The 576,716-nt window shown below is 37.4% G+C and overlaps 5 protein-coding genes, 1 long non-coding RNA gene and 2 pseudogenes across 12 annotated transcripts; 2 read left to right on the top strand and 6 right to left on the bottom strand.

The window, feature by feature from the left end:
* Positions 1 to 9,412: 9,412 nt before the first annotated feature.
* Positions 9,413 to 14,246, bottom strand: LOC117025197 (uncharacterized). Its single transcript, XR_004423563.1, has 3 exons — positions 14,048 to 14,246; positions 12,739 to 12,914; positions 9,413 to 11,357 (listed from the first exon to the last, which is right to left on the bottom strand). It is a non-coding gene; the product is annotated as an uncharacterized LOC117025197 (long non-coding RNA).
* On the top strand, positions 13,562 to 62,572 carry OSMR (oncostatin M receptor). Of its 3 annotated transcripts, XM_033111004.1 has the most exons (19): positions 13,562 to 13,693; positions 28,013 to 28,098; positions 33,202 to 33,374; positions 38,347 to 38,518; positions 40,698 to 40,967; positions 42,305 to 42,434; positions 43,005 to 43,156; positions 45,468 to 45,610; positions 45,891 to 46,044; positions 48,823 to 48,899; positions 50,190 to 50,412; positions 53,051 to 53,224; positions 54,309 to 54,413; positions 55,484 to 55,657; positions 56,279 to 56,446; positions 59,393 to 59,474; positions 59,991 to 60,063; positions 60,387 to 60,465; positions 60,550 to 62,572. In XM_033111004.1, exons 2-19 carry the CDS (start codon positions 28,026 to 28,028, stop codon positions 60,957 to 60,959), a joined length of 2,832 nt encoding a protein of 943 aa, XP_032966895.1. In that variant the 5' UTR covers positions 13,562 to 13,693; positions 28,013 to 28,025; the 3' UTR covers positions 60,960 to 62,572. The 3 variants fall into 3 exon arrangements, with proteins under 3 accessions (XP_032966895.1, XP_032966894.1, XP_032966892.1); XM_033111003.1 differs by having other exon boundaries at positions 45,894 to 46,044; positions 60,387 to 62,571; XM_033111001.1 differs by having other exon boundaries at positions 60,387 to 60,959.
* On the top strand, positions 20,544 to 21,039 carry LOC117025196 (60S ribosomal protein L21-like; annotated as a pseudogene).
* Positions 62,573 to 73,655: 11,083 nt separating the features above from the next.
* RICTOR (RPTOR independent companion of MTOR complex 2) lies at positions 73,656 to 176,446 on the bottom strand. 2 transcript variants are annotated; one of them, XM_033110195.1, is made up of 39 exons: positions 176,356 to 176,446; positions 176,139 to 176,186; positions 140,544 to 140,641; positions 129,549 to 129,613; positions 128,572 to 128,703; positions 126,623 to 126,686; positions 121,870 to 121,996; positions 118,711 to 118,880; positions 113,873 to 113,940; positions 110,363 to 110,430; positions 107,067 to 107,149; positions 105,939 to 106,026; positions 105,157 to 105,247; positions 104,984 to 105,050; positions 104,769 to 104,849; positions 102,654 to 102,754; positions 100,685 to 100,850; positions 100,330 to 100,431; positions 100,181 to 100,227; positions 98,236 to 98,371; positions 97,638 to 97,837; positions 97,357 to 97,483; positions 96,819 to 96,983; positions 96,574 to 96,650; positions 96,030 to 96,108; positions 94,851 to 94,960; positions 94,302 to 94,389; positions 93,006 to 93,098; positions 92,534 to 92,640; positions 91,767 to 91,996; positions 88,807 to 89,815; positions 88,449 to 88,520; positions 85,454 to 85,631; positions 84,593 to 84,677; positions 83,578 to 83,811; positions 78,125 to 78,280; positions 77,682 to 77,805; positions 76,083 to 76,221; positions 73,656 to 75,974 (listed from the first exon to the last, which is right to left on the bottom strand). In XM_033110195.1, exons 1-39 carry the CDS (start codon positions 176,402 to 176,404, stop codon positions 75,900 to 75,902), a joined length of 5,199 nt encoding a protein of 1,732 aa, XP_032966086.1. In that variant the 5' UTR covers positions 176,405 to 176,446; the 3' UTR covers positions 73,656 to 75,899. The 2 variants fall into 2 exon arrangements, with proteins under 2 accessions (XP_032966086.1, XP_032966087.1); XM_033110196.1 differs by lacking the exon at positions 88,449 to 88,520.
* A 15,415-nt stretch (positions 176,447 to 191,861) lies between these two features.
* Positions 191,862 to 349,406, bottom strand: FYB1 (FYN binding protein 1). Its single transcript, XM_033111072.1, has 19 exons — positions 349,306 to 349,406; positions 284,554 to 285,697; positions 238,107 to 238,263; positions 227,102 to 227,148; positions 225,177 to 225,196; positions 224,713 to 224,744; positions 223,582 to 223,702; positions 220,935 to 221,094; positions 220,272 to 220,416; positions 216,539 to 216,561; positions 215,401 to 215,464; positions 214,414 to 214,551; positions 212,826 to 212,851; positions 211,204 to 211,270; positions 208,423 to 208,513; positions 207,275 to 207,437; positions 195,665 to 195,698; positions 193,432 to 193,463; positions 191,862 to 192,705 (listed from the first exon to the last, which is right to left on the bottom strand). Exons 1-19 carry the CDS (start codon positions 349,306 to 349,308, stop codon positions 192,683 to 192,685), a joined length of 2,490 nt encoding a protein of 829 aa, XP_032966963.1. The 5' UTR covers positions 349,309 to 349,406; the 3' UTR covers positions 191,862 to 192,682.
* An 8,196-nt stretch (positions 349,407 to 357,602) lies between these two features.
* On the bottom strand, positions 357,603 to 389,774 carry C9 (complement C9). Its single transcript, XM_033111261.1, has 12 exons — positions 389,632 to 389,774; positions 386,424 to 386,529; positions 385,894 to 386,038; positions 385,513 to 385,660; positions 376,725 to 376,863; positions 372,394 to 372,657; positions 368,423 to 368,663; positions 365,087 to 365,212; positions 363,107 to 363,285; positions 359,422 to 359,650; positions 357,802 to 357,876; positions 357,603 to 357,745 (listed from the first exon to the last, which is right to left on the bottom strand). Exons 1-11 carry the CDS (start codon positions 389,706 to 389,708, stop codon positions 357,854 to 357,856), a joined length of 1,677 nt encoding a protein of 558 aa, XP_032967152.1. The 5' UTR covers positions 389,709 to 389,774; the 3' UTR covers positions 357,603 to 357,745; positions 357,802 to 357,853.
* A 13,054-nt stretch (positions 389,775 to 402,828) lies between these two features.
* DAB2 (DAB adaptor protein 2) lies at positions 402,829 to 451,644 on the bottom strand. 4 transcript variants are annotated; one of them, XM_033110519.1, is made up of 16 exons: positions 451,256 to 451,564; positions 428,171 to 428,221; positions 424,132 to 424,324; positions 423,014 to 423,153; positions 421,880 to 421,978; positions 420,087 to 420,218; positions 419,508 to 419,588; positions 419,038 to 419,064; positions 418,746 to 418,799; positions 418,290 to 418,352; positions 412,977 to 413,630; positions 411,816 to 411,978; positions 407,416 to 408,048; positions 406,757 to 406,866; positions 406,102 to 406,172; positions 404,367 to 404,599 (listed from the first exon to the last, which is right to left on the bottom strand). In XM_033110519.1, the coding sequence occupies exons 3-15, from the start codon at positions 424,220 to 424,222 to the stop codon at positions 406,107 to 406,109; spliced, it is 2,313 nt and encodes a 770-aa protein (XP_032966410.1). In that variant the 5' UTR covers positions 424,223 to 424,324; positions 428,171 to 428,221; positions 451,256 to 451,564; the 3' UTR covers positions 404,367 to 404,599; positions 406,102 to 406,106. The 4 variants fall into 4 exon arrangements, with proteins under 4 accessions (XP_032966414.1, XP_032966411.1, XP_032966413.1 ...); XM_033110520.1 differs by lacking the exon at positions 428,171 to 428,221 and having other exon boundaries at positions 403,821 to 404,599; XM_033110522.1 differs by lacking the exon at positions 418,290 to 418,352 and having other exon boundaries at positions 404,212 to 404,599; positions 451,256 to 451,565.
* A 124,827-nt stretch (positions 451,645 to 576,471) lies between these two features.
* Positions 576,472 to 576,716, bottom strand: part of LOC117025135 (cilia- and flagella-associated protein 53-like) — a 1,121-nt pseudogene continuing 876 nt past the window's right edge.

Below are 576,716 nucleotides of genomic sequence, written 5' to 3' on the forward strand. Positions count from 1 at the left end.
AATGAACAGCACCTAGTAGAATTCTCCTGGAAGCGTTGTCCCATTGGAAACATACATATTCTCCATGATCTTTTGGCATTGGCATCAATTAACTTGCAACAAATCCAGGAACTACCACTGAATTAGTAATGCTACCTAACCTTTCTGTTTCTCAGTTATAAAATGGGGGCAATAATTATACTTGCCTCCAAAAGTTGTTATGACAATAGTTTTAAGTGATTACATTTAAATTATTTTACTTTTGCCAATTTTAGGACAAAATATGACCATGCAAACCCATGCTTGGGCCACTCCCTGGATCTTGGAAAAGTCAATGTCATTAGCTTCACAGTAAATCCACCTCTGCCTGCCTTATCGGGTCATTAGAGGATGACACAAGATAGACCCAAGGCCAGTAACACAGTAACACATACCTATTCCACAAGGGTGACCCCTCCACATTGACATGGGGCTCGGGGTTTGGCCAGCAGAGCAAGGTTAGATTTCAGCCCTCACTCTTTCCCTTGGCCGGGCGCCTTTGACATTACAAAAACTCAAGACTGCAGTTAGTGTATTCCTCCAAGGTGCCCAGCCAACAAGGTTGGGGTGAGCGGGAATTAAACTCAAGTCGCCTTCTCTTGCCAAGTTGTGTTTCTCAGCAAGCAGGTACATATGCCTGAGAATGGGGCATTTTTGGCTTCACATAAAGGCTCTCTCTCTGCCAAGCCCTGCATCCCTATTTTGTTAATGTGCACAGAGGTGCGTAAGAGTTGTGGGTGGCCTAGCATATTACACTAGCACATGTGGCAGCTGTGATATCTGACACACAAAAAGCACTCTGCAAATATTAATGTTGCTCTTTCTCACCTCCCTTCCCCCATTCTTTCCTACCACTGTAACCTTTTCCCTATTTGCTCAATCTTGTCTAATTCAAGGTCATTTAAAAAATTAATTTGCCTATTTTCAAGAAAGCAATAATTGAAAACCTAAGTTGCTCCATGGAATTGCTTTACCAGTGTGCCCCTGTGCATTATGGGGGGTGGGGGCACACAAGACAACATCTTTGGTGATTTTGTCATGTTTCTTGGCTCTCTGCATTGGCACACTGGTGGGAAGGAATTTGGGGTTGCACCACCCAGGGAACACTCAGATTTCATTTTAGGCAAACCTGAGCCTGAGGGCTGTTTCTGGCCAGTATCAAAACCTGGGGGTGGGGTGATTGTGTAGCCAAGAATCAATGCCCTGTGATGTCAGACTTGCCTTTTGGCACGTTGGTGGGAAGACTTGAAAATTCTTTAAGGAGCCTGTTCTTTTAAAACTGGCCACTAGAGGGCTCTTTAGGGTCTCTCTAGACAGGGGTCTTGCTGTGAGCTGACAGGTTGAGTGAGCCGCTTGGGACCTTTCCCAGGCCAGCTGAGGGATTGAGGACAGTTCTGTCTTACAGGTTAGAATATGAAGGTGGACAGCAAGGCAGCAGAAGCCTTGTTCATCCACTCACTTTATTTCTGCGGAGGGAGTTACCCAGAGGCAAAGGGACTTCTTAGAAGCCCAATTTCTCCATCAAAATAAACACATTTTAAAATCGGGTTAATATAAAGGCTGACTAATTTAAACTCCTCCCACCAACATCTGAGAACCAACTGTGGAGCCACACCCTCATTAACATTGGACATGATCAATCTTGTCAACTTGACTAACACAACGGATTAAAAAAACATATACATGGCTTTAATGAGCACCTGTATTTTGTCTGCTCCTATCCTGTCAATAATCTTTGCCCTATATGAATATTAATAACTGATATATTTAATTTTTAATCCATAAAGTCTCCCTGTTTAAAGAAAATATGGTTTCCATCTAGCCCTTTCCTACCAGAATAGCCAACCACCTTGGCTCAGCCCTCATTCTCTTCCAAACACACTGTGGCTGTCTTCTTACCAGGACAGCGTTCACTACTCAATTGTGCAAATGCTCTCTTCTCCTAGTTTTGGGCCTGAGTCTGCCGATATGTTAGTACTGTTTGCTTTAGAGTAAAACTTCCTAAAGAGACAGATGTGGTTTTCTTACAGATACTGTTCAGCAAAATGTATACTATTCAACAAGTGTTATAACTGACAAACAGAGGTTTCAGATTTGGCTTCTCCTTCCCAAAGGAATAACTCTAATGCATGATTCTGACCACAATGTGTAAAATAGGGTATTTGGCTAGCACCTGTGCTATGAGGAAAAATAAGCACTAGAGCTGACTAAAAAAAAAAAAAGCTTATTAGCATAACTTCATATTCATAGTCTGTAACAACATATAAAGGAATTTAAAGTGTTAGCTCTGGTTTCATAGGATCTGATGAGTTCATTTTCACTTTAAAAACTTGTTTTTCAGATAATACACATTTCTTTTAAAAGAAATATGTGATCATTGAAGAAAATTAGAAATTTCTTCAAAAGTATCAAAAATGACATAACCCTGCAATTTAGAGATAACCACAAATACATAGTTTCTATTTCCTTCTAGTCTACATTCATAAGCACACATATACATGTATGAGTATTATGTTTTTCCAAAATTAGAACATAAGATTCTGTATCTTGCTCTTTTATACTTATCTTCGGCATTTTTCTGTCATTAAATACTCTTTGAAACCTGATTTTCAATGGCTGAATGATATTCCATTATAAATATATATCATGATTTATTAACAAACTTCCTTCTGTGCCCCTACATATCTTTACGCCTTCATGCTACTTATTTCCTCTTGCTGAGCACATAGGATGCTTCCATTTCCCAGCCTCCCTTGCAGTTTGGCTAGGACCAGGTGACTGAGTTCCAGCCCGTGGAATATGAGTGCAAGTGACTGGCCCTGGCCTTAAAGCCAACCCGTATCATCCCTCCACCCTCTCTTCTGCTGCTGCAGCAGCTCTGGAAGCCTCGTGTTCCAGATGGCATGGCTATAATACAGAAGCAGCCTCCATCTTTGAGTCACCACTTGGAGGAGGGAAGAGCATCCACTTGGCACCAGACTTCAACCTGAGTGAAAAACAAAGCTCTGTGTGTTCCTGAGCATAGTCCAGTGATGCCTTAAGGAAAAGAAGCACATGTAAGACCTGCAAGTTGTTCCCAACTTTCCATTATTGTAATAGCACCATTTTGGTTATTGCCAATTATGTTGCTAAAATAAGTAAGAGGTGTGAGGTTCTTTTTTCTCGCTATTTTAAATAAGCAGATAGTTATTTTCTTCTTTATGTTTTGGTATAATTTTATAGTTTTCTGCAGAGAGCTATTTTTAAAAAATGAGAAAGTGTGTTAAGAGACAAGCAAAATCGTCTGAAGGATGATCGATGAGGCTGAGCTTGTCTGGCAATGGACTGGACTGCCTGGAACAGGTCTCCCGCTTCCCCATGGGGGGGTATGTGCCCCCAACCAGCCCCTTGTGGATTAGGGGCTCTTGTTCCCCCAACTCTAAGAGGCCGACTTCTAAAACTGTTGATAGGTGCCAGGAGCCAGAATTCTCAGTCTGCTGCTGCACAGCCTGAATCTAAATTCAGACTGCTTGGAACCTGAAGTCTGTCTGTTCAGGCCAGAGGAAGCCTACTAGTTCACAAGTTTTGCCCATACATACAACACTTCAGATCAGTGTCTCATTTTGTTGTTGTTAATTATCAGGGCAGAGGAGGGTATTTATTTTTTTATTTTTACCAAATAATATATTTGTATGAATAAAAATTCAAAAGATTAGAAAGGGTAGAGTTAAAACTCTTCCCTCTGTCCCTCAGTCACCTAGTTCTATTCCCAATTTTAGTATATGTGCTGCCGAAGCGAGCACTAGTTCTCTTCCCCAGAGACAATTAATTTTGTTTCTTCTATATCCTTAGAGAAATTATAATTTATCAAAAATTGAGTATAACCAAAATAAATAAATAACAGATGAGGTTCCTTCTGAATCAAGTAAGGCATTCTTTGATTTTTTTAAACAATATTACTTTTAAAAAATAAAAACCCATTACAAAAAACTAACCTGCACAGATAGGTCTAAACTACAAAGTACAAGTCTCCCTTACACAGCACCTTTCATTCTTAGACCTTCTCCCGAAGAACGACCACAGTTACCAACCTCTTAGAATCCTACTCAAAACATGCTTATGTGTATAACCCACAAACATTAACAAGTTAAAAAGATGCACAGATGTACCAAATACACATTTCTGACTCTTACATTTTTTTACTTAATGATATATGTTGGACATACTTCCATACCAGCACATACAGATAATCTTCCTTCTTTTGAAAAGATGAATCATAACGAGTTTTCAGTCTTCTATTAGATCTCTGGTTTGTTGCTATTACAAATAATGTTCTTTTTTTCCCCACCATCTCCCCCTTTCCTCCACAATGTTTTTTTAAATTAATCTCTAAATGTATTAGGGTGATATTGGTTAGCAAAATTATATGGGTTTCAAGTGTACATGTCTATAATACATCATTTATATATTGCATCCACAGTGTTTTTTAATAAGGATGTGTGTATGTGTATTACAACTTAACACCTCTGAATGTTGGTAAGCCTACATTTTCAGCCAAGTGAATATTCTTTTTCTTTTTTAAGAACAGGGGAGATTTTCAAAAGAAATTGTCTATTGTCATCCCCTTTTAAAACATTTGCACAACTTGAGGCATGTTCCAGTCAATTCTAGAAAGACAGTGCTTACATTACTTTTGCTACAAGATCTAATAACATTGGGAAGAGACCCAAGATGGCGAAGTAGATAAACACTGTTCCTGTTTCCTGAACACATTAAAATTACAACTAAATTATAGAACAATCAACCTGGAGAACCATCTGAAGCCTGGCTGAACAGAAGTTTTATAACTACGGATATAAGATGAGCCACAACGAGACTTACATGAGGCGTGGAGACGCGAAACATTGTGGTCCCAAACCTCTGTGTGGCAGATGAAAATTGGGAGGGGATACCTTGGCCACAGAGGTTCTCCCCGGAGAAGCGAAGAAACTTAGCCCCACTCCAGGCTCCCCAGCCCCAAATACTGCCTGGAAGGAAGCCCCCACAAAATCTGCCTATGAAAAACAGTGGGGATTCCAACCATCTGGGTGGGACAGAAAGCTGCGGGAAACCCAAACATCCTCTTAAAAGGCCTGTGCACAGACTCAGTCGCTCGCAGGCACTCACCCTAGGCTCCAGCGGTGGGATGGTGACTCAGGGGTGTCAGAGGCAAATGGGGAACAGACTGAGGTATGTGGCTCCAAGACCAGGGCTGGAGGAGTGTCCCATTTTCCCTGTGAGAGATCCTCTTCCTGCAGCTGGCAGGCGGTGGCCATCTTTAATGTGTTGAGCCCTCCCACTACGCTTACGGACAAATTTGAATCTGATTGGTCTGGTGAGCTCTGCTGTTCCATTCTGCTGACTCACTGAGACCCAGCTGGACCCAACTCCCTCAACTTTCTCCATGAGCAGCCAGCCCTGCCCGCATTGCACTCTTTCTTGAAAAACTATCAGAGTCCATGGGCTCCAGGTGGGTGATGACTGGCCTCAACTTGTTCTGAGACTTCTACTGAGTAGCTCCAGGCTCAACACCAGCACCAAACCAGTCTATATTAGCACTTTCCACTGTAGTAACTCCCTGAGATCCTGCCTCAAAAAACTCACCTACCACATGAGGCTTTATCAGCGGATGAACTTTAAGGAAGCAGGCAGGTGGAAGTAGGCCTCAGGGTGTCCTGGCGTTTTGCAGAGCTACCCCAGGCCTAGTACTGGTGGCAGACATCCTCAGTTCACAACATGGCCTCTCCCTCGTGCCTCCAGGTTTAGCACAGGCAGCAAAAAAACTACAGATCACTTTGTAGCTCCTACTAGATAGTCCACGGCCAGTCAGAGGCAGTGGATGACCTGGGCCTGCACTAGAGATCCCCCTAAGAAGCCCCAGAACCAACATACTTGGAGGTTGGCTTCAGACCACAGCAGAGCCCTGCCCAGTTAGCCCCAAGTGGCACACACAAAGGGCAGTCTCAACAGGTACCAGTCTGCTGGGACAAATCCCACCCAATGGGGTAACCCTCCTAGACAGCAGCCCTTAAGCTGTGGACATGGCCAAATACCACAGAGAATCAGCCTAAGGGTCAATCCCACCCACTGATGTGCCAAGAATAATCAAGGCTCAACTATAACAGGAGGACACACACAACCCACACAAGGGACACTGCTGGAGCACCTGGAGCAGGTGACCAGGGAGACTGTGTCAGGGCCCCACAGGGCACCTACTACAGAAGGTCAACCAGCCAAGACTGTGAGACATATTAGATCTGTCTAATACATAGAAACAAACACAGAGAAGCAGCCAAAATGAGGAAACAAAGAAATACATCCCAAATGAAAGAACAAGAGAAAACTCCAGAAAAAGAACTAAACAAAATGGAGGCAAGCAACCAAGTAGAGACAGCGTTCAAACAATGGTTGTAAGGATGCCTAAGGAATTTAGTGAGAACTAAAGGGATAGCAAGCATAAAAAAAGGACATAGAAACATAAAAAAAAAAACGGTCAGATGTGAAAAATGCAATAACTGAAATGAAGAATGCACTAGAAGGAATCACCAGCAGACTAGATGAAGCAGCAGATCTAATCAGTGATTTGGAAGACAAGGTAGCAGAAAACACCCAATCAGAACAGCAAAAAGAAAAATGAATCCAAAAAAATGAGGAGAGTTTAAGAGACCTCTGGGACAACATCAAGCATAACAACATTCTCATCATAGGGGTACCAGAAAGAGAAGAGAGAAAGCAAGAGATTGAGAACCTATTTGAAAAAATAACTACTGAAAACTTTCTTAACCTGGTGAAAGAAATAGACATACAAGCCCCAAAAGTGCAGAGATCCCAAACAAGATGAACCCAAAGAGGCCCACACCAAAACACATTATAATTGAAGGCAAAGAGAGAACTCTAAAAGCAGCAAGAGAAAGGCAACTAGTATCTTATAAGAGAGCTCCCATAAGATTGTCAGCTGATTTCTCAACAGGAACTTTGCAGGCCAGAAGGGATTGGCACAAAATAGTCAACGTGATGAAAATCAAGAAAATACAACCAAGGGTACTCTACTCGGCAAGCTATCATTTAAAATCAAAAGACAGATAAAGTGCTTCCCAGACAAGAAAAAGGTAAAGGAGTTCATCACCACCAAACCAGTATAACAAGGAATCTTAGAGGAACTTCTTTAAGATGGGGAAAAAGGATAAAAAATATGAATAATAAAATGGCAATAACCAACAATTCCTTTCAACATGAATGGATTAAATGCTCCATGCCAAAGACAGAAGAAAGCTGAATGGCTAAGAAAACAAAACCCTTACATATGCTGTCTACAAGAGAATCACTTCAGATTGAAAGACACATGCAGAGAAGGAAAGTAATGAGATGGAAAAAGATATTTCATGAAAATGGAAATGAAAAAAAAGAAAGAAAGAAAGAAAACCTGAGTATCCATACTTATACCAGACAAAATAGACTTTAAAACAAAGGCTATAATAAGAGAGAAAGAAGGACCCAGTAATTCCTCTTCTGGGTATTTATCCAAAGAAACCCCAAACGCTACTTTATGGGGATGTGTGCATCCATATATTCATTGAAGCATTGTTTACAATGGCCACGATGTGGAGGCAGCTTTGGTGGCCATCAATGTAAGAATGGATAAAGAGGAGGTGGTACCTATGTACAATGGAATATTGCTCCCTGGAAGGGAATGGGTTCTTGCCAACTGCAGTGGCATGGATGGACCTGGAGGGTATTGTGCTGAGTGGAGTATGTCAGACAGAGAAAGACAGATGCAGTGTGATTTTGCTTGTATGTGGAATCTAAACAACAAAATAAACAAACAAACATATCAGAAACAAACTCATAGATACAGAGAACATTTTGACGGTTACCAGGTTGGGGGTTGGGAGTGTGGGTGAAAAAAGGGGAAGGGATTAAGAAGTACTAACTGGTTGTTACAAAGCAGTCATAGGGATGTAGGATATAACATAAGGAATATAGTCAATAATACTGTAATAATTATGTATCATATCAGACGGGTACTAGATGTATTGGGGTGATAGATGGGAGGGGGCTTGGGGGCAGGGTAAAAAAGATGAAGAGATTGAAAAATACAAATCTGTAGTTAAAAAATAGTCATGGAAATTTAAGTAAAGCATAGAGAATACAGTCAATGTCAATGATATGGCAATAACTATGTATAATGCCAGGTGGGTACTAGACCAGTCAGGGGTATCACTTCTTAAATTATATAAATGTCTAACCACTATGCTGTACCCCCGAATTTAATATAAAATAATATTTAATGTCGACTGTAACTGGAAAATTAAAAAGCAAGGGGCAAACGTGAAGGGCAATAAGTGGTCTAAATTTCCAGGTATAAAACAAATAAGTCATGGGGATGTAACAGACAGCATGGGGCATATAGTCAATAATATTGTGATAGCGTGGTACAGTGTCAGACGGTTGCTGGAATTATCATGGTGGTCTTCTTTAGGTATATAAATGTTGGACAACTATAGTATACCCTTTGAATTCATATAATATTTTATGTTAGTTATATTTTTAATAAAAATATTTTTTTTCTAAAATATCTAATAACATTGATTTAATAACATTTCTCTCCTTCTTGGATGTTTCATCTTAATCTAGTTTAGCTTGGTTATTCGGTATTGAATTTGATTGAACATTTTCTCCCTGGCCTGTTCCCCACAAAAAGCCTTGGGAGTGTGGCAATTACCTGAGCATTATTCCAAAGTGACTAAGCATCATTTGATAATATTTGATAATGGACAAAATAATTGCTGTTGTGTTAGAACTGGATGAAGGAGGCTACATTTCGGAAGCTAAGATTGAAGATAAAAGTGAGTGCCTTTAGGAAGCTTTCATTTCAATCTAGATAAAATTAATTTAAGTACAAATGGAATGAGAAAGATAACTGTAACTCTCTCAAATAAATTTTGTTTTTGGCATTTGAAGAAAGTTCAGAGGAAATTGAAGGACAAATAAACAGTAAAAATTAAGGATATATATTGTAATCCATAGAGCAGATAAAAAATCCTGCAAAGAGAAATATCAAAACACCAAACGGTAAATTAAAATGAAATTTCAAAAAAAAATTATGTAATGTAAAAGAAGGAAGAAAAGGAGAAATAGAAGAAGAACAACAAAAAAGCTAGAACAAAACAGAAAACATAGAGTAAAATGGTATACCAATAATTGCCTTGAATGTAAGTGTGCTAAACACTATCACATTAAAATGCAGAGATTGTCAGAATGAAGTTTTAAAAGAGTCCCAACTGCGTGCTTTTGTAAGAGATGTTTAAATATAAATACAGCTATAAACAATTTAGGTCAAGCTTAGCAAATAGTTCTCAAAAGTCCCCAAAGTTCCCATCTAATTCTTCCCCAAAGTACTTTCCCCCTCATTGTATTAATGTTCTGTTCTTTAGCATTAACCGCTGCATTCATATTTATTAATTCTCATAACTATAGGCCGAGAGAATAAAAGAAACACATATTCAGCATTCTCCCTAAAGCCCAAGGGGAGGAAAAACGTAAAAGATCCAAAAAAGTTCTTTCCATTGTCTGATTTCTGGAAGAGGTTGTGAATACACTTACAATATTCAGGAGAGGGAGGAATGTGTAGAATCCATCAATCTTCAAGTAACATCTCGTTCAAGCAAAAAACTTCTTTAGAACTATTAAGGATGATGTTATTCCTCACTTAAATTCCCTTAACAGATATTGGAGGCAAAAAAAAAAGCAATTCATATAAGGAACCCCTGAAATCATAAAATGTAAAAGTTGTATGTGGCCTTCTAATATTCAGCAATTGCTGACTCCCTTTTTTATTTTTATTTTTTTGGATAATTTGGAAGTGATAGATGTCTCTGAATTAATCCAGTTTTATGATATATTTTAGATTAAAAATTTTCAGAAGGCCTCTTTAGTTTTTCACAATACAAGAATGCATTTACAAAATAACGTTTTAATTTCATGAAGTTTTCTTAGACATAATGCCAGTACCACCACCAAGCATAACCACAGCAGCATGCTTTAAGACCTAAAAGTGAATCTTTAAAATATCAAATGTAATAATAATATGCCAAAAAATAGAGAAGTCTAATCCACGAAGTTAATTGTACGTCGGCATCTACTACTTACTTGATGAAGCCATTTTCTTCAGAAAACTCCCAATTCCTTCAAACTCCATCAGTTTGGTTACCAAATACTGCCAAATATGTAACTAATGTATAGTAGCTGAATAGAATCATAACCAGATTTCACAATTTACATAGCTGATTTCATATAGCTATACTTACACCTATAATGACAGTTATAGAACTATTTTTCCTTTGAGAAGTTGGATAGCATAAGCGTACGTTCCACTCATTCTTCCCCAATAATACATATATGAGACTCTCTGTTAAAAGATGGAGGATGAGGGAGGATAGATCAATAATCATTCCCAAGTTTTTTGATTTGGTTTCTACATTAAAGGTTGACCCACTCACTTAATATAAGAAAATCAAATGGAGAAAAGTAAAGAGTTTCAACTTGGATATACTGATTTTGATGCACAAATAAGTTGGTCTAGAGTTTAGATGCTATAATTGCAACAGAAAGGAAGACTCTAGGGTTATCAGTGCACAAGTGATCATTGAAATCAGGAGCATGGATGTGTTCGTTTGGGAGACCGTGGGTTTAGAGAATGTCAAGGTTGGAGCCCTGGGTCACACCAACATCTGAGGGACAAGTGGAAACAAGAAGCCCAAGGAGGTGACAGCGAGGGAAGTCAGGGAAGTGGGGGAAAGTGGAGAGAGTTGTGCCACCAAAATCAAAAGGAAGAGAGAACACTAGGGAGGAGCGTCAGATGAAGCAGAATAAATGCGTACTTTCTCAATATAATCTTGTCACTGATAAGCAAGGAAGGGTACCTCAGCCCTTAGCTTAATGAGATGTTGATATTTTTCATCTTTTTCATTTCAGCTATTTTCAGGCAAATTTTAAAACTACCCTTTAGAATATGTATCACATACATACTGATGTACCAGTTTGCTAGAGCTGCTGTAACAAATTGCCACATTTTCGTGGCTTAAAATGACAGGAATTGGTTCACTCACAGTTCTTTTGCCCGAAAGTCTAAAATCAAAGTGTAGGTAAGGTGAATTCTTTCTTAGGGGCTCAGAGGGAGCATGTGTTCCGTATCTTCTCCCAGCTTCTGCTGGTTGCCACCAGTCTTGGCATTCCTTGGCTTGAGGCAGAATAACTCCAATCTCTGCCTCAGGAGTCACACGGTATTCCTCCTGGGTGTCTGTGTCTAAATTTTCCTCTCCCTGTAAGGACAGCAGTTATTGGATTAATCCGATATGACCTCATCTTAACTTGATTTAAAGTCTGCAAAAACAGTATTTCCAAATAGGGTCATATTCTGAGATTCTGAATGAACATGAACTTTTGGAAGATGCTACTCAATCCACCATCCTGAGTATGTTCAGAAATTTACAAGGGCCATAGCAACTAGATTCTAGAAAGCATAAGGTTAAGAAATTAGAATGGTGCACATAAGAAATGAATTTTATGTAGGCACCTGTTGGAGGAGGTCAGTGAGATGCTGTGATCCCTGGCTGACCTGACAACTGGACCCAGGCAATCAGGGGCTCCTCACTTCCCCTGGTCTGGGATGTATGTTCCATTGTTCCCATACTAGGAGCCACTTCAAAGGATGCAGTCTTGAGAGAGTAATGTGTAACTGAGACCATCAAGACTGTATACTTGATTGAACCCCATTAAGGCCTCTATATAATCTCTTAAGAGTCTGGCGGGAGGGTACAGAAATTTATATATACCCTTTGTGGACACCCAAGACTACTCTCATATGTAAGTTCCCTTGTTTTTTAAAACTGCCACCTACCAATATGGAGGGGTCTATCTCCTTGTATGGAGGCTAGTTTCTAACTTCACTGGGAGACCTCCTAAGGTTTTGAACCGACAGCACTGAATTTTTTTAGCACCTTAGTTTCCTTCAACTGTATTAGGTTGGTACAAAAGTAATTGCGGTTTAAAAGGTTAACAATTGCAAAAACCGCAATTACTTTTGCACCAACCTAATAATATAAGCTGAAAGGAAGTCTCACCCTGTAGGAATTCTTCACACTCAATGTTTTTTAATTTGACATCTCATCTACCCTAAGAGACACCCCTCTGAACTATTTCTATAAAGAAGAAATTCACATTTTTTCACTTAGTGAAACACAGAATCAGAAAGCCTTTCCAACCTGTGGGGACCCAGTTTAACAGAGTTTTCCATAGCTATGCAGATAGGCAAACTAATGGACTCTTTAAAATTCTTGAAGCAATGAGAGGTGTGGCAAAGGACCACACATTTATTTAGAAAAAAGTATCTTTTCTTCATTATCATCAAATATTTACTATGCACCAATAGCCTTTGTGGCACCGTTCAGCATTGAGTGTATTTAGGCCTAAAAAACATTATTTCCCTGGGATGACATTGGGGAGGAGGAAAAAAAAAGTAAAAGTCATATTTGGACTAATTCTGACATTAATTTGAGCCATCCCGTTAATTCAGGAAGTCATTGTGTTTATGATGGATTCATGGGCGATCTTTCTCAATCCCTCTTGCCCCGCCCCCCAGTCTCTGCCATTTGGGATACTTTCCCGGGTCCCCAAACCAGAACCAGAGCAGGCACCGCTGACCAGGAGCAGTGCCATGAACAAGCCTCCGAGCTGTCGCGCATCTGAGCGAGTCCTCGACACTGGCGTCCCCCACGCGCGCTGTCCTCTCTGGGTCTGGGGCTGCTGAGGAAGCGTCAGTATTAGGGATTCCATACCAGCTCCAAAGTCGATGTGGCTCTCCATAGTCCATCATATAACTATAAAGAGAGGGCAAATTTGTATTTCAAAGGCTCTGAATTTGAAATATGTATCTCAAACGTAGAATGGCATTTTTTAAAGAAGAAAAGTAAGCCATGTTGTAGCACCCACGACTTTCGTGAAACAAAGGCTTCAGGACGATTGCTGCAGAAGAAACTTTGACAGACAGGGCTTTCTAGATGGGAACGAGAACCGGGATCCCAGAAATCTGTGCAAACATTTTTTATTGCTCTGAACAACAAATGAAAGCCAAGCGCTCTGTCTAGGTGGGGATAACAAGTGGCCCGCGGGCTAACACAGGCCCTCGTGGGTCTGTCGCCATTCCTCTGCGTCCGCCGTGGGGCCGGCTGACCCCGGCAGGAGCTGGACGCGCGGGCCCGCCAAGTTTTCGGTTTCCCACTTTTCCTTCCCAGGCCTCTCCCACTTCCTTTAGCACCGGTCCCCGCCCTGCCGCCAAGTCTGGGGGGCGAATATCCTCGGGGCCTCGTCCTCCTCCCGCAGGGACCCGTCCTTTCCCCCGGGACCAAAAGGAGGCGAATTCCTGTGGGTCCCAGAAGTGCCAAGAGTGCGCAGCAAGACGGGAAATTGCAAAAGTCCTCGGCCCTCCCCGTGGCTTTCCCGTAACTCCCGCCCTCGGCGCTCACCCCGCCGCTGATTCATAGCCCGGGCGCGGGGCGGCGTCCCCACCGGCGGCCGCGCAGTTCGCGGCACCGTCGTCCGCACCGCCACCTCGCGCCGCTGAGGACTTGGCGGGCTCGCGGAGCCCTCCGCCCTCGGGGTGAGTACCCGGCCTCCCGGCCGCCCGGGCGCTCCCTCGCGCCGCCCGCGGTCCCGCCACAGGCTCGGCAATAGCACGACCCCGCGCCCCGCTGCCCTCGGTTGTCCTTGCGATGCCGGACCCGACGCGGCGCGCCCTGGCCGCCCCTGTGAGCCGGACGCGGCCCGAAGCCCAGCCGCCTGCCGGCCCTGCCGGGCGCCATCCCTGCCCCGCGATCGCTGTGGCGCGGGGTAGGATCTGCGCGGAGACGGTGCTTTGCGGGGTCCTCGCCTCTGGCCCGCCCCCCTGGTGCGGCGCACTGCGAGTAATGCTTTGCAGAGCGCACCCCTCGGGATCCACCGCGACGTTTCCTACCCTGCTTTTACGTTCGTTCACCGTCCCATTGCGGCTTCCTCAAGTGGTCGGGAATGTTTGTGGCGTTCAACTTCCCATTGGATCCACTTTGCCTCTCTCTTGACACACCGCCGTGGGGGGTCACTGCTGTTCTTAGTCTCCCCCTACCCCCCTCCCCTTAACTGCCACATGACAGAGCCACTCCTCTCGAAGTCGTGATCTCCCTCCACCCCGTCTCTCTTTACACCTAGAAGTGGGAGGTTCTCATCCACAGGTGGCGCAAGGATGTCCCGGTGATGTTAGTATCTGGCTCAGACGCCAACCCTCTTTGTCGCGTGAATGGAGGCTGCAGAGTTGTCAGGTTGGGCAGCTGAAGCTGCGCATGTGTAAGCGCCCCCCCCACCCCGTTTTATAGACAGTCCTGGGCATGGAGGGGTTCAGTAACTTGTCCAAGACCATAGAGCTGGCTGTGGCGGTGCTGAAATCGCCGAGCCCAGAGCTTTTCTCTTGACACCCTGAGTTCTTCCTCGACGGTTCTTGGCCTGTCCTTCATCCGCCCATCAATACATCCCTCCATCTCTCTATCCATCCTGCCTGCCTGCCTTCCTGCCTGCCATGTGGAAGCGCAATGCCACAGAAAAAGGCCGCTTGATAACCAACAAACTGGAAGACCTTTTGTGAACAAATACTCCAACTCAAGAGGAGTAAATGTGGGGGTCAATATAGGCAGAGGATAGGAAAGAATTGGATATGGTATATTTACTTGGAACTAGAAAGAAGCTTTAGGTCTTATTCCCAAGTTTAAAACTGACTTTGGGACTTTGGGTCATGTTGCTTATCACCTTAGCCTCAGTTTCCTTGTCTGCAAAATGATAATGGTTCATACTTACTTTGCACCAGGCACTATTCTAAGTACTTCATATATTGCTCATTTAAGCTTCACCAATAAAGTAGGTACTAGTTTTATCATTCTCATTTCATCAATGAAGAAACTGAGTTCCAGAGAGGTTAAGTAACTTGTCTATGGTCACACAGCTAGCAGGTGATGGAGTCAAGATTTGGCTTTGAAGTTTGCTTATAACCACTATGTTGTGCCTCAGACTTAGGACCCTTTTTGGACCTCCATTGTTACCTGCCCTGGGGATAGTGTTTCATTGTTCTGCTTTGTCTTTCTCCTGAGCTGCTTTAAAATGCCCTCAGAGACCCTTGAGGCTAAAGGGCCCCAAACGGTCATAGTGACCAGGGATTCCCAAACTTAGTTGTGCTTCAAAATCATTCCTGGAGCTTTCAAAGCACCAACCTCAGTTACCTATTAATATTCAGAATCTTCAGGAAGTGTTCAGTTTGGTATCTTCCCTGGTAGCGTTCAGTACTGCTCAAAATGCCTGCAGTGGCAGACAGCTTACCACCTAACATTTCATTGCTGGACAGAGCTAATTCTCAGCTATAACTTGCCTCCTTGTGACTTACATCTTGGTCCCAGTTCTGCCTCCTCTTGTCCCAGCAAATGTGTCTAAGAACACTTATTTATACACCAGGTCTCTTTTCTTGAACCCAAAAGACCAGGAACACTTATCTGAATACATGCAAGTGTTCCAGAGTCTCTGGTGTCCTCACAACCCTTTTGTCCCGAAAAAGGAACCAACACAGGAAAACTGTACACAGTTTTGAAAGAGGAATGGGTGGAAATGTGATTTGCCAAGGAGTGCTTTTTCCTTGTGGAAAAAGCTGGGCTGGGGCATTGTTGGCTCGGGTAGAAAGAAGTCTTAGTGAGTATCATCTGGCTCGCTTACGGGAAGGGTGAGCCCTGGCTGTCCTTCCCACGAAGAGGAAGCCCTCTTTGATTTTTAAAAAGAAATACGTTGAATGGGGAAAAAGAAAACAAACAGAATCTTGTGAGAAATATCCCTCCCTTGAAATAAGCTTCCTAGTAGCTACATAAAGTGAGAGTTTCTTTTCCAGCAGCTGTAGGCTTGGTTTCACAGCCTTCCTTCCCTTCTCATTTTAGTTCTGCTGGGTTTTGAGCCCTTATTTACTCCAAGTCGTCTGTTTTTGTTTTATTGTAATGTCCTAAAAATAATACTAACAATAACTGAATACATTCTCATTCAAATAGAGAAGTATATGGAATGACTTGTACAAGTACCATCATCATTCCTACTCTCACACAGAAGAGGTAAATACCATTCCAAGATTTTTATTTCTTTTTATACATATGTATAACATGTATATATACATATGTTTTAATATATAGAAATGAGATCTTACTATACATTATGCAGCTTACTTTTTCACTCCCAAGTCTTAGAGATCTTCCCATGTCTATAAGTACATCTTTTGGTAATGGGTATATGTTATTCTAAGGGCGAAATACAATTTATCCATCCCTTCCCTTATTGATGGACATTTGGGTCATTTAAAGTTATTCCACATTAGCACAATACTCCAGGGAAGATTGTCCATTCATCTTTGTGCTTAAACCTGAGTATTTCTGTGGAATAGAATCCTAGGAGAGATATTCTTGGGCCAAAGGTAGGGTTTCCAGGCAGGAATTCCTTCCCGTTCTCGGGAATTTTTTTTGCTTTTCCATTCCCAAATCCCGAGAAAAATTGGTCAGGAAATTGGGAAAATCGGCTCCTTGAACCCAGGTGGTTGGTAGTATCGGCTGTCACTTTGTGGAAACGATTCATTGTGAGAACAGAAAACAGTTTATATCTTGGGATTTGGGAACGAGAAAGCGAAAAAATTCCTGAACCAAAGGGTTTGTCCATTTTTCAACTTGATAGATACAACCCTTCAAATTGCACCATGACCCCCAGCCCAGGGACTAATTCAAACTCAGTGCATTAGAATCTGTTTTCCTTAACATTCCTAATAGCAGCCGTTACCTTTTCTTAATTTAAATTTTCAAATCTGGTAAATGAGTGAAACTCAGTAAGGAAGGCATTTTAATTTTCATTTTACTGATTAATACTATGATTTAACATCTCTAAATATTTATGGGTCATAAATAAATCTTCTGTGAAATACCTGTTCATGTCCTTTGCTCATTTCTCTATTGAGTTGCTTTTCTTTATTCCTATGTATTACAGAAGCTCTACACCTATTCAGGATTTTAATCCTTTATCTGTTATAGATGATGTAAATACTTCCTCTAGTGTAAGCTCTTTTTCCCCAGTTTTTCTGAAAAAGTACATAACCTATGGTAAAATACATGACATAAAATACGCCATTTTAAACATTTTTAAGTATACAGGAAAGGATTATTAAGTACATTCATATTATTGTGCAACCACCACCACCATCCTTCCTCAGAATTCTTTTCATCTTGCAAACTCAAACTCTGTATCCATTAAACAGTAACTCCCCACTCCCCCTACCCCGGCCACTGGCAACCACCGGTCTATTTTCTGTCTCTATGAATTTGACTGCTCCTAAGTACCTCATATAAGTGGAATCATACAGTATTTGTCTTTTTGTGACTGGTTTATTTCACTTAGCAAAATGCCCTCAGGGCTCATCTATGTTTAAGAGGTATCAGAATTTTCTTCCTTTTTAAGATTGAATAATGTTCCATTGTCTGCATATGCCACATTTTGCTTATTCATTCATAATGTTTTTATTTTTAACTATTTTTTTGCTGCACAGAAGTTTTAAATATTTGTGTAATCAACTCTGCAATCTCATGATTTCTGTGCTTTGTCTAGTTTAGGAAGGTCTTTTTCACCTCAAAATTATTTTTTAAATTATTCTTTTCTTCTAATATTTACATTATTTTGGTTTTTACAATTAGCATTTTAAAATATGAGACTTTTGTATAAAGTGAAAGGTAAGGATGTAACAATTTTTTTTTCTAGAATTTTAGGCAGTTAACCCAACAACCTTTATGTAATCATCCATCTTTTTGCCGGTTCACTTGAAATTCTGTTTTTATAGTAGAATAAATTACTATTTATATAAGGGTCTGTTTCAGTGATATTTTTGTCTTTTTTTATGCCAGTGCCACCCTGTGTTAAATGCTATATAGTTTGGTTTATAAAAGCTGTATTGTATGGTTTATCTATATATCTAGTAGATATATGTGTAGTTTTTTTAAAAAAAAAATTAGAAATATTTTTATATATTTTCTCTTTTGTATAAACTTTATAAATAGCTTGTCAAGTTTAATAAAATCTTGTTGAAATTTTTCTTAGCATTTTCTTGGCTTTATAATTGTTAATAATGTTTTTTATGACTTAATGTCCTAAATATGGAGGAATCAGCGTGATGTGGGAAGTACTGTGCTTTAGGGAGTGAGTCACTTGGTTTCAAGTTCTGGATTAACTATGCCAACCTATGTCAAAGTTACTTTGAACATTTCTTAGCCTTAATTTCCTTATCTCTGTATGGAGATAATAATAGAATCTCTTTCATAGGCCTGTTGTGAGAATAAATGCATGTACATCACTTAGCAAAGCACCTGGCAGAGAGTTAGCATCCAGTGCTAGCTGGGGTCATTATCATTGAAGGAACAAGTAAATATTTTCCTTTATATTTGATGGTACCCTAGGAGACAAAAATATGTAGTAAATGCTTCATATAGCAGTGTTTCTCATACTTCAGTGTGCATATGAATCACCTGGGCATCTTGTTTAAATACAGATTGTTATTCAATAGGACTAAGATTCGACCAAAGATTTTGCATTTCTAGCAAGCTCCTGAAATCAGTGCTACTGCTCTTTCATCCACACTTTGAGTACAAATTATGCTGGTAGTGATTGTATTTCCTATGAAGCTAAATGTGATTGACAGAACTTGTAAATTGCTTTCTTTTAATATTATATGCTAAAGAAGTAAATTATAGTTGTTTCCCTCCTTCCTTCTTTCCATCCTTTTATTTTGGGGGGGGGAGGGAAAGAGGGTTAGTGAGAACAATAAATATAATACCATGTTCTATTCTTAGATCTAAAATCTTTGATCAAAATTTGCCCATGTGAGGAGTCCCATTTGGGTGGACAAGGCTTGGCTTGATCATTGACTGGGAGCAGCTTGGGGGAACTGTGGGCTTCGATGTGAACGTGCAGCCCGTCAAAGGTGCAGCCCTGGCAGCTGTCAGTCAGCTGTGCTCTTGCAGCGGGCTCTTCTGAAGGGCGCTCTGAGTGGCACAGCTGTATGGTTGCCACACTTCTCTTCCAGAGATGGTTTTTTGTGCAACACTATTCTGAAGCTTTCTTTTTCATTCAATAATTTTTGTACTTTCTTCCGTGTCAGTTCACGTATCTATTTCCTTCTTTGTCATAGTTTTCTAGTATTCTTTAGTAAAAATGCACCAGAATTAAATTGTCCGGTTTCTTTTGATAGATATTTAGATTGTTTTTATGTTTTCCTCGATATCAACACTATAATGAACATTCTGTAAAAATATATATTTTTCTATATGTACATATACCACACACACACACATTATCTATAGGACAAAAGTTCAGAAATACTACTTCTGAATCAAGGTAATGCATACTAAAATTTTAATAGATGGTGCCAAATTAACTGTAATAAAGTACTTTTTGACCATCAGTGAGTAACAATTCCGACTTCTTTAAACTCTTACCAATGCTAGGTTTTAAGACCTTTTTAAGCTTTGCCAATAGGACACCACAGAGATACACACAGAAACATACACAGTTACTGTTTTAATTTTCATTTATTTAATTATTAGTGATAGTGTCCAGTTTGTGGGGTTTTTTTTCCCTCTTTTGGTTATTGATATTTCCTTTTTTATGAATTACATATCATGTTATTTGCCAGTTTTTCTACAGGGTTGCTTGTCTCTTTCTTATTGATTTCTAAGGGCTCCTTGTATATTAGGGATAGTAAGTAACCCTTTGCCCTAAGTATTGAAACTATTGTACTTTTTGTTGGTGGTCCAATTATAGCACTAAATTTTTAAAAATATTTAATCAGTGTAGCAGTCTTTATTGCTTCTGGGTTTCATGCCACCCTCCGACAGAATATAGAAATATTCACTGTGGTTTCTTTCACAAGGTTCACATCCCAGCACATGTCCCGAATGAACACCTGCTTTCTCTCCAAGAGTGTTTGCCTGTGACTCATCGGGTACCCAGCCAGTTTGAAGCGTTTAGCAACACACCCACGTTCTTGGGAAGCAAATGACTGATCATGCTACTTCTCATGGGGATTATTTGCAGTGGGTTAACTTCCCAGGAATAAATATTTTAGTAATCAGGTGTGGTGGTGAAGAAGGGCGTACTGAAACCCTTTTCAAAAATTGTGTTTTATTACACATGTGTAGTATTTATACTCAAGAGTAGTCAAATGCATTTTCATTTTGCAAAGAGACAAGATTTGAATGAGAAGTTCTACAAAATGAATGGGTAGTTTTTCTTTTCTTTCCTCCCTCTTTTCCCTCAGATAAGGAATGTCAATGAAAAACTGAATTCGGCAACAGTTGGCCACAGGAAAAGTAGAAGGGCCAAAAAGAAATCTATTTTAGGGGACCGCCATCTTCCAGTAATTCGTCAAAATGACCAACACAAAGGGAAAGAGGCGAGGCATATATGTTCTCCCGCTATATGTTCTCTAGGCCTTTTAGAAAACATGGAGTTGTTCCTTTGGCCACATACATGCGAATCTACAAGAAAGGTGATATTGTAGACATCAAGGGAATGGGCACTGTTCAAAAAGGAATGCCCCACAAATGTTACCATGGCAAAACGGGAAGGGTCTACAATGTTACTCAGCATGCAGTTGGCATTGTTGTAAACAAACAAGTCAAGGGCAAGATTCTTGCCAAGAGAATTAATGTTCATATTGAGCATATTAAGCACTCTAAGAGCCGAGATAGCTTCCTGAAACGGGTGAAGGAAAATGATCAGAAAAAGAAGGAAGCCAAAGAGAAAGGTACCTGGGTTCAACTGAAACGCCAGCCTGCCCCACCCAGAGAAGCACACTTTGTGAGAACCAATGGAAAGGAGCCTGAGCTGCTGGAACCCATTCCCTATGAATTCATGGCATAAGTGTAAAAAAATAAAAGACCTCTGTAAAAATAAAAAAAAAAAAAACAAAAAGAAAAAGAAATCTGTCTTAGTTAAAAATGAAAGCAATGAGAGAATGTAAGAAAATTGCTACATGTTATTATTCATGTACCAGATTTTCTGGGAGCAGTTATGTTCTGAGACTGTCATAGACAGTGGGGAATGAGACCCAGAGTTGTCCCAGCCACTCATGGTCTAATTGGAAAGATGGGGATCTGAAAAATAAAGAGAAATGAACAGATTTGGAGAAAGGACCAAGGAGTGTGGATGAGGCAGGAAAGTATTTTTCCTTTCTGAATTCTGCTACTTCATGCTTCCCAGACTTCCTTTTCTTACTGGAAATGAAATTGGCAACAGCCCTCACTGATAACTGTGGGGAGAGAAAGGCTGTTGAATGAATTAAAGGGCTGGGTAGCCTTTCCCATGTCAGAAGCAGAGCTGTGGAGGACCCACGCCCCACTGGCTGCGCCCTGCATGCCTTCCTGTGGGGAGAACACAGCAGGCTGATGCTGAAGGAGCTCCCCTGCCCCATCCCCACCACACAACCCTGGTCCTTGAGGTGATGCAGAAAGGCTTGGCCTAATCCTGGATTTTCATTTCGATCTGCATGAGGGAGTGCAGAATGGGGTGTGGGACACCCCAGAGCTCCATGATGCCTTCCCTCTTTTCTGTCTGTACTCCCTCTTTTGGCGATCATTTGGTCCTATGGCTTTAATTACTATATGTATGCACTGAGGGCATCTGAATTTATACCCCCAGCCAAGACCCCTCGCACAAACTCCATATTGTGTATCTAGCTAGTTCCTTGTTATCTCCACTTGGATATCAAATAAGCAACATGTCTCAAATTGAGCCCTTGGTACAGCCAAATAATTTGTTCTTCTGCTTCTCCATTAATGCTAATTCTATTCTTCCAGGGGCTCCGCCACAATTCTTGGAGCTATCCATGATGTCTCACTTTGTCACCACCCCTGCCAGCTCTATCTTTAAAATCCCTGTGGAATTCCACCCCTACAGCCATCACCCTGGTCTAAGCCAGTGTCATTCTCCCCTGGACTATTGCTGTGACCTCCTCACTGCTCTCCCTGCCACCACTCTTACCCCTTCAGTCTCTTTACATTCTAGGGTCCTTTCTGTTCCATATAAGTTAGACCATGTTATTCCTCTGCTTAAAGTTCTCCAGTGGCTGCCACCTGATGCAGAGTAGAAGCCCAAGTTTCAAAAATGTTTTTCCATCTGCTCTTCCTCCCTATGAGCCCTCTGATTTCATCTCCTGTCCCTCACCTCTTTGTTCACTCCAGCACTGGGTCCTTGTTCCTTGACTCTGCCAAGCACGCTCTCATCTCAGGTTCTTTGCACAGTTCTCTCCCTCACCTCCAGGTTTTTCACTGTGTTAGGCAGGGTCCAATCAGGAAGGCACACTTGGAATGGGATAACTCAAGGAGGATTTACAGGTGAGGTGTGTGTTGGGAAGAGGGTAGGCGGGGGTCGGGGGGTCGGGAACCACACAAGTTGTGCAGTGAGTCACATGGATCTTGCAAACAGCCAGCTCCGAGCCCTTGGAGCCTCTGTTTTTCCCAAAGTGTCAGCCTCTGTGCTGTCAGAAAAACGTCATGTAGCATTTCCCAAAGGGAACTTCATTCATGTTTCTGGGATGTTCCAGCTGCTTACTCTCATTCTGCAAGTTTTCATGAACTTTGTCAATTTTACCAGAAGGTTTTCAGACAATAGCTAGGATTCGTAGTCCTTCTGCAAAAGTGTTTCTGAGGTGGCAGCTGGCCAGTCACACCAGGAGAAATAACAACCACTTTCTCATGTGCAGGCAGTGACCACCATGTCATGGTTGCCACCTGTCCAGCATGTGTAAAACTGTGCATGTCAGACTGATGAAAATATAAATAGTAAATCTGAATGGCTGCTGAAGCTAACCTCAGTCACAATCTGATGTGTGTGAGACAGTGGGAAAGGGCAGGACTTCCAGACAGGACTGTCCTGGTGATTCGTAAAGACTTTCCTGTGTTACCCAGACCATAGATATGTGTCCTCTGTAAGTAGTTATATATTTCAAATTTATTATATGACAACTTTTCTTCTTTAATTTCTGGTTACCCTTAACTGGTAGGTGGCTTATAACTTTCAGTTTTAAGTTTCTCTGCTCTGATGACTTGTTTAATTTTCATCACCTGTAAAATATTTGATTTGCTAGAACTCCAAATTTTCAGAAATATTTTAAATAGTCCTTTTATAAAGAGAACACAAGGCCCCCTGAATCATCTGCTTTTAATTTTATGGGATGAGATTTCCTTGCGATGGTGGCACTTTGTATCCCTCAGATGATGATAAATATCTAAAGAGGATGAGAGACTGTAGATAGAAAAGATTGAAAGGATATTTAAATTGCACAGTGAGTGTCAGATGCTCCACTTTGACATTTTTCTTTGCCTTCCCTTTGGTTCTGAGCAGAAACTATTTTCTCTAAAATTAGTCCCCCACCATCCCCCTTTGATATCCAATTGTAAGAGGAACCTGTTTGAAATTGTAAGTAAAGATTTTAGAGAGGTATGAATGACTTGTTTGCGAAAAATACAAGTAGCAGAAAGCAGTGCTTAAGAGAATGTGAACAAGAGGAGAGTCAAGATGATGGAGTAGACAAATGCTGTGCTTGCCTCATCCCGTGAACACATCAAAATTACAACTAAATTATAGAACAATAAACCTGGAGAACCATCTGAAGTCTAGCTGAACAAAAGTTTTATAACTAAGGGTATTAAAGAAGAAGCCATGTCAAGACTGGTAGGACAGGCAGAGACATGAAATGGGCTGGTCCCACACCCACATGAGGTGGTTGAAAATCGGGAGAGATACCTTGGACATGGAGATTCCCCACAAAGGAGCAAGCCCCCCCCATACCAGGCTCCCCAGCCCAGAGTACTTGTTCCCCAGCCCAGATTACTGTGCCAGGAAGAAGAACCCTCACAACCTCTGGCTGTGAAAAACAGTGGGGATTGTGGCCATCCAAGTGGGAGGGAAGGGGGCAGGAAACTCAGACAACCTCTTAAAGGGCCTGCACAGGCACTCACGCTGGGCTCCAGCAGAGGGACGGTGACTCTGGGGATGTCAGAGACATATGGGGAGTGACTGAGTTGTGTAACTTTGGGGCGAGGACTGGAAGGACAGTCCCCATTTCCTTGTGTGGGATCTTTCTCCCGTGCAGCCTGCAGGTGCGTGCCATCTTCCCTGTGTTGAGCCCACCCCCACAGGCCAAATCTGAATCTGATTGGTTTAGTGAGTTCTGCTGTTTCACCCAGCTGACTCACTGAGACCTTGGTTCACCCAACTCAAGTACCACAGGAGGCTTTATCAGTGGCTGAACTTTACAGGAGCTGGCAGGTGGCAGCAGGCCTTGGAGTGTCCTGGGTGTTTGCAGAGCTACCCCAGACCCGCTACTGGTGGCAGCTGACCTCTGTTCTCTGCCTGGCTGCTCCCACACACCTTCAGGTACAGCACTGGCAGAGACCAACCGTGGATTGCTTTGTACCTCCTACCAGATACTCCCAGTCAGTCACAGGCAGTGCTGACCAGAGCCTGCACTGGAGCCCCTCCCAAGAGACCCCAGAACCAACACACTTGGAGGTTGGCTTCAGACCACAGCAGAGCACCACCCAATTAGCCCCACAAGCAGGGATTTGCTGGGGCAAATCCCACTCCATAGGGTAAGCTCACCACACAGCAGTCCATAAGTTGTGGACATGGCCAGTCCCCACAGCCAGTCATCCTGAGGGTCAGTACTACCCACTGACATGACAACAGCATTCTAAGCTTAACTAACAGGAAGTCACACACAACCCACACAAGGGACATTCCTGGAGGAACTTGCTCAAGTGACCAGGGAGACTGTACCACTGGGCAAGACAGAAGGGATTGGCAGGAAATATTAAAGTGATGAAAAGCAAGGATCTACAACCAAGACTACTCTAATTAGCAAGACTTGGTTATAGATCCTTCATTTAAAATCAAAGAACCTAAAGAGCTTGCTGGGCAAGAAAAAACTAAAGGAGTTCCTGACCACCAAACCAGTATTACAAGGAATGTTAGAGGGACTTCTTTAAAATGGAAAAAAAAAATATCAAAAATATAAATAATAAAATGGCAATAACTATATATCTATCAACAGTTGCTTTCAATGAATGTGGATTAAATGCTCCAATCAAAAACATGGGGTGGCTGAATGGATAAGAAAACAAAACCCTTACATATGCTTCCTATAAGAGACTCACTTCAGATTGAAGGACACACAGAGACTGAAAATAAAGGGATAGAAAATGATATTTCATGAAAATGGAAACGAAAATAAAAGCTCGAGCAACAATATTTATACCAGACAAAATAGACTTTAAGACAAAGGCTATAACAAGAGACAACAAAGGACTCAGTAATCCCACTTCTGGGTATTTATCTGAAGAAACCCAAAACGTCACTTCAAAGGGGACATGTGCAGCATTGTTGACATGGCCTAGATGTGGAGGCAGACTGGGTGTCTGTCAATAAAAGAATGGATAAAGAGGAGGTGGTACATACAATGCAATATTGCTCACCCAAGGAAGGGAATGGGTTCTTGCCATCTGCAGCGGCATGGGTGACCTGGAGGATATTGTGCTGAGTGGAGTGTCAGACAGTGAAAGACAGAAGCAATGTCATTTTGCTTGTATATAGAATCTAAAGAACAAAATAAACAAAACAGAAACAGACTCATAGATACAGAGAACATTTTGATGGTTGCCACATTGGAAGTGGATGAGGCAGTGGGTGAAAAGGGGGAAGGGATTAAGAAGTAAATTGATAGTTACAAAATAATCATGGAGATATAAAGTAAAGCATAGGGAACATAGTTAATAATATGGTAATAACTATGTATAGTGCCATTTGGGTACTAGACTATTCAGGAGGATCACTTCTTAAATTATATACATGTCTAACCACTGTGCTGTACCCCTGAAATTAATATAAAATAATATTGAATGTCAACTGTAACTGGAAAATTTAAAACAGGGAAAAGGTGAAGGACAATAAATGCTCCAAATTTCCAGGTATAAAACAGTAAGTCATGGGGATGTAACATACAGCATAGGGATTACAGTCAATAATATTGTGATGGAGTTGTAGGGTGTCACGTGGTTGCTGGACTTATCAGGGTGATCACTTCTTTAGGTATATTAATGTTGAATAACTATAGTGTACACCTAAAATTAATATAATATTGTATACTAACTATATTTTTAATTTAAAAATCTTTTTAAAAAGATAATATGAGCACAAGTTATCATTTGCAGACTTTCGCTTCCATTTGGGCTCATCTGTAGGCAGGCTTAACCACCTAGACTAATGTAATGGTTTGGTTTACCCTCTTCCTGCCCTCACTGTTGTTTCCATTTACCTATCAATACTATTAAAAAATTCTTATAGAGTGTGGGTAATGAGAATTGATGATCTGGTTCACTGAATTTCTAACTTTTGATGATCCAAGTGACTAGACAGAGGCAAATTTTGACTTCAGATTGTTTCATTGCTTCCTGCCGTGATGAGTCAGAATTTGAAGTAGAAAAGTGCCATTCAATGCTTCCCCTGACTAATATGTTCATTAGTAAATTAGGAACTTATTAGCCTTCTTGAGGTTGTCCAGGATCATTGTTTTTGCCCTCAGATTGTCCTGTGGTCAAAGGACCTGATGAATCAGTGAAGCTCTTTGGCTTGCAGTTTACAATCCTCCTATAAGGAAGGGAAAACCGGAAATTATTTTGAACAATGATACACTGCCTCTGTAGGTAGAATACGCTCATTTTTCCTAGGTATAATTTTAATGAGGGAGACAGGGAGCCTGAAGATGACTCCCTGATAAGTACATAATTCAAATTTAGCCCTTTTGAGACTGGCATTTGTTCTCTTTCTAATCAGAATCTGTTTTTTATATTTAACTTTTGTTTCTCTGCTTTGCTTTTTTTTTTTTGCCAACTGTGGGGACAGAACCCCAAAAAGCAGTTTCCAGGCTCTCGGCCTCACATAGAAAGGTGCTGGCTCAGGTAGTAAATGGCCATCGACTGTGATCAAATGGCCATCAGCTGTGGCTAGTTGGCCGTCAGCTGTAACCAGTGAGCCATTAGCCATGAATATAACTGCCGTGGCTACGCTAGCAGAAAAATGGGGGCTAGCAAGAAGATGGGGGCTGAGCCTGCAAGCGGCACAGTGAGGGTTGAGAGTTGTGTGGCTCCTGTTTCCTGTTTCTCCAACCCAGCCGCCAGCGAGAGTATAGTGGTGTGACTCCCCTATCTATGGCTCCGTGGGTGCTCCTTTTTGGCCTCACCATATCCTGTGTTCTTATGTGGGGAGCGGGAGCAGAGACCCCACAGGCCGCCCCGCACGACACCAACTTTGCTTGGTTTGAAGAAATTGGTGGATCAGTTATCTCCTGCCACAGAGTGTCAGCGGCACACAGCAGTGAGCGTTTTTTGCTCTCTCCAATCAGCTGCTCTTGGTTGAGGTGTGGCAGGTGTGTAGCTGGCTGAGCTGGATTGGCCCCAGCTGGGACAGCTGAGATGACTCAGCTCTGCCTTCTTTGTTTCTGTTCCCTTCCTGGTTCCAGTAGGGTAGCCCAGAAATGCTCTTTCCATGCCAAAGGTGAAAACACAAAAGAGCAAGCAGAAATACACAAGGTCTCTTGAAGCTTAGGCTCCTAGCTGACACACACACCATCACTTCTGCATCATTTATGGCCAAAGCAAGTCACCTGCAGCAGGAAAATATACTCTTCTTATTTGGGGTGGAGGTAGGGTGTGTGGAAAACTCCAAAGTCACATGACAAAGGGTGTGGATACAGGGAGCTGAGAAGAATGGGTCAAGGAAAACTGCTCAGAGTTAAAATTAAATAAAATGTGCCTTCTTTGTGATTTATCTTTTTCAGGAAGCCAGATCCTATGGCTCTCTTTGCAGTCGTTCAGGCAGCATTCCTCTTGACGTTGCTGTCCTTCAGAACTTACCAGAGTGAAGGTAAGAAGTAGAACAGTAAAGAAAAAAAATCACATAGAGAAAGAATGCGGTCGTGGTTGCTTTGGAGAAAAGTTGCACAATCTTTTTTCTTTGGAAATTACATGGAGTTGGTGAGTAGCTATGGTTACGTCACCTAAGTCTTAAACTTCCTGATCTTCATGGCTCATCTTAATAAGCCACCTTTTCTTTTTAAAACTTTTTTATGAGAGTTTATTTGAGCCAAACTGATGACCTATGCCAGGGAGTAAGATCTTAAATGCTAGTGAGCCACCTTTTAACCCTGACTTCTTGGTCATTAGGGCACTTGTGAATGGACCTAATCCTGCAGAACTTCATGGTCAGATATTGAATGCGGCCACCACCATAAAAGTTCCTTCTGCACCTTGCTAGGGAGACATGGGGTGAACCAGGGCAATGCTGACCACTAGGTTAAAACAAACTCAGATGTCCCTCAATTATGTTCGTTCCTTGAGAAGCTGTTAGGTGCAACATAATATTGCTAAGTGCTGAAATGCTATTTATGGATTTTTAAAAAAATAGTATTTGTCACTTAGCTACCCCCATTGAGGGTATTTTGAAATAAATCAACTTTATAAATAAAGTCAATAAAAATTCAACACTTCTAGAAAAGTGGTGTTGGATACTTTGTTTATTACTTTGAACCAGTTGGAAGGTAGATTCTTAGACCTGAGAGAGTTTTTATTGGTTTATAAAGTCTGTGTTGCTTTCACTTGTAGTTTACAAAGCTTTACATTTTCCTATTTTTGAGTTTATTGTTTGCTGTACTCCTTTTGTAACAGAGTACAGGCACATGCTCTTAGTAATTACCCACACAGTTCTGTCTGTGAATTCATGAAAATGACATTTGCAAGAAATACCCTTAGAATGTTTCAATTTCCCCTTAAACCTCTGTGAGAAGATACTTAAAAATACAAAGGAGATTTTGTTTTAATAATAGTGTTACCAAGAGAAAAGGGGGTTCATTTGCCTGTATTCATCAAAGCCAGACAAGACACAAACAGGGGTTTACAGCAAAGAAAGTAAAGGTTTATTGAGGAAATGGTGCCAAGCCCGGAGACACAGGTGAGCTAGCGCTCAAAGACCTGGCTCCCTCATGGCCTCTAAGAGACAGGCTGTGTAAGGGAAAGATCACTAGTCCTGGTCGCTAAGGGAGTGGGGGTCGTGGGCCCTACTGATCAGTCAGGGCCGGGGTAGGAGGCAGTTGATCATTGCACGAAATCCTGATGGCAGTCATGGCGTCTTTCTGTCTAGTTCTAAGGAGACGTGGCAGATAGGGTCCTGCCCCCTTCATGGGTCTGGAGCTGAAACATAACTGAGGTCAAGATGTTATCTTTAGTTTGATTGAAACTCAGTTTCTATAGTCAACAGACCTCGGGCTTTGATTCTAAGACTGTTTGATGCTGACCAGAATCTAATGTCCTAAGGGCTTCATGATTAAGGGAGTGGTTGTACAGTATGTGCAAAGGTGGAAGGATAAGGACAGAAAAGCAAGTGAGTCCTGGTGCTATCAGACTGGACGAGGCCAGTTTGAATCAAGGAGAAAGGAAAGAGAAAAAGTCATTTTAAAGAAGTGAAGTTTTTTGCATGGTTACAGTCGCTCAATTTTCTGTTTGATATTCTCTAGGTCTAGGTTAATTTCTTTCAGGTTCAGGGCACATGGAAAAAATGTTACTTGTATGGCTTCTTAAAAATCATTGTTTGATTGTTGGTTTCTTCCATAATCTGGAGCTGAAAGATGGGAATTAGGAGTTTTCATTTATAGTGTATTTACCCCTCCCTCTATCTTACTAATATCTAAGCATGACACAGCTGGGCTAACTGGCTAGTCCGTGCCCTACAAGTGTTTAGGCCCAGCCAGAGCTCCCGATTCTCAGACAGACCCATGGCCTCAACTCTAGGTTCTCCAGAAAATCCCAGGCATTTAACCAAGCTTTTGGCACAGCTCACTTCCCTAGTGAAGTCTCGTTATCTGATCCAACTATGGACTGTGTGCCTGCTACTTACAAGATTCTCTACTCTCAGAGCAATCTCTGTTGCTCCCTTTTTCAGCTCTTTTTTGTTTAGATCAGACATACACTTACCTATTTTTCTTTTTACCAATCTTTATTTCTGCTTCCAGGTTTTTCAGCCAAGCATTCCTGCTTTGCTAAGTAAACCTGGCTTTGTCCTCACCTGCACTACTTGGATTTCTTGTCTTAGTTTCTGCTGGAGTTGACCAAGTACCTACCAAACCTCCATCAAAACTAATGAGCCTCCCACTGGATCCCCAGCCAGGCTCAGGTCTGAGACATCATTTCAGATACCCTAGCTTCACCTAACCAATGAGACAGAGCCAGACCCATTTCCAGCGAGCCCTAGGCTGGAATTTTCATCAGCCAAAGTTCATGACCATGGCATCTGGATGGATTTCTTGTGTGTATGTACATACAGAGATAAAGATATAAATATGTAGACTTTTTTATAGAAGTGAAATTATACTATATATACTGGGAGTATTTAAACTTAAGTGTGTGTGTGTGTGTGTGTGTGTATACGTATACACACACACACACACATATATATTTCTTAAAGTATACATATTTATATATGTAGTATATATATGCTCATATATATACTATATATAGTATAGACTACATATATATAGTATATGTAGTATATATATGCTATAAAAATATATATATATTTAGTAAGTATATATGCTTACTAAAGTACATATAGTATAAAATATATATGTTTTATATAGCATAAGTCTATATACTTGGAAAATATACTATATATACTTTAATAACTATATATAGCATATATAGTATAGTATATATACTTTATGTATGTATGCTTTATACATATATACTTTATAAAAGTATAACTATAAAGTGCATATGGTATATATACTTTAATATATACTTATTAAAACAATTAATACAACATACAATGAGAACTTTTACCTTTGATGTTAAGTGTTCTTCTAGAAACAACATTATATTTAATGGCTGCATGGTGTCTCATCTTATGAATGGACTATGGTTTAGTTCCTTAAGTCAGTTTGGGGTCAGACAGAGAAACTGGGTGGGGAAAGTGCAAGGAGAGGCTCTGATTAAATCCACGTCAGTCTGATTCCCAAGCCTGCTTTTCTTTGGCAATACTCCAGTCCAGCATAAAAAGAGAGTTGGGCCAAAGGCTAAGGGCCCTGGGTCTGGCCTAGTTGTGTGGCCTTGGGAAAGTCCTTTTTTCTCTTTTCTTAACCTCAATTTCCTCTGAAAAATAATGGGATTGGCCTTAATGACCTCTGAGGTCTGTTTACTCTCTCACTTTACCGTGGCATTTCCCAACTATTTCCCAAGGAAGTCCTAGATTGCTTTTGACCGAATTATTTGACTGACTGATATCTCTTGAGTACCTAAGTCATGCAACATTTGCTGATAGCATATGTCAATATACAGAATTCCCCTTTTGTCTAAAGCAAATTCCCCTTTTGTCTGTGATAGCTTTCTAGAGTTTCCAGAAATAAAGTTGATGCTAGTAACTGAGTGTCTGTGCTGTGACAGGTATGTTGTTGGTCTTGGTTTCGTTGAGCTGAGTAAGACTTAGTCTCACCCTTGTTTAGCTCACAGTCTACGGGGCGACACACACAGAACAGACTATGACAGTACCCTGTGATCAGTGCTCAAACAAGGGCTTAGGAAATCAGCCACGGGAAGAAGAGAACATCAGAAGGATACATCAAGGTGTTAGTGAGGGGTTGCTTGTCTCCACATGAGACCTCATGGAGATCCTCGATCTCTGTAATTTGAGATCAACATCTGTTCTGGGTAAGATGTTGTGCCAAGTGCTGGGGGGAAGTGTCGGTTCAAAGATGCACAAGCCTCAACTCCTGTCCTCCAGGAAATTTGAATCTAGAGTGAGACTACAGCAACAACCTACCATCCAGGCCAAAATGAAATGAGGACTAGAAAAGCTGGGATGATTTTGCATGTACCCTGCTTTCTCTGGTGCTATTGGTTCCACAATTATTAAAAGTATTTCCCCTCTATTCTGTAAGGGACCTGCTCTTTCATCTTTCCAAATCTCTTTTTGGTTAGAAAAATGAATGCTTAGAAGGTGATATCTGTTATACCGTGGACCATCAGATACCAGTTAATTTTATCAATACAGCCTTAATCTTTTCAATATCTTGCAATAGCATTCCCAGTTTACTCCAGACTTCCTCAAACCAACAAGTGAAACCAGCTGAGTCAGCAGTACACAATCCCTTTTGAATGTGTATGGCGTTTCCTCCACTTCAGTGGAAAGTGGTTCTTTGTTCTTCTTTAAACATTAGCAATGACTCAACTCACTCCATCAGGATCCATCCTCTTTCTGTTTGAATCTCTCTTCTTTTACAGACTCAATCACACCACTAAACACTCTAAACTTGCAATCTCTCATTATTTCATATGAGTCAGTTGTGTCTCTCCAATAGGTTCCTTCCTTGAGCTAGGAACCTTGACATAATTATATTATTTTACACTAAATGCCTAGTATGTTACTGGTGCTAGTCTTATCCAAAGAGTTCAGTGAATTCTTGCCAGAGGTGTTCTGTGTGTTGAGATACAAACAGTCATGTCTAGAGATGGAAGTGTTCCTACGTTGTAGCTAGCTAATAAATGGACTATTGACTTTCAAAAAGAAAACTTTTATTTTTTTTATAGAAATATGAAGTTTATAGCAAAAAGCCCTGTTTCTTTATTCAGCCTTGCTATGAATTTCTAAACCCATTATATTGTCCAATAAAGTGTCCTTTATTCTTTTTTTTTAAGTGTCCTTTATTCTTGATTATTTAATTTGTTTAATTTGTTATTTGTATTGCTTGTTTAACCTGCTGTGTATTGTTGAGCAAGTCATTGCATTCATCTAGGTCTTAATTTCTTCATCAAGTGTTTTCTAAACTCCCTTCCAGCTTTTCGGGGGTGTCTGATTCTAGGAGGCACACGTGAGCAATTTTTTTCAAAGCTAAACAAGGATGATATCGAAGAGTAATTATCTGTGACTCTTCAGTCACGCTCCTTATTAATTGTTATGTCATATCTTTTTTTGGTCTTTCAGTCTTGTCGGAACCTTTACCATGGACTCCAGAATCACTGGAAGTTTCCATCAATTCTGCACAGCAGTGTTTGTATTTACAATGGCGTGTCCACAACCTTACTCATCATCAGGAATTAAAAATGGTTTTTCAGATAGAGATCAGCAGAATTGAAACATCCAATGTCATCTGGGTGGTATGTTTTTTGTTTGTTTTTTTCGCTTTATATTTTAAAAATCCTTTTCCGGTACCATGATTTGTCTTTTATAATGTCCAAAAAATCCCAGTATGGAAACATTTTAGCACCTCAGAACAGTTTTCCTAAACAAATTGCATTTCTGTGTTTTTCATTGAGAGGATCTGGGACAAAGTAACATGACAACTTTGGTTTGGTAAGTTGGATGGGGTGTGTTGATATCATTTCCTTAGTTCTGCTCTGCCCCTAAGTCTATCGGGTCTGAACTTGAGTCCTGACTCCAGAAATCCACGAAGATCAGCCATCTTACTCCCCTTCTTCTTTCTTCCCTGTCCACCAGAGACTTTCCTAAATTAGATGTAATAGTTTGGCAACATTTTTCTTGCTGGCGTGGCTTCCAGTCATTACTTGGCTTATCCTGTGCTGCAATGCAAGAATGAATCCTCGCACTTTATGTTCTAGCCAGCAAAGAGCTTCTTCATGCACCATGTTGGAGAATAACTTACCGTGTCCTTTGTGCCTCACATGTGGCTTTTTCCAGAACAAATTGAGAAAATTCTGATGTCACGCTCTTTTGCCTTTGATTTACTTGGGATAGATTTTTTCACTTTTCTTGGTTCCAATCAGGGTTGTGTCTATTTTGCCTGATGCTTCCCAATCTAGTGAACTGGGACACTTTGCTGGTTCCTTTCAATGACCATTCCTGGTCTGCGGAAACTTAATCATCTTTGCACGCATCCTGTTCATTCGTTATCATGGGATGTTGAAGGACAGCGAGATGTTTTCTCATTGAAGGGGAATGGAGGATTTGCCTGGAGGGAAGGCAGACACAGGGAGGTGTCATTGCTGGGGACCGCCGTTCGCTCAGTGGAGGGCCACGCTTCTCTCAGGCGGTGGAGCCATGGCTACCCGGATGCCGATGGTTAGTTCCTTCAGTAAAGCACAAAGGCCTCTAATTTTAAAGCCTCCAGTTACTTTCCAGGTCCTCTATTGTTGAGATCTGACTGAGAGGCCTAAGTTACACAGAATTCTAACTCTGTCACTTCAGGACTGATGGCAGGTCTGTAATTTCACCTCTCAAAGGGCAGTTCCCAACAATGAGTATTGTTCAGTGTTCTGATTTTAAATAATAGCAATCCCTGTGGACAGCTGTTCGCCTCCTGCCATCAGCGTATCTTCCCACTGTCCCAACTCATACTAATTTTTGTATTTTCATATTTTTGATGGATACACTGGTTGTTTATTGGGACCTAGTAAAACGGCGAGCAAAGGTCATATTGAGGCTAAGAATTGTCTAAGAAAAAGAAATTTGAGAGCAGTGCTGGAGGCGTTCAGTGGAAACTAGCGCTTAACACCATTGCGAAAGCGACATTGACCACAGAGAAACAGGATGCCGGTCTTTATTTTTCTTAAAGGCGGTTCTTTCTGTTATCATGTTAGAGAAAATAATGGAAGCCATAGAGCAAGTGGAGCCCATTCTTTCTTTTTTTAACAGGCAGTTGTTCATATCTATTTTCACCTGTGACTCATGTAACAGTTCACTTTTCAAGGTAAAGAAGCTATTATGACCTGCTAAGGCTCAAGATCTTTGAGAGGAGAGTTTCACAGTGTCTGTTGTATTGTCCCCAAAACACCCAGCCCTGCCTGACTCCAACAGAGGAGAAAAACCAAGGCACAGAGAGGTTGTTGTGCTACATAAGGCAACAGAGCCAGGGCGGAATCATCCTTCAGCCGCATGCTCACACAGGTGATGGCCACACGCAGCCTTCCTGGGTCATCAGCTGTCATGTGTTCCAGAATAGATGAGGCCGTGAGAAGCCCTTGTCTGAACCACTCACGCCTGAAGGTTGAGGAGAGACATAAAGTCCCCTTCAGTTAAGGGGAAGAAGGCCAACCGAGCGAGGCTGCTTCCATCTAAATCATAGTCTCCCTTTCATGGGGCAGGTCCCTGGAATGCAAGCCTTATCGGGCACCCTCACTCATGCCAAGAAGGGGCCGCTTTCTAGACTCAGATGATTGTGTTCCCAAACCAGCCGAAGGAAAAGCATCTAATCCAGGTGTTTGCAGCTGGACCAGGGACTCTGAGCCGCCTCTCAGATGGCACCTGCCACTCAGAGCCTTGCTGGCAGCCACGGTACCTGGTCTCACCCTGGGCTGGGTTCTGTCTGCCGCCTTTCCAGACACTTGCTTTATGGTTCTGTCTGTGTCAGCACAAGGCAGAGCAACAGCTCAAGTTTGGAAAGAGGCCCACAGCGGGAGTCAGTCAGGGATAAGCTCACGTCTTAGTACTGAACCAGTGACCCTGTTAGACCTCTGTGTAAGTGTATATGCTGGTTTCTTGTGACTTACCGCATTTCCCCAAAAATAAGACCTAGCCAGACAATCAGCTCTAATGTATCTTTTGGAGCAAAAATTAATATAAATGTAATTTATATTAATATTAATGTATTAATATAAGTTAATATATATAATATAATACAATATAATATTATGTTACATTATATTATATAAGACCGGGTCTTATATTAATTTTTGCTCCAAAAGACACATTAGAGCTGATTGTCCGGCTAGGTCCTATTTTCGGGGAAACATGGTACTACATCTGCCTGGGCCAAATTAAACTTGCCACTTCAATTAATGAAAACAGCTTCAACACAATTCAGCACATTAAAAAAAAAAACATCACTGAATTGATGCGTTCAAGGAGAGTTTTACCTCCTCCATTACAAGGCCATAAACACCACAAAGCCCAAGTTGTGGTTAGACAGAATCCACACAAATAGTGTCTGGGAAGCAGAGCCCACTGCATGTTAATGACCTGACGAAATCACTCAGCACCTAGTTTTAGACTGTGGGCCCAGGTCCAGTCATGTTCAAGGCGGGGGTCTGTGAGCAGATAAACACACAGCTACGGGGCTCCTGGGTGTGAGAGGTGCAGGTCCCGGACAAGGGGCTGCATGGTTGGGGGTAGGCCTGACCTTCTCCAGCGACTTGGAAGAAGGGCTGGTTGAGCCCAAATCTGTTTTTTATCCTGAGCTCAATAAGAAGAAGTGGAGTGACAGGATCTGACTGGAAGTTTTTAAAAAGCCCGCTCTGGCTGCACAGTGGAGAGGAGTTGGGGGACCTGGAGAAGGTGTGAGTGACCAGTATGAAGCGGGATGTGGGGTGGGTCCAAAGGAGAGGTCTCTGGAGTGGGTGGTGACAATGAGCACAAGAGAAGTGGCCAAACTGGAGAGCGGTGTGGGAAGGTAAGTCCAGTTTGCGGCCTGTTGGTATTATAGAAAGGTCACCATTTTTTATTTAAAGTTCCTTTTTTTGGTAGTGGCGCTTAAAGTGAAAACTATTTAAGCAAAATGTATTTGAGATTGCCCAGATTACATGGTGAAAGCTGCATGGATCAGGACCTGAAAACTTATCGTTAACAAAATATGTTTTGTAATCTAGAAATAAAGTAAAACAATAAAACTGAAATGAAATATACATGCTTTATAAATCAGAGTTCTGCATAGCGTGAGAAAGGTGCTGCCCAGGTAGACGAAGGTATTTTCACTGCAGGGCTGTGTTTGGTTCTGCCATGAGCACTGTTTTCAAGTTAGCAACCTGGGAAGGGGAAAGGCACCCGTGGAGGGAAGGCCTCAGAGTTCGCTAACTCCAGGCGGTGTGTGGCTTCTGTGTTGTCCCACCCCTCTTCACTGTAGGATGTGCCCTTGGCCCTGAGACATGTGGATGCAGGTGTAGTTTATCCCAGGGAGTGCAAGGTGTTTGTTGTCTCCATCTCCCAGGTGGAGGGCCAGAAAGCAGGCTTCCTGCAGGGGCACACTGAGGAGTGTGAATGCCTGGAGCTATGGGGATGCAAAGAAGAACAAAGCACAGCCTCTGCTCTCCTGGGGCCATGCTTGAGTCAAGACCACAACCACAGATAAAATGGCAACAACTACACGCAGTGTACAGAGGGCTTCGGGAGGTGCGGGGATAAGAGCGAGAAAGGCTTCGTGAAGAAATTGGGGTGTGACCTGGGCTTGAAGAATGGGACTACTTCCCAATGCAGAGGGGGACACTAAACCAGGGAGACTGTGTGAGCAAACACTGAGGTGGAAAAGCATCAAGTTATCCCAGAAGTGTGGGGTAGGCCACTGTGCCCGGAGAGAAGATTCCTGCAGTGACAGGTGGGTTGCAGTTATGTTGCAGATGACCGTGAATGACAGGGTAAGGTGTAGAGGAGCCATTGAAACCTATTGAATTAGAGAATAAAAATACCAATGTGTTAGAAAAATTAAGACTAAAGGCTGTGCCAGAAGACCAAATTTCAGTTCAACTTGGATGAGCTTCCCAAAAAACTGTGAGACATTCCTACGTGATTGACATTGCTAAAGATTCCAACAAATGGACTTCGAGGGAGGGCATATCGTCTATGTGGTCACCAAATCTGAAAAGACAAGAGACAACAAACTAAGGGGGACATGGACAGCCATCTGTTGACTTGGAACTCCTGGGTACCATGAAGGACTGCCTGCTTTCCTGAGATTCGGCCAAACTAATCTGACTCTGGCTAAAAATGAATATAAAACTATACCCATCCACCGTGCTTATTTTTAAATGGATGACTCAATTAATTCTCGAGTGTGCAAGAATTTTCTTAGCAGTTCCTATGTGACTGGCACAGTGAGCACCTTCTATTTCTGATCTCTTCCCCCAAGACTTGAGTAGCTTCAATTTTTTTTTCACGTGCTCCACATGACAGCCCTGGGAATTGGAGGGCCAGAGGGAGTGGAAGCCAAGTTTTTGAAAATCATGAGGCTATGGCTGGTTCCCTGCTGAGACATCAAAGCATGGGGAGCTGGCTGGTTAGGAAAGGACAGCACTCGCACATATTGTGGAGTTGTAATGGCTGCAGGCTTTGGGATAAGCCTAGTCAAGCCATTTTCCAAGACAAAGCATGGCTATGTTTTCAAGTTTTTCTCTTTATTTCTAGGAGAATTATAGCATCCCTGTGACGTGGAACCAAGTTCTGCACTGGAGCTGGGAATCCAAGCTCCCTTTGGAATGTGTGACACACTTTGTAAGAATAAGGAGCCTGGTGGCTGATGCCAGCATCCCTGAGCCGAGGTTCTGGAGCAACTGGAGTTCGTGGGAGGAGGTAGATGGTAAGATGTGAGGTGATAAGAGAGGGCAAGGGTTTAGTGTTGAATATTATTCGGGGATCAAATAGTCAAATAGTGGAGGTCCCCTTTGAGGAACTCAGGTAGACACCAACATTATTTTCCTTTGGCTCCTACTGGAACTAAAAAGCATGGGTGTGAAACTTGTCATTGGGAGGTAGATGTCTGAGGTTTGGCCTCTGAATTTATTCATTGAAATAGATAATTATGCAAACCCCGACAATTGTTATTTAAATTCCAAACATGTGAAGCATGTTTATTATAGAATGCTAAGTGAACAAAGTGGGACATAAATTGTACATATGTTTTTATTAGAACAACATACAAAATGTGTATGTATCTAGAGCAGAGATGGGGAAGCTTTTTCTGTAAAGGGCAAGACAGGAAATATTTTAGACTTCAAGGCCTCTGTCATGACTATTCAACTCTGCCATTATAGTGTTGAACCAATCATAGGCAATATGTAAATAAATGAGTGGTTGTGTTCCAATAAAACTTTATTTACAAAATCAGATGGTGGGCTGGAAGTGTCCCATCGATTATAGTTTGCCAGTAATCCCTAATATAGAGGGAAGGGATGACATATGGAAAAATTAAAGCAGTTTATTTGAATAATGAGACTATAGGAAAATATGTTTTTAATATCTCTTAATTTTGATAATTTAATTTTGTTGTAACTAAAATTTAGAGTGGGTTTTACCCCCATTTCTTATGTTTCAGCTAAGCACTAGGCCAATTTTAAAGCAATGGCATTTGGTTTTCTCAAGTATATATCCTTCAAGATTATCTGAAATTCCTGCCGATAGAACCATTTCTTTGTTAAGTGTTTAGCCAATTTGTTAACTCAAACTGATAACACATTAACCCATGAGTGGCCTAGGGGTTAATTTAATACTAACAATAGAATTAAATCTGCACTCTAGTCACTATTTTAGGCACTATACATATTAATTTAGTCTTCACGCCAGCCCTACGAAATAGGTAGTATTTTTATCCCTACTTCACAGGGGAGTTAAAGAACCGATGCAAGGTCATCAGGCCACTAAGTGGTAAAGACAGAATCCCCACCCGGACACCCGAGCCCCAGAGGCCATGCTCTTAACATTACATCCTACTGCTGAAGGAGGGACACACCCGCAGACAAAATTGAGCGTGAAAAGGTAGTAATGAGAAAGACAGAACAACATTGTAAACACCTTTGATAAAATACACTAGATTTCTCAAAGCCATGACCTTCAACTAACCCAAGAACCAGTGGAAACACCTGGTGATCCCTAACTCCCAAAGCACTGGTTCTCAACCATGGTCGCACATTAGAATCAACTGGGGACCGGAAAAAAAATCCCATGCCCAGGCCACTCTGCGGAGGTGGCATCATATTGGTGATGGGAATCTTCGTGACCTGGGGGTCCCGCAGCCAGGCCGCAGTGGGCTGAGTAAGGAGGGGTGAGGAACCCTGAGCGGTAAGTACAGGCAGCTCCTTCAGGGAGGCTGACTGGGGAGGGCTAGGTGGAGAGGTGGCAGGAGGCGTGCGTGGGGAGGATGACGCGTTTGCTTAAAATGGGAGAGACCTGAGGATTTTTATATGCGAATGGGCCACGCAGAAGGAGAGGCTGGAGCGAAAGGAGATACTTAAGTGCCTGGCATTTCTGAGAAGGTGGGAGGAGATGTGATCTACAGCACAGTTTAGAGATGACGCAGGACATATGGGCTTTGGAGCTGGGCAGACCTGGCAGGTGTGACTGTGGCTTTTCTGCTTGAGTGAACTTGGTCTCAGTCCTACCTGTCCCGTTGTTGTGAGGGGAGAGTAAGGATGGCATGAGATAATGGACGTACCCCTTAACACAGGGCCTCCCACGTGGCGAGGGTCAGTAGAGCAGCTACTGCTGTAGTAAGAAGCTAACACTGGCAATGATGCAGTAACCTGCAGTTGTCACCGGAAATGCAAGTACGAATAGCAACAGTATTAGCGTGACCGTAGGAGCAATGGTACAAAGGATGGTTTTGCATGCCTCAATGTTAGTAGGTTGACCGTAGAAACTTAGGCTCCTAGTTTCTCCAGGTGGTAGAAGAAGCTCAAGTTATCTGTTGAGAGTGAGATGGGAGGTGGCTGCTTTGAACTTGGAGGGAGATTCTAACTGGGCTGTCTTTTCTTATCTTGTAGCACAGAAGTCGCTTGGACAGGACCCATTGTTTGTTTTCCCTAAAGATAAGCTGGTGGAAGAAGGCTCCAACGTCACCATTTGCTACGTTTCTAGGAGTCCTGAGAGTAATATATCCTGTGCTATGGAAGACGTACCGATACATGGAAAACGACTCAGTCCAAATGTGTCTGTGTTCATTTTGAATGATGTTCGTTTCATTAGAGAAACTGGGACCAACATCTATTGTTTGAACCCAAGTAATATGAGCGGCATCATACTCTATGTCTCAAGTAAGTGCACACCTTCTCTTTGCCCACCTTTCCCGTTTCCTGATGGAATCTCCTTTAACAGAAAACAAGTAAGCATTTTCATGGTCTCAGTTTTCTTTGGTTTTCCAAGTTTTCTAGGAGAGACTTAGGAAGAGATACCCGAAAGCAATACTTCCAGGATTTCCTATTGTTTTCTTGTCCTTACAGACAATTTTTTTCCTAGAAACCAAGAGTAGTAAAGAGGAGAAAGTTTAGGTCATGACCTGGACCACTGGGAAAATAACCTGCTTTGCCTTAGCCGTGCTGGAATTACCACAAGAGTTGGGGAGGAGAGAGTCTGCAGATTGGAAGCCCCAGAGAGGCAGACAAGATTGTGGTCTGGAGGACCGGAGGTTGAAGCCTTTTCCAATGCTGAGTGTGCCATCTGGGCCAAGTTTCCTAGCCTCTCTGAGCTGGTTTTTGCCTCTGTGAAGGGGGATGATGATGCTTGTTGAGTATCAATGAACGTGGACATCGTGAGTATCAGAAACGTGGCCTGGTCCTGATACTACAGCTGCACACAGTAGGAGTTAGCGCATGCAGCCATTGTACGGACATGTCAGTGCCTCCATGGATGGTAGCAGTGGAGCGGGAACATGTTACGTTGTATGTAGGTGTGTGTGCCCACACCCGGTGGCTTCCTGTGTTTCATCTGGAGACAGCCCTTACCTGCACAATAGGGCAAAATCTGCAACTCTGCCCTCACTGCTCCCCAGACGAAGGGCGTCTCCAGGTTCTGGGACACGTGGTTCATTTGCGCTCCTTAGAACGGCCTCTGAGAACAGCAGTGGCTTCGGGCTCCTGGAGGTGCAGCATTCCGTGGAACGCTGAGCTCCCAACAGCTGAGTTTAGCAGGTTCCCCAAATCAGACTGACTTCCTGGCACCATGGGCGCAGTCCCTAGGTTCTCTGTAAGCCACAGCCTTAGAAATGAAACACCGGGCAACACTGACTGTGCATTCATTCTTTCACTCACTTGGCCTGTTACTTAGCAGTGCTTGCTGAATGCCTACTAGCAGGCCCTGGGGATACAGCATTCATCAAATAGGCTCAGTGCTGACCACTGGCAGAACACCCACCTCTCATCCCCCGTGACACCCCAGAAGAGCACAGAGGAAGGAAGGAGAAAGGGCCAAAAGGATGAGGCACCGGAAGTGTGACTCTGGAGCTGCCAGTGTATAGGCAGGCTTCCATTTAGTGATCCTGCCATCGTTCAGAGTAACTGTGGCCTCAGACCCCAGGCAGAGCGTTCCATTTTTCTTGTTTTTCGATAAAGGGATTTCACTACGCCTCCTGTCTGTTTTTTCTTTCTATGGACAGAAGTACTTGAGGAGCCCAAGGACTTTTCTTGTGAAACCCAGGACCTCAAGAGTTTGAACTGTACGTGGGATCCTGGGCATGACACCACCTTGCGACACCAATCTTCCCAACGCTACACTTTATTTGAATCGTAAGTTAGCTCTGATTACATTCTTGACAGATTCTTCCTTGTTTACGGTGCTTGTGACAACATGACAAAAGTCACATGTAGATGTTGCAGAAAATGTGAACAGATATTTTAAAACCACCCTGCCATGGTTAGGCGGAAATTCTCAGGGGGTCATAAGTGTACAATACTTTTTACCTGAGTTTCATTAAAGGAAAATGTAGTGTAACAAAAGATAAGAAAGACAGTTAATGATGAATTTTGATGTGAAAATAGTTCCATCTATGTTAAATAATAGTTCCCTTTGGGTTTACCTAGTATCTTTTTAAGACTATCCAAAGTAAACTAAGGAGCGTTCTCACCACATACAAGGGGGAGTCGGTGATTCATCGTTACCTATTGAACCACATAAATCAAACTTGTTGAAACAATATTTCCATTATTAGTGTTTGTTGGTGATGGGAAAATGGATGCTGCTGTGTGGGACATAGTTTTAAAGCCCCTGAGTGTGCCCCGAGGGAGACAGGGATACACGGCTGTATTAATAAAAGCGCAAATCCTGGAATTGTTGTTTTTCTGTTTTTTGTTTTTAAGATTTTCCGGGAAAACAAAACTTTGTGAACACAAAAAATGGTGTCATTGGCAAGTAGCTCCAGACTCACAAGAAACATACAACCTCACACTCACAGCTGAAAACCAATTAAGAAGGAGAAGTGTCAGTATTCTTTTTAACCTGACTCATCGAGGTGAGACTCAAGTTATCACAGACTCCTGTGGTTGTGAACATGTCTTTGTTTGACACAACGGGGGATCTAGTAAATGTGCTGCAGAGTTTTGCCTAATTCGCATCCTAAGAAAGGTACAATTCGTAACTCCTGTTAATACTACGCTTGTCTTGCAGGACACGTGTGTGGCCATGGTCGTGTGTTTTGCTAGTGTAATAAGCAGCAATGAGCTTACTATTTAACTTCAAAACTAGAACTCTGATAATAACTTATTTCGTCTCCCATCCCACAGCCTCTGACCCTGCTCCTTCTACCAAGATAATTACAGATTTAAACTATAAGTGTGTGTATGTATTCTCATTTTTATGTAATCCTAACAGTGCTGTGTTTTTATTTGGTTTTAACGTATATAAAAGACATCAAGCTATATATAATAGTCTAGTAATCACCTTTTATATAATATTAACTGGCTAAGATTTAACCTGTAGTATTGAATGTTGCTTTAGTCCATTCATTTTCACTGCTGTAGAATATTTCATTCTGTAAATATACACTATTTTATTTATGCATCACCTTTGATGGGTTTTCAGATTATATAACAAGGCTTTTGTTCTTGGGTACATCATTAATATGAGCATTTTTAATATATGTATGCAGCACACATTGAGTTGTGGGGTTTTTTGAGTATATACCTAAGAGTGCAATTGGTGAGGACACAGAAAATGTGAATGTTCAATTTGTGAAATAATGACAAATAATCCCAAATTATTTTCCAAAGTGGTTGTACTAATTATACCCCCACCCTGTGGATTCATATAGTCCCTCCAACTTGGTACTATTACCCTTTTGTTTTTGTCAATTGAATAGACATAAAATGGTATTTCATGATGGTTTTGATCTACATATCCCTGAAGCTGAATATTTCTTCTTATGTTTTGACCACATCTGTATCTCTTTTAGGAAATGCAGACTCTTTACATATGTTCACTCTTTCTGGGATATTCATCCTTCTCCTTTTACCTTCTTAATTCTCACACAGCTTTCAGATTTCAGCTTAATCATCACATCAGCCAGTCAACTAATTATGCAGTGCCTCCAGGGTAGCAGGCACTGGGAATCCAGTCATGAACAAAATTGGATAACTGTCCCTACTGATCTTATGTGCTCGTGTGTATGTGTGTGTGTGCGTGTGTGTGTGTAGGGGTCTGGTGAAGAGGTAAGAGTGGGGAGTGGAGATGTACAGTAAACATGTAAACAAGTCAATAAAATGATTTCAATGATGTTAGTTGGAACATTCATGATGGTTGTTTAAAAGTCTTTGACAAATAATTCCAACATCTGTGTTACCTTTTTGTTGGCATCTGTTGATTGTCTTTTCTCACATGACTTGAGGTTTTCCTGATTCTTTGTATGCTGAGTAATTTTGGACTCTATCCTGGAAATCTTGAATATTATGTTGTAAGGCTCTGGGTGTTTAGATCCTATGGGGAATATTGACAGTTTTGTTTTAGTGGAGAACTGACCTAGTTAGGTTCAAGTTGCAAATTTCAACGCCCCTGTTTGTGGGCTTTGGCTTCACTGCCAGTTCCGTTTTCAAAGCCTTTGTAGTGGTTTTCAGGTCTGGTCCAGTGCCGCCCAGTGGACAGCCTGGGACCTGGGCAGGGGTCTGTTAGTTGGGTCCTCAAAGTCTTTGGTATGCTGATTAAGATAAAATCCATGCTTTCACAACTGAGAAGTAAGCACACGAGTTCATAAACAACTTTATGGAGTTGCTTTCCCAAGCTCCTACTTCTCCATGATCTCCCTGATACTTTTCATTTTTCTGGAACTCTCCTTTTTATTCTCCAGCCAGAAATCTGGGACTGTAGTTACCCCATTCTTCCCCTCATTTCCACTACTGTGCCAAGTGTTAGGCAGACTGATTGGGGGGGAGGGGGACTGTCAATCTAATGTTGATTCAGTAATACTTCAACTCTTGGTCTTCTATTTTGGTGAGACGCTGGGTTTTGTTATATTCTCCCCATGGGCTGCTTCCCCTCCACAGTCTCCCTGCTTTTGTTTAATTTCAGAGTCTTCAGATACTTTCTTTTTGTATTTTGTTCAGTTTCTAATGTAATCAGTGAGAGAGAAAGGCTGTACTTGGCTTACTCCATCCTGGCTGTAAGTCTGGCTTTATTTGCCATTTTCTCAAAAATAAACAAAAAATACTTATTGAATAAATAAATGATGAACTGAACTGCATATTTATCAAAGTCTTTTGGATCTATGCTTGAATTTTTTACTTTGTTTCCTTTTCTCTCTCTGTCACTTTTTTTTTTTTTTTTTTTGGCAGTTCATCCAATGAAGCCCTTTAATGTGTTTCTTAAAAGTATAAGTGCCACAAATGCCACGATGACCTGGAAGGTACACCCTGTTGGAAATTACTCCACATTATTGTGTCAGGTTGCACTCCATGGTGAAGGAAAAGTGATACAAGTAAGGATATTGCTTAATATTCTATTTTCTAAAATCCCTTTGTGTCCTGAACAGAGAGACTGATGAATAAAATCTCTGTAAACTATTAGTTCTGTTTGGGTTCAAATCGTGTGAGTTTAAAAGGGTCTATGAAATTTGTCACAGACTTTTAGAGTTGGGAAGGGGATCTTAGAGATTTCTTTTTCTTAAATAACTAGTTTTACTCCAAATCAGGCTGTGCCATGTTGTGATTTGGCTTTGCAATGAAGTATACTCACCAACACTTCTGTCTCTTATCAAGCAGCACAATGTCTCCGTCAAGGTGAAAAGTCAGTACTTCTTAAGTGAGCTGGAGCCGGTCACAGAGTATGTGACCCGAGTACGCTGTGCTGCGGCTAACCACTTCTGGAAATGGAGTGAATGGATTGGTCAAACCTTCACCACACTGGAAGCTGGTACGTTCGGATCCCTGACATTTACCTCAAGGATCTAAACTGACGCATCGGTGATGGGTTGGCTTCCCTGAGAGCTTTTGGTTGTTCCAAAAACTAAGGTGAAAATATTAAAACAGAGGCTGAGTACTACCTTTAAGGAAAAAGAAACACACACCAAAAAACTGAATTAAATGGCTAATGAGATGTGAGTGGGAAGACATCCACTTCAGACATTTGCTATCGGTGTTATTTCCACTGTATATTTTCTCCCTGATCTTTGATTTTGCCAAAGTGGTTTCTAAGCAGCTGGCCCTGCTGGATTCCGCTATGGATTACATTGGGCTATGTAAATTAGTGCCAACTTTTAACTCAGGACTGGGGACAAGCCCAGTGTCCGTGCCAAGGAAAGCACTGATCCCTGCCAGACAATCTTAGGCTATGTTTGGAAATGTAATGATATGTGGAAACCTAATTATTATTGATAAGCCATTTGTCCAGCAACAGCGCACCGTCCGCCCTCTCCAGAATGCGCTCAGTGGTCCTTTCCTCAATATTGACAAAACAGAGAGTTTTTCTCCCAAATAACTGTGTCTTACAGCTCAAATAGGTCTCAGGAGATTTGATGGCCCAGCCCTGCTTTCATCTCCTTTCAATTCAAGGAAAGAAAGTATTCCTGTGGCCCAGTTTACAGATGGAGCGACTTGGGCCCACAGATTAAAGAGACTTGCCTAGTTTGCAAAGTTAATGAATGGCAGAGACATAATAATAATCACTAACATTTATGAGTATTTAGTATTTGCCAGACATAGCTCACAATGCTAATAGTGTTTCTCTCTTTGAATCCTCACAACATGCAACAGGTACTATTACGATTCTCACTCTATCGGTGAGGACACTGAGGCACAGAGAATAAGTCAATACCTGGCCTAGCCAGTAAGTGCCTGGGCTGTGACGGCACCTCACGCCCAGGAAGTCTGACTCCGGAGCTCCATCCTTAACCAGAGCTGGATTCTGCACCTCTGGTGTAGTTATCACAACCTTGAGATCTGGTTGATTCAAGTCCTGGCTATTTTACGGCCGAAGGAAGGATTATATGTATTTATTTTATTCCATCTTACTGTTTGTTTGTGGGCTGGCAGAGCTCTTTCTGTTTCACCTGGACAATTTTAAAGCAGCGACTCTAATTGGCGGGGAGGGAGAGCATGGCGTCAGAATCTACACATGGGGTTGCTCACTAGTCCCACTCAGCAGGCCTGCTCACACCCACACACACCCGCCCTGGAACTCCAGTAATATCTCCTAGGGGTGTCCGCGCCTCAAGGGTCCCTGCTGTACGAAGCCCTGTTCCTGAGACTAATACGACGTATTTCTCAGTTGTGTTTTATTTGAGAATTTTTGCTTTAATAATACTGTTTTGCTTTGGGTTTTCTTTTGCTTGTTTTTTGCAAATTCATTCCAATGTTATAAATAACTAAGTGCGAAAGGAAAATGGCCAAAAAAGATAAGAGTTTTTAGTAAATTGTGCTTATTTTAGATTAGAGTATAATAAACCTGAAAATACTTAACTTTGCTTTTCACGATGACAGGAAAATGACATGAATCTATTGATGGAAAATTTTTAGTTTTTTTTTAACCTCTGATAACACTTGACTTAATGCTAGGAAAGTCAGTGTTTGTGTGTATTATAATCATACTTAAGTATAATCACGGTGAGCAGAGTTAAATGACACCATTGAGGAAATTATATTGACATAAATATAGAGCAGTATCAACTGTGCTGCAGTGGTCTTTTCTTACAAATACTAATTTATAAACCAGTTGAAGATTTTGCACTGAGCTTGGCGTCCCATATTGTGCCTTAGTATTTTAATAAGTTTTTGATTTCCTATTGGCTTCTCCAATGTCTTCTTTAGCAAATTAAAATCTTCTTCAGTAGATTTTAAAATGATATGGTCACCTGTAGGTTGAGGACAAAGTGGTAGCAACCAAAAGAAAAAAGGACTTACTTCAATTTCAGTTATTGGGGACAGTAAAGTTATATTTTTATAAACAGAAAGTTAAATGTTTAGGTGTCATATTCCAAAAACAATTCTTGCATAGAGATGTTTTTAATCAAATCACAAATCCCTTGTCCTACAATTTACTGTTGAAAAAGACAAGGAAGCAAACCCTTCTAGAGCAATGTGGTTAGAACCACGTCAGGGGGAACTGTGCAGCACGTGCCATGAGTGTCCACAGGTCGCTGACTCAGGCTCCGGCTGGGAACTGGTGGGGAAGGAATGGGGCCTTCCCAGCAGAGGTCCACAAGGAGAGGTTCCCAGGCAAAATTCCAGTGAAGGGCCAGCCAATGGGAAATGAATTCCTGGAAGAGCACAGCCTGCCCTGAGGGCTATCTGTGTGAGTGCTTCCATTGCAACCTTCTCAAATAGGGCGAGGAAGTAGCCATGGTCCACTGATCAAAGAACAGGAAGTTTACCCAACTCACTTACTAGACTTGGTCTGACAAATGATTCCAGAATTCTTTGGTGGCTCCCAGAAGCTCTGCGGCTTGTCGTTCATAAAGGGCTTTTAGTTTGATGTCCCGTTCAGATGCAGCAGACCTTTTGTAAAGCACCTGCTATGTGTGCCTAGTGAGGAGTGAACAATGTGACCATGGATAAATGGGTAGAAATCACAGAGAACAAAAAAGCGAGAAGCAAGCCTCAAGGATACTCATCATCACTTCATTGATCGAGCTAGAAGACGTTGGAATTCTACACACATCTGGTGACCCAAGAACTTTTCTTTGGTTAATTTCAGCTCCCTCTGAGGCTCCTGATGTCTGGAGAAATGTGAAGTCAGTGCTGGGATCTCATATTGTAACTTTATTCTGGAGGGTAAGGTGCACATGTTTAAAAAGGCAGATTTGCTTGGCACTAACTCTTTCCCTGTGAGACTGGATTTGGGTGCAGTCTTCCAACTGGGAGTGCTCTTCACATGAGTCCAGCAGAATGTCTTGTCCAGTGGAGGGGTCCCCACACCACACTGATGTCCCTCCAGCTTGCACTGTTCCTTCTCTGACAGCCCACTGCACAGACGGCCAGTTATGAATGTTAGAATCTGCATGTCTGTAACTTCTACTCAGGCTCACCTCTACCTTTTGCAGGGTTCAGGGCACAAATATGAAGTGGAAATGTACATACCGTATTTAAAGTTATGAATATTTAAATACTGATAGTATTTATATTTAAAAGTAATGAATATTTAAATACTCCCAGTATTTACATTTAAAAGTTATGAGGCAAGTAGTTATGTAGTTAAAAAACTACAATATAAATATATGTTGTCCTCCTACCTTGACTAATATGCCTCATGACAACCTGGAAAGTCAGGTCTGTGTTCGGAACTCTCGATTCCTCAGTGTTTGATACCAAAACATAGCCAAGCTGGAAGAGTTGGGCCCAGCCATAATCCACCCCCTTTTCTTCCCACCTCCACTCTGGTCCTCTCTGCAAGGAGTCCTGTGCATATATGTGGACCTGCTAGACTGTGTGTCCAGGTTCTGCCCACACCCCAGGCAAACAGTCACTCACAGACTGTCCTCAGGTCTAGCAGGGGCCACATATTAGGGGCACCGTTTGTCCTCAGGATGGTAGGCCTGAAGGACAGGCCCTGGAAGTGGGCTTGGCACTATGTGGGCTGGGAATTTCTGCAACTTGGAGGATCACCTAGAAGGGGGACCCTGGGCTCTGGGTCTGGGGAGGGCATCGCTGGCGGAGGGAGTGGGGCCAGGAGCCGGGCGTCCTGTAGGGTTCAGGTGTGTCCTCTCCCAGGGATACCTACTGCACCTTCTTAAATGCAGGCTGGAGACCTCCTTTCTCTTGTTTCCTGACTTGGTCACTCTTCTGTGGACACATTATGCTCTTAAGGAATAATGGGATCATCCTCAAATGATCTCATCCTCTACTCAACTTTAGTTGGTTAGAGAAGAAGGTATAATGTCAAACTTGGTTTAGAGGGCTATTTTCTCTATTAAACTGCTTTAATTAGCTGGTGTGTGTGTGTGTGTGTGTGTGTGTGTGTGTGTGTGTGTGTGTGTAAGTTGTTTTGGGGACAGAAAAGATAAAAAAGTAATTTTCTCCTTTCAGAGGAAAGCCCGTTTTGAAATGATTATCATTTTTTTTCAGCCACTATCAAAATCGCATGCCCATGGGAAGATTCTATTCTATAATGTAGTTATAGAAAATCTAGACAAGCCATCCAGTGTAAAGCTCCTCTCCATTCCTGCTCCGGCCAATGGCACAGAACTAACCCTCGACCAGTGTTCTTACCAAATCCACGTCACAGCTAATAATAGTGTGGGCACTTCTCCTGCTTCTATAATTGTCATCTCTAGAGACCCTGGAAACAGTGAGTTATGTTTTGTTTTGTTTTTATTCTCTTGGAAAATGTCGATGATGTTTTTAGGTAGAGATGAATAAATTGGAAAGACAATTACTTGAGGAGACAAGATGTCTAGTTACCAAGCAGTGTTAGTCATTCTGTTTCGGTCCAGGTGAGTCACTGGGCTTCCTGGGACAGTCCACAGTGTGGGAAGAATGACATTTCAGCCATCGCTCAGGACATTTCTGCCCAGAAGATTCTTCAGCAAACTTGGGAAATTATCTCAAATTTACTCACATAAATGCAACAGTAACAAACAGTCCTAACTGATAGAGGTGGTATGAATGTGCTTTGTGGCTAAGGAAATAAAGAGTTGCATTTATTATATTGTAAAATATATCATTATTCTTTGCCCCCACCCCTAGAAAGAGCTCGTGAACATTTCCAGAAGTCATAAGGAGAACTGGCATCACCTTTCAAGAGGGGCTTTGCCAAAGCTGTAGAATAAAGGATGGTAGCTTGCTAATTAATCCCTTAGTGTGTGAAAGAGCAAATGCCCTTGCACTTAAAATCAGCAGTGATATTAATTTCCTTCTAGGGAGAGCTGTGAAAAGAGGTTGGATACACTAAATCCCCACAGTAACACACTATGAGACAATGCACAGCTGAACGTAATACAATGGACATTCGAGGTCATTCATGAGCCTTTCAGTAATGTCTCCCTTCAGTTACTGCGATTAAGTTTTTCAAACCCTGCTGATGGGGTTATATCAGGTAGTATTATACCTATCATTCATGGTAGGCTTGAATTGGGGTTAAGTGGGCCAAATTAGAGGGTATCGTTGCTTTGTTTTATTTTAATTTTAAGAATTATCCTTTGTGCCAACTTAAAAAAAGAAGTTAGGGTTGTGGCACGGAAGAAAAACTAAGGAGTTATTTAACATAACCTTTGCTTGTCAAGACTGTATTAGGGAAGGAAATCACTAGTTGTAATCTGCCTTCACTGGGACCAGAACAGTCAAAGCAGGCATTTCCTTCACCCTGGAGTTGCTGGTGGATAAAAGAAGACCACCCCACATGAGGCCCAGTCCAAACAACACTGCTGATCACTGTTATCTGTTTTAGGGTCTTCCCGAGGTGTGGGTTCCTTCCATACCTTCCCTCCCTATGTCCTGCTTTCAGGCCCCCTTCCCTTTGCCTGTGAGGCTCTCTCTAACCTTCCTTAAGTGGTCACATGCTTAAGTCACTAGAGTGGATAAAGTCACTGATAAGCTGAGACAGACCAATGAGGTTAAGACAACTTACATCTCTCCATGCACTCCTCAAAATATATTTGCAATTTTAAAGAAGCAACTTGCTTAGAGTTATGATTCTAAGTCAGGGTGAAATTTTAGTCAGCGTGAATAAGTGAAGTGAAAAATGTCACTTAGAGATTTGTTTCTTTGATGAAGGAGGAGAGGGAAGCCATGTAGGCAGGATATACAAAGGCCTTCTTGGGGAAGGAACCCCCTGCCTCGTACCCAGGACTCCACATTCCTTTGGATACACCCAAAAGCTGAGTAATAACTCAGTGTCCAGAAAATTTAGTAGCATATTAATGTTCAGTGATAATAAGGATTGCCAGATAAAATACAGGGCGCCCCATTCCATTTGAACTGCAGTTAAATATTGAGTAAATGTTTGTGTAAGTCTGTACTATGCAATCTTTGGTCCTCATGGGTTGATTTTCTGAGCAGTTGCTTGCGGGCCCACTCTTTGATCAGGGTGTGCTTTCACTCAACCAACCAGCTGAAACCACAGCTCTATCAACAGTAGCAGGATGTGAAGGGAGCCATGGGACATAGGAGAAGTCCTCATCCCTCAAGATCTAGGGTGACGCTAGATCAGTAGAACTGGATATCCATTAAGACCATATCACCTTTTTGCCAACAGTCAGGCCTTATGAAAACTACCCTGGCATATGAAATATGTTGAGGTGGCAGCCTTGGTCATAAATAGTGTGGACATTCTTGTGTAATGAGACTTAATACCTATCCGAATTGCATTTTTGTCCTCACCTCGATCTCTACCCCTCGCATCTCAGAAACAGTAGTTAGCTCAGGAGCAGCCAGCATTACATGGGGGCGTTCAACTCAATTATTTGTTCATTCCACAGATATTTGTTGAAAGCAGATTAAGTACCAGACATGGTTCTAGGTCAAAGGTCAGCAACACTATCGGTAAAGGGGCAGATAGTAAGTATCTTAAGCTTGGCAGGTCATACAGTCTCCATTACATAGTCAATATTCTTAATTTGTTTGTGTGTTTTTTACAACTGTTTAAAAATCTTAAAAACATTCTCAGTTCAAGAGTCGTATAAAAACAAGTCTGAGACTGGATTTGCCCTGAGGGCAGCAGTTTGCTGATCGCTGTTTCTGGTGCTGAAGTCTGGTTGGGTCTGAAGAGGTCAGAACAAGGGGTGTCTGAAGGGCAAGTGTGAAGGGAGAGGCAGGAAAACACCCAGGAAAGCATCTCTCCTCTCCCGCACCCCACGCTCCTGTAGTAACTGAAGTGGTGGGGCCCCTACCTGTTGGATACACTGCATGTTCAAGTTTATTTTATTCTTTACATACTTTTACAAAATGTTCCGTTAAATCTGAAACATTGCCCTATTTGTAATATATAGAAAATGTTGAAGAAGGAAGAATTCAAGGCACAGAGGATGGATTCTCTTTGTCTTGGAAACCCCAATCTGGAGATGTCATAGGCTATGTTGTGGACTGGTATCCCCAAGACCCGCGCTGTCAGCTCCAATGGAAAAACCTTGACCCCAATACCACAAGCACAGTTATTCGCTCAGGTAAGAAAAACCTTCCATATCACCTTTAAGCAAGTTCAACTACCAACCTTCCAAACCTTCCAAAAACCTTCCATCCACCTTTAAGCAAGTTTAACTACGATGTCTAGACCATCTCAAAGATACTTTGTGATTAATGCACAATTTTGAAATTATAAATCCAGCATGAGGGCTAGAATTTCAAATTTTGCAATGAGATTTGGCCTGAGATTTGACCTTGAATCTACTTTGACAGACAATATCTGGAACTCAGGCTGGAATACGGTTTCATGATTTTCATGAATTTATTCCTCTAAAGTAGTGGTCTTGAATGAATGGCAGAGGGACATTCTAACAGTTTCCAGAGCTTTTACGAAACAAAGAAGTATATGGATTTGGGATACATTTAGGAAATAGTGTTGATGGGAGTGGATCAGCTCCTACAGTTTCAGTGGAACATATCAAACTTGCTCTCTTACCCCACACTGGATTTGTAATTTCAAGATTGCTATTTTAGAAAAATCAAAGGAGCCTAGGTTTGTAGTTTGAACAGGGGGCCTCATGGCGCCATCTGCTGGGCTCAAGATGAAGATGTGAGGCTTGTCTTGGTCCAGAGGGTGACAGAGGGCATTCAGTTGTCGGTGGGAGTGACAAGGTGTCAGTGGCATGGCAGGTGCTGCACGTGGATTGCAGAGGTGCGGCTGTGAGGGGAAAGTGAGGAAGTGGGAGCAAATCCTTCCAGACACGTGGCTTTTATGGGCAGAGAGAAGGCAAGTTGCTGGAGGGGGATTTGGAGTCAAAGGAGAGTTTATAATGGTTTTCTGTGCCTGCTCGAACTCCACACCCGGTGTCATGCACACGAATAAGGGCATGTTTGAGAGCTCTTCTTCCCAAGGACAATGTAAGGATGGTCCCCACAGGCTTCCTCAGAAACAATGGAGGACTGCAAGGCTCAGCAGAGGGAGGGAAGAGGGTGGAGAGGAAGTGCAGAGACCCCGAGAAGGAAATTATGGAAGGGATACAAATTCAGTTTTTCTTCTTTTTCTTTTCAGAAGTAAAGAGAATCTCATTCTGTGTTGTTGAAAATCTGTTGACTTTTCTTGTCTAGATGCTTTTAGACCAGGGATCCGATACAACTTCAGGATTTATGAAATTTCTACAGAAAGGATCGCTTATTTATTGGAGAAAAAAACAGGATACGCCCAGGAACTGGGTAAGTTTAAAGCATTTCATGTGTCTATGGGCAGACTTGTTTAGAGCAATCCGGAGACTCTTAGCTTTGGGTATAGGAAGATTTCAACACCCTTCCTAATATTCAGTGTCCCATAATTCTGGAAATTGGGTTTTAGAAAATTATTTTTTAACATTTTCATTGAAGACAATTTATAAAGTGTTATGCAAAAGACAAAATCCTGGCTAGTTTTACCACCCCAAGGCAAATACCCACTTGGATAACTGCATTAGTTCCACCTGGGAACTATAGTTCTTCAAAGCTGCCCTTACCCCTTCTGCCTCCTCCCCTCCCCTCCCCCTCGGTCCATTCTCTTGTCAGGTCTTCTCTCAAACATGACAGTTGACCCTTGAATAACACAAGGGTTAGGGGTGCTAACCCCTGCACAGCTGAAAATGCACGTATAACTTTAGACTGCCCCCAAACTTAACCATAGTCGTCACTCAGCATCCACAGGAGGTTGGTTCCAGGACCCCGGCAGAAACCCAAATCCGTGATACTGAAGTCCTTTATAGAAAATGGTGTAGAACAGTGCATACAGTGGGCCCTCTGCATCTGTGGGTTCAACCAACCACAGATCAAAAACAAGTGGTTTTCCATCCTTGGTTGGGAATCCATGGATGCAAAAGCCGGGGATACAGAGCGCCGACTGTATGTTTATTGAAAAAAATCCATGTGTAACTGGATTCCTGCAGTTCAAATCCATGTTGTTCAAGGGTCAGCTATTTAGAACTCAGGAACAGAAGGAAATCTAAAAAGGCCTTTATTGTCTTTTTTGCTGTGTGACCTTGTGTAAGCTACTGAGTCTCTCTAGGCATCACTTTCCTTATCTGTGAAAGGCGAGGCTTAAACAAGAAGATGGCTCAACTTCTTCCCAGCTCTCTCAGACGACATTAAGGCATGTCTCCCTGGAGAAAAAGATAAAATTCCTTAACTTGTCACAAGCTCCTACAGCCTCTGGAGTTGACTATGGTTCTACTTTTAGTTTACATGAATGCTCAGAGACTATTTCCAAATCATGACTCTTTTCTTACCCCAACTTCCTTTCCTAGCCCCTTCAGAAAACCCTCAAGTGGCCGTAAGTAACTTGACATCCCACTCCTTCAGTCTGAGTTGGAAGGATTATTCCACTGACTCCCAATCCAGTTTTATCCAAGGGTACCATGTCTACCTGAAACCCAAGGAGGAGCAGTGCCACCCAGGATTTGAAAAGGTGGTCCTTTCAGGTGACTTCTTTTTGTTATTTCACTCCTTCCAGGTCTTATTATTCGAAATCATGGGAAAGGCTGCCATGTCTGACTGTGGCCAGGCTGAATTCTATTCTTGCATGCTTTTATGATCCAATAGGTGCCGAAACGAATTAGTAGGTGGACAACATGGTGGGGGTCGGTATTTGAACTTACTTAAAAAAAACAATGTGACCTGGTATGCTTGGAAGTATTTTTAGTACCATCGTGCCCGGAAGACGACTTGCCACTTAGGACACTTTCTTGCTAACCCATTTTTCTTTTTTTCCTTTGAGTTTGGTTATGGTTATTACAATGTGTTTTTAAGTCTCATCAAGCTCTTACTGTCTCCAGCAGATCTGTGTGCTCTTCCTGGATCACCAACATCCTTTGCTTAGTAGATTTTTTTGCTTTTCTTGCCAGCTCTTGAAAATTTTACCAATGTCCTCAGTGTGGTGAAATTATGATATAATTTTTGGTTGGTTTAAAAATGTTGACGGTGCTGAGTCAACAAGAGTGTTAGTGCCCAACTCTCTCACAAGACCTCTATCACACACTTAGTAAGTTTTTCTTCTTGTAAAAAAAAAACGTTTTTTGTTTTTTGTTTTTTTTAAACCACAGATGATTCAGTATGTTGCCAATATAAAATCGACAACCCGGAACAGAAGACTTTTGTCGTGGAAAACCTACAGCCGGAATCCTTCTATGAGTTTTTGGTCACTCCATACACAAGTGTTGGCGAAGGTCCCCATGATGCTTTCACCAAGGTCACCATTCCGGATGAATACTGTGAGTTTTTTTCAAATGAAAACTCTCCCCTTTAGGAGTTCCTGGGAAACTGACAAATTACATATGCAGTGCTATGGGCTTTGTCTGATCAGGAATTTTTAAACCTTTCTTTCCTGTCTTTCTGTCTCTGTCTCTTTTTCTCTAGATGAGACTTTTTCACACACACACACACAAAATGTTGTATAGAATCCTACTACACAAAACAGATACGAGTGGGGCTAATCTGACTGATCTATGGCCTGGAACCTTCCTCCTGCCTCTCTCAGTGGCTCCTGAAGCACTTCTCTGGAACTCCGTCCCAGAATAGTTTGAAAATTACAGACAGCATATTTTAGTGTTGGCTTGGAAGAGCCACATGACTTCTGTCTAGAGAAGGGCGGTGCTGTTTTTCTCAGCTGGATTGCTCTCTGCCGCCAGCCTTCTGGCTGGTTTCCTTCAGTGGCCAACTAATTGCTTCCTGACTTTGCCTCTCTGGGGCAGATTAGAGATGGCTGTGATGAGGCAAGAAGGCTTTGTTCACAAACCCGGCGTTTGCAGAGTTGGTGGGGAAAGGGTGAGATAAAGAGATCCATATTTTCAAAATGCCTTTGGTCTGAAAGGTGAAGATAGAAGAGGAAGGAGAATGGCAGGAACTGGTTAATGGTAAATAAGATTCTCCTGGTAAGCCCTGACCTGCGGTGAACAGGAAGGTGGGGGAGAAAATAGATACTGATGGAAGGAGAAGGAGAAAAGTAGGTAGCAAACAGGGTAATATAGAAGGTCCACACTGCAAGGGAGCTCTGAAGGAACTCCTCTGTGAATAACAATTAGGCTAAAGTGTCTGCCTGAAGTTACCAGCTGTCCCCCACCAGTGAGGGGTCCCTTTGCTGAAGGCGGGCCTGTGAGGATGGGATGAGCTCCTCAGGCAGAACTGCTGACCCCGGGTGCCCTGACCAGTGATGGGGACACACGACTATAGTGGCAGTTTGGGGCACTCACTGCTGTCACCACTAGACTGAAACATGGCCCCAGGTCTCTAAGCCAAAGGCCGGAACTCTCATGGGTCAGATTAAGATTTCAGTCAATGAGTCACAGCATTTGAGCACTCATGCCATTTTGGAGTTAATTTTAAATTCATTTTCAGGCTATTTTTCTCCTACCTTGGTATTTATTTGGCTGGTAGAGGTGTGTGTGTGTGTGTGTGTGTGTGTGTGTGTGTGTGTGTGTGTGTGTGTATGTAATATGTACATATAATTATCTTTATCTCAAGTACATTTTCTGATTTCATTTATCTCCCTTATTCGTGCTAAACCTTCTTAGCCTTGGCTGTGACTCTGTTGATTATATTGATTATTCTTAAAAAGGAAAATAAATTGCTGCATAATTGCAGTAATGAGAATGACATTCTTCAGTTGCAAAAATAGTCTGGGTGAATCACAGATGCAATGCTGGGTGACAGAAGGCAGACCTGACTCTTACTATCTGATTCCATTTATGGAGTACAGAAAGAGGCAAATGGCATTTATGTTGTTTAAAGACAAGATAGTGGTTACCTTGGGAGGAGAAAATGACTGCTGGGGACACCCGGGGAGCGTTCTGGGGAGCTGGTAATGTTTTTTCATGGCTGGGGTACTGGTTACAATGGCTGTGTTCAGTTTGTGAAAATTCACCCAGCCGTACACTTTTGAGTACCTTTCTATATGCATATATTATACTTCAGTAAAAAGTTTAGTAAACCTGTCCGGACTTTGGAAATTACTATGGTTAGCTCTCCAGGCTTAAGCTCAAATACATTATAAAAATACACAATTAAACCAAATTTTAAAACCAATGGTAGTCATCATAAGTACTGATCTGGAGAGCAAGGTGTTTTTCAGTGGTATGAGGACGGGAGTTTCTTACCCTTCTCCTGGCGTCAAGGTTCATTTGAGGCCAATTGTTGAGGTGCTTGGTTTGCCATCCTCTTACCTTGCTGTACCTCTTACATCCTTTTCTCCAGAGCCCTGTGCTGCCTCATAGCACGGGGTTGGGAATTACCCAGGCCTGCCCGCCCTTAGAAATCTCCAGCATTATCTAACACACACACACACACACCAAACCCCATTCCTTACAGGACACTGAGTGTTGTGGCTGGGGAGTAGGGAAAGCAGGGAAGCTCGTGCATTGAACAGAATATGTGTACAGGTGAATGGCAGCCCTCCAAACCCTCCCTATGCAATTTGCATTTTACCTCTGAGAAATAAAAGTAGAATAATTATCCCAGGTTAAGACTTATTCATTGTATTACAGACTAACTAGAAGCGTTGGTCAATTTTTGATATGTAACAAAATACCTGAACATGTCAGTGGCATACAAAGACAGATACTTCTTTTTATGCTCATGGCTTGGCTGATCTAGGCTGGGCCAGGCTAGGCTCCAGGCTTTCGTCAAGTCTCAGTTTGTTTCACATAGTTTCACTCTGGGGCTCGGGCTGAAGGCGTAGTGGCAATGAGGGACAAACTCTTCTCACGGTGGATTCCAGGAGCACAAGAGGGCAAGCAAACTGCGCAAGTACACTGCAAGCAGCTACTAACAATATAATTACTAACATCCCACTGGCCAAACCAAGTCACGTGGCTGAGCCCTAAGTCCAGGGCCGGAGAAGTACACTGCACCTACCATGACGCTTTGGCAAGAATGTGGAGTGTAATTCTAACACAGGAGGGAGAGAAGAATGGGCAGTAATGATCCAATCTGTCAGAAGAAGTAACGAGTTGAAGTCACAAGTGTTAAAGACAAATGGTTCCCTGTGTTGGCTGGTTGGTTGTTTTTTTCCCCCGTCAGGCAGAACTCTTATTGAATCTCATATAAATAGACTTTTGAGAATAAAAAATATGTAAAATTAGTCTCAACCTTAAACCTATTTTTATTCCTTTGAGGAGGGAAAAGTATTCATTCAAAATATGCCCTTCTTTTTCCTTCCGCAGCCCACGTACTAATACGTATCATCCTCCCCATGATTTTCTGCCTTCTGCTACTCATGGTCTTGTGTTACTTAACGAGTCAATGGTAAGTGTGTGGGGGAGGTTATCCAAGAAGGCAGTCAGAGCAACATCTAGGAAGGAATTTAATAACACAAATCACACTGAATATGAGAAAAAGTGCTTAAAAGGAAAAGGACAGAGGAGGGAGCCTCGAAAGAAAATATGACAAATTTTTAAACAGTTTTGCTTTTTTGGTCACTAGATAAGGAAAACAATAACTATTTCAAAAGATTGCAAAACTTGTTCAATAACAATAGCTAATATTTATATTTCACTTACTATGCGCTTGACATTGTTCTAAGTACTTTACATATAACAACTCATTCCATCCTCACAACACTACGAGAAGTACAGTAATTATCTCCATTGAACCAGTGAGGAAATTAAAGCACAGAAGGGTTAATTTAAGTAGCTTGCCCAGTGTCACAGTTAGTGAGCCATAGAGCAAGGATTAGAACCCGGGAATCTGCCTCCAGAGTTCTCAACTCTTAAGTATTCCGCCCTATTGCAAAATTCGGTCTCATGTTCGCTGTTTTTCTAGGATGAAGGAGAAGTGTTATCCTGACATTCCAGACCCTTACAAGAGCAGTGTCCTGTCATTAATAAAATACAAGGTAAATGTTGGGAAATTGTATGGATACCATATACCTGTTAAATCCTAATCCAGGGTGAGGGTTGTAATAATCATACTTTCCTAGACTTCTTCAGGAAGATATAACAGAGCAAAGCCACCTCTGTTCCCATAGCCTTGAATGGGTGAATGGAACTTTGATTTCTTCTGTCAGGGGGAATCCTTTGGTTTTCAACACCACAACCAATTAACATGTGACCAGGCTGAAATGTGAGAAAAATTGAAGCTCTAAGTGCATTTCTCATACTTCATCTACCCTGATATACACACACGTTATATTTACGTATTTTTTTGTTTGTTTTCCAGGAGAATCATCACCCAACAATAATGAACGTCAATGACTGCGTTCCAGATGCTATTGAAGTTGTCAACAAGCTGGAAGGAAGTAAGATCCAGTTCTTAGGTGCCAGGAAGTCACTCACAGAAATGGAGTTTACTAAGCCTGCCTACCTTTACCTCCTCCCAACAGAGAACTACTCCGGCCCTGGCCCCTGCATCTGTTTTGAGAACTTCACCTACAATCAGGCAGCTTCTGACTCTGGTTCCTGTGGCCATGTACCTGTACTCCTCAAAACCCCACCAAGTCAGCTGGCACTGTTGACTTCACCTGAAAATTTACTAAAGACACTAGAACAAAACTACGTGAACTCCTCGGGAGGAAGCCCAGCTGGAGAAACTAGTTTGAATTATGTGTCCCAGTTGGCTTCACACATGTCTGGAGACAAGGACAGCCTTCCAACAAATCCACCAGGGCCAGCACTCTGTTCCGAGTACAGAACGCAAATGGCTGTATCCCTGGGTCTTGCCTCGCCTTCTCCGAGTGAGAACAGCAGCCTCTCCTCGGTTACCCTTTTAGATCAAGGTGAACCCCGCCGCTAATCGTGTACCCAGGTTGTACCTTCATGTTACATAGGCACCAAGAGAAGCACAGCCAGCACCGTTCTATCACCAGAGACCTCGGTGCCTAATCCCAGTGAGCTATCACCACTGGCAAGTCGGATTTACGTACGAGCACTATCATCTTGCCAGGTTTCCGAGTTCAGTAGCTATGAAACTTACTATCCTTCCTTGGAGCAGGCTTGCTGTAGAAATGGCTGGATCATGGGAACAGGCATACCACCTGCCACCCTGGCACTTCACATGGGAACAGACGCCATCCCCACAGGACTGGACAGGGTGGCTACGGTCCTACAAGCTCAGCCTTTAGCGAGAAATTATTTCCATTAAGTTTTACCCCCACGTTGACTGTATTAAGGGTAAAGGAAGTAGATTTCAGGCTTTAATAAAGTCCACCGATCTGTTACTAAAGCATAGATTGTCAACGATAATTTATTCTGAATGTATTTGATGAAAAAGTCACAGATGTTTGAGACCAAAACAGATTTTTGACTTGTCTTGCAGTAATAAGAATTTGGAGTTCACTGGCACGGTAAAATTAACTCTTCTGGGGCACAGACCTTATCTAATAGCTAAGATATGAATAAATCAGTAAGATCCCCACAATTGTCATTTTATCCAGCTTAGCACAGTCAGAGTGGGATTGGCAAGGAACTCCTGACCTAGTGTCGAGATAAGCGCACTCCTCCTTGATAGACACCAGGCTTCTACCATAATTTTTGATGACTACCTCAAATAGAAAAAGGAAAGTATATCATTGAGTAATTCCATGCACATTTTATGGTTGCTCTTTTATTTCAAGAACTATAATATATAAATGACCTGTTTTCATTTAGCATCCTTTGGACTCTGCAATAAGTTGTTTTGAATCAAGATAACCCCCTAATTTATATTCCTACTATGGTAACCTAACAGAATTAAACCGCATTGTTGGCCATTGTCTAGAATAATCAAAAGCTATCTGGAGTGGAGAAATTCTGTTTTGGCTCAGCAGCAGCTTTGTCTCCTTGAACCAATATATGCAAAGCACCTGGTGTATAATGGGTGCTCAATACATGTTCATTCCTTTCTCTTCCTTCTACCCAACCCTTAATGTGTATTGGCCACATTTCTAAACAAGCACAAATGGGGGTTCCTTTTTGTTTGCTGTGGTGGATGTGACACCGCCTCTGGTACCAAATGCTCTGCACCGTGCCATCAACACTGTGAAGAGGGAGGGAAGGACCCACGTCTCACTTTAGGGAGATGTCAGCTGGCCTACAGATCCCCAGACAAACCAGGACTTTGTTCAAAAGGCATTTCCACCTTTTCCTTACATGTGTCTAAGCCTTTTGCTAAGAAAATTGGTTATCAACTCCTAACATAGTACAAACAAGTATCTTGATCAGTATAACAGTTTTGAGAAGACTTTGGGGCCAGTATTGCCACCACTTATACCTTCTTTATGTTCCTTTGTCATGCATGATGCGGTGATTAACGTACACAGAAATGTCGATGACAGCGACAGCTGCTTTGTAAATAGTATCTTTCATATAGATTTGCTTTGAAAAATAATCCACAAAACCTTGAAGTAATTTTTGTTGCAATAAGCCTTAATTAAACTATTTCGCCATTGCATTATTTTGTGTGTTTTCTCTGCCTCGATGAAATGAAAATCTAACAATTAGGATAGCCGATAAATCACCTCATGAGCTTATTAAAAAAAATGCAAATGTCTGGGTCCCCCTCTAAACCTCCTAATCAGAATCTCTGCGGCACAAGGTTTGGAATCCATAGATTTTTTCATCAGGCATTCAGATGCGCACTCAACTTTGAGAATCACTGGCCTAATCAAATGAAGACGTCGTTCTGAAATATCACAGCACACCAGTAGGAAAGTTACGTAGCTGAGCTATGTAACTGTGCTTATGGTATCACTCTAACTATAGTTTTGGCTATAAATGTTCCTCTCCCATGTTTATAACAACTAAATAAATTAATATTTATACCTTAAGTTTTAGTTTTATATACAATCTTAACTGCATTGTTTTAGGAAGTGTTGTTTAGAAACTTAGAAATTTGTATTCCTATGTCAGTAGAACTAATTGGATTTAAAAAAAAAAACTCATGGAAAATTTCAAATATACACAAAAGTCGAATAGTTTAGTGAACCCCCATGTACTACCATCAGCCCCAACAGCCACTAACTCATGGCTGTTTCAGGCCATTCATATCCTTGTCCACTCTCCCTCCTGATACTATTTTAAGGCAAATCATATGATTTCATCTGTAAGTATTTGTTTCGCTAAATGGACTTTACTTTTCCTAACATAGCTACAATACATCTTTTAAAAAAATCACACCTAAATTCACATTAGTAATAATTCCTTAGAAATATCAGGATATTTTAATGGGGCAGGACTGGCATTAGTGACCTATAAATACCTCATCGGCCTGAAGACCAGTCCTTAGCTGTGTGTAAGGTACCAGGATGGTACAGGAAGGGAGCAGGGACCTAGTCACACCACAGGGTCCTGGCCTCGCCGGAAATGCCTGCTGACATTCTAACACCTGACTCACACTAATTCGAGTGAAACTGATTCTCTGCTAGAATTAGACAACATCTAATATTTGTTCTAAGAGCTCTGTGGAAAGATAAGCTGGCTTTCATCTCAAAGAATTTACAAAACATATTAAACACTTTGCATAAAGCAGAACTTTAAAAACCCTTAAAGAGATACAACAGAAAAACAAAAAGCCTTCAGAATTAGTAGTTAAGAGAATACATACAACACAATCAGTAAGTATATTCAATTTAAAGGACTAAGCAAATATAGTTGTCTTAGTGCTCCATAAGCCTTAAAGAAACAAAGTTTTAGTATATTCTGGTTTCTTTTTTTTGAAACCGATACAAAAGTAGTTGTTATGGTCTGAATGATTATTCCCCCCAAATTTGTATGTTGAAATCCTACCCCCCAAAGATGATAGTATTGGTGGTTGGGGCCTTTGGGAGGTGATTAGTTCAGGAGGCTGGAGCCCTCAGGAATGGGATTAATGCTTTTATGAGACCCTAGGAAGCTCCGCAGTCCCTTCCGCCATGTGAGGACACAAGAAGTGTCAGACTCGGAAGCGGGCCTCACCTGATCACACGGGCACAGAACTGTGAGAAATATATTTCTGTTGTTTATAAGCTACCAAGGCTGTGATATTTTGTTATAGCCCCCGAAATGGGCTAAGAGAATCTTTTTTTTTTGAATATTTTTGTACTTCAAATAATTTTTAAAAATGAAACAAACTTTCTAATGTTCAGTTATATTATCACATTTTTCAAAGATCAGCTGTATGATGATGATTAACTGTACTTTTTAGTTTATATGGAGGCCTCCTGTTTTTGTTGAATGACATAGATATATAGTGGAAGACAATGGGGAAATGTTATATAGAAATGTGCTTAAAGACCCAAACACCCAAAACAAATCTATTTCTAAAAATGAGACATAATTTTACCACATTTAATCAACTGTAATGGACCGTAGCTTTGACATTGAATTTTATTCTCTGAGCTTGGTAATTTCCTTTGTAATATTTTCTTTTGCCACTAGGTGGCTGTAGGTTATCCTATCTGATCTGATTTCTGTCTGAGAAATCAAATACATTCCACAGAAGTCACACCATCATTTATGTTGTATATTAATTCCTCAAAAAATTCATAATTTTTCTGCCTGAAGATTGATCCATTTTTCCAAACCCTTGATAATGATTTGAGGTTGAAAAAAGAACTGTACGGGTATGTGTTTAATTAGATTATGAAGATGTTTAAGAAAGTGTAAATAATTATTTTAAAACATTTGGAAGAAGCTATTAATGTGTTTCTGAATTAGATTATTATCAGTGGTAACTAAAAGTTGCTTTTACTGGGAAGAACATGTATCAGCCTCAGTATGTCATTTAAATCAACACACATTGTTTTAAAATTTCAAATAGGGAGTTCCAGTCAAGATGGCAGAGTACGTAAATGCTGTGCTCACCTTCTCTCACGACCACATCAAAATTATAACTACAGAACAACCATCATTGAGAATCGCCTGAAATCTTACTGAACAAAAGATCTACAATTAAGTACATAAAGAAGCCACCTTGAGACTGGCAGGAAGGGCAGAGATGTGAAATGGGCTGATCCACACCTGTGTGTGACTATTAAAAATCGGGATGGATATCTTGCCTGCAGAGGTTACACCACCCTCCCACCCCCACCCCAAAGGAGCAAGTGGTCCCAGTGCCACACCCGGCTCCCAGCCCTGGGTTCTAGTGCCAGGGAGAGAACTCCCCATAATTTCTTGTGAAAACCAGTGGAGACTGAGGCTGAGTGAGTTGGAGGGCAGCTGCACTCCCAGGTGTTTCTCTTAAAGGGACCATGCATGGACTTATTCACTGACAGAATCACTGGCTCTGAGCTCTAGTGCTGGTGTAGCAGCTGGAGAGGTGACAGGAACATATTGGGTGGAACTGAGTTGGCTGGCTCCAGGACGAGAGCCAGAAGGGCAGCCTACTTCCAGACGGAGGAGCTGGCAGAAGTCATTGTTTCTTTGTTAAGCTCTCCCCCTTCCCAGTGTGCAGATGCAGGTGGCTGCCACGTCTGAGTCTCTATCAACCTGGCTAATACCATTCATTCAGCACGCCGTGGTGATTCTGCGACCCCGCCCCACCCAACTTTCAGGCACACCCAAGCTGCTTCCAGTGGCTTTTTCATACACACCACCTGCCTTGGCTCATGCTGCAGATGTTCCTAGGGTCTCTCAAAATTTTGTGAAACAAAACAAGCAGCAAGATGAGCAGCATCTGTCTTGAGCATGTCCAGTACTTTTGGTTGAGCAGCCCTAACTAAGCCCAGCAATAGTGGCAGCCAGCCTTGGTTTGCAGCTTGGCCTCTCAAGGCACTTACAAGCAATGCAGGTGGCAGCCATCTTCAGATTTCTTTGTAGCTCCGGATGGGTAGTCCCAGGTGGGGCACAGGCTGCGGCTGAACTTGACCAGCAGCAGGTCCTATCCCAGGTGGCTCTGGTGATGCCAGTGGCCAGCATCAAAATGAACCAAAACATCACCCAGCCGCTTCCAAGGACAACACACTCAAGGAGCAGATTGGGACGGCACCAGAGCCTTGCTGAGGCAGATCTTGCTCTGCAGGGCCAGCCCCTGTACCACAACTCCTCCACTGTAGTCATGGCCAATCCTCACAACAAATAAGCCTGAGGGTCAGTCCCTCCCATTGATGTGCAAATAGCAACCAAGGCTAAACAACAACCAGAGAGTACACACAACCCACATGAGAGACACACCTGGAGTGCACGGCTCAGGTGACCAGGAAAACTGCACCACTGAGCACTACAGTGAATCTACTACATAATTCCATTCTACTAAGACTGGGAGACATCGCAGACCTACCTACCGTGTTTCCCCGAAAATAAGACTGGGTTTTATATTAATTTTTGCTTCATTAGGGCTTATTTTCAGGAGATGTCTTCTTTTTTCATGTACACCAATCTACATTTATTCAAATACAGTCATGTCATCTTCTTCTGGAACATCGTCATAATGTACTAAAATGTGTCCATCTGGCTGAGATCTTAACTGGGGCTTATTTTTGGGGTAGGTCTTTTTTTGGGGGGAAACATGGTAATACATACTGTTTCCCTGAAAATAAGACCTAGCTGGACCATCAGCTCTAATGTGTCCTTTGGAGCAAAAATTAATATAAGACCTGGACTTATTTTAACATAAGACCCCATTTTATATAATATAATATAATACAATATAATATAATACTGGGTCTTATATTAATTTTTGCTCCAAAAGACGCATTAGAGCTGATGGTCTGGCTAGGTCTTATTTTGGGGGAAACATAGTAGAAACAAACACAGGGAGGCAGCCAAAATGGGGAGACAAAGAAACATGTCCCAATAAAAGAACAGAACAAAGCTCCAGAAAAACAACTAAATAAAATGGAGACAAGCATTTTACCATATGCAGAGTTCCAAACACTGTATAAGAATGCTCAGTGATCTCGGGGAGAACTTCAACAAAGAGATAGGAAACATTAAAATGGAGATAGAAACAAAAAAGATCCAGTCAGAAATAAAGAATACAATAACAGAAATGAAGAATACATTACAGGGAATTAACAGATTAGATGAAGCAGATGATCCAATCAGTTATTTAGAAGATAAGATAGCAGAAAACACTCAATTAGAAAAGCAAAAAGCATCCAAAAAAAGTGAGGAGTGTTTAAGGGACAACATTAAGTGTAGCAACATTCACATTATAGGGGTACCAGAAGAAGACAGAGAGCAAGGATTTGAAAACCTATTTGAAGAAATAAGGACAGAAAACTTTCCTAACCTGGTGAGGGAAATAGATATACAAGTCCAGGAAGTGCAGAGAGTCCCAAACAAGATGAACCCAAAGAGGTCAAAACCAAGACATATCATAATTAAAATGCCAAAGGTTAAAGGCAAAGAGTGAATCTTAAAAGCAGCAAAAGAAAAACAATTAGTTATCTACAGGAGAGCTGTCAACAGAAACTTTGTAGGCCGGAAGGGATTAGGAGGAAATATTCAAAGCAATGAAAAGGACCTACAATCACGATTACACTACCCAGCAAAGCTACCATTTAGAATCTAAGGACAGAGATCCAAGATGGTGGAGTACATAACACCGCGCTTGCATTCTTCCGTGAACACATTAAAATGACAACTAAATTATAGAACAATCAACCTGGAGAACCATCTGAAGTCTAGCTGAACAGAAGTCTAACTAAAAATATAAAGAAGCAGCCACGTTGAGACTGGTAAAAGTGGCAGAGATACGGAATGGGCCCCACACCTGCATGTGGTGGTTGAGAATTAGGAGGGATACCTGGGCCGCCTTGTTTCTCCCTGGAGGAGCTAGAGATCCCAGCCCCCCACACCAGCTCCCCAGCTGCCAGCCTGGAGTACTGGTGCTAAGGAGCCCCCACAACATCTGGCTGTGAATAACTGGGGATTCACTGTTCTGGTGGGCAGGAAAACCAGACGTCTCTTAAATAGCCCGAGCAGACTCACTCGCAGACACTCACCTTGGGCTCCAGCGGAGGGACGGTGACTCGTGAGGCCTCGGAGACTTATGGGAGGGTCAGACTGAGGTGTGTGGCTTTGGGGGACGACTGGAAGACAGTCAGCGTTTTCCCAGTGAGGGGTCCTTCTTCCATGCAGCAGGCAGGCAGGCGCCATGTTTCCCGTTTTGAGCCCGCCCCCTCCAGCAAAATCTGAATCTGATTGGCCTGGTGAGCTTCATTGCTCCGATCTGCTGACTCACTCGTACCCTGGCCCACCCAATTCACCCACAGCCCGGAGGCACTTTCACTGCTAGCCGCCAGCCCCACCCGCATTGCACTCTTTCCTGGAAAACTATCCGTTTGGCAGGCCCCTGGGGGGTGGTGAACGGCCTCGGTGTGCTCTGAGACTTTTGCTGAGTCGATCCAGGCTCAGCACTGGCATCAAACCAAAATTTACATTAACCTGGTGACTGCAATTCTTCCCACTCTAGTGACTGTCTGAGGCCCTGCCTCGTCCAATTTGCGTACCACACAAGGCATTATCAGTGGCTGAATCTTAAGGGAGTCGGCAGGTGGCAGCAGGCCTCTGGGTGTCCTGACTTTTGGCGGAGGTTGCCCAGACCCAGTACTGGTGACAGCCATCCTGTTTGCAGCATAGCCTCTCCCACACACCGTGAGGGTTAGCACAGGCAGCAAACAACTGTGAATTGCCTTATAGCTCCTGCTAGGTAGCCCCTGGCCTGTCACAGGCAGTGGCTGATCTGGGCCTACCTTAGAGCCCCTCCCAAGAGGCCCCAGAACCAACACTTGGAGGTTGGCTTCAGACCAAAACAGAGCCCCGTCGAGTTAGCCCCACAAGTGGCACACACAAAGGGTGGTATCAACAGGCACCAGAATCGGCTGGGGCAAATCCCATTCAGTGGGGACAGCAGCCCTTAAGCTGTGGATATGGCCAAATCCCACAGAGAGTCAGCATAAGGTTCAATCCCACCTACTGATGTGCCAAAAACAATCAAGGCTCAATGGGAAGCCACACACAATCCATACAAGGGACACTCCTGGAGCACTCTGAGCAAGAGACCAGGGAGACTGTGCCAGGGCCCCACAGGAAACCTACCACATAAAGCCTCCCGGCCAAGACTGGGAGACATAGCAGATCTACCTAATACATAGAAACAAACACAGAGAAGCAGCCAAAATAAGGAAACAAATAAATGTGTCCCAAATCAAAGAACAGGAGAAAAACCCAGATAAAGGACTAAATGAAATGGAGGCAAGCAGTCTACCAGAGTTCAAAACAATGGTTATAAGGATGCTCAAGGAACTTAGTGAGAACTTCAACCAAGAGGTAGCAGATATAAAAAAAGGACACAGACACCATAAAAAAGAACCAGTCAGAAATGAAGAATACAATAACTGAAATGAAGACACTAGAAGAAATCACCAGCAGACCAGATGAAGCAGAGGATTGAATCAGCAATATGAAAGACAATGTAGCAGAAAACACCCAATCACATCAGCAAAAAGAACGAATCTAAAAAAATGAGGAGAGTTTAAGAGATCCCTGGGACAACATTACACGTAACATTCTCATCATAGGGGTACCAGAGGAGAAGAGAGAAAGCAAGAGATTAATAACCTATCTGAAGAAATAATGACTGAAAACTTTCCTGACCTGGTAAATAGACATACAAGTCCAGGAAGCGCAGAGTCCCAAACAAGATGAACCCAAACAGGACCACACCTAGACACATAATAATTAAAATTCCAAAAGTTAAAGACAGAATCCTAAAAGCAGCAAGAGAAAAGCAACTAGTAACTTATAAGGGAGCTCCTATAAGATTATCAGCTGATTTCTCAACAGAAATTTTGCAGGCTACAGGGATTGACAGGAAATATTAAAGTGATGAAAAACAAGGACCTACAACCAAGGGTAGGTACTCCACCCAGCAAGGTTATCATTTAAAATCAAAGACAGATAAAGAGCTTCCCAGACAAGGAAAAGCTAAAGGAGTTCATCGTTACCAAACCAGTATTACAAAGAATCATAGAGGGATTTCTTTAAGACAAACAAGCAAAACAAAAACAACAGTAATAGTAATATGGCAGTAACTATGTATCTATCAACAATTACTTTCAAGTAAATCGATTAAATGCTCCAATCAAAAGATGGGGGCTGAATGGATAAGAAACCAAAACCCTTACATGTGCTACCCACAAGAGACTCACTTCAGATCGAAACACACACAGTGACTGAAAGTAAAGGGAGGGAAAAGATATCTCATGAAAATGGAAACAAACAACAAAAAAGTTGAGGTAGCAGTACTTACACCAGACAAGAGACTTTAAAACAAAGACTGTAAGAAGAGACAAAGAGAGACCTAGTAATCTCACTTCTGGGTATTTATCTGAAGACACCCAAAACGCTAGTTCGATATATTTATCCATTGTTCATTGCAGCATTATTTACAATAGCCAAGACAGGAAGGTAACTTGGTGGTCCCTAAATGGATGAATGGATAAAGAAGAGGTGGTACACATACACAATGGAATATTACTCAGCCATAAAAAAGAATGAAATCTTGCCATCTGCAACAACATGGATGGACCTAGAGGGTACTGTGCTGAGTGGAATCAGCAAAAGACATGTCAGGATTTCACTTATGCGTGGAATCTAAAGAACAAAATAAATGAAACAAATTCATAGATACAGAGAACATTTTAATGCTTGCCAGATGGGAGAGGGGTTAGGGGTGAGTGAAAAAGGGGAAAGGATTAAGAAGTACAAATTGGTTGTTACACAGTAATCATGGAGATATAGGGAGGGTATAGCATAAAGAATATAGTCAATAATATTGTAATAACTATGTATGGTATCAGATGGGTATTAGATTTATTGGGGTGATAGATGGGAGGGGGTTGGGGGCAGAGTGAAAAAGGTGAAAGGAGTAAGGAATACAAAGTGGTAGTTATAAAATAGTCATGGGGATATAAAGCATAGGGAATATAATCAATAATATGGTAATAACTACATATAGTGCCAGGTGGGTACTAGTCAAGGGGATCACTTCGTAAATTATATGTCTAACCACTGAGCTGTTCATCTGAAATTAAGATAATATTGAATGTCAACTGTAATTGAAAGATTAAAAAAGGGGCGAAAGATAAAGGGGAATAAGAGGTTCAAAGTTCCAGGTACAAAACAAGTTAAGTGTTGAGGATACATTGTATAGCATGGGAATACAGTCAATAATAGTATCATGATAGCATGGTAGTGTCAGATGGTTGCTGGACTTATGGTGATCACTTCTTTAGCATAAGGAATATAATCAATAATACGGTAATAACTCTGCATAGTGCCAGGTGGGTACTGTTGAATAACTATGATGTACACCTGAAACTAATATAATATTGTATGTTAGCTATATTTTAATAAAAATCTTTTTAAAAATTCCAAATAAAACAACACAAGTTTAAGAATTTTAAGTACATTTTATTAAGAATGTATCCCTTTGCTAAGATTATGCTTCAGGAGGCTTTTAATGCCCTTGACATAAACTGTACACATTATACAAAAACAAGAAAACCACAAAAAAAAAAATCAAGGTGAGCAAAACCATTTGGGGACAAACCTTATTTAAATTATACACAACTGAATGAAATATTCTTACGGAAAATATATAAATACTTTTTCTTTCTATGTTACAGTTATACAATATAAATCATATTTCAATGTCTGTTCAGTGACCTACAAACACCAGAACCTCCAAATATGTAGCAGCGTATTACTAAGTAAAAAAACTCATGTGGTCAGGGAGCATTAATCTGAGATTTTTTTCACAATCCCTTACCACTTTTAAAAACTAATTTACACCATTTGTTTTACAATGCAGCTTTAGGGTTTCTGACAGGCCAGTAATGGAACGTATTTCAACTATTATCTATGAAAATTTTTTTATCTCCCTCCCCTTCTGCCCCAAAACTTTGCATTTTGTGCTAAATCAACCTTTTTAGTGGCAAAATTACAAAGTATACTTTTTTTGGCATAAATTATATTTTTCAAATTAAATACTTTATAAAGAAAGTCAAACAAAATGTGCAATTTATGCATGCTGTGGCATAGCCATCCACCTATATTACAAAAATACTCCAAAGGGGGGAAAATCCACATTCTGTGTGAGTCACATATACTTACTATGAATGAAAAACACCTTGGGAACCTGGGACTAAAAGAAAAAAGAATGCTCTTAGAAAGATTTCAGATTTCAGTATTATTTAATAAGCACTGCTATTAATTTCACTGGTATGCGTTTATAATAAAACTCTTATTGTAGTATTACTGTTGAAAATAAACTGGTAATAATGTATTTCCTGAATGGGGAGACAAGGGAGACCTTTCCCAACTTACATTTTGGAAAATCTGAAATATTCTTTTATTCCAACAGCAGTTCTCCTAAAACTCTGGCAATTAATTCTACTTTTTCTTTTTTCCCATGTTTTAATGGATTGTGAATTCGAGACAGAACTGGAAGCATAGGACAAAGGGGAAAAACCTCACCTCCAAAGGACCTCTCCCAAGGTAGTTTACAAAGCTCATCTCACACAAAATTAGCACCTCATTCTTACCATGCAAAAATAATTGCAGTTATAATTTGGATAACAATTTGATTGGTTTTTATTGCTTAATGATCTGTGCTTTAATGTGGGGATAAAAGGCATCCTCTGAATGGAATGAAAATATTTTATATAAATATCAGTAGACAAATCTAAATAAGCATTTGACACACCTCACTGTTGAACACTTTGCCATTGGAGTATGCTCTGAAAAACTCAGCTTTAATTATTTCAAGCTCTGGATAAAAGAGCTGAAAACTATTAAAGCCTGTATTTCAAAAGGACTTATACATGTGATATTAGAGTAACTAGTATAATAATGTATATACCTACCTCCAAAGAGTCTCTTTTAATGTCACTGTTTACAGAATGTCCTTATGCTACCAATCTTTATTAGAAAAAAAATTTTTATTAGGGAGAAGAGACTTTCCCCCCCTCCAATCTACCTAAGCACAAACAGGAAATAAAAGTGTAAGAAATTTTAGACCATAATTATGAATACTAATCTCTAATTTCCTTACTTATCAGTATTTACTTAGTATGTGAAGCTGAAATCTGTTCTAGAAAAAAATTTTTTCAATTAGAAATAATTCTCTTTACAATTAAAAATTCACAGTTTACAACCAGCACAACTGCCCACATTCCTCCAAATCATCAATAATTAGCAATAGTACAAATTTATATGGACTAAGATTAATTCTAAAATCTTGAAAAACTACAGTTGACATTTTGGTATTTTATAGTCTGGTAATATCTATGATTTATAGATGCTTTTCTCAATTATTTCTATTACCACTGACATCATTCCTAATCTTTTCTGCTATAATTTAATATTTTTAAACACCTAAGTTAATCACTTGGCACTGCATGTGAGCATTTTTCATCATTAGTCTACTTTTATACAAACGCATATTCAAAGAGAACATTATTAGACCTGTCAGCGAACCATGGATAAACCAAATAGCACTGTACATTTAAGTACATTTTTCTTAAATTACTGATAACCACAAAGCTCTGAGTGTCTCCCCAAACTAAGTGCTATAGGCAAATATTATGATGTATACATACAAGTCTTTCAAAGTAATAGTTAAAAAAACTGTTCAGGCTAACAATACGAAGATTTCACTTCAGGGTGGATGAGTGAGATGGGGTCCAGGAATGGGGATGGTTGTGTGTGAGGGGAAAGAATTACTGTTAACTTCTGAGGGATTAAACCACAGATTTTATACCCTATATTAACTGAGGTAGTGTTTAAAATGAATGTCTAAAACATGTTAATCCCATTGTGAATAAAATTACTATATTACCTCCTTTGGAGTTTTTAACCACTATTTGGTCTAGTATTTCTGACATTTGGTTCTCTGGAAGGCAGTTTAATCCAAAACCAAAGACCAAGGTGACAGGCAACGTTTTCAGAAGTACTGTTACTGTTGATATTTAAATAAACACTTGGGTTCAGTGATAAGTTAAAGTGTAAAAAATTGTTTGTCTTATCTTCAATTGGATTTTATGAGAGAAAATCTGAAGAACCACTTTTTAACATAAGCAGCAGCTTACAGCCCTTATCTGCTTTGTTATAATGTAAGTTGCTACACAGTGCACATAAGAACAATTCACTGAAGTGCAGTCAAAGAGGTGTTATGAAGTGAGATGAAATGCTTCATCCCAATTGGAACTTTCAGTGCCAGTAAATTAAAAAAAAACACGTATCTCTGTGAGTTACATTTTCTAGTTCACAGGGTTCTTTACAGAGATCTCAGAGAACAAGCCCATTATAAAAAGGATTTGTAATATGGGAAAACATTAATCAATATACTATGACTGTGTCAAAGCTAATGTGTACTGTAAAAATGGTATACGCAAATGAATTAAAAAACGGTCCTAATCAATCCAGCTGGATGTTTTTTCTATTTCTATACAGACCTCAAAAAAGATAACCCTTTTCATTTACAAGCATTCTAATGATGATGGCCATGCTATTTTTATATACAAATTTGCATATATGTTTAATTCCTGTAAAGATTTCCAAATATCTTTAGACATACACAAATTAAACACACAAATAACAAAACTTTGCCCTCATCAACTTAACAACTTCACAAATGTGATAAAGGCAATTACTGTACTCATAAACTCACCTATCACTGCATTTAGTTTGTGCAAAACAAAAACACTGATATAAAAATTAAATTACTGCTGCTTTAAAATTTGGTACTTAAGGCTTTTCACTACAATGTTTAATCGTAATAAAAGTGTCATTAATGATTTTTTTCAAAGAAAATATGGCTGTTCTTTTCCCATGGAATGTGTAGTAAATTGTATGCAAACAACTTTTCCTTAGGAGATCCAAAGTATTACTTAATGCTTTCTTTTGCTTTAGGTCTAAATTAATAGTGCTTGTTCAATTTCCTGTTTAAAATGGTGATATGGGAAGTTGATAAAATGGAAGTCCACTGAAAATATATGCATTCTGTCAATGGGAAATATCTCAATTATAAAATGATTTTCTGGTTTTAATCAGGAACTGTAGTGAAAAACCTTAATCAGTTCAAATAGCCTATAATAACACATTGCAACAAACTGAAGAGAAGGAAAACAAGTAAGAAACTTTATGCAAGTCTAGTAACAAAAATAACTTATAAGTCCTGGGTTGTTGAGGCTCTTCTTTTGCTTTGAGGTGACAGACCTCTGAAGTAGTGTTACAAACATTAAGAAAAATGTGGAAGGGCTCAAGCTCCCCCTCATACCAGCAGTTAGAGCACACCGCATGGTGGTAACAGGCTACAGTCTCAGAAACACTGATTCCTGGTTTCCATGAATTAGTTAACAAACAAGGCATCTTTTTATTTACCCTAGAAAAAGAATTCAGAAGTAACTGTGTGAAGGGTGCTTCTGCATATCCTATTATTGTCCCATTGTTATTACGCACTTAAAATGAAAAAATAGAAAACCTATGTAGGTATTCAGTGCTTGGCTCTTGCATACAATGGTAACTAAAACTCTTAAAACTGTGGTAATGACCAATGATCCCTCAAAAGGGCTCAACGGGGAGAAGAAGAAGTTGTTTTGGTTAGGGAAGTCTGCAGTTCCAACTGTTCAGGTACCAAACGTTGCTGGAACAGTGTACAGAAGATACTCCTGTCTTTGCTGCCCAGTCAGTCTGCGTTTTCTGAGGCATTTATGAACTCCACAAATATGAGTATATATAGTATCCATCTATATACATCATAAATATGAGGTCAGGATTCAGCTGATGTATCAACTATAGGTTGCTTTGGTGGTGTTGCCAACACAGCCTCTGCTTCTTCATGCATCTAGGAAAGAAGTGGTCAATTTTAATCAAATTTCATCTCTCTTTTAACTTAGTTTAAACACAGAATTATTCTTCAAAGATAATTTTCAGAAGTACAAATCCTACTTACTTGTAAAAACTGTACATCTTGAAATAATTCTTGTATGAACCTCCGACACGGAAGTCTAAATGTGCAGTGTGACAGCAAATGGGAAACCTCAGAGTAAAGGCAGATGTCATCAAATGTTTGGGGATACTTCTCCTTAATTCTAAAATGAAAGACAAGGTTATGGTGTGATAAAAACTGTAATAAGTACAATTACTTTTCCTCCAAAGTATCATTTTTTAAATGTTTTTTTCTCCAGATATTGATGAGATGGCATATTTGGGGTAATGGCATAAGAATACAAAATGTTAATATTCCTACCTTGAACTTAGATATTTTACATTTTGGGTTATCTTTTAAAATAATCAAAACCCAAATGTTCCCTGGAAAGTTAGAAATATTCTTTTTCACTGGCATGAGAAATGGCAAAATTTATCAGTCTAGGATGACTCAAATATTCTAAAAATTAAGTTTTAAAATAGAAATAATTTTTTAAAATTACACTGAAGTTATTAATTAACATCCTTGACTGAGCTATCTCTTTATATCTTTCGACTTTCAAACAGTGGCTTTTAGCTAGGAGTGCAGGTCAGACTCAGCTGTGGCGGGAGGGTTGGGGTAATACACAGGTTAAGGACCCACTCCTCCTTGAGGCCAGGAGGTCAGCAAGGGGACCCCGGCATCTGTGATACTATCTTTTCTAAAGCCCCAGAGGAGACCGTGAGTTGTATTTCTTTTGAGGACCACTGCTTTAAATAGTGCAAAGCAAAAATGTTGGAATATTCAGTTTGAACTTGAGCATATTGCTGTGATTTAGGAAAACAATAAAAATATGCAACTTTTACTAAGAAAAAGGAGGAAAACCGGGCAAATTAAACCAAGAAAATACTATTTATTTTATGTAGGTCAACTTTTCTCAAAGTTTTTGGTGTCAGTATTCCCTTACCTTCTAAAAATATTGAGGGCCCCAACATTTTTTGTGGGTTACAGCCATCGATAATTACCATATGAGAAATTAAAGAAAATTTCAAAATCTTGATTAATTTCAAAAATAAGCCCATTACATGTTAACACACATACATATATTTTAATGAAACGTAACTATATTTTCCAAAACTAAATAAGTGAGAAGAATGGTGCTGTTTTACATTTTTATAGATCTCTTTCAAGTCTGGCTTAATAGAAGATAGCTGGATTCATATACGTGCTTCTGCATTTAATGTTACCATTTTGGCTGAAGTATACGAAGAAAATCTAGCTTCATATACAGAGGGTGCCAAACAAATGTATACACAATTTAAGAAAGGAAAAAACTATTAAACGGTAATAATATATACCGATAACAAAAGATGAATACAAGTCACGTTTGACTTCTGCAATTACAAGAGGTGCTCAAAGTGGTTACCATCAACGTCCAGACACTTCTGATTACGGCGAACTACTGTTTGAGAAATGTTAACCAAAGTGTCCACTTGTATACATTTTTTTGGCACTCCCGGTAGATAGACATACCATGAAGTTGAGAACTACTGATGTAACCTAATTAATCTAACAAAGTATTTCAAGTATCTTTTTCACCGTAAAAAGTAGCAAAAAGAACACTCATGCTTAATATTAACTTACGTTAAAAGCCCAGTTTCATGACATTTAGTTGAAACTGAACTACTCAAATTAACGACTAATCTTAGAACTTCTTTGCGAAGGAGTATACGGCACATTGGTGTATCATCTGGAATTGTTTTAACACCTGAAAAAAAGATTAAAATATTTTATTTATGTCACAATAGAAAATGATTATAACTAATGGCATTTGTTTTTAAACTTTACTAAAGGTCTAAAACAGAGATAAACTGCACATGATCTGATCATTTTGGAAGGAAAACTCTTTCTAATGAAAGCAGAGGGGCCACATCAGCAGCTGAGAGAGATCCAATAGTTGGCTAAACATGCCTCACTAAAGCAGATCTGTCAGTTTTGAGACATTAATTCACATTATTTATGAACAACAACAAAAAAACCCAGCTGAGCTTTATTAACAACGCTTGGATTTGAATCTGAAAACTCACCTAGTAGCAGTTCTGTGCTTTTGGTGCTGCTGGCTGAGCCTTCTTGAGACACTCCATCACTGCAGCCAGAAATCCCGGAGAACTTAGAGGGAGCCACTTCTAAAGGATTGTGGATAGTCTGCTCACACCAATCAGAATATGGAATGTCTTGAAGGTCTGAAGAAAAGATTAATTATTTCAATTAAAGTATCACAATGGCTCAACTCCTACGCTTGCTCTGTATACTACAGAGGAGATAATTCCTTGTAATTTTTTTCCAGTGTTCTATAACTATTTTCCATGATGAATATTTTCAAAGTAAATTTGGACAGTCAGATTGTGAAATTTGTTAAATTCTAAAGACATTTATACGTAAAATTTTATTTTCCGTATATATTATTAATTTATATATTATTACAAAAATAATATATTAATGTGATTATTTAAAAATTCAAATAAAGACGTATATAAAATTAAAGTGAAGGTACCTTATGCCTTCCATCCCTCCCACCACCAAACGAAATAACCCTCTCCAGAGGAAAATGTTAAAAGTATGATACATAATTTCATATATTTTGCTATTTTAATTTTTTTTTTGCTCTTTGGGTATAAAGTGGGATTATACTATAATATATGTATTATTCTATGACTTGCTTTTTCTCCCATTTAATAATTACTAATGTAAGAATCATACTTCCCTGATGTATCAGTTCATTCCTGCCCAGGAGACTAGACCGATGTCAACACATACTACCCTCTCCCTCTGTTGTTTACATAATACTAAGCATTAAATGCTTTGGTTCCTTGGAAGAGAAGCTCTATAAATTTAGCAGTTTTAAAATTTTGATTATTAACGAAGTCATGTGTCTGTCAGGCAATAAAAAGTAAAACATGCTACTCAAATTATACATTGATTTAAAATATAAAACTATTGCCAAAATATCTGAGAACTGAAGATGTACTTAAGAATCAGTAACGCTGAATAACCAGATAAAAGATGAGTATCTTATCTTACACTCAGTTGATGAGCTACCCAGGGAGTATAATGAAAAAGTATTCCAGCACAAGTAACAGTAAGAAAGTTATACTTTTTTCAATCAACATGTTTCTAAAAAGTTATAAACTAATTTATTTCAGCCTCCCTTTTAACCAGTAATGACTCCTAACATTTCTTACCTGTTAGAATTGCATTCTATTTCTAAAGATGGCATTCATTTTCATTTAAATAAAATAAAAGTTATTTCTCTAACTAAGCCCGGTTTCAATACAGTAATTAGTTTATCCCATTCGAGATGAGAAACAGCATTTTAATTTACTGATAATACAAGGCACTTCCTACATAGGGTGTATTTTTTCTGTGAAACACGCTAAACCATATGAATACATTTTTTAATGAATTACATGTGTTAAATGCAAACTTCATGTGTTATGTGCAAAACATGGGCATTATTTATAAATTGGCAGGATAAAGAGAACTAAAAACTCTTGGAAGTGGAGGAAGGCACAGCTAGCTGGCCTCCTTTTTGTTATTCATGGAAGATAATTTAGTCTCTAACTCCACTGAAGGCAAACTGCAAACTCAGTTGATGATATTTACCTTTAAGGACTTTATTTTCCATCTTCTCTCAAGAAATATCCAATGCAATGAACACTTTTACTCGAGATACTTCATTTCAAGATTATTTTTAATTTGGATGAAACATTATGCCCATCAACTAAATTGTTTTATCTATATGACTGATGTTTAGCTTAACTGTAGTTATTTGCTTTTATTGTTACCTCTAGTTTCAATTAATTCTAGCTTAGCTTATTTTATCTTTTAATTAAAAATGGAGACATGAAACATGGGAATAAAAAGCTCTATGCAAAAAATAAAATATACGCGTAATTAACCATATGAGTTAATTCAGAAAAATCAGAAGCTAAATTTTCCTACCAGAAAGCAGTAAGTCCCAAAATAGCTTATGGGAAATGCTGAAACATTTATTTATGAATAGATTAAGAATTTCTGTGAGGAGCTCTGTCTAATACATACAACCATTTCTCTTGGACAGCAGCCAAATGCTGCTTGGACAGATGTACAAGAAAGATGTACAAAGATGTACAAGAAAGTGAGGACGAGTTTTCCTTAGGAGCACAATAAGATCACTACTATAATTGAACTATTAGAATTTATGAGAATAGCATTTCTAATATAAACAACTTACTGTGAGTTACCATTTACAGAGAGCTTACTGAATGCTAATCTTACATGCTATTAAATATAAGGTAGTTATCATTATTCCCAGGTAGAGATTTAAGCAAAAATAAAAACTAAAGCTCAATGAAATTAGGCAGATTGCCCAAGATCAAATAACGAATTAGGTGGAAAAGTCTGGCCTTGAGCCTGAGTCTTCGTGAACTAACGCTCCCTGCTCTGCCACGTTTACATCAGTGGCCTTCAGCGTTCCTCGGGGCCCGAGCATGTCCTGCCCGCAGCCCCCCATCTCATCACCTGGGCCAGGCCAGGCAGACCAGACTCCATCCTTCCCCTAGACGGGCATCTGCATACCACTGGTCTTCTGCAAAGATCTGGATTACAACATGGCTTCTATAGCTAGAATAAATTTGAAAACCAGCACTGTCTCATTAAGGCCCTCCCCTCCCCAGTGTAGTTTCTTCCCACTACTCACAAAATGTCAATTTAATAACCTAAACATTCAAACTCCTCTTCTTGCCATTACCTTTTAGAGTGAGCTGATTTTTTTTTCTAATGCTTTTGCTTTCACAGCTGGTCTGGTCTAAAATACTCCTATTTCCACTCTAAGTTACTTAGCGACATGAGGGCAAATGTGGTAGTATATATAAATTGGACCCAACAAAAACATGTAATACTAAATTTTGAAAGGCCAACATTTCACCTTGCACAGAACCACAGTGTATAAATATCTGTGAAGGTGGTGGACACAATAAAATGTTACTAAATATCCTATAGCCTTTCTCCTGACTTGAACATTTTTTGAACCACCACTACCACTACCAGCACCACCAGACAGGAAGTTTTCCAGAATGAAATGTATTGGTTCAACTCTTGACATCCCTTTAACATGATCATGAAATAGCAGGAGTGTTTTTTAATTACCTGCCGTGGATAAGGATGTCTGATACACAAAATCCTTAACATAGCCTATAGCAGTGCTTCTCAAATTTTACTGTGTGCAGAATAACCTGTTAAAATGAAAATTCTGATTCGGTGTGTGAGGAGGTGTTTGAGATTCTGCATTTCCACCAAGCTCTCAGGTGATGCTGAGCTATGCTGCTGGTCCACAGACCACTCTTTGGGTAGCAAGGGCTCTGCAGGGCCTGGTCTCTACCTATTTTTCTTGGCTGATCTTGCATCTCCTTCCCCTTGCTTTCTGAGCTCCATTCACACGGGTGTCTTTTTAGTCCCTTCTACTTTCCATGCTCGCTCACATCAGGAAAGACCTTTGCTCATGCTTTTCCCTCTGTCTTAAAATTCTCTATACTCCAGTTTTCACTTAGTTAGCTTCTATTCATTCTTTAGACCACAGGTCAATATTACCTTCTTCAGAAGTTTCTTCTTTGACCTACCTATTTGGTTATATTCCTTTGCTAATATCATGTATCTATCCTTGATGGCACTTTTTACAAATGCAGTATTATATCTGTATAATCAATATGATTGGTGGAACAATCGATCGATCAATCAATTCATTTCCTTCCCCATTGGACTAAAGCTCAAAGAGTACAAGAATAATGTCTTTACTTTTCTCTCTCCCAATTATTTTCCTAGCATCTAGTTTAACACCACACCCATGGTGTGATACTGGTGTGGTAAATATTATGTTGACTGCAGGAATGAGTCAAGGTTCACTGACTTTTTAACAATTAGCCTCCCCCCTTCACATCTCTGAGATGGGTATCAATAGCAAATTGTAATCATTTTCCAATTAAGAGTTATTCCCCCCTGCTGCTGTTCATTCTGACACCCAACATCACTAGAATGACAAGCCGAGGGGCTCTGATGGCTGTGCCAAAAGGAGAGGCTCTGACTGCAAGTCCTTCACCTCCCACACTTCATGACACTGCCTGATCCCTCTCCCAGCCACAGGTCACAAATGGGTTAGAACTAGCTGTGACTGTCTGTGACTGGGGAATTAGGGGCTGGTTTCTTCATTTCTTATTTGATAAATAAGAAGAAAACAGTATAGAAAAACTCCATAGTAAATGCTTTGTAAGTACTGTTGAGTGAGTGATGGAAGAAGCAGAACTTGCAGAAAATATCATAAACGATGTATACAGCCAAGTGATTTAAAATAGCATCTTCTCTACTGTATGAAATACTTTGGAACAATACTGCTCAAACCTTTTCTTTCAAAGGACTGTTCATAGTAGGAAGTGCTTCATCCAGGCGTTCGTCAAACCCAGGCTCCCTTGGGGCACAGAATCACCTAGGGGGCTAACATCTCAGGACACTTATAACCTATCTGTGGCATATTAGTGTGCTGGGACCCATCAGTTGGGAAGCTCCAAATCAGAATACCAAGGAGAAATTTGGAAGAGTGATTCGGAGAACTCTGGTCATCACTAGGTTTTTCTGAGGGTAGCTCAGTGATATTCACCAAGAAAAGGTATTACGGTAACACTTTAAACACATACATACTAATTTGAAATTGCTAATATAAGTCATTTGTTAAATCATATAAAAAAGCTGAATCGCAGTCTGCTTTATTTACTCCCTGACCGAAAATACTCGGAATGTCTAAAGTACAAAGCAGTCTGCATCTAGATATCAGAACTATAAACATGAAAAGACATAAACAGACCACACCCTGAAAGAACTTATTGAGTGAAAGGGAAAAAAATAACCAAGCAATAATTATCCTAAGAGATCTATGTACAAAGGACAATGAAGAGTAGAGAGGAAGGATAGTCAACATGTAATTCCGAGTCAGAGAAAGCTTCGCAGAAAAAATACTGACACTTAGGATAGGGTGGACTTGCCAAACAGACAGTGTGCTCGTGTGTGAACTTGCATGTGCGTCAGGAGGCGGAGGGGCAGAGGAAACAGCAGGGAAAACACCTGTTTCATGCCTAGAATCATGAAAAAGAGCACAATTTGTTCAAAAACTTCAAGTCAGTCAGTAATGGTATGTCAAGTATAAGACCAGAGAATGGTGAAAAAGGACACTAGGCTGATCATACCAAGAGTGTGTGCTGGGCATGAATAAATAGCCAGTAAAGAACTGTCAAGAGGTTATTCCCAGGCAGTAGTCTGAAAGGGAACTGGAAGGAGCCAAAACTGGAGATTGAAACACTACCCCACGCCCCAACAGGAAGATGTTAAGTGACTGAACTAAGGCTGAGGGAGTGAGAATGGAGTAGGAGGGATGATCGACAGGGCTGGGAGATGACTGGTAACTGGAGCAGATTCAAACTCAGATGGATTCGTCTAGAAGGACATAATCACTCACCTGAATGACTACATATTGCACTTAATTGGTTACTGGGCTGGAAACCCAGAATTTCAATACAGACACAATAAAGGCAGTTATCATCTGTATGCTCCTGTAATCCAGTGTCTTCTGTACTTTCTAAGAACAGAGAAGCATCTGAATGGATTGAATTCATTATTTCCGTAAGACTCATCTGTTGTCGTAGCAAGTGAAAAGAGTTTTTTACAAGACCTCCAGTTCCAGACGGAAGACCTGTGCATAAGTAAATATAAAACATAAACTGAGAAAGACAGTATCAATGACAACTTCTTTCAAGGTGACTTAAACTATGTCAAATTTTAAAGAAGGAAAACCAGGGGGAAAATACCACAATTCTTTTTATCACTCAAAATCTAAACTTAATTGGGAAGAAGAAAGAACAATTTGCTTTAACTAGGAAAATAATTAAAGTCAGTAGATATGTTTATATTACTCTAATATGAGGTGTTAGATACAAAATGGAAAATTGAGATTATACAATTAAAGCACCATTTCAATTATCCTCAATATATGCATAAAGAAAAGTAATTAATTCTGAGTCTAAAGAGATACTTGTTTAAAAAAATAATCAAGATTATGAAGCTTTAAACCCATAGCTGATATGCCTATATTCTTTAAAATATTACAGTTCATAACAAAGAGAGACCATACAATGTGTAAGTACATTTTTATCACTGTCCTTGGCCCAAATGGCTGTTTTTTAGACTTATAAGGATTAGCGTTACAAATTTTTTATTTATTTAAAATAGAAGTAAGTAACTGGTCTAGTTTTTGTCTTCTTAGAGGCTGGGTACTTTAGAAAACACTTTCTAAAATCCCTCATGCACACACAAAAATGTTGTGGTTTAATTTTAAATTGACTCAAACAATTATTTTAGTAAAATTATAGAGATGACTCAAAAGTAAGTATACCTGAATTTGTAGTGTCATCCTACTGAAAAAAACTTTCTTTTTAATATAAAGAGAAGTCTCATGAGAACAAACCATGCATTACCTCCTGCATCATGGGCAAACACTCTTGCACCTCGATCATCATGTGGAGGTATGTTTTTAGCCTGAAAATAGGGAATATCCTTTACCTAATAAAACAGATGTAAATCATGGTAAGTCTTCCTATAAAAAGAACTCCACTTTATGAATATTAGTAAAATTAAATGAAATTTAAATAGAATTACTATCATACACACCTATAACAAAAATGTTACAGAAGGTTAAATTACCAAAACTTGACAAAAGAACAAATAACCCTTAAAGTCCTTATCTATTCTTGGTGACTTGAATATTAAAGTACTTATTTTAGAATTTATCCAAAATGTCTTTAGATTTTTGAGAAAGTGTATATTTAGTACTATCACCTAAAGATTTGTGAGTATCTCATGGGATTAGGGCCACTTTATACGACTGGGCTCAACATGTGGCTGCCCTGTATGGGATAAACAGGATCAGGCATTAGGAAAAAAAAATCCCACAAAAAACCCCACCACCACAAGGAATGCACTGTACATCTCAAACTTACAAAATGTTATATGTCAATTATATCTCAATTTAAAAAAGCAACATGGAATAAGTCAAATGTGACTCAAAGCAAGGTTAGGAATTCACTACGTTTATATAGAGAATATACTGATAAAATCAAATAAGATGCTGATTTAATGTGGAAAGAGAAGGATAATGTTCTGGGGACTGGGAGATACTAAACAACAGTTGAGAAAGGTGAAATGATTTTCAAAAAATTTCTTTAAACAAAACTGCCTTAAAAAATCACCTTCTCCACTCTATAATTTCTACAAAGCAGTTACAGAATGTGCAAAAGACAGGAAACCAAATCCTAAGAAAACAATAGAATTTACAATACCTGGAATATATCATTGATGTCTACTGGAAGAGCGAGACCAATATAGTCATCTAAGCTCCCGTATGTCGCACTGGACACCATGGACCTCACAGAGGAGGATCGCTGCAGGGTATTTTGATTAATAGGACTTAATAAGTCTTCTTTATCTAATGAAGCATAACTTAAAGCTTTCATGAACCTAAAATACCATAAACAAACACTGGCATTAGTCTGATTTGCAATAGCAATTATACAAAGAAATTATAACTTATTTTCATATCTTCATAAAAGATAAGTATCTAGTCAAGTACTAAACAGTGCCATCTTGTTTACTGAGGACATATACACACTTGAAAATATTTAACTGTTATAAAATGATATATAAAAGATCATCAGTAACGTTAACCGCTATCAAAACCAACTGTTATGGTCTCCCAGGTATAACTCTATTTAACATTATTTTTATGAGAAATAAGAATTACTTTTCATTCTTTGTGTGGTAATTACTTCAATGCTTTATCAACATAAGATTTATGTGACACGGCAGACACAAAATAGCAAAAATGGTATCATTTCTAAATATTACAAGAGATAGCCTTATATGAAACATTAATACTTCCTCAATGTACTCCTTACTAGTGACTTCATAACAAATATGGTCTACTGATATTTCAATAAGATTTACCTTTCTCATAAAGATTCTTCTTCGTGCAATGGACATGCTAAAATATTTACTAGGTATCAGCATTGTATATACAAGCTACTAGGCTTCGTATATGTAGCCTGGTGTTAAAGAATTATTTTGTAAAGCACACAAAATAAATGCTTCAAAAACAGTAGCTTTTAGACCATAGCAAAAACCACACAATTTCTACTAATTTCTATCTAAAAACCACTCACAATAGAAATTTACAAAAAATTTCAAAAAATAAGTCAGTGGTTTTAAAATTATACTGTTATACTTCTTGACTCCATAAAACTCAAGGACTACTGGAGTGGGCAGAAAGAATTATTAGATTACTCGCGTTCCTAATCCCTTTTTCAGCCAGAGCAGCTCCATTTTTATCTATTCTACATATTGGGTTTCCACAGAAACGTTTTTGTGAAGAAAGGGTTTCTCTGCTTAAAAAGCAACATTTAAAAAGTTTACAACTTCTGATCTACTCCAATCGCCACTAGATAAGGCAACTGAGGCCTAGATATTTCAAAATTCATGAACTGTACTATATAAATTTATAATGGTGAGCAACTGAGAGGTCTGCCTAGCTTTGTTTTGGATTGCTGAGGTTTGCAAAGCTGTTGAATTCCAGGCAGATGAGACATTACAGTATAATTTATAGAACTTTGTCCAAGCTCATACTCTCAGTGCGAGGATTACAACTCAAGATTAAGGATTCCTACACTTCAGTGTTTTTTCTACTATACCCCAAGGAAATAGTTTTTAAGATTGTTGGATTCATGCCATCCATTATACCACAGGTGTCAGTATGCCTACTCTTTTAATTTTACAAGAAAACAAAACAAACAAAACAAAAACAAAAATAAAACAAGCAAAAAACCATTTTCTTAGCCTGGATTCCAATCCATTATTTTCAAGTAAATGTATAGTTATCTTCCACTGTTTTCATTTTCTCTGAACCAAATAGAAGTAGGAATAGGAAAACTAATGCCGACAATTTTTTCCTCCATGGACCTTAGTACCAAGTAAGTACTAAATATAATTTGAAAAATAAAGGAAAGATTTGATGAACATGAAGATTGTTATGCTTTCAAGCCTTTGTATAAGCTGTTCCTGTTTCTCTTGTTTTTTTCTTGTTATTTTATTTCCCCTCCCAAGAAATCAAAAACACCTATTCATTCTTTATAATGCCAATGACTTGGCATTTTACTCTAGCAGTAAAATTTCCAAATCTCCTCCTGTTCTAACAGAAAATACAGGAAATAAGATACTAAGAACCCAGATTAGTTAGGGAATAAGTGATTCGGGAATAACTGTCTTTGTGGTTTATTCTTATGAATATTTAAGCACTATACTTCTTATCTATGCGTTAGTCCATTTGGATAGGAATGTCTCCTTCGATGAGCGACCAAAAACCTAACTGGATGGCTCCAAGTTCACAGCACTTTAGCTATTGTACTGAGCTGTAAGGTGGTGGGACTCTCACTGCGTATTTCAGTGTGCTGTGTTATCTAGTGCTCCCGACTGACTGCTCCCAGGATGCTGTAGTTTTCAAATACTTTGTTGTAGTGGAAGTTTCCTCCTCTGCTACCAATTTTATCACCTGTCCTTTCCTGTACAGTGTACTACCAACAGAAGCTTCTAATTGTTGCTTCTATAGGCCTGAAAACCTAATATCCAAGTTCTTAGAATAAATGTAAGAAACTCTGAATGCAGGTCTGAGGTACCCTTTTGAACAGAATTCATTAACGTTACTACATAGATTTAATTGATTATTTGCTACCAGGAACCCCTTATACTAAATGTGTTAGCATTATGGAAACAAAACTGCTTAATCACTTCTTAATGTGATTAAGATTTTGGTTACATAAGAGCCAAAAGGATTAAAGACAGGATTACCAATAATAATGATGATAATAATAGCTAACTTCTACTGAATATTCAATATACTCCAGGCACTATTATTCTTAGTACTTGACAAATACTAAATAAGTGTACATGAATAATCTAAAACCAGAAAGGTTTTTAGAAGTATTTGGCCCAAAAAAAAATAGGTACAGAAATTTTTGCAACAATCAAATTTAGCATTACATATCAAAATTGTTTACTTTGACCAGCTTGCTGTAATCTTCGACATGGCATAGGTATCCCCAAAATATCCTTGAGTACAGGCAAACTGGTATTGCTGAATCCTGAGGGCCAAGTAATTCTTTTAATGTTCATTAATTTCCTACTTAATAACAGCTACTTAAACTGAAAAGAATTTTACTGAAATTTTCAGTTACTTTAAAAAAAAAAAAAAAAAAGGTCAACTTTTGGAGCCTTAAATTGACCTACCTGAAAAAGTTGTTTGTTATTGTAGGTCTTAAGCTCCTGATTCCCCCGACATGCTTCTTTTTAAAATCGATCCTTGCAGAAGCGAGAAATAAATAAAAAAAAGCTTGTGACTTGGTTGTCCTTGCAAAGCATGTATGTTTACTTTCAGGGCCTAAAGGAGTTTCTTTTCCCCCCTCGCAGCTGCAAGAATCCATTTCAAATCATATCGGGTAACTAGGAGCTTATAGCCTACCATAGTAAACAATTATAATAGGTCAGTTCTGAGGCTAATGTAGATGTAAAACCTGGTTAATGCTTTACATTTAAGTCTGTTAAAATGCAACCATTATTGTTCAGTTTTAGATATATATTCGCTCACCTGCTTGGTGTTAACCTGGACTCAAAGCTGTTGGCCTTCATGGTGATGGTGTCAGTAAACAGCACATCTTTTGCTGGAGATGCCAAAGCTTCAGAATGAGATAAGGATGGATGCATTCTTTGTTGCTGTAATCTTTTCAGCGTAGCATAGCCAAAGGCATCTCTAGAACTCGTGTAGCTAAAGTTACAATCTGCTAGACTTTTAATTGTAGCAATAGAGGGTGCTTTAAGGGACTGTGCCCTTCTAGGAAGTGTATGAGAAGAACCTGGAGGCACCAGGGACACTGAGTTGGACTTGGAGAGAGAGAGATGGTTAGACTGTGGCATCAAGTAGTGGCTTGTCTTAACAGTCTTAGTACTTACCACAGTACTCATACTTCCACAGTCTGTGTCCACAGTCGCAGCATCTACACCTACTGTCTCTCGGGAAGGACTTGAGCTCATTGAACTTATGCCACTTGTCGTAGTGTCTGTATTAAAACTTTGGCTACGTATCTTCATATGTGAGTTCGTTGAGCTTTCTACAATTAATCTCTCTCGGCTCGTGTTTTCTCTGTGATTCGCTGTTCCAAGACTCTTGGTGAATTTTAAGTCATTCTCTCCAATACTTGGAGTGCTACCAGTGTCTTCAATGTGTCTATTCCCCACAAATGAAGTTTCTAATTGTAATGTTTTCTGTACTGCGGATATGGGTGTAAAATCGTCACTATGATTAAAGTCAACACTGGGCTCCGTAAGCGTCCTGGTCCGCCTGTTGCTTGTCTTATTTTCAGAGGACAGTTTCCCTCCTTTTGGATCACTGCTACTACGATGTTTTTTATTAGGCAAAGTGAGTGAATTTAAGATACGATTCTTCACAAGTTTACTAGAAGCAAAGAAAGGGAATGAATTTTTATCCTTTATAGGCCCGGGTCGATCATAAAAGGCCGGCTCTGCATCTTCATTGATGTCGAGGAAAAACGTGCTTGTAGAGCTGCTGCCAAACCGCTCATCCTCCATTATAAACATGCCTACGAGCAAAGCACTGATTAATAAAAGCACACAAAAAACGACAGACAAAAATCACAGTAACTAGGAAGGAAATATTTCAAGAAATTATTGTGTAACAGTCATATGGGATAAAAATGTTCAAAAATGAAGGGATAAATTGCTGACCCACAGAAAAAGAGCTTCCTTCAGAGGGCTGTTGCAGATGTAATTGGTTAAGCTAAGGTCATACTGGAGTAGAATGGGCCCTTAATCCAGCACAACTACCTTCTTTATGAGATGGAAAGATTATGTGAAAACAAACACACGGGGGGGAATACCATGTGATAACAGAGACTGGAGTGACGCAGCTGTAACCTAAGAACACCAAGGACTGCCAGCTCTCACCAGAAGCTACGAAGAAAGGAAGTTTTCTACCCAGAATTTCAGAGGGTTCATGGCCCTGCTGACATCTTGATTTTGGACTTCTAGCCTCCACAACTTGAGAGAATTAACTTCTGTTTTAAGCCATTAAGTTTGTGGTACTTCATTATGGCAGCCCTAAGAAACCATACAATGTTTCCCCTTCCCTCCAAAAGAATTTCTTCTCATTAGAAGAATGAAAAAAATTATACTCAATTATTTTGAATTTCACTGATAAAAAATATAAGGGATAAAAAAAGAGCTTTCTTGAGATCCAGTTTGGACTTGAATAAAATGAAAAATTATATCATTATGAGGTTCTTCTGTTATTTCCAAAGAAAAACTATAGGACTCCTGGCATAGCCTACATGAAGTTTCATTATTCCAGTGAGTTTCCAAAACCTCCAAATATTCAGAATAAAATTAAAGGAAAAAAAGAGCCTTAACCATGGATGTACCACTTAGTTGGTACAGATTCCTGGTGGTTCTATTCACAATAGGCAGGAGACATTAATCTTATAACAAAATAAATTCCCAATCTTAAACAAAATATACTTACAAAGAACCAAGTCACAACATTTTAAACTCATGTTTAAACCAATTATATTTACTTCTCATTTGCATTAAGTACTAAGAAATTCATCTAAATTCAGTGCCTAACTCTAATAAAAGATTCAATCCAAGTGCCTAATGACATATACAGGATTTTATTTTATTTCTATTTTTAACTTTTCTGTTGAATAATTATAAACTACTTCAAATATAAATTTTGAAAGAAGGCAAAATAAAATTCTAACTAAACTTGCATAACTCATTTTATTTCCCATATTCTATTAATTCTAAGATGCACATTTTTCATAACTAGTAGCTCTAACATCAGGATGCATCTTGCAATAGTGATATGTCCTAGTTTACTAGGGAACATTTTTATTCCTTCTTTTTTAGTGGGACATAAAATATTGGTGCATCTTCTAATTCATAGCATCTTAGATCTGGTAAAATATGGTTTCATAAATATTGCACTATATTCTTAAAATGTTTTAAATTTTATACACCTAATAGCATTTAGCACAGGGATTAAAGTCACAAACTGTTTTTTATTTAATTGATTTCTGATACTGATCTTTTAAGTTTCATTATTTAATTTTAAAATTTAGCTCTTCTCTCAAAAATGAACATGTGAATATAATCTCTTAACAAATATATTCTGGTTAACAATCTCTGAATCTGAAAAATGAATTAAAAACTATGTAATGAAGAAGGTAGGTAAATAAACTTACTTATTAGGTTTTATGACAAAGGGGAATGGGTCTTCTAACACATGGCTTGTTATTTAACTCTGTAAGTAGGATATTCTAAAGGCTATTTAGAAAGCAAGGGGAGAGAACAATGTAGGTTGGTGGCTATATATTCTGTTGGGAAAAGATATACATTCTCCTTCAAGAGGTTACTCTTGCCAAATTATCTTAGAAAAAAGTAAATTAGGAATGTAACAAACATATTTAAATTTTGATGTTACAAATACAAATGTTAAGTATGGCTAACTTCACATGACCCCGTCAAGATACTCACTTGATGGCGCAGATTCACTTTCACTATTATGTCTAGAGCTCGTTGACTCTGAGTTCAAACTTAAGGTGCTGGGGATAGATGAGAGTTCATTACAGAGTTGTTCTACATCATCCGGAACCACTGGCCACAGATGTTTGCGACTGTGCCTTACAGCATCCCAGTTGTGACATTTGAGAATATCACAGCCTTGTTTGGTTTTGGCTATGAGCCCAAGCACATATACACAGGTCCTGTACGTAAAAGATGTAGTAATGACAGTTTATTATTCCAAACTGAGATTTCTTAAAGCAACCACAAAATATTAGTCTGTTACATGCATTTGAATTTTCTTGAAAATCCATTAAAAATTGAAAATGCTTTAAAATGAGGTAGGGGTAAATTAGAAGCAATAAATAACACAAAAACATTCTTAATAAAAATACTAATTATAATAAAAAAATTTATAATACCATAATGCAATCTTAGGAAAAAAAATATCAGCTTTTCTGGAGTAAATTTGGAATATTAGGGCTACTGGATACACTACACTTTCACTGTTTACTGGCCAGGTAAACTTCAATATTATCATGACAAAAACAGAATGATAATATTAAACAAGGAGCTCCTTAAGATGCTTACCTTAATGCATTTAAAAATCTTCTATCATTAGGGCTTTCATGAATTAACAATTCTAATGAACTACTCTGAATCATAAAATACTTTTTCCTCATGCCCATTTGTGAACAACAACATATACATTAGAAAGATTTCTGAGTTAAATGACATACCCTCTGATGGAAAGAACTTCACACTGCTTCGCAAGTTTTAGTATATCTGGAATCACATTTTCTTCCTGTAGCAAATTGAGACCCCAATTTGATGAGCCAATATTTCCCTGAAAGAAAAGAAATCACTTATATAAAATATAAAATATAATACAAGAGTAACTTTCAAGAGATTTGGAAAGCTAGCCAAAAAACAAAAAAATTAACTCCATCTATGAGAGAGGAATAAATGTGAAAAAAATCTCAAATAAGAAACTTTAGGGATTAATGTTCCATTTGCCTTAGCAAGAAAACTAACAGTTTAATCATCTATCTTCCAGCTTAAAAATAATATTTAAATGGGCAGGAACAATCTTGGTATTAGAATATTAATCTAAGAACAAGTTCCAAATAATATGATTTTTATTTATTTAATAGTAATGGGAAATTAGACAAATCTGAAAATTAAGATCTTATACAAATGTTTATTACAAACCAAGGCCCAAAGAGATGCTTTCAGTTTTTTAATTTCTTCCCATTTATCCAAATCTGGTGTACGAACGTTGTGACAGAGTTCTGTAATAATATTCTAGAGAAAGGAAAAAAAAGTTCAAATGAGTAATAATTGTTTTTAATGTATTTTCTTATTACACCTTAAGACCTATTTAAGGTTTGCACTTAGTAAATTCTGCTTATGTAAAATTTCTTAAGAGGCAGCATTAGTGTATGGGCTCTGAGTTCATATTCTACAGTTAGCATTTATTAGCTATGTGGCCGTAAGCATGTTACTTAATTTCCCCATGCCTTGATCTCCTAATTTCTAAAATCGGGATAATAATAGCATCTGTCTCATAAGGTTTAATAATTTAATGAATTATTGCATATAAAGTGCTTAACAACGTACTTGGTACCTACTATGACAAAAATGTTAGTCATAATTATTACTCCCTTTAAATAGAAAACAATAAATGAATGCCAAGATTTTATCATACTATATAGGTAATGACACACTGAGCAAATCATTTAAATTTTTAGTGAATTTTTAAGAAAATAGTATAAAAATATGTGCCCCAGTCATCTTCATAGGCATGATGTAGAAATATATGAAACTATATAGAGATTTACATAAAACTTTTGCTCCTGAAACGAACACCGATACAAAAAGGAACTAAATCACTAATTACAATTGTTCAGACACATACATAAATACCTCTGCAACTATTCCTAACATAAGAAAAATGTTGTATTTATTGAAAACACGTAGTTACAAGACATATTCACAGCCACAAACTTGGCATGCATACTATACTCAAAGAACAACTGCTTGCTTAAGCCTGTTACACTCCACGAAGTATGTGAGAATAGCGACAAACTAAGAAACAGCAGCTTATACTTTGTTTGTTGCTCACCAAAGGTAACTGAATCTGTATCAGGTTCAGTTTAACTTCTAAACAGAAGGAATGAAGAAACTGTTCTTCAGTATGTTTTTATTAAGATGAACTTCCCCAACAAATTATAAAGGAGGTAACTCAGACGGGGTACTGACTCTATGTAACGAATTAGCTTTGCAAAAGGTGACACATAAGTCAGAGAAATGCACAGAAGCTAGTAATATATCTAAGAATTACAAACATAGACTGCTTAAGTCAATTACAAGATGGACAACTTTAAAAGCAATTATGTCACTGACCGTAAGACTTTTGAGACACTTCTACAAAGATAATACTTTAACAATATTAAGATTTTTTTCCTGCTATTGTAGCTATTTAAAATAAGCAAATTATGTTTTTACCTGTACCTCCAACAAATGACAGCCTGTTTTGTGGTGTACCAGTTGTCCATAAAGGTGTACAGGCAGGTAGACATGAGGACGCTGTAATCTAATATAACAAAGATGATTGATATACCTACTCACTCACTCTAAATATGCTAATTGAAACAATGACTTGCAATAAAATACTAAACAGAATTACTAGATATAATCCCCCAGCATAAATAAAAATATGGAGATGGAAAGGCATGAGGACTTCTCTAGAGAAATAATAGTTTAGCTGGTGTCAGAGTAGTGGAAAGAGAGCTGAGACGAGGCAGATAGACTAGGGTAAGACATGGAGTATCTGTATGCTTATCAGTAAGGGTATTCGTAGAATCTGATGAATGCCACTGGAATTTCTGAGCAATCAATGCTGTTCTTTAAGAAGATTTTTGCTCTGTGAGTGTAAGAAATCAAATATCCAAGTACTCAGAAAACTTGAGAAATTAATGATTTATTACAAACTGGTTTTACGTTTTATATGTGAGGACCAGCAATAAATTATTCCATTAACTGGCTGAATGGTACCTTTGGTTGCTCCGACGAACATAGTTATCACCATCAATTGGCTTCCGGTAAGTAGTAAGTGCTTCATTAAGTTGTTCCTCAATCAAGTCAACATATTTTGAATTATATTCCTAGAAGATAATATAGTCTTAATTGTATATAACATCAGAAATTCACTAAATTTATAACATGTTAAGTACCTCACAAATCTTGGAACATAAATACGAGAAAAATAAACATCTGTTTAGGGGATTTAAGAAATTTTTGAAAAGGTTAGGACAAGATATTATGAATGCAAATGTTCTATCATACCCAAAATATTTCTGCTTATACTTTTCCCCTCGTTTTCAATTAATATTTTGCGGTTGATATAAGTTAGTAATTTTGCTTTTCGTCTTATTTGAATGAATCCCTTTCTCAGTTAAAAACAAAACTAGCTTCTTAATATTAAACTCTGAAGATATTCACTAGAAATTTTAAGAAGTAGATTAACTGAATTCTATCATTTTACCACCTTTTGGTAAGAAATGATTATCTTTCCCCACTGATTTAAATCAGGTCAAAAGTAAAAAATGTTTCCCACTAAGATTTGGGAAACTTTTAAATTCTTTCAAGTGAGAGCCAATCACACTGCCATCTTTATTGCAAAAGATCTTCAAAGTGTTTAAAAGAATTGGTAGAACTTCTTTGGAAAGCAATTTGGCAGTATTTATCAAAAATTTAAATTCACATACGTTTCGACTCAATTATACTTAAAGAAATTTATCCAACAGACATACTTGCAAAAGTATACAAAGATATACATGCAAGAATATCCAGTAAAACTAGTTTTACACGTACAAAACTAGAAAGTTGGAAACAACCTAAATACCCATAAATACAGGAATGGTTATAAAAATTAAGGTACATCATATAGTAATGTACTATGTAGGCATTAAAGAGAATGAGAGGATCTAAAATTCAACATAATGTACACAAAATCAATAGTTCACTATAAAATAACTGAGGTTTTAAAAAAGGATAAACAAAAATACAAATAATTATATAGAATTTAAGACTTGACTTCATGTAATATTTAAATATTTACCTCTTTAGTTTCAAAATATTGATGATATAAAATCCTCCAAATTTACAAATCTATTTCCCAAGATAAAAACATACAATTTGAACCAGTTGGTGTACCAATTGTTAGAAAGTTACCTTGTGCCACTTTTCCAATTGTTTTGCTACATAACCCCTTTCATTCAGGTAGGAAAACCCTTTTGGAATGGATAGAAATCTGTAAATTAAAACAAGCAATAGTTTAACATGGAGTCTGACAAAAAATGTTTAAGGACTAAAAATCTCAAACAAAAAATATGTTTAAGAAGCTAAAAGACTTTAAGAATAGCTTTTTTCTAAAACTAAAAGGTCAGCTATTATTTATTGTAACTTCGATTACAAATACATTTTCACAATCTTTGCAAAAACACATGAATCCAATCACAGTAAAGGAAAATGTCATGAAAAGCATGAGATATAGAAATGTAAAAGAAACATTAAGGAAAACAATGAAAAGACAGTTTCAGTATTAAAGAATGTCCAAGGTTCTAAAGGCTTCTAATGTCTATAGACTTCTTTCAGAAGTTGACTGCTAAACCCTTTAGAGTGCTTCCTTTTCAGATCTGAATCCAGCTTTAATATACACTGCCAGAGAGAACACGATAGAAAATAGAACTGTAAGAAAAATTTACTTAAAATTTACCTCAGGAGGAGAAGCAAACCTTTGTCCCCAAGGTGGGATAAAGCTGGCTTCATCTGAATAAGAGCATGAAGATTGGCCTAAAATAAGTAATTATTAAGCAAATTAGCAATTACAGAAAGATAGTAAATTCTTTACTTCCAAAACACCTATACTGTACACATTATAATTTCACATAATTTTTTATTAAAACTGAGTATTTTAATAAAAATTGATATCCATTTTATAATAAAATAATGAACCCTCACCTTGTCTTCACATGCTTCATCAAGGATATCAAGAGCTTCAGAAGAAATCGTTTTGTTTTTATCATGTAGCTGGGTCACTAGTAATTCAATTCCCCAATTATTGAAGAATTCAACATTAGCTCTCAATAATACTCTTAAATGTTTTGTTGCATACAGCCTGCAGGCCTATCAAGATAAATGAAAACATTAGAAACAACAACAGCACCAACTTCACCACGGAGAGAGCCTGTTTGACTTTGTTTTGGGACAGTTCTACTACTTGAAAAAGGCAGAAAATTGGAATGGCCGGTCTAGTCCTTGATAATATTACTTTAGTGCTAGTAAAATAAAATACTTGTTTCTATCTAGATGCTCCTTCCCCTTTATATAAAAATATGGATACTGTATGGAATTCTTTGGAGAAACCAAAATTTTTAAGTAAACTCAAATTCCATCTCATAGCCTTACAATTTATAATTAATTTTACTTGGCTAAAACTTATAAAATGTTGAATTAACTGGTTATAAAAGAAGAGTTTTATTGCTTATGTTATACTCACATCAGTGGCTGCAGTTAGGATTTTGGAAAGGATGACTCTAGCCAATCCATCTCTGCTATAGTCCAAGCTAGAAACTGTCAGTTTTAGCAAGTGATCTTGGTTTTTCAAGGAGCAAAGGTTAAGGAGACTGAAAAAAAACAAAAGATGAAAATAATGAAGGTTGCTAGAAATTATGTACTGATTTGTTAACGCACCAAATATTTAAAAATTCCTAATATAAACAGACATTTCTAAAAGAAAGAGTTTAATGACAAATACAAACAGAATCCAGGTATGCTCACCACTGAAATACACTGCATTTTTCCAGCATTTTGACTCCATGAGGGTGGCAAGAAAGTGTTCCAATAAATAAAAAGTAGTGTTGACTAAGGGTACTCAGTAAACCATTATTCTGAAGACTTCTTTCAGGTTTCATTCCAGATGAGGCATTGAGCCACTGAACAATATCCTTTACTAGGTCTTCTAAGTATCCTTGCCCATCCTAAATGCAAATACATTGTGATATTGTTGGAAAAGCACTTAGTGTCTATAATTATAAAAGTCAGCTTTAATCAAGTCCAAAAAATTCAACGATAATGATGAAGTTACTAATAACAGATTATCACTCACTGAGTTACTATTGTTTTTAATCCCATTCCACACAATGCTGCATGGAGATGTATTCTTTTCCATTTTACAAGCAGAAAACTAGGTCTTCTAGAAGTCAAATTACTTGCCCAAAGTCACAAAACTAGCTAGTGACTAAGTCAGGATCCAAATCTAGGTCTGTGCTCATTCCCTCATTTATAAATATAGTTTTTGCATGTTCAGAAATAAAAGGAAGGGAGCAAACTCAATGAAAAACATTTGATCTAGAAAATATTCAAAGTGTATTATTACCTCTTCAGACTCAAGGAGAAATTCTGTAAATTGACAACCCACAACTGTGAGCTGCTTAGACTTCGAAAAATCCAGATCTAGATTGGCATATAATTTACTGCTGGGCTTGTAAAAATAAAGTAGTCTTCGTACAAACCTAAGATCAAAATAAAATTAGCAGCAAAGTAAGAAACCAAACAGTTATTTTAGAATCTTAACCATAGCATATAATATAATAAGGTTTGAATGTTTTGGGTCTTAACCATTGAGGTAAATGGCAAGAAATTTAATAAACACATTTGGTACCTCTCTCTCTCTCTCTCTCTCTACACACACAAACACACACCACCCAAATAAACAAATAAATAAAACAAAAACCCAATCAAAAAAACCCCTTCATTTTATTTGTAGAATAAAAATTTTATGGTGAGATTTGTGAAAAAATGTGAAGAAACATGCTAGTAGGAAAAATGCAGATATAACATAGCTAGAAGATAAGGTTGGATAAATATGAGAAAGCCACCTGAACATAAATTTTCTTCTATTATATTTTATGAAGAACACTGTCCCATGGCTCTATAAAATAATCTTACACTAGGTAATTGTAAGCATGTTACCACACTACGATTTTGTCAATTTTTCACTATTAGCAAAAAGCCAAGTATAAAAGCTGCAGGTAAAATTTCGGCAACTGAATTTATGAAGCAATGGACGTTAATTTATGATATTTGAATTTTATCGTTTTCATCATGTTCTAAGCTTCCATTTAATTTAGTTCAACTTAATTTCATTCACTACAATCCAATCCAATAAATGTGCCAGGTCCAGGAGTTGAAGAAACAAAGATGAATGAGACATGATCTCTGTTCTCAAGCTGTATGAAAAGTTAGTGCTATGCTTCTTTATTCCAATGTAATTTATATGTTCTACATATTTCTCAAAATTTAATATGGATATTCAGTTAAATATCATGAGTAGATAAATACAATCAAACAATAATGTTAATGACATGAACTTCTCAAAAGCATGCAGTAAAGGCCCTCTCATCCAATGAGATCAGTATAGTGGTTGGTTGGCCTAAACTCGGAAGCAGTGAAAATACTAGAGAAAAGCACAGTAGCTAGAAGTGCTGTATTTGCTATGAACAACATTATGGTTTGTGGAAGGTGTGTAGAGCACTAACTAGGTTAAGAGGGAGTATGAAGAGAAGGAAGAATGACTAACCCTCCTAGGGCAGATGCAAATGGAAACAGAAGTAGCATATTAACAATGGCCACCATTTTGGGAGAAAAGCACTATGTCCTTATCATGTCATCCTCATACAGTAGGGCTAAGATTACTAGATGGTTGATATTACCCATTTGAGAAACTTTTACCTCAAGTACTTTGTTTGTTCCAAAACTAAAACCAGAATGTAAATAACTAGAAAAAGAATTAAGTGATGCTTTTGGTTATAAAATAAGACTACATATAAAAATGTATATACATTTACTGACTTAACAATTTTTCAACTTTATGATGGTGCAAACAAGATACATATTCAATAGAAACTGTACTTAAAAGTTTTGAATTTTGAACTTTTCCCAGGCTGGCGATATGCAGTACGATACTCTTTCGTGATGCTGGGCAGTGGCCATGAGCTGCAGCTCCCAGTCAGGTACACAATCACAATGGTAAACAACGAAAACGCCGCAGGGTGCTGTATTGCCAGCGTTTTTTTTTGTTTTTGTGTGTTTTTTTTTGATATTGTGTTCTGAGCATGTTTAAGATAAGCTGAGCTATGATGTTCAGTACGTTAGGTGTATTAAGTGCATTCTCAACTTTTCAGCATCTATGTACATGCCAAATACCAACCCGTTAAAATGTATGTATGTATCTTTAAAGCAACTATTGTTAATTTTAGCAGGTATTAGGCATAATCAAATCTAAGTTCTTTACATTTAAATGCAAAACAGTTCTTACATACCTGTGCAACTGTTCATCTTTATAGTTTCTTAGATTTACATTTGGCCACTAGAAAAACATAATATGTTATATTATAAATGTATCTATCAATTACCAATGAATAATAAAATAAAGATAATCAAGCCATCACCAAGAAGTATCCTGTCATACCTTAAGAATGGTACCTATAAGATTCCAATTCCATTCAAGATTCTCTTTATGTTGAAGAACTTGGCTATCTCTAAGGTTCATTAAAAGAGCTTCCTCTGTATCCTAAAATCATCAGAAAGTAATAAGGAAAATTAAGGCAAACTGTCTCACATTAAAAAACTACGTTTAAATTTTAAAAACAAAAGGAAAGATTTTTCATTTAATGATGGATCATCAAAGTTTTTTAACTTTAAAGTAGATACTATAAAATTTGGAAGCCATCTGAAAATACATATGCATAAATAAAACTGCAAATCCAAGCAAGTATATGCATATTTAGGAAATTAAGTTAAAAATCCTGATTTCATGTCAGTACCTTCAGAACAAATATATCTTTCTGAACTCGGAGATACTGATCCCGTTTCTGGTGTGTTGCAATTGCTTTCTGAATAATGTGATCTAAATGAAGGCTGTAAGGCTTAGGTCCACGTTTCTTCATTTCATGGAAGCGTTTTAAACAGTTCAAAGCTGCACTGGCTCGCCTAACAGAAAAAATTCAATTAATACTGTAGCAAGGCTAGTGGTATAATTTTAAAGAGATCATTTTGGTAAATTACTCTTTTAAAACTTACATAAATTCAAGGCTAGAGATTATTACTAAAAAGTAAATTATTTAATCAAATTTGGAATCACAAATTTTAAAAAATCAGTAATACTGCTGATGTATGTGAAGAAACATTGACTATGCAGACTCAACTAAACATGTACTTACTCTTTTCTTCTATGGTGGTGGGTACTTCTTGAATACTGGTTTTAAGAACTCGTTCCACAAGGTCAGAAACCTACTTTTCTGTATTTTCTTATAAGAGTTTTAAAACCTTGCTTTTCACATTTAAATCCTTAATCCATCTGAAACTGATTATTATTTATGACATGAGATTGGAATATAATTTCACTTCTTCCCCCATACAGATAACCAATGATTCTGGTATCTACTGAACAGTCTCTATATTCGCCACTGATCTGCAACTGTAAATGGTATCCTTTTAATAATTATTTTGAAATTCTTGTTTGTGGTGCATAAAAGCACACCTTTAAAGAATTTGGTAGCAATCAACTTCAGAACTTCTGGTAAATAGAAATCAAATTTAAAATTTTAAAACCTTGAGATACTATTTATGTTATCAGTAAAGAGCTTATTGGTCTAAAAAAAAACACAACAAAAACAGAAACAAAACAAAAAAATATTCTAAGAAGACTATTATTAATGGAATATTGAAGGTAAATTTGCATTCTTCATTGACCCTGAAATTCATGGCCATAATTGGACTCAGAGAGTTTAGTTCTACCAGGCTTTAGGAAAGACATGTTTTCATCATGAAACTAAAATTAAAACTGAAAGCTACCATTACTAATGTAAGCCTAGAGACAGAACTGAGATAGTCACTAATGCCCTCAGTTTACAATATAACTTCATTCAGTTTGTTAAATAATAGTATTTTCATTGACAATTAAATAGAATATTATTTATCTACAGTGAGGCCCATGTGTACTCCTGAATTAATAAAGCTAACTAAACTTTTGAGAAATGTATTATAACAAAAATCCATTAGTTCTGAAGAGCTAATGAAGAACAATTTCACTAACATTACAAAAAAATAACAAGGTCCAAATATATGTATTTTTTTCTGATCATAATTAAAAAAGAAAAAGGCACCCATGGCCTAGACATAATCTTTACCAAATGAAAACAAATCAGATACCTACACTAGCACTTCCCTATCAAGCTCCTTTATCTTTACCTTTTAAATTATATTTTATTATTAGCACTAGAATTCCAGCAGAGCTATAGCTATATTGCCACACTTTGGTTATAAATTCTATGTTTGCTATGTCTCCTTTAGTATCAAGAGTTTAGCTCTCTTCAATGCCTATAGTATGGGTTACTAAATTCCAACATTAATTTTCACCGCACATATAAAATAATACACTGTTAGTTTTTGTGCCTCATTAATTTAAAATACTTTAGACATTTAAAAAGAGTCTGAATTGCTACTCAAAACATAAAATAGTTACAAAAAACTGGCAACCAACATTTTAAGTGATCTGGTATGTCCTTGTCCAGAAACATGTTATAAAAAGTTGATTTTACTAAGCTATAACACTTTGTAGCCTAAAATACAAACTATTAAATAAAGCTATTAATTTTCCTCTTATCTTTAAGGCTTTCCTAAAAGAATTTCCAAGTATAACTTATCCATACTACTTTCTAGAAAACAGAGAAGGTTATCTAAGTGGGTATTAAAGAAACCAGGCACAAGCTTTGCTGGAGCTCCGATACTTACAGTCTTTTTTCCTTAGGGATATCAAAGGATGCGGCCATATTCATTAGGGTTGGCAGGCAGTGCAAATGATGGCTATGTGAATGAGGAAGAATTGTGTTTGCCTACAATGAAGCATAACATTTTGTAAGAGGTGAGAAATAGAAGTATTTCATGTTCTTGACTATCCACAGAGATAATACTAAGAACTCAGGTTTTACTCATGAAATTAATGATTTACTTCCCAATACACACTTATTTATAATTTTTCTCATCTACTTTCAACAAGGATAAGATGGAACAAATATAAAGATGTAGACTCACATCATATTAATACAACCATAAATTTAATAGGTCCCTTATTATAACATTAAATTATAAATTTTTAAGTGGTACCCAATTAAACTCAATTCTTAATTGATATCAAAAATAGATTCGGAGCTACCATGTTACATTAAAAATAACATTTAAAAAGCTAGAATCAGTATTATAACTTCTGAGTTGACTGCTTAGGTTTTAAAAACCACCTTCTCAAAACAGGTTTGTCTCATATTCCAACAATATTTAAAGTAAGAAACTTATTAACTCCTGCTTTCCAAACAAAATTCCACCACAAAATCTGCTTTCTACCAATGAAGATAATTAAATTAATTAAATGTGGAAGTCAGAAGACTTAAGAATAATAAGGAATGAACTAACACCAATATACTACTCAAAATGACCAGTTTTTATATTTCAAGAGAATCACAGAATTCTGGTATATAGAGGAAGGGAACAGATGAAATTTATAAAAGAAATTCCTTCATATAAATGCAAATAATTCAGGATAGTGACATGCTTACAGGCAATGATACCTTAAGAATTAAAAATAAACCTGAGAACCTGAGATATTACTTAATTCTTTCCGAAGGAGAACAGAGAAAGTGGCTAAATAATTCATTAATAAACAAAACAGTTATCATTAAACTCTGTTTAATTCTCTTTATCTCACTCACATAGCCCAGCTGCCATGTGGAGGGAAAAAAGAACAAAACAACTGGGGGTGGTGATGGGGAGTGCTGAAACAACAAAAACAAAAAATACTCTGCCAACAATAGCAAGCTATCAAATAATTTGAAAAGATTTGCCATTAGGTTACTTCTTCCAGAAGAATGAGTTTAAAGTGTTTTTTTTTTAGTACTTTATTAACTATGATGTGACCTACAAATATGAATTTCTATCTCATAAACAGAGTTCCCTCATTGCTTGATTTGCTGGGAGTAAAGAACTATCAGATCACTTTCCTAGCTCCTTTTCTCCAGAAGTTACTAATGTCATAAAATCATGGCAAAAAAAAAAAAAAAGGGATTCTTATCCTCCAAACCCCAATTTACTGAGAAGACTGTCTTCAAACAAAGCAGTTATAGTTATTAGGTTGCTGAAAAAGTAATTGCAGTTTTTGCAATTAGTTTTAACCTTTTAAACTGCAATTACTTTTGCACCAACCTAATGGAACTTTTGCACATAAGTTTTCTAAAATTCAGGCCCTGACTGTCATATATCAATTTCAATCCTCACTGATTGAAGTAATCTATAGCTTTATAATTCCTTGCTTTGTAAGGAAAAAGTTTTTCTGAGATTAAGATTTATAGGATTCAAATTGCCAACATCGAAAGTATAAAAATCAATATTCAGCACTTTGTATTTTTTATATTTGTTCCACTTATAAAACCAGCATATATACCGGGGGTGCCAAAAAAAATGTATACAAGTAGACACTGGTCAATCAACGTTGCTCAAGCAGTAGTTCGCCGTAATCAGAAGTGTCTGGATACTAATGGTAACCACTTTGAGCAAAGTGTCAAAGCAGAAGTCAAACGTGACTTGTGTTCATCTTTTGTTATTGGTATATATTGAATATTACAATTTTAATAGTTTTTTCCTTTCTTAAAATGTGTACAATTTTTGGCACCTTCTGTGTATATACATATATATTCAAGATACAAGACATCAAGGGCTCTTTGTAATGCCAAGATAAACATACAAAAGATATGTGGGGTTCTTTTTTTGAGATAATACAGAGAAACATTATTAAAATAACCTGTTTTATAAATTAAAACATTAATGGTATGACACATGATGAGAGGCTGGCAAACTTACCATATGTAAAAGCTCTCCTAAAAGGATGGTGGCTCTAACTGAGATATGGTCATCACTGTTTGTTATCACTTCAACCAAACCCTTTGAAAATAAAAAGAAAATATCACAGTGGCAAAATATACACGAATATATTTATGCATCTTATATGTTGGTTGCTCTGAAAGAATTTTGTGAGAGAAAATAAAATAGAATAAAATAGGGTTTATGAACCTTACCTCTAAAAGTCCATTACGAATAAACGCGGAGAGTATCAGTGCCAAATAATTATCCATGAGGTCTGGCCTGGAATAAACACAGCACAGACAGTTTAAATAATGTTCCATGTATTATGTATTAACAATTTAACATGAAAAGAATTGTAATAAATTTGAACCTTTTCTATATCTACCTGGATCTGGCACGATGAGGAAGAATAGTTTTTGCCTCAGCTGCTACAAAGCCATCTGACAGCCTCCAACTGTCTTGGAATCTACCTGGATCTAAAATAGTTACAATTAGGTAGTTAGAAGAAAATTAGGTATTAGTGAAAAACTTCAGGTAAGTGTAAACCCAGCAACTAGCCAGGCTATAAATATTTTTTTAATGTTTTTTAAATTTTATTACATATATATGTGTGTGTGTATGTAACATATATATATATATATTTTTAAGGAGGGTGCAGCTCACAGTGGCCCATGTGGGGATCGAACCTGCAACCTTGGTGCTACCAGCACCACACTCTAACTAATGTTGGTTTTAAAAAAATAGACTCAAAAAGCCATACAGAAAAAAATGATTTATGTAAACATTCACAGACCTAACTTTCTTTACTTTGGGACATAGGGGTCATTTGGCTAAAATATAATAAGACAAGAATTAGATCATCTAATATGAGAATTGCATAGGTTTCTTATTATCTTCTCTTCCTTTCTTGGTCCATCTTTCTATTAATTTCACTGCTCATTTGCAAGAGCAAGCGTGACAGAAAAGAAATTAAAAATTCCTTATTTTTAGAAATTTATTGGCAGTTTTATTTTTATATTAATTCCATGCCACGATGATGTAGTAAGAAAAGTAAATGACATTCAATGTTTAGAGCAGTATTTTTCCTTGGAGGGAATCTGGCTCCATTAGGTATACCATCTTAAAAATCATAATGTTTGAATAGATACAAATGCATTCAGTACTTACCTACACTGAGCAGTGCTTCTATGAACTCTTCAGTCACCACAGGTAGAGGAAGACGAAATATATCATAAAGCACTTCAAGCAGACCTCGCTGCAAGTGCAAATAAATACAGTTCATTTACTTTTATGGAAACATCTTTGCTTAAATGAAAAATGTTTTAAATGGCCTATATTAGATAAGGGATAACTACTGAATGCTTACTACACACACAATTTGATCTTTTCAATGAATCTTTTATTAATCCTATTGTACACATGAAGAAATAGATTTAAAGGTCATGGAACTATAAATAATAAAACCAGGAATCAAACCTTGGTCAGTCAGACTCTAAGGCCATGTTTTTCACCATCTGCTAAGAGTCAACTGAATTGCCCCAACTGCTAGTTGCCTGCTTATAGATCTTTCCATCTATAATCACTTCTTCCATTTCCATGGTCTAAATGCTTTTTAGTTCACATTTTAAGCAAGGAATCCCTGGCTAATATTCCAGGTTTGGTTCATATAAACAAGTAACAAGAAAGGAGCAAGTTGTTTCTTTGAACAAAATTAAAACAAACATTTAAGGGGGAAAAGAGGAATTAGTTTAAGAGTTAATTTTTTCTCCCTTCAATTTCAATTTGCTTAGTTTATAATATTAACACAAATTCCTATGCAACAACAATTTAGGAATATATCCAATAAATAAGCAAACAAATATTAATAACCCAATACAAATATTAACAACCCAATTTCAATCAAAACCACATATTATAAAACTGTAAGTTAGAAGGAATAAGATACGTAATTACCAGTTACTTTTTCCTAAATGTATTTCTGTATGGCTTGAACCTTTACAATAAGAGTGCCCTTCTGCACTATTTGCATATTTTAATGAATAAGGCATAATTAATTTCATATTTTTAATTTAATTTTAATATAGCCATAATTCCTAACAACAGCACCATTTCTAATGATTCATATTATCCTTAGGATTCAACTAAGTAGTAAATATTTACTGATGTATTTTTACATGTTCTATGATACAGGTTAATAAATCATGAGGAAAAAGCATCACCTGAAATAACTTTTTAATAATTACTTTCCTCCATTAAAAGTCTAGGAATGAAACAATCAGAGTAACTTTTACCTACCCTTATTTCCATATTTGGTATGCAAAGTACTCCAATTAGAGATTGGATCCCAGAGTTTCCAGGTTTACATAAATTAATAATACCTAAAGAGGATAACAAGGGAAAAAAATCACTGACTTGAATTTCAGAAAAATTTCTTAGCAATGTATCCGTAATATAAAAATCTGTGATCTTTTTCCAGGCTAAATTATACTATTATATTATTTGGTTATCATAAGTGACAGCGTATTTCAAACATTCTCTGAATTTCCCCACTGATTAGAGATTATAAATAATTTTATCATTTAATTTCCTTTTTCTATTTGTTTCATACGCAAAAAAGTTCATGATCTGACTGCCTGCTACCCCCATTTACTGATGAGTAACCTCAGGGAATAAGAATATTTGAGAGAGTAAGACAATGGTCAGCTTCCTTTATTTAATGCCACCTTAATCTGAAGTGAAAAGCTTTGCATGGCATTTGTCTTTTCAAAGTTTAATTCTAAAATTTAACTTTTAGCACAAAAGAGTATAAGTGATAGACTTCAGATAAATTATATGGATCAAAATTTTAAGTGTGAGAATTGAGTCAAACTATTTTAAACATATTATCCTGTCACAAAAGAAGATATGTGAATAGTCAATATACACAGACCAATATCATTGTTCATCAGGGAAACGCAAATTCAATCCACAATGTCATACCACTACACACTCACCAGAATGGCTAAAATTAATTGACAATACCAAATACTGGCAAGGATGCAGCAACTGGAACTCACATACCCTAATGATGGGAGTATGAAACAGTGTGAGAAAAAGTCTGACAGTTTCTTATAAAACTAAACATATATGCACCTTGTGACCCAGCAACTCCATTTGGGCATTTACGTAAGAGAAATGAAAGCTCGTGTCCGCAAAAAGACTTGCATAAGACTGCTCATAGCAGCTTTATCTGTAATAGTCTAAACTTAACAGGTCAGGTGTTCACTAACAGGAGGAGGGCTAAAAACACTGGCATATTCACCCAATGAAATATTACTCAGTAATAACAAGGAACACATTACTGATATATACAACATGAATGAATCTCACTCAAAATCATTATATTGAGTGAAAAAGCCTTACACAAAGTATACATATACTATGATTTCACTTATATGAAGTTTTAGAACAGTCAAAACTGATCCGTGATGAAAATAAATGGAAGAATGGTTGCTTCTTAGAGGAGGAGGATCAGGGATGAACTAGGAAGGGCAAGAGAGAACTGTGTGGGGTGATGGTCATGTCCTATATCCTATAAAGGGCTTAGGTCCGTATGTGTAAGCGTTTGTCAAAACTCATCAAATGGTGGATTCAAGATTTGTGCATTTCATGGTAAGGGGTAAATTTTACCTAAAAACAAACACAAACAGAAACAAACAAAAATAACCAAGTCAGGGCCATTAACAAATATTGAGCTCTAGGTAATAATGGCCATGCTGTAGTGTAGGAGTTAAGAGTACTGAATTCTGCAATTTCTTTTGAAATTCATTAGAAAAACCTAAGAGGGCTGATGAATTCACAGAGGGATGGGCAGATAAACAGAGATACATAATAAAGCAAATAGAACATAATCTAGGTGGTGGAAGTATATTGGTATTCACAGTATACTTTTCTATCCATTTGAAACTTTTGGTAATAAAATGTTGGGGAAAACGTTTTTTTAAAGTCATATAGGGCTCCTGTTACTTCTAGCTAAGCACATATATTTATAATCTATATTTTCTCTTCGAATTTGGGTTCAAAATGCAAATTAAAATATAATAGGTAGAGTTATTTGCTTAAGTCATCAAAATTGTATTTCTCAAACTTTGGTGTTTGATAGCAATTTGAGAGATTATAGACTAAGATACATGTCACACTCTGCGCTAAAAGGAAAAACAGGCTGTTGCAACTCATGAAGAAACTGTGTTCTAAGGTTCATTTGTATAGAAATCAGTTATTTGGATTTTGAAAAATATATCATAGAAATAATGTTACAAATATCAAAAGCTTAATAAATAGTACCACAGACTCTTAATACTATTTAGGAAATTATTTCTGGGAGAAAAATGTTTTCAGAGTTCTAATTTGTAGTTGGTATTTCTCTTCTTACTTCAATAGGAGGGTGGAAGATTCCCAACCTTCTGAGTTTCTAATGATGAATCAGTGTATCAGGGCTACAGGACAGACAAACTGAAGCACAGTAAAAAATATGTCTGAGAGACGGAAGGGAAGAGACTGGCAGAGATCAGAGACATGGTGACAGTGGAAGTTGAATATGGAAGTAAGGAGAATGAGAAGATAATAGTTAGGCTGTACTGGTGGTTAGAGGAGGACAGAATTCATTTTTTTTTTGGTAAGATCGAAAGAGGTCTAATGTCAAGGAAGTTGAAGGATGATAAAGGATGGTAGTTATAGCTACAGAAAACATAGTTATATGTTGAGTTATATAGTGACTTCTGAGGTAAGGGCAGTGACAGTAAATTTGACAGGAGGATTGTGTTGGTTTCTATGTTGAAATAACGTGTGGAGATTGATTAAGTATAAAAAAGGATGTGTGACAGTTGGGCCCTCATAAATACCTAGTTTGTCCGTGAGGGTAAAGGGAAACAGGCAGTCAGGAGGTACATACAGCACAGCTGGGGTTTTTATCAAAGAATTAAGAGGCCAGAAGAAGTCACTGAAAATATATTGGCCAGAGGCCAATGGCTGGGTTAGTAATTTCTATGAAAAAGGTATCTGTTAGTTAGGCTCCTTAGGTACGCAGACGTGGTTAGGTAAATTTTTGTTTTCTGTTTACTGCTACTCTCCTTTGTATGCTAGTCCTTAAATTAGTCTACAAAGTCAAAAATGAAATTATTAATATAAAATAATACATTCAGTGGTATTATTTTAAGAAAAATGTTTGTTTCGATTCCACAGAAAGATAAAACATGCATAATTCCTCTTCTCAGGAAATTTAAGACTACTAATGTCCTACCTTATTTGGTATTTATGGCATTCTACCTTGTACTTTTAAATAACAAACTTTATTTACATATACAGCTAACATTGTTAAAAACGTTTTGGTATAGACGTTTAATTTTTTTTAAACTGTCCAGGTAACCATGTGTATATTGACTTAAAAATAGTTAATTTTAATAATTTTGTACAAATCCCTGTGGCTTTTATAACAACATATAAAATAAAACTAGGTTAACATCTAAATTAGATGCTGTAGTAATAATTTAACATTTGAAAAAATAGTCACGTTTTTCTTATTGGATATTATAAAGCAGTACAGAATAACTTACCTGCCCATGACCGGAATGTGGCTATAATTCCCATCTTACTGGCTAGAAACCTCGCTTCTCTATCTTCTCTGTGTGTGGTGGGTGGGTGGGTGGGTTGGGGTGGGGTGGTGGTGGAGAGGTAGTGAAACAAAGAAATGAAATATTAAAATAAAAAGTGAGTTTTTCCTACTATTGTATCAGAATAAGTGCTATCATTAGTTAATGTTTAAGTATTTACACAGGAAATCAAACATGTTTAAAAAAAAAAGATCAGACATACCTCAAAGCAAATTACCCTACATACTGACTGTTAGGTCTCTGAATGTTAGAGACCTTGACTTACAGACAGAGCCATGTCTGCAAGAAAACAACAAAATGTCTGTTGACCTGCACCTGCAGACAGAGCCAAATTTGCGATAAGAAAACGCCACAAAACAGCTACTGGCTTGCAGGCAGACAACATTTTCTGTTCAAACAATGCTACCCTGTCAGCACAGCCCCTATAAAACCCTCCTTATCCTCTCCTTCAGGGCTGCAAGTCTTCCTTAGACATGCAGCCCGGGCTGTGGCGATCTTTTGCTCAGCCCGATAAACTATAGCTGTCTTACAATAAAAACTTTAAGTTGCCTGACCATGTGCGTTCCTTTACCGGCCGACCTATCACTGACCTCCCTCCAATTTAAGATTCACAACATTGTTTAAAATAAGTTATAAATTCTACTTTTCCATTTAGTTCTACATTTCTTGCTCTTTTGGAAAACTATTCTTACATAGCTCATTAACACCTTTAATTGAGCATTAGAGACAACAAACACCACACTGCTTAAAAAGCAGGTATCAGGAGGCTGCCCCTTAGCAAAGAAAATTACCACATAAAACTCTTAAAATTACCACATATATTCTAGTTACTTCAAATTCTTGCCGCAAACTTATCTGAGCATTTCCAACAAGCAAGTTCAACAACCCATATATTCACTGAAATTTTACCAAATAACTGGACATTATTAATATCAACAGCTTCTTTTGTCTCTTTTAAATGTGTATACAATCATCTCACTTGTTTCCTTTCTACGTAATAGTTTGACAATTAAGCAATAGAAGTATAGGTTGACCCTTGAACAACACGGGTTTAAACTACATGGGTCGATTAATATGCAATTTTTTTCAATAAAAATATCTGGTACTATAAATGTATTTTCTCTTCCTTAAGATTTTCTTAATACTTTCTTTTCCAGCTTACTTTATTGTAAGAATGAGGTATATAATATATAAACAAAATATGTCTTAGTCAGCTTTGGGTTAATAGTAGACAATTAGTAGTTAAGTTTTGGGGGACTCAAAAATTATATTGGGAGTCTTGACTGTGCAGGTTAGTGCCCCGAATCCCCGGGTTATTTATGGGTCAATGGTATATACATATTCGTTAAAACATTTTCCATGTATGACTTATGGCCAGTTTCAACACTTAATAGCAGTCTTGTACTCTTTATTTTTGCTACCTCAACCATCTCTATCCTGTCATCTGTCCACTTTTTTCTGTGCCACCTTTTCTACTTCCCTAACAAAGTTCTTAACAGTTGTGAGGCTACAGAAATCAAGAGTACTGGGAAAGAAAAAACAGAAGGGATAAAAAATAATGACAGAAAATCAAATTAAAGAGTAGCGAGCAATCATAGTCTACAAAAAGCGAAATGAAACACTTAAAAATATACAAACACAAACCACACTAAGCTCTGTAGCACCAATCAAAATGAGAATATAACAGAAACTAAAATGGGGAGGTGAAGTGGTGGAAGAAATGAGACGCAGACAATTGTGTGATTAAGCTTTTGATGCTCCTTGTCTTAAAAATGTTAGTGATACACTTATATTGATTGACTGGTAATCTATTCTCTAACCTATTCAATAAATTTATAATATTTTAAAAAATCATTTATCTCCTATTCTCTGGCTACAATGTACTCACACTCCCATAATTGTCCGTACTCCAGAAACAATGCAAGTAAAGTAGAGAACCAAAGAGGAAAGGAAGAACTCTGGTGAATGTACTTTCCCACTTCTAACTTAAAAAAAAAAAAAAATCCAGGTTCATCTCTTGCTCATCCTGGTAGGCAGAACTCTAAACATGTCCCTCATCCCCTCAAGAGTCCATGCTGTAATCCCTGGATTCTACGACTATCATTATCACTGCCATGATAGTAATTATGTTTACATTCTATAGTCCAGCAGACCGTAAGGTCGGGAGATCATTGGTAGGCCTGATCTAACTGAAGAGCTGTTAGCAAACAAGGAAGTCTGAGAGTGATTCAAAGCACAAAGATTCGAGGAATTCTTGCTGTGATTGAGGATGAAGGGAATCATGTAGGAAGGAAAGAGGGTGGCTCCAGAAGCTGAGAGTAGGCCCCTGCTGACCATCAGCAAGGAAACAGGGACCTCAGTTGTACAACAGCAAGAAAGTGATTCTGCCAACAACCTGAACAAGCTTGAAAATGGATTTTAGACCAAAACCTCCAGATAAGAGCCAAGCCAGTTTTCCAACCTACTGAACTGTGAGCTAATAAAATGATGTTATTTTAACCTGCTACATTTGTAGTAATTTGTCATGCAGCAATAGAAAATGCATACGGTCTCTGTTAATAAAGAGAATGTCCAAGTGTCATAAGGAAAATCCAAGAAAGGGGCTTAAGAATGCCAATTCATAACTTAGCAGGAATAAGTTTTGAGAAGTCTTAAACAGAGGACATCTATTTTGATTTCTTAGCTCAGGTCATGATATGTTAAGGGTGTGACAAGTCCACAGCAAGGGACACAAAGATAAAACCACTGTTTTTTAATTCAGGAGAAAAGTGAAAAACAACAAAAATATCCTCCCATTTCACAATGTTCCAAAACTTAGGGAGGAATTTTAATATATACTACCTATCAAAATAAGTATGTTTGCAATTCAACAACCCTACTAGAAAAACACCTCAAAGCATATTGGAACTGTGTTATTTGCAAAATCTTTATAGACAGTACATTTGATCCCTGAATCAACTTAATTATAAGAATACCCAATGAACGATGTGCTTTTCTCTCCAAAAAGACTCTAGAAATTATCCTGCTTCATTTCTAGAAAATAATCTCGATCTTTTATTTCCCTCTTAACCTTACTCTCAAAATTCTACCTAGGTTATCTTTCTGCTTACTCAATTGTTAAGGCAGCTCTTCATTCTATTCCCCATTATTTCATTCTTTTAGTCTCTCAACATAATTATGCTAAAAATACAATAAAAAAAAGTAAAGATCTAGGTTTCTACTGCAGCCTATCTTACATTTTTATAAATGAGAAATTAATTCCAAGTCTTTATATTTCCCAAAGCTTACTTGTAATTTTTTAAACCAGTTTATTATGAGAGAACTGCAATCTAACTCCATGAAATAGGAAATTAACTCATATTGCTCTGGCTCTATATGCAATCAGGTAAATTTAAAAAGCTTTAATAGCAACACACACCACCTTATAAATTACTAGGAACAAATGGTACTTACTTGAGCTGTCCTTCAGCTGTATCGGGACTATGTCTGTAGTGAAAATCAGTATAGGGTGCTAAAATTCGCTAATAAAAAAAAAGGCAGAAAAAGAAGAAAAAGAGTCCTTATTGTAAAATGCATTCTTCCTGTAAAAAGCTAAAATTAATTCTACTTCTCTATATTTTTAATTCGGTATACTATTTGAGAGACTTATTTCTTCAAACTCCTCAACAAGGAATATATTTGAGTGATTTTTTTAAACATACAAATTGAATTTTTGAGCTTTTAAATTGAGGTGTTAAATATATATAGAACAGTACACATATGAATGTAGTTTGATGGAGTTTTCTCACATTAAGCACACTCCTGTAACTAGCACCTGATAAAGAACACATCTGCATCCTCACAACCTCCTTATTCCCCACCCCGCTTTGTACTCGCTAGTCACTGTCAACCCCAGGATTACTCACCTGACGTCTAACACTATGACTTAATTTTGCCTATTTGTGAACATTATTTAAATGGTTTTATTTTATAAATTACACTCTCTTCTTGTTGCTAGTATAAAGAAATCCAAGCTATTTGTGTGTGTATATTGTCCATGTATTCAGCAACCTTGCTAAATTCACTCATTTTAGAACTACTGTCTCATTTTCTAATATCCCTATTGTCTATTGCATTATTGTGCTCTGAATTTTAATTTTAAATATAATTTAAAATACGTAAGGCATCACTAATACTGCTTTTGGCAATAGTATTCTTTCATATTTAGTCTTGTATGTACCTTTTCTGGCAATTTCATTCCTTCCTACATTTCTTTGTCTTAGATCATTTTTCTCTGGCTGAGGACTCTCCCTTTAGCCTTTCTTGTCTGCCTCATTTTTTAAGTAACAATAAATATTGATTATCTCACATTGTTTCTGTGAGTCAGGAATCTAGGAGGGGCTCAGCTGTGCAGTTACAGCTCAGGGTCCCCTTTAAGTTTGCAGTCAAAATGCTGATCAGGGCTGCAGTCATGTGAAGGCTGGACGGAAGCCGGAGGATCTGCTTCAAGATGGTCTGCTCACAACGTGCTTGTTGTTGGTAACATGGCTAGTTTCCCCCCACGTGTGCCTCACCTTGGTCTGTGATACACAGGCAGGCGAGTGTTTCCTTAAATTCCCTTGGGTCTTTAGCCTGAAAAATCTTTATCTTTGGTTTTGAAACATATTTTCTCTGGGTTAGGTAGGTGTTATTTTCTTTCAGTACTCTAAAGATGCCATTTTACTGTCTTCTGATTTCCATTATTTCTGTTGGGAAATCAGCTGTCAGTCTTGCACCTTTGAAAGTAATGTCTTTTATTCTAAAGCTTCTCTTAAGATTTTTATTTGTCTTGGTTTTCAACAATCTTACCAAATGTGCCTACATGTTGTTTTGTTTGTATTATCTTATTTGGAGTTTTCTGAGCTTTGTGAACTGAAGTTTCATCAGTTTTAGAAACAACAGTTTTGGCCATCGTCTCTGGATATTTGCTTCTGTCCATTTTCGCTCTCTTCTCCAAAGACAACAATTATGTTTTATCCCTTATCTTCTGTTCCTTTCTTTTTTCCCCCTCTTTGTAATGTACCCTGGGTATTTTTTAACTGACTTTTCTTATAGCTTACTAATGTTGTCTTCTTGTCCAAAATGAATTTTTAATTTCACTGAGCTGAGAATTGCACGTATTACATTTTTCAGTACTAGAATTTCCATTTGATTCATTTTATATATTACAATTATCTGGTGAAATTCTCCATTATTTCATTCATTTTCTTCCTCTTTTCCTCCATTTTTTTCAATAAATTAATCATGGTTGTTTTAAAGTCTTTTCCCTCTCACTACAATATCTGGATCATTTTTAGGAGTATTTCTATAGAAAGTTTTTTGTCTTTTGGGTTTTCAGTCATATGGTCATGTCTTTTTTTATGACATTCAGTCAAATTCCTTATTGAATGTCAGACATTGCGAAGTTTATAAAAGGTTCCAAGTGTTGTTATCTCCATCAAATGGTTTATCCTGTCTTCTGTTAGGTAGACTAAGGGGCCAATCATCTTATCCTGATCACTGAGTTAAATTGAGACTACACTGCAATTTTGATAAGATGGAGGATAGCCTTTGGTTTTCCTATTCCTAAATTATGGCCCTTCAGTGATTAGCAAGTATTTTTCTACTTACCAGTGACAGACTGGAATTTTTTTCTACGTATTTTATAAGTCTTGAACTTAGATCTTTAGCTATCCATCCAGAATAGCTCCAAAATTTGGGAAATTATCAAAAAAGGAAATCAGCTATGAAATAATCAGTTTTGTCAGTTTAGTAAAAATAACACAATTGCCAAATGCTCTTCTGGTTTTTCTGATTTCAGCAAAAGCCTACCTGGATTTTTCAGCCTCTAATTACATACTGATCAGTAAGTAGACCCAGGAGAAAAAGCAATTGCATATAATCAGTGTAAATTCACTACTTCTAAGGCTTTTCAACTTTAGCCCATGGCCCATCCTCTTGGGAGGACTTTGTGTCCTGTAAGCTAGAGACTACAGCATATTACACTGCACTTTCCTCAGCTTTTGACATTGTAGCTTCTACTCTGCATGGATTCTTATTTCAGCAAATGTCTGGAGCAGTAAATTAGACTTGATCTAGTTTTCACATCTTTAGGCTTGTCATGCCATATCCTAGGACTGCCAAATACTCTCGTCTTCTACCTAGGCTTAGGGCATATTCTTAGCCTCTACCTAGCCTGTGCCCCAAATCTGCAAGTGCCCACAAAGGCATCTACAGATCTTCAGGGCAACTCTCAAAGTATCTGCCTTCCTTAAAATTTCACTCCCTCTGGTCCTTATTGCTTTCATAGCTCTATATTGCTTTAAATATTTGACTGACATAATTATTCAGCTTTTCTAGTTTTCCATAGCAGATGCTATGAACTACCCTATCCTACTCTGAAGTCTAAGTTTAATAAATGTTTTTTACTATAAAAATTACAATCCTTACTGACTATTCTACTAATATTATTACATTAAATCCACTTTTTTTTCTCTCTCTGTGATCAAAACATATCACATATAATAGAAACAGAAGCTAGGGTAAATTTAAAAAAAGATTTTTAACAGGAGGAAGATTTGGACTTAACAATAGACAGCAATGGAAATAGTTACTTTGTATGTAGACAAGGGAACCAATTATTAATTTAGAATGAAAATTGATAAAAACATAACCAAAATGAGGACAATATTCTCATAATAGCAGCCTCTATAATGAAGATGATAAATAATATCCAAGGCAATGGGTATCTGAGTATTTATGAGCCACGTACTAAATAAAACATCTTACGCAGATTAGAATTTATACATAAAGCACCTGGAAATATGGCCTAACTCATTAGAAGCTTTACTTCAGTGTTAGTTGCTGCTATTACTACTACTACTACCACTACCACTATTACTACTGCTACAATATTATTATAGTATTTATTCTTCATAATAACTCTGTAAGGGAAAAAACATGACTTTTACCTAGGAAAAAATGGGTCCAAGAGAGGCTAATTACTCACCCAAAGTCATAAAGCTATTAGGTCATAGAGTAAAAAATCAAAACCAGATCTGTACAGCCTAACGTCTATGCTCTCAATCACTATGCCATTGGAATCTTGTTAAGGAAAAATAGAACTAACATTTGTGGTTTTAAAGAAGATATAAGCAAAGATAGTACTGTATTTAGTCTATCACATTCTTTGAAGTTTTTCACTTAAAGGCTTTACTAATCTGCTGTACAATTATACAGGAATAAAAAACAGGCCTATACATATTATCTTCTGTCATTGTAATTATTTCTCCAATCTTAAAATTATAGTTTTTCTACTTGATATCAAGAAAAAAATTAAAGCTAAACATACTGTAAGATATTAAAAATGCCAGTTTATTGTCATTGGACTACAATGAATAATGTATTTAAAAATCACATATTAAGGAGCATATTGTATTTAAATTTGTTAGTAATGATATAGGATAATATCACTTTTATAATCTCAAATATTTTTAAACGCCCTAGTAAAACCAGAACTATACCATTTAAGACACGTTTTATAAAATGATTTAGAAAAAATAGGGAATGATAAATCTTGCACACCTTGTATAATTTCAACCCAAATACAAACAAATCCTGAGTTTAAACTTATTCTGAATTATATCTGTAAAGAACAACAATGTAGTACCTTCACACAAATCAACTATAAGAATATATATAGTGTGTGATAATTCTGTTCCAATCTCCACTACATATTTATTATAAAAGAATATATATATATATATAGTAGCCTTACTGTTTTAGACTAACTGTAAAAATCACTGAATTAGTAAAAATTTAAAATGTAGACTACTTTAAAAAGAAAGATATGTATCCTATTTCTTTCAAGTATATATAGCCATTCTGCTAACAAGTCCTTGCAAGTTCAGAGACTTTTAGCATGGTTTAATGAATAAATAGTATATAATTAGCAGGAGCTAGTCACACACGACTAATGTACTAAAAGTCCTTGAAACAATCATCTTAAATATAATAGGTAAAGGTCTATGTAACCTTACTCGTGGCTTTTATTTTATTAGTAAAATTTTCATAGATTAAAAAAAATAAACTTCACTTTACACACTAATGAAATAGTTTGAGAATATTTTCAATTCCAAATTGAATGAGCTATAAAATGTGGCTGAGAATAAGCCAGCCTTAGTTAATTTAGATTTGATAATGCTGTGCTGCATCTATTAACTTTAAAATTTCAAATTAAGAGTTTGTTATTAAAGTCACATTTTAAAACTAGAAAAAAATATTAAAGTTCCTACCTCTAATTCTACATCAGCTCGCACATATTGTCGGGTCTTTGGATGATTAAGGAGGTGCAAAATTGTAGTAATGAGGGCCTCATTTATTCGACTTAACTGACAATCGATCACATTTTTCAAAATGGTGTTTAGTCCACCTCGAAGGGCCACCACCTCTGGGTTCTGAAGTGCTAAAATAAAAAAGAAAAACTTAATATATTATACAGGGGATAAATAATAAAAAGTAATCATAAATCTGGGATTTTATTTTAAAACTTAATTTCCTTTCTGACTTGCAAAACTTTCTAGTCAAAGACATTTAAAAGGGCATGTGGATAAAATGCATCTAATAAGAGTCACTGAATATACTTCCCAAAATTCGGATTTTTTTTTTAATGTTTCTGATTTATTTTTTCACATCCTTTGCCCATATTTTACTGGAATGGTTCTTCTATCCTCTCAATTGCATGGACTTTTTTAATATAGTGCGAATACTTATCTGTTTCAAATCTTTTGTCTGATTTGTAATCTAACTTTAGATTTTAAACGCAGATTTTTAAGCTCAGGAATTCCACCTTTACTTCAAAGATCAGGTATTTCTTTGAATGCGTGCACACACCTGTGTGTCTTTTAAATGAGTTCATGATGAACATTTCAGATTTCAATATATCAATAAATTGAGTTTGGCTTATTATGAAAAACTCAATCTTTTTTTCAAATGTTTAATCAGTTATCACAGCATGCTTCCCAAACCAATTATTAATTATACTTCCGATACACTAAAGTTTTACATCTGGTCTGCCAAGTATTGATTCCTTTTCACTTCTCTCTTAATAACCTAGCTTAATCGTTTTTTGAGTTTTTTTTAATATATTTGAAATATTTCCCTCCCCACTCCATTTGTACTTTTTCAAAAATGTTTTCATGGTTGCATCTCTCCTGTTTATTCTGCTGAATTATAAAATTAGACTTCTCTCTGAATTTTTCCTAAACTGAAGTATAACTAAATATAGTAAAATGCACAGATCTTCACAATGCAGTTCAATAAATTTTGAACAATGTAATCAATACGGCAATCAAGGTATAGAACTTTCATCATCCTAGAAAAGTTCCCTCAGACCACTTTTCAATCAGTTCCCCTCCAAATGTTCTAATTTCTACCTGCTAGATTAGTTGTGCCTTCTTGAGAATCAATTGGACAAATTCAAAATACTCTCCAAACACACACACAAGTCATACACATTTCTTATTAAGTTTATTTGTTGTACAGAATTTTATTTTCTATTTTGAAAATACAATTTTTTCTATTATATTTACTGATAATTGCTGAAACACAAAATCTGTATCTATCAAATCTGTATTTTCACATTTCCACTGTACTAAATTACATCAGTTGTTTTTCAGTTGATTCAGAGTTTTCTAGAGATATCATCTACAAAGTAATAGTGTCTTCTTTCCAATATATATACTTCATTTATTATCTTATCTTATTATCTTGCTACAAGTTTTTAAACAATGCTAATTAAGAATTAAAAGGATGTAATATTTGTAGAGATTCAACAATAAGAATATTACGGAGCTTTGATTTTAGATAAATATTCTAGAATGTTATCCAACTAGTCTTCTAATTATTTTATTCTATACCGTATTTGTGTATAGATACGTGTGTATAAGTATATTTGGGGTATATGTATATACAATGCTAGTTTCATAAAAAAAAATTGGTAGGCTTCCATATTTTTAACACTCTCAGTTAAATTATACTATATAAAAATTATCTGTCCCTTGAAACGAATTTTTTAAGACAAAACTATCTGGATGAGTCTTTCGGAGGCAATTATTTCATAAAGTACTTCAATGGTTTTTGACTATCATGTTTTCTATTTTTTAAGTCAACTGGAAATTAAAATTTTCTCTGAAAACCCATTAATTTCAATAAGATTTCCAATATATATAAAAACTATCCTATAATTTTAAAAACTCCTATTATCTTCTCTTCCTCATTTCTATATTAATTTTTTACTTCTCTGACCTTAGTGCTTTTCAAACATTGTGTATGTTTGCGTATCTATAGATACCATTTTTTTCTTTTTCCAATTAACACAGCTTAGATTAAATAATCTATCGTGCTCTTTAATTAAGACTCTTAATTTTATTGTTGCTTTCTTCCTGCTTACCTTTAAACTGATTTTTTTTTTCTTTTTCTATTTCTTGGGTTCACACACATATTTTCATTACTTTTTGCTTAATTATACAAGCATTTTATAAGTTAACTCTCAGCATAACTTTCCAGGCATCCCATACATTAACATGTAGTCAAAGTTTTATTTTCAAAATTTCCTTAATCAAATTTGATTTTGTCTCTAAATCAACAGGTATTGTGGGCAGAAGTTTTAATTCCTTGATGGTTGACTCTTCTGTTTCTTTAGTATACAATTTTGTTATTAATTTATTTATTATATCAAGAATGAATGTAACCTGCAACATTTCTACTTTTGGTGGGAAAAAAACACTTATCATTTAAAATTAAATCTGTTTGGTTATCAGTGAGGTTGAACTTTTTAATTATGTTGATTGGCCATGTATTTCTTTGATATTTATTTTTCCCATTGATCTTTATATAAATAAGTTATTTACCTATCACGTTTGTCACACACATTTTTTTCTTCGTCTGGCACCGCACATTTTCTTTCCTCCTTCTAATAAAATCTATAGTTGCTGAAATCTCTGGTGTCTTTTGATAATTCAAAACTCTTCCTTACAATGATCAGATAAATATTCATCCATTTCCCCCATTTTTTCCCCATTTAACTCTTTAATATTTTTACAGTTAGAATTGTTTTTTTTCCTTCAATGTATGAGGCATCTAACCCACATCAACATGTTACAGTGTGGTTAACTAATATCTGAAAGCCAGACTTTAAGAGATTTTATTCTAATTACTAGAATTTGGACAACTCCTATATACGAAATTTCATGAGTAAAACTTTAAAACTTACAGAATTTCAATGTCATTTTGAAATCATTTGTTAAATAGTCTTCTACTTCCCCATCAGTAATGTCCTACTTTTTCATACCTTTGTATCAATAACTAAAGAACTCACGTATTAAAGTTATTAATAAATATTATACATTCCTTCTAAAATACATTTTTATTACTTGAAGAAAATTCTGACCTACCTAGTTCACAGATAATGGCAATGCATGCTCGGACCATTCTGTCTCTTTCTTGAAGTCCATCATTTCCAACTGCTATTAATGAGTTGGCCACAGAACTAGGAAACAAGGAAGCATTCACAGTAATCATCTGTAACAGGGAGAAATCAGAAAAAAAAGTTACTTCACAACATTTTTAAAACTTATTTTGTTTAGACTGAGGTGATCAAGACCATAGAATATTCATAAGATTCAGGTATCAATTTTAATTTTCTGCTTCATATGAACATTTCAAAGGATTGATACAACTAATAATTGATACAATAAATGTTAATATCATTACTATGGAAAAATGTGTTGGCTTTTCTCTCAATAGTCCAAACTATAAATTCGTTGACCAATAAGATGTAATGTTTCTGAGATTCTAAGCTCCTCCAGAATAGGATTTATATCCTAAACAACTTTTCAGTACCTAGACAAAGTAAATACGTGGTGACAACAGCTGTCCACAAATTACCGTACTATTCTATTCCTGACTCCTTCCCCATATACCCATTTACCTCATTATCCCTACTCTTGCCCCCATCAAACTCACTGATCAAACTCGCCCCTCATTCTTTCTCACTTTGCAATAGATGTCTAATAATTTCCCTATCTCTACCGATCACCTGTTGCTATACTGAAAGGCAAAGATAACCCATAATGTATTCTTGGTATTTCAAAACTTAAGTAGAAATAGTATGTATATGGTGATAAAACTTTGGATGAATCTCACTTTAAATGAAAAGTTTAATTGGCAATAGCATACTTAGAAAACTAAAAGTGGATGATCTGTCTTCAGTTTGGAAAATAGGAAGAAAACAAATTATGTCATTAATTACTGTTTAATAAATAAAGACTATTTGGTAGATGAAGTATTTGAAAATGACAGGTCCCTGGATTGGGAGTACAGAAAATGCTTTCTTCTGTTTGAGTGGTGATAAAATATTGGGGATAGATAATCTCTACTAAATGTTACTGGATTTATAATCCTGTTGAAAAATAAGACTTGTGCTATGAAACAATTAGAGGAGGCAATATAACTAAATTAAACATATCCATTTAAGTCCTACAGAGGTTCAAAGGAAAGATCTGTATTGGTTATAGTACTTGTAAATGGTTTATGTTGTTTAAGTAGCATTATGTGATATTACAGAATTCAACTGAAATGATAGAATACTGTTCCACAACCATGAAATAAAGAGATTTCCAAAAACTATAGAATCTATGAAAGTTTTCACATTCACTTCTAAATCAATATTTTCCATTAATCAAAAATGCTGGAGGAGAAAGGAGGGAAGGAAAGGGAAAGTATTGAAAACATCTTCCAGGGTGATAAAATCCTAAGTTCTTATGCTATTAATTTGTATTTTAATACTTACTGATCTATTACTGATCTATTATTGTGCTTATAAGGACCTTATAAGAAAAATTTCCAAAGCAATAAAATATATGGTATTTTGAAAAGAGCTGGCTAGGAAGCCAGGCCAATTGGCTTCCAGAACTAAATCTGCCATTAGAAAACTAATGTTACTTTGGCCAAACAAATCCCCTCTGTGCCTTAGTTTCCTCATTTGTATGTGTACGACCAGAAGATTTTTAGAATTTAAGAATAAAATTCTACTCTATAAATCTCAAGTGTAGTGCTATGGAAAGGATACCTATAATTCAAATTTTTACAAATGAAATCTCTTATTTTCCAGGGAAATACATGCAAAGAAATTATTAAATTCTGTGTAAATCACCAAATAATTTTCTCAGAAATCAATGAGTATACGTAAGGGAAAAGTCATGGAATTTATCTCTGTTGACATAAAAGTTTAATCATCTTTTTAGGCATGGTAGGACAGACATATATAAAACAAATTAAAGATAATGAGTAGGTAATAAATTTGCAAACTGCTATAAAGGAATTAGAAAAACACTGAGTTCTTCTGTAAGAGGAATATCTGAAATTTGAGCTGAGATTGCAAGATGAATATAATGTAGAAAAGGGTGAAAACGAAGAGTAGGAAAGAAGTAATGATTATAGAAGTGGTGGAGGGCAGCTTGTCTGTACACATAATGGTATAATGAGCAGATCATAACTGGCTGGACCAAAAATGGGTTCTGAGTGCCAAGGTAAGAAGACTGGGCTTAATACCAAAAGGACTTGTGGGCCAATACAGGTTTCGAAATTCAGAGAACTGGGTTCTTACTCTGGCTTTGCCAAAATCTTGCTGTGAATCAAGGACAAATGATTTCCCTAAATGAATCCTTTTCAATTGTAAAAAAAACTATGATATATTAATCCTTTATTTCATAAATAAAGAAATGATATACGAAGAACAATGATGACTTAAATTAGGCAGGCAGTAAGTAGAATTTAAATAGGATAAAGAGAAGTAATAGCTGACCAGTGGGAAAACTACAGAAAATTAGAGACGCAAAAACCCGGAGGATTGCCTGGGAGAAAAAGAGACGGGGGAAAAAAAAAAGATCAGAGAGACATTGAAAAAGAAACAAGCAAACAAACAAAAACCTTCCAAATGAATGAGATAGGTAAAAGGAAAAGTAACATGAGTATCCCTTAATTATTCATAGAGCAAGTTATCCTAAAGCAATGTTTTTCTTTTAAAATATAAAAAACTTTTCAGAAAAGTGTAGAACTTTTTGAATGCATACAAAAAATCACAGTGACCTAGCAATTATAATATGATCATTAATTTCTACTAGCTCAGTTGCCAAGATGTTGATGGGAAAAAAAAAATACGTGCTTCAGTTGTTAATAATGCTAATGAAATTATAGTTCCTCTGGCCAATAGAGGCCACTGTTCATTCAGCAAGTGTGCTTTCCCTTTAACAGCTTTTGGCTAAACCGGGAGGGACACTGTGCCACAACTCTTCCTCTGAGCCTATGTCATACTACTACCAGGTATAAGCAATTTTCCTGCTCTTGGATTCACAATGATATCTGCCACAAATTACTCTGTACTGAAGAACATAACAGAATAGAATGTATTTTTGTTATGGTACTTCTACATTGTTTTTAAGGATCTGTTTACATTTACTGGGCTACTTATATTTAATAAATTGTAACTTGTACAAATCGTTTTACAAAATTGAAATAAAATATTCACTGAATAATCCAAAGAAGCTGAATTTAATTGTTTGAATCCATGTGGAGTTGTCTTTTCCTTCTGAATGCAACTTCTGGGATAACAATTCTCAAATTGTCGTCCAGGAAACTGAGGGTCCCTAGGATATTTTCAGGGATTCTACAAAATTGAAACTTTTTAATAATAAAACAAAAACATTATTTAGTATTTTTACTCTCATTCCCTCACAAGTATGCACTGAAGTTTTCCAGAGGCTCCACTGCATGTGAAATAACAACAGAATGAATGTAGAAGCAAATATGATAATCCAGCTACCTTCTATCAAGACAAACATTAAAGAGTTTTGTAAAAATCTAAAATAATGTCATTCTACTCACTAATTTTCTTTTCAGAAAATATAGTTTAATAAAAATGTTACACTTACATGCAATGGGTTTGCTATTTTTTAATATGTTAATATATATATTTTAATTTCCCACTTTTAATTCTTAGTATGATAAATATTGACATATAATTCTACTAACCAAAAAATTATTCTAGGTTCTTCAGAAACAATTTTTTCTTATCTTGAATTTTCAAAATCATGGCAATAGGAAGGACTGTATGAGTAAATAAAAACCACAAATCTAATTTTTAAATTTAAAGAGTCAAATCATGGTCCCATTATAAGTTAACCTATAACAAAAATACATAATCTATCTCCAAGATCTCTCTTAATAAAACTGCAAACTTCTTTTAAGACAACTCATCCATTTACTTTTTCCTTTCTACACTTACTAATGGATAGTTACTAACCACAAGCTAGACAACTGAAGAAAAGGAAAAGGAGGGAATCTAGTTAATGTATAACTCAACATTCCATCACTCTAGAGCAGGCACTGAACTCCAATATGGGGAAAGAGAAGCTAAAAATTTAATTGCTAAATAATTTTAGATGTTTTTACATCAAAACAAACATACACTTCATGAGTCTCATGAATGTTTAGAAGCAAACAATATGCTTTAGATGAAACATGATAAAATTCTTACACATGTTGTGCCCTAGCCAAGTTAACTCTCAGTTCACTCTGTCCTCTGCCATTAGGGCATCCCATTACATTAAACAACAATAAAAGATTCCTTGGAGGCTTCTCATTAAAAGCATTATGGATTATCCTTACCACCTTCTCTTGTAGAGTTTAGAATTTGACCTTTTATGTTGTACAATGGCCTAAACTGTTTATTGCAACTGACTATGGATTGCATCCAAACTCATCCTCAAAACAATCGGCTGTAACTATTTGTGACATCCTTTTAACAATATTAACTCCAAGCATACAAGAGAAAATCAGGGTAAGGAGCAAGTAATCCTCTTTTTCCAATAACATATCTACTGAAGGGAAAAATATTCTTTATAATGAATGTTTTATAAGAAATAATGTCCTAGCTATACCCAATCACAGAATAATCACACAAAATATTAATGCTTACCTTGAAACTGAAGACTTATTTAACTCATATGTAATTTTAATGATATGAAAATGTTTAATGAGAATTTAGCCTTTAAATATTAATAGAAAAATTTCACAAGACAGTCTAAATCTAAAAATATAGAATATGAAAACCATAAATCTGCTTTTACTCTTAGACATAGAGCGTACCTTTCTGACTAATCGAAGTGCTTGTGTCCTCTCTACCTCGTTGCTCTGCTGTATGTCAATGCACCTAAATAACACACAAAATAATTATCGATAAAAAATCTTATTAAACAATTTCTGTATAATATCACTAGATCAGACCCATATTTGTAATGTCAATAAGGTATTTGCAAATTTTAATATTTTTCAGTATCAGCAGATATTTATTTAGTTAGATAGATATTTAGTTAGTTATTTAGTTAGATAGATATTTAGTTATATCTCCAGTGATAAATATTTGTTATAATGAGACATTTCAAAACAATTTCATTTAAGACCCCAGGGAAGTAGAATATAGTAAATAATTTGCAGAATTATATATGTCTATACAGAAATAGTAGACAAAGAGCAAAGTACCAGAAATCTACTGAAAAAAAATTCATCCATCTTTGATCCATAGATGTTTTATATAAAATCCATAGATATTTTATAAAAACTGTGAAGGGAAAATATTTCAAGCCTATGATTTAGTTTAATTGTAATTTTAACTAAGGCCTAAATTTTATATATTATGACTAATTTAAAAGTCTTATGTATTAACCACAATAATTCTATTTTACCAAAATGTAATTTGAAATCTGAATGCACTTTAAAACTCAATGCTCAAATATCATTTAACTGACATTTCTCTCTAAAATTTATTAAATTATTCAATTTCTAAAGAGTCTTTGGTTTACATTGCAGAATAATACATTTTTACTTACGTTTAGGCGGTTCACTATTCTAATCAATACTTTAAAAATAGATATAGTCTGCTATTCATAAAGTATTTCTTCTCTCCATATGCAATTAATCTAAAGCAATATTATTAAAAATTAATAGACACAGAATTCCGTTTCTGGCCACAACAGAGAGGCTTGGCTCAAACCAACCCTCCTGCCAAAACCAACTATAAAGGTTGAACTGCTTTGTAAAGCAACTGTCAAAAAGGCACTAGATAATAATCCATGGAAGGAAAAGTACGAACTCCACATCCAACCAGGCTTTGTCCCTGGGGTCACTTGTCCATCCTAGTTTTAGGGAAACAGAGTCCTAGCTGAAAGCAGAAGTCTTCTTGGACAGGTTGAACTTTAGGGCAGCCAATGTGTCTGAGACTTGAGGGGGAAATCCCATAGAGAAGAAAACATAGGAAAGTGAGCACAAATCTGCATGTAAGCTCCTCTCCAAGGTAGCTGCCAATTTCTATGTTGTGCAAAAGCAGGGTTAAAATCCAAGAAACCAAGCAGAAAGGCTACAATTAAAGAGTGAAAACAGCAAGTGCTGATAAGGATGTGGAGAGACTGGAACTCTCCAATAGTGGTGGCAGGAGTGCAAATCGGTACAATCACTTTAGAAAACTGTTGGCAGTATCAATTAAAGAGAAATATACATAACCCTTATGACCCAGCAATTCTACTCCTACATATGTAAGAGAAATGAGTGCATATGTCCACCAACAGAATTATACAAGAATGTTCAGGGAAGCATTATTAAAATAGCCAAACATTGAAAACAACCCAGAAAATCATCAACAGGATGGAATAAATTAATTCTGGTCTATTCTTAACATGAAATACTACATAGCAATTACAAAAATCAACATGTATAAATCTCACAGATAACACTGAGGAAAGAAAACAGTAACTATGTATACTTCCAATACATGATGCGCAAGAACAGGAAAATCTATGGTCTACAATGAGAAGTCAGAATAATGTTTACTACTGGTTGGAGACACAAGGCAACTTGACTGGGATGCTGAAAATCTTATTCAGCATCTTAATTTGGGGTAATAGGATACTTGGTTGTATATATATATCTGTAAAAATTATCAGGCTTTACACTAAAAATTTGTGCAGTTTATGGGAGGTATGCTAAAAGTTAATACATAATTTTTAAGCATGTAAAAACATAGATAGCTCTGGGAAAATTACCTGGCTATTAAATAGTCCACTTTCAATTTAAGCACCTTCTGCAGAATACTGGAGTCTTGAATGAGATACCTAAGAGCTCGTAGCCCTGCCGCCCGCACTTCCTTAGCTTCATTCAATAGCGCTAGCCGCAAACTGTACAAAAAAAAAACACAAAAAAACAAGTTTGGCTGCACGAGTCTCAGATACATGTAAAATTAGAGTACCAAATTCTTCCTCAGTTGAAATAAGTAAAACTACTAGTCATTTTACACATATAACAATCATTCGCTATAAGCTGCAGAACTTCACTAATGTTGTTATTTTTTAATCTGTGCCTTCTTGGTACAAACTCACCAAGAGTTTTGTTCTATCTTCTGTAGTTTATTTTATAGAAACACTGGGAAATTAAATATGCCTTTTTCAAGCTGTATCACATATGCCCCTATAATCTATTCCCTTGTACCTGCCTACCGGCTTCCACTCGTCTCAAAGAAATCACTGATTGAAACCAACAAATAAAAATACTTAATAATGACAGTAGGCACGGACTATTTATACCAATTTTAATTCCTAATCATGCCCAAAAGATGGTTGTGACACTATAACATTATGCCTCTATTGGTGGGCTTGAGCCAATCAAGTTTGCCATAAGCACACTTTGTCTTAGGTGAGATCTAGAGATAATCATTCAGGTTCTTCTTTTTTAAGGGGGGAATAATATGAGAACTGTTATTCTGTGAATTTCAGATTTAATTTAGAAGTTCAAAATTGTAGAAGTTCAAATAGTTTTCAACATTAGCTTTGGTTCTTTATATTTGATAAGTACAAACTATCAGAATAGGATAACAAAAATATTCTGAATCCTGAATTTTTCTAACATTCAAACAACTATTTCTGTAAGATCAAATATGAGATGTTAAGGTATCCTATTTTTAGTTGAAAATTACTAAAATTGATAGTACTAAAACCCAGATGAGTAGAAAGAGAACTGAACTTACCAAATTATGATATCCTCATAGTTAAAACCCAATTTTTCTTCACTGTGACCAATATCACAAAGAAGCTGCCAGAAAAACAAAACAAGTTTGTGTTATATACTTTTGTCTATATACATTACTTTTTTAGACTGGAAAATAAGGTATTTTTAATAGAATTGTGAAAAATATATGATTCTCTAGTTCAAATAGGCAGATTTATTCCTAGTGTCTTGTTTTTTTTTTATTTGACCTACCAGTTTTAGGTTTATTTAACCCTCCCTTCTCACTTTTGTTAGATTTAACCAATTTTTTTTTATTTTTCTATTTCTTCCTCCTGAATAATTTAACTGTTTTAAAAACTATTCTTTTTAGTGGTTACCACCGATTACAACATGCATTATTCATTTATTACAGTTCAATAGAAATTATTACTTTAATCCTGTCCTCAACTACGCTAGACTCTTAGAACACTAACTTCATTTACGGCCCCCATCTTTCACTTCGTTAGTTTTCTTCCTATCTCTATTTTAAACCCCATAAGATATTTGTTATTTTTGTTTTTAGTTAATATTTAGTCAATAACAATTTATATTACTCCCAAATTCACCTTTTCTATTATTCTTCTCTTCAGGGGTACTGTAATGGGATATTCTTCCTTATGTCTAATATTTTTGTAAATGAAGACAACTGAGACTTAGAGGTGGTAGTATGACTTCCCAAGGCCACAAGGCTAAGTAAGTGGTGAAGCCAGAAATCAGACCAAACCAGTCTGAGTTCAGAACCCACTGTAAAAAACAATATTACAATTATGTAATTATTGGCATGGGGGAAGGGGAATTGGATATTTTTTAAAAAGAATAACTGAATATTACTATCTTACTTCATTTCTCTAGCCTCAAAAGTTGTATGAATCAAGAGTCTGCAGAACTGTACTCTGATTATATACACATAAAATGAGTAAGTGAATTTAACTATCATTTTTTCCAGAAGAGCTAACTAAAAACACACATCCAAAAATTGCCTATTTCAAAGGATGAAAACACACAAAAAACTATGTTTATCACTACTAAAAATAATTTAGTATTTATTTGAGATTTCCCAGATATTCCAGATTACTAGCATTGTTACTATATGGCGCCATATATTATTAAAAAAGAAAAATAGGACGGTTTACCATCATGTTATGATTACTGAGACTTCGGACATATTCTAATTCATAAACTTAACAGAAAAACGACGAATTTGATCATATCAACATACAAAATGTCGTTGTAAAATGAGAAATACGTTACTTTCTTAAAACAATGATTTGTATGTATCAATTCAATTTCTAAAAAGGCAGTATTTCCATTCTGCTATAAAATGTTAAAATGAAATGTTTTCAAATCCTAGAAATAAAGTATACAAAGTCTTGTCCTGTCAAGGGTTGGTTTCTCCTCTAAGTGTGTACTTGATTCTCATTTCCTGCATTATCTTTTTCACACTTGTCAGATAGCCTTGGAAAAAAAAAAAACTATAGATTCAGAGAATATAATTTCCAAATTACCTACCTTCTCAGACCACAAAATATATGATTGTTCACCATTTATCATTTGCTTGAGTTAGCAGTTTTGATGAAAAGTTAAAAAAAAAAATCAAAGTTATTATGATCTCAAAAAATACACACAATTTGGAAAGTATTTAGATAGGAATATCATTTTCTGCTATCTCCTATCAATGCATTTCAATTGCAAGAAACATTATTGAGAAAAATGTCCACTAAGTTGGAAACTGTAAAATCACAAGTAACAACTAAAAAGAACAATTTACAACAAAACAGCGTATTTGCTGTGGGGACCGAGTCCCAGAGAGCAGTTTCAAGGCTCTTGGCCTTGCATGGGAGGATGTTGGCTTGGGTGGTGGTTGGCTGTTGGCTGTAGCAGGTTAGCCAATTGGCGGCTGATCTAACTGCCGGCACTACGCTGGTTGGTTGGATGGTTGGCAGGCAGGGAATTGGACAGAGGATTGCAGATCATGTGGATCCTACTTCGTGTGTCTTGCCTGGCTGCCAGCGAAAATATAGTGGTGTGACTCCCCTATCTATGGCTCTGTGGGTGTTCCTTTTTGGCCTCACCATGTCCTGCGTTCTTATTTGGGGAGTGGGACCAGAGACCCTGCATGACACCCTGCATGCATGACAAATGGTGCAGCGAGCAGGGTATGGTGTCAGCTGAAACTCTCCCTAAGGTAACGGAGCAGTTTATACATATGAAGGCTCAGTTTCAGAAGGCCCGAGCGGAGCTGCGCCGGGAACAAGAGGCGCAGTCTGCCTGGGAGACTCAAGCCTCCAGCTGGCACACCATCCTCTTGGTCATAGAAGGTGTCACCCTCCTTTTGGTGGTCTGCTGCTGCCGTAGGCTCCGAGGGTTGCAGACATCTTACACCGAGGCCTCCACCCAATCGGACGCCTGGCGCAGCGAGTAGGATTCTGGCCAGGTAGGAATGGCATCTGATTCTGGGCAGGAGGACCTGTGGCCCCCACACAGTGTGTGGTACCCGGAGGTCACTGTTCTCAGGAGTTGGACCCCTGAGGGATGGGAGGACATGGATGGCTCTCCGGCCAGCATGGAGAGGGTCCTGCAGGTTCTAGCTGAGCAGTTGCCAGAGGAGGCGAAGGGTACAGCTGGCTGTGTGGGCTGGATATTCCTCACCACATTGCGTCATAACATGGAGGACACGCTTAATGAAATAGCTCAGGTGCAGGACCAGCAGCCCCGGGGGGAGCCGCGAGAAGCTTGGAACCACCAGTTGGAGGAGGTTCTCACCGCGGTGCATCATAACTCAGAGGAAGCGCTTGCGGGAATAGCCCAGCTGCGGGACCAGGTGTCCCGGTGGGAGGCATTGGAAGCTCCAGTCCGCCTGTTAGAGGACGTAGCCCCACAGTGGAAACTCAGGCAGAGGTGAATGATGCGAGTGGAGACAATGTAGCTCCCAACCCCCACGCCCGGCCCATTATGAAGCAAAAGGTACAACAGGACCAACCTTTGGGCCCCAGGGTCATTGCTGCGGACAACCCAGCAGTGACTGAGTTCACAACCTACACCCCTTACACTCCCACTGAGGAGGGGAGGCAGTGCCGACAGCCCCTGGAGAGCCAATCTTGGCTTGGCTACTACGTTTATGGGATGAGGGAGCAGACAGAATTCTCTGCTCCCCAGGTGAAATGGAAAAGCTAGCCTCTGTGATGGTGCATCTGTCCTTGCAACAAAGGTTACAGAACTGTCGTAGGTTTGCCCAAGACCAGGGCAACCACACTCTAATGGAGTGGCTCACTGCTGCGGTACACACAGTATGGGGAGAGGCTGGCGAGCTGCCAAACACTCTGAGTAAATGGCAATCATATACTGAACTTATTCAAATCATCTGTGAAATGGGTATGAGACATTCTATCTATGTTCCCTAATATGCGGGGGCCGGGTGACAAACGTTTTACAACCAGTATGACAGATCTGGTTTTGGATACTGCCCCTCCAAGTGCTTTTGGATCCTTGGTTGCCATTGTTATGCCCTATGTGGGGCGGTGGATCCATGAAGTTACCACCACCATGGCCACTCTGGGGGATGTTGAAAGCCGGCGGCAAAGGAAATTAAGACAGGAGGTCCGAGCAGTTGAGACCCGGAAGCCCAAGTCAAAAGTAAGGGGGCGGGCGAGATTGCGGGCCTCAGAGAATAACACGCACGCAGATGTGGGGTGATCTCGTGGCAGCAGGGGTTGATCAGGAAAAAAAAGACTGACAACCCAATGCACCCTTGTTGGAACTCTGGAAACAGTTGTATCCGGAACAGCTATTCCAGCGAAGCCTAAAGGAGAAGTCTGGGAAAGCGCGACCCATGTCTTTCCAGGACTTCATGCGGCCGCTTGAGGCCGACTTCTTTCAGCTCGATTAGGGGTGGGGCCAAGGTACCCGGTCAGAGGGGACGAGCAGGGACCGGAGGCCCCATGTGGAACTGTCCATACATTGGTCCCCTTCTAATGTGCAGAGGGTTTTGGCCCTAGTTGACACTGGCGCAGACTGCAGTCTTGTTTATGGAGCCCTGGCTGTGCCCAGAAGGACTGGTGGTGCTCTGGGAGCTCTGGCTGTGCTCCCAAGTAGGTGGACAACGAGGGACATCCGCTGGGACATTACTTGAACTGGACTGAAACTTTTTCTCATGAGCTGACACAAGGCCCCTCGCAGAAGACGCTTGCCACGTAGATTGTGAGACGAGACCTTGGAGGGGTAGAATGTGGGGACAGAGTCCCAGAGAGCAGTTTCCAAGCTCTCCGCCTCGGGTGGTAGGGTGCTGGATCGGGTGGTGGTTGGCCATTGGCTGTAGCCAGTTGGCCAATTGGCTGCTGATGTAACTGCCGTGACAGCGCCGGTTGGTTGGCTGGCTGGCAGACAGAAAGGTGGACTGTGGATTGCAGACTGTGTGGATCCTACTTCTTGTGTCTCACCTGGCCGCCAGCGAGAATATAGTGGTATTGCTCCGTGGGTGTTCCTTTTTGGCCTCACCATGTCCTGCGTCCTTATGTGGGGAGCGGGACCAGAGACCCCGCATAACACCATGAATGACATTTGTCATAATCCGTGCTTATGTTCCAGCATAAGCACAATAATAGATGTTAGGGCTATGCTTTCAATGGTGGTTAAATAATGCTTTCAAATTGTTTCCAGAATTATAGAAAGGGGCCTTACTGATCAGTCTTAAATGCAAATATCCCTTTTGAATTAGAATTATTCCAAGCAGAGACTAAACTTTCTACATGTAAATAATTCACATATATCAGTAATAGGAAATTAGAAAAGACATTAATAAGATTCTGATTTTTTATTATCAAAGAAATATAATTTTACTTTTCATCACCAGGAATTTGACTATAATTTTCAAAATATCAGGAATAAGAATAAATTATTTTAATACAAAATTCTTGTAGTGAATGACTATTTTACTAATTATCTCCTGATTTAAATAACAAAAACCTACAACACAAAGCAAACCTTTTTACTTATTCTAGGAAAGAGGTAGGCAGAAGCAGCAAGAAGAATGCTGAATGGGTGAGTTTAAACAATGGGAATCTCATCCTTCCTCAACTACTGATTGAATTACTAATTAATCTTTAATCATTAAAGACCAGTTTCTTCACTACTATCTTAGCCATTACAGGTGACTTTCTGTCTCCCGTATAAGTTATTAAAATGTAATACTGCCTGCCCTATCACATAGGTTTGTTATATGAAGAATAAATCACTGATTATGCTTAGAAATCATTAAAGACCTTTCAAAGTATAAGAATTAGTAACATAAAATGTTGCATTATTAGACTTCACTCACACTTTTCATTGGGGTTCTATTGCTCTCATTCCATGAGTTTTTGTTACTATCAGTCACAATGCCTAGCTGAATGCGACCAAATACTAGCATGAGAGTTCACGTAGAAGATGGTAAGAGAGGGCTACCCTCTCTCCCCTTTTAGGACTGAAAGCTGTAAAGATGATATCTCAGTCATTTGGAAAGTGTTTGAGAATGAAGCTAACCTAAAAAAAGAGAGAGCTGAGAAATGGAAGGACAGAATGCAATTAACATTTTTTCAACCCCTGTGTTGTTTAGCCTGAAATTAGGACCTAACATTTGTTCTTCCTCATCATGACAGCAAATAACTTCTTTTTATTTTATTTAGTTCAGTTGAAATACGCTTGTTGAACTTGCTACTTATAAACCAACTTACGCATTCAATATCATAAAAAGTCCACAATCATTTTATGAGCATAATTGTTAAATATTTTATATAAAAACAAATACTAGTACATAATATTATTTTAAAATGGGGTAAATAAAGCTTTTGATAACATATCACTGGTATATTTTGCCTATTAAAATCCATGTCCAGCATCAGTCAATGTATTTGTTATAATTAATCCATATGACTTTCTTATAAATACCAAAATATTCAAAAAGGGTTATCAACTATATTTGGACAAAGTTAAAATAGAAGTCTAAACCATGTCTTGATAATAAAAATGTCTGAGATGCTTATTAAAATTATTAATTTTTAAAATATAAAGACCAGTTAAAACCAGGAAGTTAAATGCTATTCCCATTTTACTCTGAAGGTTAAATGAATTGTTCTGAAGGTTAAATGAATAGTTCTCCTAAATAAACAGCAGATAACAATAGCCCAAACTTCTTACAAAAATTTATCACAGATTAGAATTCCATAGCCTGGTCTTTTCAGAGGGCAATTTAGAAGTAGCTTTAAAATAAAAATACAAATGCTCTTGGCTAAGTCAGCATACTTCTAAAACACTATCCTGCACAAAAAAAGTACACAACAGTATATTACTAATGCAAAAAGCAGGAAAAAATATTTTTAATGGTGATTCCACCAATATTTTTAATGGTGATTAAATAAATTATGGTATATGTATGTATGCATATGTTTGTATACATATACATATAAATGTATGTGTGGCTATACACACACATCTACGCATACATATGCAGCTATAAAAAAGAATATATATTTATAGAAAAAGAAAAGATTCTATGAAATATTGGGATGTGGAAAAACACAAACTAAAAATGAATATATCTCATGATCTCATTAAAAAACCTTTGTGTATACACATATAATAAATGGTAAATAAACAGCACTCTGTTAAACATTTCTTTCTGTTTAACTTTTATTCTCATAACTCAATAACACACACACACACACACACACACACACACATTTCTAATAATACCAGAGAAGGCTAAATACCTTCTAGTGGTTACCTCTGGAGAATGGTATTTTTGTCAGAGTGGGGAGGTGGATGGGAAGTATGTGAGAAAGGACTTTCACTTTTTACCATATATTGTTCTGTAACACTTTAATTTTTTATATTTAGCTTATACTATTTTTGAAGTTTTTAAAAACAACAAAATAAAGATTCCTTTGGAGGTTTTAATATGAACATATGAAATTTAATATAGAAAAATAGAACTTTTAGAATGTAAAAGAGCTGAAATATTTTCATCTTTAAAAAGCAGGTCTTTAGATTAAGAGCATGTTTATAGTTTTAAAAATAGAATACTAAGATTCTATTCATCAGCAGTCTGTTATACACGTTACTTTATCTAGTGAAATGATGTCAGAAGGCAAGCATGGGCATGTGACATTCACATGGTTATAGGATCACATCACTAGCACCCTTTCTTCATACCTTAAAAGGAGGTTTAATTCTGGAGATGAAGTCTACCCTAACCAACATTTTAGCCCCATTGATCTTCTAAATTAACTTAATCCTAACAGGTAGGCTTATATGAATAACAAAACAAATGCTAATACAACAAAAATATATTTAAAATGCAAAACCTTCCCAATACTTTTAATTAAACACTTGTTATGTGTCAGGCTTTGGGGTAGAGAGGGATAAAAGAATAGAAAAATAAAAACTAGGTATTTGTTGTGTTTAAGAAACTCAGTTTAATAAGAGAGTAACCCACAACAAATAATAACAGACAAAATTTAGTAGACTCATATATAACCTGTTATGGGAACACAGAGAAGGGTGACCAACTAACTCCTAACTAACTAGTCTCCTTGCATCATGATTATTTTTCTTATTTTTCTTAGTTTATAGAACTATTCTTAAGAGATTTCTGGCAATTCTAAATTTTACTCTATAAGAAAATAAACATATATTTTGTAGGAATATCAGCTCTGTAAATATTTATTAACCTACATCTCCAACAAAATGAATTCAAAGACACATTATATTATGATTAAATTCAGTAAGCATTTATTTTGTGCTAGGTGTTTGGAGAAATTTTATAATAAAATCTACAGACATTTATTATATTTACAGCAGTGCTTCTTAACCAGGGGCAATTCTGTCTCTCAGGAAACATCTGGAAATATCTGGAGACATTTTTGCTTGTTGCAGCTGGTGGAGGTAGGCTACTGGCACCTAGTGGGTAGAGTCCAGGAAAGTTCCTAAACACCCTACAGTGAACAGGACAGCCTCCCAAAAGAAATAAGTCAAAATGGCTGAGACTGAAAAACCCTGTTACAGTAACAGCTTACCAATCTGCAACTCAAGCTATTAAGCCGACACATCTCCTTGGAGTCAGCCAAAAAACTAGAAAAGTGGCAAAAATACAATACAAAACAAAAAACCAATCCCCAGTTGAAAGGCACTACCTGTTATGGAGTACATACCGGTATTACGTGCCAGGCATTGTACTGGGACCTTGCCTCTGAGGCAACAAGATTACCTCAGAGTAAAGAAATAAGCCCAAGATTGCCTTGCTAGTTAGGGTCAGAGCTAGGCAATAAGTCCCCTTCTGTATGATATAAAGCTCACGCTTTTCCCATTTTATCACCAAGCAGTCCAAACAGACTATCAAGCCCAATGTTTGTGGCCTTCACTAACGGGACAGCCCCTCAAACCCTGACTCAGGTTTAGTCCCTCATATTATAGACAAATTCAAGAAAGTTGGGTTGTTTGATTTTTAAATGCATAAGTAATTTGAAACAACAAAGAAAAGGGTTGCTATAAGCTAGCACCAGGGCCAGAGGGAAATGTGAAAATTATAAAGAAAGGATACGGGAAACAAAAAACGAACAATACAAAAAGTCCCAAAGCCTACGACCTTCATTACAAAGCTAAATGATTCTATACTCTACAGTGATACAATGGGGAAACGGAAGGAGAGAAGGGTAAAAAGGGAGGAAATGAAAGGGAAAAGGCAAAAGAGAGGGGAGAAGGAAAGTAGAGGGAAGGAGAAAGTGGAGAAGAGATTGGGACAGCACAAACCAAGGAGAGACCAAGTGGAGAAAACAACTTAGAGAAATACTGTAGGAAAACTCAAAGACAGAGAAAAAAGGAAATGAAGGAGGGCAAAAGGAAGGGAGAGAGGGTAACTGACCCTAACCCAAGACAATTTGTGACCAGACAGAAATGGGGAACACATAAGAAAAAAGAAAGGTGTCCAACAGATTTCTAGAGATTAACGTTTAAATGACTCCTATTCCAAAAAGTTCTGTGTGTGCACTGTCCATTATGGTTGGTACCACGGGCCACAGATGTCTATGGGCACTGGAAATGCGGCTAGTCTGAACTGAGATGTGCTCTAAGTGTAATATACACACTTGATTTCAAAGATTTAGTATGAAAAAATGTTAAATATCCCATATAATATATTTTATACTAATTACATCAAATAATAATATGGATATACCGGACTAAAGAAAATGTTATTAAAATAATTTCACAGTTTCCTTTTACTTTTTAAGTGTGACTACTAGAAGTTTTACAATGACGTATGTGGCTCACACTACATTTCTTCTGGACAGTGCTGAGCTAGATTTCTAAGACTGCTTTAGGACTTGCACTGGTGCCCCTGGGATTCTTGTATCTACCTCCAACTTTCAGAATGCTAGTCATCAAGAGATGTGAAACTACGTATCTAGGTATCAACCTGATTATGACAGAAATATGAGTTCAAACAGGACATAAACCTCTATTAATTTTTTTAATAGGTAATTCTGAGCAAGTGGTAAGACTTATTAGAGTCAAGTAAAGAACGGTGAAACACAACTGGAAATTTAATAGAAGGGAGTGAAACCAAGAGATGCATTCTGCAACCTTGGAACAACTTTGGGTCTAAAAAACTTAACAATATCTGACTAGCACATTGAAAAAAAGTATTTGAAGATTTTCACTACATTCCTAAAAATGAAAACATACATAGGCATATTTTTGAAAACCCCTTTTCAAGCACCTATTCAAAGTTTCTGAAATTGTTTTTAAAAAAATCACTTTCTCATCCCTCATAAAATACTTTTCTCACCTGTTATATAAAAATAAATGCCAGAATATTTCAAAACTTCACTAAAGAAAAATAAATGCATATGCACTTGCTTCCCTAACCATGAAAAAAACAAACCTCACCTATTTTGTATTTATTACACAATACCATATTGAAAAAAACAATTTTGTTACATAGTGACCACATCCTCATCTCCTTTTATTTCTATAAAATTAAATCAAACCTAAGCCACAGTCTCATTACTAGATAGGAATTAAAGATTTGGGAGGGTTAAAACAGTGCTGCTGAAACTTTAATGTACGCAGAAATTCACGAGAATCTTTATTAAAGTACAGACTCTGATTCAGTAGGTCAGGGGTAGGGCAAAAAGAGTACATTTCAAACAAGCTCCCAGGTGATCACGTCAATGCCGCTGGCCCATGGGTCACACTGAGAGCAGGAAGGGGTTAAAACATACAATTATTTCTATGTTTAAAATGGAGCAGGACAATTTATATTTAGTAAACTAAAATGGGTAAAAAAATTTTCCCAAAGGATCCATTCTGACTTCTATTTATGACATCACCTCAAATAACAGGCATGTTAAGAGTTGGCTGTCCAGCATTACCAGGCTCAAAAACATACCAATCCATCAAACTCGGGAATTCTTGGCTGCTAATAGAGATCAAGTCACTATTTATTTGGGACGAGGGTCCCTACTTTTATCTTGGGCTCTAACTGAGATCCAGATAATGGAAATAGAGTATCAGGGAAAGAGAGAGCAAGTTCTAGTATTTCTCTGGGAGTTATGATTATGTCTATGAAATGAACCACACACATGTACGTATGTACAAATATATCATATAGTATCACATAAAAATAGTGTAAAAAGGCAAGATAAATAAATACATCATTATGTGAATGAAGTGAAGACTGGATTACGGACTTCTCGGTGATTTTTTCTTTATTCTTTTCTGAACCTTCCAAATTTTCTACAACAAGCATGTAACACTCCCATTATTCAAATACACTTGTAAATTTAAAAACACGTGACAAAATCCACGAGAAGCATTATAGAAAAGCACTACCTCTCAGTGAATACTCAAGAATTCCTTATTAATGATGGTTAAGAAGCATCTAATAAATATAAGGAACAAAGAATTTTAGATGATAATATTAATACAGATTCAAGCTACTTACCTTAGTAAAGTTATTCAAATGGCCTAGCTTTCTCATATTTGATACCCCTTGCAATTTGGCCACATTTTGCAGAATCTCTCTTAAGTTATCAGAAGGTTCTAGAAGAAAAGACAAGACAATTTAACGTAACTTTAAGAGTATTTTCCTTACCAAATATATAAAACATGCAGTATTGAAACCTCACAACTTTGGCTCTTGGTTTAAAGTCTTACTCTATCTCAAATCCATCTACTTAGGTGACTGACTTCAAGGTCCACGTGGATGATTCATTCAATCACCTTCACACCTATACTCCACTCACATCTATGGTCCAACTCTTTGTCATCACCTGGAATTATACCAATAAACCTTAAATTTCAACATCCCAAATTTCACTTCTAGCTACAATGTAGAAATGGGCACTAAAAATACTGTCCTATTTGAGTCAACTTATAAAACTGGACAAATTATATGAAACGACAGCTCTCAAGACACTGGACATCAGGAAGTAAAGAACAATGATATAATGAGTGTGCTCCACAATTGTTCCAGCTTACTGTCTTAGCAGAGTTTTCAGGCCTTGGTGCGGAGAGGAGACACCTAGGCAAACTATTTGAGTTGAAGAGACAGAGCTCCCAGTCCAAGGAGACCAAGAAGTATTAGAGAAGAGAGCACTGCAGATGGAGAACCTCTGAAGATCTGCAAAGGGACCCTGCCGGTAGTCAGTCCAACAACGATCGGAGCATGTGTGCTAGGAGATTACCACTCAAAAGAATGAAAGGAAAGAGTACCCTACAAACATACAGGACAGGGAGCTGTGCTTTTTCCTAAAAGCCACATTGAAAAGTCTTAGCTCAATAGTGGGTAAAAATCAGATACAGATTAAACGTTTTTTTTTGATCCCACCTAACAAATCCTCAAAGAATTAAACTGTTTTCAAGTAACTAAACTATGTCTCAGACCAAAGCTCCAGAAGATTTATAAGAACAGGAAAAATATGAAGTACATAATGAGGCAAAATTAACAATGTTTAGCATCCACTCAAAAATTATCAGGAATGCATGCAAAGAAGCAGGAAAACATGACCCATAATGAGCAGTAAATAAATCAACTGAAAGTGACCCAGAACTGACACAAATGTTAGAATTAGCAGAATAGGACATTTAAACAGTTTTTATAACTATAGTCTACATGTTCAAAAACTTAGGGAGAGGCATGAAAGGTGTAAAAAGTACTCATATTGAATTTCTGGAAATAAAAACTACAATATCTCAGATGAAAATATACTGGATGGGAATAACAGCATAATAGCCTTTACAGAAGTTAAGAATTATGAACTGGAAGACAAAGCAATAGAAACTATCCAAAATGTAACACAAAAAGAAAAATAATAAATTAAAAGAATATCAATGAACTATGGGGGTTCAAGCAGCCTAATAATTACAATATGCGTACCTGGAGTCCTCAAAGGAAAGAAATGGGGGATAGAAAAATTATCTGAGGAAATAATAGATGAAAACTTTGCAAATTTGATGAAAATAAGCCATTAAATCTAAGAAGCAAAACCATCCCCAAGCACAAGAAACATGAAGAAAACTTGACCAAGACACATCATAATCAAATCAAATTCCTCAAAACCACCGGTAAAGAAAAATCTTAAAAGCGACCAGATTTAAAAAAAAAAAAAAAAAATGACTAGTTACTGAGAGGAGCAAAGAAAAGGATGACAGCAGATTTCTCGCGGGAACCAAGGCAAATGAGAAGACAGTGGAACAACCTCCCCAAAATATTTAAAGGAAAAAATGCTATGAAATGTATAAAAACCATTCTTAGCTCACTTGCTTTACAAATACAGGTCACAGCCAAATATGGCCCTGTGGTCAGTAGTTTGCCTACCCCTGGAATACAGTGTCAGTCTACTCAGATTGCTATAAGCTATTTTTCTATTAATATATTCAGCATCCTATTTGTTTCAAACAAAAGCACAATCTAAAAAAACAAAACTATCACATGATTGATATTTTAGTTTAAGAGCCATTATAATTTCCTTTGGTATTTTTATCTGTTCACACAAAATCAAGGAACTATTTATTTTGAATTAGTGTTTTCTTCAGTAAGTAAAACTGTCTGCATTGTCGTAGTTTACATTTAGCTTGCATCTGCCCGTCTTCTTCCATTCTGTTATACTGGATGTTAGCCATGACACCACAAATTGGTTAGTGTCAAACCACTAAGCACACTACATATCCCAGCTTTTTCCAATCACTTTGAAATTGCAACATACTGAGATCACTGCACTCTTAGAGCATCGCATACGAATTTTGGATAATATGCTTTTTAACTCCAATGAAATTGGATCTAATTTTAAGTGGTTTTAGAATATATCTTTATAATTAGTGACTCCCTTTTGAGATTATCTTAAAAGTGGAATGAAACAGCTCATCATTGGGTGGGATCAAGTCTAATAAAAAGAACTGCAAGGGACCATGGAGTGTTGCCATTCGTATTTAGTAACATCTTTTTATTATTATAAGTGGGATCTGTTTGGAGAGACTGAGAAGAAAAATTATAAATAAGCCAATGATGTTAAAATGATTTAACTATATTTGAGAACTTTATAAAAACTTTACAATCGCCCTTAAGGTAATTTAGAACCCGCAGTAATTTACAAAGTCCGAGTTAAGGATTAAAGCCAGTGTGACATTCACCTAATGGAAATATATAACCTAACCATTTTACATCAATTTATAATTAGGTTGTCAGGCACCAAACAAAAAGTTTCACTGAGGTGATGACACAGTTATTACTATATAATGATCTGACAGGACTAATAGTTAAGATGATAGGTCGGAGAAGATACTTAATTCACAAAGGCTTTCATATTTCTAATTACTGCCTATTTTCTAGGTCCACACTGGTTCTAGACATTTTTTAAAATCCACAATCTTGTTATAATCATGTTACACAATCATATTCAAAATAAAATCTCATATCTGAATTATTAACTGAACACCTATTATTAACCGAACACTCATTATGGTCAGGTACATTTTAGGTACTGAAAACACATCAATGAGCATGACAGATCCTTCTTTAACGAATCTTACCTACAAGTGGAAGAAAACTGACCACCAACAATAAAACAAAAAACATATTTGAAAATTGACAGGGGGTAAGAAGCCAGCATTGGGTCAAATGTCTAATGAATAATGATATAACGTTATTGTATCATTATTCATTAGACATTTGACCCAATGCTGGCTTCTCAGCCTGTCAAAAACACACTATCATACAGGTGTTAGTCAATCCAAATCAGAATGAAGCAGCCTTTCTCCTTCCTTCCCCTCCTCACCTCTTTCTCTTTTATATAATTACCAGGAACCCCCAACGATGGAAGAATTTCAAAGTTTCTTCGTGATATATTTGCTCAAAGACAAAACATGTTTCCTCCCAGAAATGTTGCTTCCCAGACAAATTCAAAAGAGTTTTAGGGCCATTTTATACATGAAATACTATGTAATGCCCATGTGCTACACTTTTCCTATGGGAATGAGATGAAAAACGCCTGGCTTCTTCCTTACCTGCTAGATCAAGAGTCTGCAATTTTTTTTGCTGTCAAATTCCATGTAGTAAGTATTTTAGACTTTGCAGGCAATAGGGTCTCTGTTCCAACTAGTCAACTCTGCTGTTGTACCAAGAAAGCAATCATAGAAAATACATGAATGAATGAATGTGGCTATGTTTTGATAAAATGGGCTTGGCTCAGGAGCTGTAGTTTGCCACCTCCTACGCTACATAGTCAGAACTTACCCTAGGAAGAGCCCTGAGCAAGCCAAGATCAATATGGCTTTTATTGGGGTAGAGAGAGATGGGAGGAGAAACAAAAAGAAATTTAAGGAGAGGTTTACTTCTCTTTCTTTCTTCCTACTTTCACTTAATGTGTCCAATTTAGCTTCTCCAGAACTACTGGTTACAGTGCTGTGCTAGCAGCATAAAGCACAAATGAGATCATCTGCTAGGGTATTCTCCGAAGCCTTGAAGTTTAGGAAACCCACAGCTGCATAAAGGAAGAAGAAAAAAAATGTGCTGGCTGGCTATGATGGCCAAACATTCAACTGCAAGGATGCAAAACACAAAAGGACGACTAGAATTACAGTGGCTCTTTTCCTCTTATTGTATAACTTGGAAGTCCTATGCTTGTTCCTGATGTATCTCTCAGGAGGTGATGAAATAACTGAAGTCATCTCTTAAGTATCTGGCCATTTAATATTTTATAAACACATATACCCATAGAGATACACACATACATACAGAAAACCACCAAGAGCAAACGACAGTAAGTAAACTTTTTATCTATCTCTGTCTATACATCTACTGACATATACACTGGGGGTGCCAAAAACTGTATACAAATGGACACTTTGGTCAACGTTGCTCAAGCAGTAGTTCCCCGTAATCAGAAGTGTCTGGAGGCTGATGGTAACCACTTCGAGCACCTCTTGTAATTGCAGAAGTCAAACGTGACTTGTATTCACCTTCTGTTATCGGTATATATCGAGTATTACAATTTTAATAGTTTTTTCCTTTCTTAAAATGTGTATACATTTTTTTGGCACCCTCTGTGTGTCTGTGTAGGTGCGCCACACACATTAATTTCCCCTCCAGCTTAATTCTTTGTGTATGTGCATGTGTGTGTACACACACTCACATATATGTATGTGTGAGTAAATGGCATTTAAAAATATTTTTAATATATACTGCTTTGAAACATGCTGCACTAAACTATATTAATAATATAGCATTAATAAATATAGCATAAAATTGATTTTTACATAAATTTAGGTTCAAGTACACATAGTAAATTAATGGCCAATAACTACTGGCATATAGCTGTTTGGGAGTAATGGAAAGAACAAAAACTTTGGAATGAAAAAGAACTGGATTCAAATGAAGCTTATTCACCAACAAACCACGTAATCTTGGCTAAATCACTTAACCTTATGGACATTCATTTTCTCCTATCTATAGTGAAAATAATAATTACCTACCTTGACAGCATTGTTACAAGATGTATTGTGAGGTATAACTTAATGCAGTGCCTAGTCCCTAACAGATAATAGTAGCGACTATAATTAGAAGTTATTATTTGTTTAGCAAAAACAATTGTTATGGATCAATCAAGAAATTTATGTGTGTAGCTGAAGCATATGTTTAACTCATATATTAGTGTCTAAATTAATGAATTTTTGTTAGATGTTTTAGTGTTTTACTTTCATGATCCAAGATTTGCTCATTTTTAAAGTAGAAACTTTTATCATCTTATTTGCCTGCTTAAATTTTTCAAAGAGGAAATAGGAGTGACAGCAGAGTTGAACAATATTTTTTGTGACTTACTGTGAATATATATGAACAAATGCTACATGAGTAACAAGATAGAAAAGCTGGGCACATAAGAATTTAACAAAATTAAACATGACTACATAAATTTGACATGTACTTAGTTATATCCTTAATATTATCTGATTATTATCAGCAGATATAACTGATTAAAAATAATGGAAATTACTATAGTTGGTATTACCTCTCTGCAAAGGCCAGCATCAAATCTGTCTCCTCCACCAGCAAAGACACTGGGATTACATCTTCTCGCCCTGACCCACAGATCCAAAAGATGAGGAAGCACTGCTTCAAACTCTCTAACATTTCCTGAAATTCTAACAGGTATGAATATCAAAGAGCTATATAATTCAGTAGGGAAAGATGTCCCAATGACAGCATCCTAGGAAAAGGGCCTTCCTTTTAACAACCTCTAATGAAGACGTGCTTCCCCGAAGAGCCTATTCCATGTTTGGATAGAGCATTATAATACTTTTTCTTATACCGATGACCAAATCAGCCTCTTTGATCTTTTCCCATTTGGTCTGTTGTAACCAACTGGAATGCAGAACAAGTATGATCTTCCCTTACAGACTGAAAATAATCATATTTCTCTCAAGTAACTGTAGCAGATAATAACGTTCTTTTAATCATTGGCATATTTTAAATATAAATACTGTAGTAGAGATGGGCAAGGAAAACCTACCAATCAATTACTACTACCAATAAATCATTTTAATTATAATTTTCTTAAACGTTAGGTTTATCATACTAAAAACTAATGTTATCATAGGACTATTTTAGAAGAATGATGGACATGAAGCATCTCTTGAGAGGGAATGATTTAAATAGAGGCAGGGCTACAAGACAGCAAGATGGCACTAGGTTTCTTCAGCCTGGCTTGCCCTGTTTCACTACCCAACTTGAGGGAAATCCTTCTCATTCTTGGAAGTCTGGCTCAGATGTTGTAAAGGTTTTCCCTAACCTACAAGCTCCCTTTACGTTCCCATAACACGTTCTTCTTACCATTACGATAGCAGTTATGATAGTATATATCTGATCTGCCTGGATACCAATTTATACTTATTGTGCCAGTGTAATTACTATACCACCTCTTTTCACTCCCTAACACATCCCAGGGTGCATTATTAATGATACTATCACCACAAATACAGATAAATTTCAACTACTGTTTATAAGATTTTCTTAAAACTAGATCTGTTCTCTATCTCCTTTTCCCAGAGACTAAAAGACAAGTTTTGGGTTCTTGTACCAGTGTCCCACTCTTATAATGATGATGGCAGTAAGACATGAGGCAATTTCTGCTAACTGGTACTATTTTAAGACTGTCCTCCCACTCACCCAAGGGTTCGGATCTCTCTTCCCCCCACGTCAATTTTGGATTGTCAAGTTACTTCATTTCACACTTTCTTCTTTTTATTTACACAAAAATACACCTTCCTCTCTAGAATTCCAAAGGACTGCTCATTTTGAATGACTTAAAAGAGGAAAATATTAATACGAGTATACTAATAAGGGAAAAAGGTCCCTGCTAAAGGTTTATCATTTCATACCTTTGACTGGATAAATTAAACAAGTTGCATCTTTTAGTTTGCTGATGCGATTATTTTAAAATTCTATGAACAAAAACTATGTCTTTAATTGGTAATTGGTTTATTATGAGCATGTCATTACATATTATAACTGTATAGATATAGACAAGGATTGATCTAGGTATAAAATATTAAAAATAAACAAAGTAATCTGGAAAAAGTTACTGAGTCATTTGAACAGAACTTCTATTAAAAGTTGTATAAATACATAATAATTAGAAGCTATAATCTTTACTTCAAATCACTCTAATTTATATAAATTATAAGTACAATTGATATAAATGGCTTAAAATTAAACTTTGAACGATAAAATACTCCTTCCAAAGTTCTTTAAAAAATTGTATCACTGACACTGTTATACAGTGGAAACAATATAGTGGGCACACAGGTTTCCCCTCTAGATTATATTTAGAAATTTTCTTACTTATATAATTAAAAAATCTAAGTATTTTATTAAAAAATGTATTCTATAAAGGATAGTTTTGATTTACCCTGGGATTAGCTTTGCATGCAGATTTGTAAATTTCATTCAATTGTATATTCCATTACTCACTATATGCCATATACTGTGCCAACTGCTAGGTGAGGAAATTAATACATGTAAGATGTGGTCTCAGCCCTAGAGATCAAAATTAAATGGGAAAAGAAAGGCACATAAATACTTAATAGTAACATAATAGAGAGGCAAATACTAAATACTATGAAAACAAAACAAAAGAAGGGTGCTTGATAGGGAAAACTTCACTAGACTGTAAGACAAGTGTGGACAGCAAACCTGGCTGTCTTGTTCACAGGCATTACCGGCCTCTGGCACAATGCCAGGCACATGGAAGATTCTCAATAAACACTGGTTGTAAGAAAGACTGCTCAAGAGAGTGAGACAGTTGTTATTTGGGGATGGATTAATATGGCAAGTGATTCTTGACCATAAGCAACAAGTCTTCTAGGCATATAAGATGGGAAAAAGCAGTCTATAAACAACATAGAAACATGAAAAAATACAGTAATTTTCTCAAGGAACTCAAAGCATAGCAAGAAATTCTGTATTCCCAGAAAACAAGATGACAGGGAATAAAGGAAAGGAGACTTGCATTCCAGTGGCCTTGGAAGATCACTAAGAAACTTAGATATCTTTGACCAATGGGAAATTACTAAGAATGGCATGTGGATAGCATGACCAGCTGTGTTTCAAAAAGACAACTTTGGAGAATAGACTCCAGGAAAGGAGAAAGCAAGTTTAAATAGAGGTTACAAAAATATTCCATGTAAGAAACTTCATCAATAATGGATTAGAGATGGGAGGAATCAAGGATGAGTCCAGATTTCTCAACTGGGTAAATTGATGTATGAGGCTATTTACTAATAGGGAATCCTAGGGCAAATATAAGTTTAGAGGAGACATTTTACCATTTATAGTAAGCTTATGCACCAAAACAAACAACAAAAAAACACCTTACAATGTAATATGTTAAAACAAAATAATTAGCTATTTGGACTGCAGCAAAAACAGACTTATAGACCAGTGGTTTTCAAACTTGTGTTTCTTACCTATGAGTTATTATAAGAAATACTGATTCCAGAGTCAAATATGAAAGTGACCCACAGTATTCTGCATTTATAGCAGGCACTCCAGTGATTCTTATGTACACTGAAATTTGAAACATGCTTATAGAGATTGCCAAAATGTCATTAACTAGACTGTGATATCACTTCGGACTATTCAATCTGAACTCCAGAAGAATCTACTCTATGAAACATGCTTCTGTATCATTTTCAAAGAATATGCTACAATATGAAACAAACAACAGCCAGTGACACAGAATAATTACTAATACAGAAAGTCTTCAATATTGTGTTAATATTTTTATATGAATAATCTCTTTTAGTCTCTTCACCAACCATACGAGGTCTGATCAAACAATACGGGGAATGTTTATATTAAAAAAACTCTGTTACAGTAAACAACACATTGCCATTACTCCCCATCAAAGTACTCACCCTCACTTCGAACACACTTATCCCATTGTTCTGCCATTTTCTGAAGCAGTTCTGGAAGTCCTCTTTTGTGAGTGTCTTTAGTTGCACTGTCATGGCTGCCTCGATGTCCAGAATCATTTTGACTTTGGGGAAGAGCCAGAAGTCGCACAGCGCCAGATCCGGTGAATAAGGTGGATGAGGACACACCGTAATGTTTTTGACAGAAATTGCCGTATACCAGAAGCGATGTGTGACATGGAGCGTTGTCATGAAGGAGGATTATTTATGGCACACTTTAAAACACACCTTCTCTCAACGGTAGCTCACACCCAACTGACTGCACTGAACAAGTTGAAACTTGTCACACACTGTTACTAAGGTTTGATGCACCACTTCCCGTATTGAAGATCCCTGCCTTTCTGTTGGATGGCACTCGGCAGCAGCATTCACCGTATTTTGTGATCACAACAGAAAGGATCCGTGTCACACACTGCTTCTGGTAAGGCAATTTTTGTCAAATTAAAACATTATGATGTGTCCTCATCCACCTTATTCACCAGATCTGGCACCGTGTGACTTCTGGCTCTTCCCCCAAGTCAAAATGATTCAGGACATCCAGGCAGCCACGACAGCACATCTAGACACTCAGGAAAGAGGACTTCCAGAACTGCTTCACAAATGGCAAGAACGATGGGATAAGTGTGTTTGAAGTGAAGGGGAGTATTCTGAGGGGGATTAATGACAATGTGTCTTTTACTGTAATGAATTTTTCATTTAAACATTCACCGTATTTTTTGATCACACCTCGTGGTATTAGGTACTATCATCATCATCTCTATGTTAAGAAATGAGTCTCAAAGACATTAGTTCTCTTGCCTAAAGTCACATTAATACCAGAAGTGGCGATAATATTCAAACTTAAACAATGTGACTCCAGACTCTACCCTTATTATCTACTATACAATACCCTATTGTGTACCCAATTATACTGCCTTTCATACAAGAGTATATGTTCAATGTACACACCAGTTTGTAACTATACATTTATTTGTATGGCTATTTGATGTTTATCTCTCCACAACAAGTCTGTTTTAGTTCACTACTGTGATATCATCCTAATACCAAGAGCAATGGTTGACACACCATAACCACTCAAAAAATAACTGTTGACTAAATGAATGCACTATTCAGAAATACACAAAAATTTAAAAATATACCAATTTCTTGATCTAGGTGCTAGTTTCACAAATGTGTCAATTTGTGAAAATTCATTGATCAATACATATAATATACTCACTTCTAAATATAATTCAATAAAAGGTTAAAAAAAGAATAAAAACATTTTTGTTATATTATTAGATATTATAGACTACATTTATTCTCCTTTTATAGTAAACATGAATTTGCTACTTTAACTTGACTTTTCACAATCTGGGATTTATAGCAAAAGAAGTACCCAGATCAGAACTGTGAATATTAAAAGTACAAGCATTTACAATGAAATACTACCTCATGATTAATTATAACAACAGCTATAGTACAGCTGTATGTAAAAGAGGAACAAATAAAAAAGATCATGCTGCTTTAAAATGCATCTATTTTTCCAACTCTGAGAAACAATAAAAAATATACCCCCCAAACACCTTACTATTGCTTTGAAAAGGAATCTCACTTTCTAAGGGAAGAACCTATTTACATAATTAACAATGTAATTGCCTTGACCCATTCAAATTTTTCAAACATCAAAATTTTTAAATGACAATGCCTACAAATATAAAAGGAAAGAAAATGGTAGACATTTAAGCCTGCTATCTACCTTCAGAAAATCACCTTACTGATCCTTCTCTCCTCCCCGACACCCCCTCCAGGCATTGTAATTTACATTCACCACTGTGCCAGAAATCGTGTTCCCAGGCTCCACCTGTCAGGTAAAGAACTAAAGCCTAACTATCACTTCCCCAACAATCCTCTAGTCATTCCATCATTATTTACTTCTACATGGTAAATAATTTATGAATTTGTGAAGATGGCTCAGATGTTTGAGACAGAAAATGGAGAAGAGCTAGCTGCTTGACAGAAAAAAATAAAGTGCTTTTCTAAAGTTCATCTGTTTCTCTTTTTCACAATAATATTAGAGATCAGTGGAATGCTTGGATGATAACACTCGTTATGAGATAACGACGATAAAGAATTGTAACCAAGTTCACAAAGCTTTTTTACTTTTACACAATTACAAAGTTATATACAAGTTTATACAAAGAATACACAAAGGCCATTCACCACACTACAGAAGTGGCTGTCAAAGAAATCTTTGTCATGACATTTATTTTAATATTATTTTTCTACAGAAAAACAACATTGGAAACACAGTCTGCAACTAGAACATCCTCTAAGATAGTAAAAAATTATTATGCATAGATTACAATCACTGGATGTTCTGTTCAAGTTTCCATGTCTTAATCTATCATATTGCACAAAGATATTTGTAAAATCATTAGGTTTCCACAGCCCCCTAATTATAAGAAAAAAATTCTGTTTGTCTCTGAAACAATTCACCATAAATGAACCCTATAAAAGAATTATAAGAAAAAAATTCTGTTTGTCTCTGAAACAATTCACCATAAATGAACCCTGTAAAAGAATAGAGCAGCTGTGCCTAAAGGCTGACTCAATTGTGATACACACCCAGCCTATTAGATTTAGAAGTTAGTCTATATTTTGCTTGTACAGCTACTTTGTTTTTGTTTTTCTCCATGAAACATGACTATTTATAGTTCAGATCACTTGTCTGACAGGTGGCTTCAATCAATGTAATGAAGGTCTTCCGTCTTAGAAACTAATAAAGGAGCAAAGGGTACAAATACACTTTGGCTGCAGGACACTCAATTTGAGTATGGGTTAGAAATTTGAAAAATATGGTATTATAATGTTATAATCTTTCCAGTTGTATTCTTGATTCCACATCTTATCTCATAGAATACTTCTATCATTGATTATTCACTATTTCTCACTGATCTCAGTCTCTTTCATTAGTTCTTTTTCCTATCTTCAAAAAAAATGCTTCTGCCCACTGTTTGCCATTTTGAACTGACATCATTCCTTTCTTTTACCAAATCTCGCTGAGAATCAAGTCAATTAATTCTTACCTCATCATCTCCCCAACTCCATCACAGGTGTCTGGGCCACCATCCCACTAATGTTCCCCTCAGGTTTACTATTTGCCCAATGCAAGGGCTTTTTCTCAGCTTTTCTAACTCCCTGTCTTGTCCACTCCAGTACTGTCCAATGCTAACCAAATGCCACCTTCTCTACTTTGGTTCCTATAATTACACTCTCTTAGTCCTCTTCATTTCTCACTGTTCCTGTGTCTCCTTTAAAGGTTTGTATTTCCTCCTCCTGCTTCATTCCCTTTAGCATTACCTAATGTTCTATCCACTGCCCTCAAATTTCCCTTTTGACTGTCTCCACAACTTTAACATATTCAATTTAATCTTTAAATCGCCACTGCTTCAAATATTCAATTCTATACTTTATCTTCAACTAAAGCAACACATCTCAATCTACGTTTGGTGGTCTGCGTACCTCAAATTCAATGTGTCTTGTAGTTAAATTAATTCACCCTTTAAAAAAAATTCCAAAATTTCCTTCTTCAGGCAATAGTAATATTATCTGAACTAGAAAATTAGGAAGTTATGTCTGGGTTGTCACCAAATATTATTGAGACATCTTAGTATATGTATCTCAAGCACCTCTTATCTGGACTATATCACAACTGTTCCTGTTTTTATACACTACTAAGTGCTTTGCAGATATTACTGTATTTAGCATTCTATTTAGGATTATTAATGTCTAAGTAAAATCATTTATATACATCAAAGAAGACACAGCTCACCTAATATTCTCAAAACAAAAACATACTGACTAATCTGGAGTTCCGTGTATGAATGGAAACATGATAAATTAAGCTTTTTCATGAGCCCTGGTCAATGATGATCTTAATCAGGCAAAAATACCGTAATACACAATTAATTTGTACAAGTGTAAACAGGTCCTCTAATTACAAATTTACTATTTATTTTCTCTACATTTCACTAGAACATCCATAAATAACTGCATTAATACCAACAATCAAAATCGAAAATTTACAAATGCTCTTTGAATTTAACCTTTAAAAGCTTTGAACTATTTAAAACCTACATAATGCATTTCTTTGGTTATATGATGCATGGACAGGAAGTCTGAATATGATCCATTAACTGCCAATATTTTTATATTTATTTATGCTTTCCAATAGTACTTTTGAGACATGTTTGTTTTACATACTTCTACTGTAGGGCCACGATCCTTCATCTGAAGGATCAGATGGGGTTAGATAGGTTTAGGAGTTCAAAATTTTTTATTTTAAAATGTAATATACCACAGATTTAACATCCCCAGCAGGGTTAGGAGCAGCTTTGCATATTCAGATACCAATAGTATTTTTTAGGTGAAAATGTGAGTACACACTTTGAGACAATACGAAGTCTGGTAAGGTTTTCCTGCCTAATGAGTTTAGGTCAGATTAGGTTTTGTCAGGTCAAATTATTGATGGAAATAGCTTTTATTTTCAAAATTTTGGGGTTTTCAAAGTTGTGGATAAGAGATTGAGGGCCTGTACAATTAAAAAAAGAATTCCAGATCCTGTACTCTTTTCTACAAAACTGTTATTGAAAGTGTCACTTTTCCCATTCTCCCAATGACACAAAATATGTGACAATATTGAAGTATAAATGTAGATCTCCTTATTCAAGTCAAAGTTTAATAATAAACCATATCATTCCAAAAATAAGTGTCAGCACAGAGAATTTAACCTCCAACAAATATTTTTCTACCAATTCAAAATAAAAAATTGTTTACAATAAAAATACTAGTGAAAAAAGGACTTCCAGCTTTCAGAGCAACCACCTTGGCTACCAAAGTATATCTGTGAACTACCAACACGGGTACCACATGGGAGCATATCAGAAATGCAGAATTTTGGGCCTTCCCAATACCTACTGAATCTGACTCTTCATTAAAACAAGATCCTCAGGTGCTTCATTTGTACATTTATACAGAAGAAAGTTAACCTAACAGGCCTTATTGCTTTTTCTTAAAAAGCCCTGCTTACAAGGCTGGCCTTTGGCTGGCATCTGAAAACAAATTTTGGGAGGGTTCTCACCACCCTAACTGGTAAAAGTGGCTCACTGGGCCTGAACTGATTATACAAACAATATGGTTTATATTGAACACCTACCTGCTTTCCTTTTTTGAGTCTGGAATTTTTGAGCCAGGCCGAGGCTGCCTACTTATCAAGTCATCAATAAAAACCCTGGGTGTGGCGTCTCTAATGAACTTCCCTGATGGACAATATCTCATGTGTTGTCACTATTCATTGCTGGGGAGAATGCAGCGCGTCCTGTGTAACCCCACTGCGAGAAGAGAATAGAAGCTTATGCCTGGTTTGCCCCAGATTTCACCTCATGTACCTTTTCTCTTTGATTTTGCTTTGTATCCTTTTGCCATAATGAGTCCTCCTATCAAATTATCGAACTTGGGGGTGGCCTTGGGGACCTCCAACACCACATTAAAGTTTGAGAAGTACTGCTCTAGAGTTTAGTGCAGGACTTGAGGACTGGGCTAATCCTTGGTCCAGGGCAAGACAAGAAATCCATCGTACATAAAGTCAGACCTTAGGAAAGAATAGACCTAGGAAAAAGTGTAAACTAGAAGAACACTCATCTAACAGAGGCACATAGCAAAGAAAAGCAGCTCTAGGTAAAGTTGAAAACAAAACAAAAAAAAAGAAGACTTCTCTGAGACTTTGAAACCATCGCATGTGGCTTTGGAACCTAGATGTAGTCTTTTGAATGAACGTGATAGTCCCAGGCAGCAAGCAGAAGCAAATTCAGCCATCAACCCCACTCACCCAGCTCACTCACCCAACCAGGTAAGCCACCCTTAGCCTAGGTAACCTATCAAAATTAAGTACACAAGCAAAAATCACACACACAGAAGAAAAGATGAAAATAAACCACTATAAACAGAAACAATAAACAAAACAATTTAAAACGACTTTTAAATAATACAGTTATCATATATATGTACATATATATGTACATATGTATACACACACACACACACATACACACAAATAAAATAGCAATTATTTTTTTACTTTTCTAAAGTAGGGGGGTTAGCAAACTTGTTCCATAAAGGGTCAGACTGCAAATATTTTAGTCTTTGAAGGCCATACAATCTCTGTCGCAACTACTTAACTCAGCAATTGTAGCACCAAAGCAGCCATAGACAATACTTAAATGAGCAGGACTATGTCCCAATAAAACTATTTACAAATGCAGCATTTGTAAGCCATATTTGCAAGATTTGCAAGCCATAACCTGTAAACATCTGGTATAAAGAAATGATTAAAAATGATTCAAGAAAACATTATTTTTAAAAAATTCTAAGCATCTTGAAATAAACAGATTATGATTGAAATAAAAAACCCAATGGAGGTATAAACAGAATAAACACAGCTGAGGAGAGAATTAATGGACTGATACATCTGAAGATATCATACAGAATGTGGCCTCCAAGAGAAAAGGAAGTGAAATACATGCAAGACTTTAACAATCAAGAAAGATAATGAGAAAGTCTAACATGCATTTAGTAAGAAATCCTAAAGAAAATACGAGAAAATGAAGGATACAAGACTCAAAAAGTCAGACTGAGAATTTTTCATAATTGCTCAAGGACATGAAATGCTTAGAACCAGGATGTCCAAAGAATCCCAAAGTAGGGTAAGTAACCATTTAAACACACTTTATTCAAAATGTTTAGGACCAAAGCAAAAAGAAATTGTTAACATAAACAAAAAAGACAGAATATCCAGAGAGAAAAGCAATTCGATAAACAGTTTATCTTTTTTTTAACATATGTAAAATTAAATCAAAAGTAAATGAAACTTGTGTGAATCCTGACTCAAAATAATATCAGTAAAACAATCAGGAAAATTTGAACACTAAATGAATATTAGATGATATCAAGATATTGATGTTAATTTACTTAGTTGTATTAATGGCACTGCAGTTATATATTTCAAAAGTCCTTATCCTTAGAGATACATACTGATGTATTTACAAATGAAATAACATATGCCTGCGATCTGCTTTAAAATCATAAATGAGAGGAGAAGGAGGAAAATATACAGATGAAATAAGACTACCCCATATGTTTGTAATGGTTACAGTGGTGTGAAGAATACATGAGGATTCCTTATACTTTTTCTATACTTACGCATATGTATGTTTGAAATTTTCATGAAGTATTTTTAATATGTCTGATAATCTGAAGTGTTCACGGAAGTATGAATCAAAAGCAACTCTTACATATTGCTACTATAAGATATGTGTGTATATAAATATATATAAAATTATATAAGCAGTAATTCTACACCAACTTATATAACCTAGAGAAATTTGAGTATGAGTAACAGTTATATGTATGAGACGAGGTAAAATCCATTGTTTATAATAACAAGAAACTACAAACAACCCAAATGTCCATGATCAAAAGAATGGATAAATAACTACTATTTATATTATTAATAAAATTATTATTTATATGCCCTCTGGGTTTTCACCTAAGTACTTGCCAGACACTGTGCTAGTATCCTTAAACCAATTTTCTCCTTTAACACTTACAACAACCTTGCAAGATGCACATTATATCCCTACTCACAAATAAGAAAACTTAGGCTCAGACAATTAAATAGCAAGTCAGATTATTTCCCTGCAAATTATGGAGCAAGAATTTGAATTTAGATCTTCCTTACTACAAACTAAGTTTTCATTTCACAGTAATAATTATGGCTGCACATTTTCAACACAGGAATGATATGCCAATTTTATAAAGCAAAATAGCTTCAATTTATATTTATATATCTTAGTTTCACAGTATTACAAAAGTAAACTGTAGTTAATCCATACCTGTACAAATTACTAATAAGGTCTGAAATAATATTGTTTCACATAATTTGTAATTCTTAATTTATGTATGCATGTGTGTGTTAACATACAATAAAACCAATGGGGGGAGGAGGGAATATTCTGACTAATTTATCTCAAGTAATCTTCTTAATGTTGTCGTAAGTCTCCTCAAAATACATTAACAGCTGATCTACCTTTTGTATATAGGGGGCCCTCTTATTTTTTTTTTAAAGCCTCACTGCATTAAGTGATCTCTCAAGTTTCTGCCAACTTTAAACTCTTAAGCGCTTATTCAGCTTTAGCTTTAAGCTTCCACACCAGTAATATTCAACTACACGACTTCGTAACCCATGAAGCCCCTTCTTTACTGCAAAGCTCGGCTTATTAAAAATGCTCAGTTCAGATCAAGTGATAAATATCAAAGAAATATTATCAGTTCAGAATCGCATGCATGCTACTTCTAGCAATTGAACTTACACAACACGTTAGAGTGTTCAATTCACTGTTGAGATTACACCCAAACACTTTCATCCAAAATTAGTTTTTAAAGGCAGATCACTAGTCAAAAATTTTCATAATCTTTCTCTTATTTATTTTAGGCTATTACAATGCCTCTGGTGCACCTAACCATACTTTCTCTGGGAAATGCTAACAGTAAAAAACAGTAATACAATTTAATAAACAGTTAATCCTCCTCCTCTTTTTGCTAAAAGGGCAAAACATCCGTCATTCAACACACCCAAACCCAGACATTATACAATTATATTTGTTATGGCGAAACAGGCCTAATGTCAACCCTAGTGCTGCTGGGAACACCACACTGCTGACGCACTGAGGATGATGAAGCCTCAGTGTCTGTCACTCAAGGAAAAAAGTGTCACGATCCCTGAGCGACCTCCGCCACAGCACACACATCCAGTTGCCAACCCGAAAGTATGATTTTACTTTACCAAAGGCACAAATATGCATACGCTATAACTTCCTCTAAAAATATTCAGGACCCAGAACATCAAGTAATACATAAAAATAAATATTTATTGTATTAAACAAAAATGTTCATCCACAGAATTAAAAAGCAAAATTAGGTAAAATTTAAAGGCTTTTAGCTTGAACAACCAGCTGAAAATATAAATGCTAAAAGAGAACAGGTTACAGGGACCTCATTCACTTAAAAAACAAAATGAAAGAGACATACAAACAATAATTTTAAAAATATGCAAATGAATATTGTGATATGAGGAAAGATTTTTCCACCAAAAGTTGCCTATTAGCCATTCTGCTTGAAACAGTGCATATTCAGAATAAAAAATTTAATTTCACCCATTCTACTATTTTCCCTACTTCTCTATACTTCCAGCGAGGGTATCTAAATGAAAGCATCTAGCAGCAGCACCAGGAAAGTAAAATGAACAGAATCATTATTTTACAGAGGCTATGTAAGGCTAATAACTCCCTGCTCGGCTTCTGCTTTGTCAGTCAACCTTAACTACTATCCATCCAGTGTACATTTTTTGAACGGCATGCAACTAACTGGAGCCTCTTTAAGAGCAAGGTCTAATTTATCTTGTAACCTCAACCCTGAAATTTCAGAAAACTTAGCAGAATACTCTGCCTATGGTAGACAATAATTAATGGAATGAATTAATACAGCAGTTCCACTCACAGTGACAAAGAACTGTCATTAAATAATGATAGCTCAGGTATTATCTGGTAACTCAAATATTAATATAATTAGGGTTAGACGTACATAGTTTACAAAGCAGTGACATTTAATACAGACATCATTTCTGCAATGCTGCTTTTGCTGCTTTCTCCTCTTGACGATGACACTTAAATCTTATGTGATTCAAACTCGATATAAAGTGAAAGGATTAGTTCATTCACTTATTCAATTAACATTGATTTAGTGACATGTGCCATACAGAGCCCTGCAGGGGCTACAGTCCATTCTACAAAGAACAGCCAGAGTGATCTCTCTAAATAAATCAGATAATGTCACTCTCCTGCTTAAAACCTTTTAACGGTTTCCCCTTTGCAAACATACCACAATCTCCAAGTTATTACTTGCCTACCTCTCTAGTTTCCTATTCTCCACTCTCCCTCATGAAGCACTAGCCATACTGGTTCTTTCCTATCTCTGGGCCTCTGTACTATATGTTCTTTCTACTTGGAAGACTTTCCCCCACCTCTTCACTTGGTGCCTTCTGGCTAGTTCTGTTATCAACTAAAAATATCACTGCCTCAGGGAACCTTTCACTGACAATGTCCCCAACCACCACTCAGTTCTCTTTCGCATACCCAATTTTGTATTATTCAGAGAAGTTATTATTACTTAAAATTCTGTATTCATGTGTTTATTGTCTGCATTCTCCCCACCAGAATATAAACAATTCAAGGGCAGAGACTTAATTTTTTTCACCACTGAATCACCAGCAGAAGAATAATACCTGGACACATAGTAAAGGTCAATAAATATTTGTTAACTGTGAACAAATTATAGCAATATTATAAGAAAGGTACCATAATATACTATAGAAGCTCGAAGAAGGAAGATGCTCAATGCTGCTGGGAAATTAAGATTGACTTTGTGAAAAACTTGTTGCTGGCTACAATGAAGAGAGCAGATCAGGAAAGGGCAGAACTAAAATAGGGAGAGTAGTTAAATGTAATGAAATGAGGGCCTGAATAAAGGCATGGCAACAGAAACGGAAAAGAAAAAGATTTAATAGGCACTTCAGAGATACAATCATCATCTTCGCGGTTGTAGATTTGATGTGTCAAATAAGGACAAGGAATAAGGCTAGAACGTCTCCTGGGTGTCTGATTTGGCCCCATTAAAGTACTGCTCTTAACCCAGATGGGAAATATGGAAAGATTTTTAGAATAAGGTAATTAGTAAGTTTGAAACAGAAAAGCTGATATACATGAGTACATAGTTAAGATGTTAAGTAAGCAGTGAAAAACTTGGTCTGGAGCCCTCAAGCTACAACATAAATTTGATAGTCATTTATATAGCTAATAAATACTTATCAAGCATAACACAATATGCCGGGGCTGTTCTAGGCACGGGGGATACAATGATAAACAAAACAAAGTGCTTGTCCTCATAAAACTAATATTCTAGGGAGACAAACAATAAATAATATTGTAATGGCAGTAGTGACAAGGGCTATGGAAGCAAACACAATACAAAGTAATAAAAAATGATGGAGATGAGGCTATTTTAGGTAGAATGATCAGAAAAGGCCTCACGGACTGATATTTGAACAGAGAATTCAATAAAGTGAGGGAGCAAGTCTGCGAATATTGGGGGAAGAACAATCTAGACAGAATGCAGCACACGTATAAAGGCCCTGAAAAGAGAGTATGAGTAGACATGAATGGCAAAGAGGCTGTTCTGCCAAGAAGTAGAGTGAGTAAGAAGAAAAGAGGCTACTAGAATAGCTGTAGAGGCAGCCAGGGATTAGATTATAATGGCAGTCGTCATCACAAATAATGGGAGTATATTTTGTAGAAAAATTATGTTGTCATACACATTCTAGTATTTCACACAGTGCTGAGAATATGGCCGGTGCTCGACTGATTTTTTTTTCCAAATTAATGAGTGAATAAATCAATGAATTAATGAATTCCCATTATATTTGAGCTCAATTTATATTTGACATTTCCCAAACTCCAATTCATCCCCAAAGGACAAACCAAGTAGCAATTTAAAGGACTATATTATTATAAGCTTTAGCAATCTTCAGAAGCAGAATTTTTAAAATGTTTGGAACAGTAACATTACCACTGGATCAAGTACATGCCTTTCCAAGGGGACTGCTTAGAAGGTAACAGCATCTACTTCGAAGTATATAAAATTTCTAGATTGTCTGCTAAAACAACACTTCATTTGATAAACCCTTCATATTTTATAATGTTTTAATAACTAAAATATCATTTCAGACCAAGTTCTGATCATCTTGGAACTCTAGGAAAAATCACGTACAACAGTTGGAAACAAAAAAAGATGATATGCCGGTATGCACAAAAACAATTGTAATATAATCCTGAAAAACGTGGATAAAAATGTATATTTACTACATTTTGTCATTCATAATTAATAAAATCAAACAATCACTCAAAATTTACCACTAAAAACAAGTATTCTTTTGGTTGCTAATAATCCATACTGAATTTAAATCTGCTCAATGAAATAAAATACTCTAGACTCAGAATCAGCAAGGATCGCCCAAAGTTATTAAATTTTCTCACCTTCAAAGAATTCCAAATTAGTTGTTTTCCATACTTCCAAAAAGTAAATGCATACAAATTTAAAATATTTTGAGTATTTAAAATGAAATACTAACATTTTTAAAATTATTAACATTTAGAAAATGCACTTCAGAAACTTCTTCACTTTCAGTATAGTAGAATATTTTTGTTTCACTTTCATATTCACTCTTTCTTTTGCATATTGAAATAAGTACAATGTTCTTTATTCTACTAATCTATGCTAAGCACATGTTGCTAAATTGTTTTCAAGTAAGTATTTAATCAATTTCCTCTGTAACACTCAGTTCTAATTTCTTGGGGACAAGCACCAAGAGATGGGCAATGAAATCTTGTTCTATCAAAGGATCACTAACTCTCAGGGGGGAAAAACTAAAATTCAATGAAGGATTAAGTTAAAAAAAAAAAAAAATCACCTTTAACAATGACACTTTAAGTCCAGTAACGTAAAACACGATCATGTACATCAAAAGAAAAATGTAATACATTTCTATACATGTCCTATTGTTGAGATCTTAAGAAAAGAATCAAACATTTAAACATGTATGCTTTTTGAAGGAGAAACATCTCTATTTTGTACTTTTAACAACTTTTCAACTTTGATGTATATTTAAAACTACATGTTGTAAATTTAACATAGTAACACATATTGATATTACCACATAAGCATATTATTGCCCACATGAGCATATTATTGAAGAGAGGACCAAGTATCTTGTTTCCCAAAAATAAGACCTAGCCGGATAATCAGCTTTAATGTGTCTTTTGGAGCAAAAATTAATATAAGACCTGGTCTTATTTTACTATAAGACTGGGTTAATATAATATAATACAATACAATATAGTCTAGTGTAACATAACATAACATAACATAACATAACATAATACTTGGTCTTAATTTTTGTCCAAAAGACGCATTAGAACTGATTGTCTGGTAGGTCTTATTTTCGGGGAAACACAGTAATGTTTATCATCCTCCCTTTTTCTCTATAGAAATTCTATACCGGGCCGGCCCGGTGGCTCAGGTGGTTGGAGCTCCGTGCTCCTAACACCAAAGGCTGCCGGTTCGATATCCACATGGGCCAGTGGGCTCTCAACCACAAGGTTGCGGGTTGGACTCCTCAACTCCCGCAAGGGATGGTGGGATGTGCCCCCCCGCAAATAGCAACATCAACTGGACCTGGAGCTGAGCTGCGCCCTCCACAACTAAGACTGAAAGGACAACAACTTGAAGATGAATGTCACCCTCCACAACTAAGATTGAAAGGACAACAACTTGACTTAGAAAAAGTCCTAGAAGTACACACTGTCCCCCAATAAAGTCCTGTTCTCCCTCCCCAATAACTAACTAAATAAATAATAAAATAAACTACTCTTTAAAAAATATATGTATTAAAAAAAAGAAATTCTATGCCAATTTTGGTATCCTTCCAGCAATTTCATTAGGTTAATAAAAACTTTTATTGGATTGGACATCTAATTTTTCCAACTTTCTTTCTAACTGTAGCTTTAAACTATTTATGGTGACCTGATTATGCTTACTTTTCGTTAAAGAGTCATTAAGAAAAAAAATTAAAGAAAAAAAAATTACCTATCTAGATGTGATAACTGGCTAAAACCTATTAAAAGGTCAAGCTGAAGAGGAAAATGATACAGATATTCAGAAAATGATTTAAAAATTTTAAAGAAAGTTGGAATTAGTGTAATTCCACTCTATCCACTCATACAAATCTACTGCCCATCCAAAGGGAAAGAATTCTTGCACATCATGACACACCTGATACACATAAGCAGACCTGGATTAAAGTAACTTTAATTCTACATATAACACGGTGATACACCATAACATTGGGCATATAAAGTCAGATACAAAAGAACATATACTGTATGAGTACATTATATAAAGTTCAAAAACAGGCAAAACTAATCTATCATGTCAGAAGTCAGAGTAGTGGTGTCCTTGGGAAGGGAAGCAGCACCTGGAAAGACAGAACGGGAGCTCCTAGGGTATTGCAATATTCTAATTTGTGATCTGAGTTCTGATTATCCATGTATGCAGTTTGTCAAAATTCACAGAACTGTACACTTACGACAAGCATTTTTTGGATCTAAGCTTTCTTCCAAAACATTTTAAAAATAACATTCACTGCTTTCTCACTGTTATGTATTTTAACATGTAAAAAGAGAAGAGGGTCTGACGTCCCCACATAGTTTTCAAGGGCCTCAATAACTTATCCCAACCCTACAAATCCAACATAATTACTACATCCTTACAGCCTTACAATCCTACATCCTTATTACTCCTCAGTAAAATATTTCATGCCTTTATTCATTCCCCATTCCCTTTGACTGAACCACATACTAATCAAAGTTGAAATAATGCCTCACTTCCATTTATTTTTTCCAGCTCTCCCTTCTCTCATCTCCTTTGCTTTAACTGACCCACATAAAGAGCACCTATTATCTACTTATTTTTATCTATGTGCCAAAACTGTGGTAAGTTATCTTACAAACATTTCATTCACTCCTCAAATTAAGTGTTATCGCCAATAGAGATGAGAAAACATGCTCAGAAAAGGGAACTTGTCCAAAGTCAAAAACTTGTAAGAGGCAGGGTCAAGATTCAAATCCAGATCTATCTGGCTCCGAAGCCCATGTTCTTAGCTCCAGTGCTAAACTGTCTCTGCATCTTGTAATTAGTATGTTATTAAATGTTACTTTGTCCATATTAGTCATGTTTTATTATCTATTTTATATAATTCTACTATCCAGATTGTGTACAAATATACCAACTTACCAAGTCGTATCTCATCTACCTTGAACTAAGCTATGAGGCAATTACCTATTTGGAAAACAACCAGGATGCAAAAATACGCACTTCAAAAAATGACAATAAAAATTCAAAGTATGCATCATCACCGATTTATTCACTACAGGTCATACATATTATTGACATAAAGCCACCTTAATTCCTTATAATGAAACCCATTCATCTTTATTTTCTGTATATATTAATAAGTTATATAGTTTTCATTTTCTAACACAGTAAAAGTAAAAAATAATTAAAAGACTGCTAAATATAGGAACAATAATTGCAATATGAAGTGATAGCTGAGAGCAATGAAACAACACGTAAGATTAAAAAGAGCAGCCCAATGTTACATAGGACAGTAATAAACACAATGATCGGTATCATGACCCTAACCAAAGAGAAAAAGTTAAAATATAGTTGATATGTTCTTCAGAAGGTAGAGAAATATATCATAGTTCTAGAAATAATTTTATCCCAAATGTTTAAAATGTACATTTCAGAGCTCAGCCAGTAGGTAACTTGCTCCTTGAGGGCTCCAAATCAACAAACAGTCCTACAATATATACAATACTCATTAGTTACTACTTATTCCAGCAATATGACTTATCTACTATTGTACTTGTTTTTAGAAAGATTGTAAAGGATTGAAAGCAGAGGTTTTAAAATAAAAAAACAATGATGGGATCTGAATCCTACCTCTCTCTTAACTGCCAATATGACCTTGGGCTAGTTAGGCAGCCCGTGGGCCCCACCTTCCTCATCACTTATACAGGGATATTAATAAATGTTTCCTAGGTATGTAAGAAGATTCAATTAGGTAATTTAAGTAATGTTTTTTAACACAGTCCTCAACATATAATAAGGTTCAAAACATGGTAGCTGCTGGAATTTTTTGTAATCAAAGACCATGTCTTGGGGTGGCCATTTGCTCAGTTGGTTGGAGTGTGGTGCTGGTAGCACCAAAGCTGCTGGTTTGATCTCCACATGGACTACTGTGAGCTGTGCCCTACTTTAAAAAAAAAAAAACCTATGTCTTAAACATCTAGCAACCAGAACAACGCTGGACACAGTAGTGGTACTCAATAATTACTTGGTGACTAGCCTGTGAAAGGAAAGGAAAAGAGTAAGAGTCTCTCTCTAACAGCATATGGCAGTGCACAACCTGATCACACCTACTACTTTTTATTTGTAAATAATTATAAAAGAATAAAAGAACTGTTTCTAAAGAAGAACTAGGACTTATTACTAAAAAAATATTATTTTATTAAATTTTTGGTTAATTTAAAAATTTTATTAACAAACATAGCTGTTCAACAAAGGAACAAACTGCTCTGAATAAGCTACCTACCAGTGGAAGGTTTGACGGATGACATCCGTCACATACTGTAGAGATTTGTTTTGAATGAGAGTTCTAATAAAATAATTTCTGAAGTAGCTTCTAAATATGCTAAAAAATAGACCTAATACTTATATACAAACATATCTCCCCCTAATCCACTCATATTCAAGTACCCCAGATAAATATTTAGTGGCAACATAATTATGTATTTTAAAAATAACTACACTTTTTCTCTGTGATACCTTTACAATATATAAATAATTATTGATGTAAGTGAAAAAATATTCCTAGGACTCAAACGTAAAGCCTAAACTTTTTAAATAAAACAAAACAACTATTAGAAGAAATAATAAGATAGCAAAAGGCAACTGCAACAGTTTATCCAAATATCTTAATCTCCTCTTTTTCATTTCCTTTTAAAAATAACTAGCATCTTTTAAAATGTCTTCCATTTTGCTAAGTAAAAACAATAATATATATATGTGTATTCAAAACAATCTTGTAAAATGAATACACAATGCTAAATTCTCCCCTAACAAAGGAGAAAAAGGCTATTTTAAGGTTCTTATAAATATATAAAGTGATTTAAATATTTTAAGACTATGCTAATCTAAAATTTAACTCATTCAACTTATAAAATCTCATGTTAAAAATTCTTATATGACATATGAAATCTCATGACATAAAAATTAATACAACCTGCTTTGTACCAAGTTATGCCATTCAAAAATAACACTAGAAATTATAACCTAAGTAATAAAATCACAAGTCATTCTAAATAAACAAGGTAGGAAGTACCTGTTTGTATTTAAATATTCCATTATCATGATTTTATATTAATACCACATGTGACAGACAGGATTGAAAACTTATCTATAACACATACATTCCACAATATTCCACTTGCCACCTGGTCACACACACAGAAATTGCCACATAGCTAAATGTTCCAGTTCACAGCTCACCTACCTCCAACCACTGGAGTCTTCTCACTCTTTCTGCAACTCTATCCCCCTCAGTTTTCCTTTTTTCTTTTTTTTTCCTTGGGGGTAGAGGGTGGTGGTGATGGTGGAGTGGTTAAGGTTAGGGAGTATATTATAGGAATTGTGAGTAGAAAAAACTAGGGCAATTAAAAGCTTTAGTATATGAAGGATGAACATTAAGCATGGAAATAATTAGCAATACTATTTTAAGATGGGATTTCTCAAAGTATGAAAGTACTGATAAAAATATGTATGTGCACACATCTAAAAACAGTTAAATACACTTTTATCTGGCAAGCTGTTCCTTCTTCGCCACTAAAAGTAAATTACTTGGCAATCTTCTATATTTACAGCTTCTGTGTCTCTTTACTCTTTATATAAGAAACACATGAAACGACACTGGATTGTGAACAAAATTACCAAAATTCCTGCAAGTGGCAGTTCAACTCTCATTTTGCTGCTTTAATAGAGGAGTAATTTCCCCAAACATTGTTTATCCTTTACCCAAAAAACCAGAGGCCTGGGTAGGATATCTAGATTTGGCAATGAAACATTCCATGTTTTTCAGGATAAGCTTAATTTCAAATATTTCACATCACTGTCAGGCCACGTTTGATTTTAGACATCAGAAAATATAGTCATTTTAGTGTTAAAAGCAACAAAAACATTAACCATCCCATTTACAGTGTCCATTTCCAAAGTGCATACATCTATTACACAGATAAGTTTGATAACAAACTTACAGCGCCCTGTGAACCTGCGGCATTACTGCAGGGCAGAGGGGACACAAAACAATGAAGAAAATAATTTGTGCTCGGGTTTGGAATGCAGCCAAGCATTTCTGGACTCATCGTCAGCAGCACACAATTACTTCCAAAGATGTCTAACCTCAGTCCAGCCCAGCACTGCCTTCGGCGGTCAGAAGAACCCTACCTAGAAATGTAATCAATCCTCAGTACTTAAGACATTACAAAACACACCACCAACTTCTCACTAATATTTCCTTCAAAAACTGAATATGCCAGGAGTATGTGAGCTCACAAAAATAAGCTATGACTTTTTTAAAACACTGATCCAGAGCTCTATTCAAGTGCTCCCTTAAGCGAACATCTTACAGGTGTCAGCACTTCTATGAAGTCTTCTCTCTAGGTCATTCCGTACCTATCTCGCATGTTTTCCTGAATTCCTCCAGCTTTGGATCCCTTCATAAAGATAACTGGCAGGGGCTTCAAATAGTACTGTCTTATACTACGTCCTAATACAGGCATATCCCAACCACAGTGTAAATTCCTTGAAGCCAAGAATTATGCCTTCCTGATTTATAATAACACTTACCAACCTGATTATATAATATAGTCATCAAAAATATTCTGACTGACATTAACAAACCACTACAAATCCAAAGTCTTAAACATATTGGGGTACAAAATGATAAAATAACTAAAGGAGTCAGATTCTTTTAAATCTTGGTAATTAAGGTTAGAACTCTTCTGTATTTCTTACTAGACTCAGTGACTCCTTACACAGAATATGTGTGAAGCCTCAGCATATCCTCAATTTTATTATATTTTATATAAAAGTCATCATTACCAGGTACACCATTCAGTTTATGCAATCTGTCGGGCTCCATGACTATTAAAGAAAAATTTTAAGAATATATTTAGGTTTAGGTTCTCTTTCAATCCCTATGACTTTGGACATATGAATGTTATATTTAGCTGGTTTTACATAATTATTTTCAATTTAGTTTGGTATGTGTATAATTTTGTAAGTACATTCATCGCAGAGATACAATTGTAAAGTAGCTATTCAGCCTTAACCTAGCTACCACACTAACAAAATAATCACAGATAATACAAAACAATGGATGATCCAAAAAGCACAGTCAACTCTCAATTATTCATACGTGTATCACCTAATAAATGAAGTGAACCTGTTTACTTCCACTATTTAATAGTATTTACTTAGGAAATAAAAAATGATGCTAATAATTCAAACACAAAATTTCAGATACATCAATTTATTGTAGGGGAGGAAATATAAAATCTTCCCAAGGCACATATAAATAATGCTATTTAGAGTATATATTTAGCACTCTTCCACCATTATTCACCTTTTTATTAAGTACAGGTAACTGAGAGTGGACTGTATTTAGCTTGGTGACTGAGGTACAGATACACAGGCATGCAAACCATTCACTCACCCCACTGTGCTTTTCACAGCCCTATTTTCAGTAGCCTGAGACCTGGGAGGGGAGGAGGCAGCAAGTCACTGCAGATGATCACTTAAAAGGAAATTGAGAGTTAACTATAATTTACATTTAAAGTGCTATGAAACACCATCACTCCTACATGTATTCATTACTGTTTATGGGGATACTTCTCACAGTGATTTAACTAGGCTATAAATGCTTTCTCCTTAACCTTTCAATATACCAGAAACCTTTCAATATACCAGAAACTGTCTTCGAATCACAAAGACAGAAAGCGAAAGTGCTACAAATGTAATGCAGCATGCATTTTAGGACATGAAGTCCAGAGAGGTTAACTAGCAACCCCAAATCATCCTGAGGTTAAAGGAAGGGCAGAACAGTTCTCCAGACTCCAACTTCAATGCTACAGTCTCACAACCCTTTCAACCCAAAACTGTCTTCATGGCTTCAGAGATCACAATCCTACTAATTTTCTTCTCTTCTGCTGGCCCCTTTTTTCATACTGATTCCTCCACTACGATATACACTCTTATCAGTTTATCCTCTAACACTCATATCATTAGCTATTTCTCCATTTACATTCTTCCTTCTCTCAATGCCCTATGCAGAGAACAATCAGATTACAAGTTCACAACTATTAAAACTTCCATTCCAGTATTTGCTGCTATCTCTTACACTTCTCTGATAGTCAATTGACTTAAACGCAAAATGCAGAGCTCATCATCATCCCTTCCAAAATGATTTCTCCAGTTCATGGCACCATCAGGAATGCAAACTTAAAATGCTCTTTTACTTCTGCTCTCCTTGATCCAGTTCTGTACTATTTCTTTTCCAGTCTCTTTCTCCATTTTTTTCATATACTAAATACATCAGTTACTATACGGTAGGTAATGGGGAAGAAGCTAAAGATCCAGTGAAGGAAAAAGAACTGAACAAAAAACTTTAAATACATGATATTTAGAAAGAAACAGAGATGTGGAAAAGGAGGAAGCAATGCGATGACTAGGAAGAATTTCCAGAAGTGGCATGTAACCTAGACCTTAAACGAGAATTTCCGTAAGTAGTAATGCAAATGGAACTCCAGGCAGAGGGAAAAAAACCTATGACAGGTCAAGTAAATAGAAGCTACATGCCATGTGCAAGGAATAACAAACAATCACCTTTAACTAAAGCAAAGATTCTCAAGCAGGGCCATAGCACAATCTCCAAGGGGAAAGATCAGGAAAGGGGAGGTGGTTCTTTAAGCTAGCACTCTCCCCAATCCCTCTGAGAAGTACCATGTGTAAAGAAGGGATGGAATGTGTTACATAAGTGAACTATGCAGAGAAACAGATAAAATGAGAATAGCATGATTAATACAGTACAGAAGAAAATTCTGAAATAAATCATAAAAGGCCTTCAATGCCAAGCTAAGGAATTTGGACTTTATTCAGTGCGCAAAAATGAGCCAGTACAGCATGAGTGTGAGACTATATGTGTGTTTTGTTTTTTTATTTAGGGGAATGACAAGATCAGCTCTAGATTTCAGGGACATAATCTTGACAATCGTACAGCAGAGGGATTGAAAACAGGTGAGAGAAAAGATTTTACTATCATCCAAAAGAGATAATGAGGATGTGAACTAGAACAAACAATGAGAATCGGAGAGATTGGATTCAGTAGGTATTTCAGAGGCAAATTGGAGGAACTTGGCCACTGAACAAAGAGGATGAGTGAGCAGCAAGTCTCTAGCTTGAATAACAGGGTGGCGGTGGTACCTAGGAAGTGAGAAGCAGGTATGCTACAGGTGCAACACTTGACACATCACCACTTTGACATGATCACCAGACACAGATGCTAACATGTTCTGTAAGCTTAGAAGGAAATGTCTAAATAAAAATGTAATTATCATAACCATCTCAATTCATGGATTTGTGAGGCCAAGAGTGAAAAGGCTGCTCAGGGACGTAGCACCAGAAGTAGAGAGGAAAAGAAGACAAAAACAGAACCTCAGAGCTCATTTGCTTAAGGAGCTGGTAAACCAGCCAGTAAGAAAATCAGCAGCCGGAGAGGTAAAGAACCAGGAGACTATTTCACAGAAGTCAAATGAGGAAAGAGTTGCAAGAATAGCAATAGTAGAAGCCACAGTGCACAAGCTGCAGTTATTCACTCACTAGCCCTGTGACCCTGGCAGAATTACTTACCTTCCAAGTTCAGTCCCTTGGAATTTCAAAGCTTATATCCTCAACTGTAAAATAAGGATAAGAGTACCTCAAAGAACAGCTGAAGATTAAGTGAGAAAATATATGTCAGTACCTAGAACAAAACTATTAATACTACTACTAATAGAATGAGGACTTGAAAATGCCAATTAATTTTGCATGAGGTTACCAGCGTTCTTTAAGAAACTATTTTCAGTATGGGGAGCGCTGTGCTTGCAAGGCTTCGAGTATAGTGCTTAAGGAAGAAAGCAGTGGAGTGAAGATGAACTATTCTGTCTGCAGAGCCTATAGAAACATAAGGATTTTATAATCCTTGTCTTTATCTTTCCACACTCCCACTACCATCCCATGCCTAGTATAGTACTGATCCATATGAATACAACAAATATTGCTGAACATGAGAAAAGTGAGCCAATAGGAAGGAAGACATGAAGAAGCAATCGATATTTGTTTCTACAAAGAACTTTAGAGGATAAGTATTAGGAGCATAAAATTCCTTTTCAGCTTAGTCTTGGAAAGGAGCAGAGATTCTTTAACTCAGGGAAACAGAAGCTATGTATGGGTAAAATACAAAGGGAAGAAGACAAGCGAATTCACATTAGACAGCTTCTTACCTTCTTAAGAAATAAAATAAAATTCCCTGCAGAGTAGGATTCCCAAGTCAGCATGGAATCTGACGAAAAAATTAGATGCTTCCTCCATTCTGATATTCAACTTCATTTGTGCCCCCTACATCCTAGCCTAGTTCCCCATCATCTCTTAGATTATATCAGTAGCCTCCCAGGCAGCTCCTCTTCTTGCTGACTTTACCTCTCCACCTTTCCCAAGGTGTGGTATATTCTCTTGAGCCGACATTTCCTTCCACTATGTCCATGATTATTCTTATGAGTAGTCAACCCCTCTGTAAAGCCTTCTCTGATCCTCTACCCACCAGTGAATCCTTCTCTCCTCAGGACTACTTCTGTTCCTTGCACACTTTGATTACTCAATTTATTGTTCCATATTGCAATCACTTCTTTATGTCTGTTCCAGTAAACTTCTAAAATGGGAGTAACATCATCTTTATTCCTCCAGCACTCAATTCAGCATCTAGTATATAACAAGCATTCAGTCAATGTTTGTTTTGTCTAACTGAAGTGAGCAATTAAACAGCACCAGTTAATATCCCAACTAGCAGAAATCTGAAAACAAAAAGTTAGTGTTCAAGTGATTATTCAAAAAACCTTCCTACTTTTCTAACTATTAAACATCAACTAAGACAATCACTATTCTTAGTTTTACTAATGGAAAAAAATATGTAACTCAATACTTTTAAATAAATTATATTCCAATAGTTACATCTGAATGTGTGTAATGTCCTCAGAATTAACTTTGAATACAATAATTAAAGTATACTAGGAAGGGCTCACACAGGAAAAATACTGTGTCTTTTCAAGTTATTCTGTACCAGGAAGAGATGCACAACTGGATTGATAAAAAATAGACTATCCTTGCAGTAGAAGTGGCTAAGAGAAGCATGTGGGTTTCAAAACAGATTTTGGATTACAAAACAGAGAATGTATTTAATATCGATAGCAAGTATCAGGGACTTTCACAAATTAAACAGAGTTGTCAAAACAAAACCGAAAGCAACAATTACCAATAAGTGGACTACAACATCTACTGCAATGAAATTTCTAAACTAGATCAAAATTAATCCATCAACAATTTTTAATTGAAGCAGACTATGAATGAACCACAGCGCAAACACCACTACCAAAACCAAAGAACCTTAAAACTCTCCTGGGCTTCAAGACACTTACAAGGCCAGCCAAGTTATTATTACAAGGAAATTTTCTGGAGTCAGGGAGAAAAATTCTAAGGTTCTATAAAATAGAATACCACCTTTTATCTTATGTTCACTAATACACTGCTCTTTGCTTAGACCTAATTTACTGTTAATCTCCCATTACTTTTTTACAATTGCTATATTCAAGAACTATACTTTCAACAAACTATATCCAATTTAATAGTATGCCTCAAAAAAATGAAAACTTTAATACCATAACTCTTTATTAACAAGTGTATAATATTCAAAACAATCATTTGAAATATTTTAAATGTGGTATAAATTATTTTGATTTCATAGTGTAGGAAGGCAAGTAGCATTTTATTAACATCACTCACAGAATGTCAGGTCCTATGCTGAGTACTTCCATTAAGCACTAGCTCACTTACTTTTCACATTCTTAATAATCTTTTGAAGTTCGTTCTTGTTCTCTCCCTCTCTATCCCCACCTACCCACCTCGTTTTTTTGAGATGAAGAAACCAAGAGTTAAGCAAGGTCAAATAACTTGCCCCAAATCACCTAACTATTAAGTATCACAGCTGAATTACAACCCAGAACTATTTGACTTTACAATTTGTTCTTTTCCTAAAGGAATTACGATGACCATGACCTCCATTTTATAATGAACTTTGCTAAATAACCTACACAATGAATTTCTCAAATGTTGCATTAAAAGAAATTAGGATGAGAGCAAACATTGCCTTACCATTAAAAAATATATATTATTTTTGGTTACCTAAACTTTATCTAAAACATACTGTAATCCAATCCACAAACAGCTGCCCTTCAGCTGCAACCCAGACTGCCCCCCAGTTCTCAAATTATTACTAAAGTTTAATTCCTCATGAACTTTTCTTCATGTTAGATCCACAAGCCTTCTTTTAACAATGAAATGTTTGTCAGAATAGCAATTTCTTAAACAATAGCATCACTATATAATGAATCTAACTCATATTACTTTTATTTCTAAACTTCCTTAGCATTTAGGAATACAGTTCTCATATAACCTCTCACTCTTAGTTGTATATTGTTTTTGCAATCAGTTTCAATTGGTTGTGTGTATTTCATTCCAAACTGAAGTATATTTTGTCAGAGAAAGTAGAAATACCATTTTTCTGTACTTTCTGTATTGCCTAGAAATGCCTATGGACATATAGATAGGTGTTTACTAAATGCTCAGGGAATATTGCATTTTATATAGTAAACATACAGAGTTATCTGTGTACTTGAGGAAAATTGGAGTAAACCAAAGGCATCACATCAAATTTGTACTGTACATAGCTCTTTCACAATCCAAAATTTTGACATCAACAAACTGTAACTTATTTCTAGCACCACATCCAAGCAGGTCTTTAATGCAGAAATTAGACTCAAGATCTATCTATTAAATGCTCTTTCACTTTCATCTAAAACATGTATTCTCATATATAAATTAAATCACTAATAAACTACATTTGTTACAGAACTCAAATGCTAATTTTGGGCCTTGTGGGAATTCTGTTAGGAAATTTACTAGAAAATCTTTTCCCATATATTAATATATTTCATGTACATTTCATGTTCATAATGTATGTTATATATAGTCAAGTTTCCAAAATATTACACAAAAGTCAAAAGCTTTACATCTTTCTACACTAATATTCAAACGCTATCTGCTGAAAAAAATGTTCCAATTTATACCATTAATGATCTAATTCGTTGCCATTTCTATACTTAAGCCTTATTGTATTTTAGAAATTCTTCCGCCAGTAAAAGAACATACTTCGCCCGAAACTAAGGCCCTGAACTTTCAAAATAAACAACTGCTACAAAAATGTACTCTGGTAGCTAAAGGAAAACTAGCCTTTTAGTTTATTAAATGGTAATTTTACATTATGATATACAAATTAGAGAACGCGCACTATGGTTTAAATACAGAGATGAGCCTCAACAATGAGCCTGCATCTAACACTGTAGATAGATAATGGTCAATATGACAAATACAACATAGGTTAAAAAATTTTTTTAATTTTATATAGAATATTTACAACCATTTTTTTTAAAACTGCCTAATGTGTTTTTCGAGTCTCAAAAAGGAAATTGATTCTGTACGGCTGAACCAGGTTGTATTCTAAGCTAAGGCTGGTGTGAAATATGACTTCTTCGGAATCAGTAGACCAAATCCTGTTTACCGTGGAAGAGAAAAGAAAAACCCTGTACACAACTACTAAATCTTCAGAGAGATATTGTCGAATAAACTCCAGTACGATGACTGAGAAGATATACTGGCCAGTAGCCGAATTAGATATTTAAAAATATAAGCGGGATTTACCCATTTTCGAAGGTGTAAACAAACCCAGCGCCACTGCAGAAGGTAAACAATGAACCTGCAGCGAGGGTGAGGGGGCGGTCTTTGCCAACTACAATCCCAGCCGCCCGGGAAAGGGAAACAGGAGGGAAACACAGCGTAGATCAGACACTTAGCAGTATTCACCCGCTCTAGGTTTCACTACTGAGTTATCAATGTTACGGGTCCCCCAGGGAGGTGGGCAAAGAGACAACATTTCACGCAGTCAGCCAGAACCGAGCAGGTCCGGCTTCTGCTCTGGGGGACGGGGAAGGCAGGATGTGGTCGCTCTTCCCCGACATCCTCCGGCAACCTAAATAACAGCCTCTACCTCCCTCCGGCCGCCCCCAGGATTTGGCTGCACAAGCTCCGGGATAAGAGTAAAGCGTTTCCTTGGGGGTCCAGGGAATCCAGAGGGTCGCCGGCCGCGCCGAGTCCCGCTCGGTGTTCCCCGGCACCCACAGCACCCAGAGGCCCGGAGAAGAGCTCCGGGCGAGGGAAGCAGGCACTGGGAAGGGGGATGGGTCCTGGGAGGCGGCCCCCGGCTAGGGCTCTGGCTCCCGCACCCCCACCGGTCCCGTGCGCAGCCCGCCCCTGTCCCCGGCCCCCAGACCCCGCTCCTTCCCAGCAGCGCGCCCTCCCCGGGGCCAGCGGCGCCCCGCGTTACCTCGGGTCAGATCCAGCGGGACGTTCTCCTCGCCGCTGTCATTCCGCCCTGCGTGAAATAGACACACAGACCCAATTAGGATTCGAGGGCAGGCCAGCGGCGGCAGACCTGGCTCCGGCCAGAGCCCCGCTTGCTCCCTCCGCCCAGAGCCAGGGGGAGGCAAGTGCCAGGGGTGGCGGGCGCCAAGCAGTGGGGATGAGGGCTGCAGCGAGCTTACCTCGTATTCGGAGATTCTTCAGCGAGCGGCCGCGGCCGATCGCCGCCATATTGACGGGTTTCAGTCACAACACCGGAAACCTCGCCCAATCGCGCGAGAACCCCTTCCCCTCCCCGCGCGCCTCACCCGCCCCCAGCAGCATCTCCCCCGCCCTTCCGCAGCGGCGGGCGGCGGGCGGCGGCGGCGACTCCGCACCCGGGGCGCAGCGAGCTCCGTGCCGACTCAGGGTCTCGGTGGAGCTTGCGATTGCGCGTCCTCTCATTCGGGAACGAGAGGGCGCGCGGCGGCGCGCCTGACCTTCTTGGGAGCACGTCTGCTGGGAGGGGACATTTCCCACGAGGGGAATCCCATTGATACGAGTTTATAGCTGGAGGATGCTTCCCCTCCTGCCGCGGCGGGAACCGTAGTCAAAACCGGAGCGAGCTGGGAGGAGGCCGGGATGTGGCCGGCTGACCACCTGCTAAAACCATCCTGCATGATTCTCATGCTTGCTTTCAAGCTCTGAGATAGACAGCCCCACGCCCCTTCCTAATACAGGAGTTAAAGCGATTTTTATTAAAAACGAAAACAAAACGCTGCGCAGTTTTAACATAACTCAGTTCCCTTCCTAGAGTCCTTTTGCTCCCACCAAGTTAAGACGCACGTAACAAAGTTTGTTTTCCACCCTCGCTCTCTGACCACCGAACTAAGCAGCCTTGCATTTGATCTTCAAAGCCACACTCGGCCAGGGTGCTACTAGTAAAAGTGGAAGTGGTCTGGTGGGGGGTTTTGTCTTGCTGGAGTGCAGGGTGGTCGTCCCGGGCAGCGGATGGGATTGGTGCCGCGCCCGCACGGACGCCAGGAGGCTCGGGGAAAGGGTTTCCTCTCTGCCTGGAACGGAGGACAGGCTGAGGAGGGCTGTGTCCGGGTTTTCTGTCTGTATATCTCCTACAAAAGTGGCTAATATAAATGTGGACAATTGCTAACTCTGGAGAGTTGAATTCTAGAAACTGCATTAGCTGATTAATGTATATACACCTGGCCCCTGACCCAGCAGCTTTTTCTTAAACTAGATTAACTTTAAAGAGAGGGTGGGCGTTTTGTTGCCTCTTATTTCTCAACTCTTGTCTTTCTATTCCGTGAGACTGGAAGTTAATTGACACTGGAGAGCTTGCCGTAACCACTTTTCTTTTCCCAGCTTCCTGTTAATGCAGTGTTCAGACAAATAAATGTTCAATATACGTATAATCAGTTAGTTGAGTAAATGCTCGGATTCCTTCTTTATTCCAAAGCTCTTGATGCTTTAAAAAAAAATTGGAGATACTAAAATTGGAAACACTTGACCCAAAGATTATGCAAATTATTGCAGCCATTAAAAATGACAATACAGGTCTAGTATATTTATAGGAGATAATGTTCTGGATATTAAATCAAGCGAGAGATCACAAATTTCCCATTTCATAAATGTTTAAAATAATATAAAATTAAAAGTATACAGTACTTTATAAAATATGTTACATATCTGTTATGTTACACAATAGAGAAAAGTCTCATCAAAATGTTAACTGATTATTTTTTCCCTCAGTGGTGGAATTACATATATAGTTTTTGTTCTTGTTTACTTGTCTGTAATTTTAAAATGTACTCTGTTTGTATATTCCAGCTGCTTTTCTTACTGGGTCTGCAATCAGATGTCTCATGCTGATAATGCACTTAGATTCAAGGATACAACAGAATTAGAGTAATTTTTAAAAATATCTCCTGATATCACCAATACTAATTTCAGTGACAAATTTGCAACCTCTTTTCTAGCTTTTAAGCCTTGGTGCAAATGATTATAGTGACAGCCTAAGGCAGACATCACAAAACTTGAGGTCTGGCTAGGACATGAAAATTTTTGTATTTCATCTCTCCTTGCATCACATTTCACCATTTTAGAAAAGAAGAAATCTATCAATGGAAAGTCTACCAGATTCTTAAAATTGTTCCAATTCCAACCAACACTTTTTATACTATTTTTCTTATCCCTGTCTATTCTAAATTAACTCCTTACTAATAAAATTTCACTTTCTTCTCTCATTTAGTCTTTCATGAAAGTTGAGAACAATTGACCCACCTTTAAATTACTAAAGGTACATGAGAGCCTGAATCCAATAGCCTTTCTTCTTTATAACTGTGTGTTCATATTTAAAGATCATTATTCAATTAATCCATCTCTTCCAGAAGTAAGAAATCAACTTTCTCCCATCTTACAATGAAACTAGTTTTTCCTCTGTTACGTCTCAGTCATTTGAGTGGCTGTGTTCTCCACATTTGCTCTTAAGGTGAATGGCATTTCTGGTAAAAAGAACAAGTTCTTAGTGTTTGCAAATAACACTCAACTAGGAAGCAGAAGTTTAGGTAAATTTTAGTAAGGAATACATTTCACAATGTTGTGTTTGCTTTTCAAACAACAGCACTACATTATTGATCCTAGTCAGCTTATTTGTTAAAATCTCTAACTTATTTTCCATACTAGCCAATTGCTAGCCACTCCTCTTTTTGAAACTTGTTTTTCTTCCTTATTTTAGCCTACCCCAAGTCTTACTCATTGTGTTTACTTGTTACTACTTCTCCAATTTTCCGGGTCATTTTGATTCTAATCTGGTCACTGAGAATGTGACTTCCTCTTCTTACTTTTCATTTCCTAACTAGGTTACATTTGCTGTGTGAATGAATGTTTTTTTTTCTTCTCATAGTATTAGTCATTGATAAAAAAGGTTATATGAGATTGGGTCCAGGACCACACCTCTAAGAGATAACTGCTGGATCCTGAAGCTGAAGATATAATGTCTCCATTGATAGTCACACTCTGGGTTCTTTTTTCTATCCTATTATACACAGTTAATAATTCTAGTTTATAAACAAAATTTTATCAGTTTCAGATGCAGTGGTAACATTAAACAAAGTCTTGCAAAAATTTTATTTCTCTTTATCTATCTGCCTTCTTCCATAGGCCATGTGAAGATAAAGCAAGTCAAAAACCACAATATTTGGTCAGTCTCTTTTCTGGTAATTTCTCTTTATAGTAAAATCAGACATTTAACATCTAGATAAAGGCCATTAAAATGACAGGCAATGGGCTAAATTCAACAAATGTTATAATCCTACACAGGGCTGATTATAAAGATTCCGCTTTGGTCACAGCAGGACGTAGCCTTTTAGTATTTGTTGTTCCTGTAAATTTTAATCTCTCTTACAAAAGTCTCCTTTAAATTTCATTTTTAAAAAATCTGTAAGGTATAAAGGCCCTCTATGAACACAATTTTAAATGAAGAATAAGCCTATGTTTGTAAAAAAGAAGGTACATATATTCATAAAAATCGAGAAGGGTATGCATTAAAATTTCAATAGTGATTATCTCTGGTTGGTAGAATTTTGAGTGATTTTTAACTTTTTTTCTCATTTTAATTGTTCTAAAACAAAATTTCACTTGTGTATTTTTTAAGGAAACTATTTTAGAGAAATTCTGTTGGTGATCCTAAACAACCATTATATATATTTGATTATAATAATGTGTTAAGTAATGGACCTATGAAAATTGTGCATCTCTTCATTAAAAAAAAAAATTGTCCACATACTCCAATACATGTATATTTACTTTTTTTATTAAATAAAACATAAACATGAAATAAAAATAGTTAAAAGTAATTTTTAATGTTATGTTGCTATGGCACAAATAAAAGCAATGGGCTGAATATATTTCATTATTTTTTAAAGTTCTTGTTAAAAATTTTGAGATACAGCAACTCAAAAGTCTAATTCTAAGAAAGGTTTATTTACATGTTGGGATTTAGTAGCTGAAACCTCACAAAATACAAATTAAAAACGGTAGAACTACTCTAATGGCTGCAGTTCTAAATCATAACACTCATTTTTCAATTCCATTCCTTAGTTATAAAAAGGTTTTTTATGTAATTTGGCTAATAAATATCTCTCTTAATGTCAACCTGTTTTCAAAGCCAACTGGAAGGCATATTTAAACATTTTTAGCAAATGGTTTTAAAACGCTTCGTCTAAAGATTTTAAGCAGTTAAAAAACACTGTTTTCAAGATTTTTAAGTTTGTAAATATTACAAAGGTGACACGTTTATATTTTTAATTGTCTTCACACACACAAAAATCACAAAACTGTGGAAATGTTTTCAAATACCTAAATGCTCTCTTTGTAGCACAAGTTTCTTTTGATGAGTAATAACTTAGTTATTGTTTTCACATTTACTTTGAAGGGAAAGATTAGATTTAATATTTTTAAAAAATCTGATAGATAACATGCCACTGTAAACCACCAGTCATGAAAAAAAAAGTTTGGTACTCAATAAGTATCAAACATCTGTATGGTACAAAAGATTTTCATAGTCACTCTCCTTCTCTTTCCAAAGTATGTGAAAATTAAACTGTATTTTAAAGGTCTTTATTATATGAAACTATCACATGTGGCACTATCTCTGTTCTTCTGTGAATCCCTAATATTTAAATTTCATTTATAGCAACCGCTTGTTGATTTTTCATAAAACATTGCTTTTATTAAGGAAGCTGTTCACTGATAACAATACACATTCTTTGATGCATCCTTACTTTGGTGGCACAGAAAAAAAGTAGTTATTTGTGTATTTCATTACTGAACAGAATTTAGCTAATACCATAAGCTCAGACAACTATAGAAACATCTATGCTTCCATCTAACTGTTCAGCAAAGCTTCTTTAATGCCTATTTGTTCAAATACTTTTTACTTCAAATCTGCTTTTTCTCCCCTTCTTTTCCTGTTTCCATCTTGGTTTAAAAATGTGACTGCATTTTAATTTTGCCAACAAATTATTTTCTTTGATGGTTCTTTTCAGCCACTTTTTAAAATAATAGCAATAAATGCCACCATATTCCCCACAGATATTTACCTTTTTGTCTGTTACTAAAAAGAAGTCGTTCTTTTTGCAAAGTAAGGATTCAATACTTCATGACTTCTAACATCAATGAAAAAAATACAAAAAAATTGCCTTCATATTCTGAATACTTATTTTTTAAATATTTTGCTAATCAGCTAACATCTCAATGAATAATATACATATAGAGTTAAAAAATAGTAAAGGATAATGTACGTGAATTCATATTTCATATAATTTTAATTTCAGTTTTAAAAAATTTGGCTGACTTTGTGACGTGATTAAATTACTGTTGCTTTTTTCTTTTAATGTTGATAAAGTGCTAATATCACAAGTAGAAGTATCTGATCTTTCATATCTTAAAATCCTGTGCATGTGCATTCGTTATTTATATTACATACGTGCAGTTTTTTTGCAAATTCTTTTTAAGCCATGAGTCCATTTTGTGAAGGATACTTTACACTCCTTAAATCCATTTACCTGGGCATAGTATATAGCCATGTACTCAAGTGGAAAGAACACCTGAGGCAGTTTTGTGAACTCCTCTGAATGGCAGAACTCCCAATCCTTCCTCAGGATACCTTATATTACTCATGCCTGTTTAACCTCCTGACCAAATGACAGCTCCATTGTTAATCTGTAGAATAAAACATCAATTGTTTAATTTTTTTCTTTCTTTTTCCTTTTTGGTTAAAAAAAAAAACAAACATCAAAAACCCCATTAAAAAAACATACAAACAAAACAGTACTAAAATTAGAGTGAGCAAATAGAAACTGGAAAAGAAGAGCTAGATAGAGGACAAATGCCAATAGCATACCCCAGATCTGAAGACTAGGCCACTGCCAGAAGGTAGAAAAGCAGAACGTGAGGCTTCTACATTAAGCCCAGGATCCTAGAAGCGGACCAAATGGACCCAGGTTGGTAGCGACCCCTGGCTTCTCGTAGTAGCAATTACAAATCCTTTCTGGAGGAGAGTGTGCACCATGTCAGCTCCTGGACTCTTCACAAATTAAGATGGAACAACTAAGAGCTCACGTGTTCAAAGACCATCAAACTCGTAAGAAAAAGTCACCTTAAGTAATAATAAGTAGAAAAAACTAGAATTTATTCCATGGACTCCAGATATTGATGATAGAAAACACAATATAAAGGAGCTATATGTGAAATGATATTTTTAAATGAAAGATTTCTGATTTCACCCATGATGGAGAATGGGAATTGGATTTACTTTCCCACAATAAACAATTATTAACCTAGAAAATATTATTAAAAACTGTTTTTAGGCTTTGGACAATAGATAGTGTGGCACTGTGACCTTGAAATAAAAGAAACAAACAAGGTGAGCTCCACATTCTTTCTGGCTTTTACCTGGGGACATCTTTCAAAATTCAACATAAGCCGTGGAAACCAAACAGATAACGTCAGTCTAACTAGATAAAAGAAAGAAAGCTTAAAGTTCAGAGATAAAAAGGCAATTGAAATTTGAGGGCCAGCATATTAGAGAGGAGGGAGCTGTACAGAGCAGGAGCTCCAGAAATCTGTACATGGATCCTCTTGATTATTTAGCTGAATTTTTAAGCTGCATAACCATAGGGTGAGACTCTCTGAGGCCTGGCAGAGAACAGCTCCTGGAGGCTCTGAACTGAATAGAGATCCCAGGAGTTGCAGATTTCTAAAAGACATTAGAGTTCCAAACAGCAAGCAGAGAGAATTTGGTGAACACTCTGAGCATTCAGTTATGACTCCAAAAAGGCTATAATTTAGGGAAAGTGTTGCATGGAGATCCTATAAAGGTCAAAATTTAGAGGTAAATCTGTACTAGCCCTAAAATAAAGGGTACTATAGACACATCCAAATAAAACCTAAAACCAAGTCTCAACAGGATCAAGCTAATCTGCCAATAAATTAATAAAGGAATAGGGACAAAAATACACAAAATTCATTAAAAAATAAACAATAATATCCCAACTCTGAAACACAGTGTTTAAAATGTCCAGCATGTAATAAAAAAATTATTAGATGTGAAAAATCAGGAAAATGTGATTCATTGTCATGACAAAAAATAATCAATGGAAACAGACCCAGAGATAACACAGCCATTGAAATTAGCATAATTTTATAAACATGGCTAAAGATTTTAAAGAAACATTGGACACAATGAGTAAACAGACGGAGATTCTGACTAGAGAAATGTATACTGCAAAAAAGAATCAAGTGAAAATTCTAGAAATGAAAAATACAATATCAAAAATATCAGAATTCACCAGATAACATATTGGACATTAAAAAAGAAAAGGATTAGTGAATTTGAAAATAACCCAATAGAAAAAATAAAGAAGAAAAAGACTAGAAAAGAAAGAAAGAACCTTAGTCACCCATATTAAAAAAGTCAAACAATTTGAAATATGTGTAATTGGAGTCCCAAGAAAAGTGGAGAGAGAGATTAGGGCAGAAAAATATTTGAAGAAATACAATAATGTGCTGCATGAGACATTTTGGTCAATGACAGACAGCATATACAATGGTGGTTCCCAAGATTATAAAGAGCTGAAAAATTCCTATTATCTTGGAACATCGTAGCCATTGTGATATCGTAGCACAACACATTGTGTTTATGGTGATGCTGGTAATAAATCTACTATACTGCCAGATGTGTAAAAGCTTAGAACATACAATTATGTACAGTATGTAACACTTGATTATAAACGCCTGCTACTGGCCTATGTATTTACTATATTATACTTTTTATATTTATTTTAGAGTGTTCTCTTTTTACTTACAAAAAATATTTTGCTGTAAAACAGTATGCCGTGTTACACTGGCAGCATCCTCATACATCTTGTGTTTACTGTGTCTCTTGATTGTATCATTTTCTCTTGTGTTTGATTTAATCTCATGTTTTATGCAGTTACAATAACATGCTATACAAGCCTTGTAGCCTATGAGCAATAGGCTATAGAATATAACCCAGGTATGTAATAGGCTATACCACCTAGGTTTGTGTAAGTACACTCTACGATGTTTGCACAATGATGAAATCATCTAACAATGCATTTCTCAGAATGTATCCTCATCATTAAGCAGTGCATGATTGTAATGGATGAAATCTTTCAAATTTGACAATAATTATTAAGATCAGATCCAAAAAGCTGAGCAAATCACTAGCAAGAGAAACACGAAGAAAATCATCTCCAGGCATATAATAATCGAATTACCAAATGTCAAAGGTAAAGAGAAAAAAGCTACAGTATTAGGAGAGGAGAACAAAAGGCAAATTAACTACAGGCAACAACAATAAGAATCACTGATGACTTCTAGTCAGAAACAATACAAGCCAAAATTCAATTAAATAACATCTTTAAAATAAAAAAGGAAAGAAATGTGTATAATCTAGAATATGTAGTAAAATCAATTTTCAAAAATGAGAGTGAAATAAAGACGTTGTCACATTTAAAAAACTCGAATGAATTGTGATGAACAGTGGTGTTCTGCAATGAAATGTTAACAGAAGTTCTACAAACTTAAGGGAAATAATATCAGACGGAAATTCAGATTTACCTGAAGGAACAAAGAATGCTTTGGTTAATAGATAGGTAAATAAAAATGGTTAATATATAGATGTAATGGTAAATAAATAAGCTCTTTATTAAAAGATAATTTCTCATTTAAAACAAAGGCAATAACAATGTACTGTGAGTTTAAATTATAGAAGTAAAATATGTAATAAAATTAGACGGTTAAAAGCTTCTCATATGATATATGAAGTGTTGCAATGTTAGTTCAAGGTATACGATGATTAAGAAATGTATTATACAAATAGCTACAAAGGAGATTTCTACCCTCCCATATCGATTATCATTGATATGAACCAGTAATGATGGGATCCAGTAATTCCACGTCTAGTATTTATCTGAAGAAATTCAAAACACTACTTCGAAGGGACATTTATATGTTCATTGCAGCATTGTTTACAATAGCCAAGATATGGAGGCAACTTGGGTGTCCATCAATGGATGAATGGATAAAGAGGTGGTGGTACATATATGCAATGGAATATTGCTCAGCTATAAAAAAGAATAAAATCTTGCCACCTTCAACAACATGGATGGATCTAGAGGGCATTATAGTGAGTGGAGGTAAGTCAGATAGAGAAAGACAAATGATATGTGATTTCATTTTTATGTGGAATCTAAAGAACAAAACGAATGAACAAACAAAACAGAAACAGACTCATAGATACAGAGAACATTTTGAGGGTTGCTACATGGGAGGGAGGTTGCAGGGATGGGTGAAAGTGATGAAGGGATTGAGAAGTACAAAATACTCATGGGGATGTAAAGTTTAGCATAAGAAATGTAGTCAATAATATTGTAATAACTAAGTATGGTGTCAAATGAGTACCAGATTTATTGGAGTGATCACTTGGTAAGTTATATAAATGTCTAATCACTATGTTGTACACCTGAAACTAACGTAACATTGTATGTCAGCTGTAACTGAAATTTTTTTTTAAATTATTTAAAAAACTCACTATTTCTGCAGAAAATTTACTTCTACTCTATTCCTGGTAACTTTTTGGCAGGCACACCCATCCCTCAGCTGCAGTAAGAATTGTCTGCTAAAGTTCACATTTGCACCTTACTTCAGAGAATTGCCCTCAAACCAAAGGAGCAATGCTGGTCAGAAAAGTCTAGAACAGGAGACTGAGGTTGGGGGAGGAGAAAGCCTCTGGCAGCCCAGGACTGCCTGATGTGGGGTATGGGGGTACAGGCCCAACTCCCTGGCCTCAGTGTGGCATGACTCAATGGAGTCATTCCTGCTCCAGTGCTTCCTTCAAGAATCCGGCTGAGCCTGGGCTGCAGTTGGATCCACATCTTTGCCCAACTTCTTCCCGTGAGCCATCCTGCTTCCTTACCCCTTACAGGTTTCTCCTGGGAGAGCCCCCTCCACGAACCCCTCACACAAGATCTCCATCTCAAGCTCTGCTTCTAGGGGACGCTACCTAAGAAACCTTCCTAATATTTCTAATATTACAGCTATGTTAAGAATAGGAGAGATTTTTGTTGTTGTTCTTCTAGATGAATGCAGAAAAACCTTTACGTGTCCTTGAATACTTTGTGGTTTTCTAGTCCTGTACATTTATTTAGTTTTTGGAGGTTAGTAACCATCATAGCTTCATGTACTTCTTTTAGATTGATACACATTAAAGAAGAGAAACCCAAAGAAAACTCTGGTCCCCTGAGGTGTGTGGGTGGCAACAGCATTTCAATGCTTTTCCTAACACAACTTCTACCATTTAGGGTGAAGCTCTGACAAGCACATCATGTTAGTTAAAGCACAATGATCTAAATTTCATCTTAACTTAAAAGCTTCATTTCTGGTGCTAGAAATGTGATGGGGAGTCAAGCTTTGTTATCTGATGACATATATTAGATTATGCATTTGAAATGGGAAAGATAGTTTCCATGCTTGATTAAAACTCTATCAACTTAAAGTGTTCGAGCACTATGATATTTCAAAGATCTATTTCCAAGAACTGAGATGACATTAATGGTCACAGAAGGTGTGTCTCTGCTCTCCTTTTCTATAAGAACATGGCCACAAGTAGCCTAAATTGGCTATTGAAAATCATTCTCAGCTGGGCAAGTGCCAAACCACAATTTGACTTTAGACTTCTATTTGGTTCCAACATACCAAATTCTAATGAATTTGTGTGCAGCAGTTTTAGTCTTTTTATGATTGTATTTCTATTAGACCTCTCAGTGGCATTTGGTGCTGCTAACAGAAATGTAATCTGGTTGTCATAGACACTAAATAAATTTTGTCCATCACTCACCCACACAAAAAGACTCCTCATTATTGGCAAGTTGGACAGCTACAGAGTAGCCCGTGCTTCATTTGATTAATTTCCCATCATAAATGGCTGATGTTGCAGACTGCCTGGGTCGAATCTGTCATACAGAGATAATTTGGTCTGAATAGTGCATTTAAGAAAAATCAAATCGACAGTTTTAAAAAAGTAGGAATTGATATCCAGCTTCTTTTGAAAAATCGGAGAATCTATCAACACTGGACTTACAATCCATCAAAGTTGAGTCATAATTATCATTAGGGCCCAGATGGGAAACAAATGGCAAATTCAAGTTGGGAAATTTGAGAAAGGTTTCATAAAGGGACGGTTTACAAATGTGTGGACAATGTGTAGGGAAATCAAAAAGTAAAGATCAGTTCTCTGGAAATGGTAACCTCAGGGAGTGGTTGCAATCTTGAAGAGAGAAGAAAAAGACCTGGGACCCAGAGTCAGCGTAATGTGGAGAAGCCTGTCTGACAGAGGCGTGACCTTGGGTGAAGTACACAGCCAGCTCATGATGATGCTCCAGAGACGAAACTGCAGGGATAAATACCTCACTCTCATGTCCCTCTGACTGCCTGCTATTACTCCTTATTGGCCAAATGAAACTGGAAGCTGTAAGTCAAGGGAGACTCTTGAGGCAGTGCATAAAGGTTAGTCTTGAGGGGCACAGAACAGGATGGAGGAGCTTGGAGAGAGGAATCTGGAAGGCCAAATAGAAAATAGTCAGCATAATTAGCCACTTATTCCTGTGGACAGAGCTTATAGTTTACTGTTTGCCACAGTCTCCCGCCATTCTCTATTATCCCTACACCAAAGCGAAATATTATTTGCCATTTATCTTCAAATTGGCACTGACATGTTTCTTATAGGAAAAAGCCATTTCTCTACCAATGTCTCTATCAAAAGTGAGCAAGAAAAGATAGCAGTCCAAATCCTTCAAGAAAATTGAGAAAGTATATATACGTATATATATAGAGATTTTTTCTTATAAAAATATTACTGTATTTAATATGCAAACAAAATATACTTTGGTGTGTGTCTCTTTCCATATATCTATATACTCATATCTATATCTATCTATATCTGTATCTATATTTATAACTAATGATGACTTTCTCCCTACAGTATAGATGCAGGAAATAAAAAATGAAAAAAGATGTGCCACACTGTAACCTAATGCTCAGATGTAGGAACTGGACCTGACCCAGATATTGTGTTTATTTGTTATTATTTTATTTTTATTGTGTTTAATCTTAAGTGTTTCTATATTATCCTCAAATATCAGCAGTCAAATATCTAGGACTCAGAACAAGTTTACCACCATTGAAGTAATGCTATCAATAGGATTCCATTGCACTGACATGTTCAAAATGTATAATAGCAAACTAGCAAGCCGGGAAATGATAATAATAGTTAATAGGTATCAGACACTGTACTAAATGCTTAAGTATATACACCCTGTAAAATAAATACTTTCACATTTTCTAAATGAAGATCCTGAGTCTTAGCAAGTTTTAGACTCTTGTTTAAGGTTATATAACTTAGCTGGTAATCTCAAGTAGGAGGCAGAAGAAATGATGTACACAGTCACTAAATAAACCTTTAAATATGTGACATAATTGTGACAATATAAGCAGCATCAGCAAATATTTTAAAATGAGCATAATAATAATAATAATAATAATAATAATAATAATAATAATAATGTGGTAATATTTGAGTCCTTAGCATGTGTCCAGAACAATACTTAGTATTTCACAAATGTAAGAAGAAATAAAGTGTTAGGAAAAAAATTGTAATTTGTGGTTTATTTCTATCCAAACTTCTGTCTTTTCAAACAATTTAAATCTTTGACTATCTCTCATCTCTCTTATATTTTTATCTTTCCTTCTCAACTAGATCCTTCTCATTAACTTTTGAATAAGCTCAAGTCTTTTCTTAGAAAACAATTTTTCAAAACAAAATAAAAAAGTCCTTTCTTCACTTTATTTTCCCACCTGGCTATCACTTATATCATGTTTCTCTTGTTTCTCATTTTTATGTCATGTTTCTCATTTTTATGGTAAAATTTCTAGAAAGGGGTGTCCATAATGTTTGTCTCAATTTTTTACCTCTTAATCCATTTGTGGACATTGACTGCCAGACCCCTTTTAAGGAAGGGGAAATTGCTGCATGCAGCTAAATCCCCTGCTGAGGGGAGTGTGGTGTGCAGACCACCTTTAGCTGTCTGCTCCTTCAGGGTTTGCCTCAGCTTCAGTCATCTGGCACAAGGTCATGCCCTTCCCAGGGTGGCCCACATATGGTTACAAGTGAGGTAGGGGTAAAAAGGTTGGCCATTTTGTCCTGAAGGAAGATAACTCTGAAGGGTAGCATTTACTTCCAAGGCTCTTGTCCAATTCACGAAGATGTTTAGTGGCTAAGCACTACACTTGTATTAAATATAATTAAAAATTGATTCAAAAATTCCTTCCCCAGAAGGAAAAGTAGCCATTAATATTAACATGGAAAACAGTAGATTTGAACCTTTGGATATTACAACTTAATCTTCGACAATGACTATTTTTTTTTCTCTTTTTTTGCTAATTGCAGAATCCTATCACACTGTGGTTAGATTTCAATAAAGACTATTCAAGAACAACAACAACAAATTCATTCCCCAGAGACTCTGATTCAATTGATCGGAGGAGCAAGATGTGTACTTCTACAAATTCTCAGCTGTACTGTGTTTGGTTCAGATCCTTTGGAAAGCAAGACACCAGATGGAGTGAAAAGCAATAATTTTTTTTTTCCTAAGAAAAATACATGTGTGAAAGAAAATGGGGAGGGAGCCGGGGAAGGCTGGGAGAGCCATCAGAGAGCAATGCTGGTCTGACCCCAGTGAAGGTAAGGATGGTTCCATAATAGTATCTCAGAGTGCTATGCAGGATAAGGAAGGTTTACCAAGGCTACTGGGGAGTCCTCAAACCAAAGCTTGCCACCTGAGGGCTTCTGTGTCTTTCAGGCATGGGCCTGTCAGTCCCAGTCATTAGCTACACAGGAGCAGTTGGGGGAGGCCTGGTGTTGGCACAACTGTAATGATGGATTTCAGAGTGCAGAAGCTGGGGTCTTTGGTGAAGTAAGCTCCCTGTAGTTGTGGGTCTGTGAGGCACATTCTCCTGATTGCCCACATGTACCCTACAATTTTAAGGCAATGGGATGAGAAAAGGTAGGTAGACATGGGCTACAGTTGGAGAAGTATCTGAATTCAAAGCAAGTTTTCCTGCTGTTTTTTGAATGGAAAAGACTTCAGTATATTTTTAAGCCTAAAGGAGGAAATCTACACAATGGGAGACATTAAAGATAAAGAAAAGGAGGGAGGAAAAGATGGATGGGGGGGGAGAGAGAGAGAGATATGTATATACAGAGAGAGAGAGAGAAGAGAGAGAGAGAGGAGAGAGGGAGAGAGAGAGAGAGAGAGAGAGAGACAGAGAGAGAGAGAGAGAGAGAGATTGGGAGATTGAGAAAGGGAAAGAGAATGAATTAATTGTGGAGAAAGAAGACTACAGAGCAGGCAAGAAGAAGAAATGGGACAACAGTTGTGGCTTTGAATCTGAAGAGTGACATCTTGTTCTCTGGGTATGGGTTAAGAGTGAACGTTGTTGGTAGTTGAAGGAAATTGCACTTGATTATCTCAATTTCTACCACAAAATGGGAAGGCAAAGTATCAGGGGCACTGATGGAAGGTTTGGTCTTGACCAAGAGGTACCCCATCCTCTGAGGCTGAAGCAAAAGGAGGTAAGGATGAGCTCAGAGAAAGAGTCTTGTAGATTGGCATCAAATTCTGGGAGAGAAAGGAGGACGGCCTTGATTTCTTGATGAAGTCGGAGGCAAACTTATCTGCTGAAGTATTATTTATTAGTTGCTCTTCTCACATGACAGAATTCCACACATAATACTATAACAGAAATATTTAGTATATTAAAATTAATACTTCAAATATTTATTTTATATTAAGATGGTTATCTATTACATAAATCCTTCATAGGCATACATGTCTGTGTCTTGGTGTATAAACCAAAACTAAAATATTCTCTTGATCTAATTTGGAATTTAAAAACTCATACTCTATTGAAATTATACTATTTTCAATCAGAAAAAAACATTACTGGAAATGTACTGTCAGCGAATTATACATATTTGTTACCAAATTTAACAAACAAAAAACATTTTGGACCCTGTAATGTTCTCTGGTATTAAACTGAATTCATCATGTGAGCATATACTAGTTTCTTTATGAAAAAGTAGACATCAAAGTATTTCATAATTGCTGGAGGTCTTTGAGCTTAATGGCTTCTAATATGGGGGGCCTCAGAATTCCAGAATCTGTAAATTGAGCAATAGAAGTTGAGGGTCTATTTTCAAATTTCAATGCAACTAATGGAAATCCCACTTTGCCCATATGAAGGTTTTGAGTTCCTTTGCAATTATTTGAAATTATTTCAATTCAGTGGGGCCATTCTTCAGAAGCTGTTTTCTTGGGTGTTGGGTTTTGTATTTTGTATCGTGGTGTTTAGTGTTCTTAGCATTTGAGACCCAGATGATTCACATTTTGCTGTTGGGTTGCTTTAGGAAAGAGTATGCATGAATAGAAACCCTAATACAAACACCAGGCTTTAATTTGTACTTCCTCTGCTGGTCAACTTTCCAGTAAAGTTGTTTTTTTTTAAAAAAAGCTCCATAGAAGTAATTGAAAAACAAAAACAGAAACAAAAATCTTTTTAAAAGTCTTCATAGTAAAGAAGTGCCATAAAAGTCCAAATTCCATTTTGCATAATTTTAGTGTAGTCCGCATTCATTTATACTCTAGTTACAATAGTACTTTAAACAAAATACAGAATTATACTGTTAGCATATGAATCTGCAAAAAGATAACATTTTAGACTCTTCTATAGTTTTAATTTCATGTGTGCATCCCAAAATGCATACATCCTTATCAAATAATTAACACATATTCACAATTAACAAATAGGGACAAACTTTATACAAAAGTTCTGTTACTATTGTAATTTTTGAAAATATTTAACTCACCAGCAACATAGAAGAGAGCTCTGCCTTTTTAAAGATAGATAATTTGAATAGAGAATATAAGATATAATCACAATTTAGAGGTGCAAACAATAGTTTTCTTCTTGTGGGATGTTTAAAAATTTCCTTCTTCATATTTCTTTATTGTTCTTCTTTATATTTCTTTAGACAACACAGTCATTTCTTCTCAAATGATTTTTTTTTAGAGAGGGATTGTCTTTTGATGATCTAAAAGAAGTGCCTTAATAATTGTAGCTGAGTCAGAAAATGGGATCTTTAATAGTTCTTACATCTCACTGATGTAGTCTTCCAAGACGTCGATTAAGCAGAGAGATCATTTTCTATGTCCAAAATTTCAAAACTTTATAAAGATAATCAGAACTTTATGACAAATGATAATAAGTAGTTTTGTACATTCATTTTCAATGATACCCAATAACATATGCCAATTAAAACCCAGACTTCATATTGGTATCAAATGAACATTGCAGAATGACCAAAGCTGAGGGCTAGTCATTGTCATAGATGCAACCTGAAAGAAAAAAATACAAATTTAAATATAGTTCCAAGGTTGGAAATATGGGTGATTCATACTTTTCTGGTTTAGGATTTTAAAAAATAGAATTGGCTCACTTTATGAAGGCCACATACATATTTAACTTTTATTGCTCAGTATGCAATTCCAACAAATTTATTCCACAAATTTATTCTCTATCAAAATGACTTTGGGTTATCTTATTTTATTCGGCACTGAATTAAATATGCTTTTGTAGTCATTTTGAGTGAGGTTGAATCATAAGTTTCAAAGGAGACTAAAAGGCAAAATGATTAACATTATGCTTCATGTCAGTTGAGGTTAATTTTTTAGATCATAATTTAGAAATATACAATGCTTATAGAATACTAGTGAGCATTATTAAGTTATGAAATAAGTACCTACTTATTGGCCAAGTACCATTTTTTTGGTGGATAAAGCAATTCTTATTAAGATGCATAGTATAATTAAAAATTCACCAAATATTTTAATACTTCTATTTTCAAAGAAAATAAATAAGAGATTCTTCCTTGATTTCTAGTCATGTGCAAAAATAGTTTCTCATTATTTCAGGGCATTTATGTTTCCTAACATTTTCAAGTGATTCAAATTCTGATCAGATAGGAAAGCTCTAATTAATACAGCAAGCTATTTTTAGTATTTTAGTAAGAACAGTAAATTGACTGTTCCTGTCTTCTGTAGTGGGTGTCATTGGAGACTTACCATCAGCAATATCATCATAGATCTCTCCATCACTGTAAATGTAAAAAATAATTTTTATTTTTAAAGAAAATATCTTCTTAACATTAAAACAATAGATTCAAAGCTTAGTGATATGATTTTATATGACAAAACATTTAAGGGTGAGACGTTACATGTTATGCATTTATAAGTGGGAAGAAATTTCATGTTCATTTGCATCTCCTTTCATTGGCTTAATCTAATCCTCTGTTTCATTCTAAAAACAAAACAAAACAAAAAACACACACAAAAAAACAACAAAAACCCTCAACTTATTCTGATTATCATAGATATAGAATGATGGGAACGTGCCTCAAGAGCACAGACCATGCCTCACTCACCTTTACACCTAACTGTGAGCCTACTACACAGCTGAGCTTGGTAAGAAGTGCTGAACTAAACAAACTGAAAAATCATGGTGTAATATTCCACTGGGGGCTCTAATCCAAAATTGCAATGCATTATTTATATCTATTTATATCAGATTTATACTTTCATTTGAACTTCAAACGTTGAATGAAATACAATAACATTTGACATAGGAAATGGGTGCATCATTTTTGCATGTCTTTAATTACAATTTAAAAATATTAATTATAAAAAATATAAATATTAATTATAAAATAAGTAGCCAAGATATGGTTAGTATGGTAATTCTTATGTAATTTTTAAAAATTTATGGTTATAGGCAGCATTCATAATAATAATTCTGGCTATTTTTACACATTTTACCTAGTTTTACCTGGCCCTGAATCTGCAATATTCTATTCTATGTACATACCGAATGCCTCCTATGTACCAGGAGACATAAATATGAGTAAGACAGAAGCTTTGATTTCAAGAAGCTTATAATCTAATGAAGGAGAAAATGATATACAAGTAATTAAAATAGAAAGTATTATAAATATTAACATAGCCTTGAAACGTAGACAACAGTTTCATAGTCCGTAAATGTAAGATGACTGTTACTCAGAGCAGACCCACTTTTGATTACTGGACTACCTCTGTGCTTTTATCATGCAAACAGCAGCAGGTCCTTCAAATTGCTGCCAACTATGGCAGATGCTGCGAGTTCCCTGTGTATTCTGTTTGGATCCTTTCTTTGAGATTGAGGGAGGGTTTGGCTAATGGAAATCTGATAGAAATGCAAAGAAGACAGATTTTCCTATTATTCATTCAATAAACATTTATGAAGTATTCGCTTCCATAGGTGGGAAACCAATAATTACTTAGAGAGTACAATTTCTAAATTCTCTCTAATCATCCTTAATAATCACTGATGAAGATGTAATTTTATCTGCCACATATTCTTTCCTTGAAATTTGTATCTTTCATAGACTAGAACCTATTGAAAAGTCCCATGGCTACCACCATGATTAATGCTCTGAGGAAAATAAAAGTATTATGATTATTTTTCTTTTCACTCTATACTAGTTTGCAGACAGAGCATTTAACATTGATTTGTCTCTTTCTGACTGGTATCAGGTTGTTTATGGATATACTTCGTGAATCCTCCTTGATTTTTTTTTATTATTATGCTGAATTCTGTAACTATTTGTATTGGTATATGTCCTGATTTGATAATGGAGCTCATTTCTTGTAGTGGTTAACTTGGAACAGAATCTTATAATGTTTTGGGGGACTCGATAGCACACTAATACCAGACTGTGACAGTGTCTTTCTTATTCATAAGACTAGAAGAATCATTGACTACTATCTTTTTTTCTGGCATGCTTCGGAAAAGGCAACTTAATACTCTATTACGCTTGGTGTGAGTAAAGAAAAGTCCTCAACTAGGGGTTAAACTATAAACTGTTAACAGGAGATATTAGCACCTACTGTGTAGACCTACTAATTGTTCCTTGATTAATTCCATTCAACCAACTGCCTTAAACAGCAAGTGAAATGCAAAGTATTAATGAAAGTGTTAGTGACTTTGACCTGTCTGTCGCCAATGTTTGCAGTGTCTGCCTCCAATGAATATATAAAACTATGAACTGTATAATCGTGAATGAGAAGAGCTTCTTGTCTATTTAATAGTGACACTTTATAAAAACTTTAACTTTATTATGGGTACCACCATATTGATATTAGGATATTGTTCTAAAATTCATTTCTGATAGTTCAATAGATTGTACTATGTAAATGATATTAAGACTCTTTCTTAAAGCAAAAATTCTTTTTTTACAAGTATCACAGTAGAAAATGGGCTTACTTGTCAGCCAAGTAACTCCGAAGGACATAACCATCTATGAAAAAAAAAGGAAATAAATTTTATTAATAGTACCAACTTGAAATATCTTTACTATTTCTTTTAATAAACTGAAATAGAACAGAATAATTAATGATATAATATAATATAACCCACTGACTAATTGTATTTATCTTCATTTTTCTTGTGTCCACTTTACTCTCCTTCCTTTCTTCTCCTTTTTTCTTTTACTTTTCTCTTTCTCTCCTACATGTCTCTTTTAGTCCTTTTACAATTTTTCTTCATCCCTCCAATGAGAAAATTTTTTTTGTTCTCTAAGCTACAGCTTCTTTCAAATTTTAATCTATTACCTTAAGGTTTTACCCACGTGTCATGCGGGGGACCCAGCTCGCTGCGCCATGTGTCGTGCGGGGCGGCCTGCGGGGTCTCTGCTCCCGCTCCCCACATAAGAACGCAGGATATGGCTAGGCCAAAAAGGAACACCCACGGAGCCATAGGTAGGGAAGTCATATAACTATAGTCTTGCTGGCAGCTGGGTTGGAGACACAGGAAGCAGGAGCCACACTGTCTGCAACCTGCTGTCCACTTCTCTGCAATCTGCAACCCGTACTCCGCCGTGCTAACTGCAATCCGCGCTTGCCAGCCCCCATCTTCTTGCTAGCCCCCATTTTTTCTGCTGGCGTAGCCACAGCAGTTATATTAGTGGCCAATGGCTCACTGGTTACAGCTGACGGCCAACTAGCCACAGCTGATGGCCATCCAATCACAGTTGATGGCCATTTATTACCTGAGCCAGCACCCCTCCACGTGAGGCCGAGAGCCTGGAAACTGTTCTCTGGCGCTCTGTCCCCACACCACGTGACCCAGTTTTAGGGAGAATTTATTAAGTGTAGTTTCTTCAATCACAAAAGTAGTTCATAGGTAGGTATTTTAAATATCACCATATCTAAGACTTAACTCTTCAAATTTTATTATATTGAGCAGAGTTAGAACTGCTTTCAGATGCCAACAATCTGGTGGCTACTTGGAGGAGTGAGTATGCATTGTAAACGGTCTCTGAATAGTTCTCTTATATTCTGTGTGGAATAGCTTTCTCAATTGCTTTTGCCATTTGATACAGTGTCAATATTTGCATTTTCATCTTTCAGGGAACAAATCATTATTAGAAGAACACACACCAAGGCTTCTAGTAATTCCCGTTAAGTAGGAAATAGATCATATTTTATGCAAAAAAAAAAAAAATTTTTTTTGAGCACCTTATGTTTGCCTCTCATAGTTAAAATACTCCTAGGAAAACATATGGACTATTTTTCTTGAGAAAATGTCTGCTAACATCTAATTAATATTAGTAACCTTTGGAATTATTAGTTTTGTGTTACTGCCTAAACTCTGTTGTATGCTTGAGATCAGTACCATTTATTGCCTTGTCAATACAGTCTCTAAATCATTTCTTTCACTGAGTCAATCTATTGGTTTTGGTTCATGTTACTCTAGTTTTCACTCTAAATTAGAATAAATGTGTAAAAAAATTACAAACCAGGAAGCTCATAAGTAAAGATAATACAAGTGATAATAAATGTACTGAAACATATTGATGTTGATTTAACATGCAAAAACATATTTTTAAAAAGTTAGGCTCATACAACTGAAATTGTAGATTAAAACTTAAGGAAATGAACTTTTGCTTGAAATATTCCAGGTTAAAAAACTTCACCAAAATATTTTATCAAGAAATTCACCACTTTTAAATGAAAACTGTTTATAAGAATCCTACTTGGAAAAGAATCAAGGTTATCTTTGAATTCCTGGGGTATGGAAGTAATGAGACATATTTCAAAATGAGAAAAGCACAGTAAAGTAATATTTTACTCAGAGTATGAAAAATTAGACCATTTTATACCTTTTTTTTTTTTTTACTTCAGTCAAAGCAAAAGCAGCAAAAATTATTAATGTTAAGAACATCTGAAATGAATATCTATGATCCTGGGATAGCTTTTGATATCATAGTTCTTTCATTCGTTTCATGTTAACAGACTAAAAAATAAGGTATACATCACAATTTAACATAATTTTTAAAGGGGGATAAGCTTATCTCTAACAAATTCAATCCTCTCAAAGGAGAAAATTGGTGCAGATAACGAGCTATTAGAAAAAATTGTGGATTTTGTGTCAGGTTCCAATAACTGAAATCTGTCTTTACCTGAACTTATGTCTGGGGGCTAAAATAAAATGTGAAGAGTTCTCTACAGACAGTAATAATCAAAAACAGCTTTTTTTAATTCATTAGTTAAAATTGGTGGTTCTGTTTTTGTTTTGAATTTTCTCTTAAAGTGAATTGAAAAATAATACACTAGTAATTGTCCCCATGATATATTCATGTTTTACGTTAATAATTTAAAAATAATGACACATATGAACTAAGTCTTTTAATAACAGCATTAATCTCATCATGAGTTGTTGGGGCTTTATAAAATCTCTGAACTAAAATTAAAAGATAGAAAATTAGAGAAATGTATAACAAATTATAAAGTGTTGCCAGGGACTGGAATTATTTTAGTATCAAATATATTTCTGTTTTTTTTTTAAACCTTTAGGAGATTAAAAGAAATAAAGATAAAAACAAAAAGAATATAGTCATCATTTGGGGAAATTAAAGGGTTTTATTTTCCTGTGCTTTTAGGTAATCTACTTTGAAAAACTCAACTATGCTAAAATTGTGTAGAATTAGATAGAGAACTGTAATTAAGCACTAAAACAGTCTTTTATATGACCAAAGTTAATAACTCATGATATACAGCTTAATTATCTAACTTCACAAAATTAATTACAAAAATTATATTCTCTTAAATTCTCAAACATCTATTACATTTCCTCCTATATCTTGCCTGTTCAAGAGTTGCACTTTCTCATTTATTGAACGTTCCATTGTTGTTGTGTGTTATGTGATTTATAAACATCAAGATTGTGAATATTATTTAAGGAAATGTATCAAGGTGATGAAGTGTGGGATGGTATTGTGCTGCTCGATTTTAATTCCCTGAAATGATATAATAATTTGTGGCTCGTTAGCTATAAAATTACTACTAAATAGCATTTTTACAGGGTTAATGACTTTTAATACAGCATAGGTTTTGCTATCTCAGAGCTTTATAAATCTCTACTAAAACTTTATCCAGTTAAAAGCATGATTCATGACAGTGTCAAAACAAATGACTTACGATGAGTTTTTATATAATCTCTCCATTATAGTTTCTAGAGATAACTTTTTTTTTTGCAGTAGATAAATACTGTTTTGCTTACATGTTCCATGTACATCCATGAAAAGGGAATGGTAATGAAACATACAAATTAAATAAATAAAAAATATCTCATGGTTTTGTACCATGTAAATGGTTGCCATGTTTAGTTAGCAGTGGAATATTTATAGGTGCTGGCACACCAGGGATTCTCACATATAGTATGAAATTGTTATTTGGAAGTCTCACATTCATAGAGCAGAACACAGAGGCTTGAAACAAATGTTTTGAAATGTGTGGCAGGGTAGAGCTACTTAAGAAAGTACCCCCCACACACACCCATATGTGCCAGTTAATTTCCTCCCAAAACATTTGCTTGCTACAGTACTCAAGTGTCCCAAGATTAATGACTCACCTTTCAGAGGGATGTTGTGAATATAAAATTACTAAGGAAATACATAATCTTTTGAAAAATATCTTCATTCTAATATTTTAAAATTTTTACTTTATAAAAATGACAGTTTTTATTATTTCCTTTTTATTTCATTTGTTGTAAGCAAGTCTAGAAATAAAATTAAATTTACTTAATTTGGCCTCACGCAGTTTAAAGACCATAAAATTGTATTGCATAGTTTTACCCAGGCAAATGAAACACTGTCCAATTTTAAGGGAAAATGCTCATAATATAATAGAAAGAAAAACCAAAATGCAGTGTATAATACTGAATATAAATTATTATAGTGGTCCCATTTTTAGAAAATGTTCTCTCTATCTCTCTATCTATCTATCTATCTATCTATCTATCTATCTATCTATCTATCTAGCTAGCTAGCTAGCTAGCTAGCTAGCTAGCTATCTATCTCTGAGGCTTCAAATCAGGGTGACTTTTCAAATTTCTGACTTAAATTTTTTTTCTTCAGTGAGCATGTAGTGTTTTAAAATTGAAAACAAAATTACCTAAGTAAAGAAATAATCAATTGGATTTGGGAAACTCCAAAGCACCTATAAAATCCCCCTTTCTTTGATGTCCAAAGGAAATGGAGAACATTTTAACCACAAATAATGCAGCTCATGTCTCATTCTATATTTTTTGTAGAAAATTTTTCTCAAGTGACAGTAGGTGGGAAAACTCACTGCTTATGAGACATTGAATTGTGGAATATGCGCAAATAGTAGGGAGAAATTATAAACATTTGGGAATGTGCCAGGAATATATATTTAAGATCTCAGTGCCTCTGCAATATGTGCTTCACAAGTCAATGGGTGAGACTTGATCAAATGAGATAATGCCTATAAAAGTGGCTTGTACTCCACTTCACAATGGGAAGGGATTATTGTTAATGCTTTAGCCTCTAGTTTCTTCCATTACTAACCTTAGGTTTAAGTAAGCTATGCTTTCTTTTCTTTGATGGATTAAAGAATAATGGAGAGTAAGGAACATATTTCAGTCACCATGGTGTTAGATATCAAATCTTTTTGCTGCTAATCAGAAAATGTAGAAATAAGGAACTGAAAGATTTAAAGTCTCCCAAACGATACACAAGAAACGAACCACATTACTAAGGCTAGACAGAGAACTTCTGTTTTCTAACCAGTTAAACTATTTAACAGACATTTTTCTGTGTCTGTATGTCAGACTTTCATCTTGTTATACAACTGCAACCTCCAAATTGTCAAATTCAATGCAGCAAGCCCTTAAACAAGGTGCCAGGCACTGTAGAATGTTGAGAACATTTCATTGAAGCTACTTTCACGCTTAGAGTCTAATAAGAATAAAAGATTGGTTAAAAAAAATAAAGACAATTACAGCAACAAAAGTAATAGCATGGTGGAGCAGGGGAGAAATTTAATTGTCATGGGGTGGCTGGGGAGTGGGCATGTCTCCAATTTTAGATGACAACTGAGTTGTTTTTAATAGACAACTACGAGCATTCCAAGCAGAATAAAATAGCATAGAAGGGTGAAATAACATCATTTATTGAGGGAATGACAAGTAAGTAGCTTGTGATTCTGGGGTGTCAGATGCCGATGGGAAATAGTTGCTGAGGATGAGGCTAGATCAGAAAGGGTGTTATGTACTAGTGTAAATACTTTGTGTTTTTTAAAATAATGTTTAGGTAACAGTGTGGTGAGTGGATTAACTGAGAGTGTAAGGTAGACATATTATTGGAAAGGTTATTGCAATAATCCAGGTGAGGGAGGGTTAAATCCAATGAAAATAATCAACCTAAATTTTATAGAGGCCTATATGGAATGGATCAGAAACTCAGAAAAATAAGAAAATCAAGGATCCAGTTCAAGGAAGGAATAAGCAGGAGGTTTAAAAAATTTAAGAAAAGCCGGAGGAAAAATAAAAGTAAAATTAAAAAAGATATAATAATGAAATCTTGGAATAACACTTAATTCGAAAGGCAATAGCAGATGCTCCTGGTGAGCCCCCATATACCCTCACCTTTACCACTTTAGTGCCTTTTGGCTCAACTTTCAACTAAGAGCACTTGCATTTTTATTTTTTTAATGCTTTTTCCTCAGGCTTCCAGAACTCTCTTCGTTAACTTTCTCAATATCTTGAATGACTTGCCACCTGCCCAGAGTAGCTTCAACCCCTGATGGACAAGAGTTGAAGTATTAATACCTCAATTTCTTTCCCACTGGATGTGATAACTGCTACTCCAAGTTCCCAATTGGATTAAGATCCAATCATCCAAGTGGTAACTTTTTTGAGAACAAAGCTTTATTGGCTATCTTCCCCTCCCTGTCTACTTCTTCACTTGCCTACAGGTATTTCCCAGACACACCTCTCAAATGGAGAAGCCGAACTAAGACAAAGTCCAACCCAAAGAAAGTCTTTAAATAAAAACAATAGGTACACACATGCTGCTGAAATAATCATCTGGTTTCTACCTTGTTTGAGATTGACCCCCCAGACCACCTAAGAATTGAACTAGTTAGCAGTAATCTTGGCAATTGAAAAGTGTGTTGGTACTGCACCAAAGAAGAAAACGATAAAAGTTACATGGAATCCTTGAGTGTAATCTGCCAGAATTTTTTGTAATGTTTCCACCTTCATTTTTAAAAGATGATAAATTCTAAAGGACAGGAGCCCTTCAGTACTTAGAATTATTGATATCCAAATAGAAAATGATAGTGGATTACAAAATTATCCCTGAATGGCTACTGGTTTTCTTCATTTTTAAGGTCCACTGGTTCCTAGGAAGATAGGAGTCTCCGCCGAATTTCAGTTTTTGGTGCTGTATCTATTCCTGCTCACCTATGTCTATATCCATACATGTTTGTTGATTATGTCATCTACATCCTTGTTACTCAGAATGTGTTTCATGGATCAGCAGCATCAATTACCTCAGAGCTTGGTAAAATGCAGAATGTCACACTTCACCTCAGACCAACTGAATTAGAATCTGTATATTTAACAAGTCTCCATATGATGTGTAGGTACTTTGAAGCTGAGGAGCATTGCTGTAGATGGGATTTAATGCTAGGGACAGGAGTCTCAGAACAGCATGGCAAGATTTTCTTCACCATACCAAGGGCAAGATGTGGCTGAAGCTTGTGCGGTGGGGAGAGGACCCCGCAAGTACTAGGACAATTCTCTGTTGTAAAAAATGTGAAATAATTTGGAAAGTAAAGTAAACATATTACTTGGTATGGTGGAAGAAAATCTAGCATTTTGGGTTTCTTCAGATAATTACCCAGAAGTGGGATTACTGGGTTCTTCTTCGTCTCTTGTTATAGTCTTTGTTTTAAAGTCTATTTTGTCTAATATAAGTATTGCTAGTCCAGCTTTTGTTTTGTTTTGTTTTCATTTTCATGAAATATCTTTTTCCATCCCTTTACTTTCTATCTGTGTGCGTCTTTCAATCTGAAGTGATTCTGTTGTAGGCAACATTTTAAGGGTTTTGTTTTCTTATCCATTCAGCCCTCTGATGTCTTTTGAATGAAGCATTTAATCGCTTTACATTGAAAAAAATTGTTGATAGATATGTAGCTATTGCCATTTTAATATTCATAATTTTAATCTTTTTTTTCCATCTTAAAGAATTCCCTTTAACATTCCTTGTAATTCTGGTTTGGTGATGATAACTCCTTAAACTTTTTCTTGTCTGGGAAGCTTTTACTGTCCTTTGATTCTAAATGATAGCTTTGCTGGGTAGAGTAATCTTGGTTGTAGGTCCTTGATTTTCATCACATTGAATATTTTGTGCCAATCCCTTCTGGTCTGCAAAATTTCTGTTGAGAAATCAGCTGACAATCTTATGGGAGCTCCCTTATAAATTACTAGTTGCCTTTCTCTTGCTACTTTTAGGATTCTCTCTTTGTCTTTAACCTTTGCTATTCTAATTATAATGTGTCTTAGTGTGGGCCTGTTTAGGTTCATCTTGTTTGGGATTCTCTGTGCTTTCTGGACTTGTATGTCTATTTCCTTTACCAGGTTAGGAAAGTTTTCAGTCATTATTTCTTCAAATAGATTCTCAATCCCTTGCTTTCTCTCTTCTGCTTCTGGTACCCCTATGATGTGAATGCTGTTAGGCTTCATGTTGTCCCAGAGGCCTCTTAAACTATTCTCATTTGTTTTTATTTTTACTTTTTTTTGTTCTGATTGGGTATTCTCCACTACTTTGTCTTCCAAATCACTGATTTGATCCTCTGCTTCATCTAGTCTGCTGGTGATTCCTTCTAGTGCATTCTTCATTTCAGTTATTGTATTCTTCACTTCTGACTGGTTCTTTTTTATGGTTTCTGTGTCCTTTTCTATGCCTGCTATTTTTCTGTTGATGTTCTCACTAACTTCCTTGAACATCCTTATAACCAGTGTTTTTAACTCTGTTGCTTGCCTCCATTTGTTTAGTTCGTTTTCTGGAGTTTTCTCCTTTTCTTTCATTTGGGATGTATTTCTTTGTTTCCTCATTTTGGCTGCCTTCCTCAGTTTTTTCTTCTTCTATGTATTAGGTAGGGCTGCTATGTCTCCCAGTCTTGGCTGGATGGCCTTATGTAGCAGGTGCCTTGTGGGACCCTGACATAGTCTTCCTGGTCACCTGTTCCGGGTGCTCCTGAAGTCCCTTGTGTGGTTTGTGTATGCTCTCCTGTTATAGTTAAGACTTGATTGCTATTGATATGTCAGTGGGTGGGACTGACCCTCAGGCTGATTGTCTATGGGGTTTGGCCACATCCATAGCTTACAGGCTGCCATGTGGAGGGTTTACCCCACTGAGTGGGATTTGACACAGTGGGCTCTGGTACCTGTTGAAACCACCTTTTGTGTGTGCCACTTGTGGGGCTAATTGGAAGTGGTCTGAGCCAACCTTTAAGTATGTTGGTTCCAGGGTATCTTGCAAGGGGCTCCAGTACAGGCCCAGGTCACCCACTGCCTGTGACTGGCTGGGGACTGCCTGGTAGAAGCTACAAAGCAATTAGTAGTTGGTCACTGCCTGTGCTGTACCTGGAGGCATGTGGGAGAGGCCACATTGCAAACTGAGAATGTCTGCCAACAGTACCAGGCCTCAGGTAGCTCCACAAAATACCAGGACATGCCAAGTCCTGCTACCACCTATCTGGTCCCTTAAGATTCAGCCACTGATAAAGTCTTGTGTGATATGCATTGGGTGAGGTAGGGTCTCAGGCAGTCTCTAGAATGGGAAGAGTTGTGGTCACCAGGTTAATGTAGATTCTGGTTTTGGTGCCAGTTCTGAGCCTGGAGCTATTTAGTAAAAGTCTTAGAGCAAACTGAGGCCAGTCATCACCTGCCTGGGGCCCGTGACTGCAACAGCTTTCCAAGAAAGAATGCAATGTAGGCAAGGCTGGCTGCTTTCAGAGAAAGTGCCTCTGGTGTTGGGTAAGTTGGGTGGGGCAGGGACTGAGTGAGTCTGTAGGGTGGAGCCAGTGGAGCTCACCTGTCCGATCAGATTCAGATTTTGCCTGCAGGGATAGGCTCAACACAGGAAAGATGGTGCCCATCTGCGGCTGCACAGGAAAAGGACACCACACTAGGAAAACAGCAACTGTCCTCCAGCCCTTGCTTTGAACCCAAACATCTCAGTTGGCCCCTCTATATGTCTCCGATACTCCCCTGAGTTACTGTCCCTCTGCTGGCGACCAAGGTGAGTGCCTGCGAGTGAGATACTCTGTGTGCAGGCCATTTAAGAGGATGTCTGAGTTTTCTGTAGCCTTCTGTCCCACATGGATGGTCAGAATTCCACTGTTTTTCAGAGCCAGATGTTGTGGGGTTCATCTTCTTGGCACCAATACCCCAGGTTGGGGAGACTGGTTTGCAGCTGGGATCCCTCGCTCCTCTGGGGAGAATTTCCATGACTGAAGTATCCCTCCTGGGTTTCAACTGCCACCCAGAGGTTCAGAGTTAGTCTCTTTCGCACCTCCATCTGTCCTACCAGTCTTGACGTGGCTTCTTTATACCCTTAGTTATAAAACTTCTGTTCATCTAGACTTCAGATGATTCTCCAGGTTTATTGTTCTATAATTTAATTGTAATTTTAATGCACTCATGGAAGGAAGCAGGCACAGTACTTATCTACTCCTCCATCTTTGATCTCTCTCCTGCTGTTGTTGTTTTAAAACTCACAGTGAAGGAGCATTTCTAGATCTTTCTCCCCAGCGTATGTCTTAAGTTTGGCTCAAATGAACTCTTATAAAAATTGTCAACAAACTCATAGACACAGACAATATTTCAGTGGTTACCAGAGGGTAAGGGGGGACGAGGGTGGGAGATGAGGGTAAGGGGGATCAAATATATGGTGATGGAAGGAGAACTGACTCTGGGTGGTGAACATACAATGTGATTTATAGATGATGTAATACAGAATTGTACACCTGAAATCTATGTAACAACTTTACTAACTAACTATTGTCACCCCAATAAACTTTAATTAAAGAAAATTAAAAGAAAAAAAATGTCAACACACATACACACACACACACACACACACTGAAGACCATCTAGAAGCAAGGCCACAGAGAAAATGACCCTGTCTCAGAAAACTGGCCTTCTACTTCATTAGAATATACAACTAGCTCAGTGTCCACACTGACAGCACTTACCAGGAACATTGGTCTCTGGTCCCAGAGGGTGGAGTTTGAGGCAGTACATAATTTTTAACATGCCAGTAAATTCTATCCCATATTAAACAGGCTTCTTATTTCTCTTACTATTGTCTCATGAGAATTTCCTCATGTTTTATTCTAATTATCATGTAAAGTATTCAATTTGGTGTATTTGTCATAACTTACTTAATAATTTAAATATTTTGAACGTTTTATTATTTTTTAATATTTTTGATGTGCATACTTTTTCTGCATTGTAGTCTATTCCTTGGGGCACATCCTCGCAAATGCTAGTCTGAAAGGAAGTTTTCTTTGTTTCCTGGAGCTCTATCTATACATTATCTCCAGTGAGAGCTTCAAGTCTGAATACTACACTCCCCCTGCTTTTTAGCCTTTATACCCACATTCCATTTTCTCATTTTAAAAGCCAACCAAACCTCCTCCATGACAACTTTAGAACAATTTACCCCACCCTTGAGTCACTGTGTTTTGTTCTTAAAACTCCTGTCCCTGAGTCACCTTCCTGTCATTAGAATTTGACTCAGAATTTATGTTTTCAATGCAGACTAACCTAGCTGATATGAGGCAGCCATGCTGGCTATCCAATTTTAAATATAAGACAACACAATTTTGAATTACTCTTTCCTAGACTTTAAGTGAAATAAGTTTCCTTTTAAAATTTGACAAAAAAACATTTCCACTTGTCTGCTATTATAGCTGATAGAGTCAAAGAAGTTAGGAACTCTCTTGTACTGATTCGGAATAATATGTCATATTAGTGTGTCAAAATATGTAATGAAAACAAGCGAATTTGTAAGGTAGGAAACCTGGAAATTCTAGGTGTGACATATTCTATATAATTTCAAAACCAGGCCAGAGTAAGCTCCACTCACAACTTTAGCACAGTTGTTCTCACTTTAGTGTACATAAGAATAAGCTAGGGAAAAAGTTATGATCACAGATTCCATCTGACCCCTGGAGCTCATGACTCTGTAAGTCAAGGGTGGATCCAGGCAACTATATACACACATGGGTCTTCTGATGCTGGGATATTTGGGACCACATTTTGAGAAGTACTAATTTGGCACTACCTTGGCATCACAGTGCCAAATACAGCAGGTGAGAAATGAAAAGAAATGAAAATAAAATGCATTGATTTCAATCAAGCAAGGTCTCCAGTTTCTTAATGTTTCCACAATTCACAAAGCATAGAGCAAAAAGAGTTAATAGGGGTGATCACTGAAACTTGTTTGGTTGTTAAATTCTGGAGGGCCCAATCTATGTAGAGTAAGCAATGACTTACATTTTCCTTCTTCGTTCCTGCAGAGAACTTTTGTATCGTCTGTACTTTGTATAACATCAAGAGATTCACCAGGCTTTACCTGTAGATCTCTGTTCCCCCACTTTTTAGAAGTTAAGGAGGGTACAACTGTGGTTGAATATAGAACTCTAATTTCACCATCATACTGTAAAAAAAAAAAAAAAAACATTATTGATTATCGACTATTTTTAAAGTAATTAATTTATTGACAGATTTATTAAGAAATTCTTTGCTAAATAAACAGTTTCTTGTTTTCAAAAGATAATATAAAGACACTGAAGAAAACATTTTTGGTGAAAGTCACTTATAACATCACCAACTTAATGTAATAACTATTTTGAAAATTAAAAAATTTAATATTTAAGGTGTACATTTATTGCTTTGATACTCTCATATATTGCAAAATTATGACCACTATATTTAGCTAACACTGCTACCACCTCACATAATTACCTTTTACTTTTTGTGGTAAAAACATTTAAGATTTACTCTCTTAGCAAGTTTCAAATGGATAATACAGTATTGCTGACTATAATCACCACCTTGTACATGAAATCCCTAAAACTGATTAATCTTATAATTGAAAGTGTCTACCCTTTGACAACATCTCCCTATGTCCCCCACCCTCCGCCAGCCTCTGGTAAACCCTCATTCTCTTTTATGTTTCTAAGAGTTTGGCTTTCTTAGATTCCACATTTGAGTGAGATTATACAGTATTTGTCTTACACCGTCTGACTTATTTCACTTAGAATAATGCCCACAAGATCCGTCCATGTTATCACAAATGGTAGGATTTTCTTCTTTTGTCATGGCTGAATAATAGTTCATTGTATATATACACTACATATATTTTGTTCATTCTATTTTTAGATTACCTTCTTATCAAGGTTCAAAGGACAGCTAAATTTAGATGATTATTTCAGTATATATATTGTGCACATATGAGTTTGCTTAATTTGTTATAGCAATAAATTTAAATCTAAAATAAATTTTGTAGAAAATAAAGAAGTTATGATGGATAACTGTGATATTGATAACTACACTTTTAAAATATGCATTTTGGAAATTAAAAATCATAGAAGTTTTTCATTAGTGCTTTGAACTTTGTATGATATTTAAATATAACATACTTTAAATTTTTTCCTAAAGTCTTTTTCTTCTTTTTCCTGCTTTTTTAGCTTCTTAAGATCTTTTTCTTCTGTCTTGGCCTTGGATCCTTGACTAGGATGGTAGAACACACATAAAATAACACTTAGTTTCAAAAATATAAAAAGAATAGTGTAAAATAGAAACTATTCATAATATCAAATTTTTGTTAAATTTTGTTTTCAATTAATTCGGTTTTTTTTTGAAATTTACTACAATCATTGTAATGATGACATTTCATAACGCAGAGAGATTCTTTAAAAGAATATAGATTATGAGTTAAAATGGAAGATGATCTATTATGTTGAACAATTTAAAATCACTGAGGTATAATTTAAATATCAGTGGTTTCATACAAGTCTACCTATTCTCAAACCCCCTATATTTTTATCCCTTCTTAGATAATTAAGTGGTTTGGCCAATATCATTGAAAAGGCTTTTTAGAAAGCAACACTTTTTAATAAGTGGCTTAAAAAGTTTATCTGCATGTTAGTTTTTTTGTATCTACTTAAAGTGGAGCCAGGGTGGTATTATCATAGATACCAACTGTACTAAAGCCAATTGTTATAAGAGGTGAATAAGCCTAAGACAGTGATTTTCCATCCTGGCCACATATAGGATCACCTGGGAAGGTTTTAAAAAGATACCGTTGCCCTTGCCCAATTCCTAGAAATTCTAATTACATTAAATTTAAATTAATTTTAAATTCTGATTTATTAGACTGAGTGGGCTCTAGGTATGACATACATATTTTAAAAGCTCCCCGGTGATACTAATTTGCAGCCCAGGTTCAGAACCATTCGCTAAGGTTAAATATGGATGTTAAGGAAATGCTCTGGATCTCTGCACAAGGGAATTTAAAAGATTGGAATGTTAGTGAGTAATGAATCATTTTGAACACTGATATTAACTTTTACTCAGATTACTAAAGTTAAAGTTTTATTTGTAACTATTTAAAAGATTTGATTCTTAATTTTTGAACTTCAGAATGTAGTTCATTCACTGTGCAACGAGACAGCACAATATCCGCCTAAGGTTCTGCCTCCTCCCCGAGTGTCGCCTGCCTTACAGTACTCTGGGCAGAAGTGAAATTGTTGACCCCCATTAGCAGTTTGGAATTATCAGAATATACATGAGAGCAAAAAATCCCCCACAAGCTATTTTTGAAAATAATTTACTGAATAATTGAATGCTATGTTACAGAATATAAAATTGTTTTAAACTCTGAAAAACAGTACCTATCACATAAAGTTTAATTCGCTGGGGTTTATTTTGCTTAAAGAAAAGGGCCAATGTGTCAATCTGGGTTCCTAGAAGAGCTATTTTATGCAATATATTAATAGTAGCATTTCAATAGTAATATAAAAAAGAAAAATGCATTAAAAACTGTCAGGGATAGAAGCAACTTCTCAATGGTAAGCAATATTAGAACTTAACGTATTACTAAAGATCAGATTTTCCTTTCATGGAGAACTGAAAAAGGAGAATGATTCTCTTTTTATCTTACTTAGTTGTTTTACCTATAGAACTTGATCTTCATATATAAATGAAAGCATATTTTCCCTTCAGTCTCTTTCATCTTGATACTATCTCTTATTCCATAAAATTAGCTTAGCAACTTTGGTAAAAATAATATTTTGAGTTCACATGTGCATTTTTACTAGTACAACTCAGAAGACATCACTTATTGTATTCCATTTGTTACTTTCATCCTTTAATCAAGTCCAAGATCTTTTTATTCACCTTTGCTTTTTCTTGAAAAATCTAGAGAGGTCTTCTTGCTTTTTTACATAGTATGTATCAGATAGTCTCACATAATTTGGGTAAAAAAGCATCCTGCCATGTTGTTTTCTATTTCAAAAGAGTTTTCAAAAGGTACTCCTTTTATATTAACTATTTTTAGATTTTCTTACAATTTTAGCCTAAAATTAAATTGAAACCTTAGGTGAGCTGAAGAATGTCACTATTTTCTGTTGACTCTGTTTTTTAAATTTGAATGGAATCTTTGAGAAACTGATGCTTTTGTGGAAAAGAGACATACTAAAAGTCCTGTTAAAAAACAAATCCTGGGGCAGCTGGATGTTGGTTAGAGCACGAGCTTTGAACAACAGCGTTGCCGGTTCAATTCCCACATGGGGCAGTGAGCTGCGCCCTTCACAACTAGATTGAAGGACAACGACTTGAAGCTGATGGGCCCGAAGAAACACACTCTTCCCCAATATTCTCCAATAAAATTTATAAAAACAAAACAAAAAAACAAGTCATGTTCTTTTTCATAAAAGGAAAAAGGCTTCTTGTGGAAGACGGAAGAGGCTTGAACATGGTGGTGAAGGCTGAGATATAAACTAAGAACTGTATTCAAGGTAAAATGGCTTTAGGAAAAGAGTAAAAGTAAAGGGACATGAATCAGTGGGATCAGTCACAACTCTCAAATATTAACTCAAGCTCTCAAATATTTTCCCAGTGAATGAATGAATGAATGAATGCAAACATCAGTGAGTGTCAGGGCAGAGGATGATCAGGGAACAAGTTGCAGAACTACTGGGACTTGGGGAGGGCAACCAAGGGGGGAAAGACAACGAAGAGGAGGATGGGGTTATCCATTCACAAACCTGGCAGAAAAGTTAGATCTAGGATCAAGAGGAGGACAGAATGAACACGATCTCACCCAGTAGATACACATCCCACCGGAGTTTTATTCTAGTTGAATTTTCTTAAGGAGTCTGATTTTCATTACTTCATTGCAATGAGAACACGTTAATTACCTTAACTCTGATGGTGGAGCAGGGAAATCAGAGGCTTCCACATCATCATAAACCTCCTCTCCCATGTCTAAAAACGACAAAATATCAAATGTTGAAACACTATTAGTTTAAATTTTGATATGAACATTCAATGATGTTTTTAATACAAAGATTATTTCAAGGACAATGCAGTACGTTTTCCTGTGGTCTCTGTACATTTCTCCTGGAAGCATAGTCTGTTCCTTAAAGGGGAGAGATTCTCATCTCCCTGAATGCCTGTGTTAAATTTCCCTCAAAAAACTACTGATCATGATTGTAACTATCATTATGAGTGGGAAAAAAATAATCCCTAGACAGAGACTGAGATTATTTGAAGATTCACAAGTGTGATGAATGGCAGGATTAGTAGATTTCTGACAAACAAATCTACATCAGTGGTCACTGGCTGTAGGCAGTAGAGACTGAAGTCAATCTCTACTTCTCATGGGATTTAGGGTGCTATGATAATATATATGATTTTATTTATATATCTCTATCATCTATCTATCTATCTATCTATCTATCTATCTATCTATCTATCTATCTATCTATCATCTATCATTTTCTTTTACTCACTGATCTATTCCTTAGTAACTTCTACCTTATCGTAGTACTAGGTATGGCACCATCTTAAAATGGAAAGGATATTTCTAATAATAAGACATTTCTGATACTAGCAGGCATTGAGAGTATTGGTAGAAAACTTGTTATGACTTTAACTGGCTCAATAGCTTTTCCAGTCTGTAGTTACTTTTCCTCCTCCTAACCTTCTTGTTAATAAGGCTCCACTGCAAATTAATTTGAAGAGATGAGTTGATGAGAGTGCAAATGTTTTAAGGAATTATTATCACAGAAAGTTTAAATGCTGTCTAGTAGTGGCAAAGATTTGATTTCCTTTAAAAATTCCTCTCGCCCTGTATATATGTATAGAGTTCTCTCTCCCACCTATAAGGTTAATTAATTTCACAGTATAAAACCTGCTCAGCTATATGAAGAATCCATAATAAATATGTAGAAAAAATGACATATTATTGGTTTCCGGATAAGGAAAAGATTACTATCCCATGCTCATGCACATACAACAAACAAGAACAAAAGAAAATTAAAACAAAAACACATTTTTTCTTAATTAGGTCACATTTGCTGGATTCTTATATCTACCCTATGTGAAGCTAAGTTTCTTGAACATACTTTGAAAATTATAGACTAAGGTCCAAGCTCGTCATTATTTATTGATAAATTTTAATTAGTGTCTGACATATTTTCAAATTGATAACTGAAAACAAAGTCAGATAAACAGATTGAAAGAATAGATTATTTTTGTGTTTCGTTTGCTCTTTCAATTTATTTATAAATCAAAGTTTTGAATGCCTCAAATATTCTTAGAGACAACATTTTATTTTGTTCAAGTAAATTAAGAAAAAAATTTTAAAGGTCTATCTCAGCATAGGTGAAAAAAAATAAGCAGATTGAAATTATACAAAAAAGAAATTTATTTTCGGAGTCAAGGCTTTTACTGAGAAAGAGTGATTATATCCAATGCTTTCCCAGTCTCCCATCTACAATAAATGAGATAAAATATACAATTGGTTTTTATTACTTACCCAATTCTTTAGGAGGAGAAGGGAAACTGGAAAGAAAATGAGAACACAATTACAATCAGACCAATATAAACACAGAATTTGAGCCCTTTATTTAGGAGAGACATGAATAAGTAAGAGCCTGGAGGTTTATAAAGGCTAATTAATATTTTGACTATCATTCCTTTCTCATTCTCCATTTCTCCACTAAGGCCCAGTTTCTGTCCACCAATCTGGAATTTAGCAAGACTTCTTTGAACTCCAATGTTGGCCAAAAAAGTCAAGAGTCAAGACATTTAGTGGTTTGTTTTACCCATAGTCATTAGACCAATGTTTTTAGATTTGTTCTATAAGGTTTGGGCATATTATCACACCGAAGTAGATTAAGTGGATTCAATATTGTGGAGTCATTGTGGCATAGCTCAGGCCTAAAACTATTTATTTGACTCAACAAATAGAAACGGAGAGTTGAAATTAACAAAGGTCATAGGAATATTTACATGACTATGTTTCGCCATATGTACATATATATCCCAAAACAGGAGAATGGTGAATAAGAAAGGAATACCCACTGAAACAAGTCAGGAAGAGTTTATTAATAGAAGTGATCTGAAATCAGGATTGGGTGGCATTTAGTTGCAACAGAAAAAGACCTTTGTTTTTATTACTTTCAGAACTTTAAGAGCGCGCGTGCACACACACACATCACTGGAAGAAGGGTGCACAGTTATACACAAGTGTGAGAGGCCATTAATTCAAATGATTCAAAATCAGAATTAGGTTGTGTGTAACTGGAGCAGAAAAAATAATCTGCTTTTATTTGTAAATCAGGACTATACTTGAGAAATGCTGCATCAAGAGAAGATTTGTTTACTTACTATTTTAAGTGTAGTGTTTATTGAGTGTTGTTTTAGTGTCTCACAAGAGGGTTTAATCATGTAACAGCTAACATGAGTGACATTTTTCAAATTCATATGTATGGGACATACACTAAAGGATTATTTGGGGATGGAAAGAGAAAATTTATACACTAATTTTTATTTAGACAAACTGAAGATATTTAGAATAATTTTAATAGAGGACTAAATCTATGATTCAAATAGAATTTATTTATATCTTCACTACTGTGGAAGAAAGTTACAAAGATTTTAAATGCTATACTTAGAGAAAAGGAATTCCAGATTGTGTCCTTTATTTCTAGCAAATTAATTTTCAATAGAGCATGTATATTTTGAGGCGTAGTCAATATAAAATATTATATAATAAAATGTGGTATTGAGTTTTTGTAAAGCTACAGTCAAAAAAGGTCCTACTAAGTGGAGAGTGTGTGTGTGAATACATGAGGGTATGTGTGCGTGTGTGTGTGTGTGTGTGTATGTGTGCATGTTTGTAGGGAAAGCAAAATATATCTTTAAATCATATAACAGTTTTTAAATACTTTGTGTGAGTTTAAGGGTGAGACAGTAAATGAATAAAAGATCACTAATGGAAAATAATATTAAAATGGGTTAAACCTGTCAGAATTTGGTTATGGCTTATAAAATATTAGTAGCATTTGATTAAATTAACATTAGTAGTTATTGTGCACTAGGTTTGGTTGGTCGACTCTTACGATGAACCTTCATTATTGTCTGACTCAGAGACTTTAGGTTTCTCTCGTATACTTTTCTTTTTGTCATCTTTTCCCTTTAATTTCTTCAAAATTCCCCAGGACCACGAGTTACTCTTCTCTTCAACCTGTAGTGTGGAGCTTAGGAGCATGCAGGCATTGGTCAGAATGGAATAGTCGGTGGAGTGTAAAGACATTGAGTGGACATTCAGATTTGTTATCCTAGTACAGCATTGATCACACAGGCAGTAAGTTACTCATTGTATTCAACAAGACGATGCTGTTAAATTTACAGGGCATGGTCTTTGAATGCTGCTTCTACTAGGTAAGTAATAGGTAAGTTGTTTTATTTCCTTCTAGTTAGTGATATTTCTCTTGGTTCTTAAAATAACAAACTAAGTCAGGATTAAGTTTTAAACATTAATTTAGTTTTATTTTATGGTTAAAATTAAGTAATTGATAGACCTTAAATTTTAAAACATGCCACTTCAAAAGTTTAAACAACTACAGGGTTAAGTATTCAGTACTGGTTTTGCCCCAGGTAGCATATAGTCTCACTTTACTTGGGTTTCCCAAGTAAATTTGTGTGAAATTATTTGTAAAATAATTTGTGTAAAATTTTTACACAAAGGATAGCTATGCAACTGATAAACTCTCCAGAGATTGTTGTAAAAGTAAATTATTGATTGATAAATGAACGATTGGGAAATGTTTGGAAAAATACAAACAAACTACAACACCTGTAATTCTTTATCCCTTTTCATTTTACTTCTTTTGACATAGTTATGGAGGTTCTTCCAAATACTATACCACTTCATTTGAAGTATAGTGCAATCATACTTCCCGGTTTACTGCTGTTGTTAATATTTAAATCATTTTTGGGAAGGTAATAAGGAACACTATTTTCTGCTTTTTATTCTAACTAGAAATCAAAACTAAATTTCAATATAGAAAATAATTTCAAAAAGGCAATTCACTGATTATTCTTACCCATCATCAACATCTTCCTCTTCGATCCCATCATAAATATCATCTGGGGGAGGTGGGAACATCCCTTCATTTCGATTAAGGGGAAAAAAATCGTTTGTTAATTTCACAATTTTGGTCTCATAATAGTCACTGAAAACTTGATAATAAACCTGCCTTATTTAAATGCAGAAAGCATCCCTCCTTCACATTAACTGTTTAAATAAAAAATAACCTTATTTTCTCACTCTCATATAGATAGTAGGCAAATTGTTTTGTTGATTATTTTATAGGGAATTCTTAGAGGTGAAATATAATAAAGATATGAACAATAATAAAAGGTACTGTGCACTGGAGATGAAAGGAATGGGTAGAATAAATACTAGAAAAATTGAATAGAGAATAGAGTTAAATATTTATTGTGGAAAATGAGAAGGGAGGAGTGATAAGAAAAATTTAATTAACAGTGAGAAGACATTTAGAAAAAGATATTGATCAAGATGTAAGTGAAGAAAAGCAAATGGAATGAAATGTGAATTTGTAGACATTGATAGTTGCTAAAACAAACTTTTATTTCATTTCATCAAAGTGATGTTTTAAAAGACAAACCCTTTCTTGTTTGAGTTGTTACCCTACACTACTTGGGAACCTTGCTACGTGACAAATATTTATATTGAAAACACTGAGAATCTTCTCTGTGCAGGAATACATACAATGAACTTTGAAATTTAACTTTTAGGATGAGAACCTTAACAATGCGAGGTGTCAGTAAAATTTCCTTACTTTGCAGATGAGAAAAAGAGGGGACTTTCAGAGTCACAGCTAAAGTGACCATATACGTTATCATCCAAACAAGGATACTTTTGAAAGTGAAGGGGATGCTCTTAAGAATTGTACTCAGACGATTAGCTAAGCCCAAATCGCCTCGGGCATCCTGGAAGTGGAGTCACCCTATGACCCACAACAAACGTGGAAGAAAGAAGTGCATTGCTCAGGGTCACTTGGTGACTAGGACTAGAATCCAGGTCACTGGTTCCAGTCCAGTGTTCTTTCTACCTTGTTAAGATACTTCTCATTGTTTGCAAACAAAAGCATGCTGTCATTAATATACACAAAAATGTTGAAGATTTGGAGAAACTGCTAATAAAAGTGTGTAGCTTACCTCCACTTCCACTCTGACTGTGGCTAGAAAAAAACCAAAAACAAAACCGGGACAAATTAAATTAATATATGAATTATTTAACCGTCAGGAAGAGAAGTACATGTATTGAACAGTTATATTAAAGAGGAATAATATTTCATTTAAATGTTCTCAGGATGTTATATGTTGTTTATCATAATAGATGCATTGTAGCAAGGCAAAAAAACAAAACAAAACAAACAAACCTAATAAGAACAAGTGAGTTTCGGTACTACATAAGGTAAGCAAAACAATGATACTGTTTGCAACATTTTTCCATAAGGCAGTTTTCAGATTATACATTACTATATCATTCCATAAATGTACTTATTAAAAAAAGAGAGAGTATTATTCCCAGAGTCTTATAGAACCATTACTGCATTAAAATTAATTCTCTTTCAATTAAATTTTATAACGGTAAATTTTATAATGGTTAAATCTTATAACCACAGCATTTTACTCTTAGTCCAATAGCATTACATTTTTTAAAAAAAATTTGAAATCTTATTTATGGGGCTTTTATATAGTGTTGGCGTTGATTCCCTAAATCCAGATTTCCTGTATTTTTTATTTATTTCTATAACATGCTATATTTTCCCTATTTTATAATTGTCTGTTTTCTTGCCTGTGTCTGCCACTAAAATGTGAATTCTGTGAGAGCAAAGGGAAGTGAGTAGACTGTGAGAACTGCAAAACCTCAGAAGTCATCTGGTTCAATTCCCTCGTTTTGCAGAAAAGAAACTGAAGCTCTGAGAAAATAAATGTCTCGACCACGCCTGTTTAATTAACCAAAGAGCTGAGATAAGAACCTCTGCATCCTGCCTTCCCCTAAAACACTGTTTTGTCTATAGCTAGCTTTACTCCCTGTATCGCCATTTTTTTCCCTTTGGATAATCTGCCAGCAACAGTTATCAGTCTGATATTACAACCATACAGTATAATTAGATACTCATATCTGATTCCACAACGTTAAAGTCAGATCAAAGAAATTCATCTGATGGAGAGCTATGGTTAATTTAGAAACAGAAAAATACTCCTGCTAATGGAACTTTAGAGAAAACATGCTATAAAAGTCTTAATATATAAATGAGAATTGATTTTTGATGAAGTTTAAGTATATTCTTACATACTATTTTCACATTCATTTTCTCTGACTCTTCCTTTTGAGCATGAAGCAGAAAGAATTATGTGAAGAATTACAATTCTGATTGGCTAACATTCCTTGGCAAATATATTCCATCTTGGAGATTTTCATACCCAATTTCCAAAGAACAGGGTTACACCAAAGCTGCCACACATCATTTCATTCCTAGAGCAATTCTTCAACTTCCTAAAAGGGTCTGTTTAGAATATAAAATATTTACAGATAAAGTAGAGGTAAGGAGAGGAGAGTGTGAGAAAAGAGGAGAAGAAGGGAAGAGAGAAAGGAAAGGATAAATGGAAGGAGAAAGGTTGGGAAGCATAACAGAAAGTCTGTTAAGTGATGGAGGAATGGAATTTGCATTTGTAATTTTCTTTCCTTCATTTTTTATATTTAGCACAGACATTGCTTTAGTTAAGAAGAAAGAGAGAAATCTGGACAGCTGTCAGGACCTGTGCTTTTAAGCCTCCTGTCTGCTCACAGAGTTTGAAGTGCACAGCCAGCTCTGCCTACCCTGGAGGGATAAGGAAGGAGCAGGTAAAGAGTGCAAGGGACCAGGCAGCATCTGGAGGAAGGAGGAGAGGATGGTGCCCTCTCTTATTGTTGCCAGGGCACGCTGCCAGCTTTAGCCAGCATCTTTCCTTGTTCTACCAAGAACAAAGCATGTCTGTTACGAGCTCTCTGCCAGCAGCAGCTGTAGTTTCAAAAACAAAACTTGGGTAGAAATTATGTCTCTTGTTTCATTTTCTTATTAAATATGCACGAGAGGAAAAGATGCTAGTAAATATTATAGTCCTATACTTTTTAAAAAGATATTGAGCATTAAAACCATACATCTCCAGTCCCATTTTAGTAAATAAAAGATTCTTTTTCTGCTACATGTTTAGTAACTAGAGCATGGTATGTATGGACTTGATAAAACGGAAAAGGTAATGCTAGTTTTGGGAAACAGTCACCTATTATGCTTAAATAATGCCTCATTTTAAGAACATTATTCTTTTTTGTAGATTTATGTATTTTTTTCTTGAGCATGTGCATCAGTGTAAATATGCATTTATAATATAACTGGGGTCCTTTATCCCACATAAATGTGTTTTAAAAAATAAGGATAAACATAAAGTATATACAGTGGTAATATAAGTGGAATGACATGCTCATGTCCTGAAAATTCTGTAAATCTCAGAAAATGGCCATTTAGAACTTCAACTGACCTCAGAACCAATATTTACCAACTGCTCAAGTAGGTCAATGTTTTTCTGATTACTCAAGCCAATTTACGATCTATAAACTCCAGTATATACATTGCAGTATATACATTTTGATATATGTTGTGTAATTTATGGTCATAACATGGTAAGAAGGCATTATGGGCTATAATTCATTTTAGAAAGACAAAACTTCCAGAAAGCAACACAACAAATTTAAGTGATGATAAGAGGTAAAAGACCACAAGAGGGAAATTTAATTCTTCATATGTCTTATAAGTACATTTCTATTTTGATAGTTTAAAATTTTTTAAGTGGTTAATAGTAAAACCATTTTTCCTTTGACATTTAAGTTATAAAGAAGGCAGACACATTTTTACCCAAGAGAAGATCGAGCACAGATTGTGTGTTTTGAGATCACAGTGGAAGAGTCTATGCCACAATGTGGGCGTAGAAAAATGTGGATTCTTAACTGAGCTGGAGATTTTCCTCCTCCTTTTCCTTCAACTTGAAGGGATATGGCTTTACGAGGAAGAGGAGATATTGGGGGGAGGAAGGAATGAAAGGAGAAGGGGAATAGAAGAGCAAGAAGGGGAAAAAGGACAAGGAAGATCAGAGCTAGGAAAAAGAGACAGAGGAAGAGGCATGGAGAAAGGAAGCGGAAGACTGAGAAGGAAATGAAGAAAAATATACATGAGAGAGGATGGCCACTCTCCCTTCTTGGCACCTCCAGAAAGGATGCTTGTTCTGTTTCTCTGCCCCTGGAAGGTGTTCCTGTAGTTCGTTGGGGGTGGGGGAATCACTCTAATCTAGAGAAATGAATGGGCAATGGAAAGTAGACCCCTTAGTTGATACCCCAGGATCACGAGGAATTGAGTTTTTACTTTTGTACTTTTAAAGAGCAAAGTAGGGTTGTAGTGAAAAGCATTTTTTTTCCGTTATATTTTCAAATAAGAACAAATATATTTAGACTCAAAGATTTCAGAGCAAAAATGTTTATATTTTTCAGAACTAAATTTTATATTTCATGCTTCACATTTTACAGTCTTATCTGCTTTACGGATATCCCTAAGATCAAGTCAGAATGAATATTACAAAACAGCATTTTGGAATCACAACCCATTTGGCAAGGTCTGGCAAATGGCTCATTATATTTCAAGTAGCATTTGATACATATAACCAAAGAGTAAAATAAAAGACTTGAGTTTCAAATAACCTTGCACCCATATTGGAGCGACTGTACACGGTAATTTAGTTTAGTGCTAGACAGCAGTAGGAAATATGGAAAGTAAAATTCTAGGATCTTAAAATACATAATCTGTGACAAGGAGACAAGCTGATGTGTTTTACAATTTGTTTTTGCACATACCTGCTAGCCTCATCCTGCTCTGCGACGTCATCGTACACTTCTTGGTCATCTTCAATATGTTTCGATGAAAGAGGACCGAGAGAGGTTTTTCTCCGTTTCAAGGAATCGTAGTCAATCTCTACAGCAGTTGTCTTAATATAGCCATCTACCAAAAGAGGAATGATTTATGTTCAGGTTACTGCATTTTAAATGTTTTAAAGTTGTGAATAAAATATCAATTGCATATTTGCTCTTTAAAATTGCTCATTTCTTTGCTTGCAATTCTGATTTATAGACTTCCCATGTAGACACACGTTTTACTGTACATTGTCCAAGTTTTATGCTACTGTGGTTTGGAATAAGCCTAGAGTCTATTTTCAAAATTCCATAGTGATTAACTTGACTCATTCTTTTTTTTTTTTTTAACTTTTAACATCAATGAAGAAATTAATGCCCTTTGTTACTCCCTGGAGTAATATAAATATTTACATTGTTCTCCACTAAAAGATAACACAGATGAGGTGAAGATGGAAGTATATACCTGTTATTTTAAATCTTACTATCTTTGTCCACCCTGTGCAATACTCCTAACTTAATGCTTACGAGTCATTCCCAAAGAATTGGCACATTTCATTTGGGCTCAAAAAGATGACAATTTGAAGTCATAGGGGAGTTTCCACTCACATGACCCCCTTGCTGTTCTGCCTAACCATTTTCCCTCAGGGTTGTCTGTGATGCGGATTATTTCAATTTGCTCTCCTTGCTTGAAGCTCAGTTCATTCTTTCCTCCTTTGACATCGCAGCAAGCTTTTGCTTGATGGATGACTTGAATTGGGCCTGTTAGCTGCAAAGAGGAAAAAACATAATTACAACAGGCTTCTACACTATTCAGAAAATCTTTAAGGTATGTAGCTTTGAAAGACAGTATGTCCACAACTTGCCAACCTGCCTATTTCCAACCTTTATAGGTTTGAACCAAAAATTGAGGGTGAATGTCATTCCTAGGGAATGTTCCTATAGAAGGGGTTAGGGAAAAATCACAGGGGTCAGCCAGGACCACAAAGAATAGAGAAGCATATGCCTGGGGTCCCGGAGAGAGTGATCTGTGCACCTTAGGAACTCGGTGAAAGGCTGTCAAAGGAAGTCACTGATAACATAATACCACTGATGTATGACAATTCATGCTGGGTGCTATGAGTTTTTATGGGACATGCGCGTGGTCTGCTTGGTAGAGGGACGTTTTTTCCCTTTTTGCATTGTGTAGTTATTCTGATGGATCTCTGCAGGCCTCAAACAACAAAGGAAAGGGTAGGTGGTGGTGGTGGGTGTACTCGTGGGAAAAGCATTTTCTTTCTTTCTTTTTCTTTTTAAATTTTGTGGTACTGTCTATCTGTAAAGTTAGAGTAGACATTATCTGCTATAAACAAGATAACATTTTAGAAATAGTTTTGTAAATAAAACATAGCGACCAAATATTGTGAGGTTTTAAAAATTAATATCCCTAATAGTACAGTGGTTTATTGACAGCAGGGGAATAAACTACTTTAGACCATGAATCCTAAACTCTTAATTTCCTAATACTAAATTGGTGTCTTTTCAACAGAACTTCTTGGATCTTTTGACATGCAAATATGCATTGTGATTTTTGAAGAAGTTTATCTTATTTTATTGAACTTATGATGTTATGAATTGTGAGACATACCATTAACGATGTACCACTAAGAAAGAAAATATCTTAATTTAAATTATGATGTACAATAATGTTAAGATGCATTCTAATTTCAGAATTTTGAAATGTGAAATATTTTGTCTCAGAATTAATGAAATATGGTGCTATCTAACAATTCTCATATTTATTTAATTTATTTAACTTTTAACATTTATTAACAATTTGTGGAAGGATATAGCTTGTGAAGTCCTAATCTTGACAAACTTTTGCATTCATATTTAGTGGTATGATTTCCATACCATATTTTTTCTTACTAAAAGCATTATTTGAAAGAGCGAGTGAAGCAATGCAAACTTGATTTCTCCAAAAAAAGCTTCACATAATTCCTTCCAAGCTATAAGCAATCTCTTCATTAAAAGTTTGCTGTGAAGATTTTCGTTTAATAAATTAAATTTTCATATTTTCCACTTGAAAAATATAAATATTGGTAGCCATACATTCTGTGTGAGTAAAATGTTTTAATACTCATACTGTAATCTTAATTTTATTTATATATAGTAAGCATTTTCAAAATTTAATGAGAAATTTTATGCACAGTGCCTTATGTGCATTATTTTACTTAATTCTACAACAAACTTTTGCGAGAGATATCATTTATTTTCGTTTATATCATTTAAAGAATAGGAATCTGAGGTCCGTAGAAGTTTAGTAATATGCCCACAATCACATAACTTGCATGTGCAGCTGGAATTCGAATCCATATCTGTCCAACTAAGCTTTACATTTTCCTTGTACTATGCTGTTGGACCTTCATTCAAATATAATAAATAGACTGAGAAGGTATATATAAACCCAATTTTTATAACCCAAATCACATAGTAAATGTTTCAGAGGAATTAAATACTTAAAGGAAACTTGATATAAATGTTTTTTAAAGAATAGTTTTGTAACTCAGATAATCACTCTAAAATATAGCTGATATGCCAGACCCACACCAGATGGGCCATGTCATCAAAGATGGTGTAACCAAGAGAGGATAGCCTGCAAGTGCAGTGCTAGTGGTGGTAGTAATAGAAGTGACAAATTAGAAATCAGAGATTAGAGAAGACAGTGGTCAGAAATCCAGGTAGATGAAGAGGATTGAGAAACAGCAGGTATCAGAAATCAACATGTACACAGGCTGAAAAAAAGGCAGTTAGAGTAGCTCAGAGACACTTTATTCTGAGGTAGGTCTGATTCATTCAGAGACACATGCGTCCCTTGCACCACTATGATACATATCCCAGGGATTGTGCACCCTAAGCTCATAGAATAAATAGGTCAATATGAAATACGTGATGAGGAGAGTCAAGATGGGTTTGAGTGACTGAGTATTCATTCACTCCAGCAACATAGAATTTCCGGGAGCCCAGCAATTTTAAGCCACCGTATTTTGGATATTATCACATTACATTTTTAGTGCAGGGGTAGGGGCGTGTACTGGACACACACACACACACACACACACACACACACACACACTGTTATGAGGATAGTTACTCCTTAGAAAACAACAATTAAGTAATTCTCCAACCATGAAGTTTTCAAGAATGGTGTCCTTTTGTGTGAAAATTATTAAAAAAGAGGTTACTCTTTTGCACCCAACAACAAGCAAGCTCTTACTTTAAATTTCTTCTTTATCTCTTGTTCTTTCTTTTCTCTCTCTTTCTGTTCCTTTTTCTCCAGCTCTAATCTCTTCTTTTCTTCCTTTTCCCTTTTCTTCTCTCGTTCCTTGGATGTTTCTCTGTGGATAAAAATGGTTAGGTTGTTTCATCATCTGCATTGATGTGATAGGGTTCACTATCCAGAGAGGTTTCTGTCTGTAACAGGAGATAGTATCTGAAATGTAGATAAAGGTGAAAAGCCAAGGGTTGTCAAAATTCCTGGGTGTGTGAGATTGTTCTTAAAACCAGTAGGAGGCACACAAACGAGGATTCCTTCCAAAGACTGCTTTCTCTCACAACTTGTGCCAACAAGTGGAAGACATTGTTTATAAAGGCCATACTCTTGCTGCACGTTGGCATAAATAGAACTAGTCTCTCTGTCTCTGTCTCTCTCTGTCTCTCTGTCTCTCTGTCTCTCTGTCTCTCTCTCTCTCTCAGATACAAGAGCATGCACATGTGCATAATGCAAAGTTCAGAAACTTTAGTCAGAACTGGTTGAATAAGAACTGGTTAGAAATATCTGAATTTAAATGAAATAAAGATATTTGAATCAACAAACGTTAAAAATAGGACGATATATTCATTTCTACTTTCACTTACTTTCTAGGAAATTTCTCAGTTTTGGGCTACCCAGAAATCCATTTTCGAGCTATTTTTTAAAACATTTTTCTGCATTAGCAGGCGGAACCACTGACATCTGGTGCTGGGTAAAATTATTTCTCATAGCACCCTTGGGAGGTAAAGCTCTGCCTAGGTGAGGAAGTTGCAACCTAGATGAATTCATTTGCCCGAGGACACACTGACAGCAAGAAATACAGATCCCCGGCTCTGATTCCCCATCAGTGGTCTAGCTGGAGACTGCAGGTCTCTGGCCTCTCATGCAACAGCATTTTAAGAGTCCTCTGTAAAATCCTTAGTCAGTAAAGAATCTTTAATCCTTTGTATTAAAATAAAGGTTATAATAATATGCCAGTCATTTGAACAATAAAACTCCCCTCCCCCCAGTGTTGAATAACAATCTACTCTCCCTTTTACAAATCATTATATTCATCTTAGAAGGAAAATATTATGGTAAAAGTGCAACTCATACATGTCTTCATATGTTTCTCCGTCACTTTCTTCCTGTCAAGAAAACATTAACAATAATTAATTTTGATTATTCAAAAAGGGAATATACACATATTGCACTGATCAAATACTTAGTAAAACAAGCATACATTTAAGCACATGTAAATTTAGCTTATTTAAAATATTTGTTTTCCTTTTGAGAAATAGACTGGGAAAGTAAGCACAAAAAGACTTCATTTTATATCCTGCTATATAATTCACATGTATAACCAGACTTAAGTTTTACGTTCAGTGCTACAAAATTACCAGTCAGTGTAATGATTGGTGTTTAATGTGTCAAACATTTTAATGAAATAAGATTATGATTCAAAAAAAATCATCCTTACTCACAAGAATTTTCATTTGTTAGTTTATAACAATAGAAAATGAATCACAATAATTATTAAATATTCTAGTTACAACAATATGAGAAGGAAAAAAACTGACCTCATCGGGAATTCCACTACCTAAAGGGGTTAAAAAAGAATAAAATTTAATATATCGTAATTAAGAAGCACTTTAACACCAGATTATTCAATGTTCAAAACAGTTCATAATCTAACAGAATTTATGCTTTATCAAAGATACAGAACTACAAAACAGATTATGTGGTTTAGAGCCTTACTATGGTTTTTTTTGATAGTTGTAATTTAATCATAAAATCATTTCATTGGCTTGCATAAGATAAGGAAGACACCCTTTATTCTCTTTCTTAAAGACATGCACATTTGCTTCTGTGGGTCTATCTGGAACAAAGCTATCAGAAAATCACAGCTGGTTTGCACTTTTTGATTTGCTTCAATTTTTTGATTTGATTTGATTTGTTCCTATGGAATTGCTTTCATGTATTAAACAAGTCAATATAATTAGATTTGTAGACAAGACATTTTACTGCTCAAGTGTTTAGTAATGTCAACTAATTACCAGATATTAAGATATAATCTAAAACAATAAAAAGAAAAATAGTGTGGTGTTGGTATAGGACCTGATAGACCAATGGAATAGAATGCTCAGAGACAGATACATAAATTTACATACTTGTACAAACATATATACACACACACACATAAAGCATACACAAATACAAATATAGCATTGCTATAGTACAAAGGTGGCATTATAAGTTAATGAGAAAGGGTGGATTTCAGAATGTAGTAATGGGAAAACTGGCCATACATGAGACTACAAATCTGTATTTTTACTAACTTCTCAAAAGTGGATTGAAAAGACATCAAAGACCTAAATATAAGAGATAAAGTTCATGGAAGAAGATATTTTTATTTCCTAGGGATAGGACTTCTTTAACAAAACTTATAAAGCATAAATTACAAGGTAAAAATTAGTTTCTTTGATTGTATTAATATTTATTTATGCTCAGTGAAGGACAGCATGGGTCTAATAGACAATGAGCAGAATGAGAGAAGATATTTGCAATGTTTGCCACAGACATGGGATTAATATCTGGAATACAAAGGAACTCCTGAAAGTCAACCAGAAAAAAATACCAACCCCAAGAAAAAAACGGTCAAAGGATACAAACTGGCAACTTACAGAAGAAACACAAAGGCTAATAAACAAATGAAGTACTCAGATTCAACAGCAAGCAGAGGTATGGAAATGAAATGAAATAGCATTTTATAAATATAAGACTGGAAGCAATTGCAAAACTGAATATTACCACGTACTGGGGCAAGGTAGGTGTTTTGGAATCTTCATGTCCTGCTAATGGGAGTACCTAGAAATGCAGGTCTTCTGGAGAGCACTTCTAGTCCTGCTCAGTCAAAAGGAATATTCCATTGCTTATGAGTAGCCATTCCACTGCTGGATATATATTTCTTAACAAAGTCTCTCAAGTCCACATAGGGATATGGACAAGAAGATGCACTGAATTATTATTTGTGGTATTAGGGAGTTGGAGGTAAAGTGTGAATGTGTAGGATGCATACCATGGAATACAGACCATGGAATACTTGTGTAGTAGTTAAGAGCAACAAATTAGATACAGCACATATAACAGCATGGATGGGACCCCCAAAACACGTTATGTTGAGTGTAAAAAAAGATCACAGTGAGCTGTAAAATACTCTTTATGTAAATTGAAATATATGCACACATACAATATGCAAACAATATGTACAAATAGATACCTACACATTAAGCACATGAGAATATTTGTCTCCAGTAAGGGGGAAGAGAGGAAAGGGAGTGGGGCACGGAGATAAAAGGGAATAAATAAATAAGTAAAACAAGAGAAGGGTCTTGCATGGACCAATGATAATAATGACCCATTAATAACCCTATGAGAATGATTAACTCAAACTTCTGTATCTGAGATAACAAAAAGATAAATAAAGCATATTTTTGCCCCTTACCTTCATAGTGCGTGGCACCATCTTGATTTTCTTCATTCATAGGGCTTCTGGAAACAAGAAAGAAGAAAAAGTGAAAGTGGAACAAGTAGATGCTCATCTTACCATGAAAAAAATAATAAAAGGATACTTATAAAAATCATTCTTTTCTTTTTAGTATCTCTCTGATTTAAAACTTCAGAAGTCATCAGAATAGGCTTTAGCCTTATATTTATGCTGCTACTGCTGCAAAAACATGGAGAATTCTGGAGCTTGAGTACAGTATTATCCATTCATAGTGAACACGTGATTAATCCTTTACTTCAGGGCAGGAAGATGTTTTTTTGTTAAAACAGCAGTATACCAATAATTCAATTCAGAGATTCTGAAGGCATTTGATCAGTTTTATGGTACAGATTCCAAGGAGACTTAGTTCTATTCCTCGATTTCTTCCTCTTTTCCAAATGTTCTCCACCTGGCTTTACTCCCATCATTTGTGGCTTGGACTCCAAGGTGCTTCATTCCAAACGACTTCACTCCAACTGCTCTTAAAATTTATCAATGCCCGGGCCCCACAAATCCTTATGATTTATGGAACCCTCTATATTGTCTGTTTCTATTCTCAGGTTGATTAGCATAGCTAAATAAAATTGTCATTTTATTGATTCTGGATATTACAAATAATTGGCATTCAATCTCAGCTGTACCCTCTACACTATTCTACAATCTGATTACACTTTTTTTTCTAGTCAACCCTCTCTTGCGTCATCCGTCCTAATGGCTATTCCATACCTTCACTACTTTCCACAAATCTCCCAGTCCTCTCCTCTTCTCTATAATCAGATGCGCTTACTGCACTGATAAAATAGCCGTTATGGGTGTGAACTCTCTTAAGAAAATACATTCTTTTAACCCACAAACTCATCTACAGTTATAGCCATCCTTACCTTCTCCTTACCAAAGTTCTTCTTTCTACCTGTGTTCTGAATCCTATCTGCAGTATTAGTGACCTTACTATTTTCAGTCCTTCCTTTGTGCATCGTCATATTATTTATATTATTATTATTACTCCTCTTCTGTCACTCCGCATCCCTAAATATCTCACTCTGTTGTCTCCTTCACCAAGTTACTCTCGTTCATTATACAAAAAACAAAAACCCAAACACTTCTTTTTGCCTTTCTAAATCTTCCACATTACCACAAAATAACCTTCCTTTTCCCAGCCAACGTAGAAAAAGATGCCTATACTCACTGACTTTACTTCCTCTCCTGTACTTATTTCTTCATTGATTACAATCTGGCTTCTACCGTGTTTCCCCGAAAATAAGACCTAACAGGAAGATAAGCCCTAGCATAATTTTTCAGGATGACATTCCCTGAACAGAAGCCCTAATGCATCTTTTGGAGCAAGAATTTAATATAAGACCTGGTCTTATTTTTGGGGAAACACAGTATTGCCAATCCTTTACTAAAACTATTCTGAAAAGACTTAATTACCAAATCCACTGGACACCTCTCAGCCTGCAACTTACTTGATTGCTTTGGGGCCCTCAACAGTACTGGCCATTTTGCCTTCCTTGAGTCTCCTTTGTTTCCATGACAAATCGCTCCTGTCTCACCTCTTGTCTCTCTGGTCACTATCCCACAATTTCCGCTGTGGGTTTATTTTCATCTGACTTCCTCTTTAAGGGATGTTCCTTTGTGTTTCAGTTTTGGCTTTCTTCATTTTTTTTCCTCTCTACATCTGTTCCTGAATGGTCTCAAATAACCCCACAGCTTCACATATTATTTTAATGTTGGTGACTTCCGTATTGAAATCTCTAGCCCAGGCCTCTTTTCTGAGTTTCAGATCCATCTGTCTGTCTGTCTATCTATCTATCTATCTATCTATCTATCTATCTATCTATCTATCTATCTATCTTCTATCATTACTTGGATGTTCCACTGCCAGTACTATGTTAACATCTCAGAAGCTGAATTTTCCCTCCTTCATCCCAGCATAAACCTGTTTTTCCTACTAGGATTCTTATTTTGGTGAATGGCACCGCTATTCACATATTCACCTAAGCCTCAAGTCATCCTTCCTTTCTCACTCTTCTTCAGTCCCACATCAAATTAATCAAATTCTGTCATTTCTACATACTTAGTGTCTCTCATACTTCCCTTTCCCTTTCCATCTCTCTCCTTTTTCCTGCTAGACATGAGAGCAGGATTGTGTCATCCCTTGTGTGGACTCTTGTATCAGCCATCCTGCCAGTCTTCTAGTGATGAGAATACTCTTCATCTTTTCTACCTTTACAGTCCCTTCTCCACACTGCTGCCAAAATGATCTTTCTAACAGAAAAGTAAGATTATATTACTCTTATGTTCAATACTGAAACCACTGAAAGAATTAGGAAAGACTGTTACTTGAACTCAGGAGATACTGGTTGAAAAATTAACCCCATTTGAAAAGTGTGGGCTGGAAGTGCCTTATTATCACTTATTTCATTAAAAGGGCTCAGTGGGTACAATTGTGACTGAGGGAGAATTGTCATAGACATATGTGTCTTAGTCTCTACCGGAGATGGTAAACATGTGGTCATAAACTGTTAGTCTAATAAGCTCACTTGCTTTTTTTTTAAATTGAAAATTTAGGTAAGTGCAAAGGTCCAGTTAGATTGGTTATGACAAGGCATTTGTTTCTCTTGGTGAGCCTCTTTAGATCTTGGAAGATTCAGAATTAAGTAGAGAAATGATGGAGCAATTCACACCCATAGTACAACATTTTGTGGAATAAGTTTTATAATCATTGGGACAATATACATATGTTCAATATTTTAAGTATTGTAATATTTAAGAGATTTGTTACATTAGAGACTATTCAGTTAGACATGTCACATTGTTTTAAAATTTGTGAGTTAGACTATTATTTAGTTGAAAAGGAAGGATTCTAGGTGTTGAGTGTAAATGGCTGCTGACATCAGGAAGGAGAGTCAATCAAACATTATGATCTCTTAATAAAAGAATACAGCATAATCCAGGGAGGAGTAATACATATATATACACATAAATTTGATAAAGCTGCCTCTATCAAATTTACAAGAAATACTGAGAAAAGAAGAACACATAAGCTACCATGTAGGAAAGCAATCAGCAAAGTCTAGACTGTGGGTAAATACAGTGCCCACAAACAATTTGATTGTTTAACAGATAAAATGCAGTAAGTAAAAAAAAATGATAGAGGGTGAACTTGCAGTTTAAAAGGAGATTTACAAAACAGATACACCAACAGACACAATAGACTTTGAATTCTTGTTCAAACAAATTAAAAAAAATAAGCCCCCCACACAATTTGAGACAATTGGAAATTTGTACAATGACTCTATATTAACACATAGAGTCTAATTTTAGGGATACCTACTGAAATATTTATGGATGAAATTATATAATATTTGGTATTAGTTTCAAAATAATATGAGAAGAGGGATGTGTGAATGGGAGAATAGATGAAATAAGATTGGTAGTGAGGTTATAATTGTTAGAGTTGGTGCAGGGGACATCGTGGCCCATTATATTATTCTCCCTGCCTAGTATATGTTTAAGAATTTTCAAAATAAATATGCTTGTGAAAAAGTATAAGAAAAATCTAATTACAAATGCAATTAGAATATTTAAGGGAACTGGATGTGACAAAAGCCATTTAAGTTCTTGGGAGGGGTTTGCTTAGTGGAGTTATTAAATTTGTTCAGTCAGGCATTTGAAATGCTTAAAAATAAAATTCAATATATAAATTTACACATGTAATATAAAACATGTAAGGGAATTAACTAAATTTATAAATACAACTATTGATTTGAAAAAGAAATTCAGTGTGAGTTGTCTAATCATTAATCAAAGATTCCCCTAAAAAGAATTGTTGTTAAATAAAACTTACTAGATTTATAAATAGGATAGCAAGTTATATTATGTAAATTTAAGTACTTAAAATAAGTTAGGGCTCTGCATAAATTTTAATGAATTAAATATTAATCAAAAGTACAAGATGCATAATAAATATCTTAGACATCAAAATATACTGACATTCCACAAAATAAAATCTATAGCCCTTTTCATGATATACAAGGTGGTTACCATCAGCCCTCTCTTTTCCAGTTTTATATCTCATATTTCTTCTTCTTCTACATATTAATAGTGAACTGACATACTCTTTTCACATATTAATAGTGAACTGACATACTCTTTGAACACGGTCTGGTTTCTTGTTCCTCCAAGCTTATTCCTGCTGTTTCCCTTGTCATCACCCCTTGCCTGTGACCCTCCTTAATCTTTAAGCTTCTCCTTAAACATTGTCTCTTCTATGAGGTTATCTCCGACTCCCCTAAGCCCACCCAGTTGCATCTTCCATATGTCATGAATTGCTCCATGATAGTGATTATTCTGTACTACTATAACTGCAGAATAATTGGTGTGTTTCTCTTCCTACTATGAGACCCATGAGCCCCATGAGGAAATAGATTGTCTCTCGGTTAGTTAATTTATTATAAGACTGTCATTTTTAGAAAGCTATTGCAATAATTCCTGTCATGAATAGGACTTATTTTCTTTTGAATGAATTAATGATGTCCTAGTAATACTGAGAAGCTAAATTAACTTTTATTAATAAAGTGAGTTGTTTATTATCATTTTTGAAAAAGAATGTTAAGTCAAAGACTACTAGACTTGCAGTTTACTTCCTAAAACACTTGGATGAATAACAAATGCTAGCAAAATGAAGGCTATCTGCATATCACATTCATAAACATGTGTCTACACATTTATGCAAACCATTTATTACTTGTAAGTAAAGTTTGCATGAACACAGTTATTCATAAGCCCAACATTACAGCACACAAACCTTAGTTTATTTTATGTAGGTCTGAATTCACAAATGTATAACTTTATTCAATAAATATGAAATAGTAATAAGAATAGGAATGATAGTGAAGAATGAAAAACAAAAAGATGAGGAGAAGTGAATGTCTTGGAAAAAACCAGATCAAAGTGCTTAAAAGAAGTGTTGAAGAAAGCTCCATAAAGAGATAGAGACAAACAATGAAACTTGTAATGCCCCCAGTCATAGAAAACTAAAGAGAGGGAGTGGGTAAAAGACAAGAAAAGAAAGCTTATCAGTTATTATAATAGTTTTGTCTAGTCATGAAGGCCTTTCACCTTTTGTTTTTATGCTATAGCGAGCAGAATTAAACAGGAAAAGAAAAGTTATGTTAAGATTGTCATTATGACTCTCAGTTTTAGAAAGCTTTCAGAGCTCTAGTTCTTGACTTTTAAAGATGTAAAGCTGTTGACTTTTAAACCCTATTTGCTATTCATGACTTTAGTTTTTAATTGTCAGTTTTTTAAAGTAGGAGGAAATGTAAGTGACACATTCAACTGTGTTCTATACCAGCCCTTATTGAAATGAAATCTTGTGAACTTTCCTCTGGAACTAGTCTTCCTATATATTTAATGCATGAGCAATTATAAAACTGACTTTTTAAGCCAATGCTTTCCAAGTGGAGTTAGGTAAGACAACTTGGTAGTGCACGACTGATAGGACATGTCCTGAAAAAGTTTAAGCATTTCTAATTGATAAAAAGGTTATAGTAGTAAATTCCTACTTTTCCTCTAATTTTAGAGCCCCCTCATTCCCCCCAAAACCAAGTAATCCCCAAAAGAAAAAACAAAACAAAAAAACCCTTAAACTGATTATGAATGATCTGAGGAAAAGAACTATTTAACTTTAGTCACATCCCATTATTTATAATTTCTTATTTCTTCGGTTTTCCTGCCTTTTACTATTGATAACCATGTAATTGTTTTGTATACCAAATATTCAAACATTGGTTCTGTTTTCATATGAAACTTTTGTTATACTGTTAAAATTATAATTTTTAAAAAATGGTGCAAAAGGGCAGCCGGTTGGCTCAGTGGTTGGAGCGCAGTGCTCATAACACCAAGGTCGCCTGTTCTATTCTCACATGGGCCAGTGAGCTGTGCCCCCCACAACTAGACTGAAAACAATGACTTAACATGGAGCTGATGGGTCCTGGAAAAACACACTGTTCCCCAATATTCCTCAATAAAAAAAAAAAGGTGCAAAAAGTGTGTTATACTAAAGATGATGATTTGAACACTATTAATGATAAATATGCTCTTTTGATACACTTCATTTCTTTTTCCGGTGTCTGAGGAAAATGGCAGAAAATGTATGTAGCTAATTTCTGACCACTAGGTGGGGAAACAACACAATTTAAAATACAATATAACTTTGGCCTCAACTACTTTATTTTTATAAATACTTATTATTTCTAATTTTTCACCTGCCTCCAATCTTTTCAATTCTTAAAGCATCCTGACCTGAATGATATAATTACAAGTGACTTCTGGAGAGCAGGCAGGTGATAAAGGCCACCGTATCTCCTGAAACTCCTTCCTTGATCCCAGTGAGAGATTTGTTTTGTTACCTTAAGCAAAACAGACTCTACACCCTGGGGAGAACTATAACCTTACTAGTCTTTTATTCCTTTGAAAGGCCACTCCCTCGCCTGAGCACTGGTTCCCAGTTGCTCTGGTCCTTGGTTCCAGGAATTCTCCCCTCTCTCTGCCATTATCATTTCAACCTCTTTACTGGCTCTTTCCCGTCAGCACAAAAACTTACTGATATTTCTTCCAACTTAGGAAAAAAATCTTGACTCCATTTTTCCCACCAGTTCCTGCCCCACTTCTTTGTTTCCCTTTTCTTCTTTAAAGCATTGTCTGTCTTGGGCATCCCAATACCTGTCCTCTCATGCTCTTTTCAACATATTTCAATAAGGCTTGTATCTCTACTACTCCAGAAAATTGTACCCACACTGCCCCGCCTCACACAGCCAATCACTGCTTCCTCCTAAGGAATATTATCTTTCCTTGTCTTCCAAGATACCACCCTCTTCGTTTTTTCCTACTTTATTGGTTGCTCCTTTTCATTCTCTTTTGCTGATTTTTCTTTTCCCAGGCATATTAGAGTTGGAATTACTTCCTTGGTGATCTTAACAGTCTCATGAGGTTAAGTGTGGAATATATGCATATGATTCTCAAATTTATATTTTAAAACCAGAACTCCCTTCCTAGTTCTTCACTGTTTATACACAATTGCCTTGTCTACATTTCTACTTGGATATTTAAGAGCCACCTCAGGCTTGACATATCCATGCCCTCCTGATCTTCCCCACCCCCAAATTTGTTCCCCTTCAGCATCTTCCATTTCAGTTGATGGAAACATCATCCTTACAGTTGCTCAAGCCAAAACTCTTAGAGATGTCTATGATTTTTTTCTTTCATACCCCAAATCTGAATTCTACTGTCTCTACCTTTAAAACATATCCAGACTCTGGACACTTCTTATCACCTTATTGCCACCATACTGGTAAGATCCACCTTGCCTGTATTTCTGCACTATCTGACTAACTGGTTTCCCCTGCTTCAACATGTGCCTACTGTCTCTTTTCAGATAGATGTTAAGGTAATTTTTATAAAACGCAAGCCAGAAAACATCACTGCTCTGCTCCACTTTTCCATGGTTCCCATTTCACTTAGGATCAGAGCCACAGTCTCTATCATGACCTACAAGGCCCTACATGAGCTGAGCCTTTTCCTACTACTCCTTCCTTCATTCACTCTAATCCATCCCCGGTTACCTCCTTTCAGTCCTTGAACATTCTCAGCCTTTGTTCTTTCTGTTTTCTCTGCCTGGAATGGTTTTCCTCCATGTATCTGCATGTCAAACTCTCTCCCTTCCTCTTTGCTCAAACATACTTTCCTATAAAGGGAGCCAACCTCACCTCTCTGTTTAAAGTTGCAGCATGCTGTCTCCAATCTCACCTTCATACTACACCACGTAACCCTGCTCCATTTTCTCCTGTCATGCTCGATGTTTCCTAACATACTATATCCTTTACCTGTTTATTACTTTTATTCCTTTGATCTCTTGCCTCTGTTTTATGAGGGCAGGGAATCTTTGTTTTATTCACTGGTATTTCTTGAACTCCTATTACAAAGGCACAGGGTAGTGGCTCAAAAAACAATTGTTGAGTGAATGTAAAATAATCTAGTAGATCTTGACCTGAGAGTGGCCCTTGATTGGAGAGGGAGGAATGAATGGCATTTATAGGCCAGCAAGGGAGCTCCTGGGAAACACCCAAGTGTGTGTTCTGAAAGGCGATGGGGTGAAGAAACGCACAGAAACACCCATATCTCACAATTTTACTTAAAGATCATCCCTCTCACATGAGATATAAGTTTTTGAGCCAGACTACCAAGACTTATTTTACTTTCATTTCCTCTTGTATCTTATCTAGCTTCCTCTACCAGAGGTAAAGTTTCTAACCCAGATATTTCTTCATTTTGGAATTTACTTGAGCTCTCTGATGGGAATCTGAAAGTTTTCACTACGCATTTTCACTTTTGAAAAAAAAATTATTTTATAGCTGTATGTCCTTTAGCTTTCATTCCCTCTATTCTTTCCATCTGACAATTAACTTTCAGATACTCCAAACACAATTTATTTAGATAATATAACATTGAAAACTCTTGTTTCTCTCCACCTTTCTTCTGAGAGTATGTATTTTGTGGAGTAACTCTTAGATGAATCAGAAGTCCTTAATAAGATTGGAATAGTAATGAGGTAAAGTTGATTACAATTGGAGGGTTTTGCTAATCTCTGATAAAAACAATATTATAAATAAAAATTTGAGCCTGGCTGTTTGGCAGGCCCTTTTCCACTTTGCAAGAATTCCCTGCAAAACTAGGAAATTGACCAGTCTCCTTGTGAACTAGTCGCACAGGCTACAGGACTGTTTTTGAAATCCTTTCTTCCTTCCACAACTTTTTGCTTCCCTCCTTATCACAGTGGATTCTATAGAGTTGGTTTGTGGAAAATAGTTAACATAGCAGGCCTGAAACTGCCATTTTTAGAAGAATCTGGTACCAAGGTTGGCCCTTGGCTTGTATCTGGGTACATAGCTTCTAAAAAATTTCCTACACTGATATGAGAAGTTGCCTAATTGGTAAGTGTGCTGTGCTGTGCCCAGACTGTATAAACAGTGTAACTTCTGGTGAACATCTGCTTTCCTTCTAGAAGTCTGGTATTTTGGTAGTTGCTAGGCAGAAGGTGCCCATGTGATCAGCTCACAATAAAAACCTGTCTCTAACAGGCTTCCCAGGGGAAGTAACATTACACATGCATTGCATTTTCATAGCTGGAGAAAGGAACACTCTTAGAGTGTCTGCTCCCAGCCTTAGAAATTGAATGTTACTGTGAAACACCTTAGCCCTCAGTACTGTGAGTCCTTTTAGTAAATCTCCAAACGTATTAGTGGTCTTGGGGATCCTCAAACAGGAGGAATAGTGCCAAATATTCCTTCTCTTCTCAGTTTCTTCGATCAAACAATTATGTACCAGTCTCCATGTCTTATAAATGGGTAGGAATTCATGCTCAAGGTATTTATTAAAATTTCTCACTAGAATTACACAGGATCCAGAAGTCTGACTGAAGCCAGCAGCAGTGATAGGGTCATATGATAAAATTCAAAAGTACTAAGTTCAAAATCTAGTGGTTATATTTATCAAAGTAGGAAAGGAATTAGGAAAATGAAACAGGATTTAAAATACATGCGAAAGGAAAAAAATTTACACAGAAATCAGGTGTATTTAAGAAAACATATTAATTAGTTATTTTAATTAAATTAATATTTATTTAGCATTTATATATTAATAGGCAGATGACTTAGACTTTTATTTGGTAGCTGGATATCGTAGGGTATTAGAGTTTTTAAATAGAATTTATAAACTCAAATTCCAGGAAAGGTGAGCAGTTACCATAAGTGCATTGCAGGCCACAGAGAAGATAATAGCCACTAAGCTGCTCTAATTCCTTCTAGTTACTTCCTTTAACCCCCCCCTCCCCACCTCCAAAGCATAATAAAGTGAAACATAATGGAGGCTATCCATGACTAATATGTTTTCAATCCATGCTGTAAATTGTAATCATCAACATTTAAGGAAAGCTGTCAGTCAGAAATTGTTATTAACAGAGTCTATTATATGGATTACCCATATTAAATACTTTAAATGTAAAGAACATCAATCTGGTAGGGGATGGAAGGGAAGGAAAAACACACTGTAGCTAAATATTTGGGATATTACTTATTTGTGGTAAAGGAGAATCATGTAAAGCAAGTTTCTAGAAGAAAGGAAAGATCTAGCCTGACTTGCCATAAGGATCTATGCTTGCCATTGTCTGAATATTTCTTCTTAAAACAACATTTCATTCTATTGCAATCTTCCACTTGCATTTTCTCCAACCAGCTATTCTGGTAAACCATGGATAAAGAGCCCATGCATAACAATCCATACAGTTTTGACATTCTAAAAAATACCACCTAAGAAAATTTAAGTGAGAGGGGGCTTGAATAAAAGTTTCCTAGGTTTTTAAAACAGAGCTCAAAATCTGAAGGATGAGAAAGCACACATTTATTTCTACATTCTTGCCTAACCTTGGAGAAGTTACTTAGCCTTTTAGCCTCTGTGAAATGACACTACTCGATAAGATTATAAGGATTATACGTGCAAAGCGCTTAGGGCATCATAGGTAGTCAGTAAAATACAGTAGTAGTGGTGGTGTTGATGGTGGTGATGATAACGATAATGATGATGATAATGGTGGTGGTGGTGGTGCTGGTGATAGTGAAAGAGATGGCAGCGGTACTGACTTGAAGAATGCTTCAGAACAATGGAAATTTTCTTCAAAAGAACGCTTAAGGGGAAAACCACTCTAAAAACAGATAAACAAGAGTCTCCAAAGGTATGGGGGTGAGGGTGAGAGCAGATTGCTTAGACATCATTTCTCTCTGCTAGCTGCCCACCTTTGTTGCCCCAGCAATTTACCATGAAACCCTCAGCTGTAAGCCAAGCACAATTTGAAAATTTATGGTAAGAGATTGACAAAGAAATGACAAGATAATAGTTTGCTTACTTTAGATCTAAGAGAGGTTTAATGTTTCTGGGAGGTAGGCTTGGAACTGGTGGTTGTATTGGGTGAGGTGCTGGCAATGGTGGTTGGCTGGCCGGATGAGGTGGTGGAGCTGGTGGTAAGGACGTTGTTGTGTAAGATGTTTGCCCCTTGCTGGTACCTAAGGAGCAAAGCAGAGAATACTGTGAGTCGAGACAAGTCTTCAAAATACCCGATATGCCTATTCCAAGTCTGCAGAAAAAATAATCTTAAATATAAAAATGTAAGAAATGTATCCTAAGTTGAATCAATGCTTTATAGAGCGTAATATTCTAAGTATCATGTAACATGGCATTTCAAATATTCAATTTCTTTTTTTCAGCTTTATTGAGGTATAATTGACAAATAAAATTGTAAGATATTTAAGTGTACAACATGATTTGAGATATATATGTGTATATATATATACACACATATATATATAGTGAAAGAATTTCCCCCATGAAGTTAATTAACACATCCATCACCTCACATATTTACCTGTTTGTTTTCTTTTTTTTGTTTTGTTTTGGTAAGAATATTTAAGTTCTACTCTCTTAATAAATTTCAATTATACAGCACAGTGTTATTAATGATAGTCACCATGTTATACATTAGATCCTCAGACTTTATACAGAAGTTTGTACCTTTTTACCAAACTCCCCTTATTTTATCCACCCCCTAGTCCATGGCAAACACTTTTCTAGTCTCTTTTTCTATGAGTTCAGCTTTTTTTTTTTTTTAGATTCCACATATAAGTGGTACCATACAGTATTTGTCTTTCTCTGTCTGGCTTATTGCACCTAACATAATACCTCTAGATTCATCAATGTTGTGACAAATAACAGGATTTCTGCCGTTTAAAGGGTGAATAATATGCCACCATATATATCTACTACATTTTCTTTATTCATTCATCCACTGATAGATACTTAAGTTGTTTCCATACCTTGGCTATTGTGAATAATGCTGTTACGAACATAGATATCTTTTTGATATAATGATTTTTTGTTTCCTTTGGATATATACCCAGAAGTGGGATTGCTGGATCATATGGTATTTCTATTTTTAATTTCTTGGAGAAATCTCATACTGTTTTCCGTAGTGGCTGCACCTTTACATTCCCACCAACAGAGTATAACTGTTCCCTTTTCTCCTGACATTTGTTATCTCCTGTCTTTTTAAAATAGCCATCCTAACAGGTATGAGGTGATATCTCATGTGCTTTTGATTTGCATTTCCCTGATGATTAATGATGTTGATAAATGTTCTTTATCTTGAGATAGATAAGTTCATTGAGTTGAATTCTACTCTTAAAAATAATTTCTCTTACCTTAAGGAAAACCTTAACAAGTGTTAAATCTATGCGTAGACTATATGAATGAAAAATTCATATATATATATACGTACATATATATATAAAATGCTTGATTCATGATTTTTTAAAAGATTATTGACTTTCTATTTGGTAGGTGTGGTTTTTGCTCTCCTCCCCTTCACTTTCCAATATAACAAGAACATGACTTTTTGATTAAATATATATTCATTGTTTTCATTATCATGACTAGGTAAATATCATGACTAGGTTCTTTGCTGAGTGAAGTAGTATGCTATGATTACATTTTTTTTCTCATTCAACTGTTTTCCTGTAGCTAATAACTGCCTTATTTTGTCATCTGGAAAAAGTTTTCTTTGGAACTCTTTCTTCCCATAATTTCCAATAGTTTGTAAAGTGCCTTTAAATATTTCTGACAAAATAAAACCTGTGAGAAAATTTATCAGTTTTAATATAGTGTCTCTGTCCACTTGCTCTAATATGACCTGGTTGCTTTTAAGGTCTGTCACACATCTGTAAGCCTGGTATTTCTCCTTGTCAGCATCATGGCTCTGATATTTTGAGAAAATGCATTGTGATAAAAAGTGCAAGTTCTGGAGCCAGAGTGCCTGGGTTTAAATGCTGTCTCCACCACTACCTACTGAATAACTTGGATAAGTCGTTTTCTGGTTTCATCTGTAACATGGAGATACAAACAGTGCCAACTCATAGGATGGTGGTGAGGACTTAAGACTTAACATATGTAAAGGACTTAGGATAGTACCTGGCATACAGTAAGTTCAACATTTCATTTTTCATTCAACAAATATTCATTGAATGCCTACCATTGATCAAGTTCTGTTCTAGGAACTAGAAACACAACAGAGAAAAACAAAAATTCCTGTTCTTATGGATTGGGAGAGATAGATAATAACTGAATATAAGTAAAATACATAGTAAATTGCTATGAGAAATGCTATGAATGGTGGAAAGATATATGAAGGGGTGTTATTGGCGTCTCTTTCCAGCTCTGCATTCAGTGACCTCATTATGGTAGATTGAATGGAGGCATAGTGGAAGCATTTATCTCATCACAAATTTTGGTTTGATTTATTGTTTTATTGATTATTAAATTTAAGAAAGTGATGGAGAAAAATCCTGATAATGCAGATTAAACTTAAAAGTGTGTCATTTCTGTAGTCATTGTATTGTGAATAGCATGAAACATCAAGGAAATATTTTCCCAGTATTTGAAAACTGTTATACAACTTAGCAAAGTTGTCACTCAATCATTGACAAGTGAATGAATTCTGACATATATCTTTGTTGTTTCACATTTATCTTATTAACCTAAGTGAAAATATCAATCAACATTTAGGTTGGAATTACACTCCTTCTTCATTAATTGCAACCATAAGTTGCCTATAGATGTAAAAATGAACAACTGCCTATGTGGAATTTTCAATAGAAAGTACTGAATATTTTATTACTTGTATATTGTATATCCTTTATATCAATAAAATTTTTTATGTGTATGTATGTATACATAACACAAATATACAGAGTTTTTCTTGGAGAACTAGTACAACATTTACCGGCATACCATTGCTTATATCTAAAAAATGTCTAGGTTCTATTGGTTATATGGTGAACAGAATCACTTGTCTCTGTATCTCCCCACTTTACTTTGACTTTTGTCCTCTCTGTCAGTCCTCCATTCACTTTCTGATATCATATATTATGCTCTGGAATTATGCATGTTGCCTGGCTTTCCTGACTATGGAGTTTGTATTTCTTATCTTCCTTGTTTTGGGCCAATTTTTTTGAAAGGAAAAGGAGGTGCCCTCTTGAAAAATATTTATTTTAATTTTACATGTCTTTGAGCATTAGTGAGGTCATTTTCTTAATTTTTACAACCATTTTTTTTTCATTTTAATTATGTTATCTATTCAAATCCTTTGCCTATTTTTAAGATAGTATTTGTTTTTTCTTATTGGTTTATAAAACCTTGTTATTAAGGATCTTAATCTTTTTTCCTTTCACATGGACAAAGTGAATATAATAATTTGGCTGCTTTGGCTCCTGCCTCAGCTTGTCCATACCAAAAGAAAAGAAAAGAAAACAAAAAATAAATTATGTGCCATAACCAGTAAACCTTAAAAATCTCCAAAACCTTTGAAGAAAATATATGAGTAGCACTTTATTGTAAATTTCCTTAATGGGTAAATGGCAGGGTTTTCAATGGTATATTATATAAAAAGCTTCCTAATTCCTATTAGATACTTCTGCCTATATCCAAACTTTTTCACTTTGGTAATTAAAAATATTACCCTGTCTCCTCATGATCACAGTAACCTGGCCTTAAAAATTGCTCAGGGCCTTCACTCCTGACTTGTGCCACTCCCTCCCAGGTTCTGTTATCACAGGAATCGCTCATCTTCTCTTTTGGCAGCTATTTTGGAGAAGTTGAGGTAGGGAGAATTAATTCCTTTATGAATTTGATAAATGCAAATTTCCAATTGATTATATTATGTTAAAAATATTTTGTCCATTCTATTTTTGTCATCAGCTAAACTTTTTGATATATAGTAGTACTTACTCTTTTTCTCCAAATCAATGGATAAATTCCTTTATGTGTAATTTCTATTACTAGAGTTATACTTAGAACGGTCTTTCCTACCCTGAGAACATACAATTATTAACCTATTTTCTCCTACTTCTTCTTGGCTTCATGTTTTTGAGGTTAACTCCTTAAAATTCTTAGTAATTTATTTTGGAGTTAGACATGACATCGGGATCTATTTTTATGGTTTTTATTATTGTTCTTAAATCACTTACCAAATGTCCTGGCACCATTTATCTATAAGCTATTACTTACTGATTTGAAATGCCTCTTTTATCATGTAATAAATGTTAAAAATCCTAGTGGATTTGACAAATTAAAATGACATTTTATTTTAATTTATAACGTGGTTTGATAGATTCATAAGTGATTTGAAAGCTGTACACAAAGAGAATATGCCACTGTGAATGGATGCCAATAAACCATTGTGTAAATAGAAGGAAAATGTTTATTAGCCATTTGTGACTTATTTTTTCATAAAAAGGATTTTGACAAGCAGGAGGCATTACCATATGAGAGTGATCTAAGGCCTGAAGGTGAGAAATTATAGACATGGTTTGGAAACACTGAAAACTGACTTACCCTGAAACCCATGGGCCACTTTTTCATATTTACATAGACTTCCGAGATTTTCTGAGGCCGCACCTGTGGTAGGGCCCTCCTGTTCTGCTTGTTTCTATTCCCCTTCCCTAGTTATAATAACTAGGAAAGGGAGGTGCTTGCTTCTTCACTGAACTTGGAAATCAAAGGGGTCCTCCTGTAATTGCTGGCAACCATCTTGCCACCATCAGGGGAGGGCTTGCCTGAGAGTGCAGCACAACCAGAATAAAGCAGACTGAGAGACAGACTGGTTGGATTTTTTTTTTTGAAATACCTTTGAAAAATTGTCAGAGATAATTGGAAAAGCTTAATGAGGCACTAAACTAATTGTTTAAGTGTCCTATTCCTCATCAAGCTTGGGAGAACATATGCTAAAGTCTTCCTATGCTACACTAGTATTTAGCAGCAAAGGATTTTGCTTTGCAAAATATGTGGTCACTTTCAAATACTGCAAAGAATACGTTTGCATGTACACAAAATAATTCTAGGAAAAGCACCTTAGTTTTACAGGGGAAAAATCAGGTAAACTTACTTTAATATAGAAAGATTGGCTCTAAAATTTCAACCTGGACTTTGTAGTGCACAAAAATATAATTAGTAATATTGGAAGTTTCAAAAGCAAAAATCTAGTCTGTTGTGATGGAAAGAAGGGGGTGGATATTGAAATATAATAAAATAAGTAAAGAAGAAACAAACAATAAATCTATGGGAAATTTCTGAGATTAATCATAACATTAAGTAATCACTTTTCTTGCCAAGCACAATTCTAGGCACTTTACATATGTAATCTTATTTAATATTTATAACAACTTTATAGAGTGTTGTGTTATTATCTATTTTCCATTTGATAGTTAAGAAAACTATCCAAGTTCAGAGTTTATAAATAATAGAAGTGGGGTGTAAATTCAGCCAGAATTTGAACTCTAGTCAATCAATTTCTTATGATGTCTTTGCCCTTTCTGCTATGTTCTACTTCTCCTTAACATAATGAAATGGAAATTATTTAGTAAGTTCAAATGGTCACATTAATATGCTTTCCAAAGATCTGAGTGTAATCCCAGTTTTTCTAATTGGTACCTTTCCTCTTAGTGCAATTTCGTACAACCGTTTTTAGTTTTGTGTAGGGCAGAAATGGCTCTGGAGACTGCAAAGTAATTCGGAAGCATATATTAAAATATATGGGTGTTTTGGATGCTAAATTTATAATTTATACCAGAATTTGATTTTGGAAACCAGATAGCAGGAACGTAAACATTTAGGAGCTAGTGGAAAATGGTTTCTTAAAGATGAATGACTGATGTGAGCTGGCAAGAAAAAAAATCTCAAGAAATGGAATTGAAGAATTAGAATAAAGTCATAAAAGAACTTAAAAGCTATAAAATAAATAAGATAAAGGGAAAGAACAACACGTTTAGAGTTTAGTTGGAATCAAGAATTAGGGATATAAAATTCAGAGATATTATCCCAAACTGATCAACTTATGGGTTTTATCCTCTGAGGCTCAGAGAGGATTGCTTAGCTGGTCTGTGGCTTCAAAATACTCGATCTGAAAAGCACATTTGGAATTCCTTCCTCAAAGAATGACAGGGTTGTGCAGGCATATGGGCTCCATAGCAATGGGCGGAGCTGGTCTCCTGGAGAGTGTAGGGTGATTCAGTCACAGTGAGATAATTAGGTGCATTTGCAACCAACCAACTGTCCATTCTCATCTTAAGTCAGATCCAGAAATTGCGTTCCTGGGCATTTTAACAGTAGCTCAAGTGTTCAAGAAGGATATGGGGTTGGAAGAAACTTTCCTCTACTGTTCAAGGTTCTTTTGGCTGGGCTAATAATTAAATCTACATAAGACAGATTAACAAGAGAAAATAATCAAATTTAATTGCATATGTATGTATGGAAACCCCACATACGTGAGTGATTCACAGACAGAAAGCGAAAACGAGGTATACGTGATACTCTGAGCTAAGAATGAAGTAAGGCAACTTAGGGTTTCAGAGAGTCACTGCAGGGCAATAAGAAGAGCAGATGGTCAGTAATTAGAAGTCTGTCCTGCCTTATAGACAGGTCATGAAGTGTTATTTCTGGTATTTACTCTTGTTATGGGCAAGGCCCCTCGTTTAAATTCTTTGAGGGAGAGGTAAAAGTTTCTCATGAGCTTTCAGGGCCTTGATTGGCTTCTGCTCAAAATAATTTACATGCCAAGTGGCACATCTTAGGGAGGCCTGTTCCGAACCCCTTCAAGGAGATACCGAGCATTTTGCTAAAAAAGTTGAGTGATAGCTTGACTTACACTTTGCTCTAACATCTGAACTTTCAGAAGAGATGTAATAATTTTAGTAAGAAAATTCATAACTATAATAAAAATGTGACTAATGGCAAAATAACAGAGAACTGACTGTACTTGTCTCAGGGAACAGTACATATTGGTTACAGAACAAAAATGAGGATGGTTGGGAATGAAGAGGAGAGAAATTTCAAAACCTTCTAGGCATGAAAACAGCTCTCAAGAATCTGGGACGTTAACAACTTCTGATTCAAACGCTTCACCATCTTTAATTGTGGAAGCTCAGAAGAAGCTTTGCACAAGGCATATGCCTCTGCTCAGGCACACCCGGATGGGTGGAACTCCAAGGCCATTTTATGAGGAGGAAATGACTAGGAGGGGCCCTCCGTGAGTCAGCAGTACCCAAGGGTTATCTGGCCCTGCTTTGAGGGTGATTTCAGGTTCATTGAAACACAGACTATCCAAAAGTGATGACATTTTGTCAGGATCTAAAACTCTATGAACAGAAAAATATAATTGAGGGGAAAGAAAAGGGATGGAGAGAAGGAGAAGGGATGATTAACTAAGGCACAATGATGGTGCTGGCATATTCCTATTATAGAAAAAGGAAATTGTATTATTACACAAGCTTCACACTTTAGATTTTTCTGCAAATCACATACTGGTCCTAGATATTCTCATAACATTCTTGTAACACAAAGATCTATGAGGACTCAGGAAATCTACCCCATAGATTCTGTTCTTTATGATTTTTGACTAATGAGGTACTTATAGCCTTCATATCCCAAGGGATCTAAGGAGCATCTAGAGTTGTTATTCTTGATTTCCTTTTTAATTTATGGATTCCTTTACAAAACCAAAGACACTGTATCATGTTGCCCTCAATTGCCATAAAACCCTGACCCTAGAGCAGGCATTTCTAATTCTGGTTTTGTTGTGATGTCTTAGAATTAGAAAACTTTGCTTTTTACCACCAGCTCTATCACTAAAGAACTCATTGTCTCTGGCAAAACAGTTAACCTCCATGGGATTTAGTTTTTCTATCTGTCAAATGGCAGCAACACGATTTCAGCTACTTCATAGGAGTTGAAGAGTTAGATGAGCTATATGCATGAAAGTGTCTTGAAAACTCTGAAGCATTGTATAAACATAAAAGATGATCACACAAGGATGTGGGGTGCCACAAATGAAATTATTACTGAGTTATTCTGACTTAAAATACTTTGAAATCATTTACATAAGTTTATTTATTATTTGGGAATCATTATGTGCCTGCCCCAGGATTTAGCCATTGAACTTGCAACTCAGAACATAGACTTTGACTTTCTCTGGGCCTGAGTAGGCTCATAGATATTGCCCATGCAGATGGGAAGAAAAGGCAAGCAACTGTATGGCATTTCTGGAGTCTGGACTGATGAACTCTTTATTAAATAATTTGTAAACAATCTAGGTGCACACTGAATGGAACCCCTAGCAGTTATATATGTGTACACATGCACACTCATCTTCATCTAACTACCCATGGGCTTTCTCAGGACCAAACCTCGTTGAGATCTCATCGCATTAATGCTGATAAGATCAAACCATACTCCCAGACCCTACCCACACCTTCCTGACTCGCCACAGATAGCCTTACCTTTCATTTTACTAAGAACATGGAGAGTACGCCACCTGATCATCCCCCCTTACCCTTCTTTCCAACTTAAAACCTCCTTATATCTTGTTCTCCCTATTTCCTTTTTCTCTGATTCTCTGAAAAAAAAAATGTCCTTCTTCCTTACCAATTCAAATTTGCATTCTTGGTTCTTATCAGTGCCTACTTCCTTACAGACCCTGCTCCATTAATTATTAACTCCTTCACATGCATCAAGCCAGAAACATTTATTAAGCACTTAATACATGCTCTGAGTGTGTGTTTAATTCTTTAAGATACACTTCCCAGCTTAAACATGGTATGATCTCCTCTACTCAAAAGAAACACAACAATATCCTTTCTTACCTTTGTACTCCACTCTAGCTATGAGCTATTATTTTCTCCTTCCCTTCATAGCCAAACTTCTTGGAACAAGAGTCTATATTTGGCACTTCTAAATCTTTATGGTGTTTGGCTGGCTTCATGGCAGAGTGAAGAATGAAAGGGATCTGGGATAGAGAAGCTTGGGTTTGAATTCAGATTCCACCACTCTTATGTTAACTTTTACTCAGTTTGGAGCCTTGAGTAAGTGGCTTGACTTCTCCAAGTCCTTATTTTCTAATCTGTGAAATGGCATATACTCGTATATCTCATTTGCAGAAGCAACTGATACATTGCTCTTAGTAAATGTTCCTGTTCTTTTTAGCTACTAGTTGATCTGACTGCATCATTGATGCATTGGAGTCTACCCACCTCAACTGTAAAACAAAAACAAAACAAAGGTTTTCCCCAAACCAATCATGCCTGATTCTGTTTCTGTTAGGATATTTTAGAATGGATTAAGAATCAGGAAGTTTAACTTTATTTTTTCACTATACTATTTTTTTAAAAAAGATTTTTATTAAAACATAGCTAACATACAATATTATATTAGTTTCAGATGTACACCGTAGTTATTCAACATTTATATACCTAAAGAAGCGATCACCATGAGTCCAGGAACCACATGACACCGTACTATGCGATCACAATATTATTGACCATATTTCCCATGCTGTACATTACATCCTCATGACTTACTTGTTTCATACCTGGAAATTTGGACCTCTTACTCCCCTTGACCTCCCTGCCTATTTTTTAATATGTGTACCTACTGGGAGTGCCAAAAATGTACATACACAAGACTTGTATTCATCTTTTCTTATAGGTATATATTGAATATTACAATTTCAATACAGTTTTTTTTCCTTTCTTAAAATGTGTATATATTTTTTGGCACCCTCGGTATTCATTACTTTTTTTACTGATATGTGTTAAATGTTTAAGATAATATTAGCAAACATCAAAACAAGAACAAGAATAAGAATGACAATAAACTGTGCACCATATTTTAAATTGCTTCTAAGACTGAGTAAAAATCATTCTTTAAAAAAATGTTTTTAAAGTCAAGTCGGCATTTACTTTGGAGGTTTGAAGCGTCATAAATAAATTATATCCAATAATTTTAAAGTAGTTACTTCAGTTTATGTACAGACATATTTTGACCTTTCTTCTTCTTTTTTTATTAGTTTCAGGTGTACAAAGCAATGTAATAGTTAGACATTTACACCCCTCACAAACTGATAACGCCCTTCCACCAATCTACTACCTCTCTGACATTGTATATAGCTCTTACAATTCCATTGACTCTATTCCCTGTGCTGTACTCCACATCCCATGACTACTCTCTTTCTCTCTCTCTCTCTTTATATCTATATCTATATACATATATAGATATAGATATATAAAATTATAGTTAACACTTAATATTATTCAGCTTTAGCTTCATGTGTACAGCACAGTGGTCAGGCATCTGCACTGTCCATGAAGTGGTCTCCCTAATAAGACAAGTGCCCATCTGACAGCCTACAAAATCTTTACAATATTAATAATTATATTCTCCAAACTGTCTTTCATATCACCATGGCAATATTGTAACCACTAATTTGTACTTTCTAATCCCTTTACCTTCTCCCCCATCCCGAGCCCCTTCCGTCTAGCAACCATCATTTTTTGCTCTGTATCTCTGAGTCTATATCTGTTTAGTTTGCTCGTTTATTCTGTTCTTTAGATTCCACATATAAATGAGATCATATGGTATTGGTCTTTCTTCGTCTGAAGATGGAGCATAATATTTCACTCAACATAATATTCTCTAGGTCCACCCATGTCATTGCAAATCATAAGATTTTATTCTTCTTATTTGTTTTATACCTGAAAAATTGAACCTCTTATTCCTCTTTACCTCCCCCCCTTTTAATTTTTCAATTACAGTTCCCATTTAATATTATTTTATGTTAATTTTAGGTGTACACATAGTGGATAGACATTTATATAATTTAAGAAGTGATTCCCCCAACTAGTCTGGTACCCACCTGGCACGATACATAGTTACCATATCATTGACTATATTCCCTGTGCTTTACTTGACATCCCCGTGACTATTTTGTAACCACCAATTTGTACTTCTTCATGTCTTCACCTATTTCACCCTATCTCCAACTTCCCCCCCATCTATCACCCTAATATATCTAGTACCCACCTGACACCATACACAGTTATTACAATATTATTGACTATATTCCTTATGCTGTACCTTACATCCCCATGACTACTTTGTAACAAACAATTTGTACTTCTTAATCCCTTCCCCTTTTTTTCACCCATATCCTCAAGCCCCTTCCCATCTGGCAACCATCAAATTATTTTCTGTGTCTATGAGTTTGTTTCTGTTTTGTTTGTTTATCCCATTCTTTAGATTCCACATATAAGTGAAATCACATTGCATCTGTATTTTTGTCTGATATCCTCCACTCAGCACAGTACTCTCCAGGTCCATTCATGCCACCACAGATGGCAAGAGCCAATTCTCTTCCTAGGCTGAGCAATATTACATTGTATATATGTACATCTCCTCTTTATCCATTCTTCTATTGACAGACACCCAGGCTGCCTCCACATCTTGGCCATTATAAACAATGCTGTAATGAACATATGGATGCACACATTCTCTCTAATTAGTGTTTTGGGTTTCTTTGGATAATTACCCAGAAGTGAGATTACTGCATCCTTCTTTGTCACTTGTTATAGCCTTTTTTTTTTTTAAAGTCTATTTCGTCTGGTATAAGTATTGCTACCACAGCTTTTTTTGTTTGTTTGTTTCCATTTTCATGAAATATCTTTTTCCCATTCCTTTACTTTCAGTCTGTGTGTGTCTTTTGATCTGAAGTGAGTCTCTTGTAGGCAGCATAAGTAAAGGTCTTATTTTCTTATCCAGCCAGCTACCCTATCTTTTGATTAGAGCATTTAATCCATTTATATTTAAAGTAATTGTTGATAGATATGCAGTTATTGCCATTTTGCTATTCATATGTTTTATCTTTTTATTTTTATTTTTCGTGTTAAAGAAGTCCTTCTGACATCCCTTGTAGTACTGGTTTGGTGGTAATGAACTCCTTTAGATTTTTCTTTTCTGGGAAGATTTTTATCTGTCCTTCAATTCTAAATGATAGCTTTGCTGGGTAGAGCAATCTTGGTTGCATGTCCTTGCTTTTCATCACTTTGAATATTTCCTGCCAATCTCTTCTGGTCTGCAAAGTTTCTGTTGATCAATCAGCTGATAGCGTTATGGGAGCTCCTTTGTAGGTAACTAATGGCTTTTCTCTTGCTGCTTTTAATATTCTCTCTTTGTCTTTAACCTTTGTCATTTTAATTATGATAGGTCTTGGTGTGGGCCTGTTTGGGTTCATCTAGTATGGGACTCTCTGCACTTTCTGGGCTTGTATATCTATTTCCTTCACCAGGTTAGGAAAGTTTTCCATCATTATTTCTTCAAATAGGTTTGCAATTACTTGTTCTCTCTCTTCTTCTTCTGGAACCCCTATGATGCAAATGTTGGTATACTTGATGTTGTCCCAGATGTGCCTTAAACTCTCCTCATTTTTTTGGATTCTTTTTTTCTTTTTGCTGTTCTGATTGGGGGTTTTCTGCTAATTTATCTTCTAAATTGCTGATTTGATCCTCTGCTTCAACTAATCTACTGTTGATTCCCTGTAATGTATTCTTCATTTCAGTTATTGTAGACTTTATTTCTGACTGGTTCTTATTTATATTTTCTATCTCCATTTTTAGGTTTTCTATATCTTTGTTGAAGTTCTCCCTGAGATCACTGAGCATCCTTATAAGCAATGTTTGCAACTCTGTCTAGTAGATTGCTTGTCTCTGGGGTGTCCTGAAAGGGGACCTGGTGCAGGCCAAGTTCAGCCTTAGCCTGTACCCTGACAAGGACCAACTGGCATGAGCCACAAAGCAATCCAGAGAGGGCTACTACCCGAGCTATGCTTGGAGTTGCTTTGAAAGGCCAAGCCATGAACCAAGGTTGGCTAGTGCTGGGCTAAAAGTTGCTCAGCTAAAGGCATGGGACACACCAAAGCCAGATGCTTCTTGTTTGGGTTTTGCAAATCTTGAGAGATTTTAGGAAAGTCTGCAGCATGAGCCAAGGCAGGTGGTTTGTGTGGAAAAGCCACTGGAAGTGGCTTTGGTGTACCTGAAAGTTGGGAGGGTTGTGGTCTCAGGGAATCACTAAGGTGGGGAAGAGGAAACCTGATAGCCAGTTTGATGGAGACTCAGATATGGCATCTGTCTGCATCCCTATGCAGAGAAGAGGAGGGCTCAAAAAGGAAAAATGGCTTCTGCTGGCTCTTCCTCTCGGAGAAAATTGCCCCTTTAACTATTGCCCTGAAGGTCAGTTCCTCCTTGAATGTCCCTGGTGCCTTTTGAGCTGTTGCCCCAATACTGGAGGTCAGAGTGAGTGAGTCCATCATGAGTAAGTCCATGCACAGGCCCTTAAAGAGGAGTGCCTGGAAGGGCAGCCACCTCCATCTCACTCAGCTATAATCTCTGCTGGTTTTCACAGCCAGAAATTAAGGGGACTTTTTCTTCTGGCACTGAAATCCTGGGCTGGGGAGGGACTGGCACCCCTCACTCTTTGGGGGAGGACCTCTGTAGTCGAAATATTTCTCCCAGTTTTTAATGGTCACACGTGAGTGGGAGACCAGCCCGTTCTGCATCTCTGCCCCTCCTACCAGTCTCAAGGTGGCTTCTTTTGTATGTTTGTAGTTGTAGGACTTTGGTTCAGCTAGACTTCAGGAAATTGTCAGTGATGGTTATCTTGGTTTAGTTGTAATTGATGTGGTCCTGAGAGGAGGTGAGCACAGCATTTACCTACTCCACCATCTTGACCAGAAATTCTATGAAGTTTAACTTTAAATCCTTAAATACATCCCATTAGGTACCAAAACAAACATTGCTTTCACTTTCTTGGTTCCTAAATATACCAGAAACAATTTTCCACGTGGGAAGTGGAATGGTTTGATAGGAAGAACACTTGTACTGGAATCATTCAGACTTGAGTTTGATGACTAATCCCATCTAGTACTAGCTGTAGGACACTGGATAATTTATTTTGTTTCTCTGAGTGTTATGTTCCTTGTCTGTTAAAATGAGACTACTGATTCCTAACTTGCAGGATGGCTATGATAATTAAAAGTAAGATGTGCACTTGCCCAGCACATAATATGTGTTCTACATATGAATTATCCTAGAACGTAGAACTGTTGTGTGCTATATGGGATAAGCCTTTATTAAACTTCTGAGGGTAAATTTACTTCCATGTCTATAAAGAGATTGGGATAATTATAGTCTAATAATGTTTTTTCCTAAACTTCTACTTGTGCCTGATTGTCACATTCTGTAGAAAGAAAACAGGCTTCTGAAAAGCCAGGGATCCTTTTAAGTGTAATGTGGCTGTCCTGCCCTTCTCAGTGTTAACTCCCAGGCAGCCTACTGCTGCTCAGAGAGCGCTCCTTCATTTGTACAAAGAGCACTAATATGTGGTTTTTTACACTAATTTTATTTTCTTTAAAATTCCCATACATTACTTTTTCATTTATTTATTTATTTTCTGCTCAGTTGAACAGTCACCTCCTGATGGCAGCTCTACACTGTCAACATCTGTGCACGCCCGACAACACTTGGCATCTGTCGTACATAGGAGGTCACTTAGTGTTTTGTTGGTTTGGACTTACTTTTTCCTTTAGAAAAATAATTTTAAATAGTTTATTGCAAAATAAATGTATATATAGTAAAATATTTAACACAAGAGAGAATACAGAAAAGAAAATCTCATATTCTAGATTCCACTTCTTGGTCCCCATCCCCAAAGACAACTGTTCCCAGTTTTGTATGTGTCTTTAAGGAAATATTCCATTTCTTTCTTTCTTTCTTTTTTTTTTTTTTTTTTTCACACAAATGGGACCATGATACATGATGAGACAACCAGTTAACAGGAACGGGCTTGTAAACTGGCAGGATAGGAGAGGCAAAGAGTGAACAGAAGTGAGCTTGTGAGCTAACAGGAACAACCTTAAAAATTAACCACTTCGTTCTGAATTCCCTGGCTAGCACTGTATCTGCAAGCTGAGATGCACCTCACATCCATCATTGGTGGGAACAGAACAGTTCCCAATCGCAACAGCAACCCCCTGCAAGCTAACAAACACCCATCATAGATGGGAACAGAGCAGTTCCCAATTGCAACAGCAACTCCCTGCAAGCTGACATCCATCACAGATGAGAACAGAATAGTTTCCAGGAGAACACAATTGGAATGGCAGCTCCTCTGCAAGCTGACAAGCATCCTTCATCTTGCATGGAAAAATACAAAACCCCAGCTGAACAGAAACCTGCTGCAGCTGACTCTACCCTGGCAAACTCCTTTTGCCAGTATTTCTCTTCCAAACAGAACTCTCTCTCTCTTCCCTTCTCCCTCTCTCTCTCTCTCTCTCTCTCTCTCTCTTTTCTCTCTCCACCCCCCAACACCTGACTTTCAATAAACTTTTTCTTGTTCTCCTACTTTGTAGAGAGGAATTCTTTCACATTCTGCAAACGACCAGGGGTATTAATTCTACACCAGGATAGTACACAGACTATTTTGTGATTTGTTTTCTTAACTTAATTTCAAAAAGAGATTGTTCTATATTGGCACAAATAGGGCAATCAGCTTTTTTTTTTTTTTTGGTTATAGCTGTGGAGTTCTCCATTGCATGGATTTACCATAATTTATTTCACCAGTCTCATTACTGATAGAAATTTAGATTATTTTTTAAACAAGATATATTTTTTATCAAGATATAATTTACATAAATACACTGGTTTAAAGTATGAAATTCAATGGTAGTATATTTAGAGTTGTGCAACCATCATCATGATCTAATTTTAGAACATATGAATGACCACAAAAATAAATACTGTACCTACTAACAATCACTTTCTATCCCTGTCCCCTCTACCCCTGCCTTAGGCAACCACTAATCTACTTTTGGTTTCTAGACTTGTCTATCCTGGACATTTCATATTAATGGAATCATACAATACATGGTCTTTTGTGACTGGATTCTTTCACTTAGTCGTTTTTGCAGTTCAATCATATAGCAGATATTGGTACTTCATTCTTTTTTATGGCTGAATTATATAGTCCATTGTATGGATACTACATCCTTTTATCCATTCATCAATTGATGTATATTTTAGTTGCTTTCACTTTTTAGCTATTATAAATAATGCTGGTATGAATATTCATGTAGAAGTCTTTATGCACACATAGGTTTTCATTTCTCTTGGATGCCCAGAGTAGAATTGCCAGGAAACACCATGTTTAATCTTTTGAGGAACTGTAGGTTATTTCTTACATTTTTGGATTATTAGACAATCACAATTATAAAATTATTCTTATACTTACATCTTTGACTATAAGTATAAATACATCTGGAAGATAAATTCTTAGAAAGTGAAATTGGTGGGTCAAAAGAACCAAACATTAAATCATTTTGATAAATAATGCCATTTAGTGAGATTTTGTCAATTCATGTGTCTTCTAGCACTAAAGGTGAATACCTGTTTTACCATAAACTCACTGACATTGTGTACTATTATACCATTCTAGTTTTTACAGTTCTAATGGGTAAAAAATGATATGACATTTCAACTTGCATTTCTATGTTTATAAGTGAAGCTAAGGATATTTTCAAACATTTATAAAACATTCTGTTCATATGTGTCCGTGTCTCCTTTATACCGAATGTTAGAGGTATAGCTTCCTATTTAATTAAGTAGCTAAATTTAGTTAAGTAACTAGAAAAAATGAACATTATCTCTTTTATGATTGGCATTTATTCTAATATAGAATATTATTTACAATAAAAGCATATAAGTAGATGTTACCATGTCAAAGTACCTCAAAAATTTCCAGCAGCCTTCAAAAGTAAGAACTTGAAAGTTTTAGGTGACGGCGTTAGAAAATCTAGTTTTACAGAATTTTTCCTTGCCCTAATTCAAAATCATCTGATTTTATCTTCAAAGGATTTTTAAACTCATAGTGGCTGGGAAATTTTGCAAACTAATTTAGTTGAAAACAAAGCCCTGTAACTATATTAGTAAGAAACCTTTTGTTTTGAAAGCAAACTGCCAAAGAAAATGTAGGTTAGCTTAGAATAGTCCATCAAAATGGAAAGAAAAGTAATACTGAAACATCAGTTTTTGCATAAAAAATCAAAGCAGAAATTATGATGAAGGTGAAGAAGTAGAGATCAAAACAAATATGATGATCAATTAAAGGAAAATAAGGAAGACTTTGATCACTATCTTGAACTTCTCCATCTCCAGACCTAACTTTAACATTCCATGTCTGTGAATATATATTTTTTAATTCTTAAAAATTCACTTCCCCACTTACTTTGTTGGCTACCCACTTGTTGTCTATATAATTATTCACATAATTATATGTAATCATGAAATATAAATTGTTTTTATAAATGGTTTTATTTATTTTCAAATCATAAAATAAAATGAAATTCAAATTAGGCAGCAATTTGACAGAACATTCCTGACTTTTGAATCTTTCCTTTTTAAAAGAATGTTAAATATTATTTTAAAAGGAAAATTCAGTATATAAGACATTTTTTTGTGTTTTTTTTTGTCAGATGCTCGTAGCTTACCAAGTGCCTCTTTCTTGCTGTAAGAGAGAGCACATTTGGGCAGATGATAACTAAATTCATTTTCTTCAAATGCTAAAAGTTGTTTTAAAGGTATACTAATAACTTATATGGGGGCAAAGAAAGTAATAGAACTCACGTTATAGAAACATCCTTAGATGAACTGATTTATGTGTTGAAGGAATAGTGAATGTTTTGGATGAATTAATACTTTAAAAATAAAATCAATATAACCCAGAAATAGAACATCTATGAGCAAAGAAGGAGTAAACATTGATGCTATAAGAGATAACACCACAGCTTCAGAATATGGACAAATAGAGGGACAATTAAAGCAGATGTTCCAAACTCAACTGTCAATGGAAGCCAGGCAGGAACATGCATTTTTACACTGAGCTGGGAATGTGACTGGTGAGTGGGAAATTAATGCCCTGTCTCAATGGGATGGTTAATACAGGGCTGCAGCCCATTGTAAATATGTAAAGAACAAGTCGAGATTTTTCTTTGAAATCTTCCCATTTTTGAATGTTATCAACTAAGTAAATAAAAGAAAACAAATAAAACAAACAAACAATCCCTCCCGCCTCCCTGAAGAACTTTCTGCACACCAAACAAAGCACATTTGCTGGCTTTATTAATTCGTGGTCGACACCCTTTTTAAGTTAAGAAAGAGGAAGTTGCCATAAAGAAAAGGTTTATTAAGGAAAATTGCCTCATCATAGGTTCATCCGGGAAGCCATTTATTTTTCCTGCTAAAACTATGAGGTTTCGAAAGAGGTAAATTAGAGCATCAGGCCAGGTAGAGAGTCATAATGAGTTGAGGAAAGAGGACCATAACCACCAATAAGAAGGCAGAGCTTCCTGCAGCGCCTGGACAGAGCAGGTATTCCTGGTGAGACTCCAAAGAAAGAGTCACTGGGGAGACAAAGTGACCAGCATAACCATAAGAAACACAACTATGTAGACTGACGAGAGTAAAGAGAGGGTATTCAGTTGAATTAATGTTTGCACTTCTATGACAAAGACTATTATTGTAGTTGCTATTTTTGGAAGATCACCTAGGTAGAAGAAAGGAGGGACCCTGAGTCAAGAGATAGCACAAAAATGTCAGATGATAAATCAAGACCTTGAGAAGAGAAAGAAGAAAAGACCCAGAAGAGACAATATAAAAACCATAGATGTAGATGTAGATGGCTGATCACTGCACTGTACACCTGAAACTGAAGCTGAGCAATAATGAATGTCTACTACAATTTTATATATATATAGTTACAAGAAGCGAAGTACAGCATTAGGAATAGAGACAGTGGAAATATAATGGCTGTGTGCGATGTCGGAGGGGTAGTAGATGGGGGAGGAGGTTGTCACTCTGTGAGGGATATAAATGATAAATGTCTAACTATTACATTGTTTTGTGCACCTGAAACTAATAATAAAAAAAGTTAAAAAAAATAATAAATAATAATAATTAACAACAACAACAAAAAAAACATAGAGAACCTCCCCGGTTGTGATCTTAGGCAGGTCTCTGCCTCTTCCTTTTTTAATAAATAAATAAATAAATAAAATATGTATTTTTAATTACACAAATAATATATGAATCATTTCTGGAAAAAGTTTTACAACACAGATAAAGTAAAATTTCACAAGACCTCTCACTCCCTATTCACTGCCCCTTCCCAGAGGCAACCGTTATGTATCTTTGCGTTATGTATCTTTCTCTATGCATTTATTAATCTATGTATGTATGCATAGAAATATCTGATTAAAAATCTAAATATTCCTGTTCGCTGAATATTGTATTACATATATTGGGTCCAACTCATTCTTCGTAAGTGTGGCAGTGCTTTGTGAGTGGGATATTCCATGGTTTGTTTAGTCTTTTCCCCCTTGACTACTAACAATGCAGCCATAAGCATCCACTCACATGCTTCTCTGTGTATACGTGGCAGTAGTTTTCAAGAATAAATATCTACAAGTAGAGTTGCTAAGATGAAGGATTTGCACATTTTATGTTCACAGAGTTTCTGTCACATTGTCCTCCAGTGGGGCTTCATTAACGTGGAGTTGCTGAAGGCTTGCCCCCTCATACCTTCTCCAGCACTGGACACTTGTAACCATTTTTCCATTTTGCCAACATAATCACTTAATCTTTTTGATCTATTTAATCTGTAAAATGGATAAAAATCCTACTTGACAATGATGTTGTGATAATTATGTTAGTTAACAACAGTGCCTATCACAAGTACCTAGCTCACAACTGATATTCTATAAACATTCATGCCTTTTCCTTATTACAGATTCCTTAGTGAGGGAAAATTTAGTCAAATTAGGTGTATTTGTATACTTTTCTCATAGTGCTTAATAAACCTTTGCAATTAGTAGCATGTGTTTAACTACTGAGAAAATTCATTTTTTAGTCCATATTCATATTCTATTTTTTTGTTTGTTTGCTAATTAGGAAAATTTCTTTAGAGTTTAGCATTACTATGTTATTATATCCTGTGTTGTCCTCAATTTTCTCACTACATTTCTTTTTTCGCTTACTGTGAAACCTTTGCTTTTAGAGTTCATTGTGACATTGGCCTTCACGTGTTCTTTTTTCACTAGTTAGAGGCAAATAATGCTTTAATGACAATTGTACTTTAATGACAATTAATGTAATATATGCTTATATTAATTTTTTAAAATTTTTACTGGAATGAAAACACAATTTAAAAATTTATATAGAAAATTTAAGAATCTCTGAGAATGTCCAAAGACCTCATATTGAAATACACTATCCTGATTGTCCACAGTTCAGTCAGGTTTACCAGTTAAACATAAAGATTTCTCTACCTCACTTATTTCATCTATATGCTTTACTTAATGATTCTAACCAGTCAAACAATACCAAGTTTTACAGTTCCTAAATCTAATTCCTAAATTCCATCACTAAATTATACAAATTGAAATTATATTGTCACATTTGCAATGTGCATCTAATTTTTAATTAAAGTTTATTGGGGTGACAATCGTTAGTAAAGTTACATAAATTTCAGGTGTACAATTCTGTATTACATTCTCTGTAAATCACATTCTGTATTCATTACCCAGAGTCAGTTCTCCTTCCATCACCATATATTTGATCCCCCTTACCCTCGTCTCCCACCCCCCAACCCCTTTACCCTCTGGTAACCACTAAACTACTGTCTGTGTCTATGAGTTTTTGTTTCCCATTTGCTTGTCTTGTTCTTTCATTGTTTTTGGTTTATATACCACGTATCAGTGAAATCATATGGTTCTCTGCTTTTTCTGTGTGACTTACTTCACTTAGCGTTATAATCTCAAGATCCATCCTTGTCACAAGTGGTCCTATTTCATCTTTTCTTACCACTGAATAGTATTCCATTGTGTATATATACCAACTTCTTTATCCATTAGTCTATCGAAGGACATTTTGATTGTTTTCATGTCTTAGCCACCATAAATAAAGCTGCAATGAACATTGGAGCACACGTTTCTTTATGGATAAATGTTTTCAGATTTTTTTGGGTAATGAAGACCAAATATAATAATAAATTGGTGAAATTAACATCTAATGAGTAAAATATTTAACAACCACTCATTTGATTCCTCTACTGTTTTTTGTAACTCCTTATATCCCATGCATGAGAAATTCTCATCAATGCTACTGCTGAAACATATTCCAAATTCACCTATTTCTCTCCCTTCCACTGTACCACCCTGGTCCAACCCACATCATTTGTGGTTTCTAACCAGTCTTTCAGCTTCATTCTTAGCTGCCTACATTTTATGCTCCAAACAGCAATCAAACAGAAGTCCTAAAATGTAAACCAGATCATAGCACTCTTCTTCATATTGGCTCCAACTTCAATGGCTTCCTATTACAAATTCCAAACTATGATCTTCTAGGACCTATGGAATTTGATTAGTGCCAGCCTCATCTTGAACCCTCATCTGAGGTATTCCAGCCTACTCAAGGTTTTATTTCTGTTTATTTAACCACATCAAGCTGGTTCTTACCTAAGGAATTTGCACTAGTTGCTCTCTGCTCAGACATTCCTATCCTATATCATTGTATAGTTGGACCCTTTCACCATCCGTGCATCTGCTTAAATATCTTCTCAGAGAGGTCTTCACTGTTGATCTTATTTAAAATAGCGTCACCTTGTCTGCAACCTCCTTGGTCACTCAATTCCATCATTCTGTTTTTTTTTTACTCACAGTACTCAGCATTCCTGAATTTATTTATTTTTACTTCTGTGTTATCTACTCCTCCAACTAGGATGTAAGTTCTATGAGAATCAAAACCATATATATCATTCTCATTGCTGTATTCCCAGGCATAAACACATAGTAGTCTTTCACTAAACATTTGTTGAATGGATAAATAAATAAATAATCCTCTGCTGAAAAAATATAAAATAGCAAACCCTCTTGGACCTTGCTACTCTTCGAACAACACCAAAGGCTAAACATAATAAAGAGTTTATTATTCAATTTATGTTTAACATTAATATTCACACTATTATCATTTTAGTACACAGTAGTGTACACAGTCGTGGAATCAAATGTTACAGGGCACCACACAGAAAGAATGACAGTCAAATATAAGCAGATGTCATAAAATTAGTAGAAAGAATAGTATTTAATATCAGTCTTAGAATTGAAAGTGGAATATAGAGAAATTCACTGGGTCTAAATTTAATTAAAAATTTAATCACTGACTTGGCTGAGAGAAAGGAAATCTTTGGCAATAAGAGATCTGGGACAGTCAAGAGTATATGACCAAAACTAAGGATTCTGTATAGATAGAAATTGGACTGGCCAAAATTCATCCAGAAAGCTAAGCCAGGAAGGAGACAAAGAGTACAAGTTAGTCAGCCAATGTAGAGTGTAAGTTAAGACCATGTATTTTTGAGTCAGTCAGACTTGGACTCAAATGCCCTTGACCTTATAGATTACTGCTGCTCTTGTCCATTGACTAATCATCGTAACTTGGTTGCAATGTGCCTATACAAAGGTAATAGTTAATCACTATTACATAATTTGCAGACAGTGAAGCAAGACAGTGCTGGTGACCTAGTAAGAAATTATATATAAAACAACAATATTAGATCTAGATAACATGACTTGCTAAATGCAGATTTTGCAACTATGAAAGGTAGTGATGCTGAGTCTTAGCAGGGTGGGGGGAGGATAAGAAACTTGATAAGTCAGTTCCTACTTAGGGCTTTCCACATGTACCAAGACTTCACTACAAACGGGGAACATATAATGGACACAATCCATAGTTATCTCGAGGAACTGAGAAAGTATGAGAGTCTGTGACCACCTAAAGTTCTCCAGTCTGATTTCTTCTGGTATGCTTTGCTAAAATCATATTACTTTAACTCATCTTGATTAACTTTGGCATCTATAAATTGTGTCATAGTGCTCATTTTGACCAAACCTCTAATGCCATCTTTGTAGGACTACCCCAAAGGTGCATACCTAACTCAGATTGCTGATAACACCTTGTTGAAAGACCTACAGAAGCTTTAGAAGACAAGAATCATATTTAAAGAATCCCTGGTAAGTTAGAGAGATCTAACTAGAATGACATGAAACAGAATGAAGTACAATTACTTAGTGACAAAAAATTTAGTGTGCAATCAGGAAAAATCAATTATGTACAGCAGTCATAGAAAAACTTTTAGGGCACCCTTATATCATAGAAAAAATATTAATAAATTATATAGCATAAATATTTAAACATTAAAATGATATTTGATATGTTAGATACCTCAACTGAAATATGACTCCTAGTTCCTAGAAGGAATCATATTTTAAGCTCTTATTAAATTGTCAGAATTCAACTGTTCAGACATTGATTATTAGACTGATTATTAAACTTAGGTCTAAGGCAGCAGTTTTCACAATTTAGGGTGCAGAAGAATCAACTTGGGGTTTATTTAATAACCAGGTTCTAAACATCCACCCTCAGAGATTCTGACGTTTTTGGAAGGGGCTCAAAGGTCTGCATTCTTGCTTAGAATCTCTGGGACTTCTGGTGCATGTGGCCTATGGAATACCCTGTGAGAAACACTGATTTTTTTTTTCTTCTTTAAGTGAAATAGTGAAACTTAAATCAGCTAATGCTGGCATAACTGAACTGGTAAAAGGTTTAGATTAGGGTATAAAGAGATGCTTTAAGTAGATTGCTTAAAAGAATTAAAAAAATAACCTGGAGATAGTAGTTACCCACTTTCGTCTATTATAGTATAAGATCATAATTCATTTTTTTACCAGTTTTTTAATTTAAACAATTTTTTTATTAGTTTCACGTGCGTAAAACAACATAGTCCCTTAGTAATATTTTTACTGATACATCCCCTCGGGCAAGGGAAGTAAGAAAAAAAATAAACATGGGATTACATCAAACTAAAAAGTTTTTTCACAGCAAAGGAAACCATCAGTAAAACAAAAAGGCATTCTACTGAATGGCAGAAGATGTTTGTCAATGATATATCTGATAAGGGGTTAATATACAAAATCTATAAAAATCTCATTCAATTCAACACCAAAAAAACAAACAACCCAATTAAAAAATGGACAGAGGACATGAAGAGACATTTTTCTAAAAAAGACACACAGACATATGAGAAAATGCTCAACCTCACTAATCATTAGAGAAATGAAAATAAAAACCACAATGAGATACCACCTCACCCCAGTCAAAATGGCTGTCATCAATAAATCAACAAACATCAAGTGCTGGCGAGGATGTGGAGAAAAGGGATCGCTCATGCACTGCTGGTGGGATTTCAGATTAGTGCAGCCACTATGGAAATCAGTACGGAGGTATCTCAAAAAACTGGAAATGGAATTACCTTATGACCCAGCAAATCCACTCCCAGGTATCTACCCAAAGAAATCCAAAACACTAATTTGAAAAAAATTATGCACCCCTATGTTTATTGCAGCACTATGCACAGTAGCCAAGACATGGAAACAACCAAAATGCCCATTGGTAGATGACTGGATTAAGAAACTGTGGTACATTTATACAATGGAGTATTACGCAGCCATAAAGAAGAAAGAAATCTTACCATTTGCAACTATATGGATGGACCTAGAGAACATTATGTTAAGTGAAATAAGTCAGACAGAGAAAGAAAAATACCATATGATTTCACTTATATGTGGAATCTAAAGAAAAGAATAAATGAATAGGCTAATCAGACACAATCTCAGAGATATAGAGAAAAAATTGAGGGGTGCTAGATGGGAGTGGGGTCGGGATGAGGGAGAGGGTAAGGGGATTGGACAGCACAATCGGTAACCACAAAATTGCCACGGGGATATGAAAGACAGTTTGGGGAATGTAATCAATAATGTTGTAAAGATTTTGTAGGGTATCTGATGGATGCTTGTCTTATTAGGGAGACCACTTCAGGGATGGTGTAGATGCCTGATCACTGCTCTGTACACCTGAAGCTGAAGCTGAACAATAATGAATGTCAACTACAATTTAATATATATGTATACACACACGCGCGCACACACACACGCACACATATATATACACACACATATATATAGTCACAAGAAGTGGATTACAGCATAAGGAATAGCGACAGTAGATATGTAATGGTTGTATGCGATGTCAGAGGGGTAGTAGATTGGGGGTGGAGGGTTATCACTTTGTGAGGGGTGTAAATGTCTAACTATTACATTGTTTTGTACACCTGAAAATATTAATAATAAAAACATAGTGATTAGACATGTATATACCTCACAAAGTGATAACCCTCAATAAGTCTATTACCCATCTGACACTGTACATAGTTACTATAATATTATTGATTATATTCCTTATGTTGTACTATATATCCCTATTTCTTTAAAATTATAGTTGGCGTTCAATATTATTTTCTATTAATTTCAGGTGTACAGCATAGTGGTTACACATTTATATAATTCATGAAGTGATTCCCCCTGGTAAGTCTAGTACCCATCTGACAGTATACTCGCACACAGTAGTTTTTACATTATTGACTATATTCCCCGTACTGTACTGTACACCCCCATGACTCTTTTGTAACCACCAATTTGTGCTTCCTGATCCCTTCACTTTCCTCACTCAACCCCGCAAACCCCCTCCCATCTAGCAACCATCAGTCTGTTCTCTGTATCCATGAATCTATTTGTTTTGTTTGTTCATTTATTCTGTTCTTTAGAGTCCACATGTAAGTGAGATCATGTGCTATTTCTCTTTCTCCGTCTGACTTATTTTACTTAGGAAGGTAGTATTTCTTGAAGTACAAACCCAACACCATTAGCCTCAGCATCAGCTGAGCACTTATTAGAAATTCAGATTCTCAGGCCCCATCCCAGATCTACTGAATTAGAAATGCTGGGGCTGGGGCCCAGCAATCTGTGTTTTAAATAGACTCCTAGGTAACTATGTTGCACACTAAAGTTTGAGAATCACTGGTGTAGAATCATTGGTGGTAAATGGTGATAAATACCTTGTCTTATAGGTCAACATAAAAATGTAGAAGGCGGAGAAAAGACTGGTAACTTTAAGTAGTCATTGCACTATTAAGGTGTGCAACTTCTTGCCTGAAGGGTATTGTTACCACAATCTCTCTTTCTTCAGCCTTAAAGCACAACTTGTTGAATTTTCACCCTCAAAAATAATGTGTCAGCTACCAGCTGACACTTTCAGTTAGTACTTCATTCTTTAAAGTTCCTTCTTGTCCTTTCTACAAGAACCAAACCTTAGACGAACCAACCATAGTTGAAGTAACCTGGTAGTTTTGAAATGGGAAAAGCCTCATTAAAATGCCACAGCACTACGTGTTTTGTAATTGGATGGATGGGGGAAGTTACAATTAGGGGTGGAGGGTGATGAAAGACGATGCAGAAAGTCAGAAGTCGACTTTCGGAGGTAGCAGATTGAAGACTGTGGAAAGGCAGGCAAAGTGACCAGGAGCAATCTTTAATATACTGTGTACAGAACACTGACGACCCATTTTCGATCTTGAAAGGCAGCAGCACCAGGCAATGTGGGTTCATCCAAGAGTGTAGCATCTCTTTTGCCCACTTATGGAGCAAATGACTGGGAATTAGAATCTCTGTTCCTAAAGACAGAACTCTACAACCATAGGAATGAAATTTCTTGTCAGTTTACTCCTCCAGTGCCTTTTTTATAGTTTGGTGTAAGTAAATTTGTTGGTACTTTATGAAGCCATCTTCCCGCTTCTGCACAGGCATTGAAACACAGAATGAGAGAATCACTTAGCCTTAGGGATGACATAGCATAGGACAACTCTTGAAAACATCCTCCAGTCTGATCAAAGATAAGAAATCTGAGGTTCAGATAAGTTTAGGCAGTCATTTAAGGACACACAGTTTAATATCTTGAGATCCAGGGACTAGAATCCTGTTTTCCTTATTCAAGCACTGTTTCTACCATCCCGTTAGAGGAAAAGTCTCTCTCTCTCTCTTTCCCTCTCCCTCTCTCTTTCTCTCTCTCTCATTTGTTTCAAAATTCTAAAAAGATGAAAGCTAAACATCTTCATATTGTAAGTATGTTCAACATCTCAGTGATGAGGTAACGAAGAGGTACATGTTACTCGCTAAGATTAAAGAAGAAACTAAGGAGAGAGAAGGCAAAACAGAAAATTAACAATTAATAGACTAAGATCAAACACAAGCAGGCAGAACTCTTCCCCAGACTGAAACAGTTTCCTCAGTTTTTTGTGAAGAGGAGAACCTTAAGACTTCCCTAAAGTCATGGCTATCTGTTTGCTTGCTCATATGTGTGTGTGCGTGTGCAAGGACAGGATTCTGGGCGTGAGCAAGGTGGATCATTAACTTCCCAGAAAGTAGGCGAATTGCTGATAGTCAAATCTCTGAGCTGGGAGAAGGGAAACAGAGTGAGGGGTGGGAAGAGGAAGCAGATGGAGTTTCACCCAGGCGACCCACATTGATCGTTCAGCCTTCTTTATGGAGAATCCAAGAACACATCAAAAAAGGGACCCGGTCGGAGGGGTAGGGAGCATGTCAACACCAACTGGGTTAGACATCTATTACATAGGGTTTGGAGAAGGCCCCAGTGGACTGATGACTCTGCTATAAGCAGTGAGCGAGGTTGGACTGAGTTGAAACTGTCCTGAGATGAGAATGGCTCATATGGGCTGGAGTGTGGGGCTGCTTGATGGTTGTAAGAAGCTGGGGGCTTCTTTTGACCTCATTGGGAAAAACCTGCCTTCCTCCAGAGATGACAAGAGAAGAAAGACAAAAGTTGCTGTGAAAGTATGTGGAATTGCCACTTTATAATTTCATAATGCCATCGCCTATTAGTGTGCCTTTTATGTGTAGATTTCCTGCAGTGTAGGATGTTTCTAAGTGGATTTAAACCGTAGGTTCAAACCACCCAGTGGAAGGAGAGCGTTCCATCCTCTCCTTATGGAACGCTGGGCAGAAAGGAATCTCAGGGTGCATCTGTTCATGGTTCCAAATGGGAGTGGGGCCGTACCAATGTCCAAGGAAGCATTTGAAATAGGGGGTAGGAGTGGGGGAAAAGGGGGGTGGGAGTGGGAGTGGGGGAGGAAGGGGTATGTGTGGGAAGGGGGTAGGAGAGGGTAGAGGTGGGAGTGGGGGAAAGAGCGTGGGGGTAGGAGTGGGGGAGGCGGGGGTGGGGGGAGAGCGGAGAAGAGGGTGGGGGTGGGACTGGGGGGAAGCAGGGTGGGAGTGTGAGTAGGGGAGGAGGGGTCTGTTTGTCGCAATGGATAGTGAGCACTACTGGCTTTTCAGTGGCTAGAGGTCAAGGAGGCTAAAATTCCTGTACTAGGCAAGACAGTTCTAGATAAGGAATAGCATGTCCCAGAAAATTGAATAGCTCATTTTGTATATGAGATCTGGACTGTTAAGTGCTTCAGAGGCATGTGCAGAGCACAGATCACGCCTTCTAAATACAGCAATGCAGCACGCTGCCCACAGAGACCTCAGGGTTTTCGTCTAGTATTCAGAGAACACCATCATTTTTTTTGTTTTTTATTAGTTTCAGGTGTACAAAACAATGTACTAGTTAGAGCTTTACACTTCATGAACACCGTCATTTTTACATCCACCTCAGAACAACATGATTAGAAAGGCACACTGCTGCTATAGTATATATACTTGACCTCATCAATTACTTTGAAATAACCAAACATACTAAAACTCGCAACTTGGGATCAGATGGTTAGTCTTCATTGGACACCAATTATGAGTGGCTTCACTTTAAAAGTGCCAGTTTTTGAAAAGATACATGCTGCTTATCTCTCAAGGCAGCCATACATAGTGAGAAGAGAAACAAAGATGGAACTATTAGAGTTTTTCAGAAATAAAAGGCTTTTTGTTAAAGTTAAAAGCAAAATAAAAATAGCAACACAACTTCCTGATTTTCTCATTTTCTCATTTCATGTGCTAGTCATTTGGTTTGGCTTCCCAAGCCCATTTCAATTGAGATGGTGTAGGCAGTGCAAAGAAATAAAAACCATGAGGAAGTTTCACCTTCAGAACAGGAGTGAAAACAGGAAGGTAAGAGGCCAGCCTAATTTCTAGAAACTGAGTTGTTACAATTTCAATTAGGCATTAGCATCCCTGGGAGAAAGGCACTTCTCCTCATTCTCATACTTAATGTATTTCTGACTTTGAAAAATATGAACTGTCTCAGGAACTCGTGCCCTGGCAACACTGGAATATAAAACATTTTGCCAGCTGTCCTTATTTCCAGGCATTCATGGCCCACATTTACTATTTCAGTACCATCCTGAATTTAGTAACATTACACAGCAGCCCTGCAGGCTACAGCTTAGACACCTATGTGGTTTCCTGAGGGCTGTGGCTAATCTCCAGAGTTGATTGTTTTGTTGCTGCCTTCTTACAACAATGCCCCTGCTATCTAGAGAGGTCTTTATTTCCTTGAGGAATTAACAACCAGAAGCGGTCTGTAACCTACCCATTCTTTCAATTTCACAGATCTCTAGAGCTAGAAGACACTTAGGGGTGATCTAATTCACCTGTATCATTTTGCAAATGAGAAGGTGGTCAAATAAATTACTTGTTTAAGATCATCCACAGTTGATAGAATTGAGCCCAAAATGGAATCTCTTGACATTCAACCCAACTACATTGTCCAATTTGATAACTGTTGGTCGATTAGATTCACTACAACTTACAGTTCTCAAACCATTGGCTCTCATAGAATTAGGGAATCATTTCAGTGTAAAACTATTTATTTTTCCAGTAAGTTTTTCAAACTTTGCAATTGCTTTAACTCAAACTTTCAAACTCAAATTGCATATATAAAAGAGTGCCACGCAAATCCCCAACATTCTTCATGGTCTCTCTCTTGTCCTTGCGTTGTGTGCATGCTTTCTGAGATAAGGCATCTTGCAGCCCTGGCTCTGAACTACAAAGTTGCTGAAGCTGTTAGAAGCTGCAAGAATACCCACTTCCTACTTTACTGGTGACATATTTTTGCAAAGATGTTCTCAGCTTCCCCATCTCAAGCAAATTAAGATATAGAACAATGACTTCAGGTTCCTTTTTGTGTTGTTTTTTGCTTTGTACAGTAAAACAACTTTCCCAGCAAACATAAGAGATTTTCCACCAGTGAATTTGAATTGTAAGTATTATCTGCTACTCGGCATTTATCTCATGCAGCCTTTCCTCCAAAGTCAGTTCCTGGGCACATTGATCCTACTAAGCTATTTTGAGAGCAAGAGAAAAAAAATGTTTTTGTCAAACATGATTTGAAAGTTGCTGTAAACTGTACTCTCCTTTTGATACTCATAATACTTAGTAGTGTGTTAAAGACTATAAAAAAATGAATTTAACTTTGGTTAACACAGGATTTCCCAAACATACTTAAATAATTTTTTCCCTATCGCAGTCATTAACATCCTGCAGAAGTCTCAGCAGATGGGCAATGCTGAGATAACAGCCAACCTTTATCGAGTATGTTCTGTGTGCTTCACGGGGTCCCAAGTACTTTATAGAATGAAATTTTTTTAACGCTCAAATATCAGAGTACAAATTCAGACTCTGGTCAAAAGGCTCAGGGTTCAATTTTAGTTACACCTTTTACTAGTTGTATTATTTTGTGTAAATTACTTAATGATTCGTATAATGTAAAAATCCTTATGCAACAAGGGGCTCTCTTCTAAACTCTTGTGACGAGCATATGCAGGTTGGGTGTTGACTAAGACTCTCAGGAAAGTCCCTATTGTGACACTGACCAGTGTCAGGAAGATTATGTGGACAGAACTCTCACCACCACTATGATTATCCAGCCATCTTGGTCCTTTAGGGGCAGAACACACGAGAGATGGAAGTAGAAATGCTATAGCAACAGATGCTATAGCTGCTGTCCTCTTCCTGAAGTCGGAAATGGGGGTAGGTATTACCCACTGAATACTGGTCTAGTTAAAACTGAGTGCAGTAGGGGCAGAAGGCAACACCATCTACTTTCTACCCCTCCTGCCTCTACTCTTAGTATGTTATCATTATGTGTTATAAACCCTCTCACTGAAGCTGTCTTATAAACTAGGCTATATTACTCCACATTTTCATTTTTTAGTAGCTATTTCATCACTATAAATCTAAGAGCTTATGTACGTGCTTATCTTTCTATACATTTTTGAAACAGAATTTTGGAGTTTGGCTCCCTCAGTTACTCATTCATTCAACCAAAGCTTACCAAGCACTACTTCAGTTTTAGAGCTGTAGTTGAGCTACTAGCAGGTCATTAGATCAGCACTATTCAGTAGCATGTCCTGAGATGATGAAAATATATAATATCTGAGCTATCTTATACGATACCCACCAGCCACAGGTGGCTATTGAACATTTAAAATGTGGCTAGAGGAACTGAATTTTAAATTTTATTTAATTAATCTAAATTGACATAGTCCCTTGTGGCTAAGAGCTACAATATTGGACAGAACAAATCTAGATAATAGTCTATCAAAAAGGTGGAAATGTAGAAACTCAGAAAAGCATTGGGTCCCAAGAGGCACGCTGACGTGTCAACAATGTAAAGAGAGAAGCGAAGTTCCTGTGAGCTCCAGACCCTTGTAACTAACTGCTTATTTGACATCTCAAAGACTCCTCTAATTGAACACGTTCAGAATAAAATCATCATCCTCCCACATAGTTAATGCATTGCTTTCTAATCGGAGGATCTCTCAGATCCACCCTCTTTTTCCATTTCTACTGCTACCTCTGTAGACCAAGCTCCTGCCTGCATTACTGCAATGGTCTCCTATGTTTTCATACTGCTTCTAGAACAATCCTTCCCAAACATCAAATGTGATCAGGTCACCCTTACATTTAGGCAAAAGACCAAGTCCCTGACATGACCTATAAGGTTTGACCCCTGTCTACCTCCCTGGTCCCATCTCTTACTGCTTTTAGTCTTTTATCTCCATTGCAACTTCACTTACCTTCTTATCTTCTTATTGTTTATGAAACAATACTGATGGGAATGGAGATCAGGGGCCATGCACAGATGCCATTAATGTATGTGTGTGTGGGGGGGTCAAATATTGTACACCATTGCCAGTTGGTTTCACCAAAATTTGAGGAAGATCCCAGAAGCACTGTGTAGATGTTTTTAAGCAACAAAAACAAATGCTTTTATTTAGAACTTTGTTTTTGTTTAATGTAAGTGTTAATTAAATAGAAGGCTTTCAAAGAGACTCAGGCCATGTACATCATTTTAACTGGGTTAGCATGACCTGTGCAGGTACAATATGGGAAAACTAAGCCTATTTTAGCGCCATTATATCCCTTTCATCACAGATCCAAATCAGGGTGAAAACGAGGAGCCATAAGTTAAGAACTTTGAAAGTCAGAGTACTTGGCATGTGGGTGGTATCAAATATTTGGTAAAATAAAGTGCCCCGCTAGAGTTCGAGGAGTGAATAAGAGAAGACTTTCTTCACGCCACTACTTTCCCTACAACAGTTGGCACCTCTGTCCTATATGCTTTTGTGCTATTGTTTCCTTTTCTGTTTGTTGTTGTTATTAATTTTCTGGGTATTTCAGGAGAATTTCATTATTCTCAAAAGTTGTTCATGGCAGAATTGTCTCCTTAGGAAAAAGGAAATAAGCTGCAGGTAGGCCTAGCTCTAAGCAAAACTAAGTTGACAAAGTTTGTCTCCAAAAGTGCCTATATGTCCTGTTGGTATTTGTTCCCCTTTTTAGGTTCTCTCAAACTCTGGTCTAGAAAGGAAAGTGGTTGTGTCCAAGGTATCTCTAGTCACAATTGCAAACAGCTGTAATCTATGCATTTGACTTGCTAGGACTTGCCTCTTATAGGAGGACCGCCTGGCCTAGCATGTTGGGAGGATGAATCTTGTTCAAGAGTCTTCTATGATTCTACACAACTTAATGGCCAATGCCAGCTCTAGTAGCACCTCAGGCCCATCTAGTGTCTATGACAAGATGGTCTGGAATGGTTCAGACCAATTGCCTGGTTCAGAGGACATCCTTTTCCTTGATATCTCCACCTTTACATTCCTACTCCATCCAGGCTTCCTTAAAGAAATTGAGTACTATCACTGCTCGAAACAAGCTATTTTTGACTTTATAAAATATTAAAAAGTATTGGCCATTTAAAGAAGGGCTGATTTAAATTTTTTCTATTATGAGTACGCAAAAGACTCTTCTGAGCAAGTTATGAAAAGTGGAGCTACTTAGACCCTATTTTTACCTTAATTAGAAGTCCCGATTCAGGAAGTGGGGTATGGTGGTAGTAGAATTGTTGAAGGTAGGGGGAGGCAGTGATCTTAAGTTTTTGATAATTTCTGAGCCCATTACAGTGTAGATGCTCTATAGGCTACACTGGGAGAAACACTGCCTTGAGAAACTATGGGTAAAAAAGGAAATTTTACAATAGGTGTCAGGTGAGCTATTTTGTGGTGATGAAAATTTAGTTTATCTAATGGCAAATCCAGTCCTATGTAACAACTTAGAAGAAAAGCCAATTTTCAATTTTTAGAAAGAACATGGTAATGTATTAAAAACTGATTTTCTAGGTTGATTTTGTGATCATATCAGAAAGTGTGATTATATTTGTCACAAAACTATCTAAAGCTGATAGTTGCCAAAGTTTTGAGGTGACTTACAGTTCAATTGATTGATCAATGAAGTCTAAAGCATTTGCAATGCTGTACTTGGAAGAGAAAAACAAAAAGTTAAATAATTAAAAATTTGATTATTTTAACCTAAAAAGAACTTTTGGTGAGTTTTTTCCTACAAAGAAGTATACTAATCTTAATAAAATCAATAATGTTGTTGACTATTTAAATCATTTTAAATTAGTAAAATGTGAAAATCTGACAACAAAATTTATTTTGGTGAGTCTGAATATAAAAATCCTAAACTATCGGGTAATGTAATTGATTCAAATCTCTCTTTTTTCTGTTCACCCACAGACTACAAAGTTTAATTTTCTTGCCTTTTCAAGAAATTCCCCCCAAATTTTCACTTTCGATGATTGGTCCATTTGAAGGGAAGATTAATTTCCTATTTACAGCATATGTTATTAAATGTGCTATTACTACTGAAAACTCGACTTTTACTTTAATATTCTTTTTGAATCGAGTTGCTGAAGTAACTTCCATCAGTTTGCTGATGTGACTTAAAATGTATATATTTTTTGTATATATCTTCAGTAAATGTATATATTTTTTGATGGTTCACCCTTTGGCCCCAAATTTATTTTAATGACATTATAGAGAGATACTTGTTGGATATATTTTTTAAACCAGTTCTCTCTCAAAAGTGAGAGATGATAAACAAATTGTTCTGACCTGGTTATAAATTTTATAAAAATACATATTTTATTTATCAAAATTAATTAATCAATAGCTATCTTTCAACTTCAATTTATATTATTTTTGGGGGTCAGTAAATGGAAAGCAATATAAGTAAAAACAATTTGGTCCAGCTTTAGTTATCTTTGATTCCAGCTTATATGCTGCTAGTATTTATACCTTATGCTTGGAATCTAAGTCAAAATCTTTTTCTGGAGACTACAGAACTTAAAAATTTTCAAATAATGTATTATGTGTCCTTTTAAGGGACTCAAACATTTCTCAAAGCTTTCTTTAGATCTTCTATAAGTCCCTGTAGATAGGGAAGAGTACTTGTTATATGTAAACATTGTTTTTTTTGTAACACAGTTTAAGAAGTGAAAAACCCATATAAATAATTACCTTCTTTAGCACATTTGTCATATTTATTATGACTAGGTGCAAAATATATATTGGATATACACACTATCAATACATGAGGATAGTTGAATTTTTCACTCTTTTTTGCATGGTGTAAACTCAAACTTAGATGATTCTTTTAAGATAACCCATTAAGTATTTTTCTGATAGATGCTTTGCAACAGTTAAACGTCCTAGTAATGTTTTCTCTTAGATACATGCTTAAAAGTTCTTAGTCAAGATAGCAGACTTACTACATGCAATAGCAAGCTGTGCTCATTCCAAATCTCTGGAAAAGATGGAAACGATAAGCGATGGAAAAAACAAAAGACATAAACATTCTGGAAAGCAAGAAAGTAAACTCACAGTGGACCCGAGAACCAGGAAGAATCTCTAAAAGACAGATTTGGAGAGAGAAAAGCTGAAAGAGGAAACAGAAGCCCAAAGAGAACACACGAGAGAAGGCTATAAATAGTGGGAGCCCACCAAGAGCGCTACTCAGAGGTGGAGAATGCTGGGCCCAGAAGGGGCCCTGGGGGAGGACATGGAGGAATGAAGCAGGTATAGGTATAGCCAAGCTGTTGGACTTCTTCACAGCAATGAGAACAGTGACTGAGCCCTTGGGTGGGTGAATGAGCAGAGCTCCAGGCAGCTGCAATGTCCAGCAGGGAGCTGCTGTCCTGGTGAAGATTGGCCATCAAAGCACCCCACTACGTCGCACACTCAGCCTCTCCCTCACTCCACTGAACACTGGCTTTTCTCCAAAGCTGCTGCACAAACAGAAATGGCAAACAGTCTGACAGAATCTCCACTACCAACATGAGCACAGACATAGAATCTCCAAATATTCAAGGAAAGCCAACACCAAGAGAGGAGGACTCTGGAGTCAACAAATAGTAGCGCTCACATGTAAGGAAACAGTAGTACAGCAAGAGAGTGCAAAGAGATGTCGCACCTACCAAAGCATCCAGTTGATATTGTAATAATGAAAATCTTCTATGTTGTGTTTAAACACAAATAAAATGTGACTTACTGCAACCACTGGAGGCCACTCTGACTAGTATTGATTGGTACCTGAGGCAGCTTCTGATGGCTCCATTTATTACTCGTCTACTTTTCAATGGGGTTTTTATTTGAGCATTGTCTCCTTTCCCCCTTTAATAAATATAATTACATTGCTGTCAATGGTTTGAATCTTTATGATATACGAGAAACTTTTTAAGTACTTTTCATACATTTGCATTTAACCCTCACAGTAACCTATTACAGAGTTGACTTATATTAATAGATGAGATCACTGAGATTAGAGAGTCTAAGAACCTTCTTTGAGGTCCCATAGTAAGCGGCTAAGCATGTACTGGACTCCGAGACTCTCTAGCAACAAAGCATCTTCTCTGAACTCTCCCTGATGAAAAACAATTGTGTAAACTCCTGCATCTTCAAGACAAATCACCTGCTCCTGTCTTTATAATACATCTTCCTTCTGCTAGATCAGTAAGTATTCACAATGTTTTCTCAAAGCTCTCTTATCAACCTTTGAACAAGTTTAACAGAAGTTTCCAGTTTAGAAAAATACAGTGACAAGCTTGAAAAAATATCTTTTTTATCAATGCCACATCCACCCTCTCCTTTTATCATTAGGCTCACAAATGCAGGAATCTGTCTGCAGCATCAAAACTCAAGAGTGCTTTTCTCCAAACTCGATTATCTTTGAAGATCAACTAAAAAGCATGACAGAAGGAAGGCACTCTTGACACCTGACTAGGTTTCTTCTGCATTAACTTAGTTTAAGTACTACATGAACACAGGCATATTTTGAAGATTAGATAGTTAGTATAGTAAACTTGTTGAAAAAGATGAATGTTGTTACGAGTGATGAGTTATCTACCTAGTGGGGTAACTAGGTTAGTACAGTTGCACTTGGCTGCTGATCAGATTCAGAGCACAGAAACACCCAGTGCTTTTAACTCTGCTCATCCCTTAGCCCTCCTGGTTAGTTTTGGTGGAAGGGAGAGGGGTGAGCTATCACCGAGCATGAAGATCTCCTAAGGGAACAAGTGTGGTCACATCGGGTAGCACTGTGGGCTCCACTGTCAGGTTGGCCTCTGTCAATACAGCAGCAGTTCTTACAGTGAGACACAATTATGTGGGTTTTCAAAGTCTGTTCATCTTAGCCTTTAGATATTTGCTTTGCCTTAAGTACCATCTGCAGTGCTAAATATGTTTTTGAATAATTAATAGTAATTATATGTGCCATGTGAAAAAAGCTGTGCTGAGCCAACCTGAAGGCCACTGCAGGGCAGAAGAGGAGAAAAGAAATGAAAATAGAGAGACTAGAGAACAGAAAAAGAGAAGAAAGGGAAGGAAGAGAGAGAGAGAGAGAGAGAGAGAGAGCGAGAGGCAAGAGTCTTTGATTACAGATGTTCTGAGGGGGGCGCCCTGCAGTCGGCTAGGCTGATGGTCAGGGCAGCAGGTGTGTATAATTTAACCACCAACTGTTAAAATAGCGAACTAGCTACAGCCCTCTAAGGGCTCCAGACACCCCTTAGGGATTCCTGGACCTGTTTATCATCCAGCAACTAAAAGGTTGAGCCTGACATAACAAAGGATATTAAGGACTCTGGTGCCAGCCACACAGATGTTAGGTATTTTAACAGCACCTTTGCACTTACACGAAGCAACATTTTTAAATCAACCATAGGATATTACCTGTGTGCTTAAACAGATCAGTCACTCGTTTCCATGTTTTGATGTAATTGCTAACTTCTAATATCCTGTCTCATGTTATAGCATTTTTGTTTTGTTTGTGTTCAGAAAAATACCTATGGCTTAGAAACCCTACCTCTTCCCACCATCCCCTCCCCCACGGCCATCGTTCTCTTAGACTGCAGTATTTCTTAATGTGGTCCAAGAATAACCTGCCTTAGAATCACCTGGTGATGTTGGTAATTAATCCAATTCCTGGGTTCCATCCAGGCTTCTTGAACTAGAAACTTTGGGGGCATTCTTATGTAACTTAAAGTTTGATAACCTTTGAAAGACTAAGGCCCAATTTTGATGTTCTCTTGTTCCTTCTGACTTTCTATCCATTTTGGCCATCTTTCTCCTTAGAGACCCATTTAGTGTTACAATGATCAGGAAGATGTGTAAGGGGCATTGGTTTGCATGGGTGTCCTTGTGACGTTTTAATTCAGGGAAGAACCTGAAAATATTAAAATCCCAGATCTAGTAGAAGAAAGCCGCTCTCTAGCACTCTTTTTTTTTTTAAGGAACTGAAAATAGACAAGAGGGTAAAACAACCTGATTATCACCCCAAATTGGAACAATTCAGTTTCTGTACTTGCATTGAGATTGACCAAATTCTCCTGGATATAGTCTATTCATCAACAGTTTGTTTCTACTAATATAATGAATATCAACAGCAATATAAAATAAAACCAGTTCCTCCCACCTGGCCATCCCTTCTGACTAACTCCTTGCACTCTCAAAAGAGATGGTAAAGAGGCCTTTGAATAAAAAAAAATCTGCTTATATGCAAGGAAGGTAGCAACTGAGTTTAAACGTTTGGGTTAGAGACAGCTAGACTATTCTGAATAAAAAAATGGAAAGAGGGTATCCATTTTTCTTTGCCGTTGAGAAGGAGGGGTCAAAGAAATGAGGAAAAGAAAAAAAAAGCATGAACAGGAGAGGAGAGAGGAGGCTGAGTTGCAAAATACCTAACTGCTTTTGAAGCAGTGGTGGTTGCCAATATTCTGTTTTAAGTTTCTAGTTTCAATGAAATGTAAACTCCTGTCTCCGCACACCTTCAGTGAAGTCTGTCAAGCACACAAAAATGCCTTCAATGAGTGGGTTGCAGTGAAAACTAAAGAAAAGCACCAAGTCTTGTTTGGGTGAACATAATGTAGCACAAGATCAGTGAGGCAATTCCTAAATGGATTCAAGTGAGAAGAAGCAGTCAGAGGTGAAACCTCTGAAAGTCAGACCTGAAAGTCAGAGGTGACCTTGAGAATTCAAGCCACTTAGTCATTCATTGATCTTCTGTGGAGACCATTAGATTTTTCCGTGAAACATGGCTGGCATTTGAAATGAACTTTATCCAGGTTTTAAAGACCATGCTAGCAGCTTTTCTACTTTCTACCTTAGCTTTTCCATTTCAAAGTCTTGTTGGCACGTGTAATTCACCCTGTTTTCTTAGTTTAGATTTCAGCAACCTTGTTAGTCCTCATGCCTCTATAAAGTTCAGAATTTTCTGTGGGTTTTGCTATCAGGTTTCACCGACCCAAAAGAAAAGAGATTTGTGGTGACAGTATGGTAGAATGGAAAAGAATAAGATTTAAAAAAATCATATCTTAGAAGATGACAATGAAGAAAGCAAGAAAATAGAAGGGAGACAGATTGTTGGGGCAATGGTGGAGTGCGATTTCCTGGGTTGAATGGCTCAGGCTATCTGCTTTAGACTGAAAGCTTGTGTCCCACAAAATTCATAATTGAAACCTAACCCTCAGTGTGAGGGTGCGAGGAAGTGGGGTCTTTTGGGGGCTTCATCCCTATAAAAGCTCCCTAGTCCCTTCTGCCATGTGAGGACACAGCAAGACAGTCATCTATGAACCAGGAAGTGAGATCTCGCCAGACACCGAATCTGCTGGTTCCTTGATTTTGGACTTCTCAACCTCAAGAATTGTGAGAAATGGATTTCTCTTGTATCTAAGCTACCCAGTCTAGGGTAGTTTTGTAAGAAATGACTAAGATACTACCTCACCTTGTAAGAGTCCACCCGAACAGTGGGTCTATTAGATAATCACCAAGAGTTAGTGGAGAAAGCAGAAATTCCCAGCTGGCAGATGAAGATGTAGCAGGAGGTCTAGAAACTTCAACTGGTTGCATGCCATTTAGCCAGAGCCGATTAATTCTTTCCAAGAGGACTAAGACACCAAGGCTTCAGAGAAATCAAAGACAGCCTTTTTCTATAAAATAGTGAGGTTTCCTGATTGTTTAATTGCTCTTATTGGGTCTAGAAAGTTTTTTTTTTTTAATTTATAACAACATGAATGACTGAAATGTATTTTATAGACTTGCCTTATCCTCCTGCCACATATAACTGCAGCTTTCTTAGTGTATGTGTGTGTGTGTGTGTGTGTGTGTGTGTGTGTGTGTGTGTGTGTGTAGCTTTCTTACCCAATCTAGAAGAACCAGAAGCTAAAGTCTGGAGAGGAGGGTGAGGTACATTCAGGGGTCCTGGAGAAGCTGCAGTCTAGATTCTCGATAACTGAGAGTACATGCATAGTGTACCCCAACTTCTTTAAGGTGTCAATTTGGAAGAGAAATAGGAAATATTGTAGGATTTTAAAACAAACCACTTGCTAAGGAAGGCTTTTAGAGGCATGACTTTACAATTCTTTCTCCACCTAACATTAGTTGAATAACTTTTGTTCCAGAATAAAAGGAACAAATACTCAAACACACTGTAGATATCTGTTATATTGATCTGCCTTGCCATTTTGTATGGGATAGATTTTTACTTGCCTGGTTGCAGTAATCACATCACCACACAGATTGCTGTTGAAAATCAGATGAGCTACCTTATTGTTCTGAGAATTATAAGAAAATCAAGAAAAGAGGATGGTGTTATGTGGTAGGAAACTTTCTCTGTGCACCTCTTTGCCTCAACAGACCTACGGCCACCCTTGGAAAAACACACGCTTTGTTGCCAGGAGATGCCTCGGGCTGATCAAGCCACTGTCTGCAGTAGTGCAGCTGCAGAGAGATGCAGACTGTTGTAATAAATACAAACAGCTGATTCTACAATGCAAGCTCTTACTTTGGGGAAACAAAACCTCATATGGTTTTTTTGTTCAGATTTTTTTCTATAACCAGATGTCACATCTTCGGTTACTTTTTCCTGATAGTATCTATCGCTACTGGGTGTTCTAGATGTTCTTTTTTTTTTTTTTTTCTTTTCTGCCTTTGCTATGACAGACAGATTGAGATCTAATATTTTTTCTTTAGTAGCTATTTAAACAGAGGAGAATATCTTTCTTGTGTATCTATTTACTAGTGCTTGACATAGCAGTTAAATTCTACAACTTTTGGACTTTTTTTCCTCATATGTCAGAAAAACAAATAATCTACTGCTCTAGATGGTTCTCTGGGCTTTAGAGCCATGCCATACTATCATGATTATGTTTTCTCTAAAAGGATAAGAAATTTCCAGATATATTTGTAAAAATAGGTAGCTGGATTTCTGCTCCCAATGCATAATTTTGTTCTTTTAACACTGGAGTTATCCTTTCTTGTTTTTAAAATAAAAAAGTTAATTTCAATTTGTTTTTAAACTGAAAAACCATATGTATGCACAAAGAGGAGCTTTTAGCATATGAAGCCATTATACTCAGAAATAGTTCTTTTTTTTCTTTTTCTTTTTCAGAAATAGTTTTCATCAAGGCAAATAAGGACCTTTAGTGGTAAATACAGATTATGGAAATCCAATCCTTTAAAAAAGGATTTTATTTGATTTGGCTTAGAATTTATTTAAGCAGATTATATGAAGTAAGGTATCTCCTGCCCAGTGAGAAGAATGAATTATAACGTATACATTTGCCCCAATCTTCCTATCTAGTTAAAAAACAAAACAAACTTTTTATATATGTAAGCACAATTGAAAATAAATTAGAAAGAGCTGTTATGTATTTGATTATTAAACTTGTATGTATTTGTATTTGATTCTTAGACTTGACATTCTTTTTAATCTCCTTTTCTCAAGTAAACTACAATTTCATTTTAACATTTATACCTCTATGGGTTGCATGATTATTTTAAAAATAAAATTATTTTGATCAAATTTGGTATATATTAAATCATCTCATATGCATTTCACAAAATATCTATTTATGTTACCAGTGGCGGTGGCCATATCTCCATTGATCTAGCACAAATGCTACTAATGTTGTTGGGCAATATTTTCATATTTTCCTTTATAGGCAGCTTAAAAATATACCAACTTCTGCCTCTTGATCACAGAAAGAGTTGTTACAACGAGGTGAATCATGGCATGTTCCTCCAAAGCAAGGTCTTACAGAAATTTCTCCTCCGGTAACTAAGACATGCGACAATCCCTTGTACAAGCAGGGTGAGTATCTCTGTAAGGAAATGTTTCCCTGTAAATTAAATGATGTGTGGAGTATTGGTGTGCTAAAATTAATATTAAAAGACTAACTGGTGCCTGAGCAGTTAAGAAAAAAAAAAAATTGAAGACCAGATTGAGCGGGGAACCAGGAACCTAAACATGCTGAGTGGACTTTTCAATGGCAAAATGACTCAGGCCCGAAAGAGAAGAAATTTGCCTTCCCCATACGTCAGCCCAGGTGGTCTTCTTTTCTTGGCTCATTTTTCTATCCAGCATTCTGTTCCTCTTCGAGTCTAAATATAAACTGATTGTCTGATAAAGGCTTGAAATATGACTCCTTTTAGGGAATTTACAGGTTAGCAGAGGTCAGATGTTATCAACAGTTCAGAGGTGAAGCACCCATTAGATAGCTGGATCTCTTCCTGATCCCACCTTGACTGTGTCCAGAAGACTTCTCAGAACAGGAGACTTGGGGAGGGGTTAGGGGGTGGTCATCCAAGTGTCTTTGGCCAGTAAGCATAGTCCAGAGGACATGAAACAAGGCTCTCAGTGTGCATTTAATTCATGTGAATTTTCCTTCTGCCATCTTGTTGTCTGCCTTGTGGAAGGGTAAATTGATAGTCCCTTTGAAAATACTGCCAAACCCTGGATTATGATGGAAATATTAGTTGGTGTTAAGTAATGAGGGAAGGGAGTCCCAGGATGTTCCTCCTCCAATTCCCAAATGAAGTAGTAACAAACAAAATACGACAAGATAAACACTATCTCAAACTCACTAGTGGTTACGACACAAGCAAAGGAAAATAACCTCATTGTACAAACTTTGAAAAGTGGTAGTTAAGGGAGGAAACAGAAGATTCTGGTGCCACAGGAGGTGAGTGAAGCTCCCCATTTGTTCCCCAGGCTCAGAAGCAATACTGGGGAAAGACAGTGATTCTGGAAAAACCTGTGAATTCTCCCTAATATGCTCTAAGTTGGAGAGGTGAACTCAAAGGTGAGTGAACAGCCTGGGCAAGATCAAAGAAAAATCTATAGCACGAAAGCCCAAAATACCACAATAAGATCATACCTGAGGCAGAAGGTTCATGAGATGTCATGGTTGGCCTTGCTATGGCACAGGGCACCGAATGAGGTCTCAGAAAATGAAACAGAATCCTGATGTCCAGCAAGGACTGGCCTCAAGACTAGTACAGCTATTCTTCACTCCAAGAAGAATGGATTAAAAGTATTAGTCAGGACTCAAATCATAGTTCTCAGGGGAAGACACCTTTATCACACTGGATTAGAGCAAGTAGATAGGTTTGTCATCCACGAGGCAGATGAAAAGAAATGGTGTGACCTCTATGCATATGGGACAGATAATCCCTGAAGGCAAAGAGGAACATCATTTCTCAGAAAATACTGATGACAGAATGATTATCACAGACATAACTTGGCTAAGTTTTTAAACCTTAAAGACAGAGATTTCTTTGGGAATCCAGACAGAAGGCAAATCATTTTCAAAGGGTGGTCTCAGACTTCTCCTCAGTAAAACACAATGCCAGAATATGAAAACAAAGACCATGTAGATCGCTTATAAAAATGATAAAAACATTGGATTAAAAAAACTCCATAAGATGCTGTTGGAATATAATATAGCAGAGAACAGGTTGTTCAATAGGGTTTAGACTGAGGAGTTGGTTTCTCTTAGAAGAGCAGAAGAGAGAAGTTTAGAAGACAAAGAATAGGAAGCTCTTAAGGTCTGACCAGGGAATGGTGTGCTTAGGAGAGGGCAGCCTCTTCCAGAAGCATTTCTATTATGGACTTAAACCCAGGTAAACTGCCAAATGAATAGTAAGTGGTTCATGAGAAGTTTCAACCTGGAATTGAAGGACGACCTACAGGTCTTATGGAAAACTGCTTTCCCAGAGATTGAGGAAGGAGAGTGAAATAGATTGGGCTCAGGCTGGAGCTAAAAGTAAGGGTGGACACCAGCCATAGCATGCACACCAGACACCCTGAGCCTGAGACACTGAACAGCGTGTAGAGGGCCTCATTGCCACCTGAAGTTGAGCCATGAGCCATGCTTTACAGGAACTTCCAATGCCAGGCTAAGCTTTGCCTCTAGTTTTCCACTGTTCTGACCTAGTCAATCTGTGAGATGTTTCAGGAAAAGTATCTGCTTTTTAGGTACCTTGTTCTTAGATTCCAAGCACACATTAGCATATCAATGCTTGTAGAAATCCTGCTGTACAGAATCCACTCAGCCCTGACTTTCTGAAATGTGTTTGAGCATAGAATCTCTTTTTCCTGTCATGGTTTGGAGCAACACACTGACATAGAACATGGCATAAAAACAGCTAAGAAGGTAATTTTCAGAGAGCACATGTGAAAGGAGAGCAAAGGGAAAGCGAAAGGCTATCGTTTCAGGGCTTATGAAGGAAAGCCTTGCCCCTCTCCTAGGAAAGACTTACTTGCTGGAGAAAATAGGCCCAACACCTTTTGGTTTCAAATTGCTGGATTCAAGTAGGCTGGGTTAGTTAAAGTGACACCTAAGCAGATGAGGAAGAGGTCATTTACACTGTTAGCCCATTGTTAATGTTGCCCTGGCACGCTGGCCTTACCCCTTCCGTTGTCAAGATGCTTAACTGATCATTTTTAAAGCTAACGTAGGAAAGAGGAGTCTTAGTGTTAAGAACAAGACCAGAAAAAGGGCTGGATGGAAATTTCCCAGCAGGTTTTACTAACTCCTACATGCAAACTAGCAGTCCAGGCCAGGGATTCATAAAAACCTAAACTTTTCTGGCCAGGCATACACAATGAGGCTTGGGGGGAAGTCCTTTCACAGCTGGCCTGGGAATCAAAAGGAACTAGAGAAAAGATTAGTTCAGAGGACATTATGGATGTTTTGGATATTTTTAAATAGTTTTGCCTTTTATAACCTTAAACAGGTCTGGGGAAAAAAGTTATTAGCTCCTCATTCAGAAAACCAACGTGTTATATTCAAGCTCATGGTTTGTGAGAAAGTAAGCTGAATAGATCGACAGCAGAGACCCTGTATGATATTCATTTTGCATTAGAATCTCCATTCAACTGAGTGTGAGTCTATCAGCAGGGGTTATCTAATTTGTTAAAAAAAAATGTAATTGCTAAGCTATAGAGAGTATTAATACTAAATTCTGATTAAATAGGTTTTGGTGGGAGGACAAATCTGAGCAACTAACAATAATATATTATTTCTGTGCTCCAAATAAAATAATGTTAAGCAGACTGGCCTCTGTCTTCATGTAGTTTATAGTGGTATTTATAGTTTAAAAAAAAAACAACACACGACTTGTTTCAACCAAAGGACAAAGAAAGGGAAAAGAATGAGGATTCTTTGGGTTTCACTTATACTCAATTTATTATCCCATGCTATCCTGTTTCAAGAGAGGGAGGGAGGGTGGCGATGGGGGTATGGATCTGGAATCGGAGACAAGAGGAAGGATAGGCTCTGTCCCTTCTCAGTCACGGTACGGCCTTGGGAAAGTTACCTAACTTCTCTGAGCTTTATTTCCTCATCGGATTGCTATTTCATTGCAATTAATAGGGTAATGTGTATCTGATATATAAACAAGTCCTCAATAAATGATAAGTATTTTTAATGGTTAATATGTTGGACAACGATAATAAACATGGAGGGTATCTGGGAAAGACGGTTAAAGAATTGGATGTGAACCTGGAAAGGCAGAATTCAGGTAGAAGGCTAAAAAAATAGAAGTTCAGAAAACTGTATACTGAGAAGTAGAAAACAGCTAAAATATAAAACAGAAAGTCTCATTTCACAAGAGCCCCGTTGATTTCTTATTTGAATATTGGGCTTAGGAAACATATGATGAAATTGTGGGCATTTACAATCATTTGGAGGAGGGTTTCTGAACCTCTTACTATTGACATTTGGGACTAGATAATTCCTTGTTGTGAAGGGCTGTCCTGTGCATTGTAGGATATGTAGCAGCATCCGTGGTCTCTACCCAAGAGATGTCAGTAGTATACCCCTCCTATCCCAGGAGTGACAAACTAAAGTGCCTTCAGATATTGCCAAATGTCCCCCAGGTGTCAAAATTGCCCCATTTGAGAATCACTGCCTGAGAGTTTTGCTTATCTTTCCGTCTAATTCCTTTGTGGTTGTAGGAGTAACACATCACAGTCTTCATTCAACAGAAATGAAACCAAACTAAGGAAGTACATGACAGGGTTATCATTAAGCAAACCACTTATCAATCAAATGGATGTGTCCCCCGCCCCCCACTCTCCAAAAGCAGCCCAACAGGCATTTTATCACATGTTGCTGACATAAAACTAAAGACTTTTGCCTTCTCAGACCTCCCACACCAAATAAAAATAACGACAAAGAAAGTCATCACATACACAGAAGTACCAGTGATGGAATCATTCCTTGTTACAAACTTATAGAGAAACTCTGTAGAGAAAACACCCTCTGCTGTTGAACAAAACATGTTAAATAGAAAATGAGAGGACTTACTGTTTCCAGAAGCAGCTTTGTGGAATTTCGTCAGGTCAACATTTGGCGGTCTGTTGGGTTTTGGTGGTGGCGGCCCCAAGACAAACAAGGGAGGCAGGGGCTTCTGCTTAGGGATGGCTGAATTCTTGTCTCCTTTTTCCTTTTCTTGACTTTGGCCCCAAGGCCCTGCCATTATCACCTTAGAAGGTGTCTTAGGGAACATGGCAGGAGGAGCCCCAGAGGTTGACTCTTCCTGATTTATTTTGCTCAGGAATACGTTCTTAGCAGCGTCTATCTTCCTGTCCTCTTTTTTCTCTTCAGCATTTTTGGAGAGAGCTGGGACTCCTCTGCTTGCACCAGATTTCAGAACCACTCCAGCAAAAGGTGAGCTTGATGTCTCGCCTCCATGGTCTTTACTGTTTGAGTCTTCCCTTGCTGGTTTTAAAGGGCTGATTTTGGGCTTGACTCCTCTCTGTGGAGATGAGTTTTTAGTGGGACTCTCGACTTCGTGCGGATCATCGATACTCAGGGATGTCTTCTGGCCAAAGATGGGTTTGGGGAAGTGTGGCTTGGGGTCATGATCTTGTGAAGCTGACACAAACTTGCCTTGAATTCCAGACAACTTTGGAAACACTTGTTTCTGTTCATTTTCCTGGGCTGGGGGATTAAATCCAGGCTTCGGGCCTGGTGGTGTTACGTTGTGGTCTTGGTTTACACTGTGAAGTAAAGGCTTGCTCCCAGGAGGCCGGGGAAACACAGGTTTAGAATCTTCTTTGGGCAAGTTGATGGGCTTGGGACCTGCAGGTTTTAGAAATCCTGCTTTCACCTCAGGGTCTCTGGTGGCTGAGACTGCCGGTGATCCAAATCTTTGGCCCACTCCTGTGGGCTTTAAAAATGGGGGCTTGGGCTCTTTGTCAGGCTTTTCCTCAGAAGAAGGTTTCACCCCCAGAGGTGGCTTTGGAGACCCAAACTTTGGTACATTGCTGGGTCCTGCTGGAGGGCTGGCATTTCCTTGGTTGTTGAATAAGTTCTTTTTGGCTTGCACTCCTGAAGGGGAATGTTGCCCCGTGACTTTGAAGGGTCGGCTGTTGACCGAGACCTCTTCTGTCGGGTTGCCTCCTGTGTTAAACTTCGCCATGAGAGACTTCACATCTGTTTTTCCATCCTGCAAGCACAGGGAACAAAAACTAGCTGAGAACCAGAAGTCACACTTGCACCGTTTAAAAGACTACACTTTAAAGGGTTTCCTGGTTTGAGACCTGCAGTGTTGCTGATTGGTTAGTGAGATATTGTAACATTTATCTTCCTCTATGGCAAAATAAGTTGTAAGAATTTCTTGAAGGGGGAGGGCTATTGTACACATACATTTTTGGGTTGTCTTAGACTGATATGCTTATTTTTGTTTGTCACAATTTACCTTTTCCCTTTCTTGTCACTGTTCCTCTGGTTATCTTGTTTGATTTACTCTTAACTTGGTTTTTGTCTATTTTATTTTTCTTGAAAAAATATGGAAGTAACAAATGACTTCTTCCATATTTTACAGTTGAGCCTCTTAAACAGAAACTGCACTTAAAAAATGAAAGTAACTATTAGGTTGCATACTTTATACAGCACAGCCATGTTACCATCTCTGTGGTTTATAAGAGTTCTGGTTTCCCATCCACTTTTAAGGTCTGTTTGCTAACAGGGAGCTGTATCAGAAAGATCCACTATTTTTATATGTAAGTAACAAAAAGTTTTTCCATTTACACACACACACACACACACACACGTTTATTTAGTGTTAATGTTTCAGCTGGAACCAGACTAGCAGGCAGAGTGTGCTCACTTTCAGAACTGATCCTATCTAGGGTACTTGGTCTAGGGCCACTCAGCAAAGGTGACGAGGAAGCAGTAGAGACTGGCTGGGAAGTCTCAAATCCAGACTTGTTTCTCCAGTCTCGTCTCTTCTATAACGACATTTATCATCCTTTCTAAGGACATTTATCAAGTCCTACTACAAGACTCTGTCCTCATTGTCTATAATTAAGGTATTATTTATTACAGTAAAGAGAATAGACAGTCACTCATTTCTGTGGGTATAATTCCATTTAATCTCGTAGAATTCATGATTTGTTTGGTCTTTCTCTAAAAAGTAAGTTCTTGTAGAATATTTTAGTTCTTTTAGAATATTTGGAAATCTGAGGCATTTATAAAAACCATTGAAGATACATGTGGGGCCATGACAATTTCTGTTTTCATGCTTTAAAATTCACCTAGAAAACGTTTTCTACTTCCCACCCCCACGTATGATTACAACACACCCAAGCTTATTTCATCTTTCAAAGCCCCACGCCAGTACCACAAAACCAGATCCTGTCCAGTTGGGAAAGTTTGTTCTCTCCTCTTGACTCATGTAGCACTTCAGGCACTTACTTCTACATGACCCCGTGTTGTGTTTTTTCATAAAAATGAGAACCACCAGTTAATGTGTATATATGTGTGCTTGATTCTGAAACATGCTTGATTCCGCATCCATATGGCCCATCTCATTCACTTAGAAAATGGCATTATCGAACTCTATTTCACAGGAAAGTAAAGTGACGTTGACACTGCAAGAGGACCATCATGGAGAGAACTTGGTTTAAATCTTATTTTATTAGTGGGGACTCAGTCGCATCATCTATAAAATCGGGATAACACATACCAGCCAGAGTTGTCATGCGCGTCAGAGATGGAATTTGTAAAGTTCCTGCCTGGCTCACAGCGTGGGTTCAATGAACGGAAACTGTTATTAGAAATGTTAAGTAGCGTATTCAAGGTCTCAGCTAGGAACTGTGAGGATAGACATGCAGACTCAGGTCTAAGTCTCCAAAGTCCAGAAACTGTCTCATTCTTCTTTGTATCTCCACAACACCTAAATCAGGGCCAGGCACCCTCAGGGTTCCAATGTATATTTGGGGAATGAAGGTTGGCACTGAGCTGAATACTGTGAACAGTGATTTTAAAAGAAATGGTGCCCTCAGCCAGAGTTTGTCTCCATACCAAACTGCCATGCATGTATGTTTGTGGGATGAGGGTAAGAAACCTAGACAGGAGGAGAAAACCAGAAAAGAGAAACATTTTTCAGCTTGTAGTTTGCTCCTTTAATTTACTGCCCTATATCCGAGTTGCTGAAAACATCTTGTTTCCTACCTTGCCTCCCTTGTCCACTTTTTTATCCCCAGGATTTCCTCAAATTCTCAATCAATCCCTGAGGCCACAGGCAGGAAGAACACAGCAGGCAAGGGAGAGTTTGGGTGTTGGGGTGTGGGGGAATAAGAGGAGATGGGTCCTGCCCTGTGTCTCCAGGGAGATCAAGCTGCAGACTCCAAACCTTCACACAAGAAGCATAAAGAAGTATCGACACGAAAATCTGCTTGCTGCCTGGAAGAAAGTCTGTCTCTGGGGAAGAATTCTTTTATTCTAGACTTACTCTATATTTTATCATTCATATTTTTGGTTTATAATTTATCCTAGGTTTATAATAAGAGGCCGCATAGTAGAGTGGTTAAGAACATAAACTTGGAAGCCAACCACCTGGGTTTGAATCTTATTAGTTATTAATCTAGGGCAAGGAACATAAATCCACTGGGCCTTTTCTGTTCACCTCTATCATGGGACTAATAATGCCGTGTCCTAGGGCTGTTAGGAAGAATAAATAAACAAATATTTGTAAAGCATGTTAAAGAATACCTCTACATAGGAGGGTTTCCTATTTTTATAAAGCAGGTCAAGCCGTAGAAATCGTCTAGTTCACCTCTCCCACTGCGTTGGTAAGGAATAGAAACCAAAGGATTTAAGTGACATCCTATTTAGTTACAGTAACTCTGCATCTTGAATTTTATGGGGGAAACCCCATGAAACACACTAATCCATTGTCACACTCCATGTCCTGGTTTTAGTTAGAAAATATGGAATCGTTGATTTGGAATTGGAACTTATGTCTTAGCTGTCAACACGGACACAGGAGTCAGGACAGCGTCTTGCTTCACAGCACAGGCTCTGGGATTATTGACTTGGCTTCAAACCTTGACTTTGCCACTTAATAGTCGTGTGATCTATTAAGTTGCTTAACGTTTTTGAGACTCAGTTTTCTTCATCTATAAAATGCAAGTAATAACAGTACCTATTTCTCACAGAGTTTTGTTTTTTAAAAAAAGATGAGATGGGTTAATGCGTGTCAAGTTCTGAGATCCAGAATTGTGTGCAACATACATCCAATGATCGCCTGCCATCATTGTTTTCTCTAATTCACCAGTCACATAACAGTTTTCTCCAGGTGATCAAATTGTGATGTTACAACCATTAATGTTATATCCTAATTTTAAATTAATGTGACTGAAACAAACATGACACTGGATAACATGATAGAACTGTTATGTTTACATTTAGTTTACCCACACTCTGAAACTTTTCACTGGATGTTGAAGGACAGGTTAAAAAAGAGCAACAAGTTCTTATGTAGGACACAGAACAAACAGTAACAGCACCTGAGTTTACTAATATGTCTGGCAAATCAATAGCCTGAACTCTACCTCTGTTTACTCATTTATATTGACTGTTTAGCTTTACAGGTTGTTTGGTTGTTATCACTGTTAATAAGTTTATTGGATAAAATTTTCAACACCCAGATTTGTCCTTAATCTTAACAATAATAGCTATATTTCTTCCTTAATGATAATGATAGAAAGGCAAAAATGATTAAAATTTTGTTTGACGTTCTCCATTCTGACTTCAGTGTAGATTGAATATCCACTCCATTATCTAGGATCTATATTACTTGAAAAAATAATAATGAAGAGGGGAAGAGCAACATATACTAGAGTGAAAAGTAAGCCTGCTCCAAACCCTGGACCTCTAAGCCCTAGTCCCCCATTCTAGGGGAATTGTACATCCTGACTTACCAGTACAATATTAATTTATGCCTATTGCTTTGGAATAATTATTCATAATGCTCCCTTATATTCTCAGAATTGACCTGCTTTAAACAATAAATTACATGGTGAACTTACCCAGTTCCTCACTAGAAGCAACCTTTTATCAGTTTTTTATGCTATGCATACAATAGTACACATACACACACACACACACACACACACACACACACACACACACAAAACCTTCCTGTCCCCACTTTTTGCACAAATGGAAATCCCTGCTCTGCTCCTTGCTTTATTTCAGCACTGATATTCAGTTGCTAACACCAGCACAGATGGATGTATGATCAGCAGCCATTGTAATTGGTTAATACTTAATGCAATTCCAGTTGTTAAATTTTCAATATTAACTCTTTTTCTCCCTTGCCAGTTGATTGTTATCAGTGTATATTATTTTCAAGCCCATTTTCCTTAATAGAACTTTCTTTTTTTTTTTGCATTTAAATTCTTTTTACTTTAGTATTTTGTTCCTGTTTTTTATCCCCATTTCTTCCAGTACTTCTTATCGCTAGAAACAGCATAATAAATACCACCAACATACGACATGAGTTCTCTTTTTTTTGAGCATAGACTTTATTTCTTTATTTTTTTTAGAACAGTTTTAGATTTACTGAAAAATTGAGAAGATAATACAGAGAGTTCTCATGTACTGTATATCTGGTTTCCCCAGTTATTAACACTTTACATTTGTTTGCAGGACCTTTTTGACTTTTAATAATTTCAAGGTTGGGCCTCTATTTATTTTTAAGATGAAGTATTTCACAATCTGGAAGACCTCAGAGTTTAGACTATTTTAAGTACAACAAACATTTTATCTGAGATTATTTGGAATTTCTTTTCCAAAGTCATTTGAAGAAATCATTACTATTTCCATCGTTAGGTACCTATATAATGTTTAGCCCAAACTACTGCTATACATTGTTCTATAATTACAAAGATGTAATTGTGCTCTTGATAGAAGTAAATTTCCTTAGATTCCCCCCCATATCTTTTCCACTTTCTCAGAATTCTATACCTTCACTGGCAATAAGCTTATCACATTTGCCACAGCCCCTGGGAGGATGGCTGTTAGCAAAAATAGCTTTTGCTACATCCTCTGAATTCCTAGTTAACAATTCCAGATTCCAGAAAAATCTTTCTTTTGCTTTTAACAACCTACATAAAGTTTAAAGATACTTAAACAAAGGCTGAGATGGCATTTAGGACAGACGTCAAGAAACTGTAGAAATCAAGAAAATGTTTCCTTTTATAGCTAATTCATCTATATATTTTCATATGGAAAATTAGAACCACTTTATCACTATTATTGACAACAGGATTTGGTTTGGTTTGGGATTACTATTACAATATTTATTCTTTTCAGTATTTCTTGAATATTAGGCTAATTCTCAAGAGGAGCCAATTTTGGCAATGTCTGGAGACATCTTTGATTGAAATGACCGACTAACGAAGTCCTCTTGGCATCTAGTGAGTAGAGGCCCGGGGTGCTGCTAAACATCCTACAATGCACAGGACAGCCCCCCACATTAAAGAATTATTCGTCCAGAGAGTGTTGAGGTTGAGAAGCCCTGAACGAGTCCTATTTCTCTTGGATTATTGAAAACATCTTACCAGAAATTCTGCTTTTTTTTTTTAGATAGTAGTTTTTATTTTTCAATCCCAGTTCACATACAATATTATATTAGTCTCAGGTGTACGACACAGTGATTAGACAACTATGTAACACACAAAGTGATCACCCTGATAAGTCTACTACCCTTCTGACACTATACATAGTTATTATATTATTGACTACATTTCCTATGGTTTATTTTATGTCCCTGTGGCTATTTTTATAAATGCCAATTTGTGCAGAAAGTCTGATTTTAACTCTAAAACTTATGAACAATTGTAAAGAAACTAAATAACACAAAAAGGCTACCACTAGAGATTGTTTTTAAAGTTCCACATCTTTGTTAAGTTTCATTTTGTACAGCACAAAAGAAACAAAACACCCATGAAACATGGGTACCTAATGAACTTAAAATAACTTTGAAGTGTGAGTTGACCTCCTTAACTCATGTTTGTGTCACTTTTTAATTAAAATGAGGAGGATGAACCACTCTTATGGATGCTGTTCGGAAAGAGTGAAGATAGGGAATACATAAAATGGAGTCACTTTAACCCAACTACTAAAATTATTAATATTATGAAGGTTGAAGCATGCGGAAAGACTCTATTTTTGCTGTAACTAGGCTGGGAACTTAAACTTTCTGAAATTTTCAGTACTGTGTCAATGTCTGGATATACATCTGAACATACACCAGACCTCCAGATAACCCTCTGACGCCCCCGAAGGACTCACATGTTCAGGCTACCTGACACCCATTATCTAGACCACTAGTCATGATCAAACTTTTTGGCACCCATCCTCTAGACTACCTGGCATCCATCATCCAGACGGCCTGACCATCTGACTGATAACTGTCCAGGGCGAGGAATGCAGGACTGATAATTCTCAAGAATATACTTTTTACAATAAGAACTCAACTTTTCTTTCTTTTTCAGAACACTTCTGGGGTTTTCCCTATCAGTGTGCTCAGTTTGCAAAGTCTAAGACCCTTGAATAAGTATCATTTATTTCTAGCCCAAACCTCCAAACTCATTTTGATTGAATTCAACATTCCCTAGGTAAAGCCCACAGAAAAAGAGAAGATGCCAATTTCACTTGACTGCATGTAATGCTTTTAATTAAGAGGGAGACAGTAAATAACAATAGTTTACCGAAAATGGTCAGTCTCTTTTCTTTCTTTCTCTCTTTCTCTCCTTCCTTCCTTCTTTTTCCTTTCTTTTTCTCTCATCTCTGTCTCTGTTTCACCATTAATCAGTTTTGCCGTGTGTGGTTTTTTTTTTTAATTGTTATGTTGAAATAATGTTTTGTTGCCCATTACTTATTAGGGCTGAATTGTTCTTCTCATAAAACAAAATTAGCTCCTACCACTGCCACCATTATTCAGAACAGGACCCCAGGAATAGTGGCCTGAGGGGATAACATGAGGCTGCAATGAGGTATGTATGAAAAGAGAAAAGTTTCTAGGCCAGCCCTCGTCTTGACCAAGGCTTCAGAGATTGTCATCAGGGTATATGGAAGTGAGAAGAAAGCAGGTAAGGGGTGCTGTATTGGGGAGATGGCTCATGTTGCTTAAACTTAGGATCCACTCAGCCAAGGATTAACCAGAAGGTATAACAAAAAGACTGAGAAGGTAGAAACTTCTGTAAGCCAGATAAACTTACCATTTTTGAGTTAGGAAAGAGGCTGGTGAAAATTTGTAAGAAACTCAAGAAGTTCAAACTTTCGTAGAGCAATAGTATTCAGCCTCACTGGTTTGTATTGCCTGGATTAAAGAAAATAACAGCTATGTTTCTTATGATCAAGTCCTCTGAAACACACACACACACACACAGTGATAAGTTGTCTGTTTTCTTTAGAGACATAATTTGCTATACCTAACAAACTTGTAAAATGGAATCGTTTGAATCTGAAACTTTCTTAAATCTCTTTATTGTTAGAAATACATAATAAAGCTACTCTAATTGCTTTTACTTGTAAAGACAGTGTTAATGGAAATTAGCTGAAGTGCAGTACATGTGACAAAACCCTTCATAAGATGGTAGTTATTAAGTTTCACTGTAGATGATAAAACAACAGTGAACTTTTATCAGTTTTGTTAGTACTGTCTAAATATTTACGTACTTAATGTGTGTACTGTTTTCCAAACAAGATATAGAAGCAGGAACCTGGTTTAATTTTTTTCTCAAAAAAACACTTTTCTGCCACCAGCCACCCAAACAAGCACTCCTCTAATTCCTGACATTTTTATCCATAATATGTATTAAATACAGTGGCCAATGGACTGACTTTACTTGAATTTCACCATGATTGATCACACAGATAATAGTTGGGGAAATTATTTCCTTAGCTTCTTAAAGAGTGTTGAACCCCAGTCACGAATTTCTTTTCAAGAGTTCTCTAACAGAATCTTTACTTCATCACGAATGGGCTGTGATGGATTCCAGTTGGCTGAGCCTTTGAGGCTGGAGAGAGCACCAGGCCCCTCTTCAACAGGATGTGGGAACATGCCTCTCACCACAAATTGAGTTCTTGGGCAGGAACAGACTGTTGCAGACTGGGCAAGGGCACAGGTAGGAGGAGCGAGTGGCAGAAGCCATGGTGGTAGCCCTGATTGTGACAAACCCTGACTTTTATTTGGTGACTTAGGAAGGTAGAGATGGAACTGCAGACAACCCCAGCATCCAGCCTTGTACTGTGAGGTTTAATGGAGTAAGAAGAAAACATCTGGCATGAGTGGTGTCTCTCTGGGATCTGTATGCCCATGGCTTCCCTCAACACAGGAGAACTTGGCCAGTCCCCCTCAGGAGGCTGGGCTGAATACGTTGGCAGAAAACCTCTGCAGATATCACTGTGTATTGTCTTTTCCTTCTGTGTTATCTTGGGCACCTTCTGCTGTGACACTTTCATTGTTCCTCTTGTGTTTTCTCTTCAAGAGTGAATTGAAATAGAGGAAGTAGTATAGTTCAGCAAGAGGTAAAGCTTAGATGGTGATGGCTTACCTCCCAAATATTGTGTCACCTTGAAATTTCAAGGTATATTGATCAGTTAGGTTTTTGTGTACTCTTTGTTTTTAAAGATCAGGAGCTTGAAAATCACCATCATAATATAAATTATAACCTTACAACCTTCTCTTCCTGTTTATCCTATCAAATAGCTTCTGCACAAATACAGTTTTGACGTTGTCATGCCTCCAATGGCTTACACATAAATGGATAAGGAAGTTATTATGACTTCGTATGTGTTTCTGAAGTTTGTTCTGCTGTAAGTTTTTGACTTCTTGATGTTGACAGAATGGAGCTAGGATGTCAAGAATGGAGAGTTGGATGTAGATAGTATAGAACAACAAAGAGTCCTAAAACCATTTATTTTTGTTATTCTATTTTATATAGTTTTTACAGCAAATTTAGCTTACATTTGCTTAAGATATAACTCACATAGTCTGCATTAACTAAATATACCAAATTAAAGGAAAGTCTGAGGAATTTACATTCTGACTAATGAACATGTAGATAGAAGAAAAACGTTTTCATAGATATCTTACCTGGCTTATTTGGATTTTAGGGTAATATTTAACGTATGTGCATTATTATATAAGTCCTTTCAATTTTCCTGTACTTCCAACTCTGTTACCTCAAAGAGATCTGAATTTCATCTAGTATTTCTTATGGTTAGTATATTTTTATATATAAATATTATAAACCAGCCAAAGAAAACTCACTCTGCAAAAAATACATGAAATTTGAAATAAAAATTTTGATGGCTGAGAATGATACTGCTTGACATGGGAAGAATAAAATAGAAATATTATGCTGTCTTCTTTACTCAGCCTCCATACCCTTCTGAACACACATAAATACACATATACACACAGACACACAAGCCCCAGCTTTAAGTTCCTTTTCTGCACTTGACAAGAAGTTAGAAACTGAAAGTGTATGGTCTACGTGGAGTGGAGTGGGGGTGGAGGTATGAAGCCATCTGTAGGGTTTTCTAGAGACTTCCTTTCCAGCGTGTGAAAAGTTCTGTGTGAAAAGAACAGCTTAGAAGAGGAAGCTTTCAACAAACGTATCAAGACAGGTGGCAGGTGCTAGTCAGTGAGGGACCCAGAGTTTGATCTGAGGAAAGGAAAAACTAGATATTAGAAATGGAGGGTTATGGAAGATTCCATAAACAGAGATGGATATTTTGAAACTCCACAGAACATGACAACATGAAACCCTTCCCTTCTGTCCCTCCATTCCCATTCCATTTATTTTCTTTTTATGCTTTGAAGAAAATGCATTCAATATCGAGTAATCAGGATTAAAAAATATAATCACCTCACACCTCTTACCTCACTTTTTCTCTCTTATAAGTCACAGAAACAAAACTCTGCCATGAGATGAGTAATTTCTCTCACCTATGTCATCATGGGGTTCTTTACTGTGGGTTGCACCTTTTATTATTAAAATTGTGATGTTTGAAATTGCAAGCTTTTCATGGTGTGTATCCCGTTCCTGGGACTTAGTCACCCTCTTTTCCCACGCCCCCTAGTTTTCCAAAGTGCCTGATGGCTTTAGATGCTCTGGGTTTTCACTTATCCATTCATTCATGCATTCCTTCATTTTCTCCTGCGAAAACACTGTGACTCTTGTTATGAGCTAGTTCTAGTATGTGGCACTTTGCCACTCTCTCAGTTAAAGTCTGTGCTTTATTAAGATGACTTATTCCAGGGTACAAATGACCTCCACATTTCCTTCCCCAAACTAGGTACACTTGCATAGTTAGCAAAAAATTCTGGAGTTTGGTAGTATATATCTATTGCTAATTCTATTATTAGAACTAATAATCACATTTTAAAGCCAAATTTCACATATATGGTTAATTTAAAAATCAGAAATAAAAAAAATGAAACAAACCCCAAATCCCTGTTTTTATAATTTTCTAAATACCACATGTTTTTCTAAGACTAAAAATACTACAAAGAGATTCACCTATTATTTTGAAATGTTTTCTTTCAATTAAAAATTTTAATCACAATGAAATACCACTTCACACCCATTAGGATGGCTATTATAAAAAGACAGAAAATAACAAGTGTTGGAGAAGATGTGAAAAAATTGGACTATGGGCATTTCTGGTGGGAATATAAAATGGTACAGCTACCGTGGAAAACAACAAGGTGGTTCCTCAAAAAATTAAAAATGGAATTACCATATGATCCAGCAATTCCAATCCTGGGAATATACCCCCCGAAAGTGGGACTCAATATTTGTACACCATGTTTATAGCAGTATTATTTTCAATAGCCAAAAGGTGGAAGCATCCTGTGTCATCAGTGGATGAATGGATAAGCAAAATGTGTTATATACACAGAGTGAAGTGTTATTCAGTCTTAACAAGGAAGGGAATTCTGATACATGCTATAACATGGATGAACCAAGGTTGATGCTAAATGAAATAATCCAATTACAAAAGGAGAAATCTTGTATGATACCACGCATCACTTAGAGTAGACAAATTCATAGAGACAGAAAGTAAATTGTAGGTTCCAGGTACTAAGGGAAGAAGGGAATGGGGAGTTGGTGCTGAATGGGTATAGAATTCCAGTTGGGCACAATGGAAACATTCTGGAGGTGGATGGTGGGGATGGTTGTACAACACGAATGTACTTAAGATCACAGAACTGTACACTTAAAAATGATTAAAATGGCAAGTTTTATGTTACATGTATTTTACCACAATAAAAAAAAAATAGAAAAAAAACCAGCTAACCAGCGTTTGGAGAATTATCAAATTAAATGAAAACTCTTTCTAAGCAATAAAATTGCCTCAATATTTTCGTGTAGTGAGATATTTTCATTATTTTTGTCTAAATTATAGTGATTAGAAGAGAAAAATGGAAATAACTCAAAAGGGAGGAGAAAATGGCACTTCAATGAGATCATGCTTATATACATACAATTTATTTTCCAGAAAAAATTAATTCAAAATATTTTAAAAAACTTTTAAAGCATTTTAAATGATTGTACTGAATTTCTAATATGAATAAAAAGAATAAAAACCTACTTAAGAGGTATAAGCATATCTCACTGACTAAAATTATTTTTGGACTGATAGGCTAACTAAAGGTATTTTGAATGGTCTCCTTTGAGGTGAAGACAGCGAAAGCAGAAAGTATATTGGGTTTACCCTGAGGGGATGTTTTTCAAGCCGCACATGCTATATGACCCAACCCATCCTTCTGGGTTTCTCTAAGGGTTTCTTTATGGAGAATCACCAGCCCGGTAAATCATGGCTATAAATGGGAGGGTGTGGATTCCTGTGGCATATTCAGATACAAAAATGATTAAAAACCATCGGGATCAGGATCTCTCTTGTTCTGATCCTCACACCTTTATTGATCAACTCTTACTAAAAGAGTTGCAGAAATTTAATTGCAAGGACTAGAGCACCTTGTGGAGCCACCCTGATTCAGTACGGGTGAATGAGATTCGGGTGCAGATGTTGACTGCTTGTCTTTCTAAATGGGTTGAATGGTAGGTAGCCCACCTCCAAAATAAGCCCATGTCTCAGAATCTATGAATGTGACTTTATTTGGAAAAAGGGATTTTGCAGATGTAACTAAGAATCGTGTGATGAGATCATCCTAGATTACTCCAGATGACACGAAATCCAATGACAAGGATCCCTTTAAGATACAGAAGATGAGAAGATAGGAAAGGAGGAGAAAGCCATGTGAAGACAGGGACAAAGATTAGAGTGACGCAGCCACAAGCCAAAGAATGCCTGGATCCACCAGAAGCTGGAAGGAGCAAGGAATGGATTCTTCCTTAGAGCGTTTGGAAATAGCCTGACTCTGTTCACATCTTGACTTCAGAATTCTGGTCTCTAGAACTGTGAAAGAATAAATTTCTGTAATTGGGAGCCACCTAGTTTGCCGTAATTTGTTACAGTAGCCACAAGAAATTAATAAACCCATCCTCACAAAGGTCCAAAATGCCTTCAGGCTGTATTTCTATGAATGTCCAAAGTGCCTGCCTGGAGGAGGTAGGTTTAGGATGAAGAGTAGAAAGTCTTGTCGCATGATTACCTTTTCTGACCCTGCTGGAATTATCCCTGGCTTGGAAGAACAAAGTGGGGAACTAGTCACATGCAACAGATGAGCTTTGGTAGCATTTTACCTGCTCTCACGTTAAAGCAAGGTCACGTACTAGTCTGACCAACACCCATAACATGGACTTGGCAATATTATTCATAAGCATTTATTGAATTTCTACAGCTCAATGGTTTTTCTGGTTTCCTGTCCATCTATAGAGGCTGGTTAGCAGAGACAGACCAATAGGACAAGCCCTGAACTCTCCATATTTATCAAAGAAACCCCAGACCAGCCTTTCGGATATTCAGAGAATATTCTTCAGCATCTAGGGCTTCCATTGCATTCTCATCCCTGTCCAAACGTGTACTTGGTTGATTCCTAGTTGTTGATTCAGAGATGATTCTAACCTCCACTTCTCATCAGTCAGCAACTATAGAAATCAATGCCTGGTCATGCTGGATCCTGGGCTTTGATAAAAACAAAGGCGAGCAAAATGGGCCTTTTATTGGAAGCCTTACCTTAGAATCACAGTGTTTGAGAAAGAAAAATCTCTAAACTTCAGTGAATTTAAGTTCTTCATTTTACAGGAAAGGAAACAGGGTGAGTGATCTGTCCAACGTCATAGTTACGTACTGGCAGAACCAGCATCGGGATCTCCTATTTGCACACCCACTGTGCCTCCCACGCTGCTTGACCTGGGTGGTCACAGCTTCTGCAGCAACTTGCTCTTAAACATAGTCACAACAATAACAGATAACATTGGCAATTGCCTTCTGTGCTAGGAGCTCATAGCAAACTACGAAAAAGTTATTGTTATCGCTACTTTACAGATAAAGAAACCAAAGCATGGGGGCAGTTCAGTAATTCACCCAAGACCCACAGTTGGTGAGCGTCAGGGCTCCCCTTCAAACTCAGATTGTGACTCTGGAGCCAACCCCTGGGACCACAGCGTAAACCTTGCCTGTGAGTCACTGACTTTTCCCCACATTCTTGTTCTTAGAAATGTTCCCCCAGAGGCAGCCCCTGATAACATCTCAGACAAATGACATATTCTGTCTACTTCCCCTGACCCCTCCCTCTTATTAACATGGGATGCCAATAGAGGAAAATTATGATTTTTAAGGCACACTAAGGCTAGAAAAAGCTTCAAAGCAATCGCCTGTGCTTAGCCTTCAGACCACTAGGTGACAGTGTGACTGCCCAATGAGGGGAGCCATAATTTTCAAGCGTGTAGAATTTCCGGAGAAACCAGAAGGGACCTCTGGATTTGGGCAGGAGCTGGGGAGCATTTGAAGCTCAATGGTAGTTAAACCTATGGATGGAAAAGACAAGCAGAAAGCATGGATTTGAGTCTTTAAAATAATTTCCCAAGAGAAATGGAATCCTTCCCACCCTTTTCTTTTTTAAACAGAAGGCTGACTTCTTCAGGTGTCCATTGAATACACTGCAATTACTTTGATATTCACGGTCACCTTTAACAGAACATTTGTAAAGATGTGGTTTTACTGGAAAGAACATCCTCATCTCCTTGCCCCTTGCCTATTATTTCTCATGAATTTCTTGTCTTGTATATGCACATGCTTCAATTGACGTAAAACCTCTCCTAACAGTTTTTCAGCATGGACAGAAAAGCGCAGCCATGGCTTTGCCTGGTGTTCATAAACCCATCTATTTTCCTACCGAGATTAATCTCTATCCAATGACAAAATACATAAAATGGCAAATAGTAATGGTCTATTATTATCTATTAGCACACAATAAATATATATAATTTTATACTCACATCAGCCCTGTGAGGTTAGCATTATTATTGTTCTTATTATTTTAGAGAGAAAACTCAGGCACAGGGAGGTTAAGTGGCTTGCCCAAAGTCACACAGCTGGTAGGCGGCAGAGCAAGAGGCCCACCCTGTTCCTTTAATTACCTCACTATAAGTTTAGTTAAAAGGGGGAGAGAAGACCTTGTGAATTCTTTAGAAGAGGCAGCAATTTATACAAGAGGGCCAAAGGCTCTACCCGGATTTTAGAGATACTGTTGCTCTGAACGATTGCCTTAGATGATTTGAAGCACTTTGTCATCCTTTGTTCTGGTCGGTCAGGATTCCTTCTGAGAAGGCCAGGCTGATGGCAGCCCCCTTTCCTTAGTCTATGTAGAAATTTCACATGAATCCCCATCCCCTGCCAGACCTTAAAATTTGAGGGCAACTGAAATTCGTTCCTCTTCATTAGAAGGTTGGACACACACTTGTCAGGAGCCAAGAGGAAATAAATTGTCTGTGCCCACTAGTTTTATGTGTCTGGTTTCACTGCAAAACTTCACTCAGTAGCAATGGCACCAGAAGTTGGAACAGGAACATGTGACAGGCCTGATCCAGTTACAAAACAGTAAATGACAGACACTTTTTAAATTTGCTTATCACCCTTCTGGCTACAATACGTCTGAGTTTTCAGGTCTCATGTTCACCTCTTCTGCTATTTTCCAACAGAACATGCTTTCCTTTCAGTTATTCCAGCTCACAGAATCTGTGCTGCCAGAATTTGGAGGTGACACCTTCTCCTGCTGTGGAAAAATTGCACATTTATCTGAAAGATGAAATCTGGGCATAGCTGTTACCTGACTCCTGCAGAATGAGGTGGGAGCGTGGCCTCGTTTAATGGGTCTTCCTGGGATTAAGGGCTGGGCACCATCTCACTTTGGCTGTTGTGTCTGCTCGGCAAATAGAATCCAAGAACTGTGGCATTTTCTGTTGCCTGGAGCGGTATTTCCAGGGGAATGATTGAGTGATTCTCCCCCATCCCCCACTAGGCTGACTTAGACAAGCAAAGTGTTGTTATATCCTCAGGATATTGAGTAAGAAGGAGAAAGAGGGGAACTAAAAAGTGTCTATTCAGCTTGGCCACTTCTGCTGACATCCCACTAAACATGTGATGTTGAAAAGGGCAAAACCCAAACAAGGTTCTCCCACCTGCTACCAGGGCATTCAGGCCAGGAAACCGTAAGGCCTTTGGTTTTGTAATCTGCTTGCAAACCCAGGGTTGTCCACCTGCAGTGGAGGTCAAGGCGGGGGGGCTGTCAGTTAATAGGGTGCTCCAACTACTTGTTTTATTAGGGAGACAAATTCATGGATGGTGTAGATGCATGACCACTGCAGTGTACACCTTAAGCTGAAGCTGAACAATAATGAATGTCAACTATAATTTAATATATATAATATCTATATATATATATAGTCACAGGATGTGGAGTGCAGCATAGAGAACAGAGTCAATGGAATTGTAACAGCTATATATGATGTCAGAGGGGTAGTAGATTGTGATTGTGGGAGGGTGTTATCACTTTGTGAGGGGTGTAAATGTCTAACTATTACATTGTTTTGTACACCTGAAAATAATAAAAAAAGAAAGAAAATCTACCATTGAAGGAAATTTAAAATATTTTTCAAAAAATTACAATGAATTTGTTTAATAATTAAGTCAAGCAATTTTTATTGTGCATTGACTCTGGTCCAGGCACTGGGTTAGGTGTCAAGGAAATCATGAAGAATAAGCCATTGTCTTAAGATGTATGAATTGCCAGTTATTAAAAACAGTCACAGAGGTATAAAGTATAACATAGGGAATATAGTCAATAATATTGTAATAACTGTGTATGGTGTTAGATGGGTACTAGACTTATTGGGGTGACCACTTTGTAAATTATATCAGTGTTTAACCACTACACTGTACACCTGAAACTAATGTAAAATAATATTAAATGTCAAGTATAATTGAAAAATTAAAAATTTTTCAAAAAAAAAACAAAAAAAAAAATAGGGTGCTCCAACATGTGGACTATTCTGGAGAAAATGGAGTATTCAAAGGAAAATCCATGTTAAAAGACTGCCATGGGGCAAAGTGGGATTTTAACAAATTATGGTTGATAAATTATGTTTCCTTTCTTCTTTCTTTCTTTCCTTCCTTCCTTCCTTCCTTCTTGTCTTCCATTCATCAGTCATGAACATTAAGCACGTACTGTATGGACCAAGCACTATGTGGAGACCAGAAGTGTGAATTAGACAAGGCTCTTCCTCTAGTGGTTTATAATCTCACGAGGTCGTGCCAGAGACGGCCACTCTCCTCCCTGTATAATTCTCCTTTCCTCCATAGCGGGTTGGCAAACTACGACTCACATGCCCAATCTGGCCTATGGCTTGTTTTCCACAGCCCTCAAGCTAAGAATGGTTTTTATATTTTTAAAGAATTGTAAAAAAAAAACACAAACAAACAAAAAAACCAAACCTCAAAAAGGAACAACACATGACAGAGACTGTACATAGTCACATAGCCTAAAATATTTACTATCTGGCCCTTTGCAGAAAAAGTTTGCCAACATCTGTTCTATAGTAAGAGAATTCTTGCTTGTGAGACAGGCATGCTACCAAACAAAATAGGACATTTCTAGCCCCTCTTGCCACTAGAAGTGGACATATGATTAAGTTCGGCCAATGGAATCAAAGCAGGAGAGATTTCTGTAGCTTCTGGGCAGTGCTTTCTCCTCCCTGCTGGCGACACTGCTGTGTGGGCCTGAGCCATCTGGTTCATTGATGACTAGGGTGATGCACTAGGGATGGCAGAGCCAGAAGACAGAAGGAGCCTGGGCCCTGACTCCGGGGAGCCACCTTCCCTGAATTTTGTTGGATGGTTATGAGGGACGAAATAGAAAAGAATGAAGAAAGAGAAGAAGTGTTAACTTTTTTAAGTCACCAACCTCCCTCTGGTGGACAAAAGGAAAACAAAATCCACAAAAACCCAGAATTTGTGATGCCTTCATGGAATGGACCTCCACTATTCCCTCCCCCCCCCCCCCCGCACCCCGGTTAACTCCTATTCACCACCCCAAAGCCTGGTGTAGGCATCATTTCCTTCTGAAATCAGTCCCTCAAGACCAGGTAAGGTATCCTTCCTCCAGCTTCAGTAGGATCTTTTTGTTGTTGGAGACAAGACTGTTTCTCACATTAGAACTTGAGCTATTTAAAGATGGGGACTGCAGCTTATTTATCTTTGATTCCTAGTACAGTGCCCAGCACACCAAAGGCATTTTATAAACATTGTTGAATGAATTAGTTTGTTAGAGGCTGAGGGCAGCTTCCTGGTTTGTGGGGCAGTTACTTTTTTTTACACATTTACCCCAGGAAAAGGCGAGTCCAGCAATTTATACCTTTGAGGGGTAAAAATGAATTTTACTTTTCAAATGGGAGAGAAGAATTTTACACACTTACAAAGACTAGATGTTTTAAAAAAGGAATGTTTAATTTGATTTGGATGGTAGCATTGCTCACTAATAGTGTCTGAAAAGATCTGATGATTTAATAAAAACAAATAAAAAGCCATGAGGTGAGTTTAGGAACATGATGATATATAGATACTTGCCCAAATATATCTTACCTTGAGCTGATCTTATTACATAATAATGCTCATTGTTTCCTATTTCCATAAAATCACTCCTCACAAAGGAAAGTATGTGTAACTATCTATTATCTGATAGCAATAACAAAATAATGAGGATAAAAATTCCATTTGGTTCTCCTCGTGCCACTCTGTGTTATCTGGTTTATAATCAATAAAGGCAAAAGCAAAAGCGTTGTTCTTAGTGTAAACCTATTTTACTGTATGCAACAAATTTCCTGAACCAGCAAATTAATTTAAGACTTTTAGGCAGTAGTATTTTTTCCATTCATTTAGAGGAAAGGATACAAAATACGAGGGGCATATTTTTCTTCACATATAATCCTTCTTCAGATGGTGTTAACAAAAGGTGGAGTTGGAAAAATTACTTGCATTATGTTTTTAAAGAAAACCAGTAATGTAACACTAGGTTATTATTTGAGTATCTACTTTTCATTAAATTTATACCTACTCACTAAAGCTTTTCATAAATTACAAGGAAACTTGAGCAATAAAGTAAAATAATTCAAAGGTTTCTTAAATATTAGAGCTTATATGACATCTGCTACAGAATCATAGCTAACACCTCAAAGCTTCTGGATATTTTATTAAATGTTTAGGGCTCTTCCCCTCCCCCACAAGAGCAATTCTAAGCAAATGATGAAGGTCTCAATGAATAGTTCATTCTTTGTGCATTTGAATAATAGGCTTTTTCTTCCCCATCCTGTGCAACTCTATTGTGCAACACAAGGAAATAAATACCGTAGGAGGAAAATTATTGAGCTATGTAGTAGGATGGGGAAAGTCCGCTTACTCAACTCATTCTGACCACTGTCAATATCTAGTTAGTATATCAGAATTTCTGTCTTTATAATCCAGGCACTCTCCCTATGTCATCCCATGCTTACCTCTAACTCAGATGGAGAAATCTTACCCTACTTCTATCTAGTCAGTATAATTACTACCTGCAGCATTGGCCTTTTTATACCTATGGTCTGTCAATATGCTTGCTTTTTTGTTGTCTAAATTAAAATATTGTACTTATCATTGTTCTTACGCTTTAGCAATTATAAGACAATTCCCTTCAATTAAAAACAATGATAAAGTTAATACCCTATTTCTTAAAGGAGTAAGTGACACGAAGCCAATTGCCAATCTAGCCACCTTTTGAGGAGAGGTGACCCGTTTCCATTTAAAGCCTCCAGTGACTTATTCAGAAAGCAAATCACGGATGTGTTTGGAAATGAAAATGATTTGGCATGGAGTTAGGCTTTAGCACAATCCTGATGGCTTCCTTTCCTATGAGGATCTGGGTGAAGTGTGAAGACGGATGGGGACACGGGCTTCGATCTTCTGTTTGCTCAGCATGGGAGAGCGTTTGGCAGGAGAGGCCAAGCTTCACTGCTGCGCCAGACTGAGGAGGAGCAGATGATGCACAAAGGACTCCACTCCCTGTGAAAGCTCACCACTGCCCTGCTGATATACGTCTGGTTGTCAGGAGCTTTGTCTTTAAGCCATCACAGGTCATCAAAGGTGTGTATTCCTAGAGAGAGTTTATTGTCTGCTGTCAGAAACTACCTTATGCCCAGACATATTGGTAATTAGGATGATAATGGATCACGTAGGAAAAGAAGCCAAGAAACAGGTTCTGCTTATTTTCTGTGACTTTAACAACTTCCCCTTCTTCCCTTCAAAACTTTTGCACACAAATCAGAGAAACATTACAACCTGTAGGTTAATGTGTGAAAAAGTTTTATTTTCTCTACTTTCCTTTACCCTACCACCCTCTGACCCCAAACTCCTTCCTCTAACCTGCTCTTTCTTGTTTCTCAGAAAAGCAGAAAACTAGCTGAGTGACATCAAAGATTTTTCTAACTCTTATCTTCTAAAATTCTAAAAAACGCATTCAAAATATGAAAAGGTACAAGGGACGTGAACAACTTCCAGGGGTTCTGCTATGTGGGGTTGTATTAGGGGCAAAACCTTTTGAAAGATGCCAGCAATCTTTGAAAACTAGGCGTGCATGACCAGTGCCCACTTTCCATGTGTTTTTTTTTTTCTTGAGTCTCTCTTTCCTGAGTTTAGTCATACAGGAGATTGGTAACTCAAAATTTTTCATTGTGAATAGGTAACAATAAGATATATCTAGCATGTACCCTTAATATGTGGATATGTATTAATGAACTATCTATCTGTCTATCTATGTATCTACACACACATACACACACACACACACATTACTTTGTGGATATATGAGGTGTGATCAAAAAATATGGTGAATGTTTAAATAAAACAAAATTCATTACAGTAAAAGACACATTGCCATTAATCTTGCTACAAATGCTCTCCCTCACTTCAAACACACTTATCCCACCATTCTTGCCACTTTCTGAAGCAGTTCTGGAAGTCCTTTTTTGTGAGTGTCTTTATCTCATCCTTTATCATGACAACATTCCGTGTCATACATTGCTTCTGGTATGGCAATTTCTGTCAAATAAAAACATTACAGTTTGTCCTCATCCACCTTATTAACCAGATCTAGTACCGTGAGACTTCTGGCTCTTCCCCAAAGTCAAAACGACAATGAAAGGTAAATGTTCTGAATGGATTCAGGACATCGAGGCAGCCATGACAGCACAACTAAAGACACTCACGAAAGAAGACTTCAAGCATGATCTTTCTGTGATCAACTGGATCACGTTTGCTTGAGACCCTTCAGTGACTCTCCATACCTTCAGGAAAAAAAGAAACCTAAAACCCCTTAATATGGTATATGAGACTTTCCTTCTTCTGTCAGTCCTGGCTACTCTCCAGTTGCATGTGTCACAGCTTTGATTTCTCTCATTTTCATTCCTTCGACCCCTACTTCTTCACCTGGTTACCCAACCTTCTTCTCTAAACTCCACTCAGAGTCCACCCCCCACCCCAATGCCCTCTTTAACCCTCCCTCTGAGCTTCTCAGAGTACTTATTTTATCACAGGATAACATTTTATCTCTTAGTTACATTAGCACTTGCCTGGTGTAGGATCAAATTGTTAATTTATCTATGTGTATTTAGAATAGTAGTCCTCTAATTTTAGTGTTCAGAAGAATAACTGAAGGTGCTTTTAAAAGTGCAATTCCATACCATTTGCAACAATATGGATAGATCTAGAGGGTATTATGCTAAGTGATAATAAGGCAGATAAAGACAAATACCATATGGTCTCACTTATATATGGAATCTAAAGAACAAAATAAACTAACAAGGAAAACAGAAACAGATTCATAGGTACAGGGAATGAACTGAAGGTTGCCAGAGGGGAGGGGAGTTGGGGAGCTGGGTGAAAAAGGTGAAGGAATTAAGAAATACAAATTGGTAGTTACAAAATAGTCATAGGGATGTAAAGTACAGCACAGAGAATATAATCAATAATGTTGCAACTACTATGTATAGTGCCAGGTGGGTACTAGACTAATCAGGGGGATCACTGTATAAATTATGTGTATAACAACTGTGTTGTACATCTGAAACTAACATAAAATAATATTGAATGTCAACTGTAACTGAAAAAACAAAAGTCCAAGCCAAAGTAATAAAATAATAATAAAAAATGTGCAAGTATGTTTATGCTGGAGCCCAGCACTGGGCGCTTGTAACTAACTCCCTCTCCCAAGTGACTCTCATCTAATTCATCCTTAGATTTAGCACAGAATCAGTGCTAAGGCATTCAAGAAATAGCAGTAAAAGAAGGAATTGTATTTCTCTCTCTCTAATCTTCCATGCCTGATAAGTGAATACACTAATAAGGATGGAGGCAAAGACCATATTGATTATGCTTTTGAAAGTGGAACTTTTGACAAGCTACAAGGTGTGATTAAACAATACAGTGAATGTTTAACTAAAAAAATTATTACAGTAAAAGACACATTGCCATTAATGGCCCTCAAAATATTCCCCCTCGCTTCAAACACACTCATCCCATCATTCTTGCCACTGTTTGAAGCAGTTCTGGAAGTCCTCTTTCATGTCTTTAGTTGTGCTGTCATGGCTGCCTCGCGGTCCTGAATCAATGCAAAATGTTTACCTTTCATGGTCATTTTGACTTTGGGGAAGAGCCAGAAGTCTCATGGTGCCAGATCCAGGGAATAAGGTGGAGAGGACACACTATAATGTTTTATTTGACAGAAATTGCCATACCAGAAGCGAAGTGTGACACAGAGCTTTTCCATATGATCACAAAATATGGTGAATGCTGCTGCCGAGTGGCATCCAGTGGAAAGGCATGGATCTTCAGGGATATGGGAAGTGGCATGTTAAACCGTAGTAACAGTGTGTGACAAGTTTTCATTTGTTCGGTGCAGTCATTTGGGTCTGAGCTACAGTTGAGAGAAGGTGTGTTTTGAAGTGTGCCATAAATCATCCTCCATCATGACAACGCTCCATGTCACACATCACTTCTGATATATGGCGATTTCTGTCAAAAACATTACGGTGTGTCCTCATCCACCTTATTTACCATATCTGATACTGTAGACTTCTGGCTCTTCCTCAAATTCAAAACGATTCAGGACATCGAGGCAGCCATGACAGCACAACTAAAGACACTCACAAAAGAGGACTTCCAGAACTGCTTCAGAAAGTGTCAAGAACAATGGGATAAATATATTTGAAGTGAGAGGGAGTATTTTGAGGGGTATTAATGGCAATGTGTCTTTTACTGTAATAATTTTTTTTTTGTTTAAACATTCACCATATTGTTTGATCACACCTTATACATCAGTGCAGAGGGATACTCCTCAGTATGAATCTAGTCTGTTGCCTATATGTGAAGTGTGGGTGTGTACACACACATACAAAATTCATATAAACCCTATTCATTACTAACAATTAAAAATAATTTTGAGAAACATATAAAGGTACCAAAGAGACATAAGAATAAAATGCAGTGTGTAAATCCTGATTGGATCCTGGTTTGAACAATAACAACAAAATTATAAAATAATTTTGGGACAATTGGAGAAATGTTTATATGGGCAATTAAATGATAAAGAAATTGTTACTTTTCTTATATCTGCTAATGGCATTATGATTAAAAATGGAGATTGCTCTTATTTTTGGGAGATACATACTCAGTTTTGGGGAACGAATTGTCATGATTTGTACAACTTTCAAATGGTTTGGGAAATCGTTTATAGACAGACATATAATGTGGCACAATGTTAAAAATTGGGTGAATCTAGCTGAAGGGATTATAGTTCTCTGTACTGTTGTTTAAGCTTTTCTATAGATGTAAAACTTTGAATATAAAAAAATGGGGAAATGTAAAAACTAGAATGATTTCTCATAACCATTTAGATTTATGGCTTTTCTTGAAAACTCTGGTTTCTCAGTGCAACAATTAGCTGGAGCTTCATGGATCCTCCATAATTCGCTGTCACTACATTGTTCATTGTTCATTGTTCATTTGCTTGGCCACAGGAGCCATCTGATTTGCAATCCATGAGATAAAGGTCAAGAGACCTTGAAATTCTCCTCCTGGATTCTCTTCATAAGATTGTTTCTCTTGAATCCAATAAGCCTGACCTAAAGTGCTCTTCTATTGGGAAAGGCCTTTCACCCTGAGAAGGCCAAGTGGGAACTAGGGAACAGAAGGCTTGGGCTAGCCATATAGGCTGTGTCTGTTCTGGCCACACATAGAAAGCCTAATGTATCTCCTCACAATCAGTGACCAGATCAGAATATGAGGTGAAATATTGAGTCAGCTGCAGTGGGTGACTCTTAATTGGAACAATCATTATCTCCTGGGGTTTGGGGTCCTGGCCACACAAGTCAGGTTGAGCAGAACTAATCTAATCTTGGTTGGTAGAAAAGGACCAGCTCTGAAAGAATCACAGAAAAATCATGATGGAGACTATCTTTGTGAAGCAATGGTGTGAAATAGGAGTCAGAAAGAAATATGACCTATTTCAACTTTATATATACTATTTATTTGTTTTATATTAGAAAAGACTTCAAAAAAATATGACAAAACCTTGGTGATGGATTCATTGATGTTTGCTATATATTTCTTCGTGCTTTTTTTTCTATTTTAAAATTTTCTCAAAAACAAACAAATTTAATAAACATTGCTTCTACGTAACACAGGACAGAAAAATTTCCACAAGTATTCCATACCATGGACATGCTAACTTTGGAAATGTTGTCACCAACAGTAATGTGCTGTCAGTCTCTTTCCAGAACTGAAGGAAGAAGTAGAATCATAAGGCTCTAGTTTTTTTGAATATCAAGAACCACAGATTTTAATTTTAAATCACCAGGTCATTTTTTTTTTTGATAGAATATTTCCCCTTAGTTCCCCAGCAGCTAAAGAAAAAGGCTAGCAAAGGAAAATCCAAGACAAAAAATATGGATCTTTCTTATATATGATATAATTTCCTTTTTCTTTTTTTCTGACTCGTTAAGCTAATAAAGCAAGATCCCTCACTTACGATGTAATCTCCCCTCTATTTTGATTTTGGAAGCTGGTAAAATTTTAAAAACATAATTATAGTACTACAGTTGATGACTCCTTTAGGATTTTAGCTAACAAGCCTTTTGTCACTATAAAATTAGAACGGTTCTTTTTGCCCATTTGAATCCTCAGCAATAAATGAAAATAAAATGGGATAGTAAAGGGGCTTTTTCTTATGGTGGCATTATGCAGAGAGTCTCATCTCTCTGTGGCACAGGATGTGGCTGCCACAAAAGACATGGGGTCATTTCTGACTGAATGTCCCTCCTCGTGGTCTAGGATGGGGCTGGGCCGATCTGGGACTCGAGATCCCAGGAACAGTGAACTGAATCTTTGAGAGGACAGGGCTGATATTCTCTTACTCAAAGAAAAACTTAAAATAGGACTAGCAACCTTGCTGGACTGAGACTGAATTTATACCATCCCACAGGTTGAGAAATGGAGACAACTGGCTGTCTGAACAAAATGCTAAGCTAATTTGTCCCTTAGGTCCAGTCCCTGTAAAAGGAGAAAACCAAAGGAGACATCAGCCATTCTGCAGAACAAAATGAAAGGGCAGCAGAAATTTCTAACTCTCCTGAGCTATATCATTTTATAGACAATCTAAGCAGAATTAGCTGGAACTGTAAACTCCTTTGAGTCTGACCAAGAGGGGTTAGTTTGGGGTACATCCTTGGATATTCACTTTTGATATTTATGTTTGCCATAACCTGCAGATATAATTTGACCTTCTCTATAAAACTAATAATTATAGCTACCTTTTATTGAGGGCTTCACATATTCCAGGCAAGGCACACAGAACTTTATATATATATTATCTAATTTAGTCCTCACATGATTATTATGCCCATTTTATAAATAAGGACACTCAGGTTTAAAAAGATAAAGGGAGTGACCTAAGGGGTTGAAGAGATCCTCAAACTTAAGTTTGTGTGATGGTCTAAATCCACTTTCTTGAAGACACCAAACGGCTCTTAAACCCAGCTGCATAGTAGAAAAACTTGGGGTACTTTTAGCAAATGCCGATGGCCAGGCCCACATAGTCCAATTTAATTTGGATGAGGTTTCTAGTCATCTGTTTTCCTTAAAGCTCCCAGATGATTCTAATGGTCAATCAGGATCAAGAAACTCTGAAGTAACTTGCAGTGCTTCCAATAAAACCAAACCTGTCCTATAGTGTGATAGGCAAAATAATGTCTCCCCAAAGATGTCCAACTCCTAATCCCTGGAACTGCAAATATGTTACCTTCTGTGGCAAAGGGGAATTTGCAGGAAAGTGATTCAGTCAAGGAATTTGAGAGCGGGAGACTATCTTGGATTATCCAGGAGGCCCCAATGTACCAGACGCTTTGGTTTTAAGAGTCTTATACAAAGAAGAGGAAGGCAGAGAAGTCAATGCCATAGTGATACAGCCTGAGAAAGACTCCGTCAGCCATTACTTGCTTTGAAGATAGAGGGCCATGAGCGTAGGAACGCAGGCAGACTCTAGAAGCTGGAAGAGGCAGGGAACGGGTTCTCCCCTAGAGCTTCCAGAAGGAACACAGCCCTGCCTGCACATTGATTTTGACTCAGTGAGACTCATTCTAACTTCTGACTTATGAAACTGTACAATAGTAAATGTGTGTTGTTTTAAGCCACTAAATCTGGCCTTTTGCTTATACTATAAGTGGTATAGTGATGTGTCAGAATTTTACATATGCATGATGGCTATCCATCCAACTGTCCATTCGTCTGCCTGCCTATCCACCCATCTATTCAGAAAATATTTACTGAAAACCTACTAAAGGTTTGAAGCAGGGATTGTCTTCTCCATTTCACTGATGGGCAAAGAGGCACAGAGAAATTAACAACTGAGGTAACAGGATTTGACTACCAGTCTTTGGAGCTCTAAATGCACTGCTGTTTTTCTGTTAGCTCTGTTAGTCTGTTAGCTCTGGAGTTTCAAATTATTAGAATCCCAGGCCTTGCAGGTAGGGATTCAGCTATTGCCATAGCTGACCATTAGAGAAAATATTTTGTTACATGTAGAATTCTGTAGCATTTTTCAAGTCATAAATTTGGTGAAGCAAGTTTTCCCTTCGTAGCTGTATGGCTGGCTCTGGGGCCTTCCTAGATCAAGGTTTGGAGTCTTCTCTGGCCTCTACAGCAGGAGATATTTAGCAATGATGAGGTCACATTTTAACCTCTTTGCTGAGAGTGGTGTCTATAGCAATATTGCACCCAAGTCTGAAATTGGGATAGAACAGATTTCAAAATTTTTTAAAGCTGTAGAAGCCTTTCTCCTAAATGAAATCTGTGTTAAAAATTGATATAAGTTAAAATCACTCTAGTAGAGCCAGAGATGGGTATGTCAAAACCTCTTATTTTCTCTCCCTTAATTCTCTAATACATCTCCTTTGAATTCCCAGGACTTCTCAGAGCATTTTAAAATTACTGGGCTACAGTATTAGTAGAGAGAGTGGAATGACTGACCCCAGGCTAGCCGTAATAAGAATGAGGCATAATCATACACAAATATCTTTCTATTTTAAAAGGAAAAATATATTGAAGTTGTACATCATGATATTGATTAAGATCGATTAGAAAGAGGAGGAAGATAAAGATGATAAGGAGAGCTATTGATCAAGAAGTATTTATTTATTGGGGAAGGTAGTGTGATAAAATAGAAAAAAGCTTAGCTCAGAACCAAACAGCTCTACCTGCCAGCCCCAACTGTTCTTGCTCTCAGTTTGCTGTGTTACCTTGGACAACTCCTTTCATCATTTTGAGCCTCAATTTTTTTTTCTTTCTTAGTCTTTCTTTTATTAATGGATTTAAACAAAATAAAGCCATCTCAGGGTTTCAAAAATCACATTTCGTCACGCTCTTTACATGTCTTCCCTTTTTTTCTTTCATTTTAATTTTTCATAGGAGGAGGGTTTAAGAGTCTCAGTTGTTCAGGAAATTCACCTTCCTGCTAGGAAAGAGTCTATGGTACCAAAACAATTTTCTTCCTAACTATAGAATAATTTTTGGTATTTAGTAATTATTACTATTACTATTATTATTGTCTACACTGAGTGGAATAGAGATCATTATAGTATGTAAAAATTAATTTTCTCTCTCCTAATAATTTTTTTGATGCAATTTTAGGTATGAGGAAATTACCTTCATGGAATTCAACTTTCTATAAATGTGGTAAAGAGGATAAGTACATGATATAAATGAAAGAGCCTCAACTTTAAGGATTAAATTAGGTGATATATGCAAAAGCTTCTGACACAGTGCTTGGCACATGGCAGGTATGGAATAAATATTGGGTCAGTCTTTTGCATACGGATATATCGCGTACCTTCAAGCTACAAGGCATTCTGTTAGGTCCTGCGGTCCAAGACGGATAAGACAAAAATCTCTGCTCTCAAGAAACTCAAGGCCATTTGGAAAAACAAATGATGACATATTTCTGGAAAATTCACGGTACAATGACTATTACAAGGAAGTATATTTTAAGTGCCAAATAAGCAGTTCAGACATGAGAAATTATCATGAATTAGAGGGATCCTGAAATGCTACTTGGGGCCTGGGTAGGATTTGGTGGAACGAGACCAGTAGAACTGTGTAAACAATGGGAAAAGAGTGGTAATGGGGAGGAGCTCAGAGGCTACACAATTCTGAAAATTCTTTTTACATGACTGGGAGGTAAATGGAAGTACATTCCCCTTTCACAATGTGGGGAACTGAGACAGGGAAGACTGAGTTCTCCCAGAGCCAGCAATGCCTCGCCTGCCCTGTCCAGCTGTGTTTCAGTCATTAGACCACATTACCATCAGCCTTTCGTGGGATGCCTTTGAAAGGGTGTTTAGGTAAGGTTGGGTCACCCATGTAATAACAGAGGTTTACATGGGCCCTGGGGCTTGAAAAGTGATTGTATGCAGGTTGCAAGACAGAAGAGAAGCTGTAGGGCCACAGAGAAGTATATCAGCAAACTGTTTAGCTTACCTCTGAGCTCTTGGGAAATGGACCAGTATAGAGTACTTAGAGTACTTACAATGGTGAGCTTTCTCAGAAACAAAGATAAAAGTGGTTGAAAGAAGGAGACTGAAAGATATCTATTTGAGAACACACACACACACACACACACACACACACACCAATGCCCTTCCATGGTCACTTTTTATTGAAATGGACATGACATTATTGTACAAAAAAAGATCAATTTAATATAAAATTTCCTGGTATGATTAGTCCATAATACCTAAAAATATAAGTCATGTGAAGCTAAACAAACTAATAAGCCACTGGAAAAATGACTCAGGACAGGTTTGGGCAAAACCACATAGATGCCGTGCCTCAGGTCTCAGAAATGGTATCTGTGTTCTGTGACCACACATCCAACCTCAGCCCAGGCTGCCAACACACCCAACCATCTTCTCAACTTAAACCTGAATCCTCATTTGAAATCACTGTAAGTTCGACATTTTAGAGTACATATTTTATAAAACAAAACAATTTGTATGCTACTGGAAAGAGCTTGCACATATTTGGCTGGGTAAATGAATGGTTTGGTTTATGAAAAGAAAGTATTATAAGACTTAGATGTTGCCTCCAAAAAGCTGTGTGTAATTACTTTATTGGATGAAGAACCATGGTCAGCATCTTTAGCAGTTTTCTGGCCAGCGTAGAAACAGGGTTCTACTTTGTTTTCCCTTCTTCAGTGAATCACTGTCTGGTTACCTATTTACCTATCTGTAATCACCATATTCTAGAACAGTGGTTCGCAGACTCTTTAGTTTCAAGACCACTTTGCATGCTTTGAAATTACTGGAGGATCACAAAGAGCTTTTGCTGAAGTGGATAATAACTGAGAAAATGTTCATTTATTTATTCATTTAAAACAACAATAACAAATCATTACATGTTAACATGAATAACATTTTTATGAAAAAAATATTTTTCAGAGAAAAAATTTAGTGAGAGACATTAGCACTGTTTTACAGTTTTGCTAGTGTCTTTAATGAATGGTATAACAGAAAACAATTGTAGTCTCATGTTTGCTCTGCATTCAATCTTGTGACATGTAGTTTTGGTTGAAGTATATGAAGATATGGCCTCACACAGATATGTAGTTGGAAAAGAGAAGAATATCTTAATAGTCTTTTCATATAATTATGTAGCCTTTGGGAAATTCTACTGAATATTCATGAAAAAATGAGAATGCAAAAGGCAAATAATATCTTAGGGTTATCACGTAGATAGTTTTGACCTTTTGGATTCCTTAAAAGGGACTTGGTGGTCCCTGGGGTCTTTACCCCACACTTCGAGAACAGCTGCTCTGGCCTTTCTCTGGCTTATATGGGCCAGATGTATTTCTAGGGGACATGGGGTTTCCTGTTAACTGGATGATTCTTCAAGAAAACTAACTATGCATGCCAAATGTATGATATACAATCGTAGTTCTAGGTCTTACCAAAAAAAGTCTTTTACCTAGTTTCAAAATAATTGGCCCATCATCACAGCACACATGCCTCAGGTAGTCTGATTTTGCGTGGAACTATGAGGAATCTGTGAAAAGGTCACTTACCAAGATTGTTTTGTTTTTAATTGTGTTTGTGTCTTTATTAAATTATTATTGATACTTGAAAGTCTTAACTCCAAGCAAGGAGTTAAACTCTAATTTATATTTTATTATATATTATAATTTATATAGACGTATTTACTGGTTGTCTCCCATGGGGTCATGTCCTAGGTAATGGGATTACTGTTGACCCTTGAACAACTCTGGCGTTAGGAGTACAGACCCTTCACGCAGTTGAAAACCTATGTATAACTTTTGACTCCCCAAAAACTTAAGTACTAATAGCCTACTGTTGGCCAGCAGCCTCACTGACAGCATAATTGATTAATACATATTTTCTATGTTATACGTATTATATACTGCATTGTTACAATGAAGTAAGCCAGAGAAAAAAATGTTATTTAGAAAATCATAAGAAAGAGAAAATACATTTACAGTACTGTATTATATTTATTGATACCCTACGATTATGTCATCTGTTTATAAGATGAATAGTCTCTCAGTAACTATATCAATACTGTATTATATGATACAAAACACTGTAGATGTTATACGTATTACTAACACTAGACATCAGAAATGAAAAGATAATGTGGAAAAGAAAATCGTATTTATTTACATATTTATTTACAATTCATGCATTGATAATAAAGAGACAGCAATATGATAGCTTATTTGTGGTAGCATAATATAATCGATATGATTGCTTCGTGGTAGTAAGGAAATATGCAACAAATTTTCCAATATATTACTGAAAAAAATCTGTGTATAAATGAACTCATGCAGTTCAAACCCATGTTGTTCAAGGGTCAACTGTTACAAGGCTGAATCAAACAGTCCCATTGGGCCAAGAAGCTCCCCGTCCTTGAAATATGAAGAGGTAATTACAAAATCACACAGCTCATAAGCACAAACTCAACAATCAATTTAAACTGTCTGGAAGGCCAAAGTGGCTTGCTTGGCAATGGAATTGCTTTCCTGTTCATACTATAACTAGGAATAAAGGCAAAAAATGATGACTGCCAGGAACCTGAAATGAAGAAGGAATTATGGATAACACCCCAAGGAACAGCTTTTCCTTTCACAGTCAGCGCAGAATCTTAAAAAATATTTTTCTTGAGAAATGAACAAAGGTGACATTTTTACCCTTTGGGCTTAGAAGTGGGTCAGTGCACATTTCAAAAATAAATACTCTTGGATGATTTGATGCAGATGTCATCCACAGCTGTCTAAGCAGGGGCAGAGTGGGTGTCAACAATTTGCCATAGATTTACATTTAGCATTTTGGCAGAATTTATGAAATGTAGACTACTTGTGTATAAGATAGTTTGTTTCTCTTTCTGCTGCTTACATCTTTACTTTAAAAAAAAAAATTATGATGCCAGGTAACCGAGTATCTGTGTAGAAGCTGCCATCTTTATTCAATAAACACTTGTTAAAAACATTTTTGAGCACTTATTAAGCATCAGGTGTTACAGTGAGTGAATAAATGATGGGTGAGACCCTAACTTATGATAGCTACGTATTTATAGGAACTTTTAGCTTATATACGATCAGCTGCTACAAATTACACCATATATATATATATTTCTTAACAAAACTGTTGATAAGCTTCTACACAAGTGCTATCCAATAGGATTATTTGTGATGTAGAAGTGTCCTCTATCTGTGCTGTCCAATGTTGTAGCCATTAACCATATTCTGCTAGTAAGCACTGAAAATGTGGCTAAGGTAACTGAGAAATGGAATTTTAAATTTTGCTTAATTTTAATTAATTAAAATTTAAATGCCACATGAGACTAGTGGCTATACAGTACTGAACAGAACAATTCTAGAAGACCAGAACCATACGATATAACTTTATTTTCTAAAACATTCCGTCACATGAATTCTAAGCATATAATAGGATTTTAAAAGATATTTTTATATTAAATTGTATTATTCATATCGTTATTAAGGCTAAAACCTGGGTTAATGTGAAGATCAACATATTACTTACTTTGCTGTGAAGCTAAGAATAGATTTGAAAGTAATGACCAGAAGATCTTTGGGACTAGCTCTCTAATTTAAAGTGAACAATGCATATTGGGAAATCTGCAGGACATTCTGGACTATCATAGACTAAAAAAGGCGTTGGGGCTTTTGGTACAATAAACTATGGCTTGAAAAATTAAGCTATTAAATGACTCTGGTGAAAGAGTAAAAGCAAATGCAGAAAGTAATTAATGTAAATCTAATTTCTTGGGGATAGTGTGATGTAGCACACACGGGCCAGAGGAACTATAATGCTTTGTAAAAATTCAGAAATTGAAATGTCGTGTCCACAGAGATATAGCAACACCTAAGAATTAAGGGAATGCAGGATTTTCAGCAAAGGTTCTTAGCACAGTTGGACAGATCAAGACAAACAAATGCAGACAGCTACATAATGCAAGAATCAGAGAATAATAAAGAACAATCAAAAGATTATCATATGACAGCAAATTATTAATTGCCAAATTAGAAGTTTGCAAAGAAATGTTGTGAATCAGAGAAAGCTAAGCTTACATTGGACAAGGGCAGTAGAAAGTGTTGTTGGAAGTCAGGCTGAGATTTGAACTCTAAGCTCTCTGCCACTTAATCAATTTTTCCCCTTGGCCAAGTTACTTAACCTCAGTTTCAACTTTGTTATCTATAAACTTGGGATAATATTAGCTAACATTAGCAAGATTGCTGTGAAGGTTGGCACACAGTAGGTACTCAAGAAAACAAGACTGCTTAAGTAGTTATGACTATTAACTGCTGCCACTAGAATCTGCTGGAAGCAGAGCAAATATGAAATGTGATGATATTAGTGATAGACAGTGAATAAGTGAATTTAACTTGAAAGAGTTTGGAGGAAATAGTAAGAAATAAGTTTAACAAGTAAGACGGGCCCACATAATTTCTTTTCCTTGAAATCCTGATAAAAACTTGGGTTTGACTGTCATAGATAATGGGAAACAATTGTAGGCTCATAACAAAAGCAGTGGATACGTAGATTAGTCAGTGGCATCACCAAAGATAAACTTGGGGAAAGGCCAGAAAAACAGTTAGGAGGATATTACTATAATCCAAGTACGAGATCATGACCTTGACTGAGATGGCAGCTAGAGAAGTGGAAATGAAAGGACAAATCTAAGAGACATTTTGAAGAACGAATGGGTTAAATTTGAATTTCCCAGTCTGTGTGCCCAGGTGTTACAGGTAAGTTGAGATACTGATCCATGAAGGCGTTGGGGGTTGTGCGGAACACACTGCTTCCTGTCAGGCAATTACTTTCAGATACAACTAGCCTTTTTTTGTTTACCCAATCAACATAATCTCATCAATTCTTGTGTGGGGCATGATATGGAAAATTCTGATAATCACTGAGCACTTTAATGCATCAAGTGCTTAGTGCCAGACGGGATATAAGGCAAGAAGGGAAGAAAGAGTTAAAATGACTATAATACATTTATTCTTCAAGACAGGATGGGTGGTGCTGCTGGAAATGGCAGAGGTGGGGAAGGGAACTGGTTTGGAAAATTTTGTTTTGAATATTTCAGTTGCTGTGAATATGAAAGATTTGTGTGAATAGGTAGATGAGAGGTTTCTTAGAGATGGAGATTATTTGCATTGATAATGGAATACAGTCAACTGTGTTTGGCCAAAACACCCTCAGAGGAGGTGGGTTAATGGATTAATGGATTGAACCTGCCTCTACCTCCTTTGTCTTTAGGTCTGTTCTATTAATTATTTTTACCTTCATCTTAGACAAAGATATAGAAAAATTCTGATATTTACAAATCATACAAATATGGGAGGACTAGCTAATTAATGCATTGGCTGATATAATCAAGATTCAGAATCATTTGTTGACCCTAAGCTAAGAAGATAAAAATAAACAAGTGTACCCAGTAATGTAAATGTACTTGATGTCACTGAACTGTTATATATATATATATATATATATATATATATATATATATATATATATATCAGGTGTAATATATATAGATATATATATCATACATATGATATATAGCTCTCTCTATATATAGATATATATATATATCACTGAACTGTAAAATATATATATATATATATATATATATATATATACACATACACACAAATTACTGTGGGAGTAACATTTAAGGAAGCTTGAGAAGGGAAAAGAGAATGCTTTACCCTTGTTAGATGAATTTATATATTTTTTTCCTTTGGGCCTCTCTTAATTAAAGAATTCATTTGCAATTTCGCAAAGATCAAAATATTTAATTAAGCCGAGATCAATTTGCAATAGTTTTGTGGGCCAACCCGCTTGCCTACTGAAAAAGGGACAAAAAAAAAAAAAAGGCAGCTATTATGTGCGGAGAAACCCGGATGAGGATAATGAAGTCTCTGTAGCCAAACATGGAAGGAACTATTATTGGGTGCAGGAAGAGAAGAAAGGGGCCCTGAAGCCCTCTAAGTATTTGTAGGTAACTTTTACAACAGCTCCTATCAAATCAGTAAAAAGTACCTATAGTGGCTTATCCCGAATAACCAACCAAACAAACATTAAGTAATAGAGTTTAGAAAGGTTTTTAAGCCCATAGGAAAACCAAGAAGGTATTGGGGTGGGGCTCTGTGTTTTGTTTACCTCTTGCCTCCAACAGCTAAGCTTTCAAACCACTTCCCCTTCTAACATGAAAAACTCTTTGTTGTGTGTGGGAACCTGTTGAAGATTTCTGCACAAGTCAATGTGCCCAGTTTGGTCAGCTCAGGTTGTTTACAGAACTTTGGGCATAAGTGGATTACTCTAAAGGAACTTTTGTCACCCTAGGGTTTCCTGCACTTTTGATTCTGGGAGATGGGCAAGGTAGAAGGGGACAAAAGCTTCGGCCCACTCCCTGGCTTTGGAGCTATGCTGTATCCTCATGTGAGCTTATTCCTTCCATTTTCTAATTTATTCCCCTTTTCTTCTTTGCCACTCCCCCCTTTCACTTGTTCCTCAAAACCTAGAGTGGTGGAGAGTGGTGAAAAGGGAGGGAAATGAGGTTAAGGTTTGGGAGTGGGGGTGGGTTTCTACCCTAGTTCCTTATTTCTCATTTCTACCGGAGGCTCTGTGTAGGCAAAAGAACAGGTATGGTGAATTGATTGCACTCTGCACTATCCTAGGGGGCGCCATTCACGACGTGACACATGATACAGAGTACTTCCCAGTGAGAAATCTACCTTATTTGAAAAGTGGGTGCTTGGAAAGGGGCATTTTGATTTTGGATCCTTTGGGTTCATCCTACATTTTAAACCTTTCTTTGTGTTGGATGGCACCTATTCATAACTATTTGTTCAGAGAATTTATTATTTAAAATACAAGTCTCTTGTAAACTTACACTAAAGTCCAAAAGAAAGTTGTATCAGGCCAAGGATTTTTTTGTGTTATGTTCCTTCTTGGCCATACTTCCCCCCAGATATTCAGCAGTCTAAGCGTATACTTCTGACAACCTCATAACACCTTACATGTTTTCATATTCCAGAAGTTGTTACGTCACTTTATTGCTTTTTTTTCTCCAGTTGAAATAGTCCCAACTGTCTTAGTTTGCCTCCAAGTTTTTCTGTTCAACCTATATCAACAATTTTCTTAAAGTCGTCAAATGCTAGAATCTACGATTCATTATAAAATGTATGTGCCTGTTCTGCGATTAAAAAGATGCTATGGATCCTTATGAACTGAAACAAAAAAATGTTCAAGTTACAGAATCTCGTGACAAAGGCATGGTGAGGAACAGAATGGACACAGCGCCATCCTGTTCAAGGCGGAATATCAGAGGGTTAGAGTGTGATCCTCACAGCCAGACTCCCTGGGTCCGAACAATAGCTGTGAGAGCTCAGGCCAAGTTGCTTTTCTATGATTCAATTATTTCATCTGAAAATGGGAATAAAGATGATAATAGTGCCTATCTCATAGAATTGTGTGAATACAGGACAATGCCACACACCAAATAAGTCTTAAAGCTTAAATACGCTCCAAAAGGATGACTTTCAAAATTGACCCCTTTCCTGCCCAATGGATTACAGTTCCCAGATATTTGTTTTTGAAATACTTAAAAGATTTCATGTTTGTATATCTTTATTTAGCTCTTCACAACTGATAATATTTCACATCATTACATAGTATATGTATGTATGAAAAATTTATCTCCACATAATTCTGATGCATGACAAATGGAGTCCAATATCCTATTTGCCTTAAGTTCTTATCCCAAAATTGTTAGACATAAAAATGATACAAATTCATAGTTTTGGGCACAATTCAATAAACTGGGATCCTGTCCCTAGGTTGGCACCACAAATAGTAAGGACTATGATTTTTAAAAGAAAAATCTACCCCCGAAAAGGAATAGAAATATAACTTCTATCAAATATCAAGTATATTGGATATTTCTTACCCTAGAAATATACTTATAGGCATTTTTCTTTATATGTCAAACATGATAGTTTACCATTTTAAAATATATCACATGGGAAGTAAACATATCCATGGTGAGTTTTAGCAAAGTTCATTCACCAAACATTTGTTTAGCATCTAGTATATGCCAGCATCATACTGGGCTGTGAGAAAAGTTTGTACTTATAAGCATTTGATCCACTGGACGTATTTCCTTTTCTGAGCTCTGGGTGTACTTTCTGTATTTTTTCAGAGTCTGTTTTCCCTCTTCTGAGGTTTTGGGAGTTTGGTCCAGCAGCTTATAAAGCGTCAAAGCAACCTTCTTTGGTTGCTCAGGTGAACAAAAGAAAACTCATTCCTACTTAAGGGGCTCCTTACTTCTGAACATTGTCTGGGTGGGTCAGATGTCAGATGGAAGTATTCCACAACAGTAATGATTTTTCCAGCCTCAAAGCCTCTGGTTCACAGTCACTGATGATATTTGGTTCTTTCCTTCTCCTATATCCCCAAAGATATCCAGATGTTTCTAAACACTGTTAGAAAGTAGGTTATTGGTTTTTTTTTTCTTTTAAGTAAGAATTTTTAGCCCCTCCGAACCATTTTGAAAACATTCAAATCTTTTTGATTTTGAACTAAAGTTTTGAAAACATCTGAATTGAGGATTTTAAATAATACAAATAAAATAGCAAACAGCCCCCGAGCTCTTATTCTGTGACAGGCAGAGTACGAAATGCTTTCCTACAATGCTGGCTCATTTGATAACTGCCAGGCAGAGGCTATCATTGCCCCCACTTTACAGAGCGGAAAACTGGTCCACAGAGACTGAAACAGTTTGCCCAAGGTGAAGCAGGTAGCAAAAGGTAGAACTTGGATTTGCATACAGATTGTCTGGCTCTGGAGACTGCTCACAAATATTGTGCAAACCCATTAGACAGAGGATCTTCTGGAGTATGTGTGGGCAACACCGGCTGCCTGGTAGGACGATAAGAGGGAAGTGATCTGATAATAAATCGAGACCTCATCATTCATTATTTTATCCTTCTTTCTCTATGTTCCCTGATCCTACAAGGATATGATATTAGAGTGTAAGTGGGCTACTAGAGCCTTAAAAACCACTTGAGATGGATTAAAATCATCTGATTTGAAACTTCAACCATTTAAAACATGCCAGGTTTGAGAAAGTGTAAAGCATTTTGAAGTAATTATCTTCAAGAGTTCTTAATTCCACACCAGCAAAAAAGAACTCTTAAATATTGTCAATATTTAAGTTGGAACTTCAAAAAGGAAGTGTATGAAGTTTTGCTTTGATACTCTGAACGTTGTGAACATGTGTAGTTTTGGATTCTTGGCTGACTTTGAAATCCACGTATTGGATCAGATTCTCCATCATTCTCAGAACTGGCATTCACATTTTTGGCTCCTCCTTTTAAGGACTATTGATTGTTGTTTGTGCCACACAATTCAACAAACTGGGTTCATGTCTATGGAAAACTCAAACTGCAGAGTTTCCTATTGAACTTAGAACAGATAATATTAAAAGTTGCTATGACTAAATGCAAAATAAATTAGCTGCAGTAGCTAAGGGTTCACATAAGCCACAAGTAAACAGTGTGTTCTCAAAAAAGGCAGAATTAACAGATTTCATAGAGGTCTAAGAAGTAGGTTTGGCAGAAGAGTCATGGATTCCCCATTACTACTTTTAGAGGAATGTGGCATTTTGGACTCTATGTCTCAAAGATGCTATTATGAAAATGAACTTTAAACAGTGTGAACAAAATCAGGTTGCCTAGGGGATTGTAATCAGTTATTTTTCCCAGAGAAAAGCCAACATCTAATGGGGAATGGGGGGAGATGACTACTAGGATACTTTAGGTCTTGTGAGAGCAGTTATTCTTCATTTGTCAAAGAACTGTAAGTAAAGGGAAAGGACTCACACGTTGAGAAAGAGTTTGAACGTGGCATTAATTAATCCATTTGACCAATATTAATTAAAGTTCTTGCACAAACTAGACATTGGATTAGGGGCCTTTTAAGCAGAAAAAAATTGAACAAGGGTCTGCATTCACGGACCGCTATTTTGGTTGGGGGACAGATCAGAATAAAAAATGTTTTGCTGGTAATATCATGGCACAGTGAGGGTGCAAAAGGAAGATACCTCGTTCTTTTGTAGGAGATAGTTCGAAAAGGTGACCCTTATGTTAATTACTAAAATATGAGTGTTTCCCAGATAGGGCATTCTAAGTATTTTAAATATTCCTCTTAGAATGAACAAAGATACTATTGGTGACATGGTCTAGCACAACACTTTCCAATATGGTAGCTGCTGGTCACATGTGGTTATTTAAGTTTATGTTAATTAAAATGAAAGAAAATTAAAAATTCAGTTGCTCTAGCCATACATATATATTTTTATTTGTTTGTTTTGTTTTGTTTTTGTTTTGTAAGTCATCTGGATTTTTTTTTTTTAAACATGGAATCAGCAATCTTTTTTTTTCCCTTAGTCCAGTCACCATTTTCCATCTTAGTTGCTGGGGGTGCAGCCCACCATCCCACTGCGGGAATTGAACCAGCAACCATGTTGTTGAGAGCTCACACTCTAACCACCTGAGCCATCTGGCCACCCCAGTGGCAGCTCGTTGTCTTCAAACTAGTTGTGGAGGGTGCACCTCACTGGCCCATGTGGGAATTGAACCATCAACCCTGTTGTTAGAAGCTCCTGCTCTAACCAACTGAGCCATCCGGCCGCCCATACTAGCTATATTTTAAGCACTCAATAGGCACGTGGTTAGTGGTTACTGCATTGGACAGTACAAACACACAACATCTTCATCATCACAGAAATTCTACTGGACAGCACTGGGAAACTGCAAGCAGACAAACACTGCTAGAGGAGAAGGTTTAAGGCTGGAGTGGCAAGAGCCATGGCTAGAGATAGAGGTTTCAGCCAGAGGATGGAGGTCTTACATGTTATACCCTGGAATTCAGACTTTATCCATGAGGTCAGGCATCCAGAAACTTCTGTAAAGGGCTAGATTGTCAATACTGTGGGCTCTTGGGATGACATGGTGTTTGCCCAAACTATACACCTCTGCTGTTGTAGCTTGAGATCAACCATTGACAACACATAAATGGATGAGCATGACTCTGTTTGAATCATACTTCATTCATAAGAACTGGCAATGGGGTAGATTTGGCCCACAGTCTATAGTTTGCTGACCCCTGTACTAGGCCCTTGAGAGGTACATGAAGGATTTGAAGCCAGAGAGTGGCATAACTACATGTGAGCTTTAGAAAGACCCTTCTTTTTTTTTTTCTCACCAGCTTTTATTTATTTATTTTTCTTTTGTGTTCAACAGATTGTTGTCTACACAATGGCAAACTTGAGGAACATGAGCCCTGCTTCCTCTGAGGATGTCTTGCTGTGAAATATTAGAATAGCAAAAGGCTAATGTATGCATCCACGGGGCAGAGGAGACCATTTCAGCCCACATTTCACACCGCAGTAATATCAATTCATTGGTTTTGGAAAAAAAAGAAAAAGAAAGAAAAAGAAAAGGAAAGAAGTCTGCTCTTTCACTGTCCAGCTGCAGCAGGCAGGAGCTGGAACATATGCCTGTCTGAAAGTGGAGGAGGGGATAAAGGCCTCTCAGGAGACGACACACAAAGAAAGCCAATCTCCTCCACAAAGCGTGGAATGACTTAAACACTGTATTGTATTAAATATGAATGAGTCCCCATTGTGGAGCACAATGTGTGGGGACCTGTGGTGGAAAGACCCTTCTAGCAGCAGAATGAAGATGGATTTAATGAGTGTGAGTTGCAGGACTGCAATAGTCCAGTCAAAGAAGATAAGGGCTTGAATTCTGCATGTAGGCCATTGAATACTGTTGGAGAAAAGAGAATATGCATGTGCTTTTAAGTTGGGTGACAGCACACTGGTGGCAAAGAAGAACAATTAAATGACATAAAGACATAAGGCGTGGGTGACTGGATAGACGGCGGCTACTACACTCGCTGAGTTATAGAGTATAGGAGAAAGAACATATTTGGAGGGAAATGATAACTTTGATTTGCATCATGTGGCATTTGAGGTGTCAGACATATGAGTCATCAACCGATAGTAGCTGAAGTCTTAAGAGTGACAGAAAATACACAAGGAAGGCAGGCAGAGTGAGAGGGTGCAAAATGATGGTACTTTGGGTATTACCAAAATGGAAGGCACAGTTCAAAGGGAACTGAGAAGGCATAGGGAGGAGAACTGGAAAAGAAGAGTATTGCATAGAACAAGGGAAGCCTTTTAAAAGCTATTGAGAAGAGTAGAAGGCATTTTTGGGATGTTACCCAGAATGGATTTCATAGAACAAAATAAAACAAACAAAAAAATCACCACCAAATTATCTGGAACCTCCTGTTTTTTAATATGATTTAGCTATGACTTTTCATGCTCTTGAATTTTCTTTTAGCATGAAGTGTTAGGGTTTACTTAAAAGCAGGGAAATGATTATTAGAGTCTTTTGAATCTCACCTTATTAATGATATGGTCCAGCAATCACTCTATGTGGGAGTGGAAAGGTAGGTTAAGATCTTGTCTGTTTACCCCTGAAGTGATCTCTGTGCAAATTTCTTGAGTGGACTTCATGATGTGATTGCTGAGAAATGTTTGGATAGTTTCTTTAAAAGATATGGAGTTCTGAACATATAATCATAAAATGTATATGGAACCATAAAAGACCCCTGATAGCTTCGGCAATCTTGAGAAATAAAAACAAAGTGGGAGGTACCACAATATCTGACATCAAATTATACTACAAGGCTATAGTAATCAAGACAGCATGGTACTGGCATAAAAACAGACACATAAATCAATGGAAAAGAATAGAGAGCCCAGAAATAAATCCATGCCTATATGGTTATTTAATGTATGACAGTAGAAGCAAGAATTTACATTGGGGTAAAGACAGTCTATTCAATAAATGGTGCTGGGAAACCTGGACAGACACATGCAAAAACATGAAGCTGGACCACCTCTTTACACCATATACAACAATAAATTCAAAATGGATTAAAGACTTATATGTAAGATCTAAAACCAAAAAACTCATAGAAGGAAATATAGGAAGAAAGTAGGCAGACATTACCCTTAGTAACCTTTTTACTGATATATACCCTCGGGCAAGGGAAGTAAAAGAAAAAATAGACATATGGGAAGTAAGAGAAAAAATAAACATTACCTCAAACTAAAAAGTTGTTTCACAATAAGGAAACCACCAATAAAACAAAAAGGCATTCTACTAAAAGGGAGGAGATATTTGTCAGTGATACATCTGACAAAGCATTAATATCCAAAATGTATTAAAAAACTCATTCAACTCAACATCATAAAAACAAACAACCCAATTAAAAAATGGGCGGAAGACATGAAGAGACATTTTTCTAAAGAAGACATACAGATAGCAAACAGACATGAAAAAAAGCTCAACCTCACTAATCATTAGAGAAATGCAAATAAAAACCACAATGAGACACCACCTCACCCCAGTCAAAATGGCTATTATCAAAAATCAAAAACAACAAGTTCTGGCGAGGATGTGGAGAAAAGGGAACCCTTGTGCACTGTTGGCGGGATTGCAGATTGGTGCAGCCACTATGGAAATCAGTATGAAAGTATCTCACAAAACTGGACATGGAACTACCTTATGACCCAGCAATTCCACTCCTAGGTATCTATCCAGAGAAATCCAAAATACTAATTTGAAAACAAATTTATGCACCCCTATGTTTATTGCAGCACTATACACAATAGCCAAGACATGGAAACAACCGAAATGCCCATCGGTAGATAACTGGATTAAAAAACTGTGGTACATTTATACAATGAAGTATTACGCAGCCATGAAGAAGAATGAAATCTTACCATTTGCAACGATATGGATGGACCTAGAGAACATTATGCTAGGTGAAATAAGTCAGACGGAGAAAGACAAATACCATATGATCTCACTTATGTGTGGAATCTAAAGAATAAAATAAATGAACAAACTAATCAGAAATAGTCTCAGAGACATACAGGAAAAACTGAGGGTTGCTAGATAGGAGGGGGGTGGGGACGAGGGAGAAGGTAAGGGGATTAGAAAGCACAATCGGTAACCACAAGATTGTCATGGGGATACAAAAGACAGTTTGGGGAATGTAATCAATAATATTGTAAAGATTTTGTAGGGTATCCGATGGACACTTGTCTTATTAGGGAGACCATTTCAGGATGATGTAGATGCCTGATCACTGCGCTGTACACCTGAAGCTGAATAATAATGAATGTCAACTATAATTTTATATATATATATATATATACACACACACACACACACACATACACACACACACACACACATATAGTTACAAGAAGTGGAGTATAGCATAAGGAATAGAGACAGTGGAAATATAACGGCTGTGTACATTGTCAGAAGGGTAGTAGATTGGGGGAGGGGGTTTATCACTTTGTGAGGGGTATAAATGTCTAACTATTACACTGTTTTATACACTTGAAACTAATAATAAAAAAATTAAAAAAAAAGATATGGAGTTCTAATTTTAGGGTGCATGAAAACAAAAATGGCGAACTTCTTAAGGTGAGGGATCCTAGAGTTTTACATAATAATTACTCCTGAAACGTGTACATGTTTTATCCTGAAACACCTAAAGAAACTAAATAGTAACAGCTTTAAGATAGAATCATGTGATTTTTGGAGTGTTCCATTTCACAATTTCACGGTAAAAGGATTAGTAATCTCTTCAATAGAGGAGTGTCAAATGATTTATAGCCACCTTTGAAGAAGTTTATATTAGGAAAATATTTTGCATACCTAGTGGGTGAATACCACTTTGGGTGATTTGTTGTTTAAAATTTTATCTTAAAACATGGAAAAACTGACAAAAACATGCTCATGGTTTTCAGGAATATTTCGTGAGAGAATAAGAATTTGTATTTGTTCCTGAAGGAATTGCTTAATTAGCACATGTGAATCCGAGAAACACACATTTCTAAATACTTTAAATTAATTTTGCCTCTATAAACCACATTAAGGGAAAGTGAAATCGAATGACAATAACATAACAATAATTTTAACAGTACAACAGAGATAAGTAGTCCCTTCATTTGTAGAGACCAATTAGTTTACTATATTGGACTGGAATACAGTTTTAACTGGTACTACAGTTTTACTGTGTAGTGACTTTATTCTTTGTATGATCTGCTTTCTACTCCTTGGCTAGACTCTGCCTTGATCTGAAAACTCGTCCTGAGAATTCATAGGGCTCCTTGAGTAGGTGGGAAAATTTCTGAAGGGCAGAATGTAAAAAGTAAATTGAACTTCCTACAGAGCAATACTGGAAAGGAAAGTTGATTACTATATACTACCCATGTTTTAATGCTGAGATAATTATGATCAGAATTACAACTGCAATTTTTAAAATTATAAACTGGAATTTATAATAAAATTATAAACTTTACTTCAAAAAATACATGGATAAGGACATCAATGAATATTGTGATATTGTGAAAAAGAGGAGCAGTGATGCACAGGATAAAGGGGATTAGCCTTATTAGGTATTAGAATACATTATAAAATAATAATTGAAAAGGCGTGACAATGATAAAAAATCAAATGGCTCAAAGGAGAGCAATAATATGTGATAATCTAAAATTAACAGAAAATGAAACAAAAGGAATCTAAATAGGTATTATTTTAACTTCACATTTAATTCCTTCCACAAATCAGAATAAATTCCAAATGCATTATAGAGTTAAGAAGAAAATCAACAGAGTATGAGCTACCGTATTTATCCAAAAAGGTGTTGAGTTTTAAAGAAATGACAACAGAAAAGACTTAGTCATATAAAGAGAGAAACAGGTAGACTCAATACTAAATTTATGAAGCAGAAGGTGCCCTCTGTGCCCCACCTCTAGACCAGTTTAGTGCCATTTTTTTGTACTCTAAAGAGCCAGCGAGTGCTATGGATTAGACATAGGCTCTGGAGCCAGTCTGGGTTTGGCTCTTAGTTCTACCACTTATTTGTTGGTTGCTAATTACTTCACCTCCTTTGGTTTCCAGTTTCATAAAATAGAGTAAAAGTAGTACATCTTCCAGGGTTGTTATAAGAATTTAATGAATTGATATTTTTCAAACACACAGTGACTGATTTATAGGAAGCACTTAAATGTTAGCTGTTGTTATATTCCTTATTTCCTTAAATACAAAGTTTGCAAAGTGATTTGAAACTTGATATAGCTCAAGACAGCACTATACAAAAGGGGGAAGATGGAAACAATCCATTTTTCTGTTCCTAAAGAAAAGTACACTTTTTATTGCCCAAATTATCTAGTCTGTTAATCTATTCTTTGAGATTCCCTGAAAGGAGTTTGTAATGGGAATAAGTAAGATAATTCTATAGAATCAAGAAATGATTTGTAAAACTTACAATGCAAGAAAGTAAACTCATGGAAACTTCTTGAAGTATTAAAGAGGTATTAAAGATACCTCTCAAGTATGAATAAGAATACTTCTTTTTCACTTTTTAAAGAATTAAAATCTAGTTTTATTTCTATCAAATAAAAATGTCTACAAACACTGCCAGTACTATCTGGGGAGTCCAGAACATTCTCTGCTCTTCAGAGACTATGCCAATTACTCATTATGAACCACTGGGAAATGGCAATGACAAAAATCCATGTCAAAACTGCATGAGCTGAAGTTGGCTTATATCTTGTGAAATAAGAATTCTGTGTGTTACAATTATAATCTCGGTGTTTCCCACAATTTAACAGATATTGATTGGCATAGATAACCTCATTTCTATCTAGAGGGAGAACTTTGCTTTAAACTGTGTAGTTGCGTGTCAAGTTAGAACGATGGTTTTGCCTCAATCAGATTGGGCTTTTGTAAAATTATGAGTCTGATAGAAAACATATATTGGTGGCTTGGGGTATGCAAGGCAGCATGGTGAATGCAAAATATTTTGGGGGAAATACATTTGAATCTTAAAGGTGCTTGATGAGAATTCCAATACATTGACAAGAGAAATGCTGAAGGTGGGAGATGACAAATCAAAGAGGATCAAGGGTGGGGTGAGAGTGGAAAGTGGAAGCTTTCTTGAAGGAAGAAAGTGGGAGCCATGTATTATAAATAGAAGTGTCAGAGCTGGTTTGGCTGAGCTGCAAGTCAGGTAGCACAAGTACAGCTACAAGAGGCTGTACAGCTTCAGAAGCTATACTAGGGAAGGTCTAATATTCTGTCTAATGATAGGTCTAGAAAAATATTTACAAACTTCCAGTTATAAAATAAGTCATGGGATATAAGGTACAGTATAAGGAATACAGTCAATAATACAATAACTATGTACAGTGACAGATGGTTACTAAGGAGTGTGGCGATCATTTCATAAGGAATAAAAATGTTGAATCACTATGTTGCATACCTGCAATTAATAAAATATTGTATGTCAACTATAATTTTTTAAAATGTTAACTGTCGTTTTGTTGAGAAGGTAGGATTTTTACTTCCTCTACATTTTCCCTGTACTTTAAAAAAAAAAAATTTCATCATCATGTGTCTCATTTTTATAAGAGAAAAAAAATAATAAAGCTCTTTACATTTAGAGGGATTTTTTTTTTTTGCAGTTATCTCATTAGTGGATAAACAGGGGCTGTATAAATAAAGACATTGGTTAAAAAAATGGAATGTTATACTAAAATTCCCAGTTCCGTTTGCCCAGTCTATTTGACACTTACACTTTTTACCCCATTTTTTATTATGAAAAATTGCAAGTATATGCAAAAGTTGAAATTGAAAGAGAAATCAAAATACCCTCACTTAGATTCTATAATTATCAACATTGTGCTATTCTTACTTTTGTTTTGCCACATCTATTGATTTATCCATTCACCTTGTTTCATGATGCATTTCAAAGTGAGATGCAGACATCAATACCCTATTTGACATCCCCCAGTTCCCTCTCATACACACTCCAGACTAATTCAGAATCCCCCAGCAGGCTGTTATGCCCTGAAATCGGATCTCGTTTCCCAACCTAGACAGTGTTTCCAATCCAAACATGTCCAAAATCAACCGCCTACCCAGAAAGCAAACAATACCCTTACTCTTTCTATATATCCAGAACTGTGTAATTTATTCAATTCATAGAATATTAAAGCCAGAAAAGGAAACTATCTGATATGGAGTCACCAACTCCAAAGTCTCCGAGAAGCAAGTAGGTAACATAAAAAGTGGGTATCACGTGTAAGATAATCAAGTGGATCTCATAATGGAGACTGACTGGGCCTCAGAGTCAGGAACAAAGAAGGAGAAGCAGACCACCCAGAGAGCTTGAGAAAACCCAATTTACAGTTGGGGCAAGGCTTCCAACCTCAGCCTACTGGTTCCAAAAGCCCTGTACTGTAATCATCATCTCTCCTTCGGTGTCCTCTGTGGACCTAGGGCACTTAAAGTTACAAATGTATTAAAATAACTAAAACAGTACACTGTTAAATAGATTCCTTTTTTAAAAACAGTGTTTACAGATGCAATATTTACAGCCACTCAATTAAATACAGACCTTAGCAGTGGAAACAGTAGCACAGATACTACAAATGTAAAGATGTGGAATGGTTCTGGTTTTTGCAAGTTGTTTGCCTGAGAAGGCAATATTTCCCCACCTCTGGATTGACTGCATGTCTGTAATGAAGTCAAAGGATAAAGAAACCAGTTTTCTCACTGATCGAAGGGTAGGAGTAGCATCACATCATTTTTCAAAACTGTTTTGGCAGACGTACGTGTGTGTGTGTGTGTGTGTGTGTGTGTGTGTGTGTGTGTATGTGCCTTACAAATTACACAGAAGGATTTACCAGGGGGAAGGGAAGAACAGGGAGAAACGGCGATGTAGAGAAATTATGTCTGGGTTTTCTTACCTAATTAACTACCAAGACATGGTTACTCTGGCTACTTTCTGGAACGTCTTCCTGCTCTTCTTGCTCTACTTATCAGATCCAATCAATGCTTGCTCAGGTTATCAAACTTTTATATCCATCGAGAATTGAAACCATCCATGCTATGCATGCTCAGTAGCTACAGGCGGACTTTGCTTAGAAATCATAAGTCACAACAATTCCAGCCTCACACTGTTTTCTTTGTTTGCTGGATAATTAACAACAGAAAGTTTGGAAATTCCCCAACTTGCCTCCCCAAGATGAGTAATTTAAATAGTGTGCATCTCCACCCTCTTTTGTTGGGGTAGCTCTGTTCTGCTGTTAAAAAAACTCCACCCAGCCCTGAAATGCTGTCTCATGCAGCTGTGGGTACATATGATAAAATTAGTTTCTTTTGAGTGAATGTCCGATTGTGATAAAGTAAACTCAACTACTTTCCTTTTGAAGTTGTAATAAACAAAATTGCAAGAAGTTTTTTTGGACAGTGTCCATACACTGACAGACCAAAACGTATTCATGTAAATCAAACTTCCTAAATGTCTATCTATAGAAGAGTTTTTACTATATTTCACATGAATTCTTTCAACTCAATGCCTGTCATAGATCAAATTCAGCAGACATTGATTTCAACTTTACTTCTTTTGATCTTTGCCAGATTTACATAAGGGTTGAATTTATTGTCGGCTTATCAGTTTTTATAGTTAAAATTCAACTATACAACACTGATTATAAACTTTGGTTTTATAATTCTATGAACTGGTTTTAAAAGGCATAAAGCAAAATCAGAAAATTTTAATGAAAAGAGTTAATTTTTATTGAATCAGTATTTTTTTAAAGACCATATAGCATTTGTGGAAAAAGTGGGTCTTATAAAAAAAGTTCCCAATATGAAAGAGAAACATTCTTTAAATACTTATTTAAATTCCCATTCTTAAAACACTTATTTTGACTTAAGTTTGTTTTGCAGGTCCTTTGCATGTTTTATTTACAAAATAAACAATTTAGAAATTTTTTCTATGGCTTTTACTGTGTGACAGGCATTATTCTGAGGACACTCATATATAAACCTATGTAATCTTTATAATAACCTTAGTAAATTGGTATGATTATTCATTGCTTTTTACACATGGGGAAGCTGAGGTACAGAGAGGATAGATTGTTCAAAGATACTGGCAAGCACTGAGATTCAAACCCAAAAAGTCCAAATCCAGATTAATTTTAAACTATGTTTACTAAAAGTTTATCAATTTCCACTTAGAATTCCGGAAACACTGGATAAGAGTTGGCATAAGTGATCATCAAAATGGGCTAAGCAGTAAATGAATAACTAAAGCAAACTTTGACTGGGTGCTTGAATCATTTGGGGGAACTTAACAGAAAAAAGTACCTGAGCCCCACCCAGGTCAGCTGGATGAGAATCTCTGGAGGGGCAGGGGGTGGGGGGTAGAAGCTCATACAACTGTATTTTAAAGTTTGGCAGGTGATTCCAATGTGAATCAGTTTGAGAACCACTGATTCAAATCTCTTTAGCTAAGTCTTAGTACAGTGAACCTCGAACTCTAGCCTGCATTATAATCACCTGGAGGGTTTGTTAATACACAAGTAGCTGGGTCCCCCTCCCAGAACTTCTTACTCAGTCAGTAATGGGTGGAGCCCAAGAATTTCTATTAATGCTGCTGGAACATTTTGAGAACCACTGTCTTAATAGCTTGAGATAGAGACAAAGGGGCGTGGGTGATGGAGACCTGGATGAAACTGGACTAATTCTCCCAGTATCTCATCAACCCTGATTCTGACACATGTACTTTGTTGACTTCTCCAATACCACTGATCAAGGATAAAGGGAGAAAAGAAAAAAGAAAAGATATGAAGCTCAAGGGAAGTAAGGGAAAAGAGATAGAGAAAAAAAAAAATTCTGGTCAGTAAAGTTTTGCAGCTCTCCCACTGACCTAACCACATGTCAGTGATAGATAGAATGTAAAATAAAAAAAAAAAAAAAATTAAGGATAGCTACACTCAAAAAGAAGAGTTTTTTGTTTCTATATCAGAAACAGAACAGAAACACAAGGCAATGAGTGACACTGGAACAGTGAAGCACTGGCAAGACAGGCTGATGGTTCAGGGTATGGAAGCATTTGTTAGTTCAACTCCTATAAGACAGGATAACCTGAAAACCTGAGCTAGTGTCAGTTCTTGAAACCAAGTGCAGGGACAGATATGCTTTTCCTCATCTTTAGCACCATGAAAGGAGACCAAATGATCAGCTGCTGAGAATTGCCTTGGGATATACCAACATTCCTCAACTGGAGATGATTTTAATAGAGCATGGCTGGGGGTAAGGGGAGCACATTTTGTAATATCTGGAAATGTTTTCTGTTGTCACATTGAGGAGGGGTGGAGGTGCTAGTGTGTAGGGACTAGAGATGCTGCTAAACATCCTACAATGCATAAAAGTGCTGAGATTGAGAAACCTTGGGCTAGACACAGTCCCAGAGCCACAATCTGGGCCAACATGCCCGTTCACTTAATAGTGATTGTGCATTCAATGTACATTACTGTAGGTCTGGATCACACAGCTGTCAATATAGACCTGGTTCTGGAACGGAATCTTCAGGAAGAAGTAGCAGAGATCAGCATAACACTAGAGAAACTGGAAAAAAGGCAGGTAGGAAGGAAAAACCAACCAACAAACCAACCAACCAATCAACCAACGAAACCTTTCAAAATGGGTCTGCAACACAAAATTCCAACATATGAGAAGAAAAACTATTAATAAGAAATAAAAACCCAACAAAATCAACAATTGGAAGATGGGTTTACCTGAAATTAAATTAAAAGAACAATCTGAAAATGACTCTAAAAATTCAGGATTCATCAAGAGACAAATAAATAATATCCATAGGAAAATATAAGAATATTTGAAACAAAAATAGGCAGACATTATGCAAGAAAAGGTGGTTATAAAAAGCAACCAATATAAAAAAAGTTGGAAATAAAAATATAATTATTGAAACAAAAGCTCTATATATGGAATACAATCTAGATTAGACACAGATAGGGTGAACAACTATCCTGATCTGTCCTGGGCTGAGAGGTTTCCAGGCCCTGGGACATTAGTGCTAAAACTGGGAAAGTGCTGGACAAGCAGACAATTGGTGACGGTAGACACAGGTGAAGAAAAATTTAGCAAACTGGAAGATGAAGTTAATAAACTGATTTACAATTAATCACAGAGAGACACAGAGATAAAGAATTTGGAAGAGCAATTAAAATCATGGAGGGTAGATTGAGACTATCTAACTTTTATCTAATAGGAGCTCTAGACAAAATAACTAGGAAGGAAGAAATGGTAGAGTAATAGCTTTTGAAGAAATAATAGCTGAGAATTTTGCAGAATTGAAGAAAGTCATAGACTTTAAATCAGACAACTAGACAACTGTGGGCCAAATCCAGTCTGTTTTTATAAATAAAGTTTTATTGAAACACAGCCACAGTTTTATTGTTTATGATTGTCTATGGCTGCTTTCATGCTACAAAGATAGAGCTGAATAGTTGTAACAGAGACTACAGGGTTTGCAAAGCCTAAAATATTTACAATCTGGCTCTTTACACAAATGATGTAGACTTCTGTTTTAAGTTGATACTCTGAATAGAAAATAGAATAAGTGAAAATTAGTTCACCTCTCTATGAGGAACAGTAAAGCTTTAGAACATAAATACCTTAAAGGAAATGACAGAATTTCATCTACAGGAAATGACAATTAGACTTGACAGCACACTTACATCAGCAACAATAGAAGTCAGAAGCCAATGGAGTGAGTCTGTAAAATGCTGAGGAAAAGTAAGTATCAATTTAGAATATTTATACACAGCTAAACTATCATTCAAGAGTGAAGTCAAAATGAAAGTTTTTAGTCATACGAAGACCAATATACATTGCAGCATATATTACTCTTCTTCCAAATTGGTCCCCATCTCTGTCCTTACCTTGAATGCATGAGGATTATACACGCCTATGCTTCTGTCTTATTTAGCTGAGGCATGACCACATGATTTATTTTGGCCAATTAAATATGAGCGAAAGTGATATACACCTCTTCCAAGCAGAAGTTTTAAGAACTAGAAATAGGTCTGGAGGATTGGATTCAATGGGTATTTATATGTATTTAGGTCCTTGGGAGGATAATAATAGAAATACTAAATAATTGTAGAAATTATTAGATGATAGTGACAGCATATGTACTTGGATAAGAAGAAATATGAATTCAGACCAGAAGAGTCAGATGTAAGAAAAAAATGATACAGATACAGAGAACAAACTGATGGATGCCAAAGGGGAGGGGGTTGGGCAGCTGAGTGATAAAGGTGAAGGGATGGAGAAATACAAATTGGTAGTTATAAATTAGTCACAGGGATGTAAAGTACAGCATAGAGAATATAGTCAATAATGTTACAATAACTATGTATAGTGCCAGGGCTATACATCGCTGGGATCACTGCATAAATTGTATAAATGACCAACCACTATGCTGTACACATGAAACTAATAAAATAATACTGAATGTCAACTGTAACTGAAAAAAAATAATTAAAAAGAAACAACGATAAACATGGAATTTTATGAATATATTGACCAGTATGACAGAGTTGGAAGCCTGGAAACAGAATCATACATACATGGGAAATAGGCGTTCCCAAATATGATGGAAGAGGCATCAGAAAGCAGTTGGAGGAAACAATAGACTAACTTAAATAGTACTAAATTGTTTATCCATGTAAGAATATGTTAGATGTCTACCTCACAACACAAGTAGAAATAAAATCCTGATGATTAAAAACCTAAACATGAAAATTAAATCTTTAAACCATTTAGATGAAAGTTAGGAAAATATTTTTAATAGTTGGGGTCAGGAATAACTTCTTTAAAAGAATATCAAAAACAGGAATATAATAAAAGGCATACGTTTAAATTGGACAGCATTAGGATTTAAAATTTCTATATAAAAAAGAGATACTAAAAATAAAATAAAAAAGAAGCCATAGATTGGAAACATGAAACTCACAACACATATAACTTATACAGGATTAATGCCTAGAATTATATAAGGAATACACTTAAATCAACATGAAAAGGCAATCCATAAAAAAATAGATGAAGCACATAGAAAAATATACAGAAAAGATTAACTGAATGGTCAATACATTTATGAAACCATGTTCCATCTGAGTAGCAATCAGAAAAATTAAAACAACAATGAAGTAAGGTTTTGCTTATAACAACTTTTTAAAACTATCAATAAATCTAACAATACCAAGTTTTAGGGATGATGTAGAGAAATGGCAGCTCTCATATGAGGCTGGTTGGGAGGTGAATTGTGCAATGACTTTGGAGAACAATTTGCTAACATTCAATAGATTTGAGGGTGCCTGTACTCTCTATGCAAAAGAATATTTATTCCTGTACTGTTTAAAATGGAAAATAAGGACAACAAATTGAATGTTGCAAAACAGATGGATAAATTGCAATATAATTACACAACAATTCAATAAATTGAACTAGAGTTGCATGTGTCCAAATGGATATATCTGGAAAACATACCAATGTAAATTTGTAGAGTGAAAAAAGGCAAATGCAGAAATCATAAAAAATAAAACTGGGCAATACAATACTATATGTTATTTTATGGATACAGGCAGATGAAATAAAAATATAAAAATATGTCTGGGAAGACAAGATATCACTTTCAGAGCAGGCAGTCCACGGCTGTTGGAGGGAGGGACATGGAACTGGAAAGGGCAAAAAGAGGGCTTCAAATGTCTTTTTAAAATTATTATTTTGAAAAGATGGCAAATGGCAACATTATGGCAAAAATGATAATATGAGTGAAATCCGGATGGTTAGTGTGTGAGCACTTGTTGTTATTTGATTTAAACATGCCATAATATTTTAAAAAGAGAAGGGTACAAGAAGAAAGAAAAGGCAGATAAAATGCACCTCCAAAAATAAGGGAAGTGATGTTGATGTTACAAAATTGAGAGCTGGAGCTCGACAGCCATTTGCTTCAAGAACAAGGGTGCCACACAGTCAGTGTGTACTACACTGTGCTCTAAGAAGTAGCTCTTATTTCCTCCTACAGGCATTGACGAGCAGGTGAAAGAGATCTCCTAGAATTTGAACGTCTCATCCTTGGCTTAAAACTCGCATGTCATAGCAACAGAAATTTTCTTTTTTTTAACACAATGGGCTAGATCTTACTGCAAAAGGTAAGTGGCGCCTTTTGCAGAAGAAGCGGATAAGAATAAGTCAGAGAGTAGGGGTCGGGTGGGGGAGCCTGTGGAGCTGAATGGATTTCTATTTGGGGATACCAATATATCATTCAGGAATGTGATCCATCCCCTCCAGCTTACATGATAAGGATAAGAATCATAATTCTACTTGAAAGAAGTGGGTTGGAACCCCCGCTCTCACAGGGATCCTTCACCAGATTTCAAACTCTGATTTCCCTGGGACACCAGCTCTCAATTGGGTTTCCATTGCAGCCCCTCAAGTTATTTGCACATCCCCAAATCCATTCCCCTCAGAAACCTTACATTTATTCTATAACTTGGCTGTGTTCAAATTTAAGGCCACAATTTTGAAGGATGAGGGGGAAAGGGTCAATATTCCCAGGCCACAATCAAGGCTGTCTGGTGAGGATGCATGTCACTTCAGAGGTAGCCCTACTCTCAAAATGTAAATCACATAATGGCACTCACTCCTTTGCTGAGGAGCCTTCCATGCCTCCTGGGGTGAACAAAATAAGACTGAATTCCTTGTCATGGTGTTCTAGACTCATCAGTTAGGTGGCTGCTGACTATTTTTTGAAAGCATCTCTTGCCACTCTCCTATTCTCTTGTTCATCCTCTAAGCCATCCTGGACTTCTTGTAGATCCAATTCTGCCCTGCTTCATACCTTTTGCACCTGCCATTGCCTCTGCTAGACATGGTCTTTACTACCACTTTTCCAGTGCCCAGCTCATTCTCATTCTGGTGCAGAAAATCTCAACCCTCACTTGCCCTCACCTCCCACATCAAGGTTTCCATTTAACAGGTCTCATTTGGGAACTTAAGAATGCGGATAATTTATGAGCTGCTCAAGATAGTTTAATATGCAGCCATAGTCGAGAGCCACTGCCTTAACTTAAACCAGAAACCTAACCAGAAACCAGACTCCTATCTAGGAGGACATCTCTTCTACATGCTCTATCTCAGCAACTTAGTCACCTCCTTCCGCGGTCACTACAAGGTATTTACTTCTATGTTTACTTTGGTTAACTTTTGATCTATCACTTCCACAGAACAGTGGTCTCCAGGTGCCTGCACCACCATCATCATTATCATCTGGGAATTCATTAGAAATGTGAATTCTCAGGCCACATCACTGACCCTGTGGGTGATTTAGGTGCATGCTAAAATTTGAGATCTACTGCAGGAAGTGTAAACTGCAGGAAGCCTGGACCCCACCTGTGTGGTTCACCCTGCGTTCTCATCTAGCTGAGCCCCAACATGGAGCAGGAGCTCAATAAACCTTGGTTGAATGAATGAGTCATAGCATATTTCTTTTGTCAGTAGCTCACATGTGAATTGAAAGCTGAATGAAGGGAGCAAAACAAACTAACAAAAACCCCAAAACACGTTTCATTTCTTAAAACCTTCTAAGATTTATTTATAAAAGATTTTTCTCCTCACTAACCATGAACATACATAAATTTGTGTGTTATTAGATATCTGCTCCTCCCTTTCTCCAGAAAATTATACAAATTGAAATGTACTTAAAAATACTTGTCTTGTGTACAGGTATTATTTTATTATTTCCGTTTTGGGACTATGCAGTGAGCTGCTTTGTCTAAGATGGCAGAGTAAGTCAATTTCCATAAAGGCAGATGTTTGAGAGGCAGAATCCTATTACCTATGTCCTTCCACTTCTAAAATGTGGAATTATGTTATAAAGAACATTGGGGAACACCGAGGCCAACTCTGTACCTGAACTGAGAAACTCAAGAGAGAACTGGAAAGACTGGATGAATTCCTTGCCAGCTTTCCTTACCATTGCGTGGCTAAAACCCATCAATCTTGTAGCTATTGTGCTTGGCCTCACAAAATCCCACGCACTTTTGTGCTTTATTTCCACCAGTTTCCACAGTTCCTCTACGTTACCCATACGTTATAGGGAGAAGGCAACAAAACGTGAATTTCCTGATAACCATCTGGGTTATGACATGGTCCCACTTTCCGATTGTTCCGTTTCGGCACTCACCATGAAAGAGGTGGGGTTAGTCACACTTGTAACACAGCAGATGAGCTAGGGGGAGGGGAGACATTCGGTAATTTAATCCTCCTTTCTAAACACTGGGATGGAGAACCACAAAACCAGGAACCCCTCCAGCCTCCCATCCCAATGGCTTCTGCTAGATTTCAATAAAGGGAGCACTCTAAAGATCAGACAATTCATAGCGGCAGTAACAGAAGTAGCTGCAGCAGCTGATTCCCAAATCTAACCAGGATGGTCAGCAGATTGAAGAAAGGCATTTAGTACTCTGAAAGCCAGTCCTGGGCTTTTCTTGGACCACCCTGTTGTCTTCTCTGATACAGCATATTGTGCTCAAATTCCAGCTCCGGTATTTAATAGTTGTGTGACTGTGAGCAAGTGATTTACTATTCCCAAGACTCAGTGTACTCAGCCAGAAAATAGGAACAATAGCAGGTCTCAGCTATGTTAACTGCCATTCTCATTCTCCTCCTGGGTTCACTGAGAATCTGTATGCCTCCTTAGAAAATTATTTATTTGGGACTGGAAGAGAGGAAACCCATACTCATCCAGTGTATGGCTGGTGCCTGCACTGCAATAGGTGCTTTATAATTGCAATCTTGTTTACTATCCTCAAGAACACTGTGGGATAGTTATCATCATCATTGTCATGCAGGAGACCCTGCTCGCTGCGCCATGTGTCATGCAGGGTGTCATGCAGGGTTTGCGGGGTATCCTGCCGACTATGCCAAGTGTCGTGAGGGGTGTCAGGCGGGGTCTCTGGTCCCACTCCCCGCACAAGAACGCAGGACATGGTGAGGCCAACAAGGAACACCCATGGAGCCATAGGTAGGGGAGTCATACTACTATACTCTCACTGGCAGCTGGGTTGGAGACACAGGAACCAGGAACAACACAATTCTCAACCCTCACTCTGCCGCTTGCAGGCTCAGCCACCATCTTCCTGCTAGCCCCCATTCTCTGCTAGCGTAGTCACAGCAGTTATATTAGTGGCCAACAGCTCACTGGTTACAGCTGACGGCCAACTAGCCACAGCTGATGGCCATTTGATCACAGTCGATGGCCATTTACTACCTGAGCCAGCACCTTTCTATGTGAGGCCGAGAGCCTGGAAACTGCTTTTTGGGGCTCTGTCCCCACAATCATCATCATCATTATCATTATCACGTCAACACTGTTAAATAAAGAAACAACCTCAGAACTTAAATAACTTGTTAAGAAAACAAAAACAAAATATACACTAGTAACTAAAGAAGAAGGCAGGAATATAGCCTTTTGACTATTCAATGAAGGTTTTCAAGGAGAAAGATTTTTTTCCCCTTCCTTTAGTATGTTACCTGCCTTTCTGCAGCTTGTCATAGAAATAGCAGAAGCAATATTGGTGGAGAGAGAAATTAAGGGAAATGTACTTCCTTTTTAAGTGTAACTTGACATGCTACAAAGATAAGAATGTATATACCACAATTGCAACTGGGAAATTTATTTATCATGCTACTATATAGTAAGTAAACTTAAAATACATTGTTTAACAAGACAGTATCTTTTGTTAAGTCTTAAATATATGTATTTTTTTCACTCAGCAATTCTTCTAGCAGTTCTGCCAATGAAAAAGAATCAGGCAATCTGAAGTCAAGATGGCACAATAGGAAAATGCTGTGCTTACCTTCTCTCACGACCACATCAAAATTACAACTAAATTACAAAACAACCATCACTGAGAATCACCTAAAATCTTGCTGAACCAAAGCCCTACAATGAAGGACATGCAGAAGAAGCCACCTCGAGATTGGTAGAGGGGCAGAGACGCGGAACAGGCTGATGCCACACCTGTGTGTTACGGTTAAAAACTGGGAGGGATACCTCCGCTGTGGAGGTCCCCCTGAAGGAACAAGGGGTCCCAGCCCCTACCTAGCCTAGGGTTCCAGTGCAGGGGAGAGAAGTCCTCACAATTTCTGGCTATGAAAAGCAGCGGAAATTGTGGCTGAGTAAAACAGAGGGCGGCTGGAGTCCCAGACGCTCCTCTTAAAGTCATTGTGCAGCGACTTACCGACAGAATCACTGGCTCTGAGCTCCAGCACTGGGACAACAGCTGGAGAGGTGGCAGGAATATATGGTGGGGAACCGAGCTGTCTGGCTTCAGGATGGGAGTTGAAAGGGCAGCTTTCTCCTGGACGGAGGAGCTAGCGGAAGCCATTGTTTCTTTGTTGAGCCCTCCCCCATCCCTGCGTGCAGACACAGGTGGCTGCAATATCTGAGTCTGCATCAAGCTGGCTAATGCCCTGATGATTTGCAACCCCGCCCCACCCAACTTTTGGGCACATCCACACTGCTTCCAGTGGCTTTTTTGGTACAAACTGCCTGCCTTGGCTCATGCTGTAGACTTTCCTAGGGTCTCTCAAAGGTTTGCAGAACCCAGACAAACAGTATCTGGCTTGAGCATGTCCTGTACCTCTGGCTGAGCAGCCCTAAGCCTGGCATTAGTGACTACTGGTTCATGGCTTGGCCTCTCAAGGCACTTCCAAGCACGGCATGGTAGTGGTCATCTGTGGATTTCTTTGTGTCTCCTGCCAGGTGGCCTGGAGTGGGGCACTGGCTGCGGCTGAACTTGAGCTATAGTGGATCCCCTCCAGGGTGGTCCTGGGGCTGGCGCCCCCAGTGGCCACCTTCAAAATGAGCTGGAGCATCACCCAGCCACCCCCAAGAACAACACATGCAAGGGGCAGGCACAAGAGCCCTGCTGAGGCAGATCCTGCTCCATAGGGTCAGCCCCTGCACAACAACTCTTCCATAGTAGTCACAGCCAGTCCTTATAGCCTATGAAGGTCATTCTCTCTCAATGACGTGCAAATGGCAACAAAGGCTCAACAAGATGAGAACACACACAACCCACAGAAAAAACACACCTAGAGTACATGGCTCATGTGACCAGGAAGACTGCATCACCGAGCATCACAGCACATCTAGTACATAAGGCCACTCTACTAAGACCAGAAGACATAGTAGCTCTACTTAGTACATAGAAACAAACACAGGGAGGCAGCCAAAATGGGGAGACAAGGGAACATCTCCCAAATAAAAGAATAAAACAAAGCTCCAGAAAAAGAACTACACAAAATGGAGGCAATTAATCACCAGATGCAGAGTTTGAAACACTGGTTATACAAAGTATATAAAGTGTATATAAAAGTATAAAGTATATATAAAAAATATAGTGAATGTATACATTTAAAAAATGTATTACAGTAGAAGACATATTGCCATTAATCCCTCTTAAAATACTCTCCCTCACTTAGAACACATTTATCCCATCGTTCTTGCCACTTTCTGAAGCAATTCTGGAAGTCCTCTTTCATGAGTGTCTTTACTTCATCCTCCATCATGACAACACTTTGTGTCACACATTGCTCTGGTATGGCAATTTCTGTCAAATAAAAACATTATGGTGTGACCTCATCCACCTTATTTATTGGATCTGGCACCGTGCAACTTCTGGCTCTTCCCCAAAGTCAAAATGACCATGAAAAGAAAACATTTTCAATCGATTCAGGACATTGATGCAGTCACGACAGAAGTCACATGGTGCCAGATCCAGTGAATAAGGTGGATGAGGTCACACCGTAATGTTTTTGACATACATAATGTTTTTGACATTTGAAATTGACATACCATAAGCGATGTGTGACATGGAGTGTTGTCATGATGCAGGATGAAGTAAAGACATTCACGAAGGAGGATTTCCAGAACTTTTTCAGAAAGTGGCAAGAATGACGGAATAAGTGTGTTTGAAGTGAGGGGCAATATTTTGAGAGGGATTAATGGCAATGTGTCTTTTACTGTAATAATTTTTTAAAACTTAAACATTCACTATATTTGTTGATGCACCTCATTAGGATGCTGAATGAACTCAGTGAGAACTTCAACAAAGAGATAGAAAACATAAAAATGGAGGTAGAAAACATAAAAAAGAACCAGTCAGAAATAAAGAATACAATAATGGAAATGGAGAATACATTACAGGAATCAACAGTAGATTAGATGAAGCAGAGGATCAAATCAGTGATTTAGAAAAATAAGGTAGTAGAACATACCCAATCAGAATAGTAAAAGGAAATAAGAATTCAAAAAAATTGAAGAGAGTTTAAGGGGCCTCTGGAACAACATCAAGCTTACCAACATTCACTTTATAGGGGTACCAGAAGGAGAAAAGAGAGAGCAAGGAATCAAAAACCAATCTGAAGAAATAATGACCAAAAATTTCCCTAACCTGATGAAGGAAATAGATATACAACACCAGAAGCACAGAGAGTCCCAAATAAGATGAACCCAAAGAGGCCAACACTAAGACACATCATAATTACAATGCCAAAGGTTAAAGACAAAGATAAAATCTTAAAAGCAACAAAAGAAAAGCAATTAGTTAACTACAAGGGAGCTCCCATAAGACTATCAACTGATTTCTCAACAGAAACTTTGCAGGCCAGAAGTATTGGCAGGAAATATTCAAAGTGATGAAAAGCAAGGACTTACAACTAGATTACCCAGCAAAGCTGTCATTTAGAATTGAAGGATAGATAAAGAGTTTCCCAAACACGAAAAAGCTAAAGGAGTTCATCACCACCAAACCAGTATTATAAGGAATCTTAGAGAGACTTTTTTAAGATGAAAAAAATATATATGGATAATAAAATGGCAATAACTACATATCTATCAGCAATTGCTTTCAATGTCTATAGATTACATCCTCCAATCAAAAGGTGGGGGAGCTGAATAGATAAGAAAACAAGACCCTTACATATGCTGCCTACAAGAGACTCACTTCAGATGGAAAGATACACACAGATGGGAACTAAAAGGATGAAAAAAGATACTTCATGAAAATGGAGACAAAGAAACAAACAAACAAACAAAAGCTGGGGTAGCAATACTTATACCAGACAATACACACTTTAAAACAAAGCCTATAACAAGAGACAAAGAAGGACCTAGTAATCCCACTTCTGGGTATTTATCTGAACAAACCCAAAATGCTACTTCCAGGTGACGTGCTCATCCATATGTTCATTGCAGCGTTATTTACAATAGCCAAGATATGAAGGAAACCTGGGTGTCCCTGAATGAATGAATGAATGAATAAAGAAGAGGTGGTACATATATACAATGGAATATTACTCAGCTGTAAAAAAGGAATGAAATCTTGCCATCTGCGATAACATGGATGGACTTAGAAGGTATTGTGCTGACTGTAGTAAGTCAGACAGCAAAAGACAAATGTCATATGATTTTACTTACAAGTGGAATCTGAAGAACAAAATAAATAAACAAAACAGAAACAAATTCATAGATATAGAGAACATTTTATTGGTTGCCAGATGGAAGGGGGCTTAGGGATAGGTGAAAAGGGGAAAGGATTAAGAAGTACAAATTGGTTGTTACACAGTAGTCATAGGGGTGTAGGGTATAGCGTAAGGAATATAATAAATAATATCATAATAACTATGTATGGTGTCAGATGGGTACTAGATCAGTCGGGGTGATAGATATGAGAGGGGTTAGGGGCAGGGTGAAAAAGTTGAAGAGATTAAGAAATACAAATTAGTAGTTACAAAATAGTCATGGGGATGTAAACTACAGGGAATATAATCAATAATATGGTAATAACTATAGGGACAGGTAGGTACTAGACAGGGGGATCACTTCCTAAATTATATAAATATCTAACCACTATGCTGTACACTTGAAACTAATATAAAATAATATTGGGTGTCAACTCTAATTGAAAAATTAAAAAAAAGGGAGGGAAGATAAAGAAGAATGAGGTTCAAAGTTCCAGATGTAAAACAAATAAGTCTTGGGGATGTAATATACAGAATAGGAAATATAGTCAATAATATTGTGTTAGTGTGGTACAATGTCAGATCGTTCCTGGACTAATGGTGATCACTTCTTTAGCATAGGGAATATAACCAATAATGTGGTAATAACTGCATAGTTCACTAATATAATATTGTATGTTAGCTATATTTTAATAAAAATCTTTTAAAAAGGCAGAAAAAAAGAAAAATAATCAGACAATGTATATAAAAAATGATTGTGACATTCTTGTCTGTATTACCATGAAGGAGGAAAAATAAAATAAGAAGCCAAAATGTCCACATATATTGAAACAATTAAAATAAATTATGGAATACTACACTGCAATTAAAAATCATTTATCATTAGAAATAATATATAACTCAGATATTTTTCAAAATATTTAAATAAAAAATCAGATAAGAAAATGGTTTATAAAGTATAGAAAATTATATTTGTAAAATATATTTTAAAGTGCCGAAATTCTAGAACTGGTACTAACTGAACAATGATTGTCCCCTAGGTGATAGAAAATTTGTATTGTTTTATTTCTACATATCTATATTTCTAAGAAATTTTCTTTAATAATGTGTTCTTTTTATAATAAGAAAGTGACAATCTCTTAAGAAAGCGATTATGTATTATGTTATACATAAGAAAGTGCTTATGTATTACAGCAAACATACACTATCCAGTTAAACTTTTTTTCTACCTGCTATTATCATCTTGTTTGCCCCAAGAAAATCCAAATAACTCTTTTAATCCACAAAGACCTTGTTTATTATTGAAGAGGGTATCAGTAATTAAGGTCAAGCTATTTTCTAAGAATCCTGGGCCTAAAGACCCAGTTTGGAAATAATAGAGACTTGTAAGCCCCACCTTGATAAGTGACTGCCTTCCTCTTACAGGTATGGCTAGGGAGGGTCATGTGCTACGATTTTCTTCACCACTATGCATTCTTCTCCCCTATGACTCTGAAACTCTGACCCCGTCTCTCTTCCTTCTCCTCACTCTCTCTTCTATGGCAAGGTGACACTCTCTCACCTCTACACTTCCCCAATCTGGCTCAAGAGCTTCCAGCCTACAAACACAACCCATGAATGCTTTGTCCTCTCTATTCCAATGCCTGCAGTGCAATCCCTCCCCCTGAGTAGGAGTCATGGTCTCAGTTCACATCTTCTCATTGGGAGCTGCCAAAGGAAGTGATCCTCTCCATAATGAGAGAAGGAATAACCAATCTCCAGGTTTCTGGGGGCTGGGGAAGGGTGTGTGTGGGATGGACAGTTGGCTCTCTTCTAGACTGGGAGCATAAGTATACCACATGTATTAAGAACACAGCCAATTTTTACAGAGAAGTAATAAGAAACTATGTAGCAGAATATTAATGCTGTAGCTCAGCTACATTACAGGTTAAGCTCGTTTTTATGGTACAGCTGGGAACCCAGGCACAACTTTAAGTATGCTCTAAATAATGGCTTTTAATTAACTTCGGGAACGAAAACCTGTCCCTATGGTTTGAACTATTTGGGCTTTGTTTGCTTCTCTTAATTAAAATAATAAAACGTATTTTTTAAACAAAAGAGCTCCCTTTTTAAAAAATCTACTGTGTGGTCAAAATGGCACTCATCATCACAATATTACCGGATGCATATCATTGGAGCTCTCCTCTAGGATCCAAAGTGTTCATAATAGGAAATTTCAATACGTTGCTCCCTATGGCACCCAGCTATCTTAAGAGGCAAAGGCAAGAAAGTACAAGTTTTCTTTCTGTAGGGCATATTGCCAGAAGAAGACCTTAAAATGGAGGCATTCTTTAGTTTAACCAGAATCTCTCTTATTCACTATTTCTTCCTCTATTTTAAAGGCTAGAATCAGAAAAAGGAACTCCTGAAGCCACAGTCTCTCAACTGGTATAATAAAAACCCAGCAGCTTTAATAGCAAATGGAACAACAATGGGGCAGGCAAAAATTCCCAAGGCTTGAAGACCTGGCTGTAAAGCACCCCCACCCCTCTGCTCCATGGAGAGAAGATTAGATATTTTCCAGGAGACCAGGGAGAGCCATAAAATCGATCACTTACCATTTTTATTGAAAAGAGTTGATGTGCTTGGCACAGAGCGACCCCGAAGATGCTGTAACTTGGACAGTGAATGTGCAAGTTAACTTTGCAGAGTGTACTTCCTTTTTTGAGCTGTGTGGTCTGTCCAGCTTTTCACACATTGATATGTAAGGTTTATTTGCATGTTATTTATCTTAGCCCTCAGAACATTTGTATAACTGGCCAGGTTTATTGAGTTATTACACTTTAATAATATGAGAAAAGCTACAGGTGAAGTTTTGAAGTCGGAAAGTTGACACAAGATTTTTTTAATGTGTCTGAATATTAAATTCTGTGTACATTATTAGCCTGTTTTTTATATAAAGTCTGTATTTGTGGATCTATTATCTATCTATCTATCATCACCTATCTATCATCTATCTATCTATGTCTACCATCTACCTGTCATCTAGCTATGAATGAAGGGCCCACTCCAAAATGTTAACAGTGATTGACTTGGGTGGAAGTATTATTAAACCTAATTCTTGTTTTGTGCTTTGCTGAGTTTTTGACTTTTCTATTTTGAGTATATAGTGCTTCTTAAAAACAACTATAATCTTAAAAGAACCAAAGGATCATGATTATTTTAATCACCAATTCCAAATATATTTAAACCAATCTAGCCAATATTTAAAAGATGGAAATAATCACAAGCTTATCATAGATGACATTCATTTCATTAAAAATATAAAGTACTTTCAATCTAGGTTCGTGTGTTAATTTTTTAGCACTTTTTGTTAGCCTCAATCCCTCATACTGTTAATCTAGATATTCTTGAGCTAAGGCCATGGCATTTGATCCTGAGTAGTCAGATTTCCCACGAATCAACTGTACCTATCTAAATGTGTTCTGGTACATGGATTTATCTCCTTTATTTTGATATATTGTCTGATACTAGAGTAATTTCAAGGGCAGAAGATCATCTTTGTTTCCTATTGCAAAGGAATGTCAACTGATTCCTTAACTTGGGGTTGCAAATTTTTAGATCTTCTTGTAAATACTACCAAATTTATCTAGTAGAGGGGCACCTAATTTCTTCATTTGATAATTGGCTAATACTACTTACTACCATGACAATACAAAATCCTTTATTAAAAAAGATGTTCCTTATTATGTATTCCTTCAAGTGAAAATGTTTTTGAAAATCAAGGTGTAGCAAGACATATGGATAGAATCATTGCCAGGACGAGGCAAGAAGGCAGGGCAAGGGCAAGTTTCAGGGATAGAAAAGATCCTGACACTGCCCTGAGACTTGTAGATATTTGAAAGCAGTTTGGGGCTTGAGGAGTAGTCAGGAACTGGGAGGGTGGTCAGTCACTTGAAATTGCACAGTCTTTGGCACATAACACATGTACAATGAATGAGTGAGGGAGAAAGTTCAAGGCAAGACAGCTCTGGGAACCAGGCATGCTAGTAGATGTAAAACATTGCCAGAAGAAGACCTTAAAATGGAGGTATTCTTTAGTTTAACCAGAATGTCTCTTATTCACTATTGGCTGGAATAGAGATGATCACAATGAAAGTACATCTTAGGGTCTATAGCTGGGGCTGTCAACCTGGCTCTGCAAGAACATCATCTGAAGTTTTCTAAATTCCCTGTTCCCAGACTTTACTCCAGACCATCAAATAATAATCTCTAGTTTTGAGATCCTGGCATCAGTATTTTTTAAAGTTCCCTAAGTGATTTCAGGGTGCTGGGCTCTAAAAGGAGGAGCAGTTGACTCATACTAGTGAGATGGGAACAGGTCACCAGGCCAGATTTGCAGGTAGAAATAATTCTGTCACTCGGTCACTGTTTACTACTAGGTTTATCAACCTATTTTCATCATGCACTACATAATAATTACCAATTCTTCATTATTCTATAATTTTCACTCTGTATAAGTAAGTTGCACAAAAATTACACGACAGAGAAAATCTAGCAATTTCCATTAACAATGTAACTACCTGGACAAGTCTTTGGTTAAGAGAACTTCAAAGTTCAATTCTTTCACTTGAATTCCATTTCAATTTCTGCTTATTTCTAAATGCAGATTAAGGTAATTTTTACTTGTCACTGACATAAATTCAGCAGTCTCACAAAAACATACATTTAAGAGATGTGTTTTGCCTAAGAAAAAAACAAGTAAGGGCTGAAGCTCCCAACCATAACTCATAATCCACCAATAAGTTTATATTTTTAGTTTTTGGAGCATGATCACTTTACTTTAAAAAATTATTTCAAATATCACATATGTTAGAACATTTTCTGTAAAGGCAACTAAGTGCATAAGTTCCTGAGCAGGAAGATGAAACAGGAAATGCAATAACGACAGACAATATAGTAATACCATCTAAAGAAGATAAAGTTATATTTTCATGGTGTGGTCACTGCAATTACTCCTGCTATGGAAAGAAGAAGTACTTCAGAGAGTGCAAAAGCGATTGGAGTTCCTCAAATACTTGGGCATGGATTCTCTTTTCAAACGTTTGCATTCTACAAAACTGTTTTTGTTTAGGCAATGGTAAAATCACTCTGTCCCTTTGGAACTCACTGAAGGCGACAGCTTGTGGAGACTGAAGTCCAGAGACAGCGGGTGGTGGGCAGAAACCAGTTTCCTTTTTTAAGGTCAATTTACAGGAAAATGGGTGGAGATACCACTAATGAAAATTTAAGTACCACTACTTACTGATCATTGTTCAGCAGTATCATCAGGGTTATATCTATCAGCTTTAAAAAGAGCATGGTTAAAATTGTTAGCACAGAGTGTTAGAAATATTCGTACACTATTTCTGCCTTATAATATGAACGGCTAACATTTTAGAGAAGAAACAAAATCATCTTCTTTAAGTGCCCAACGCAAACACGCTTGGATAAGACACTTGAGATAGGAGAACAGGGGGAGGAGTCTCACCTCTTCCAGGAAGCCTTCCCTGTTTCTTGCTCATTCATCTCCCCATTTTTCTGGACTCCTGCAGACTGCACCACGAAACAAAGGTCTTTGATATGTTTGCTCTTTATAGTTCTCCCATTGTACCAGCTGCATTTAAATATTGCTCCCTAAGTTGATTTGAAACTCCTCTGGTGTGAGTTAATTTTCATACTTCCTTCTGTCACCTTGAGATCAGAGAGCAGCTTTTATTTTTTTAAACCTTTTTTTCTTTTTTTTTTTTGGCTCATGGGTTCTTTTCAGAATCTGATAAAAGCAATACACACCTTGCACACTAATTCTGCATGTACACAGCCTCCCTTTCTTGAAAGCTTTCCTCCCTTTATGGAAAGCTGTAGGTGACTTTTTGGTTAAAATGTTGTCAAACACTAGGAGATAGTTACTATATTGCTGCTCTTTGATTATGAAATTAAAGCCAGAAATGTTAAGTGACCCTCCCAATTTTCAGACTAGGAAACCAGTCAGCTAAAACTTCATTATTTTGTAAACTTGACTCATTTTATCAACATGCTTTTGAACTGTGCCAGCAAAGAACAACTCAAATTTACAAAGTAGACTCATAGCAATTCAAGGAAATTCTACTCTCCCTGCTTGGATAGATATGGAATAGCCAAATGGAAAGTGGCAGGAAGACAGCAGGATATGAACAGGCATACTTAAAAATGTGCAGGAGGAAATGGGCAGATCCTTGACTTGGCTTATTTCTCTTTCACTTTTTATTTTGAAAATAAAATGGATTTTTTCTCTTATACTCTCTATTTTTTGAGGAAAGGAGGCCTTAACCCTATCAAAACATCAAAACTCTGGAAGAAATAACTTATTAATCAACTTTAGTACAAAATGAACTTGTCTTCCAATAGAAAGAGAGTTCCACCTATATTCAACAGGATGAGTAAAATGTATTTAAATACAAGGGCAGGGAAGAGATGTCTTTACAATTTAATCTCAACCCCAGGCAAATGTTTGCTGAACTCTAAAAGCACTGTTGACATAGAAAAATGGAAAAATGACCTAAACTTTACTTAAGGAGTCTTTCATCAAACCGATTAACTTGGAGAGCAAAGAAAAAAAAAAAAGAACAAAGCTTACAGAAGAATTCTGTTACATATTAATTTACTTATTACTTTCTTCTGCTATTTTTGCTGTCATTTGTATCTTACCCTCATCTTGGGTTTCTGGGGACTCAACATGCTCAGTGGGGTCTGTTGAGTCTTGTACTTTCCTTTCATGGCTTTTGTTATTCTCTTCTCATGGCTTCTTACTTCATTCCTTGTATATTATCCTCAGAAGCAGAATCCAGGTTGTAATCCTTTTACCTCACTGGGTTTCCAAGATAATATGTAATTGACATCATCAAAATACAGACCCTCATTTGGGTTAGCCATTGTGCTTAACAATTTGTTAAGGATAATTTGTATTTTAATGTATGCAAAAAATAAAATGTCCTATATGAATAATGGATTCATTCATTCATTCATTCATTCCCAATTTCCTCCCTGACAGGAAAATTAGGCCAGAAAGTTTGGAAAATAACAGATGTGCCTTGGGATTTTACAGACTGAGAGAAGATGACAAAAGGGAAAATGGATCACTCCATCATTCCTTGAGTTCTTTCTCTTTCCCATTGTCAATTAACTGCAGGTGTGAATACACTCATTTTCCTCATTTGTTGTCTAATTTTAAAACAGGAATATTTGTTTCAGTACAGAATAAATATTGGGAAGCCATACGCTATTTTTTTAACTTTTAGAATATGATTTCAAGTTTTTGAAAAAATAGTCAGTTTGAAAATATTTCCAGATTTTACATTTTTCCCTTGAGATTCTTTTTTTTTTATACTTTAGAATTACCCTATTGTCACCTCTTGAGAAATTACTCAACCTTAGTCTTTTTCATACTCTATTGCTCAAATTTAGATTTGTTAGGCAGGACACTGACTTAAACACATAATTATTTTATGTTCTAATACAAAGTTATCCATCCTTGAGTGTAATCTAATGATTTTCCTTTTGGTCAAAAAAAAAGGAATACTTCAATTTTCAATTCTATAGTATTTTTGAACTTAATATTATTAATAATGCTATAGGTGGACTTAGGAATATTTATAATGTAGTTATGAAAAAAATTATTAGAACACAATTTGTGAAATGATTCAATGTCATCATGACCCTCTTTTATCTTGTTGCTTCCAGGCTGATGGACTTTAGGACATGGTAAAAAAAAATCACAAATCAACAAGTGATACTGAGAAAATTGTATATCCACGTGCAAAGGGGTGAAGTTGAAGCCCTACGTTACACAATATACAAAAATTAACTCAAAATTTATCAAAGACTAAAGATTTAAGAGCTAATAAATCTATGAGAGTCTTAGAAGGCAACATGAGGGCAGAGCTTCATAACATTAATATCTGACCAATGATTTCTTGGATATGACGTCAAAAACATAGGCAACAAAAGAAAAAGTAAATAAATTAGATTTCTTCCACATCAAAGGACCCTATCAGTAGAGTAAGAAAGCATATACCCAGAATGGGAGGAAATATTTGCAAGTCATATATCTGATAATGGATTAATATCCAGAATACATAAAGAACTTTTACAATTAAAAACAAAACAAAAGGAAACAACGAACCAAACTAAAACAAAACCTGATTAACAAATAGGAAAAGAACTTGAATAGACGTTTCTCCAAAGAAAATGTACAAAAGGATAATAAGTACATGAAAAGATGCATAACATCACTAATCATTACAGAAGTGTAAGTCTAAACCACAATGAGATACCACTTTACACCCATTAGGATGGCTATTATTAAAAATAAATAAATAACAAGTGTTGACCAGGATGTGGAGAAATTGGAACCACTGTGCATTGCTGGTGAGAACGTAAAATGGTGATACTGTTGTGGAAAACAGTATGGTGGTTCCTCAACAAATTAAACATAGAATTACCATAAGACCTTGCAATTCCACTTTTGGGTATATACCCAATAGTATCAAAAGCAGAGATACAAAACGATATTTGTACACTCATGTTCATGGCATCATTATTCCCAACAGCTAAAAGGTGGAAGTAACCCAAGTATCCATCAACGAGAAATGGATAAATAAAATAAAAAATATATACAATAGAATATTATTCAGCCTTAAAAAGCAATGAAATTCTGATATATGCTTGAAGACATTACACTAAGTGAAATTAATCCAATGCAAAAGAACAAATGTTCCATGATTCCACTTACATATGAAGTACCTCAAATAGTCAAATTCATAAAGACAGAAAGTAGAATAGTGGTTACCAGGGCTTGGGAAGTAGGCAATGGAAAATTATTGTTTAACTTTGTTTCAGTTTGGGAGGATAAAAAACTTTTGGAGGTGGATAGTGGTGATGGTTATACAACAAAGAGAATGTACTGAATGCCACTGAACTGTACACTTAAAGATGGTTAAAATGGTAAATTTAATATTATGTATATTTTGCCGCAATAAACAATAACTCCTCTTAAAAAGATCACTGAACCCACGAATTAGTTAGAGGAGAGTACTAAGCCACTCTGCCATATGCCGTTACCCTCAATTTTCAGATTTAATCTTCTTGGCCGTCTCATGTCACAAATGTTGGTTATATTTGGAAGGACTTATACCAATAGCTTTCCTGACAACAATAGTAACAGTTACCATTTATTGCTTGTCTATTAGGTGCCAAGGTGATTATGTCCATTGTCTTAGGGACTCAATATAATTCTATGAAGGAGATATTATTATCCTGGGGTTTATATTGTATTGTTAAATAGCTCACCATTCTCTTCTCTTGAACCATTTCACTGCTCTTAGCAGGGTTGTGGGTAATGAGTTCGGGGTGGAAGGGTTGGGGGCGGGGAAGAAAGAGATGCTTGTCCTGAGAATTATTTGTGTGTGTGTGTGTGTGTGTGTGTGCGTGCATGCGTGCGTGCGTGTGTGTGTGTGTGTGTGTGTGTGTGACAGACGGGGAGAGAGAGAGAGAGAGAGAGAGAGAGAGAGAGAGAGAGAGAGAGAGAGAGAGAATCATTTCATTTTCTTTTCAAATAAACTGAGCTGACCTGATCGTTTATCCACCAATTGTGGTTGTTTTTCACAAATTACTATTGGGAAATGAACTTAGAAGAGGGTGTTGTGAGCTGTTGTATTCAGTGTCCACTGCACATACAATCAAAGGGCCTCGAGAGAGATAGTAGTGAAAAGCCAGGGTGAAAGTGCTGACCCATACCTCAAACATTTATTAATTAGCATGTATATTTGACGATCTGCCATGAGATTGGTAGACTGAATAAACAATCTGAGTTTTAAGTACAAAAAGGGAAAAATGTAAGATTGTAACAATAAAGCTTATTTTCCCATTAGGCCAAAGGGAACACAAATGCCTATCAGCTTCTCCATGTCCTTCTGATAACAGCTGGAGTTCAGTGTAATGATCTGAATGTACATCTTGAGCTTTGATGACTGTTTTTCTTACATATTCCTTACCTAGACTTTATGGTGTACCTTGTCAGAGAACATGCAAGGGTGGAGGCTGTTATACTGCCTCTGCCCGAACCAAGTTACAACTTCCCTTCTCAAGAGTCTGCTTCTTCCAACCATAAGTCAGGCTGAGCCATATAATGTTCAGAGCCTGGAGAGCCTCATCTTCCCCAATTTCTGGTGATTCTTCCTCATTCTAGGTCTAAAGACTTTCTTTGCTCTTTCCTGTTGAGTAGTGCCTGATGTCTCAATGATGCACCCTGCTGGAAATGTTCTACCAGATAGGCTACCTTTGAGGGAGATTGGAGGATCTCACTGTCAACAGTAAACCTACACCGTAACCCCCATTTCCAGTAGGAGGGACTCTGATAAATTATTAAGCTGACCCCAGGGGTTATGGTTGAGGCTCAGCTCTTTTCTTGTTTGACATTTATAATTCACAAGGGTGCAAGGAATTCTCAGTATTTACTATGATAGCTCCCTCTTGATTCAGATACTCTATGTCAAAAACTCTCAACTTAGATTGCCTAAGAGCACAACTCAGTGTTTGTATGCACTCGACATCCTAATTCTTTCAGATTCACCCAGGTTTCTGAGAGCTCCCAGGGTTATTTTAGATCTTAAAAGGCCCAGTACTTTTATTTTTGGAGTATCATCTTTGTAGCATACCTAATATATTAAAATGCATCCTATATCGAATAACATTTTTCTTTATTGCTAAAAACAGTTGAAAATTATTTAAAAAATTTCTTTTTAAATTATTTGCCAGTAACTAATTTATTTACTGTAATCTCTCAGCAATCATGTGCACTCTTGAGAATTTCCACAAAGTGAGAAAAACTGACTTAAAATTTATTTATAAGTGCATGAAATGTTTATTAATAAGAGTGACAATGAAGTCAACATGATACATGTTGTTGACATTCTATTAAACATTTATTAACTTTGATTTTGCATTATTTTTCTTTGTACCTCTTTCTTCCTTCCTTCCTTCCTTCCTTCCTTCCTTCCTTCCTTCCTTCCTTCCTTCCTTCCTTCCTTCCTTCCTTCCTTTTTCTTTCCGATGTTTTCCTTCCATGTGATCCCAGGGAAGACAACAACTCTATTTTTCTCTGGTTGACAGTTCTAGAGAAAACAAAAGATTACCAAATATTAATGATAAATAGAACTTCAACTTTGGATCCATCCACCCATCCATTTATTCATCCCCTTAGCTTGTTGTACCATGATGCCCCAGATTCTGTCTAGGTGCTGGGAATAGAATGAAGTTTAAGTTACAAGACACATTCCCAAACTAGAAGGGATATTCTTCTTGTATAAGGAGAGTAAATGTGACTAGTGCTGAAAGAGAAAAATATATAGAAGATAGATGTCTTGAGTCCCACTGCATGGATTTTGGGAGAATACAAATGCTTTTTGGATCGCCCAGCATTGGGTTAACTCTTAAGGTAGATAAGAGACAGAGTTAACATATATTTATAAATCAATTATCCTAAAATTTAAGTTAAATCCTAACATGTATATTGTCACCACATCATTGAGATTTTAAGTGTGTTGTTAAGAAGGGCAAAAAACATTCTTGTAATATTCAAGTTCTACTGATAGAGTTGAAAGTATGATTGAATGATAAACTGGAGGCTGTGACTCTTTGTCTTAGGAAACTACGCAATTGTTTTAGAAACTTTGTGGAAGGAAACTGCCATTGTTAGTTCATTCAAAAATGTAATCAATGATGGACACAGGAAGTTAGCCTTACTAGATAATCTTGTAATGATTAACACTAAGGTTGAGATCTTGCTTATCTATTAGGATTCTAATTAATCCTACCAGAATGAAAGACTAAGCAGATCATCTTAGTATTAGAAACACGATTAAGCATTCTTCCTTGTAAAAGTAAAATGATATGATGTCAGATGATTAACTGTAAAAGACAGTGCAGAATCTGTTTTCTTAAACATGAGTAAAGTTAAAATTGTACAATTAAAATTCAGTGAATACCATTTATGTAAATTTAAAAAAATATCCAAAACAATGTTGAATGTTTTTTATTGTTTCCTACATATTTAGTGAAGTACAAAAATATGAATCTGAAGAATACACACTAACTTAATGAAAGTGACTTTATCTGAGTAGGGTTGGAGAGAAGAATGGCACCCAGGCTTTTTTACAGAGGAAGGGATGTGGTACAAAGTACTCTACTGTATCAATAATTGTTTTTCTTAAAAAGGGGCTCTGAAGTATTTATGTGCATGTATATATATATATATATGCACACATATGTACACATATCATATATTACATAAACACACATAAAGTATACATGACATATATGTGTTTAGCATTTGTTAATTCTGGATGGTGAATGCCTGGATGTTTGTTATATTTCTGTAACCTTTATATGAACGTCTTTGTAATTAAAAAGAATGTAATTATTACAATTTATTATTTTTTTATAGTTCTATTTAAATGCAGAGGTAGACATTATTAAAACTGCATGCAAAACGGCACACTAAGTCTGATTTGCCCATTTTTTACTACTTTTTCTATTTTTGTCCTATGTTTACATAGATTATCCAGAAGTTTAGTACACATTACTTTGAAGTAGTTTTCAAATTAAATAATCACCAAATACATACTTTTGAATTATGATACCAAATAAGCTGTTCTTACTTGAAAGAATTTTTCGTTTATCAATTTCACAGGCAATTCCTTCAGATGAGATTGGGCAGGAACACAAACATTGTCCATCCAGCAGAAACACAGTACCCCCATTTTGACATGGACGGCATTTCGTTATACTGAATTCATTGATATAATCATCAAGGGCTCTTTCCAAATTTTGTTTCTTTAGGTATGAATCCTTTATTGTCACTGGAATCAGACTATATATAGGAGTCAGCTGCAAGGAAGCAAAACATTTAATTCTACTGATGGAGCTTATTATATTCTTCACTGAATTATTTATTCATTAATTAACTAATTCAATAAAGGCTTATTGAAGGACTATTTTTGCCAGATGTGATGTTAGCTTTTAAACCAAAACTAGTCATATTTGTGATCATGGAGATGGAGTTAAGGAGACTGATGTTAAAATCATCATACAGATTAATTTAAAATGGAAAATACGGTATGTGCTATAAAGAATGGGTAGGGGTGTTTTAAAAATGAACAATCATGTATTTAAGACTTTGGCAGCAAAATTTACTGACATATTATTTTGTGAGTTGTTTGGCTGCCTTTTTGTCTCTTTTCCTTTTTCAGAAGATAGCCAGGTGCTTGTCTTGTCTAAGAGGAGGCTTGTGTGCTAGGCCAAGTCCAGAATGCCCTTGAATGTCAACTCTTTATTGACCTTTTTCTCTAAAACCCTGAACTCACTGGGAAATCTTTGCTAGAAGAAGTGTGAAAAGAACGCTACTGACGCAGGAGATTCTTCCAGAGCAGGATAGGGACAGAGTTAGTATGTACCTTAAATAATAGGAAATCATAATTAGATCTCTAGCTGCTATTCTGGAGAGAAGCAAGACCTGTGAGTTGCCCCTGAATATCGAGGACCAGGGCTCCAGTTTTGTCAGTGATTCCATGCACCATCTTGGCATGGAAAGCTTGGAACCGCTTCACTTCAAGTGAACATGTGAACTTGATCAATGAGGTTCTCAAAGTGACCACAGTGAACTAAATACTTACATATATCATATCCCCATTTCCCCGACAGGAGCATTAGGATATTTATATTAATTTAGGCAACAAGGAAGTAACTCTCTGAATCCCATCCAAAAAATTAATGAAGGATAAATTTTCTAGCAGCATGAAGGGATGGGATCTCAATGTCCAATTTAATTAGATTTTAAAAAAATGAAGTAGAATAATTTATTTTGCACATTTCAATTCCTGGAATAAGTTACAAAGTTGCTACAACTGAATCAGGGATGCTTGGAAACGTTTTCCTGAGAAAGTGACTATTAAGCTGATTTGAGGGTGTTAAGGAAGAAAAAAGAATATTCCAGTCATACAGTGCTTCATGACATTGACATCAGATCCAATAATTTCTTGGATATGACATCAAAAACACAGGCAACAAAAGAAAAAGTAAATAAATTAGGTTTCTTCAACATTAAAAACTTTGTATACATCAAAGGATACTATCAGTGGAGTGAAAAGTTGTGCTCCCACTATGGAAGGAAATATTTGCAAATCATATATATATCTAATAAGAGATTCTTATCCAGAGTATATAAAGAACTCTGACAACTCAGAAACAAAAACAAAACAAAACAAACAACAAAAATAACCCAACAAACCGAACCAAAACTTAACCAAATAACCTGATTAACAAATAGGCAAAGGACTTGAATAGACATTTAACCAAAGAAAATATACAAAAGGCTAATAAGCACATGAAAAGATGCTTAACATCACTAATCATTAGGGCAATATAAATCAAAACTGCAATGAGATACCTCTATACCCATTAGGATGGCTATTACATTAAAAAGAAAAAGAAAAAGAAAAAGAAAACTACCAGAAAATAACAAGTATTGATCAGGATATGGAGAAATTGGAATCACTGGGCATTGCTGGTGGGAAAGTAAAATGTGCAAGTACAGCACAGAATTACCATATGATCCAGCAATTCCACTTTTGGGTATATACACAACACCATCAAAAGCACAGACACAAAAAGACCCATGTACACCCATGTTCATGGTATCATTATTCCCAGTAATCAAAAGGTAGAAGTAACCCAACTATCCATCAACAGAGAAATGGATAAACAAAATGTGGTGTATATATACCACAATAGAATATTATTCAGCCTTAAAAAGCAATGAAATTCTGATATATGCTTGAAGACATTACACTAAGTGAAATTAATCCAATGCAAAAGAATAAATGTTCCATGATTCCACCTACATATGAAGTACCTCAAATAGTCAAATTCATAAAGACAGAAAGTAGAATAGTGGTTATCAGAGCTATGGACGTAGGGAATAGAAAGTTATTGTTTAATTGGTACAGAGTTTCAGTTTGGGAGGATGAAAACATTTTGGCAGTGGATAGTAATGATGGTTGCACAAAATATAAAAAGATTTGGAATCTAAAGATTCAAGAAAGAAAATACAAAAAAAATATACCATCAACTTCTGCAGAAGAATAATGATGGATTAAATATTGTCAACTAATATTTTTACTGAGCATAATGAGGAAAACAAAACAAAACCAAAATTAAAAATCTGCTTGAAGACTTGGAGAACTAACTAGGCGATAAATAATTAACAAGGTAATAAATATCTGGGAGCAGATGGAAATTCGTGCATTGTGTCTGTATTCTGATTGGTCACGAATAACGTGATTTAACAATAAACAAGTCATTCAAGGACCATTTGAGCTTGGAAATCAATGACTACATTGAAAATAGAATGGAGAGAAATCAGCGTGGAAACTTTGTGAAGCCTAGCCTGCAAGAGGTCGTGACTTGGGGGAAGAATTCATGGGATAAAATCACTGACAGCTGTGTTGCCAAAGCACTAGGAGCAGGCTACATGGACAAGAAGTGCTCATTTGAGGAGAGCTCTATTGCTGGACATGAGAGATTGGGGCCAATGGTTCTACAGGAAATGGAGTCGCAAGAAATTCAAGCTGGAATTCGGGGTCTGGAGAGTTATGATGATGTTCCAAAAAAGACGACATGATTGTATTTGAATAAAAGGTAGTCTATCATGAAACTTGTTCAAATACAAAAAAAAAAATGACAATATAGTTTAATATTAAGTACATTTAAGTTTCGGATAGACTTGCAAACTAATTAAACTATATGTACCAAATGCAGTTTGTTGATAGAATGGTTGTTATTTTTATTTTAATGATTGGTCATTAGGCAATGTCTCGATTTGATCTGTTTACATAGGCGTTTAACTCTCATTCAAAGGTGCCCGCTTGGGTATTTATAAATACTTGATTATAATTTATAATATCATTCATTTTAAGTATTAATGTCAATAATATTTATTTATATGTAATTACATATTAATATTAATATTTTATAATTCAATACGTCCGTCGTGTGTTGCAACGGTCATACTAAATACGTCCGTCTGGCCGACGATCTTAGCTGGGGCTTATTTTCGGAGTACGGCTAATATTATGAGCATCTTGAAAAATCATGGTATGGTTTATTTTCCGGTTAAGTCTTATTTTCGGGGAAATACGGTATGCCATGTTTCTTACCAGGGATGAGAAGGGAGTGCATTTGAATGCTCACATCTTTTTCAGATTAAGTTAACTGTTCATCTAAACCAACAGTTACATTTAATAAACAAGTTACAAAATCTTCTATTTGAAAATAAACGTTTCTTACCCTTGGATTTAGGAGTATTGGAGCATCAGTTAAGGAGGAGGACCAATTTACAAAGTCACTCACATCAACCATTTTGGCTCCTTTGAGAAGCTTCTCTTTCAATTGAAATGCATATGTTTTTGTCCCTCCTTTGATGAATGAAATAACATTATCAATGAGGTTCTCACTGGTGATGTTTACTGAGGAAAGAAAGAAGATATAAGTCAAGCATTTATGCTTTTGTGACATTTGACAAACTTGTATTTGAATCTCGTATAGTCCAGTATATTTACTGAATTTTACTTATAAATATTACTTATGTAAATTTTTCACTCCAAATCTCCAAGGTCAATTTTTATTAGTAGTTAATTGTAGATGCCAATCACCTTTTTTTTTAAAAAAAAAAAATATCAAAATGGTACAATGATGGAGATACATTGATAATTCAAAGTTCATCACTTAGGCACATGCACACATGGGAACCAAGCAGGACTTTTAGACGTACTATGCTGCAGACTTCCTTTTATAGTTATTTTTCATTGGTTTGCTTTATACTGCTATAATTTTATAACAAAATCAAAGAGTACAGAAAAGAATAAAGTGAAAAGCAAAATTTCTTTCTACCCTAAATTCCTACCCTTCTTTCTCTCAGTCTCTCTCTCCAGACTAAACCACTTTTAACAAACTTTTGTGAATCTTTGAGAGTTCTAAACCAAATCTTTTAGACTTTTTGAAATGAAAAGGAATTTCAAGGTGATTTTAGTTTATCTTTCTTCATTTTTATGGATGAGACAATGGAGATTCAGAGAAGTGGAGTGACTAGCCCAAGATTATACAGTTAGCTTAAAGGCCAAATATTGAAATTATGACATTTGATGATAAGTTCAGTTTTCTTTTCACTTCATCGGTGCTTTCCAGTCATGGCCACATGTTAGTGGTTGGTATGCTTTAAAAAATATCAGGCTTTCCTCTTTTCTACTTCCTACTATCTTTAAAGGTGAGTCTCAAGCATTTGTATTTGTGAAAATGCTCTCAGGTATTTTTGCTTAGAGTAAAAACTGATAATTCTAGCACAGTCTCATCCTTGTAAATCTGCTAAAGATTAACAACAGAAGTAATATTTATACTAAAGATATTTATATTTTAAAAAGGTTATGCACTAACTTAAGGATGGATTAGGGATTTCTTTTTTTTCAGTTTTAGCTAGATATAATTGACATACAACATTGTATAAATTTAACATGTACCGCATAAAGACTTGACACACATATATACTGCAAAATAATTTCCACAATAAGCTTAGTTAATATACATCACCTCATATAATTACAAAATTATTTTTCTTGTGATGAGAACTTTTACAATCTATCCTCTTAGCAACTTTTAAATACTCATATAATATAAAGCATTGTCAACTACCTATAATCATCATATTGTACATTATATCCCCAATACTTCTTTGTCTTATAATTGGAAGTTCGTACCCCAGGAGCAATTGGGTGAAAGTGGATTAGGATTTCAAGTCAAGTGGAAGGTTGAGTTAGAGAGATGGTTTTGGCTTTCTCCTCTCTTAATGGACACACACAATACTGTCACTAGCCCATTTGGAAGACTTCTTAAAATTAGGGGGGGAAAAGGAAACTTTTTCTCAAGATATTTTTCCACCAGTGGTATTCTACCATTGCTGTGATAAATATACAAATGTATAATGACTGCAGTATGAACGGCATCCCCTAGAGCTGCACACCGCCGAACCCGCATCGTGGTGAAACCAGTGAATACATACATGTCCGTGAGTTACTTGTGTTTATAATGGTTTGGAAATCACTGTAAAGATGAAATAGTTTTTAAGCACTTCTAGGTGTTTTTTGTTTGTTTGTTTGTTTTGTCTTGTTTTTTATAAAGAGGGTAGGCAATAAAGAGGGCTCATAGTGACAGGGCAATATTCATGGACTACCCCACTCCTCCTTTTTTTAACCTAATAAGTTAGGCCATACTCACCAGATTTACCTTCACCCCTCTTTACGCAATCATTTTTATCAATATTTGCTTCGATTTTTGCTCCAAAATTCACAGATAAGTCCAAATCAAACCCGAGGCATCTCTTTATATCCTTTAGTTCAACACCTGTTGAATGTATTTAGTTGAAAATTATTAGACAATGTGTATCAACATCATTGATAAATTCCAATTTTGCTGTTTTGTAAGAAGCATACTTACTTGGATTCCTAGACATTATTATTGAACTCAAATGCAACGTCATATCTGTCTTGCTTTGTCCTCATATTAGAATCTAGTGACTTCCTTTTGACTTTGTCAACTTAAAGGCAAATGACATATAATTTACCTCTTGTTTAAAAGGAACATAGGTCAGACTAGGGTAGTTATAGTGAACTCATTTACCTCTTAATATCATACCATATTTCCCTGAAAATAAGACCTACCCGGAAAATAAGCCCTAGCATGATTTTTCAGAATGACATCCCCTGAACATAAGCCTTAATGCGTCTTTTGGAGCAAAAGTTAATATAAGACCGCGTCTTATTTTGGGGGAAACACGGTAGAAGAAAGATGATAATGTCTAACATGTATTAAGTGCTTACCATATGCCTGGCATCATTCTAAGTATTTTGTATGCATTACCTAATTTAATCCTTGCAACGACCTTTTGAGGTAAGTTCTATTATTATTCTCATTTTAAAGGTAAGTTTACAGAATCACAAAGCAGTTAAGTAACCTGCTGATGGTACTCAGTGACTAATTAGCTAAGTTGTTATTTGAACACAGAGCTGCCTGGCTAGTCAACATTTCCTCTGTACTGACTTCACACTTTGGTCATAGGATGTATCAGCATCTCCTGATCCTCTCCAGAAGACTCAGCTTGTCATTAAGGTAGCTAGTTCTTTGTTTTGGGCAGATGGCTTATATATGACAATTTTTCTTTAGTACTATGTATGCCGTTTAGTAGACATCAGTCTTGGAAGCTGACTCATTGTGGTGCTTGGATGCTCTAGTTGTTAGCAAGAAAGATCCTAATATTTACTCAAGTACATAATTTATTGTCTATTTTCTGATTTAAAAGAGAGAATGATTCTTTTATTTTAAGAGTAAACTGCCCAAGCCCCAGCTTGTTGATTATGTCAGTGTTTGCTCTTATTTATTACACACACACACACACACACACACACACACACACACACACGTGCATGCCCATGCAGTTGTTTATCCTGGAAGTCAAAATGCTTTATGAAAAAGGAAAAGGAGAAGTTAATCCCAGGGTTTCATGGTAAGACTTAGAAGTAGAGATTTGGGGGCATTTATTCAACAAATATATTTTGTGCATCCACAATTAGTGGAAACTTGAGAAATATCATGTAGAATTCCCCATGGGAAAGAAAGAGGGAGAATAAAAATGAAAGACAATGCAAGAAATCCAGAAAACTAGATCTCTAACCTAAGAAGCATGAGGACGCTGATTCTGAAGATGAAGATGAAAATACCTACCTTGTTTCCCTGAAAATAAGACCTAGTAGGACAATCAGCTCTAATGCGTCTTTTGGAGCAAAAATTAATTATAAGACCATAAGACCCGGTCTTATTTTACTATAATATGAGACTGGGTATAATATAATCTAATATAATATTATAATATATTATATAATATATATTATATATTTTTACATATATAATATATATTATATATATAATATATATGTATAATATAATATATAATATAATATAATATAATACTGGGTTTTAATTTTTGCTCCAAAAGATACATTAGAACTGATTGTCCGGCTAGGTCTTATTTTCGGAGAAACACGAAAGTTTATTTCCCATAAACTTTAGATTCTCTGTTTCAGCTGTGGAACTTTCCATGTCCAGAGTCTGGACATCCCAAGTCAAGATGGAGGATGGTTTGGTCCTCAGATATTGCCACTGGAAGTGAGAAAGATGACTTCCTCTTTGAAGACACCAGCACTGACCTAATGACGCTTGTCTATTAAGACCAGAAGGTAAGTAGATTTAAATTGGTAGCTCCTAGTTATCCAAGATTAAAGATTTCAGCTTATGGAGTTTTCCACCAAAGAACTCTTAGCCTGAAGGGTTCCCTGTGCTTTGATCACCCTTGCTGATCCTTTCTCTTCTGATTTTCAAGTTACTCAAGACACAGTCCTCATATGGCCTCCACCCCCAACCATGTGATATCTATCAATACAGTTTACCAGGCAGAGCTCAGAGACCTTATTATGCTATCTTGCAGAATATAACCGTATGGGCAGCATAACAATTAAGCAACGTCGTATTCCACTCTCTTGGGCCAGGCCTCTACCTGCCTAAGACTAGACTGAGGCATCAAGAGCAACTGGTACTGGCCATGCCATATTTATTTTATTCACAGAGTGTTTACCAAGTGTGGGGTCAGTGCCAGGCTTTAAGATCATAGCTACAACCCGTTCTTCATTGATATTGCCAGAGGTTACAGGGAAGGAGCTATGGAAGTGATTTTGGCAACACTTTCCTTCCTAAGAGACACACCCAAAAACTTTGAGGGCAGAGAGAGAAGATATCTATCACCTCTTTAAGAAATATTATAATTTGCCATAATCACAAAATAAATATTTAAAACTTATTAACATAGTCCCTTTCCACCTACTTTATTCTTGAAATGTTTAGGTAAAGCCTTTAGGCCAGAATGGCAATTGTGTAGCACATACGCCTGTCTGGTACCCATGGCAGACATTGATGATTAAACATGGCCTTCTTTCCATGGTCAGAAACCTACTCAACATGGACCCAATTCAACTACCACCGTATGATTAGAATTGTCATCATACAAGGTAAAACTAATTTTTCACCCTTGTTTTAACGTGATCAACTTGTACGATGTTAACATTGCTTCTTTCCTTCTCCCTAAGAGAAAATTTAGTACAATATTTCCTTTCCAATACTGAAGAATACTTTGGAAGATAATTGTCATACATATAATTGATACAGTCTACTGAATAAGAAATAGGTTATGTAAATTAGGTCTCATACTTTCTTTCACCGTTTAAATAGGATTTCACTAAAAGAAGCCCTACCAGATAATATTAAATTGTAATACAATTTTGTTCATTTTTCAGTAGTGTTGCTGAGTTTGCATGACCAAGTCATATTGTTTGAGGTCAAAGTTAATTTGCTGTTCCATAGGGTTTTAGAAGCTGAAGAGCTGGGAGAGAGTTTTCTCAAAGAAGCAGGTTATAGAAACATATTCCTAAGCCTTTAACCTTTGAAAGAGGTTAGCAACAGGAATGATGTGGTTAATAGGAGTCAGAGCTCTATTTCTAGGCATACCTTTCTCCTTCATGGCAGCTTTATCCAAAACATAGATTAGTTCATAGAGTCCTCCTAGAGATCCAGCGCTACTGTAGTGGGTTCCATAGGTTTCCAAAAATGCAAAATATTCTCCCTTTTCATAGGTAGCTGGCAGAGCTTTTATATCATCCAAGAAAGTTGACGTCAGCATGACACCCCGACTTCTCATCACAAATCTTCCCAGGTCAACCATTCCTTTCACATGCAGAAACATTTTTTCCTTTGTTGTAGAGTAAAAGAAAATAAATGTGAATTTTATCCTCATTATTTCAAATTTAAAATCACAAAATTCAGAACTTCCACTGACAATACCTTTTTTAGCAGTGACCATAAGATACCACTCTAACCCACTAGAATGTCAACCTTAAAATACTATCAGTACCAACTGTTGTGAAGATGTACAGCAACTAGAATTCTCTTATATATTACTGTGGGGGGAGGAAGGGGAATATAAAATGGTGTAACCACTTTGAAGAACTGTTTGGCAGTTTCTTATAAAAGTAAACACACGTCTACCCTATGACCAGCAATTCTACTTTTACATATTTACCAAAGATCAATGCAAAAATAGTCCACAAAACACCAGTACAAGACTTAAAGGCATGAGGGAATTTTCCTGAAGTCGTGGAAATATTCTATATCTTGTTTGAGGAGGTGCTTACACAGGTGGATACCATAGTCAAAACTCATGGAACTATATGCTTAAAATCTTTGTATTTTATTGTATGCAAATTATATCTCACAAAGTTGATTTAAAAACATTAACAATGGGAGGAAATGTAGACAGGTATATGAGGTCCAATCTTTTTATTTTTCAAATGAGGAAACTCTGATCCAAAGGTATCAAATTATTTGCCCCAAATGACAAAAATAGTCTGTGACAGCGATTGGTGCTAAAATAACTAACTCTCAGGTCTCCCTGTTTCTTCCATTATGTCCTCTTAATATTTGATAACAGAGATGTGACAGACAATATTTTAAGACATGAATTTCAAGCCAACTTCACACAGCTCAACAGTTAAAAATTCCCTGAGCTGATGGCTTAAATTTCTAAGAGAAAACTGGGCACTGATGAAGAACTATGTGATTCAATGCCATAGACTGTCCCAGCCAAAACTAAATTATAATTAGCACCCATGATTTTATACATGATTCTGTCGAGATTCTCCTGCTGTAGTTGTGTTTGGCACATGTCGATTGCATGGAAGTTGAAAACATTTTGTTATTTTTTTAAGGTATATCTCAGTGTATATGAACATCACACTAAACTTTTTGTGTTCTAGAAGCACAATTGTTCACACTGCATGACTTAACTTCAGATGATAGTGGGTGATTCAGTCTCTAACAAAAATTCTGAAGGAAATTACTGCATATATAATAAGTCGTATGAGTTGTCCATCTGATGACTTACATAACAATTCATAATGGAATCTCAAAGATGCACAAAATATACTTGGATTCCTTTTCACTATTGCTAAAATTAGGAAATATATCTTGTCAGAAAGATGTTATGCTCTTTGGTTCAACTTATTTTAGAGGTAGACCTTAGATCATTCCCATTCAAACATACTGTTGTTTCTTGCATCTTAAAAGGATTGAAAAAAACATTTCTTGACCTCACTTGTACAACCATTTGCTACATTCTTGTCTTTGTTAGAAGCAAAATTCCTTTAAAGAATTTTCTATACTGGCTGTTTCTGATTCTTTTCTTCCCAGTTTCTCTTAAATGTAATTCAGCCACACTGCTGCCCTCACAATTCCAACAAAGCTTCTCATGTTGGGGTCATGAATGATCTTCAAAATGCTAAAGCCAGTGATGGCTTCTTAGTCCTCATCTTCTTTGACATACGTATTAGTACACTTGACACAGTTCATCACTTCTTTTTCCTCGATAGTGTTTCTTTTCTTGTCTTTTAGGGCAGTTCTTCTCAAACTGTAAAGTGCGAACAAATTACCTAGAGAATATTGTTAAAATGCAATTCTGTTTCAGTAGGTCAGGGGTAGAGTCTGAAGTTCTAGATTCCCAGTGATGTAATTGCTGCTGGTCCATGGACCGCACTTTGAGTAGCAAGGTTATAGGGTATTACACTGGCCACATTTGAAATTCTTGTGTTTAGTCTTTGATTTTTTAAAAATCTATCTACATTAACTCTGTTAGTTGCCTTACCAAGCCCTATGACTTTAAGCACCATCTATATATCAAAACTCCCAAATTTATAGCTCAAGCCCAGACCTCTTTCCTAAACTCCAGAATCATAATACCAACTCCATATTTCACACCCCCATTGGGAGTCTAATAGACATCTCATCCTTAATCTAACTAAAACTTAACCAATGGTGTTCTTCTCCAGACTTGTTCTATCTGAAGTTTTTTTCACCTCAATTGATAGCAAATTCATCCTTCCAGTTGCTCAGGCCCAAAATCTTGGCATCATGTTTGACTCTACAACTGTCCTGCCTGAACTACCATCATCTGTCACCTGGACTCCTGTAATAATTTTTAACAAACCTTCTTGCTTTTGCTCTTAAATCCCTTAATCTCTCCTCAATAAAGTGCTCAGAGCAATCATTTAAAATATATTAGGGTATGTCAATCTTCTATTAAAAGTAGAAGATTAAAGAGTTCAGTGACCTCTCATGTCACTCAGAGAAAAAGGAAACTCTCAGAATAAGCTGTGAGTCCCTTTACACTCTCTGGTTCAAGGTGAACTCCAGCCTTGTCTGGTTCACTTTGGCCCAATGGGCAGGTACGTTTCCATCTTGAATGAAATAAAACAATGGTACAAATCTCTCCATTCTTAGAGATTTGCCTCTAAAACTTTCTTCTGCCAGATATATCATCCCAACTATAACTATTTGGCTATCTTGTCTCTTTCAAATAGTGCCATATCTCATCTTTTCAATGAAGTCTATCCTGAGCTCCCTTTTTAATACTGCCATCGGCCCAGCACTCTTGATTTCCCTCATGTTACTCTATATTTCGTTTTCTTCCAAAGCACTTATTACTTCCTAAGTACTACATAGCTTCAATTTTTTTGCTATTATGTTTACTATTTCTGTCTATCTTCCCCAGCTGACCATCCAGGTCCATGAGTTTGGTCCACAGATGGGTTCTAAACACCTGGAGCAGTTCCTGACCACATAGTAAGTCCACAATTAAATATTTGTTGGATGATTTAAAGAATTTTTCAAGTGCACACTTATGTGTGTATTCATGTGAATACATAGGCAATGTACAGACCCATAAAACAATTATAAAACTGGTATCATGAGTACTAAGTGAATTATTATATTTTTAAAATGGGAGAACGGTATCTATATAGGTGACTGTGATATCAGAAAAGGAAGAATGATCATTTTACCGGCATTATGATGATTACAGAAACTATATTCCGTATTTATTCCAAAGGTGATGAAACAAACTTCTAAATCTGGTTTAAATACTAAAAAACAAACACACTTTCAAAGTCTCAAATTAAAGATATGATTACAAAGTAAGCAGACCAACTTCATATGCAATGTGTACATTTCATGGCATCATTACTTTAGAGACCCACTTTGTAGTAAGTAAATAGCCATCATCCTAAGGCATTGCAATGAATTACCAAAGTTACTCAGCATGATTCTTCATTGCAATTCTGAAGATAGGATAAATTGAACAGTCTGTTACCATAATCTTAGTCAAAAAGTATGTTCTGAATTCTTAAGATGCTTGTTCTCTGTTCACTACCACCAACATTCTCACTCCTTACTAGCCCTAAAGATCATATATGGGACTTTGTTCCAGTTACCATTCTTCTTCCTGATCTTCTGGCTACATATCAGAGGATTTGTTGAGTATTAAATTTTTCTCCCTCTTCTAAGCTCAATCTGCTCTAAACACAAACTTAAAAGAGTGACTTTGGTTAGTTTGAAAACCTTTATACTCTATATGAAGTATTTGGTCTTACCTTCTTAGAAGAATGTGTCAAGAACAGTTGGTAAAGTTCATCTTTGGAATATGTAAATCGAAATTTACCCTCAAAATTTAATTTACAAGTATTTGTCTCATTATCCTGTGTTTCAGGTTTATCTTCACACTTATATCTTTCAGTAGGTGTGAATTTTAGAGATATATCTGCATTAAACTTTGATGTCGTCTCTTGCATGATAGTTTTGAATGCTTCAACTTGTTCTTCATAATGCTCAGTTTTGAAATTTTTGTCGACTCTTGTCTAAAAGATAATAACAAAGTATTGTTTAAAAAAGCATTAAAAAAACCACCCAAAATAAACACCGAAAAAGACCCCACAGTTATTTGGAAGGCAATAAAGCAAAGGAGTTAAGTGAAGGCACTGAAATGAAGACTGCCGGGGTTCAAATACAGGCTCCATGACTTGGAGGACATTACGCAATAACCTCTCTATGCCTAGTCTGATTTCTAGTTGGTAAAAGAGGGATACTCAGAACACCTACTCCCAATGTGGTTGTAAGATAATGCACGTAAAGGGCTTAGAACATAGCAAGTTTCAAAAAGTTAATATATTAATAATTAAGAAACCAGTCGCATAACAGATGCATTATATACTCCTACATGTAGGAAAAAAAAAGAAACAAAGAAAGAAAGAAAGAAAGGAAGGAAGGAAGGAAGGAAGGAAGGAAGGAAGGAAGGAAGGAAGGAAGGAAGGAAGAAAGAAAGAAAGAAAGAAAGTTATAAAGCTAATCCTTACTAATGGCTTATCAGCCAGGTTTTACACATGTTATTTTATACTTGTTAATTAATTTAAGTAGAATTAATTTACACATGTTATTTTACACATGTTAATTAATTTAAGTAGAAAGGCCAGAACTTAACCTTTATACTCTACTGCCTGTAAAAATAGATAGACAGGTAGATAGATAGATAGATAGATAGATAGATAGATAGATAGATAGATAGATAGATACATAGATAGATAGATAGATAGACGCTTTTATGTACATGGAAAATTACTGGAAATATAGTCAAATCACAGAGTATTTGCCCTTGAGAAGGGGAACTGTGAAATGGGAATGTGGAATAGGAGTATTTTTCCTTGCGTAACCTGTTGTGCTGTTTGGACTTTCTCATTTTTTTTCCATATTCATTTTTGCATGGAAAACAACAACAACAACAACAACAACAAACCCAGAACTAAACAACCTAGTTAAAAAAATTAAAATTTTCAATTAAAACATTCTTTACCAAATTGGCTATTGTCAAGTATCAAAGGGAAGGTTGTTAATCTCAATAGTTAAGCTCTTTCCGGAGGTCCTCTGAAAGAGGTTACAATTCTTATCTAGGAAGAAGACACTCATCTCTTCAGTTGGTGGCATAGATTGGATTCACCAGCATGCACTGGATGATTATTCTGCATAGGGAATGCTATGGTCTGAATGTTTATGTCCCCCCAAAATCCATGTTAAATTCCTACACCAATGTAATGGTATTAGGAGGTGGGAACTTAGGAAGGAGTCTTCATGAATGGAATTAGAGCTCTATTAAAAGTAACCTCACAGAGCTCACGAGCCCTTCCCATTATGTGAGAACACAACGAGAAGTCTGCAGCCTAGAAGAGAGTCCTGACATGACCAGGCTAATACTCTTATCTCAGACTTCCAGCCTCAGACTGTGAGAAATAAATTTCCATTATTTCTAAGTTAGCTGGTCTCGGATATTTTGTTATAGCACCAGAACAGACTAAGACAGAGAACCTAAACTTTTCCTAATGGAAAAGACTAAAAATGTATATAATTTTCTTTAAAGCAAGGCATGCTGGGAAAAGTGCTCAATGTAATGGGGAAGAGTAACCTAACCATGCCATTTCCCTGTTTAAAATCTTTCAAAATCTTCCCACTGACTTAAGATAAAGTCTAAACTAGAGTTATTCCAAGTTAACCTCTCCTTACTATACTCAAGCCTTCAGCCACTTTTCTACATCCACAGCTTATGCTTCGTCCCACCACAGGGCCCTTTTATACTTTCTGGACTGTTCTCTAGCACGCCCCCATCCTCTCATAACACAAACATTAAACACACTCATACACATATACATTCTCTCTCTCTCTCTCTCTCTCTCTCTCTCTCTCTCTCTCTCTCTCTCTCTCATATACATACTATACCCCTTGCCCTGGTTAATTCATACTATTTCAAGTCATAGCTTAAATATCAGGGAGGCCTTTCCTGATCCCACAGACTAACAAATCCATTTTCTACAAGCTCTCATGGCTCTTCTTTTAAAATAAAACAAAATGAACATCAATTCCATTTGATAATTGCTTATTTAATAGGCCATCAGATGATAAACTCCAAGAAGTCAGGGACCACATCTGTCTTATCCACATGTCACTATAATGTCCCCATTTAGTAAATGTTCTGGCACATAGTAGATGCTAGTAAAAATGTATTTAATTTAATATGCAGATCCAATATAGCTAATGATAATGACTAATACTTATTGAGTGGCAACAAGTTTGGCTACTTACTTTCCAAAACCATAACAGATTAGAATAAGAGGAGTACCATCAGTAATAGCACCAAGGAGTTGATTTGGGGACTTTAGCAAGCCTTAAGCCAATTCCATCAAGCACTGTTTCTCAGATGGCACCAAGTAAATATTCAGGTCTACAATCGTTATCTGCTTTTTTTTTTATAAGCTTGATGCCAAAAATCATTTGGAGGTAGATCTGATGTGAACTGATAAATAGTTATTTATAGTCTTCATTTCTCCCACTTTGTGTGAACATGGGTTAGCTCTGCTGCAGAAATATTAATGTGTTTGATTATGGGATGCTGCTCCTAACGCCACTGGGTTTGTAAGTAATACACAGGGCATGACAAAAAAATGCATACACATTTTAAGAGATGTTATCTTAAAATGTGTATATATATATATATTTGGCACGCCCTGTATATGGAAAGTACAGCATCATCTTTGTAAAATCCAAAACATTCTGACTGAGGAAGTTTTCAAGGTTGTAGGTAAGGGAAAACAGTGTCCCTAGTCTCCAAATGTAGCTTCAAGATCAGTCCTGGGCAACTCCAGCCCTTGCAAGTCACTACATTTATACAGAAGCTAAGAGTCTGGTTACAGTGACAAAGATAGGAAAACTGTATGCTGTAGACCTGAGAACTCAAAACAAAATAAAGCAACACAACGACAAGCATTCTTCCACAAGCAATGACAAAGGTCACCTTATCTTTGGTCTCTTCTTTTTAAGAAAGTAGAACATGTGCAATACTTTCTAGAAAGAATATTATTTTCCCCTTAAAAAAATATGCTTAAAGAAGGTGGGTGAACCAAGCATGATGCAGAAAGATCAATAATCTAAAACGTTCCCTGAGATTTGTAGGGAAGTGATTCTATGAAAATACAAAAAAAACTTGACAAAAAAATATTACATGCAAGAAAAATGCCAGTCAAATTGTTCAGTCATTAAAATTTTTAGAATCCATCGAGGCACAGGACCACTTCAGGGTGCAATGGGTAGGTATTGATTTATAATGTTGTTAGAAATAGGAGGAATAATAACTACACTTATTTAAAAGTATATATGTTTTGCAAATTGGTGGGAGTGGCAACAATAATAAAGGACTTTGTCCCCAGTGGGACTATTTAAAGAAACAGAATATTTTAGCTCCTTGTTTATAAGCTAATTATTATTTTTTATTATATCTTGCTTAGACCAAAGAAGTTATCTGTAAAGGTGATAAATATTAATTTTTTAAATGGGGTCCTGTTTTTGGATGGTTTTAGAGGATTCAGGTGACTTTCAGAAAGGTGGTAAGTTTAGGGTGGACTTATGTAGAGTAAAAATCACTTGAAGAAATAGTTTCACAAGAGCTAGAGCAGTTTGAGGTAAATGAAAATAGACACTCACATTAGTCAAGCAGGCTTTACAAAGGGGAATATTGAAGAAAAACAAACATCAAGATTTCATTGGTAGGCTAGCAAAAACTGAGCTTAAATAGCACAGAAGTGTTCTCAATTTTTAAATCAGCACTAATTTAATTTTTAGTTTTATCAGGACCTTAGATGATTCTTTTTATAGAGTCTAGGTATTTGCCCAAACTCTATCACTAGATGCAGGTCACTGAGGGTTGATTGTAGACTACTGTATATTTTCTAAAGAGATCCAGGTTATACATCCTCTTCTTTAAGTCAATCTTATTTACAAATTACAGTTTTATTTTACTGAAGTTTTCACATTATTTAGTATTAAACTTATCTCAAAAGCTTTTAACTAAAAGCAGAACCATACGTTTTCTTCTGAGGAGACTTACCTCAAAGGCTAGAGTAGCCACATTCCAGGGTCTTCTGTAGTAGGTCAAGGTGTTGCCATCCCGAACGCGGTCACAGAGTCCATTGTAGTACTCATTGTCAAAAGGTGTGGTGAGGGGAACCATCCCTAAGATATTGATCCTGAGAATGAGCAGAGGAGCATCAGGTAGGGAGATAGCAGGAGCTAGTGCAAGGCAGCTCTCTAGGTGGGGAGAGAGAGAGCTTCGGCTCATGTCCCCATCACCCAAAGTGTGTGTGACATATTCAGGAACAGAAGCAACAGCCTGTTCACCTCTGTTCTGTGTCTCTGGCAGAAAGCACACCTTATGGAGTCCTTATAAATTCTTTTAGACAACTAGGACTGTTGAGAGCACAATGAAAGAAATGCAGCAAGTAAAGATTAAGAGCCCACCTGGCTCCTACAGTTTTAACTCCATTGCTGTAACTTTTAGCTAACCTCCCTTCATGAACTAAAAGTTAATGCTGTAATACCGTGTTTCCCCAAAAATAAGACCGGGTCTTATATTAAGGTTTGCTCCAAAAGATGCATTAGGGCTTATGTTCAGGGGATGTCCTCCTGAAAAATCATGCTAGGGCTTATTTTCTGGTTAGGTTTTATTTTCGAGGAAACACAGAACCACCTATTTAAATTATTTGAGAACAGAGCACCTCAGGGGTACAGTATAACATATGCATGCAATTTTTAATCTATGAATCAACACTAGGGCTCTTTACTCATTCTCTTTATTTATTTATTTTTTAACATTTTTTCTAATTATTAGTTTCAGGTGCACAAAACAATGTAATAGACATTTATCATTTATACCCCTCACACAGTGACAACCTCCCTCCTGATGGGGATCCACTACCCCTCTGACATCGCACACAACCATTACATTTCCATTGTCTCTATTCCTAATGCTGTACTCTGCTTCTTGTAACTATATATATATATATATATATATATATATATATATATATACACACACATATATATACATATACATATATATGTATGTGTGTATATATATATGTATGTATAAAGAAAATTGTAGTTGACATTCATTATTGTTCAGCTTCAGGTGTACAATGCAGTGATCAGGCATCTACATCATCCCTGAGGTGGTCTCCCTAATGAGACAGGTACCTTATGATCCAGCAATTCCACTCCTAGGTATATATCTGGAGAAATCCAAAACTCTAATTCAAAAAAATTTATGCACCCCTGTGTTTATTGCAGCACTGTACACAATAGCCAAGACATGGAAACACCTGAAATGCCCATCGGTAGATGACTGGATTAAGAAACTGTGGTACATTTATACAATGGAGTATTACTCATCCATAAAGAAGAATAAAATCTTACCATTTACAACAATATGGATGGACCTGGAGAACATTATGCTAAGTGACATAAGTCAGACAGAGAAAGACAAATACCGTAAGATCTCACTTATATGTGGAGTCTAAAGAAAAGAATAAATGAATGAGCTAATCAGAAACAGTCTCAGAGACATAGAGGAAAAACTGAAGGTTGCTAAATGGGAGCGGGGGTGGGGATAAGGGGGAAGGTGAGGGGATTAGAAACCACAATCCGTAACCACAAGATGGCCACGAAAGTCAATTTGGGGAATATAATCCTCATTCCCTTTAAACTTAAGCCTTGTTCTCCAGTTGTCTCATTGCCTGTCAAGAACTTCATTCCCTCCAAGCTTAAATTAGTCCTTTGTTTCCAAGAGGCGCACCCCAATTTCAGTATCCCAGCAAAGGCTTCTTTAAAGTTCTACAGCAAAAGATTTGTATTTGGCAAGATTTAATTCAGAAATAGGAATCTTAGATAGCTTAAAAGAAGTTAAGTTTGATTTGTAAGCCTAAAACCAATATTTGAACAAAAAGCACTTCGTTCTATTGTGAAGTTCACCTCTGTGAAGATCACTGTTGTTAACTGAAGGAATAGTCATTGCTGTCTAGACTGTATCTGGAATAAATGGCCGCAGGCCAGGGAGACCAAAATGGAAGTTTGATCCTCACATCTATAACTTAGCTTGGCACAAAAGCATAAACTCTTCTATTGCTCTAGACCACATTCCTAACTCCCATGAGCTGGATTACAAATTCAGATGTTGGTTTCAAGAGCAATTTGTCAAAGGGTATGGAGGGCTTACTATAAAACCATTGCTAATGCAAGAAAAATAATTAAAAGGGTATCCTATTGCCAGTGGGTTAGTTCAAAACAACATCTTCATATAAGCAGCACATTCTTAATAAGCTTTGAATTTACAAAGAAAGTGTACATTATAGCTCAACTTTAGTGGAAGGCAAGTTAAGAAACTGGTTCAAGACTATCTTGCTCAAGGTTGACTGTATAGTTAAAATGAACCACTTCTCACTTCTTGCCCCACCAAAAATACCTTTCATGAAAAATGCCGTGGCCCTGAAATTCTAGTATAGGGCCAAGAATTAGACCTACTAACCTGAATAAGAAAGAGAGAGAAAAAGAAACATTATAGATCTGGTTTACTTTCTTAAATACCTTATCCCTCATGACAGATTAAAATTTTGCTTTAATTCTTCACCCATCCCTGTGTCTATAGATATGTGAGCTATATATATATATATATATATATATATATATATATATATATATATATATATACATATATATATATGTATTTGTATTACTAAAATTTTGATGCAAAGACATAGAATACTAGAAACAAACGATCTGCGTTTGTTTGTTAAACAAGAACTCAAGCACATTTTCTTTATTCCATAGTGAACTTGTCCTCCATATATCTACATTAACAGAGACCCTCTACCTCTTCACTTTCCTTGAGTAATGACATTAATCTTTGTTTATAATGATGGTTAACTCTTAGGTGACTACTGTATCTATGTGTAGTGTAGTATTTGTTATAAACATTGGTTACTATTAAAAGAGTTAATACACAGTTTTTGATCTCATGAAAATCATATTCCATGTAGGGAGTTAGACACACAACCACCAATTTGAAAACAAGTAGTCCAAGGACAAACATGCACATGCCAAATGAGTAGTTTAGTTAAGTGCTGTGCAGGTTCCCAAGAAGAAGAGATCCCCATGGCAGGCTCATAAAAAAGAGTTTTAAAAAAAGAAGGATTTGATTTGTTTTGAAGGATGGGGCTCAAGGGGGAGGAGGCACAGTGTGTACAAAAGCCTGGAGGTGAAAATGTGAATGGCATGTTTTCAGGTAGTAGTCTTCAGATTTTCAGTTTGTTTCTTCTATAGAAAATTTTGATAAACTAAGCCTCCCTGCACAGTATTAATTTGACATTTAAAATTTTCCATCTTAAGTTTAAGTAGTTGCAAAGGATATAATTTCCCAGCATGCTGTACATATTTACATTTTAAAATATAATTATTTTGCCTCTTTTCAAAATAAATCCTTTTTCTCCAGCACAAGTGTTGGAGAGGGTGTGGAGAAAAAGGAACCCTCATACACTCTTGGTGGGAATGCAGACTGGTGCAGACACTATGGAAGGCAGTGTGGAGGTTCCTCAGAAAATCAAGACTAGAATTACCATGTGACCCAGCAATCCCTCTCCTGTGTATGTACCCCCAAAATCTGAAAACATTTATCCGTAAAGATATATGTGCTCCGATGTTCATTGCAGCTTTATTTACGGTGGCCAAGACACGGAAAAAACTTAAATGTCCTTCAGTAGATGATTGGGTAAAGATGTGGTATATATACATAATGGAATACTATTCTACCATAAGAAAAGATGAAGTAGTGCCATTTACAACAAGGATGGATCTTGAGATTATTATGCTAAGTCAGAGAGAAAAAGTCAAGAACCATATGATTTCACTGATATGTGTGATATAAAACTGAAAGCAACAAAGAAACAAGACAAACAAATAAAGACACAAAAACTCATAGACACAGACGATAGATAGTTTAGTGGTTACCGGAGAGTAAGGGGGTATAAGGGTGGTAGATGAGGGTAAATGGGATCAAATATATGGTGATGGAAGGAGAACTGACTCTGGGTGGTGAACACACAATGTGATATATAGATGATGTATTACAGAATTGTACACTTGAAACCTATGTAACTTTACTAACCATTGTCACCCCAATAAACTTAAAAACAAACAAACAAACAAACAAATAAATAAATCCAGTGGAATATAAATGCTATAGTGATGGTCACTACAATATTTATATTTCTTTAACAGCTGGACATTTTATAGTACTTTTTTTTAATAGACTATTTTTTAGAGCAGTTTTAAGTTCACACCAAAATGAGCAGAAGATAGAGATTTAGCATAAACCCATACACTCCTTTTATTCTTAAATTCATATTTGTATTCCATTTTCACCATAGAATTTTAACTTAATGTAATTTCATTTTATGCTTGGAAGTTTTAATTGATCAACTTTGATAGTTATCTGTACCAAAAAGGTATTAATTTAAATTTTAAAAATATTAAATATCCTTTAACTATAGGGTCCTAGTATGTAAAAAATTCCCCTGGATTGAGTTATAATTATTTTTAGTAGTACATAAGGATATTGCACATTAAAAAATTGTTAATAAGCATAAGTGAAATTTTAGTGAAAGATGTCTCTCAACGAAATGATTGGGGCTTCTTTTTAATTAATTGATGAGTTCCTGCATCCATGGATGAATATTACTTATTGCTTTTCTAGAAAAAGACAGGGTTCAGTACCAAATTTATTCGTACTTTCCATTTTTATAGAAGTAAATGCTGACTCACATAAATAAGTACATAAGAATAGAACAAATTTTGTCATAGCAATGTCACACAGTTCTTTGACCTTCTGAATTTTATGTCCCCAAAAATATATGCTAGTTTTTCATCAAAAATTATTTTTATAGTCTGTTATCTGATAATTGATTAGGACATCTTTAATGTTGTTAATAAAAAGAATTGGAGACCATCTGACTTATGAACATTTGGAGTTGTTTCTTGGTTTTTCCACTCCATTGTAAAATGTGAGATGATTCAGGGGTGTTCTCTTCTTTTGGAAAGTGTTAGATGATGGTAAAAGAGGGGGTGAGAGAGGAAAATGGGCTTGACAACTTGAATGCCAGTGAGTCATCAAGCTTATCAATTTTATGAAAAATATGTGTATATGCAATTGAAGATTTACTATGAGTGAAATAGATTAATAAGTAACTAATAGTTGAGGAAAGTATTATCTTAAAACATACCTAGCTCCCTTCCTTGGAAAGTCTTTTTGCATACCCCAGTCTGAAGGTTATTGTCTCACAGATCAGCAAATTGACCAGTTGGCTGGATCCATCTGGAAAGTCACAATAAAGCCGATCCACAGTCTAAAGCACAACCAAGGAAGAAATGTTTAAAAACTTTTGACTTGGTTCCACTATTACAGAGACAGCCAGTCTGGTCTAGAATGAGCCAGAATTTTTTTCTGCCAAGAAACATGAAAACTTCTCATGGATGGATCAAATGTCATTGCCTGGGAAATAAAAAACATGTGTTGTTTGGCAGCACTTAGAGATGCCTGTTTTCACACCTGCATCTAGAACCACAGGCAGTTCCAATTTACCAGGTGAAATGAAGAGAAAAGTTCCCTCCACAGAAGTGGTGTTATGCTTAGATCACACAAAAAATAGTAATTCCTTGCATATTGTACATCATTTGCAGCTGGTTCAGATTTATATTTTTTCAATGAATGCAAGATGAGTTGGAGATTTCCCTAAACACTTCTGGAGAATCTCAGATGCCTGCAAGATAGAGACTGAAGCATTTGTGATATAAGTGAATTCTCCTAACTAAGAATTTAAATGAGAGTCCTTCAAATGAAAATAGTATAAATTAATTATAATGAGTACTTGTGACTTTCATGTGTAAAAGAATCTGAGTGGATGTGACTGCTGATAAGACTTGTTGAGGTTTTCCAGGTTGGATGGTGTAGAAGCACTTTATAGGCATGTTGTTAATGGTTAGGATGTCTACGTCTGTCACCTCTATTTCAACATAATCCCATCGCCCCGTATAAGAGTAATGGAGATGGACAGTAAATAAATCTGTAATATTAATGGTATTGAAGAATACCATAAATATAATAAAGCATGTTATTTTGAAACCTCTTCTTAAATATTAATTGTTGATTTATACTAGTCTTCTATGCTCCTAACTCAGATATTGGGTGATACGTATTACTTGAGTTTCACTTTCTAAAGTTAGTTTTGCTTTGACGTTAGCGTGTCGACTCATGGGCTTTGTAGTGAGGTGGGAAAGGTGATGTGGTAGGAATGGGTATGTGGCAGAAGGAAAAGGTAAGCAGCCTGGAGGAGAAAATAAAGGCTTATGGACGTCAAAGAAACTTCAGTTTTAGATCGGCTAGAAACTAATGAGCCAAATGGCCTTATTTCACTCAGTTCTTTTCTGTAAAATAAATATAATATCTCCCCAAACTATCTCACAGGATTATTATGAAAATCTACAAAGAAGGAATGAATGTGCAAAAAGATTTTGGAAAGCTCAAAGTATTAGGCAAATGAAAACTGTCAGAGAACAATAGGTTTTCATGGAGGCTAAATTGGTTATAGGTTATGGCTCACGGTAATGGGGAATTTAATAAAAAATGTTGGTGATTGAGTCTGTTAAGGCCTCCTTTTCCACCTCTGAGGCTGACCTTTTCCCATAACGGGCTCCACCAGCTCCCCTATTCCTGAAGACACAGCCCTGTGATGTTCCCTATCACCAACCAATGAAGCATGAGGTATTAAAGAACCTTAGCCAGCTCTCTGGGATGCTTCAAAATGAAATTCCCTGGCAAATGCTATATAATAAATTTTCTTTTCTCTGAACAAAGGAAACCAATACATTATGAATAATTGTTTTTGAGCTAAATGGGCTAAGATTTCTGTATCTTTTTTCTATAAGACAAGATGTAAATTTGCATTAAGTGAGAATATATAACATATGTAATTTCTTGCCTCAAGCCCTTTTATTTAGATTAGGAAGAAAACTGTTTCTTGGATCCCAAATAAAGCAAAATAAAGTAATAATGGGCTTTTGCCATGGACTCATAGTCTCTTCGTGAGGAAAGCAGCAAGAAGAACTGCTGTAATCTGGTTAAAAGGTTTTGGACAACTCCTATACCATTTCCGCCAACTATTAAGACCTGCTAAGTTTGGCGTCAAGACCACCTATTTGATTCAAGATTCCTACCTTTAGGCTTAGGGCCAACAGCACTGTGGATATTATTTGAATGCTGCTTGGACAATATTTATAAAGTGAATAAAAGGTGTATGAAATACTCTATCTGGTGCCTGACTCTTGGTATCCTGGAATTTTTTTCTCATGCAACTGAAGAAGTGGAAGTGTGGTCTGTCTCAGAGAGAGAAGATATCTCCATTTTTACAGAAGTTTTACCTTAGGAACTGTGTCGTTCCTTAGTATAAGGTTCCTCAACATCAGTACTTCTGACGTTTGGGGTCTGGTTGTCGTGTGCATTGCAAGGCCTCAACCCGCTGAATGTCGGCATGCTTCCTCACTTCTCCAAGCCACTCATTCCTACACCCCACAACTGTGACCATCACAATGGTCTGCAGACATCGCCAAATGTCCCCCGGCGGGGCAGGAACCACCTCTTGTTGAGAACCACTACCTTAGTCCCTCTTCAGCTTTACTCTTACATCATCCCCCTCTTCTTTCCTGTCCCAATTCTTCTTCCCAGGACTGGCGTCCTGAACCTGAATTTCTACCTCAGGACCCAGTTTCAGTTTTACCTGATGTCAACTGACACTATTTTAGAAAGCACTTATTTTTGTTAGTTAATTAATTCACCTATTTATCCACCCACCAGTGTTTGTTAAGCACCTACTATGAGCCAGGCACTGAGATTGCGAGAATGAAGAGACACATTGCATTCAAGGCCTCGTGCCATCTTTGTTAATATACTACTGGATGGCTGAATAGCTACGTCTCTGTTAGGGACAGTTTGCTAACAAATCCACCCAAACTATCTTTCCAGCTCAGAACAACTAATGGAGACTATGCCATGGACATCTGTGGAATGTGCTCTGACTATGGAACAGAACGGAACAGAATAGCACCTCCAGCCTGTGCTATTTTCACAACTCTGGAAGCACAGATCTCTGTAAATGGTCTCTATTCTGTATAACTCTGAGTTCTAACTGTCTAAGAGTTTTCGTTGGAGCTTACCTGGCCAGAGCCCCTATGTTTTGCATGGGAAATGAACAAGACTTCAGTTCTCTAATGAGAACCATAGTCTGAACACCATCACCCGCTAGCATCAGAATTGCTTTGTCTGTCCTATGCCTCTTGGGTCAACTCCAGAATGTTGGAACCTCCTGAGAACTTATAACCAGGTCTAGATCCAGGAGAAGTTCCAATGGAATGTAGTCTTCCTGGCAATTCAAACATTTGAGTGGAATTACCAGAACAATTTCAAATGCTGACATGTCATTTCAACATTGCTGTGGTCTGGTCTTCCAGATGTTCATAAATGAGGCATTTCATCTTCTACTAGACTTGGAAGTAATCACCTAATATCTTGATAGTCTAGTCCATTCTATAGACACCTATTGAGGTTAAGCAGTTTGTCCAAATTATCTTGAAATACTTATTCAGCACTTACGTTCTTTCAAGCTCAAATGTAATTCAACCAGAATATGGACCCACACGCTACTCTTCCTACCAGGGCAAATCCTCTACCACGGCAGGAGAGATGGAGATCATTTTCACTCATCTTCCTCGAGAACATTCAAGTGGAATGTACTGACCCATTGCCTGCTGTGCGTGCCATCTCAGACTCTTCCACCACTTTTGTGTGACAAGGGGGACGGGGATCCTCTGCACAATCATCCTCATCAGAAAAGTCTCCGCAGTCATTATCGCCATTACACAGAAGTCGCCTCTTTATGCACCTGCCTGCAATCAAAATCAGGAAAGATACTGTTTGTCTAATGCCACATTTTCTCTCTCTTTCTGAAGTTATCTTATGCAATTTAATGCTGAAGGGGACACTTGACGTTTTTGTACAGGATCGTATATTGATGGCCCATTTGGGGTCGCCTTTCACACTTGGAAATATGAAGCATCTTTCTTTTCACCCATGAGTTCACACAGAAACCCACAATGAGCAGTAGGAGTGCAAGGATTACCTGTACCACATTTAAAATCATTGCCACAGTCATCCTCAGCATCTTCACAGACCTCCGTGGGCACACACTGTCGTCTGTCTCCCACAGCATCCAGGCACCTTTTCCCATTATATTGTCCAAAGACCTCAATTCTCCTTGAGCGAAACTGTACAAAACCACTTGGAAAGGTTAGAATGTCTAATGTCAAAAAGGGAGTATGATCTAAAATTGCACTCACACCATTGCAGCCCTCCAAGCTCACGAGTCAGTTGTTTTAAGATGGAAGCCATAAACACAGTCCCTGATGTTACTTAAAGTAACACTTCACATTGTAAGGTTGGCTGTCTCTTCTACAGATGATGGTTCCTCATGACACTCATTTAAAATACTGTGCAACATTCAGGTTTCTCAGCAAGATTAGCTATGTCCATTTAGATATTTATCTTTCCTTCTCAATTTGAAGCTCAGTAGGGGGCTCCCTGACTCATAGTCATTTCCCTGGGGATGTAGTTAATAATTTCTGTCAGCAGGAAATAGCATTGAATGCTTACCATTTGTTTCAGGCAAGGGTCACATGCCGACCACTGGCTCCAGGGGCTCATTCTGCAGTCTATGGGTGATAGACTGTCATCCCTCGGTTCTTCCTCTAGGGCATAACTGAGACAATAGAACATGCCAACTTATAATGACCATTCTATGTGCCTGGTTCCAAAAAGTCTTTACAAACCAGTTTTATTTATTTACTACTTTTCCCCTTTCCAAATTATACTACTTACCTTTTTACTAGCTCTCTCATTAACACTAGATCACATACTATTTTTTATTTTTAACTCATCTTTTTGTTTAATTCCTGTCCTGAATTGTAATTTAACTTTCAAAGTAACCACAATAATGATGGTGGGGAGGAAAATTAGCCAGATGCTCTGCTAGGTGTCTTACATCGATTAGCCTTATATTTCCAACTAGTTTATGGACTCACTGAAGCAACAAACCTTGTTTCACTTTATACCCCCAGACAGTCTGGCAAAGCCTGGAGTTGCCTAGTTCTAGTGCAAATTTCAGCCATTCCTGAAGCAAGTACATCATAAATCAGGCCTTCTCACTCCTGCATTCTGTATGTCCTAAATTGGAAGGCTTACCGCTTCACATTCCACTTTAAAACTCATTTCTCATCTTTCTGTATTTTAACATCATCCATTTTGGCACTTATAGCCTTCCTTTCCTCCCTTAGACCCACTGCTAAGGAGTGCTTTTCTGGCTTTGAACTTTTCTTTCTCTCTTGGTTCACCATTTGGATCTCTTCTGGTTGCAACACCAACTTGTGATACAGGTTAGCTAGCATGTCCCTAGATAGACAGGGAGGTCCCTGGTGGAATCAACAAAGACAGCCATATCCTAAAACTCCAGGTTTTGAAATCACTCCTTCGCTCCAGGACATAATGTAACAAGGCCTTGAGGTTAATCGTAAAATTCATTTTGGCCCGAGAAATGGAGCAGATCTGATAGATAAGAGTGGGTTACTTTGCTAATTCCTCCAGGATGGGCGAGCAGAACAAACCTGGTAGGGGAATTTCATTAGAAGGCGCCAGTTCCCTTCTTCAAACAGCTCCCCTTCCCCAAACATACAAAGGAAGGTATAAAAGTAAGAGCTTTTGCCTCAGTCAGGGGGCACCCCCCATTCGGGACCCCTCCCGCTTGGGAGCTGCAAACTCTTCTCCTGCCTCTTTCAAAACTTTTTGCCTCTCCCTGGTCCGTGTTTCCATTTCTTGGCTTCACGAGACACAATCCCGGCCCACACTCAGAAACTGCTAGCAGATCCAACGTCACCTACATCACTTGGATTATTATCTCATTCGAAGACAGAAAAAATAAAAAACCCAAAACAGAAGTCACGAAACAAGAAGCCTATGAACTTCCTGTCCCCGCTTCCTGAACTGGAACCTATCCTTTGTACAGTGCAGCCTCATACTCCAGAAAGATGGCGAGGTAACACATCCCTCCGCACAAGCTCTAGATCCCAGCTCCTCTTTGAGATCTTGATCAATTGAATATCTCCTCCATTTAAAATGCTTCCTCATTACCAGTTCCTTTCTATTTGTAACATAATGTGTTCAAGTCTTTGACGTGAAACATAAACAAGTAGATGACTAAACCAATGAAACACTTTTCCTAAACTCTACATTTCCTTTCAGCCACCCCCATCTCCTTCCACAGTGACACTTAAAGAAATTGCTATAAACATATTTATGTTTCTCTCCCCTCTAAAATAAAAAGTCTCATATCTAAGCTGGCAGGCCAACCAAAGGGGCTCTCTGGTCCTCCCCGAAACAGCTGAGTGTGACCAGGACCCAGGGGGTACAAACTTCAAAGCACTTGAAGCCTTCCCCACAGCCTCTCATGTTTGATCAGCGGGAGTCACAATCCTGGAATGTGGGTTGTTTCAATGATTTTTTTAAGTTAAGAAAGGGTCAGGGTAAGTACAGGAGGGCTAAAGCAACTCTCGGAAGCGGGTTTCCCAAATTCCCTTTGTTCCCCATGCCCAGTAAATGAAAATATTATCTGAATGGAACAGTGTTTCTTAGATAATGTGGGAAGAGGATGAGCAGGGATCAAGGAGAGCCTGCTGGAGCACTTGACCTCAGCCCGTGCTGTTCTGTGTAGTCCCTCTGTGAGCCCCTCCGGGAAGACGCAGCCCCGGGAGCACACCACGTGCTGAGGGGAGCCCAGGCACAAAGGCAGCCTCCACTGCATTTATCAGCAAAGGGCTGGCTGAGAGGCAGGCAAAGATGTGCTTGAGATGGACAGCAGAGTCCAAAACAGAATTTGGTTCAAGGAAGAGTCAAATGATCAAAGGGGAATTGAACGCAGGTCACAGTTATATCTGGGCAGAAGGACCATGTTTAGACAGAAATTTCCCCCCAGCTGTCCTGTCAAAGCCCCAAATATTTCAAAATGTCACCTGATCGGATCATGCTGTATCGGGTCACACAGGTCTGTGTGTTCTCCAGTAATTCTGGGTACAGTGTGGATGTTCAGAATTGTCTGGGTGATTTCTTTCCTGGATTGGCTTGGGTGAGTTTCGTGTTTCCAATTAGGATCAGAGCGAAAGGAGAGAAGGTGTCTTTGCTGGAAGCATGGCTACAAGGTCTGCACTACGGTTATTCTTCTTGAATGGAAGACATACCACCCTAAACCCAAAGACAAAATGTGTACCTCTGTGTGCAACTTGGGATGTGATGTCAAGGAGGAGAAGCAAAAATGATTAACCTTTGCCTGATGTGGGGACAAAAAGGTGATGTAATCAATAAAGTGTTAGACATTGAGGCCGAATGAGGAAAAGATTGATTTCCTTAATTTTAAACTCCTCAGACTTAGACACTGATAAACCCAGCTCTATTATACTCTAGTGAAAACCAGCTTCCTTTCATAATTCTAAGTACTTAAAGACTACCTCAGCCTTAATATTTGAATGTCTTGTTTAAAAGAAATCCCCGGAAACAGATTTCCTTAGAAAACTCTCAAAGACATACCCCTGGCCTTTCCTTACCCTTTTTGCCATTTAAATTTTGGGGCTATGTATTTCAATATGGGATAAATACACACACACACACACACACACACACACACACACACACACACAGACTCACACACACAGACTCACACACACATTTTTTTTTTAACCTGCTTTGCTGCTAAGAAGTAGACCTTGAAAAATCAAAGCCCACAGTGAAATTGTAGACAAATAGAAGAGCGACTCACCTGGGAGTGGTCCCAGCGGCCAGGACAATTATTTCTAACATGCATATTGCAAAGGTGAACCTCCTGCTGGCAGACATCTGCTCTAGCCAGGCAACTCCAAGTGGAACCGCCAGGCTGGTCTGGTGAGGCGTTTATTAGCAAATGGCCAGAGCACCGGAACAAATATTGGTTTTTTTTTTTTTTTTTTTATCAGGATTTTTGTTGAATTGCCTTTCCTGGGTACGAAGTCCAATCAAAGGAAAGACATTTCATAATTGTTGGCCTACTGTTTTCTCATACTCATAAGCATATTTGGACAGTGGGTCTGTGAATGCTAAATTGGCTATGATTAGCAGTAGTGCTGTGTTAAAACAAAAACAAAACAAACAAAAACCCTTGTGGTTCTCATCTTGGGAGACTCTGGGAGGGAGGATGAGGGGAGGGTATAATTTGGGGAGAAAAGTCTGTGGATGATTTCCATAGAGGCATAAGCTCAAAATGAATCAAAGGCCTGCACTCACAGGAAAGAGGGGCACGGACAGGGATATTCCAATGTGAAAACGGGCTGTGTGGATTATTTCCACATGAGTAAGGCAAAGTGCCAAATGGATTTATGACTTTGCTTTCTTTATAGGCATAGTGGATCATTTTGAACAATTCAGGTAAACTCTTAAGGCATTGACATTATCCTGTAGGAGGATGGTCTCCTTATCCTAGAAACACACCTGTCAATGATAGATTCTGAGATGGAACAATTTGCTCCAACCCATTATAAAGGATCCTGCCCCAGCCCCCATTCCCTTACACTTACACATTCTCCAGGACTTGTGGAAAGGGTTAAGATGTTTTGGAAGTACCTGAGAATGTGGACATCTTAGCTGCTCTTAAGACATTGGTTGCACAATAGAACGACTTGGGGACCTGTGAAAGAAACATCGATTCCTTCCCAACCCCACTTGATTCTAATAACTAATTTGGGATGGGATCTTGCATCAGTATTTTTTAAAGCTTCACAAGTCATTCAAACATGTGGTTGCCACTGAGATTCAGAATGACCACTTTGAGAAAAAAGACATGAGATATGATATATCATTGATTTTTTTCAATGTGCTGACATATGACTTAGAGAGACTTCATAAATACTAATTAATTATAAATAGGCAATTTTCAAACATTAGCACATAAAAGATCAATCAAATAGGGGTAGGGTTGGGGAGATAACAGGTATAGAGCTAGTTTTTCCAGTACTGCCTTACCTTTCCCAGTAATGGTCCTACCTACAGTAAAAGTTAGCTACTCTCACCACCCTTACTTGCCCTTTCTCCTATGTATGCAGAGAGCTTGGGTACATAATGGGATTAATTTCAAGGGATTCCTGAGCTTGCTGTGTGGACAATTTATGTGGTTGACATGTAGGCCATGCAGAATTGCCAAGTCAAAGATGATTCAAATATGTGACTACATCAATGAATAAATTATAACACTTGTAATTACATTGGTGAATAAATCTATGCCCAAAGGACATTACTTGGGAGTCTTAGTTAATGACAAGTGGGCTGTATCCAGCTACAGTACAAGTCTATCAAGTATAATGGAGCAATGCTGAAGACCTTTACATGGCCTCTCTGGACACTGCCAGGATACCTATTAGAAGGACATGAAAGCAAGCAGGGTAAGATGATGTTTCATGCTAATTAAACTTAATGGTAATTGATTGGATTTTGTGATAATTGATTTGATCATTAGGTGTGACTGGAGATTGAAAAATCACCTCTCTGCTTGGAGACTCACTGGAGGGGAGACAGGGGAGATGGAGGAGAGTGGGGATTTCTTAGCTGACTGAATTGCTCCACAGAAGTTACATTTATTTTCTCCCTGTAGTTCATGATGAGTATAATGCAGCAAAGTAATGGGATCAGAAAAATATAATAATAATATACCATTATAATAATTATATAAGAGTAATTATAAATAATATAATCTACTTTACTTTACATTTACTAAAGTAAATGTAAACATCTACTTTACTTTACATTTTCATAGTGCTTTTAACTCTTCTTTGTCCTTAACATCTATCACATATCTGACATGTTTTGAAATGAGGTTTATGTTCTAGTGTGTATCTAGAGGAAATGAAACAACATGATGCACTAGATTAAAGAAGTGAAAAATAACCTTTTTTATTTGCAAAACACTTAATGGTTTCCGAAGAATAGAATGCATAAATGTTTTGGTCCCACATCATCCACTCCAAGTTGCGAATAATTAGAATTTGAACTTGGGGTGTCTGGCTCTACATCTCAGGCTCTTTCCCCAGCATCATGAGTTCTGTTGTTATTATTATTATGTCATGTTAAACAACATGGAACTACAAAATTTCTCACTAAATCCTCTCAACTCCATAAAAGGTAAGCTTTTAGTCTGGACTTACAGATGACGCTCAGAGAAATATAGCCACGGCTACACATAAAGAAGTGACAGAAGTGGGATTTGTACAAACCATGTCTTTCAACTCTATTTCCAGGGTTTTCCACTATGCTGAGGGGTCTCAAAGTTTTCACCACTGAGGAGCCTTAAAAACATTTTCTTTTAAAATTTCTCCTTGGTTTTAACTTGTTTGGGAATTTTGTGGTACTAAATTTTATTTATTGTAGACTAATAGTACTTTTTCCCATTTTAAGGCAGAAACATGCACATGTGTACATTAGAATGTGTGACCATCTGGCAGAAACGCTCAGTTTTTACTGAGGTGATACAAATGTTTTGAGCATAATTTCCATTTAACTCTTTAAAAAAAAGTGATAGGAACAGTTTTATGAAAGTTTATTATTAGTAATTTCATGGACTTCCTTAGTGTCCAGGGATCTCAAGTTGGTTGAGATCTGTTGAGATCTGTCTGATTCCATATCTGATTCTAACTGTATCCCTAAAAATGCATGGGTCTTACAATGCTACAGTGAAATTGTAGTGCTTTTACTTACAACCCACACACTTGCCGGAGATAATTGGAATCAGAGGGAGAATTTAGAGATGACTGTCCATTGCAGGCCCCATGGTGTTAGGTCTGACTTCCTTACTGCTATGTCTCTAACAATGAGGCTTGTGCCTAGCACATATTAAGCTTCAGTAGATATTGTGAGTCACAGGCATTAATAGATGAACAAATGAATACAGATGAGGAAAATGATGTCTAACAAGGGAAAGTGACACTTCCAAAGTTACACAGTCAAGGGTAGGAGCAACATCAGATTCCAGCTCTCTTTACTGTTGGATCTGTGTCATTTTCATTATAGTACTTTAAGATGAGCGCTTTTATAACAAAAAGGGGAAGAAAGAATGTCTCTATCCAGTGGTTCTGGAGCTGTGTGTGAAGTTCAGTGGGGGTGAAGTAAGTCTGGCTATTCCTCTACAGCAGGGGTGTCCAAATTGCGGCCCACGGGCCCACTGCGGCTTGCAATCCATTGTTAATTGGCCCGCAGCAAATTCCAAAAATATATTTAGTTTACTTAAATAAACCAGGTGAGGCAGTACGTACTTCACCCCGAGTGAGTGGCCCGGCTGTTTGTGTATTTTACCGCATATGGTCCTTGGTGAAAAACGTTGAAAAAAGTTTGAATACCCCTGCTCTACAGTAGTGAGGATTCCTGTGGCTCAAATCTGTTTACAGTCACATGGAACTACTTAGGGCCCATTAAAGCACTTCATTTTAACAAAAGATCCAACACAATCCCTTTCTCTTTTGAGTTCACAAAGTCTGGCTATGTTACCTCCTACGCTTCTGTTTATCAATACTCTTGACTGCCTACATTCACTGAAGACAATGACACTTCCTTAAATCTCTCTTTCCACTCAAATGCCAGCTTTACTTTAGTTATTTCTATATTCTTATAAGTACCACCCCAACTCACTCTTTCTTAATTTCAGCAGTTCTATCCATATTTATTTTAATTTCATTCAGCCCTCTTCCCTACCCAGCTTCATACCCACACCCACAAAATGGCTTTACCTTTGAAAATATCAATATCCTACTGTCTGACCACAATTTCCAATTCTTTCAGCTGCCTCACTCTCATACTCACAGTACAGGTGTTTTTTGGCTTCATTGAGACACCCAGCTCTTTGATTTTTTCATTTCCCTTCAGATGAACACCTTCTTGCTGACCTCTCTTTCTTTTATATTATACTATATCTGACTTCCCTGCCCATTACTGAACTCTCACAAGGGCACCTTCCTCACACCTCTTCCACTCCTTGCACCGACATCTACGAACTCTTACCCTGGGGTCAGGTCTAACAATTCATTTTCCATTCGTCTAAGTCTAGTGGACTCACCTGTCTCTGTTTATCTTCTCACTGGCTTTTCGTCAGATTCTTTCCTCACTTCTCCAAGTGGCTCCTTCACCTCTTACTCCACCAGGAAACTCAGAAAAATCTTTGGTTTCCCATGGAGTCCTTTCATATCAACTTCCCTGCATCTCAATGAAATCTCAGAGGAAGAAGGAGCCTGCTTTTATTTAGGAAAATCTAATACTGTATGCTTAGACCTTGGCGTTCCAGGATTCTTTTGTATAGTTGTTCTTCCTCTTATATTCTCAATTTCTCCATTTTGATTGATTGGTTCTTTCTCATCAGCTGGTAAACATGCTCAAATATCTTTTATCTTTAAGGAATCCAATTTTTTGATTTCCTTTTATTGCTTATCTCTTTGTTAGCCAAATGTTTGCATCTGTATCAACTTTCTTACTTTACTGTATGGTTATACTTAACTTATTGCAGCCTGCCTTTTGACTCTATTACTCCACTGAAGATTTCCTTATTGCTAAATTTGGTGTACAATCTTGGTCCTTGTCTTTGTCTTATAGAGGAATTTGATCCTATTGGCCATTCTTATGCTTTGAAACTCACTAATCCTTTGAGTTTTGTGATACAGCATCTAATGTTCTTCTACTCTTTTTCACCAGCTCCTCTCCCTTGCCTATCATACAAATGCTGGTATTCCTCAGAGGTCTGTCCTCTGTCTTCTTCACTTTTCAATCTATAACTCTTTTTCTTAGCCATTCTTATGATTAAGCCTACCATTCAGACCCAGGCATCTTAAACGGTACTCCGTTTAAGTTCCTTTACCAGAATCTTCTGGGTTCTTCTATTGAAAGTATAGATATCTAGAAGTGATAATTTTCAAAAAACGCAAAGCTTATGGTATAACTTTTCAGCTTCCCAATCTTCAAGTACTTCGAAGAAATCTCTAGGTAGACTTTGATTTGTCCATGCTAAGTTGAACTAGCCACGTCTAAAATCAAACACATAATTCTTGCCCTGTTGCTGTCAAGGAAGCTCTTTCTATTATATATTCTTTATTTTTGTTAATGAGTCACCACCTGCTCTGTCTCTCTGGTTTCTATGCCTGGAAGTCATCTTTGCTTTTTATTTTATTACTATTTCGACAGTATACAAGTTCATAACGGTTACTTCATAGTTATTCCATAGTAACTGGATGATCAGTTGATTTCACTTGGTTGAGGTATACTTGGCTTCTGAAACTTGGGACTCTGACAAAAATAAACTAGTATTTGAGGAAAAAACTATACACAGATTTACCAGTTAACAACATGTAAACCTAACTAATAGGGGATGACGTTTTGCCCATCTTAAACTCTCTTTAATTTTCTCTTTTGAAATTATGTTTTCTTGATACTTTGCAAGTTCAAGGCTGAACCCTGAGGCTTATTGCCCTCAGGAAAGGAGATGATGGAATATAAAGCAATTGATCGCATGTGAATCTCAAAGCAGTGGGGACAACAAAGGTTATTATGCAGAGAACGTAAAAAGATTGCCTCTCAGACTCAGAGAAATTGTGAGAGAGAGAAGATGAATGTGGGAGAAGAAGGCTGAGAGATGTGTGTTCTGAGTAGCTCTTTCAGGCCAAATTCCAGAATGCGTGTAGCATGACACACAGGTTGAAGTCAAAGATAGATGTCTCTGTCCTTGCCATCTAGAACACTGGAAGAACAATTTTCAGACTTTCCCAGTATAGGGAAGCCAAATGAGAAAATGTGGTTGTACCATGTGATCGGGCAGAGAGGGAGGGACTGAATTTGGCTTCCTATGTTTCTTTGGCAATCATGTGCTTACAGAGGTTATCGAGAAGTTCCCTTCTGACCTGAGGAGAGAGAGGGAAGGTAGCCGACAGGCTTGCTGGGAGGTTTGCTACATCAAGGTCAACGTGGGCCTTATGCTGAGGGCAGGGATGGAAAGGCACTTACAGTCAGACCTCAGGAGTCCAGTGTTAACGAGGGCCGATGAGGGAGTCCAGCTAGCAGGGGAAAACACCAGGCCCTATAGGCCCCCAACTGCATGGAGGGAAATAAAGCCTACATTCTTCAGTCAAAAGCTTTAGCTACAGATTCCAACAAGGTAGTGACTGAGGTAGATGAGGTACATGCTGTAAAGACTGGAAGAACCAGAGTACAGCATAAGGACCTATCTGAGGATCTAAGCCCTTCTCAACAACTGCTTCCATACTTGCACCCTCATAATGCTAAATATTATTATGGAGAAGAGCAGGAAGAAGGAAAGAAATTTGGAACACTGGGCACATATCCCGAAGAGGTAGAATTACTTACAGAGGGAGAGATAATGACTGCAGTAATTGAGGTTATAGGACCTACACCAACACCAAATGTTGCACCCACACCCAGCAGAGTAGAGGCCTGTGAGGAAGATAAGATTGGAGAGAGAGAGAGAGAGAGAGAGAGAGAGAGAGAGAGAGAGAGAGAGAGAGAGAGAAAGAGAGAAAGGCAGGGGGAGGGAGGGGGAGAGAGGGAGTGAGCGAGGGAGGGAGGGAAGGAGGAAGTAAGGAAGGGACAAAGGGGTTTAAGAAGTACATTTCTGCTAATGTACCAGACATGTTCTGCTAATCCTTCTTCTCTAGGGATATGGCTGGTTAATAATTAGAGATAAGTTACGGGAACCTAATCCTGTTTCTGGTCCAGTATCATTTCCTTCATTCCCCATGCCCAGCCCCCAGCTTTTTACTGATTTGTGTTTTTTTCTGTCTTGGGATTTTGCACGTATAGTGGGTGGGCTGCCAGGTGTCTCTCTGTTCTGTGTTCACCTGTTTAGTTTTCAATCTCTATAGTTCAAAGGTTTGTGTTTGTCAAATAAAAAGATGAAGAAAGTGGGGGTTCCAGTCAAGACGAAACAGTAGGTAAATACTGTGCTTACCTTCTCTTCTGACCACATCAAAATTACAATTAAACTATAGAATAGCCATCATTGAGAATTACCTAAAATCTTGTTGAACCAAAGCCCTACAACTAAGAACTTGTAGAAGCCACCTCGAGACTGGTAGGAGGGGCAGAGATGTGGAAAGGGCTGGTCCCACACTTGCATGTGACCATTAAAAATTGGGAGGGATATCACGGATGTGGAGGTCACCCCCACCCCTCCACCCCCGGCAGAGTGAGCCTTCTCAGCCCCACCCCAGCCCAGGGTTCCAGTCTTGGAACCCATAGTTTTGTTTGAAGTTAGAAAATGTAGGAGAAGGAGAGGTGGGAGGGGGTCCATGGTGCCTACAGAAAAAGCTCATAAATAACTTTGATTAACTGTCTCCAGCCACGTATCTGTTTTTACACCAGATGACAAGAGGTAGTCTGGAGCAAGATAAGCATCTAAGTCACCAGACCTCCACCCAGTTTAGGAGGTCACACCCTCCTATGGAAGAGCATGTACCACTTTTCCCCTGCCAAATCAATATGTAACTCCCTCACCCTACCCAGCAAACTATTATATAAGTCCTTGGGACAAGGATTCTAGAGCCCTCTCTCTTGCCGCCTCCCACCTCGGCTAGGGCCCTTACCTTCCCTGAGAAAGTATTACTAATAAACCCTGCATGCATACTAATTAGCTTGCTGACTTTTGATTCTTCACTGCGTCGGCAAGAAGAACCGATACTTCTATAACAGTTTCTGGTTGTGAAAACCAGCGGAGATTGTGACTGAGTGAGATGGAAGGTGGCTGCTCTCCCAGTTGCTCTCTTTAAGGGCCCACATACAGACGTACTCACCATTAGGATCACTGGCTCTGAGCTCCAGCAGTGGGGCAGCAGCTGGAGAGGGGGCAGGAACATACGGTGGGGAACTGAGTTGTCGGCTTTAGGATGGGAGCTGGAGGGGCAGCTTTCTCCTGGACAGAGGAGCTGGTGGAAGCCATTGTTTCTTTGTTGAGCCCTCCCCCTTCCCTGTGTGCAGACACAGGTGGTCGCAACATCTGAGTCTCCATTAAGCTGGCTAACGACATTCATTTGCCACACCCGGGTGATTCGAGACCCCGCCCTCCCCAACTTTCAGGCACACCTAAGCCACTTCCAGTGGCTTTTTTGTACAAGCTGCCTGCCTTGGCTCATGCTGCAGACTTTCCTAGGTTCTCTCAAAGGTTTGCAGAACCCAGACAAGCAGCATGTGGCTTGAGCATGTCCTGTACCTCCAGCTGAGCAGCCCTAAGCCTGGCACTAGTGGCAGCTGGCCTTGGTTCACAACTTGGCCTCTTGAGGGACTTCCAAGCTCAGCACGGGTGACTTCTCTGGGCTGTCACTTAGTCATAGACATAATATACTTACCTTTTTCTTTGACTTACTGAAGTCCCACATATCATGGGTCCACCTGAATTCCCTGATCATGGGGCAACATAAACACTATGTGCAAATGGGGTGGCATGGAAAGAGGGACACCATGCATGTTTCCTCTGCTGGTGTGTATGCCTCATTTTCCCATCAGACTTTGCTTTCAAAACAGAAGTTCAACACATAAAATTAAGAATTTCGAGATGGCAACAATAGAGCATTAAACCAAGAATGGGGGTCTGTCTGAGTGCTGAGCCCTGTGCATTGTGCAGCTTTCACACCCGTGAAGACAGCCCTGGCCAGAGGGCCTTGGAAATGGGTGAGGGGTTAGTCAGTGTGACTCCCACATGCCCAGGTGCTAGTTTCACCCAAAGTTGGTCAGCTATCAAATGCAGATCACAGCAGTCTTTGACTCCATAGCACTCTCAGGGCAGAAGAGAAGCCCAGATATGGAGAGCACAGACAGCAAAGCCCATGGTGAGGTACCGTGACTAGAAAGTGGAAACTAAAGAGCACAGAGGACTGGTTGCTGGGTGGTTGTATCATGAGGATTACTGGAGACAACATAAATCAGATGGAGGCAGGGAACTAAAAGCCACTGAATAGTAGGCTTTAATGTTGACAAAACCTCATTTGAACTCAAAGGGATGTGCCATTTCAGGAAGGATATTGAAAGGAGGACTGTAAAAGCTTGAGATCTTGTTCCCTAAGGTGCTTTGTAATTCTCCACTCTACTTCATGGCAAGCACAACACTGCCAGAGTTGAAAAACAATAGTGGATTCAGGGATGGTTCACAGAAGTCATTGAATAATAACAACAAACACCTACCCAGCATTTACCACCTACAAATATTATCCTGAGTATGTTACAATAAACAATTTAATTTTCATATCAACTCTATGAGGTGGGCTGTGACTACCACCACCATTTTATAGAAGAGCACACTGAGGCACAAAAAACGTAAGAATCACCCAAAGTCACATAGCTACTAAGTGGCTAAAGCAAAATCCCAACCCAGGCTCTAGTGTCCTTGCACTTAACCTCAAATTAACCACTTATCCACTCCATTGCCTCCAAAAACTGGCACCATGTCCATTATGGTGATATATCCTCCATTCATCAAGTTTTTACTCTCTTCAAGCACTTTTCTTACATTTTCTGTAATCAATATGCTTGTCACAAAAATGAATGAAAAACATGTTTTCATTCATTTTTAATTAGGCAAGTTAACTCCCCTTTAACCTTTCCAGATCTCATTTTCAGGATGGATTAAGTATCCCTTTGAAGTCTGAATTTTCCTAGTTGTTATAAATGCGATACACCAATGTAACCTCACAGTTAGTCCACCCTAATTCAGGTTTTGCCCGTTAGTATGTTTTAGTGTTTTTAATCAAGCCTCAGAATGCTCACAATGAAAGATCGGTTGTGAGTAATATTCTCCCAGTTTCTTCCACATTATAAACAGCAAACCATCCGACATTTGCTTATAGTCAGGTTAGATGTATGTTCTACAGTCAATAAGAAAGGCTGTCCATACAACTCCATTTTGTAACAGGAATATTGTTCTATAGTTTCATCAAAATCTGACATCCAATGGTATGATGCTCTTAATGAACTTGATCAAAACTATGTATTGATGATGCACAGTTTATTTTACCCAGGGTTTTTAACTTTTCTCCTCCTCAGTTCTTCAGGGTTTAAAAAACTGATCAGTGGTGGTGGCTTTCTTCATCTTTTGTTTTTTTAATAGTTTTTATTAAAATATAGCTAACGTTCAATATTACATACGTTTCAGGTGTACATCATAGTTATTCAACAGTACCCACCTAGCATTATACAGAGTTATTACCACCTATTGATTATACCCAAGAAGTTACAAAAGGTGGAGTGAAAAGCTAAGAAAGAGTGTGTCCTTGAGGGCCTTGTTGGGCTGGTGAGCCAACACCAACAGCCATGAATCTAGGTTTATTTTATGTGAGAAAAATACCCTCCTACTGATTTTAGTCACCATGAGCCTTTCCATTATGATAGTTCACATGTTACTAATGGACGTGTGGGCTATGAATCGCCAGCCTGTGCCCAGGGTCCTTCATCCAAAGAAAACAACTCCTCCTGCCTCTAGTCCCATCATTTCCACCATCAAGGCTCTAAACCAGGCTCTCAGTGAGGGAGGCAGGGAGGCAAATGGCATACCAACCCTTCCATTCTCCTCCTCCTCCCTCTTCGTTAGCTCCTATATTCCAACACTCTTCTCAGTGTCCCCAAACAGAAGGTTCTGTGAAGATCAATCGGTATAAGTAGGAACTGGGTGGAGGCAGCTTCAGACACAGCCCAGAAACATCCGCAACTCAGCCTCAGCCCTGCCAGGTCACCATGTAACTTAGAGAATGGCAATACTTCCCCTTTCTGACAATTAAGGTAAGGTCATAGTGACTGAAATGATAGATGAAATGAAAAGAAGATTGACAGAAAACTTCATGACTAACATCATGATAAAAACATGTCATGAAAACTTTCAGTCAGGGTGTGTTTTTTTTTTCTCCTCCTCAACAACCGCTTCATCTTTCAGCTCCACAGAAACCTGGTTTCTTTGCCAGGTTTGTCCTATAATGTCCTCTCCCTGGAGACAGGCACTCATGTGATTTCGGCACACTGTAGAGGTTTAGTAATTAAGCATACGATTCCTTAGAGGCAAGGGCAAATGAGCAGCTCAGTGCCTCACTGGGTGAGATGACACACGGCTGGCCCTTGTCTATCAGCATTGCTGTAATTAGGACATGTTAACAGGGCTGCTTCTGGTACACAGACTTGTGTGTGTCCATGTTTGGCATACCAACTTAGGACATGAGTCTTAGCTATTTTTACTAGAAAGGAGTTAGTTAAAACATTTCCCAGCAGGAATTAGGCATTTTATTATTTAGCAATCCTCTTCAATGATAGCTTAAATATTTGCCAGGGACTTTTGGGGAGCTGCTATCTTTCAGTATTGAGAACCTGTTCCGGGAATATGGGTCAGCGTCCTCACATCAGCTCATTGCAGGGTCAAACTCCTGAGTTAGCTATGTCCTCCGTGCTTTTCCCTCCCTGCTTTCAGCACAGGAAAGACGCCGAATTGTGCTGTGTTTGGCTCTCCCTAGACACCACAGATAACACTTTGATGAAGGAGTTTGAAATCACTGACTGAAAAGATCTCCCTAGTACAATGGACAGTTTTACAATGAAATACCATGGAAACCATTCACTCAAGAATTGGAGCAGATTGCAGCCATTTTAAAGCACGACTGCCATTCTCGGAGAAGATGGAACAGAAAACGTTCTCACCTCACAGGGTTACAGTATCAATAGAATGAAGTTACGTTGTGTAAATGGTAAAGCACTTTCCAAATGCAAAATTATCTTGAGAAAATCAATACTTTCTCTCTTTGTAATTGCCTTTATATGAGAAATTTGGGGGGCATGCTGGCTGTTAAGGTTCAGCTTTTAGTTTAGATCTGATACCTAAATGAAACCCTCTTCCATGTAGAGTAGGGTTATCATAAAAGCTGAACTTCTGGCATACAGGTGTGTGTAGCACCTGTTAGTCAAGAGACGATGAACAAGAGGTCTGTTTCCACTTTGCTGGGACTCTTCAGGAAGCATTTTCCTCTGCTTGGTCAACAGTAGTTCCTACTGCGCTGAAGTGATGTCCTCCCCTGGTACACATGGGCAAGGGTTAACCTCTGGCAAGATCTTACAGATTAGCCACATGGAAACAGCACATAGACTCAGTGGGTTAGACACAATGCAGAGCTTCTGGATAAGCTAGATAATTTGTGCAACATGTTCTTAGCAGCAGCCTTCTCCATCTGTGGCTTTCTGGAAGCTGCTTTTGCGTGGAGTCTGTTTCGCTATATTCTACTCATTGTTGTCAGAAAGAAACTAAATGTTTCAGTTAAAGGGAAAAGTAAGGCAGTGATACTGAACATCCCATAATAGTAAATGACATTCCCCACACCTCAAGTTTGTGTTATTCCTAGAGAAGTCAAGTTTAACACCAAGACTTCCATACCCAAACAAGGCCGACCTTGGGGTCATCTTCTTTACAGATCTTGGTCTTCTTGAAAAGAATGAGAGCCTTTTATACGAGGGAAGAGTGTTTAAGGATAGCATAGTGCTAAAGATGTCCGATCACCGGCCTGCCAACCTCATACAGAAGCTTTCCTGAATGTCTTGCACCAGCCTGTACCAGTCCACAGTTGTGTCTTAGTGAGGTCAAACAAGAACAAGAGGAGGCAAAGGGTAAAAGGTGTGAGTCAAGAGTTCACTATTGAGTGTTTTTTGTACTTGACGTCAGTGGAGGTTATTCTGGTACAGGTCTTATCCACTGGACTCCCATTAGACTCCCAGGAAGGGAGGACACGTAGGTCTGAGAGAAGAGAGTAAGGCATTGAAAGATGTCAGACAATAATTTACTCGTGCTACTATTTCATCTTTGTGACTATCCAGAGCGTATGATAACTAACATTTACTCCCCTTAGACAGGTATATTTTATACTTTGACCCTAATACATCCACAAAAAGCAGGGGTCCAATATTAGAATAAACTGATGGTTACACATGAGATTCTGCCATTCCAGTTTATTGAAATGAGTAAATTTATAGCTTTATTTGCATACAGAAAAGTGCACAAGAAAACAAGTATGTATAAAACAATTGTGTGGTTGATCATCACTTTCAAAAATGTTTCTAGTTTCAAAAGTTCAACTACCTAGAAATAATTGCCTCCAGTTTAGCACATTTAGGTATTTGGACATATAAAATAGAAATTCAAGTCTGTGCTTATAATGACTGAGTAGGAAGCCAGATGGAAAATTATGCCAAACATGATCAGCTATTACCATTAAATATAAAACCACAGGACTTTAGCTTGGACTACTTGGGGCTAATCAATAGAGGTTCATGAGGCCACCATCTTATTTAGATCCTGAGCAGTCATCTTCATCCTCTACCTAAAGGTTACATTATATGTGGTTGATTAACACCCACAAGAACCTGAGCATTAGGGGGGTCAAGAGACAACATTGAAAACCCAACATAAACAAACAAAACTCATTTTGGCAAGAACAAATCCTTCAGAACTGTGCTAACAATAGGACTAAAAATAAACTGGGAAAGTTTCCAAGGTTATGAGGAAAAAAGTCATTGCAGACATTAGATTTTCAATGGTAAGAGCAAATAATTGTTCTACAGTTTTTTTTTTTTCCGTTTTTCTTTCTTATTTATCTTCCTACTAACTATGAGATTGTGGCTTCAAGAAAGTTTTCCAGTTACTTGATAAAGGTCTAGCATGACCCCAAATAAGCACCTAATGTGTTTGGCACAATCACATTTAACTTTGTAATGTGTTGCTCTTCAGAATACAGTCTGAGTTGAGTTCACTGCTGAGTTGAATTCAGTTTTTCTTCAACATTAACTGCTCTTCTGGAACTTCGGGAGGATGGCCCCCTATTCCACAGAAAGGATAAAGGTTGTGCCCATTTACAATTCTGGTTACTGGGATTAATGATTACTGAAAAGATGACAGGGTTCAGATCTGTGAATCATTAGATATTTTGCCCCATAAAACTTTGTTCCTTGTAAAAGGGAGGTGATATATGAACCTGGGAGTAAAACTGACTGAAAAGACAATCAGAGGGAAAAGGAGAGGAAAGACAAATAATGCTTTTCCCTCATTTGCACTGACTAGCAGGAGATTGGAAAAAGGACAATCTCACTCTTGAGAGAAATACGATCTTCAGAAAGAAGAGAAGTTATATCTTTAAAAAGGTTCTTAGGAGTGTCAGATTCCAAAATGCCTAAGGAGAAGTTGGACTCACTTCAATTTTACTTTAAAAATTCTCTGTAAGTGATGGTCTAAAGCAAGATTTAAGAAGGTGCCTTGTTCTACTACAATTTTTGGATTTTCTGCTCTAAAATAGAACCCCCAAACAACTTTGAACAGTAAGGACTTTGAAATTTATTCAAAACAGTATGATCTAAGGGGTTGTGGTGGCTGTGTCTTCCAAACAGACGGTATATGGTAGAATGTTCTAGAAGGTTCTAGGAACACAACAGGCAAGGGTTCAAGTAGGGAAACTACTTCATTTACATTTAAGCTAGAGAGTTTAGGTTCTTAATTTATTTAAAGCCGTAGATTCAGTTTAGCTTTAACCTAAACATAAATTGAAAGGCATTTTACAGGTGGGAAAGGCAACAAGAGATAAGGCAACAGATAATATGTCAAAGCTGGAACAAGGGCAGAGATCAGGACTTGTCTGGCTATTAGCTTTGTCCTTGACTACTAAGGGCCAACCTTTTTTGTTCCTCTGGATAGTCCGTATGCCAAGTACCTAGATAAGCACGGAGAAGAAAAAAATCCGTGGTTAGAAATTTTCAGTTGAATATCAATGTATTAAATATCAAGTCATCATTGAAATGTCAGTAATAGTATCTCCTTAGGCTGATGCAAGAGCATTAAATAAGAGAATAAGTGTAGAACCTGTGATAAAGTGATTAACACAAGTGATCAATAATTTAGGCTATTTTCTATCACAATAGTTCTCTTCACAGTCTGTAAGTTTAGCAGGTTGATCAAAGTTATACTTCCTTCATGACCTAGAGAAGAAAAGGCCTCTAAAGAGAGCTCTGGTCAGTTCAATTTAGTGCAAACAATCCTCCCAGGCTCCTAGTGTAGTTTATTGCTTTCTATTTGTTCAATGCTTCCCCTGGAGAGGAGGGTGAGAATGAGTCTCTGCTAAGACGTCTAGCCCTTCAATATATTACACTGCTTTATTAGCATTAGAAATCACCTGGATGCTTGTTAAAAATCAAGCTTTTTTCCTCAGTACTGGAAGGGGTATTTCAGGGCTAGGGTTCAGTTCTCTGAAGCAGATTTTATGGAAAAGCACTTTAAGAAACACTGTAACTGTAGAAATGGACTGAGAAGGAAGGGTCCAAATTAAAAATAAACTCAATGTTATCGCTGATGTCAGATTGAAGATATGTATCTACTTAAAACAATTAAATACTGGATGGATGAAGGCATAGGCTAGTAGTCCACTTGAATGGGGCAAGACTGAAATAATGGATTTGGGTTCTTTTCACTCTTTCTCTTGTTCTCCCCTACCAGCTATGCCCTACCTCTTCTAAAATGCAGACTAACCTCAATCTTTTAAGATCACACAAAGTTGCCTGCATTCACTGTTGAGAAAGAAAGGGTCACTCTGAGCCTGCCCGGTCTCAATCTCAAGGGGTTACAGCTAGTAACTTACCTAGGACAAAATCCCCTTGTGAGAAGAATCAACCTGTGGACCCATCTGCACTTACACTGCCTTTGACAGAGATATTGGCAGCTGTCATCACTTTTGATTTAATACCATCAGACTATTTCACACTAACTTTGAAGGCCCTCCCAAAGAAATAAACACTGATTTGGGAGGCAGGAGCATTGCGATCATCATGTGTTTAGCTAAACTGTTTGGTGGCTTCAGGTTTTCCGATAGGAAAACAAATAATTGCTAGGATGCTTTGCACTCACTTAAATATGAAGGTGAAAAAAAGTAGAAAGCTGTTATGTGCTATATTGTGTTTTCCATACAGAACTGAAATATTAAAAACATGGGATATGATATAAATCCATATATCTATGCATAATTTCTGTTTTTGATATGTATAAGAATTCTATTCTTAAATGCTCAGCCTAGTCATCAAATTGCTAAGTATAGATTTTCATGTCTACTACTTCTAAATTACAAAGTTTAACCTCTTCCCAATTCTAAAATTAAAATTTTACCCTCACCCCCTGTGCCACCCTTTCTCGTCAAACCTAAGCTTAATAGGATCTGCTACTTACAGAAGTTAGGCAAAAGGACTTCCAAAAGGATCTCTATATACATCGGGGGGTGCAGGTTGAGGAGAAGCCATCTATGGAGATAAAACCAACCAGTCCATAAGTATAATTACAGTTATAGGAAAAAACCTCTAATTAAGACTTCTCAGATTCCTTTAAAAATCACTTACGTCATAGACAGGTCTACAATGATTTGTGTTCGCCTGCTTGCAACTATTGATGTATACTTATTATTTACATCAAAACCAAAGTCCAGGTAAATTACGTTTGCCTCCCCAAAATAGGAAGTATTATTCATATGAGCTGCTAAAGAAGTACGGGTGGGAAATCAGGAACTTAAATCTTTGAACGTTTTTTTAAGATGGTATTTCAGCTTAATTTTCTCTCCAAATGCTATCATGAGCCAGGTTAAATGAGATACAAAGGACTTATTCTATATGATATTCATTTCTCAAGTTCAGGGTAGTAATCTCTGCAAAAATAATCTTTCCTCAGTTTGAGTTAATGTTCTCGCTGTGATGGTTCTCAGTAATAAATCTCATTCAGGCGTCCTTTAGTGTCAAAGAATTTTCATACATACAAGCAAGGGTAATTCAGGAGGTGGTATCTCTATGTGGCATATACTTTGGAGCAACAGCTTTCAGCAGTTGATACTTACAGAGGCTTGTGATGAGCTGAAAGAATTTTTAGAGAAAGGATTCTCAAATGCATTGTCAGAAGATTTGGTAACTGGTAGGGCACCTTGTCTGGGAGCTGGCTTTGGTGGTTCTAGAAGGTGAAAAACCCGAGTAATCAGTAGACAAGCTTTCCCCAAATATAGGCAGAAGTCCCCAGTCAGGCTTATCTTAGACTATAAGTTCCATACTTTTGAAATTTATATCAGTGGAATAAAAGTCACCACTGAATACTAGGATTCCCAATTATTACAGGCAAATTCATCCCTTCTCAGAAGAAGAAGCCATGTATATTTACCTAAAGTGGAAGAGATTCAGAATTCCCTTACTCCAGGCCATGGAGTGTGGTTGAGCCTTGACTACATGGCCCTCCAGGGGCCATGACCCATTAAATTTCAACAGCTCTTGGCAGCCCTTTTAAGAACTGTCACAAGAGGGCAGCATTGGCCAGCCCGTAGAAACAGCTAAGAAATAGCTCCTAAAGGTAAATGGTTTGTATGGTTTGTTTCCATAACCACTGATTACCAAAAAAAAAAAAAAGAAAGCAAGAGTAAGGCTATTGGTGGGTGGGACAGGGTTCTTCTGAGGGACTCTGTAGTGGAAATACTTGTTGGTGTAGTAGACAGAGAAGGGGGTAGCTTACCATTGATCTTTTTCAATAGCTGATTAGCATCAAAGTCATCATGGTCTGCATTCTCTTGAGGAATACCAACTTTGTTGTTGAAATAACTGGAGAAGGCACTTGAAGTCCCAGAGGAAGTCTGGTCTCCTTTCCTTGCGGGCACAACAGGTGGCTGCCGCAGTTGTAAGTCCTTAAACATTTCTTTCACTTCCTTGACTTCTTTATCCCCAAGTGGGTCCAAGGCAACGAAGGCATCGGTGGAGATGTCCTTTGGAGGGCCAGTTCTGGGAGGTGGTTGAGGAGGAGTGACCAGGAGAGAGGAGAGCATAGAAGGGGGCTGGGCAGACACAGCAGGAGCTGGAAAAATATTGCTCTGAAAAGGATTCCCTAAAGGGCTTGTTGATGACCAAGAATTGGGTGACACAGAGGCTGAGGGGCCCCAAACAACAGGGGCTGGAGGGGAAGTTGAGGCTGCAAAGGATGAAGGCTGGTTCCAACCTGGAACAGCTGGGCTTGTGGTGAAAACGATTGGTTGACTGAATGCTGAAGGCTGGCCACCCAGCATGGCTCCTGGGACCATTGAAGTGGACTGATTGAACACTAAAGATGTTGGGTTCCATGGTCCTGCCTGAGGGGGTGTAATTGGTACACCACCTGAAGGAAGCGGGAGAAAGGACTGTCAGGAGACAAGCTTGAAGAGGATGCTTGATTTCAAATGCAGATTACGTTTTGAAGCCCTTTCTCTCCCAGCTTTTCCTCATTAGAAAGGTAATACAGTCCATAAGTACCTACTCATGAAAAAATGCGCCATTATCCTACATACACTGACGTATTTCAGATAGCTAGAACAGAGCCTTCACGACCACGACTTATTTGTTGAGTGAATACATTCATATATACAAACCACGCTGATTATTAAGTCGTTAATTAAGATAATCCATGGGGTCCCCTGCTTCATTGATTCAAGCTTTTCATTTGGCAGCTGGCTCCTGTCTGGATCTTATGGAAACCAGCTATCACGCATGTGCCTTAGGCCTCAACATGCTTGTATCCTGAAGAAACCATTTCAAAGTTCCCTTCCTTTCAAATGCTGCCAAGGCTGTCACAGCGATATAAAAGGACGAAAAAATTTGGTGGATGCCAAGATAGTTTTAGAATTTTATATGTAAAAATGGAGGAAAGATTGGTTCTCCTGGAAGAGCTGTTTCAAATAAAAGTGCTTCCTGCCATGTGTCACTCACTAAACTTTGCCAGAAGTTAGAACAGAGTCTTCAAAAGAGGAAGGGAGAGAAAGAAGACACCGTGAGGCAAACAAAACAAAACAACAAAACAAAAAACCTTCCCAGGTAACTAACGGCTTGTGTCTGGGTATCTGATCTCTGCGGGGGAATGGCTCGTCTCCTGCTTCCTTTCATAGTTGATTAGGAATTAGTGAGACCACTAAAATCCAGGTTTCTCCAATGTTTGCGCCCCTCTTCTTGAGACGCTTATTCTCTACATCTTGTTCTAATACGTGGGGCACTTTCTCTCCTGCCTCTTCCCAAGTGTATTAATGGCCCAGTTAAACTGTCATCACTAACAAAAAACCAAAATTCAACCTCATACCTATTCAGGAATGATTTCTGCTCTCAAAACCTACCTGCTTTGAGCTTTGAAGCAGAGCAGTCTTTCATTATGAACATTTTTTTACCCAACTAAGGCCTTCAAACTTGGGATGTTTTTGTTTCTACAGTGAGAAATATTTTGAAAATGGTATTCAGGGGCTGGTGTAGCAAGATACTCTATCTTGAATTTTCTTAATATTGAAGATGGGTATTTCCTGATTCAACTCTATCATTATGAATGCTGCCCATTTGGCCGTGGACGCATATGGTGTGTTCACGAAGAGCAGTAGGTTCCAGAAAAGGTCACCTTACTAAATTAGCATGCTTAATTTTGAGTTGAGGGAACTGGGTACAAGAATATGAATTACTGAAATTGGGGAAGTCAGTGTGACAGTAGACAGTAAAACACAGACGTCCGGGCTCTGAACCCTGCAACTTCTCCTTCCGTTCTGCCTCCTTGGTATCAAGGGGCAGGACTATTTTTTTAAAATGGAATATTAATTCAAATGTTTATTTTACAGATTCAGAGATTAGACTTCATTTACACTAAAGCATATACATATTCCTTTCACAATGAATCGAAGGGAAGTTCTCTTAGGTTCCACAACATAGGCTTCTAAAAGGGAGTTGAGTTTGAATGAAGTAATTTCTAGCATTTTAACACAAATTTATTTAAATTTTATTATCCGAATCCAGAGTAACTCACTCATAATTGACACCAAATTGGATGTGCCAATTGAGTATAATTTTATCATCTTTCACATTCAACGACTTGCCTTCCCTCAGGAAAATGTGTGGCTTTAGTCAGAGATGGTGTTAGTGGGAGGGGTAGTACAAGAAAAACATATTTGCCAGGAATTAAAGGCTTCGCTAGTACAAACTTATGGCAGCCTTCATTCCCATCTACCAGGTTCCATGCATTGTGTTTCCAAGATAGTTAAGGCCCCGATGGAGAGAGTAGAGGCATGAGGTAAGGAAAAAGTGTGTGGGTAAAAAAGTTAATTTCATTACCTTCTGATGCTAGATTAAAACACAGGGTAGCTAGTCAAAGCCGAAGGCTCAGCTTCCTACAATACCCTCTCCCCACCCCCAGTTCTCCAGAGGAGACAGTTCCCCAGCTGGGTCCAGCGGAAGCCAGACCTACAACCTTCCAGGGTTTGGCTGAGGATCCTTGCTAGTATAGACAGGGGCTATACTGTAGAGCTCAGTTTGAGTCCCATGTCCAAACTTGGAAGAATCATCAGTATTCTGCAGTTGTATACCCCAAGGCCTCAACAGGGGCACCTAGCCAAAAGCTTCACTTCGTCTGAATAAATTAACAATTATAGGGTCCAGCTGTATTTTCAGGCTGACTTGTTAAATATTGGCTGTAAAAATTCTTCAGGGCGTGATATTAGACTGCAAGCTCTGTGATGTGATCTAGTTGCAGGCACTGCCTGCAAGCTCTGTACCCTTCTGTAAGGAAAAGCACCAACCAGCTCCACTTGGGGGTGCAGGAAAGGAGCCATGCAGAAAGGAAGAGGCTCCCAAGAGACATGAAGTGCTCAGGGAGAGTCTCTTGATGGTATAAATGCAAGCAGACCAGGAACAAGTTGGCTTCTCAACACCGCATGGATTTCAGCCATTCAGCAATTGGGTAACAACTCCCCTTTTGCCACCATACTCCAGATATGATCAAACAGATGTAATATGACGGAACCAAAATATGTTCCTTTGAAAGGAAACAGCAGAGATGAAAAAACAAAACAAACAAATAAACAAAAAAACCCAAGGGTCCTGATGACTGACTTGGCAGGAGGCAGAGAAAGCCAAGATCCCTGATCAAATTTTACAAAATGAGGAAGAGCTCCCCCTGCCCCCGCTCAGCTCCCTCCCAAGATAGTCCGTTTGGAGCTTATAACAGTGCCAAGAAGCAGAAACACAAAGAGAATCCCCAGCAGGACAGCAAAGACTATTGCTGGGGTTTCTGAAGACTGTACCATGGAGACAGAAAAGAACTGGAGGCTGTGGGTGAAGAGTAGCAGGGTCGCCCCTCAGCAAAGTGGCCTTCCCCTGTGTCTTGCTCCAGAGTTACGCAGAGGCTCACAATGAGCTGATGACACAGTTATGAACGGCAGCACCAGCACATCCCAGGTATCTGATAAAATCCCCTCTCTTCCCTTGTCTCCGTGCTCTTTTCAACTTCAGGTTACTAGTACTTATCTTCTAACTCTATTAAGACACTTGGCTAGCCAAAATATTGGCAAGGAGCTACTAAGACTTAAGTATGCGGAGACTGATCTGTCTCATACCCACCATATGCATAGGACCAGAGCTGGGCTCAGAACCTAGAACTTTTATCCCATGACTTACACTTTCTTTAGACTTAACTTATATTCCTCTTGGGGTGTATACCCCTTCCAAGAGGGATATCTGTTTAGTAGGGGATAGGACTTCGATCTAGTAATGGCAAATCACATGGAAGACATGCATGTTGCTACGTTTCCAATAGAGACGATAGATAAGTCTCTCTCATCTCAACCCTGTTTCTCCAGTGAAGCTGGTCTGCTTATAATTGTCTTCAGTGAGCCATTATCAATTGGTTCAGGTAAGTGCAATACTGAAAATGGGTTTCTTCTCACATGCCACCTCAAGAAGCCAAATTTCGATTACAAGTCAAGAGTTTCAAATGGGGGTGGGGTTGTCCAGAAGCCAAAGTAGGAGAAAAGTTCCCTATGTTGCTCAAATCTTATGATATGAAGTGCCTTCCTCCTATGCACTATCATCTAATAAGTTAAAGTAACAAAGCCAAACCTAACTCAATCTCTAGGCACTTACCTAGACCTGCAAGGGGTCCCACAGGGGCAGAAGCACTTGTTTTGAAGAGGTCCAGAGGGTTGCTCTGTGGGGTTGTAGATTGTCCTGTAGGTGACGTCTGGCCTGGAGGTTCTGAGTCGGGAGGAGCAAAGATGTCTGACGTAAGCAAGTCATTGGCTGGAGACTGACAGGGCAGAGAGGGAGATAAAAGAGTTACTCCGTAACAGAGAAATACCGCTTTATTCTGTCTCCTACTCTGTACCCCAAATTTGGGAACCACAAAAAATACCTGTTTCCTGTTAGTGACAAACTGCAACAAAAACACAACCAACCAACCAAACAACCAACCAAACCAAAAAGACAAGGATCCCTGCAATGGACAGAATATTGGGTCTTTGGTGACTGATACAATGGATGACTCTCAAAGTGAAATCTAATTTACTTATTTACACATTTGTATCTGTCTGGTCTCCTTTTCAGCTAAAAGCTTGAAGCTGGTAAAGAAAGGACAACTATAAATAAGTAGCTTAAATAGTTTTCATCATTTTAGTGGATGTGAATCAGTCTGCATAAAGATGCTACAGTAGCATATTTATTAGGTGAGCCTACGTATTCCAATGAGATTTAAAAAAAATAAATACTTGCAGAAATCACATTTTAAACTGCTTTTGAATTAAGTGGTAATAGTAAATATATATTTTTTAAGACAACAGATTATTCAGTCAGCTTTTAATGGAGAAGACAAACTCAAGCATTTTCTCCTACCACCTTGGACAATGCAATATGAGAAATGTGTGAGGGGCACGTGTTAGTGTGGGAAGGTACAAAAGGGATCACAAGAACCCTTTCCCTCCCCTCCCAGAAAGTGACCATCAAACTTACCAGAGGTACAGAAGCATAGCAGCATTAAAAATGAAAAAAACAAAAACAAAACGTGTTTAGTTAACAAGTGACAAGACATGCAAATGGAAAGAAGGGTGTGACAAACACTGCTGAGAGAGAAACTTTACAAGGGTGGCAATTAGAGGAAGGTATTCCTGGAGAACAATGTGCCTTAGCCCACCTTCTATTTTACAGCCACACAGGAAACTACAATAGCAGCAGGAAAGAGAGCTTGCATCATACCACCCTTTGATACCGAACATGCATTCTGCCAATGGATATGTGGAGAAGATAATTCACCTTAGCAGTCCTTCTGCCTCTTCCTGGTTTGGTACTTTGTGGAGGTGGGATAATGGCTATGGAGTCATGTGGTGAGGACTGGACAGAGCTTTCCAAGTCCTGCTTTATGCCATTCGGTACGGACAGTCCTTTGGGAGGGCTTCCCACAAAAGGGTTCGGGGAGGATTTGACATGGAAGCCGTTCTGTTCTCTTTCAGATACCCCATTCTGAGTTCTCACTGTTGGCTGTGTTTGCGGACTTGAAAGGGGCCACGGGTCTGCCTGAGTTTCCTGTTTGCCAGTCCGGTTAGAGATTTGGTCAAATTGCTGACCAAAATAATCAACATCCCCATTCAGGGGCCCATTACTTAGTGGAGTAGACAAGCCACTCAAATTCTCTTTCTTCTGATCTGGAGATTTGAGAGAATCAAATGAAGAAGGTGTCGATTGGTCTTGCTGTGCAAAAGGATCATCACGGAAAGGATCAGGATTAGGGGTGGGAAAGAAATTGAGATTGGCAGAAAAGGCATTTTCCGGCAAGAAAGATGCCTGAGGCTTTGGTCGAGGAAGAGAAGAGGAGGTGATGCCATTTGCTAAGAATGAATTTTCTCTTAAAGAAGTCTGATTGGTGTTGATTTCAGAGTTTAGATCCACTAACAGGATATCTTTGCTTTCCTATCACATTTGGAAAGAAAAAAAAGAAAGAAAGAAAGTGTTAGTCCATGTTGTGCCTTCAAACGAGAAAGCTATATAAAATGACCAGGATTATCAAAATTCCCATTAGATTTTGGTCTTGACAAACTGGTTGACCTTTACCTCCTCCCATCACCTCCATGAATGCACTTACTGGTTGCAGGTCCTCCCTGCCTGACCCCCACCCCATGACCTTTTATTTAAGTCTCAACTTCATCGGCCCCTCATTAAGTGAACTCTTACTGTTGTTTACTTTATTCATGTCTCTGCTCACCCTTACAGACTGGTTGAGTTCATGATCATCGTTGTAACAATTCATGCCCTTGAAAGTCTTAAAGGGAATTAATTGGCTGTGAGTCACTTCAAGTAATTATCTAAGTATACTGAGCTCAAAAGCCTACCCCCGCTTCTTACCTGATGCGCAGTCCCTTCTATTATACCCCCAAAGTCATGTAACATTCCCTCTCTAAATGAGAAACTTGATTGGCTAATACATTCATATTATATAATTCTGGCTGTAATGAAGTTTAAGGTTAAATACCTACATTTCCCTATAATTGGACTTTCCTCTAGAGGGGCAAAAAGATTTTCCTTGTACATCACAACCTGTCAGGTATGACTTTTTAAATATTTAAAGATCTTTTTGAAGGTGGTAGCCAAGCTGGATCTCTTATCTTCATCATCTTAGTCCCTCCACCTTCTGTCTATGTCTTTCTAAAATAGTGATATAATCTAACATAACACATTACATTATCCTCTCTTCTGTGTGCGTTTTTAATAATATGGCTTAGAGTTGCTTGTGTTGTGACAGTAATGTCATCTACTCAGTAGATAAATTAAACTAACCTTTAATTTATCTTTAATTTATGTATAATCTAATCTTGATGTGTAAAGTGGAGATGTGGGTTTAAGAGTCGATTTGAAAGACATACCAAATGCCTGCATAACTCTACGAATTCTGTTCTCTATCATTTTCTGGTATGTTAATTATTTGGGTTTTCAATTGTTAAATAAGACACCCTTCTCAGGATAAAAGCAGCAAATTTCATCAATCTGACATGTCTTTATTCAGGCCAATGACATAAGTAAATAGGATTCACCCTGGGATAGAGCTGTCACTTAACCACTGCAGACCTTCCTCTTGCTTGACTTTGATCCATTAAAAACTTAACTATGCTAGCCATAGCCTAGAAGAATATAAACAATAACAAACACCTAGCTGAAATGGAAGTTGAAATTCTAGCATTACCCTGAGCAGATTACTAAATATTTTGATCACTGAGACAAAAACAACCATAAAGGAATATAAAATTCTCAAAATTAGAAAGGGGGCCTGAACAGGCCTCATTTGTTTTAAGAGAAAATGACAAATTTTTAGAAAGTTTAAACCCTAAATCAGACCTAACTGGTATTCTATCTTTTGGCTTCCTTTACTATAAGATATAAAAACACAATTTTTCAAAACCAGCTCTTCTTTTTATAACCAGAAGAATTTGTCAGAAGAAAGAACTTGTAATTAAAAAAAAATAATAATAAATCAAAGAAATGGATTGGAAGACCTCTTCATGTAAGGATCTTTAATAATCAAAAGGTAGGACAAAATGTATTATAAAGCTTGTGATTTCAATATTTATTCATTTATTATGAGCCACCTCTGGTGAGAACAGTTGGGTATTCACAGCTGGTAGAGTTCTCCTTTTCAAATACTTCAGAGGAAGTTCTTAGGACACCAAACAGGAGCCACAATGTTAGACTTCTGAATAGTCACCCTATAAGTAAAATGTATACGGCTCTCCTCAGGTTGGGTTTGTCGTTAATCCAAGGTTAAGAGTCTCAACTGAAAGATGCAAGACTCCTCATCCACCCCCTTGGTCAGAGTTCATTAATTCTTTGTTGGACAGTCAATACCGCATCTAATCAGCCATCATTGGAGAACCTGAGAGGCAAGCACTGGTGACACAAAAGTGAAACAAAGTCCCTGCTCTTAAGGGGCTCCAGTAATAGGGGCAAGAAGGCAACCGAAGGTAACTGCACAGAGGCAAGGTGTTAAATACTGAGTGCCACAGCATAGCTATTCTCCAGGTAGCTGACCTCACTTAACCACTCCAGCCTGCTAAATCCCAGACTTCCCTACTTAAAGCTTTTTGTGGCTTCTTGCTATTCCCTATATTAAAATAAGCTTGATTAGCCAGACTTTCCAAATGATCCACAATAGAACCCAGTTTATTTTTAGCTTAACTACTCTCTATTTTCCTATGCACTTCAAAGACCCAAGTCAAGTTCAGATTTTTTACGAAGCCTTTTTCCATTTATCCTTCTATTTCAGCATCACCTGTGACCACCCATGGCATCTTAGGTATACACAACACTGTTTTGTGCCCTGATCCCTTCTCCGTACCAGATTTAACCTCCTTGACGGGGGTCCAGGCCTTATATTCTTATAATAACTGTGTTTTCGAATGGTCAAATTTTTAAAGTTAGAGCATGTCCTTTTTCCTTTCCTTTTTTTTTTTTTTTTTTGAGGTCAGTATGGAAGATCTGATCTCAAAAGTGGTTTTCCAATAAAAATTACATTCTAAGGGATGCCACTTAGTTTGCAACATGAGGGGCACATAGGGAAAGGAATGACTAATAACGTCTAGGTAATTTAGATTGTTTTCTTCTCTTCATCTTTTCCAGAGCAACTATTTTAAGATTTGAATATTTTTAAATATGCTGGTTTTATCAAGTAGAGATAAATTTATCTTGTGACCTATGTATATGGAGTCACTGTGTAAGAACATGTTGACAAAGTCTGACAGGCCCATATTTAGTGCTGTTAGCATTCTCTTACTTATCAGGTACCATCATCTACTTTGATGGTATTTATTCCTTTAATTTATTGTTAGTTTAACTAAAACTTAACATTTTATTTTTATAAACCAAAAATTCTTAGAATACATGAAGACTAATATCAATGAAACTCAGGATTACTGATGCTGTTTTTCATTTCCTTTTTCAGAACTTTCTAGAAGTCTCCAGAAGCTGATTAAGCAGTCAGTGATTCCTTGCCTATCCCACTGGAAACTCTACTTCATGGTTTGAGTGCTTGATCTCTTTCAATATACTTGTTTGGGTGTGTTATATTTAGAAAGTATGTCATTCAGATTTCAATTTACTTTGGGAAGGGAGCTACTAATGGAGGCGGGGGGCAAAGTTGCCTAGGAATCAAAATGACTTCAGACCTTGGAGGGACCCTGGACCTTTTAGGATTATCTAATCCAGTATTTCAAAAAATTTATCCTTAGAATGGTAACAAACGTTGGGAAGAATGAAAGGATCTATAGTCAAGTGAATTAGGACTCACGGCTTAAAAGAACATTAAACAGGCTTCTCTAGTGTGGGCTTTTAGAGCCTCTAAAATGCTGTTATGGCTTGGGAATCTCATAGGGTTGGGGCTGAGAAGAGTGTGTGTTGCCCCCGCTCCTCTCTATCTCAATGGGCCTGGGCATTTGATGTAAAATTTCATAGGCCTGGCATTCTCTGCAATACTCTGGGGCCTGCATCATTTATCGAGTCCTCTGTCTTCTGAGGCTTGAGTTCCCATGACCTTCTTGGTCATGTAGGCTTGCTTGACAATAATTCCCCGATATAATAGGCTCCTAGATAGTCTCTCCATTATTCTACACTGATGCCCTTTTGTCTAGTTATTGCCTTCTCATCTTTTATATTGAGGTCTAGAAACTCACTTACTCAGAGGCATTATCTGAACCTCTAACCTAGATAAATATACTATAATTAATATCCATTAACAGGCTTTGTGATTAGCTTTAATGTTGGTCTTTCTGCCAGACAGTAAACTCCATGATGCCTATGCCACTGTATATCTCACTAAGTGCTGTGCCCAGCAAGTAGCAGGTATTCAAGAAACTATTAAACCAATAGTAGAAATTGTAAGAAGCCATTCAAAATTACATGGAAAATTTTACTTGAGGCCTGTTTTAGAAGGTCTGAGACTTGCATTTAAGCCTTGAATCTAGACCTCTTTCTTGAGTAAATGAATTTTTTCTGAATCTTCATTTTCTTGTTTATAAAGGAAAATATTTGCTCTATTTTCACAGAGTTGTTACAGATTAATCAATATTAAGAGGACTTGATACATTACAGTATCCTATAAAAAATGAGAATCTTTTTTTTTTTTTAACAAGAACAGTCTTTGGTTAAACATAACTGAGCCTCTTATTTATTTTAAGTCTTATTTCACACCAAGATTATGCTGCTAAACCACATAGAAAGAACAGAAAATAAATGAGAGGACAGGAGGGTTTACAATTAATCACTTAACAAACATATTTCCTTCAAGTGGGCTTATGCCAAGAATTATTATTCGGCTCGTCCTTCTGATCCTAAGTAATACCAAGAACAACTACATTGTCTGACCTATTGCTCAGATTTAACCTCTAAGCAATATTAATATATCTGAATAAGAGATGATAGGTTCCCAAGATGTAAATTTGTTTTAGTAGTCATTTACACTTTATGAAGAAAAATCAGCAGTCACCCTCCAAGTTTCAATGAGATGCTCAAGATTTCTGGTTAATTGCCAATTTGAGTTATAGATGTCATTTCCATTACATTGCAAATTTAAAAACAGACACTTACTGTTGGACTATTTAGGTCAGGAGGTGTAGACATGTCCCCAAACAAATCCATCTGGTCAACAGCCTTAAAAAAGTATTTGGATTAGATTCAGATGTGTCTACTAAAAAAGATTACTTTGTATATTGTCGTAATTGTTTCCTAAACTAAAGTTTAGGAAAATAGTTACAATTGGATTTTTATTTAACCAATACAGATTTGATAATAGGCTATTTAGGTCAGGAAGTGTAGACAGGTACCCAAACAAATCCATCTGGTCCACAGTCTTTAGAAAGTATTTGGATTAGATTCAGATGTGTTTACCAAAGAGATTACTTTGTATATTGACATACATGTTATACTAATGTTTAGGGAAATAGTTGTTGCAATTGGATTTTCATACAGAGTCAGTATTTGCAACATCTATAGGAAGTAAAACCCATGTTCAGGTACGTAAGAATCCAAAAATCACATACATACCAATTTCAATTTGTTAGCTTGGTCATCAAGAGTCATTAGGGTCTCGCTTCCATTCTGAAAAGATGGCAAATATTTAAGGGTTTAGTTAGTGAGTTTTCCCTATAGAATTTAATTTTCTAGTGTTTTGGCTTGCTAAGCAGTTATGATTTTGTCACTGATCATTCAACTATACATCTTCTATGAGCAGAGGGGTCAAGGACACAGGGTAATCAGCTAGGAGGGGAGCAGGTAGCAAATAAAGGCTTATGCACATCACATGCGTAATTCACAAGAAGAGAAGATGCAGTTTTACCTCTACTGCATTGTTGGCTTCTTCCATCTAAAAAGAAAGACATAAATTCAGTGATCTTAGTAATTATAGTTAAAGGGGGTTAAATAAAAGAACCTATGGCTTCACACACATAAGCAAGAGAGACTCTTGCACATTATTTCTGTCCTACATTTCCCTCCCCTTTTCATATTAATACTGGGTTTGAATAGTTACTAGACTTAAACTTGGTAGTGCTGTATAGTCCTTGGAATCAATGTGAAGCTTGTAGGGAGAAAAGACAGGAGTCAGGGACTGGAAATCAGAAGTGCCTACTGATAATATCCATCCATTGCCCTATTGGGAAGAACAGACAATACATTTCTCCACTTGCTATGCTTGGGAAAGCCACATAAAAGGCAACGCTCCAGACAGACCATGTGTTTAGGTAATGTTCAAACATGGTTCGGAATACTGTCTTAAGTTTAATAGAACCTATATTGGGTAGTACTTGCCTTTTTCTTTTCTTCTTCCTTTTTCTTTACGTTATAGATAACTTGAAAAAGGTCTTTAAGATCAATGACTAATGGCTCAGCCTGAAGCAAGAGAAAGCATCTTTATCAGTATTTTAATCTTACTATTTTCTTCCCTTTGTCCCCCATCAGTTATGATTAGTTTTCTTCCTTTCTCTTAAAGCTACTTGCTACCCTCCCCAGGTTTATGGGGAATCACCACCACCCTGTCCCTACCCCCAGATACATAAAAGACTACAGGGTTAATAAGTGCTTAGAAAGCAAGAAGCACAATGGTAATTTTTCAAGTTCCTTCAGGATTTCTTGGAATGATTCACCATTGTTCTAAAATCAGCATTGACCTTACGAGAAAGTCCATTCTAACAATCCTTGTGCCACACACTCCATGAGAATCAATGACATTTTAAAAAGATTCCTTAGATCAATAGTCCTCCTTTGAATCATTGTTTAGTCCTCCTCCCACCTCCAATTATTTCCCAAAAGCTCTCTGAGTGACAGACCCGCCTATGTTTCACCGAGGACAAGTGCCCCTCCAGGTATACCTCCAGGCTTATTACTTACCTGTTGCCCTGTTTTTATGGCAAAAAACTGATGCTGGCCTTCTGCTCCACACACATAACCGAATGCCCTGTTGTCTGTCACATCACGGGCAATGAAAGAAATCTTATTTACTGGATGTTCGTGCTCTATTACCTGAAAAGGAACATAAGAAATGATTTACTGGGAAAACTAGAATCTATTTGTTGTCTAGCACAACTAAGCATCAAATACCTAGGCACGTAGGAAAAGGATAAAATATTTGGAAGAAAAAGAATTTTACCTCTGGTTGAAGGCTAGAGCTACATTTATCCTCACTCAGAAGGGCTCCGAAAGGAACAAAGAGTAGAAAACAAAAGTGGGAAGAATGCTCTTTCTTGACATATTCATACTTGATTCTCTGTACCCAAAGACGTGGTGTCATATAGCAAGGAAGGACTGAGGGTTAGGAGAGGAAGAATTTCTAAAGTGAGGGTGGGACATACAAACCTGAAGCCATTCCAAGTAGGCCTACTTTCCCAACTCGAAGACAAACTCAAGTGAACAGCATAACTAAGCTGGAGGAGTGTTCACAGGGATCCTTGGACGAGGGCTCAGAGTAGCGAGAGAACAGTTACCTAAGTATTACTGGAACAATGATCCCCAGTACATTCTGGAAGTTGCCAAATGCTGTCATCCAGTATTTCTCAACCTCACTTAGAGATCCAGGTCATTATCCAGGAGTTACATGTGGCAGGGGATTAGTAGTTCCCTCCCCTCTATTCCCTGCCCCACTTTCTCTTGGTCCTTTCAAGTCACAGCAGGGTTCAACTCTTTAAGGATAATTTGTATGTGGTCAGAAGGTGTCTTGGCTTTTTTTCCCAAATGCCTAAGGCCACCAAAGTTTATACTGGGTATATTAGAAGGGTTGGGGAGCGAGAGAATGCTTGTGAGGGAAACCTGCCACCATTCTTTGATGGGTTTAGGAAGATAAAACTTAAGAGATGAGGGAGAATGGAGACAGCAGTACATGAGAACCAGCAGGGTTAGGGAGCATGTACCAGGGTTTCAGTGCCCTAAGTTTGGCCAATGGATTTTGCATATTAGATAATGGGTGTCTCTAGGAAGGGATGGATAGTACTGGATATTTCCCTACAGTACCTTGATACAATAGAATATTTTACAGCAATGAAAATGAGCTACAAACACTTTAAATAGATGAATCTTATGTTATGGCTAACAGAGAAAAAGCAGTTCCAGAAGACTTGAAATATGATAGCTTTTTGGTAAGGCTCGAAAGCAAGCAAACAAGTAAGACTGTTCATTCATATATGACAGAAGAACAACAGCAACCACTAAAAAAAAAAAAATAAAAATGAGTGAAGTTACATCTGTGAGGTTAGGAGGAAGAGAAAAGAGAGGAGAAAAAAGCAGATGTGTTAAGGTAATATTCTAGCATTAGGTTAGTAAGTTCACATGTGATCAATATATTAAAATAAGACCATGCATAGACCTGTGATAGCATCACAAACTAGTGGTTAGGATTAATCTAGTTCTGTGTACCTGGGGTCCAAAAAAATGATATTTACGGCCTACCTGTGTTTATAGACTTGAGGTTCACATCTATTAGAGGACATACATTTCAAAATAATGTGTCTTGATGCCTCACCTCCTACTCTATCTGTTTTCTTCCCATTACTTCTGGAGAAATAATACATACCTTTTTTTTTTCCCCCCCACAGAATTTTGAAAAGGAAAACGGGGAGCTGAAATTTAAATCACAAATTGTTTGTCGGACTCAGGTGGTCAGAAAAGTGTCAGTGAAAGTGAATTCTTACCCCAGTTTTCTCATCAATTATTTTTATTCCAGAAAGAGAAATGTTGACCCAGATCCTTTGTTTGTGTTGTCCCTGAGACCGACCAGCTGCTGCCATTCCCTGGTGAGGTTGGGAAAACAAAAAAAAACTAGATAAATGTACCCTATGGTGCTTCTAATACTAAAATTTTAAAAGACAGCTTTGTTTTCAGCTTGGTTTACCATCTATGAAAAGATTAGGCACCTTTCATAAGAGACAGCGGGGTGGGATAGAAGGAATTGAAGCAGGACTTCACTAATTAGCACTGAGAACTTGGACACACCATTCTCATTTCTCTTGGCCTCATAACAGTCATGGGTAAAGATAAGACTGGACTAGAAGATCTTCAAAGATGTTCTAGGCCATATCTTATTTAACAAACATTATTCATTTAATTAGTTTCTTCCAAGTAGGGTCCTGACTTTTATCTGAATACTTCCAGGGTCTAAACTTTTTTTTTAATTAAAGTTTATTGGGGTGTCAATTGTTAGTAAAGTTACATAGATTTCAGGTGTACAATTCTGTATTACATCATCTGTAAATCATACTGTGTGTTCACCACCCAGAGTCAGTTCTCCTTCCATCACCATATATTTGATCCCCTTTACTCTCATCTACCACCCCCACCCCCTTTACCCTCTGGTAATCACTAAACTATTGTCTGTGTCCATGAGTTTTTGTTTCTCAGTGGTTTGTCTTGTTCTTTTGTTGTTTTTGGTTCATATACCAAAATCTGCCCAAAGGGAAAGACATCTAGAGCTCTGCTATACTTGATTAAATCAGGTCTCTGGAACAATATTCAAAATATGCAAACAAACTCATGGCTTCTCACAAAATGAGGCGCTACTGGAGCAATGAGGAGATCAGAAAAGTTTTTCTTTCAAATAATTGAGATAAACCAGGGTGCCAAAAATATATATATATCCATATCACTTGTAGTCATCTTTTGTTATCAGAATTTACTGAGTGTTACAATTTTAATACAGATTTTTCCCTTTCTTAAAATGTGTATACATTGTTTGGGCACCCTCTGTATATAAAGGCAAACTTGCAATCTAATTCCCTCTGTTGGATATTTGCTCAAGACAGAGACAACACACGCTTTCTCACTTTTACCTTCAGTTTCATCATAGAATCTTGGCTCATTTTATCCCCTCTGGCGTCAGGCACATCGTCAATGCCGATGAGTTTAGCCTTGTATTTTACACCATCACCTTTGAATCTGGCCAAAAGATACTCATCTGTCTTTTCCGAGCCTGAGAAAAGAAAGAAATATAGGATAAAGTTTATACATGTATTTAAATATCGGCGCCAGATATAACCAAATATGCTCCAAAAACTCCAAATCAGAGTAGTATAAATCTTGATTATACTATAATTGATTAAATATGCAATATTCTATCCTAATTTTCACTTCCTTTGAGTAAAATCACACTCTGAAATATTGTATATGATGTTGAGGTGGAGAGAAAATAAACTCTTAAAGGTTCAGAATGGATTGAATTATGGGGAACTTAGGAAAATATGTGAAGTGGGATTTGGGGATATTCATCATTATTTTAAAAACATTTTTTAAAAAGACTATAAGGAGGATAATACTTTTTTGTCTTAATGAAAGAAAAATAAAGCACCACACAATTTATAACATTTTAAACTGTCAACAAAGCAGAGGAATTACAGGTAAATTTTTTTGAAAACCATTAGGGTAATTATTCCACCTTTATAACTTTTGCTTCTCCTAAAAGGCCTGCGCAAAGTGTAAAAGTTAAAGGCAAGTGAGTCACGGAATATTCTCAAACTATGATTGATGAAGAACACTGGCACTTTCTAGCTGTACTTCAGGTCAAGAAGATGGTCTAATAAAATAAAGATCTCTATTTTTAAAAAAAACAGCCACTTCAGTAAAAGAAAGTGGTACACAGGTTCCTGAAAGATAACCGTATAATCATTGATAGTTGCATTTATCAACCGAACAAGATGCTATGAAAGCTTCCTGGCAGAACCCATGTTGGTGCAATCGCACTGATTCAGAGGCATGTGGTATCTTATTATACGTATATGGAGTGAACCCACATCCTTTGCCAAAATCCAACTTTCCTCTTTGAGAGAACCTGAGACTAGGCTGAGGTTGAAGCACGGCCAGGGCCAACTCTTACTTGACCCTGAGCTTCATATTTCTTTAGAGGTAACCACTACCAGCTCCCTTCTTTGGCCTGAAGAGGATTTCTCCATACCTTTCTTTTTTTCTTTCTTCGAAGGTGCTTTTGGTGCAGCCTGTTGGTCAGGCTGACCATTAGTTGTACTTGTTTCTACTTCGTTAGACATGGCAAGAAGGCAGACAGCAACTCTGGTACCAGGAGACACTTAGTGACACTTAGGCAATCCCCAGTGGAGAAGTCTCAAACGAACATAACCTACCACAGACACCTGTAGGCAAAGTTTAGAGGCGTAATTAGATCATAAGACAGCAAACCCAGACTTTATCCCACAATATGTCTACAACAAGTGATTCGCCAGTGTAGTTCTTCAGACTCATTTTGTGCTTTCTCCTCTATTAGACTGAACTCTGAAAGCAGGGGAGTGGGCAGGACTGTTTCCTTTGTAGTTTCCAAATGGCAGGCGGGTGTTTACCAGATTTTTTTTAATCAATTGGTATCTGGTAACATTTAATGATTATCTAGCTAAGGAGTTTGTGTTGGACGTTTAGCATAAAAATCTAGACTTAAAGATACGGGTCAAACTGTGTCACACATAGAAAACTAAGGTTTTGCAGCAAAACAGAAGGCTGAGTCTGAGAAAATTGCAACTGGCATGTGAAACTGGACAATGTACATTCTGGTTCTTCAAAAATTCCTTTAACTAGAAAGGCAGTGTCTGGAGTAAAGTTATGAATTTTATCTTATCCATGTTGGTAAGCATTTTTTTTTTAAATGTCAGGATGCTGCATATTACCTCCAGGGTTATCTAAGCATTATACTTTAAAAGATGTCCGTTTTCGACATTAACACATGTATCAGAGAAAGAATGACTTTATGGGGTGTCTATTGTGCATGTACTTCATTGAGTGTGAACGCTTTTATGTTATTATGTAGCGCTACCATCCTCAAAACAGTTGTGGTATGTGCTCTCATAAAGCTTCTCCACATATCACGGATAAAGCAGAAAGATGCAGAGTCACTGTAAGCACACAGAAGTGAACTAATGTTTTAAAAGGTGCTTTCACCTCCCAGGAGTCAAAGTTTCTACGCAACTCTTGAGAGAACTAGAGAAAGGTTAACTTTCTGCATGGACTGAAGACCAAAGGCAAAGAAAAGCCGTTCATAGTTCTGTAATCCTGTTAAGAGCACCTATGGGCTGTCACATTCTCCCCCCAAAAGCCCTCTTACTTCTGTGCTATAGCACCCATTTATTTGAGCTTTTTAATTCACGGACCAAGTCCACCACATGGAAATATGTACTACTTGTTAGATGTTTAAAGGATAAAGAGTAAGTCTCAAGATTTCTCTCAGTGAGCTTAAATTGCACTTACTTGCTTTATAAATGTCAGTATGTTTTCCTGAAGGTCAGTGCTTAACCTCTCCCCCATGAGTCTTTAAATAGTCTTTGTAGTCTTAACAGTCTTTAAAAACACATACATAGATAAATACATAAATATATTCATGATTAATGTTATCTGAATGATTTCATTTGGAGATTTAGTAATTAATTTTGCTCATAGACACCTGCCTAGTAGGTAACAAGAGAGAAGTGTCTTTACAGACGAACATCTTATATGGCGGAGGACTCAAAGCCCTATTTACTCAAGACTTCTTTGGGGACTAGGCACTATTAGCCTTTTCCCTGTATTAACTCTAAAAAATGTACAGTGACCCTATGAGTATTATGAGGCAATATTATGTCACTTTCCAGAGGGAAAGCCACGGCACCGAGGTTTTAAACTACACAGCTGCAAAGTTGTGAAACCTGGGTCTCCACACTGTCTGGACCCAAGCCAGAGTTCCTCAAATGTGATACTGATGGATCTCATCTGAGAAACCTCATACTAGCTACAGAGGTATCCTATAATATACCTATAATAGCCCCCCAAAGATATGTCCAGTTCTAACCCCTGAAACTTTGAATATGGCCCTATTTGGGAAAACAGTATTTGCAGTTGTAATTAAGGTTCTTGAATTGGAATCATCCTGGATCTAGGAAGGGCCCTAACTCCCATAACAGATGCCCTTACAAAAGAAAGGCAAACAGAGATTCGAGACACAGAGATACACAAGAAGGTGATATGAAGACAGAGGTGCAAAGTGCACTGATGCATCTAAAAATCAGGAACACCAAGGATTGCCAATGTGTTTTGTCTCGCTCCAAAAGCTAGGAGCGAGACACAGAACAGGTTTTCTCTCAGAGCCTCCAGAATGAAAAACCCTGCTGATATCTTGATTTTGAGTTTCTAGCCTCTGGGACTGTGAGAGAATAAATTGCTGTGGTTTTAAGCCAGTGTTTGGTAATTTGTTATGGTGGTCCTAGGAAACAAGTCCAACACCTCTACTTTGTATGACTTGGTTAGTTTCAGTGGTTCCCAAGACTTATTTCCTGGTGACATGACAAATCTCCTAGTCACATCCACACTCTTCCAATTTTGGGACGCCAATAATCATTTTCTTAATTTCAGATAATTTATTCTAATTTTGTAGGATATTACCCATGTTAACAACATCAGGAGTGAGACTAAGCTATGATCGAAAGACAAACACTGACATTAATCCTCCTGCATCCTCTCCTTTTCCCCAGGGGGCCACTTCCTTTGCAGTTGCTCAGATCTCATCTTAGAAATAAGGAAAATGCTTCCTGTGACCCTGTAGTCCTCTAATCACCATCTCACGATCCTTTCATAATTAAACATCTAAAATGGATTGTCTCCTACCCTGTGGGTTTTCATATTCTCTTCCTCTCAAAGGACTACTCATCTCAACTCTAGTCTCAGAAAGTCAACTTCAGCTACATTTCATCCTTTTGAGTGTATCTGACTGCATACCTCCGACACCTATACCTTTTGGTGAGCCTTTACTTTTTTTCCTACTTTTTGTTCCCATGACCTTGAAGCTCCAGTCCATGGCTTAGGTTTGCTCAATTGGAATGATCTGGATTAAAAATAATAATAATATTCTAAACTTTAGAATAATGTTGGAAGTTTTCCTATTTAGTCTTATAGTGACTTCCCTTGCATTAAAGACAAAGATATAGACTTTTTTTATTTGTTTGTGAGAGTCTTAAATATTTTGCCTCTCCTTATCTTCAATCTCCTTTCCTTTCACTCTTGTATACCAACCCCAAGTTTTTCATTTCTTTTCGAGCACTTTTGTTTTTTTACTCCTTATCTTTTCAAATTTTCCGAGCACCCTTTCCCCCCACACCCTACCCATCCCAGTTACCCTTGTCCCTGAAGAAAGGAGATAAGACCTCTCCCTGAAGCTTCATCCTTCTCCCCTCCAGCTCTGGTTGAAAAGTAACCTGGGTCTAAGAGTTTATTGACCATCTTTGAAGCTAGATATAGTACTTTTCTGCAGGGTATTATTTCTGAGAAAAAATGACTTAGCTCATTTTATTTGCAAATTTTATTCTAAGGTGAGACTATTTTAAAGGAATTTGAGATGTGCCACAAAACACTTTGAGGGGCTTGGGAGAGGAAGTGGTGGTGTGGTTTAGTCATAAAAATGGTATAAAACATAACTACTTCACAACACAACATGTAGTGTTAGCAGGCTGGGCCAACATAGAAGCGTTTTAAGGTGATGGGTGCTTCTTTGGTTTTATAGCAACAACTTCTCTTTTCAGACGTTTAAGGACCACTTTTCACAGCATCTGAATTGTTTTAAAGATATTCAGTCCCCTTTGACTATATCCTTTCACTGTTTGGGGACGAGTAGTTATAAGGGGCAACAGAGAAATAAAACAGGGAGAAAAGTGTTTTTAGTATAAATTCCCTGAAGAAAAGATATCTGTATGTTGGGTTGCAAACACCAAGAGTCGGTCTCCATTTTCGGCTATACAGTTTAAAATGTATTTACACTCCCAGAAATGATTGAAAAGTGAATTTTGCCCATAGGCCCTAAGACTCAAAGATCAATTCCTTTACAAAGAAATATTAAAAGTTTCTTGAAAGATTTTAACAAAAGTGTACATCTAGTTCTACATTTACCAGAGTGATAAACATTCACCTTTCTCCCAAGGTTTAAAGAGCAAATCCCCCATCACAGACTTCCCAAATACCCAACTTACCGTTTGACATGCGGTAGATTGAAGAAGTCTTGCTTCCAGACTTAGGTCCCTCTGTAGAGAATAATCAACTTATTTAAATCCAACATTTAAAATTAAAATGCACAATCCTTCCAACCATGTCACAGAATTGTCACTCGACTCTTGAGTTTTGAAAAGGGATATGAGGGCCAAAAGATGCCCTCATTATTTCCTTTGATTCCTTTCCCAAACTTGGGCATTGCTAAAAACAAAAACAAAAATAAACAAACAAAAAAACTGTCTAGACTGCATTATGCTACAGGGTTTGTTTTAATGCTCTAGTAAGGTAAAATATCTTTTATAAGGGGGAACAAGTGGGTACAAGACTACTAGGAAACATACAGTCATCTTATTCATTGGGTTTAGTCCCAGGGACACTTCAACTGAGTGTTTTCATAAGGTAGGGATTACAAATTAAAGCTCAAAAACATGTAAAGGGTTCCATGAACAGCTCCCCATCTAAACCTACCTGGTTCTAGTTCTTAGGGGATGGGCTGTTTGCTTCATTAGAAACTTAAAAGGAGAAATAAGAAGATAACATCTGGAAACAGATGATGACCTAAAGTTATTGTCTATTCTTGACTGCTTCTGAAGGCCTAATACAGAAAAGAGAGGTGTAAATGAAATTTTGCTAAGTCAAGAAAATTTACTTCCATTTGAGTAAAGATATCTAACTTGGATTTTGGACTTAATACAAATCTCCCTGAAAGAATGTGGGGACTTCCCCTTTTCACGGAACAAGAATCAGATGACTAGGAGAGATTTTGCAGCTTGCAACATCTTTTCTGAGAAGGCTGAGAAATGTATACCAGAAGACTACGTGAGTCATCTTAGGACAACTATGTTCTTTGCACACAAAAAAATTCTGCTATAGTTTGTTTATCCCTTACATAAATGATTTATGTAAGACATCTCATATTTAGAACCCTGCAATGTTCAGCACAGGGGCAAATTTGTGGAGGGACAAACTTGGCTGGTGTCTTCTTCTTCTTGCTGCTTTTCCATCAGTAGGAATGTATTGGTATCAGCAAAGACACTAATTAATAATTCCAGGGTCCTAAAGCAATAGCATGATGCCAGTTTGCCACCTCCCTCCCAGTCTACCTTCTAACTCTAATTATATAAAGCAGAGAGGAAATTGCTTGGTTAGTGGTCAGTCTCAGATGCTGGTAAAACGCGTAACTTGAGTAAAAGACTCATTTAACAGTAGCCCCATTCTATAAATGGTAGAGAATCTGTTTTTAATGTTAAGGAGAGTAAGACAAACATCTAACCTACCAAGCACTTAAAACATTTATCTGACAGCGCGATGAAATAGAATGTGTCTTTATTTATGAATAATGAAATGGACTCAGTAACAAGATCAACAGGCAATAAGTTGCTCGGCTCCAAACTGAACGTGATCTGGGTTCCCTTGTCTACTATACATGCTGCTACTCTCTCTCTCTTTTTTTTATCCTACTGATTTTAACCTGTATTTTATAAGCTGCTTTCAAAGTCATAATCACATTGACTTGAATATATATCAGTTAACTTTTCAGAAAGAGCCACATAAAATAGACACAGAAAAGGGAGTTAAGGAGAGTCAAGCACCAAACAACATAAACATCTTTAGAGTGTCCAGTACTTTGTACTTGTCAGAGAATGTGTTTCCTTGTCCTTTGGATCATTATGCCCGTCTCAGCTGAGGCACTGAATTAGGACATGTGAAATATTAACCTCTAAGGCAGATCTCAGGGTCCAAGAGGTCAGCAAACAGCCTTCACCACCATCTTCACAGAAGCCTTTTGAAAATAAGAAAGGTTACCAGCAATGACGCACTGAGGTTAGGCAGTGTTTGATACTGGATGTAAAGCTTTTCTCCCTTAACTGCCTGGATTCCTATGCTTTCAGGAAGGCCTCCTCTACTCTCAAAGGCCAAGCTGAGAAGACAATAATCATTTTTTCAGCCTGTTTAACTGGGGAAATGAGCTATGTTGATGCACACAGGAAAGGAGTCTAGAAGATTTTTTTGTAAATGCTGACACTGCTGTAGGGGCCTCAGTAACAAAACATGCCCGAGTCAGGGAGGCATACACAAGTTAGGCATTTACAGGGAGCATGTATCATAGCTTTTAATTCTTGGAAAGGATGCCGCAGGACTTAGAGGATACATAAAGCCCTGAACGAAAACACTCTTCCCTATCTTTGGAACCAAGTCAGACCAGAGTTCCCCATACTGTTGATTTTGGGTATAAGTGAGATAGCATAACAGATAAGAAAGAGTTCAGGCTTGGGACTCTTACACACTTCCACCATTTTTTAGCTCTGTGGCTGAGGTACCTTCTCTATTATTTATTTCTTCATCTGTAAAATGGGAATATAGTTTGCAGAGTTATGAGAACTCAGTAAGGACTTCTGCAGAGACCTTAGTGTGTAGCATATAGAAAGTGCTCACCAAATGGCAGCTGCGATTAAATTAAAGCTAGGTTTCAAGTGAGGTTGTGTAGACTTATGTTGCATCCAACATTGCTTTTCTGCAGCAAGTGTTTAAACAGTTTCAGAACAACTAGGACCAATAAGTAAGCAGCTAGTAAGTAGAGACACGGGGGCATGGAATGCTTTTATTAGTAAGGCCCAGGTGAAAAAGTGAGAGGGTTTCCAGTGTTAGAGCCACGTGCTGTTCAACTCTGACTTCTGAGCCTATAGAAGATAGTTTCTGATGCAAACAGGACTCTGGGAACAAAACCTACTCTTAGTTACCCAGAGAAGTCTGTTCTAATGGAGCCAGAGTCAAATTTAAGCCTATATCATTACCATTGGCAGTTTAGAAGGTCTAAGTCATACCACTTGGAGAACTTTTACTGGGGAGTTCTTAAAATGTCGATGTCCATGCCACACCAAAATCGATTAAATCAGATTCTCCGGGGAAGGGACATAGGCATCAATATATATTTAAAGATTCCCAGATGATTCTAATGTTTGAGAAGTTTGAGGTCTACTTCCACAATCCTTTGTCCCCTTAAAGAAACACCAAGTGGGTTAGACTATTGAGATGGAAACCTAGGGAATAATTTGGTCACCTCCTTTCATTATAAAGATTAGGAAACTGAAGGCAAGAAAGAGTGCATAATAACTTGGCTAATTGTTGAATAGCTGATTGAGGATAGAGTTGGTACCAGAAGAAATCTAGATCCTAACATGAGATTCTACTGTTCTATTCCTAGAAATTGTATGTGTGTGTGTGCATGTGTGTGTGTGCATTTTAACTATATCTTAAGAAGGCTGTACAAAGCCCATTACATAGAGACTGAACCAAGAACACCTTGCATTTAGTAGATATACCAAGCAAAGAACAAGAAGATAGTTAAGCAGAATAGTTTGAACACGGAATTTCACAGATGTTTTCTGAACCAAAACAGAAAAAGGATTTTGTGTGGTCTAATTATACATGTTGCTGGATTCTTTTTTGCCAAAGTAGCTGGAGTCCTACTTGGTCAAACTGGCTCATAATGTTGATTTGGCGGAGAAGAAAGTATTTGGCTAGGTTTGAGACGCAACTCGCAGATCAAAGAAGTCAAATTTATTTCAGTACATTCTCTACTATTCAGTGCTTACAATTTTAGTTTTTTTTTTTTTTTTTTTTTTTTTTTTTTTTTTTTTTTTTTTTTTTTTTTGTGCCCGATAGGAACTTTGAGTTCTTGAGTTGGCAACCTTCAATATTCTTGAGTCATTATGACCTCTCCTAATTTTGTATTCACCCCCACCCATTTTGTTTTTAAAATAAGTTTTTATTAGGAATATTTCCTATTAGAGCAAAACAATAGTCATAATAAAGAGTGCTTAGGAGAGTTTAAGCTTTAAAAATGAGTTTAATGCAATCCAAATGAAGGTCCATTCTCTTGACTGGACAATGCAACCAATTCACTAGAAATGTCTAAAAATTGTTCACAAGTTGAACTGTAGTATTAAGTTTAAAATCAACTTTATAATCATATTACTCAGTTGTTTAAGTACAATGTCTATTAGTTTGAACACTTCACTCTATTAGGTTTAGAAACAGTAGAAAATGTAGATTCATAATGAGATTTTGCTCTAGCCTCTTGGCAAAGTGGGGCATGAGTTAACATGCTTGTATGAATAAAGACATGCATAAGGGATTGAGTCTAAAATCCCTCCTTATACTCATTCAGACTCCATGAAAGAAAGTAGAATATCCCTGAGGTCTTTTGACCATGTAGAATTTTTGTGAAGATGGACACAGGAGGCTTGGGGTTGGATTAACTGTTATTAGAGAGTATACCCATCTCAACTTTAACATCCCAGCCAATCATTCCACCCCAGTTCTTAAGTGTGACCTTCTCTACCTTAGACTAAACAGAGTAGGAAACTGATATTGAACAGTATCCTTTAACTTCTACAAAGGGTAGGAAGTGAGATTGAAGCTTTGGAGGTTCAAAAATCAGGTATCCATCATTGCTTTACGTTGCGGCACTAGATCATTTGAGCTATGCTCTGACATGATTCCCCTGACAACAGGGACCATCTGGACATGGCTCAACCAGGCTATAGCATATGTGCTCTGTACAGCTCAAGTGAGCTGGGCAGGACAATAAAGTGGGTATAATTTGACATGGAAAAGGGAATGGGGGATTTCGGGTATGGTATGTTTCAACCCAGATTCACCAGAACTCTGTATTTGGGACATTATTGGGCCCTGATCCTCTTAATGATGTAGTATTTGCTTCCTTATCTGTTGTCCCTTTTGTACTTTTCCCTCAGGAGTCATGTGCGGAAGAGAGATTGGCAAGGTAATGACGGCATCCTTGAGCCCAAGGTCATAATATTAAGTATATCTTCATTAGCTGCCACTTTTTCTATTAGAGAGATATCAAGTCAACTGTGGAAGGCGCCATGAGTGATTTCTATTAATTCTGAGGAAAGGTTTTTTGGAGCCCACTGCTTTGGGAAAAAGGATTATATAGCTTTTGAGGGGTGGGAACGGTTTGGAAAAGCTACCCTTCTCCATACACCTTGGGCTTTAAGCTCAAAGGTCGTTGGCAGCCTGGTGGATAAGTTTGTATAGCAAGCCAAGACATTTCTGGGAAATGGCAAATAGATTGAAATGGTCCAACACCAGGTAGGAGGGGGGCATGGAGTGGGAGGCTCCTTATGGTTGAGGAATGGGTAGACGGTAAGAAGTCTGGACTAGAAAACCTGGGCTCAAATGTCAGGGTTCCCAATTATCCTGGCCAAGATACTTCGTCACCTTGCGCTGGCCTCTGTACAGTGGCTGGTGGGTGGTATACAAGAGCACACTGAAAGAGCTGTGTGACAAGATGGCCTGTAGCAACATGACAGAACTCTGCTGAACACTTCTTCCCCCATCCTGCGACACTACTGCAGGACCAGTAATGGCAGCACCTGTTTCAGTCACCAGGGCACTTGGTTCAGAAGATGAAACCCATCATATTTCAGTGGCAGCACAGTAGCCTATACTGGGTTGCTGTAATAGGCTGGGGACACCATTCTGCAGTGACAAGGACCGAAGGGAGCCCTCATAGGTTTGGGTATTTCTAGTTATGAAGTGGTAGTAACCAGGAAGTATACCAAAAAACATGTCAAAAGAAGATTTTTTAAAAGCTACAGTTTTCAATGGAGAATTGGAATGAGTGACTAGAATAAGCCAATTTTAAAAGTTGAATTTAGAAGAGCTCTATTTTGTACAATTAGATGGTGAAGTAGGATGTTAGACTTCATTATGCTTCGCTCCCATTCTAAATCCAAGGGAAGAGAGTGTTCTAAAGAATGAGCAATTTACACAACCCATTTTAGGGTTTTAAATTTTAAAAATATACTACTAACATGTAGCCTCTAGAAATTTTCTATTGCAAGGCCGTTGGGACAGTGAATTGAGGAGCATTATGGAACGGGTACAAAACCACAGTAAACACATGGTTTTTACTTTGAATTTGGCATCTAAATGTACAATGGATATTATGCTTGATTCTTGCAGGAAAAGGTCATTAAAAAGCTAATAGGTCAGGATCAGAGAAAGGGACTGTCATTGTACCATTTGATTCCTAAGCTGATACGCTGACACTATCCATACCCTTTTCAATAAGCCTCCCTCATATCTACGTGTACTTAACAAATTGACCAGCAAATATTCCATTGTTTTCACATCTACTCATCCTAAGTCAGATACTTCTATCAACACTAAATACTCTTCCTAGTTCCAAGCTAGTTTTTAAACAAATCACATATATGAATCTTAGGAGTTTTTTCCTTAGAACACAACATCAAGCCATGCTTTCTCATTCTCACATCAAATAATCCTGAATTAAGTCCACATGGATATGCAGTATATCTAGCCTGTGGACTTCGGATATGATAGTTTATTCTCTTGAGTCCCTTTGTGCTTTCATCTATGTTTAGACACATACATCTTAACTGTTAAATACGTTCCACTTTCTACTCAAGTGCCATTACAATAGTTATCTTGAAGGTCTATGTGGACATTAGAGAAGTTTTAAAAGCATTATTTAGAAGCATCTGCATTTTAAATATTAATCCATAAACAAAGAGCCATTACACTCGTAGAACTATTTTATGATATAATCATATCAGGACACTTGAAAAGCAGACAGGTATGTAATCCTAAACTTTTCCTCTTCCAAAAACCAGTTCAAGAATCACTGCTTAATATTTGGTTTCTTCTTTAATAGCACAGCGGAATTACATTAAATCCCAACGTGGTTTCCCTTTCAGGCAGAGACTCATATTTATATAATCCTCCAAGCTATTGTTTGAGTGTTTCTGAACCTTCCTGCAACTCATGTTTCAGATACATGCTGTATTTCAAAGAGTTTAAAGGAAGAAGAATCCAGCTGCCTTGTAAAATCAGCACAGAGAAGTCAAACTGAGGTGTACGTAGTAATTGTATATAGACAGGCAAGACTTCTTTTTGTTACATTTCTGTATATAGACCAAAACCATGAAAAAAAATATTCTTATAGTTATGTAGACTCTATATAAGATCAGTGTAAGTTATCTGATTGTGTATGTACACACACACACACACACACACACACAAAGTGACTGCCTGGACAGTGTATCAACATATATTGCTACTAAATAATCATAATAAAATAAACTCATTAATAATAATAAAAAAAATAGTTATCCGGTTGTAGTATGTTGTCTCTGGGTTCTAGGTAGCCTTTGCATTAGAATATGCCCTTTGTTTTACTGTCAATCTACCCCTAGAGTTGGCGTTAATCTTCCACGAGAAACTTGCCATTGGCTCACATTTCCACATCTGATGTGATCTATTCTAGTTGGGCAAGATATCCACAGCCAACAGGGCATTTAGGCTTCATCTCCAAGAAGAACAGAGGCCTTACTAACTTCCATGGTTCAGAATATATTTTTTTAAACCACTACTGTTTACTACTATCTTATGGGCTTGATATATCAATTACCACTTTAATAATGGTTCTTCAAGATTTATATGATTTCCCTTAGAGAAGACTTGGTTGTTCTCAAATAAGATGAAGGAAAAAGGAGTCATTTAAAAATAAAAAGGGACTTTCTACTTATTTGTTGAATTTCAGGTTTACAGAGAACCAGGACCTGATAACCAGCCTTCCACCCTCCCAATACCAGTGTTCTAGCATGCTGAAGGTTAGGAAGTTTCTAGACTATTATCTAAAAGGCCAGGGGAGCTCTTCTAAAAGAAATAAGAATATAGGCTCATTTGCTTACTTCTTGGTTGCTGGACAAATTAGATATATTAACAGATAAGAAATCCCTAGTTAATTTCAGTTCTGCTATTCAAGGGAGAGAGGTAAATCTGCCAACTTGTTTTCTTGCTTCTTGAGGTGATATGTTAACACTACTTGAGTCCGAAAAATTTAGAATACAGGATCACCAAAAGATCCTGAAATAGCTAGCCTACCTGCTTTAAAATTGTACATACAGTTACACAAATACTCTAAGAAGTTGCTGCAGAGTAAGTAAGGAATGGACACAGTGACAGAAATGCACCAGTATCCTTGAGCTCAAGTTCACACTCTGTCATTATTCTTTCATCTTTTGGGAAATAGTATTAGACCAAATAAATGCATTGGAATAAATTAATGTATTTTTAAACTGAGGGATGGAAAAATTCTAAACAGCAACACATTAACCCATGCTAAAGGAAACAGATTTGGGACTTTAACTGTTGCACAACTGAAGCAACTACATTGAATGGTACAGCATTCTAATGTACTGAAATATTTGTGAACCATTCATTCACTGCAGAGATCAATGAGCACAGGAAGCTCCAATTACAGTAAGAGAAAACTACCATTTAGTATCAGACTTTTGCTTATAAAGTCTAAGTAAGTGAGACAGCTTTTGTTTCATGAATTCTATATATAAATCCAAGTGATGTAATCAAAATGATACCTGCTGGAATCATGTAAGTCATCACCATTAATCGATCCTCCATTCCACAAACGCGTCTAGACATTGACCTTAAGGGTCATGAGGCACAACTGGCAAGTTTGGAAGAGCAATTCAAGGAATCTTGTATCTAGACGAGCTTTCAGGAAAATGCCACTCCTATGTGGTCCCAAACATTAAAATGTTATTACTAGTCTACAGAAGCTTTCAGGACGTCCATTTCTATACCCCCTTGGGCAAGTCATTTCAGTGACGTCTTCAAATAAGGTTAAAATGGATGGTGGCATTTCAGAGAACTCAGTTACGAGTTCTTAGGAAATGAAGATATAACTCATTGGTCTTTCTTGGTTGTAATAATCAAAGAATATGAGGAAAGACCTCAGGTTATCACCTTAATCTGTACAGATTTCAACAAGTTTCTTCTGGGATTTAAAGAGTGATTTTGAAAATTTAACATATATATTCCACTTTCTTAAGTCCTCTTCTACCGTTAAAATCATTCCAGTGCTGGGGGAGGGGAAAATCAAATTTGTACCAGCTGAATAAAAACAGGATGTCTCAGAAAATTGTCCTGGTTATGTCATTAGACAACATTTTCAAAGGCTCGGGTCTTGAATATTTCATTTCTTCTTCCCATCCCCGTTTAAAGATAAGCTGTTGAGATGGCATTAACCAATGACTTTTGAAGAGCCTAGAAAAATGCTATTTTCCTTCCCCAAAACCAACATAATTTTTTTTTACTTTTGATCTACCTATTATTCTACCAGATGGAAGAGGTAATTAGTGTCTTAACTTTATGTTAATATAAAGTAATATTCCATGCAATATGCTGTTTCTTATAAATGTTATATGGCTACCCTGATAAACAAGTCAGTTTGGATATTTTAAAAGGCAATAAATGCATTAACTAAACAAATCATCAGTTCATATGGTGCCAAAGGAATTGCTGCTTCCCAAAAGGCTTAACTTATTTGAAATGCTAAATTTATGTACTAGCACAGTCCAGTTTTTCTGGTTTTCTAGACTATCAAGATTTGTTTATTGGATCTATAGTGTCTTTTAAAATATTATTCAAAACCATTTCCAGCTGCAGATAGTTTTACAGGGACTCTAATGCCGGGTAACCCTCTGTTCCTCCCATGTTAAATGAGTTTGATTTAAGTTAAGGGTGAGATTGTTGTATTGTCTAATAGTTGTGCTAAAAACCTATGAATTATATTCTGTTTTTTATTTCTCAGAGCTTTGACTAGAAACTGTTATCTGTCCTTTGCATTAACTTATTGTTTACAAACCTGCCTGGCACTCAGAGTTACAAGTATAACTTAATGTTCAAGGCTTGGCTTTAGGGCAAATGGTTGGTTAAAAACCTGATTTACCAAAGGAAAGACTTTCCAGAATAAGCAGATGGATGAGGGTTCTTCCTCCTTCGAGGCCTGTTGATTGCATACCATCCCTTCCGGGTTTCATTACCTTTTTAACACGACAAATCACGAGGGTGCCATTTGGGTCTATTGTTCTAGCATGAGCTGAACTAGTAGGAATGGTTATATATCATATGCCACTTTGCTGGGCTTCAACTGAGACCTCCTGGCCCATTATGGGATATTCATATTTATACAGAACTACAAAAAGCCTTCTGGTTAGACTACACAGGAATGTCAACATCAAGGACTGGCTGGAAATAAAGTTTCCTTGGTTCCTAAAAGAGTGTAATATTTAAGCAAGATGTTTCATTAGCTTTCATAACAATCTCGTCTGTTCCCTGAACCATTTAATGACCTATTGCAAAATTCTGTCCCTGCTAAGTAATTGACACGTAAACACTTAAGGAAAACATGAGATAGATATAAATGATTGGATAGGGGCTCCATTTGTAGCCTCTCTTTATTATTCTTATTATGGTCATTAAATAAAACTAACTTGAGTTGGTCCCTGTAGCTTTAGACATTCACTGTGCAGTGGTGGCATCTGCTATTTTCTAGTCTTTTTATGTGGGCATTTTTAGCATCAGAGAATGCAATTCGATCATTTGTTTCCTTAGCTGAACTCTATAGCCCTGTGCAAAGACAAGTCTTTGAAAGCCACTATTAAGTTCCTAATCCAAACTTTATTAAAAAGACTCAGTATTGCAGACAAGGAGGTTAAGACAAATCCTCAAAAAAATAATGATCAAGGACTACAGTCCACACAAGCCTCCTAGGGCAGCAAAATTTGAAATCGGGAATATGTTCATAGTTGTAATGTTTTAGTAACTAACAATGTACTTTTTCACAAAGTACAGATGTAGATCATTAGTTCTACCAAACGAACTCGTGAAGAAAACACCATGCACACGTTATCTTAGTCCTTCTAAAGTAAGCAAATTCTATTTTTATTAGGGCTAATTATCGAAAGTGGGATGCGAATAAAGTTTCTTTCTCAGGGCCACTCTCCCTTCTGTTGAGGTTCCCTACCTTAAATTCCATTCTACACTTGCCTCCATCTAAGAAATTCCCTAGAGGGAAAAACAGACACCACCCCTTCTGACACTTAAGAGTATGTCGTCCATCTCACATTGCACGGTCAGAGGGGCTACGCAAATGGCAAGTCCTTGGCTACGCCAGATTGTGCTCTAAAGTAGAAAATTTAAAAATTCTTCAAACACTTACAGCTTTTTGTTGTTCAGAGCATACGGGGTTTGGTGACTGATCCCTGCTCTAAAGCCATCACAATTTAGAGACTGGAAACAAAATTTGCCCCTGAATGCCAGTGATGAGCATGCCAGCAAGTTAATTCATACACTATCCACATCCCTGTTATAAGAGCCAGGCACTCATCTAGAGCTCAGGATACGTCACTGAGCAAAATAAAAATCTATTTCCTTAAATGGTTTATATTCTAGCAGGAAAAACTCATACATAGTCTTTCAGAAGGTGTACCTGCTCTGGAAAAAAGAGCCAAGTAGACAGGGAAGGCAGGGCTGGGGATGGCTTGAACATTCTAATTCCTTCTTAGAAACACAGAAGGAATACTAGATCTGTAAAAATTAAATGTATCGAATGTTTATTATAAACCAGGTGTGCGGCTAAGACTCTCTCATTTAATCCTATGAGAAAGGTATCATTATCCTTATTTGACCAGAGTAGAAGCTCAAGTACAGTCAACCAGCCCACTGAAAGACATACATGCATAATACGTAAGCTCTTAACGTCTTTGTTTTAGAACAAGACATGCAAAAGAAGAGAATGAAGCTAGTTCTTCAGATCGGTGGACTGTGCATTAGCCAAAAACTGCATTTGGGAAAGAGGAGCTAATAGGAGGTATAAAGGGTATTTGTGTCAGGGGGGCTAGAATACAGGACCTGTGCTGGGTTATATACCAGGAGGAAGCGCTGGAAGTGGGTCAAACGGGGTTTAGAGTGGTTTATACAACTCTATTTTGTCTAGACGACACTGGGGAGACTTTGAGGTTTTGAGCAATGGTGTGGAGGTTGGAGTGGTGACAAATCCCAGTCCAGAGCCATGGCATCAAAGAGTGAGATAGCTTTGTAGTATGATAGTTGCATGAACTTGCCACTTTGAGTGATTCAACACTGCCGGTTTCTTTCATTTAAATACTCGGCTAATCTTTGGGAAACAAAGCCTTTTAATTGAAAGGTTAAGGTCTAACAATCTCAAATGTCAGATTCAAGGTTATCCTAACCCGCCAAGCTAATGATGCTCAGTGACCCTCAAACTTCAAATAAACAAAGTGTCCCAAAGGTGGCTTTAAAAAGTAAAAGGCTACTGATCTTATAACATTCATTCTAAGATCCATTTAATCCTAAAAAAAGAATTTTGATTATGTCAGTTCTATAAAAACTTACATAGGTGAAACAACATTTTGAACTGTGAGCACCTAAAGGAACATCGTTTTAAGAGGCAGCTATTGACTAAAACAGTCATGTCTTTATAGCTCCTTGTTGGAAGCATAAGAGATAGCAATTTCCCATTTTATATATGTTTCTCCCTATATTGAAAGACTAGAAATGTCAGAACCAAGGAAATGCTCGATAAGAAGGGTGGTAGCAGGGTGAGAGGCAGATTTCTGCTTCTTATACATTTAGAATAGTAATATTAGGGTGATACATGCCTTTCTGTATGTTTAAAATGAAATTCCTTAGAGATATGCTAATTTGTCAGGAATGCTTAAAATGTAGGTAAATCTATATTCTAACTTGGTCTGAAGATAGAATCGTGAAGATACTCTAGGTTCAGTCACATGATATTAAACTCAAAGGCTAAGAGAACCGATCAAGTAAACATGTCTGACAGCAAATAGGATGCTGCCAGACGGTAAGCTTTGACACTTATCGTCATTGATTGAGACTTACCTACCCAAAGTTGTTGAGAAAAGCGGCTGCTATGTTAAAAACAAGGAACAGTAAGTTTTTAATAAAATGACAACTAGGGTTTGGCAAAACTCATTTATGCTAGGATTTTGAAAGTTGGTCAGGGAGTGGACTACTGTGGGTTTCCAGACTAGTGTTCTTGGACCCATCGGGGTCTGTGCAGGCAGGACGAGTTGGTAACATTGTTCAAGCATTTTAAAGAGCCTAATGGACGCCACATCTTTACCCACAATACAGCTTCCTATGCAGATTAAAACCACAGGTTTCTTGGAAGTGGGCAGAAATTGTGTTAAGTCAAAATTAAAACCTTAATTATCCAATGTTGAGCCAAAGGTTTCATCTATTTTCTCAATTTTTATTAGTTCTTCAGTAAGCAGTTTAGCAGACACTTTTAAAAGGAGAAACAGAAGGAGAATAAGAAGTTGTCCTTGCAGGAAATATCAGGATGAAAACTATTCACCACTATTATTATTAGCCAGGTGATTACACCATTGGGACAGATAGATGTATGAGCTATGATGAATACTCCATTGATAGAAGTTAAACCAAGGACTTGAAAAGACCACATCATCTGGAGAATTTCAGTAACAGCTTGTCTGCTTTTCTCAGGCTCTGTGCAGATATAAACTAGAGGAACATATGGATATTACTTATTATAAATAACCTTAAAGTTAAAAAAAAAGGGACTCGGAACTGTTTTACTTATACTAACAGATGATAAGGAAAGCTTAAGTTTCCTATTTTGCTTACTCTGTACTAAATTACAATTAATGTTGCAAATGAGAGTAGCTTGACTCACTCATTTACCTGGCCATCTGGTTATTGTTCACTGAACACCTACTGTGTGCCAAGCACTGTATTATGCTGTATATACAGTGACAAAATAGACATGGTCCTTTGTCTCAGAGGCTTACAGTACAGGCAGGGGAGAGAGAACAAGCAAGGAATAGTTACAACTAAGTGCTTTACAGAAAATGTTTCTGATTAGGGTAGAAAGCTTCATTGCCATTAAAAATGTCTAATAAGAGCAAAATTAGTACTACATGCTTCTTCAAGGAACTTTATATAAATTGCTTTCTTATTAATAGCAACCCTGGGAAGATGCAGATTTTGTCTTAAGCGCTTAATTCTAAATTTTAGACAGTTCTAAAATTATGACATTTTCTTAAAACATTCATGAGATGGGGGATAGTTACATTTAATATTTGGGAGTCTCCTATAACCATACTGCAATCTGGAGGAGTGTCTGTATGGCTGAGGCAATTGGAGGGAAGAATCTTGTGATACACTAGGTTATGATAGAATACCAGTGATATTCGCTGCAATGTTACGTGACAGTCCAAAGTTTGGAATCAACACTGTTTTCATAAACACCAAAGAGAAGCACTATGCTCATTTGACATTCAGTTTTCACACTTCAGAAATGCAAGCAATTCAGAGATGACATGAACTTTTATATTCTAGAACCAAACATGTTCTTCGGCGATTTCAATTGCCAGATTTTCTAAGAGTACAACAGTATCACTTTCAGATGAGGCCAAACTACGGAGTCGCAGATTTAAATGAGGTGATGTTATGAAAATGTAACCGCCACCCCACCACCGCCCTGCCGTGGATTTGGTTATTTAAAGAGCACTACTTAGTTATAAGAGCTTTAGTAAGGGAATATCAGGTAGTACTTGGTTACTGGGAAACTTCATCAAGAAAATGGACTTTATTAGCACCCCAAATAGAAAGTCCTCACCAAGTGTTGGCTGTGTGAGGTGTGAAGAGTCCAAATCCTAAAACAGAACACGGTTACATCTATTGCTACTATTCAAGAGTACTTGTATAAAAGCTGAACATCTATATCTCTATATACTATCTGGAAATAGAACTATGGAATTTATTTTGCATTTGGATACACCTACAAGGTCCACAACAGCACTGTCTGCAGCTTAGCACGAAGCTAACATTTTTAACTTGGACTGTTCACATGTCTACTGAAACTGGCAAACCTTTGACCCTCTGTTTTCCATAGTTACCCTTTATTTTTATACCTCTCCTTCCTCCTCACCATTTTTTTTTTCTTGGTTCCAGAATTCCTCCCCAATCTTGTCTCATCGCCACCCTAAGTTCCCGGTTTCAAACAAGCTGTACTACCCTGTATCACATATCTTGTCCCTCACAATTAGCCAACTCATATTACAGTGTTATTTTTATATTTTCTATACACATAGCATCAGTACTTTTGAATATATTTAGAATACTTGAAATAAAGAAACTTTTTGTGAGATAAATTCTTCCTTCGTCTTCTCAAAAGGTTCCTATGAGAATTTAAGTTGTAAGAGACTCTAGCTGTAACTCACCTACTTTCATGGCTGAATTTTTGTAGTCATGCCTTCCCAGACCTCTCCGCCTTCCTGATTTTTGTATTAATCAGGTATCATTGTTAAGTTGTGAGATCCACAGTGAACTGAACCTGAGATCCAAAGCCCTGAAAAAGCTGATATCTTCCATTTACTCTGGACACACACACACACACACACACACACACACACACACACACACACACTGCTTTCTCATGTTGCCTTCCAAGTCTGAAACACTTGTAATACTTATTGCCTTCACCGACTTGAATTCCTACCTGTCATTCAAAGTCCACTCTCCACTCAAGGTGTGTTGTCTTAGGGAAGTCTTCCCTGACCTCCCACCAGCCCTACCATTTTCCTATACTTTTCATGACCTACTGTTGCCCTCTGATTCATGTACAACTCTTCCCCCAACTCAAGGAAGTTTTAAGATCAGGGAACCATTTGTCCTACTTTTCTAGGACCCACACAGTCTGGTCAAGAGCAATGCACTTAAAACATTAGGGTTAATACATATTTTCCATTTGCTCCTTACTATTCAGTTAGGCAAATCTTTTCTCTACTTTGATTGCTGATTTTTCATGAAATACAGGTTTTTCTTCAACTGCTAAACAGTTGCCACTCAAATTCATCCTGCCAACATAGCTAGGTTAATTTATCTGAGTCAGCATTTTGTTTTCCTGATTTAACAAAGAGATCTACTACTTAGCAAATGAAGATCTAAGTTCTTGCCCTGACATCCAAGGCTCAGGGCCATCCATCTCTCCTTTCCAAAGGATATCACCTCTTACCTCTCTGCCATCTGTACTTTTTCTTGGAAAAACTGGCCAGTCAGTATCCTTGAAGTACATACCTGCATGATTTGCTTATGTGCTTTTGCTTAGAAAGCATTTTTCTTCCTATCTTACTTCCACCAGTCCTTTAAAGGCCAAGTCCATTATCACACTGGTGTCCTTTTTTTCCTCAGGACCCTATCCTGTACCACCTAATTAAAATACAACCATTTGCTAGTTGAGTAGTTGTCATTTTCTCAAAATTTCTCATAGGCAGCAATTGTTGACATCTATGTGTTCACTAGTAGGTGTTAGGTAAATATTTTCATCCAACTTTCGATTACAACCAACTTTTAGTCATTGAGAACTTTAAACCAGGGGATATATCAGAAATTCCAAAGAACAAGTTATAAGGCAGTTAAGCAAGCATCAAGAGATCCTTCAGAACACAGCTTGGACGTTGAATAAGATTACTGTTTCAATTCAAGTATAAGTGTGTTTCTGAAAAGCCTCAGCTATAGGTGAGAAACCAAAATTAAATCTCCTTATTATCAACCAGCTATGAATGGAAGGGCCTGTTGTATTAGTTGCTTTTAAGATGTTTGACTTTAGAGGCAAAGGTTAAAACAACAAACAAAAAAACCCAAAAGAACCTTCAAAAACAAACAAAAAACTAACACCATCCCCCTCCAATGTTAAAGTAATTATTGCACAACTGAGACTTTCCTTTAAAGGACAGATATTTGAGCACCTACTATGTGTATTATCCTGACTTCTGATCCTCAAATCTGGAGGTCAGTTATATGGTTCCTGTTTGAATCAACATTATGCCCCAAAGCCAAACTGGTTCAGCATTCTTCCTATGACTATGCCAGCCTTCTGACAAAAGTTCAAACACATTTGGCTTATTTCTGCTGCACTAAATGGTAACAAAAAGTATTTTAGCATCTCTATTACATACTACAGAAGATTAGAACAAGTGTTGGTCCCCTAATTCTACACTTAAAGTATGAAAAGTGAGACCATTTGGGTGAAATGTTTACAAGGAGGGCAGCTGTGTCCAATATGGACCCATTTAGTGAAGCTGTTCTTTACTTTCTAGTTACTTGCATACTTCTTAGTTACTTGTCTAGTTGCTGTTACTAGATCTCAGGAGGACTCAATTGTCCTGCCCAGATGAGATTTAAATGGTACATTAAGAGTTAATATGTGCTGCCTGTGTTGATTTACAAAGTGTAACGTTCTCTTGCTTGACCCTTACAGTTTACTAGTTTCAAGGCATAAAGAAAAGACGGTCTTTTAATTATTTGCCCAAGTGTGTACATCTCTAGATTTTAGCTTACCTAAAGCTCACAAAGAATGAGAGCAAGACCATTTGCTAATATCAGCTTATCTATTACATGGAGAATTGTAGTTCTAGAACAGGTACATTTCTGAGGCAGCAACACTGAGGAAGTATTTTTCTATGGCTTCTCCTTCAATCTTAATTTTGAGGCAACTCATTTTACTGATGGATAAAACTCAGATGTTGTATCTCTTGTCTTAAAATGGCAAAGCTGGGTTGTGGACATAGACAGTCATTTGTAGTTCAGAGCCCAAGCTTTTAACCTCTAACCTATGTTGTCTCCTCAAAACCAGACTTCCAATTCTTTCCTTCTAAATCTAGAAGCACCTTTGCATTTTTCGGTCTAACGTGTGATCTCTGCTAAGCATTAATCTCTGATTAACATCAGTCATTCTCAGGAAGTATTTTGCAAAGTGGGCCAGGCAACTAAGGGTCAGGGACATTGAATAGCCTGTCTAAAGAATGGCAGGTCTAGATTCTACATTCTTTGCTTCACATGATGTAGACTTTCTTCTAGATTTCTACACACTGGGAGTAATTCTTTCATTGCTAACCTAGCAAATACTTCACATAATAGGTATGTACTAAATATTTAGATAAACACCAAGATCCAAATCACAAAGATTCATGCTTGAATCCTGGCTCTACCACTTAATGCTAGGACCTTGGGCAAGTTGATATCTACTGATCTTACTGGAGTTAAGAAATGGAGATATATTTTCTATCTTAAGTTATTTAAAGTGAAAGTCAAATGGGAGAATTGAACATTACTTCATAAACCATAAAGCTCTATAAAAACTAAGTGCATTAGATTCATTTACCATTCTGGAGAGGACTTCATCTGCACTCTGGGCATGGCATGAAAAACAAAATAAAAAGTTTTATAGGTTAGAGAAAACCATCTGGTTCAAGGGTAATGATCTAGTTTACTGGAATCTTTTTTTAAAAGTAACTGGGACAGTCTCCTAATAAATGGAGATTAATTATGCTCTTTAAAATCCTTAAAGGAGGGAAAAGGATAAAACTAAGGATCATATCGGTTTTCCTAGGATCAAGAAAGCAGTACTTGAGATAGTAGAAAAAATATCAAGGTCTGTGCTTTGTAATCTTTCTGCATCCCAAGATTCAGATAAACTAACCTATATTTAAATGCTTTGCTTTATTATTTTCATGACTATAGGAATTCAGATACTTTGCTATGCTTTCCACTGAACTGAATTATAAAACAACTGAATTATGAACGTTACTCTTAGATCATGTGTTGGGCTTGTTGAAATACAGCTGGATGGACCTTACTGCTAGAGTTTGGCTCAGTGTTTCTGGGATGGGAACCAAGAATTTGCATTTTTAACAAGTTCCCAAGTGATGCTGATGTAGCTAGTCTGGGGACCACACTCAGAGAACCACTATGTTAGATGAGTTCTCTCTAGCTGTGAAACATACTGCATTCTAAGTGTCCAACCTTGAAAGACTGAACGAATTTGATTGTGAAATGAGAACTTATGGCAGTTCATCTGTCACATGAAGATCTAAGTCTATCAGAATAACACTTTGCATCATATTGCTAGGGAGAAATAGGGTAGATTTTTACCCAGAGGAAACCTTAAACCACGTATCCCTCACCCAAACTTCTTTCAAGTTGGACAGTGTTTCAAACTCATATTTTCCAGGACTGTTGCTTTCTGTGCTACCTGCTCCCTTACTCCATGGTTACCTAAAAATCTAAATGACAATCCTCACGCATTCTGCCCCCTGGTAACTTCCCTGTAACTGAAAACTCAGCTGGCCCCATTCACTCAGAATTCTTACTAGTTTAAGGCAGTTAAAGATTATTTGCCTTAAGGTATAAATTATGGTAGCAGAGAAAAATTGAGGCAATAGCTTTTATGTTCCTGAAAGTTCATAAGACTTAATGTTTTGCTATCTTGATAATGTAAGAAGTAGTAAGCGTTAGATAATTGAGTATTAGGATTCAAATAAGTTTAGAAGATGCGGAAAAGGATGAAATGGGTAGCGAGGAGATTCTACCTCACTTAATTAAAAATTAACTTCCATTTTTAGACCAGGAAGCAATTTGTTCAGATGTTGCTTACCCTGGAGTGGCAAGCTTCCTTCTAGGGTAGGAGAAGGATTTGGGAAGAGGAATAACCATGGCAACCTGCCCACGTGGGTAATGATAGTATGGCACCTCATGCATTCGGAAGACTTTATTTCTAGCCTAGTCACTCAGTTTAGTACAGATGGTCCCTCCCTTCCCACTTCCTTCTGCTATAATGCTGACTTCAGGGGCAAGGACTGTCCCCTCTCTGTAGGGAGTCTGAAGGGGGTTGGGGAAGACTTCAATGAGACCAGAGGAGGTCAGCTTGACCAAACCCAACTGCAGGCTTCTAGGCAGAGAACAGAGAGTAACTCCCTGTTTGTTCTAGTGTGAGCACAGCAAACACGCTGGCTTTGTTAATATTAAGTGCTTGAATGATTAACATTTTTCAGGCAGACAAGCAGTGTTCCATTTTGACAAAGAAATTCCCCATTCTGCCTTCAGTTCTCACAAAGATACATAATTCAGTTGTTCGGGGGCAAAACCAAAACAAAACAAATTTCTAAGTCAGACAGAATAAAGCATCTTAAGCATGTTAGATTAACAGTCTTCTCAACAAATCTGGGGGTAGGTACAATTATTGTCTTCAGATAAGAAAACTTAAGTACAGAGAGGTTACGCAATTTGCCCAAGGTCAGGTGAGCAGCAGTGGTGTAGCTGGGATTTGAACCGAGGCAATGGGAGGCAAAGGGGCTCCAGAACCCACGCTCTCAACCACTACCTAGTTGGGTGAGGTGGGAAGAAGGAACTGGCATGGACTAGGCTTTAGAGTCCACACTCAGCATCATTTGTTCCCCTCATCATAAATTAGCATGTTTTTGGAAAAAGAGGAGCCTCCATGGTTTGCTTTCCTTCTGATTCACACAATTAACCCAGTCAGGATACTGGGAGCTAGATTTCCCAGTACCAAGAGCTAGATTTCTTTTAAACACACCTATATGATGCTACAGCTATTTCATCTGAATGTGATTCTGGCCTACCTCTGTGCAATTCAGTGGCACAGTTTCAACTTTAGAATTACACAGCAGCATCAGAGAGAATGTTAAAATACCACATCCTGTTACTCAGGTGTTTCATGTTGCCAGTCTAGTTCTCATTCTGGTTCTGTTTGGAGGGCAGAAAACCTTATGTATTTGGTCAGTTATCGAAACTTCCCCCCCAGTCTGCTTTCAAGCTTTTCCACCTGGGGAGAGCTCAGTCGGCAGCAGCCTTCTCAAGTATTTCAGCATCTTAGCTTTGTCTTTAAGAAAAGCATTAATTAAATCCTCAAGTCAGGAGAGACAGAGGAGGAGACACACATGCAGCCTTCAAAACTATCCAGGTAAAAAAATATTGGTGGTAGCAAGCTTAGGCTTACGGACATCTGAGGGGTAGAATTAGAAATGAAGCAGCTGTTCCATACACGCTGTACCACCGAGAGCCCACATTTCCACAAAGCCACCTGCCAGCCAGGAGCCTTCTTAATCGTCAGGTAATTGAATCACAGCTGAGCAGGCCAATAAATATCACCCCTAACCCGTTGGTCAACAGCTTCCAGGGGTCCCTGTATCACCTTCATGCAAACGAGTGTCTTAAAAGCAATTCCCTTCAACCCAAACAAGATGACTGAAATCTATTCAAACTTTTGAGCAAGGCAACAAATAAGCTTACTGCATAAGAATTTGGACTTCTGGTTGAATCAAAAACTATAAAAAGTCTTGAGTGGAAATGCAGACTCTGGAATCTGTCTTTAACAAGCCTTTTTAACACGTGTTGTGGCTCCCTGCCCTCTCTTATGTCCTCAGGTGAAGATCGAGTGTCCAAGATCACGAGACAGGCAACTACATATGTGTCATAGTTCAAAGTTAGAAGACGTTCCCCTACCATCTACTTGTTCTGGTCATACATCAAAATGTAGGAGGACATAGCTTAAGAAAAATTGGATTTTTAGGGCAGTCATTCAGGAAAGAAGGAACAAAGTTGGGAGTGGGAAGGGACGGGGGAAGTTAAGTTATTCACCAACAACAGGAAAAAAGAATCCGGTCTTGCCTTAGGAGGAAACTGATTAGGAATTCAGAAGAAGTAATCTGTCCCAGAAATACACATTGGAAAAGATTACTAGGTCTCCTTTGTGCTTTCTCTAGACTATCCACATTGCACACTCCATGTTGTATTGTGTAGCATTGTTTACTGCCACGTACCCAGCACTTCACCAAAATGGTCCTTCCTTAAAAAATAAGGAGAACTCAATCCCAAATATTCCTGAAGTCTCAAGACAATAAACTTTCTTACAGTGTCATTGAGCGTTAATTCCTTTCCGTGAGGGAGAGACTGAACTTTGGGTAGGCAGGCACCAGACCCAGAGGAGAGCAGCATAATCAAGGTCTGGCTGCTGGTGTCAGAAGCAAGCATAGAGATGTCACAGAGCATGGAGACAAGCCATTTGGTAGCTGCAGTGCTCCCCATTCCCAGCCAGTTCCTCCCTCCCCAACAGCCAGTAGATGCTCCTGTGTGGGGAGCCACCCTCAAGCCTGGAAGGAAGGTCAATTACATATCCCATCAAAGCCATTCCAAGAGCCTTATCAGATGCTTGAAGGCATTTTTGTAGCTGCCTTCTTTCCTCAGCCATTCCTTCTGTTTGAGTTACTTCTGCCTTACCTCCTTCCCCCCCACTCCCCTGCTTTGACTGATTAAGGCCAGAAATTTTTTCATTAAGTCACTTTATAGTGCAATAACAACATTTACTATTCATGAAGTCGCCCCTCCATCATTTTTAAGTCTTTCCATGTGTCTGGAAGCTTATTTCTGCTCTGCTCATTTTACAGAGAGTCTCTTTTCCTTCCAAACACAAACTAAAAAGAAAGAGGAAAAGGTGGGGGGTGGCTGGGGTGGAGATAACATCCAGATTCTTTAAGTGTTTTTAATCCAGTTAAATTTCCCTTTGGACTCAAACAGCTCCCTGCTGAAACTGATTGCGGACCTGAATTCCAGGCTAAGAATTAAGTCAAGAGGAAAGGATGGCAGAAACAAATAACAGAGTCAGCTCTATGCTATGAAAACCGCTATGCTGACTGGGGCTCTATGGTTTTAACCCATTCATTTTTCCCCTTTTTCTTGAATTCTTACTTAATCTTTCCAGCCAGCTTATAGCAAGCAGGCAAACACCATTTAACGCCCTGGGCTTCCACGGATTTAAAACAAGTTTGTTCAGTATCTTGAGCAGATACTTTCTTAATGTGGGTGTAAGACAAAGTTCACATTTTAATGCCATATGTTGTCAGTCACCAGGAAAAAGCTTCAGGGGCTCATACCAGGTCCCCAGCCTTCCTCACAGGGCAAAAATAAACACCCTTGGAGGAGTTAATGAGGCGGTGGGCAGCCACACTGGAGTCCTACCAGGGCTGCCTGCAGAGCTTTCACACACACACACACACACACACACACACACACACACACACACACACGAGGCACTTGTGAAATGTCACAAGCTGGATGGACATCTGGAGTCCGACCCCAAAGGTAAATGCATTCCATGGAAACATTCCTCGGATGTCAGGCCACTCAACCGCTGGTTTCCCCACGAACACTGTCTCATTTCTAGGATTTCCCCAACAGTTCCAAGTCTGCACCCCAAGGGGGAAAAAAGCAAAGGAGGGAAGGAGGTCGCAAAAAAAAAAAAAAAAAAAAAAGGAGCTAAAGGGAAGGATTTGAAAGCTACTCACAGGCTAGCTAGCGCCTCTGCGAAGCCAGCATGACTTGCCCGCGCCGAGCCTCCAGGCTGCCGCGCAGCCGACACGGCGGCCGCGCTTAAATAGCTGCCGGCCCGGGAGCCTCAGCCGCGCGGCCACTCCCGGCGAGATATGGTTCTAATCAGATGCTGGCAGCTGAGGACTCCCCAGGAATGCGCCGGGATGTTTTTGCTGCCTGGGCTCGGTAACTCCCCCTCAACGTGTCTGCTGAGTCTTCCAAACTTAACTGTTTATTAACTCGAGTTGCAGCCACGCAGAGGATCCTGCTGCCCTCGGTTCGCGAGCCCCGCCAGCTGGGGGCGATCGCAGGGAGCCGAGCGAAGGGGCGGAGAAAGGGGAAGGGCGCCGTCAAAACCCCAGACTCTTTGGGGCTGGGGCTGGGGCTGGGGTAGGGGCTGGGGCTGGGGTAAGGGCTGGGGCCGGGGCCGGGGCCGGGAGACAAGGGAGGGTGCAAATAAGGACAGGAAAGGGAAACTGCAGGGAAGGGGTGGGACCCCGGCCTTCATCTCACAAATTCCTTCCTGGATTGCCACTTGGAGTGATGTGGCACACGAAGTCATCCCAACCCGCTGGGGTTCTTTGAACAAAGGGTTGCCTTTACTCCCGACTTTCCTGGCAAAAGGCAGTGGATCCTAACTCAGATCTGCTGCTTCTACAGTTGAATGTGTGATTGCTTCTTTCAAAGAAATTAGGGTCTTTTTCATTACAGATGTGGGTGCACTTAAATTGGTGGGAAATCCGTGTGTGTCTGTAAAACACACTGTATTTATGTGTGAAATATAACCTTGTATATCCTGATATAAAAACAATACTCCCTATGAAATATATATAAACAAAAATGTACACATCTATATAACATATCTAAATAAGCTGTATATCTGACATAAACAAAGATTATATACTGGCTTCCCTCACAGTGTGTACATCCATTTATAGACACATAACATGACTTTCTCTGCACTAATTTCCATAGTGTTTCTTATACCTCTATGAAAACTGAAAAATGGGAAATAAAATATTTGAATATTGACATATAGTGTTTAGCAGCAGAAGGCACTCCACAGTATATCACAGAGAACCTTAACAAGCTAGGAATTAATTTTCTTTATATTTTAAAATCATGAACAATAGAACATCCTGAGAAGCTCTGCTGCTCTTTAAGAACAATGGAATTATTCCTGTGAAGAACATGCCCCCCCCCACACTTCTTTTAAGCTGGAGACAGTGTGTACTAAATGTGAAAATGCCAAATTGTGAGTTGGATGAGAAGGGGTTATTGATTTTATTGAGTAAGCACCATACAGTGGATTTGCATTTTACCTCGGGAAACTGGGGGTTCAAATTGGGCTCATGGGACACCAAGGATGTATTTTGTGGTCCAAGCCTAGCCCTGACTGTAAAGCCACTGTGCAATTTGGGGCAGCTCAATATGAGTGGCAGCCCCTGCTCTCAAGTAGGTCAGGCTTGGAACAGCCAGGGAGCCAAGAGTGTAGAGCAGCCCAGCTCAGCGACAAGGAGAATACCACCTCTCCCAGACTCTTATTAGTTTTGTTATCACTCTCATCTCCTCACACCTGAGGGTGCGGGGGTGGGGAGGGTGGTGCTGACAGTTTTCAATATTTCTCTGAGGTAATTTGCTATTATTAAAAAAAAATGACTTCGTGTGAATGACAAGAGGTATATAAACTTTAGTCTTAGGGTAGCATTTATAACACTTATGCAGAGAACTTTAATTCTGTGCATCTTAGGACATAGTGCTTTACTTCTGAGATTCTGAGTCCCGAGGGATAGTTTCACTTCCAAAGGCTAAGTAGCTGGAGAAATGACAGCTGACTTCAGGCAAATAGAGGCTTTGACAATTCAACAAAACAAAACAAAACAAAATAGTCTCTATTAATCTCCGTATGTAATACTTTCTTAATTTAGAAGTGACTATCCAAAACTAATTTTTAAATTAAAGAACTCTTACAGAGAAATGTTAACTTATGTTTGCTCTACCCCACCAAATGGAAGGGATTTGTCTAAAAAGCCAGAGGAAGAAAATGATTTCATCTGCAATGAGCTGTAGTTTCAAGAGAAGTCTTTGATGAAAACAGTTCATTTATGAGCAGCAGGCTCACACATACAGCTGAAAATGGACAGCTCTGTCATTTTACACAGAAATCTTAAGAGTCGACAGCGGAGAACTCTATTTGAAGTGTATTTTTATATCTCTAAGGCGCTGATATTGCTTCTGGCAGTAATTCAGTGTCCTGCTCCTATGAGGGGGAAAAAATGAAAATCAATTTAACCCTTCTTATTCCTGGTGGAATGTAGTCTCTTGTTCCATCGAAGTTGTTCACTTTTCTGTAGGTCTAAAATAAACATCTTGGCAGCTGGACAATCACACCCAAATCCAACTAGACATTAACCTTGCCTAAACTACGGTTTTTTTCTTATCACAACTGAAATTAATGTTTAGAAAATTAAGATGAAGAAAATTCAGTGCAATGTTTGAAAAACGATGGTCTTTGCATGACTCTTCCTCTTGCACAAAAACTGCCTGCAAGGGAGAAGGAAAAAAATAAAACTGACGACTGCCTTCCCAGCCTAGGAAAGGGGTAGTTAATCCCGTGATGGCTTGCTGAAGAATGCATGGTTTATTATTAAAGTAATCTCTTAAGATTTTCCTGGAATGTGCTTCCACAGCAACTCTGCCTGTGCGAGCCATCCTATGTGTGTGTCTTTTCTTCCATAATTAAGCTGGGTTTTTCTCCCTTTAGCTCACAGACCTAGTACTTCCTCTCTCCCTTCTCCAGCCCTTTTTCTATCCCCTTCCCGACCACTCTTGTCTCCCTTAAACGTCCCATTTTGAGTCCTGCCATCTCCTATGCACTATAAATGGCGCTTTGAACTTTGCCATAGGTAAATTGTACATCTTGATGTCTTGTTGTACACTTCTAGATGTTCAAATCAAACAAGGACTGTTTGAAGTCTGTGGATCTAGCAAGGTCACATCATTTGTTTTTTTCTCCTCAGTGTCATACAAAAAAAATAAAAAATGAGGAGAATAGCTATTGTTCCCAGAAAATGTTCTTTGACCTTGACTAGTTCTGCATATTTATAGATGCAGAAAAACTGACCCTCTCAGATTTGGCTGTTGGCAAGGCAGGATAAATATTGGAAGCTTTTTCCTATCTATCTATCTACCTACCTATCTACCTATCATCTAAACTATTAGGAGTGTAGCCTCATTGAAAGTAGCCTGTTTTTGTTTTGTTTTGTACGTTGCTTTTGTTTGTTTTCTTGATTACACCAGTATAACACCTCAGAACTCAACACTTACTATTTGCTTGTGATGTGAAATATTAGTAAAACGCAAACGGTACTTGAAAAGTTGGAGGTTGTAAAGAACACTTAAAAATTCAATATGATAAATTTACATAGCCAAATACATTGTACTACCAACATCCATTTTTATAACGAGAAGATGTGAAGACGAAAAAGAGTACTCATATGAATTAATGGTTAAATCTTATCTTATTTGGAAAGCAAGTTGGAAAGAGTTACTAAAAATAAAAATACATATACTGTAATCTGTAAAATACTAATATTAATTATTATTGAAGCAAACACTTATGTAGTTCTCCATTTTATGTATAAGAGTTTATACCCTAGAAATAAACATATACATAAAATACAAAGATGTTAATTGCTGCATTATCCATAGTAGCAGGAACTTGGGAAAAAATGATGTTTGTTAATAGAGGAATGATTGAATAAATTATAACTCATCTGCACTGTGGAATCATATGCAATCATTTAAAAGAATAAATTAGAGTTAAACCTTATAACGTAGAAAGACTTTTATCAGGTATTATTGAGTGAAAAAAGCAAGATACAGGGGAAAAAAGTAAAATATATTCTATTTTAATAATACAAAAAGCAATAATATAGATTTGAATATGTGCTTGTGTATATGTGTGTATGCATGATTGAAAGAGAGATGAGAGATTGGATTGCAATATAGATTACTGGGGACCTGATGGAGATCAGAGTAGACAAGAGAGAGAAAGGGGGTGAGAGCTGTGAAAAAAGGGAAAAGAAATTAAAATAGCCTGTATGCAGATATAAATATAGATCACATTTATATATCTAAGTGAAATGATATATGCCTGTGTTTACATAATTTTTTTTAAATGCACCAAATGATTTTAAGATAAGGATAGAGGACAGTTGTAAAAGAATTCCCATAAAATAGATTTCATTGAGGTGTTTTCCTCAAGCTCTTTCAAAAGTGAATAGTCATCAATGTGCTCATGATCTAATTCGGCTTCTAGAGCAGTAGTTCTCAAACTTTAATATTCACAACTGACATTCTGGGAGTTTGGTACAAGGACAAATTTGGGGGCCCAGTCCCAGAGACCCAGACTGGAAAGGTGTGTTGTTGGGTTTGGGTGGGGGTGAAATGCCTGGGAATCTGTGCATTTAACCAGCACTCCTAGGAGAGGCAGATGCTATAGTCTTGGGGACCACACTTTACGAAACACTGTGTTTCTCTTGAGGTTGAGAGGACACTCATTTTGTTCTTCTCTGAGAGATGAGAATTGTGGAGAGGGAGAACTGCAAGGTTAAGAGAGAGGAGGCAGGTGCTATTGGTTTTTAGACACTGGCCTTTCTCTCTCCCTTTGGCTCAGTGTCCTGGCTCTGGTGGGGACATCTTTCCCTGCTCCCTCCCCTATTAAGACTTGTTTTCAGAGAAAGATCTGATATCAGCCATTTGCATTGACCTATACCCAGATTTTTGCATTTCCCATTCTGTCCTTTACTGTGGAATGAAAAGCATTACTCATTGTTAAAGGGATTTCAGGCATCAGTAAGATTGTTTTTCAAGTTTTGAGCAAATGGAGGTAGTTGTCAACTCCAACCTGCACCCAGCTTAAGGTTACCCAGAAAGAGATAAGATTATAGGATTTCCAACTCCTGGGTCACTGCTATCCCTGAAGTCTCACTACATATTGGCTTCAAAGGGGCCATTTGAAAATTAAACTTGTATATTATGTACATGATTGCATTTATGATATAGCAAAGAAAAGTGGGATTTAGGATCAGATCCAGGTTAAAGTCCTGGCTCCATCTCTTACTAACTGCAAGATTTAGCGCAAGCTACCTAACTTCTCAAGGACTCTAAAATTCCCTTATCTCTAAAATGGGCATTGCCTGTCTTCCCTTCCCATTTAGGTTTTTGTTAAGAAGCAAAGAATGTTACATTCATAAAAGGACTTTGAAAAGCTTTGAGACTATATAAATACTATAAATTATTAAAAATTATGCAAAAACCCCATCATGACTAGAAAAGTGTCCCCAATTTTTTCCACCACCAATATCAGAAGCACCATTATTAGTAAATCGTGTGTTTAAATAACTATGCTGCTCTGATTGTAATGAACTTTCCGAAGGCTGACCCCTTATGTGGGATAATACCAGACGCTGGTTTTCTAACATATTAGTGAGGATTAATTTAATGGATCAATTTCATCCTGTCAAAGAGATGTGAGTGAATTTCTGATGAAATGGAAAGATTAAAGGTTGGGAGAGGTGGGAAGTAAGAAAATGGGCACTGAAGACCAACTTCTTTTACTCTGAAGATGTGCTGCTACTGCTGAGAAAAGTGCCTCACCCATCCATAGAAACGCCAATCAATCCCAAAATCTCCCACTCCACTCCAGCTATGGCCACATGCTGTGCTGGTGTTCCTGGGTTGGCTTAATAGCCTCAGTTCTAAAATGGAACAGCCACTCGTAAATGAAGAAGGAATATTATTTGCTGTACTCATTTAATGCTCAGGCTCAAAGTTGCTTCTTAATTAGAAGATAGAAAGAAAACATGTCTGGACTCCAGGGTAATTTAACCCCCCAATTATTTTGAGACTTATATGTATTTTCCAAGGAGATGCACCATAAATTTCATTGGATTATCAAAAGATCCCATGGGATAAAACAAGGCTAAATTTCACTGCATTATCGGTGCATAGCTCAATTCTTCTTATAAGGTTTTATCTGAGGATTTTTATCTGAGACTTTTGTACCAATCTGATATTTGTCCTCACAACATTGTTGTCAAACAGGTTAGGACAAGTATTCCTTTATCTAAAGGTTAAGAAATGCAAGCACAGAAACCCTGATTTACTTTTGTTTACAGAGTTAGAGACAGAGCTAGAACTACTACTCAAGTCTCCTGAATGACCTAGAACACGTGGCTCATGCAGTCATGGCCCAACCATAATCAGAGCAGTTTGTGACAACCCTTAGGATTCACTGTGTCCTGCATTGGTCTGTCCACACCTGGAAAAGAGTATCTGTTGTGGATACCGCTTCATGCAAAGGGCACTGGCAAAGGGAAGGGTGTCCAGAGCAGGGAGGGCCACTTGGGCAGTGAGGGAAACTTCCTGGAGACTGAGAACTACTGGGGGCTCAGCCAGTGTGGCCTGACTGAATTGGGCGTGTGTCGCAAGGGCAAGAGACACCTTGGGCATGTGAGGTGGGGTAGGGAGATCCATGAATAGTGGAGCTCTTTCCAAATATCTGAGGCTTGTCATGTGGAAAGTAGATTAGACTTCTTTCTTTGGCCTTGGATGGTAGGTAGAAGGGGATTCTGTACTGGGCTGATCAGTGCCTGATCAGATTCTGTACTGGGCTGATTCATGTCGACTTGGAACCTCAGAACGAGCCTTATTTGTATAAGGTCTATGCAGATGCAGTTAGTTAAGATGTGGTCATACTGGATTATATGAAGTCTCACCTCCTTCAGTGAAAATTTTTTATCTGCCTTATGATAATTTTTGGTCAGAATAACATGGCTTTTTATTATATTTTATTTTGCATTTAGCACAACTCTGGAAGCAGTGTGTTGAGGTATAAATCCCAGCCCCATAGCTGACCAGTTGTGTGATCCGAGGAAAATTGCTGACATTCTCTTCTATAAAGTGAGGAGAATAATAGAACTTCCTTCATAGTTTTGTTATGATGAGTTCATCTGTTAATCTGTCTAAAGAACTTACATAGTACTTAGCACATGGCAGAGTGCTGATGATAATGTGAATTTGTCTGAATATCTTAAATGAATAATTTAAAAAATATCAAGTAAATTTGAAAATAAGCTTACCCTAAACCTCAGAAATTTCACTGCAAAATCAATGTACGGGAATTCCAATTCATCTACCGAGAAATGTCTAAGAATGCTTAGAACAGCAAAAAGTAGAAGCAACTTAAGTGTCCATTAATAGAAGAGCAGACAAATAAATTGTGGTGACTGCATCCCTTGGGAATACTCAAACAAAAATAGGAATGACATGGAAGTATGACCCAGAATGGCTTGTATCATCGAAGATGAATTGAGTAAACAGAACAAGTGTCAGAGGCATACAACGTGATGCCATTTAAATATGGTTTAAAATATGAAAAATAAAATTACTCATTACTTAGATACAATTATTCGTATAAGTGAATATAAAGATGCATGGGAGTGACAAATCACAAATTCAAGATGGTGATTTCCTCTGAGAGAAGAAAGAGGGATAAATAAAAGGGAGTTCCAATCATGCTGGTGATTTTTTTTTTCCTAAGGCTTCATGTGGGGTCCATGGGTGCATATTTTTTTACTGTTATGTCTTTTTATATAGATTCTCTTCTAAGCACTTTACAGATATTAATTTATTTAATCCTCATTACAATTCTGTGAGTTAAAACCTATTATTACCTCCATTTTACAGATAAAGAAACTGAGGAAAGTGATTAATGTCACAGAGCTAGTCGAGGGCAGAGCCAGGTTTAAACTCAGGTAATCTGGTTCCAGGATCAGTGACTTAACCCCTAGGCAATGCTGATTCTCATTATAATTTTATAAAGAAATGAAAAGGCTATAAGTGACGCTGACTCTCCAGCACAAGTTTGAAGCACACACTGATCGCTTTCCGCATGTTTGTCCCCGTGACTGCTCCATTGCCTTTCCTGGCCCCTTTCCTTCTCGTCTCCTGAGGGCCCTGCACCTCAGATCTTGTTCTTCTCTCTTCCCTGCCTCAATGGCTTCATTGAGATTCATTTTTCTGGCTTTGATCATGACTTCAGCACTCTCTTCAGGTGGTATCTGGTGTCTAGACTTTGACCCAAAGGAGAAAGTTCTGTTCTGACCCTAAGACTGTGCCTGGCCTTGACTGGACAATAGTCAGAGAAAGGGAAAAGAAAAAAATAAGAATTTGTACACTACAGCTGAACACAGCAATGAAGAGCCACTGTAAAGAACTGTTTCTCTAAGAAAGGTTTTAGGAGAGATTGGGTAGAAATGGAGGTGGTAGCAGGGTTGTTGTTGTTGTTGTTGTTGTTGTTGTTGTGTGTGTGTGTGTGTGTATTAGTTGGTTCAAGATATAAGCTGCCATTTTTTAAAAGAAATACTGGTGGAAGATATAAATTATGGGGATGATCTAAAATAACCAAATATCCTCAAGCAATTTCTATCTGGATTTCAGGTGTAACCACTCTATCTAAATGCAGCTACCTTGATTTTTTTCCCATGGCAAGAAAATCATTTGGTAAATAGTCACACTGATTCTCCTCAATCTCTCCTGTGACAGAACATTTTCCCAGGCCAACCCAGGGAAAGCAATCTTATCACTTGCTACTGTTGAGAGAAGAGCCAAAGCTCCTGAAACCAATGCAAGGGGGTCTCTGCCCAGACTGCTGTTGCTTCGGTCTCCTGTGGAAGGACTGAGCTCACCAAAAGTGTATTTGCCAAAGAAACACCACCCACAAAGGGGAGGCTGGGTGAGGCTTTGGGCAGGGGGGAAACCAGTTTAGAACTCTGCAGTTGCTGCTGAAAATGATTAAGTCATATAGTCATTTTATTGAAGCCAACCAGAAAATGTGTAATCATAAAGTTTATATGTGTTTATCTGTCAAGTGGACACTTTCTGTTATTTTGGTTTATGAGGCAATTTTTAAACTATTGTTAGACATTAACTATACCTAGTAATTTGATAATGCTTTTCTGTCTCTCCCCTTCTCTTTCTCTCTCTCTCTCTCTCTCTCTCTCTCTCTCTCTCTCTCTCTCTCTCTCTCACACACACACACACACACACACTCACACAAACACACCCCTTTATATATTGTTGTGAGTTTGAGTTATAGGCAATAGTATGCTGGTAAACCAGGTCTTTGAACAAAAAAGCTCTGATTTATCATGTTTGCTAATTTCCATGGGATAACTACTCCCATCATGACTTAATTCAAAGTGTCATGTGATGTCACTGAATGTAGAGATAGAAAGAGATGTACACAATTAGTTATTATGAGCATTGGCACCAGCTCTAGCACGCCCCTGTTTAGAAGGTATATACTAGTTTCTTTCATTCCTAACATGTTGACTCAGAAGCTTTTCACAATATTCATGGTCAATAATAATCAGTCAAATCAATTAACTAACTACCTATAAATGGAGAATATCAGAGGAGGTCTCTCTGGATTACGGTATTTAAAGATCTGGACCACAATGATTAGATACTTAAATAAAATAATGACTTTTGTTTTCCTAATTCACACTGTAGTGCAATGAAAATCTCATGAGATTAAGCATATATAAATTAGAATCTGGCTCTGTTGTTAACTATCCATATGACTGGATACATTGCTTAACTTTTCTGATTGTTAAATTTCTTATGTGTTAAATGGAGAACAATGCTTGTGGTGAACATTTATTTTGAGGATCAAATGATATAATAATGGATATAAAGTAAAAATTCCTGGCAGATAGCAGGCCCTGTGGTAGTTGTCTCTGTTAATTGCAGGGGGAAAAAAAACACAGATTCTTCTAATTTTAAGCTTCTTTATAAAAAAAAAAAAGAGAATTCTTCAGCTTCTGGTGCTTGCTTCCGTTGTCTGGGGATGAATGCTAACAGGTGACAAAACACTTGATAATATAGCAGATAAGCATTGACGGAAAAAACATTTGAAATGTCTTTGTGTATTATTCTTATTATCTGATAGCTTCTAACTACATCTGCTGCTACTACTGTGGTCCAAACCATCATAATTTCTCAACAAGATTATTGAAATAACCTTTAACTGCTTTTGCTCCTATCCCTCCCACAGCCTACTGTCAACATAGCAGCCAGTAATTCCCATGACAAATGTCCAATAATATCACACTTTTGTTTAGAACCGTTCAATGACTCCATCTCCCTTAGAATCAAAGGCAAAGATTTTACAAAGGGCCCCCAAGGTTATATTGATCTGCCCTGCACCCCCATAACATTTGTAACTTCTGCTCTTACTGATCATCCTGTCACTTGCTTCATACACCAGGCCCATTCACATCTCGGACCTTCACACTTGCTATTCTTTGCTTGGATTTTCTTTTTCCAGATTCACGACTAGTTAGCTCCCTCACTACTTTAGATGTTGCTTAAATGTCATCTTCTCATGGAGAGTATTTTTGACCATGGTTCTACTGGTTTCAATAGCAGCTTCCTAGAACTTGTCTACCTAGAACTTGTAAATGCGGCCTTATTTAGAAACAGAGGTTTTGCAGATATATAATAATTGAGGTCACACTGGGTTAGGATGAGCCTTAAATCCAACAACGGGCGTCCTTATAAGAAAAGGGAAATTCAGACACGGATACACAGGGAGATAGAGACAGAGGTTGGAAAGATGAAGCCAAGGTTCACCAAGGACTGAAACTGTTAACAGAAGCGAGGAGAGAAATAGGAAAGACTCTTACCTAGAGCCTTCAGAAGGAGCAGAGCCCTGACGCCTCCTCGGTTTCAATCTTCTAACCTCCAGAACTGTAGAGAATACATTTCTTTTGTTTTAAACCACCTCGATTTTGGTAATTTGTTACAGCAGCCCTAGAAAGCTAACAAAACCACTCAATTTCAAGTTGCTGCCGTACTACCTATTCCCTTTTCTCTGATTTACATTTTCTCCATAGCTCCTATCACCACCTGACAGAGCCTCATGATTTCTGAGGTTCCCTTGAGCAATGTTTCACTGGCTGTAACTATCAGCAAATCACTGTGATCTCCAAACATGACTTAGCTTTTCCTTTTCACCTGCTCTCCCCAACTAGAAATGTTTATCCTTACATGTGTGACATTCCTTCTTTAGTAAGGAGAACACCTATCCAACTTCTACTATTTCTCTTGCCACAGGTTCAAGAAAATAGTTGCACATGTTAGTTAATGCACCAATACAGATCCATTAGAACGAATTTGAAGTAGACTGAATCTGATAAAGCCTCTAGATATACTGGGGCGCCAAGAAAATGTATACAACTGGACACTTTGGTCAAAGTTGCTCAAGCAGTAGTTCACCGTAATCAGAAGTGTCTGGACGCATATGGTAAACACTTTGAGCACCTCTTGTAACTGCAGAAGTCAAACGTGACTTGTATTCATCTGTTATTATCAGTACATTTTATTACAATTTTAATAGTTTTTTAATTTCTTAAAATGTGTATACATTTTTTGTCACCCTCTGTATTTACCAGGCTAGGGGAAATACACAGATAGAAGATCAAATTAAATGACAGCACCAGGCATGTCAGCCAAATCCAGAATGTGGCACATTCTACAGGACAAATGGCCTTTCTCCAACAAGTCAGTGGTGTTAACAAAGTGGAGTGGGACGGGGTGGGAAGACTGCTACAGATTTATGGAGACTTAAAAGAAAAAATAATGTGATTTTGTGAGTTTTGTTTGGATTATGATTCTAACAAAATGTTAAAAGATATTTTTGAGACAGAGACATTGGGATTTTAGATGATACTACAGAATTACCATTCATTTTGTCAAGTGTGAGAGATGCATAATGAAGTATTTATAGATGCAATTCTATGAAATCTTGGATTTTCTTTAAAATAACCTACTCAATCCTCAAACTGAAGGGAAATAGACCTAACAAGATTGTTGAAGCAGAGTGATGAGTATATGGGGGTTCAATATACAATTCTCTCTATTTTTGATTCTATTTGAAAATTTTCATAATAAAAATAATGACAATCACTGTTAACATTACGTGTTGCATGGACTTCGTTCATTCATTCATTCATTCATTCATTCATTCAACACGTTCCATGTGCTAGTTACTGCTGGGTACTGTAGAGTTGGATACTGTAGATAAACAAGCCATAGCTTCACTCTCTAGAATTTCCATGATTTAGCTCAGAGAGCTTCTCACATGGAACTATTTCATAGAAAAAATAATATTCTTTCAGTATTTGGAAACTCAGAATTCAGACTCTAAATATAAAAGTACCCCGTGATTGAGAGGAGATTTTGTTTCCCTAATTCCCCTCCAAAGGGGACCCAGACATTTGTGGGTGCTGGAGGAGCACCTCCTTCCTGGGATCAAGGATGGAGGCATATTAACAACTCTCCACTCAACATTAGGCCTTATCAGAAGGCCCAGGCCTGGCCCCCTCTTTGATGCCCCTATGTTCTCAAGTGCTTTTTCTTCGGGTTACTGATTTCAGGTTGGAGTCAGATGATTTGCAAAATGATCTCGTCTTTCCTATCTGCTTCACACCACAGGGGTGAGGAGAGCAAATAGGTACAAAGTCTGCTTAGTTTCCGAGCCCTAGAATGAGGCCTGTATTGCTGTCATGTGTTTGTTGGATGAACTATTCCAGAGTTTGTTTGTCTTTTTCCTGGCTTCATAGAGTCAATAAATTAATCTACAAAGCTTCAAGTAGCATTTTCTTTCAGGGACATCTTTGGCAGTCAGGATATTGCTCCACAAGGCAATTCTACACTGTGAAGATACTAATGATATTTGGGGGTCAAGGGGCTTCACTTCTTTTCCTTATTCTTCTGTTGTTCAAGCCTCAGTGGCACCTCTGCCAGAGGGTGGAAAAGAAATGAGATAGACCTTGGAAATTACTTTGACCTGATAAAGATGATGTTGATTATGCGTTTGTTGCATGCAACTTTATAGTTTAATAAATTTTAAACACATTCTCGTTTGCTCCTCAGATTCATCTTGGAAGTTAGATCAGTATAATTGCCTCCATTTTAAAGATGATAAAATTGGGTCTCAGAGAAGTCAGGGAATTTCTTCAAGTGCATTTAGATTGCTGGTGAAGGTACCAAGATTCAAACCAGTTCTTCTAATTTCTATTACCCTGCCCAGAGACCTTTCAACTACTCTGAATGACTTCTTAATCAGTTGATGAAGGAGAAGGAAGAAGGATATAGACATTAGTTATACAATTATAACTAATGTCTCCATTAGCATAGCTGTTGGGAATGTAGCTATGTTTTAGTTTTTTATTTTTGTTAGGTGCATACTCTTTTTAATCTCCAAGTATCTCGGAGCATCATAAGGTAAAATCATAGTGTCTTCTATTTCCATTTTGTCTAAAATATTTTAATTGGATCAGAAAATTGTTTGGGTACTATATGTAATATATGGCACGACTCAGGGCTTTCTCCTCACAATTTGTTCTAGAAACAAGTTGATTTCTTGCTCCATAAAGGTAGGCTTCTTCTGGGTTATGCCTGCCATCAAAATAGGACAACTGTCCTTTGTTATTTGAATTAGTGGAACTCTCAGAGTAGTGGTAAATCAGCACATTTTGTCCCTTGTGAAGAAGGATTGCCCAGAGGACATTTGAGGGGAGCCTTAACGTCTCTCTTCATGGCCATCTGGTTCTTCTTAGCTGAGGAATGCTCACCGGTTCTGGCAGGTCTGCGCAAAGCTCCTAGGAAGAGATACGGCCTGCATTCTAAACAAGGAAAACAATGTCAGGGAATAGAGGTTGGGTTACAAAGAACTGTTATTCACACAAAAAAGTAAGACCTGACATGAATCAGGTGGAAAACTTACTCTTTAGATTGGGAGACACTGTGGGCTGAAATAATCTGTTTGAAGAATTTGCACTATTCACTATTATTGAATAGTGTCCAAGCTGAACTACCATGTAAGTCTGGACATGCAAAAATAGTCAAGGACATTTTTTTAAAGCAATAAAAAAAAATTATGTTAACTAAAAAAGTAAGTGAAGATACTTGTTATTTATCTGAGTGGATCTTCTTAAAAATATAATGGAAGATACATATTCTAAAGAATACAAATGCTAATGAGGACACAAAACCATAGTATAATTTATTCATAACAGGGAAGGCTGAAGTTTAAGATTCTTCACTAGAAGAGATACTTTTTGCAGCCCCAAAAGCGTGTACACTGGGCTGGGATACAGTGGACCCAGTGGCTGATACTGGCACAGCCACTACTTTGTGTCTTGTGGCAAATGACTAACCTCTAAGTGTGGCATACTTCAATTTGAAAAATACCTGTCTTGCATATCGTGATAAAAGAGATAAAATCAATCACGACAGAAATGTTATACAGAATACTTCTATTGTTGAAAGAGCTGTCATTACACGTTTCTGTTGTGAAAAGGAGAATTAAACATATCAAGTCTGTGTTTCAATGATTCATGTAAGTCATAAATAATTTTAAATTGCAAATAATTTGACAAGGTCTGAGTTAGAGATCATCTTACTTTTCAGGGGAGTTTCAACATGTTTAGTTAGCCAGGTTTATGTTTATTAAGACTTCTTCAAATTACAAATGAAAGACCAGGCAGAGAAAGGTGATGTTATTTGCACTGAGTATACAACGTGTCTATAAAGTCTGAATAAATACATGTCCCAAAACAGCGGACATTGTGCAAGTAAAAGTGGATCATGACCCATTTAATAATAATGGCATTAGATAATTCATATTGGTCTCTAGCAACTAAATAATATCGACACATAAAGAAATTTTCTGAATATGCTTTTAATCATTACTATTATACAACACATGTAAACAAAGTATTTTTAAAATGTATTCACATATGTAATCTCCTTTCAATTATAACATAAATATTATTTAGACCCAACTACTGGATTATATAGCAATGAAGTCAGATATTCCGGTTAAACATTCCTAAAGGAAGTAATTAAGTGAAATTGACGTTTTTTTTCTCCTATTAACTCTACAGACAGATATGGAAAACTTACTAGGCTTTTTAATTCCTGTAATAGCTGTAGAATTCCTCACAAAAATTTTATTCTGACATGAGTCAATTTTACTCTTTCAAACTCCCCTCTCTCTGAGTGTCAACAGAAGTTGATTTTCCAATAACAAAAACCAGTTTCTCTTAAAATTGTTAGATTTTATCATTAACTGTATATAAAACTGAATTAATAGAATAAAAAACATTCCACACCATGGGGATACTTTTTGGAACTTACTAAATACTAAGCAATGTGACAGGAATTTTTGGTCTAAACACCAGAATTTATTTTCTCTTCAGCTTAATGTTTTTTGGGGAGGTGGAGTGAGTGGGGTGGGGTGGGGAAAGAATATCCTTTTAAGAGTTACTATAGCAATACAACTTGCTATTGAAACTGTAAACATTAACGATGGCTTGGAAGGTGACACCCTGCAAAACTATGTCAGTCATTCTAAATAAGACTTGAGACAACATTTCTACAACATTTAACTCTGGGTAAAAGTAGGGGGCTTGGGCATCCAAACGATGCTCCCTCTACTAGAAAGCAAGCATAAAATGAAATGGAAATCATATTTACTTACGTTTCCCTCCCTCTATACCCTCGAAGGAAGAAGGAAGGAAGGAAGGAAGGAAGGAAGGAAGGAAGGAAGGAAGGAAGGAAGGAAGGAAGGGGGGAGGAAGGAGGGAGGGAGGAAGGGGAAAGAAAGGAGGAGGAAAAGAAAAAAACAAAGCAAGTTGAATCAAACAAAAACTATGCACATATTTTAGGAATGTTGCATGCATATGTGTGTTTCTATGATTGTGTGGCTATGTGTAAAACTGGATTTCAGCTAGAGACTATTTTCTACATCTTCACAATTTCTATACTAGCTTGAAACCAAATAATATTTAATCGCTTCCATAAAAATGCCAAATAAGAAAAACATGCATGCAAAAGGCAGCAAGAAGAAGAAGGCATGCTATATATGTTATAGTTGACCACAAACGTCATTCACAAAACAAGCAAGTGGCCTAACCAGGAATTTTCCAAATGCCTTTTTTGGAAGAAGTTAACTCCCATACAGAGAGCTTCAAAATAGAAGAGGAAAATGACAGGTTAGTACAGACCCTTTTTTACTGATTTATCCCTAAAATAAAGACCACATCTTGAATGAAAATGCAAATCCCCAGGGGGGTGCTTATGAGAAAGCATCATAAATACAAATAATAATTAAGCATGCCAACCATTTCCACAGGAAGGAAAACTCGCCCTGACCAGGAAGAGACCACTGCTGAAGAGGCTGACCCTGCTCTTCCAACCTGACCCACCCCCTCCCGGGTTTGGAAGCTTTTCCACTACTGACTCTGTTCACTTCTCCTTTTGGTGGTTTTAGAAAACGACAGTTTATCCAACAGGAAATACTGGAATAGTTTTTGCAAGACCTCCATTTCCCTACCACTGGCTTGAACAAGAATAAGGATTACCATGTGCCTTTGCTGAACTATGCTAAGAGAGCTCTGAGGTATTATACATAAAACCAGTTTAACTTTAGTTACATTTGGGAAAAATGGAAGTGGTCTGAGTCTGCATAGCTCCTAGAACCACAATCAGGGGTCTTGAAGAACCCCTGGCATCCAGTCCAGTCTCCCATCCAGTACTGAAATTCCTTCTGCAATACCACTTCTCCCTCCCCCAACAGGTTATTCAACTTACCTAGAACACTTTCAGCAAAGAAAATTTCCTGAGGTATTCTATTGTGTCCTTACTTAGGTTAAATACCTGTTTAGTCCTCATCAAAAGCAGATACAATATAAGATTCAGCCTCCCTTAGCAAGTTACAGGTTTTACTCACATTTTTTTTAAGGTCAGAGACATTGCATAAAACTACCCAGTTTTCAGCTGATGTCTTAAGAACTTAGAGTGGGAATCTTGAGCATCTGCCTCTGTAGTTGTCCAGGGGAGATGACTTACAGTTTGCCTGGACACTGCTGGCTCTGGGCTCTTATTTCTGCTACTTTTTTTTTCCTGAATTCGTTGTTCACCTTGCTGTTCCTTGTTTGCTATCTGTTTTGCACCACGTCAAACTCAACATCCTTCCTTGATGCGTTCACTCTTCCCACCTAAATCAAGACATGCAGCCATCTTTTCTGAAGGTGTATGGAAATGAATGGGACTCATTATGACATCTGTATTTATTTTGACATACATATATATTAAAATATGTATTATATATTTTAATATGTATTAAAATACATATTTATTTACTTTGACATACACACATATGTATTTAAATATTAGCCATCCCTATTATTAAATCTTATTCTTTGTTCCTTTACAGAGCCATACCCTTTTCACAGCCTCAAATTCTTATTCTTTTCATATGCAAAGAGGTTAGAAATCTTTCTTGTTTGCTCTCTTCTGTCTTTTCAAGCTTCGACATTCATTCTTGTTGGACATTCATTCTTGTTGGTCATGCGCTGATAAAATTTTATCTTTCACCTGAAGCCTTCTCATACCCTCGGGTTCTTATCAACCCTAAATGTTTATCAAGACATTTTAAATAAAACCTGCTCCCTCCTTGAGGAGGATACAAATGTATATATTTAAAAGATTTTGGTGTTTGGTATCTTTCCAGATTTTGCCCTATTTAGAAGCCATTTGTCCCGAAGGTTACAAAGAAGAAAGGAGATTTTTAACACCTTAGTTGTTGGTTCTGTTGTGCTGTGTCAAATACGAAAAAGTGAAAAGATATGTTTTTCTGAGCTAAGAGTGGAAAAGTTGGTCCTTATCTAGATTAAAACTTTGTTTAAGTCTGAAATTGTATGTATAAATTCCTTGAAATATTGGTGAAAGTACTCTGGGGGAACAGAGTGAGAAAGTTGGGATTAGGGCTGAGAGTTACCTGAGTTCAAGTTTTCCTGACATATTACCATTACATTTTGGCTTATAACTTCAAAAATTTTAATTCAGGCTATAAATAGTATAAAAATAGAAGAAAGCAGAGAGTAGATGTAGCTAGGAACTCTGTTTACTTCTAATTTTTTTCAGGATGGCTCTGACCTCCAATGTTCTGTCTTTATGTCTCTCATGTTCATATCATGCTTATTAACTTATGGTTCAGACAATATGTTTATTCCATATATGAGCGTAAGGAATTATTTGAGCTAAAATGTTGCAAATCTAAATTGCAAATAGAGCATTCAGTTAAAGAAGGCAGATGGAACTCACATGTTTCGGTTTACCCTCCCTCTCTCCCAATCCCCCACTAAACTGTTATTAAATGAATAAAAGGCTACAGACCCAGAAAGACAAAGAGAACAGAAGAGGGCTTCAGCAGGCAAACTGAAAACTTCATCGAACGATGGAAAGTGGATGGAACTGTAGACATGGATTTATTACGGCAGAGGAATCCTGACCTCCTGCAGATATAGGTAGAGCAGCCAGTATAGTAGAAGCAGTTCACACTGCAGAACCCTGGAAAGGCTTAGCTCACAGCAGTAGCTGGAATGGTAGCTAGAGAGTTGAGGCCTGGGATTGGACCAGGGAATAGATGGTAAGGTTGCATAAGTTGATCTTCTTCCCATGGAACCCTAACAACCAGGCCCTTCCAACTCCTTGAAGTCCACCATGAACAGAGCACTAATGCCTACACGCACCCCCTACTTTGCCCATCATAACCATAGGAGACCAGACCTTTATTTATTAATTAGAGAAATTAAGTGAGAGTGGCTGGTGATTTGAAGACACCAGACATGGTGGAAGGTAAGTGAGGGAAGGAGAAACTCAGTGCTCAACACAAAGGAACTAATAAGAATCTGCTGTTACTAGAAACTTCTGGAATAGTTTGGTCTCCCAGTCCCCTTTTCCTTCATATACACACAACACCATAACTGACCCCAAGATAAGCGATTAAAAGGTTACTTCTCTAGAAAAGCTGAATCACCCAGATGAAAGATCCCTTACCACCAGTGGTTGCAAAGCTCTAATGGAATGGCCACCTCTCTACAAGATCTCTGTGAAGGGAAGTCAGTGAACCCTGTTCCTATGCACTGAGCTTCCATTCAGGTTTTAGAGCTCCTCTCTTAAATGTGAATAAACAACTTTTGACCATCAGAAAGTTAAGGGAAACCCTCACCATAGAGAAAGGAATCAAAGTCAACAAGGTGAAAACAAGGAAAGAGAAGAAAATGGAGATAATGCAAGGCTCATACAAATGGTAAAACTGTTATTAATATTCTTGGAGAGATTGGAAAAGCTATTAAATCCACAATTACAGATTGCTGTAAACATACACAACAGAGTCCTTAGAAACTAAAACTCTGATGTGCTGTTTCTCCCATAAGAATGAGCAGCAGGGTTGGAAGATAAAATATAAGGAATGTTCCCAGAAGTAGAGTCATAGGATGAGGAGATGGAAAATTTGAGTACAACAAGGAGCATAAAAGATCACTCTAGGGAGCCAAATACCTGACCAGTGGAAATTCCAGAAAGAAATACTAGAGGAAAAATAAATGATAAAGTACTACAGAGAATTTATCAAAATGGATGGACATCTCCAGCAAGAAAACAAAAAAAACCCAAGATGTCTCCATTACAATCATAGTGCACAGCCAGAAGTCAAGGACACAGAGAAAATCCAAATTATTATTTATGATTCATTTGATGCTTACAAAATAAAAGTCAGTTAAAATAAAGGGTTAAAATAATCTTGTCACTTTATACTTAAACCCGTCACTAGTTCAACAATTTCCTCAGAATCAATTTTCATCTCTGTGTGGTAGGCAAGGCCATTCACAAGCTGGTCCTAGCTCACCTCACTTCTTGTCCTGTAGTCTTATGGAACCCTTGGCATTCATCAGAACACAATGTTAAAATTTCACTTGCTGTCTACTAGTATTTTCTTGACCTGAATATCTATCCTTTCTTTCCTCATCTGCTTTGTCCCTTTTAATGGCTAACGCTTCTTATACATCCTTGAGAGCTTGGCTCAGCTGCTCTCTTTCTAGAGAGTTCTCCATAACCCCTGCTAAGTTAGGTCACCTTTCACTGTGCATCCACAGAGTTCTGTACTTCTGCCTACTATATAGCAATAGTGACTCTAACTCTATTGTAATTCTCTAGCTTCTGCGTGTATTTATTCCCCAAATGAAGGTTCCTTGAGCAGAGACTGTCTCTTTTGTTGTGTATCACAAGCACATACCATAGAACCTGCACATAGGAGGCATCAAATACATATACCTTTTGTAATAAAGAAATCAAGTGAAGGAAGAGATAGGCCCAGCTATAGACAGTAAGTAAATCAAAATGGCAGAAAGTCGGTGGTTCAATTAATGCCCTCATAAGGCTATTTAAAGGTACTCTTTTCTCTTCTTGCCTTAAATCACCAGAGTTCACTAATTCTAAGAAATGTTTTTTTCACATTTTAATATTTCTGAAGTTAGAATATGTCATACACTTAATGGCATGCATCGACTTTTAAATTGGCAGCATTTTCATTCTTTCTAGTGGTAGATAAAATAATGGTACATCTCGCAACTGAAGGAGTCATAGTTAATGAATGACGATACATATAATTTAAGTGCATATACAACATGTTTATGAAGAAATAAATGGAATTGGATTTGTCAGTTAAACTTACAGATCATGAGGGACAAGCACTGTAAAAAACTTTGAGCTATCAAAGTTTCTCGGCGTGGAGAGGAAAGAGAGAATAGGGCCATAAAAGAAGAACAGGAACATTGTAGAAAAGATGTGGGTTTTTTTTTTTTTCCCAAATAAACAAAATAATCTGCAGGTTGATAAAGCTCCTTATCCCAACACACTTACCCAGGTCTATCACAAAGTAAGTTGTAAAGGTTAGTTTGACTGATTGTTTGGTAGTGTCAAAATAACATGTTTTAATGTTTCGCACAGTGCCAGAAGGGGACAAATTATTGAAAAGAAAAACAGGGATTCTTGTTTCAGGATGCGTCACCAGTCAGTTAAGAAAACTTGGAAAGTGGAAACCCTCCATGTTCTTAAAGGCCATGACGCCAAAACCAAAACCTAAATTAGCCATTGTTGGGTAAAACCCCTGATTTTGCAAAACCCATTTCCAAACCGACTCTGGCTGGGTACAATCAACTGAGGGACACCATTTAGAAAGTATATTTTAGAAGAATAGCAAAATATTCAGTCCAAGAGGAAAAAAAAACAAAACAAAAAAACCCTACCATTAAACCAGTGCTGATAATTAGTTGAGGGCAGGTTGCAGTAATATATGCGGCTTGATTATGCTAAAACAAAATATTTATTTTGGCAATTTGTGAGCAAATTAATAACGTGCACCTCCAGGTAAGCAGCACTTCCATTAGTGACCATCAGTTCCATCAGTTTACTTTGTGGGATGTATCGATTAACTTAACTTGAAATAGAATTTAATTGATATCCTGGTTGCATATACTCCTTCCTTTCACCACTACTTTATTAAGGGTTCTAATCTTTTACATTTTTTTCTGGGTTTTATTTAGTTCTAAAGGTACAGCCATGAGTAATTGCACAAAAGTCATCGTTAAAGGGAAAACAAAGAAGTAACCAACAAACCATTTTTAAACATGAATTCTAGAAAGGGCTAAATAATCATACCTTTTTAATATTGCGTGAACTGTTCTTTGGCAATAAATCGCTCACCCCCAGAAACTGTATCGACTGTTTCCTGGTAAGAAAACCCTATTTACGACATAAGTATACCAGAAGAAGATTATGGCTGTGTGTTGCTTTTCCAGAGAGATATACCACTAATGTGCTCACAGATTGTCTAACCATTAGTTTTTACCACAAGACCATCACAGATATTATTGTAAAAGTAAAATTTTTATATTTTAAGTGGTACTTTTTTCCTATTGTGAAATTATTATATCCAGGCCTAAATTATCATGGGACGTTTTCTTTAAATTATAGGGGTGAAGAAGAAATGTTATCTTTTACAATTAATGAAAGCACAAGGGTAAATTTGAACCCTTGCTTTTCTGAGCTACCTCACTGCACAACTGGGTGGCAAAATTACATTTATACTGAGCTCAGTTGGTGTAATTAGAACTTCATGTTTGTAATACATTGGGTTTGATTTTCTGATACTTGCTGACAGTCCAAATGACTGATGAATGCACTTTCCTGCAGCACTTCTGAGAATTCTAGAGATATTTCATATTTCCAGAGGCTCATTGTCATTTTTGCCCAGGTATAGAGTTTCGTGCCCTAATTGTTGCTCTGAGTAACAGCATGTATTAACAATTTGAGTGAGTGTCTCTTAGACAAAGATGGCCATTGTAGCCTCAAACAAGCCTATTTATTTGGGTGAAGGGAATATTTTGTAAAGGAATGACAGGCCGACATACATTTATTAATGTCTCTCATACTGTGTGACAAAATCTGGCACAGTAACTGTGAATGGAACAATTTGTCACAATGTTATGGAACCCTTTCACACACAGCACTCGTGCCTTTGTTCAAACTGTCTAAAGTATTTAAGTTTTCTAAAAGATATCTTGGGCAAAATTCCCACAAAATTCCCCCTATTACTTTCAAGGCTTTCAGCTTTATCTTTTATATATATGAAATACTTTCTTGTTTTTAACAGTCTCCCCAGGAGAATCTATCTCTTTAGGAACATCCTGAAAATAAGATTTGAGTCTTCAAAGAAAAGCTGTAGAACTTAGATTTATGTTGGATATTTTCTTATAAAAATGTTAATTAAATTACATGGTGATCATTTTCTGCTCACAAATATATTTGCACGAATCAGTGTCAATGAGAATGTAGCCACTTACTGTTTTTTAGGTAGCTGATTGTTGTCTCTTAATGCTTGTGGTACCAATGCTTTCATTCCGGCTCCTGCTGGCCTCAGTACGTTTCCCTTATCTGGTTACTACCTCTGTATTTTGATTTTTGATATTTATCTCTAAGAAGTTGGATTATAATTTCCACTCAGATAAGACATGGAATGGAGCCCAAAGAGGTCCCCAAGTATTTCAGTAGTTGTAAATATTTTTAAAAATGTATTTAGTTGCACATATATTATATATGCATATTAATTTAAAATATTAAATATATATGTAATTTTGCAAAGCTCAAATGGCTGGCCAAAGACAAAATGGTGACATTTTTAGGGGAGCAGACTTTGGCTCAGCATCTGCTTTCTAACCATCAGGACTATCCTGCCACAGAAAGGGCATCTTCAGGGAGCAATAGGCTTTTCATTCCTAGAGGTGTTCAAGCAGAGACTGGGCCTCTTGCTGGAGATGCCGTCAAGCACCGCAGGCGTATAGGAAAAGGAATATAAAGGCCCATTCACCTCTGAGGCGCCATGAAATAAAAATATCATTTGAGAGAAATTGAGTTCGAACTTCATGCTCTTTTCAACCAAAAGGAAGTCTTCTGAGTGGGGGAGAAAAACATCGTTAAAATTAATTGAATGCCAAATGTTGAGATTTGGACAATCAGTTTGTACAGCATGGTATTTGTTGTCCAAATGTTTATGTTAGAAGGGATCAGGACCATAAATAGCACTTAATCATGTCTGCGTTACTTAACTAGTAGTCTTTTCTTATTAACCAATTTTTAGGTTTTTCAATAAACTCAGATAGGAATAGCCTTCTGTTATGGGTTGAACAGTGTCTCCCAAAAAGCTATGCTGAAGTCCTAAGCCCCAAATACCTCAGATGTGACCTTATTTGGAAATAAAGTTGTTGCACGTATAATTAGTTAAAATGAAGCCACACTGGAGTAGCATGGGCCCCTCCTCCAGTACAACTATTGTTCTTTTAAAAAGAAGGCCATGTGAAGACATAGAGACACAGGGAGAAAGTCATGTGAAGACAGAGGCAGAGATGAGAGTGATACATCTACAAGCCAAGGAATGTCAACATTGCCAGCCTTCACCAGAAGTGGGGAGAACGGCACGTAACAGATTCTCCTTTAAAGCCCTCAGAAGGAATCAACTCAGCCAACAACTTGTCTTTCGAATTCTGGCCTCCAGAACTGTGAGAGAATACATTTCTATTGTTTTAAGCCACCCAGTTGTGGTATTTTGTTACCCAGCCTTAGGAAACGAATACATCTTCCTTATAGTCAATCACCCTTGAGAGCCATTAATGTATTTATATTCTTCCAGAAATTTTTTAAACATACACACACATATATATCTTTCTTCCTTTCCAGTGTATATTAGAAGTATATCATAAAACTGCTCTGTACTTGGCTTTGTTATTTATCCTTTAATTAACAAGATTGAAGTTTTTTTCCTATCAACACAAGAAGAGCTACTTTGTTGTTTTGAATGGCTGTATACTAAACCATTGCATGAATTTAATAGTATATTTAACCTGATGTCTACTGATGATCATTCCAATTCTTTAAATACAAACAATGCTGCAGTGGACATTCTTGGATAAATGCCTTCACGAACTCACTCAAATATGTGCACGTGATAAATTCCTGGAAGTGGAAATATCAAGTCCAAGGATATATGTATTTTAAAACATGATAGTTTTTGGCAAAATGCCTCCCCAAAAAGTAGTTCTAGTTTACATCCTTCTCTACATATCAGAGTGCCTGTATGTCAGCTCTCAATTGGCACAGTACGGGACCACACTTTTGATTTTTTTGCATGTCTTTAAATATGAGCAACGTTAAGTATATTTTCATATTTTTGTTGTTGTTAGTATTTCATTTTCTTAAAAATTAGACAATTATTCTAATGGGTCATTTTTATTTATGTATAGGAACTCTTTTTTTAAAATTTATTTCTTAGCCTACTGAACTGGCATGAGGAGGATCATGCTTGTGGCAATGATTAAATGTGAATATTTTTGTCTGAAAAGTGGATTTTGTATGTAGCAAAGGCTATTCAAAGGTTTACTTTTGCTAAAAAATATAGCCTTCAATTCATCAGTTACAAATCCAAAACCCTACTTATTACTTAAGCTTTTAAATTAAGTTTACAGATTTATCATACTATTTGTAAATCTAGATAATTTTAGTAACCATTTTTAAAGGAATTGTGAATGTGTATAATTACATTTATGCACTTAGTTAACTACATTCCTCCAAATATTTTTAAAAGAATTTTGTAAACTTAATCTGCTCAACTTCATATTTAAGTTAGTCAGTTGTCTACCTGAAAAACTTTCCCAAGTACTTAATATTTTTCAAAATCTTTTAAAAAAACATATAAACATAGTGAAAGTTAATCCTTTTTCATATTACAAAGCTTTTATGAACATCCTATGCAAGTTAAGATCACATCTGTATTAACTACTACATTATGCATTTTAAATTGGAATTACCCATCTTATCACTCTTAATATACCACGTTCTCTTAAACATTACTGATATTTTACAATTACCAAACATGGATATATCACTTAACCAAAAACATTATAAGATTGTTTTGATTTTATTAAATGTTTCTATACATAATTTAAAATTTTTCTAGGGTTGAAGGATACTTAGCTACTAAAGGAAGTATGCCATCTACTATCATCTTTGGAGTTGTCTTCTCACTTTGCTTGAAGTTGCATAACAACCAGAAATTTAGGTCAGGACAGTCACTGAATTCTGACAGAACATATGGTGTCTTATTTCAGAGTTTATAACAGGGATTTCATAATTTGAAGGCTGGTATTTCAGTTTTCTTACTTTATGTAGCAGAGGTCCATGGTCCATTGAAAGGATCCCTTATCTCCTACTGAATTGATTACCTGCAAGGTTTAGCTTCCCCCCCGCACCCCCCTGGAGTTTTAAGATAGAAATTGTTGTTCCTGTCTAACTCCACAGGTCATAAAGCTTGATGGAAATCTGCTCGCTTTAAACATACTTCCAAACATAACTCATTTAGATGTTAAAATAATATCAACTGAATCTGTTTTATCTTTTCTTACAGCTTACTATTACTATTCAGTGGCAAATTCAAAAGACAACTCTTCTGACAAGAACAATGGCTGGATATCGGTTACAATTTATATGTATCTTAACAACCATTGGTTCATCACTTGTGATTTGATTAACAGTTCTCAAACCTCTTGATAATATGACCATCAAATAAATGTCATGTATATATATATATATATATATATATATATGTGTGTGTATATATATATATATATATATATATATATATATATATATCATAAACACATATTCACATGTAATCACAAAGGCATTCATCCCCAAAATGTCCATGGCAGCACTGTTTATATTGAAAAGATTGGAATCCATCTAAAGGCCCATTAATAGAGGACAGGTTATATCACCTATTAAAAGGCATTTAGGATTATACTTCACATTTCTTTGGATAGCAGATGACATGCTTTTGAGCTCTAATGCTTTAGTTTCTGGCAAGTTCAGCACCGAACCCTCCTGTCTCCTGACTCCATGATCCTTGGTTTGCGAGTAACAATCTAAACTGACAAGGCCATAGTCCACAGAAGGTAGGGAGTGTATTTGGATGGAAACAGTCATCCTGAGAATTCATTGCAACATTACCAGTATATTCATCTGATCTACTTTTCCAAAATGTGATGTTTGTGATGAAAGAATACACAATATTTGGAAAGGAGTAGATTTGAACATTTATTTCCCACAATGAGTAATGTTCTGGGATTACAGCCACTAGTGTCTGTTTTCATGCATAGCAAACTTTAAAAATAGGGACTACTGAGGCATTTGGCACAGCTTTTGCCTTCAGAAATTTATGATCAGAGGGAGGAATATTGATCTATTCTGATAATATTTTATATTATGGGGAATAAAACATTTGAGCTGGAAAAAATCTTGTTTTTTCTTTTCATTTTTTTATTTACTTTTTTTATAAAAGGGTCAATAAAACAACTGATGATAGAGCTGGTTAAAGCCAAACTCCCACTCAAAGGAACCGTAGGTTTACTCGGAAGAAATCTTAAAGTTAATTGTTGAACTTCCTCATTGAAAACCCAACATAGAGTACAGAGAGGCTAAATGACGTGCTCCAGGTTCCACAGTGGTGGTAGAACTGTGGTAGGACCCAAGAATCTTGGAACTTAGGTAAAAATAGTCCATTCTTAGACTGAGGATGAAGATAAATTCCAATTTTTTTCCGAACTATAGGTTAGAATTCAACGAATACTAACTTTAAGTAATGCCAAACAGAGATGTTTGAATGAAAATCTAGTACAACAAAAGGAGGGGAAAAAAGCAAATTTTTTTCTTTTTTTTTTCTTTCTTTTTTAATTAATTTGTAATTTTGGTATGGATGAGGTAGGATTCCAGGAGTTAACTGATAAGAACAACGTGGGTTGGTAGCCTGGGATAGGGCAGCCATTTCTCAAGTTTTTAAAAGTACACATAGTACAGCTGGGATTCTGAGATATAGGGCAGCAAATAAAGCTCTGAAATTTTATGCAAACTTTTGCATTTAAGTGAATATCTTTCATCCAGGTAGAAGATCTACAGTTTTAAAAAGATTCTCAAAAGTCCATTGAATTAGAAACAATTAGTCAGCAGTGATTATTTCCTTCTAGAAACTATGACTAAAATTCTCTGCTTGGTGAAGAGTGTAACAGCAAGAGGAAATTACTAAAGATGTAGATTGCTGAGTCCTCCAATATTTAGTCCACAATCCAGTTAACGCTTTATTCTTTTGCTATAGAGATTGTAACTTTTTAATAAAAATAAAGATTTCATCAATAATAATTACAAAATACTGTTTTTGCGAGCTATAAACATACTGATCTAATACCAGACATGAAAATAACTGTATTGAAAATTAAATAATTAAATACAATAAATAATAAAATTATTATTATTATTTTTTTTTCATTATGCTACACTTAGCTTTCCTTTTTACAACCAGGAATCTCTTATTTCTTTGTACCTGGTGTGTATCCAGCTGCAATGTATGGGATGTAAATATTTCCTTGCTTTTATCTGATGCTTATTTTGAGACCTCCTGATTGCTTCTACTATTTCTCAGTTCCAAAATGTATATTTCTTTTTCAGAAATAGAGCTGTCTTATGATCTTTGGCAAGGCTTATATTTATCTCCTCTTCACACTTAGAATCCTTTTTTTTTTTTTTTCATTTTTAAAAATCATGATCAGAAAAGTAAAGGGAAAAAAAAAATCTCACTCTCTATATTACTAAGGCCATCCTCCAACTGCAAGATGCTTTCTTTTTAATAAGGAGAAAGCTGCCAATATGTGCACACACACACAACTAACTCATTCAATTTACTTGCCCTCTTCCTACACTTTATTAATACTTGACTTGCAATACAACCTCTTTTATAATTTAAAATCTTTAAAATAAGCATTAGTCTTTATTTAGAAACTACATCTTTTATTCTCTGAATGTTTAAAGCCACATTTTGAAAGCGTAGCAAACATATTTTACACTAAATCATCTGGTGTCCTATCATCTGGTGTTGATATAAGCAGCAAATGCTGTTTTGGAGATGTCTGTGAGGTTGGGATTCCAGGTAAGGCAGCATGGAGGTTCCCTTGAAAGACTAGAGACACAGAAGATTTAATTAGGAATAAATTAGAAAGCTGTTCTCAGATTTCCAGGGAACAGATAAGATGCTACTTTGAGAAGGGCAGTGAGAGGACGCTTGAAGGGGATGTTGTTGGGAAGAGGTTGTCCAGAGGAAGAAGGCTGTCCAGATGACAGAAGATGAGAACCATAAGATGAGAAGAGGAGCGGTAGGGCTAAAGAAGAAAAGCACATGAGGAACAGAAAGCACATGTTACCTTTGGTCAATTAACTGAACAAGGGATGTCAAAGACAGTAAGAAGCTGAACATTTCTCAGTGTCTATACTCAGAACATCTGAAAGGTGATATATTTCTTACTTAGCTAGGGATATGGAAAATGTAAGATAAATTGTTAAAGCTCTAGAATAGTCAGGGTCAGTTGATATTTGTATACTCACGTCAGACAGTACATTGAATATGCCTGATTTACTAGGAAATTTATGTCTTTGAAGATAAAGAGTTTTCAATTAGCGTCTGCTTCACTTAGACCATATAAATAGCAAAACCCATTCAGGTTATCTGTCATATGTCCTAAATTATTTGAAAATCTGTCTACATTAATCAAAGTAATTGTGTAGAGCTGGTCTTCAGGTTCTCAGACACACACTATTCTTTAACATACATACAAAATGTTTCTACTTGTTCTTTAAAAAGTCTATTTTTTTTAAACATGGTTATGTCTAGTGACTTTTTTCCCTCCATAGTCCCACGTTTAGAACAATCACTGATGGCTTGTAATAAATCATTTCTAATTTCACTCTCAGTCAACGTTATCCAAATCTGTAGTTTTAAAAACCATTTATGCGTCAACAGTTCCTAAATTTATACCGTCAGCTCTAAGTTCTCCCCTGAATTCCAGACTCATATATCCTCTACCTCTTACATATGTCTACCTGGAGGCCTAAGAAGCATTTCAACTTAATAGGACCAAAAACAGAACTCTTAATTCTCCCTGTTTCCCATCCTCCCACCTGCTTCTTCCTCATTCTTCCCTCTCAACTGACGATACCTGCATCCACTTGGTTGCTCAGATAAAAATTGGCAAGTCATCCTCAGATCTTCTCTTTCTCCTGTCCTGACACCATTGGTGAGCTGGGGCAACTCTACCTGTAAAACTCTTTGTGAATCGGTCCAATTTCTCCCTCTCCTCTGCTACTATTCTGGACTTCTAACATTGAACCCTTATCCACAAGGTAGCCAAAGTAATCTCTGAAAAATTCAAAACAAAGCATGTCTGCCCATCTCTCTTATACTGAGACTAAGAACCTGTGTGATCCTGTATCCACCTACCTCTCTGGCTTTAGCTGATCACTCTACCTTCTCACACAATAGCACAGCCACACTGGCTTGGTTTATGCTCTCATGTTTACCAGACTGAATGTCCTCTTTCTAGAACATCGTATGTTGGGATCCTTTTAGTTCTCTACATCGTGTTGCCATGCAGCAGCCTACCCGTTTGTCTCCTCATTCCTGCCCCTGAAGAAAGGAGAGTCTGTGAGACGGATCCTTTCAGGGACTTTGCTTCACCTTTGTGCTTGCACCTTATGTCTCCCTGTTTGGCCCCAAAATATGACTGGCTAGTCAAAGACAGGTTCGACCCCCCACTGGGGGGGCTCAACCCAAGCCAGACACATCCATGTTGGGACCATCTGGGGAACTTGCGGGGTTGATAGAGGTGGGCACAGCCCCCCACCGTCCCCCGGCTAAGGAGAGCCTCTGCCTCTGTGGCTGCATTCCTTCCCACAATCTGCAGGAAAAGTGACTCAATGTTGTGCTCTCCATCTATTGATAGGCGTAAAGGTTTTGTCCCTTGGGGAAGTACATACATCCTGAGACTTATGGTTCTGCTGCCTGCAGGCAAGGGTGATTGGCTTGAATCAGTTTCCTAGTATAATGTATGGGATTCATAGATCTTGAGATTGACAAGCTTTATCTCCTTTACTTCCTCACCTAAATAATAAAACTATGGGTAGGCCCGAATAGGGGCTCAGTCCTTGAGGCTGGAGTCCCTTGGCCCTGCTTGCACTCTATTCTTGACTATTGTCTTTCTTAACCCTGCGCTGCCCTCCTTGCTCCCCACAACGCTGGTCGTGCAGGACATGACAAAATCGTATCTTAAATCTCTCTTCTTCAGTTTGGCCTTACCTGATACCCTGTCATATAATCAGAGTCCATCCATGAAATGAAACCACTTTAAAGTATTTAAAACATTAAATTTAACACATAGTATTGGTTACATATTTAGTGGAAGAGCTGGGAAGTCAAGCAGGAGATTGTTAAAAAACAAACAAACAAACAAACAAAAAAACAAAACCAGAGATTAGCAACAGCAAAAACCACTACCAACTTTAGTCTGGAGGGACAAAAAGGGGAGGTAGATTTACTAACGTCCAGGATCATAGCAGAAGCTAGAACCACATCTGCATGACTGACAAAAGCCAGGCAGAAGATATAGTCTCTGTTGATGACATCACAGAAGAAGGGAGAGAGAAACTCCCTTCTTCCAGTGCTCCAATCTTATGTCAATGGTCAAGTTGGTTAAACCCAGTCATAAGAGCCTGTGGATTGTAACCTGCCGAAGTCATCTCACTGTGGTATAGAGCAGCAAGACACGGGGGAGAAATTAATCTGAATGGAATTAAAGATTGGCATATTACCAGAATAGTGCTGTTGGGACGTTTTTTCCTGCAGGCACCACTAGGAGCTCCATCCCCCTCCTCCTCCTATACCTCATCAGAGAAGTCTCTGGTGGGCACCGCAGTTAGAGGCCTTCCCATCAAAACAATGTTGAGCGATCACAGCTGTTAGGGACTGACCTACCCGGCACCCTGGCCAGATTTCCCCACCAACCCGGAGGCCTAACCCTATAAAACAATGTGCCTGACCCCAGTTAGTGCTCAGTCTTTGGGAACAATCCCTTTCAGCCCACCGTCATGATAAAGCTGTGCTCTTCCTGATCTCTGTGTGCCATTTGAGTCTCTCAGTCCTCGCCGCTTTTCCGCAACAGTGCCCCTTGCCCAGACAGGTCCTTTGTCATTATTCTATTTTCACCACAGCACATATCATTATTGCATATTTCTTAATTTTCAAATTATCTGTCTCTATCTACGTCAGGCCCAACACAGCATCTGGCATATTTTATATGCTCAATAAATAATTATAAAAGGAATACAAAGAGGAGAAATGTTCTCTATATGGTCTCGGTAGAAAAAAAAATACATAAAGGATTTCCTTTAATAATTTTCCAAGTTTGTGCACAGTGTAACTAGAAATCAAAGCTGGCTTAGTCATTCCATCAGTAGTAGATACACATTCCTTAAGGATTCTCTACCTTTGAGGGGAGGACATTGTCTCTATTGTTATATTTTTCTGAAGATATGATTATAATGCTTTTTAAAATACATACCTAATTGATTCAGTCTTAGAGTTTAATTTTTATTTCCTTAGCCAACATTCTTCTTTAAGGAAGACTGAAATAGTTATAACAGGTCCTAAAAATATTATAGAATCCTTTTAGTTACAGGTAAATATTTCTAAAATCAAGAAATGCTAGAAAAGACTTAAATATCTAAAAATTTCAGTGCCTCCTTTTTCTTCCAGTCACCAATTTCCCCAATTAGTAATAAATACATTGTGTCCATGCTGTTTATAACACTTTTAGCATGAAGATCTCAGAGCACTTCAGACAGTTTAACATTACCGTTCTCTTATTTTTTTCCTTCAGTAACATGAGATTTAGGAAAAGCAAGAGGTTTCTCTCAGAATTATAGCATCAAAGGGCCAAAAGAACTTTAACAAGATAATCAAATCCACTCTTTTTGCCTCCAAGGCATGCATTGAATTATTGAGCTAAAACAGGATTACGTCTAAATCCACATTTGTTAAGGGCTCTTAGGGAAGGAGATTGTAATGACCCCACTTTAATAACATTTACGGTTCACAAATGTTTCCTGACATTTATTCTATATCCCTCACACTACAGTTTAAGTCTATTTATCTCATTCCTTCCTGACCTCCCATAATACCCTCAATTTTGTACTGCTTTTTAACTTTTTTCATACACAAAAATCTCATCTCTATAACAAGATCATTAATAAGAATTACATTGCTTCCTATTGTTTCAGTTCTCTTCAGAGTACAGGTTTTGGAATGTGTCAACTAACTGATGGACTAGTTGATGGACCTTCTGTAAATCTAGAAGTTTTGTAAAGGCATAGCAGCAAAAACATTTAAGGATATCAGATTTCATTCACTTTGAAACTTCAGGTTTGGTAATTGCATCAGGTGCTAAAATACTTCTACCTTTTCTCAATTCTCAGCAAGACTTTTTCCCAATAATTAGAAAGGTTAAGACTGAATGGTAATGTAGTACTTTCTCTTGTTTGATACTGCCATGCATATTGACACAGACATAAATATGCATAGATACCTAGTCATGTGACAATGATAAAGATTTAATGTTAGAAACAATTTTGAGTGAAGACACTTCATTGGTGAGTGAGTAATGTACACATGTAATCTACATGATATTGAGGCATAAAGAGACGTAATAATAATAATTAATAATAATAATAATAATAATAATAATAATAATGGCTAACGTTTATTGAGTACTTGTTAAGTGCCAAATACTCTTTTACATCCCTTTACATGTGTGAACATAATTAATCTTCACAAAAACTCTGGTTTGGTACTACTATTATCCCATTCTAAAAAAGAGGGACGCTGATGTACAGAAATGTGAAATGTCCAAGAGCATTCAATTGGTAAATTGCACTGTTGACGTACAAAACCAAGAATCTTTGTTCCTAATCACTAAACTGCTGCTTCTGTGGGTGAGGGGAAGGGAACTTTACTAGGAAGTGTCCCGGAAATGGCATATGGTGGTTCTGGTTTCAGTTCTCACTATAAGAAGAAGTGACTGTTGCTTGCCACAGCAGACAGAAGACCACTGTTCTCCCAGAGGAAACACAGCTGCCGGGGACAGGGCACATACAGACACAGAGTGGAGTGCAGCAAAGCCATGGTCAGCATTTGAGGAACCTATCGGAGGGAAGCACAACTTTATGAAGAACTCCATAAAGAAAGAGGATGCTTTGAGCTAGCTGTGGCATGAATAGTGACATAGACTTAGAAATAAGGCCCCTAAAGCAAGAAATGAACATTCCAGCCCAAACCAGACATCGTATTGTGCAGATGACTGCATAGATATAGAAAAGCATTAGATAGGTTCAAAACTGTTCCCATAGCCCCTGGCCACACAGATGAAATCGTATGACTAGCTGCTAAGTAGAACACTATGATGGTCTTCTATAGACCATTGTTGATACTTACAAAATTAAAGTGCATAAAATTCTTATTTCAGATTGTGGATGTAATCATTCTCAGCAAATCCTTTCATCAGCTTATAGAAGTTCCAAATTAAAATTAAAAAAGTCCTTCTATATATTGCTAAATATGAGTTCCTGGATGGAAGAGTAGGGTGAACACATACTCTGACTCCAGAATTCTTTCAGTATTGACAAAGTTTTGGTGCTACATTCAATACATTATATAAATATAATGTGTATATGTGTGTATATATATATATATATACACACACATATACACACAAACACACACACATATGTGCATATATATGTATATATATACACACACATATACATACATACATATATATACATACATATATATATAAATATATATACACACACATATATGTATATATAATCACCTGGTGTTATACTAAAAATGAAGTTTCAACAATTGCCCCAGCTATTAAATAAATGCACATATACACACACACATGTAACCATACATACATTTACACACTTATTCCTTCAATGAATTGCCCTCTCCTCAGTTGATTGCCAAAATCTTCCTATGCTCTTGTCCTGCCATACTGAATGGATATTAGTCTCCAATTTTTCATTATTTTTTGTAGATACAAAATCATGCCATGTCCCTTCACCCCCCCCCCCTCCATCCCAAGCTTGTTTTTGTTGTTTCTGCTAGAAATGACTTTCCAGTTTTTAGATTTATGCAAACCCAGTTACTCTTCAAGGCCAAAATTGGGCCGTATTTCCTCAGATGCTATTCTCCACTGACTCGGATTATCCCCATCTCCAGCTTCCTTTGGTACCTCCCAGGAATATCATTTTGGCAATCAGTCACATGGTGTCGTGCACATTGCTGTGTTTCATGTGTGTGTGACTTGTCTGACAAATCAATCATCTACTTCTTGGGCTTAGGAACTGACTCTTAAACGTCTTGCCCTTGAAGAACTCCTATGACAATTGCAGACATATAGCTGACTCTCAATGCACAATTGTTTGCAATAAAATGAATTGAAAGTACTTAATTGTTTTACTTCAGACTTACTGACGTCAATAAGCAAATTATTTTTAAAGGACATTTCCCCCCCTCCTTGGGCTCCAGAAGGACCTGTGGGGCACACTGTATATCAGAAAGGGTCAGAGTTCTTTTTATTGCATTTTCAATGAGATGGATTGAGTATATCCTCTTTGCTTTACGTGCTTTTTAATCTGGGTAATTTATGCATCTCTAATGTTGGACAAAAAAGCATTTCATTGGGAGAGAAATGGAGGAGAAAAGTCCCATTATTATAGAAGCATGCAATTATTTGAACATAAACATATTTTTATAATAGTCTGACAGTTGAATTTTCTCACATGGAGTTGATGCCTATGTCAGCTTCAGTCCTCAATGTCTAGAAACGGGTACAATTCAGTTTTATTGGCAATGGTATTTGGGTAGGCAGCTTATTAGATAGACTAACGATAAAAAAAATGAACAAGAAATATAAGATCTATTTAATACGTTAAACTCAATAGTTATATACCGTATTGATGTACCTCAGCTTCAAACATTCTAATTCATCTTGGTAACTACAATACTGGTGATCCATTGACTATGAAGTTACCTAAAGTCTTCTGCAACTAATTTGTGCTTTCGGTCTCAACCACCTCCTGGAAGGATGACTTTAGTAACATGAATAATATTTTAGCTAACATTTAGGAAATAGTTATTATAGGTCCATAATTATCTCAATCCTCACAACAACCCTGTGAAAAAGTAGTATTATTATTCTCTGCTAGAGATGAGGAAATAGACACTGCGTGAGGTCAAATTGCTTTATCAAGGGTACATAGTTAATAAGTGGTAAAACTAGAACTCAGTATTCTTCTGATTCTTTAAGGCCCTCTAGACCCATCTGAGTCTCATATTATTTCTTAACTCAGTGAATGGTACACCATCCTTCCAGTTATGCATTCCAGAAATCCAGGAGGCTTCCTTAATGCCTCTCTTTTCTTCATTTCTCTGTCCTTTTGTTTATGATTTCACTTTCTAAATTGTTCTCAAATCAGTTCATTCCCCCACAACTGAATAATCTAAGTCATCGTCATCTCTTACCTACACTATTGCAGTAGATTGCAGGCAGTCCACCTATATTTCCTTTTGCTCCTTCCTGTCCACCCAAATTCAATAGGCAGAATCATAATTGTAAACACAAATCTTATGTTATCCTTCCCTCTGGCTTCCCTTTCACCTTAAGATAAAAACAAGACTCCCTAACTGGTGTTACAGGACCTGTCCTCTCCTGCTTGGATCTCTGTCCCATCTTGCACAGATGACTCCATTCTTTCTTCATGAGAACCACACCCAGCCTTCCTGCCTTTCCTCACGTGTGCATGTATCATTCCGTGGCATGTCTTTCCTCCCTCTTTACTAATGAGCATCCTTCAGTAGTCAGCTTCATTTAGAGTTCCTCTTCCCTGACGACTCTGTGTCATCTCCTACTGTACACTCTCGTTCGTTCATTCATTCACTTATTTATTCATCCAAATAATTCAACAAATATATATTGAGCAACTCTTCTGCGCCAGGCTCTGTGCCAGGAGCTGAAAGCATTTGTGGTTCCTGATCTTATTGTCCAAACTAGAAATCAAAATACAAGCCTCTCTCCTTTCACAGGACTTATTACAGGCACAATTTGACACTTATTTTTATGATTATTAGGTTTGCATCTGTTTCCTACATAGGCTGTAAGCTCCATGCAGGCAAGGATATTTCCTCACCGTCTTGTTTCTAGAACCCAGCATCCTTCAGTAGTCAGCTCAATATATAATAGGAGCTCAATAAATATATATTGGTTGAATGAATTTTAGATATTTAGATCTGAATGCTTACATTAAAATTTACCTGTCTCATATAGATTTATTAGATCTTAAAATATTTATTTTCTTCTCAATCTTGTGATGTCATGAATCATAGTTTAGTGTCAGTGTCAGTCACAAAAGCTATTTTTTAATTAATTTATTCTAGAATATTCATTTATTGCCTACTGATTGATGCTAGCTCATTTTTCTCTATAATCTCTCCAGCTATTAAATGATGATACCTGTTTGGGAAAAGAGTCCTGAACTATCTGGGAACAGTTATTTTCTGCGTAGTAGTGCCCAATGATTGACTACACTGAGTTTTCTATTTTTAAGCCTTAATCAAAGTTTGCTATTCACATCTAAACATTGTACCCAATCCCAGTGACTAAAGTCCTAAAACACATTTTGTAATGGCTTTCAAAATCGAGAGCCCAGTTCAGAGAGTGTGTTTTGGAGAAATTTATAGCTAGCAAAACCTCTGCCTCCAATGCTCTGTCTTCTTTAAGTAAATTGTGAAATTTCCACTAATGCAGAAGTAGAACTACTTCTCAGCAGAAATTCATAACTTGTGTTTGTGGTTTATATTGGTGGCAGATGTGATTTCCTTCACATAATCTTAGAACTGGAAGGAAGTGAAGAGATTGTCATAAGGTCCCTCTCATGGACAACCAGGACAACTGAAGCCTGGAAAGAGTTAATGATTTGTCCAGAATCACATCAGAAATAATTATACAAGTAAACGTTCATGATGATGCCAAAATCATAACTCCTGTGTATTGAGAATCTACCAGATAATACGGCCTTCATGATGTACTTGTTGTATATTATATATTATCCCTATTTTCAGATAGGTGTCTGAGGCTCAGACAAGTTAAGTGACTTTTATAAGGCAACACAGCTAATAGATGGCATATCCTGGGTTCAAATGACCAGTCTGACTCCAAGGCTTAGGCCCTTTCCACCATGCCACTCCCCTCCTCTGTAATGTGGGCTCTTCAGATAAGCAAGAAAGAGAGCTTCAGTCTGATCTCCCTCAACCCTGAATAAGATGGAAAATTTGGGGGCCCAAAAAAGTCTTGAAATCACGTCATTTACATGAGGTACAAAGAACAAAGAGCCTGGCTTTAAAAACATGATGTCAGAGGTCATTGATCTAAGTGAGGAGTATTCCCTTCACATACTCATAACAAGAGGATGGATTTATTTCAGAGGTGATGACACAGCCTGAATTCCTTTTTATGCAATTACTTTTGTAACTTGCAGTTAAGTTTTTTTGAATAACCTTATTAGTGATAAAACGTTTTTGCTTTGAGAGCAGATTTAATTTTCCCCATTGTTTGGTGAGGGAGCAGAGATCAGGCTGGGTGATAATAGTCAATATCATGTAAGAAACCAGTTTCAACAGTGGTGTCAGTGGAATCCAAGACTCTCAGATCTGCAGGGAATGTGAGAGAGGTTTTAGACCCAACCTATATGTGTTGTATGAAGATAAAGTATGAGGTTGGACAATTAAGTTCGTGAACTCCTAGTAGAAAAAGTGCTACATACCTCATTGCTGAATATGACTATGGTCACCTTTGAAGTACTCCCCTTGGGAAACTGCACCAATGCCAGTGCCTAGTCCACCCTTGAAAGCAATTTTGGAACTCTTTTTCTGGAATGGCCATCAGAGCTGTTGTCATATTACCCTTGATGCCCTGACGGTCATCAAAATGTCTTCATTTCAATATTTCCTTTATCTTTGGGTAAAGAAAGAAGTCGTTGGGGGCCAGATCAGATTAGTGGAGGGAGGGTGTTCCAATACAGTTATTTGTTTACTGGCTAAAAACTCCCTCAGACAGTGCTGTGTGAGCTGGTGCATTGTCATGATGCAAGAGCCATGAATTGTTGGCGAAAACTTCAGGCCGTGTAACTTTTTCATGCAACCTTTTCAGCACTTCCAAAATAGTAAACTTACTTAACTGTTTGTCCAGTTGATACAAATTCATAATGAATAATCCCTCTGATATCAAAAAAGGTTAGTAACATCGTTGCAACAAGTTCGAGAACTTAATTGTCAGAACTTGTAATTCAAAACAGCTACATATGAATAAACAAGTTCTTCATTATTCTTTATTTCAAGTCAGTGTAAGATTTTGACGATAGTTATAATCATTTAATTATTTTTCATGGTATAATTAGTTCCTTATTTTGAAATTGTATCTTTCTTTGAAGGCTCAGCTGCATCTTACTTGGTTCAAGACAACTCCCTATCAAAAAAAGTCTCTGAACCATTACAGTATTAGTTCTCTGTTCGTCCACATTTTTACAATCTGGTCAATTAGTATACTGTATTTTTATTTCACCTTTCATGGTGTCTGTCGTGTCTTTCTCTAAAGACTAATATTTTTAAGAAAATAATAAAACAACTCAAATTTTTAAGTTCCTCTGCATTCCTTTTTTGCTTTCTTTTGTTTTGTGTAGTTTTGTGGTGGCTGCACTACAAAATGAATGCTTTTAAGATGCAATGCTTCCTTTGCTCACTTCCTCATTCTTATGTATCTGCTCTCTATGAGTATAAACTGAGTTCCTGGAAGATTGTCAGTATTCAATGTCTTCTCTTTGACCTTATTCACACTGATCTTCATTTTCCCTGAAAGTTCCACTAACCGACATTTCTTTTTTATATGAGGAAACTATGTTAACTATGATTATATTCAGTAGTTGATTGAAGTCTAAAGTTGGGCTATTTTTAAATATTTTTGGTCCATATAGACCAGGGCTGTCCAAACTGCGTCCCGCAGGCCAACTGAGGCCCGTGATCCATTTTTTATTGGCCTGCAGCAAATTTCAAAAATATATTTAGTTTACTTAAATAAACCAGGTGAGGCAATACGTACTTCATCTCAAGTGAGTGGCCCGGCTGTTTGTGTATTTTACCACATATGGCTCTTCGTGAAAAACGTTGAAAAAAGTTTGGACACCCCTGATATAGACAGACTTTATTACTAATTTAGGACCAATTTATTACAGAAAGTTTGGATATTCAGAACTAGAAAAGTTGTGTACTTTGCCAGGATAAAAAAAAATTTGTGTTATACTGGGTTAAGAGGCAAGTCTTTCTTGAATTCATGGCCTAAGAACTGTCTATCACAAAGGTCTGTTTTTGCTACTTGATAAGACTGAGGTCAGGTCAAAGATATTTACTGGAGTGTGTTTCTAAAACACTGACTCTCTGCCCAGCCCTTGAAGATTTTCTACTTTCAGTAGTGGTAGGTTAACTCACAGCTCTAATTCCATTCTGAGAGTGTCTCAGAACAAAACAGGCATCATGGGTTAGCCTGCAAAACCTTGAGTTTAAAATCCATGAACTCCATGCAGAGGAAGTCAGTGATGAGTAGGAAGTGGTCTTTTCTGCCAGTGGATAAACCTCTCCGCTGAAAAGGAAGTGTGCTTGCTCTCAAAAGGACTGGAGAAAAATGCAGAGAGGGTGTCTTTCCACTTTTTCCATCACAGGGGAAGAGTGAATCAAGAAGCTTGCAAAACCACAAAGAATCAAATATTGCTGGCCAATGGAAATAGACATATTTGGAAATCAGGACATTGACAAGTCGCTCCAGAAGTGGTGTCAGTGAATGATGCCCCATGTTGGATGTCATTTGAAAGAGAGGGGTGGTCTACAATGCTTGTGGGAAACCTTCAGAAGAGTTAGTCTAGTCTAGTCTCTCCCTTCATGAGGAGAGACCAGAAAGGTGAAGAGATAAATTCGGATAGGGCTTAAGAATTCCATCTATCATAGAGCTCAGTTTTTTTTTTTAAATAAAAACCTGCTATTTTTGTATTCTTCCTGATTCACAACAACACATGGCTTGAGCATTGACAGAATATACCCAGCAAAGAATCCCACAATCCCAACAGACAGATTTATCCAAGCAGTCTCATTATCTTGTAAATTTGACAGAGAAAAGTCATCTGAAAATTAAACTTGAAATGTTTTGTATCAAGTAAAGCCAAGGTAATACTATCAATAAAAATGAAAACAGTCTAAACTAAATGGTATGACCTAGTAGATTATCCATTTTAACAAACCAAAACAGGAAGCAATGGCATGGTTCCGAGGAGTTCAGAAAGTCAAATGAAGTGATTTCCTATAAGATACTCTTAAAATAAAGACTGCTGTTTCTTATCACTACATCATCACCGCCATCAACCCCCGCTTCCACCTACTCCCACCACTAAAAACTTCGATTCAATTGCTCTGTGTTTAGGAATCAGTTTACAACACCATTTAAACAGCAGTGTTTGGGAATCTCTGGTCAAGTTTTTCCATTCCGACTGCATATTGCATCACTTGGGAAGTGTTTAACAATACTAGTGTTGGGGGTTTTTCTTCTAGAGATTCTGATTTAACTTATCTGAAGTGTACGTTTTGTGAAACCCCTCCAGTCAATCCTAATGGGAATCATTGACTTACCCCAAATTAGGCTCCAAATTTTCCATTCTGACACTTTCTGATGCGCATTCATTTGCACATCTAATTTTAGAAATTTCATGTCATCATTTCTACTCTTGATCAAAAATCCCAAACAATTATAAAGCATACAATAACTTTTAATGTTAAAATTAATTTTGTTTTCATGACTGTTGACTTTCCTCAGAGTGTTGTTTGGGCGCAGTAACAACAGTGGAAGAGTCTGTGATACATGAGCCCTAATCCCTCAAATGTATTAATGTTTCTTGCAAATTCCCTAAGTTTTTGTAAGAGAGTATACCTGTCAAAAGATAGAGATAGTAAGGAGAGGAGACCTCTTCAGAATAGATGGAAGATCTCCTAAACTGAAAAGGCTGGCCAGGAGCAAAAAGACTGAGTAGGGATGCTTCAGTTGTCCTAAGAGAAAAGGCAGCAGAAGACTTCTGGAAGCCACAGTACAATTCTTGCCTGGAGCTATCCTGCTACTGCACGCCAGGCTCTGCTTCCTGACTCATTTGACTGAACATTGCTACACTGCTCTGTGAACTATCCAGACATCATATCCCGATCAAATCTGCATTTAAATTTAATCTGCTTTAAAGTATTTGCATTTTCTGTACTGCATCTGAGTCCTTGGGTACTGTCAACAACATGACTATCCAACCCGTCATCTGTCTATGTAACTCATCAGAATTCATGTTGATAACGTGAGGAGTGTAACCTCTACCTACACTACTGGCCAGTGAACCAAGACCTGATGTAGTAAAATGGACATTCTGGAATGTCCCTAGACAGTTATGCCATTCACTTCACATGCTTTTTACTTAACTTGCTGGACAATGGTAATGACTAGATGGGAACTTGAAAGTGTTAACCATTACATGGTAGAGCCTTTTTGGTAAGAGTTCTAGGACATAACTATTTAAAGTACAAGGGCGAATTCTTGTCAGAAGCCTGTAGAACACATGTTGTGAATGAAATAGTGAGAATAGCCTTCTTTTGACAAATAAAACCTCCAAGAGTATTTTAGGAAAGGGAGGGTTTAGGAAGAGAAGACAATATTCAACCATCCCAAAATAGCTGGTTTATTACTACAGGAAAAAGATAAGACAGGCAGATTAGTCACATTTCCTTATTTATCACTGTACCAAAATTATCCAGTAAATTGCAATGTCATTTTGCATTATTTTTAGACTTCTTAAATGCAACAAATCATTGAGACTAGAGTACAAGAAAAAAATTATTTAAATCAAAGCACAAGTCTTCAAAGCAGTGAGTGACTAGGGTCAATAACTTGTATTTGCTTTTTTGGGGGGCAACAAATCCAGCAAATTCCTTTATGCTATCTGGTTCACTTCAGTGGTGCATAGCTGACAATAAACCAATTCTTGGCCATCTCAGTTTGCTTCAACCTTTTTTGCAATTCACATACACATGCAGATTTGCTTTGGATCTTCTTGGCCTACAATCAGGGCTCTCATTTATTAAAACATTCATTCAACATATATCTATTAATCATCTATCTTATGCCATGAACCACTCTGATTTATAACCTTGGCTCATGTCACCTCATGTCACAGGAGTGACTCATGTAATAGTGAAGTCTCCAGCTTCCATTTTGTTTCCCTTTTTGCGTATAACAATAAAAATAACAATAGCTAATACTATATGGTGTTTACCTTGTGCAGGGTACTGTTCCAAGTGCTTTATATGTTAATGTTTTTGATCTTCAGGAGAACCAGTGAAGAAGGCTCCATTTTTAGCTCCATTTTCTAGATGAGAAAACTGAGGTAGGGTTTAGATGTCAAATAATTAAGTAATTTCTCTGAGGATAGCAAAACTAGTAAATGGTAGAACTTGGTTATGTACCTGGGTAGCCTGGCGCCAGAGTCTGTGTTTTTAATCACTATGAAATCTCTGGTTGTGTCTATAAACCCTTCATTAGTGGGCAAATCTCTGGTCTCTGCTTTGACCTATCTCTCCATAGACTTGTTTCCACCTGACTTATTCCACTCACAAGTAGAACTGAGAAAGGACATTTAACACTGATCACCTGCCCACTGCATACTTTTAGCCTTAGTTACAAAGACAGTTCCTATCGATATAGAATTTTTTCTAAGCTGGTAGTTATTTTTGTTTTTGTTTTTGTTTTCCCAATAGTGTTAATTAGAACATTTGTTTTTCCCCAAATGGAGGCTGTATTTTCTTTATTATAAAGATATCATATGTTTTCATCCCAGGTAATTCTATGATTATGTATTTCTCCAGTGTCAAGTGTTTTTAAAATACGAGGTCTTTCTGGGTCCTTGATTTTTCTTGGCTAATGTTTAGCATAATAATTTACACATTAAAAGAGGTAAAAGTTTTAATTCAAGGTCAAAGCCTTTGAACGCACATTGCAGTTAGACAGTCCTCTTTGTGGCAGAAGTCATGTTGTTTAGCTCATAAACCAAGGATGGCACGTGAGCCACTATCAAGTGGCACATGAGCCAATTATCATCGCTCCTTTCTGTTCTGACACTTTTTTGATTTACCAGGGACCTAAAAAAGGAACCACCAGGATTCCTCATTTTCCATTTATGAAATTATATTGATTCACAGTCTCTGTTTTCCATCTTTTGATTTGTAAGATCTACTGGGATATGAATGAATAATTGAAAAATGCTAAATAGAAAACAGAAAGTCTTTTCCAATTATAGCAGCAAATAGTTTCACAATATTCAGAATATGGTCACATAAACCATCCATAAAGAGAAAAAAAACAAAGACTTTAGACTTAATGAAAGTAATAAGGATTGCTTTTGTGGTGCATGTTTCAGAATGTTTTTGAAGACCATCAGAATTCCTGAGAACCTGTTGGGATATAATAAGATGGGAGGAACTAGGATTCCCCCATATTGCATCCCCCCATTACACACACCTAGCTTTGATGTGCCACGAGTTGCCAGGGAAACCCTACACACATACACCAGTACACACACACACCACCACATGTATGCCTCAACTGTCTTTTTCTTTCTCTTCATCTCCTTCCCTTTCCAAAACAGGCAGAGGAATGGACATTCAATTTCAAATGGCAGACTTACTAAAGACATCTCTTGAAGTGCTAATTTGACAAAATGCCTTTACTTGGAAATAAGTTATGGTCCAAACAGGAAGTCAGGAGGTGACACTGTGACCCAGCTTCAGTTCATTGATCTCTGGAGACAGATAAGTTGAATAATTCAAAAAAAAAAAACAAAAAAAAAAACACTCTGAGAGCTGAGTCATCCAGTTTGTATCTCTCATTGATCCAATTAACTGGACAAATGCCAAATCCCCATTTTGTTATGCTGTGAGAGTCTGTTTTGTTGGTATGTACTGTGAAAGTACTTCTTGGTTCCTGGGAGAAAAGCACACTGTGATACTATCAGCAGTTTTTCTCCTTCTGACTTGTTATGATAATAACTTTTGTTTGTATAGTCAACACTTAGAAATTCAGGATAATGTGAAACATTCTAAGCTTATGACCTAATTTTTCTAGAACTATCCTGATGTGAAATATTTTATCTCACCATCCCCATAAACCACTGTTCTAGAAAAGTGAAGCTGTTACAAATGCAGTCTTTGGATTTGGATGGACTGAAATTTGAATCACAGCTCTGCCACCTACTAGGCTTTGTGACATTAGGTAAGATGTTTTACACTTTGAAGCCTTAATTTTTTTTTTATATGTTCCTCCTTCTTAGAGTTTAAGTGAGGAAAATAAGATTAAGTAGTATGCAAAGCTATAATACAATGGCTGTTATCTAGAAAATACTCATAAATGTTAGCCATTAGTATTAAGCTCAAATATTTTGTGTCATACCATTTATTCTAGGCTGTCTTTCATATCCAGAAACTCCTGCCAAATCATTTTTGAAATCCAATATAATTTATTTGTAAAACATGACGGCTGTATCTACGAGAATAGAGAGTATATTAAATAGATATCTCCGTGTCTGTTTTAAGTTAATATTTTGAATTTTCTTCTCCTTAGTTACAAAGAAATGAATAAACAAAAATGGACTTATTTTGAAATGTACTTTTATTCCTTCTTTGGCTACATGTTATATGAAATTGCTAACTGAAATAGTGTAGGAAAAGAGAGAGGCAAATGACTTAAACAGCAAATTGCAAAATTGTTTCCTGACTATTTAAATAAGACAAAACATTTCTTCCAAAGTGTTCAAATAAATCCCTATTTGTTCTAAATACAACCCTGTGACCTTGTAAAAGGAAAGAATGATTAGCCAATTGTGTAGAGGGGGGAAAGGAATATGGAAGTTCAGGAAGTAAATTCCCAGAAAACCTTGGCCCAATTGTTTATTGCATATTAATTCTGCTTCTGCCAATCACTGAATCATGCTGTCTATTGGTTGATTCATTCATTTATTTCTATTGAGCAAATATCTATTAAGCATCTGTTATGTGTTAGGCACTACTTTAGGTGCTAGGGATAAAGTGAGCAAAACAGAGAAAAATCCCTGGCCTTGTGGAACTGACAAAGTACATAAATAAGCTGCATATTTTGTTATATGGTGACATATACTATAGAGCAAATTAAAGCAGCAAAGCAGGATGGGGAGTAGGGTTACAATTTTAATGAGAGTAGTGATTAGCAAGGTGCTTGCTGATAAGGGGATATTTGAGTCAAGACCTGAAGGAGGTCTGTGAGAGAGTCATGTGGGAATCTGGGGGATCTGCATTCCAGGTAGAAGGAAGAGCAGGTACACAGACTCTTCAGCAGGAGAATACATGCAGACTGAAGAACAAGGAGGCCAGAGTTGGTCACAGAAGCAGGGGGAGTGTCGGGAGGTGTGGGGTTTTGCTGGCCATTCTGAGCACTTTGGCTTTGACTGCTATTAAGTTGTGAGGGTACTTGGAGGTTTCTAAACAGAGAAATGGCATGATCCAACTTAAGTTATATTGGGATCACTATGTTCTGTGGAGAATAGATGATGGGGACCAAGGATTGAAGCAGGAAACCAGCTAGGAAGCTATGAGAATAGCCAGGACAGGCTGCAGCAGAGGAGGTGGTGAGAGCAGTCATTACCAAACATTAGCCAACAGAACGGGCTGAACATATGGTGAGGTTTGTGAGAGAAAGAGAAGAGCCGAGAACGAGTCCAGGGTTTTTGGCCTCAGAAACTGGAATGATTGAGTGGACACCATTATGTGGTTATCTGAAAAATGCAATGTCTTGGTTCCAGAAATAAAGCTGCAAATTCAATCAATGGTAAAATCATTCTATTTACACTGTACTCATTTGAAATGTGTAAATTTAATTTGAGCAGGGGCTTAGATGATATCTGCCACTGATTTTTCTGGAAATAGATTGTCTAAAGAAATAAATCATGTAAAAGAGACTCCAGCAAAGGATCTTTGGGCAGGAGTGCGTATCAAACCTTAAGCAAACAGAGTTTTAAGCAAGCATACTTTCCTGGCTCCACTGCAGACTTAAGCAAAGATAATGGACAGGGTAGGTCCCAGGTTTTGGTGTTCAAAAAAAAAAAAAAAAAAAAAAAATCTCTCTAGATGCTTCCAATGCAAAAGTCCTCAATCTTCTCATTGCCATCCCTTCCCCTCAGTCCGGTGAGAACCGTTGTATTTCACGGAGCTAGCCAATGTTTTTAAGTACATGCAAAGCAACTTGGAAGAGGTTTGTATATTATAAACCATACACTGGTTACATTTTTGCATTCCTTAAAGTGGGTTCCTTTAGGATCTCTATCAGCATATTGGAATCCCAGACTTAAGTGTGTGTGCTGAGGCTGACAGATTGATGAATGTTTACTGGAGCTCTGTGTTAAGAAACATTCTGAGGCTGCTTCTGGGGTTAACAGAAAGTTTACTGTGACAAATTAGCAAAATTGGCCATGGGAGCAGGAGAAGCTGCCTTCGCACAGAGCACATATCTGCCATCTACCTCTAGTCCCAAACTCTTATTTCAGGGAACTTTGCCCCGGGGGCCATAGATGGTCAGCAGTTCCAGCGTTCCTTCCAGCACACTCCACACACTAGACCATCTGTGTTATCCTAGAAGATAAACATCCTGAGACAGACATGCACACATATTTCTATGTATGATAAGAACTTGAATATTGAAACTTAATAGGCTGCAATCCAGACTTTTCACTAATCTAGACAGATCTGATTTACTGAGCTTTTACAGTACAAAAGGGGGCAATTCCTCCAAAGAGACATTCTGTTGTTTTTATTTGTTTCTTCCTGTTGGCATGAAGTAAAAACAATGAAATAAAAACTGTATTTTTATAGACTACAGTACAGTGGATTTATAGCTAGCACTATGATCCACAAAAGCTGGCATAAAGAATTTTTTTCTGTTTGTCTCCAGGGCCATGGAATGTAAAGGAAATGGCTGAGCGGCAGCTGCAAACCATTACTAAGCGTTTTCAATGGTCTTGTGCAATGCCATGAATTCAGAGCATCCCTTCAGAAGCCCAGATCGCACCCCTCTAAAGAAGCACATTACCATCGGCCAGCTCCATAATCTGCCCCTCCTTGGCAATTTATGGATCAGACGTTTACTGAAGCTCTGTCTTCTGATGCCCTGAAATAGAATCCCTCTCTCTTTTTCTACCTGACCTCTCTCTCCTTGTCATGCCTTCATTCTCCCTTCCAGAATATATTTCTTAGGATTCCTTTAGTTTTAGCACATCACAAGTCATAAAGGCAGAAACTAACTGGCTGCTAGGGAACCACAACTTCGTTCTGCACATGCAGGAGGAAATTTTCCATTAGTCCCGTCCAACACAAGTGAGCTAATCGTGAAATGCTGCCCGTATGAACTTTCCTTTTATTGCACTGGGGATTCCTGGTTTTTCGTTGACTAGAAGAGAAACTTTTCTGAAGAAACTTAACTCCTTCGACTAACGTGAAATCCCCAACATAAAGGACCACTTTGTGTGCATAGTAAACGATGGTGGCCATTGCCAACTTTAACTTGTGTTCAGAGAGAAAATCCTCTGTGGGTGATCGGTAGGAGTGAGAGGAGCTGAAGGCCTGAAAGAAACTTCTGTGACTTAACCGCAAAGATAAGAGAGGAAGATGGGATGGACTGATGGCATTCCAGGCTTGTTTGGAACTATCACACCAGGCTCTTCATTACACAGTGGCCCCAAGTTACATGCTAGAGACCAGAAAAGGTCAGCTATTATGGACTCACCTAGTCTTTTGTTAACAATTTACCTTTCTGTCACTGCCTCAGTGAAAGAATAACTTTACACGGTAATTATTCAACCAAACCAGGCCAGGATCTGGATAAGCAAAACCCTGGCAGAGGCATTAGCAAGACACTTTGATCTCTCTTCTTCTGTATTGTAAAGGAGTAAATAATTGGGTGAAATCTAAACATTTTGCTGACTGCCACACACTCAGGTGTCTCACGGGTAGAAAATAGGTCAAATAAGGGCTGACTTTATTGGCTCCTAGAAGAAAGGGGCTGACTCTGTGCTCTAGTGTATCTGGCAGGTTACAGTAACAGTGGTCCCCACCAAAGTTACAGCATGAGGAGTGTGAGAAGGGAAGGAGCAGGATCTCTCCCTTCATAGGCCTCCTCCCCAACCCACACCTCTCTGCCCCGATACTTTGCCCATTTGGCACAGATGCTCTTATCCAACTTCAGGAACAGACTGAAGGGAAGGAGAGTAGAGACAGTAAAACTCTGGAATCCTTGTCACTTCAACACTGGTAGTTTTAGATCTCAGGGAGAATATTGTATTAAGGAAAATGATTTCTGTGTATTTCCTTCTCTTTGTGAGTCCAAAGCATAATAAAATTTTCTAATGGTCTGTCCTCAAATATGGAAAATATTCATGAGAATGTCATATATTAAGCTTGAGCAAAGGAGTGTTTGATTGTGATGTGCCAAAGTTGAACTCCGGGATGCAACTGAGAACGCAAAATGAGTGTTTAAATTGGATAATGAAAAACACATAGTAGTTATAAGTCTAGAAATAGGATTAGAAAGTATCCCTATAACTTTGGGATGAATTAATAGGAAATGTAAACATTTTAAATTGCAAACATCTGAAGCAAAATTTTAGTTGCTATTTGTCCCTTCTTTCTGCCCCCTCCATATTTTTACTAAAGATGCTGTTTTCGTCTACATGTGGTGTTACTTTCCAGTGGGCTACATGACAGAATCATCACCTTCATATGCTGGGTGACTAGCAGTCTGCACAAAAAGATGAATTCATTCTCATGTCAGGAGTTTTGGTGATGAATGACCTCTGGGTTTATTTTTTTCAAGTAGTTCACATTTTTAAATTTAATAGGCAATCCTTGTAAGGATAAAATAAACCATCTGCCTTATGGTGGTAGACGTTATAAAGACTGTCAGAAAATGAACAAAAAATAATTGAAGAAATATAAGAAGTCCGACAACTGCTGAGATTTACAGGGAACTTACCCAAAACTGGAATCATTTAAGCTCAAGCAGCTAAGGCTAAGGACACTGTGTTATTATTAAAAGAAATTGAAGTCATATATATATATATATATATATATATATATCCACAGAAAAAAGAAATGAACGATATATATATATATATATATCAGATAGATCAGATTAAATAGAAACACTGAGGAATTAGGTAAGCTAAATTAGGTAAACATAATTGATTGCTGACAACAATAGGAAAAAAGAAATGAACTAGGGTTGTATGTAAGTATTCAGATGAATTCAGGTGAATCGTATATAGGAATTGATAAGAATGAATCTTTCATTTTTCAAACATCCCTTCAGTTGATTTTCTGGCATTATCGCTGGCTTCACAGACATTTTCAGAGGTGTTAATTACTATGTTAATGTTTAGAACTTGTTTAACTATTTTAACCAAGGCAACTAGTTACTCTCAATATAGTTTTACACATAGAGCCAGTTTAAATTTCTGAATTCCTTTCCAAAGAAAGTAAAAGTGAAAAAAATTAAAGGAATATTTTTGGCTCATAGCTTGCTTTATTCTGGGAAATAAATATGCTCCTAATCTTAGTATTAGTTTCCTAATTTTGGAATTTTCCTACATCAGATCTCTAACTCCCAAATGTGTTCCATTTCCATTTAACCACCAAGAGTTTGATTTCTCAATAGATATTATAATTTTCACACATCGACCTGCTTGTCTTTTATTTTTTATTTTAAATTTCAAAATTTTAAGTTTCGAAACATCATGTACATTCAGAAAAGAATAAAAAATCTAAAACTAAGGTTTAATAAAGTGGTCATAAAGAGAACATCCAGATAAGAAATACAAAACATAACCCACTCAGAAAACCTTTCCTCTGCTTTTTTCTCACCACAACATCCTCTTTCCCCCACTCTAATGACTTTTATGATATTCGTTTGTTTGACTTTATACTTTCACTACCATTGGTGTGCATCCTCAAATAATACAGTTTTATTTGTCCTACTTTTGAACTTTGTATCAGGGGAACTATACTATAGATACTCATCTGTGTCTGGCTTCTTTTACTCAATATTGTGACACATTCGTTTTGTTGGTTAGGTATGGTCTTTTTATTTGCTTTGCTATATAGTCTTCCAGTGTATAAAGACATCCCATGCTACCGTTGGTTGCCATTTATGTTGTTTCCAGACTGGGGCTATTATGAGCATGCTATGAGCATTCTTGCTCATGTGCCCTGGAACTCATGTCATGCATTTCTCTGAGGTAAATCCCTTGGAGTGTAAATGCTGGGTCATGGTGCTACATCATAGGTGTTAACTTTACCATATGATGTCCAACTGTTGTCCAGAGTTGTACACATTTATCTTCCTACCTACAGTGTGTGACTGTTTCTCTATTCCACATTCTCACCACCACTTGACACTGTGATACTTCATAGCTTTGCTCATCTATGTATTACCTTATCATGTTTTTAATTTGCATTTTCCTGACTAAAGGGGTTGAACATCTTTTCATATGTCTATTGGGCATTTAGTTGCCCTTTTTGTTTGTTTTGTGTGTGTGTGTGTGTGTGTGTGTGTGTGTGTGTGTGTGTGTGATATGCCTCTTCAAGTCTTTTCACCATTTACCTATAAGTTTATTGATTTTTCCTTATTGATTTATAGGAGCTCTACATATTTTGAAATCTAGTGCTTTGTTGGAGATTATATATATGTTCTCCAATCATGCATATAGATTGAAGATTACATATATTAGATATATATTATAATTATATATAAATATACAATTGAATATTACAAGTGGAGATATATTTTAATATTTAATATTTTAATTATATATGTATACATATATATAAAACTTCCAATCTTTTCTTCAGTGAGTTTTAAGAACAGGAGGGTGAGTTCTGCACCAATGTTATGATCAATATGAATTGAGGAGACAAAGAAGTGTTAAATCTATATTGGCTTGATGTTAGTATTACATTGCCTTATATACTACTGTACTGTCAAATTCAGAGCATATAAAGTCACTAGCAGAATAGTATTGTGCCAAGAGAACAAAGGATGATTCTGAGCCAAGAAGAGACTCTAAAAGTAAATATATCCCATTAAAAAAATTCAAGTTGCTGGTTTAGAACCGTGGTTCAGCAGTGGTTCATGGAGTGCCCAAGGACTCGTGGTAGTGAAACAATGACTTGACTCCTCCTCCGTGCCCTTAAGAGTTGTTAAATGTTAGGAAGAAATCTTCCTCCCACAATTCCAGTTAGCATAGGTCTCCTCTTTGAGGCGTGCTCCCTAGAAACTGTTTTTAATATTAAAAAAAAAAAAATCAGAGGCTCAAGGAGATGGCAGGAAGTTTAGTTGTTCTGTTACTTCTTCTTTAAAACAGGAAATACTTGGGGAGAAAATGTCCGTTATTTATGTCCTACTGAATGCTGGTTTTTTAAGCTTTCCGGATCAGGCATCCTGCCTAGAGAGCTGGGGATCTTAATTCCAGAAATCTGCATTGTCGCTGAGATCCAGAATCCATCTGTGGTTGATGGCTGCGGGGAGGCCCAGTGCCCCTGAGCTATCCAAGCATCTTCCCTTCTTCACTCCCAGGGCTCCAGTCAGTATGTTTATTCAAGGCTTTGGCATTTATGTTTGCTCGGCACATTTAGTCAAATGGAATCTTTAATGGTCACTCTGATTGCTCAGTGCCAATTTCAAAACTGGGCCCCACAGGAGAGAAACAGGGAAAAGGAATGGAACTTGGTGGGGAGGGAGAAAGCTTAGAGAAACTGCAAGTTTTAATTTTTCTTTCCATTTTACTCTTTTAGGAGTTATTCTGTTTTCACGATGGCATTGATAGAAGCATTTGTTGACATATGCTTGAGTCTCTATAAACTACATGTGCTATGATATTGAAAACGAAATAGAGCAATAAAATTAATTTTAAACTTACTATATCTCCCTAGAGCAGGAAAAGGACCTGGCAACGTATAAGGAAAGCTCAGACTGACCTGACAAAATAAGAAAGTAGTGTCATTTCAAAAAGCAAGTTCACTGTTGAGATGTATGAACAGACACAAATCGGCAATCCTCTAAGTGTGGTCTGATGATCACTGGTGGCCTTAGCATCCTCTAGGTGGCCTTTGGGATGGCCTCTCATAATTTTAGAATTTAAACACAACCACATTTGTACTTTCTTTGTAGTCTAGAATAAATCAGTTTATAGCCCTCATTAATGTCTCTTTAAAAACAGCATGGCTCAATAATTTTGGTCAGGATGTGTGGTTGGTCTATCATTGCCTGTGCCGTATGGAAATGATCTGTGGGCCAGAAATATATAAGAAGCCCTGGAATCACATAGACAGACATTTATTATGTGCACAATGTGTGCTTGGAGTTGCATCAGGTAGTTCTAGAAAAGGATTTATTGTCCCCAATTACTTATTGCCCCATTCCGACTTATGATAGAAGGAAATGAGTTCTAGAAGGGTTAGGAATATAGACTTTAATTCTTTTATTTTATAATCTTCTGAGCATTTCACATTTCCCCTCCCCCAGGAAGCATGCATTTGTTTATTACTAGTAAAAATCTTTTAAAAATACAATGTAATCTAAAATTAATTGAGTGCTTAACCAGTATCAGACACCATTCTAAAGCGTTACATATATTAACTCATTTATTCTAATTTTTAAAAATACCAAGTTTGGTGCTACTATTTCTCCCATTTTATAGCTGAAAAAACTGAGGCACATGGACATTTCTCAGCGTCACATAATTAGTAAGTGATGGAGTCAGGATTTAACCCCCAAAATTCTGACTCTAGAGACATGCACTCAACTGAGACTTTGTACTGACATTCCTTAGGATTTTATACTTAGGAGGGAAAAAACCCAGCAATACAGAAATTGATAAAACTGCTGCAACAAATATAAAAAGCTACCATAACCAGCATTGGGTTCAAGAATTTTTTGCAGACTAGTTGGCAATAAAGAACAACTGATTTTACACTCTCACAAAATCCATTTGGACCCAGGACTATGTGTCCAAAAGCTTACATCAACATGTCACCCCTGGCATGGTTACATCAAAACATCTTACTTGAAGGAGCATACTGCTAGGACTATATTTAACTGCCTGGAGCCGAGCAGCATTTTAGCACCTCTCAGAGACCTTGGATTCATGTCCTGAGCACAGGAGTTAGGTGCAGCAGAGTGTGAGCAGAAGCCCCGAGAAAACAGAAGGTGGCCAGTCACGGGCTGCCCCTGACGCGCAGGTCTATGAGGCAGCAGGGCCTCCGGCCAAGAGGGAGGCTTCCCCAGGGAAGGCTGCTGCAGGTGCAGAGTCTGTCATGGGGATTGCTCATTCCTTGGAGTTCTCCAGTCTCCCCACCTCTTCTCAGGTGCCTAGTAATCCATATTTGTCAGACCTCTCGCTTAACATCCGAGAAAGGACTTTTTAAGAGGAGCCTAGGAACCTAGGCACATCCACCCATCTTCCCGTCTAGAGGAATCCCTTAATGTACATTTTCTCACTCATACATGAGTAACAGAACACAGCAGCGTGGTGTCCTTTACAAGCTTTCATAACGTGGAAGAAGAGTATTTAAATAAAGGTGCTGTGAGAACTACAAGCATTTGCAGAAATGAGAATTAATTTTACAAGTACCTGTTTTGATTCTTAATAAAAATCAAGGACATATGGACTCTATGAACTAAGAGATTGAGTATGAGATGATAGGACAACAGACTCGGATTTACAAACAAAACTTTTCTGGCTGGGAGGCAGACAGAAATAAATAGGGAACTATCAATGGGGTAGGGAAAAGTAAGAGAAAACCAAATCATGGTGACAGGATTATGTTTACATTAAAAGAACTAACACAATGGAAACTGTAGGAAATGGAGTGAGGTGGAGGGCACATTTGAAAATACGACCCAGAATCAGAAGGGACAAAGAGACAAAAATGATTTCAGAAGAGATTAGATATGAAAGACATAAAAGGAATCTCCAAAATATGAATAATGTATGTCCCCGAGGAAGAGATCAGAGTAAATGAGAGGAAGCATTACAAATATAGTAGAAGAAAAAATATGCTGAAGATAAATCTGATCCTGTAGATTGGCTGCCTTACCCTATTTCTGGCAAAATCAGCTTCAGACACCAACACTTTAAAGGGTTTCTCTTGTTTCTGCTGCTCAGGATCCATTCCCCTCCTGGAGTTCTCTTCAAACAGGGAGAACCTCTTAGTAGGATTAAGGGAATGGTAATCATAAAAATAGACAGAGGTGAGGTCTCAGACATGTGTTGTGCTCCAGGAAACTAAAGAGGGATATAATTAACATATGAAATAGATGGGACCCCATGTGTTTGTGGACATAATAATAATCCCAGCACACACAAATTAATGGGAAGCTTCCTTTTAGCTAAAAGAAGAGCACAGACCACGCACTCAGAGGATTGCAGCCTGTAGTCCTGAGCCCACCACGGACTAAATACACAGACACACGTTTCCATTTATCCTCTCTGCCTCACTTTTCCTCCCCTATGAAACTGGAAGACAACTAATAACTGTCTAACCTACTGCAAAATGGTGTTATGAGCATGTAAATAAAACCACACACATAAAAGTTTCCCACAAATGTAGAGGTTATTAGACGCACAGGGACCATTATGTCAAACCTGGTGACTGGACTGTATCCCTCAAGTGGAAGGAGCCACACCAGCTGATTTTTCTGAGTCACTTAAATTTAAAAGCAAGATCTTTGCTTTGTGGATTAAACAGTCTTCACTTGTTAAGAAAGAAGCATACACTAACCTACCTTGTTTCCCCGAAAATAAGACTTAGCCAGACAATCAGCTCTAATGCGTCTTTTGGAGCAAAAATTAAAATGAGACCTGGTATTACACAGTAAGCACTTGCACTTCCATAGTTCCCGCACACATCAGATAAAAACGATTAAACATACATCAATCATGTGGAATAATAGAGACAGTCACAATGGCGGAAATTTATTATAGGATTCATGTCTCCTGTTTTGAAAATAAACTTGTCAGCTTTGCTTCATCCCTTATTTTCCATAATGTTTCCACTTTGCTTGATCAGCATTCACACATCAGCAGGAGATTATCTCAGAATAAGCAATAATACGTCTCTCAAGACATTCTCTTCACTATACTTTTCAATTTTATATTTATTATAAGAGAACCTCACAGAAAAACTCAATACAAGAACAAAGAGGTACTGTTACACAGAATGTGCCTTTAGGCTGCACTCAAATGTTTCCTAGAACATTCCTAGAAGAATCCCACAGAAACAGCTGCAGAAGGTGTGCTGTTGTCTTTCTGGGTTCCAGTATTACTGACTCTAGTAAGGGAATTTATTGGAACCCCATGTCTCCATCACTTTATTAATACTTTGAAAGAAAGTATTGGGGCCATGACCAAGGAAGGGCAGTGGTTGTCCAATTCTGAATGTAACCCTGCAGGTCAGGACCAGGATTGCGGCAAGGTCAGGGAGCCAGTTGCCTTGGGAGCAAAATTTATGGGGTGCCAAATAAACTCAATTATCAAGATAAACAATATTTGAATGCAACATTTAAAAAAAAATAAAAATTAATGCAAAAAACCTCATAATGAACAAAATCTGAATGAAGTCTGCATCAGTTTTTCAAATAAAGACAGGATAAAACATTTTACGGAGCTGAAATCAGATTGCAATGAACACAAGGTCTGTCCTGAAGGGGGGATAAGGTTTGGAAAGGACAGACTGAGGACAGTGTGCTGAAGAAGGCAGGAAAACACTTCGGAGTGACAGTGTGGGGGTTTTCAGACTGATTATTGGCGTGTGCACCTCAGAAATGCCTTTTATTCCTGGCTAGACAGAGCCCCTGCCTAGTTACAAACCGGTCTCTTTTAAAGCCTAGAATTTATTAGGAAGAGGTAGAGGGAGCACCTAACTTCCTCTGCCTTCAAAGCAATTTATACAGATTTATTTGCAACCAGCAATGTGTCTGAGGGACTTGGATGGACATTTAAGCGGATGTTAACCCAAGAGACAAACGTTTATTCTAAAACAAGAAACTGCCCTTAGCCACACTGTTTTTACTCCCTGATACATAGACGCTGGCCAGTGAACGTGGGTGGAGCAATGTCCTTGTTGAGGGTACACTGAGCCCTTTTGGGGGTAGCTCCACTGCCCTCATGCGTGGTTGCTGGCTGGGCCACAGGCCATTTGGATAATATATGCATGGCACACTGCCATAGCCCAGCAGGTCAGCTGCCAGGTCATGAGGGAGAAGCCATTCTCCCACCCACTCCCAACCTAAAACAGTTTTGGTTGCTCTCGGCATTCATTCCATCTCTTTCCCTCAACAAAGAGGAGAGAGGTTGAGAGGAATGCGATTAGTAAAAAAATACATTTCAAGCTGAGAAGTGAATAGATGATTCAACAGTCTTCCACATTCTTTCTACTGTCCTGCTCAAAGGAAATGGCAAGGGTTTGTTTTTCTTCTCTTGTTAAAATCAAACATGGGTTATATGACTTTCTGGGTGGGCAGTTTATTCTTTGGTACAGGTTCAGCTTTAGTTCATATCTTAGTACTGGGATACATATGTATGTGTGCTCCTAGATTAACATCTATTCTAAATATCCTCCCAGACCAAAAGGTTTAGTTGAAACTCGGTAGCAACCAGAGCCACAGTCATATGTCAATCATTTTTTCAGTAGGTGAAGGACTAGTGGTAGGATTTGGACCTTGTACCTGGGCCATTGCCAGTGGTAAATCTGTACTGCGAACCCCACTGACTGACTTCAAGCATCGTATAAGGCAGTAACCTTGAATATACACCAAAGCGAATTTTATCACTCTTTATTTTCCTTTCAACATGATGAAATAGATTTGTAAGAACTCTCTAAAGTAAATTGGGTAAAAGAATTTTTATAACCTTAGGTTCGGAAGAGCTTATGGCTACTCTTCCTCACTCTATGTCTAGGACTTCTTTCTCTCTTCGCAGAAGCTTTCCCTGACACAGGTGATGGATACTTCATGTGGCATTTTTATATTGCCTTCTATTCCAATTACTTGTAAATATGTCAACTGTAGAAATACCTGTATATAAATTTCTGGAGGGAATCACTGTATCCTAATCAGCTTTGGAATTCCTTGCCTAATGCCTTGACCACAGTAACTGTTTGCCAAAACTGTGTTAAATGAATGAATGAATAAAATGATAAAGTTTTATAAATTCAAGTTGGTCAACATGCCATTAGGCAAGTGCATTTTTGAAAATTGGGGCCTGTAGATTGCGATACTCCCCAAATGGATCAATACAAGCTCTGTCAAAATCCCAGATGGCTTTTGCAGAAATTGTTAAAGGGGCCCAAAAATTCATATTGAAACACAAGGGAGGTAGGTAGCTTGAACTATCCTGAAAAGGAACAAAATTAAAGGATTCAGACATCCCAATTCCAAAACTTAAATTACAAAGCTACAGCAATCAAGGCAGCATGGTACTGGAAAAAAGATCAAAATATAGATCAATATAATTGAATTGATAATACAGAAATAAACTTTCACATTTACAGTCAATAGGTGCCAGACAATTCAATGGAGGAAAGAATAGTCTTTTCAACAAATGGAGTTGAGTTAATTGGATATTCACTTGCAAAAGAATGAAGTTGGACTCCTACCTCACACCATATACAAAATTACAAAATGGATCAATGACCTAAATGTAAAAGCTAAACTGTAAAATTCTTAGAAGGAAACAGGGGAATAAATCTTTTGACCTTGGGTTAAGCCATGGTTTCTTAGATATGATCCCCAAAACATAAACAGGAAAAGAACAAAAGACACATTATACTTCTTCAAAATTAAAAACTTTTCTGCTTGATGTGCTTTACCACCGAGAAAGTGAAAGATAAACCGCAGGATGGTTTTTCAAATCTTCTAACAAAGAAATGAATCTTAAAGCAAAATACCCCTTTCTAATCAGAACAAAAATGTTTTAACAGTGATACAATTCAGTTTCGGTGACAGCTGGGGATATAGGTGCTCGTCTTCTCTGCTACCATTTAACAGATTGCTTTGGCAGTACTGAGCAAAACTCTAAATGTTCCTTTCCTTTTATTCAGAAAGTCCACCTCTAAGAATCTACTCTATCAAAATGCTCACAAAAATACACAAAGGTTAACGTACAAGGATCATTTGTGATAGCAATTGAAGGCTATTGAAGGATCATTTATGATAGCAACAAATTGAAACAACCGAAAGCCTATCAATAGGGGAGAGACTTAATAAATCACAGTACAGTCATCATTTATAGAATGATTGTTTTCCTATCTCCATAGGAATGAAGTAAATCTATCTTAATCATATAAACTAACTTGCAAAGTTGTTCACAATAAACAAAGATAAGTGGAAAAAAATCCATGATACGTGATAATATGTACAGAGCCTTATTTTTATAATAAACATAAAACAAAGCTATTGTGTCCATTATTTCTCAAGAGACACCTAAATATTATTAATCAATAATAATAATACTTGCTGCAACTTTTCTTGGCTTATACTATAGCACAGTGGAGGAGCAGTTTAATTCCAAATATGAGGAGCAGTTGATGAGGGGCAGTTTAATTCCAAATGAAACTACATGAAATTCAAATATGTGCCCTTTTCATGTTTGATTTGGGGCACATATTCGAAGCTGCTCTTTGCTCATTGTATCTAAGATGTTCTCAAATATATACTCCAAATTTGGTGAGTATTCATCCAGCAGATTTCATGTGACATAGTAACAGACTAATAGGCAGAAATATGATTCAAATTTATAGAAATGCATATATATTAGCCTGGAAATATCGATACCAAACAATTTTCAGTGTTTATCTCTTAGAACATGGATAGAAAAAAAATGAAGAAATAAACGGGGAGAATATTTTCTCCTTTACTCTCTCCTCTTCTGAATTTGAATACTGGCATTTAATATGTTATTTTCATAATTAAAAAATAAAGAAAACGTATGGTAAATTATCCATAAATTAAAATAACTAAAGGATAAAATGCAACTCCCTTGGGAGAGAACACGTGTTTTTCAAAAATAATGTTATTTGCTTTTTAAAAAAATTCTACTTTTTTTCCCCCCCTTTCTATTCCTGGAAATAGAAATCATCCACTTTCTTGAACCTAGTTTTTCTCTCTAAAGAGTTCTTTCTTCCTAGTTAAGTCGTCTTGAGACAGACTAGTTTCAATGTGTCATATTTAAAAGCCCCCATCTTGAAGTCTCTTATGTGCTTTGTATTCTGTCTCTACCAAGATAACATTTCATTTGTATTCAACTTTTAGTATTCACTTTTCATTATTCTGTTGGTTGGCCTGACTTCGTTTAAGATTACATGAAAAGATGTGCCAAATGGCATGACCCATTATTAAGAGTCTAGAGTGTTCCAAGTTTTGAGACTTGCACCAAGTGTTTTCAGTATCACTTACTGTTTTATGTGTATGCTTGTCAAAAGCAATTACTCCTGATTCAGCAGAATTCAATGCTTTCTAACAAATGATCAGGAGGGTAAACAACTCATTTACATGGGGAGGTTTATATTTTCAGAAATGCCTCAAGGGAACTTTTCCAAGAGGCCAGAAAGGAATTCAGCGAAAAGGAAACAGCAGGAGGATCCTGTATTTCTCTGCAATTCAGCAGTACTGGTTGCCAATACCAACATCATAACATTTCAGAGCTCAATTTTCCATATTTTGAAACTTCATACAGAGATTCCATCAAGCAAGTCAATCTGCCATCAAATCCGACTTTGTTAGTTGCTGAACTTTCTACTTCATAGCACCTGAACTAAGCTGCAAAAGTTTTACATCCTGAGAATAAATCAGAAATGGTGGGGACTTGCATTAACTCAGTGGTGGTTCTAAGACTTTGGCTTGCATCAGAATTGCCTGGAGCGGCTGCTAAAATGCAGATTGCTGGGCCCAACCACAGAGCTACTGATTCAGTGAGTCTGGGAGAGAGACTGAGAAATTGCGTTTCTGACAAATTTTTAGGTGATGATGCTGTGATTCTGGGCAGCATGCTTCGAGAACAACCCTATTAACTCTTTAGGCTACGGGGCCTTGATTCATAATGCCATGCTTCAGTTCACTAAAAGGTGTCCCCCTGGCTCTCAGTGTTAAGGAACCCACCCGAATATTAGTGACATAGTCTCTGAATCTGATTATGCTAAGAAGGGAAGAGTTGGTTATACGTGGCTGCTGTTTTTCTAAAACAAGGCATCTGGGTACTGGTGAAAAATGATTTACCAATGCTGAGATGCATATTGTCTTTTATAGGGGTGCTCATGTTTCATCATAAATAACATCTCTGACCTTTATTTGACATCATTAAATTAAGGGGGGAGTGGAGATTCTGGGTTTGAATGTAAGCATGGTGCTTTCAGATGTCATGACTCTAACATTCCGAAACTGTGGCCTCGAACCCCGTGCCAGTTGTTACTAGAATTGTCCATGGTCCCCAGGGAGAGAGTATTGACAAGTGGTCGATGCTTCCAAATCACTATATTAGGCTCCTGATCAAACACCGTGTTTCCCCAAAAATAAGACTTAACCGGACAATCAGCTCTAATGCAACTTTTGAAGCAAAAATTAATATAATATCTGGTCTTATTTTACTACAATATAAGACTGGGCCTAATATAATATAATATAATACAATATAATATAATATAATATAATATAATATAATATAATATAATATAATATAATATAATATAATACCGGGTCTTATATTAATTTTTGCTCCAAAAGATGCATTAGAGCTGGTTTTCTGGCTAGGTCTTATTTTTGGGGAAGCACGTAGTTTCTTGGTCTTGAAAGTAAAATCTATCTAGTTCTGATGCTTAATTCAGCAAAATTACCATAGTCTAGATTGGTTTCTTCTGGTTTGGTAACTCTGCTGCTTAATTAATAATCGCATTATTAATTAAAAGTGAAAGTTACTATTACTACAGCATACACTGGAGCTGTGCCAGGAAAGCTGGAACCATACAAATATTCAACTTAGTCAGCAAATCTAATGTGCCAGATGCAATGTTAATTCTTTTACATATACTTAAATGTTTTCTTTTTACCATGTTTTATTGAAATGGGCAGAACTTTTATTTTATCACTAATTTAGCCAAATTGATCTTCAACTGAATCACACTCATTGGCACCGTTTCCCAGAAAGCTGAGGTTTGCTTTATAAGAAGCCAAAGGCAACTTCAATTTTTGCTTAAAACATCACTTAAGAGTGGAAGGAGGCGGGATGAGCCTTCTCTCCATACACACTTAGGGTGCAAGAGGAATAGGAATTCATCTACACTGGGAATTTGGGGGAACTATAAAATTAGAGCCCATTATTACGTTAATGACATTTAGTATTTATACAAATGTTTTCATAGCATTTTAACAGCTTTTTGATCATTTGAGCATTCCTGTAAAAGTACAATTATCATTCCCATTTTACAGTTAAGATCGATGAAACATGAAGAGGCAAAGGGGTTTCCTTAGGCCCTAAAATAGCTACTTTGTAACACACATGCACAGAGAGAAAGAGAGAGGTGTGGGGGAGAGAGATAGGAGAGAGAGAGAGAGAGAGAACTGGGACTGGAGTAGAGGTTCCCTTACTATTACTTTATAGGTATAACATGATGGAAAGAATGGACTCTCTCAAATACAGCTGGTTTGGATTCTAGTTCTTTTCCTTACCAGCCACATGACACAAAACAAATTACTTAACCTTTCTGAACCTCAGTTTAGTTATCTGTAACATGGGGCTAATGTAGTCTTCTTACGTCACATGGTTGTTGTAAATATTAGAGCTAATTTATGTACAGCATCAAGCACATAAGTACTCAAAGAATACGGTTATTATTAGCACATATTGGGCATTGGGATTATGAACTGTAGGTTCAGAAGGGTCAAGGAACCTATCTCTTTGCTCATTGTATCCCCAGAATCTAGCGTGGTAGCTGGCATGGAGAAGGCATTCAATGAATATGTGTTGATGAATAAATGCACCACAAATAGTAGCTACTTATCATTTTAATTAATCACTTAGCTTGACCTGACCATCTTTATCCAGATTTAAAAATGCACACAGGCCATTCCTGTGGCCTGATCACATCTGCTTGGAAATTAAACTAGGGTATCATGATAGAGATTGTTTGCCATCTGTGATGCTGTCACCAAAAGAAAGAGAATAATAAATTGCAATTTTAACTCAGAAACCTGGTGAAGATGGAGGTACAAAACCTGGAGGGCATGTCTCTGTTATTACCGAATACCCAAATGGATCCCCAATTCTGGGAGGGGAATGTGTCGCCCATGGTTAATTGATATGGAATCTTGACTCTTTGTCAAGATTTCTCAAGCCCCATTCAATAAGGGCAAGTCCTGTCTTTAGCTTGTGCACAAATGCATATATTCACACAGAGGAGCACATGAAGTACTCAAGAGTAGTACAGGGAAAGGAAACTCTCTAGGATAGATTTTGGAATGTGCCTGGTGCCCACCCACCCAAACTGATAGCCAAAGTTGATCAAGTATGAAGTCAGTGTATGGGCTTTAATGCCAGACAAGTCTGGATTTGAAACCCAGCGCTTCTACATTCTAAATCTTTAACCTGTGCAAGTTACTTAAACTTCCTGAGCCTCGATGCACTCATCCGTTTAACGGGGATAATAACAGAATCTAGACTCCTAATTGGGTGGTGGGTGTTAAATGTAAAATGCTTGGCAAAGATGAAAGAGTTGATAGGTACTGGTTAGACTGTTACTATGGAGGGGATGGAAACATTCCTGAATGCGATGCCTGGGTCAGGGGGGCCTGGGTAGTGCTCGGAATATAATGTCTTCAGATGGGTGGACAAAGGGGAACTGGTGGGTGTCAAAAGCAGAAATCAGGGCAACCCAAACCCATTTTCAACTATTTAACAATTTTACTTGAGGATAACGTTGAAGGTGGAATATCAGTGGAAACTGTCATTCAACTTGTTATTCAACTTGATGGTTGTTACAATCTGGTGTTTCACTGTTCTGCAAAATCAGGATGGGTTTGAAACATGTACTTCCTTGCATACCTTTGCAATGACAACATAAGAAAAATGCCAGAATATGTTCAGAAATAATCCTCCTGTTGGGATCTGTAGACCAAGTTTACAATCACCATCAATTTCACTGATGATGTTGCAACTTTCTGTGTTTTCACATTCTCTCTCTTGAACACAGACAATCTTAGAGTTTATCAATCCCGAGCCCTCTCACTTCTAGGCATCTAGTGATCTTAACGTGACATTCTCTCCCCTTACCTGATAGGCAGAAAAAAAAGTGAGCAGATAGCCTGACCTACACAGAAGGGTTAGTGATGTGTGTATTAGTTCTCTGAAAGGATTTTCAATTAAAAAAAAACAAAAACAAAAAGCCTGGAGAAGCTAATCCTTACCTCAAAGGGATTAATATTTAATGATGGAATTTCAGACTTTGCAGTACATGGGGATGAGCGTGCTCTGTGGAGCAGGCTATGAGTTGGGAAAAAAAATCAAGATGATTTCTTTTTAACCACTACTATGTTCCTCATCTCTATTTGACTCTATCATCCCTGATTCTAGATGTCGTATTCAACTATTGGAGGGGAAATTCATAAACACATGGGGTTTGGAATGGTTGTGTGGACAAATATATTTAAAAAACATTGACTTATGCAATTGTTCAATCCAATGTACTAAAATTAAAAGATTAGGGTAGAGCACAGGCAGGACCTTTATATATTTGTGATAAATTTCTGTGCGGATTCTAACAAGTAAATGACAACACAAAATAGACAATACAAATTAAGATCTCATAACAGTTATGCCTACCATTAGGCATAACCTACCATTAGAAGTAGGCAGCTTGTCTTTAGCCTAGAAGATCCTCAATTCTCAGGCAGTATTTTCAAGGGAATTAATATGCTATACAATATACTCACAGGGACATTTTGTTCCCTGTGGCGTCTATAATACTGGACGGGGTGCTTGACACATAGCAAAAGCTCAGTAAAGATATGTTCAATAAATGTATGAACAAATGCATTCCACAAACTTTGGTTGTCATAATGCTTATACTGATAGAGTGTGATGGACATTAAAATGTGTTTGCATGTCAACTGTTGAAGGGGGAATAACTGAGGCTCTCAGATGCTGTCCCTCTGTATCCATCAGTGTCTTTGTGCTGAGGTCATGCTTCCAAGAGCTGCTCCCACCCATGGACCGAGCACAGGGTGTGGGTGGGGATGAGGGAGACTCAAACAGACCAATTCCTGTGCGGTCCAAGACTTTCCACCAGGCCCAAGGAGGTCCTTTTGGCTTGGCCAAACCTTTCTTGGAATTGCACAACCACCTGCAATTTTGCTGCTCAATCCTCGTTTTCCTCTCTCCTTCCAGAGGCAGCAGATCTGTATTCCCATCTTAAGGATCTCCTTGCCTATTCCTGCTCCCTGCCCCAGTAAATTTCTTGCATATCTAATTCTGTTGTGGTTGCTACTTCTAAGCAACATGAAATAATGCAGATGCATAGTTGCAAAGTCAGTCATAAGAAGACATCGGAAGCTCTCAGCTATGAACAGTTTAAATTTAATTGGCGTAAATTCAATCCTGCAATTTTTAAAATAAAATCAGTAAGTCAATACATTTTTATCAGATCAAAATAATCATTTGTGGTACTGAAGTGTACTTAGTGGCAAACTTTCTCCTTCAACACATCCTCTCCCAAGGTCCCCCAACACGTACGGAACGAGAAAACTATTGATCTGAATAAATATTGGGAAGCAACAGGTACATTTATAGCACCTCCACAATTTCAGATTTAAATGAAAGTCCATCTATGATGGGTTAAGAAAGTGGAGACAGAATTACTCACATTAAGCTTATTGCCTGTTCCTCCTTCAGAATTCAGTGGCATTTGAAGCGCTGGACATGTGAACCAAATCTTTTACAGCTTTGGGTGATTTCTGACATAGTGATACCTTATGTGTCTAATACACTATTAAAAATGAGAAATCTTTTGGAATTTGAATGTTTACCTAATTTTGACACTTACATGTCTAATCCTATACAAACCAGGAATTGCTGCCTTTGTATAGGTCTTATGTTTCCATAGAATGCTTATTTCCATATAATGCTTGTGCAGTGCTGAGCACCGGATAGTATTCAAATATCTACTTGTGGATGAATACAGGGAAAAAAATGATGATTAAGATATAGAAACAGATTCAAAGGGGTATTTTAATATTTATCAAGATGTCTTCAGCAGACACAGTTGGTTAATAAAAACTAACAACTGATATTCAAACGATGCTACTTGTTCTTGAACTTAAAAATGATACTTTCCAGCGGGCAAAGAAGGTCATTACCCCACGGGACCATCTACCAGGTCCAAGTTGTTTCTGGGGAGCTTGCAGCAGCCAGCAAGAACTATCGTGAACAGGAAAAACATTTACTGGAATGGGATGGCCTCCTTTTGGATGACTCGAGGGTGATTCACAGGAACCGTTTATAAAATTTTCACAGGGTCTCAATCTCTTCCTTGTTTTGAAAAATATGTTTTTCCACACACAAGGCAAAAGAGGACACATGGGGGAACACAGATGATTTCAGTTCATTGTCTCTGGTGATTTCAATGCGGATCCTACGGTTGCTTTTTCATATATATATATATTTGTAACCCAGTCCAAAAGGCTAAAGAAAACACGATGCATCAGCTGTGAAAAATGACTAAGTGCTAGCTGTTTGCAAAGGTATTAACCATGTGACTCCTACTCTTCGGTGGTTTTAAAAAAAAAAGAAACAATGTGGGTTTCTTGTGTGTGTGTGTGTGTGTGTGTGTGTGTGTGTGTCTGTGTGTGTGTCGGGCTTGGTCAGGTTTGCTCTTGGCCCAGGTCAGTACAGCTCCAGTTTCAGCTCTAGGCTGCCATGGACAATTTGCCTTTTTATTCTGCTTGGAAGCTCTGCTAATAAAGCTGTTTGAAGGGCTCAGGTGCTGACAAACTGGGCGCTGTCAGTATCTGGGATTACAGGAAGTCCTTCACATGACAGAGCTGCTTTCCTCGCACTGCAGCAAGGAAATGAACGTAAGTCATTGTCCTCTGTCCTTGCCTCCTTGTCACTGGCATTCCGGGCCCCTTCAAACTCTGATCCAATATTAATTCTATATGCTCATGTTTTAGTGAAGACTTAATGCTGTTACTATCAATGATAAATAATAATCCCCTGAGTTTGTTTTTCTTTTAAATTCTACACATTTAAGGTCTTATTTTTAAAATTATATACTCCCCTCCCCTGCATCCTGACCCCAGCGCAAACACATACCCACATACAGACTACATAAACTTAGGATGTAAATTGGGTCTTTATTATTTTCAAATCAGTGATGAGTCTCTAATGTTGGCGTACATCAGGATCCTTGGATGAGGTGAGTGTTGTTAAACATATAGACTCTCAGGTCTTTAGTCCAAAGGCACTACATCAGGATCTTTAGGAGTAGATAACTGTGTCTTATACCCCAAAGTCTGAGAACAGTCGATATATTAATTCTCTAATGTGGTCTCTACACAGTACAATATGACTTTTCCCACTCTTTTAAGGCTCTTTATCCTATCACTCTAACCTCTCCCACAAGCTATTCGGTGAGCAGTCGTGGTAGCTACCCGTATTAGCTGCCCAGTGACTCTGTGGTATTTCTTCCCATAGCTCCCTTTGGGCTTGTCTCATTAAGGCCTCTGTGGCAAACACATTCTATGGCTGGTGTCTGTACCCCTCCCTACCTGTGCCCAGAGCACTCATTTACTCCCCATTGCAGCCAAAGCCATGGCTGATGGTTCCTCTCCCTGTAGAATCTGCCACTCCCCCAAGTATGGCAAAGACCTACCAGGTGAAGTGCAAACTGCTGTACCCATCTTTTGGCTCTTCAAAGTGTCAGCTCTGTGGTTCTGATGAAATTGCTGATCTGTTTCTCTATTTATAAGAGTTGTATTAGATGCAGTTCTAAAATTCTTTCTTACTCTAAAATTCTGTGCTTCTAGATAGCTAGTAATTTTCTGTCCTTGTACCATGTTGGATTACCAAATTATCCTTTAGCAGCTGTTTTAGTTCATATGATTTCTCAATCTGTCTGTTGGCCGTCTGTTTGGGACATGTCCTGTCCCATGGGACAGAATCTAGCAGAAATAATGTCTGGGGGTGTGGCTAGTGAGTTACAGGAGGTCAAAGAGAAGGATACATTAACAAGAGTCGGAAAGGTAGAGCCCAGGAAGGAACCCAAATAGCAAAAGAGGTAATACCGATCACAGACTGAATGTTTGGGTAGTCTATGCTAGTGGAGGTACGTGCAGCTCTAAAATAAAACAGGACAACCCATTCAAGATCCAAAGGAACTTCAAGTATTATAAACAGATATTGGTGGTGGGATTTGTAAGAGAGATGTTTGGAGGGTCTAGGCAACTGGAAGGTATACTCAGATCTAAATCCCAAAAACTAAGCCTATTTAAGAACCAAAGGCATGTTAGGTATCATAAACAAAATTTGGGGGTGGTTGCAAGAGGGTATCAGGAAAAAAAAGCAAACTCAGCGCTGGCTGGAAATGACCTCTAATTCAGCCTTCCACCTAAGGTACCATCCCTGCCTGCAAAGGGATGTCAGCCTATGTTCTCAGCCTACTCTGGCCTTGGGCTAGTCTGGCCAAAGCACTCAGTGTAGTAGGAGGCATGAGTCCACCAGGGGTTCTGTGTGAGATCAGGCTTGCTCTTTTTCCAGTATTTGGGATCCATGGGGTGGGGATGGGGATGGCTTAGACAAGTTGTAGCCAGCCCCTCCTTACTTCTGCCACATCTGCCTAATCCCCATGACTGCTCTTCTGCCTTCGCATCCCAAGTTTTACCCCAGTTCCATGGAGCTCTGCCAATTGACTTGATTAGGGGTTCATATTAGTTTTCTAGGGCTGCCCTAACAAAGTACCATAAAACCAGTGGCTTAACAGAAATCTGTTGTTTTATCGTTCTAGAGGCTGAAAGTCTGAGATCAAGGTGTCAGTATGATTGTTTCCTTCTGAGGGCTGTAGAGAAAAATCTTTTCTATGTCTTTCTTTTTGCTTCTGGTGGTTTGCTGGCAATCTTTGGTATTCCTGGGCTTCTGCTATTTTACTCCAATCTCTGTCTGTATCTTTACATAACATTCTCCCTGTGTATGTGTCTGTGTCCAAATTTCCCTTTTTCATAAAGACATTAGCCATATTGGATTAGGGGCCCACCCTCCCCCAGTTGTCTTCATTTTAACTAATTATTAATATATCTGCAAAGACCCTATTTCCAAAGGCCACAGTCTCAGGTACTGGGGATCGGTCTTCAATATATGAATAGGGTGGAGTGGGGGTACAATTCAACTCATAACAGGATTCTTGCCTAGTTTTTACCAACCTGTTTTTCTTATATCTCTATCTTCCTACCTGATTCCTTAGCTGTTGATAGGAGTTACGCTTTACCAGACAGACCACTTGGAATCATAATACTGATTACTGAAAGCTGGTCAACTGACTGCACAAAACACCCCAACCTAGACTCCTGCCACCATGCTCTGTCTACCAGATCAGACACCCCTGAATAGCAGTGACGACCCAGGAAAAAATTGGGTATGCCTGGAAATTTGAAATTGATGCTGTGACCTGTTTCTTCTCCCCTGGTTTGATGCCCGTCCTCTCTACCTTCCTCCGTTTCTCAATGTCTTTTCTACTTATCCATACACTCCTTCTCCAGAGAGCTCTGTGCAGACAATAGCTCAGAAAGTCTCTTAGCTGACCTCCCTAAGCAGTAATAGTGCACCCACAGGCTATATGCACTATTAATTAGATTAATAAACCATATTTGTTAAAGCAACAATTTGTGCTTTAGAACCCCTAAAGTACTACCAAGACCATTACCAAGAAGTCTATATGGGTTTTAAGTACTTCAACCTTGAGTAATTTACGAGAAATCTATTGGCAATATAACTTCAACATGGGTTAAATTATCAGAAAGTTACGAGATATCTAAATATCGACTTTACCTTTACGTTTAACTCTTGGGAATACTCCTGGATTCTCATGAATCATTCATTTGGCAAAACTTGTTTTGAGCATTAGCTCTGCACCAACTGTGCTGCTAAATTTTGGGGTACAGAGATGAATAAGAGGCAGTTTCTGAAATGAAAGTCATCAGCACTCTCCCTCCCCTTTCACAGGATTACTCAAAGGACAAAGAATTTGACTAGATGACAGAAGATATTGAACTTGTCAAGTTCGTAAGAGGAGTGTGAAAAGATTGATTTCTTCTATCTGGGAATGAAATGAGCATTTGAAGTGGGAGTTTGGCCTGTGACTTTTGTTCAAGTATCACAACCATTGCATTCTCTGGAGATAGTTTGTTATTAGAGGCTAATTAGTTCTCTTGGAGTCAACTTGGATAATCTCCCTCTGACATAACTGTGAGTCCTTTCCAGGGGCCCCATAAGGCTCCAGCACACCAGAGCCAATTCCTGTGGTTGGTTGACATGTAAAAGACCATCTCCAAGAAAAATAAGAGGAGTCCAAAGAAGGAGCACGGGTGAGGATGGGTGGCGGGCATGTGAGGGTGGAAAGCTGTAAGGGAGGGCTAGAATGAGAGGGATGGAAAAGCTGCTAGATTTTCATAAAAACACAGTGCTAATAGATTCTGCCAACACAGCTGCCCCGAGTGCTCTCCTGTTTATGGAAAAATGGCAATGAAGGGAAATTGTAGCTGGAGATTACCCAAGAAAGAAGTTTTCTCAGAAACGTAAGTTCATGCAAACAAATTGGCCTTAGGCAAGTTAAGAAACAAAGAAAGTTCCTATAAGGGACGCAAGGCAATTTTCTGTCAGGTCAGGCTATACAGCTGAATTCACCTGAGCTGCCTGGTGGACTGACTGCTCCTCAACATGTGTTCCATTACCTGAAGGTTTGGGTGGTCCATGCTCCAAGTTTGTCATATGGCACTCCAGAGACTTTCCTGTCACAGATCATTAGGTCACCAATAGGATCTTAGCACAGCCATGTTAAGTATGTGAGTAATGGAGACTATGAACCAATGTGGCCAACCTGGCTCCATAGATGAGACATAGATTTTGGAAGTCACGCCTACTGAATTACACTGTTCCGGATACCTCTGAGTATGATATTCTCCTTTTAATCCAAACTCTACAACTGAGGATCCTCTGTTATTCCTTGGGAGCTGAGCTGGTCCTCCCTCAGCTTCATAGAGGTGCTTTTCTCATCAGTTCTACTCTCCTGAACCAATATGTATTTCCCTTTCTCTGATTCTTTATCTTACTTCTCCTCCACTTTCCTCTAATTCCCAATGTGTTTTTGTTCTCACCATGGTTCTTTCCTCTGCGCTCCTTAAGTTCTTTGCAACCAGCACAATTATTGCATTTTTTACATTTAGGTGAGTTCTATCTATGCAACTCTTCCTTGTTCCCATCTCTCACCCTCCCTACCATCACTTTCCTAGTGGCAGAGGCTGTGTTTCCGTCACCTAAGCCTCTCACACAATGTCTGGCAAGGCTGGCCATTTATCCCAGTCTGAAGGTGACAGAAAGGCCATTCTAATTTCCTTGCAAACATTTCCTGGTGACGGCATTTCACATTAAATTGAACTTTGTTTCTTAATCTGGTGTCTTAAAATAAAAGATAGTACGTGCAGGGGAATATACAAAGAACGTCATCTTGGCTCCTGACCTCTGTAAGCTTGCCATCCCGTTAGAGTGGCCAGACACAGAAGCATGAAAGGCTCCACAATAACTCATAGGCGGGGTAGGTGGGTGAAGTGCAGAAGTGCAGGAGCAAGGGATAAACCCATTTTCTCCAGAGCTCAATTCCTGAACAAAGTGAACAGAATAAGCTTGATCGGTATCTCCCAAAGTGAAACACTTTTTTTTTTTTTTTTTTTAGGTGACACATAGACTCAGAATTAAATCAGATTAAGGCATGTGGCAAGGAAGTTAGTTCCTATTAAATTCTTTCTTTGGTCATGTAAAGGAATGGAGTGAGGAGTAGTGTTAGGCTTCTTACCTACTGCAGCAGCTAGGACTGAACAATGTGTTGCTTTTATTCCATTTGTTTTCAGGCAAATTTTTTGCAAGATTTTCTGCACTTATGTTAATAAGACTTACTTTGAAAATAATGTATTTCAATAAAATAAATGAGTTAATTTTAAAGAAATGTATCAATAAAGTAGTAGACCACGGCATGTAAGTATACCAAAAATTGTGAATGAGGTGCTGGAATATTTGAAGGAAATACCAAATAAGTGAACTCTGAGATTTTTTTCAGCCCTGTGCTTTTTTTTGAGTTTGCAATATTTCCAAGGGAATGGAATGTCTAATAAGATATAATAAGTGCATCGAAATGATTTACTGACAACACAATATGGCAAATGATCCATTAAGAAATAATCTACAATAGGTAGAAAATAAAGATGTAGACATAGATGATACATATAGAGATACATATAGAGGTACAGATAATATACAGTGTAGATATAAAGGTATATATATATATATACCTTTATGTATATATATACATATATATACATATATATGTATATATATATATACGTATATGTGTGTGTGTATATATATATATATATACACATATATATGTGTATATATATATATGTACATATATACACACCAGGGTGTCAAAAAATGTATACAAGTGGACACTTTGGTCAATGTTGCTTGAGCAATAGTTTGTTGTAATCAGAATTGTCTGGACACTGATGGTAACCACTTTGAGCACCTCTTGTAATTGCAGAAGTTAAATGTGACTAGTATTCATCTTTTGCTATTGGTATATATTGAGTATTATAATATTAATATTTTTTTCCTTTCTTAAAATGGCACTATATGTGTGTGTGTGTATGTGTGTGTGTGTGTGTGTGTATATATATATATATATATTATATAATTATATATATTTTATATATATATATGCGTATATATATATATAATTTCCATCTTCCTCCCAAGGGGAGAGATAAGCCTTTGAATTCTTCAATCTGGATTTCTCTTAGTTTAAGGGAAATTTTATTTTTAATTTTTTTTTCAAGTTTAATCTGCAGAGGTGATTAAACTATCTTGTTTAAAATGGAGGGGATTCCTGAGAATTTAAAGGGGAGTGGTTTTACTTCAAGAAGGTGACTGGACAGTGAAGACTAAGGACAGCGAGGGTTGCAATTCTCTTTCTCTTGAATGTGGCAGACTCTCAGGTGGGGTGATGTGTACTAAAAAATCTAGGCATTGAGAGCAGGGTTCCTATGATTCTGATGGACAGAATCCCATCATGCAAGTGTGGTCTGGGCAAGCATCTGTGCAAGTGGCCATGATATGAAACCCATGAGGGAGGACCACACCTGACTAGCTACAGAGTCTTGGAAGGGGAAGATATAGGAGGATAGATGGTGACGAGAAGTCCTCTTTTCAGGACATCTATGAGTCTTCAGACCCCAAGAACAACCTACATCAACTTTCTCGTCAACCTTGCTGAGTGAGGCACTGAAAATTGATTTTTTTTTTAAAGTAATGTAACATTTCTGCCTCAGTTTGTGGACAAGTGCATTCACTTTACAGAGGAAGGAGAAATGGAAGTATCTGGAAAGGCACAGACTCTCTTTTCACACTCTCTTCCTTTCCTTCCACCCCTCCTTCTCTTTTCCCTCCCTCTCTTTCTTTTTTTCTCTCTACCTATCAATCAGGCATACATGCATATAAATTGTGATTTTATATAATAATATAATATAAACCATATACCATTTTTTACATGTATTAATGATATAAAAATAATTCCATCTGAGATATAATACCTTAGAAATAAAATAGTTTACTCCACATCCAACACTTGGAAATGACACGGCCACAACACACTGATCAAATGCCATGCGCATATGCCGTGAGGCTTATCATCATCATCTTCTGAACACATATTTAATTAAACCCAACCTGGGGCTGTGTTTTTACAGTTTGGGCCATTTCTGCATTAATTGCCACAGGCCTTGGGCACATCCATTTGAATGTGCCACATAACTTGTAATTGTACATAATTGCTTTCCAACGTTTCCCCATAGCACCTAGCAGAGTGTCAGGAAGATAATAACTGTTTGTGAAATACATGGATGGATAAATACTGAACAAATTATTTTTAGTCTGATTTTCTCTACAGTCAAAATTTTCCACCCCATAAAACCTTGAGAAAGCCTTTCCTCTGACGTTTAGCTTCCAGCCTTGTGAAGTGTAAAACCATGATGAATATGGCAGTTTATTGCACCATATTATGTAGTTAGTCCTCCTCCAAAACTATGACTTTTGGAAATGTGGTGTCATTTTCAGATATACAAACGTTTACAGTGAGTGTGAGTTAGACTGAAGAAAGAAAAAGACCCCAGAAAAGTGTCTAGCCAGAAGAAAACAGGAAAATGGGCTTTTACCTCACTGTCTGATCATTAAGCTTTGTGGCTGGACAGCACGTTAGTCTTCCTTAATTTTTGAGGATGAAAAGGAATATTTAGAGTTGCCAAGAGGAAAAATCCACAATCATTTCCATGAGAATTCTGGCCAAGGGGACATTTTGATAAAATGAATTCATAGATCCCGGTTTTTGCCTGGTTTTTATTAAATATTCTAGTCTTTCCTTTGAAAAATGGGGAGTGACTTCATGCTTTCATTATTCAAACTGATCTGGTTTCACCAGACACTGCATGGCTACAGTCAATTGAAAAGGATGAAATATGTTTCCTTCATTTATGTGTAGTTAGGAGGGATGCCTGCTGGGTATGAAACCCACTGTGATGGCCATTCTAAGGGGTACTTGATGGTAGAAACAGGTGACAACCAAAGCCCAAAGATTATTTTACTGTTCTGAGAAAATTGAACTTTACCTTAATTTTGTCCATTTAGTCCAATGAGTTTTAAATATTTGACAACACTTGCTTAAAAGACCCCAGATCCAATTTCCCCTGTGTCCATACAACGTCTATAGTTACATTATAAGGAGTTGTTTATATTACAAAATTAACAATGTCATCACCATTCTAATTTGTCTGCCCCATTTCCACCCACTGTGACCTGGACTCATGTCCTAGGCTGCTAGTCTGCTCCTTGTCATTCCCTCATGGCCTCTCTGGCTGGGTTCCCATGGGATTAATAAACACTGATTATGATTTTCCTCTGAATGAAAGCTCAAGTTAAGAAGATAGCAAGGTTATAAATTCTTCAGAATGAGAGAATTCTGAATTCTTCCTGTGGGAAAAAACAACATTTTCCCAGTATTCTTATGTAATGTATAAGAATACTTAAGCCCAGTTTCCCGATCTTTAAACTGAAAATAATAATATTTTCCTCATGAGGCTGTTATGAGAATTAAACAAGTTATATGTAGAGCACTCAGCACACTGTATGTAACAATGTGTTTTTAATAAATGGGAGCTATTAATTTTTTGTTGAACCCAATAGTTACTTTCTATGTATTTTGTCAAATCTACCCTTCTGTGTACTTCTTAACTAAAAATCATTGGAGGACTCTTTGGTGAAAGAAAAGCAAAAATCAAAAACTCAGCGACACAGACAACAGTTTAGTGGCTACCAGAGGGTAAGGGGGGGTTGGGGGGAGATAGAATAGGGTAAACGGGATAATATATGGTGATGGAACGAGAACTGATTCTGGGTGGTGAACACACAAAGTGATATATAGATGATGTATTACAGAATTGTGCACCTGAAACCTATGTAATTTTACTAACCACTGTCACCCCAATAAATTTAATAAAAAAATTTCTTCAAAGATGCTGAGAGCCAGATGGATGAATCATAGGCAAGTGGATCTGAGAAGGGGAGGCCGTGGCTAAGGGTGGGAGAAGCAGTTTCTAATGGAGGTTTTATTACTACTCCTGGGTCTATTTTAATGGCCTCCAAATAAGTTCTGCCTGACCAGATTGCCTCCTGCTCCCATCCTATATGTTCCTGTTGGGTGAACACAGTTTTGCCAGACTATGAAAATTCCTTGCTCAGAAATCCTCAATGACTTCCTTTAATGAATTACATCCCACACCACACGGTCAGTTTCGAGATTCCTTTAAAACTTCATGTCTCCTAGCTCCTCTTCGTACACTCCAGCTGGGTTTGACGTGTTTTATTCCTTAGCACGCCAATCTTTCTTGCCCCAGGACTTTTTTGTATATGGTTTTCTTCTCTATAAATCTCACAAGAGCTCAATTCAAAGTATGATTTTCTCCCTCATAATCTTCCCTATCTTGCCAGTAAAAATAAATCTCTAGGACTTCTTAATTTCTAAGTTCTATTTATGTACATCTGTAATGATGTACATAATATTCTATACTGCATTGTGGTTATTTTTCTGAATTTTATCTTATAGACTGGATTAATAACTACTTAAGGTTCTGATGACATACATTTTAATTATTAGGTTGGTACAAACGTAACTGCGGTTTTTGCAACATTTAACCTTTTAAACCTCAATTACTTTTGCACAACCTAATGTAGCTTATGCAAGACCTAACACAGAGTTAGTGCTCAGTGTTTGCTGAATAAATGAATGAATAGCAGTGATTGTATTAAAATTCCTCAGTGTGGTTGAGAGGCAAGGTAAAGGCCTGTGTCCCTGAAAATGAGACCTAGCCAGACAAACAGTTCTAATGCATCTTTTGGAGCAAAATTTAATATAAGACCCGGTCATATATATTATATTATATTATATTATATTATATTATATTATATTATATTATATTATCAGGTCTTAAATTATTGTAAAATAAGACTGAGTCTTATATTAATTTTTGCTCCAAAAGACGCATTAGAGCTGATTGTCCGGCTAGGTCTTATTTTCAGGGAAACACGGTATAAATAAAAATAAAATCATAGGTAGCGCTGGTCTCAAAAAGGAGTCTGAACAACTGGTTCAAAATATTGGAGGAAAAATAAGTCACAAAATTGACAGGGAGGTTTAGTCTTGGCCACTGAAGATTTTAGTGGTCTCTCCACAGTTGAGAATAATGTGAAGACCATCTCATTAACCACAAAATTAATGAAAGCCAAATAGAGGAATCATTTTGCTCCATATACCAACAACTGCTGTATTTTCTGTGAATAAATACTATTGTGTAAAACATAATGTTTTCCTTTGAGACAAGGAAACCTTCTAGAGCTCACATGTAGAACTTATATACTATGTTTATTGAAGATGAATAACCTCTCTTGAGCCATGATTTGGGTAACAAAATCTACAACTCCTCCTTAATGAGGAGAAATCTGTAGCAGTGGTTTAAGGCTTAACAGTTTCTATAAAGCAATAACAGGATGATGTTTGAATGAGTTATAAACACATGGATTAAATTTTCCCTTATGAAAATCATTTATGTTAAAATAATGAGTTTTTTTTTTTTTAACACTTATCTGGACTTTACTGAAGCTTTAGAAAAACAGTCACAAACTGAAGGAATGAACCCATAAGACAGTGATTGGGGATGTTCTTATTTGAAATTATAATAGGCTGATTTGAGTTTATAATGAAGTGAGGAAGATTGATGAAAGGGCAAAGGATCCTTCTTGTCATGGCCTAGGTCAAATGTCAAATTTCAGGAATCCAGATTTGGAGAATGATAACTCCCAGGGATCTGAGTGGTAAGGTCCATCTTTCCTCAATGGTAGTCCTCATTTATAGAGAGAATCAGTGGCACTATCTGAAGACACACTCAACAGGTTCCTGTAACCACAGGGCAAGTTGAAAGCCAGCACAGGATGTGCTTTAAGCCCACAAAAGGGGAAAATACTCACTGTTCTTTCTGCAAAGGCTCCCAATGCACTAGGTTCCTAGTTCGGGTGAACACCTCATCCTGGTCTGCCTGAGACTTGCCTAGTTTTAGTACTGAAAATCCCACGTCCCACGCAGCCCTCAGTCCTGAGTGGACTGGGCCAGTTGATGACCCTACTACCTCCAGTCAAGGGTGACATTTAAAGCAGTGCTTCTCAGACTTCAATGGGCATGCCCAACACCTGCAGATCTTGTTAAAATTCAGCTTTGAATTTTAGATTCTGCATTTCTAACAAGCTCTCAGATGACGCTAATGCTGCTGCAGGTCTGGGGACCACACTTTGAATATCATAGTTTAAAACATCCTTTGTGGACTCAGCGATGGATGGAGACATTGCACCATTTACAACCTGTGTATCCTTGGTGAAGTGACTTAAGCTGGCTAAACCCTGACGTCTTTATCTCTCACAGAGATTAAAAGTAGCATCTTCCTCACAGGGCTGTTGTGAGGATTAATGAAGATAATTATGGGTACAGAATAAGCACTAAATAAGTATTAACTGCTTTTATTATTCCTGGTATTTGTATCGGGCATCATCAAAATAATCAAAGAGATGGCTGAGACTGAAAACAAGTAAAGGTTTTGGGTGAACTCATGTTTGAAGGATTCATAAGTACTGGTGTTTTCAAGGTGATTTAGAATGTTTGAGGCAGAGGCAGAACACCTGGTTGTATGGGAAATATGTTTGACCCATTAGGTGAATCTTAAAGCTTATGTTCAGCACAAAATACTACTTTTTACATTTTGCTATCCAATCTGCATCCCTTTTCTGAGTTCTCTGGAACAGCAGGCATATTACAAAACTGAGTATCTGACTCATACAGAGAAAACTGGGCCCACTGAGCAGTTGTGCCCAATGTTCAGCTTCGATTCCAGTTGAACTTCATGGCCTGTGCTGCCACTTACCCTGTGAAATTGGAGAAGTTATATAACATCTTTGAACTTAAGTGTCCTTACCTCCAACAGGGCTCATAGTGCCTACCTCACGAACCCACATGAGAATCCAATGTGAGGTGCCTATACAGGTCTGGTCCATATTAAGTGCTCAGTATATACTGGCTAGTGTTCTAATTACCCTCTTGGTATAATAAATAACAGAATTAATTCTTAATTTTCATTAAGAAAGAAGAGCCACTGGATTAAATGCATCTTGTATGTACTGGTTCTCAAAAAATGCAATAATGCCTTCAGACCTTCATCTCAGATCTTGCTGGTTGGTATCCATCTGACCACAAGGAGAGGACCCATCAGAACTTAATTCCCTCCTCTATCATGTGTGCCCCTGAAACATTACCCATTTTTATTTTTACTCACTGGAGCAGGGTTAGAGTTTGGATATTTTTTTCTATAAAGATAAACATGGGAAAAGTACCCATTGATATTTCAACCCCAACTTAGGGACATTTTTTTTTTCTTAAACTTGGCCACATTTCTGATGTTACAGGAAAGAGGAGTAAAAATATTTAATCCCAGGTCTAAGAAATAACACTATTGTCCTGTCCAAAACTTGGCAAGACCTTGTCTCAAAAAAATAAAACAGCAGCTCACAAACCCTTCTTTGGAATTAGTTGGCCAAGCCCACAAGTGACGTCTTGCTTCTCATACCTGATGCCCTCATTGGATATAAAAGCAGGTTATACACTCTAGTCTCAGTTCTGGGGGAGGAACTTTGACTTGGCATTGGTTCAAATTCTGGCTGTTCCACTGAGTAACCAGCTAATTTTGAGGAAGTTATTTAACCTCTCTGATTCTTATTTTCCTTCTTTATGAAATAGCTATAATCACTTCTTCAAAGGATATTGGGAAACTTAAATTATATAAGGTTCAAAGTGACTTCCACAGAGTTTAGCTCATAGAAAACATTTAATATTCATTTTCTTCCTCTCTTCTCCTGTGTTTTGCACTTTGATGAGTGTGTTTGCCTGTTCCTAACTTTGCTGTCTGCCATCAGCTCCATCTTTGAGTTAGAGACAAAATTTGATGCCCACCTATTCATGATGTCATTGGGGGCATCCCTAGTTTCCATGTTATTCAGGTCACAACTGAGCATCAGGTACCATATGCCTTCAATTCAGCTACCCTAGAGAATGACATCATCAGCATTCCTTACCTATTACTAATTTGCATTAGTGAGCATAAAAGCCAAATGACTCCTGTATATTATTCTCTGATGGCCAGACATATTCACAAGGCAATGGTAGCAGTGGGAGATCGGTGATCCTTTGTCCTACCACTCACCAGCTGGGACAGAGCGCCTACCAGTGGAAAGCCCTATTGTATTTCAAAAGAATATTTCTCAGTTTGACCAAAAAAAAATTGAGAGTCTCAGCTTTGAAACTGCCATGCTTCTCTTTGAGTAGGTATCATGTCCTCTGGCTACAACCTCATGGGAGACTTTAGTAAGTAACTGCCATAGTCTTACAGTTTATAAAATAGATGAATCTAGCAGTCCAGTCACAGCCTGAGAACCAAGACTTGTACTCATGGTTATTCCAAATTCCTCCAAGTCTTTGCAAAGTGGGGGAACAAGTTTCCTTCTACTTAGTCTTTCATTTTTCATATTTTAGAACTACTAAAATATGAAATGCATAGATTATGAAGCCCATTCTGCTGGGAGCTTGGTTCAACAAGGATTATGCAGCACTAGATGAATATTCAATAAAAATGTACTTATATAATAATGATTGAATGAAAGCTTTCAATTTATTTTTCCTCTAAGTCTCCATAAGAATCCAATTTCCTTCACACAAAGCAAACATATGCCATTCACTCTTGGGAGAGCATTTTCCACCTCCTGGAATAGGTTCTCTCGGCCAGCTCAGCTGATGCCCACTCCTTTTACTTACTCCCAGTACATTGCCCTGGTTTGTTTTCCTCCCAGCAGTTAGGGATATTCTGAAATTTTGTTTTATTTATATTCAATACTTGCTTATTTTCTATCTATTCCACTAGGCTTTCCATAGAACGGGGGACATGGATCATGCCTCGCCAATAATAGGCCATCAATTAATATTCAATAATAATAATAATAATAATAATAACAATAAACCTAAAAATTTATGGGCATCTACTACATGTCAGACTGTACATAGTTTTTCTCTGTAAATTTCAAATCAGCTGTATGAGGTGGATATTCCTTTGAACAGATGAGGAAAAGAGACTTCTAAAAGGTAGAGAAGATAGGCTCATGATCTCAATGTTCTTAAGAACGTAACTGCAATTTTAATTTAGGCATTTGATTGCATTCCTTACTATATGGCCTTCTTGTGCATTCCAAATTTAATAAATCAAGTAAAACATGTCTATTGCCTTATATTAGCAGAGGCTATTGGATTGTATTACTCTTCAGTGAGCAACAATTCTTAACATTTTATCTTTAAGTTCTTTGCACACGTTCCCTAATGAACCACATCTGTAAAGAAATAGGTTACCACAGTGCATCATTTTTTATCATAAATAATTAATGTTTTTTTCTTTTGAACATTCAGATCACTGTATATAATATTTTTTTCTTTTCTGAACAGACATGCTATGGACTGAATATTTGTGTCCCAACCAAATTCTTATGTTGAAACCTATTCCCCCAGCGTGATGGTATTTGGGGGTGGTACCTTTTGGAGGTGATTACAACAGGAGGGTGGAGCCCTCATGAATGGCATTAGTGCCCTGATAAAAGAGACTCCTGAGAGCTTTCTGTCATGTGTGGTTACATCTAGAAGACACCATCTATGAGCCAGAGTGAGTGCTCACCAGATACTGAATCTGCTGGTGCCTTGATTTTGGACTTCCCAGCCTCCAAAACCATAAGGAATAAAATTTTGCTGTTTATAAGCCACCCATCTGTGGTATTTTTGTTATACACAGACAGGACAAGACAGACATTGCAACACTGAGAGAGATTCGATGCTGAAATATTAATAACATTTTAACAAAAGAACACTCAAAGATTGCATAAAAGTAATTCAGAAGCCAATAAGTTAAAAGAAAAATAATTAGGAATAGTAGTAGATTTGGTGTCTGTACACAAATATACTCTTAATTTTTGGCTTTCGAAGTATTTCCTAAAATTTCGTAAAGGTTTCATACTGGGTCCTGAGAAAGACTTGAGGTAATTCTTAAAAACAGAAATTCTAGGGCCCAACCTCAGATCTACTGATTCAGATTCCCAGGGTGGGGGTGAGGGAAGGACGGGAGGTCCCAGAAGAATATTATATTTGAGCAAATCTGGGAAGAATGAGCCAAAGAATGCTTATGAGTAATACAGGATGCATAGAGGTGCTAATATGAGGCAAACAAAAAGACTTTATGAATTTCTTTACCTGGAGAAAGCAACATTTAAACCTATTGTAGTCCCACTATTGTACTTTTGTCCCTTTCCATTGCTTCATAAATATATATATATGTGTGTATATATATATATATATATATATATATACTTATGTGTTATATATATATATATATATATATATATATATATATATATATATATCAGAATTTAATAACTACTTTAGATGAAAGATTTAAAAGTCTAAACATTCAAAACTCCCATCATTAAGCTTTTTTGGTCATTTATTGACTCTAAGGGCCTCTTCCTTTGTTTTACTTATAAAGTACACACACACACACACACACACACACACACACACACACTCACAGACACACGTTCACACAGTTGCATGGCAGCAAAGAAATCCTCACATTCCAAATATGTCTTAGTGAAGCATGATGGTTAAGAATTCTCAATATTTTAACGTTACTTAGAGCACCAGTAGGTAGGTTACCCTGGCCCCATTCCCAGAATTTAACAGTAGGGGCCTTGTGAAATGCTAAACGATGTGTATAACAGTATTCAGGCTCTCCAAGAGCCAATCCGTCAAAACATTTGCTGCTTTGAAAATGTGTTCTTCAAAAAAATGGGCATATGGAACTTATTACTCTGCTTGGTGGAGTACAGGCAGCAGAGTCCAAAATAAGCATAAAAACCTTTTGAGGACACAATACTACCTTAAGGTAACAGGGTCTCTAAAACTGTCCTTCTCTGACCTAAGAGGTATAGAACTCTCACAGGAAATAGCGGAGTTCCAAATATTTTCTTGAGATCCAAGTGTTAGAATAGCACAAAAGTGGGAAGAAGCTTTGAAAAGACCAAAAAAGTAATATTTAAATAGAGTCTGTAAAAATATTTGACCTGTTCAGTAATGATCCCTCAGTTGGTATCTGTTTATCCCCCATTTCTAGCAGTCTTTGGCCCATAATTGGTGTTTAATAAATATTTGTGAACACATAAATCTGACATTTTACTACTATATATTCAAGTAGAAATTAGAAAACATAGCTACACACTTGTGGAAATTTGATGGATGAAAGAGAAAGTAAGTTCTTTAATATCCATGGGGAAAAAAGAAACATTTTAACAAAGAAGTAAATAGTCAAAAGAAAAACCATGATTATTTTACTTCTATATTTTCTCTTCCTGCTGATACCTATGTCACCTGGATTTAAGAAGGTAGACTCTTTCTTTTTGGAATTTATGTGTCTTTATTTCATTGAAATAGTGAAAGATCAAAGGAAGTTAATTGATAGAATTTATGAGGGATTAACCTATTTTTCTTTGAACCTGTATAACATGTGCTGTACAAGGTATTAAAACAACACCCACATTTCATTTTCATTAGTAGGAAGGACAGAAAATATTATTATCCGTCACTGCGGACAACTAGAACAGAATTTCATTTTTGAACCTGAAAAGTCTCAACCTCCTTGCTGTGTTTTATTATGCATAACTGAAATTCTTCACAGTTACAAAAGTGTGAACTCCTCCTGATTGCATCAATATGTACTTGGAACAGGGAGCTATGCAGACCACTCATTGTGAAGGAACTCCGGAGCTAGCTACATTTGGATTTACTTTGAAGGAATAAGAGTAAATGCAGAAAGTGTGCCTTTTTTGTAAAGGCCATGCAGACATTTCATTTCTAACTTCTTAAGGATCATGAGGTGAATTCATTTGCCTCGTAAAATCTCCCTCGCTTGAAATTTCCTGACAGTTAGATTCTTTTCCTAGCACGTTTGATCACCCGCATAGTCTTGCAGGGACCTCTGTTTGATGGCTTGTATTCTCCCAATGCAGTACTCACTTCTGCTCCTTACCTTATTTTTCACTACTTCATGACTTGTTTTTCTGTATTTTATGACTGCGCCCTTTGGGATTTTTTTTCCCCTAGAAAAATGACAAGAATGATCCACATAAGTCCATAAGAGGGGTTGTAAAATAAACATTATACCATGTGTGGGGTAAAAAAATAAAAAATAAAAAAAAATAACTGCAAATGGCTGTTCTCACTTTCTGGCATTTAGACACATGGCCATCTGTTTGAAGGCTGTTTTACTTGGCTCTTTTCCAACATTTATGTAACTAGCCAATTGAAAGGAAATGACATCACCAAGTTTCCTGAACGCTATCACTGGAGCCACAAAAAAGTGAGGAAACAAATTGCTTAGTAAAGAGAAAAATGTTTTTCAAATATCTGTTTTCTTTCCCACTTTTTCTTGCTTTCTTTTTTCCCTAGCATACTATCAATTTCTTTTCCCTACCTCTGTACATTGGGTGTTAATACTTGTTAATATTTTCACTATCTGCCTTGGGGCTTCTCTTCTTTGATTTGTGAGGGAGTTGGAGAGAAAAACCCACTCTTTTTTGGATCTACATCATAGAATCATAATGTGTTGAAAAGTAAGGAGTTTTCGGACCTACCTAACATCCAGTAACAGATTTGATGGACTTCCTCATTCAAGTGACAGGCAGATTTTGAACCTGTAGACCCAGGCCTTGAAAAGGTCTGCAGTAATTCTCACAAGACCTAAATTGTTTCGCTACCAGAGGGATGCCCCAACTATCCCTTACAGCTCAGCTGTAGAGCATGACTGAATGAAGAGGAACGTTTGGAAAGTTTATCATGTTTGTTGGCAGCACCAAGACATCAAAGCCAGGAATGGTGGAGGTTTTTATAGCATAGTTTACAGATCCTCTTATCCCAGTGTCTCAGTAATTTGCACCACTGGACCAAGGAGTGCTTTGATCCAATTCCAAAATTAAGCCATCTCCAGGGGAACCATAGCAGCTGTTCTTAAGGCTCATAGCGTATGGAGAAAGTATTAGTGTTAGAGGAAATTATGTATACCTGCTATTCAAACTTTCTCAGGAATTTGGAGCAAACAGAGAGTTCATCTAAGCAGGAATTTTTTTAAGCTCTTATGTTAAAAAAAAAGGCTTTGGAATTTCATATGCCTTCATATGAGTCTAATCTACCTGTGGGCTCTGATTCTACTGGATTATTGTAGCTGCATCAGCCTGAATCAACATTCTTCCAAGTTGAGATGGGAGCCGCACTCTAAAAGTGTGCCCTTTTGACACTGGGTTTGTTGAAATGCTCTCCTCCTCTCCCCATTTCCTTCTCCTCTTTTCCATCATCACCATGGGTAGTAGATTCTGTTGCTGTCCCCCCAGATTTCCTTGGCCAGCTGGTGCATCCACCCTTCAGGTGTTTTGAGTTCTTTCTGGAGAATTGCCATTAGCGGAGCGAAGCCACCTGCTGGGAAGGTAGGTGACAGCATCACCATTCTTTCCACACTCTTGAATGACTGATTGGTTTGGGGGTACAAAAACCTGGCCACATAGCCTCAAGGTGACACTAGTGTGTGGTGTGACCTATGCTCTAGTCTCTTGTGCATCAGGCAAGGCTACATCTTACCTGAGTCCACATCCTTTCTTGATTCTTTCCCATTCACCGTCCAGCTTAGTCTACTTCTTTTCAGGTTTTTCCTTAGATGACTCCTTTAATAAATCACAGATATCTGTAGCTCTTTCTTAGGCTCTGTTCTTAGAGCCTTCTACCCAAGACACTGATGATCACCAATAATATCTGAATAACAATACTCAAAAGAGATAATACACAGGAATTTGAAGCAGGAGGGTCCCTATCAGAGTTTACACAGCAAGGCAAAGTTGGCAGTTAGGGTATTGTGAGTCAGTAGCAATATCTAAGGAAAAAAAGTTTAAGGTGAATAAGAAAGAAGGAAACATCAGTGCTAGTCAGGTTACTTGACAGAACATGATGAAGTTGATGGAGATTACAGAGGTTGATGGAAAAAATGTTGCTTGGATTTTAAAAAAAATTTAACAAAAGTAAAGGAAGAAAATTTGGCAAACACAGAAGAGTATAAAAATAATATTCAAATAATTTGTAATCCTCCCATCGAAATATAACCACTATTTTGGTATATTTCATTCCAATTTCTTTCTCTTTCCATTTCATTCCAATTTCTCTATCATCTATTTATCATCTATCTATTTTTCTTTTTCATACATGTATATTTGTTTACATACATTTATACATTGGGAAATGCTATATATGCAGTTTAATATCCTTCATTTTTTTTCTTGAACATTACATTTTTATGTCATATAGTGCTCTTTGAAGATCTGATTTTCAATATCTACATAAAATTAAATTCTATAGATTGACTGTAATTTAAAGATATACCTATTGTCAGAATTTGGTTACTACCAATCTTTTGCTGTTTATAATACTGCTATAAGGAATAATAGCTTTGCACATACATCTTGATGTTCATTTTAGATTTCCATTTATGGACTACATTTATAGGAGTAGAATACTGAGTAAAGTGCATGAAAATTGAAATAAATTGTCAAATTATGTTGTAATTTTTGCCAACACATTAGTGGCTCTTTTCCGAAAGGATGTGTCAATATATTATTGCTCCAATAGGAATACCATTTTATAGCACCATTGCCAACATTCCATGTTATCATTTAAGTAAATTAAATAAAAGTAAATTTAGTATATTACAGCAAATTTTATGGTTAACATTGTGTTCCTTTTTCTAAAATACTTTTTTGGCATTAGTATAGAATATGGACCTTGCTTCCTCTTATTTAAAGATAAAAGCTTTTTTATTGTTGTTATCTTTAAAATAAGCATGTTCTTGATTGCTTTTTTCCTTTTTAATATGCTTTCTTCAGGTCTACCAAAAGATATCCTAAGAAAACCCTAGATTTCAAAAACATGAAAACAAACTAACTTGTTAAAGGAAGAGGGGAGAAAAAGACAGTAGATCACCTCATTGTTTTGGGGGTATGAGGCCAAAGCAATCAACTGAATTCATCACTCTAATAGGGTAAATTGATTATTCCCATTGAATTGTCTTGATATTTTGACATAACTAGATCACAAACACAACTACTGTATGCTTTGTCTTAGGAACATTTCATCCCCAAATAAACATTACTACATACCTGAGTGATCAAAGAATTGTGAGCAATATCAGTAGGACATTGTAACATTGAGAGCTTAAAAGTCAATATGGTATAAGCACATTTAAGATTAAAAAAAAAATTTGTGTATTAAGAAGAAGCCTTCCAATGACTAAATGGTAGGAAGTGGGACTGAAAGGGGACACGCAGAAGACAACGAGACTGGAGAAGAGTGCATGAAGAGCATGCCAGGGGAAAAGGCAGTGAACCATTCTCAGATTTCTCCTCTATCTCCCAGGATGTCTCTTATGCAGTTGGGTCTGGTATGTTCCTTATTTACAATGCACCAAGAGACATACTAGGTAAGGACGTCATGTTGTAATGGTTAATTCACTCATCAAGTACATATGCTGTTTAGTCAAAAAGATTCTTTACTTATTTGATTTACAAAGTTAACAAATTGTATGTGTGTGTTTGCTGTATGTATACATATGGATTGGTAGGCATGTGATTTCAATAATAAAATATCATTTTTATTTTATTTTTTTTAATTTTTCATTTTTAATAAATTATAGGTTTTGTCAACCGTATGGAGTCTAGAAGAGAAAGAAGAAGAAAAGGAGACATGTAACAGAAACAAATTGGGGAGGGGATCCCCAGAATGATTGAGAAGGAGTGGAGAAGCAGAGTAAAAGGGTCAGCAAACAGGCCTGGCAAAACTCAGGAGCAGTAAACACTTTGAAAAGAAGCAGATTCAAACTCTCTATGACCAGTAGATCGTTTTCCTTTTGCTGCTTCTTTGACACTCAGGCTCCTAGTGGTGAACTTCTTTGATGAGGTACTTCTACCATCGCCCTGATTCTTGGTTTTCTTAGTTTTTTTCTTTGTCTGTTTTTCAAGTCGGGTGCTGCTATTTTAACACCTTGATGCTCACAAATGCCACAAAAGATACACATTACCACTTAGCTTCAAAGGAATGCTTTTTACAAACAAAATACAATTTGAGGAATTTCAGGCTTTTCCTACATATCAAAAACAATTCGATTAAATTTTATTTTAGATTTTGACTAAATTGTGTCTCTTAAATGTGTTGCTCTGATATCATGCCGAGTTTGTTCCCTCTGACTTTTGTTCTTGTCCTTTTTTGTCTACTTATGAGTTAAAATATGAGCCCCACGAAGTATGTAGCTCCCTGAATAGTCACTGCTGGGTCAGATTGAACCATATAAATTATCATATTCTCTAACTTATTAAAATTTAGAAATTTGATGCACCTTGAAATTGAATTGGAGGCCACTAATGTTTCACAAGTGTGCATCATACTTTATCAATTCCTTAAGATTTGTTTTCTACAGATGTAATGTTGTTTATGCCAGAGGACTACCTTTAGATAATAATCCTTAAGGCCATTTCTGACTTGCACATGAACTTTTTAAAACCAATGGGCCACTGAGTTATTTAGAGCGTAGAGCAATACAAAGATGGTGTCTGAGACGGGCCCCACGTTCCCCAAAGCGCCTGCTCTACCACCTCTCCCTCCCTCCCAAGGTACAGTAATGGATATGGCTGCCCTAAATGACTTGTGAAATAAGAATTAAGTATATGGCCATTTTAAACATTCTTGTGGAAACATTTTACCCAGGTGCTCCGCAGACAGTTCAGCTAATTTTATTTCATGTGGCATGGATGATTTTAAAATCTACATCCAATAAACACGTAAAAGATACTATGTGTAATTATATCCATAATCTGTAGTATGCATGTATGAATGAATTGTACGTATAAATGTATTTTTATATATATGTAGTTTTAGCTATGTGTTAAAGCGCTACTTTAGCTATGTGTTAGTTTTTTTTCCCCATGGCCATATAATTCTATTTTAAATATGAAGTGAGATGGCTTAAAAATATAAGTTGTAGAAGCCAAACTTCTCTGAGTCATGCAGTGATCATCCTCCACCCTACCCCCACCCTGTCTCCTCCCATTCTTATTTTTGTGCATTTGGCATAACCACTTTTCTTTAATGAAACAGAGATTTCCTTTCCAAGAAATGAATGCAAACTCCAGCCTGAAAAGTTGAAAATGCTAATGGGCAGTGTCTAGTTTATTGAAGTTGGTTTTTCTTGGTGTATGTTACTTATGTGATAGGATTTTGCTGGTAGCTGAAGAGTCAGTTCTCTCAGCAGAATTGTCTCTTATCACTAAGAGAAAAAGAAATGACCACTAAGAAAAAAATATGTATGAAATTACCCTGCTGAGAATTTTTATATCCTCCCTCCCCCGCTTTTGGTAGTAGAAGGACCTTTGTCTTACAAAGGCAAAACTAGCAGGAACTTTACACTTTTGGCTTAAATATTAAACAGAAGTATATCCATTTAGAATTTTTGCCCTGAATGAGTAGACAAATGGGTTTGGGTCCAGCCTTGGGAAAAGTTGGAAAGGATTTCCTCTAAGTATTAAAGTGGGTAGAATGCACTATTTTGTTTTTTCATGACAGGTTTGATCTAGAAGAAGTAAGAGGCCTTATCTCTGAGTCTAAAAAAATTAAAGGAGGATGAAAAAGGAATTGCAGTATCTGATACTGGATTCCTTACTGTTTGTGTCACAATTTAAATAATTTGTTCACAGTTGATCACAAGACCTCAGGAGCATGTTCTTTCAAAAAACAGGAAGCAACACTTTAAGGAATTGCAGATTTATAGTGACTAAAAGGCTGATCCCTACTCTTTGTTGCTGCTTTCAATCTGGAGGAAGTAGCAGAGAGAGAAGAGAGAGGAGAAAGTCAGGGAAGCGACTGTATTACAGTGACTAGTTAGCCCTAGTCAGACTTCACCTCAGTGGAATAGTGATGAAAACACTTCAAACAGTTGCCAACAGCTCAGTAGAAAGTATTTGACATCTCACCTACATCAACAAGCAAGAGTTAAAGGTTAAATCACACACACTCAAGGGCTGGGGAAAAGGATATATTTATGTCATCAACTTTCTTTGTTCTAGGTCAGGCCTATGTCAACAAGGAGACACATCTCCTGGTTGGAGCCACCAGGACAATAGAGACTGATTTAACATTTGTGCATGAGTGACAAATCCCCGTCTAAACATTTGTAGTTTGCTTTTAGTTTTTGGGCTTCTTCACAGTTGTTTTCATGCTTTCAAATAACTCTGTATTTGGTGGTGATGGCCTTTTATTTTTTCTTCATCTAGATTGTTGAGATCCCAAGCATGAAGTTCAGTATAGAAGAAGGAAAACTAGGGAAGGGAAAGGTCTTTTTCATATATATATTTTCTGTCTTGGTTCTAAACTCAGTGAGCACCTACCCTAAAAATCCTTTAGGTGGTGGTGGGGACAGGGAGAGGTAATTTATATAACCAGTGCTCACACACTAGGAGGACTTTTCTGGAAAGGCATTTAGTGTTTTTCACAAGGACATAATGAAAGGTTGGGGAAGAGATTTCTTGATTAGGTAAAGAAAGTTGTAAATTGAAATTTGAGAAGAAAAGGAAATATACCCAGAAGAGCAATGGCACACTATTGCCATGGAGACTAACAGGTGTGTCACAGAAGGAAAAAAAATGGTATTAAAAATGCTTCTTACATTTTCACAGGTCAAGGTTCCTTTTGAGAATCTGGTGAGAGCTATGGATTATCTGCTTACCCTAAAACTTGTACCCATGTTCAGAAGGTTCAGAGACTCCATAGAAATCCTAGAGATCCATGGACCCCAATTAAATGCCTCTGGTGTGGATGATCCCTCTAGCATAGGGGTACCAGCAAAGACAGCCTCCACACCGCTTCACCATATTTTGAGAGTTAAACTAAAAATCAATGTACAATAGGTAACAACAGGTATAGTCAAAAGCACCTTTACAACTACCTTTCATAAAAACAAGATTCTGGAGCCCTCCCCTGAATAGTGCTAGATGAGTAAGGTATCTCTTTCTATATCCACAATTTCTGTATTTCCTATAGATTTTGTATACCCATCAGTTGCTAGATTCTTTTTATATGTTAATGCTATTTTTTAAGTTACAACAAACTTGCTTGCTCTTTTTTTGGCCCAAAAGCATTTGCCCAGGTCTATTAGATTCATTTTCTTTTTGATCTCTGTTAGGAATGTGTATAATTTGGAGATGGATATATTAAGCTATTGTCATCTATTGCCATGAAATACTGGCATTATTTAAAGAGCATCATTTATCTGGATTTGGGGTTCACTAACAATCTGCTTGGTTTTCATGTGGCATTACATTATTGCAGGTATCTCAAAATAAAAATCAGATTCATTATTTCTTCACAGCTGCAGTGGTTTCTAGGCTTTATTATTCAATGCTTTAAAGAGAAGTACATGTTTTTATTAAACTATTTTTGATAACTGCATTCCATTACAACTGGCTTTCTTTGAAATATTTTAAAAATGTTTTTAAAAACATTATTCCAAGAACTGGTCCACAGGCTTTGTCAGACTGCCAAATGGGTCTATGGCACAAAAAGTTTAAGAATCCCTGGCAAAAAGGTGATAGAAATAAGTTTTCACTGGTCTTTGACTGGTATTTGAGGTGGGTAGATTTTCTGGAAATATTGTAAAGGTACCATTGTCCTTTCATGAATGGGAAGCAACCTAACATAGGTGAAGGTGTCCTGCCACTCAGCAGAGGAATCTGTTAACTGGTCAGGCTAGAAGGCTGGCAGATATGGGTGCTAGAATATGGCTACATCTGTCTTGAGTTGACCGTTCCTGCAAAGTGTTTGGCTGAGTACTTAAGACAGAAGCTAAGCCTTTAGCAAATTTATAAGGTTGTGTATTTTTTTTTCCTACCTGGTTGTATTAAATGTAGAAAAGAGTGTCAGAATTTAGACTGAGACATGCTTGCATCCCTGCATATCCATGTGGCATGGTGTGGCTGCTGGGGGAGAGAACCTACAGCTATTATCTACCTCTGGTCATCAGAGGCTACAGAGCCTACCAAAAGAACTTGACAGTTCTGAGCAGCCAAATTGGTTTATGTTAGTTTGCCCCCCATTTTTTTTTTTTAAATTGATGTTAGCATTAAGTATTGCAATGTTTTCCATGGGCAACTGATTTGCTTTTATACACTTTCCAACACTGTAAATCTTGTCACTATTTTTTCTTTCCTCTTTGTGTTGGCTGTTTGACAGTTAAAAGTTAAATCTGTTGATTGCCTGTAGCAAGTATATAAAATTTCATGGCATAACATTTGTACTTCTAATTCATTCTTACGAGGTAGTATAGTGAGTAATCAAGAGCATGAGCTCTGGAGACAGACAGCTTGGGTTCAGATTGACTAGTTCACTAGCCAAGTGATCTTACACATGTTAACCTTATCAATTCTCATAGGGATTTCTATGACTGAATGAGATAACACACAAAAAGCACGCAGTGTCAGAGTCCTAGTAAGAATGAATAAGTGTTAGATATTATTCCTTGCTCCATCTTATTTTTATAGATTATTTTTTTCTTTGACTCATGTTTTATTACTTCCTTAGTTCATTGAAATCTTGTTACTCTAGAATACTTGTTTGGTAAACCTCTTTAATGCCTTTTGGCAGCCTAATGGCAGTGTAGAGCGTGGATTTGGAGGGAATAGAGTTAGAAGTATGGAAGTCAGTTAGAATATAAGAAAAATCCATTTGATAGAAGATAACCAAAATAGTAGCAGTAGGGATGCAGAGGAAGAGAAGTGTTTTGAGGTATTTATGAAATTGAGTTGACAGGACCTGGCAACTCATTGTGTGTGAAAGGTAAATAATAGAAAATTTGGGGTGACTCCTAGTTTGCTAGTTTAGAGGACTTGGGCAAATGATGGTACCATCAATCAAGATCAGGAATATAGGAGGTAGTGATAGATAATCAGTTAAGTTTTCGCCTTGTTGAGTTTGAGGTGTTTTGTGGGATAAATAAGTGAAGTCTAACAAGCCATTGAAAATAAGCATTTATGGTTCCAGGGAGATTATAAATCTGGATACATTGATTTAGGAATTAGCATACATTTTTAGCAATGATTACAGGTAAAATTGCTCAGTAATAAGTGAAGGCCAAGGGGCTTTAGGAAATAGGTTTGAAGACATCTTTTGTATTTCTAGCCAGCCACAGAGGAGATGCTTCTTAAACCTTTATTTCATGACTTACCAAATGAATGAGTGAATGAGAAAATAGAAGAGAGTCTAAGGGGAGACTGAGAAGGAACAATTAAAAAGATAATAGAGAACCAGAAGAGAGGAATTTTTAGTAGCTAAGGAAGCAAATTTTACAAAATGGGGTTATAGTCAATACTGTGGCATGCTGAATGACACGAAACTGAGAGAGAGAATTAGTGCACTGGATGACCGAACTAGGGCTCAAAAAGATCTCAAGAGTGTGGAAATTAGAGTTAAATATCATTGTTATTTACTGGGAATAAATGTAAAATCCTAACTTAGGTTCGGAAAATCAAATGCAGAAGTACTAGAAACAGATGATCTGGTTTAATCTCATTTCTGGGGTTTAATGGTACGCTGAAAGTTCAAAATAAATTAATACCAAAGCATAGCTGCAAAGTATTAGGCAATGTTAATTAATATGGAAATATGGGGACAATAATAGCTTGGTATATGTCACAGGTACAGTTTGGGACAATGCACTTCAAAAGGGGAAAGTAAAAACCACTGTAGCATACATAGAGAACAACAGCGGAATAAGGAAGTCTGGAAGTCATGTCATTCACTTGAAGACGGGTGAAGGAAGGACCATGGCATGTTCCAGATTCATGCTGAAGAGAGACTAATCTTTTTCTGTGTCGTCTGACCTAGATCGAAGGGCAGAACTATAGACGTTATAGACTGAGAGAATCCAACCCACTTGGAGAAATAATTTTCTACAATTAGGCCTGTCTCTCAATGGCATTAGCTATTAGTAGGAAAAACAGTGAATCCTCTCCTTTGTTTATTTATCGATTTAATTTGGGGGGCGGGGGGGCATCTACCAATGTTCCTAAGAAACATATCCCTAGGCAGTAGGGAGACAATAGCAAACCAGTCAGCTACAACTCCTGCCCCACTGGAGCTACATTTTAGTGTTATTATCAAGTGTTTGTTGGGTTCATGCTGCCTGTTAGACTTGTCCTGTGCCTCAGGGATATAATGAGAAAGGTCTCTATTCTCATGGTCTTTACAGTCTGTGGGGGAAGGAGAAATTAAGCAAATAAATATGTGCATCTACATAAAATTACAGACCAGATGATCATTTGTACTCTATAGCAGGATGGATTCTAAAATGGAGAAAATAATCAGGGGAACTAATGTAGTTTGGTGAGGTCTGGAACGTTCTCTCTGAGGATGGGTAGGTTACGGGTAAATGTGGAGGGAACAGCAGTGCAAGGGCATGTTCAAGGGAGTGAGAGAAGGTGAGTCACTGGAGCAAGGGAAATGGGAGATGAGATTGGTGAGGTGGGCAGCAGTGAGCCCAGTCATGTTTTATGGGCCTTTGTAAGAATTGGTTTTATTCTGGGTGCAATGGGAAGCCATGGAACAATTTTAATGAGGATAGGAATATAATAAAACAAAATGCATTATGTTAGGCCATATTTAGGCCAGGAACAGGAATTTTCTTATCTTAAAAGCCATCTTGTCTTGCTTTGTACCTTGTACCTGCCGGCTTGTGTTTGCCCTAGGCCAGGAGAAGCCACCTGGAATGTAGAAACCATCTTATCCTGCTTTGCTTTGCACTTTGTCTCCTAGGGGCTTGTGATCAGTGGGCCTGGGCAACCCAGAAGGAGGCCTGGGGGCCATGGGGTGGAGCCGGAGGGCTTGGTCATGCCCCCAAAACCTTTGTTGCTAGAGACAATGCAACGAAAACCCCTTGAAGCATTGAAGGGGGAACAACCTCGTTTACCCCGCCTATAAAACTCCATACCCCTTTTTGCTAGGGGAGGTTATGGCCTTTTCTAGCCTGACCTCCCGCACCTTAAACACGCCAAATAAATTCTAATAGACCAATTTTGTTCTCCTGCGACTCCTTTCTCTGGCCGCGCCTAACACATTAAAGAAAAAGGAGCCCTCTGGATTCTGGGAGCAGGAATGTGTCAGAGCAGGGAACATTGGATGGGGAGAAAATAAGGACTCCATTGCCTCAGTCTAGATAAAAAATAATGGTGCTTTGGAAGAGGATGGAGGCAGGAGACATGGAGAGGAGGGGATGAATTCAAAGTGTACTTCAGTAGGTTTCATAGTAATTGGGGACTTGATTTGAATTGCACTGATTTGATAAGGGGGTTAGGATGAGGAGGATTTTGAGCACTACTCTCAAGATTCTAGCTCCTGTAACTTGATGTATTCTGAGAGGAATCCCTGCAGGATCTCCTCTCCTCCAGGAGCTCTAATCCCTGGAGGAGCATGATCATGAATATGAGTTCCTTTTGGACAGGTGAAGTTTGTTGAAAGAGAACTCTAGACATCCAAATTGTATCAGTTAGAATTGAATCAAGGTCAGAGAATCTGTATGTCCCCTATGGGTAGGTTGCTTATATGCCTTGGTGTTCCAGTGTGCCTTTGGCTCTGCTCTGTCTCCCTTCCTCTTTTATCTCAGGGACGGAGGGAGAATTTGGAGCTCAAGTATTTTGCCCTCTTTTTGTCAACAGAAAATTGTGTGGCACTGACTTTTCAAGACTTTTTTTTTAGAGGGAATTCAGATAGAAGCATTGTTACCTGTGTTGATTCAAATAAGAGCTTTAAAAATCCTGTTTTTCAGATTATCTGTGATCTCCTGTGGCATTTATATTCCCCATTCTTGGTTAGTATTGAGAATGGCCTTAGAGGCCTTAGAGGCCTCGTCCTATAATTAAGATGTTTTCTAGAGGTTTGATTGTTTACTAGAGCATTCATTGATACATTGAAATATATACTGTAGATATTCCCCCCATTGAATTATATGAGTCTTATTTGAGAAATTTCCTAGAAGTCAGTAAACATCAGTGTTTTTGGATAAGATTGTGAATATGAGAGAGAGAAAATCATTAAGTCAGGGAAGATAAGCATCCCTAATAATTAAAGTATGCTTCAGCAACTATGATTAAAGGCCTTTCAAATAAACATTAAAATAAGAAGGAGATGTGGATCAAAAAAAAAAAAAAAGAAGAAGGTTCTATGGAAAGTAACCTCACAGGGTGATCTGATCATAAATTCCTAACTGGGCAGGTCATGGTAGGTAGTCACGCCCCAGGCATATAACTTCTTTAACAAAAGGTTTATCTTTGCTTTCAGTAAGCCCTGTGCATTGTTTCTGTGCATCTAGGTTAACACACCTTTGAAATAAATTTTAACCACCTTCAACAGAGCACGTCATCTTAACCATCCTGTAATCCAATCTCCACCTCACCTTTTCCCACCTCTGTGTAATCTTCCTTACCTTCCCTCAATTTCAAATGCATAAAAGAAGGTGTAAAACTTATTCTCTGGAGCATCTGAGCATTTCTCCCTGGCATGTGTTGTTCATTTGTCTCAAATAAAGTCTTATATAAAAATTCTCTACATGTTTGGGCGTTTCTTACATCAACAGAGAGAAGGACTAGCCATCCAATAGGGTGATGTTGAGTCTCATCGTTCTTCTCCAACCCTATTAACAAGTCATTTTTCTTATATAGTCTCTTGATTCAATACTTCTCTACTTAATTGAAAAATTTCATCTCCTACCTTATTTCAACCCATCATCTGATATGTGGGCTATCGAAATAGGGTTTCTTCTCCCTTTTGCTCTTCTGCACTCGAACATCAAAGCACATTTTCAAAAACACTTCTTTCCTAATGCCTCTCTTGTATTCAAAATCCTCCAGTCCATCCACATTATGATAGTAAAAAAAAAAAAAAGAAAAAAAAAAAAAAAGAAAGAAAGAAAGAAAGAAAAAATCCCACCTGCTTTGGCTGGTATAGTATCCAACCAATTCTATCAGTTGTATTTCCCCCCCATTCATTGTCCTCCTCCCCTGGAATGCCTAACTCCTCCCTGAGTTTGCCCTTCTTTAAAGGTCAAGACTGAGCTCATGTCCTATGAGTGTCTGGGAAAATTCCTAGGACACTTTATCTTTATAGATTTTGCACTGCTTATCATTTGCTTCTTTATGTTGTTATGTACTTTCTACATGTCTAAAATTTGTATGTAAGTTACTCTCCTCTACTGCAAAAGAACCCCCTTTTGATGTTTTTTCTGCCCCATTTCCCAAGAACCTTCTCCACACAGTGCCTGATGTCTGACGTGAGGTCAGTGAGATCTTTGAGGTCATCTCTAGCGAGAGTCAGGCATTTTCCAGTAAGAAAAGAGCATAGGCTAATTTGAAAGCCTAGTTTTGGAAGTAAGAATGAAGAAAGACAGCTTTTGCCAAATCTCTGGAAAGTATACTGTGCAATAAAATGTAAGGCATTTTTATCTCTCCCTCCCTCTCTTTCTCGGTCTCAAGTTTTAAAATCAATCTCCCTATTTCTTATACTGAATCAGATTTTCTAGTTTCTTCCAGAACATGTTTTCCCTTTCAGTCTTCTCATCACCCCTAAGCATATGTCCTTAGTCATCTAAGGCTCTTTTTCGCTTCCAAATCATCTGCACAAAATCAGTTATTTCATTGTCTAACCTTTTCCTTCTTTTCAACACTTTTTTATTGATTTATAACTTAAACTTCATTTTATTCGTTCATATCTTCTTGCTGAGTCAAGAGAGACTTCCTCTTTTCTTTTCCTTCCCCCTAACTGCTGAAGACATTACCATTTTTATATAGAACATGTCCTGAAATCGGGCTACCACAGTCAGAGAGCTTCCTGTATTCCTCGTTTTCCTTGCCAGTTATAACTTTGAGTACATTTTTTATATTGTCTGAATGTTTATTTGGAACAGAAGAAACAGTTTTCTAATAAATTACTTAGAGCAGGGGTGTCCAAACTGCGGCCCGCAGGCCAACTGCGGCCTGCAATCCATTTTTTATTGGCCCGCAGCAAATTCCAAAAATATATTTAGTTTACTTAAACAAACCAGGTGAGGCAGTACGTACTTCACCTCGAGTGAGTGGCCCGGCTGTTTGTGTATTTTACCGCATATGGTCCTTGGTAAAAAACGTTGAAAAAAGTTTGGACACCCCTGGCTTAGAGCATCAGGTTTGCAGTCAAATATTCTATATTACCTACTATATTATCTACTATTTACATACTAGTTTGATTTCTGTTTTTAATGGCTTAGAACTACCTGATGATCAATGAGTATTTTTGTTTTGCCTTTGCAGATCTACTGTTTACCTTTCTTGTATCTACGGGAAAATGTTGCAGGAATTTGTTCGCATGCTATGTAGTAAACAGTATTGTCAGATACATATAGAGGATGGGGGCTGTTGTCATTTTTTTAGATAAATGGATGCCTTTTCTAGCCATATAGTCACATCAACTCTTTCTTAAATGAAGTGGTAGTTTCCTTCCTTCTGATTAAAATAAGTTCCTGTCTTAACAGTCCTTTTCCTCATCTTTTGGACTCTATTTACTCAGTATTATAATAGGGAGGGATAAACTCTGCACAGTTGTCCAAATGTGAACTCTCTGCTCTAGGTGTCCTGGAAGAGGAGGGAGGAAATGAGGTGCGTACAATTTAGGTGAATATTTTTCATGTCAGCTCTTTGTCTCCATGCTGGCGGCACTGTATGGCAGGGATTAGAGAGTCAAAACGTTCCAAACCCTGAAGGATTCCTAGGCTGTAAATAAAAAATTCATTAATGTGAAAAATGCTACCTTTTGCTTTTTAAGGTATGGTTTGAAACTGTTCTTTTATTTATTCATTCTTTGCCCTTCCTATCTAGTATTCACTCTACTTACACATAGGTGCTGAATGTCCATTGCTGCAGATTGAAGAGATTTTGGCTTGTTTTAGCTGAGTAGCCTGAGCTGTCATTTGAAACCTCAGAGGCCTGAAAGTTTCCATACATTTTGACATTCATATTGTACCTTGTCTTAGCTTGCTATCTTTTTAGGCATTGAGTAAAATGAAAAACAAAAACAATACTCATAATAGCTTATATTTGTTAAGCACTAATTGTATGCAGGGAACTGGTCCAGCCATTTCATATCAATTACCTTTATTCATCTTCACAGGAATCCTGCGATGTATGTACTATTTTTACAATATCCATTTTCAGATGTGGACACTGAGGCACGGAACTAAGTAATTTGCCCAAGGTAGCTCAGTTCCACCCAGGGGATCCATGACTAAAGCTGGACTCCATTTCCCATTATTTTAGACACTACTTCATAATAAAATTATAGTGATAGAAAAGACAAGAATATTTATATTCGCTGGCAAGGATTGCTTGACAAAATAAAAGGACAGAATTGATGTTCCAAATTTAGTTAGTTTGATTTTTTGAGTCAAAAATCTTTGATGAGGTCAGGAAGCAGGACATTTATAGGATACTAAAATTTCATGCCTCAACTTTATTCAGGAATGCCAGAGCTTCAGTGTAGATATCATACCGATACTGCAGAGAGGTGTAATTCTTTTATCTCAGAGAGAATAAGGTATCCCAAAGAGAATCGTGTGGCAAAGTATTAGGAAGTCGTTAGGAGAATTTACTGTGAGAGGGGAATTTTGAAGAGGCAACAATGAAGTGTCTTATATTATAAGCTCATGATGAAAAGATTATACTGATTCCAGGATAGTTAGTTACCATTATTCACTTGAAATCATTCTTGAAATACAGAAGTAGTGTTATTGCTTTCTTGTAATAGTTGCCATTATTTAAGAGATTTGAACATACAGACTTTGGAAATTCAAGTCCTATGTGGGTGTATTTCCCTTTAGGACCCTATGTATTTTAATGACAGCTGCAATGAAGTTGGTACTGGTGTCTATCAATGGAAGCATGGGCCCAAAAACAAGGTCATTCCCCTGAGTGAATAACAGAGAGGAACAGAAATAGGTAATAATAGCACTTGAGCTTTTGACATAGAATAGCCTTGCCCTAAAAGAACCTAAATTTAGTGCTCTAAATTACGCAATGAAAACAAACATGACTTTACTTCAGAATCTAGAGAATGAGAATACAGAATGATATTTAAAACAAATAATTTAAAACTCTTAAATGTCTTCTTTTGATTGTCATAATGTCTGCTTAATATAATTCTGATATTTTCCTTAAGCCAGTCATCCGGCTCTCTTACAGACAGAAACCTCTAGATTATGCTCACTCCCTGAGAGAGCTTGTTCAGTGGCTCCTAACTGGTATGCTATGTGGATGCTCCTTTCTATTTCATTTACTATGTTATTTACCCCGCGCAGCAACCCTACATTGTAATTGAAGAAAAGAGAAATTAAATAATTGGCCTGGGGCACACACCTAGTGAGGGCATTTGAATTCTAGCAGTTCTACTCCAGAGCCCAGGCTTTTAATCATTATCAAACTGCTTCTTTAATTCTGTTAACTAGTTCTGAAGCAGTTTCAAGGATAGTATAAGAGTGTCAAGAACAAACATTACAGTCACTCTACAGAACAAAACAAATATACTATTTTGTAAAATGATTTCACTAAAGAGATCATTTGTTAAATTCCAGATACTCAAGTGGCTTACACCCTCCAGCTAACTCCCTGGACCTTATCAATATTAAATCGTGGCTGGGTCACTTTTATTAAGTTGGTGCAAAAGTTATTGCAGTTTAAAAGGTTAAAAATAATTGCAAAAAGTGCAATTACTTTTGCACCAACCTAATACGACCTGTTCTTAAGGGAGGGAACACATTTCAAATATATTTGAGTAGATAAATTTTTAGGCAAATTTAATTGCCATGTGATAGAAAAGAATGAGGGAAATTAAGTTTCGTCTCTTAGAAATATCAACATGCCTCTAGGGGCTAGCATACCATTTATTCCATTTAATTTTTTCCAAAGAATGTGCGAAGTTGTTATCCCCATTTTGCAGATGAGAAACCTGAGATTCAAGGTTTACTAACTTTCCTAAGATGACAAAAGGCAGTGCCAGATTATAAACCCAGGTTTTTTGGTATTCAAAATCCACATCTATCATTTTTAGGGCATCAAAAGATTGCTCTGTTGAACACAGAATATGGTTTCCGATTTTAAGGATAGATTTGCACTAAGCCATCCACACTTTTCTATTCGGAGATGCATACTGTTGTTTTGGGAAAGACACCTTCTCCTAAGGATCTCTGCAAGGAAATGAACGTGGCAGGTGAGTGAGAACTTGGAGATTTGTGGGATGGTGTCTGCAAGGATGGTGATGCTTTCATTGAAGATTTGACTTACTTGAAAAAACTGACTGCAAAAAAATTTAATGAGTCCAATTTGAGGCATGTTAAGTTTGAGTGACATTGGAACATATGGAAGGAGCTGGCTAGTAGGCAACTGGGAACATACTTCAGGAATAAAGTTGGGGCTAAATTTGGGAGTACACAGTGTATAGAAGGAGATTTGAATCAGTAAGTAGATGAGATTTCCTGGGTTGAATATGTAGGAAGATAGAGGGACCAAAGGCGGAATTCTGTGAATTGCCAAAGGAGCTGAGGGGAAGAGACTGAGGGAGGCTGCAGAGCATTGGTGGAGGTAGGAGACACTCAGAGGGACCAGTGTCTTTGAAGGCAAAGCAGAAGAGACTTTTAAGTAGAAGGGAGTTTTCTATCAGCTACAATAATAAAGAGAACTTAAGAGGATGAAAACTGAAAAGGGTTCACATGATAAAAAGATACACAGTAAGTCATTGGGGCTACGTTAAAAAGAAAAATAAATGTGTTTTATGAATGGAGTTTCAAGACAATGTTCTCAAATCACAGACAAAGCTAATTTTTCACTGTAGATCAACCCATTACAAGCAATAGAAATTATACTGAAAAGAGAAAACTTGTTAGGAGGCATAATTAGGCATATGTCACAAAATTATTTGAGATGAGCCAAGTGACCTGGCAAGCTTGAGGACCGGTAAGAAAGACTGCATGGTTGAAGCAGAGTGAGTGAGGAGGAGAGCTGTAGGAGGTGGAGTCGGAGAGAGCACCACGAGGGTGTGGAACATGATCGATTTTGGCTTAATTAAAGGAGAGACATTATAACATCTGTGATCTCAAAACGGGCAAAAACAATTATTTAAAATAGTGAATTCCTGGTAACTGAAAATATCCAAGTCATTTTTTTCGCCTCACAATACCATTTAAGCTCTGAGTACTATACCAATTGAGTAATATATAGTATCACATTTAGTCTTTATAATAGTCCCACAAACAAGGCATGTCAATGATCCCATTCTACTTGAAGGTTAAGCAACTTGCCTCAATACACAGCTTGTAAATGACAGAGCTGGTACTGGAACTCGAGTGTGTCTGCTGCCCAAGTCTAGATATTTGACTTAGATGCCTCTCCGGGTAGGAGGGATTCCCAAATTGGGTAAGATGTAGGTAGCATCCTGTAGTTTTATCATAGTTTAGCAGGCCTGCTTTCCAAAAGAGAGCCAAGAGGTGGGACCTGAGAAAGAGAGGAAGCAATCCGTAGTGAGGCGCCCAGGATAATTTCTCACTTTTTTCATTCCTATGCATTCTCAGATCCAAGTTATCTTTGATTCAGAATGAGAACAGATCCAAGATCACTGATAACTATATTATGATGGTATAAACATCGAGGAAGTTTGGGGAGCCTGGAAGACTTCTCCAAAAGCTGAACACACCTTAGTATTAGAGCAATGGACAAAACTCACAGACTAAATAATTAATATTCCCACAATTCTTACCACGTGCGTGAAGCACAGGAGGCACCCAAATAATTTTATATCTCCTTTCTTCAGCCATGCTCTTTGAGTCCACACATATTCTGAGAATTTCTTCAATTCTGTTATTTCTTAAGTCTGTTACTTCATGAACAGAAATAACATATAAAAGAATCATTTTTATTTTATAATGTGTCATCTATGAATATAAGAAAGAATAATGCATATTTATAGGGTGATCGATTGATCCAATTCTTCACAGAAGAAGAATGTCATACTTTTGAAAACATTTTATTCTTGATGTTTTGTTCAAGAAAATGCTCATTTATGTGCATAGACTAGGACTAGAATGTTGAATAAATAAGTATCCTATATGCACTTTCTCATCATAATTCAAGCATCATTTCGGCAAATAATCTGACTTGACATTTAGAAGCTGGGAGCATAGAAAGAAGCTTTACCACCCCATCCTTTTGTGTTTCTGATGCTTATTTTGACAGTCCACTCGGTATAACTGAAGAAAGCTTTATACAAGTGAACATCAACTTCACTCTCCATTGAACTATGGCCTTAAAAAAATCAATCTCTTCACTTCCTTTGGGGAGCCATGTGACTGACTGCCTTGTCAGCAAGCTACTTTTCCTGAATCTAAGTTATTTCCTTTCCTACAGAGAAAAAATGCTGTTATCACTTCCAACCCCTCCAGTAATGGTCTTTTTCATGTATAGTGTAGGCTTTTCTTTTTTTTTTTAAGTGACTGTCTCTTCCTTTTTGCTTATGTGCTCAAAAATTGTTTATCCTAAAGAAAAATGTAAGGATATAAGCACATTTTATGTTCTGTGGAACAATCAGCACTTGCAGAGATTTCTGATCCAAGAAACAGCTTAAAGTTCTCTAAAACATCTACTTTTGACATTTATTTCAAATATGTAAACATAAGAAAAATATGGTCTGGTTAAAGCCAGCATCACCCAAGTCCTTTCCGATTTCTTTGTCTTTTTTTAATGACTTTTTGTGTGTTTGTTTGTTTTTAGTTTTTATTCTACATAACTTTTCTTTAACATTTAATACTGGAACTACTTCTGTCTTATTTGACATTTCCCCAGCCTTGGTTTTTGGGAAACTGCTCCATCTTCATTTCTTCTCTTGATGACTTTTTCTCAACTGTTTTCAATAGCTCCTCTCCCACCTCTATCAGTCCTTTAACTATTCCCTCCTTAACATCCTGCTTTTTTCCTACATATTCTCACTGGGCATTCTCACAGCCACTCACCTAGCTTCAGGTCCCACTATTCACTGATTATTCCCACATTCAGCCTAAGAGCTCTTTTCTGAACTCCGGCCCCAATATCTCCTGAGAAACTCTTTCTAGATGTTTCACAGTCACCTCAAAATTCGTGTATTCCAACTGCACGCATTATCTTCTTCTCAGCCAGCTTTTCCTGTGTTTACTACTCTGTGAGAGTATTTTCATACACCCAGACACCCAAGCTTAAAAAGCAGAGTCATTCTCAACTTAATTTGACTATTAAAGATTTCTTATATCTGTTCCTCTCTTCCTTCCCCATTGTTAGAAACTTAGTTCATGCACTCACCAACTCTCCTCAGATTATCACAACTGTTTCCTCACTCATGATTTTCTTGTCTTCTCATATACTGATGTCAGAAACTTATTATTAAAATGATATTCTGCATGCCATTCTTTTACTTTAAAACTTTTGATATAATTCCCTGTTTCTATACAGAAAAATCCCAAACTCCTTCTGAACAGATACTGTAAAGGCATTTGCTATTTAGACTCAACTGACTCTGCTAGACTCTGAGAGTGTTTTTCACCTCTCTCTCACCACCCCCACCCAAAGGCACATACACTAACTTCACTATAATCTTTATATCTTTTTGTCCTTGCTCATGTCCCTATTATCTCTACTTGAAAAGTTTCCCCTTATTTTCTTTTCCCCACTTAATGATTGATGTCATCCATTTTTCAAGAGCCAGCTCAAATACCATCTTTTCTTTGAAGTCTATCCTGACTTCTTTAGGCACACATTCTCTCTTCTCCTACCGCCCTAAGCCCATTGCTTTATAATTTATACCTTTATACAGTCAAGGTCATGAGTTGTAAATATTACACAACAGTGGATGCTTTGAAAAGCGTGGGGGATATCTTCTTTTCATGAGAAGAGTCTATCATCATGTCTGGCTTGTGATAGACATTTGGTTCTTACTCATTTGCTAAATAAATTGAATTAATGGGTGGTAATGAAAAATCTTAAGAGTGGCCCCACTGACTTCAAATACCTATCTTGAATGTTTATATATTTACTCTGTATTTTCTATCTTTTAAAGCAGTTTTCAATCTGTGACAAGCTATTTGTTGAGACTCCTGGGATTGGCAACTAGGACCCAGCGCGAGGACAGAGGAAGAATTTAATACCTGCACTGACAGCTGCTGGAGTCAGAGCCAACATTTCCTAAGAGGTGACAGATGTGGCTGGCTACCACCAGCCTCCATCTTTCACGTCATAAAACTGGGAACAAGACGGAGAGGCGGTACATCCAAGGCTTATTATAGCACAGTGTGTGAGAGATGAGAGGAAATTCCCTCCCCTTTTCATGGGGCATGGAAACGGGGGTACCCAGTCTTTCTTTCTAAAACCTCCCTGAGAGAATCATTCACAAGACTGTTGTATAATTTTATTTCCTCATTGGGCATTTGCTGAAGAAATGGGTTTGCGATTTTACCTGTACCTCATTGGCCCGAGGGAGATCAATCTTGGATAGAGAGGGGCTATCAGGTAGGGGTGAAGGTTGGGGGGCAATGTGAACTCACTCAGTTTTATGTCCAGGATAGGAGATTCCTGTGGGTGAGGTACACGCTACTTATGATAGCTGAGTTTATTCGACCCCCATTCCGAGTCAGCTGCCCCATGCTCTCCAGTTGCAAGAGGCTGTGAAATATACGGCCAGTAACAGGGGCTGAAGGGCTTTATTTAACAGGTTGAGCAGTATTTCCCAAATCATTGTGGTGCAAAGAACTCAGACCTTTAGTCCCCCCAAAAGCCATAATTTGCCCTCAGAAAGGCCATCACCAGCCAGGCTGTGAACAAAGAAACACCACTCACTGAAAGAGAGGTAATGGCAGCAGGCTGTTAGCGTGATACTCTTGTCCTCCCTGCCCGCCTGTCAGCTCAAGGCTCCGGGAGAGTAATCCTAGAAGAGGAATACAAGGTGGTGCTGTTCCTGAGATGGACTCCAGTCAAGCAGAGTGCCAGCTCATGCTTGTAGTGGGTAAAGTGCAGAAGGGCAGACAGTGAGGAAAAGCTCGTGTTTGATGACTGACTGGACTGGAGCTTAACGTCTGAAAACAACTGGAAAATTGTTGAGCTGCCTCAGGTGCCCTGAAGAGATCTGCTACCCAGTAGAGAATACTTGGTACAGTACAATTGGGAGGAATGCTTTAAAATATATATAAAAGCTTCCAATTTCTTATTGAGTTAATACTGCTTAATAAATTAGGTACATAAGTAAACCCACTTAAATTCATAGTAATTCTGCAAGGAAAGAACAAACTTCAATCCAAAACCACTATCAAATCCAACGTTTCATTACTGATTTATCCCTGAATCATCGCAATATTCCTAGTGAACCCTCTGGAGAATAGAGCATGGTCAGTGGTACCTGCAAAGGACACACAGGGAAGCAGTCTTGTTTTGACCGAAAGTATAGTTTCAACTCATAGTATAAGAATTAAGCAAAGAGAGGGTAGCTCTTACTCAGGTTACAGTTCAGAATGAGAGCCTCAGTATAATATATGCTGGATGATTTGGAACTTTCTGGAAACACTGTGAACACTGCTGATCAGTATATTGTGAAGTATATTTCTGTAAGCCAGCCATATTTGTAAATAGCTGATATGTTTTTTCTTCTCTCAAGTGCAGGAATGCAATGTATTTCATGATACTGTAGGATGTAAAAAACATTATTCTAAAAGAAGACATGGCTATTCTTGAACTATTTGTGTCTAATTCTCTTTATTCTCTCAATTCTCCCTCCTTTATCTATATATTCTAGATAATATTGCTTGTTTGTAGACTCTGTTCCTGCCAGTCCTCTATGAATTTCTAGGTAATTTCTTGCTTTCTCAGAATTTTTCCCATAATTTGCTGAAAATCTGAGTCACTCTATTATAACAGAATCCTTTGGGCCATATAATTAGCCTTTAAGGTGACTATATTGCCCATAAACCTAGTCAGAGAAATCTCTGATTTCCAATTTCCTCCTTGAAAGATGTCTCTTTTCTTGAACTCCCTATATTCCAGCCAATCCCACATTGCCTCCCTCTTCTCCTGGACTGAGTTTCCCTGAACTACAGCATTCCCTTTTCCTGACTCTTCCGGAAGCTTACATGTAGTACTCCTAGGGGCATACTTGACAATAATATATATAGTTATAGGGATGTATAAGAGAGACACCAATAATTGTCAAATCGTAGCTCCAGAAGGTTCTACACATAATGGTTCTGTATATAGTAGAAGAAACCAAGTAATCAAGGTGGTGAGCATGAGAATTACCTACAATGTTAACAGTCATTTAATCTTTGACTTAACATTGATGTATTTTAACGTAGGATTTCAAAGCAACCCAACCCAAAGTAGAACAGAAAATTTCTAATGATATGTGGTTACTTTGGCCTCCATACCTCCTTCCGCCTCAGTTTTGAAATGGGCTCAAGTAATGTGAAAACCAGAGTTACTAAACACATAAGTCACCTGGGCAGTATCAATATACCTTATGTGGTAAGGAGAGGTACATTTTGGTGAGGTTGTTATAATGGCTCTTTTTTATGCCCTGGAAGTCCCATTTTAAACATCCAATTCCATCAAAGACTTTGGCATTGCGAAATACAATATGGAGATATCATTACATGGTGATGGAAGTAATCATGGAATACTGCTAGCAACTTGTACAAATATCTAGGACTTTTTTTTTCCTTTTGAGCTAAAATATAACATGAAGGCTTTGCATTAAAATCAGAGATATAAAAGCTGCTGGCATCTGTAAATATTTCATTCTTTAGGTACTCCCTGGTCCTGAAAACCACATGTAGATAATGTTGACTGCATTTCAGAAATCACCTTGGTAAGAGAAGAAACCACCCATTTCTTTATCATAACAGCTCCCCCTGCTGCTTCCAAGTGAAGGCTTCATGACTGGTTGCCCTTTTCCTTTCAACTTTTGAGGGACTCTGGAAACATGGCTGGAAAACATTATCCTCAACTGAACCGTAGCCAAGAAAGTCTCAGGAGAGAATTCTTTCCTGACATAAAATTAAACCTGGCTTCAGCATATCTTAGGGGGAAAAAGGAGGAAAACTTACTGTTGATGTTTCTTGGCTTGGCTTTCTTTCTGTTCCTAAAGCAACATTATTTTAAAAATCTGTAACAAAACCTGTCATCTGCCAAGTCAGCCCAAGTCTTTCCAGCCTCTTGCAGCTCAGGTTTCTCCATCTTGCCCTGTTCTGTCGCCTTACTCCACTCAAACTTTTCAAAATTTATTCACAAACAGATGCCTTTTAAGTTACTTGCAGTAGGAGTAGTGGTTCTCTCTCTCTCTCTCTCTCTCTCTGCCCCCCTTCCCTCCCTTCTTTGTCCCTTCCTGCCTCCCTCTTTTTCTCCCTCCCTCCCTCCCTCCCATGGATGGGAAACTGGTGCCAAAAGTCCCACAGAGTCCCAGGCACTGTGGAACTGATGCTGTGGCAGAGCTTCTAAGCCACAGAGTGGCTTTATCTCTGCTCTATAGCTGTTGCATGACTTCAGAAGTGGCTCAGGAGCAACTGACCCCAGGCACTATATTTGCAGGTCCAACTGGATGCACTAGTATTTCCAGCAGTAAATCTGGCGGTTGTGGGGAGGAAGCCTTTCCCTCTGTGTGCCTGCAGTAGATGGTACGATGAAGATTATTAGGTGACCTGATGCCATTGGTAAGTGTCAGCTAATTTATTCACCCAAGGGGCACACGTTGTTAGAATTACTGAGTTAAAAAAAAAAAAAGAATTGCCTTTATCAGGACATGGATGCTGTGGTGGATGAAGAGATCTTGCACTTCAAGAAGAGGCCAGACGTACTTGCCAAACCAGTACTGGATTGTGGTCATGTCTTTCTCTGTGATGACCTTACTTTATGTTCCCATCAGAAAACAGTGACTTATAAACTGTTTGTCCATGGGCATGAGAGGATGACAACAAGTGAACTGACACTCCTAAGAAGTTTTTAGGGTACAGAATGATCACAGTAAGTCCTTGGGTACTCAGGCTTTGGTCTCTGGCTCTGAATGTACTACCCAAATTGAAATACATTTGTAAGATTATAGAATTTTATGTTTTGTATCATACAGTCAATCTAGACCCTATGCAGACCAGGAAACAGCTTGTGACACACTTCACGTACCCTGACAGGGAGAGGCCAAGCTGGGATGCTAACACACTGAGCACTTGCCTATGTGATCTGTTTCAGATCTGTCCCCAATTGCTGTCCTTGCTTAAGACTATGTCTGTCCACTGGCTTACATAAGAGACTGCTTTTGGGGGCTTAAGGTATTCTCTACCTAGGAGTCATTTTAAACGTAAACATTTTAGAACACAAAAGTAACATTTTACAGTGAATTGCATTTTTAGAGGGAACAGCTAGCCAGTTACCTAGCTAGTCCCTGAGGACTGGTGATTGGGAGTGCAGTTTTTTGAGAAAGGTGGGTTGAAGCAGAGGGTTCAGGCCAGAGCAGTGGGAGTTGTCTCGGAGGGCTTATGCAGGTTGCAGGTGAGAAGACCTGGGCATCTTAGGGACTGAATGAAAGCACTGTGGCCTGGGGCTTGGTGAATGGGGATGGAAATTGTGGGGTCCTGTGAGGAGATAGATACAGGGAGGATAGTGGGCTCTGGAGATGAATTCAACTTCTTTTTCATAGTTTTCTGAAGCCAACTTGAAATTGGCCCTGCCTGCCCCAATATCCAGATACTTATAAAGTGATTTGATTGTTTTTCATCCTAACAAGTGAATTTCTTCTGCATCTGTTTGTGTAGGTCTCTGGATAAAAACTAGAGTGTCCTGGAACAGAGGACACAGTTAATTCCAACTGTCACTACTTTAGCCTGCCTGTCATCATCTCTTGCTTGGACCAGGGAAGTATTATTCTTCTCTTCATTCCTTATTCCTGATGTATCTACATACCCTCAAACAACCCTGATGAGTCACTGGCCTACTAAAAATTATTAAATGTTTATATTTGGTCAACTGAATAATTTTTTATGTGGGGTAGGCTGATTTGTTTTTACAAACTAGCTAGCCCTCTTTCTTGTGAGAGAATTATGTGTCCCTATCCATTGCAATGTGACTTTTAGTGCCACCTGTGTTGGAGCAATATTCTTTGCCCTACTGATGTCAGGCTTGGTCATATGACTTGTTTTGGCCAATGGAATATGAGCAGACTGACATCTGTCTTTCTCTGGCAGAAGCTTCAAAAGGCATCGTATGTTTCTGCCAGTCATTTTCCTTGGGAAACCATGTTTTCCAAATGGGGCAGCTCCTTCAGCTTAAGTCAGAGAATCAGATGAGAAGAAACATGGAGTAAAGCCATAGCAGCGGATCCACAGCTACCAACATGTGACACAAATAAGAAATAAATGTCTGTTGCTGTAAGCCACTGAGAGTTGAGGTTTGCTTGTTACAATAGCAAAATTGACTAATATATAAATCCCTCTCCACAGCTTAGCCCCAATCTACTTTTCGAGACTTGTATGGCATTACAACTATACATCACCCTACAGTTCAGTTGATCTGGAAGCATCTCCATTCCCTAGCCTCTTCGTTCTGCTTGTATTATTCTTCTAGCTCACACTGCCTGGCCCCAGTCTTAAGCACACCTCACTTTAAACAGTCTTCCAGCTAGCTCAGAATCCATCTCACACATGAAGTCTCTCTAAATGTCTCGGTTTGAAATCATTTTTCTTTTTGGAATTCCCACAATCATTCCACTATGCTCCTTAACACTCTATTTGTTAATAATAAAAAGTGCTGTTTATTCAGCATGTACTGCATATCAGGTGATGGTTTTTACCAACTGTGTTAGTTTGTATACACTAAGATAGGATAAAATGAGAAAGATTTATTGTGGGTGAAAATCTGTGAAGGATGAAAGGGTAGGGAGTAGCGGCAGGAGCCATCATACTACTTTGATGGTCTAACATCCGTGGAAGGAGAGGAAGGAAGGAGGATCAGGTAGGAAAGTCTCAAGCTGCAGTGCAATTCCAAGAAATGTTCTGCCAAGCCAGTGGAAGTCTTCAAGCTAAAGTCATCTTTTTTGGGTGTCCCGTATCTCACAGAAATGATCTGAATTGGTACCCCTACCATGTTGTGTCATTGGCTGGGAGTAGCCCTCTGGAAATATGGTGGTGGATCCAAAAAGACGGTAGCTAAGGTTGTTAAGCAAGTATGCTTCCACGGCATGAAATCTGAGCAGTTCTTTCTCATGGTTACCCATCAACATGAGTCTGTTCGATTTTCATAAAAATCTTATGAGGTCAGGACTACCATCATTCCTGCTTTAAAGTAAGGAAACTAAGACCTAGAGAGAAAAAGTGACTTTGTTACCATCACTCAGTTAAAAATGGGATGAAGGCTAAGCTTGTCCTTGAAACTATCAATGTGACTTTAACTCCTGACATTTATTAAGCATGTCAATGAGTAAATACACCTTGGTGTTGCCTGTGAGAAGTCAAAATCTGAGATGACAATAATCAATGCCACTCTGTTTTTTATCGGACCCATAGTCCTCCCTCCAGTGTTCATACAAGCTCTTTCCCCATCTGTGGGTCAAGAAATAAAACTGTACATTTTTTCCAGAAGATTACTATTTACTGTTCTGATAAAATATTCAGAAATATTTTATGAATAAAACAGCTCATTAGAATTGCTTCCTAAAACCCCAAGGAAACAAGGATCTCATACGCTTTTTCCTGTAATTCTTGAGCCATCATTCCAGTTCTATTTCCTGCCGTGTCTAAAAATGATGTGTTGTTACATTTTGCCTATTCTTTTGCCTTATGAACCCATATCTCTTTTTCTCCTTAGAGATTAATATTTTTCTTCTTGTTATGTGACTGTTTCCCATTAGTGAGAAGTTGTGAATTGTCTTGCTGAGAGAAGCAAATAAGAACAGACTCAGACAGACAGTTAATATTTTGAAAGGAGGTAAATGAGTCTCCCCCATCCCCCCAAAAACTAAAGAAAAGAAAACAGGACTTTTAGGGTTAGGGTATATAAACCATTGCCTCCTATAAGCCAAGCTCTTTTCCGTTATTTTCTCTTTGGGCCCACTTTGAAAAACAAACAATGAAAAACAAACTACACACACACACACACACACACACACACACACACACATATATGGAAGGTTTTTGTTTTGTTTCTCCTATATCTATGTATCTATCTATCTATATAGATATATGGTATAAATACTCAAAATAGAATTTTTTCTATTGCAGTGGGTGAGGATATGTAGAATGATGGCATGTGGTGAGATCCAAAGAACTTTGAGGGTGAACGCTACCTACAAGAACCTTCTGCAAGGAAAAACTAAAAGACACAAAACAAGCAACTGTATAACCAACCTCTCAACACCTCCATACTTCCTTCCACGTGTCACTGTTCCCTTGACTACAGTGTGTGGGATTTCACTTTTTAGCTTAAGGTCAAAACCTGCCCTGGACATTGCCGTGGGGCTGGAATCAACTATCTTATAAGCACTTTTAACTGGTGCAATAAACAAGCCTGGATAGTGAGCCTATAATTAAAGGCATGTTCCCCTCCACTGCCACTTTAAGATTAAATCAGTGGGGAAGATTTTTTTTTTCTGCCTTAGGAAGAAAATTATCAGGCACCATGACATTGCTGGTCATTCTTATTTTATAAAAAGAGATCCCAAAGAGCTTAAGTTACCAAGCAGAGTCTTTTTTTTCAGAAATCAGAATCTTCCGTCATAATATGTTAATTAACACTACAATTTGCTTTCAAAAATGAGACTTGTTCTCCATTTGCCAGGGCTGGCACGGGACAAATCTGTCTTTGGCAAAAGGGGTGTGATGGACTTCTTGCTTTCTTGCCAACATTTTCTGCCACTCAGTAGCTGTTGTTTCTGACTCTAGGGGTCCAGAACAGAGAGGAAAGACAGACAAAGGGGAAAGGAAAAATACCTGATTAACTGTCGTGCCTGTAAGCTGGCTGCTTGCTCTCAGAGCCTCACCCACATTCTTCCAGGACCCCCAACTGGCTTGGCCTCTGGGACAGTGTCAGAGAACAATTCACCTCACCTTTGGACTATTGCTCTGGTCACCCCTCAGACTCTGAATTTCTGGTCTTACAGTTTACATGGATGTTCTCAGTGCAGATCTCCGTGTCCTCTAGCAGAAGTACTTTTTGGCACATCTTTGGGAACGTGCATATAAAGGCCCTGGGCTGGCATTCCTTCTATGGAGTCTCCACCTGGCAGTAGGCATTACACATCTTGATTTGCAGTAGGAGGGAACAAAGTTATTTTCTAGCTGCAGCTTCCTTTGTTCCCACAGAACACCAGAGTGCTTTGGCATGTGTGAAAGGAACTTCTCAAACTCAGGTAACAAAAATAGGTTCTCTAAGTGGTCCCATTTGAAACCCCTCACTAGACTCATAGTGAGGAGCTGGGTCACATGTTCCCTCTTCCCCAGGGGACAGAGGGTAGAAGTCACAGTACAGCTTTCTCTGCCTAAAGATTTCTCCTCAACCTTCCTTTGAATTTCCCGTTTGGGGAATCTTTATACCCTTGAAATTGGTGAGCGGCCGAAAGTCGTGTACTGGTTCTAAGAAATTTCCTTTGAACTTCACAACTTGATTGTAGGCCACTCCACTGATTTCATATCTGACGTTGTTCACAGGGCATTTCAACTGAATCTCCCATTTAATATTATGTATCCTCTCCTTGCAATGTTCTGCCCCTTTTGGAATCTTCTGTGGAAATTTCCATATTCTTTACTGCAGACTCTACCAAGTACCTAAAATGTGTCACTCCCCTGGGGCTTAGCCCCCTTTCGTCCTCCTTATCCCTTTTTGACTTGGACACGCCCCAGTCCTTCCCACCTCCCCGTCACCCCATCCCCATCATATCTGAGGTTTGGGGTTTCCATTGTTAGAGCCCTGCTCTTTGTTAAGTCCACTGCAGTGAGTCCTGTGAATACTTAACCATTGTGTTCTTACTCCACATGCACTGGAGCATTTTCACACACTGCCATTGACAGTGACACCTGGACTCAACAGTTTTCTAAATTTGTGGATTATTTGTTGTTCATCTTCTTGTTTTTACTTTTTAGCAAAATCCATTTTATAAATTAAATATTTCAACCCATTTGTTAGTCAATGTTCCAAACAAATAAAAATAAATAAATGGGGATAAATCTAGAATTTGGTCCCAGAGACCACCCATATGGTTTTCTCCAAGCCCCATAGGCACCGATAAAGAATCCTGGGGCTCTGACAAACATACTTTGAAAATCTCTTCTCTAAAACCAAAAGTGCCTTTTAAAATAAGAGCAAAGCATGGAGAATTGATTTCGGGAAAGGATGTGTGCCCACAATTCTTCAAAAGTCACACCATATGGATTACTGCCTCCCCTATATGAAAACTAGCAACTACCACTGGCCACAGACCCAATTCCTGATTCTGACACAATCAGCTTCTAAATGCCACCTCTTGGTGAGACCTCAGTGAGCCTTGGACTTTATTTATTTCTCTAAAGCCTAAGATTCTAGAATGGAATCCCTACGAAGAAGCTCATAAAGGCAGGGGCCTCCTTTCTTTAAAAACAACAAAACAAAACCAAACAGCTCAAAAAACTTTATTCTGTGGATTATGATGTTTAAGGCATTTTAATGCCATTCCTTAAATCCCTAAACCATATGAACTGCTGAGACTTTAACAGACTAATTGCACTTCTGGCCTTTTGAACCCTGACTTGTAGCCACTATGTTATTGCTTTGAGTTTTAAAAGAAGAGCCAAAATGTCGCTTTACCCTTTCCACATTGATTGTTGCCTATAAATGTACTAACACTCTGTGATATTGACATCATCTGGCCAATATCAAGGAATGGACTCTTTTAACTGTGCCACTCCTCATCCTAATGAGTGTTTAAACATTCTCATATTCAGGTTTACTGGTCAGGCATGTGGAAAAGTTGGCAGGATAGCTTTACCTCTTTTTGAGTGAGAAGAAAGATTCATGATGAGTAAAGAGAAAAAGATTCAGAAGAAACACTAGAAAAAGAAAATACAGTTGACCCTTGAACAATGTGGGAGTTAGGGTGCTCACATCCCATGCAATCAAAAATCCACATGTAACATTTGACTCCCCCAAAACTTAACTACTAACAGCCTACTGTTGACTGGAAAGCCCTACAGATAACATAAACAGTCAATTCACGCAATTTTGTATGTTGTATATATTATACACCGTATTCTTACAATAAAGTAAGCTAGAGAAAAGAAAACATTAAGAGAATAATAGGAAATTACGTTTACAGTATTTACTGAAAAAAATCCACGTATAACTGGATCCATGCAGTTAAAACCCGTGTTGTGCGAGGGTCCACTGTAGTCTCTTTTCTCCTACACAATCACAGCTTGTGTCTGTGATAATAGGACTCTAACGACTCCACTGCAGTAAATAAAGCATGCTAGCACAATCCTGACAGGCCACACACTAGGCAGGATTAAAGCCTGAAAGTACAGGGCCCACACAAATCTTGGACTGATTATTTTGTAGTGCCTGCACTGTATCCCTGGGAGCGAGTAAATCCAGAGCTGTGTGTGGGACAAGCATGAGGCTTGTGGGTGAATCTGGTGTGCTTTCCCCACAGCCTGAGGATCTGTGATGGCTGCGCGGCCCAAAGTAAGCTGAGCTTCTAAGAGCAGTACTGCAGGAATGATAAATGATTGGTGCAAGCAATGAAGAAACTCTCAGGAGGGACCTACTCTGATTAACCTCCTTTGGGCATCTGACGTGGCACAGAAACTCTATTAGAATTGGAGAAAACTGTTGAAAATAATTACTACCTTTAGAAAGTAACCATTGTTACTTAAAATTTATTTCAAAAGGAAGTTGGACTGAAGAATTGATACCTAATGACTATCATCTAGTAATTAATATCCTCAAGCCAGAAAGGGAAGTCTCAAAGCTATGTCAACAAGAATGGCAGCCTGCCTCCTCCATGAACATCCTCAGACCACTCTGGCCCTCTCTCTCTCTCTCTCTCTCTCTCTCTCTCTCTCTCTCTCTCTCTCTCTCTCTCTCTCTCTCTCTCTTTCTTCCTCGTCTTCAGATAGCATCCATAAAATTGTTGCAAGATAATATGTTAGCTTGGAAGTTAAATCTCCCCTCTACATTGTTCTGGAGACAAACCATTGATGTAATTCAAAAGACATCCATAGATATACAAACCTAGATAGGGAATGATAGATAGGTAAACGACAGGTAGGTAGATAATTTTAACTATTCTCTCTTAAAAGATTGGATTATGCTAAGGAGAAGACTAACCTACAATCCAAACCAGATGGGACTAGGTGTGCAGTGGGGTATATACACTGGGGATCAAATATTGGTATTTATAAAACTGGGAGAAGCACAGAAAATGGTGGGACAGGAGGGGACCTGGAAGAGAGGAGAGCAGGACTGTCCGAATGGAGCTCAGGCAGCACAGGTGGAGGAGGAAGTGCTGAGAGCCTTGGCAAGTAGTGTAAAGCAGAAGGAACTTTGAAAAAAAATTACTACGAAATTATTAATTTGTTTGCCATAGCTATGTTGGCATCTCTCTCCCTGTGTGTTACCTTCATGTTTTTCATGAAAGTCAAATTGCTCACTGAGGCTTTTCTGTGAAAGGTCTTTCCTTTGGAAATTCTTATCAGAAAATAAGCCTCTCTTTATCTCTAAAATGGTGACAATGATGGGGTTAGAATAAACATCAAAAGAACTAATACTTACTAAATGCTGGCATATAATAAGCAATTATTTTAAAATTACTTTAATACATTGTGAATTGATGTATTCAGAACTTCATAACTGTTTATAATTTTGTAATTACTACTGATTAGAATTGCTTTGCATCGCAATATAGTGAAATGGTTGCGTACAGGCTTTGGGGTCAGACAAGCCTGGGTTAAATCCTGACTCTGCCCCTTTTTGTGTGCATTCAGGCAAATGACCTCTCTTTTTTTACTTGTAAAATGCGGACTATACCTATGTCGTAGTGACATGGTGCAGTGCGGCGGGGGCTAATAAGACATCTTAAAGCTGGATTATTCGGGGAAAGGAAAAAGATGACATGCTCAAATGGGGTGATGTAAAGAGGGCTTAAGAAAGGGCCAATTAACAAAATAGTGAGTAGGCTTTAGGGGAAGCAGCACAAAGGTTAGTACTGTGTCCTTAGGCTGCTAATAGAGCTGTAATAGAGCTCCCCTCCCCCAGCCCGCTATCTGGAAAGGATGAGTGGAGAGGATGAGGACTGGAATCTGGGAAGATAGCTGTGTGGAACAGAGGAGAAGAGAGTCATTTGATGTGATCCGTACCGATCAGTATCTCTAGGCACAGAGCATGGATGGGCGGCAGGATGAAGAGTGGATATGGAAAGTATCCAGCATAGCAACGAAGCAAAATGCTTGGCATCGTAACGCTCAATATGTGATGGATGTTACTATGCCAAGAATATTATAGATAGTGTTTATGATCTTTAATCTATAGGTTTTTCTTCTGTACCCCAAGAAATCGAAAGACTATCTGGTTTTATATGCCTACTGGAATCAGTGTGATTAAAAACTTGCTTCTTGCCTATTTACCAGGGTTCATTAGAGTGCTTCTTATAGAGGCAAGAGCAGTGTTTGCAGATCCTGTGCTGAACCATCTTTCAGGACAAGAGTATGAATATCCTACATGATGAAGAACTTCACTGGCTATGATTAAAGTACCCTGGCTTGTTATCTTTCCAGCCATGCTACCTGAGTCAAAGTACGATAGCTCTTTGAATCTCATATGTATATAAAAGTGGTCTTCTAAGCATTGACATATCCCAAGACTCAGTCTCCTGCCCTTTTCCCTGTCCAATCACAATTCTTGGGTGATCTCATCTAGTCTTGTGGATTTAAGTAACATTTATAAGCAGATGATACCAAGCCCACACTCCACCCTGAACACCACATTAGCATATCCAACTGCTAGCTCTCATCTTCATTTGGATGTTATAATAAAAAAGCATGTTAAATTTAATTTGTATTAAACTACACTCTTGATTCTCCCTTCTCTATGTGCCTGCCCCTCTCCCACAAAAAAACAAACAAACAACAACAACAAAACAAGACAAAAAAAAATCCATGCTCCTATCTAGTCATTCCATCTTATCTAATGGATTTATCTTTCTAGGTGCTTAGGTTTAAACCTCACAGTCTTCCTTGACTGCTCTCTTTCTCTCATACCTCACGTGCTCTCCATAGGCCTGGTCTGAGCCACAACCACCTCTTAGAATAATCCAGATTAACAGTCTCTAACTGGTCTTCCTACGTCCACAGTTTTCTCCACACCATTGTCATATTTTCCACATGGATGGCATTTGTAAAAACAAGTCATATCATACCACTTCTCTGCTCAAAACTGTAAATTGCTTCTCACCTCACTCCAAGTAAAAGTCAAAGTCTTGCCATGTCCTGTGAAGTCCGTATATGAGCTGTGTCCTCACTCCCACACACAATTTTCTGACCTCATCTCTTACTTCTCTATCCCCTTAATTACTCTGTTTAAGCCATATTGGGCTTCCTTACAGGTCCACGAATATGCTAAGTATTGTCCCACTGCAGGCAGGTTGTTTGCATTTGATGTCTCCTCCTGCTGGTACTCTCTTCTCTTTCCCCACATATCTTGACTAATCCTATAATTCCATCAGGTTCTGCTCAAGGTGTCTAGCTCAGTAAGGCCTTCCCTGATCATGCATATGAAATAACATACTTACTTCACTCTCAATTTTACTTCCCTGCACAATTTTCTTCATGGTAGTTTCATCATGTTTACTCATGTATATATTTACTCATTTCATTGTTTGTGCTTAATCTCCTCCCTCTAGAACACAGGCTCCAGGGACTATGTCTGTTACAGTCACTGCTATATTGCCACAGCTGGGACAATGAATGAATGAATTAGCTCATCACTTAGAGTTGGTACTAGGATAGTTAACAGTTGATGGTTCCCTGAGATAAAATTCCTGAAAGGATTTTTAAAATATAAAATATATATGATCTGGGATTCTAGACTAGAATGTTAACTACTTACTTATTTTAGGTTCTATTGCCAATAAAAGTGCTAGTAAATAATGTAACCTCAAGTTGTTTTTGGTATTAAAGGAAATATATGTTCATACCTAAATATCTTTTTCACATGTAAGTTTTAAGAGACACACATTAAGACCACAAAGACTTCAGTGAAATAACATTTGTGAAATCGTCTGTCATGGGTCCCAGAACACGGAGGAGTCTTAGTAGATGTTTGTTTTCTTCCTGCCATCATTCTGGAGCTAGAGGAACTTCTGGTTCCTGGACTTGGGGTTAGAACATGCATTTTTAAAAACCTGTTATGTACTCCATTTACACAGCTCTTCCAATTCCATTCAACAGAAGCCATGTGGGCGGTATGTAAAACCAAGAACACTGACATGAAGACATAGTGTGGATAATTGCTGCAGATTTTGCAAGTGTTCTCTATTTTATCTTTAAATGAACAATTCCTAAGTGTATATCCTCAAAAGAGAGTATCTTCCAAAGGCACAGCGTGGTATTTCCCAAACTGTGCTCCAAAGCAATGCAAGCATCTACAAGATAGTAAATGAAGTTCCTCAAGGGAAATATTTTATGGTTAAGGAAATATGGAGACGACTGGGTCAAATAAGACTAAATAGATTCCAAATTACAAGTCTTCTTTTTGCCTTTTATATAATAACCTGTGTTGTGGGTCTTTTGGAGAAAAGTCAGACGTGTAGAATTTTCTAAACATACTTCATCATAGAACTCATCTTTAAGTTCGACTAAACAGATGTTGGAATACCCAGTATAGTTTTAAAAAAAATTAATTTTCATATAATCTTCTAAGTTAGCAGGAGAGCTATTACCCCATTTTGCAGGTAAGAGAAATGAAGCTCTCAGCATAATAACTGGCCTTCTGCCTGGGTCATAAAAATGTAGAATGAACTAAAACTAAGGTCTTTTCTTTTGTGTAGAATTTTAATTTTCATTCCATTGTCCCATATTTCTATCTATATTATTTTCCTAGGGCTGCTGTAACAAATTACCACATAATGTGTTGCTTAAATAACAGATTTTTCTCTCTCACAGTTCTGGAGGCTCTGAGGGAGAATCTGTTTCATGTCTCCTTCCTAGCTTCTGGTAGTTGGTTGCCAGCAGTTCTTGGAGTTCCTTGGCTTGTGGCCACATCACTCCAATTTCTGCCTCTGTCTTCACATGAGTTTCTTCCCCCAGGGTGAGTCTCTGTGTCTCTCCTTTGAGAGCACTACTCATTGAATTTTCTAGTATATTCTCCTACAGAGAGGTTTGCTATGGGCAAGCTTGAAGCCCTTGTTTTTTCTAGGCTGGAATCTAACCTTTATTTTATAACCCAAAGTGGAGTCCGCATCTTTCATCTGAGTAATTTGTTTGGATGTTTGTCAGCTTATTTCTTTTTCCTTATTTGAATTTACTAGAATTCCATGCAGTATTCTAGGTACAATGTACCCATTTGACACAAAGAGGTTGTGAAAATAATTTTCAAATGATTCTCAGGATTCCCATGGCTTTCAGGTCATGCCAGCCTTGTGGGACATTCTTGATGAAGCTATTGGAAAGAAGTGTTTTGTCATTTTGAGATTGCTCAGTTGGTAAAGTGTAAGTCTGGAGCTGCTGGCAGCTGTCCTTGTCACTTCTGGGGAGAAGCCTCCTGAGCATCCAGCCAACATCAAGGAGGGAAGAGGAAGGAAAAAAGAAAGGATAGAGGCGGAGGTCAGAGGGGGAAGGAAAAGGGAAGGAGATACCTAAGAGACAGAATCCAACCGAGGCCATGGATCCAGCCATTTCTGAACTTCCTTATTATGAAAGCTAAGAAAATCTCCTTCTCATTTAAGATAAATTGAGGTAGTTTTCTATCCTTTGCCTGACGCTGTCCAGACAGATACAATATGGAATTCTTTAATTCCATTTCTAGTCTGCTAGAAGTGAGGAAAGTGGAGGTAAGAGAGTATACGTGCTTTGGGTCAGGCTGTGTCAGGTACGTGATATGCCAAGTCATTTAAGCCTTATGTCAACTCTATCAGTGAGGCATTACTAACCCAGAAATGAAAACTTCAAAACATTAAGATAGTATATTTCTTTAAATTGTAAGAATAAAATTTGAAATGAAATGAATATATATATATCTATAGATATATAGACATATTTACATATATCTATATATAGATATATAGAAACATATATCGAAACATATATAGAAACATATAGATACATATATAGATATATAGATACATATGTATCTATATATCTATATATATGTCTGTGTGTATATATGTACATACATATACACAGGAGTATATATATACATACTTGTATACATTTCTCTATATACATATATCTGTATACATGTACATAGGTGTTTGTTAGCATGAAACAAACAAAGTTGAACTGTTAGTGGTGAAGAGACTTCAGTTGCCTATTTAGAATCAGTGTGAAGGTTCCCGAGGTTGTCAACTCACTTGTCCCAGGAAAGTCAGCTCTCAGATGAAACCCTGAATTGCCCATATAAATACTGAGAAAAACATTTTGATTGCACCACACAGACAAGTAGTGTGAAAAAAGAGAGACGAGATGTTCTAAATTACTGGAAATCAAGTGGAGGAAGGAATGTGACAGTAGGAGAGCAGGAACAAAGCCTCCATCGTCATGTTTAGTGCTTTGTGGGAAACGAGTGAAGCTTTTAAAGGAACCGTCTCCCATTTAATGCTGCATGGGTTCCTGAGATGGCCCTAACTGCTTTGTGTCAAAATTAAGTAGAGTGACCCTCCTGCAGGAACTAATACGGTAGGTATCTATTTTCAGTTTCTTACCTTTGCTACGATAACCTAATTAGGTCACCACCATTCTGACACAATCACATGCCTTGAATCTTTTAGTGACTCAACATTACCCATAGGATAAAACTTAAAATCTCCAAACCTTGGAGAATACATTCTACCAAAGGCTCCATCTCATCAGATCTGATGCTTGTCTGCCTGGCCTGCCCCATTTCCTCACCTGTGGCTTACACTCAGCGAAACCATCCAGTTACACAAACACATCATGCTAAGCTGCGCTGTCCAGCCTTTGCACGTGTGTCCCTTCTGCCTGGTGCCCTTTCCCAGGCCTATTTGGCTGGCAAACAGCTCATTCGTTTTCTTAATCTCCTGCAGATATCTCCTTGATGAGGTGCCTAAACCAAAAGTTAATCACCTTGTTTTCTGTGCTCCTTACAGCTTTGCATCTGTAACATAACATATGAATTTTTTCCTTTTTTTTTTTTTTTTTTTTTGGTATCTGAGATAGTTACAATAACACTTCTATATATAACACTTCTATATATATAGATATATAGAATTGTTATATACATATATCTGGTGATGTTGCTTTGGGAAACAGTCAATTATAGTGAATACAGCCATAGGCTTTGAGGTCCAACTAATTGAATTTAAATACTAATTCTACCTCTATTACCTGCGAGATGTTGGATACTTATCATCCCTGGGCTCAGTCTTCTCATCTAGAAATTGGGGATAGGAATATGAGCACTCCATAAGATGACTTTGAAGATTGAGATAATCTATGTCAAGTGACTGTTGCAAGTACGTTCTCCACAAATAGTGTATTATTTTATCTATTAACCTATGGAAGAAGGATCTTCGTTGTAGGGATCGGCCAAAGTTATGCCCAGAGCATAATTAGGCCTTTCTCAGGACACTGCATACCGTCTGCTCTGTTTTCCTCTTGCTTAGGACGCTGTGCCCACACAGCTGACTAGGAAAAAGAACACTATCCTTGCCAATTACCCAAGAAGGCACCTATGTCTTACTGTTTCCAGAATCCTCCAAAGGTTCCAGCCAGATTGTCAGTGCACGGTACTGCTGCTGTGGGGGCATAAACAGCCCCAAATTCCATGACATACTTTATCTCCTGAACCTTAAAGTTTTGCCTTTTTACGTCTCTGTTGAGTAGAGCTGTTTTACGTCTCTGTTGAGTAGAGCTCTCTAGCTGGTTTTGACCTTGTTCCAATAATCTTCTTTGGCATGAATGAATGGAACACAGTTCTGGCAGGTTCCAGTGCTCTTCCTATAATTTAAGGATCTCAAATATTAGCCCAGTCCCTCCTCTACTCCTCAAGAAAAGGCCCATCAATGGGCAACCACACAGTAGGAGCTCTTGAGGCAGCAGTGTGTCTTCCTAGCCCAGCCAGCCACAGATGCTCATTTAAACCAGCCATGTTGTTGTGGCATCTTAACCAGTGTCGTTACCAGAGAATGTGGTTTCATGTCCTGGGTCAGTCCAGAGTGCAGTCCACTGTGAAAGAGATATGGTCAACCTTTGTACTGGTGAAGTCTGGTCAATCAGAGGTACACCAGGGAGTCACGTCTTCCTGTAGGTCCATGAATGTCTCACAAGTTGCTTCTTTTACACAATCAAATGCCATTTGTTTGGTTAGATAACCCAAAGCACACTTTCATTAATCTGAATCATTGTATCTTTCCTCTACAGTAAAAGATACATTTAAGTTCTCTGGGTTTCTCTTCAGTGTTGGATGAAGGAAATTTTTCCTAGGAAGAAGAGCTCCCCTTCGATTCATTCTTCTATCTTCCTCCAAGGGCAGTGTTAAAGATGAACCCACAACATGCTGGACTGAGCAAAGAAAATGTGAATTTTGACTTTTACCATTGAATAGTGGTTACAGAGAGCAGTTTCATCTAATCTATTAGCATCTATAAAAACACTTTTAGGCATTTACTTTTAGAGAACATAACCTGCTCATTTCAGTGGAACAAGATGAACAGCCAAGGTCAATAAAGCATGGCAAATATGTTTTCCAGTCTATCATGGAGGTAGGATTGGGATGACTATTTTTTTTAATGGCATTTAACAAATAGCATCTGAGTTTAATTTTAAATCAAAACCTCAGATAAACTCTTGGCAGAAGAAATATATATATGCACAATTCACAAATCCCCCCCCCTTGACGTCTATTTTTTTCAGTTTTTGAAATAAACATTTCACTTTGTGAATGCTGTGAGATATGTGGTTGGGAAATTCTCTCCCTCACCCATAGAAACAATTTTTCCCCCACCTCTTTTAACGGAGGTAGATCTTTCCCAAAGTTAAAAAGCAGTCAAAATTCAGAAGTGGAAGTCTGAGCCACCCGATGGAATGAATTCTCACTTGCTTTTCTCAGGCAGTTGAAATGTATCAAGTGCCCCATCTACAGTTACGACTTGGAATTGTCTGTAAAGTTGATCTAATGTGAATTCTGGGAGCAGAAGGTATTTACTGATTTTCAAATTTAAACTGAACACTATGATAAGGGGAGTGGAGATTAGAAATGATTAAAAGATAAAGTATCCAGTCTCAAAGAATTTATAATGTATGGAAAATAAGTAAAACTAACAAACAAAACAAAACCCCACTATGGTAGCTTCCCAGGGATTCTGAGAAGACGGTTGTCTCAGTCCAGGTGCTTGACCCCTGTCTCCTCCCAAGGTCCCCAGTGGGCCTTTGAGGAGTTGGTTTGTATAAATTTCGGGTAAGGGAGGGAGGTAAATGGTAGCCAACTGGAGGGTCAGGAAGGAGAGTGGGTCCCATCTGCCAAGCAAAGATTAAGTGTTCCTGGAGACAGTGCAGGGTCAGCCAAGTGATTTCCTTGCACGACCCTGGAACAGAGGAGCTGAAAAACCTCAGCCCTGAGAAGAGACTGACACTTTTGGAGGAGCCTGGGGCAAAATCCAATAATATTGCAGATTCTTGAGGTCAGCCAGCTGCGCCTGTCACCTGAGTGAACCTCTAAGAGGCTGTCACAGTGCACAGTGGTCTAGAACAGGCCTGACTTGTGAGTCAAACTGTTCCTCTCAGGTGCTAACTTCCTTTGTCTCAAGATCTGGGAGAAGCCCAGGCATCTGGTGGCTTGCCTTCCTAGTCACTAATTCCAGGATCACAGTTGATTGGCCTATTGTCACCAGCCTCCTGGGATAGTAAATTATATTTTCTTTTCCTGTCTGCCAACTTACACTTGACAAGGAAACAGACCTCCCAGCTTTAAGGAATCTCTTTCCTAATAATATGCTGAACTGCTTGTAGGTTTGCAAAGATGGTGATAAAATTGGAGAGATTGTGTGGAATACTGAACCAAAAAAAATTATAATAAAAAAATAAGGAACATACAAGTATAATGCAGTCAAACACAGTAAAAGACTGAGAAAAATATATTGATATTTATGAGACTATGCTAGAAGCATATTGGGGCATATTCTCTGTATGGGATGCATGTTTCTGTATGATACTTGAAATGGGTGGTCCAGATCTTTTGGATTTTGTCCTGGCAAATCTTGTTTGCTGCTACCTCTGCTTCAAACTGTTGGCATGCCCCTTCCTTCTCCGCTTCCTGGGCCTGCTGCTGGTAGGATATTTGCCTCTGCAGTTGCCTCCTGTACTTTGAGGCTAAATCTCAGTATCTTGCCAAATTCTC

Source organism: Rhinolophus ferrumequinum, chromosome 7 (genome assembly GCF_004115265.2).
Source record: "Rhinolophus ferrumequinum isolate MPI-CBG mRhiFer1 chromosome 7, mRhiFer1_v1.p, whole genome shotgun sequence".
NCBI classification, from domain to species: domain Eukaryota; kingdom Metazoa; phylum Chordata; class Mammalia; order Chiroptera; family Rhinolophidae; genus Rhinolophus; species Rhinolophus ferrumequinum.

What these genes read in the sequence shown, in the direction of transcription:
- C9 (XM_033111261.1), bottom strand. Translation starts at nt 389,708, where the DNA reads ATGTCTGCCAGCAGGAGGTTCACCTTTGCAATATGCATGTTAGAAATA. An exon ending in TGATTTTAAATGTGGTACAG is followed by an intron (nt 385,661 to 385,893) that starts GTAATCCTTGCA and finishes TTTTGATTGCAG; the next exon opens with GCAGGTGCATAAAGAGGCGA. An exon ending in TAAACGAAAAATTCTTTCAA is followed by an intron (nt 357,877 to 359,421) that starts GTAAGAACAGCT and finishes TGTTTTCTCTAG; the next exon opens with AACTGTCAACCAGAGAAAAA.
- FYB1 (XM_033111072.1), bottom strand. An exon ending in GTAGTGGAATTCCCGATGAG is followed by an intron (nt 224,745 to 225,176) that starts GTCAGTTTTTTT and finishes TTTTCTTGACAG; the next exon opens with GAAGAAAGTGACGGAGAAAC. An exon ending in CAGAACAGCAAGGGGGTCAT is followed by an intron (nt 220,417 to 220,934) that starts GTGAGTGGAAAC and finishes CTCTTTTGGTAG; the next exon opens with ATGGCTATATTAAGACAACT.
- DAB2 (XM_033110520.1), bottom strand. Translation starts at nt 424,222, where the DNA reads ATGTCTAACGAAGTAGAAACAAGTACAACTAATGGTCAGCCTGACCAA. An exon ending in AAGCCAACAATGCAGTAGAG is followed by an intron (nt 418,800 to 419,037) that starts GTAAAACTGCAT and finishes CCATCTTTTCAG; the next exon opens with AATGGAAGCGAGACCCTAAT. An exon ending in TCAGCTCATCACAAGCCTCT is followed by an intron (nt 406,173 to 406,756) that starts GTAAGTATCAAC and finishes TTATCTCCATAG; the next exon opens with ATGGCTTCTCCTCAACCTGC.
- OSMR (XM_033111001.1), top strand. Translation starts at nt 28,026, where the DNA reads ATGGCTCTCTTTGCAGTCGTTCAGGCAGCATTCCTCTTGACGTTGCTG. An exon ending in GTGAAGGAAAAGTGATACAA is followed by an intron (nt 45,611 to 45,890) that starts GTAAGGATATTG and finishes TCTCTTATCAAG; the next exon opens with CAGCACAATGTCTCCGTCAA. An exon ending in CTTCACCACACTGGAAGCTG is followed by an intron (nt 46,045 to 48,822) that starts GTACGTTCGGAT and finishes GGTTAATTTCAG; the next exon opens with CTCCCTCTGAGGCTCCTGAT.
- RICTOR (XM_033110195.1), bottom strand. Translation starts at nt 176,404, where the DNA reads ATGGCGGCGATCGGCCGCGGCCGCTCGCTGAAGAATCTCCGAATACGA. An exon ending in ATTTGAATAACTTTACTAAG is followed by an intron (nt 129,614 to 140,543) that starts GTAAGTAGCTTG and finishes TTTTTCTGGCAG; the next exon opens with CTTCTTTGTGATATTGGTCA. An exon ending in GTTCGTCGGAGCAACCAAAG is followed by an intron (nt 94,390 to 94,850) that starts GTACCATTCAGC and finishes TTGTTATATTAG; the next exon opens with ATTACAGCGTCCTCATGTCT.